This window comes from Erpetoichthys calabaricus, chromosome 2 (assembly GCF_900747795.2).
Source record: "Erpetoichthys calabaricus chromosome 2, fErpCal1.3, whole genome shotgun sequence".
Taxonomy (NCBI): Eukaryota; Metazoa; Chordata; class Cladistia; order Polypteriformes; family Polypteridae; genus Erpetoichthys; species Erpetoichthys calabaricus.
The window spans coordinates 4,630,207-5,146,623 of NC_041395.2; the positions used below are offsets into that span (position 1 = coordinate 4,630,207).

At 46.5% G+C, this 516,417-nt stretch overlaps 10 protein-coding genes across 22 annotated transcripts; 5 read left to right on the forward strand and 5 right to left on the reverse strand.

Moving 5' to 3' along the window:
- Positions 1-629: 629 nt before the first annotated feature.
- LOC114669404 (G protein-coupled receptor kinase 5) lies at positions 630-15,614 on the forward strand. 2 transcript variants are annotated; one of them, XM_028825618.2, is made up of 16 exons: positions 630-960; positions 7,444-7,539; positions 8,273-8,385; positions 9,407-9,484; positions 9,586-9,686; positions 11,242-11,334; positions 11,420-11,483; positions 11,802-11,942; positions 12,021-12,211; positions 12,301-12,338; positions 12,473-12,562; positions 12,801-13,009; positions 13,121-13,258; positions 13,670-13,807; positions 13,891-14,022; positions 15,131-15,613. In XM_028825618.2, exons 1-16 carry the CDS (start codon positions 909-911, stop codon positions 15,233-15,235), a joined length of 1,779 nt encoding a protein of 592 aa, XP_028681451.1. In that variant the 5' UTR covers positions 630-908; the 3' UTR covers positions 15,236-15,613. The 2 variants fall into 2 exon arrangements, with proteins under 2 accessions (XP_028681451.1, XP_051779183.1); XM_051923223.1 differs by having other exon boundaries at positions 12,801-13,258; positions 15,131-15,614.
- Positions 15,615-18,354: 2,740 nt separating this feature from the next.
- On the reverse strand, positions 18,355-19,347 carry LOC127526735 (uncharacterized). The gene is made up of 2 exons (XM_051923237.1): positions 18,916-19,347; positions 18,355-18,837 (listed from the first exon to the last, which is right to left on the reverse strand). Exons 1-2 carry the CDS (start codon positions 19,048-19,050, stop codon positions 18,355-18,357), a joined length of 618 nt encoding a protein of 205 aa, XP_051779197.1. The 5' UTR covers positions 19,051-19,347.
- Positions 19,348-32,011: 12,664 nt separating this feature from the next.
- LOC114669406 (regulator of G-protein signaling 10) lies at positions 32,012-63,970 on the reverse strand. The gene is made up of 5 exons (XM_028825623.2): positions 63,640-63,970; positions 62,505-62,623; positions 54,669-54,755; positions 51,421-51,564; positions 32,012-32,697 (listed from the first exon to the last, which is right to left on the reverse strand). Exons 1-5 carry the CDS (start codon positions 63,686-63,688, stop codon positions 32,563-32,565), a joined length of 534 nt encoding a protein of 177 aa, XP_028681456.1. The 5' UTR covers positions 63,689-63,970; the 3' UTR covers positions 32,012-32,562.
- Positions 63,971-71,732: 7,762 nt separating this feature from the next.
- tial1 (TIA1 cytotoxic granule-associated RNA binding protein-like 1) lies at positions 71,733-117,402 on the reverse strand. Of its 4 annotated transcripts, none has more exons than XM_028825620.2 (12): positions 116,984-117,392; positions 115,879-115,975; positions 104,625-104,723; positions 104,196-104,250; positions 85,005-85,092; positions 83,190-83,265; positions 78,503-78,611; positions 78,299-78,394; positions 77,370-77,454; positions 76,910-77,033; positions 76,679-76,818; positions 71,733-73,203 (listed from the first exon to the last, which is right to left on the reverse strand). In XM_028825620.2, exons 1-12 carry the CDS (start codon positions 117,163-117,165, stop codon positions 73,089-73,091), a joined length of 1,266 nt encoding a protein of 421 aa, XP_028681453.1. In that variant the 5' UTR covers positions 117,166-117,392; the 3' UTR covers positions 71,733-73,088. The 4 variants fall into 4 exon arrangements, with proteins under 4 accessions (XP_028681453.1, XP_028681452.1, XP_028681455.1 ...); XM_028825619.2 differs by having other exon boundaries at positions 104,625-104,774; positions 116,984-117,390; XM_051923227.1 differs by lacking the exons at positions 71,733-73,203; positions 76,679-76,818; positions 76,910-77,033 and having other exon boundaries at positions 77,366-77,454; positions 104,625-104,774; positions 116,984-117,402.
- A 29,330-nt stretch (positions 117,403-146,732) lies between these two features.
- Positions 146,733-182,754, forward strand: khdc4 (KH domain containing 4, pre-mRNA splicing factor). 3 transcript variants are annotated; one of them, XR_007934165.1, is made up of 14 exons: positions 146,733-146,921; positions 155,688-155,973; positions 156,188-156,316; positions 159,301-159,380; positions 160,889-160,941; positions 161,229-161,452; positions 162,081-162,292; positions 163,985-164,045; positions 168,872-168,929; positions 174,701-174,927; positions 179,945-180,085; positions 180,641-180,722; positions 181,035-181,120; positions 182,245-182,307. XR_007934165.1 is itself a non-coding variant. In XM_028825608.2 (14 exons), the coding sequence occupies exons 1-14, from the start codon at positions 146,893-146,895 to the stop codon at positions 182,412-182,414; spliced, it is 1,866 nt and encodes a 621-aa protein (XP_028681441.2). In that variant the 5' UTR covers positions 146,733-146,892; the 3' UTR covers positions 182,415-182,754. The 3 variants fall into 3 exon arrangements, 2 of the variants coding, with proteins under 2 accessions (XP_028681441.2, XP_028681444.1); XM_028825608.2 differs by having other exon boundaries at positions 180,613-180,722; positions 182,245-182,754; XM_028825611.2 differs by lacking the exon at positions 182,245-182,307 and having other exon boundaries at positions 181,038-181,120.
- Positions 182,755-207,748: 24,994 nt separating this feature from the next.
- On the forward strand, positions 207,749-260,343 carry nsmce4a (NSE4 homolog A, SMC5-SMC6 complex component). The gene is made up of 10 exons (XM_051923232.1): positions 207,749-207,946; positions 208,085-208,165; positions 210,654-210,784; positions 228,578-228,726; positions 232,600-232,699; positions 235,646-235,736; positions 235,838-235,932; positions 241,887-241,935; positions 256,740-256,822; positions 259,772-260,343. Exons 1-10 carry the CDS (start codon positions 207,790-207,792, stop codon positions 259,835-259,837), a joined length of 1,002 nt encoding a protein of 333 aa, XP_051779192.1. The 5' UTR covers positions 207,749-207,789; the 3' UTR covers positions 259,838-260,343.
- A 4,961-nt stretch (positions 260,344-265,304) lies between these two features.
- On the forward strand, positions 265,305-324,581 carry LOC114669411 (arginyl-tRNA--protein transferase 1). Of its 2 annotated transcripts, none has more exons than XM_028825625.2 (12): positions 265,305-265,470; positions 278,732-278,795; positions 281,226-281,288; positions 282,018-282,118; positions 285,803-286,012; positions 297,047-297,249; positions 297,590-297,718; positions 302,672-302,704; positions 308,123-308,304; positions 311,719-311,818; positions 321,509-321,629; positions 323,989-324,581. In XM_028825625.2, exons 1-12 carry the CDS (start codon positions 265,371-265,373, stop codon positions 324,165-324,167), a joined length of 1,485 nt encoding a protein of 494 aa, XP_028681458.1. In that variant the 5' UTR covers positions 265,305-265,370; the 3' UTR covers positions 324,168-324,581. The 2 variants fall into 2 exon arrangements, with proteins under 2 accessions (XP_028681458.1, XP_028681459.1); XM_028825626.2 differs by lacking the exon at positions 297,590-297,718 and adding an exon at positions 298,134-298,262.
- A 5,668-nt stretch (positions 324,582-330,249) lies between these two features.
- On the forward strand, positions 330,250-363,382 carry fgfr2 (fibroblast growth factor receptor 2). 6 transcript variants are annotated; one of them, XM_028825639.2, is made up of 22 exons: positions 330,250-330,458; positions 333,130-333,369; positions 342,819-343,085; positions 343,168-343,242; positions 345,080-345,249; positions 347,666-347,789; positions 347,890-348,150; positions 348,238-348,312; positions 350,901-351,073; positions 351,562-351,685; positions 355,035-355,225; positions 355,988-356,132; positions 357,219-357,418; positions 358,973-359,124; positions 360,965-361,086; positions 361,170-361,280; positions 361,365-361,555; positions 361,640-361,762; positions 361,835-361,905; positions 362,127-362,264; positions 362,339-362,444; positions 362,523-363,382. In XM_028825639.2, exons 2-22 carry the CDS (start codon positions 333,204-333,206, stop codon positions 362,685-362,687), a joined length of 3,150 nt encoding a protein of 1,049 aa, XP_028681472.1. In that variant the 5' UTR covers positions 330,250-330,458; positions 333,130-333,203; the 3' UTR covers positions 362,688-363,382. The 6 variants fall into 6 exon arrangements, with proteins under 6 accessions (XP_028681472.1, XP_051779180.1, XP_051779178.1 ...); XM_051923220.1 differs by lacking the exon at positions 355,988-356,132 and adding an exon at positions 355,461-355,599 and having other exon boundaries at positions 330,253-330,458; positions 333,161-333,369; XM_051923218.1 differs by having other exon boundaries at positions 330,253-330,458; positions 333,161-333,369.
- Positions 363,383-371,854: 8,472 nt separating this feature from the next.
- wdr11 (WD repeat domain 11) lies at positions 371,855-467,785 on the reverse strand. Its single transcript, XM_028825604.2, has 29 exons — positions 467,625-467,785; positions 467,432-467,543; positions 463,167-463,320; positions 458,713-458,886; positions 417,232-417,418; positions 411,947-412,112; positions 398,844-398,946; positions 382,619-382,811; positions 381,787-381,887; positions 381,300-381,458; positions 380,831-380,915; positions 379,779-379,885; positions 379,331-379,406; positions 377,861-377,969; positions 377,291-377,412; positions 377,047-377,194; positions 375,837-375,943; positions 375,243-375,357; positions 374,988-375,159; positions 374,074-374,182; positions 373,933-373,995; positions 373,762-373,827; positions 373,534-373,675; positions 373,347-373,442; positions 373,106-373,271; positions 372,921-373,018; positions 372,698-372,843; positions 372,536-372,615; positions 371,855-372,360 (listed from the first exon to the last, which is right to left on the reverse strand). Exons 1-29 carry the CDS (start codon positions 467,708-467,710, stop codon positions 372,161-372,163), a joined length of 3,642 nt encoding a protein of 1,213 aa, XP_028681437.2. The 5' UTR covers positions 467,711-467,785; the 3' UTR covers positions 371,855-372,160.
- A 12,104-nt stretch (positions 467,786-479,889) lies between these two features.
- Positions 479,890-505,983, reverse strand: plpp4 (phospholipid phosphatase 4). The gene is made up of 7 exons (XM_028825616.2): positions 505,596-505,983; positions 483,443-483,551; positions 482,859-482,949; positions 482,668-482,731; positions 481,986-482,110; positions 480,743-480,913; positions 479,890-480,527 (listed from the first exon to the last, which is right to left on the reverse strand). The coding sequence occupies exons 1-7, from the start codon at positions 505,682-505,684 to the stop codon at positions 480,328-480,330; spliced, it is 849 nt and encodes a 282-aa protein (XP_028681449.1). The 5' UTR covers positions 505,685-505,983; the 3' UTR covers positions 479,890-480,327.
- Positions 505,984-516,417: the final 10,434 nt, after the last annotated feature.

The following is a 516,417-nucleotide window of genomic DNA, read 5'->3' on the forward strand; positions in this document are numbered from 1 at the left end:
TCTCCTGCGTGGAGTCTGCATGTTCTCCCCGTGTCTGGGTGGGCTTCCTCCCACAGTCCAGAGACATACTGGTTAGGTGGATCGGTGACGCTGAATTGCCCCATCCACAATACGATGAACTGGCACCCTGCCCAGGGTTGTCTTCCTGCCTTGCACCTTGTCCTTGCTGGGATAGGCTGCTCGGGTTCGAAAATGGACGAATGGATAGATGATGTTTTATTGGGGGGTATTCAGCCACTGAAAGACGGTCGCCTAACGATTCCAAACACAAGAACTCCAGGAGACAGGGAGATGTCCAATAGATCGCAGCAGATGTACTGCACCGAACTGCCCCGCCGTTACGCTATGGAGGGCACAGCGATGGGCACTCACACCAGCAGAAAGATGCCCGTTCGCAGTACTCCTCGTCAAGCGCTGCCCCCAGTGGAGCTCGTGGCCCCCTGTCATTCGACACCGACATTAATGCCTCCTTCGGCTCTTTCTCTTTATCGCGAATCTTCAGCTCTTAACTCCCTCGACCAGCACGGGCACTCACACCTCGTGCGTTCAGAAAGACGCAGCCACGGAGCGCCGGAGACTACACTTCCCAGGATGCACCGCGGTCGTGTCTCCGCGCAGGTGCCGTGAGAGCTCGTCCGACAGTCCTCTGTACCACACCCCCAGATGGGAGGCAGCAGCAGCATCTGAAACGTGAAAGCCGCGTAGAGGATGGAGAGATCGAGGGAGTCGGCGTGATAGATGAGTGCGTGCGGAGCCGAAGGGCCAAACCAGAAAGAAGCCGCGCAAGGAAAAAAAGAAAAAGCGAGCGACCTGGAGGGGGTGGGGGTGCGGGCAGACGCGATTCGCCATCTCGGAATTAAGGAATTGCTGAGGCGCCGCCAGCCCCGCTCTGCCCGCGCTGCCTGTAAATGGAGCTGGAGAACATCGTAGCGAACACCGTGCTGCTCAAAGCCCGAGAAGGTGAGCCTTCGTGGTGGGGGGGAGAGAGCGGGAGGACCGGTAAGGAGTGTATGGGGGGGGGGGTGCAGTAGGAGCCGCTATGATGAGGTCATAAAGACGGGGTGGGCGGTGGAGGGGGGCCTTAAAAGCTCCATTTGCGATGTGCATCTTCTGATCATGACGAGCCGGCGCCGTCCTCACGGTGGCCATTCTCCGCCGCGGATGCCTTTGTGCCATATCGCTCGCTGTCATCTGCTCGCTGTCACCTGCCTGTCCGCCGGTCTGTCTGTCGTTGAATTACCTCCTCCCGCCCCACTCCATTCTCATCCACAAGTGCCGCTTGCCCGGGGGTCCCGCCCTGCCACCACCGACTGCCGGGCGGCATCTTCGGTGGTGAAGACGGCATCACCAAGCTTTGGTTGGATGGTCTCCAAGGGGAAGCCTTTGTTCACTTCAGCATACAGAAGGCCCACACTGTTCACCACAAAGGCGCTATATCATGTCATTGGAACAGCTTGGACGGGACCCCCCTAAATCTAATTACTCCCAAATGACAAGTGGAGTCTGAAGGTCCCCAAAGTGACCAGGGGCTCTCAGTGTTCAGGTGGCACTCAAGCCAGAAAATCACAAATGAATGGATGGCCCGTGGCTGTCGTCAGGCTTTAGATCCGTGCCATTGGTATGCGGACCCTTTGGTGACATTCACGGCCCACCAAGCGGAGGATTTGAACCCGAGCTCCTCCAATTCTGCCTATTTCTCTACCCGTGCTGCAAATTAAGATTCTCGTGGGTTTTCCAAGTGGAGACTTGCAGATGGCATTGCCATCCTTTCCATTCTTGAGGCGATGATGTGCTCACCAGAATTTGCAGTCTATGGGTGGCACTTGGTGGGATCTCTAGGAGGGATAGGAGGTGAGGCTGATGCTCTCACAGTGGGCTTGGAGCTAAGGGGTCTTAGGTGCCAGATGTCCCCTCATAGTCACTGAGGGCACCGTGGAACTGACCTGTGGCCTACAAGGTGGGTGGTGGAATGGACCGAGGAAATGCCCGAGCACAGGAGGACATAAACCCCCCATGGCGCTCTGCCATTTTCAGTACTCCGTTTGCTGCTCATGGGGTCTTACAGCCTTTCAAAATCAGATGACAGCAATGTCACCACAGGCCTGGTGGCATGGAATTATAAGTTTGAAAAAGGTCATCAAGACACTGGCTCACCAGAAGCTTTCCTTTTGCAGTGGATTTCCATGTCTATGCCACATAGGGACTGGCACTGAGCTCATGTGACTTAATGCCACCTGTGCCCCATCTGCATGTGCTGCCATACAACTGAATTATGAAAGTGCGATGCCACTAATGGTTCTCTTATCATCAGATGTGGGTGCGGGCACACTTGTACCCGGTCATTGCACACACCACACAACATTGAACTGGGTGGTGCTGCAGGTAAAGAGGGAATCAAGAAATCTGACCAAGAGAGGGCACTGGGAAAAGGGCTGGCACATGCCACTCTTTGTAGGCTTTAAGTGAGCCTCAGATGAACTCTTAGTGGGCCTGGTACATCCTTGCCATTGTGCCATGACAGCTGCCAGCCTTGCCTTTAACACTAACGTTTACATCTGCTTGTTTGGCTGACACTTTTATCAAAGGTGACTCACAATTGGCACACAGGCAGGTGGCATGACTTGCTCAGGGTCACACACAAGTGTCAGTGGTGGGATCTGAACCTGCAGGTCCAAAGCCTTCACCACTGTGCCACACTGCCTGCTGACCAAAAACCACACATGTCAGGAACAGGTGGTGCCACCTGCTGGTGTGCCAGTGTCATGGCAGACTTCCACAGTGGCACTCCAGGAGTGACCACTAACCCCACTGAGGAGGTCCTGAGCACGTGCTGGTGGAGACGCGGACAGAGTGGTACTGGCAGTGGGCTGCTCTGACTTCTCTGGGCCTCCATCAGTCGCAGTAAATCAGAGCCCACATATCAGGATAGAGTGGCACTGAAGAGCGATGACAGCGGTGCCCAACCTGAACCAATTCACTGGCTTGACTGCTGCTTTGTCATTTGGCTTGGTGGCACCCCCTGCCTACAGCTCACCAACCATCACTACGCCTGTCTGTGACCCTGAAGCCATCTAGTAGTGCCCAGAAACTGCCACACAATACGCATTCCATTGTATTGTGCCCCATTGGTATCCATGGGCGAGGCTCATTCTGCACAATAGTGTTACCTAACTAGACCTCTGGGTAAGGCTCACCCAGCCCTGTGACGCCCCCATGTGTGTCCCTGGGTGAGGCTTATTCATCCCTGTGGTGCCCCCTGTCCAGGACTCTGAATGAGGCACCCCCTTATGTGTAACTGTGAATAAGCTTAGTTGGCTCTATGGTGCCCCCTACGTGTAACTCTGGGTGAGGCTCATTCTGAAATGTTTCAGATGGTGGCACTGCAGCTCATTTTCACATGATGCCCTCCCTCTCTCCTGGGTATGACGTTAATCGGCACCCAGACTTGCATGCAGGTCCTCCAATTTACAGGGAAACCTTGGGGGTTGGTGGCAGGATTGGCACTCCAGCCAGCGTCTCACTCTGCTCCAGCGTGGTGCTGAGGTGTCACCCGCTGCACTTGCGTCCCAATCCAGGCGTTCGTCATATGCTGGGTGTGGCAGCGCGCTATCAGTGCATGCAGCCAACCTCCTCCTCCCTTACTGTGTCCCTGCCATGCGATGGGCTGCCAGTCAGTGCCAACATTAGTGATTGCCTGGCATGCCCTCAGTGATCTTTGCCACCGCTTGTTGTTACCTCTTGAACGCACCAACATGCCTGTAATTCAGAGGGTATGCGCTTCACACCTTGTGTTCATGTGTGGTCTTTACCCGCCATGACTCCACCAGCCTGTGCTCTAGCTGTGCCAGTGAGGAGCCCAGTCGGCACTATATACAAGTAGGACAGCGGGCGTGTGTGGCAGCATCCTCTCTGTTGCTCAAGGTGTCGTAACGGCGCCATCTTGTGAAGAACACAACATAAAGGCAGACACTTGGTTTCCTGCCTGGCAGTGCCTCGCTCTTCACCTCTGGGGTCGTCTTTCACCACATCTGCCAAGTTTGCCTACTTGGCACCAGTCACAGGACCAGGTTGCCATGGACACCGCGCTGCTGACTGGCATGTCCTCCGTCCTCTCACTACATAGACTTAGCCACATGTGATGCCCCTCATTGTGCCAGCACTCCCTTTTACTTCAGGCACCCTACAGGGCTGCATGGTGCCCCCTAGTGGCGGGTGACCTGTGGCAGTAAAAATCCAGCAGGCTCATCGTGAGGCCCACATTTAGCTTTCTGTTGCTCTGTCATCCAGTGAGGTGACCCAGAAGATGGCAGAGCCAATTGCCTATTTCTTTTTCCAAGGCCACACAGATGGCACACACATACACTGGGCCTGTTTCAAGATGCCAAGCCACCTTATCTGCTTGTCTTGGGCACCAGCTTGGAGGGTACAGGTAGTTGAACACAGGTCCCCAGGGCAGTGAGGCCTGTGTGGTTACAAAGTGGACAAGTAGGAAGCACAGGTGGACGTGTGCCAAGCTGTGCCAAGTTCTGAGCCATACAGCTGTGTCTGGTGTCCATGAGACTTGATGGCATTCCTCCTGGCATCTTTCTAAAAATTGGCTTTGCCCGCCATAAGGTCATTGTGGGCAGTATTCAGTAACTAATCTTGGACAGGGTGCCAATCAAGAGTCCCCTCATTTACATCTGAACCCAAGACCCTGGAGGTCAGAGGCTACTCCATGTTGCCATAGTAACGTAGACATATCTGGGGTCAAAGGGGGCTGCGGCCAGATAGTCAGATTCTTGAAGGTCACACATTCCTGGAATTCTCATTTGGTGCCACCATGTTGTGCCACCTCCTTGTTTGATGCCCGTAGTTCGAGGCCTGTTGGTCCCGAGTGCTCATTTTCACATCAGAATCCTCTTTGTCTCCATTTTATCCTTGCCAGCTGTGCCCAGCATGTCCCTGCTGCAGTGGGCACAAGGGAGCCCCAACCTATAGTGTGTGGTGGCATCCAGTTTACCCCTCGTCGGATGGGCATCTGCATGCAAGGGAGCCTCCTTTTGTAACCCAGCATGAGCGAGGCTTAGCAGCCATGGCTCTGGACTGTGTGGCACAAGGCTGCTGGTTCAGTCCCCCTAACTGAAGACTGGCATTGAGGATGCCTGAGACTTGTAGTTACTCAGTTTGTGCCATCTGCTGAAAGCAGGCGTTCTGACAGTGACAAGTGGCACAGAATGCAACGCAGCAGCTCAAAGGCACAGACTGTGACAAAGAGTGCTGATAGGGGGCATCCCAGAGCTGCACAAGTCACAGCAGGGTGGGCATGGGCTTCAGTTTATATGTGTGCAGCAGATGGGCATCAGGGCAGCATCACAGGGGCACACTGGGAGTCGGAGTGGAGATGGCAATGTTGGCAGTGGGTGCATTAGGGAACTGTTCAGTGTGAGGTTGGCACCAGTGGTACTCTGAGGCCTGGCACGCTCTCATTACCGCCCCCTAGTGTGCCTTTTTCTTTCCTGCCACCGCTTCAGTTTTCTTTGTTTGCCGTTCAAGATCAGATTGGATTTTTCTCTCAGCAGATGCTTTGTTTGACTTGCTTGTGGTGCCCGCCACCAGTGCCGGTCCACATTCTCCTTGGCAGGAGTGCCAGCTTGTTTATTTTGTATTTCTTCATCTTGGCCTTTGCCAGCTGCTGCTTTTCCTCTTCACGCCTTTGTATCCCGCTTTTGCCAGGATTGGCATTTCAGACAAAAGACGGTGCCCCCATGTGTCTTGGGTGACAGCTGCCCCCTGGCTAAAGGTGCATATGGCCAAATGGTGACACCACAGTGGCTGTGGTGCCCAGTGGGTGTGGCGCTGCCAGGTGCCACTAGTGCTTGGTCTCCCCCTGAGCCTTCAGCTTTCTTTTGCCTAAACTGCACATTTCTGAAGGGTGCAGCTGAAATGGAGAGCAGAGGTGCCCGTCAGCCTGGCAGACACCGGCCTGTGACGGCCCCAGCAGGCCATTAGGAAGAGCGAGGGGTAATTGTGTGGAAAATGCAGACGCGCGGAGGCAAAAGTGCAAAGAGGCGGGCAGCCACGGCCGTCAAGGTAAATAAAGAGCCATCTGTGCTGGGCGCCGGCTCGGGCACCGGCATCCCAGCCAAACCCACCAGGGGCTCCTTAGTCAGATGACACTTCCACGATCAGCATCTGTCATGAGGCTTGGTGTCGCCCCCTGTCTACAGCTCACCAACAGAGACCCCCGCTTGAACCATCGCTATGCCCGTCTACACTGCCTACCTGTGTAATCATCTGAAGCTGCCCAGAGACTGGCATCCAATCCTCATTCAGCTCTGCGGTGCCCCCATCTTTAACTTGAAGGGGGCTCAATGAGCTCCATGGTGTCTGCAGGTGGCGCTCATTCAGGGACAGGGTGCCCCCTGTCAGTGGCTCCCCAACAAAGACCCCAGTTTGACTCGTTACTACACTCCTGGAAACCCACTACCGCTGCCCACGCAATTTTCATTCTGCCCTGTGGCGCCACTATCTGTAATCCTGGGTGAGGCTCATTGTGCTGCCTTGAACCCAATGCCACATCTGGCCTCCCTGGCACCTTCTATCTGTAATGCCGTGTGAGACTCATTGAACTCCACAGCGCCCCCTGTCTGTCGCTCTGGGTGAGGCTCCTTCAGCTCTGTGCTGCCCCCTGTCTACTGATCACCTACAGAACTCGGTGTCTGTACCTCTAGAGTGGTGCCCACCTTACTGCCCCTAACACCCGCACCATCCACTGGACTGCCAAACCGGCGCACGCCCTGCAGTGGACGGAGGTCAGAGGTCATGAGGATGGCTGGCTGAACTCCCGTGTTTGTCACTTTGTGTCACTGTGGCTTGCAGCTCCCACAGTGCCACACTCTGCCAACTTGGAGACATTTTGATCTCTTGCTGCCTTTCCTTTTATGTTTCGGGTTAGGCTGTGACGTGTTAGCTTTTATAGCGCCCCCTTCAGTTTGACTTTATTGACTCCCACTTGCCTGCCAGGATCGACTCGGCTTGTTCATTTACACGTGTAGCTGGTGGGCACCCAGGTGGTGTCAGGACTGGCGCGCCATCTCGGGTTCTAATCCTGCTTGTGGAGACTTTGCATGTCTGCCACCCCCCCCCCCCCACACACACCCTGGAGATGCTCAGGTTGGGTTAAGCACCCCCTTGTAGTGGTGGCGGGTGCCCAGTCCACGGGTGGGTTCCTGCCTTGAACCCTGTGCCACTTCCAGCCCCCCCACATCGCCCACCACACTACTAGGGTTTGTCAGGTGAGTGCCGGACAGTTTCATTTGCACACAGCGCCCCCTAATGTGTTTGGCATGCCCAGCCCGTGACGCTGATTGGCTGCTGCTACTTTCCTCATTGATTCCAGGTAAGTGCTCTTGAATTTGTGTCACTCAATGCCACTCAGTGCCCCCTCCATTTATTTGACAGGTGGAGGAGGAAAGCGGAAGGGCAAAAGTAAGAAGTGGAAGGAGATCCTCAAGTTCCCTCACATCAGCCAGTGTGAAGAACTACGGGAGACACTAGGTAAGTGGCACAGTGTGCCCGAGATGGCTTCAGGGTGAGTGCCAGGATATTCCAGACATGAAAGACACTATATCAATTAAGGCTAGATGTCAAATACAAGAAGTGCCAACAGGAAATGCTAAGATAACATATCAGTGCCCCCATAAGGGGATCCAGGAGGGAGGCCTTGGCAGCAAGGAAGAAACAGACTGAAATGTGGCGGCGGTGCCAGTCATGGCAGGAAGGGACAAAACATGGCACAGCTACTTGGAATTCAGGTTGGCGCTGCCCAGCACCTGTCAGGCGAAGAAACAGTGAGAAGTGGACAATGCAGAATTAGTGAGAAAGAATCTGAAGTGCGTTGAGCACAGGAAAGGCGCCATATAAATAACAATGCCATCTGGTGAAGGAGCCAGCAGAGAAAGACGTGCAGTGACAGTCGTCCTCCACCAGGTGGCACCCCGCCTGCTCGTTTGTATTATGAATTCAGCTTGCCGGGGGCGGAGCCTATGCAGGCTCCATTCAATGACACTGAACTGAGACAGGCTGGGCAGAGTGAGGTGGCTGTGTCACCCTGTGCCAACCACCGGGGTCATCCTAAAGATCTGTGTCACCCCCTTTCTGCTTCACACTCGGGTGACTGGGCATGTTGTGTGTGTGTGTGTGTCTGCACGCCCAGAGGTGGCAGTGCACGTCGCTATATAAAGCACTGGCATTTCTGTGCCCGCTGACCGCTGTGCCTCCTTCTCCCCAGACAGAGACTACTCCAGCATCTGTGACAAGCAGCCCATCGGACGCCTGCTCTTCCGGCAGTTCTGTGAAGCCCACCCGGAGCTGCGCCGCTGCATAAAGTTCCTCGACTCGGTGGTGAGTAGAAGCCGTGGCACTGGCCTGGGCATGGGGATGGAGTAGAGACCACCGCGGCTACCCGTGTTTGGCTCACTGGCTTCCTGGGCACATGAAGGGCCATCAGACAAAAGAGGGTCCATCCATGTTCTGATGCCAGGTGGGACGCTGGTGCCAGCAGGAGAAGAGGAGGAAGCCCAGCGCTTCTCTTGTTTTTATGGTGTCTGAGGACTCACTGATTCAAGGACCACTCGTGACAAAGGGGTGAATTACTGGGTCTGCTGTCAGGACTGGTCACTCCGTTACTGGACCTGTTTGTGCTGCTTGGGAAGGTGGACAGTCCACTTTTGGGCTTTGCCCCTCCTCCGTCAGTCTAGGGACAGGTCACTCATCTGCTTTAGGACTGTGGGGTCACTCCGTGTTATTGGGAAAGGCCATCACCCTTTTAGAGACGGTCAGCCCAGTGTCCGGGCTTAGTCACCAACTGGTTAACTGTTTACTCTTGTGTTGAGTGACCAGTCCAGTTGTGGTCATTGACTTAGGACTACTTGCTCCATTTTTGCGCCTCTTCTGGGCTGGTCAGTCTATTTAGTTTGGTGTGGTCACTGTATGTTATTGGGCCTGACAGTGCTGGTAGGAATGGTCACTCTTTTAGAAATGGTCGGTCCATTTCTGGGACTTGGCAATGACCTTTCAGGGCTGGTCACTCTTTGTGGAGTAATCTGTCCCTTTACAGCCCTGAAAGGTCATTGACTTGGGACTAGTTGGTCACTCTTTGCAGTGTGGTCACTTCATCACTGGGCCTGACAGTGCTGGTAGGACAGGTCACTTTTTAAGGAGTGACCAGTCCCATCGTGGCCCTGGTTGGTCTGCTCACATCATTTCTGAGACTCCTGGCTACTGAGGGTCTTGCCACACAGCCCCCCAGTGGTGACGTTGGCCCTCGGTCCCAGGTGGTCACTTTTGCTGTCTTTGTCTTCACCGAGCTCTGTGTGCCCTCTGATGTGCCCGTCCTCTCTGGTGCCCTCTTGTGTCTCCGCAGGCCGAGTATGAAGTCACTCCGGATGAGAAGCTCGCCGACAGCGGCCGTGAGATCGCCAGGCGGTTCCTCAGCCAGGAGGTAAGCAGTCTGCCATCGTAGAGCCCCGCCGGGCACAAGCACTCATCCTGGCACCCTGGCGACGTTGCTGACCTCTGCTGTTTCTGTCCCCCAACCCACAGTCTTCAGAGTACGTCAGCCATCTTCCCGAGGAGCTCGTGTGTCGCACGAAGGAGACGCTCGAAGTCAAGGCCAGCAAGGAGCTCTTTGCCCAGTGTGTCACGTGAGTGTCCACCATCTTGAGAGCTGAGGGTCTGCAACAGGAGGACGGGACCCTCTGGCAGGACGGACAGAATCTCACAGCTGCCTTATTGCTGGGGCTGATTGGAATTGAGGGCCTGAGAGTGGCACACCTCAGCGCTGGCACTCTGGGGTACTTGGGCACTTTATGAGGGGGGGGGGTTTAAAAACAAGCCACCTAACGCAATGGAACTTCAGCCAAAAATGAGTTACGGAACAGAGAGACAGACGCTGGCACACTGCCAGTTTGCTTTTCAATTATTTTGGCATTGCCTGCCCAACGTGATCGTTTGCATATATACAGTACATACATAAACATCGGGTTCAATGCCAGTCCATTGGAGGGCAGACTCATGCCAGGTATAACTCACAGGCTAGTTGGACAGCCACACAGTTGTAGGGAGGACAGATACAGTAAGACTTGAACCCGGGTCTGGTGATGCTGCCACCCACTGGTTAATGACCTCACCACAAGCACACTGGGCATGTGCTGTAGTAAACGTGCTGGTAAGGCGCTATATGCACATGCGGTATACATCACCGTGGTCTCTAGAGGACTGGCATGACCCATCTGTGCCAGGCAGTTGTAACATAACAAGTCCAAGGTGGACACCTTCATCAGCACTGGCACTGAGTGCCCATGTTCATTTGAATCAAGTGAGCCCGCTAGCGTCTCGAGTTTTTCAATTACTCAGCCTTCTCTCGTTTGATGCCCCTCATGCCCGGTACTGTCAGCTCATCCATAACTCGGATGTTTCAATCGCCAGCAGTGAGCCTGGAATGTGTGGCTTGGTGGGACACTTTGTGAAGCCCCCTGTAAGGCGCTATATAATGACAGGTGCAGATAGGAGGTGCTAGAGAGCTGAGCGAGGGTCCATCGACAAGTAGAGCAGGGCTTTAAATGAAGAGAGCCAGCTCTGAAATGGTGTAGTAGGTGGGATAGCGATGGAGAAAATCCTAAGTTGTGCGGGTAACACCCACACGCCAAGCCTGAGCTGGGCAAACGTGGAGAGCACTGAGGTTCAAGACAGGCTGGGCATGAAAGGATCACATGTTGTGGAGTTGAGTAGCTGGACCAAGGCTTAAGATTGTGAGACTGGACTGGCGTAGTTGGCAGGATACCCAGAAAGAGACAAGTTATGCAGGCCACACCCACAAGACCAGACCGAGTTGAACCAAGGTTTGATACAAATGGATCAGCTATGGTGAGACTGGACTGGCGTAGTCAGCAGGATGGCCAGCCAACAGGGAAAGGCTCAGGTTGTGCAGGTGAGGGTTGGGTTTTAATGTCGACTAAGACCAGGGTTCATGAACCACATGTTGAGTTCTTATGAATTATGGAGGAGCGATGGCCGAGGGCTGAGGACAAGTCAAAGAGGGAAAGCCCCAGGGAACTGCTTGACGTCTTCAGGTTTTGAGATGCGACAGAAGGTAACTGGAGTTGGGTCATTCAGGGGGAGGAGTAAAGGGAGACCTTTAAGGACAGATGGCGTGGGCACCGTCCCGTTTGGGCTGTTTAACCCTTTGCGTCTCCCCAGGTGTGTCCAGAGCTTCCTGAGCGGTGAGCCTTTTCTGCAGTTCCAGGACTCTGTGCAGTTTGACCGTTTTCTGCAGTGGAAGTGGCTGGAGAGGTAAGTAAGTGTCACTCGCTGCCAACGGCCTTGGTATTCCTGCCCAGAAGTGGCTAACCTCATCTGTCCCCCTTTTGTCTTCCAGGCAGCCCGTCACAAAGAACACCTTCCGACAATACCGGGTCCTCGGGAAAGGAGGCTTTGGCGAGGTACGTGGCAGGTTTCAGCTGGTTTGAATGTGGAAGTGGGCATCTATCACGAAAGTGAGCACCAAATGGGCTGGCAGGCCTCTGCATGCGCCACTCGACTGGAGGACGAGTTACCAGCTACACACATGTGCTCCATAGCAGGAGCGCCCCCTGGTGTCTTGGTAATGACTCAGGTGAAAGAGGGCACATCCAGGCCTTTGGCACAGCGTGAGTGGCATGCTGTGTGGCATGCTGAGTGTCAGCCCCAAACTCCATTGACTATCCTGCTGGTACCAGTCCTGGTCCCCATTCCCACGTGCTGCTTCTCTGCCAACTCAGGTATGTGCGTGCCAGGTCCGTGCCACAGGGAAGATGTACGCCTGCAAGCGGCTGGAGAAGAAGCGCATCAAAAAGAGGAAGGGAGAGGCCATGGCACTGAACGAGAAGCAGATCCTGGAGAAAGTCAACAGCAGGTTTGTAGTAAGTATCGGCGGGCGTGTGCCCAGCGGGAGGTGCTCTCCCTGGTGCCCACCCCACCCTCACTCTCTCTTCTTGCAGGTCAACCTGGCCTATGCCTACGAAACCAAGGATGCCCTCTGCCTGGTGCTCACCATCATGAACGGCGGAGACCTCAAGTTCCATATCTACAACATGGGCAACCCCGGGTTCGAGGAGGAGCGGGCACTGTTCTACTCTGCCGAGATTCTTTGCGGCTTGGAAGACCTGCACAGGGAGTCCATTGTGTACAGGTGGGGGCAGGACCGAGTACCCATGTGGTACACGGGCTTCTGTGCCCACTGTATTGCTGATGGCCTCTCTTTGATGTTTTGATTTTCAGAGACTTGAAGCCTGAAAATATCCTGCTGGATGATTACGGTAAGCGTGTGCCCACTGATGCCTTCTGGGCACACAATATACAGAGGGCACAAAGAGCATGCTCTGCATGGGACTGTGGGACTGTGTCTGTCCCCTCGGTATGCCAATGACTGTCACCTGCTTTCTCTCTTAAGGCCACATCCGCATATCTGACCTGGGGCTGGCAGTGAAGATCCCCGAAGGTGAAACAATACGAGGCAGAGTGGGCACCGTGGGGTACATGGGTAAGTGGGCAGTATTGAGGGTGCCAGAGTCTCAAGGGTGGCACAGGACTGTTGACTGCATGAAGACCACCTGTGGGTGCCAGCTCCCCACAAGCTTGGTGGTCTGACTGTCTCACAAAAGGTGGCACCGTCTGAGAGGTGGTTGGCATCACCCATGTCCACCAACCATGCTGTGCCACCTCACATGTGCCCATCTTGACCCCTGATCTCCATCCTTTTTCTTTCTTTCCCACCAAAGCTCCCGAAGTGCTCAACAACCAGCGCTACGCCCTGAGCCCGGACTACTGGGGGCTCGGCTGCCTGATCTACGAGATGATCGCCGGGCAGTCACCATTCCGGGGGCGCAAGGAGAAGGTGAAGCGGGAGGAAGTGGACAAGAGGGTCCTGGAGTCCCAGGAGGTCTACTCCGACAAGTTCTCCGAAGTGGCGATGTCCGTGTGTAAAATGGTAGCCACCCCGAGCCTACGCTCAGTGCCCACTCTGGCCCTCGTGCCCGGCGCCCAAATGTTTTCTTGCCCTTCTCAGACTCAGGTCTGCTGCTCTGCTTTTGTCTTGCAGTTACTCACCAAAGACTTCGCCAGCCGCCTGGGGTGCCGAGGAGAAAATGCCAGCGAGGTGAAGCGCCACCCCTTCTTCAGGACCATCAACTTCAAGCGCCTTGAAGCGGGCATGTTGGAGCCCCCGTTTGTTCCAGATGTAAGTAATGCCACCGACACGGGAACTGGCATGAGTGAGTTGCCAGTGCGGGTGCCCCCCCTTTGTTAGGCCCTCACATGTGTGGGGGAGAGCTGGCTCTTTTAGGCAGGAGGGTCTCAGAAGTGATGGTGTTTTAGAGTGCCCGTCACTATGTGCTTTACTGTAGATGATTATTCACACAATGGGTGAGCCTGGCATGATGACGCTTTGGGTTTTTGATGCCCCAACTACCTGCTGTTTGGTGTCCACCATCTTCATATTGGAAGGCAGAGATGGATACCAACTCAGACCCATGTGTTTCCTTTCCTCACATGTGGCACCTTTGCCAGTCTAGCTGGTGGCCTACCTCGGCCATGCCAGTCTGTTTCACCCAATCCCAGTGCCCTCTCTTTACTGTTTTCCCCCCTCCAGCCCCGGGCCGTCTACTGCAAGGACGTTCTGGACATCGAGCAGTTCTCCACCGTCAAGGGTGTGAACCTCGACCAAACCGACGACGACTTCTACTCCAAATTTGCCACGGGCTCAGTGCCGATACCTTGGCAGAATGAGGTGAGTGCCAGTGCCACAATGGGGCTTGGGGGTCTCTCCTCCAAGCCTAACCAGCCACTGACTGCTCGTCTTTCCCACTCCAGATGATAGAAACCGAGTGCTTCAAGGAGCTCAACATGTTTGGAGCAAATGGGGGTCTCCCTCCAGACCTCGACAGGACCTGCACACCCGAGCCCCCCAAGAAGGGCCTGCTGCAGCGGCTCTTCAGGCGGCAGGTAAGCTACAACCGGGGGGGTGGGGCGCCATCAGGGTCGAGACAGACACCTAGACGTTGCCATGGCAACTTGGCTCGGTCACTTCAAAAGACAGCGAGCAGTGGACAATGACGGTCATCCAGGTGACAACACGAGGGGAGGGGGTCTCACTCTTCAGTACGCCCCCTCCATGAAGCACAAACGCTAATCTGAAGATCTGCTGAGGAATTCTCTGGGGGCGGCGGGTATCAAACGCGGTGGTCTTTGTACCGGGGGTCTTCCCCGAGTGTGTGTGGCATCATTGGTCTCATATGGGGACTTCAACCAGGGTGAGCCACACCACCCATCCCTTTCCTCCATGCCAGGACGTGGACGCAGGTCTCAGGAGTTACAAGTTCTCAGCTTTGCCAAGCACTAGCAATGGTGGTCTCTGAAGAATCTGAGACATTTTCAGGGGTCGTTGTTGGAAGACCCCCCCCCCTGCCCCCCTGTGTAAATTGTCCAGCAGAGCCAGTCCTGCCCCACAATGCACTGCGGCGCTGCGTTATAAGCTTTGGGCTTTATGGAATCCTTAGGAAGTGCTGGAATTCCCAGCTGGCTGAACTTGAACTTCCCGTTGTGGCAGGTGAGCCTGCGCTTCAGGATTTTAACACCAGGTGGCAGCAGACTGACTGGCCCTGTCATTTACATGAAGGGGACTGCAGCCCTGGCACCAGCACCTGCCCGGGTCTCCACTGGCATTGTGCCCAGGCAGTTTCCTTCTTGAATAGCTGGCACCTCTGGTGGCAGTGCCATTTACTCGAAGTCTTTGTCCCAGACTCAGTTGCTGCTGCCCTGCAGTCCATGGTGCTGAACGCAGAGATGAGTGTGTGACGATGATGAGGACCTACTGAAGGGGACGCTGAGGACCACCAGTCTTGATTTGAACCTGGTCACTTGCTGTGACAACTTGTAGAACTGGGCCTACTTCATGGTCCACTTCATCCATCTCATGACATGTCCCCCTGCCCTATGTGCCACTGCTAGTGTGATACACGACCCCCCAGTATATGCCATACCCCCATCCCCCACCAGTAGGGGGCACCACTCCGGTTTTCTGACATCTCTTTTATTTTTCTCCCTCTTCCAGCATCATCAACAGAATGACAGGAGCAGCCCTTCCAACTCCAAGGCCCACTCTAATCACCATGGCAACTCCAATCACATGACGTCCAACTCCACGGAGGGCAGCTAGTGGGGGGGGGGGGGGGGCGGAGTCTCAATGGCACCTGTCCGAGGTGGGAGCCACACTTGCACTCAGGTCAAGATGTCGGAGTTTGGTCTCATCGTCGGACCACTGCAATAGAAATGACTTGCACGTCTTTATGAGTCGCCTGCCCACCCACCCGCCCACCAAGATGGGGGAGAACTTTTAAAAATTCCTCTTGACGTCCCCGTTTACATTTTGTACATTTGTATCCAAATGAATCTGGGATGAAATCACCGAGTGGACGGTCTTCCACGCGGGTAGAGGTGGCACAAGGGGGTGGCACGTAGACTTCCCTTGAGAGACCCTGCGTGTCCACGTGTGCCGCGCTGTCTACACGTGCATGTGTGCGCCTGAGCCACAAGAGGGCGGCATCCCCATCGGACCCTGAGGTGGGGCCTCCCGCTAGTAGAAACACACAAGTGGAGGAGGTAGGAATTGGAATGGAGCGGGAGTGCCGTGAGGTGTGTGCCGGAGGGGAGGAGTTTGTGTGGGAGGGGAGGAGTTTGCATGTGTGGAGGGGAGGGGTTTGTATGTGGAGGGGAGGCGTTTGTATGAGAGGGGAGGAGTTTGTGTGGGAGGGGAGGAGTTTGTGTGAGAGGGGAGGACTTTGTGTGAGAAGGGAGGGGTTTGTGTGAGAGGGGAGGAGTTTGTGTGGGAGGGGAGGGGTTTGTGTGAGAGGGGAGGGGTGTGCGTCGGAGGGGAGGGGTTTGTGTGAGAGGGGAGGGGTTTGTGTGGGAGGGGAGGAGTTTGTGTGAGAGGGGAGGAGTTTGTATGTGTGGAGGGGAGGAGTTTGTGTGGGAGGGGAGGAGTTTGTATGTGTGGAGGGGAGGGGTTTGTGTGGGAGGGGAGGAGTTTGTGTGTGGAGCGCGAGCGGCATGGTGACCTCAAACCGGAGTTGCTTTGGTTTCTTTGTTTGATTTTTTTTTTTTTGGATTTCAATTCATTTGAATAAAAAAATATTTTATGAAGCTCATGTCCCAGCTGACACTTTGACAATACACGTGGAATCAGTGCGGCATGCCAGTGGGCCGAGTGGGACAGTCACTGTCACCAGTTGGCTTTAGTAGTCATTTAAACTGCCAGCCTGCTGATGAGCTTCATGCTGCCTCCTACTGCCAGAATTCAGTTGGCAAGGAGAGAAGGGCCAAACTGGCAGGGGCGGGACTGGGCAGTGCCAAGGTATCAAATCAACCTGAAATTCCAAAGACAAAATGCCAACCAAACTCTTCACTCAAAGTCCCGACTCCCTAAATTTGGGCAGAATACACAAACCAGAAAAGTTGGGGTGCCAAGCCTGCCATCATCTTATACCCGGTCCCCAATTAACAATGAAGGCCTCTGTCCTGGAAAAATGATCCCTAAACTTCTGGTGTGAAAATACATCAAATGAACAATAAAAGGAGAAATGAATGCAAAAAATTACAGAAATAAAAGCCAGGTTGTTCAAAAGCACCCAATCCTAACATCCAGAGGGCACCTGCCACACCGTTCACCGCCAGCAGTGGGTACCTTGATAATAATAATAATGATACATTTTATTTATATAGTGCCTTTCTCATGCCACCTCTCTGCTGCCCCCTGGCAGAGGCTCACTGCATTGCTCACTCCTGCCCCCTACAGAATGCCAGCAGTGTAGCCCCCCAATCCAGCAGATTCTGTTACATTTCTTGCTGCTGCCCCCTAGATGACAGACATTCAAACTACAGAGCCTCTGCTCTCTGCTGCCATCAAGGAGATATTGGCAGCCCAATAGATTCTGTCACACTTGTCACTGCTGTCCCCTAGAAGGTAGCACAAACTGGCTGAGCTCACTGCTGCCCCTACAGGACAGCCATTGAACAGACAGACCCTCAGCTCTCTGCTGCCCCCATCGAAGATACTGGCAGTGTGACTCCCAGTCCAACAGACGCTGCCCCCTAGAGGACGGCTGTGCCTCCGCTCTCTACTGCCCCCTAGTGGACACCCACTGCATAGCTCACTTCTGCTTCCCTAGAAGATGTTGGCAGTGTGGCACAAGGTCCAGCAGAAGCTGTTACAACACTCCTCACTGCTGCCCCCTAGTGCATAGACACTGGCTATCTGGCTGCCAGTTTTACAGATGCCAATATGCTCGCCACTGCTGCCTCAAGTCTCTGCTGCACTGCACACCTCCTTCCTTCCCCAGTTGTATGGCTCAGAATACAAAGGATGCCAGTGCACTTCTCACTATTGTCCTCTAGGGGACAGCATTTGTACAGGCACAGCCTCAGCTGTCTGTTGCCCCCCTGGCTGATACCCCCTGTGTAACTCACTCCTGCCCCATAGAAGTCAGACGCTCACCACCCCACAACAGGCCCTCAGCTGCTCAGCACATGCAACCAGTGAGATATCTGCCCCCCAGCCCACTGCTCCCCCTCGCCCACCTCCCCCCCCCCCCCCCCCTTTATGCCACATTTAGCGCTCCATTACTGTGGAGGTGACGAGCCACTGGGTCACAGTGCAGCTGTGTGAACCAAATGCAGACTTCGTCTTTCTTCCCTGAAATAGTAAACTGGCAAAGGCAGGGCACACCATGGGTACCTCCTGCATGGGCACCAGAGCAGCTCCTTGGCCATGTTGTAGCTCGTGTGGATCTACAGATCTGAGAGACAGTGTGTGGCTTCACTTACTTTGGGACAATGTGACATTGACCACCACCACCTTATGGGCGCCTGCTCCAATGCAATCTACAGAAGTGCAGTATGCCCAAGCTTGCCCTTTGATATATATGCCAGCCAATAATGCCAAGTGCCCATCGTACAAAAGCAGCAAACTCATGACTATATCATTACTACTAACTCAACGTCTACTAGCTCCGCCCACTCATAAGTGTATAGTCCTTTAGCCCCGCCCATTCACCTCAGCAAATCTCTTGCTCCTCCCCAAGTGCCAGCTGCCAGCCAGTAGCTTCACCCAAAAGAGGCCACTCGGACACACCCACTGTCCTCCAGAGAACTGGCCCCGCCCTCTCTCTCAGCTAGCCCCGCCCATCGCTCGCCATTCTATAGGTCAGGAGTTCCACACCAAAAAAACACCACAACGCCAGTTCAAAGTGCAAAGCCATGTATTAAACAGACAAGGCGAGCTCACGACTTGAAGACACGCCAGCTGGTGATGCCCTGTGCCAGCTTGTTCCAGCAGTCACTTCGGCACCATTTGTAGAAATCCAGCATGCTGTAGGACTTCATTGCCCCCTCGCAGCCTTTCATGGGACCCTTACAGGCCTTGACGGCACCGCCCACCCGGAGGTCACTGCAGCTATTATGGCGCCTCACCCGGCCGCAGTGCCGGGGTCCCGATACCCCCATAGTGGTGCTCGGCCGGCGCAGGCTCTCCAGGTTCTTCAGCTCCATTAGCCTTCCATTGAAGTAGTCTTCCATGGTCTTGTCCTGGAAGCCCCCCCACACCCGAGACCTGCCAAACTCTTGCTGGAACAGCAGGCTCCCGTGGACCAGATTTTCAACGGGGGAAGCCGTCTCGACCTTCGGGAACGGAAAGGAATTCCGCTTTGCTGGTCGCACAGAGACCACCGGACTGGAATGAGTGCTGCTGGGCAGACTCCTGCAAGCCTGGGCACAAGAACACAGAAATGAGCGGTGTCGTCCCCTGGGTCCCGCGCCCGTAAACCCCCACCTGTCGTCACACACCTGCATGTCCTGAAAGCCCGGGTACTCGGGGATGCTGGGCAGCGTGCAGACACTGGTGCTGTTGGACCTCTTGCGCCCCATCCAGCGCCGGCTGTAGCCTCTGTGCTGCTGGGCGGCGGTTCTTCGGTACGGCATGACCGCTCGGTGGGCTCCTGCTGGCGTGACTGACCGGCTGATCGCCACTGGACAGGCAGCCTTCTGTCAAGGTGTCAAGTGGGATTAGTGAGGTGTTGTGACGCGGCTTCCAGTGCTGGGGGGGGGGGGGCCCTGACAAAACACGCAGTCAACAGAAGGCCAGACGGCCGGATGAGTGGATTAGTGCCCGAGTGCCAGATGGGGGGCTTAAGGGGTGAGGAAAACACCAGCTGCTCCACAGCCTGTCGTTCCCATCACTTCAGGGTCTGCGGTAACAAAAGGCGCTATACCTGTAGACTGGCACCGACACACACACACCACCCATTTTAGGGTGTGAGAAGGAGGCAAAGCAAAGACCCAAAATAACCGAGGGCATGCGTGTGTGGTCAGCCTGGCACAAGTGAAGTGGCACAGGAAGGAGGGCACAGCGCCCACTGGGTCACTAAAAGAGAGTCGCTCAGTGGGTAAAGAAAGCCTGAGCTCTGACACACTTCTACGGCCAGAGCAGCCATCTGTCCAGCGTGGGCATCAGGGCTGGTCAGCTCTCTGCCGATAGGATAAGCGAGGAGAACACACAAAAGTGGATGGATGGAGACCACCGCTAAAATACCACGTCACCCAATGGGATACCTGGACTGGGGGCCATGCAGCTGGTAGTCTGCCAATGTAACTTGGCCAAGGAGGTAAAAGGAGTTCTGAGGGTCCTCACCGTGTGGGTGAAGGGCAGCCATTGAATACCTAAGGGAGCTTCATCCGGTCCGGGGTCAACATCAGGGTGAGGCAGGACCAGAGCAGGATGAGGACTGCATGGTACCCACGGGTATGGAGAGTGAGACACACACACACTCACTGTGGGCAGCCATGAGGATTAGTGACATTCAGTGCATCTTTAATAAATGGTGGCCTGGTATGACAAGCCTGCTATGGAGTGTCACTCTGACATATTCAACAGACAGTGCAACATATGCCTTCATTTCTAAATCATCATCATCATCATCATCACTAGGTGCCATGGCTCGCTTTGCATTGTCGTTGTGCTCTGCTTGCTTTTGGTCTCATCCTTGTGCCACATAAACCAATGAGAAGGTCACTTCCCTTTGGGACAAATGAAGTGCCACCTGTCTATTTATAGTGCCTTTCATATGAATCTCTCTAATAGAGAACACCTTTCACATCGGCCTGTCAGTTAGCTTATTATATAGCGACTTTCGCAACCATCTTTCTATTCTAAAGTGTGTTTCATATTTATGTCTCCATTATATAGCACCTTTCACGTCTCCCTCTGTCATTCATCATGAAATGCTCATCACGTTGTTCTGTCACTTCATCATATAGCTTCTTTCACGCTGTCCTGTCTGCCTTTCTGTTATGTAGCATTACTCATGTTTACCTGCCTCCTCTCATATCTGTCTCTCATGTAGTGTCGTCATATCTCTGTACCTGTGATATGGCGCCTTAAACGTCTACCTGTCAATTTACTATATGGTGCCCGTCACATCTACCAGTCAGTGTTTTTATTACAAAATGGCACTCACATCTATCTAGTGTACCCTGTCACATCTACCTGCCTATCATTCTGTTATATAGCACCTTGCCCATCTGTCTCTCTATTATACAGTATGTACCTGTCTGTTGTTGTTTTTATTTTATAGCGCCTTTCACATCTACCTGACATTTCATTCTATAATGTCCTTTACATCAGCCCACCTACACTTCTGTTATACAGCACCTGGCACGTCCATCTTTCTGCTATATAGTGATATATGTATCTAAGTATGTATTATAGAGTACTTGTCAGGGTACCTGTCTAATATCTTTTTTATGATATAATGCCTTTCACATCTATCTATCTATCTATCTATCTATCTATCTATCTATCTATCTATCTATCTATCTATCTATCTATCTATCTATCTATCGATTTCTTCCCATATAGCGCCTCTCACCCTCATCTCTTTCTTGGGCTTTACTTAGAGAGGCGGCTCAGAGGGCTGTTTGTTTCACAGGGACTTCTAGAAGAGGGGCAGCGAGACTCCTGGTCGGACTTGGATTGGTTTCTAGTATCAAGGCCACCTCATCCTAAAGTGGCACACAAACACCTTGTTATTTTGAGAGCCCACCACAGCTGATGGTCTGCTTTAGGACCCCCGGCACAGCATGTGGACCCCCCCGAGAGCAGTTCTGCTCGGCTCAGTGGACCTCTGTGCTCATCTGCTGACTTTTCTTAGAGGTCCCTCAGTGGAGCCACTCGGTGGGTTTCTATGCTGAAGGAAGACGAGCTGAGAGCGGGCGTATTATTTGGGTGGGGACTGATTTGCTGTTGTTGTGGGTATTTTGTCACCACAGTGCGATTGATCCTGTGCCCCCCTCTGTAGACACACACACATGGTGACATGTCAGGTGACACAAACTGCACTTCATTTGTATTAACAGGACCAGCCCATTAACTTTAGGCACATTTGTGAGGGGCTCTGACTAAGGACAGGCGTGGCACACACTACAAGAATTGGGCAGGAGGTCACAACATTCAGGGATACCATGAGTGACAGTGGCCCTTACTTCAGGTGGTCCAACTCCCTGATAACGGCGGTGGAGGAGGATTGGCACAGTCTTCACTCTGCTCTTTAAATGGACGCTATAAAGGCACACTCACACGGCTTAGTTCATCTGGTCAGACACTAAAGTAGACGTCACGTCCCAAGGTTTGTTCGGTTGCCTTCACCGATGTCTGCTGGACTCATCCCAGTGCTTGTCAGGGAATTGCCAGCTACAAACCAGGGTGGTCTACACTGCAAATACTTGAGTCCCCTAAAGGGACAAACAGCACACTGCTGGCACACTTCACCCCTGGCCCTGTCCGGCTCCATACGCCCCTCTAAGTGGTTGGTCACCTCCAAAGTGGCTCAGGTGTCACCAGACTGTGTGTCCTCCCACCCCGTGGGATGGCAATGAGGTCTCACTTTACACACCAACAACTAGAGGAAAGCCCCCTCCTCAGCACAGACCTGGAGGGGTCTACACATGGGGGTCAAAGCTGCTGCCATAGCCTCCTTACATACAAATGAGAAAGGCAAAGGGTGGCAAGGTGACCTGGTGGATGGCGCTCTGGGTGTCCATGAAGGACCCGGTTGGGCAGTGCCCCTCTGCAGTCTCCACTTTCTCCCCATGTCTGCTTGGAGTTCCTCGGATTTTCTTCCCACATTCCAAAACAAGCATGCAGCTATAAAGTGGTCCATTGTGTTTGTGCACACGAGTGTGCCCACTGAAAGCCTGGCATCCTGTCTAGTCTCGGCTCTGCCAAGCACCCAATATTTGCGACAATTCTGACAAAGAACTCGACTCAACAAGCTCCCCAGTCCCATTCACATTCGCATATTCACCATTTGAGGGTCCTTAAAGTCCTGCTGCCCACACCACCCCTTGGTCACCTATTCCAAGTGTCTGTGCTTCTCTCTGTGAAGAACATCTTTGTAATGTTTGTGTGAAGTGTGCCCAAGTGTGTTACCAACCCTGTGCCCATTTATTCTAAATGAGCAGCTGAGCTCCACTGCACTCATTCCAGCCATCAGCGTGTCTCTCACCTCTTACTCGTCTTTTGCTCAAACTGTAAAGGTTCGTCTGTCCTCCTCATTCGCTCCCCAGGGTGTCCAGTCAGCCCAGCTGCTCTTCTCTGGACTTCCTCCTGTGCTGCTTTGTCTTTTGGAATCACGGCGACCAAATCTGCACGCAGCATTCCAGGTGTTGAGACGGAGCAGAAAAGATATGGGAAGGACAAAAGAAAAGAAAGCAAAGGAGCAGCTCAGCACAACGATCAGGCGTACGCAGGTCTGCAGGTCCTTGCTCTTCTTCTTCTTCCTCCTCTGCAGCCAGGAAAAGATACCAAACGAAGATGCCTAACCCTACTACCCATCTTAATGCCTAGGTAAGGCTCCGCCCCTCTCATTACTAGCCCAATTAAAATGGCTTGCTCCCAAGAAGTCTCCGCCCCTTCCATTAGTAGCCCCATAAAGCTGGTCTGCTCCCAAGGAGGCTCCGCCCCTTCCATTACCAGACCAAATAAGCCATTCTGCTCCAAAGAAGGCTCCGCCCCTTCCGTTACTAGCCCCATATAGCCAGACTGCTCCCAAGGAGGCTCCACCTCTTCCAGTACCAGCCCAAATAAGTAATTCTGCTCCCAAGAAGGCTCCGCCCCTTTAATTACCAGCCCCATAAGGCCGTTCTGCTCCCATGGAGGCTCAAAGTGACACCAGAGAAGGACAGAGCCCCTGGTAGTTTGTTGCCTCTCTGTTTGATGGCTGTCTTTTTTGTTGAGATGGCGTAGCTACCGCATTAGCTGTCGTGAAGTGGCTTGAGTTCCAGATGTGCCGCTGCTAAAACACTTCCAAGGTGGCCCACTGGACTTGAACCAAAAGGGGCCGAGATGAATCTTGATAAAATAAAAAGGTTTATTTTCACAAAGGCCACACAAGCCCCAAAGCTCTGAAGAGCACAAGGAGGACCCTGAAAAGGCAAGACGTAACACAGCAACCAAAAGCCCAACTCAGAATTCAAAACTTGAGGTCACAAGCAGAGCAGAGGCTCAAAAAAATATCAACCAGCACCGTCCTGAGACGAAATCCAAAAACAACGATAACAGAGCACAGCGAAATCACAAGTGCAGTGGACTCCACACTCAGTGTATTAATGAACCGCGTGGAATCGGGGGAGGCCCTCCCTTATATAGGGTGGGGTGGGGGCGTTCCTGTTGGTGATGGGCGGGGCTGGGACCACCTACAAAGCACAAGGGACGTAACTAAAGCCCTTCCCCTTTTCTCACATACAATTAGACAGATGTGCATAATAAATTAAATAAACATGAATATGAATATGTTATATAAGATAACGAAAAACCAACAAGAAATGAACCCCTGAAGCCCAGCCAGGGGACACATGCTGGCCAAAACGTGACATGAGCTGAAGAAACAGGCTGGATGGACTGAATGGTCAAAAGTGGCTACCAGGGTGGCAGCCCAGCCTTGTTCTGCCTGCCGACTGTTGTCTGCACAATCACACCGTGTGAACTGTAGAGAGCAGGAGTTCTTGGGGACATTTTGGTCGTAAGTCAGCCCATTCATATTTAGTACTCGAGATGAATGCCCAACCTTTAGATATCAATGGCCAAGCCCTGTGGCTTATAAATACGGATGTGAAAGGAGAAGCCCAGAGTGCAATCAGACTTTCTTCAACACTTAAGGCTTAAGCACCTGACTCACTCCATCTCTCCCACTCCTCTCCCTTCTAATCCTATTCATCCCTACATATGGCGCTCACTGGACTGTTCCCAGCACCCCCCTCTCGTTACATTTGTCCATGACAGTATTGTCTCTCTCATTCCTTGTTTGTTTAAACGCCAACGTGGTCAGTGGCATCCACTGGGGCAGCTGAGAGACCATCAAGCCTGAGCGACTCCTCGACACCAGGGCTACCACGTCTCCTGATTCTCTCCTCCGCTGAATTACAGGGGGGGTCTCTGCTACTTCAGAATGCAGCAGCCAGAACTTCACCAAAATCGGCACATCGTCACACTGCCCTGCCCGCCTGCTCCCCTTGATTGTCAAATTCTAAGAGTGAATGATCTCGCAGCTCCCTACACTGCTGAATGCCTCGCCCTGAACATCTCAGACCTTCACACTCACATTTACTTAATGGTCCATACAAGAAGTGGGGAGGGGGCTTCTCCTGTCAGGTACCAAAAATCTGTTATTACTAGAGATAGATAGATAGATAGATAGATAGATAGATAGATAGATAGATAGATAGATAGATAGATAGATAGATAGATAGATAGAAAGGCACTATATGATAGATAGATAGATAGATAGATAGATAGATAGATAGATAGATAGATAGATAGATAGATAGATAGATAGATAGATAGATAGATGTGAAAGGCACTATAAGATAGATAGAGTGATAGAGTGAAAGGCACTATATGATAGATAGATAGATAGATAGATAGATAGATAGATAGATAGATAGATAGATAGATAGATAGATAGATAGATGTGAAAGGTGCTATATAACAGATAGATAGATAGATAGATAGATAGATAGATAGATAGATAGATAGATAGATAGATAGATAGATAGATAGATAGATAGAGTGAAAGGCACTATATGATAGATAGAGTGATAGAGTGAAAGGCACTATATGATAGATAGATAGATAGAGTGAAAGGCACTATATGATAGATAGATAGATAGATAGATAGATGTGAAAGGCACTATAAGATAGATAGAGTGATAGAGTGAAAGGCACTATATGATAGATAGATAGATAGATAGATAGATAGATAGATAGATAGATAGATAGATAGATAGATAGATAGATGTGAAAGGTGCTATATAACAGACAGATAGATAGATAGATAGATAGATAGATAGATAGATAGATAGATAGATAGATAGATAGATAGATAGATAGATAGATAGATGTGAAAGGTGCTATATAACAGACAGATAGATAGATAGATAGATAGATAGATAGATAGATAGATAGATAGATAGATAGATAGATAGATAGATAGATAGATAGATAGATAGATAGATGTGAAAGGTGCTATATAACAGATAGATAGATAGATAGATAGATAGATAGATAGATAGATAGATAGATAGATAGATAGATAGATAGATAGATGTGAAAGGCACTATAAGATAGATAGAGTGATAGAGTGAAAGGCACTATATGATAGATAGATAGATAGATAGATAGATAGATAGATAGATAGATAGATAGATAGATAGATAGATAGAGTGAAAGGCACTATATGATAGATAGAGTGATAGAGTGAAAGGCACTATATGATAGATAGAGTGAAAGGCACTATATGATAGATAGATAGATAGATAGATAGATAGATAGATAGATAGATAGATAGATAGATGTGAAAGGCACTATAAGATAGATAGAGTGATAGAGTGAAAGGCACTATATGATAGATAGATAGATAGATAGATAGATAGATAGATAGATAGATAGATAGATAGATAGATAGATAGATGTGAAAGGCACTATAAGATAGATAGAGTGATAGAGTGAAAGGCACTATATGATAGATAGATAGATAGATAGATAGATAGATAGATAGATGTGAAAGGCACTATAAGATAGATAGAGTGATAGAGTGAAAGGCACTATATGATTGATAGATAGATAGATAGATAGATAGATAGATAGATAGATAGGAAAGGCACTATATGATAGATAGATAGATAGATAGATAGATAGATAGATAGATAGATAGATAGATAGATAGATGTGAAAGGCACTATAAGATAGATAGAGTGATAGAGTGAAAGGCACTATATGATAGATAGATAGATAGATAGATAGATAGATAGATAGAGTGAAAGGCACTATATGATAGATAGAGTGATAGAGTGAAAGGCAGTATATGATAGATAGATAGATAGATAGATAGATAGATAGATAGATAGATAGATAGATAGATGTGAAAGGCACTATAAGATAGATAGAGTGATAGAGTGAAAGGCACTATATGATAGATAGATAGATAGATAGATAGATAGATAGATAGGAAAGGCACTATATGATAGATAGATAGATAGATAGATAGATAGATAGATAGATAGATAGATAGATAGATAGATAGATAGATAGAGTGAAAGGCACTATATGATAGATAGATAGATAGATAGATAGATAGATAGATAGATAGATAGATAGATGGATAGATAGATGTGAAAGGCACTATAAGATAGATAGAGTGATAGAGTGAAAGGCACTATATGATAGATAGATAGATAGATAGATAGATAGATAGATAGATAGATAGATAGATGTGAAAGGCACTATAAGATAGATAGAGTGATAGAGTGAAAGGCACTATATGATAGATAGATAGATAGATAGATAGATAGATAGATAGATAGATAGATAGATAGATGTGAAAGGCACTATAAGATAGATAGAGTGATAGAGTGAAAGGCACTATATGATTGATAGATAGATAGATAGATAGATAGATAGATAGATAGATAGATAGATAGATAGATAGATAGATAGATAGGAAAGGCACTATATGATAGATAGATAGATAGATAGATAGATAGATAGATAGATAGATAGATAGAGTGAAAGGCACTATATGATAGATAGAGTGATAGAGTGAAAGGCACTATATGATAGATAGAGTGAAAGGCACTATATGATAGATAGATAGATAGATAGATAGATAGATAGATAGATAGATAGATAGATAGATGTGAAAGGCACTATAAGATAGATAGAGTGATAGAGTGAAAGGCACTATATGATAGATAGATAGATAGATAGATAGATAGATAGATAGATAGATAGATAGATAGATAGATAGATGTGAAAGGCACTATAAGATAGATAGAGTGATAGAGTGAAAGGCACTATATGATAGATAGATAGATAGATAGATAGATAGATAGATAGATAGATAGATGTGAAAGGCACTATAAGATAGATAGAGTGATAGAGTGAAAGGCACTATATGATTGATAGATAGATAGATAGATAGATAGATAGATAGATAGATAGATAGATAGGAAAGGCACTATATGATAGATAGATAGATAGATAGATAGATAGATAGATAGATAGATAGATAGATAGATAGATGTGAAAGGCACTATAAGATAGATAGAGTGATAGAGTGAAAGGCACTATATGATAGATAGATAGATAGATAGATAGATAGATAGATAGATAGATAGATAGATAGATAGATAGATAGAGTGAAAGGCACTATATGATAGATAGAGTGATAGAGTGAAAGGCAGTATATGATAGATAGATAGAGTGAAAGACACTATATGATAGATAGATAGATAGATAGATAGATAGATAGATAGATAGATAGATAGATAGATGTGAAAGGCACTATAAGATAGATAGAGTGATAGAGTGAAAGGCACTATATGATAGATAGATAGATAGATAGATAGATAGATAGATAGATAGATAGATAGATAGATAGATAGATAGATAGATGTGAAAGGCACTATAAGATAGATAGAGTGATAGAGTGAAAGGCACTATATGATAGATAGATAGATAGATAGATAGATAGATAGATAGATAGGAAAGGCACTATATGATAGATAGATAGATAGATAGATAGATAGATAGATAGATAGATAGATAGATAGAGTGAAAGGCACTATATGATAGATAGATAGATAGATAGATAGATACATAGATAGATAGATAGATAGATAGATGTGAAAGGCACTATAAGATAGAGTGATAGAGTGAAAGGCACTATATGATAGATAGATAGATAGATAGATAGATAGATAGATAGATAGATAGATAGATAGGAAAGGCACTATATGATAGATAGCTAGATAGAAAGATAGATAGATAGATAGATAGATAGATAGATAGATAGATGTGAAAGGCACTATAAGATAGATAGAGTGATAGAGTGAAAGGCACTATATGATAGATAGATAGATAGATAGATAGATAGATAGATAGATAGATAGATAGATAGATAGATAGATAGGAAAGGCACTATATGATAGATAGATAGATAGATAGATAGATGTGAAAGGCACTATAAGATAGATAGAGTGATAGAGTGAAAGGCACTATATGATAGATAGATAGATAGATAGATAGATAGATAGATAGATAGATAGATAGATAGATAGATAGATAGATAGATAGAAACTTTATTAAATTCACAGACTCCAGCAGCAGCATACTGATATAAACGCAGTGCAAGTTAAAAATTGCGAGGTGGAGAGTGCCAGGCAGGTATAACAGTCAATAACCTTGCATTGTGTTAACGGGGGCCTTGCCTGGTCGGGACGCCCTTCTGATGAGAGGACTGGGGGAGAGGGCATGAAACACAAGAGGGTGCCACCCCCCATCCCCCCAGATGGCATAGGAGCTCAAACCCTGCTGGAGCCTGTGGCTGCTGACAGGGGGCACCTGGACAGATGATCGGGGGGCACCTTCATGATATTCCAGGTGTGGTGTAAAGGGGGCCGAGTTGGGAGGTGGAGGAGTGGAGGTGGCAGAAGAGAAAAGGAAAGGCCTGAGTATTGCTGGCGATTTGTGTACCGTGAAAAGAAGAATAAATAGTGTGTGCTTTTGGGACTTGTGTGTCTCGGTGTCTGTCTGCCTGCCTGTCTGTCTGTGACCAGGCTGATCCTATAGTCCTATGACTGGGCTGATCCTGTCAGAAGCTAATCTAGATGATAGAGAGTCCTTTATTATGGGTTACCCTCATTCTTCATAAAGCACCACTGCTGATAATCTTCATTACTGACATCTAAATTCATTTATTCCCTAAGACAGACAGACAGACAGACACTTTACAGATGTTAGTTTTTACCTTTGTTCCAAGAAAGCCACTGTAAATAAATGAACCTTATAATTCATATTTTAATTTAGCAGGTACAAATCATTTCTTTTCTCACGGGTGCTCCCCCAGTTCCTGTATAATGTACGCCTTTGGACACTGGTGGTTCCTGGCCACTCTCGTGTGTTGTGTTCCCACCGCACAATAGGAACTGTAACCGTTATGTAAAACATGTGATGTGAAAAGAGGAGTGATGAAATGCGAAGTGAGGTGCGTTTACGTGTTCACGGGGAATCCTCCCGCCTTAATATTTCGATGCGGTGTACGGCGTGGCTATGAAGTGTAATGTGGTGTGACAAACAGATTTGTAAGGTGGCACCAGTGCTTATGGTCAACCAATCGGCACAATTCATCTTGTAAGCCCCACCCAGGATTGTTCCTCGTTGAACGAAAAGTAAATATACCCCAGAGTGATAGCTAAAAAAAAAAATACCATCAACTACAGATAGCCCAAGGTCCTGCGCTCCGTGTCAGAGCTCCTAAAAAGTCCCAGGCACCTGAACAAAGTGGGAAAGAACTTCATGTTTTCTCTTTCTGACATCCGGTGGCCGCACCCAAAATGGCTCAGGCATTCTGAAGCCACATCTGACGCAATAAGGGGTGAAGAAGACCTTTCAGTAGAACTGACTTATATTATTGAAGGCAGTCAATTGGCCTTGGAAGCACCTCCAGGGGTTTGGTATATTCACGCCAGCAGGAAATTTTATTTTTTTACCTCCTGCTAGCCTCGCTTGCCACCCCCCCCCACTGGCCTGCACTACATGCCAGCCACTTTGTGTTTCTGCCACTCGCATTGTGTAGAGGGGGGCTCAACATACTCCAAGGAGACACGGTCGCTCCTCCGAAACCCCCTCTTAAATGGTGATACAATGGGAAACACGTACAGTTGTGTTTTACCTCCTCTTTGCTCAATCAGCTGCTGCTGCAATGTCACATGATCTTCATCTTCAAACATTTCAAAGCCTGTACAGCAGCTGTCCTACTCTTTGTCTCACTGCCTTGTCTCTCTTCTCCCCAAGACATCCTCTGCTCCTGTCGGGGGTCCCGCTCCCAAGGCGCGCCCCTATGAAGAGGAAGATTTTCTATTCTTTTCATTGAGAGACGGAACTGTCCCCTCTGACTACACATGGAGCTCGACTAACTCCTAAGAGAGACTTCTGTTTGTTTGAAGTGTCTGAATAACGTTTGTCTCTAAAATCTCCTGTGTATCGTGCGGCTCTGTGGCCCAAGCGTGACAGCGTATGTGGATTTCACTTTCACCAAACAGCAAATCTTTTGATTCTCACAGATACGCCTCTTCATTGGGAAGAAACACCCTGATGGCAACACGAATTAGACGATCTACAAGTCCATCCATCCATTTTCCAACCCACTGAATCCGAACACAGGGTCACAGGGGTCTGCTGGAGCCATTCCCAGCCAACACAAGGCACAAGACAGGGAACCAATCCCAGGCAGGGCGCCAACCCACACACCAAGCACACACACACTGGGATAATTTAGAATCGCCAATGCACCTAACCTGCATGTCTTTGGACTTTGGGAGGAAACCCACGCAGACACGGGGAGAACATGCAAACTCCACGCAGGGAGGACCCGGGAAGTGAACCCAGGTGTCCTAACTGTGAGGCAGCAGTGCTACCGATCCACAAGTCTCTGACTTAAAGTTTAAATCCCAACAATATATTCAATCTCTTTTCGCTGTTCCATTATTTCACCGAGTAATAATTTCCGTTTGTTAGTGCTAATGCGATCTTTACTATCATTTTTTTGAGACTTTTGAAATGTAGCACTTCCATTATCTCTAACCTGCTCTGCCATGTGTATCACGCCAACATTTTTGAATTCTTTTACGACGTTCTACTTTGTCATCCGCTCTTTGTCTTTTATTTCCATGGTTAAATCTCTTGGCACAAAGTCTCGTCTCACGGGACGTGAAAGTGTCTCTCTGAGTAAGTCTCGTCTCGTCTCTTCTCTATTATGACAGAGAGATGTTAACTTCTTATTCTTACTTTGGTGATTGTAATGTTTCATTTTCTTTCTTTTCTGTAAAGCACTTTTACATGAAAATGCACGTCAGTAATAAATGCTGCTGTTGTTGGGCCTCACCTTCTCCTGCGGCTCTCCTAATTCCCCTCTCACTCTACCCACTATGGTGCCTTCACTTTCAGCGCCCAGGTAACATTACAAGGTTTAAATTTCACTCGGAATGACTCACCCCTCCATTTCCTAACCCAGGGCTGTGGGGCAGATGGAGCCTGTCTATGACCCAGCACGATAAACATCAACATCAATTCACCTAACCTGCGTGTCTCTGGACTGTAGGAGGACCACCGAGCACTGAAGGAAATCCACACAGACATGAGGAGAATATGCAAACTATAAGCCAGGAAGCGAACCCTGTCTCCTGAATGCAACACTATGGGAAATTCCATGTAAAGCCGCCCTCGTTGACCTGGAATGAATGATCCGAGTGCAACTAAATTAACTTGTCGTCATCCCTTTCTTCCACCAACCGTCAGGTAAAAACCAACAGTGTAAGCAAGACAAACACGTTTCAAATTGAGAAAAGAAAATATATTTACAGCGCACAACGTTGAAAAATGGCAGCGAGAACACCTGTGATGACGGCGGCGTCCAGCTTTGAGCACAACACACAGGAGGAGCATTCAGTCCGTCACACGACAAGCACACACGGGGCTGTCAAGTTTTCAGTTTTACGTCAGTCTGTTTTGTTGTCCAGTAAATCAACAGCATGCATGTTTAATTAGCCGTTGAGGTGGGTGACAGGAAGGTGTCCGTAGGGAGAAAGGATACACAGACACACACACACACACACACAAGTCCATATGCTGCTTCCTCTAGAGGTGATTAGTCACCATTGTTACTGCAGTCCATGTCGTCTGGCAGCACTGATGAATTTGCTCCTCCCAGTTACTGAGCACTGGACAGAAATGCTGCTCATGCGGAGTGAGTGGTGGTCCTCGTGTTCCTGCACACAGGCCTCCATACTCACCAGTGCTCACTGTTCATCTGAATAACAAAGCGAAACTGAGCATGGAACTCAGAAGAGCTGCCACACAGCCAGCCACCCGCTGCCTGGCTCTCACGTGTTGTAGATCCTGGAGGCTCTCTTGGGCACCATTTCCTCGCTAGGAGCCTCCTCCATCTTCTTACACTTGAGGAAGATGTCCGATTTAAGAAAGCGATTGTAGCTATCAAACTTCATGAGGTTAAAGATCTAAGGAAAGGAAGAGAAATACATTTAGAAATGACTGTGCCTGCCAGTTCAGTCTTTACTCCAAACAGATAGCTGGTCCAACTCTGAACATGGGCTCTAATGGTGATGGGGTGGACTAGTCAACAGACACACAGTGTGCTGCTTGGCCAAACAAGACAGAACTTAATCCTTCAGAGTATACCCAAGACGAGAGAACACGTGAAGGATCGCACCTCTCTGACTAACCACAGAAAGTGTCACACTCAGTTGTTTCATATTGCATTCACTTCATATAACAATGTCAGCGCAAACCATTCACTAATCCAACTGGTCCTCAAATGAAGGCCTTGTGAAATTAGGAGTATAAACTGAAGAAAAGTTTTCATTCAAAAACTATGCACAAAATGTCTGACAATGAAACCTCAAAATGGCCAGTGGGAGATGTGAAACCATAAAATCCAAGAAATGAAAAATAAAAAAAAATTACCATACATTTTACCAACAAAGAATGCAATTTTTTTTCTCCAAACAAACAAAGCAAGCAACTAAAAAAAAAATCCAAATAACAAAGTGCAAAGTTCAAAAATCAGAAGGAGAAAAAAGAAAACCTTTGAAAGACCAAGGAACATCAAAGCACAAGGGGAGCCGAGTAAGAGGAGCGGGTAAGCGAAGGTCTCGGCATCACAACGGGGCATCTCAAGCTTTTAGCTGCTACTTCAGGGGGCCTCACCCCTTTGGCTCAACATATAAAGAATAAGAAGATAAAAGGGGATAAATAAACTACACTTAATAAAGACCGATCTGATGTATGATGGAAGAAAGGAAAAACATCTCTCTATTATATTAAAAAATCCTTTGACGCGACAAGACTTTTTGGAAGAGAGATTTTTTTCTAGTCCCGCCCTCCTCTCAGCCACGCCCACGGTCCTCTCACCTCTCATTGGTGTGAATGAGTTTGTCAAACTCAGTACCTGCACTCTCAGCTCTTATACATTTTAAAGTTTTCCTCACTTTAAGTTCCCAATTTATTCTGTCCAAATCTTATTGAAGAATTTCATCCTGAAGGGTTATCAACAGAAGAAATGAGTACCCTGGCACCAAGAAACGATGACGTCAAACAAATTAACGCCAAAAATGTTGATCGGTTACATGACAAATTGGTTGAACGCGTATCAATAGACTCTGCTGAGACAGTTGGTGGTGATGGTGCAGAAGATGAAAACATCAACTTACAATATCATGAAGAATATCTACAACCGTTAACACTGTCTGGTCTTCCATTGCACAAATTACTGTTGAAAGAAGGATGGATCCAAGAAAGGCAATGGAGTCCATCTTCAGGGGATAACATGAGACACCAAAGGAGATCTCGATGTGCCATTCGTATTAAAACATTTACAGTTTCCCGTTAGAATCGCTTTAGCAAAGACAATTAACAAATCAGAGACAAACATTCAAAAAAGTCGTTTAATTTAATAGAGAGAAAGAAACGAGATTCAATTACGGGCAGTCAAGTTATATGTTGTGTTGATGCATATTTATCAATTCCCATGAAAATGACAATCTGTTTCAATTGTACATCCACAACCCCATACGAGAGCAGCAGAACCACAAAGAGGCGAACGTGTAGTGCAGGTCAGGGGGTTGGGGAGCAAAACAAGCAGGGGACAAAGCCCGCTAGTATTTAGTTACCAAAATCACAAAATAATAAACAGAACAAATAAAAAAAGGAAAATAAACTAAATCCAGGGAGTACTTTGTGTCAAACCATCTTTATGTAATACGCTACCGTGGCTGTCTGTTTGTCTGTCCAGGATTTTCAATCAGCTGTCGCTCACAAACCGTTTGGCCTATTGACCTGATATTCAGTACACATGTGCTACATGATGTCTACTGTCCGCTTTCAGGGTGATGATTGACCTCCAAGGTTATTCCTCTTTTTATTTTTATTTTATTGTAGAATCAACTCTCGGCAGCAGGGCGGCTGTGTGGTGCATGTGTACGGGCGCCGTTCTCATTCCCTACCACCTTCACCATCACTTCCCCTACCTCTTCATATCTTAAATCATTCTTGAGGCAGATTGAACAATTAAGTGCCAGCTTAAGTGAAAAATTAAAGAAACCGTACTAAGTAATTGCAACACAAACACGGACTTAATCAGTTTGAACGTTAAAAGATGCCGACGAAAGAAGAGAAGAAGCAGAGCACTAGGGTGGAGACAAGAAGAGCAACTCTGGAAGCAATAAGAGCATCAACCTCTGGGCAAACGAATGGTAAACGTACAGAGAAAGAAAGAGGATGAAAACTAGGAATGGTCAAGTCAAGTGTATTCACTGCACGTTATCGTTATAGTAGTGCGCCACTACTGGTAACAATATAAAACAATTATCACCTTTCCAGCACATAAAGCTCACCCCAAAGGGGTATTTTACCAGCTTGTTCCTCCACCCATTTGTCAATACGTGCTTGTGTCAGTGTGGGTTTCTCGTGCGACCATCTCACAGGCAGACCAGTCTCCCACAAAGTGGGCTTAGCCAGTCTAATGGCCCTCTGTGGTATCAATCTCTGGAAATTATGAGACATTCCCAAAACAAACGGCTAAGAGAGGGAATGTAGAACCTGTAAAAGGCAGGGGTTCATCCCTCATTTAGTGGATGTGAATGTGAAGGAACCTCATGTGGCTTTAGAGAGGAGCACTGCATTACCTAGAAGTCAGAGGTGGCACTGGAGTATAACAGATGAGCTCTTTATTGGGTGTGTGTCAAAATGTGCCTTCTTGACTTGAAAACAAAAGCTCCATCCATTTTTCTGAACTGGTTTTCCAATGACGCACTACAGTACATGCCATAGTATGGGGACACCCAAACATCACATCCACGTGATTGTTGAAAATCTCATTCCATGCCCTAATATGGAGTTCAAAAATAAAATAAAATAAAACGGCAGACACTCTTCCTCCCACTAGATTTTAGGTCATAGCTTCAGGGATTTGCTTTCTTTCGACTACAAGACCATTGGGGAGGCCCTGCCTTACAGTCGGCGTTCCAAGGCCTCTAATGGGATTGTGCACAGGGTTCTGTGCGGGCCACTCAGGTTCTTCCACACCATTTCTGTATGGAGCTCACTTTGCCATTTTGAAGCACCAAAAGTCATTCATCAGTCAATCCTTTAGAGCAGCGGTTCTCAAACTTTCGTATTTCGCACCCCCCCCCCCTTTCTAACTGGAATAATTCTGTGCCCCCTGCATAATATAAGATAGATGAGAATAACCCATGATACAACTAACAAAGGTATGATACTCGTGCGGTGTCCCGGTATTCTATCATTTTTACTTCCATAAGTTTTGCATGTGTTCGTCTAACTTCGATGAAATATTTGCAATTTATTTTTTTTAAAGTGCTTTAATAACTGTTAAAATGTCTTGTGTGGTTTTTGGTAGTAATTCTAATCCCAAAAACAAAGAATAAATTATTTATTCTTATTTAATTATTTTTTTATGTAAAGAAACGATTAAATATGTTTTTTATTCTTCAAAAATCTCTTAAACGAGGAAACCGATTAAGTCAATCTGTGCGAGACGAACGTATTTACGTCCAAAAAATATTATACCGCTGTTAGTTGTATCATGAAAATAACCCAATACACAGTAAATTATTTAACTCAATTTGGCAATATTGGCTACGCTGCCAATGTGGAGCAGTCGCGCCGCATTATCACCTGATCTACTGTTACCCGCATGTTCGCGACAGATACCGATACGTCTCAAACTTTAAAGCAGGCACATTTAGTCATTAGATCTATGCCTTACAAATGTTTTCTTTTAATTTTAGTATAATGCATTCGCTGTGATTATATGCTTGCAAATTGAAATTTGAAATGAAAATGTAAAAAATTAATTTTGATTAATTTATTCGACACCCCCCTTGTACAGCTTCAGCGCCCCACAGTTTGAGAACCGCTGGTTTAGAGTGTCCTTGTAATGCTTTGGCATTAAGACTTTCTTCACTGAGTGAATGCCAGATGAGAACACATTTCCACACTGACCCCTGGCATTGCAAACAGTTATCAGCCATTTCTTGGCATTCCTGATAGAATGTTGTGACAAGCAGCTGGGTCCCATTCCCGGCAGGGACGGTCCTTCTACACATGTCCTGGGGAAGCAATCATGGACTGCTCAATACCTCCCTCAGGATGCATGGTGGCTGCCTCCCTGGTTGAGGATGGTGCCTCAGTTTCCCACAGGGCTCTATGGGAGATGGAGTTCTCCACAGCCCTGTTGGGATCTGGAGTGGCCACCAGGAGGTGCTGCATGGGTCCCTGAGCCAACCTGGACAACTCTACAGCCCTGCCCGGGAGTGCAATCAGAAGCAGGTGATCAAGCACTTGGAGCACTTCCGGGTGGGCTATAAAAAGGGCCAGCAACCACCACTCACGGCCAGAATCGGGAGGAAGAGGACGAGGTTGCCTGGGAGGAGTGGTGGTGCCAGAGGGAAAGTGTTTTGTGTTGACTTTAGTGCTTTTGGGACTGTGTATTGCCTGTGGGGTTCACGGGGAAGACTTGTTCCACAGGTGAAGAAAAATAAAAGTCTTTGTGCTTTTACACATGCCTCTGAGTGAGTCTGTGCCGGGTCAGGTGCTATATAGTGGCTTTTTATCACAACATTCTTGTGCTGACTTTATTTCCAAAGGTATTCTGGAACTCAGTAGCAATGTGCTGCACCAGAGGACAGGCAGGCAGTATAGTGAGGTGTAACGATCTGTGCAGTAATGAATCATCTGAAATGAGGCCTGACCCCACAGCCCTGTGTGCCTTGCATGCTTCAGCTCTGGTAGATGTCACCGCACAGGCAGTAAGCCAGCCAGACGGGTTCTCTGTGCCAGACCTCAGCAGTTGATATGCCATCACCAAATCACTCTGCGGCCACTTTAGCCTACACCTGGACAGTAAGAGTAAATGTCAGATGGGATAAAGGTGTGCTCCACTTGCATGAAAACTTTGTTCAACTGAAAGAATCCCAATCCAGCCTCTCTAATATTCTATATTATTTCAAATTAAAAATAAAAAATTCTTCAGAATGATCTTCTCCGAACTTGTCAAGATCTCATTAAACTTAATTTTAAAGTAAGCAAGTTCAGCCTGCCCTCAATCTTCTAATATTTCCTGCTGTTTTATCCCACAGGAGAAGCAATTTCAGGAGGGTCTCCTATATCATAAAGCTCTTTGCTTGAATGCAGACTACTTCCATGGAGCAGACTACTACACTTGTTATATTACTTCTGTTTGTTCGCTCGCCAACCTGCACTACGCGCTGTTGTGAACAGGGGGCCTCAACGCACCCCTCTTAAACGGTGATAACATGGGACACAAATACAGTTTTTTTTACCTCCTCTTTGCTCGATCAGCTGCTGGCTTGCTGCTGTAGTGGTGCCGCATGATGTGCATTTCGTGCGGTGCTTCAAACGTTTAAAAGCCTGCACAGCAGCTCTCCTTTTGTCTCACTGCCTTATCTCTCTCTTCTCCCCCAGACATCCTCAAACACTATTCGATCTCTTTTCGCTGTTCCGTTATTAATAATTTAACCGAGTAATAATTTCCATCTGTTTGTGCTAATGCGATCTTTACTATAATTTTTTGAGAATTTTCCTACTTCCATTACTTCTAACCTGCTCTGCATGTGTATCGCGCCAATGTTTCTGAAGTTTGTACGACATTCTGCTTTGTCTTTTTCCGGCCCCTGGCTTTCTTTTTTTGCCTTCTTTTCTCTCCAACACTTTTTGACGCGCTGCTCTTTCTTCTTCACTTAGTCATTGACGTGTCATCTAGAACATATAAAGTTTTTAAGAGCTGAGAGCACAGGAAGTGTGTCTGCCAAAAGCATTCCAACACCTGAGAGGTTAGATGACCGCGGTCTTGTTTGAAAATGGTGGTAAGTGGGGTGTGACTTGTGAAAGTCACCATCACACGGGACTTTCTTCCAAAGGTTGTAAGTATGACGTGACTTGACCGTCTCACGGGACGTGAAAGTGTCTCTCTGTCTCTCTTCAAAAGATCACGTCTTGTCACAGGAAAAAAGTCTTGTCTCGTCCCAAGATTCTTTTTTATAATAGAGAGATGTGTTGTGTTATGATGATTTTTTTCCAAATAAAAAACGCAAAAATGTAAAAAGTGAGGACTTCCACATTTCGATTTATGTTCCCTCCTTGGTTCATTAAAATGTTGTGGCCTTTCTGTGTTCTCGTTCACTGAGCCTGAACAACAGACTGTCGTTCATAAGGCAGCAGTAAAGGAAATCTCCTTTTGTTGAAGTTTCAAGTCATGCAACTACTGGGATGGCAGATAATGTGAACGTTTAGTGGGACAAACAACTCCAAATCAACCTCCACAATCCAAGTTAATCTGTTTCACTACTTAGTGAAATGTCAAAGATGGCAAAGAAAGGAAAAAAATAATCTCACACCAAGGTTCCAGTAAGTTCAGAAAGTCAGTATCCTCTGTGCTTAAGGGTGTTACTGCTAAGGGAATAATGGATCAGGCCCTATGATGCACGCTGCTTGCACTGTAGGACCTCCAAGAATATTGTGGAAAAGGAAACTGGAGGAGTGGAGAGGAGCTATGGAGAAGGGAGTCCTTAAGATGAGTAGGCAAAAGACACCATACCTAAGATTTAAGGGATGAGATCAAGATGGAGAAGTTACCCACCCTTCAGGGAGAAAGGCTTAAAAGGGAGGAAAACTTCCGATATTTAGGACCAGCAATAAGAGCGAATAAACCAGAGAACGCAATCAGGTCTGAAAAACTGGAAAAGGGTATCAGGAGGAGAAGACGACAGTTGAAGAGAAAGTGGAATCTAAAGAAGAAAGGTGTGTCAGGCAAGATAAGAATACAACAGACATGAGTGGAGGAGGCCGCTCACATAAAGTGACCCGACATCCAAGCTCTAAAGCAGTTGATGCCTATCTGTTATTACTGAAGGACTCTTTATTTTCCATTCGTCTTAAGTCAGTGCTCTTTTTGTGAGCAAAGAGGTGGCGGCACACATACGTTGCAATTGGATCGAGTGTGAGGTACTGTGGCACAGAGGTAATGCTTCTGCCTCGCAGTTAGGACAACATGGGTTTGCATCCCAAACACGCTGAAAGCACTTTGAGTAGTGAGAAAAGCGCCGAATAAATGTAAAGAATTATTATTACACAGAGGTCAAGGGTCCTAGCACTACATGTTTTGTTCGTTTGGTGAAACTTAATGTTTAAAAATTGAAATTGACATATCGTCAATTGACATAACCGTTCTTAGGAGGTTGGGGGCCCTGGGCATAATTAGACTGTAGGGGCCCTAATGCGTGTAGTATTAGCTACAGTTCAGCCAGATTTGACCTGTTTCCACTGGGCGCCGCATGGAGGTATGTAGTTAAGCCCAGCGTGTGCAAAATGTGCAGTGCAGTGGTGCATATTTTTATACATTTTAGAGCATTTTATTTATTTTGTTGTCACAATTAAAAAGTGTGTTTTTTATACCGTTTTCCATTTTTTTCTACCAAATTAAAACTTGGGCTAAAGAACATTCCAGAATAAAGCTCAAGAAACGAAATCAACTTTTCACGCTTTACTTAATGCTGGTCAGTTTTGAAAGGAATCAGTAGGAGAATGCACCTTTTCGGCCATGACAAATTTTAACAAAGCTCCTTTTTGTGTCTCAATAAAGGCTACATCGTCTGCCTTTTGCTTTCGTTAAGCAGCACCAGATGGATAACTGCATTTCATATTAATATGGTACGTGCAAAACTGCTAACGTGAATAAGATGCAGTTACAAGCAGAGTACGATAAGGCCAATGCCAAGGCGAAAAAGGGAAGAAAGCGTTATACGCGACACACAAGAAGTTCACGCCCATGCTCACGATGCAACCGTGGTCTGGAACAGAATGGTCTCCTCCAATGAGAGCACTCTATTTATTGACTGTTTTGGGGGCGTGTCGTAACAGGCCATAGCGAACGCCCCAAGCCCCAGTTCCCTGTTGCAGCGTCCCTGCCCCAGGAAAGGGCAGTAAGCTTAGCATTAAACTTCATAGTACAGATACGTAGCTTGCGTCGATCTTTAAAAAAAAAAACAAAAAAAAAAAAACCCTTGAATGATGGGCCCTGGGTGACTGCCCTGCTCGCCCATGCCTAAGAACGGCCCTGCGTCAACTGTACCACACTGTATAACATTACACTTGACAGTTTAAAATTACAAACACCCAATTTTCGAAATCGAAGAATGTTAGCCGCAAGTTAATAACGAGCTCTACATTTTACAAAACGGTTGTCATGTAGTTCCACAAAGCAATCAATACTTAATTTGAGTGAGTTTTAAAGAACATTCCAAACATTTTGCCCATTTTCATCCAATGCAGTCTTCCTAGTTTGTTCTTTGCTTTGAGTGTCAATAGCTGACCGTTGTTCTCGTAACAGCCATGAATTCACATGTCTCACGGGATCGAAGCGTGTGAGTGGAGGGCCAGCCAATCGTATGAAGAGATGGTGCTTATCAGTAATCAGGCTCTCATTGGAGTAACAATTAGATTCATTTGCAAAATTCATGTTCGCACTCACTTGATAAAACTGGACTACAACTAAGAGCCTTCAATGGAGGCTGCAGTTTTTTGGGCCGTTTCTCTTTCGGAATGGCACAGCGTGGTGGCTCTGAGGCTAAGGATCTGCACTGGCAATCGGAAGGTTTGAATCCTGCAAACGCCAAAAGTGACTCTACTTCTTTGGGCCCTTGAGCAAGGCCCTTAACCTGCAACTGCTCCGTCCTGGGTATGACATTCATCTGCATCCAGCCCTGCATATAGGCCCTCCAACCTGCAGGGAAAAATCTGGGGGCTGGTGGCAGAACTGGCACTCCAGCCACCGTGACAAAAACCTCACACTGGTTCCATTCCATCTGAACTTGTGTGGTGCTGAGGTGGCACCCGTTGGCTGCACTCAGGTCCTAATCTGGGATCCTGAGGTGGTCTGTCATGTGGTGGGTGTGGCAATGTGCTGTATTAGCGCCTGTTCCTCTTTCAGATAAGCATAGACCATCAAAAAAAAACCTGGTCATATTCTCGTTTAGACTAAGGTGCCCTGGAGTGGCACACATTAGTCTTAATTACTACTATGGGCTTTTACCTTGCTCTTTAAAGTCACAGCTACTGATTCACTCAGAACAGCAGGGTAGGTAGCAAGTAGGATATTCCATGTATATGTGAGCATGTAGGAAACAAGAAAGAGCCTTCCATTGTTTATCTAGCATTCTATGCAGCTATGCAAAGCAAAACATTTTAATAACTAAACAAATAAATACAAAGAAATGAACACGAACTTCCTCAGAATGACTCTTCCAGTAAACGTTCACACCCAGTTCAAAATCAGCATAATAGCAAACAATCAAAAAATACCAAGAAAAAAGAAAACGGGCCATCGTCAAAAATAAAGAAACTGGTCACCGCCTACAGTGGGACATGGGAGAGGTGAGCCCAAGTATGTCTTGCAACTCATTTATGTGCATGTAAAATGTAAAAGTAGTCATAAGTTCTGTGTCTGCCAGTATTTTATTAAATTGAATATTGTCTAGTGAGTTATTATACTGTTTCTGTAGATCATCATTCTGATTTTATAAAGTCATGAGCTCAGTGCTAGCTGCTACAAGCAACAGAATTAAATCCAAGAAACTTTCATTAGGTGTACAACACCACTGCGAGACAAAATTAGGAAGATCCTTAAACAGTGTTTGTAAATGTAAGTCTCTATGAATTATGTAGCTTTTACAACAATTCTTTAAAACGGACTATGCATTTTAAAATCAGGACGAGAACAGGCCATTCAGCCCAACAATGCCTGGCAGTGCCGTACCACTTAATTCTTCCAAAATAACATCAAGTCGAGTTTGGAAGGTCCCTAAAGTCCTACTGCACAAATTGGTCACTTATTCCCTGTGTCTGTGGTTCCATTTGCGTGAAATTTACCCTTAAATCAGTGCTGATGAGAACAGGCATGTGAGGCTGTGTCTACTAGATGGAGTGTAGATGAGCGTGGAGCCTCCTGGAGGCCCGTTAATGCCGAGGCCTGCCTCTATTTTCTCTTCTCCGCTGTAAGTTCTTGATCACTGCATGATGATGCTAATGGTCAGATCCTATTAGAGTCCACTTTTGTTCCGTTTGGAACGATTCTGTTGTTCTATCGGTTTCAACAAATCAATTCTGTCTTTATGCACATGCATTATGGAATTAGTAATTGGACAACATCTTTAATTGTACTTTATGTGCTGTAAGCCTGCAATCCGTGAAGAGCGCTGTACAAAAATGAACTCAATGGGAAGATCCTCGGCAACGATTCAGCAGTTTCTACAGCATCTGCCCTTCCACCAAGTTTGGTATCATCGTCAAGCTTGACCAGCTGTTTTATCGTCACATTCTCATGAGAATATTAGAAAACGTTTGATGAGGCAGACCATAAATGTCACCAAGTCTGGTTCTGAAGGTCCCTAAAGTCCTCCTCTCTGCCACACCATATGGTCACTTATTCCAAGTGTCTGTGGTTCACTGTGTGAAGAAAAATGTCTTAATGTTTGTGTGAAATGTACCATTAATGAGTTTCCAACTCTGTCCCCGTGTTCTTGATGAACTCATTTTAAAATAACAGTCTCGATCCACTGGACTAATTCCCTTCATCATTTTAAACACTCAGTCAGGTCTCCTCTTCATCTCCTTAAGGCTCAGCTCTTTTAATCTCTCCTCATAACTCATCCCCTGTAGCCCTAAATCAGCCTAGTCGCTCTTCTCTGGACTTTTTCCAGTGCTGCTTTGTTCCTTTTATAGCCTGGAAACCCAAACTGCACACAGAACTCCACACGATAGTTGTTTAATAAAGTTGTTTAATTTAATTGTGAAAGGAGGAGAGTCAGAGGTAGATGCTACCTGGTACGTGAATGGTGTGATTTGCAGCACAAAAGATACCAAAAGGGTGAAAGGACACAGAAGAGGCTGACAAACCAAGCCAGGACTTTCACTGTCCTGCCTAGGGATAGGCCTTACCCCAGGCCGCTTGACCCCAGACACAACAGGCAGACTTCAGCGTGCATTGACCCAAAATTAGGCTTGGCTTTCACAGTTCAAAAATATACTTTAAACAATCCAGAAACACCAAAAAATACCCATAAAGTTCCTTTAAGGGAGAGGAAACCGTAAAATCTCTGGTTTGGAAAGAAAGCGCCAATAGAGAATCTTTATTTACACAAGTTCTTCATTTACAACCAAAAACAGAACAAAAAAATGAAAAAGGCAAAATGACTTTAATATTCAGGATCCAAAAGATAATAACAGAAGTCAGAAAACCAGAGAGATCAATATAATGCTTACAAGAATAACCTTTACTCTACCAACCTTAATGAACCTCTGAGGAACTCACTCAGCAGGGACATAATGGAGTTCCACCCACTGAAGACAAGCAATTTTTTCAAACTTACATATTTAATTTATAACTACTAAATAAAGCATGAGAACAAAAAAATAAAAAAAATTAGACATGGAAAAAAATCACATAGAAGTGACAAAAACAACAAAAAAACAGAAAATAAACAATAAAACTGGGAACAAGCCCTGGATGTAACTTAAGAGTGAGGACTCAACCTAATATGTCTTACATCTGATCTTCTAAGTCACTAAAAGTATAATTTACAATGGAAAGAGCAAAACCTGAACGAGCAACGCACAAAGTAGGCTGTTGTGTAATCTCGGAGCAGATTCAAAAAAATAATACTAAAAACATTAAACCAAGAACACTCCGATAAGAAAATCTTTGGAGCTAAACAGAGAAGGAAGTGAAACAAATGGTGGCAGGATAAACAAACCTAGCATGCAGCGCACAAAATACACATTGGGCAGAGAGACAAAGGTAATAAAAAATAATATCCATCCATCCATTATCCAACCTGCTATATCCTAACTACAGGGTCACGGGGGTCTGCTGGAGCCAATCCCAGCCAACACAGGGCACAAGGCAGGAAAAAAACCCTGGGCTGGGAGACAGCCCACTGCAGAGCACACACACACACACACACACCAAGCACACACTAGGGTCAATTTAGACCTAACCTGCATGTCTTTGGACTGTGGGAGGAAACCCACAGAGACACGGGGAGAACATGCAAACTCCACGCAGGGAGGACCCGGGAAGCAAACCCAGACAGGTCTCCTAACTGCAAGGCAGCAGTGCTACCACACCGCCACCATGCCGCCCTAATAAATAATATGTATAAGAAAATAAGAAGAATAAACAAACAACTCCACACTCCATAAGGATATTTCTGTTTTTGATTCTGTTTAGTTTACTTCCTAATACATATGGCTGTTCCGTTCATATTTTTCTTGTCCTTGATTTCCTAAAATATTGTATGTCATTGTTTTTTCTTGCTACTTTTTTACACATAATGTTTATTGTTACTTTTCACTTTCTGTCAAATATGTTTCATACTCTACATGCTATTTGCGCCTCGCTATAGTTTCAAACATTTTACTGTTTTAGGTTTAACTTGCTTACATCCTCCCTTTAGTGTGCTCATTTTATTAGACGCAGAACTATTTACATCAGTGCTTATCAAACTCAGTTCAGGAGATACACCGCACCTGCCTATCTGTGGCTGCAGGTTCTCTCTTCCAACCAACGTCTCTTTTAAAGTCAACTCCTGGCCTAACTAAGCAGGCTGCTCTTTCTCAGTTTCTGTATTTTGGGTTCAATGCGGAAATGACAAAACTAAGTTTGTTTAACTAAGCTAAGCATTTTTGCACGTCACATGGAGATATACTGGTGTGTGTGTGTGTTTGTTTTACTTGCTTTTTAAGATGTTCTTCATCCTGCTGATTTCACTATGCTGTTTTCAGGTGTTCTAGTTATTTGGTCCTTAGTTTCCTAATCATCACATTAGTGGTTTGGTCTTTCAGCAGTGTCACCTCCCCAAGACTCTGTCCTATTTGCTGTTAACTGTCATTATGAGGATACAATTAGCAAAGAAAACTACACAGGAAATGACAAAAGACAGTTAAGCGTTTAAAGATATAACAAACATACAAATATTTCTAAATATCTGATAAATGTCAAATTTATGACGTTGCCCTTTTCTGAAACCACAATAAGAGGAGATTCCAAAAAGACCAGCAAATCCAATGAGGAAAACAACTCAGCGAGTGTGAAACTGACTGGAACAACAACCTGCAGCCAAGGACTACATGTGAGAAGCACTGGTTAGGAGATTACTACACGATGGTCTGGGCTACCTGAACTCTGCCTGGCTCTTTGTATCCTCCATCCCAGCTCATGTTCATATCACTCTTATTTGAAAGCTGAAACAGTCTCAAGTAGGGTAAGCCGCTCTAATTCAGAGTGTTCATGAAAGTTATGGTTTGGTAGAGCTAATTTTGAGCAGATGCGACAAAGTCTAAGTAGGATACACTGGGATAAGCTTCTAAGTGTGCAGACAGCCAAGGAGCAGTGGAACAGGTTTAAAAATGTTTGACATGTAATGCAGGACAGATACAGACCTAAATTTGGAATTAACAGGAAACAAAAAAAACTCCACGGTGGATTAATAAAGATTTAAAAAAGAAGTTGCAAATGAAAAAACTGCTTTATAAGACATATAAGACTAATGACTGGAAAGTGAATCGTAGAGCGTATGAGAACATGAGGGCAACCATCAAGAAGGACATCAGGAAGGCTAAAAGACAGTTGGAGAGGAATAGCAGATAAGGAGAAAGACAACCCTAAGAGATTCTTTCAGTATTTTAGTAGTAAAAGAACAGTCAAGGAGGAGGTGAAGTACATCAGAAATAGTAAAGAGGAATTAAAAGATACAGACAGTGAAATAGTGGATGCCCTAAACGTTCATTGTTCTGAGGCCTTCACAAGTGAGCAAGTGGATAACCTCAGAGCAGTAACAGGGACTACTAAGTAGTTACTAAGGGATTTGGAAATTGTAGAGGGAGAAGTGCTGCTCAGATTAAATAAACTGAAATCAAACAAATCACCAGGACCAGATAATATTTATCCTCGAGTTCTTAAGGAGGCTAGCGAGTACAGATATAAACCCTTGACGCATATTTTTAGGAAGTCACTGCACACTGGAGAGATTCCGAAGGACTGGAAAATGGCAAATATCATCCCATCATATAAAAAGGGTGACAGGGCAGATCAGAGCAACTATAAGGCCAGTAAGCTTAACGGGCATCACAGGAAAATTAATGGAAGGAATTATTAAGAAGATTGAGCAACACCTGGCAAGGACAGGAGTTATTAGGAACAGTCAGCGTGGGCTCAGAAGAGGGAGGTCGTGTTTTACTAACATGCAGGAATTCTATGAGGAGGCAACAAAAGGATACAATCAAAGTGGAGCAGATGATATTATTTGTCTGGACTTTCAGAAAGCATTTGATAAGGTGCCACATGAGAGGGTGGGCATCAAACTAAAAGAAGTGGGAGTTCGGGGTGATGTGTGTAGATGAGTGCAGAATTGGCTCAGACATAGGAAGCAAAGGGTGATGGTGTGAGGAACCTCATCAGAATTGGGTGACGTTAAGAGTGGTGACCAGCAGGGGGCAGTGCTAGGGCTGCTGCTATTTTTTATATATAGAAATGATTTACACAGGAATATAAGGAACAAGCTGGTTAAGTTTGCAGATGATACCAAGATAGGAGGATTAGCAGATAATTTGGAATCCATTGTATCATCACAGAAGGACTTGGATAGCGTACAGGCTTGGGCAGATTTGTGGCAGATGACATTTAATGTCAGTAAATGTACAGTATTACACATAGGAAGTAAAAATGTGAGGTTTGAATACACAATGGGCGGTCGGAAAATCGAGAGTCCACCTTATGAGAAGGATTTAGGAGTCATAGTGGACTCTAAGCTATCGACTTCCAGACAGTGTTCAGAAGCCATTAAGAAGGCTAACAGAATGTCAGGTTATATAGCACCTTGATGTGTGGAGTACAAGTCACAGGAGGTTCTGCTCAAGCTTTATAACACACTGATGAGGCCTCATCTAGAGTCCTGTGTGCAATTTTGGTCTCCAGGCTACAAAAAGGACATAGCAGCACTAGAAAAGGTCCAGAGAAGAGCGACTAGACTGATTCAGGGCTACAGGGGATGAGTTATGAGGAAAGATTAAAAGAGCTGAGCCTTTACAATTTAAGCAAAAGAAGATTAAGAGGAGACCTGACTGAAGTGTTTAAAATTATGAAGGGAATTAGTCCAGTGGATCGAGACGGTGACTTTAAAATGAGTTCATCAAGAACACGGGGACACAGTTGTAAACTTGTTAAAGGTAAATTTTGCACAAACATTAGGAAGTTTTTCTTTACACAAAGAACGATAGACACTTGGAATAAGAGACCAAGTAGTGTGGTGGACGGGCGGCACGGTGGCGCAGTGGGTAGCGCTGCTGCCTCGCAGTTGGGGGACCTGGGGACCCGGGTTCGCTTCCTGGGTCCTCCCTGCGTGGAGTTTGCATGTTCTCCCCGTGTCTGCGTGGGTTTCCTCCGGGCGCTCCGGTTTCCTCCCACAGTCCAAAGACATGCAGGTTAGGTGGTTTGGCGATTCTAAATTGGCCCTAGTGTGTGCTTGGTGTGTGAGTGTGTTTGTGTGTGTCCTGCGGTGGGTTGGCACCCTGCCCAGGATTGTTTCCTGCCTTGTGCCCTGTGTTGGCTGGGATTGGCTCCAGCAGACCCCCGTGACCCTGTGTTCGGATTCAGCGGGTTGGAAAATGGATGGATGGATGGATAGTGTGGTGGACAGTAAGACGTTAGGGACTTTCAAAACTCGACTCAATGTTTTTTGGATGAAATAAGTGGATAGGATTGACGAGCTTTGTTGGGCTGAATGGCCTGTTCTTGTCTAGAGTGTTCTAATGTTCTAAAGTACATAATAAGCAAGAATAGCTGTGTCAGATTTTGAAATATTAAAATGTGCTCCAATTTAAATGTTTAAAGTCGAAATATGTTCAATTATAATAGAAATGTTATTTTTCACCCTCCATTAAGGTAGATCCACAGTATCCAAAAAATCTCATATCGTAATCACACACCTCTTAAATGAGAGCTCGCATGCCTGTGTTTGAAATTTGTAATTTTTTACTTTTGGTTAGTGACTCTTAGAGGGCCAGGATCACCTTTAAAAAAAATGAACGTCAAACAGAGTATCATATTTGTGACCCACAACCTGAAAAAAGCATAAAATGACACTGCGTATGCCTGTGTTAGTGAAAAGGAGGAACTCTGACCTCTCATATCCCATTACAGGGTGAACCACTCAGGTTGGTTGATGTGGCATAACCTCAAGTCCTTCTGATCCTTTTTGCTAAAGACATCTATTGGTTTACTCTTTATCATAAGGGTGTCATTTCCTGTGCAAAATATGGTTCAAAATGGCCTAAAAATGAGTGTTTGTTCCCTAAGCCCAGAGGACCAAAAACAGAGTAGAGGATATTCAAGTCTACAGGACATCTTGTAAAAATAGACATCAAGACGAGTCGACCAGTTTACCATACATGGCAGTTTTCTCATACTAGTTACAAAAACAAAAGAAAACTGAATTGATTTATCAAAGGGTTCATATGTAACTCTTTTATTGGGTCATCATCCATTTAAGCATGCCATACAGCAGATATTTTAGCACAACTTAAATGAATGAGTTCACAGGGACACTTCAAGTTAGTCCTGAACTGCCACATCTGTGCTGTCTCAAGTTCAAAGAGGCCTTACTTAGAGTGCTACATCTTGGGATTGGCTACAGAAGACTTCTAGCAACTGTCGGAAGCAGATGGTGATGCACGACTGCAGTGCCTGTGGGGTCACCAGTGCAGGACGGTACCCAAATGTCTCTGTCTGAGGCTTTCTTTTCCTTACACATATAAATAAGGCAGACGTGTGGAAAAGATGAAAAAAATTAGGTGGTGAAATGAGCTAAACCGCCATTCGAAGTCCTGACTCCCTCAATGTGCTTCAGAAGCTTTTTGGTGAGGTTTTGTCTGACTGGTTAGCTGTTAGGTTTGTGTAACCGAGGACTCGTAACTTGCTTATATTTTGCTCTGAGCTCTTTGTGTGTGACGATTAGCTCTCCACCTTTCCCTGTAACACTTGTTTTCCAAAAAGTCCATCCAAACTGACATTAACTTGGTTATGTTGACCTTTCCTGTAAGTCACTTTGGATACAAGAGCCCGCTAAGCAAATAAATATCAATGTAAAATGAGTCTTAAGGAGCCACAAACAGACAGACACTTGCGTTTGCCAATTTCTATGCAAAAGGTGACAGAAAGCGGCATCTGAGAAGCCAACATCTTAGAATAGCTCATTGCAAAGGCACACCTAAAAATGAAACCAGCCTTTGGTGTTGAGAATGGTGGCTGGCAGCTCGTCGACGAGGAGGCATGATGGACTGGGGCGAGCACAAATGATACTTTAACTTACCCTCACAGAACAGCTCAAAGAGTGCGCACATCAGTGAGGCATCAGAACTTCAAAAGCCAAGGGCATGGTGTGAAGCTGTAAAAACGCTGTGAATACGCAAAGAGGAACAAAGACTCAAGCGGGTGACCAGTGTGATCAGATGATGAACGGATGGCTAAGAATGGAGAAGCTGAGCTGTCCTCTGCCATGCAAGGTTACCGTCTGTACTTCTGTCTTCCAGTTTTCTTTCAGAACCTCCACTACTTCCCCAAAAAATACCAAAACCTGCCTGACCAAGTAAAATGGCTTATGAAGAAGTCGATGACTCACACCACATGGCACACATGAAAAGGAGCCGCTATTGGCACTAAATCAGCCCTTCCAGGGACTCACCTCCAAGGTGAAAGGTCAACATAACGCATTTAAAAATGAAATAAGAATCGAGATGGCAGTCACACTTGGCCAGGTAATCTCAACCTACATGATCCTAAAGTACAAGTGGAAAATAAGAACATAAGGAACATAAGGAAGGCACAACCAGGCAGGCAGTCTTCTGCTTCATCGGCATGACTGGAAATCCCACATCCTTTCTCTTCTTAATCTGCATAGCTGACTAAGTGCTTTGGCACAAGCAAAGAATAACAGTATAAAAAAGAAAGGGGGCTGGGTGGATTCAAACCTCACTTACCGTGCCCTCCACTGGCCTGGTCTGACTGAAAAAGTGAACAGATGGAACTCGCATGGAAATCACTGACACAGCCGGCTCAGAAGGAGAGCCATTTGTGCAATCAGAAAGCAAGTGGCATGACACCACGAATATCAGATATTTACATTCTCTACGGTCGATGGTAAGTCCCATGGCACCCTCATCTGTACATGCTCCATTTGCTCACGCCATTAAAATCTAGTAGCATTGCAAAAAGCCGTAGAAAGAATTTGTAAGGTATCAGAATCTGCTCTCCCTAATGAGCCACACCCGTGCACCACTGCTGCTGTGCCAATCACAGAACACACATTCTTAAGACTAAGGTGGCACACCTACCCATTTGAATGATTGCACCTTTTATCACCACTACCACTACTGCTTCTCTGCTGCTCTTCATCTTCAGAAGAGCATATTGGTTATTGATGAAGTCTGCCAGCTGCATTTTCAAAAGAGGCTTCATGTTACACTTGGCAGTTTTACTCATTCAGTTAAAACGTTAACTTCTGGTAGTGAAGCATGCCAGGCTGTAACTTCGTCAGCAGAGTTCTCTGCAATTGTCAGTCTAAGCTGCTCACCTGCTCCTGAAGCTTCTCAAACATTAAAGGGTGCGGCTGCTCCAGCATGCTTTCACTCAGCATGGACTGGCCTTCCACATTCACCTGGGTGCTCGACTTACTGGATAAATAATAGGCATAGATGTGCTTGGCCTTGTCTTGCATCTGGCAGGGAAAACAAATAAGAGCAACCCATTAAGAATTGGCGCATGCAAATCAACAGATCCCCACTTGACTGCAGTGCAGTGGAGTTGCAGACGTGTCCAACCAACATGCTATACGCCACTACTCGACAGTGCTGTGGTCATTATTAATGAAAGAGCAACAGACATCGACAGGAAGAAATGAATTACAGAGCAGACAGACAGGCGGCAGGTAAAAATTAAAGGCCCTGAAACAAACACAATAGATAGCTAGGCAGAAATGAAAGGATCTGTACACTAGACAGACAAGCAGAAATGAAAGGCACTATACAGCAGATAGTGGCAGTAGTACTGGCATGTGAACAGGGTTCAGTGAAATTCCTACATGCATTACTCTGGCACCACGATAAACAACAATACAAGACACACAGAAACAGCACTACATAAATGATCTAAATCAGGAGATGAGCAGCACTGGCAGTATATTTAATACGGAGATACATAACAGAATATCACCAACACTTAGTTAGATAGAAAAGTCACTATATAATAAAGAAGCTACTGTCATGTGTACAAACCCAACGAACGTCTTACTTATATATCTGATCAACATCAGCACTCACCAGCTACATGGCAAACAAGAACCTGCAGTGCTGGGGTGTTGTGCCGTGTTAGCCATGATGGACACAATGAGAAGTCAAGTAAAATGACACCTCGGACTGGCTAACTGAACAGATTACAACATGCAGGCTTTTGAAGCAACTCAGGCCCCTTCTTCAGGCAGTTTATAATCATAAAAGAGATGTAAAAAGGAACAGCATATTACATCGAAAATCAGATAGATAAATAAATATTAATGGTACTGTACATTAAATAGACAGGCAGACCAGAGTAGCACCATATAAACGATGGGAAAGGCAACATAAAATATATATGAAGTGTTGGTAGCAGTCATACTGTCTCATGTATAGAGAGCAATAAAATTCTTATTTGTACATCAACCAACACACAGCATGTCCTCTGCAGGGCTGTGAATATATGAAAGAGAGATAGAAAGATAGAATATGTGAAAGGCACTATATGATAGATAGACAGAAATGAAAGGCACTATATAATAGATAGATAGAAATGAAAGGCACTATATAATAGATAGATAGATAGATAGATAGATAGATAGATAGATAGATAGATAGATAGATAGATATGAAAGGCACTATATAATAAATAAAAGTATCCGACACTGGTGTATACCATGCAGCAATCTCATAAAAATAACAAACCCTTACTGGCCCTCAGGAGCCCTTCATGCCTTTGGGATGATTTCTTGTATCAGCCTCAGTCTGACCCATGTGACTCTGAGGTGAAAGGTTATATAACGCCAGTTGGCAGTAAGAGCTCGAGTCTTGTTTTTGTGTGACAGCAGGAAGCCAGTGGGGTAAATGTGCCGTCTCAGTCGCCAGTGGTGGTGTGGCCATGATAATAACACAATCACTCCTCTTCTACCAACCTCAGGTGTACGTTTACTTAGACTGGCATGTTGCCACCACGACCCTCAGACCAGACATGAGTGTGTTGTGGGAGGCACTGATTACTTTTCTGCCAGTGTTAGTGCACTTTTGATTTCACTTTGCTGATAAACACCTCACCATTGGCAGGGCCATTCTTAGGTTTTTGGGGGCCCCAGGCAAAGGTACCTGTCGGGGCCCTGCTATATAAATATATGATAATTACTACCCTTACTACATTTGATTTTGAGTTGGGGTTATCGGCAGGAGTACTACTACTAGTGTTACTGCTAGAACCTCCATCTTTTCTAGCAGTGCTCCTTTTTGCGACTGTTCAGCGGCTTTTTTCTTACATTTAGCAGCACCGGACTGATAAACCCGCTTCATCTTCAAAATTGAGTTGTGTTGGCTGATGACGAATCACTTGTGGTGCAACGTGCATACACAAAAATACTGATGCTACAGTGGTCTTGATTATATTAGTGGCAGATGAAACTCAAATGAACGTATAGGCAGACTAATGATGAATAACGTGTAAGTCGACAGAAACACAGTATGTTATAATTATAGCAAAACAGACGGACGGAGCAAACCACCCACAGCTGTGCCGCTTTGTGAAATGGTTTTATCCTCACAGCTTCTGTATATTTATAGTATGATCCATCTGTGGCACAGACGACCTGGCAGGTGAGGAGCAGGATCTGCCCTCCCACTGGGGCCCCGCCCACTACCCCAGGCCCCACCCTCACCGTCAATGCTGCCTCTCTGCTTGCACGTAACCATACTTATAATTCTGCCACTGGAGAAAATGTGCACTTCTGAAAAATGGATCTGTAAGTTGTATTTGGTTATGGCTAAAAAAAAAAAGGCCGGGCAGGGCTCTTTGGCAGTGGTGGCCCCAGGCGGTCCCCTACTTTGCCTATACCTAAGAACGGCCCTGACATTGGCTGTCAAGATGGTGAAACACAAATAGCAGCACAAGTTAGCAGCACCAAAGTGTGAATTGGCAGTTAAGGTTCTTCTCATTCGTCTAGATGTGTTACACACACAAAGACTATTGTAATTTTTAATATTTTTGTTGCGGTGGGTTGGCACCCTGCCCAGGATTGTTTCCTGCCTTGTGCCCTGTGTTGGCTGGGATTGGCTCCAGCAGACCCCCGTGACCCTGTGTTCGGATTCAGCGGGTTGGAAAATGGATGGATGGACGGAATATTTTTGTTGCTGTTGTTGGTAGGTCACAGCACCCCGAGCCTCACATGTCTTTAACCACAGCAGCTCTCAGCTAAAGTCGGCTTTTCAACTGCCAACACACTGGTCTGCTGCAATGTCCCTCTGCCAAGTGTTTGCCTTCCCAGCAGCAGTGCTTTATCTCTGCGAGTCTGTTGATACCAAGTAACATGCATGGAAATATTTAATATGCAGGCTTTCTCAGGTATGCGCTGGGTCCAGTGGAAGGTTTGCATTTGGATCCTTAATTGTGCCATTTTGTGGTTGTGGCACAACCTGAACTACTGTATGTACTCGTACAGCTCCATCCCACCCAGTCCTCGTTACGAGGTATCCCATGAGGAACACCAGCTGCACTTTCCTTCCTTCCCCAGCAGGCACACTCATTCATTACCTTCTTGAAGTCTTGGGTTTTCTTGAAATCTTCACATGCCAACCAAAACAGAACGTTTTCTTCACTAAATTCAATCTTCAGAAATTCCTGTAAAAAAAAAAAAAAAAACGCCAACTCTTTGAAACATTCCCTTAGCCCCCTGGAGATATCCTAGAAGCTGTGACCCCCCTAATCAGCCAGGCGGTGGTCACGAACGTCTCACCACAACAGTGCACAGCACAGCCAGGAATACAAGTCACGAGCGAGCAGCCAAAGAAGCAAATGGGACACACGTGTATTACAGTGGGAGTGCCAAGGTGCTCTAGTGAGCCAAACACAGAGACGTTCAGAGTGACTGGCATCTGCTTCTGTAGCAGTCAAGTATGAGAGTGGCTGGCTGGCTGCACAGATAGGCCTCTTTATCACATTTTCCTTGCTGTTTTATCATTTTTCTATTTTTGTAACACTTTAGTAGGCTGTCTGTCTTGTTGAGGTGTCAACATTGCTACCTCGATTCCTTCAATCAACCTTTGTTTTATACACCGCCTTTAGCAGTCAGAACTTACAAAGCAAGATTAACTCAAGAAAGAAACCGAGCTAAAACACGTAACAGACATGAAGTCTGACAGGACTCCATAAAGCAGCATTTCTCAACCTTTAAGTATTTGCGACCCGAGTTTTCATAAGTTTTAATTGCGTTTTTTTGAAATCCTAATAAAATTTATTCCTATATTTTTTGCTGCTGATACACCGCTACAAGTTTAAAATTTCCCTATAAATAGCGAAATTACGCCACATATGGCAACATTCGCGTAGGGGGGTGCGCCCCAGAGTTTGAGAACCGCTGCCGTACAGGGAAGAGGACACAGGGACACACCTTAACAGGCAGTCTCTGTTATCTGCTTCTACAAGTCAGAGCAGGCAGCAAGTAAAACCAATCATCAGTAGATTTAAATTATTATACAAATGTCCATTGTTACTGCATTCACACTTCATTCAGAACCTACTCATCCTTGCATTAGAAATATGAGATGCTGTCAGTGACAAAATGCGGCCTTTTCAAATTGAGAAAGAAGCTTCAAAAGAAGACCAGGGATGACAGATGAGCACAAAATCATTCGCATAACCAGAATCTGCCAGAATATTCTCGTCACACAAAGGTGGAAGGGTCAGTCAGGTCAGACTGGAGGGCATGCACTGGCACAGTACGCTGCCGCACCCACCACACAATGAAGCAGCTCAGGATCCTGGTTGGCAACCCCCGCCCCCCAGGCATACACGTGGTCCAGTGCCACCCTCCGGAAATGACCAGGTGTTACGTGGGCGTCCCCTTGGCCTGGTCCAGCCACTGTGGACCTCACCTTACGGCATCTCTTAAAATAAATTGTTTGATTTATGAAAATAATATTTGAGTTAAGATGATGAAGTGCAGCCAGTAAGCCCTGATGCTCACTTGCCATCTTTTCATGTTTTAACATCACACTGCTAATCCAGAACATTCCATCCAGCTTTATGGATGTCTGTTTTCCGAACTAAGCGATCCAGGCACAGGTAAAAATCCAGAACTAGGCACCAGACAGGAATCTCACCCACTTTCCTATGGAGCCAGTGACAGCATTCTGGTGAGAAAGGCGATCTAAATGGGAGGCTAAAAAGACGAGCCATGTTCAAGGGGTCTGTCCTTTGTCTTGTAAATCGGAGAGATGCACGCGCAGTTGGGTAACAGCTGGCTACAAAATAACAGAACCTGCTTTACAGGAAGCGTGGACAAGAAACACAAAGAAATGAAAGCTGTGGAGCTCTCAAATGAGTCCTTCTGCTGCCCTACTGGAGCTCACAAGTGTCACAATCAGCCCGGTATTACAGTGAGCTTATCCAACTGGCACAGGTTACTTTTATTTGATACACTGGACAGTACGGGCACACACACACACAGTACACCTGTACAGCATATACTGTACACATACATATACATCCATCCATCCATTCATTATCCAACAAACTATATCCTAACTACAGGGACATGAGGGTCTGCTGGAGCCAATCCCAGCCAACACAGGACGCAAGGCAGGAAACAAACACCGGGCAGGGCGCCAGCCCACGCAGATACATATACATGTGCATACATATTAAGGAATATTTAAGATAAAAAACTACATACATACATACATACATACATACATAAATAAATGTATTATGAAATGTGAAAATAAATAAATAGAAGAGAATAGAACAGAACAGAATATATAAGCATTAATAATTAAATGTTCCTTGAAATGTTTTTGTTGCACATCTCATTATGTATTTCTCTTTCTTTCTTTTTCTTTCTTTCTTTCTTTCTTTCTTTCTTTCTTTCTTTCTTTCTTTCTTTCTTTCTTTCTTTCTTTCTTTCTTTCTTTCTTACAACATCAAATAAGCAATGACATGTAAACTGTCACTTTCACCTGTCAGTGTTGAGAGGGTGGGCTCTAGTGGGCGCTGTGTTCTGTCACCGGTGGAGTGGGCAGAGATCGTTGGCCATCAAGTGCTACATTTCTGGTGAACCCTACACGTCAGATGCCGACTCCTTGTGATGATTCTGAAACTTCTTCAATTCTAGTGGCCTCTTCGCACGGCCGCTCTTGGCAACTTTTTCTTGCACTCACATCCACCACAGACAACTTTGAATGTCCAAAAATCTGCAAGTCAAAACCCGTACTAGCAATAGCCCACCCTTTCAACTTGGTGGGTGAAGATGACAGTTTCCATTTCATCACACATTTCATTTGGCATCCATTTTACCCCAAGTGAAAAATGAATATATAATTAAATAAACATATAAATCAGGGGTCCTCAATCACGGTCCTGGAGGGCCGCAGCCAGCCAGTGTCCTAATTAGAACTCAGCCCTTGCTGATAATGATAGTTATTCATCAAAGACAAATCTTAGCTCCTTTGTAGATCAGAGCTCCTCAGTTACCGTCCTGGAGGTCTGCTATGGCTGCAGGTTTTCACTTTTGCTAATTTCTTAATCAGAACCCTTTCATTTACTACTAAAGCAGTAAGTTTTTTGGCCTTAATTTTAGTTCTCTTGCCTGTTACCATTCGGAACCCTTAATTGTCTCTTTTAGATTTTAGCAGCTGCATTGCAGTTTTAATTGTTGCCTGTTTTCTTAATCAGACATTAGTTAATAATGAGATGCCGAGAACCAGTAAACCAGCAGCTCACGTGCTTACCACAAAGTATCTGTGATAAAAAATGAATGAGAGGGGAATAGGAAAGGACCATCAAGTTGAAATCTCTTCTGGTCCACAAAACACTTGGTTGACGTCCTCATAGAAGGAAAACTCTACGGTGCAATTCCAGTTGCTCTTGGATGAATGCAAGCACTAACAAGCTAAGTAGCTCAAATACCATGTTTCATTATCAGCATGGACTGCTTTCTAATTTGGAAACTAAAAACCTGCAGCCACTGTAGCCCTCCAGGACTGTGAGTGAGGACCCCTGATATAAATAAATAAGCAAAAAAAAAAAAAAAAACATTGTGACACATTTAATTATTTATTATTATTTATTGTAACATTCCACAATGCATTTATTTACTTCACCATATTATGCACACAAACACAGAATGCTAGAGCCCCCTAGAGGAGAGAATAAAAAGTGCATTTTAAGATTTCACCCAAAAACGTTTGCCACTAATCACATTGTAGTCTTAAAGGTAATTCCGTGAATAATGCCTAATCTTTGAGATCAAAGTCAAAACAGTATTTATGGAATAAAGTCAAAATGTTGAGAATAAAATCGGAGTTTGTAACCGTGTACAGTTGTATTCCAGTGGATGACCTTAAAAGGTGGCCTACTTTGATATGAGGACAGACTGTATCAAGTACATGCGTTTAGGCCTCTCAAACATATTACTTCTGACTTTAACTTGCCTACATTTATATTTTTTGTGCCTCAGCCAAATGTCATTTTTGAAATTCACCTTAGCCAACAGCTATCCTATCACTTTTTTTAACATTATTCAAAGTTATTGTCTGTTTTTACCTGCATTTTAATTACTCTTTAATTTAATATTGTTCTTTGTATCAGTATGTTGCTGCTGGAGTATGTGAATTTCCCCTTGGGATTATCTATCTATCTATCTATCTATCTATCTATCTATCTATCTATCTATCTATCTATCTATATTATATAGTGCCTTTCACATCTATCTATCTATCATATAGTGCCTTTCACATCTATCTATCTATCTATCTATCTATCTTATATAGTGCCTTTCACATCTATCTATCTATCTTATATAGTGCCTTTCACATCTATCTATCTATCTATCTATCTTATATAGTGCCTTTCACATCTATCTATCTATCTATCTATCTATCTATCTATCTATCTATCTATCATATAGTGCCATTCACTCTATCTATCTATCTATCTATCTATCATATAGTGCCATTCACTCTATCTATCTATCTATCTATCTATCTATCTATCTATCATATAGTGCCTTTCACTCTATCTATCTATCTATCTATCTATCTATCTATCTATCTATCTATCTATCTATCTATCATATAGTGCCTTTCACTCTATCTATCTATCTATCCTCCAGAGAATCCTTGGGTCCTGCTGGTTTGACTTTGTGTTGCTCATGGAGTCCCGAATGAGGCACATGACCTGCACTGTGTGGGAGCGTCAGTTACGGCACTACGGCCATGTGGTGCGATTCCCTGAGGTGATCTGGCTCATTGTTGAGGACCCGAGTGGCTGGACCAGACCAAGGGGTCACCCACGTAACATCTGATTTCCAGAGGGTGGGACTGGATCACGTGTCTGCCTGGGGGGTTGCCATCCTGGGGGATCCCGAGTTGTTTCGTCGTGTAGTGGTTGCGGCAACGTGCTGTACTAGTGCATGCTCCCCACCTTGACTTGACAAAAGGATCAACGTGCACGTTAGCCCTACACTGAGACGCGTTGTATTTAAGACCTTCAGGAATTTAACAATAAGCTGTTATACGTGTTTAAGGGCACAGAATGAAGGTGCACTGTAGACACACACACACAGTGCTGTGAAGAAGTCTTCATGCCCTTCTTGGTATCCACTTCTTTGTATATTTATCACAATAAATGGCTTCAGATCTTAAGACAAAATGTAATATCAGTAAAAATGGGAATCGGAGGAAACACAGAACAATAAATAAATGTATGTCTAGATGGCAGAGTTAATGACATTTTTCAACACCTCTATTGCCTGTGCTAAAAGGTAATCCCTCCCCTACGTTAGTTCCTCACTCAAACAGCTGACCAACCTGAACTGATAATTAGACTCAGCTGACTGAACACCACCAGGCCTGTCGAATGTAAAGCTCACCATATATTGACTCTCACCGTGTGTCATCACCCGGAGGTTTCTAGACGAATACCAGGCCCTAGTCAAAGGAAACTCCACAAGAGACAAGGAAAGAAGTTGTCGGAACTTACCAATCAGGAATGCCATTTCTAAGGCTACAAGGCTCCACCACACCACAGTGGGACCCATGAAGTTGAAATGGAGAACATTCACAACGGTGAGGAAGCTCTCCAGAAAAGTCTAAAAACCTTACCAATATGACCTCAAGTGCACATCAATGACCCGTTCCAAAAATCACAGAGGATCCCAGAAAGCCATCCAAAGAACTGCAGCACTCCATGGCCTCAGTCAAGGTCAGCGTTTATGACTCCAAGTTAAAACAGAGGCAGAGTTAAAATGGGATTCACAGGAGTAGCAAAGTATACAAGAGTAACATGAATGTCCATCTAGCATCCCCAAGCCTTCTGGATTATGTTTTATGGACAGAAAAGTCAAACTCTTTGGACAGCGCAGGTCCCACAATGTCTGGCATAAAGCAAACTTATCATCTGACAGTAAGAACATCACAGCTGGGGATTCTAGGCTGTCTTGGGATCTGAGAGACTTGCCATTATTGGAGGAACCATGAATTGTGCACTGTACTGGATTACTGTTAAGGAGGACATCGACTCATCTGTGCCTGACCAGAAGCTGAAGTGTAATTTTATTATGCAGCAGGACAACAACCTAAAAACACAACAAGCAAGTCTGCAACTGAATGGCTCGGAAGAAACACAACTCAAGTTTAGGAGCAGCCTAGTGTCCTGCAAGTCCTGATGTGAACCCAATAGAGAGGCCACCGCAAGATGTGACACGAGCTGGCTGATCACGCGTTTCAACTGAAGACGGTACTCTTGACCAATAAATGAGTGGCAGAGGCTGGTCTTCAATTCAGAAGTGCAATGCAGTGCACCTGTGCTTCCTGGTTGTGAACTACAGATAGACAAGCCAGTCGTAAGTCACCCTGGACATAAGACAGATGTACTCAAACCTGACCGTGTGTATACTACTGGACAGTAATGTCACATGGTTTGCTTTATATCTTCTTGTTTACCATCATTCTTAGCACACTATGTAGATTTTCTAACACTTTTTGTAAATGTTTTTTGATTTTATTATTTCGTTTCGTTATCACTGTTGCTTGCTTGGGTGCCGAACCTTCAACAGCTTCACAAATCCTTTCTTCGTCTGTCTGTCTTATGTTACGTCTCCAGCGTGAGTGAGCCTCTCCCAGGGTTCATTGTGCGAACTGTGAGAGGAGGAATCGTACCAGCAGAGTTTGAGCACTCGGATGTGTTCTGTTTGAACATTTCAGCCTGTTAATAATAAATCTGAACACATAAAGGAGTTCAGTGTGGTTTCAGTACCCATTTGTGGCGGATTGCACAAAGCTTAACATTGTGAGTCACAACACAGAAGCTTCAGAGGTTAACCAGAGCACAGCAGTACAGCGCGTGCGGCGAACGCCAACTACAATGGGACAACTTTAATTCAATGCGATGGCATTCGCTTTCTTTCCTCCTTCACACGGCTTCAGTTTTATGTCGAGATCAATTGGCTTTTTTTTCCTGTAATTGTAAGACAAATATAACGGAGGGTAAGAAACGGAGGGCGAGATGAATGAGCCATGGCATCCGAAGCTGGCATGGCAAAAACAGTCATTTACCTGTGTGACCCGGCAGCGGGCGTCAGCCGAATGGTCGTAAGGCGCACAGGTCATAAGTCGATGACTACCTGTACTTTCATTTCCCAGAGTTATTTATTTAACAATATTTTAGGAAGACAATGCATGTGTCTCTCCGGATGTAAGCACACAGCCGAATGACTTGATGAGCATACGGTGCAACACAAGCCACGTTTCTGATGCCCTTTGCTGTTGTCCGGCATTGGACACCACTGAGTCCCCTTCTATCAGAAACTTTGTTATGTTTGTTCTCCATTAAAATGTGAGATTAAACCTTTCTCTGTCATCACTACAAACAACACATTGAAAGTAACAAATACCAAACTTCACCTTTTTGGGTTGAGTATTCCCTCAATGAGATGAGCATCAGCAGTACAGTATTACCTGCCCTTGACTATCTGTTTGTACGGACCCTGATCTCCGGCACTCACCGGTGACGCGGCTAGCACTCCGAAGTCAGGCTGTGTTGGCCACTGGTTTACGGTTGAGTAGCCATCTCACAATTAGAGCCGGTACCAGTGACACCTAGAGCATATGAGCCACTTTGGTCGCCATTTAAAAGTGTGTAACTGTGACAACCATTTCACTGTTGTCTTATTAGATAGATAGATAGATAGATAGATAGATAGATAGATAGATAGATAGATAGATAGATAGATAGATAGATAGATACTTTATTAATCCCAATGGGAAATTCACAAGAGCCCAGTTGTGGCAGGTGAAACAAAGAAGGGTCCAGGGTGGTGTCAAAATCGTTTCTTTCATTAAGGAAATGCCATCAAGTCAAGTGACAACTTACCCTGAAGCGTCGCACCCCTTCTGGGTCCTCAAGGAGATGTTCCAGAGACAGCGACCACCCGGCTGTTCCTGTGGGGCCGTGCTGGCTTGTGCTTGCGTGGCTGTCATGGTCCCGAATCTCTGCACAAGAGAAATAAAAATGAAGCGTCATGTGTGGCAAACAAGGCGTCTGTTCCTAAGTGGCAGAGCCGGGTGTCGTGTCAAAGTAAACCAGCCGAATGGAATGACGAGCGGCCACTCGGAGGTCTCCAGACATTTAAAAACGTACTTCTCTAAACGTTCAAGTTAGTGAGACGTGCTTTTACGAAACGAGCGGCCCTCCACAATCAAAGTCCCCACAACATCACGCCGTCCGTCCGCACAACGCCAATCAAATCGGAGCTTCTCTCGCAGTCCGTCACCTTTTCGGCCACCACCTGTCTGTCACCTGTCCCTCACCTCCCCACGACTGAGTTCTTGGAGGTCTGCGACTCTGCCAAGAGGCCCACTCGGGAGTGGGGCGGCCGAATAAAACAAGCACCGCCGAAGCCTCGTGGACTCGAAGAAGAAGGGAATCTTCGAAAAGCAGCGGGACCGCCGAACTCGCGCCCGGCAGCTTTCTCCGGGTTTCTTCAACGAGCTCCCATTGGTGGACTGCGAGTGACCGCCTCCATAAAGTCTCTAACTGATTGGCTGAAACGCACGTCAGTCTAAAGCCGGCGCTCGGCGGCGCTGTGACCAGCGCGTGTGGAGGTTCGCGAAGCAGCCGTTTACTTTTACTGCTCCTCCTCACTTCGGTTACTTTACTTTATGCAAAGCTGCTTGCGGATGGGGGGTCCATCTCTTTGAGAGACCAGCTGCCGACGCTTGTTGCCCGTCCCAGCCCGTGTGCAGCACTCCGGCGCTCTGCCGTCGCTCGTCCTTCACTTGGCGCTTGCCGGGCGGGAAAGCGGAGCTGCAGGCACCGCGCGTTTCAAACAACGGCCAAGCGGGAAAGACCGCGAGGCGGAGACCCTCTTGTCGGCGCCCGACCCGCAGCCTTTCCGCGCTTCGCCTTCGGACTCGCGATCTCTTTAGCTTCGTTCGCCCGTCGTCCTCCCGCGGCGGTTTGGGCGCCGCCGGCTCGTGTCTCGCTACCCCCGGCTCCACGGTCTCACCTGACGGCGGCCGCTTTCTGCTCAGACGGCTCACCGCCCTGGTGAACATCGTGGCGACTCGAGCGCTTCTGCGCGCGGCTTCTTCCCTCTTTTCGTTTCTGTCAGTCGTCTGACGCACTCATCATCCTGCCCGCAGCCGAGTCGTCCGGTGTGATGCGCCTAAAATGACGAAGTGCCCCCCTCCGCCTCCCCCGTCCCACATTCACAAAGACAGGAGAAGTGCAACAGGAAGCTCAGGGGAAGACAGAAGTGGTGCGCGGCCGCCGTGACGCTTGTCAGCCTGCCGTTGCAACACACCAAGGAAGCCGACGTCTAGTTCTGCAAATCAGCCAACGCGCTCATCCGGCCGCGTGCCATATAGCGCCCAGCAGCCGACGTCGCCTAAATCCACGTAGGACTGGCACATTAAGAGTTAACAGGCAGCAGTGCACTTTGGGGTGTGCCCGGTCTTGGAATGTGCACACTGAGCTGCTGTGCCACCATGCCACCCTAGACAAAGAGGCCACCGAACAGCCCTGAGACCCTTCATGGCCCACCCTTTAGTGTCATTAGCTCATGCAAAAACAGACGGTGACACAGCAACAGGACCCACACCACTCTGGAGGAGGGCGGTGATAGTTTGGTGAAAGCGAAGCTCTTGCAACTACTCAAGTAAAACTCTCAATAGGCCATGAGGGCACAATGAATACCCACTGCTAAAATCGGGCCTGTTTTAATTTGATATTTTATTATTCAATCAATTAACTATTCAGAAAAAGTCATAGTTGTATTGTGAACTTTCTCCAACATTCTCTTACACTTTAGAAGGTTCAGAGATCTGTGGAACAACTTATTGTGTCCATAGGAATCTCTTCTGAACGCTTTGAAATCACTTATTTTTTTGTCAGGCACCTCTTGATTATCCAGTACAAGAAACTCCCCACGTGAAATAAAATATATATAACATATTAAAAAAAAAGTTTAAAAAAATTACAGTGGACCAGCTCTACACCCTTAGCAGAGTCCTGGAGGGTGCATGGGAGTTTGTCCAACCAGTCTACATGTGTTTTGTGGACTTGGAAAAGGCGTTCAACCGTGTCCCTCGGGGAATCCTGTGGGGGGTACTCTGAGAGTATGGGGTACCGGCCCCCCTGATAAGGGCTGTTCGGTCCCTGTACGATTGGTGCCAGAGCTTGGTCCGCATTGACGGCAGTAAGTCGAACCCGTTTCCAGTGAGAGTTGGACTCCGCCAGGGCTGCCCTTTGTCACCGATTCTGTTCATAACTTTTATGGACAGAATTTCTAGGCACAGCCAGGGCATTGAGGGGGTCTGGTTTGGTGGACTCAGGATTGGGTCACTGCTTTTTGCAGATGATGTTGTCCTGTTTGCTTCATCAGGCCGTGATCTTCAGCTCTCTCTGGATCGGTTCGCAGCTGAGTGTGAAGCGGCTGGGATGGGAATCAGCACCTCCAAATCCGAGACCATGGTCCTCAGCCATAAAAGAGTGGAGTGCCCTCTCAGGGTTGGTAGCGAGATCCTGCCCCAAGTGGAGGAGTTCAAGTATCTTGGGGTCTTGTTCACGAGTGAGGGAAGAATGGAGCGTGAGATCGACAGGCGGATCAGTGCGGCATCTGCACTGATGAGGGCTCTGCATCGGTCTGTCGTGGTGAAAAAGGAGCTGAGCCGCAAGCAAAGCTCTCAATTTACCAGTTGATCTATGTTCCTACCCTCACCTATGGTCATGAGCTATGGGTAGTGACCGAAAGAACGAGATCGCGAATACAAGCGGCTGAAATGAGTTTCCTCCGCAGGGTGTCTGGGCTTTCCCTTAAAGATAGGGTGAGAAGCTCAGAGTAGAGCCGCTGCTCCTCCACATCGAGAGCAGTCAGATGAGGTGGCTCGGGCATCTGATCAGGATGCCTCCTGGACGCCTCCCTGGTGAGGTGTTCCGGGCACGTCTAACTGGGAGGAGGCCCCGGGGAAGACCCAGGACACACTGGAGGGACTATGTCTCTCAGCTGGCCTGGGAACGCCTTGGGATTCTCCCGGAAGAGCTAGAAGAAGTGGCCGGGGAAAGGGAAGTCTGGGCATCTCTGCTCAAGCTGCTGCCCCCGCGACCCGACCTCGGATAAGCGGAAGAGGATGGATGGATGGATATTAAAAAAAATATATATGTACAGTATATATATATATATATATATATTGAGATGTAAAAAATGTTACTGGTGTTGGTATTGTGAAGGCTAGATGGTGCCACTGAGCCTCAAACCCCAATCACAACCACACAAAACAGTCCCGGGTTCAAATGAAAGGAGTTTTTATTACAAGAATACCTTGTCCAAAAAAAATAAACAGGTCGTCTCTCCTCCTTTCACTCTTCCTCTCTCTCCACCACACTGCTACTCGTCCAAGACCAGCGTTCCTCAGCCTTAACTCGCCTGGACAAGGCAGTGCAGTCCCTTTTATTGAGGACCCAGGAGTACCATCTGGTGCCAGGGCTCCACCCGTTGGAAGCACTTCCAGATCGTTTGGAAGTCCCAACTAGTCAGGAGTGTAACTCAGTGTGGCACCCATGGACACAAGCAGGACTACAATTCCAGAAATTCCCTGCTGGTATCCAAATGGACATTACTATCCAGGACTGCTGCCATCTAGTGTCCTGGGGGAATAGACAGCCCTTAGAAACAGCCCTTCCCTGTCCTTCTCTTTTATCCTGGCCAGGACAGGTATTGTGAACACATACACCTGTCCATCTACCCATCCAGGCAAGGAACCTTCCTCTCTCTGGACCAGGATGCCCATCCATCCACCTGGGGTCTCCCATCTGGGCCATAAACCTTCCCCTCTCCTGGTTGGGATGCCCGTCCATCCCGTATGGCACTTCCAATGTGTAGTTATCTAAGATGTTGTGCTTTAAAAGGTGCCCCCCCCCCATTCTTGTCCCTCTAGACCCCTCACTTGGGCCAGATGACACCCTTATGACAAAGAGTGAACCAACAGGTGTCTTCTGCAAAAATGATCAGAAGGACGTGAGGCGCCCCCCCCTTATGGGAGGACGTCGGAATGAGACGAGTCCAATCAGTGTAACAAGCACTAACCGATCACTGCAACACCGACGCTCGAGTGCGTTTTCGAAAGTCTCCCATTTCTGAGGATTAACAGCACTGGGGTAGTGGGGGGGGGGGAAGCAAAAATAGAGACGAATATTTGTGTTTATAAGCAAAAACTCAGTAGTGTGGACGTGGACTGGACGGGTGGGACAGTTCTGTTGAGGAGGCCAACGACCAGGGCTGCACACCAAGCTGCCAATCCTTAATTTAAATGTTTGTCAAAATACAAATATTTCTGCATTTCTTAGAGTAACATTTTAAAAAGGACGGCTCAGTAAACTACGAGAGCAATTCAAAGTAAGAATGACACCCCAAATGTGAACTTGATTAGAAATGGCAGCCTGCAGACTCCTAGGATCATTCCAGGACTGACCTTGAGTAGCACTCGGCTCAGGTCAGGTTGGGGAGCAGGCACTGGTACAGCGTGCCCACCACACAACCAAACAGCTTGGGGTCCTGGCTGGCAGACACGCGGTCCAGTCCCACCCTCTCTCTGCCACAGCCAGGTGTTACGTGGGTGTCCCCTTGGCCTGCTCCAGCCACTCGGATCACCCTCAGGTAATGGCGCCACATGGCCATAGTGCTGGAACGGATTCTTCTTGACAATGCAGGTCATGTGACTCATTCAGGACTCCGTGAGCAACACAAAGTCAAACCAGCGGGACCCAAGGACCCTCTGAAGAGACACAAGGGTCCAGTCTTCATCTCAGTTCACTGGACACAAACAGGAAGACTCTAAAGACTTGGACCTTCGTCCTTTTGCTGATATCAGGAGCGCCACACACCCCTTTATGACCTCATGACCCCTCCACATCTACTAGCTTCATAGGAAGTCACCAGAGTCACATGAATGTCACTGCTGAGGTCAGTAAACCTCTCGATGACGCGGTCGACACTCTCTCCACAGACACACACACTGCTGATGGCCGTGCCCAGGAGATCATTAAAGGCCTGGCTGTTGCTTTTTATCAGGACCCTCACAAGCCCAGACACTCAGACCCTGGCTCAGTCTCTCGAGAGCCCCCAAGGTTCACTGCTCTTGACTTTGCTGACGATGTTGTGACCTTTGTGGAGTTGATTGAGGCTGTGATGGGGGCTTTCGAGAGACTGAGCGAGGGGTCTGAGCGTCTGGGCTTGTGAGGGTCCTGATAAAAACCAACAGCCAGGCCTTGACACTCAGACCCCTTGCTCAGTCTCTGGAGACCCCCGATCAGAGCCTCCATCGACTGCACAAAGGTCACAACATCATCAGCAAAGTCAAGATCTGTGAACCTTTCTTCACCAACAGATGCCCCCCAGCCGCTGGACCACATAACCTTGCCCAGCACTGAACAGAGTAGGAGCAGAGGAGACTGCTGATGGACCCCCAGAATCAACTGGGAAAAACGCAGAGGGTCTACCTCCTCCACTCTGTACAGCACTCCCAGTACCAGTGGACAGGCCGGCCATGATATCCAGCAACCTGGAGGGGATCCCGCAAATCCTCAGGATGTCCCACAGGGCAACTCGATCAACTCCTTTACGAAAATCGACAAACTCTGCAAAGAAACTCTGCCGATATTCGCGTTTGCACTCCATGAGGACCCTCAGTGCCAGGAAGCGGTCGATGGTCGACTTCTTAGATGTAAAACCAGACTGGTCCGGTCACTGGGAGGTGAGCAGGTGATCACAGACCCTACGGAGGACAGCAATACCACTGATCCATAAAAAGGGTCTTTTCTAGTTAAAACAGAGCCCATGAATGGAAAGGACGTTCAACCAAGTATCGAACATGGCCGTTAACGTTTATGATTATCTTAAGTTTGTCCACATACGTCTGAGCCCTGGAAATGGCGGTCACTCCTCGATGTTTCACACGATTAAACCCTTTGAATGAAAACTGCAAGTCAACACTTCACTCACTTCTTCATTTCGGTTCCATTGTGGTGGCAAATAGAGCCAAACGTATGAAGATGGCGCCACTGTCCAAATACGTGAGGACCGGAGGGCACGGCGGTGTTTCTCAACTTATCAGGCATCGCCACCCACTTTCTACAAGTTAATGTATTCATGACCAGCCCCTCCACCTTGATCGTTAGATTGGGGGGGGGGGGCGTGGTCAGCCTTCGTCATTTAAGTGTGATCATCAGAGCGAGTGGCGGACGGGCGGGGTGACTGCCGTGACTTCAGTCGACAACAGCACTTGGTGACCCACCTGATCTCCAGGACTCTAATAATATCAAGTTATAGCGTAGTCGTCGTACTTCGTGTATAAACTATTTAATAATACTCGGCAGCCTCCGGGTTTGGTTATCGGGATAAACCATTTAAAGAGAGATTGTTATTTTCATGTCATTCATTTTTATTTCTTGATATTTGCCAGAAATAAAGCTGTGGTGAATGAGTTAACCCCCCGCCCGTCGATCATTTAAAAGCCCGTACAGCTGCTCTCCTTCTGTCTCACGTGACATCATAGTGTCTTCTGAGAAGATCACGTCTCCCTCCCAAGAGACAGGTGTATGATCACAAGACGCACATCGATACTCAGCAACAGACCTGGATGTATTTGACACGTTTTTAAGCTCTTACTCTGCACCACAAAGCCTCAAATGTGAAGCGGCAGCACAGGAGACACTTACTCTCAGAACAGACGATGCATGTTGAGCGGGTTTGTAACTTTGACGAGAAAAACACCAAACTTCTTCTTAATGGCTTCTGAACACGTCTGCCAGTCCACAACGACTCCTAACCCTCCTCATAAGGTGGGCTTTCGATCTTCAGACCGCCCATTGTGTATTCAAACCTCACATTTGCACTTCCCACTTGTAATTCTTTACATTTACTGACATTAAATCTCCTCATCCACAAATCTGCATGCCGTCCAAGTCCAGGCTAGAGACTCGCTACTTAAGTCCGGCACACCCTGCCTAGAGCTGCTCATTGGCTGTGCAGGCCGGGTTTCTGTTTGTGAGCCACTTGTGTACGAGTATCCATCCATCCATTATCCAACCCGCTATATCCTAACTACAGGGTCATGGGGGTCTGCTGGAGCCAATCCCAGCCAGCACAGGGCACAAGGCAGGAAACAAACCCTGGGCAGGGCGCCAGCCCACCAGTGTGTACGAGTATCCACTATATAATAAAACATTAAAGTCAGCGTGTCCAGTCCCCTCTGAGCAACCCGTGTGGTCAGGATGACTTTGGAGACGCGACGAAAGAGGAAAGGCAGATGCACAAGGAGGAATGCAGAGAGAGTCCCCTTCAAAGATGGATTAGGAAAGCCACCTCAAAAATAAATCCCGACAAGAGTCTGAGAAGTAGGCTTTACGAGAACTCGCTCGAAAGACGTGGCGCACGTGTGAATATACGGAGGAAAGCAGCTGAATGTGCACAAAGGGCGACAGAAGTCAATTTCTTAGTAGCCATGTCACCTGTCAAACAAGTAAGAAAATAATTACCAACTGTTACTAACCCTCCTCAATTGCGTTTCTTCTTCTTGGTGCCTTGCTGCCAAGTGGTTACCCTGTCCATAAAAAGGCATCTGAGGTACTGGGATGGCCCAGTGCAGATGTGACTGCGGACAACCAGTTGGCCGAGGTCTTCAGGACCTTACAGAACAGGCATGTGCGGCTGTGTCTGCTAGACGGACAGCAGAGGAGTGTGGCGCCTCCTAGAGGCCTGCCTCCATTTTCAGGTCTTGATGGCTCAACAAAGAGGTTAATGGACAGATCCGATTCGAGTCCACTTTTACGTTTGGAACGATTCTGTTGTTCTACCAGTTTCAACAAATCTATTGTCTTTCCGCACATGCATTATGGAATTAGTCATTGGAAAACATTCAGTTTTACTTTACGCAATGTGAGCCTGCAATCCGTGAAGAGCGCTGTACAAAAAGGAACTCAATGGGAAGACCCTCAGCAACAATTCAGGATTCTACAGCATCTGCCCTTCCACCAAGTTTGGTCTCATCATCAAGCTTGACCAGCTGTTGGACTTTCATATTCTCATCAGAATATTAGGAAAACGCTGGATGAGGCCACTCATAAGTGTCACCAAGTCTCACTGTGAAGGTCCCTAAAGCCCTCCTGTCCACTACCAGCTCCCTTATTCCACTTGGTGTTTGGGATTCTGTGTGTGAAGAAAAACTGAAATTTCCCCTTCACAAGTTTGATGAACTCATTTTAAAGTCAGCGTCTCGATCCACTGCACTAATTCACTTCATCATTTTAAACCCTTCAGTCAGATCTCCTCTTCAACTCCTAAAGGCTCTGCTCTTTTAACCTTCCTTCATCACTCATCCCCTGTAGCCCTTTAATCAGCCCAGTCGCTCTTCTCTGGACCTTCTCTAGTGCTGCTATGTCTTTATGGAGACCCAAACTGCACCCAGGACTCCAGATGAGGCCTCACCAGCATGTCAAAGCTTCAGCATCACCTCCTATTACTTGGCGCTATATTATATAACTTGACATTTACTTCTGGGCAGGACTGCACCTCAGGGCCATTACTATTCAGCTAATTGAGACCTTTTCTGCATCTGCCCTCAATGTTCTTGTAGATGTGCTCTAAATGTTTTAAAACGAAGTCCTGTTTGGCTGGCCACTGTGCCAGCTACCAGGATTTGGGGCCTTCCAGCTTCAGGCCCATTCGCTCACGTGGTCTTCACCGCATCCACGGATGGCTCTGACTTTGAATCCAGAAGCTCTTCGTACTTGGGACGCTCCCCACAGAACTGGGCTCTGTGAGACACAAAAGTGGAGCGGCAGTGCTGGAGTGAGAACAGGCCGCGGGGATTTGCTCGACTTTCAGGGCGTATTATTAGCTACAATAATTGCTTTGAGAATCTCCAATTAATTTCACGGCCTCACTGATTTCTGGGTCAGGAGGTCTGGGACCCCACAGCTGCCTTTGTCCTTCCCTTTTCTTTGACTCCAACATGCGGCACCCCACCCTTCTTCCCCAACACGACGTGGGGGTCTCGATTGCATCTCTCAAAATTGTGGTCTTTGTAACAAAACAAAAACGTCTTTGGCTCAAAGTATCATTTATTTAGACTTTAAACTGCAGTAACGAAATTCAGACAGTAACTAAACGGAGTCATTCAGACAGCTGCTAGGTTTACTCAGACACTCCATTCTCAAACACCACTGCTTTTTGTACATTTGTGGGTCACTTTTCCATCTTTACATGCAAATCACCCCACCGCCCCTCACTCCCCCCACCCATGCCAGTTTGCAGCTTATCCCACCCGCACTAACAAAATGGCACAAAAGTTCAAATGTACAAGTTTTCTGGGTGGGGGGAGGCAGGAAAAAAAAAAAAGCAAAATAAAACCAAACCCGAGCACATTGGACAAACTCGACGACTGGAGTCCCAGACACCCGTTTGCTTTTCATCCAGCAATGGCAACAAGGGGGGGGGGGGGTTAGTCAAGTGAAGGCTTCCTCTCCCTCCCTCTCGACTTCTTCACACAGGCCATCATTCAGTCACACACTGCACATTCGGCATCAGCTGCAATGGAAAAGCATGCTTTAAAACCGCTGCCCTACTAAACTATCAAAATGTATTTACACAAGGGCCTTCAAAGCCTCTCCAGTGCCACCCACAGTGACATGTATGTGCAAGGAGGACGCCAGAGCTTCATCAGGAGGATGACACCGGTAGAGACGAGTCAGTGGAGTGAGGGTAACTGCTGCATTAAAACTGTTCAGATTGGCTCAACTTAATTCAATCCAAATTAGACAGGCTTGGAATTCAGGACAACATTTCCAACAAAAAAAAAAAAAAAAAAAAAAAAAAAAAATAAATTGTCAGTAAATCCATAAACATCTGTAATTTTGGGGAAAAAAAAAAATGAAATCTTGGGAGAAGGGATGGAAAACAAGACCAAAAAAAACCAAAAAAAAAACCAACAAGGTCTGAATTCCACCTCCGCTGCAGTCACCGGTCCAAGGGTGTGACAAGTTCCTACCTTGAGTTAGCCATTCAGCCACCACAGAGAGGGGTCTTTTCGGTGCCCTGCTGCCACGACTGCCCACTCGTTGATAATTTTGTCCGTTTACTTTTTTTTTTTTTTTTTTGCTTACTGCTTCAAAGTGTAGAAATTCAGAGACAGGAGTTTCAAAAAGTTCTGTCGATTTTATTTTCTCTCAGACATGAAAACCACCTTTAGAATAAACCCACCCACCCCAACCCAGGAAAAAAAAAATAGGGGGGGAAAAAAATAAATTGTAGATCCTCCACCAAAAGCGAAGCTGTGCTACAGGTTCAAATCTCGTAAATAAATAATCAACTCCTTTCCAGGTGTAGACATGCCGGTCTCCTTCCTTGGTGGGAGCAGGTAAATTGTGAGTCCTCTTTCTTGCTCGCTCTCTCTCTCTCTCTCACTGCGTCTGATAGCCAATCCCAAATCCAGCTTGGTTTGGTATCACTGGTGCCCCCTGTCCTTGTGGTGGCTGAGCTCCAAAGCCTCCCATCCAGGCAGGTGACTGAGACTGCCTGCAGAAAAGTCAAACACACACACATGGTCAGTCACGGAGGACAAACTCGGGCCCCCGCACATCATGCCACCTCTTCACTTTTTGGTAAAATGTGCCCAAGTAGCTTAACTACAGACTGGCAGTTTAAGGGACTTTAGATCAAGGCCTTCTGATGATGGCTGGACACAAACCAGGACAGGAGCCTCTGCTGTGCCATCGTCTGTTAACTATATGGGGTTACACATCAAATACAATCCAAAATCGGGGGGTTTGCCCTCTGCAATATGCCAACCTGTCCCTCTGATTTTCTCTCTCTTTTACCATTCTATATTCAGAAAAACCACACAGCAGTGACATCTGGATATTTAAGGCATTCAGACACATCACTTTAAATGCTTCACCTTCTCTTGTTGCTTTCTTAATTTGCTCCCTTAAAAAGAAGACATTTGGTATTTTTCAAGTCAAAGTTATTTCTTCATAACCACGGCATATATTAGTTTGCCACATGAAACTGTTCTAAAGTGATGCACATACAGGGTAGGATTCAAAAGTAATGAGCCTCATTTTGTTCTGACGCGAACGTACCTCGCCACGCGCCCCACTTGCCAGCGACGGCGGGTGTTGGCTTCACAATGCAACGGAGCTACGAGCGGTAGGATCGGCCTTGACGGGAACCCCTGTGCGGTAGTGCGTTACACGGCGGAATGGAAAGTTCGTTAGAGCAACGGTACGCGTTGAAGATGAAGACCATGCTCATTGAAAAGAAGCGTCGCGCACAAGCGAAGGGACATCAAGGACAGCTGGAAGCTTCACCACGATAAACGCACCCAGCCACACCACCTTCATCGTGAGCGCCTATCTGGCCCGGATGAACGTTCCGGTGGTCCCCCAGCCTCCCTACGGTCCGGACATGTCGCCTTCTGACTTCGTTTCCGTGCTTAAAATCAGCGCTGAAAGGAAAACGCTTCGACTCGATCGAGGACATCCAAGCAAATGTCAAGGCAGCCCTTTCAGCCATCCCAGAACAGGCCTACGTGGACACCTTCGAGTCATGGAAAAGCCGCCTACAAAAGCGTATTGATGCAGGAGGTGCCTATTTTGAAGACTATTAATTAGTTGTACCGATTTGCTCAATAAATTTGTCTTTTTGAACAAAGGCTCATTACTTTTGAATCCTACCCTGTATTATAAACTTAAAACCGTCACATACTTTGGGGCTAATGCACCCCTGGACACCAAATACTTTATGTAAACGTCACAATTCACCAAGAAAAAGTGAAATTAATGGAACACTTTTTTTCCCCATGCAAAGAGCATCACAGTTACTGCACCACTGATCACTTTACACACTGCCAATGAACTGTAAAAAACTAGAATATGTACAAAGGATGCCATGGATGAAATTCAGTAAATCAGCGAGCCAACTGCACTTGAACTGACTGCACACAAACACCGAGGCCAACGCTGGTAGGCTAGTCTGGTGCAGCGGCTCAATCCCAGGGACAGCCAGTCTGCAGTGGGCACCAGTGGTCATGAGCTGGCTGCTCAACAAATGTACGGCACGGACTGATCAGCTCCGGTGTGTTGGCAAATTGCACTGGGAACCGACTAGAGGTGGTTCTGGTGGTTTAATGGTTAAGAAACAAGCAGCCCACTCTTGTGCTTTTTTGAGCCAATGGATACCAGGGTCCCTTTGGAACAAACAGCCTCAACACAAACCAAATAAATCACTCACACACACACACACACACACACACACCATGTCTCTGATGCATGCTTGGGACAACAAAAGTAAACTGGAAATAAAATTTTAATCCAAGATGCTTGGCACTCGCTTCTCTGCTTCAGATGATATTTTTTTCCTAGTTGTCTACAGAACAGAGACAGCGATTCACATGTGGGTATCAACATTCAATACTGTCCACATAGACAGGAAAACCGCCCAGGCGAAACACTGAATACTGAAAGGCACGCTCAATAGGAAAGAAATGGATTAAATAATTAGAACACCTGCAAAAACAGAATTCTAAACCTTAAACCCACACTAAACTATACCCATATGTCTGGTATGTTCTAATACAGATTTAGCCATCTTAGTTTAATTGTTTCTACGTCGACCCCGAAACACAGAAACTGGGAAACAGCAGCTTGCTTAATTAGGCTAGGAGGCCAATTAAAAACAGAACTTCCCTGTAGCCACAGCGGTTATCAGGCCCGAGTGTGAGAGCCACTGTGCTAAATACATCACACACACACACACACACACACACACACACACACACACACACACACACCACCTTTACAAACACATCAATATACCCCTAGATCAGCATCTCCGATGCACCACTTTTCTGTCAGTTTCTCAACTCTAATAACACCCCCCCCTTTTTGCTAGGACTGTCAGGGGTGTCCTTCTCCGGTCCTAGTGGGCTGCAGGTTTTCATTCCAACCATCTTCTTAATTAGTGAGCAGTTTTTGCTGCGGATTAACTTGTTTTGCCTTCGTTTTAATTGATGCGACTCAAACCCCCGCAGTTTGGCTGCTCATTAAGGAAAAAGAAAAAAATGACCACAAACTGCCACATGACCAGCTAACCTGAAAATAAAGAGATGTGAAGGTCTCGGTCATGTGGGCCTGCTCAGGTCACCAAAACATCTTGACGGTGGGAGAAAAATCATCAGCAACAAGTCACGATATTCAATAACCATTTTAATGCACAGCAAGAATTGGCTTCTCATTAAGTGGTTAGAGTGAAATTGCCTGGAGTTTGACGTTCCAGTTTGGCTGGCTCGCGGTCAGCTCGTTTCACATCTCATTTCTGTTTGGCTGCCATTTAATGAAACAATTCAGAGGGCCAAATCGTTTAAAAACAGGGCTATTAAAATGAAGGGAAAAGGAGGTAATTAGCAGTGAAAACTGATTAGGAAAAGGGTGAGAATTAAACCTGCAACCACAGCGGCCCACTAAGACCAGAGCTGGACACCTCTGCTCTATGCCCTTCATGCAAATCACTTGAACTTCTCTACTTGTCCTCCAAATGTATGGAGCAGCTGCCAGGAAATAAATGTTTAATTCATTAGGCCCTGGGCTTGCCGACTCCAGGAAAACCACCAAGCCACTGCATACATCCAACAAACCATGTGCTCTGCAGGGTATACCTGGGCGGGTCAAGCGAATGCTCCACCAGAAACTTTCAAGCAGTATTTTGCTCGGGATGTCGAGTAGTTACAGCTTCAAAAAAACCTAACGTCATCAACTTGTCCAAGGAGGACTGTCAAAATGTTTAAGACATACTTGTGTGGCTTTACTGGCAAGTTCTGGTCTAATCCTCACCCACACACAATGTACCATATCTTACAGGGCCTTACTTCAATGAACAACTGGTACATGAAAACCTACTTTGCAATTTTAAAATGGGAGATCTGTTGGAGACAAAGGAACACCACAGTATTGTTAACCGCATAATTAAGCAAACTCACTAAAACATAACTTACTCGACTCCAAATCCTTGCTGATTCCATGCTTGCCCATACATTCCATAAGAAGGCACCTGCCAGCCATTGGCCATATACTGTCCATACTGCTGTGGGTTCCCATACATTTGATTCCATTGTCCCCACTGGCCATATTCCATCTACAAAGAGAGCAGCAATTTCAGACACACAGTATGTACACCTCATACAAAAAATGTAAACCAAAGACGCTACACCAGTGCAGTCGCATACCTGCTGAAAATTTTTTGCCATGTCTGGAGACTCCTTTCCCCAGTAGCACTTCACCATATGGCCTTCGATGGCTGTTCCATTCACTGAAACGATAGCATGTGCTGCACTCTCATGAGAGGAAAACCTGCAAGGAGAAGAAAAAAAAAACTGACTGAAACACTGCGTGATCCGCTCAGAGTGCTCAGTCCTCTATACACACACACAGGCAGAGGTGCCACAAGCCCAAAAGGTCTTTCAGTACAACTCAAAATGTAATAGAAAGTGATCTCCACGAACAAAACAAATGAACTTGTTCTGCCACAAGTTTATTAGGCAGAGCTCTTTAAGATGGGATGACGTAAACTAGAAAGACACACTTGGGCTTTTTGAAGACCACTACACCAGGCGACAAACACACATGCTCTAGGGCCCACATATAAAGCACAGTCACCCACCCGTACGAAAAATTTCCATAGCTCACCTGATAAATGAATAGCCTTTTTCAGGGAAAACTCTTATCTCCATGATTTGTCCAAAGGGTGAGAAAGTCTGTCTCATAAGCTGTTCTAAAGTTGTAGACAAAGGAAAAAACCATCAACAACATGTGTGCCAGATCGTGACAATTATAAGAACTGAACAAACCATAGGATGGCAGCACAGCACACAAAATACAGAAAGAGCGATAACCAAGAGTTTAGGAGGGTGCATGAGCCAACAAATAGTACCATTACAAAAAAAGCCCAGTGCTCCCTTATTCAGAACTTTGTTGATGGTTCACCTTAAACAAGACCTTAAACATTTAGAAAATGTAACAAAGTGGGAGAGCTCAGGCCTCAAAAGGTGTCACTTATTTTTATTGTGCAGGTTTCCTTCTGACAGAGACTGGGCAAAAGAAATCACAAATATCAAGATTAGCGCGACCCAGTCCCCCATGCTTATGTCCAATTTCATTTCAAAACATGTGCACTGACCAATGGTATAGCTTTAGGATGGCTCAACATTACTGAAAGTTGAAGCCTAGGGGCGCAAAGCGAGCAGTGTGTGGGACTGTCAACATGTTTAAACACTATTACCTGAAGGTCGTCAGCTAGACCAAGTGCATTGGCATCTGTTACTGCTTTTGAATCAAAACCAAAAATTGTTCAGTTAATGAAATGGGTAACCAAACTTAAAAAAATCCAGAAATACAGTGCAGCAGGACCACACTCCGCTCACCTCCGATGATACAAATGCAGAGAAGGATCAAAAGCACCAGAATAAAATCTATGTAGACAATAGCACTGTAACCAGTCTAAGTAAAAATTGTCCTAACAAAAGGTGTCAAAGCAAACAACCGTAAGGTTACCTATTTGAATGACATCTGTACAGACTTCTTTAATCTGATATACCAAGCAAAAAAGTTACACCTACCAGTTAGACCAGACTGGATGCCACCACAGTAGACCGTGCAATTTTGAGGACTTGACTGATTAACAACATCTTCAAACCTCAACTGCTTAGAATTATCTATACAAAAAAAAAAAAAAAAAAAAAAAAAAAAAAAAAAAAAAAAAGATTAGCTGCCGTGATCAGTACAAGCCTGCAGTAAGAAGCTGGGTACTCGAGGACACTTACTTTCCTGTACACTCTTTGGTGCAGGAGGCTTGCGAGTTGCCCAATTTGTACGAATTTGCCGACCTCCTAACCACTGACCACCCATATGCACAATGGCATTTTCTGCATCCTGGAAAAGGACACAAAAGTGATAATTAAAAACTTTTAAAGAGCAGCACCTGACCAGCAAAACAGACATTTCTGCCGAGATCCTCTATAAAAAGTTTAGGCACTGCTGTCCATATCAATAAGTATACACACACACACACAATGTTTTGCTACATGTGGCATGATGTCCCTTCGAGTTTAAGTAATGTTCCACTGGCCTTAGACGGAGGTCTCATGACTTTAGTGTACCTTTGCAAGAGCTGCTGATTTGGGTAAGAAAACTGCAACTTAAGCATGTTAGATCTGGGTTTAAATAAAACCTTAAATAGCTGTATTATATAATAAAACACTGTGCGTCCAGTCCCTCCAAGTCATCCGAGCTTCCAGATAGCAGTTCCGACCTGGCAGCACATTTTACTCCACTTTGGACTGTACTGGATTCTATCGCATGCTTTATGAAGTTATGGCCACATAGGGGTGATAATTTGAACTGGGCCAGTATTAATGTGTCTATCTGAACCAGGACCAGTGATTAACTTTCTAAACCCATAGATTCTTTCTAGTGTTCTGGTTTGATTCACACACAGTCTAAAGACATGCCAGTTTGGTGGAATGGAGACGCTGAATTGGCTCCTGGGTGTGTGTGTGTGTGTTTTCACTCTATGATGGGCTGGCACCCTACCCAGTGATTCCTCCTCAAAAGATATGAGCAGAAAATGCATTCAAATTACAAGTCATGCAGACCTGTCCACTGTAGCATCATTACTAATTCTCATGTACAGACCAACAGACAAAAGAAACCATAGAAACATGCTAACCCCCCCTGCCCCCATGTGTTTTACCAAGTAGTCAGCAGTTCAATTCCCCTTACTAACAATGTGCCCCCCCACCCCATTTCACCTTGGGGTGGGTTCACAGATTAAATACTGGAGGTACTATCTTGGTCGGTTGTATAAAACCCTGCTAGCTCTCTGCACTCAGGCTTTGTCATTAACTCCAGACACCCCACACTAATGCTGGTGGCACCCGCAGAGGGCACTCGGCACTCACACTGACATTGTAAGCTGCGTGTTATGGCTGCCCAATGTAAAACTGATTTTGCTGACAAAAATATGCTTTCAGTGGACCTGTCAGTTAAAAACGGGACCACAGAGGAGTGAAAAATGGCAATTTTATGCAGACCATCTTCAAAATGCAGTGGTGCAGACGGCACCAAAAATGACCCAATTGATGCATACAGACTGCATCCATTCACCACTGGCCAATATCATGAGGGGCGTTTCTTTTCTGCAATTACCTGTCATCACTACCAGGCAGGTGAGGTATTAAATATTGTAGATGTACAGCAGTCTACATTTTGGGCATGTTGCTTAGAATATGCCAGTCTATCAGCTTACCGCATTCAACAGTCATCATCATCATCTTCTTTCCACTTTTCCTGGGGAGAGCTGTGGAAATAACATGCTGAGCTTGGCAGACCAGGCCTTCCTTCCCCCAGCAAAATGTCCCTCTAGAAGTTCAGGATAAAATACCTAAATTCTCCCAGGAAGACAATATAATTGCTCCAGTATGTTCGGGATCTTTCTTGGTCTTCACTTTATGGGCTGTGCCTTTTAAACCTACTGTGTGGAGAGCCCTAGCACATCCAAATTATATGCCCATACTCAACAGGCTCCAGATGATCCAGGGAAGCAGCGGTTTCACTCCGCCAAGCTATCAATCAACCTGCTGAAAACACGGCCTTTGCTCTACATAAATTTGCACAGCTCAGAGAGTCATTGTCCTTTACAAGCATCCACAAAACCCAGTATTCTGACACCCTACAGGTTTCCTCTTTGTTTCAGATGGACAGATTGAAACCATGGGGTGTTCAATTTGGCTTCACATTGTTGATACTTGAATAATGTTTATCCAAGACACGCGCTGTCATTTTTAATAAAGATACAAAGCTACTTTCTGGCATCTACTACCATGGTAAGATGTCTCCGACTACACTTTTGTGACGGCGCTTGCCAAGCTAACATGCAAGTTAGAGGGACTCCATACTCCAAGTGTTTCCTGCCTTGGGCCCATTTCATATAATAAATGGGATATTATCTTGCTCAATAACACTCACAGATTTACCTTAAGGTACAACGCAACTTGGTGACCAAATTAAGGGCCCAACACACTTACTGCTGTGCAAAACTGACATACAGTGGTGTGAAAAACTATTTGCCCCCTTCCTGATTTCTTATTCTTTTGCATGTTTGTCACACAAAATGTTTCTGATCATCAAACACATTTAACCATTAGTCAAATATAACACAAGTAAACACAAAATGCAGTTTGTAAATGGTGGTTTTTATTATTTAGGGAGAAAAAAAAATCCAAACCTACATGGCCCTGTGTGAAAAAGTAATTGCCCCCTGAACCTAATAACTGGTTGGGCCATCTTTAGCAGCAATAACTGCAATCAAGCGTTTGCGATAACTTGCAATGAGTCTTTTACAGCGCTCTGGAGGAATTTTGGCCCACTCATCTTTGCAAAATTGTTGTAATTCAGCTTTATTTGAGGGTTTTCTAGCATGAACCGCCTTTTTAAGGTCATGCCATAGCATCTCAGTTGGATTCAGGTCAGGACTTTGACTAGGCCACTCCAAAGTCTTCATTTTGTTTTTCTTCAGCCATTCAGAGGTGGATTTGCTGGTGTGTTTTGGGTCATTGTCCTGTTGCAGCACCCAAGATCGCTTCCGCTTGAGTTGAACAGATGGCCGGACATTCTCCTTCAGGATTTTTTGGTAGACGGTAGAATTCATGGTTCCATCTATCACAGCAAGCCTTCCAGGTCCTGAAGCAGCAAAACAACCCCAGACCATCACATTACCACCACCATATTTTACTGTTGGTATGTTCTTTTTCTGAAATGCTGTGTTCCTTTTATGCCAGATGTAACGGGACATTTGCCTTCCAAAAAGTTCAACTTTTGACTCATCAGTCCACAAGGTATTTTCCCAAAAGTCTTGGCAATCATTGAGATGTTTCTTAGCAAAATTGAGACGAGCCCTAATGTTCTTTTTGCTTAACAGTGGTTTGCGTCTTGGAAATCTGCCATGCAGGCCGTTTTTGCCCAGTCTCTTTCTTATGGTGGAGTCGTGAACACTGACCTTAATTGAGGCAAGTGAGGCCTGCAGTTCTTTAGACGTTGTCCTGGGGTCTTTTGTGACCTCTCGGATGAGTCGTCTCTGCGCTCTTGGGGTAATTTTGGTCGGCCGGCCACTCCTGGGAAGGTTCACCACTGTTCCATGTTTTTGCCATTTGTGGATAATGGCTCTCACTGTGGTTCGCTGGAGTCCCAAAGCTTTAGAAATGGCTTTATAACCTTTACCAGACTGATAGATCTCAATTACTTCTGTTCTCATTTGTTCCTGAATTTCTTTGGATCTTGACATGATGTCTAGCTTTTGAGGTGCTTTTGGTCTACTTCTCTGTGTCAGGCAGCTCCTATTTAAGTGATTTCTTGATTGAAACAGGTGTGGCAGTAATCAGGCCTGGGGCTGGCTACGGAAATTGAACTCAGGTGTGATACACCACAGTTAGGTTATTTTTTAACAAGGGGGCAATTACTTTTTCACACAGGGCCATGTAGGTTTGGATTTTTTTTCTCCCTAAATAATAAAAACCATCATTTACAAACTGCATTTTGTGTTTACTTGTGTTATATTTGACTAATGGTTAAATGTGTTTGATGATCAGAAACATTGTGTGTGACAAACACGCAAAAGAATAAGAAATCAGGAAGGGGGCAAATAGTTTTTCACACCACTGTATCATAGTTTAAGGAGCCCAAAAAATGTGTCATCTTCAATACTCCAATGTAACTACTCAAGTTATTATTGAAGTCTTCAAAATTTAAATGTGCCATTGTGGGAAAACACCTTTAAATTTTAGGTTCACCAACTTTAACTGTAGTATCACTGTATTGAAAAAATGGGAACAGATACAAAGGTAAAAAAAAAAAAAAAAAAAAATACAATGCATAGATATACATGTGGTCACTACAAAAATAATCCCACCCTAGAGACGGCTTTTAGATTTAAACTTGTGTTTGCTTTCTTGCTTGCAAGTCAGGCTTTATTATTGAGGCCTAAAGTTTTTGGGTGTAAACAGACTAAATTATTCAGATTTAACTCAAGTCGCTTACGTCTTTCTATTAAAATGTTTTGGACAAAAGCATTAGCTAAATTAAAAATACAAGAGCTGCAACTTAATTTTTTAGAATGTTTTTTAGAATCAATGAACCACCCAGATAAATCCACATTAAGAATGTGCTACTAGCAAACTCTGGGAAATATTTCAGCATGGCAAGCTTGGTGAACAAACACCCACCCACACAACCAACCAAACAGACCTAACACTCACAGACACTAGTCAAGTGACTGCACTGGCACATATAGCCATTCAGGATGCAAACACACACACCCTATCACACTCTACTTGCATACACTTAGAGGCAGACGCCGTTTACTCGTTTACTTTCATGCTAACAACTTCTGAGCTCAGGGAATTACAACTCTGCTCTTGGCCACCAGTCCTAAACAGGAGGGAATGAGCAACTTACCAGTTTGTTGTAGAAGGACACAAACCCATAGCCCTTAGATTTCCCTGTCGTCATATCCTTCACTACACGTGCATCTCTGAAAACACAGAAAAGATATTACAGGTTTATCAGGCAAGATGTCAATAACCAGTAGAAGAAATATAAAAAAAGGAACCACACACACTGTATTGAAACAACTCTGGTCTTAAAAAATTAGCCCTAAAGACTAGATGAATATTTGCCTACTTCTTGGTCAACTGGTTTAGCAAAATGAAGTTGAATATAAACATGCAACCTACACTTAAAGCTTCCATGTCATATTACAGTTATTGGTAATGTTTAACAAAAGGAATGGTTTAATATTCTACCGTCTAATGACCTACAGACTATTATTGTCAAGGCTTTCAATTTCAATTCTTACTTTCCTACACCATGCATTCATTTAATTCATTTAGTGGTGCTCTGTCTACCGATACAAATATGAAATACATTAAAAATTGAGAAAAAGAGAAAAAAAATATAGGAATTAAAAGGCATACATCGCCTGTTAACAGATTTCTTTATTTTTCCTGGTCAATTCTTTACCATCAATATGGAGTTTGGGCAGCTGTAAATTTCGAAAAATTGACATTTTCAGAAATTTAGGAAAGGAGAATAAAACTAACAACAATACTAAGCACACCAGTACGAAACAACAAATTTACACAAATATTTTAGTAAGTTATAAAAAAAGGAAAAAATTGAATACTATGAGAAACTGCACTGAATATAAAAAATGTTAAGATATAAAAACACTAAGAGATAAATATAAATAAGAAAATAGAAATGAGAAAAAAAATCTACAACTGAGTTTCCAGTGTGCACAGTTCCTTGCAGTTAGCCTTCAAGATCCTGTCCATTCTTATGAGCAATTCTGTAAAATAACCAGAATGCTATTACTTTTTTAATTGTGACTCAAATCTATGAAAATCTGAAGGTTTTATGTTGAAAGCAGCAAATTCAACACTAAGAATCTTAGAATATTTCCTTTAACATTTCCACATTTAAAGCTACTTACCATAATTTACAAAACAACAAAAACAAAAAAAAAAAAACAAAACAAAAATCACACAAAAAGTAACAAAGTAAGGAACAATAGGAAAGAGAAAAGCGGAAGGTAAAGGACTAAGAATGGAGACATGGGATGTAATAACAGAACACAGAGGGCTCGTCTTCCACACTATTTGACAGACACACAAACCCTTGTGACTTGCCATGATTGCCAAAGAGTCCATCCACTGCCACAAAGTAAGTCACTCACTCACTCACAACATGGACATTTTTCATCATTCAGAGGTTTACATTTGACTAACAACAACCCTCCCAATGAGTGGCATGAGTGTGCATGGGTATGTCCTCCCCAAGAGCAGACCAAGTCCTTTTAGTCAATGCATACACAGACATTTGAACTTCCGTGAGGACCGAATGACAGTACATTGATGGAAATATGAATGCTGATAAAGCAAATAGAACCATTTCAGATTTGAACCCATGAAACTTCTAATATACCCCTAGAGTTAAATAAGAAAAACCAATCTAAACCATTGGTAGTGCATGCTGACAAAAATGGAGTGGCACATTGAGTTAATTCTTAAATGAATACATGAATACTGAAGGAAATAAAAATCATGGTATAAAATGTTTGGTGAAGGTATGGGATGCAGCGAACAAACAGGTCAAACTGCTACTTTCTTCAAGTTGGTACAAAAACAGCATTGCACAGAATCATTAAAAACTTAGCATTCAGTATTATAGCATTCAGACATTCAAAACTTGCATTTTAAAGCTTACACTTACGAGATTTTACCAAATGGAGCAAAAGCAGCTTTGATATCTTCTGTGGTAATTTCGGGACTCAAATCTCCAACAAAGACATGAAAGTGATCTGAAAAAAGAAAAAGGAAAAAAAAAAAAAAAAGGAAAGCAAAAACAAACAACTTGTGAATAAAAAAAGGAAGAGGCACACTCTACATACTCTTTATGGCCACTGAAAGCAGAAAAGTGAAAGTCACACACTTACAGAAAACCTTAATTCTATTATAAAAAGTGAACAAACTACTGCTGGTTAGTGGTTTCAGCCCACCCTCTAACAGAGCAGAGGGGCAGTGGATGCAGCAGTGAAGGTTTTGGAAGTGCCACTCTGGGAGCTCCACAGTTTTATGCTCGTGTCTTGCAGAGAATGACATTATAAACCCTAACCCATAAATACTAAATCACCCTATTGGGTCTTTTAATAGAAAAAAGGGCTTAGGGTGTTTTGAAGTGGTACAGATACCACCAAAGCCAGATAGGCTACATTGAGGACACCTATTGAAATGCCCCCTCAATGTACTCAGTCAGCCATCAAAGCTGGCTTTTGGTACAACAGAGTTAATGAAGCCAATAACCAACAAGCACAAGAGCAGTGAACTACTTGAATCTAAAGAAATCACACCATAGGGGATTCACAAAACACAGTACAGATGCTTCCAAGACTTCTCAATACAAAAGTACTCTACAGATTCTCCACAAAGGCTCATTTTTCCTTACAGGCTGCATACCAGCCCATACATCACTGAAATGTTTGCACTTCTGAAACCACAAATTCCCTACGCGGTCTTCCAACAGGTCTAGCGTTTTCTTCTAAAATTATTAAAAGGCAAAGTCCTTAGTGACCTCAAGGAACTTACTACCAACTAATAGGTTGGAGAACGGGAAGGGAGATAAGACTAGAGTCCAGAAATTAACTAATGAACAATGTGAGCTCTATGTGGGCAGCTCTGAGAAAATGCTACAGATGGCCAACGGCAATCAACTGTAGGTTTCAAATTAACAGTTTGTCCGTGTGCCTAAGATTAGTTAATATGGTTTTGGTAAGGAGGTTAGAATTACAAAGACAAAAATTATAAAACTGCTCCAAAGCTGTGGAGACAAACAGAATCTTGATCAAAAACACTTCAAACCCAAGGCTGCTACCATTTGCAGGGGAACTGAATATGGAAGATGAGGCCTCAAAGTGTCCTCTCCACGATAGGCCAAGTGTCCTCTGTAAATAAGGACCCATATTTAACAATTGTATATAGCCCCTTTACAAGCAGTACATATTGTTGGAAAGCTGGCATTTCCAAGAACCATTATATCACATCAGTCCCACAAGTGCATATTAACACAGTTCACAGGGGTACACTTAAATCAAAGATGGCTGCATTCACACAACAGAAGCCAATATGCAGGAGTGGCTTGAATGACTCCTCTAACACAAAAGGCTGAGACACAAAGAATGTTTCATATACATTCAAGATGGGAGCCCTCCTTGATCTGCACTCTCAAACTACAGACTGATTTCACCAGGAGTGAGTGCATTGCACTGCAATGGAAGGAGAGTGTAAGACAACCCTAGACAACAGCAACACTCAAGTGCTACATTTTTGTGATAAATTTTAAAACTGAGTTTGATCTCTACATTGCATAGGACTACTTGCTGTGTGATAGTGGGTCTACATGAATGTTGATGTGACAGATGTCCATTTCCTCAAGTACAAATGGGCACATTAGATCACGAGACTCCATGCTCTGCAGACATCTACTAGGTGGACTGCATTCTGACACCACACACAATCATAATCTTGATGTTTGGCAGGCTCCCAGTACAAGTTGTAAGGCTCCATTTGCTAGTAAAATTTGGTTTTGGTTCATAGAAAGAGACAGAGCAGTACATTTAACAGCACATTTCTCCTTTTTAGAAAACAAATTCTGCAGCTTAAGCTAATAGGAAGTTAAACCTATACTCAACATGACCCGTTTTGAGGGTACTAACGTACAGCAAAGAAGATACAAGTCAGCAGTGTTTGGTAAGATCATTAATATATACTAGTTAGAGGTGGTGGTTTAAACTGTCCAATTTAAAATTGGAGTTCTGTGGATACCAGAGAGCTTTAAGAAAAAAAAAAGTGTAACTTTGGAAGAAAACTGTCCAAGTGAAAAGGTAACCTATAGATTGTGAAAGTGGGGCGACGGAACTAACAGCTAGTGCCAGAGTGCTTCACCGGTCACAGCTTTACTGGAGAGATCATCATACTTCTGGGCAAAAGGCACATGGAACTAGTGCTGGGTGGTATGACTAAAATTCTGTATCACGGTATTTTTCAAAATTGTACCGGTTTCACGGTATTCAATGGTATTTTTTTCCCCCCCCATGCATGAGTTAGTTAACCACATTTTCCACTGCAATTACTGCAGTAGACTGACTAAGAATAACCGATTCCACTGTCATGATAATTGTATGAAAAACATTTTAATGTGCACACAAGTATTAATACAGGTTTGCATGGCCCCATAAAGAGTTCAAGGAGGGGGGCACTAATGAAGAGAAGAAAAAATTACACTGCATGACAGTTGCTGTCAAAATATAGAACCTTTTTATTGAACAAATTTTGCAAACAGCTTAAACTAAAATTTTGACAACAAATTGTCAACCATCCAAAGAGGCATTTAGACTTAGTAAAATATCCAGAGGTGCTTGTCAAAAGTTGTATTGCACTGGACAGGTCTTAGAAAAGGAATGGTAAATATTTTTTGCAAACCAACTACACTGTTAATGTTAACAATCTCTGTCCACGGACACGTTAAAGTGACTTTTTAAAACAACTTTACCATCATTAAACTGCATAATATTTAAACAAACAACAAATAGTGCAACTTCCAGTAATACTATTACTTCAAAACTTCAAGCCCAGGCACATTACACAGTATTCACCAAAATAAAATAAAACAAGTGCAACTTGGTGATGACATCTTTACCAACTGAACCATCCTTAAGGCAAATAGCATTAATAGGCTTTATACATAAATAATAAAACTGCAACTTGCATTTATAATGCTATTTGTGGTTTAGTGGGTCAGCGGCTTCAAAAAAAAAAAAAAAAAAAGGTCCGCTTTTAAATCCAGTTCGTGTCCGTCTCCATGGGCGTGATTGTACGACCATGGGGAGTTGATGAGGTGATTGGGGCGAGCCACACCCGATCATTCCCAATTGCTTCATCGGCTTACTGCGGCGTGTGAATAAGGCGCTGTGCCCACGGAGACGTTTATTTATGGGCTGGCAGGACAGGGGGAAGGAAAAAAGAACACAAGGAGGTTAAAGAAAGGAAAAGGTAGTCATGGGAGACGATCCAGACACCAGGAAGGAGAAGGCAGCACGAGCTGGGTCTCCGTGAGGGAGCACAGGCTTAGGCGATCTAGGGCCTGGTTCACCCCACTGACTAAGCGTGTAGAGTGGGGCAAGCGAAATGCGAGACCTCCCAATGGATATGAGGATCGACAGAGTCCGCACAAAGGAAGACAGAAGGTGTGCCGACCTCGGACGGTCTGGCTGCGCAGTGTGGCGGCAGCCAAAACAGGAGTTGGCAGAAAGCAGTTCGTGCTGCAAAGGCTCCGCCAGCAACGGGTGAGCCGTGGAGACAGAAGGTGGTGTGCTGTGATTGGGCGAGGAGAGACTGAATTTTAACGGATTTATTATGGATTTTATCCCCACGTTTCACTGGCTTTATGGAGTGGTTATTTTTTTGGGTACCGTATTTTTCTGAACACTGCACAACGGACACTTGCTTTTACTTTTGACTGTTTTTAACAAAAGCACTTGAGCACATTCCATCATCCCCAGGCTTCAATGAGATTTCTCAGCTCATCTCGGTCATAACGATCAACTGTGTTGGTTCAACAGACTCCCATGTGGGAAGAGGAAGTCTGTAGGGGGACCGGCACATCACACTATTACACAGTAACCAGGTACATTATACAGTATTGAAAAAAAATAAGTACAACCTGGCTTGCAGTATTATCCAGTAGTATAGAAACAGTATTCACATATTTGAACATAATGGTCCACATCCGACCTTTTAAAACCAAAGTATCTCCAGACAACAGACACGGCACCATTTTTCGTCAAAGGTTTTTCTGTGTCATCATGTTCAACTTTACCATCGGCTACAGCTTCAGTTTCAGAATGTTCTCTGTCCATTTTCACCACTCAATACCTCCAGTAACACATGTACTCTGTTGGAAGCATATTTAGCGGTGCACCAGTGAAAAAGGTCCCCCCTTAAAGTTTCCCGCTGCGCCACATTCCGAGTGTTTAGGCTATTTAAACCGGTGTTCCAGTACAAGAAAAATCCATATCATAACAAAAATAAACGGTTTTTGGTATGAAGCGGTATACCGCCCAGCACTACATGGAACACCATCAAGTGAGCTGGAGTGAAGTTTGTGGTTTGAGACGACGAAAACCGCTTTCTGGCCATCAGATTATAGGCCATGAAGGATGGTGGTGGTGGCAGCAGGCCATTGAGGTGCTTCTCTGCAGCAGGCCCTGAAACGCATGGTAATGGAAATGAATGCAGAACAAAAAAAAAAAAAAAAGGAAATGCTGCCACAAAACCCGGATCGGTGTGCAGGAAACAAGGGTCTTACAACTTGACCATTTATTCAGCAAGACAATGAACTCAAGCACAGAGCCAAACAAACGGCTTCAAAACAACTATAATAATGCTCTGGAATGGCAGAGATGGAGTCCAAATCTCAAACCCATGGAAACGGTGTTGCTGGAATTGAAAAACACTGTTCACTCACAATCATGATACCCATCAGTGGAAAACAAAAAAAAGTCCCAGTGTGCAAAGCGAATAGCAACAGAGCGAGACCTGTGCACAAAGACTCAGGGCTGTCATGGCTGGAAACAAAGCATCTACTAAATACTGACTTGAAGAGGGTGAACACATACGACAATTTTTAGGATCATCATCTGGAATTAATTTAGACCACTCTGCCGAGCCCAGTTTTCACCGACACTGAACAGTCTTTCAGCCAATAAATATCAAATAGCTAAATTTAATCCGCTATGGTTGATTGAAGTTTTTATACAACAAAGAGGGGGTGCATACTTTTTACATACATTATAAAGAGGGTCTGAAAACACCAGATGTCATGAGGATTGGCTTGGCATACCAAACCCAACTTCTAAATATATCTGAATATTTATTAATCTTAATATTTAAAGCTGGAAAAAAAAAAATTCCAAACAGCTCCCATTAATGTTGTGTTACACCACAGTGCGTGTTCGCATGAGCTCTAACAACAATGATATACACAGAAACCTGGTTTTAAGAAATGCCACATACACATGTGGTCCTGTTAAGAGAAACTGGGGTATTGGTCCCTCAGACTGGGTAAACACAACCCCCAGTTTTGTGGGGATGTAAACCTGCAGCAGGGGAACAATGAAGGATTTCGCAGTCTGCGCATGTCTGAGTGCATGGATGTTTGCTTTACTTGCGCATCAATTACCCATGGAGAGAAAAACTGGAAGTGTCCATAAAGATCAATTTAGTGAGGCAAATGCCTGTTGCGATCACATCATTCATTCATTCTCCTGGCTGAAATAATCTGTCTCAGTATTTCAGAAACTGCTAAATTAATGCTGAGGAGCTGACTGTACAATGCCACGCACAGCAGTACAATTTCAGGAGCAGTGTTAGGGATATGCATTAAAAACAACGTGTGTCACATAAGTCGGTATGCCAGTCCTTTGCAGGATTCAATTGCTAAGCCAACTGCAGAAGAGTGCGCTACAGGCAGTCCAGTGACAGACAATGTGGCAGTTGACAGTAGAGGTCTATAGCAAATGGCTGCCATATATGTTGAAACAGTGTGATCAGGTGTCCTAGCATGCATCTTAATGGGCTCCGGTCAGGGACATTAAAAAAGGGATGTTACTTAATGGAACATGGACTAAACGTACTAGTAAAACAAGAAACTCGCCACATTTAGCCAGGTTTCTGCTAAGCTTCATCAAGGATGGGCTTGACTTTAACAACAAATGCTGGCCAGTGAAATATGCAGTTTCTCCATAAGGAAACCAAACACTAACATATTACATTTGGCAATAAGCACCACACATTCATTACTCAGAAAAATGTAATGAAGTTCTTATTAAAAGTAAAATGTTCCCCTCACTGCTCCATGCTTATTTTCTGATTCACAGCCATCACATTTCTATGACCTTGGAGCATTTTTGCCAAAGTAAAACTCCCAAAAAAGTGTAATCATCTTCTCTTTCAAATACAAGCTGCTACATGGCACCCCCCTTATGTCTGAGCTCTAGCATTTTTCAGTCGCACAAGTCCGAGCAGGTCTCCTAGTTCCCAACTATGTAGACAGTGGTGCTTGAATGCGCACTTGTACTTCATGAGGAAGTGAACTCTGAACCAACATAAATCAAAGCAAAGGCAGAGCAGCACTCTCCTCACGCTGTGCATCGCTCACCTTCTACAAAAGGCGAAACCCTAATAAAGCCAAACACTTAGTGGAGGCCTGAGCCCATTTGGGATGTCTGTAGTTATGGCACATGATGCCAATGCCATGGAAAGAAAACAAGGGCACGGCGAGTCTTCATTCCTTTCACAATATTGATTAAAAACAATTTTACAATGAACAGAGTAGTTTTACCATTTAAGAACTTCTTATCTAAAATGACTCCAATCCATAAGAGAAATATCTGAGGAATCAGCAGAAAAGAATTTAAAGTAGAGCAAATGAAAGTTGACACTACAGTTAGTTCTAGGCCCACAGAATTTGGCAAAGTTTCAATATTCAATGTAAAGGTTTGGAATAAAAATGTCCTATTCCAGTACCTCAAGTATCCATGTCTACCCCACCCTCTCCACACCCAAATAAATATTGCGACTGTTTCACCCCAAAAACCCCATTAAAGCATGTGCAATATAGCAAGAAAACCCCATTACCATCAGTCCAAGCAGCTTAATCTCCTATCATCCACCTGAATAACAAAAAGCCTCTTCATTCACCAACAGAAAGAACTTAGTAACATTAAACCAGTTACTTGGAATTTACTAGGATTTAGGAAATCTAGAATTGCATGTAAATTGGGTAATAAGAGTCACTAAAGATTTTAGTAACAAACTCATTAGAACACTAGACGAGAACAGGTCATTCAACCTAACAAAGCTCGCCAGTCCTGTCCACTCAACTCCAAGATAACATCAAGCGGAGTTTTGAAAGTCCCTAAAGTCTTACTGTCTACCACATGACTTGGTTGCTTATTCCAAGAATCTTAATGTTTTAACATTTGTGTGTAATTTCCCCTTCACAACTGTGTCCCCGTGTTCTTGATGAACTCATTTTAAACTCAGTCTCGACCCACTGGACTAATTCCCTTCATCATTTTAAACACTTCATCTCATCACCTCACACAAAATCATTTAATTGAACACAAACAAATGGCGAAACAAGATGTGAACAACACGCCAGCTCCCTGAAAGACAGTAGACAGCAAGTCACAACGACCTGATCAGTTTCAAGTGGTGACAACCCCAGGACTTTGCCAGTTTGTAGAGGATATGAATTACTAACGCAGTGACATTTCTTAGTGACTGGTATAAATCTAATCATCGGAGAAAAGGACAACATCAGGTTAAATTCCTAAACCCGTTTATTACAGGAGTAAGGAAGGCATTTTTGAAGCCACACTGGGGCACAAGTCAGAAAACCGATTCAGACTGGGCATCTGTCCATCACAGGGCCACTCACTCATACACTGGGCCAGGATGTTACAATAGGTAGTTAGGCCTACCACCTCACGTATGCAACACCTTTCTGCCCCTACATCAAGTGCTAAACAAGGATCATGAAAATAAGAAAAATCTACTTGCAATAATAAATATATGACATGTTAACAGAATAAAGAAATCCCAAACATCCCTGCTCATACACTCCTTGACAAAATAAACCATGGACATTCTCGATGATTGAACATAAAAGAGGTAAAGCTACAGCTCTGCTGACCTAAAGCAAATGGCCATAGGGCATTCTAGAATTTCATAAACACAAGTTAGTTCCAAAACGGAGGTGAACACACCGACTGCCATCCACACAGAGTGCCAAGAGTCCAGCTAACATTGTTACCTTTCCAGACCATGGTGGAGGAGAATGGCAGCCATTCCTCATACAATGACCTGAAGCTGACTGCATTATCACAACTGTACTGGACACAAAAGCTATGTAACACTACATGTGCCAGTCTTGCCAAAGTACACATCATAGGCCATTCGAGACTATATTTGTCATATTACTGTAACCATCTATCATGGTTTACGGCTCGAGGAGGAGCAAAGGAAAATCCTGGTGAAAAGAGGCAAGGAAACTTTGGTGCTCAGAAAATTCAAGGGGATGAGGACAGTAAACCAGCCAGACCACCACACTGCAGGAGAACACCAGAACGTCTTGGCACAATGACCTGCAATTAAAGTCAGTGTAGTCAATGGACAACCCAGCCATGTGACCTGGACACAGACTGCCCTTTAAAAGGTCAACCAGAAATTCATAAGCCAGTCTAGTCCTTCCAGCTCAAGATAAACCACATAAGAGTTTTAATACACCAAATACTGCTGGCATGGTAGGACTGCCCAATTTACCCAGCTGTAAATTAAACAATGACCAAGAGATGAACATATTTAATAAAGCTAAAAAAGAAGGGAAAAAACAAAGTCATAAGGTGGAGTAAATTATGGCCAGGGTGAATAGTTTCCAACCCATAGGAGATAGTCACAGGGGAACTACAGAACATGGAAAAAGGTGACCACCCAGTGAGTCCGATACAACAGTTACACTGCTACTGGATAGCATGCCAGGCCCACTGGAACTCTGAATACTTGAGCAGTTCTTCCAATTTCAAAACATACAGTAAATGCAACAAGCCTTGTAAAAATGGTACAAGCTCTAAATTAATATGAATACAAATGATAAAAACTGAAAATGAGCACATTTATTACTCAGATGTGAGAACACTTATTGTACATTTCCAAATATAAAATTAAGTGGGGCTCACTCTTTGATGTATTGGGTTATACTTGATTGAATAATATTACTATTACAGCAAGTACACTTCAAGACAATCATCTTAGTCAGCATAGTGGGAATTTTCCACAATAGATTAAAATAAAAAAAAAAAAAAATAGTCAATGTCTCCTTAGTTTTTAGCTGCTATGACCACTGTATCAGAAAATTTTGAATGTTAAAAGCTCAAGCGCTGGATTGAATCCAAAGATCAAACTTTTTTCCTCTCCAAGTCTTAAATACACATGCCAAATTTTATAAACTTCTAAGCAGTAAGAGAGAAAAACTTTTAAAGTTAAATGGCTAAATTAACCTAATCAGCTCTTAAAACTCAAGTGCAAGTTGTTCTCAGGTTGCAAGATTTTCACCATAACACCTATACAAAAATTCTCAAAATATGTTCTGGGGACACAAACACTTTTGCCCCCATTAAACATGCCAGAATCAGTTTCTTTTTGCCAAGAAAATGAAATTTCTTTAATGTGCAAATACAGAAGGGGGGGGGGGGGGGGGGTGTGTGAAATCAACAAACAAACAAATAGTATGTGCTGGGTGGGATAAAAAAGTTTCTACCCACCACATAGCGCCATACATTGGAGCTTCCAAATATCCAATCAGTATCATTGCGCACTTTAAGGTTCACGCACTCTAGTTTTCTGGAAAACCCCAATAACTCATCACTAGTGTCAGAATTTTATGAAGCTCAGTTGCTCACAATCACTTTGCAGCAGCACGTACCCATCATCACGCGGCATAACCTGTCCAAAACCACCAGGGCACAAAGCACATTTGGACCAGTGCTCCCTGAAGTTATATGGCCAGTCCAGTCCAGTCTCTATTTGTAATACCACAACGCCCTTCATCTCATCTTTTGTTGTGGGTTTCCACTTAGAAAAACGAGAATGCGGTGCAAGCGCAGCCCGTGATTCAAAAACTTGCTCTGCATACTGTCCGACAGTAGCTGAAAAGCAGCCTCAGGAAAGAGCAGCCTGAAGTCGTCCAGCGGCTGGTAATCTATCACGTCGAACAGCAAGTCATGCAGTCTTGTTTATTCCTCCCACATGAACCTTGCGTAGGTGCATCGGCTGCACAAATGCACTCGGCTGGGGCAGCATCGGCAGGTGTCCCATCATTTGATGCCAGTCCCTCACTCTCTTGAGAGTGATCAGGAGATCAAGCAACAAAAATCAAATTCTGATAATACACAAAACATCGTCTGCCGAGTATTTTTTTTGTACTCTCTTTGCTCCCTCGCGAGATGTTGAAGCCATCTTACCTTTGTTTACATTTCGTAACTCACGCGCACACACAAAGATTAGATGCCAAGTCAATGAGTCTAACATTCCTCCAAGCAGAGAGGGAATGCCTGTAATGTAATGGTGAGTTTTGTTGCCATTAACAGCGGATTGTCACCCTCTACCCCTGGATGTCGACTTTTGTCAGGTAATACACATCACGGTCTGTGACACAATATTTGCTCCATAAGACCACAGACATTTCCACCCTTCTTTTGGGGGGAAAAAACAGTGCGTCTTATGGAGCAAAAAATACGGTAATTAACGGGCACTTAACAAAAAGGAGGAACAGGTTTGCCTGCATGCTAGAATGCAGCTTCAAGTTTGGTACCTTGTGAAAAAACATGTCTCCTATGTCTAAACTGTAAAAGATAAGAAAACATCTACTCTAGCGTTAATGTAAGCATTACTTTAAAACAAAAATCACCCTGAAGTATATAGCAGTCTCAATATTTCAAGGCACACCTGCATTACAAAGCGTTGCACTGTGGAACAGCTGGTGCTGCATCTCTTAAAAGTGCATCCGCATTACACTTTAGACAGAATGCCCTTTATATCACCCAAATCATATGTCACGCTTTCAACAAGTTTTTATTAATGCCAGTGGTTGGTAACAGGGGGTTGTCCCATTTTTCTTTACCACAAAACTGGTCAACCCATTTTTTTTTGTTTTTATAATATAAATGTTTGTAAACTATTTTTTCAGCTGAATAACTCTGCGAGTCCCCTATCTACAGAAATAACCGCGCCCTCCAATATTGCAAAAGCTATGCAGCCCACTTCCCAACCTTGGTCAAGGCAGCAATCAAGCAGCTGTCGGCACCGTGTACCAGTGAACGCCTTTTTTCAGTTGTGTCAAATATAGTAAATAAAGAGAAACCGACTTCCTGGAGAAAAGGCAGAAATGCTTTTTTGTTAAGAAAAGCAAACATTTGTGCTTTTAAAGAAGCCAACTCAAGCCCAGGGTTACTGGCCTCATTGTGCCTTTTATTTTAGTTTTACTTAAAGTAATACATGTCCAATTATGGCACAAAGAATATGCATTTTTTGCATCTTTTTTGTTAATATACCCAATGCCATGGTGTCTTGATGTGCATGTTAAGCAGCTTTTTGTACATGACCTGGACAGGCCATATCTTGCTTTTCTTCACCCACAAAATGCACTGGCTGCTTAGATCTATAGCAAACAAGATCTTAAAAGTCAGCAAGTTAATAAAAATAAGTGATCTATGTTTCACATGTGTTTTTTTCTTTGATAATACATTTACAGCACAACAAAAACATTTAAACCCGAATAAAAATAGGCTAATCGGTATTGGCAAAGGACGACAAAAACACTGGTCAGTATCGCCCAGAATTTCCATAACTGGTACAGCACTACTTTATACGCAAGGCCCCTGGAGTTTGTGACATTTGAATCATTGCATAGGTGACCCAACTGGTCCATTTTTGTGCAGCAGCCCCAAACCTACTCCTCAAAAATAATGTTATTTACACCATGCAGTCGGTAAAGATGCCTAAGCAATATTTTTAAACTCCAGTTTTCACACAGAACCAGAGGGAAAAGTTTGATATAAACTGGACTATGGCCACTACCAAACAATATCGAAACATTTATAGAAAGAAAAATCTCATGTCACATAATTCATACATCAAGGCATCCAGTTGTATGCTCACAACCACCCAAACACGCGTATTTATTTTTACTCAAATTCCCACCCAGGTATATAGCTGAGCTAGCACTCGCTTGTGCAAATTCCCACCAAAACAGCAAAGTGTACTTGTAGGGCCCTATGATTTCCACAATACAGAAAACACAGAATTAAATGCAGAAAAACGGATTTTAGATTTAAAAATAGTAATGTGTGGAATTTAGAGGCTGAAGGGGTGACTGCTACAACATCCCAATAAATTAAACGATTGAATAATCTGTAGTTCTATCATTCACATCCTATTTTCTAGTTTGTTGTTTTTTTCAAGCGAACTCAATTCTTCATTGAAATTCAGTCGGTGTCTCTGTTTGTGTGCGTGTTTCCTGTAGGTTCTCTCATTAAAAAAAGGCATGCGAATTAGCCAGTTACACTAACTACATAGAAAAGAAATACTAAGGAAACACGAACTTAACTGCAAAACTGAGGGCACAACAATATCCTGGCGACTTTTACAAATCTGGACAACTCTTTTACGAGTTTTACCAGTATACCATAGACTGGACAAGAAAAGATACTTGTAATAACCAAGTCAAATCTAAAATCCACCTCATGAATAAGGAGAAACTAAGATCAAAAAAAAAGTTTTCCCCTTCAGGTAACAAGAGGAAACAAAATCGTCAGATGAAAGACGCCAGTTTGTATCCATGCAAGTCAGACATACCGCTTGAAAAAAATGACAAAGATGCGTCCTTTCTCTTTAATAAGCGTTATAAACAAGGAGGTACTCCGATGAAGACTGCTCATTTTCTGGCAAACCCTTTTGCCCCGTGTCTTTGAACAATATATGGATGCCATTCTTTGAAAGATTCGTGGCAACAAAATGTTATAGTTAACGAAACCACCGACAGTCAAGAGCACAATGTTCTCACCATAGTGAGGTGTAAACATCTGGCTCCATGGGAATTCTTTTATGTAGGCAGTTCTAATTGTACATGAAATTCTATTTAACCGATATGAAGAGTCTTTCCCATAGAAAATGGGATTAGTGAACGGCATTGGTTGTGAACAGATTCCCTTTTAAAAATGAACAATGAGGTTTCTGGATTTAATGGTTTTGCCTCACAGCGTGACGAGGCGTGCACGGTCCACATTTGACTCTTCCCTTATAAACTCAGCACAAGGGCAGACGTCTCCTCAGATGCAACGAGTCCCTTAAAATAATTACTAAGCAAACTAATATACAAGACTAAATCTGGGAATTAATAAGAGACCCGCTTTTAAGATATGCAGTAGATGAAGCTACAGATGTAATGATAAACCTTTATATGTTTAGATTGAAAAACGTTAAGAATCATTAGAAATAAATTTACATAATTACAGGTACTGAAGACCAGTACTTTCTGGTAGATGGTTATCTTTATGGAGAGCTGCAACTTTTCCACCTTTTTCATAGGCAGCAGCACTTCAGTCCCTTCACAACCAGCTGAATCTTAATGACATTTCAGAAGTGTTACAGACAATGCACCACACTCGTTTGAAAGTACACCAGAAGTTTTAAAAGGGGTTATGGCAAGTAGTGTACATTCAACCTGCTTGTGTCATGTCATCAGTTTGGTGGGAGAGACCAGGCAGCACTAGAAATACTTTAGTGAGAAAGCATCACTGGTGATGTGGGTAAAGTCTGCCAAGAACCACTAAGGAAGGAAACACCAGGTGGAATAGTCGCTTCGAGTCAGTAGGGTACCTCTCTAAAGTTCTTTCTGGCCGAGAACACATCAGCTTAGGCTGTAACAACTACCCCAGACCCTGAAAGTGAAGTTCACCTTCATCTCTGAAGGACGCATCAAACTAGTGACAGCTCTTACAATTGTGGAGGGCACTCGCTGTCCTACTGCAGTCTCAGCATACAGCATCGTGGAGGATCTGGGCTCCCACCTGAATAATGGAACTGTAAAATAAGGTTCAGTTGTCCTAGTGCGCAGTTTCTTTAAAAGAAATGTAAAGGGCCATTTCTTTAGTGTTTGTTTTGTTGTAGCTGTTGATACGAAAACCTAAATCAAGGAAAAATAAACGTGAAAACTGAAAAAAGGATTCCATGAGCCCCATACTTTTGGTTGTGAAGAGTTATTACTTTTACATTGACTTGAGCACACCTGCTGCTGTGTAAAGGAAGTATTCATACAAGAAAAAGCTGGCAAAAACTAGTCCGGTACAGTATATATTACAGTTGGACAAGAAATACACTGCTAAGTAATCAGACTTTAGCCTAATCCAATAATAGGCCATAATTATGTAAACATTTCAAGAAACACAGAATGTACATTTTATATGAAAGAGGCGAGCCTGTTGAGTTACGCTCCATTGATGCGCTTCTGTTTTGTCAAGAGAGCCAAAAGCTCAAGACTATTTCGTCCCACTTCGTGTGGGAAATAAAAGTACTAAATACTAGATAAAATGGTTCCCAAAAAAAAAAAAAAAAAAAGCTGGAGGATAACATTTAAATGCAATACTGACCATCAATACACTTAAGTAGAAGTCATAGAATGGTATTTTGCATTAGTAGTAGAAAGGTTATTTGTATGCAGAATACTTTGGTAATGAATATCCCTAAAGACAATATGGACACACTCCGGACAGGACAGCTTGGGACCACAACAACTCATACATTGGAGGGAGGGGGGTACCCTGTACAGGTGGGAATCAAACCCCAATTCCTCCCCCCCCACTTGAATTGCAATTGGGATAACTATTACAATAACATCACAACATTCACAGCACTGTCTCAGGGTTGTAGTATTTCATATTATGCACTTTATGAAAACTGTAGCTCTGTTTCCTGAATTCACCAAGGTATAATTTCCAAAATATACTATAAATCACAGGGGGTGGGAGAGAGAAAAAAAAAAAAAAAAAAAAAAAAAGTATCTTGGGGACTTGACAAAAAGAACGATGGAAATGCTCAAGTAAAGAAACACGATAATCAAAAATAGGACCCCATTTTCATGGTTGAAAAGGTACCTGTACTAATCATTACTCCACAATTATAACCCGGGTGGCATGATTTCTCCATTGATAGATGCTAGGGAGAACACTGATGAAGCCTTTTAGCTGGGCGCTCCGCCTGGCTAATTTAGTTGAGCGCCCGGCTGTCATCTCACATGACATTGCGAGATGACAGCTGCAGATCTACAGGCACAAGCAGATCTAATGATCTGCAGAGATGGCAAGGGACGAGGGGGCAAATATTGCTAAAGCTAATAGCAGGGGACGAGGCGGAGCGGAGTTCACAAGCAAAGAGGATGTCGAGGTGGGCAGGCAAGAGGAGGACTGAAAAAATAAAAAGTCTAGTGGAACCAGCCTGTCAGATATCAGAAAAAGGGCGTCAGGAAGTGATGTCTCTGTTCTCGGTGTCAGTACAGTCTGTATAGCGCTGCTAAGCGTACAGCAGCTCTCTTTTTGTTCAGTACATAGCAAACACACATATATACACACACAGTTGTTTAAACATTAGGTGTGTTCTGTGTGCAAAAATCCTTGTAGCACTCACTGTGGTTCCCGTTTAAAGTGACCCCATCTGCGGTTTTTATTTGCACATATTTGGACCCGCGTCCATATTGCAAAAAAAGTGTTCAGAAACCTTTGCAGCACACATTGTGCCCTGGGCAAAAAAGTTTTGTTACTGAATTACTGAGGGGTTTGTACTGAAATGCATTAGGGTCATGGTGAAGAGAGAGAAAAAAAAAAAAAAAAAAACACCTGTTGAGAATAAAGTTGACAAGTTGACTTTATTCTCGACGTTTCCACTTTAATCTTGATGTTTATGACGAGAATAAAGTCGACATGTTGCTACACAATTTATGATGGGGTTTGAGAAAATCTAGTAAATTAAACATTTTAAGATGTTTAGTTTACGATGTTCTACTTTAATGACAAACTATGAGAATTAAGTCAACATGTCGACTTTGTTCCACTTTAATCTCGAGATAAACAGCGAGAAATGTCGAGAATGCGTACCAGCCGTAGGCTCTCACTTTTCCACTCAAGTCTTATTCATAGCTACTCAATTCCCCCCCCCCCCCCCCCCCCCCAAACGTTTTACCAACATGAGCAAAAAAAGTGTTCAGAAAACAACACTGCTCAGTTATTTCAGAAAAGAGACATCACAAACTAATGAAGGTGCCGCGTCAACTCCTGATGTGCCAATTTCAGACAAAGACATTGCAGAGGCTGGTCCATCTGGGGAAATCTCTTCAGCACACACTCTGCCAATTGATAAATCTAAGCACCGCTTATCAGGCATAAACAAACAATGGTTTAAAGATTTTAATTGGCTAATGGTCAAAGAAAATGGTATGTGGTGCTCATTGTGCATGAAATATTCAAACACACACCCCCCCAAGGAGGGGTTACCTTGGGTAAACGTGCCATGCACAAGAATTCGAAAAGAAAGCTTGCTGAACCATGAAAAAAGTAAAACACACATCGAGTCTTCTGCTGACCTCTTAGGAAAGCATGTACTAGAGCAAACTGGAAATCGGTCAAATTGAAAAAGATATCTGTTAAATAACAGATGCCTTTGTGGGAGCTTTAAGATCCATGCATTGATTGGCAAAAAATAAGTTGCCACATACAACGTTGTTTGAAAAGCTGTTGGAACACTAACGAAATGGGTTATTCCTTTTTACAACAACATCTCAATGTTGGTAAAAATGCACATTAAACCACTGAAAGAATAATGCAAGAGCTGCTGGAGGTCCTTCTGCATCAGAAATAAAATCTAACATACTGAAAAATACACGCAGACATTTGTTTCAGTATTCTGTGTGATGAAACTACAGACATCTCAGATGTAAAACAATTATTTACATTAAATATGTTTGCAAAGTCACTAAAGAGGTCAGAATTAGTTTTGTATCAACCCACAGTAGGATTGATGGCAAAGTGGAGACTACAACCAACACACGGAGTGAAACTATGGACACTAGGCTTGAAAACTGCTAATCTGGTTGAACTAGAGTCAAATGGAGCGGCTGTTATGATTGGGAAACAGAAAGGTGTGGCAAAACTGCTTAAAAAGATAAAACATCTGGACTCTTGGTCAACTGCCACTGTTTAAACCGCTGATTGGCCCTTGCAAGTGCCCAAGCAGCAGCTGCTGTACCTTATTTAACAAAACTGAACGACATCTTAAGGCATCTATTCTATTTCTTCCAAAATTCTTCATTTAGGATGGTTGGTTTAACGGAAATTCAAAATATTCTGAATATTCCCCAGATTGACCTGAAAATGCCCAGTGACACTAGATGGCTGTCTCAGGACTTTGCACTACAGTCACTGCGACAGTGTATGACGAGTGATCTCCTTGAAGGGCCCAGATCCTGGGGACTTTGATTATGGGAAAGCTGCAGACAACTGGTCCTCTAGGAAGAAAAGAAGAACAAATATTTAACTGAAGACACATTCTGCATATGCAAGTTGACTTTGAAGAATATTTTTTAAAATTCTTCATTAAGTTTCCCATACTTTTTTTCATTGTTTTCACTTCCTGACAGCGACAATACTTGTGCCTCTTGATTTATGTCATAATTATTTAAAATTTTTTTGTTACGGTTGCAGGATCCTGAATTAGTTCTTAAATTTAATAAAAATATTCTGGCACAAGTGTCAAACCTTAAAAAGGGAAGTCATATTGAGCTTTGGGGGAAAAAAAAAAAAACTAATAAAAATAGTGCACATTTAAATTTTCCCCCACCACCAAATTTCCCCATCCTGCCCCACCCGGCTACTTTTTCACTGTTCACGGTCCTATTTTTTGTCACTTTCTCCTATGCTCAAGCCGCTGCCACCACCATCATCAGGGACAAGACTGAAACTTATGACAGAAAGCGGACTTAGGTTGAGAAGTATCTGTGTGCCAGATTTCAAGTCTGTGGCTTGAAAATGCTTCCTTGTTCTTGCACAGCTTTGTAAGCAGAGTTTGTACTTTGCAGACAGCCCTCCACTTGATAATCTCTAATACCCAGCACACTGCCTTGTCACAACCCACGCTAACAGCCTTGAACTACAGGATCAGCGTTAGCTGGTATCTCACAGAAGTATGGTCCTCCTATAAAGATAGTTTCGGTGAAACCAAACAAATACAGGACCTGTTGATGTAATGGGCTTATGAGTGAAATCTGCAACCCATTTTAAAATGGCATATATGCGAAAAGCAACTACAGTTTCAAGTATGCAGACCCTTCTTTAATGCCTGGACCAGTTTAAACACTGACACACAAGATGGTTCCTCACTTTGTTACTCGCACACTTGTTGTCAGAAGTGTAAATATTTCCAATACTTCTAGGCCTTCACCCGTTATTCCACTGATCTGCTCAAGGCCTGATGTGACCATGTGCTGTTGTCTTTTTAAAGTGTGAACATCACATACTATATAGGATTAGAAACTCCTGTATTTTCAAACATACACCATTTTCTTGCTCCCTCTTTCAAGCCCTCCTAATGCTTGAGTGCAATTTCAGTACTCGGGTCTTCCTCTTTCATATAGTCTTCTTTTATACACATTCTTTACACAGAAGTACTTAAGTAGCAGTTTCAACACTAGTGCCAACTTATGTCTACACTTCCAACCAATTACTGACCCCCCCCCCCCCCCCCCAGCCACTCTCGCTCAAATGCTCGATGGAACACCCTTTCTAAAGAGGATTGACAAAGTTCTCCTCTGGCCCTAACCAAAAATACTTTAGCAAACACAGAAAATTAAAATCAAACATGCCCAAAGATGTAACCAGAATCCATTTAGTCCTAATGTCAGTGTGAACATATTCTGCAATAGCAACAGCAGTAGCCTCTCAAAGAGGTTCAAAGCACATTTTAGGCCAGTCTGAAAAGAAATACTGGAAGATCAATGTTCTCGATGCAGCAGACATAATAAAATCCTTTGAACACCAAAACCTGGTGACTGTCAAAAAGAGGGACTTTAAATGTTACCATTTTGAGGAACATCCAAGTAGCTAAGCAAGTACAGCAAGTGAGATGTTGATCTGTTCTGGGTCTCGGAGCAAACAGTACACAGGAACTGAATCGGCCATCTCATTATTTAAAAGCCCAAGGCCTTACTTCAAGGTAATAACAGCTTGACACAATACAAACTTACTTGAAGTGTCTTTCTTCTGACTGCTTGGAGTTGTTGCCCAATTTACTTTGACTTCCTAAAATAAATAAATAAAATAATGTATGAGAATCTCATGAAAATTCTCAAATCATCAAATAAGCCATAAACTCCTAAGGGACACCATGACATTACCAGATTTGCTTTATTTGGCCTGGAACTCACAGGGCACTGACCACTGCTAATTTTATAGGAACATTCTGAAGAATAATTACTGCTTATGGAGCCTGGCTGTTAGTGGAACACTAAAAATGAAAGCCATTTATAATCTGCCCTCAAAACTAAAATTTGGAACTGAAACAAAATTTCTGGGTATTCTAATCAGTTATGGTTTTTTGTTTGATCCACAAGTTACATCAGAGAACAACTGTGTGTTTGTGGCAAGACTTTGAATAAGGCAAAGCAGATACTCACCTTCCCCATTATCTTCCTTCCGTTCATTGCTGCTAATGCAGCAGCAGCATCTCTGTGTTCATAGAATTCCACAAAGCAATAGGGGTCATTGCTTGTATGCTGCAAAACAGAAAATCCAACAGAAGAGTTGACCCTTCTGCTATCGGGTTGCTGAGAAAAAGAAGCCAGGAAAGTATATTATTGCACAATAGTGAACTCCAAATACACACTTTTCAATAAAAGCAGTAATGAGTACATGAAGACCTTTTACTTTTAAATAAATGAACGACTCTCCAAATGGAGTTCGTGTGCAGTGCTTTCAGGATCGAAAAGGACACTGTTTTGCTTGTGTCATTCTAAAGTTCTTATAAATTTACTACATGTTCTTCCAGATCTGGGATCATTAATGAGTGCTTACAAATTCAAGGCCACATGTCTTCACACTACTCACCAAATGAACCACCTGCCTTGAGCTCCTTTTTCAGTAAGGCTTAGAAATTAAATTACTAGATAATTTCCTTTAAATCCACTCACAATTTCAAGTCAACCCTCTCATGGCCCCATTTACAACAGATGCCACTGTCATGTCACTGTGGCTTGCTTTAGCTTGGCTGTGAAACTGACCCAGTAGAGGCTTCATCTTAACACTTGAGTGAATGAAATACTTTCATGAATCAAAATGGCAGTTTTACAAGGGTGGACTTCGTACTAAAATTCCCCAAACCAAACCTATTTTGGATACACAGCAGTCACCACATGAAAGTTCCACTTGATTATTTTAGGAAAGAATATCTGAAATCAAAAGCTACACAAAATGTTACCGTTTGACAGCTGAAGGGGAAAAATAAATTTTTCCACTCAACAGTAAGGAATGTGTTTAAGGTTTTCTAAGTTGACAGAATAATGTTGTCAAATTTCAGTATCATAATGAATCACAGGGGCAAGCATTATTAGCAGAAAACACTTAAAGCTCCAGGGACGCCAGTCTAGTCATCGGTGCTGGCAGGTGCAGAGTTTCTGTGGACGTTTCATTTCTTCTCACTCACACACAAGTGCAGCCTAAGAAAACCGACAATTCTAAACTGGCCCTGTGGGAGTGAGCAAGTGTGACTTGAAACAGACTGAAGTCTCATTCAGAGAAGATATCCTGCCTTCTAAGAAATGGTTTACATTTACTAGCATAAAGAATCAAATGATACTCAACTTGTAATTTATAAGTCTCAATGCTAAACTCAATAAAGGTATGTAGATTAAAAAATTCTAACCGCATGCTCAACTTCTCCTTGCTGGTGTCCTATCGTAAGACATTGTGTGCAGTCCCAAATATTGAAACCTGCATTTGAACAAATGCATTGGTTAATACCGGCTAGGCTGACAACTGTCTCACAAATGTAACAAGATTCCGAATATTAAAACTATATTAGGTGAAAGCAAATCCTACATCCAACACCTCCAAACAAAACAGTATTTGTGTCATACACTCAAGAATGTCACATGTAAATTTAAAGCCTCAGTTCTACTAACCCCTTAGTACTTCCTATGATTATTTAAACTTACACCTGAGCACTGCCTCATTTACAGTGTTATACATCTTCATGCACTTGCACTTTAGAAGGTGCTTGTTGCCACAAAAGAAATTACAATATGACTGAAAGGAAACACAAAAGCAGTAAATTTAAAAAGATTAAAAACCAAGAAGCAAGGCATACCCTCACAAACTGACTGCACTTTGGTACAACTGTTGTTATTCACCATATGTAAAAATGGAGTGAAGCTCAAAGTTGTCGGGACAAATCCATGTGTGCATTTTGGCACATGTGCACACTTAACTTAGCAAGATACATCCATGGACAAGTACAGAGAATCCCAGCATTGTTTAATAAATGCACCACTGTATCCAAAGGCTGGTTTTCAAATCAAACTCTACTAAGCACAATCATACAGTTCTCATAATGTACTCAAACCACCACTGGAGAGGAGCAACTTCTCTCAATACACCTTTCACTGATACCAACTCAGAAACAGGAACCCTACGGCAAGAAGAAATCCAACAGCACAACAATGTAAGCAGAGAATTTACAACAAAACTGAATACCATTATGAACAATGCTGGACATCCTCTCTCTGACCCACCAACACTGAGAACACTCGGGCAATAAATTGTTCAGCAGAAGTGTGTCAAGCAACACTACGGGGGGCCCCTTCGTACCAACAGCAATATGCTTGTATAGCACCTCACTGGGACTGTCAACTTTCTTTTTAGTCAGTCTGCGTATTCAGATCACTATGTGTGTATATATTACATACATATATTTAAAGAGTTTCTGTGAAAAGCCAAGTTTCCCTCAGGGACAAAGTTCAACCTTTAAGTGCTTCATAGATCCAGTCAGGATACACAGCCAATGGGTCAGAGAAATTGAAGCAATGTTTGATGTTAACTCAAAAAAAGAGTTTGGATGATTTTGCACTGCAGTAACTTAAGATTAAAGTCCTTGCCAAGGGTACAGAGTACAGTGAAATATTCTTACATGTTCTAATAAACAGGCAAAACTTCTTGTTACTTTAGTGCTAAGGTGTTGTACCGTGTTAGCCATCATGAATGTAGTGAGAAGTCATCTCGACTGGAGAAGGGGCCCGAGTCAATTCAAAAGCTTGCATATTGTAATTTTAAGTTAGCAAATAAAAGGTGTTATTTTGCTTGACTTGCTTTAGAAAGTGTTCTATATTAATATTTAAGATTTACTAAAATGAAAAGCTTACAAAAAAAAACTAGCATTAAAACCTGTGTATTTGTGCACCAATTTTAATCTTGCAGTGTTTTAATTTATGAATGTCTAAGCAACACTAAATATGCAGTACATTTCTTTTATGAAAATTTCATAAGGCGAGGGAATATTGTATCACAAAGCCTGAATCATAACATGACCGGTTATGGGACAAGTGGATTGTCTCCTGCCTATCTGCTTGATAAGAACAAGCATTCACACAAATGAACAGTGACATGGGCTGGATTAAAACAATTAAACTGCCCTATCCTTCGCTTTTCTAACAGGATGGGTCTGATAGGACTTCAGTTCAGGGGCAATGGATTGATCTTTGGATATGTTCAAACATTCCCCCCCCCCCCCTTTAAATATGAGGGGGAGCTGAGCTAAAGTTACAAAATGGGATTTATTAGAAAGTGGAATAAACCTTCCAAAAACTGATCATGTCATTTCTCAATGTACTTGTGCCACCTGCCTGGATTCCAGCAAAATAAAAGGTTTCGTCTTGTCCTCTCCACCACTCCTGCACCGTTTTCTTCACATCGTCCTGTCTTGAATCGATGACCCCCAGGTACTTTTTAGCAGTCCAAAAAAGGTGGAAAACACACAGTGCCAAATCTGGCAAATAAGGAGGATGTGGCAATACCTCACACTTCAGTTTTTCCAGACAAGTCTGTGGGTGGGCATTATCTTGCAACCCATAAAAGCACTCCTCAAGACAGCAGTCCCCCGCCACTTAGATCGAATAGGAGGCTTCACATTGGTCTCCAGCGAGTCACAGTAACTTGCACTAGTGACTGTAGTACCCCTTTGCATGTACTGATTGACAAAAACTTGGGTGTGTGAGTGGCTGCGAGGACAAAACCTTTTTTTTTTCTCCTGGAATCCAGGCACTTCCAGGGAGGTGGCACAAGTGCATTGAAAAGGATGGAGACTCCATTGAGAAAAGGACCGTATCAGTTTCATGAAGGTTGGTTCCATTTTCTGATAAATCCCCATTTTCTAACTTGAGCTTGACTCCCCCTCATATTTAGCAGCAAGCTACACAAATGTTTGGACATCCATTTTATCTCACCAACAAAACTGCAACATTAACAAGTACCACTGATTAAGACTGTTGCAATTTTGATCCAACTTGGTGCTACTAGGTTAAATGGATTTCAAGGTAAAATAGTGCAGAAGTGGTACAGCAGGAGAAACACCCTGAGCCAATGTTTATTGTGCAACAAATAGTAGGGTACTTTTGAAATCAACCCCAGGTAACCAGTGATGAACAGGATTTATTAACCCTTATCCTCTGCACATGATAAAAAGTGGTAACTGGCAGTCATGCATTAAATGAGCTACAATGAGGTTAAAGCACATTAGCAGAGTTAGGTGGCAAGATGACCAACTGAGACAGAGGTCAGCAGAGTCGCACTTCAACTTTACCTCGGGTCATTTTTCTACAAACTAGGGGAACTACAACACAAATGTGAGCACTGACATTGTATGAAATAAGTCTGATTAAACAATTCACAAGGTACCTAGCAAAACCTCCACACTTAAAGGAGGCCATCTGTTGAAAAAAAGCAGGTAAGGTCATTCCGTAAAAAGACAGTTGGAAAGTACAATAAATTGAGGTGCATACACCGTTTAAACACCAAGCCCACTGCTGATCTCAATCCTTTCTTCCATGCATCCAGATTTTCTTTCAGATCTTTGATTTTTTTGATCTCAATGTTCTTTTGCCTACTCATAGCGATATTCCTCATTTCCTCCCTTTCTCAGCTCAATGTTTTGTATTTTGGAATTTTTATTTAAATTTGATCTTATTTTCAATTTCATCATGATTTTTCATTCATATCCAAGTTTATCTTAATATACTTCTCATGTAAGATTACTGCAAATGACAAGATACAAATTGCAGAATTTTTTTTTCCCTTCATGTTATGTTTGTTTCATTTTTGTCCTAATATTTTTCTCCACATTTAATCCTGGCAAACTTACCATGTATATTACTTCAATTTTACCATTATTTATTTAATTTATTTATTTATTTTTTTAAATATTCAAAGATGCCAGCTCCTTTACAAGTTTTTGTACAAGCACTGTGTTTACATATGCTTCAATAACCTGGTCACCAGAAATCAGATTTCTAAAATGCCATGTAAACTCTTGTTCAAGTTACAGAAACTGGATTATTGGCCTCCAAGAAACCTGGTGAACACAGAAAGAGGTATCTGCAAATAATCAGGTTATGTGGCCGTGTAAACCCTTAACCAGGTTACCATTAAGGATTCTGAGGGCTAGGCACATCTGCTGAACTCTTTCAGCCTGCACACGTATTTGCTTTCCATACACATTCAGTGGGCATGGGTTTAAAAAAAAAAAAAAAAAAAAAAAAAAAAAAAAAAAAAAAGGACCACAAAGTAAAATTTCCCAGAGGCAAATGTCCGGATGATCACAGTATTCCTTCACAAGGCTAAAGTTAACTTGTCTAAATATTTCAGAAATCACTATTTTTACGTTCAAGAGTTGAATGTGCAGCACTAAACTCAGTAACACAATCTCAAGAGCAGCAAGTTAACGAACACTAGCATAGCAATTTATTTCCATAAGAAATATTGCATTAGGTTACTAGTTACTTTAAAAATAATACAAATAAACTGAACTACCTAGTCCACCAAAAATAAAAACACCTACTATTATTTCAGCAGCTATGGATGTACAACAAGCAGCACATTTACCAGTATGCCGGTCCTATGCAGGGCTCAAATCACACAGCCAAACAAAAAACATACAATCTGACAACAGAAACCTATAATGCAACTGTCAATTTAACACGGAAGAAAACTCACATTCGAATTCATGGCGGCCGATGAAAACATTTAACTACTTTTACACACTTCAATGATGGAGCGTTTTGACAAAAGGAGAACCCAGTAGGTTTGTTATCCCAAATTAAGAAACCAGGATCCTCCCTTAACTTGGTTATTCACCGTAATCCAGTTGTGCATGTATTGCTCATTTTACCTCATGGAGTGAATAATACTACATTATTGGCATGGGATCCAACATTGAAATTTATAAACTACTAATGACACAAAACTGAGCTAATTAATTGCACAGGGGCATGTCAGACTTGAACTAATAAAGCACACCGCACAATGGACAGAGAGAGACACTTCCGATTTCTTAAAGGACTTTGGGAGTACAGTCATTTTAAAAAGACAGAAGACATCTTTAGGTTGCCTTCGATGTTCACAATGCTGTGTTTCTTGTCTAAACATCAGATAAATGCATATCTTAATATACAAGGGATGGATGGTATGAATTTTGTAGCTTAGAACAATTTGAGACCGGATTTTCTGGCATGATTTTACACAGTTTTTTTTTAGCATTTACAATCACTTGTCTGTGTAAAATGTTTGCATTAAGAACATATCAAGATAAAAAAAAAAAAAAAGTCAGAAACGCTATAATCTGAACTATTCTGTAACAGCTGTTGACCAGCACGAAGATCAACCTTTCCTTTCATTAACTTTTTGGCAAATTAGGATTTTTGTGGGCCACAAGGCTAGAAGATTGATCAATTAAAGAAAGCTTTCCAGCAGGTAAACAAGGATTGTTTGTCACCCAGTCGGGGACATGCAGCTTTACATAATTACTGTATCTGAATGCTTAACCTTTGAAATTCATTAGCTTCTATTTAAAAGGAGTACTGAGCAGTCTGCCTTATTTTTTAGGTGAAGTGTTCAGTTGTCATTTCCCCATCTCAAACAATACAGTATTTGCATATTACTCAGTCAAGCTGCTAGCTTCCTTTTAACCTTCTGCTTACCGAGAGCCTCTTGCATATGAGCACCAGCAGAGTGACACCTGAAGAGATGTTGGCAATTTTAAAAACAACGCGAGCCATTCAGAGCGACAGCTTGCTTTGTGCACTCCAATGTTCAGAGGCTGGACTCAAAAGGGCAACATGAAGTACCCAGTCAGGAACACAAATACAGACATATTAGGGTACCTGGTAAATATGTCAGCTTTCACTGTTGTGTAGGTTTAGGACTTTAGAATCAATTCAACCAAATCCTCCACTAAAGCATAAATACTGTGTGGCAAGGGTGATGAAGGGTTTTTTATTTTAACAAAATGTGCTTGCTTGCACGCACGCTCTCTCTCCCCACTAAAGTACAACGATTTTTCTTTATCCAATAAATAACACAGAAAATGCTCCAAACTCTTACAGAAATACCAATAATAAAATGTTACTCAGAAAGAGCCAGTCCATTTACAGCCCATTCTATGACCACATGCACCGACTGCAGAATGTCTTGGATAAAAACACCCCTGTCCAGCACTACTGCCCTCACAGCTGGCTTTCAGATGGTCTTATTTAGGAGGTCTAAAGTCTGGACGCATACATGTTTGGCCTTGGAAATACACTGCTTGACTCCATTTCCAATCCAGTCTGGAGGAGCACAAATTAAACACAAATAACTAAGCCCCACCTGGACTACCTGTCAAAACAAACAGAGCTAGGTAGGTAATTAGGCATGTTAGAAAGATTTATGGACAAAAATGTGGCAGGGTCATCCCACAGCAATATTATCCAACCCCAAAAATGTTTACCAATTTTTACATCTAAAGAAAACTTTTCTTGGCACATAACATGTCCATTTCTTTAGTGATGCAATGTTCCTGAACATTTTTGTATGAACCATTAAAGGGTGGCTCTATATCAATACGTTTTTCCAACACTTCCTAGGGAACCCCCATGACTGCATGTTTTAATGCAAACAACTTCACACAGATTGTGTTATTCTTAATTTTAATAGGGTCAAAGTAAGTTACCGGGTGATAGATATTTAAGAAATTAACAAAACTACATCTCTCCTATAGCTTTACATATGTTTCACTTGCCGTTTTTGTTTTAAATTTACCATTTCAGAAGGGTTTAATTGTATCAAAATACTGAAGATTAGCAATGAAGAGTGCAGCTAAAGGAGAAAATGAATGTAAAAGGAGCACAGCTACTTGAATATCATTTTCACTTGCCTACTCAAACATTACTTACATTTCTTATAAAGCAGCAGATTACTGTCTTATGTACAGAATGAACACAGCACTGATGACTTCTCGCTCCTTTAAAATTCAGAGTAGTCAACATCTGGATACACTTATAGTATAAAACTGTACAGAACATGGCAATTTAAAGAAATGGCCAGCGAAGCTCAAGGGTTTTGTCAGAAACAAATATTTCAGACTATTACTGTAAGAGAAACAGGCCAGCTTACTAAAGAATAAGATCAATTAAAAGTAACAACACACCAATTATCAAAGTGGTTGGTATAAAAGCCATAGGGGTTCCCTGAGACTGAACTTGAAAATTATGTTTTCCATGCAATTTTCTGCAGCTCTAAAGGAGTAAAAAGAATGATGAAAATATACAGCATCAAAGTCCATGCAGCCTATGAAACATCTTAACACTTTGAAAGGTCCAGGCAAGACCCCCCATTTAACAAAACGGGTCTTTGAGATAGACATTATTAGGTTGATGCCTTTATCCAACCTTAAGTCAATAAGTGCAATTTGTATATTTATTACTATTCGGTTTGTTATTATTTTCTCTCTTCTTGTCTTTTTAACTCTTATTCCTCACACTGAGTCGATTGCACCTTCATTTTCGTTGTACCTTTGGAAAAGTGACAATGACAATAAAGATCTATCTATCTAACATCCGAAATACAATTGGTTACATCTCTTTGGCATTAGAGCACATGCAGGTGAAGTGACCTGGACATGGTCACAGTGTCCGCAGCAGGCTTTGAACACAACCTCAAGGTCTGCAGTCCAAAGCCTTAACACCACTATGCCACACTGCCCGCCTGTACAATCTCAAGCTTTTACTTTTATAAAAAATGATACCTGGACATTTCTCTGGTGTTTGAGCTGAACTGATTTTTTTTTTGTTTTTGCTGTACTGCACTTTATTTGTAAATGAACATGTGATGATATCTGTAGTGATCTTTAAAAATTGGACCAAATGGTATAACTCATCCACAACACAGCCTCTTACAACCTACCCTGGAGAGTTAGGTACATGAACATAAACTGTGATGGAAATACCAGCATATCAAAGGATACAACTTCACTCACACTAGGCCAATTTGGAGTCAAACACCCTAACAGGCAGATCTTTTGTAAGCAAAAGCACGCAGATAAAAATTTAAAACGGACACCAACGCACTCACTAATATCACACAAACGCAGGTACTGGACCAGGAGCTGGAAGTTGGTTCAAAGAGATGTAAGGCATGAGAACTAAGCATTGTGTTGCCACCCATGATCCTTTAGTACAATTTAAAATGGTCACCCTAAAACCACACCCTAATGGGTGTCTTTTTCTCCCAATTTCAAGGATAAGTTTTCTATTTTTCCCCCCCAATTCAAAGCTATTACTTCTCAATCAAGGTACATATTAATCTGCCATATAAAACTGCATTCTAAAAGTGAAGCATTTTTTTTATATAAAATTATAAACATAGCTTGTCAGTTCTTGCAGCTTAAAATAGGGCTAAAGGGCACAGTTCCATAGGTGGATGCAAAAGCCATAAAACTTACCAAATATGTCCACTTTGAAGCAGCAATGCTTTCGATTTAAGAAAACTTGCCTTTCATATTCATGATGCATTCATAGGAAACCAAAAGAAATAATTTCATCACAGGTTCTCTGAATGATTTGTGGAGGTGGTTGGGGAGTATGTGCTGACAGCGTGTTGCCATACCCATCACACATCAGGATTAGGACCAGAGTGCAGCAGGCGACACCTCAGTAACACACTGGAACAGTGTGAGGTGTAAAATTCTCTTTTATGGTGGCTGTGGTGCCAATCCTGCTAACAAAAGAGTTTTTCCTTCAAGATGGAGGACCTACTTACTGGGCTGGATGCAGATTAACGTCATACCCAAGATGCAGGTGAAAGGGCCTTCAAGGGCCCAACAGAGCAGAGTCACTTCTGGCATGTATAGGATTCGACCCAGCAACCTTCCCATGAGGTAAGAAAATATTTCCTGTTTGTCTGCTCACAGCTGCCATGAGAACTGTGCAAGTGTGTGTGGAGTGTAGACTTAAATAAGGAAGTTAATCTGCATGAAACTAAACTCCAGTTTGAAACTGTTTAGCACAATCATTCAAGAAAGTGGTTCAAAAATGCTCCTGTCTAGGAAGTAAACTAAAACTGGTTTTTTTTTTTTGTTTTTTTTTTTTAAATAGACTTTCTTGTGGTAATCGCGATACCTTAAAAGGTATGGCTTGTAACACTGAAATGGAAGACCTGTGAAGTCTTACTGGACTTCTCAGTGGATGACTACTTACAGCAGAAAAGTAAAAGAAGATATGCTCCTGATCACCCATTACTGAAACCAACTGCAGATCCAAACAGATTTCAGACGAGTCATTTTGCTGCAACTACAAGTGAAGCAGGCTGCAATGTAGAGCAATACAGAATATTAACAAAGGAAATGTTGGTTAAGAGCAAACTGAACATTTTTTAAATGGAGTAGCTTTATGTAGGACTGCAATGTAGAGGCTGCTTCATGGATCTAGCAGACTGTTCTCCCTAACACATGTACAAAGCCATAAAGAACTTGAAATGGCCATTCCAGGTCAATATGAACAGAACTGTGCATAGGTCTGTGTGTAGAAGTTGTTCCTGTGACGGGCTTGCACCCATTTCTTGCTTTGCACACAGGGCCACAACTGGAGAGATGAGGTGCAGATGGCCAAATCACACTAATGCTTTATAAAGGGATAAACGAAAAAAATAAGTAACAAGAGTACACTATTTAACAATATTTGAAAGAAAAAATAAAAAAATCCAAGACCTGGGTTACTATCCAATAATATTCCAGCTTTGAAATTTGAATGTACTTGGCAAGTTTAAGAGTTTAACTCTCCAATTCCACCTGGGGGGGGTAAACATTAACATTATACAAATATAGTCTGTTTTTTACCTATATTATTATCAATCTTTAATTTAATATTGTTTTTTGTATCAGTAAGGTGCTGCTGGAGTATGTGAATTTCCCCTTGGGATTAATAATGTATCTATCTTTTATGTTGGGAACCAGGTTCCTATCAGCCCCATTTTAAACAGCAAAAACAAACACTTGAAATTTATAAAGCCAAAAGCTTCACTTCAGAACACAATTTTATGTGGCAAATTAAAAGATGCTGTGACTGTTAGAAAAATGATTTCATAAACTGCACACCTAAAATTCACTAAAATTTGCAGTGTGTATATGACAAATAAAATGTGATTTGATTGGAATGCGAGTTCCATAACCTCAATTTAAAAAGTTCCGAACCTATCCTTTAATGACAACACCCCCAACAGGAATGTCAGTCCCTCAAGGAGACTCCCGTTAATCTGCTGGGGGGGGGCCGTAGGGCAGCGTGGAACTTGCTGTGGTAGCTGGCAATGGGCATTCACTTTCAACCCTAGAGAATATGGAGCCTGCTTACTTACCTCTGTGATCATCTTACAACTCTTGCAGGGCCCAATCTGGCTGAATAACTGAAGGATCAGGACTTCCGTTACATCTCTGGACAGGTTGCCTACATAGCTGAAAATAGAAGAAGAGTGAAGAAGAAGAGTTACTAAACTAAAGCAAAGGTTTATCTCACGAAGCAAGCTGAAAACTCCCAGTTACAATTATTCGGCTCAACACAGTCAGTGGGCTCTTCGGTGGCTCCCCCCCCCCCCCCCCTCGATGTAAAGCGCTTTATAAATACAAGGTCTTCGCTTTAAAACGGTGAAAGGGTACATGGCATTCGTCTTCGTTCCACGCGTGGGTGAAAAGAGAACTCGGCACGGTGTTAAAAGCCGTCCAAAAGTGACCCGAAGTCTTTGGCGGCTGTTGGCATGTCAAAGTTTTCCATGGGCACCCCGGACTATCACTGAATTTAGACATTACGAGTGTCCCCCGCGTTCGTTCAAATGTCCCACATAGACCTACCGAACCCGCACTCCCCAGATCGAGGGCCCGCCTGGACCTACGCAGCGCCATCAAAACACGCAGTTACAGGCGCCTCTGAGTTTGCCGATCCTCGGCCTAACGAAAAGCCTCCACCTTGCGCAACCAACGACAAACAAAAACCGAAAGGCTCCTCAACTTAAAATAGTCAGACGTCCCTATGGCAAGGCCTGTTGCCGAGCCGAACACCCCCCGCGAGCTCCACGAGGCGTCGCCGTGCCCTTTAAACGCACTTTTATTTTCGGGGTGCTCGGTCAGCGCCGAGCTTCACATTGTGTGCCGACCGCTAAACGGAAAAGCACGCCGCCGACCTCTACAAGAACAACGTAGCGAGCAAGACAGCTCCCGCAAAGTTGGCTCACTTGTCCACAACAACGAGCACGGAAACCATCCGAACCCGCGCCGCCCCGTGCTCCACAACTCGACGGCCACGGACGAAAAGGGCGAACAAAGGGACGGCACGGCCTGCTAGGCATCGCCGCTTGACCGGCCAGTCGGCCGGCAGCCACCCTTCCACAAGTCGTTGGTGCGCAAGTGACGGCGGTTACAAAACGCGCCTCACAGGCACGCGAAAGGAACTCGCGCTTTCCTACTTACAGGGTCTTCGGATTGCTGTCGTCATCCATGGTCGGGTAGATGTGCGAGTTATCGTCGTGTAAACCCGCCGTATTTTGGGACTCCACAAACTGGCCCGGGAAGATTTCTTTCTCTGGTAAAAGGTAGAAAATGGCGGAAACCGGCGAGTCAGGAAAGCCAGAGCTGCACATGCGCATTGCCATCCCTTCCCTTCAGAAACGGAAACGTATTACGAAGCAATGGCATCCACTCGCTGCCCACCGAAGCGATTTAAATAGAGCGAGAGAGGGCCGGTCGCGCCGCGTGTCCACTACGAGTAATCTCATCAAAGGTAACCAATACACGGGCGCAGGCGAATCTCGTTTTGTTCTTTTTTTATTAACTTGATCAGCATATTTTACGTTGTAGTTCCGATTGGCACTGTGCTTTCGATCTAAAGCGTGACGCTGTAGATGCCAGCAAAAAAAGACTACAAATCCCGACAGGCCGCGCGCCATCACGCGTCAGAAGAGTCGAACCGTGACGTAACGGATATTATCTCGCAGTTGGTTGGTTCTGACTGGCGGTCGGCTCGGAATAGGCGGCTGCGGCTTGTTTGTCTTTGCTACACACTGATGTCTCTACCAGTAGTGACAGGCGGATGAAGACCCTTGAAGCTTCAGTAGGTTATTCCTGATTGTGCCAAGAAAAGATCTGAAAATACTGACATCTGGCGGTACACAGAACTCCTTCGAGCCGGGAGGGAGGTCGAGCTAGCCGAGTTTGAGCACTTACTTATCCAATGGTTTCAATCGGACAGGTACACTAAAACTGCGCTGTGTGCTCGTTTTGATCTTATGACAATCGTGTCGTCTTTAAAATGACAGTTAATGCACATGACAGTGTTCTACAATAAAATATTGTTTAAATGTGTTGTCCAGAATATTAATTTTGTTAATATTGTAGCGCCGCGTATGGGCTGGCCTGCGCTGGGTGCCCGTGGCTTCTGCGACTGCGGCAGGCCCCAAACTCCCCAGAGCTGGCACTAAAGTAACTCACTTGTATGATGGAATGCCAACTAACAGTGTGGCGACTCATCTTCCAGGCTGAGGTAACTCGTCAGCGCCGTTACGACAGCGGTGTCAACAACACAAATGCTTCGGCCCTCGGAGCCGGCGAGGCGCTGCAATCCGCTAGATGCCCCACTGCTTCAGAATTACGTGACAACCTTTTCACTTCAGGGGGATTTTTACTGTGAACGATTAGTATTTTACATTCACTGTTTGGGTAATAATTGCCCTAAGGAATTTAGCGAATGTGCTTGAGGAACTGAGCAAAGATGTGACGGTTTACAAAATGTGCCCACATCTCTTACAAATACCAGTTCTCTAATGGTATTTCACTGGGTTGCTTAATAAAGAACCATTTCTTTAAAGGCTTCTTTGTATTTGAATTTGGTTCTTTGGGCTTTGAAAAGGTTCCTAAAATGTGAACAACACTGAAGGTTTGAATGTACAGTAGGCGACCTAGCAGGATATTGAAGATCAAGAAATCTGAACCTTTAGCCCGTGTCATTGTATGCAGCAACAGACCTTTACACGTCACAACCCCACTGGTATATCAAACCCAGCCAACCTGTGGGAAGACCATGGGCAGTGTGGGCTTGAAAAGAAAAAAAAAAACTTGATTAAATCCTGCACTGACCCAATGTGGGGGCTCCAGCAAAGTGGGACTCTAAGGGTAATGGCTGGCAGTCTGAGCTCAGTAAGCCCCTCACTGGCACAGTGATGGTTTGACCCGCTTTTTAATGTTGTAACGCAGCGAATGTGTGCTGTCGGTGGCCTTTAGATTTGGATTGTAGAAGTCTAAATAACAGTTTGAACATCGGATTTCTATATTACTGTGGTGGGTTGGCACCCTGCCCGGGATTGATTCCTGCCTTGTGCCCTGTGTTGGCAGGGATTGGCTCCAGCAGACCCCCGTGACCCTGTGTTCGGATTCAGCAGGTTGGAAAATGGATGGATGGATTTCTATATTATTGGGAAAGCTTGTGTGCAGAGTTGGTTGGGTGTCTCTAGGCCTTGTCAGTTGACTCAAACAGTTTTCAAAAGTTTGTTTTTTTTCTGGTAACTTTTAATTATCCCGAGTTTGTTCAAAACAAAAACTCCAAATGCTTGTTTACTCCAAATACATTTAGTCCAACTCCAAAAACCGTCTCCAGTGTCTCACAAACTGCAGTCTGTCCGGCAGATAGTCCATCATCCAGGGACACCACAGGCTCACCCACCTGCATCTCTCTCTGAGGTGACCCCTTAACAGGGATGGAATTAAAGACACTGGAGAAATCCAAACACCTCATCCTCGGAGTGCTGCCAGCTTTGTCCGGGTGAGCGGAAAGGTCATTGCATCCTCCACTCCAGTCTTTGTCTGATAGGCAAACTGCAGTGGGTCCAGGTGGTCCACCACAAGAGCACTCGTGTAGTTAGTGTGTAGTGTAGTGGCCTTAGGGACAGACTGATGAGGTGACAGAGGACAGCACAGTGTTGGTCAGCACAGGCCTTGAGAACTCGAGGACCAACTCCATCTGGTCCCGCAGCTTTTCCTGTCTGTAACTTCCTCAGTTGTCTCCTTTCTTGGTCTTCAGTTATGGACAGTCAGAGGTGGACTCATCACTGGCCATTCCAGGCGACCGGGGGGGGGCGTTCATGGAACATCTCTTAATGAATTGGTTCAGGGTGTTCACTTTGTCCACATCCCCTTTGAGCCCCCGGAGTGCAGTCATTCTGCCCACTCCATTCCAGACACGTTTGATGATCTCACACACACCTAAATTCCCAGCTTAACCCCAAGGAGAAAAGAACTGAAAAAAATGACAGAACAAAATCCATCAGAGAATCAAGCAGGGTTCAGAAAAGGGACGACAAGGTGCAGTTTTCAAAACGGCAAACTTTAGAGAGACGTACACGCTTAACATCCATCCATCATCCAACCCGCTATATCCTAACTACAGGGTCACAGGGGTCTGCTGGAGCCAATCCCAGCCAACACAGGGCACAAGGCAGGAAACAAACCCCAGGCAGGGTGCCAGCCCACCACAGAAGCTTACATTTATGTGATTTTAATTTTAGAAAAGACATTTGATGAAGTAAAACAAACTGAGTGACTGGAGGTCATGTGACAGGCCGCTACACCAGAAACTGAAATCCAGGACACTTTTTAGGGGATGAGGAGGCTTGTGGTAGAAGTGCAAATGGAAGTTCAAGATGATTTGCAATAATAATCCGGTGTAGGGCTGCACTGTGAGGGGGGACACCTGAGACTCAAGTGGCACCATGCTAATGGCCAAGTTCAAATTAGACCTACAAATCAACTGTACACACCGAACACTCAGACCACCAACCAGTGAAGTGAAGAACATCGATGGCACCCGTCAAGGGGTGGCACAGATTAGGCAGCACATGAACTGCAGTTCTACAAGGTGACGTGTTGGGCAAGTGTAAGCATCTGAGCGACTTTGACCAGGGCCAGAGTGTGATGGCGAGATGACTGGCTCAGAGCGTCTCCAAACCATGGAGCAGGGTGGTCAGTAACAACAAGAAGGGACAACCAGTGACAGGCACCCAAGGCTCACCGTTACATGCTGGGTTCAAAGGCTAGCCTGTCTGAGACCGTCCCGCAGAAGATGATGATTATCTGGACAGTGGAATAGATGAAGATCTCCTGAACTCTCTTCTTCGTCGTGAAGGCCTCAGAGAGCTCCTGTCTCTCTCAGCACGGGGATAACACAAAGCTCAGCCACAAAAGTGAAAACGGGCCGAGTTAGCTTAAAGACGAGGACGCGTTGAGAGCAGATGGAATCCTCTGTGCCTGATGTCAGGCTGAGGCAGTCATGCATGGAGGGGCGCACTTCATTTTTGTTTATTTCAGTTATACAACAGACTCTAGAAAATGTAAATGTGTCCTGATGTCAATGTCAATTTATTTATATAGCACATTTAAACAAACATAGTAATGCTGTGGCCAAAGTGCTTTACAAAAATAGAACAAATTAACATAAAACATACATAGAAATAAAATATATGAACATAAAATAAAATACATAATAAATAGAAGTAATGTAATATAATCACAAAGAGGAAGCCATCAGTATTACTGAAGGTCACTGAATGCCAGTGACTAGAAATGAGTCTTTAATCTCGTTTTAAACAGTTCAATTGTAGACGACTCCTTTATATGATGAGGTAAAGAGTTCCACAGGTGAGGAGCAGCAGCTGCCAAAGCCCTGTCTGTCCCCCTTGGTTTTACATTTGATACGAGGGACAACAAGAGACAGCTGACCAGAAGATCTAAGCACTCTGGATGGCTGATGTTAAACACACAGTTCAGATAAATAGACAGGAGCGAGCCCATGTAAAGATTTAAAAACTAGCAGCAGGATGTCTGTTACATTACATGAACTCTATCTATAGAGGCTGCTTAAACGGAGACCTGCTCTGCATAGGTCCACATTCTGGATGTTAAAAAAGAAAACACATTTCATGGGGTGTACTTACTTTTTCACATGACTGCCTGTCAGGTCATAATCACTCAAACCTGGCACCGTGCATTCTGGCTGGGTCCAGTCTGGGCACTAATTATTAAATTAGTGATATTTTGTGCCAATTGTGCTACTCGATTGAAATGAGTTGAACTCTAAGTAATCGACGTAGACCACCTATTGTAATGTATTTTGTAAAACATGAAAATTATAAAATGCATCGCGTTTCTCACTCCAACAGATGGCACATTGCAAACATTTGCAGCAATAAAATGCATTGCATTTGTCATTCCAACAGATGGCACGTCGCAAACATTGGTGGTAATGAATGCATTACTACAAACATTTGTGATGCACCATCTGTTGGAATGACAAATGCAATGTGTCATGTCTGTATTATATGCCATTTGGTATGGGATTTGTTAAAAACAGTGCTAATGTTTGCAATTCACCATCTGTTGGAATGACAAATGCATTAAAGCTTGCTTTGCAATGTATTTTCTAATGTATGTAGTACTGTAGTAATTAAATGAATCACATTTTATTATTATTTTTTTTTATTGAATTTATTAAAAGCAAGTAACATTCCATACAAACAAGTCAAATTTAAGCTTGCAGTGCATCATCTATTGCAATTTATTTTTGTAATAACAACAACAACATTTATTTCTACAACACACTTTCATACAAATGATGGAGCTCAAAGTGGTTTACAGGATGAAGAAAGAAAAAATTTAAGAATAAAATTAGGCAATGCTAATTAACAAAGAATAAAGTAAAGTCCAAAGGCCATAATAATGTAATAATGTAATGCATGCAGTAAGAAAATTCATCACATTTGTCATTCCAACAGATGGTGCAAAAGCAAACATTTTTAGTAATAAAATCTTTAGGAATGACAAACGCAGTGCATATGTCTGTGCTATATGCTATTTGGTATGGGATTCGTTAAAAGCAGTGTTAATGTTTGCCATGTGCCATCTGTTGGAATATGAGTGCAATCTATTTCATCACAGTCAATGTTTGCAACGTGCCAACTGTTGAGATTAAAAAATACATTAAAGTTTGCCCTGTGCCATCTATTGCAATCTACTTCGTGATGCATGTAGTAGCAGAATGCATCACATTTGTCATTCTAACAGATGGTACATCACAAACATTTGTAGTAATAAAATCTTTTGAAATGACACATGCAACGCATATGTTTGTGTTATATGCCATTTGGTATGGGATTCATAAAAGCAAGTGTTAATCTTTGTGATATGCCACTTGTTGGAACGACAAAAGCAATGCATTTCATTACTATAAATGTTTGCAATGAGCCATCTGTTGGGATGATAAATGCATTGCAGTCATCTATTGCAATGAATGTTATTAGCCAATACAAGACGTAATGCATCCTCTTTAATAAAACCCCTGTGTGCGTCCAGTGTCCGTGTGTGTGTGTCTTCTGGTGAAGTGTGCATGCGCGGAGCACGGTGCGATGCTTCAAAGGCCACCTGATGCGTCACACAAGACAGAGAGGGCGGGACCTATAAAATATCGTGCGGCCGATCCAATCAGATTTCTGGAAATGAGGTAAGACTTAAAACAAAAGGCACGAAAAATCAAATCGGGTACTGAGACGCGGAGACCAGCTTCCCCAACAAGGTGAGATTAGCGTTGGTGGTTGTGCAAGTGTTCACTCTGAGGATGTCAGATTTGCGATTAAGAAGTTTGGCCCGGTAAAGTGTAAAGTGTCAGTCGTTGAAGGGGTTTTCCTAAATATACGAATTTTCATGATATTTCAGTACAATGACTTTTAAAAGTAGATTTATTTTCTTTTGCTGGGGAGAATCTGCTGATTGTCCACCGTTGTGACAGAAAATTAAATGCATATTACGGACAGCAAAGCCAGCATTACTGTCAGAGAAAATTACAGGCATTTTTTGGGAAAAATTTAATGAGGTAAAAGGTCCCTTGCCATTTAATATAGACTGTTCCTACTAATGTTTATGGACTACTGTTCTAGCGCCCGTTATTGTAACGGGCTTAATGTCTAGTGTAGTAATAAAATGAATCACGTTTGTCATTCCAACAGATGGTGCATCACAAACATTTGTAGTAATAAACTGCCTTACCATAAACGCTTGTGATGCCGTTTGTTGGAATGACAAATGCAATTCATTTTATTAGCACATACATTATATAATCCACTCCAGTGGGTGGCACACTGCAGATGTGTTGGTGACGTTGATTTCAGTCCCTCTCAGTGCCCTCTAACACTGGTGTGTTGTGTTACAGGCAGACTTCTGTGTTGTTTCTGTTCATTTTTGATGCTCTTTGTTTTATATGTTCCTGGTGTTCTGTGGGTGGAACCCCCGAGGGGCTCAGCCAAGGGACCACCCTCTGTCTGGACAGCTTGGTGATTTCTCAGTCCAGGGGGGCACATTTCACATGTTTGGCTTCAGCTGCCATTTCAGGTAAACCCTGCTGCCTTAGTTTTCCCTTTGCCTCACCAAATTTGTGTGCTTCTTTTACTTCAAATAAATACATTCTTCATTTGGAATGATTCTTCCTTTGCCCTTTTATTATGATTTGCATTTTCCTTAATTTATTTTGTACCTTTACTTAGATGTTTTTTCCCCAGAAAGGGTTATTTTTTACCGTGACGCCATTTTGTTTATCATGGGAGCCGCCATTTTGTGGCGCAGTTGTTGTTGCTGCCGTGCCAGGGGGGGAGTTAGTGGCTGTGACATCACAGGTGTCCTGGACTAGGAGTCCCAAAGCACTCAAGTCATTCCAAAAGCACTGCTAAAAAAGGCCCACTAGAGGGGGATGTCAGCATCAAACCCTGGCTGGTAGTGACATGAAACAGAGAGTCCTTTATAAATGAAAAGATTTCTTATGACAAAACTGTTCTGACTCAATAAAAAGCTCTGAAGAGCACAAAAGGAATAAAGGAGTTGCCGGCAGAGAAAGTTCCAAAAACACAGGCAAGAGGCGAAGTCAAAATGTACGTAAAGGCAATAAGTAGAGCGAACACAAGTCAACTCACCGCCCACTGGGCATGTTCAAAATGAGCCGCCAGGAATTGTGGGAGACTCTCCGGATTTATAGGGCGGGAGGGGGCAGATTATGGTGGTGATTGGCAGGTGGCCCCGCCTCTTGGGGGACGTCCCACAAAAACAGGCAGCCGATAGACATCCATCCAACCCGCTGAATCCGAACACAGGGTCACGGGGGTCTGCTGGAGCCAATCCCAGCCAACACAGGGCAGGAAACAATCCCGGGCAGGGTGCCAACCCACCATAGGACACACACAAACACACCCACACACCAAGCACACACTAGGGCCAATTTAGAATCGCCAATCCACCTAACCTGCATGTCTTTGGACTGTGGGAGGAAACCGGAGCGCCCGGAGGAAACCCACGCGGACACGGGGAGAACATGCAAACTCCACACAGGGAGGACCCGGGAAGTGAACCCAGATGGGTCTCCTAACTGCGAGGCAGCAGCGCTACCCACTGCACCACCGTGCCGCCCAGCCGATAGACAAAGGAGCTCAAAGAATAAAGAACAGGCTTAATGAAAGAAACGTAAATAAAAGAATCAAAAACGAACAAAAAGAAACCCTGGCTGAGATGGGACACCAGCGTCGTGGGTATGAGGGTCACAAACTGACACTGTGGGAAAAACAACCAGAGAATGCCACGTGTCTTTATTCAGTGAGTCCTCCTGATTTTTCGTCTATGCATTTTCAACTGTGATTTAGGGTTTCCAATACTTTTTAATGACTTCCCAGTGACTTCTTTGTTTCGTTTTTCTGGTTCTTTATTTAAAAAAATATTTTCTCTGTCACCTTCTCAGTGTCAGAGCAGCACTAAATGTGACGACAAGGCTGAAAGGCCTCCAAAAAAATACAAAAGAAAATCCAGAAGCTTCACGGGCCTGCTGAAGGACAGGCCTCACCCCAGGCAATCTGACCCCAAAACCTCACTGGCAGGCCCAAGATGGGGTTCAGAGTTTAAAAATGTGCTCTTCAGGGAGGAGACCCACCCTCAGACTGCAGCCTCCAAAGACGAGGCAAACCCCAAATGTTCAGCGATAAGCGGCTCTTCTGCCGCCCCTGCCTCCTTCTCAGCCTTCTCTTCAACTCTCCACCGCCTCCATCTTCACCTGGTGATGACTTTACATCCTTTTCTTTGTCATCAGCACTCAGTTCTTGTCCCCCCCCCCCCCTTCTTCTCTTTCTCCGTTCCTCCCACCCACTGGTGTTTCCAGACTCCTCTCTAGTCGCCCCCGACCTGCCACGCTGTCTCTCCTTCACTCATCTGTGCACTTGCACGCGTCACCAGAACGTCACTCAGCACCTCTCCTCAGGAGGTCCACTGTTGACCCATCTCAAGGTGGCCTGTGTCTCTGCCCTCTCCTTTCTGTCTCCTCCAACCGAGTCTCTTCCTTTCTTCTAAAGGACAGACCACTCCATCCTTACCGGTGAGCATTCAAGGAGGACCACCCCACCCAGCACGCTGTACTTACTGGCCGCACGTGATAGCAGGCCAGCGCTACCGACGTGTCACCTGTGCTCATCCTGCTAGATGTTACTTCTGCCTTCAACGCAGTCACCCACCAGATCCTTCTTGCCAGCCTCTCTGACTCTGGCATCACTAGGTCTGCCCTCAGGTGGTTTGTGCCACTTTATGAGCAGATCTGACCTAGCAGGGTGCACCAGGTGAGCACAGGGTGGTCTCGAATGAATCAGCACTGGTCCCTCTGGTCTTCTCCTCACTGGGCCCTGTCATCACGGCTCACATCTGCACCTGTCATTCCCTCCAGAAGAGAAAGGAGAGAGCGACTGGCAAAGTCGGGCAACTAATCCATCTCCATTCAGCCTCGCCAAGTATCTCTACCGCCCAATAAGTCAGTCACAGCCTTGGGGTGGTGACCAATGGCCAGCGGTCCTTCAGGGACCATGTGCAGTGGTCTCTCTGCCTTGTATGACATCTGTATGACTCTCTGCTGGCCGGAGCAGCGGCCTGTGACCTTCACCAGCTAACCTCCAACGCCCAAACTGCTAACAGGTTTGTGAGATGGGGCCGGTGCTTCTGCTCAACCAATCAGCACAACTGATGGCCTAAGCCCCACCCACAAAAGCTCCACCTCAAATGAAAAGCTACAGAAAGCTTCAGGAACTACAAATGATTTGATCAGCTGGGACCAATGGCATCAGCTGCCCAAATCCAGGTGTGCAAAGCTCGTAGAGACTCGAACCTGGAACTGCTACCAGAGTGCCGAATGAAGGGTCTGAATGCTGGTAGGAATGGCAGATTTGGGGCTTTCATTTTTAAGAAACCTTTCCAAAAGCTCCTCACATTGTCATAATGAATTATTGACTGTACACTGATGTGCAAACATAACCAATGTCTTCATTTCATTGTTTTTTATATTGTTATATATTCATACAGTCAAGACAAATTTAACAAATCAAAGTAAAATTCGACCCTCAGCCAAGAGAAAGAGTCAGGAGCCAGAAATGTCTCCATTTCAATTGAAATCCACAACACAATAACGTGTGCGGACAACAAAGGGGTCTCAGTACTTCCTGAATCCACTGGATGTTACATGACCATAACTGGGAACAACTCATACTGGAAGTGTGAAAAAACAATTAAAAAAAAGAACATTTTAATGAAAAGAACAAGGGGCAACCCCTAGGCCCAGGTGAGCGTTTAAGACACCCCTCACTCATTCACTCGCGCACACAGCCTGAGGGTCTTGGCATCATGGCAGGCGTGCCGCTCCAGAAGTAAGGACAACTTCACATATTTACACAACGCGAAAACTTTATCTGAACCTTAATTACAATGAAAAAAAACACAAGGAAAACAAATATAAAGGATGAAGAAGAAGAAGAAGGGGTCTATGCCGAAGTATTCAGTTACCTGGAGAAGCTTCTTTCTTATTTGTGCAATGGCGACATCTGGTGGTGCCACCTGTCTTTACAGCAAAAACGCAACTAAAAGCTGGGTATTTGTGGGCTCTTGACTGTCTTGTGCGGGGCCTAATTAATGCGCAGACAAACTAGAGACACGATCGGGGGGTCCGATTATAACACGTCAGTGACGTCACCTCCTCTATACATGTAAAGACCAGCATTGCAAGGGAAAGGCTTCTTGGTACTGCCGACTTCAAAGATATACAGAGACAGATAGATGGATGTGAAAGGCGTTATATAACAGATAGATAGATAGATGTGAAAGGTGCTATATAATAGATAGATAGATATATAATGTGAAAGGTGCTATATAACAGATAGGTAGATGTGAAAGGCGCTATAAAATAGCTAGATGTGAAAGGCGCTATATAACAGATAGATAGATGTGAAAGGCACTATATAATAGATAGATGTGAAAGGCGCTATACAGTAATCCCTCCTCCATCGCGGGGGTTGCGTTCCAGAGCCGCCCGCGAAATAAGAAAATCCACGAAGTAGAAACCATACGTTTATATGGTTATTTTTATATTGTCATGCTTGGGTCACATATTTGCGCAGAAACACAGGAGGTTGTAGAGAGACAGGAACGTTATTCAAACACTGCAAACAAACATTTGTCTCTTTTTCAAAAGTTTAAACTGTGCTCCATGACAAGACAGAGATGACAGTTCCGTCTCACAATTAAAAGAATGCAAACATATCTTCCTCTTCAAAGGAGTGCGTGTCAGGAGCACAGACTGTCAGAAAGACAGAGAAAGCAAACAAATCAATAGGGCTGTTTGCTTTTAAGTATGCGAAGCACCGGGCACAAAGCTGTTGAAGGCAGCAGCTCACACCCCCTCCGTCAGGAGCAGAGAGAGAGAGAGAGACAAACAAACAATCGAAAATCAATTCGTGCCCTTCGAGCTTTTAAGTATACGAAGCACCGTGCAGCATGTCGCTTCAGGAAGCAGCTGCACAGAAGGTAGCAACGTGAAGATAATCTTTCAGCATTTTTAGATGAGCGTCCGTATCGTCTAGGTTTGCGAACAGCCCCCCTGCTCAATCCCCCTACGTCAGGATCAGAGAAAGTCAGCGCAAGAGAGAGAGAAAGTAAGTTGGGTAGCTTCTCAGCCATCTGCCAATAGCGTACCTTGTATGAAATCAACTGGGCAAACCAACTGAGGAAGCATGTACCAGAAATTAAAAGACCCATTGTTCTCAGAAATCCGCAAACCAGCAAAAAATCCGCGATATATATTTAAATATTCTTACATATAAAATCCGTGATGGAGTGAAGCCGTGAAAGGCGAAGCGTGATATAGCGAGGGATCACTGTATAACAGATAGATAGATAGATAGATAGATAGAAGTGAAAGGCGCTATATAATATATAGATAGATGTGAAAGGCGCTATATAATAGATAGATATATAATGTGAAAGGCGCTATATGATAGATAGCTAGATAGATAGATAGATGTGAAAGGCGCTATATAATAGATAGATAGATAGAAGTGAAAGGCACTATATAATAGATATATAATGTGAAAGGCGGTATATGATAGATAGATAGATAGATGTGAAAGGCACTATATAATAGATATAGATAGAAGGGAAAGGCACTATATAATAGATAGATAATGTGAAACGTGCTATATGATAGATAGATAGATAGATAGATGTGAAAGGTGCTATATAACAGATAGATAGATAGATAGATAGATAGATAGATAGATAGATAGATAGATAGATAGATAGATAGATAGATAGATAGATAGATAGATAGATAGATAGATAGGTGTTAGGTGTCACACTGCCTGTTGATTTCTTGTGCAGCATCTTACTGTGAAAATAGTGTAAATAAAAAGGAAAACAAAAGTCCCATTCCTATTTGCAACATAAATTTTTAATGCTGGTTTTCTTCCAGACCTGGGCTGGTTGAGGTTTACATCGTCCTTTTCCAATTCTAAACCCCATGCTGTTCTCGCTGCAGCTTTTGAAGCTGTCAGCCTTTCTTCTGCGTTTGCACAGGTGACGCTGCTCCGATACAATGGCGCTTTAGGTAGGCCCCGCTGTACAAACTCCTCCTTTTGATTCCTCCCTTTCTGGTTCTGCCCACGTAAACCCCATTAAGAGACTTTAATGTTTTCACTGCCATCACATATCTGTTCTTTTCTAATGCCGAGACACTCGTCTCTGATCTTATCACATCCCACATCGATTGTTGTAACTCCCGACTGGCCGGCGTCCCTTCTAATCTTACATCACAGCTCCAGTTGATTCAAAACGTTGCTGCAAGAGTCCTGACACAAACCACCAGCCGTGAGCACATCACACCATCCTGCTGCACCTCCAGCGGCTCTCCGTGTCCTAAAGGATTGAATGTACAATTCTATGAATGACATACATAGCATTTAAATGGAGCACCTCAGTGACATCTCCATCACTCGGCTTCTGTTCACCCACTGGGGTCCATCTTGCTGTGCCCAATGCTAACCTGCACTCTGCAGGTGACAGCAGGGCCTTCAGCTGTAGATCAGCAGGACTGTGGTGTGACGTCCCGACACTCATCAGATCAGCTGACTCACTTCATTCTTTTAAATAACAAATGAGAACTCATCTGATCAGGAAGGCGTTGAACTTCACCTGACATTCTGCACCTCTCTGTCCAGATACTCGTGTGTGTGTGTGTTTGTGTCATGTCACAAACGATGTCATCTGTTCAGGCTTTTCTTCGAGTATTGAATTTAGTATTTTACTCTGCTTTGTTGTCTTTTATTCCATTGAATGCGTTGGATCTCCTGTGTTTATCGTGTTTAATGTTCTTTGTATCCAAAGTCTAAATAAGTCTAAATGTCTAAATAAGTGTGCTGAGCAAGGGAAAGGCCCTGAATAAATAACATGTGTTATTATTATTATTATTATTATTAAAGAGGACATTTGTAATCATGTAATGAATTATTCTGTAACATGATGTGGAAGTTATTGATGCTTCACCTTGTCTGCTGCTGAACGTCTTTGACATCAGGCTGGAGTTTCTGAATCTGCGGATGAGTTCCATCCTTCTGCTCCAAGCTCTTCTTCTGCTTGATGTTTGAATGTCAGTGCCCGGGCTACCAGCCGCCGGACTTCACCCGCTCTCTCCACATGCTAAAGGAAAGCTGAGTAGTAAGACACACACACATCATCTACAGAGGATAGCCTCATGATAAAGATGCTGACATTAACATTTATATAAAATAAGAAAATAACCAGCGCTGCTGACAACGTATACACCACAAACAATCGCTGGCACTTTTCATATTCTACACAGTGTAAGGGATGGCCAGCAGTTTATCCCAGCTGGGACGCCCCAGTAACAGAAGGCTGGGACAAAGGACACTGCCTCCCCCGGGATGATAGATGGCATCCTCCCTAAACTGTAATGGTGCCCCCGATGTCTGCAGGGCACTATGGGACTTGGAGTTCAGCAACACAGCCCCGCAGGGTACCGTGGGTGCCGCCACGAGATGCTGCAGGGAGACTGGGGAGTCCCTACTCCAAAATCACGGGGATGGAAGCACAGAAGAACTTCCGGGCTGAAGAAATAGCAAATTCTCCATCTGACCCGGAAGTGCTAGCAAGTCACATGCGCTGACGAGGAGAAGCACTTCCGGGTCAAGGACTACATAAAGGACTACTCTACCTCCCAACTCCGGCTCACTTGCTGGGAGGTGTGGTGGAGAGGTTTGTGTGTTGTTGTGATTATTATTGGTATTGGATTGCCTGTTTATGGTGGCGGAGGTGCTTCAGGGCACTACAAGGAGAAGAAAAACAAATAAAAACCTTCTTGGTGATTGTACCCTGTGTGCGCAGTCTGTCTGTCTGTCGGGTTGAAAGGGGCAACAGCGACCCCTAGCGTCTTACAACAGTAACACACATGGACAAAAAAAAATACATGGAAAAAATCCAACAATGCCAGGCTAAAATGGAAAAAAATCGAGGAGTCAGACAGGAATCGAGCGAGCGCCTTACTCGAACTGAGAAACCCAAACATGCAGTAGCTGGCATTGATATTTTCCATGAAATGTTGCCAACTATTTATAATTCAAACTGTGAAAACATGACAACAACAACAACAACAGCATTTCTCTGTATGGCGCATTCTCATTCAAGAAGACGACAAAGAGACAGTTATCCATCCATCCAGTATCCAACCCGCTATATCCCAACCACAGGGTCACGGGGGTCTGCTGGAGCCAATCCCAGCCAACACAGGGCGCAAGGCAGGAAACAAACCCCGGGCAGGGTGCCAGCCCACCACAGAAGAGACAGTTATGTGAAATGAAAAACAAGTAAGATTAGGGAATAACATTAAAGAGGCAAAAAGGAAAGGCCAGGGGGCTGGGAGGACAGAAGAAAACAAACAAAATCTGCAGGGGTACAAGGGGGCGGCAAAAGACCACCCAGCCGCACTGGGCATTCTATCTAACATAAATCAGTCCTCTTTGTATTCATGCTTCACATGACAGGATTCTGATGAAGGTGGTCTCATGGACGACTGAGACCACCTTCATCCCGTCACCTGAGGGGCAGGGGCGGCCTGGCCATTAGGGCATTTGGGCAATGTGGTCCCGGTGGGCCGCGGACTCTGGTCTGATCATGGGCCTGGTTACTGTTTCTAAAACTACTAAACCTTATCTGTCCAGTACTGCCATTTCTACAGTCCAATATAACATAATGTATCACATCATCAAGTTGTTTTAGTTGTCAGTACACAACGTGGCAGCAAAAAATGTGCTCAAAACTGCCTTTTGCTGATTTCTGTTTCGCTACATTTCAGTTACCGTATACATTACTGTGATTTATTGTATCTCCTATGTAGTATTTACATTCTTCGGTACTAATAATTAGTTTAGATGATGTATTATGCATTTTATTGTTCTCTGGTCGTCAGCGTGAACGATAATCAGCTGCGATTATTAGTACGATGAAATAAAGTTATAAAGCACAGGATAGGAATCTTTCACAGGACGGAACATTTCTAGTTTATCGTTAAGTTAATGGAACATTTCAATCGTGTGAGGTTTTCATTATAACCTCGTGTAACAGTTGAGGCCCTTATCGACCTCTCGAACCCTCAGGTACGACGCAAAACACCAGGTAAAAGTCCAAGAATGATTTATTTGGACACTAATAAAGTGCTCAAAGCACCTACCCTCCACAATACTCATAAACTAATCAATAAACAACACTCTAATCAATCCTCCACACTCCCAGACACTTCGCCACCCTTCCTCCCAGCTCAGCTCAGTGTTCTGGTCTCCCAGAGTCCTTTATATAGTCCATGACCCGGAAGCGTTTCTCTCTTCTGTCCATGTGATCATGAACACTTCCGGGTCGGATAAAAACTCCTTTCTTCAACCCGGAAGCACGTCGTTTCTTCTTGTCATATGATCATGATGCACTTCCGGGTTATAGGGCACGTAAGAGTCCGACAGCCCCGTTACAGCGACTCCTGGTGGTCCCCATGGTATCCAGCAGGGCTGTGCATATAAACTACAAAGTCCATGAGGCCCTGCTGGAATTCTGGGGAACGTCCATGTTGTCGTGAGAGCTCCACCTGGCGGTCTGGGGGTGAGGGCCGGAATATTTAGCCGGCCATCCATCACACTCGGTTATCATTTATTCCATTGTAAATGAGCAGCTCCTGGCACGTGGACCCGACGTTGACATTTGACACGTACTCTAATAATGTGTAAGCCGTCTTACTACAGTTTTATTTTTCATTCAATTTCACTTCTAAGCATGTCGTCAAATTTGAAGTCGCGTCTAAACAACAGTGTGCAGATGACGTTTGGCCACACTTTAGATAAGAGTTCATATCATAGGCTCATAGCGAGCCGCCGACTCGTCACAAATTTAAAAAAAATGACAATGAATAACGGGCCGAGGGGGTCGACCTCGTCACGTCACTCGTTGAAGGATGGCCAGGCCGCTGTGGTGACCCAGTCCGCTCCTGCTCAGTGCCTTGATCAGGTGGTGGTGGCAGCGCAGATCACCACCACAGAAGAATCAGAAAAGACAGCAGAGAGTAGTAGCGATTAGTGCAGATTGTGGATCCGTGAAGATTATGAGAATTCTACAGTACACCAATATCGACTATTATGAATATAACTGAAATATAGCCACGAGAAATCCAATTAAATGAATGAGTTTTGTAAATTGTTCCACACTGTTAGCCTACTGAATGTCGAATGGTCAGCTATTCCAGATTCTAACTGCATAACAGCAGAGAGCCACCTTACCACTTCTTTTCAGGTGGGCTCATGGAATTCTAAGGCAGACCCTCATTTGAAGATCTGAGGTTACGACTTGGAGTGCAGGGGGTCAGACATCCAACATATAGGGCAGAGCAGATTATTTCAGCCTTTATACACCATTAGTCGTATTTCAATGTCAATTCTAAATGACACGGGTTACCAGTGTAACGACGCTAAGACTGGGTGATGTTCTCAGATTTTCTTTTTCTAGTTACGATTCTGGCTGACTGCGTTTCTGCACTCATTGCAGTCGATTGTTGTCTGTCGTAGGTGGGTCCTGAGAGGAGTGCACTACAGTCATCTAGTCGACTAAACACAAAAGCATGAACTCGCTTTTCAGCGTCTTGTACTGTAAAATGAAAGCAGAACCTTATCCTCTGATGTGTGATTGTCAGACTGCGCTATGCACATGTTGGACTATAGAAATACAAGTATATTTGTAATTCTATAACGGGAAGACAAATAAAGGAAGCCATTCACAGGAAGAGATGTGATGTTTGAATAGTGAATACAATTTTTAAATAAAGAGGAAGTGATTTAAAGATATCTTTGAAGTACATTAAAGATGTCTTAATTAGCAATGCATTTCAAGATATCTCTAAATGATGTAAAGATGTCTGGTGTGATGTGTGGGCCACAGACTTGCACAAGAGAAGAGAGGTGACTCCAGGTTTCTGAGAAAATCAGCTTTATTGTTCTGAAGACAGGAACAGTCTCGAGCATTTTATTCAAACGGGAGCTGTCACTTCGGCACATGAAAACACAGCAATCAACAGTGACAGTTATCCTGCATTCACTCCCTTCTTCAGATTAAAAGAACACTCTGGAGGAGAGATGACCGAAAGTGAGCACACGGCCAGGTCAGCAGTTTCAATGTTCCACACATCAACCTTCGGACGACAGACACATGAAGCGCCAGTTCCTGCCTGTTTCAGTGCACAGCACAGTTGAGGGGTTGTCCGGTGCCCATTAGAAGGGGTGCTGGGGTCTCACACATTCAATCCACCACCTGTTTTATTCATACCGGTGTGAACAAAGTGACAGCCGAAGTTGGGCTCAGCCAGATGCGACAGGACATCAGTGTTTGACGTGTGCAGAACCAGGACGGTGGCAGACATCAAAATCAAATGGTTGCAAGCGAATAAAACACCTAGTAGAGCCAGCAGTTTGTATGTTTCTGTCTGTAGAGCCACTGGAGCAGGGTGTGGTCAGTCGCAAGGGTAAACCACCTATCCCACAAGTAATAGCGGAGGCCTCCACTGTCCACGTAATCGCGCCAGACATTCCTTCTCGATGTTTGAGTAACGACACTCCCTGGGAAGCAATTTCCTGCTCAGAAAAGTGATGGGATGGTTGTCCCCATCAAACTTCTGAGAGAGGACAGCCTCCAAACCAAACACACTCACATCCTCTGTAGGATGAACCTCTTAGAAAAATCTAGATTCTGCAGAACTGGGTATAACAACATAGCAGTCGGTCTTCAAGTCAAGAAGGACCGTTCACAATCATCGGACCAGACAAGGCTGCGGTTCTTCCTGCCTTTTGTCAGGTCAGTCACAGCTGTATGTGCCAAATTCGGGATGAACCTCCCATAATACCAGTGAGTCTGAGGAAAGCACAAACCTGCTTCTGCATTCCTGGACGTGGGATATACAAGCACCTCACCCATCTTGACCAACTAAGGTTTAATCAAACCACAGCGTATAGAATACCCCAAATAATGGATTTCTGACATACGCAATTTACACTTCTTACGGTTAGCTGTCAACCCAGCCTGTCTCATGCTTGTACTTGAGATGTGTCCGCCAACCATTACTAAAAATGACCACGTCATCGAGATTCGCTCCAGAATACGTGGAATGGGGCCACAAAATCTGATCCATCATTCACTGAAAAGTTAAAGGTGCACCATGAAGTCCAAATGGGAGCCTGGTGAATTTGAACAACCCTTCTGGGGTGGCGCATTAGATACCTCCAGAGGTACCTGCCACTACCCCTTTGTGAGATCCAGGCTGGAAATATAAGTTTCTCCAGGAAGTCATCAATATGAGCATCGGGTATGCATCAAATTTGAAAATCTTATTCAAGCATCTAAAATCTATTCAAAACCAACAGAGCTGTCCAGGTTTTGGCAGAAGAACAATTGGACTGCGCCATTTGCTCTTACTCTCGTGAAGCACACCCAGTTCGAGCATCTGCTTCACTGCCTCCTTGCGTATCAAATTCCTCTCTGCTTCCAGTATACAATACGGGTGCATCTGTACCTGAACACCGGGCTTAGTCACAATCTTGTGTTCAGCATGTTCAGTCGGCCAGGCTAACATGAAAAGACATCAGAGTTCCTTCTGATCAGGGACAGTAACTCCGCCTTCTGAGTGTCTCTCAAATCATCTCCAATAGCAACGCAGTCGGAGACTGAGACCCCTCAGCAGGAGTGGTTAACACCTCATTAGAATCATGCCAGGCCGTCAAAAGATTAACATGCAATGATCTGAGTGGGCTTTCGCTGGCCGGGAATCCTAACCTTAAAGTTCACAGGGCCCATTCATTCCTCCACCACCGCAGGACCCAGCCATTTCGCCAGAAACTTTCATGGGTCAGACGGGATGCAAACAAGTATCTGATCGTCTCTTTTTGAATTCATGAAGGTTGCTTTTTTGTCATAATTACTTTTTTGTGCCTCCTGTTCATGTTGCTTGATGCTCTACCGTGATCAAAGACAATTTAGAAATGTGTTCTTGGAACGAAACAACCCGATCGACAAATTTCACCCAGTGAGTTTCAGTGTGAACCCCCACCCGTCCATTTAAAAATATCCAACACACCTTGGGGTTGACTGCCAATAAAAGTTCAAGTGGACAAAAGCCAGTAGATGCCTGATGGAATCATGAACCGTGAACATGATTAAGGGCAACACCATGTCCTGGGACATCGGGTCGTCATGAGCCACAGGCCGAATCGTCTGCTTTAAAGTCTTGTTGAATCGTTCAGTCGTCTGAGATGGTAAACAGTGATGCTCAGAGGTTTAACTGCAAGGCTCTCACATGGAGAGATGGTGGTCAAGGGGCTACCCTGGTCAGTCAGAACCTCCTGTGGAATGCAATACGAGTGAAAACTTCAAGTGTAGGCTGCCAGATGAATTTATGTAATGGTAGGCTACTTCATGTCATTCATTTTTAAAGGTTTGGACATTTCTAAGGTGTTAGTCTATTTTATGACAGCTAAAATGATTTTAAGTATTTATTATGGTCAGTAGTATATTATTGCAGGGAGTGCCATACTACACAACTTTAATACTTTTTCTATTTTTAAGTGTTTAATTTTTTTTTATATTGTTCCTCATAGGCAGATATTGCATTCTGATAGAAAATTAATTATGTTTATTATGCATTTATTTGATTGAAAAATTGTGTATTGTCTCTTCAAAATTTTTCAAAAAGTTCCATTCCCAACAGCGTGATGATTCAGGATCAGTTGCTTTGGAAAAAGAGACTCAAGTTATGGTTATTTATATTAGTCACAAGGCCTCATCTCAGGTTAGCACCTTAAACGTTAACATTATATAAAGTTATTGTCTGTTTTTACCTGCATTATTATCAATCTTTAATTTAATATTGTTTTTTTTGTATCAGTAAGGTGCTGCTGGAGTATGTGAATTTCCCCTTGATATTAATAAAGTATCTATCTATCTATCTATCTATCTATCTATCTATCTATCTATCTATCTATCTATCTATCTATCTATCTATCTATCTATCTATCTATCTATCTATCTATCTATCTATCTATCTATCTATCTCTTACATAGTGCCTTTCACTCTATCTATTTATCTATCATATAGTGCCTTTCCTATCTATCTATCTATCTATCTATTGTTTTTAATCATTTTCTTCTTTTCCTCTTTCTTTTTAAGGTTTGCATTAAAGAGACGTCTCTCAATGAATTTCTACTGAAGAAAATTCGCCATTTTTCCGGTTTGTGTCATCTTTTTGTGTTTGATGGGTACGTATTCTTTATAATTCCATGTGTCTGTTTGAAGGGCCTTCTCCATTATTGGGGCGAGTGTCTTATTTTTATTTATGTGTATCATGGCTGAGTATTCTTTATAACTCCTATCTATTTTATGTATTTCTAATGATACGTCCATATAGAAAAGACATGTGTAACATCCTGATCCATTCTTTCTCTTTTCTTCCTCTTCTATCGTCTCCATCCAACCCTTTTGGAATTCCAAGATGCCCGCCTTTAACTGCTGGATTCCAACTCCACACAGATGTAAAACCAGAGGTGTGTTATTCTTTTAGCTCCTAATACTCCAAAGATGTTGTGCAAGTCTTACTTTTAAGTTTATTTCTGGTCTCCCTGATACAGATTACTGTCGTGCAATCAATGATCACCTCTTAAGTCACATATACAGTTTGCAATTTATTGAATTATGGAAATGATGGTGAGTGACTTCTTTTCCAACCGTATATTTTCCATTTTTGAGGATTCTTGTAAAATCCCAGTGTTCAGCATGAAAAGCGTCGATGGAATGTGCATGTGGTTTACTGATTTTACGTCGGACCGACACACCTTGAGGTTTCTGTTTTTACGGGAGGCCGACAGCAGTAATGGTTTCTTAGCACACCCGTCTGTCCCTGCATTTCTTCATGTTAGTTTGAACAGACACACTGACCTCTGCAGTAAATGTGCCATTTCTTATTATCATCATCTTGGATCAGTTTGGCTTGTCTAAAGAGTCTGAGACTTCATCTCAGGGAGCGTCTGGTGCAGCCTCTGCTTTTCAATGTGTGGAAGACAATTTTAGTAGCTGCTCAAAAATGAATTCTCTACTGTGCCAATTCTGTTGAATCTGAGTAGCGGAGAGAGTTTACTGAGCCTCTATATGTATGTTTTTATGTGTATAATAATGAATGGGCTCCTGTATCCTTAAAGAACACTGTATTTGCTCATTGGTTTTGTTTTTTTGAACACAGTTACAGGGCCATCTTAACACATGGGCATGCTGGGCACTTGCCCGGGGGACCCACGCTAACCTGTGTAGGTTGTGACTTGCTGAGTGGCTGTGTAGGTAGGGGTCCCAATGCACTGCTCTGCCCAGGGGCCTATGATGCTGTTAAGATGGCCCTGCACAGTTATGTCAAGAGAGTTAATGTGTGCACCCTTCAGTGCTGCGATTAATTTGACAATGCTGACTACATAATGGGAGTCATAAATAGATGTATCAACGATGCCACACTGCGGGTGACTAAATGGACTTATCCCAGCCAAAATAGTAATAATTCATTACTTCTTCTTCTTCTTCTTTCGACTGCTCCCAGTTGGGGTGGCCACAGCAGAACTTCTCCTTCCATACTATAATAATTAATTACTTGACACCCAATAACTGTGTACAAAGACATTTAAAAGACTAGAGGGCTTCACCTTCTGCTCGCTTCCCTTGCCAACCCCCCGGCCTGCACTAGGTGCCAGCCACTTCACGTCTCTGCCGCTCACGTATGTGGATTTCTCTTTTCAACAAACAATAAAACTTTTAATTCTCGCAGATACGCCTCTTCATTGGGTGGGGCAACACTACTTTTCCCTGATGGCAACACGAATTAGACAATCTACACGTCTCCGGACTTAAAGTTTAAAGGCAAACAAAATCTCCATCCTTCTGTCATATCACCTCGCTGCCCATGTATTCGATCTCTTTTCACTTTTGCCTTTTCATCAATAGCGCATTGAATTTGTTTGGAATGACATCGTGACAACAAAACGTCTAACTGCTGTGAGTGGAATCTCGTTCTTTCTCTCTACATGACAATAGCATTCACACAAATGAGAAATGACTGAACCGTGGGCGTGGCTGTAATGGTTTTAGATGTGGGCGGGACTTTTCCAAACCTCTTTGCAAAAGTCTTGTCTCGCCGGGATTTCACTTTCACCAAAGGACAAATCTTTTATTTCTCGCGGATACGCCTCTTCATTGGGAAGAAGAACACTACTTTACTTTTTTTCCCTGATGGCAACACGAATTAGACAATCTACGAGTCTCTGAATTAAAGTTTAAATCTGAACAATATATTCAATCTCTTTTCGCTGTTCCGTTATTTCACTGAGTAATAATTTCCGTTTGTTTTGCACTCATGTGATCTTTACTTTCATTTTTTTTGAGACTTTCGGATTTTCGTACTTCCATTATCTCTAACCTGCTCTGCATGTGTATCACGCCAATGTTATTGAAGTCTTTACGACATTCTATTTTGTCATCTACTCTTTGTCTTTTATTTACAGCCCCGGGCGTCGAGAAATCTCTTGGCATAAAGTCTTGTCTCGTGGGATGTGAAAGTCTCTCTGAGAAAGTCTTGTCTCGTCTCTCTTCCCAAAATTGTTTTATAATAGAGAGTCAAGTCAAGTTGGGGAGCATGCACTGGTACAGTGTGTTGCTGCACCCACTAAACGACAAAACAACTTGGGATCCCGGTTGGCAACCCTCCTAGGCAGACACGCAGTCCAGTGCCACCTTCCGGAAATGATCCTCTATCTGCCGCAGCCAGGTGTTACATGGGCGACCCCTTGGCCTGGTCCAGCCACTCGGGTCCCAACAATGAGGATCTTATGAGCCGGATCACCCTCGGGGAAATGTGCCACATGGCCATAGTGCCATAACTGGCACTCCCTCACAATGCAGGTCATGTGCCTCATTCAGGACTCCATGAGCAACACAAAGTCAAACCAACTGTACCCAAGGATTTTCCGGAGAGACACAGTACCAAAGGAGTCCCAGTCTTCGTCGCAGGTCACTGGATAGTGTCCATGTCTCACAAACAGGAAGCACCAGGACTCTAAAGACTTGGACCTTCATCCTTTTGCTGATATCAGGAGCGCCACACACCCCTTTCCAGCGACCTCATGACCCCCACATGCTCTCCCAATCCGTCTACTGACTTCACAGAAAGAGTCACCAGAGTCACATGAATGTCATTGCCAAGGTAAGTAAACCTCTCAACATGACAAATCATTAAAAATAAATGTAGTACAGTATTCCATTTTTGGGCTGTAAGTGATCCCTTGCTTTTAAACATTTAGACAGGCAGCAGATCATGAGTTCACATCCCGGGTCCTCCCTGCAGTGGGAAAAGCGCCATATAAATGTAAAGATTTAATCAATTCTTTACAAGTATATGGCACTTTTCCCACTACTGTACTTTTTTCCTCGTTTTATCTCCAGAAACAACTATAATTTATTCATTAATTTGTTCATTCGTTCATTATAGTTGTTTCTGGAGATAAATGAGGAAAGAAAAAAAACCACGTCTGAGGCTTTGTTGTTGTTCACTCAGAGTTCACGTCTGCCATATGAGTGAATAAAACCGTTTGAATGAAATACTGTACTTAAAAGTTCTATCAAAAAACCGAATCCCACACCAGACAATCACTCCTTTAAAACTGGGGCTCCTTTTCACAGCATGTTCACAGTTTCGTTAATAAGCCCACCAGGCAGTCTTCCTTAGCACAGGTTTAACTGACATATTATGTAAATGTTGGGCTCGTGAGCTGGTGGTCAGAGACACGAACACAATGGATGTTCTTCTGAGCAGGAGTGCTGTCAAACGTACCAAACCCCCAGTGCCACACTCAGCTTTCTGGAGCCTCGTCACACCTGCCATAGAGGGTCTGTACACTGAACGTACACCTGGGACCCTTTTACTGTGAGGCAGCAGCGCGACTTCCATGCCACCATGTCCCCCCCCCCACCCCCCCCCCCCCCACCCCCCCATGTGTAATACCTGCTTTAATGCATTTCATCATGAAAATGATATCAAATATTTATCTTAGCATTCGAAATGTTCTGGGAGCAGGAATATCATGAAGTGAATGGATTCTGTGCGGCGATCGCTGCCTGCGGCTCCTCTCAGTGCAGGAGGAAGTCCGATTAAGAAGCACATAGCAATTAACTGGCTCAGGAAACACTTAATACGAAGCATTTAATGTGCTATATTAGACACGACGAGGTCAGAGAAAATCTATTAAATCAGACATTGATTTTAAGATGAAGTTTACAATGTTCTACCTTAATGACAAAAGAAACTACGAGAACAAAGTCAACATGTCAACTTTAATCTCGACATAAGCATCAAGATTAAAGTAGAAATGTCGAGAATAAAGTCGGCCGGTTGAGTTCATTCTCGACATACACTTTTTTTTCTTCTCTAACCCTAATACACTTTCATATAATTAAATAACTTGTCATGTCTTTACATTTCTCGCTATCTGATGTATGCTCTCCAATTGAATTGAGGTAAATCACTTGTGGACACTAGATGGCACTGTCGCTCCTCAAACCCAACACAACAGACACCAGGCACGAGTTTAAAGCATCCATCCATCCATTTTCCAACCCGCTGAATCCGAACACAGGGTCACGGGGTCTGCTGGAGCCAATCCCAACCAACACAGGGCACAAGGCAGGAACCAATCCCTGGCAGGGTGCCAACCCACCGCAGGACACACACAAACACACCCACACACCAAGCACATACTAGGGCCAATTTAGAATCGCCAATCCACCTAACCTGCATGTCTTTGGACTGTGGGAGGAAACCCACGCAGACACGGGGAGAACATGCAAACTCCACACAGGGAGGACCCGGGAAGCGAACCCAGGTCCCCAGATCTCCCAACTGCGAGGCAGCAGCGCTACCCTCTGTGAGTTTAAAGCATCGACAGCTTATTTATTTTTGGAAACTCTTCACAATTTTGTTTCCCACCACCACAGCCACAAGTAAATACGTAAAACAGCACACAGTTCTTCTCTCTTTCTTCCTCCTCCGCTCCTCCCAGCAAGCTTTGCCCACCTTCCACCCAACTCTGGCTCCCTTTCTGTCAGGTCGGTCCAGTCCTTTTATATTGGAAGTGCTTCTGCTCTTCTGCCCACGTGGCCTCAATTTTTTTATTTTTAATAAATTTGCAAAAACCTCAAGTAAACTTTTTCACGTTGTGTGCAGAATTCTGAGGAAAAAAAATGAATTTAATCCATTTTGGAATAAGGCTGTAACATAAGAAAAATGTGGAAAAAGTGATGCACTGGGAATACTTTCCGGATGCACTGTAGATAGATAGATAGATAGATAGATAGATAGATAGATAGATAGATAGATAGATAGATAGATAGATAGATAGATAGATAGATAGATAGATACTTTATTAATCCCAAGGGGAAATTCACATACTCCAGCAGCAGTACACTGATACAAAAAACAATATTAATTAAAGAGAAATAAAAATGCAGGTAAAAACAGACAATAACTTTGAATAATGTTAACGTTTACCCCCCGTCCTGCTCCACTGACAGACTGAGGAGATTGTTCCTCCTCCAAACTATGCGACTCTTCAGTTCCACCCGGGGCGGTAAACGTTAACATTATACAAAGTTATTGTCTGTTTTTACCTACATTTTTATTACTCTTTAATTTAATTTTTTTTTTGTATCAGTATGCTGATGCTGGAGTATGTGAATTTCCTCTTGGTATTAATAAAGTATCTATCTATCTATCTATCTATCTATCTATCTATCTATCTATCTATCTATCTATCTATCTATCTATCTATCTATCTATCTATCTATCTATCTATCTATCTATCTATCTATCTATAACATGAACGGGTGCCTTTGATTACGTGCTCAGACCTCTCCTTATATTAGTGTTAGGAGGCTCAGATTAAGACCCAGCCGTGGACAGAGTGTGAGGGCCGATGAACTGCTCTCACTGACACACGTTCCACTGGATCATTTGCTACTGATGCCCACAATGCCAAAAAAAAGGAAAAAAAAAAACAGTGAAGTTGGAGAAAAACACACACAGACCAAAGTAGAACATGAAGACCCCCATATGGAGAACATTAAACAGAGTACAGCATGTGTCAGGGGGCGGCAGACTGCAGCTTGTGAGGCTCAAAGACGGGGTCTCTGATGTGGAATAGCCCCAATCTCCTATTGTCTTGGCCTGTACGCCTCAGACTATAAATATAACAGCAGATCAGGTCACTTGTGGAAATTCTCAGATAATTCTGAACTTATGGGGGGGGTATTTATAAGGGGGGGGTGAGACAGAGGAGAGAAATCAGGGGGTAGCTTTGAGAATTGTCAGCAACTCAACATCAGCAAAACCAGGGAACTGCTTCTTGACTTTCACCACAAAGAGCCTCTACGCCCGGTCACTATTCAGGTAGTGGGGTGTGCAGGTGGTCCACTTCTGCAAGTACATGGGGGGTTCACATCAGTGCTGGACAGGCCTTGGAACACAGAGCAACTTGAGAAGAAAGAGTTGACTGTGCGCCTTTAATGCGGGTAATGACATCCTTTACATCAGCGTTTCTCAACCTTTTAAGTATTTGCGACCCGAGTTTTTATAACAGTTTAATCGCGCCCCCACTAACGTTTTTTTTGAAACCCTAGTAAAATGTATTCCTATATTTTTTTGCTGCCGATACAACGTTACGAGTTTAAAATTTTCCTACGAATAGCAAAATGACACCACATATGGCAACATTTGCGCCCCCTTTTTTGTTACTGCGGGTGAGCCCCACAGTTTGAGAACCGCTGCTTTACATGACGTGTAACTCTGTCATGGCCAGTGTGATTTTCTATGCTGTGGTGTCAAGAGAGGCCCACGAAATCAACAGACTGAATAATAAGGCAGGCTCAGTTATGGAACACACTCCGGACCAGTACTACTGCCGCTCCCTATAGATAGATAGATAGAAGATAGATAGATAGATAGATAGATAGATAGATAGATAGATAGATAGATAGATAGATAGATAGATAGATAGACTAGATACTTTATTAATCCCAATGGGAAATTCACATTCTTCAGCAGCAGCATACTGATACAATAAATAATATTAATTAAAGAATGATAATAATGCAGGTGAAAAACAGACAATAACTATGTATAATGTTAAATGTTAACGTTAATCCCCCCCCCCCGGATGGAATTAAAGAGTCGCATAGTTTGGGGGAGAAATGATCTCCTCAATCTGTCAGTGGAGCAGGACAGTGACAGCAGTCTGTTGCTGAAGCTGCTCTTCTGTCTGGAGATGATCCTGTTCAGTAGATGCAGTGGATTCTCCATAATTGATAGGAGCCTGCTCAGCGCCCTTCGCCCTGCCACAGATGTCAGACTGTCCAGCTCCATGCCAACAATAGAGCCTGCCTTCCTCACCAGTTTGTCCAGATGTGAGGCGTCTTTCCTCTTAATGCTGCCTCCCCAGCACCACCACCCGCGTAGAAGAGAGCACTCGCCACAACTGTCTGATAGAACATCTGCAGCATCTTATTGCAGATGTTGAAGGACGCCAGCCTTGTAAGGTAGTATAACCGGCTCTGTCCCTTTCTTGCACAGAGCATCAGTATTTGGCAGTCCAGTCTAATTTATCATCCAGCTGCACTCCCAGATATTTATAGGTCTGCACCATCTGCACACAGTCACCTTTGGATGATCAATGGTCTATGAGGGGTCTGGGCCTCCTAAAATCCTACCACCAGCTCTTTGGTTATACGCAGAGTACGCAGTCTGCGTAGGGCACCAACTCCCAGGGGGGCACCATCCAGCTGCTCAAAAAAAATCGTTTTTATATATTATAATAATAAATTTAATATTAATACATATACATATACAAATAAAACAAAAATATAAACGTATATATTGCATTTTACCGGTGAACGCAGAGTAGGATAAGCACACGTGATGACGCGCCGCGCCCTCACCTCTGTTACGGCTGCCTATCTGGCCAAAAATGATAATAACTGAACAATATGCCTGGTCCTGGAAAGAGACATCAACTGTCCGGCGCCGAGAAACGAAAGAAAAAAAAAGCCCAAGATGAAGCCCGTGAATCACTTTCAGGTACGTTCATAATCCTGTGAAACTTTATTTTATTCTCGGTCGACCTCATTTACGACTTTGCCTCAAGAAAAAGCAGAAGGGTGCCTTTGTAAATTTTGAACTTTGGAAAGCTCCAGCAGATGACAGTGTTGATTTTATTTCAGTTTATTATTGATTATTTTATTTATTATAAATGTTTTATTTAAAGTGTAATTTTAGTTTGTATTTTTTGCTGTAGAGCTAGCAATTGTAATTTATAATGTACAAATTTATTTATGTATTTACTTTTATTTGAATAAAGTTCTATAGTAGGTGTTTTTTTTATTATTTTATTTTTACTTCCGTAATATTTGGGGGAGGGGGGCACAAAAGTAAATTTCTGCTTAGGGGCACCCATTTGGCCAGCAGCGGCCCTGCTCCGGACAAACCTGCAGGTAATAGCAAAGGGGAGAATTCCAACAAAATTGAATGTCATTGTGAACAATGCTACCCATCCTCTCTGTGCCACACTAACAGTGACTTTAAGACAACGAAACATTTAGCTGAAGTTTGTAAAGAAGCAACACTCCTGCACAATGCCTCACCACACATGTGCATGCTCTCTCCTTAGCTAATGCAGGACGTTTGTTTTTCTTTTTGCTTAATTTAATTTGAATCGTTTTTACTTCTGAAGCAAACTTACCTGTATCTTGTAAAAAGTCAAACCTGTAGTTTTGTCGCTTAATGCAAAGGCAAAACAAACCTCAGGGTAGGCAGCACTGCGAAGCAGGCTGGAACAGGAATAGAGACACGCGAAGACGCTGGCTGAAGTTACATTTGAATAACTGGATAAGTTAACACTGCGGTGGGTTGGCACCCTGCCCAGGATTGTTTCCTGCCTTGTGCCCTGTGTTGGCTGGGATTGGCTCCGGCAGACCCCCGTGACCCTGTGTTTGGATTCAGCGGGTTGGAAAATGGATGGATGGATAAGTTAACAGTTGAATGATATATACTGGCAGCAACATGATTCGCTGAAGTTGAGTCTGATTGACACTTATCCCGCTGTGCACGGCACCACCTAACACACCTTTCATCTCCGCTCCACCCCGTGCCGTGACAACTTCCGCCCACGCCTACCACCTGACGTCACGCGCTCGGCGCTTACGCCGGAAGTTGCCGACATCCCGCTCGATTATTGACATAAACTGGAGCGTCTCGGTGTTGGAATGTGCCGCGTCTTCACTGAGATTTGAAGGAGATACCATTCAAGAGCTGTACTCGCCAGTGGCATCGATGTCGGTAGAAGGGTCGCAGCACGGGGGGTGAGTGGTAAACCGTGACGAACGTAACAAATGTGAATAGCTTAAAATGGCGGCGGCGACGGCCTTATCTCACTGCAGCTCCGGCAACCGAGGCAGAGGGTTGGATTGTTTTGTGAAGGAGCTTGAATGCTAAAGCACCGACCTGTTTTGAGCTGTTCACCGGTGGAACCTGTTATGCAGCCTTTTTTATTACCAAATTATTGGTTATTATAGTTGCTTTTCGTTTATCGGAGGGATCTTCGAAGAAGTCTCGTAATCCGTCTGCTTTAAGAGCTGCTGAAGCGCACCCTTGCCATGTCCAGATATCGAATATGCCGTGCAGGCTGATCGTGTAAACCTCAAAACGGGCAAACGGATAGAAAAGGAGTTCTGTAACATGATCGAGAATTCTGGCATTGGCTTCGGCTTTTAAGAGGAACAGTTGCAAAGGGAAATATATAAATGTTATTTAAAACAAATCTTAGTAATGTAAAAGTATATTGTGGTGTAGCAGTAGTTTAGCACCATGGATAAGTACAGTGAAAATGAAACGTGCCCCCTAGTGACCAAGACGGTGTAATGGCGATTAGGGTATTTAAATAGCCTTTAAACCAGCCAGGTTATCAGAACTGTTGAAATACAACCTGCCATACAGTATACTGACTGCACTTTCTGAGCAGAGTCGTGGGGCAGCTGGAGCCCATCCCCGCAATCGGTGACGCAAGGCAGGAACATCGTAGGGCTAACACACATACACCCGTGTACCCCACGCAAGGGGAATCGGCAAGCCAACAAACCTGCTGCATGTCTTTGGACTGGGATATGAACCCCGAGTCTCCTTCCTGCGAGGTAGCAACACATGGAATGTTAGTTTTAAAAATAAAGATGCACATTACTCGTTACTTAGACAATAAAAAAAAAACTAAATATGATATGTAGTTACTTATTATAAAATGTAATGCCGTGTGACTAATTGAGATACAAATCCCAAGCTGGTAATCAAAATAAATCTCCATTGTCATGAGCAAGGAGGAAAAGAATATTGCAACTGTCAGTACTGCTCCATTCTAGGTGGAGATGGTAACTTAAAGGGTTTAGTGCTGTTCATTTTAATTTGCAGTTTTTAGTGCTCTTTATTTTAAACCTTTGTTATTTCTTAGGATGTCAGTCCTAGCATTGGTATGGTAGATTATAAACCCCAGTAAAGCTTATTTTAAATTTAATTCTAGTGCTCAATTAGGAACATATTTAGTTCACGGCCAATTACTAACATCCATCCCCAAACTGCACCTCCAGCGATATGTGGGAGAAATTCCGCTAAGCCACCGGGTCACATTGTTTGAAAATATCTGTAGCACTTAACTGGATTAAAGCTAAACTGACGCTTTATGGTCATTTACTCCATGGTCCTTTCTTTCTCCAAAAGTTTTATGTTTCTTATGTGAATCTTTCATTTTTCCATTCTAAACATGGATTACATTTACCATGTGTCAGTAATGATAATTAATTAATAATTGTCCTCACAGGTGGCGCAGTGGTAGTGCTGCTGCTTTGCAGTAAGGAGACTGGAAGATTGTGGGTTTGTTTCTCGGTTCCTCCCTGTGTGGATAGCACTTTGAGTACTGAGAAAAGCGCTATATAAATGTAATGAATTATTTATTAATGAATTATTATAATCATTAAGTTCTTAATCACTAACTTGGGTATAGGATTAATGGAAAAAAAATAAATTGCCAAAGACACATGAAGCACACGACAAGAACAACAGCTATAGTTTTAATGAAATGTTAATATCTTGGTATTGCAACAGCAGCAGGAATGGGACCCATTTCATTTCTGTTTCAATCGAAGTGCAGACGGAGTGTAGGGCGTCTTTGTCTGTAGCCTCCCACTGGCAGTGTCATGACACCCAACAAATATCATTTCTAGGTGGCCAATGAAAAGACCTGTGCAGGATATTTTGGATGCATGGAATGTATCAGGATGTCTGATTCCACTTCACTCGTGTCATGAATCGCACCAATCCAACATTTTCATACATGCACCCAACATGGCCTCCAATAGGCCTAATGTGAGGGACGCATCTGATCCATCAGCAGTGTGTGATCGTGAGAGGACAGGAGCTCAGGTGCTACTTCAGCGGTGAATATTCAGAAAGTCCGTCAATTGACTATCTTCATCAGACCACCCAGCTGACTTGGAGTTTGCCATCTTCTGTAGGGATGTAACAGTGGTAATGTTCAATCATTGTCCAAAAAATGAAGTGAAAGAAGGTCTACTAACCTGGTGTAATGAGACAGATGGTAGTCACTATCAGCTGAACCAAAAGTACAGCTTGGGAGATTTGTGGCCATATTGAGACAGCTAGGTTCAGAGCAATTCGTTATTTGATCTGTGTGTGTGTGACCGGATATAGAGGCTCTGGTACAGTAAAAGTCAATAACCAGGAATGGCAGACAATTGTTAAAGTTCTCCACCAGACTTTATTATTCTGTCTCATCTCCTTTTGTCAATTGTTTTAAACAATTGTACTATAGATATGATTAATTTTAATTGCACAGTGGAGAATGTAATGGTTTGTAATCTTGCACCGTTGCCAAGTTTTGGAGGGTTTAGATCAAGTGTAATATTCATTGAATTGCAAGTTCCTTTAACTTGTTACATACAGCTTTAACATTTACAGCTTGCACATTTATGTGGCTCGTGATGAACTAAACATTTTAAGGTCTTTCAGATAAAACTAGGCAAAAATAAATAATATTGTGAATTAAATACGTAGTCCACCTCCTCTGTGCTCGGTCCACGGGAGACCCCTTTACTGAGCTGCTCGGGCATTTAAACTGACCACAGCATTCCATCACTTCCAGCTTGTGTTGAACGTGAGGCTTGACGTGGACTGGTATGCTGTACTGGCTGTTCCCTCATTCTGCTTTACAAAGTGGAGTGTTGGGCACGTTTCGGTCTGACATGCCTTAGTTCTGCTCAATATTGCATGTATTGTGTCACCAAGCTGCCAGCCCCTCTGCTCTTTGAAGTTTATGTAATTAAGATCACTTGACTGTCGAAGCCATCTTGAATTTATATGTACTTTATAATGCATTGTGAGGAGTAAGAAGCCAAATGAATAGGGAGTCCTGCGTGTACCCAAGGAGGTCACTTGCTGTCCACATTGTTTTTTTTTTGAGTTTCATCAGTTTCACATTGTATTTTTCATGCAGCTCACCACTTTTGTTTCTCTATCCTGTGAAGGGCTGATGCCCCTTTTTCACTCACTTTTTTCACTCATTTCTCTTGTACTGCTTGTCCAGTAGCTTGATGGCTGAGGTCTCCAGGACTCTAAACAAATCCAAAGCATATTATGGGATATCATCTACTGTTAAATTCTGCTCCGTACTTGTAATATTTTTTATTTTTATATTGTATTGAGGATTTGTTCTGTTTTGTGTATTGTATTGTATTGTATTGTATTGACCCCCTTCTTTTTGACCCCAACTACATGCCCAACCTACCTGGAAAGGGGTCTCTTTTTGAACTGCCTTTCCCAAGGTTTATTCCAAAAAAAAAATTGTATGGAAAAAATGGGAGTTTTTCCTTGTCTTTTTAGAAAGTCAAGGCCAGGGGGCTGTCAAGAGGCAGGGCCTGTTAAAGCCCATTGCGGCACTTCCTGCGTGATTTTGGGCTATACAAAAATAAATTGTATGTTGTTTTGTATGAACTAAAAAAAAAAATTGTATTTTAGTTTTGTTTATAATGTGTTTTATCTATTGTTCATTGTCCTTGAGTGTTTAGAAAGGTTCTTACGAATAAATAAGATGTATTATTTTTTTAACTCTGTGTCCCGTTTCTCCATGCAGTCACAGCTTGTGGTGCCTAAGTGTACCTCATTAGTTACAGCTTTATTTACCAACAAATATCCAGAGACAAAAAAAAAAAAAGTGTTCACTGTGGGTTTTTCTATTTTTATATTGTAGGAAGTATTTTTAACCCCTAAATATTGATATTTTGAAATGGACCTTTTTAGAGAAGCCCTACTGGTCATGATGTACCACCCTTACATTTTTGTTTAGCTTTTTAAATAAACAGGGAGTGGTGTGTTTTTTCTTTTTTTTTTTTTTTTTCCATGAGTGAGTCAGTCATTCAGTGAACTTCACTGTTTATCTGTCTATTATATAGTGCCGTTCACATCTATCTATCTATCCATATCATTTTTTATACAGTGGGACCTCGGGTCACGAATGTCTCGGAACACATACAAATCGGGTTACGACCAAAAAGTTTGCCAAACTTTTGCATCTGTTCATGACCACACACTCGGGTAATGAACAAGCCAGTTTCCCTTCTGGTTTGTACGCGCCAATGATTGCTGCACGTGTTCAGTCTCTCCCTGTGCATTCGCTGTGAACTCCTTCTGCTCTATTTCGTTTCCCTTCACAGTACATTGTTCTCGTTTAGACGTGCATCGCGCAGAGGGACTTGACCTCAAAACTGTAACCTCCTCACTTCCTTCATGCCAGAACTTGGCTCATGCAAGGTTAGTTTTTTTGGTTGTTTATGGTTAGTTTTTGCATAAATTACGGATTTTTCAAATATTAATTTTTTTCCCTGTGCTTAAAACTCATTTAAAAAAAAAAAAAGTGTTTACAGCGATCGGTTCGTGACGGTGTTAGCGTGAACTCTTGCAATGCTAGTTTTCTCTGTTGTTCAAGGTTTTCTCAGTGTTACTCAATGTTTTTACATTTAGTTTACTATTACGCTGTGCATTCTATGGTGTAATTAACTATTGTGCTTAAAAATCTTTTAAAAAAAAAAAAAAAAAATATATATATATATATATTTACATTCAGTTCGTACAGTCCAGAACAGATTAATTGTATTTACATACAATCCTATGGGGGGAAATCGCTTCGGGTCACGACCAAATCGGGTTGCGACCAGTTTTGTAACGAATTACGGTTGTGACCTGAGGTTCCACTGTATATCCATTTACATTATTTATTATACATTTATTTTTCAGTATATTTATTGAACTTCTGTATAAATCCAGTTTTCCTTAGGGGACAAATAAATATCTGTCTGTCTAACATTAAGGTCATACAAATAGAGGACAGGAAAATGTGGAAAAATGATCTGCTGTGGCAACCCCTAATGGGAGCAGCCAAAAGAAGAAATCGAGTACTATAGCGTGCAAGTTTTTATTTTTATTTTTTTCTCTTTCCTCTCTCATCTCAGAACTTATTATTAATGCATTATTGTTTATTTTTGGATGCAACTGCAAAGTAGGGGAAAAAATTAAGAAAAAAAAAAACCCTGACTACTTCCTAACATTGAACCATTACATAACAGCAGAGATTGTGCCATTCCTGAGAAATGTGTCAGCATGTCACCTGTAATGAGAGAGTGATTTTTTTCTAGCCTTTTGCCCAGCACTACCAGGGTAGGTTCTGACACCTGTGAACATGAATTGAATGAAGCAGGTTTGAGGATGTATGCTGGTTAACCTGCCAAGTCAACACGGCAGGATCCACTCCATAATGGGCTGTTAGATTGATGCAAGTTCATGTCCTCCCTTGGCATGAATACAAGAGCTCTTTGTCCATCCCAGACCCCCAAAAAGGCAGCATTCCAGCTTGGTTTGCTTTGCACCTTTTTAGATCTTTAACCATGTTTTTTTTTTTGTTTTTTTTTTTTGCATACCCCTTGGTTTCAGAGCATAGGGTCAGCCATTGTACAGCGCCCTTGGAGCAATTGTAGATTAAGGGCCCAGTAGAGTAGGATCTCTTTTGGCAGTGACAGGGATTCGAACCGTCAACCTTCTGGATACCAGCGCAGATGTTTAGCCTCCGCCCATTTGTGGAGTTTAGAGTTAGGAGGAATGTGCTGGTTGTAATAGTCGCCCACATGTGGGTTGCACATGCATCTCTCCCTCTCTGTCACTTGCATTAGCTCAGTTTAGAGTTGCCAAGCAACCATTTTGGTTTTCGTGTATTGGATCCAAATATCTCATTAGAGTTAAGGGTCAGGTTCAGTTTTTTGTTTTTTTTTTCCCTTCTTTGTTTTTTAAGAAGACTCCTTCTGTTTTTTGAAAATCTTCTTGGTCTTAATCTCATGTTTTTGTGTAGCTTAGGTAAGGCTGACTAGTCGTGTTTTGTTTTTTTTTTTTTTTTTTTTGATTGGTTTAATGGCTTCTTACTCATAAGGCCTAGATCACCAATCATTTCCTTTTGCCAATTTCTGTAACCTTGTCTTGTAGCACTTCTATCAATACAGATCCCTAACACATGGTTATACAATTATTATATTGACCCTGTCTGTTCCTTGCTTTGGAGGAAAGCATCTGCTAAATTAATAAATAATAATTGTAATCATGGTGCCAGTGTCTAGAGCGCAGGTGTCTAACTCCGGTCCTCAAGGGCCGCAGTAGCTGCATGTTTTCATTCTAACCATCTTCTTCATTAGTGAGCCGTTTTTACTGCTAATTAACTTCTTTTGCTTTAGTTTTAATTAACTTGACTCAGACCCTTTAATTGTCTGTTTTTCCTTAATTAGTAGCCAAACAATAATGAGACATCAAACAAACCACCATATGACCAGCTCACCTGTGCCTATCACACAATATCTGAAAATAAATAAAGGTGAAGGTCTCAGTAAGGTTGATCTCTCAGGTCACTAAAACCATTTTGAAAATGTTCTTAGAAAAAACAGAAAAATCAACAGATTTGGAAATGTCTGCTGTGGCAGAATGAGAGCAGCAACAAGCCATTGAATTAAATAACGGGCTTAATTAACAGCAAGAATCAGCTTCTCATTAAGAGACTGTTTGGAGTTTGAAATCCCAGTTTAGCTGGTCATCTGTTGGCTCGTTTCATGTCTCATTTCTGTTTGGCTGCCATTTAATGAAGAAAGGAATCGATTCAGAGGACTGACTCCTTAAAAACCGGGCTATTGAAATGAAGGGATGGATAAGGAGTTAATTAGCAGTGAAAACTACTCACTGATTAGGAAAAGGGTCAGAATGAAAACCTGCAACCACCAGGCCCACCAGGCCCGGAGTTCGACACCCCTGGTCTAGAGCGAGGCCTGGGGGAGTATGCAGGTTAACCGTCTCTCTCTTTTTCCAGGGCGAGGTTTGAGATTTGGAAGTGGTGACCTTCGGTTCACCATGCAGTTCCAGACCTCTAGTGTTGGCGCATTAACAGGTTGGATTTACTTGTTGTAGGCCTGAAGCCATCGTCCTGTCCTTAACCCTGCCTAACCCCTAAAGGAAACCTTTAGGGTGACACTCCAAACAACTTAATTGTAAAAGATAGTATATTATTAAAGCAAAAAAATACTGTAACAAAAGGTTTAAATGCAGATAATACCAATGGTAATTCTATTACTTTAACATGTTGCCTGCTTAAACTGTTCCTGTAGAGGATTCCAATCAAGTTTTTAGGCTAATTAACAGCCCTAGTGGCCATGCCGCTTATGCATAAAGATGGAGTTACAAGTGGATACTGAGAGCGTGTTCCTTGCATATCAAGAGAACTCCCTAGGTCCCTTTTTCCAAGTGTTCTCTTCTTTGCTGTTATTTCTGTTGTTTTGAAAGCCTGCGTACTCGAGATATAGTTAACGTGCAACACATTGTTAAAGTAACCAGCAGACTTCTTGAGATCCAGAGAAATACCCGAGTACAGACCATGACTTAAGAAAACATAAAGATCACATTCATAGCGTAAGGCTTTCTTGGTCAGCCTCTGCACTATAAACTCGGGTTTAAAAGTTCAGAAAGCAGTAGAATCCTGCAGCGCTTCATCATTAAACAGGCTGTGGCTGTTGCTGCTCAGACAAGAACTGTAATGAGTTCAAAAGATCAGAACTGGATCACTTCCATGTAACTGTACTCATCCAGAGGGGGTGGGTGGTCTCATGGCCTGGAACCCCTACAGATTTTATTTTTTCTCTCCAGCCGTCTGGAGTGTTTTTTTTTTCTGTCCTCCCTGGCCATCAGACCTTACTCTTATTCAATGTTCATTAGTGTTGTCTTGTTCTAATTCTTACTTTGTCTTTTATTTCTCTTTTCTTCATTATGTAAAGCACTTTGAGCTACATTATTTGTATGAAAATGTGCTATATAAATAAATGTTGTTGTTGTCCTGGTGAGGATTATAAGTGAAATGTTTGTATGAAGGTACATGTGACTTTTCTCAATTCAGTGTAAGTTGTATAGAGATGAGCTTTGGCTTTACACACACATTTGTTTTATTGCCTTTTTTTATTATTTCTGTGACTCGCACACACACATTTAACCAACTGAATAGTTCTGTTCTATCCATCCATCCATCCATTTTCCAACCCGCTGAATCCGAACACAGGGTCACAGGGGTCTGCTGGAGCCAATCCCAGCCAACACAGGGCACAAGGCAGTAACCAATCCTGGGCAGGGTGCCAACCCACCGCAGGACACACACAAACACACCCACACACCAAGCACACACTAGGGCCAATTTAGAATCACCAATCCACCTAACCTGCATGTCTTTGGACTGTGGGAGGAAACCGGAGCGCCCGGAGGAAACCCACGCAGACACGGGGAGAACATGCAAACTCCATGCAGGGAGGACCCGGGAAGCGAACCCAGGTCTCCCAACTGCGAGGCAGCAGCGCTACCCACTGCACCACCGTGCCGCCTAGTTCTGTTCTAGAATATTGGAAGTCTTACCTTGGCATTCAGCCTTAACCATCATGTGTTGCAGATTTGCACAGTGACCCATTTTGGTGATTTTAATTTTTTTTTTGGTTCTGTAGAGACCGGCGCCGTAGCAAGTGGGACCAGCCAGGCCCTCCTATGAATTCCGTGCAGCAGCCTCTCATGATCACATCAGGTGCGCCACCAGTAACGCCATCAACCGGCCTTTTCACTGCCCAGGTGGCTCCAACTCATGGCCTCGGAGTGTCTGCTTCTGGAAGCACTGACAGTTCAAGCACACCTTCTGGTGCACTGGATGCAGCTGCAGCAGTTGCTGCCAAGATAAATGCCATGCTGGTTGCTAAAGGCAAACTGAAACCCTCTCAGATCGGAAGCACGGAAAAGGTAACTGCCGGTTAACTGTGAGACATTGCTGATAATGTAAGACTAATTAGTGATGACACTTAGTTTTTAATGAATAGAAAACAGCTTTTGAGTGTCGTCTGCCTTGGCGTTAGAAATCTGTTATTATGGGAAATATCTGCGAGCTTTGAAAGTCTGTTTTGTGGTAAGTGTTCAAGGGGAGGGCTGAATGGTACACTGATGTGTTATTTTACAGGTGCAAGGGCCTGGAAAAGCCCAGACAGCAGCCAAGGCCAAAGATGACCTGGTAGTCGCCGAGGTTGAAATCAATGATGTTCCTTTGACCTGCAGAAACCTGCTGACAAGAGGCCAGACACAAGATGAGGTTGGTGGGCACACTGTTTTGTGTGTTTTCTAAAGATAAAGGTTTTTAAAGCCAGTGAGGCACTTGCCAATAATTTTTGTTTCAGTTTCTTTATGTGATAGAACTAACATTCTCCCATAAGAACGCTAAGACACGTGCATTTTTATTTTTGTTAGTCGGCTACACTGACTTCCAGTAATAGAGTGGCAGAGCTGCTTAGTTTATCTAACACTGAATTGGCTGACAGTAAACCTCTTTTACTCCTTGTCTATATTTCACAGGTGGTTCACTTAGTGGGTGGTCCCTGTTCTTTGGAGCTCTCTTAAAAATAAACCCATCAGTGTTATTCAAAACCAAAGCTTTTCACTCCATTATAAGCAAATCTGACTGTAAATTTAAGGAAGCTGTGCTTTTGCTTGTAGCTTAAACAGGAATACTTTGACCACATTCTCACAGTCTTTGTAGCTAAAGTGATTGGTGCAGATTATTTATTTTGGTTTTTGTGGCCTGTGCCTGCATCTATTGCACTAAGCCTTTTAAATCTTTATTTCCATAAGATGCTAATAGACATCCATCCATCCATTATCCAACCCGCTATATCCTAACTACATGGTCATGGGGGTCTGCTAGAGCCAATCCCAGCCAACACAGGGCGTCCTCACAGGTGGCGCAGTGGTAGTGCTGCTGCTTTGCAGTAAGGAGACTGTGGAAGATTGTGGGTTCTCTTCCCGGTTCCTCCCTTTGTGGATAGCACTTTGAGTACTGAGAAAAGCGCTATATAAATGTAATGAATTATTATTAAGGCAGGAAACAAACCCCGGGCAGGGCGCCAGCCCACCGCAGGCTAATAGACATTTTAAAGTTAATAATAATAAAGCAGTTACAGTACGTGTATGGGTTTTCTGTAAATAAAACAAAGGTGTTATGTGGAGGCAAGTCAGATTTCCAGAAGAGCTGGAATTAATATGAAGTTCATTTATCTAACAGCTTTATTGGAGATAGGTGTGAAGCAGCCATGACAGGTTAACAAGCTTTTGTGATTCATTAATCATTGGCCCTTTTCAGTATCGATGATGGAACTTACACCTTTATTATCTTGCTTACCTTTCCTAAACATTTCTGCAGCAGAGACATTTCTATGCATTACACAATAAACTGAGAAGCACGATTGTTCTCCATTTATCCTCGCTATGACCTTTTATTCTTTTCTTAGCAATCTCATTCCCACAAAAGTATTGCTTTCTTGCTATAAATGTCTTGACATTTCACACAATACGCTTTACACATGACTTTAATGAACTTTAATGAAAATCAGTCAGAGCAACAGTAAGACAAACCTTTTTTTCTTTGTCAGTTAATTATGTATTGAAACTAATAAAGAATTGCATTGCGCTTCTCTCCATAGTCCTCTGTACCCGCTTTGTAGATGGTTTATGAGCAAGCACATGGAGCGTTCTTGTGGGGTACGCTCCCAGAGTGGGCTAATGTAGTGCTTCTGTTTTATTTATTTATAAAGCATCAAGGCTGACAAGTGCTGTACAATAAAACTCAACATATAAGATGCACGACAACCAAAGGGTAAAAGAAACAAACACATAAGAGCTGAAGAAATTCATAATAAAAAGTACATGGATAGTCAACATATCATACTGGGTTAAAGGCCTGGGAGTAAAAGTGTGTTTTTAAATAGGATGTAAAGATGGCAAGTGAAGGAGCCTGCCTAACATGCAACGGTAAATCATTCCAGAGTTTTGGAGCTGCAACTGAAAAGGCCCGATTAGGAACAGGTAAAAGCATCTGGTCTGCTGACCTGAGAGGGGGAGACGGTACATAAGGGTGCAGCAGTTCAGACAGATGGGGCCTAACCATTAATGGATTTAAAAACAGATACTGTACGAGGATCTTAAAATGGATTCGAAAACGAACTAGAAGCCAAAATTGGGGTAACTTGCTCATGCTTGCTGCTGTTTCATGCTAATTCAGCCTTGATAATACAATACATAAGTGCTTCATAGATTGGTGCACTGAATAATGGAATAAAGAAGAAAAAATATACATGGCAGACATGGTGAACATCACTTGTACAATACAAAATGATATAAATACAGAATTGTAAATTTAATGATGCATCTGTTAATGTCAGATGTGTTCTCCTTACCTAAAATATCACGGAACATAACTTTCGAGGTCAGATCTTTATACTCCTTAATCTTGTCACAGGAGAGTTGATATGTTCATGTTGTAAGTAAGAATGTCGCTGCTCCCTTAACTTAGCAGTAATGACCACATAAACTACAAGGTTCATATCAAAGTTTGCCATCCACATTAGCATTTTCAGCACGCTTTGTAAAAGTTTATAATCCACTCGCCGCATACAGCTGAGAACGCCGTTTAATTGTGAATCAAACCCAAATTGATTAAAGCGAAATCTTAAAGGGGGGGATCAAAACTGACTTCTTTGTGTAGACAGATAATGAGGTAAAACTGCTTTTCAAAGTTACAAGTGAGTGTACAATTGGCTGAGCCTTCAAAATAAGTATACTGTAGATTGGTAATCCTGCCAAAGTCAGCACCCTGAAGTATTTGAGTGTTTCAATTCCCATTGTCTGATGTGGGGAAACTGAAAAAGAAGAGGAGATCAGAAGTCACATGTTGACATTTTACAGATGTTTATTTTTATTTTATTTTTTCTGTCCCCTTATTGAGGCTGTCATGAGAGACCCAGCATGTTTAAATTTACAGACTTTTTGTAGTGTGTCATCAAAATGTATTTGTTTTTGGTGGTTGAAAAAGCCATTCCAGTGTGAATGGAATTCCAAACCAAAAAAAAAATCGTCATCAAATGCATTGTGTTAGTGTGGCCCAGGACTGAGACAGTGAATTTAGATTAGACATTGTTAAAGTGCTGACGACCTGCGCATGTGGGTAGCTTGGCAGCAGACGACAGGTATGGAGTTAGCTGTTGGATAGTTGATGCCTGATCATTCTCTTGTGTATTTGCATAGATCAGTCGAATCAGTGGAGCTGCAGTTTCTACAAGGGGCCGGTTTATGACTGCTGATGAGAAATGGAAAGCAGGCCTTGGGTAAGTCTCTTAAGGATGTTCTAATAAAGTTGCCTGATTAAGCAGGTGCATGTTTCTCTTATTCGGGCTGCATACACACTTGGTACTGGAGTAGTACGTTAGAAATGTGTTCTGTTCTATTGAATCAGTTCACAACTTTGTGTTTTTTGAGGCTGTCATTGCCGCCTTTTTGGTTCATTCATATATTTTTGGAAGATTGTGGGTTCGCTTCCCGGTTCCTCCCTGTGTGGATAGAGCTTTGAGTACTGAGAAAAGCGCTATATATATGTAATGAATTATTATTATTATTATTATTTTACACTTATCAGAAAGTGACAAAGCAGATTCCATCTTCTGCACTTTTTTTTTTTTTTTTTGTTAATGTTGCGTTTTTGTTAATCCGGTAATACCTTGGTTAACACATCCTCTGAGATCAAAACTCTTTTATAAAGAAGTCCGCATAAAATACAGCATGCCTGGGTTAGTGTACCTGTTGTAATAGTCATTGCCCAACTTGTCTACATGCAGTATTCATCAGTCATTGGTATTGTGTGTACTGTAGAAAGAAAACTTCCTATGGGAGTGCTTAGGTTCTTCACCTATACTCTACAGCTACTTCAAATTTTTTTGTAAATAAAATTTGCCCAGTATGTAAAAGTAATATCTGTAGAAACTAAAATGTTGATGTGTAGAAGCGGGGGAAATAAAGAAGTGCCACTTAGGGCTTGGGTAAAGAACATGTACTGTACATGCAGGCATTTAGGAGGAGCTTCAGAACTTCTGCTAACATCTGTTGGCCCCGAGTGTGTAGCCACTGGCATGTCTCAGTGAGCCAAACCAGGATCCTTAAGGAGTGAAAGAAAGGGAAACAGATGTCATTGAGTCAACTCTAGATGAGCTGGGAGATGCTAAGATGGCAGCATGAATGTATAGGCAGGAGTCACATGGAAACTGCTTTGGAATTTCAGGGCAGCAGCAGCATTGGTGACAAATCCCTAATACAGTATTTATACCATATTCCTCTTATTGTCCATCTCCTTACAGTAGCAGTTTCCTGCAATGAACTATAGTGCTAGAACTACTCTATTTTGTTAACTAAGGTATTACTGTATATTACTAGACCACACATACCAAATATGAATTGTTGGGGTCAAGTATAATACAGAAGGTGATGGTACAAACACACAGGATTTTCTCTCCTTCGGTCTAAGCCTTCTTCAGGCCTCGGTGGTAGCCGCTTTAATACTCCCCTTGTTAGAGAGAAGTTGTCTGGGCTACAGCTCTGCTCACAATGGGCCTTCCTGTGTTTCAAAACCCATCTGTGAGACAAGAGGGAGAAACTTACAAGGGGATTGAGGCACCTGTTATGGAAACCCATACTTGCACTATTTGTAAACTTGTTGTGAGGATGTGTTTTTAGGTCAACTGGATCTGTAAAGATGTGTTTCTTTTTGAATTTTTTTTTTTTGTATATTTTAATTTTCTTTTCTTTCCAACCCCCACCCCCCCCCATCAATCTCCCAATCTAGGGACCGGCCACTTTATTTACATGTGCAAGGCCAGTCACGAGATGTGGTGGACAGTAAGTACTGTTAATTTCATGTCATGAAAGTTAGTAATGGAATTCTAATTCTGCATTGCGTAATTGAATGACTGGAATTTCTCATTTTTATTATTCTGTAAGTTCGTTGCTATTGTTGGGTTTGTGTAGTGCCTTGCAATGGTACTTTACAAACTAAAGCTTGGTTGCTTGGTTCTCTTAATGCTTTAAGAATTGAGGTGAAGCTGCTCATGTGATCATTTGCAGATTCTTGAACTGAATGCTATGAGAGTTTCTTTATAGTCCTCAACAATTTTTCTTCCAATCAGGAGCTGTAAATAGAATAAAAGAGATCATTACCAATGGAGTTGTGAAGGCTGCTACCAGTTCCAGCCCAACATTCAATGGCGCTACTGTTACAGTGTACCAGCAGCCTGCCCAAGCTGCTCAGCCACTTCCTGCTGCCGGAGCCAATATCACAGTCTACCACCAGCCAGCATCGGCCGTACAGTCATTACCTGTAGCTCCCCAGAAGCCTCAGTTTCAAACTGGAGTAAGTCTTTGTAGTGCTCATCAGCCTCCTTTTAAAAAAAAAAAAAAAAAAAAAAAAAGCCTTAATCACACACATGTGCTTGCTAATTGTTGGAGTGGGTGGGGCACATGGGAGTGGAATGAAAAGTTAATGGTCAATAGAGTAGTACGAGGGTGTTGTACTGTGTTAGCCATGATGTGTGTAGTGAGAAGTCAACCAAACGACCCCTTTTATTGGCTAACTAGAAAGATTCAGCTCAGGCCCCTTCTTCAGGCAAGATGTAGAGTTGCCTCAAAAGCTTGCATATTAGAATCTTTCTAGTTAGCCAAATACAAGGTGTCATTTTGTTTATGTTGCTATAATGCTTGTCTTATCTCCTTGATTGTCTTTTTTTTTTTTTTAACTGGATTCAATATAATTACACACAAGGTGGCCCCAAGTTTTTTTGTATTACGAACCTTCAAATTCTTGTTATGCCACTTCTGTTGATTGATTGTTGTGTGTGTGTGTGTGTGTGTTTTTAATAACATGTAATAATACTCAACTTACATTTGGTTTCCTTAAACAAATGTTCTGTAGCTGTTTTGGGATTGAAAAACTCTTGCTCATCTTTGCTGTTTTATTTTTTTGTTTTTGTTTTTTTTGCCAGATGCATTATGTTCAAGATAAAGTGTTTGTGGGTTTAGAACATGCAATTCCATCTTTCAATGTGAAAGAGAAGGTGGAGGGGCCCAACTGTTCTTTTCTACAGCACATCCAGAGTGAAACGGGAGCTAAAGTGTTTCTTCGGGGCAAAGGCTCTGGCTGCATTGAGCCAGCATCAGGGAGGGAAGCGTTTGAGCCAATGTATATATACATCAGGTACGGCTAGGGATGTCCTTATCCAAACTGTACTTTTTTTTTTTTTTTTTTTTTTTTAAGTGTCTTTAAGTAGAATTTGGTGTCTGATTATCAAAAGTGTGTTTCATATTTGACTTTTGTCTGTTTTTCCTAATGGGTGTACTGCTTTAAATATTGCATTGTGTAAAGTAATCGATAACTTGCATACAGTAACTGTTGGCAGTGTCTTGGCAGTTTTCTCTGTGTCCCCCTTTTTCATTGTTGAGTTAAATAACCATGCACAATCCCTCCTTGAATTACATTCACATTTGTTTTTCACTTAACAGATACTTTTATCTAAAACAACTTGGAAAAGAGGTCAGCTTAATTGAGTAACATCACCTAACCAAGTGTTACAGGGCAAGGTTATAAAATTGACCATCAGTAAGATTTTACACCAAAGAGAGCAACACAGGACTGGTTACTTTTATCCTAGCTACAAAGAACCTCACCTTAAACTATTATAAATTAGAAAGATATTCACAGAACAAGAGAATTTTCAGATGCTTCTTCAGATGGAATTACTTGGTTCACTCTTCATAGTAACTTTTTCTCAGATTTCATTTCCACTGATAAATGTTACAAACTATGGAGTGTTGTTATAACTCACATATGTGTTAAGAAGAGCAGGCCATCAGGGTTTAGGTTTTGTTTCTGTGTTAATACTTCATGCCTGTGACATCTTTATCTGACCCTATTCGTTCCTCACCCTCTTTGCACTTAAAGAAGCCTGTCTACTGCTCTCTTTTCGTTTACTTTGTTAATCAACCTACAGACCTCTTCCATTAATCTTACAATGGTCGTGTGATCGTCTTACCCCTACCAATCGGCCCAACTCCAAAATAATTCTGACACTTTAACCTACTCTCTGTAAACCGTTTCTCTTTTTTTTTTTTTTTTTGTTTTTTTTTTTTTTAATCTAATTTCTTGGAATATGTTGGGAATCGGTCCACCTTTGTCTCGACAACTAAAATTCTTATTATTTGAGGCCCATTGACATCACAATTCTAGCAAACCCAAGATTATTGAGCAGCTTGCTTGGTGTTTTGCTTGCCTTTATTATTGTCTTCCCATTCATCCTTGTACCTTGAGGGAGTTGAGCCTGCTGCTAGGCCCTGTTATTGACTGACCAAGGTGAGGTAGGATATACTGAGCACCGCATTGTGTGTATATAATATACTAAGTTGGTTTTTTTCCATTTTTCAGTCCAATTTTTGTCATGCAAAGAAAAATAGATCCAAGTTTTTCAGTGTTCTGGAAGACTGGAGTTGGGTCCTGATTCTAGATCAGAGATTATGCTTTACTGTTTATATCAGTTGAAGTGAACAATATTGTGCTTTATTAGTTTACGTTTAATCCTCTATGACAAATTCGTTTAGCAAAAAATCAATTTGTATTCTGGGTATTAGCTTTACATCTTCAGGTATGCTAAAATAATTAGTCATATATAAGTAGTGTCTGACCAGACATTGAAAAGGTGGTAGAATATGAAGGATAATGCTCACTAGGGTATAATAATGAAGTAAATTAATTGCTGTACAACTGCTTGACTGATTTACACTCTTAGAGTTCTCTTTCCTTTCAAATATAATTGTCTGTGGGCATCACATTATAATGACATCACACATGCATCAATGGCTCCTAACTCTTTTTGCCTCTTTTGTTGTCTTGCAGTCATCCTAAACCAGAGGGCTTGGCAGCAGCAAAGAAGCTCTGCGAGAATTTATTACAAACGGTATGTCTGGGCCTCTAGTCAATGGCGGCCATCCTGGAATGTTTGTTTCTATTTTTCTCATTAAGTATCCTTGGCACATCTAATCTCTGGCACTATGGCTCATATGAAAGAATGGACAAGTTTGTGGCTGTTCTCTGTTTAAGTATTCATAGGTATGGATTTCAAAGTCCAGTGTTTCAAAGTTTCTATTAGTTAAATGTTAGTAGTACAAGATAGGATTCAAGGCCCCCAGCTTAAAAGGATGATGAATATTTTATAGAAAGGGGAATTAATTGTTGTCCCAAACAAATAACTGAACATTTATGAAATCCAATGTGAAAAGAGCTGAGGCTTTGCAGATGTCAGATTACATGATTTGGAATCTTAGATGTCAGGTTACTTTTTTTTAAATCTGTTTAATTTTCAAAGTATTGTGAGGTCACTGCATTCCAATAATTAACACCATGCATGACCATTTATTCCGGGTTTCCCAAGGTTAGCAGCAGTCCTGGCTCAGCTGTTTCCATTTTGTTTTGAGACCAACACATGACATCAGACAGATGAACGCCTCTTCTGTTTGAGTAGTCCATAATACACACTTTTATTCTTGCAGCTGCATTCATCGATTGGTCCACCACTACAGTTCAGGACAAATTTCAACCTGTTGTCGTAGCTTGTCACCAAAGACTGCTAGCTCTGAGTTGCTGGCTATGTCACATTACACAATCGACTGTCACAGGTGCAGGCCACAGCTGTCCCAGACTCCTTAAGTTTATAAAATCTTGATGGAAAATTTGTCTAGTGTGTCAGCGGCTACTTATGAGAGACGTGTTTAAATATTAAAAAATAAGCTAACAAGTGAGAGGCTTAGATTAACCTTCCTCGGGTTGTGGCAGTATAGGTATTGTTGCGGGAATATTAAATGGTGTTAGACTCATTGTGCATAGTTATCCACTTAATTAAATGGTGAACATTTTGTTGGTAATTGGCTTTTGTCCTGCCCTCTGCCTGAAGAGCCCTGCTTCATTCCTCTGCTTCCAGTGACCACACAGACAAGAGTTTCTGGTTTGCTTTGTTTACTCAAGCCAGTTGGAATAAAACTACAGGTGAATAATAAACATAGAATAACATGAAAAATTCTGAGATACAAACTCGCAAGATTAACTTAAAGATGGAATTGGTTATTCTTTACAAATCTTTAAAAAAATTTTAATATTCAAGTTAATAGAAGACATCCTCAGTACATATTCCTGCACAGCTAGTAAGAATGTCTGAAAAGACCTGGGGCCTCATGTATAACGCTGTGCGTAGAACTCGCACTATAACATGGTGTAAGCACAAAAGCGGGATTGAGCGTACGCACAGAAAAATCCAGATGCAGGAATCTGTGCGTACGCAAAATTTCACGTTCTTCCACTACATAAATCCCGACCAGCGTGAAAAGTAACGCACGTGCACGCGCCTTCTGTCCCGCCCCAACTCCTCCCAGAATAATGCCTCTTTGAATATGCAAATCAATTTAAATAGCCTTCTGTGAAAAGACAATGGGAAAAGAACAGGGGGAAAATATAAGAATTTCAGCGAATACCAAGTGGAGGCAAAGGAAAAACCTACTATTTGTTGGTTTAAACAGTGGTATAATCAACAAAAGAAAGTTGATCGAGTGACAGAGTGTCGGAGAAACTCGAAAGATCAAGTTCACAAAGTCTCACACAGTGCCCGAAATAAAAAAGAAATCGCGTATCAAAGTCGCCGTGAAAAGGCGACTCATAGCCCACCGTCTGAGTGTCATATGAAAGCTTATTGGGGTACAGACAAAAAAAATTGGCACACAGTGGGGGAAAAAAGCACGAAATGTCAACTTTAATCTCAAAATTTCCACTTTAATCATGTAGTTTATTTTGCCATTAAAGTAGAACATCATAAACTTCATCTTAAAATCGTTTATTTTACTAGTTTCTCAAGTAGCACGTTAAATGCTTTGTTCTGTATTTGATCTTCTATGTGCTCTGTGTGTGAATCACTACGTGCTTCCGTTCTTTCTCTTTCTCCGACAGGACACAGAAACCATTACATTCGAGATATTACAGCTTTCTGAATAATTAAAATACTGAGATGTATACGTGATATCATTTTCATGATGATAGCAATGAAAGCATGTTATTAAACATGGGAACACTGTGGCGCAGTGATTGTTCATATCTCACGCAAGAGGCTTGCTGCGCCATGTGCGACCTTCGCTGAAATAATTTATTACAGAAGTACTGTCTCTTTCAAACGTACTTTTCTTTCTCCAAATACCCAATCGGCACACAATCAGCTCTGTAATAGACGTTAAGCCATCTGTAAGCTTAGAACGCCGATTCTTCAAAACTTTTAAGGAACATTGAAATATCTTCGTAGTACATGTTTAACTATTCTATCCGTCTATCCTTCCAGTGTCGCGTCAGCACCAGCAATAATACAGCGCAAGGCAGGAGCTATCCGTGAACCAGCTATACACTGCGGCACCGTGTCCTCACATGTTTAATTATTAACAATGCAGATTATTTAAATGAAGTTAAAGTTTTATCTGTATACAGTAATCCCTCCTCCATCGCGGGGGTTGTGTTCCAGAGCCATCCGCGAAGTAGAAACCATATGTTTATATGGTTATTTTTATATTGTCATGCTTGGGTCACAGATTTGCGCAGAAACACAGGAGGTTGTAGAGAGACAGGAACGTTATTCAAACACTGCAAACAAACATTTGTCTCTTTTTCAAAAGTTTAAACTGTGCTCCATGACAAGACCGAGATGACAGTTCCGTCTCGCAATTAAAAGAATGCAAACATATCTTCCTCTTCAAAGGAGTGCGCGTCAGGAGCACAGAATGTCAGAAAGACAGAGGAAAGCAAACAAATCAATAGGGCTGTTTGGCTTTTAAGTATGCGAAGCACTGTGGCACAAAGCTGTTGAAGGCGGCAGCTCACACCCCCTACGTCAGGATCACAGATAGTCAGCGCAAGAGAGAGAGAAAAGTAAGTTGGGTAGCTTCTCAGCCATCTGCCAATAGCGTCCCTTGTATGAAATCAACAGGGCAAACCAACTGAGGAAGCATGCACCAGAAATTAAAAGACCCATTGTCCGCAGAAATCGGCGAACCAGCAAAAAGTCTGCGATATATATTTAAATATGCTTACATATAAAATCCGCAATAGAGTGAAGCTGCGAAAGGCGAAGCGCGATATAGCGAGGAATCACTGTACTATAAGCAACATATTTTGCTGCATTTCATCTTAAAAATGATATTGTCATCATACGCACTTTATAAAGTAGCGCAGGTTGTGCAATATTATAACTGTAGTGTAAGTTTACATTGAGATAATTGTACTTATAAGTACAAACAGTTCTACAAGGAGCACTTGATGGACTGATTGAGTGCGTTTAGAGTTCTTGGGATGAAACTGTTTCTGAAACGCGAGGTCCGTACAGGAAAGGCTTTGACGCTTTTTGCCGTGGTTGAGGTAGTGTGTACTTGAAACTGTATACCGATAATTCTCTTTCCGATCAGCTGCTGCTGTGATTCACACTCAGATACAGTGATATAAATACTCTGAGTGGTGCAGTGAGAGTAATATGGAAAAAGATGATCCGCAGTGGCAACCCTTAACGGGAGCAGCTGAAAGAAGAAGAAGATGCAGTGAGAGTTACAACGCTAAAGCAGTTCTGGTATTTGGAATACTATGGCTATTCCCTGGACCATTATATTGCTGCAGGTTAATTACAATCCGATGCATTACACTAATAAACAATATGCAGTTAATTTCAGTGTATTTATAAAGCCGCGTCAGGAATGTGGAGCTAAGAAAGAAAGGGTGACCACACAGGAACAGTAGCACTGCTTTGATGCTGGGTGCCGCCAGTCTGCAAAACCGAGCGGAGAAATTGCGTACGACAAGGTATGAGTTACCGTGGAAATGTGCATGGCTTTACGCCAAGTTTAGGTTTTATACATCGCGATTTGAGTGTGGAAACATTCGTACGCAACATTTCTGTGCGTACGCACCGTTTATACATGAGGCCCCTGCTCCGGGGATTGTCTTTGAAATATAGTGAAAGCTCACACAACAAAGGCAAGTGTAGAAATGTTTATTTTAAAATGAGTCCACTAAAATAACTTCAAATATCTGTGGCAGTCTCACAGATATGCATTAATATAAAGAAATAAACATCCATAAAACATTTTACATACCAACAATGCCTTCAAACCCCAAACTGTGCTGAACATTTTAAAGGAGCAACACAAACATGCTTTGTTTGTTTCAGTATGTCTGCTTGATGACATCATTAACTGAAGAAGGGCTATGAAGTATACAAATGCAAATGAACATCACCACTAGATGGTGCTAATTTATTTAATTCTGTCAATTCATATAAAGTTCATCAGAACAGCAGAGTTTTATTTACTTAGCCATAGACAGTAAGTGCAGTCATAAGCTGATAAAGGCTACGGTCATTTGTGTAATAAATCCTGCTTGAGACTGCTGGCTTTCAACCATAAGTACTTTATCTGAAAATGCCTTGGTAATTTTTTGTTTCTTTAAAAAAAATCTCTTAACTGTCAATCACAAACGAACACACATTTTAGACGACTGCCCCACTCATTATACATTATAGTGGTGGTTAAGAGAATGGCGTGTATGATCTTGAAATTGTAGAAAAGTGTGTGTGTATTAGTGTTACTGAACCAGATTAAGCACATCATGCTGATAGTTTGAAGTCCGTGTTGGTTATTCTCTGCATGGTCTGGGTGTCTGCCCTCTGCTTATTGTTTTAACAATAGTACTCTTTGTAATTTGTTTCAGGTTCACGCAGAGTATTCCTGTTTTTTGGGGCAGATGAGTGCAATAATTCCCACACCAGGTATGATTCCCATTAGATGTTTAAAACTCTTTTGCCAAAGTAATGTGATGCTCTAGGGTGGGCCTGCTTTGATTTTTGGGTAAGCTGCCCAATTAGCGTTTTTCTGTTATTCATGAACTTCCAACTCAAATCCAAACAAAATTGCTTCAAGGTGCAAGATGCCAATGCAATTTGTAGTAACACAAAGATATTTGAACAGGCTATGCATTCATTTTTAAACACGGGAGAAACTCCACTTTCTCTTTTGCTGTTTTCTGGGTGCAATCTTCTTTTTTTTTTTTTCTTTTTTTTTTTTTTTTCTTTTACAGACTTTCTGATTTATGAATCGGAGTCTCTCTTGTCTGTTAGACTTTTAGCAAAGGAAAGTAAAAATTTCATAATCTAGAACCTGTTTCAGTTACACACATGAGAAAATGAGTGAGCATGCAAAAGGAATTACAACATTGTTTTAAAAATATTTTTATTAGAAGAAAACCTAAACCTGTCCTGATCACAGAGTTTTAGATGGAAGACCTGGCCTCAAATCCAGTATGTTGGCAGGTCTTGTTGGGTAAGATAGCAGACCTCTAGCTAAGTAGCTGTACAGATAACAGTAACATCCGTTCATCCATACTTAAATTTTAATCTATTATTTCAGTCCTATCATGCCACCATTAGGGTGGGCCACTTTGTGTATCCAGTAGGGAACGTCAGCTCCATCTATGACCCAGACTCAGTGCTGGGAATCACACTGTGGGAGGCCATTTCACTTACAGTCCTGTCTCATAATAACAGCAACACCACACTTAAGTTTATACTATTGTTATATTAAAGAATCGACATACAAATTCAACGTCGGGGTCTTTTGAAAAACCCAATAGGAAAAGTGAGCACTGCAACATAGTGACAATAGTAATCATCAGAAATAACAAAATTGCATTGTATGCTCGCTTGCTACTGGACTAGTGCTTGAATCCAAGTACAGAAACTATTTACAATAGCTGTGACGTCAATCACAACATTGTCACACATGCTCCTGTTAGAAATCTTGGAGTTTTGCTTGATTCATCACATTCGGTCTCTGTCCAAAATGTCATTCTATCATCTCTGTAACATTGCCCACCTCTGTCCATTTCTGTCCTTTTAATGATGCTCAAATTCTGATTCATTGTTTCATAAAGTCTCGTATTGATTACTGTAATTCCTTCTTCATCGGCCTCCCTGCAAAATCTATTCAGAAGCTACAGCGCATTCAGAACTCCGCAGCCAGAGTCCTCACCCACACAAAGTGTTTTGCTCACATCTCCCCTGTTCTCTCCCATCTTCACTGGTTACCGGTTCCATCAAGGATTAAATTCAAGATTCTGCTTCTCACCTTCAAAGCCCTACATAACCTTCCCCACCCTCTACCTCACTCGGCTCCTAGCTCCTTACACTCCTTGCCGCTCTCTCAGGTCCTCGAGCAGTCATCTCCTTACTGTCCCACACACCAAACTCTCCAACCTGGGAGGAAGGTCCTTCAGTGTTATGGCCCCTCAACTCTGGAACTTTCTTCCTCAGTCTCTCTGAGTCTGCTCCTCTTTCTGTACCTTTAAATCTTAACTGAAAACTTTACTCTTTTACGAACTTTTGTCGTCTTTGTGATTTTTTTTTTTTAGTATGTAAAGCAACATTTGGGTTTGTGAAAGGCGCTCTATAAATGCAACTTATTATTATTATTTTTATTTATTATGTTTGTTCAAGGGTGTCATTCTTGACTCATCCATTCCAAGGTATTTGTCACATGAAAAAATACAATGCATTTTATTAGTCCAGGGGTCCTCAGTCCCAGTCCTGGAGGGCCGCAGTGGCTGCAGGTTTTTGTTCCAACCCGGTTGCTTAATTAGAAAGCAATTCTTTCCAATAATTCAGTTTCATGGCTTGTATGTCAGGTCATTCTCATATCCTAGATTTACTTCCCCTTTCTAAGGGTATCATCCAAATGATTTGAAGGCTAAAATGGAGGATGAATTCTCAGTCCTTCACTTTTTTTCTCTTCACTTTCCTTCCAAGTATTTAATTAAACCCAGTAGTACATGATAAATACACACAGGTGTAAATGGTAATAAGCTAAATGGAGAAATGCTGGTCTCTTTTGTCATTTGCATGTGTAGCAGTAGAGGTTTCCGATCACCTCTTGAACCCTCAGGTACCACTCCAAACACCAGGTAAAAGTCCAAGACTCTTTTATTTTGAAATAATTACGTGCACAAAGCACCCTTCACTCCACACTACTCATATAATAAACCAATCAACAATAATACTCTCTCTTCTCCGCTCCCTGACACTTAGCCACCCTACCTCCCAGCTTAGCTCAATGTCTGGGCTTTCCCAGAGTCCTTTATACTCCCTGACCCGGAGGTGTTTCCGTTCCATTACCCACAAGTCCTTATTCCTTCCGGGTCAGGGTAAACAGTCCTTATCTTCACCCCGGAAGCATGTTGTTTCTTCCTGTCATTGGATTATGATGCACTTCCGGGTTATAGGGCATATATGAGTCCACGGGCCTCCCTACAGCGACTCCCAGTGGTCCCCAAGGTATCCAGCAGGGCTGTGCATAAAAGCTACATAGTCCATGAGGCCCTGCTGGAATTCGGGGCCCGTCCATTCTGTCGGGAGAGCTCCTCCTGGCGGCCTGGGGGTGAGGGCCGGAATATGAAGCCGGCCATCCATCACACATGTTATTGCTAATAAGGAGCAATTAAAAATCAAGAATACAGATCTTTAAGACTAAAATAAGCAGTGAGGGTTCAAAATCTTAACGAGCAAGACAAGTAAAATGAAGCAGAAGTGTTACTTGAGCAATAAGGGCTTCTTATTAAGTAATTGGGATGGAACAAAAACCTGCAGCCACTGCGGCCCCCCAGGACGGTGATTGAGGACCCCTGTATTAGTCCAACAGATTGTGTATTCCACTGACACTATAACCTAATAATGTAAAGTTTTAAATAGAAAAAAGAACAGAAATAAAAAGGAATGGTAGAGGAAATGCTAATCCCTTTGGAACACCTTGAGTGTCACGCTGGTACTGTGAACATGGGGGTCTCAAACTCTGGTCCTTAGAGGCCAATATTGTGCCTATTTATAGCTGTTACTAGATTTTTTTTTTATTTGCACACTTTATTAATGCTGTGACTTTGCAGCATTAATAAAGGGTAGATTACCAGAATGTTTAAAGGAATAGATTTTTTTTTTTGTTCCCTCGTGTACAGTTGAAATCAGAAATATTCGACCTATTCGCCTCAAAAGACATTATAGTGATGTGAATAGAGGTTAAGTAGAATATACAACAAAGAGTCTCATTAAATAACAAAAAATATCTGATACCCATAATTCTCAAAATAACACAACTTTGACTGGGGCTTCATTTGGCCTTCATTACTTCTAATGAGCATTTTTGGTAAGTGCGGACAAGCTTCATGCACCTCTCTATTGGAATCTGCCCATTCTTCACGTGCAGAAGCCTCCAGCTCTTTGATATTTGATGGCTTCTCTGCTGCGATTGCCATCCTAAAATCCCACCATAAATCCCATAGAAAATCTACATTTGGGGAGTACAAGAGGGCTACTCCAGGACATGCTGTGGTCTACTTCTCACCCAAGATTTGGTTGGCTTGGCAGCATTGCTTTGGATTGTTAATCTGTGATCAGCAAGTTTCAGTTTCCCAACAGAAGGCATCACAGTCACCTTAAAATGGCCTGGTATTTCTGCCAGTTATACAGTTAAGAATGCCAGTTCCTGTAGCCGAAAATAATCCTATGTCATCAATGACTGAGTCATAAATCACAAGTCTTGCCTTTCTTGCTCCAGACATACCGTTTGTTCACATGTCCAAGCCATCCCAGTTTAGTTTCATCAGCCCATAGACCTGTCACCCAAAACTCTGCAGGTCTATCCAAATTCCTCCTGCAATATTCTAGTCAACTGTTGTACGTTGAGGTCAAGAGTGGAGTGTGTCTCGGGATTCGGCTATGAAGTCCTTATTTGTTTGGTGTTCGTCTAATAGTTGCCACACTACAAACATTTACTCGGGCCTTCATCCTGCAAGTGTTTCGTTACACAGTCAGATGGATGTTCTAATTAAGTTGAAGAGGGTTCTTGATGACGTTTTTAGCTTTCACTCACAACCGGGTTGGTTTGCAGCTCTGCCATAAGTTTTAAACTTCCTTATTATGCTGCCAATAGTGTTTATATTTCTCAGAAGTCTTCTTATTGCCAGTGCCCTTCAGGGCCAATGAATTAATGTTTTAACGCCACTTTAGGCCATGAAAGTTAGCCAAATGATTTTAAAAACAGGAACATCGTGTAGGGGTTTAATAACTGACATTAACAAAACATCCTGCTACTCGGGAATACTTCGTCATACAATTTTCTTTACTGATTTATGCATCACTCAACTAATAAAGGAGTTGTCCCAAGGTAAAAATCTAAGTTTATTTGGTAAAGCCTTAGTCTTTGGCAGGTTGATTTATTTATGATTGCTACTGCATAGTGTTGTGAAATATTTACTTTCACGTTTTCCTGCTGAACAGAAATAGTTTCTGATAGAGTGTTTATGGTGAAAACAGCCAACAATATAGGAAATTCATTAAGTAAATTGCACATTACATGTGTGGCCTAATGCACATGTCAAGTCATTCGGTGATGGGCTCAAAACATACCAGCGCTGTAAATGTGTTTGTGAACTATAATTGAATGCAGTTAGACCCAAACGGATATTTGAATTGTGAGCCTGCTTCTCATGGTTACCTTATTAATGGTATCTACTACTGGAGCGCCTCGTGGTCATTCAGCAGCGACAGTGTGTCAAACTGACCAAGGCGGGTTCTCTTCCTGTTAATAATGTCTTCACTTGCTTTTCTTTACCTTTTAAACTTGTTGTTTTACATGTCGGTCAGCGCACTCATTTTGCTAACGCCACATTACCAATGAAGGGGCTGAACTCATGAGCGGAAAAGGAGCTGGGGTGATGGCACTTAATGAACTCAATGAGTTTAGTATTTTGTTAACTTTTTATTCCATTTACATGTTACTTTAATATTGTCAGTTTATCTGTTTCCTCAATTATTTCATTTAGGTATCTGAACAGCCGTGCTAACTGTACTTCATTTTATTACTATATATTACAACATATATTCTAAGAAATGTACTTCACAAACATTAAAGCTGAGTAGGCTCAACAGGTTTAAATGCTGGGCAGACAGATGTCTACTTATATAGATTGCCTATAGAACAATAACAATAATTCCTAAGCTGGCTGCTTTTCTGAGTGCAAAGCTTAATGGGCCACCTTGATGCCCTGAATTTCGTTAGTCTGCATCTTTGCCTACATTTGATTTAAGTTAGACATCTCATGGCCTCCAAAGGTAAAGTGTGGGATTAAACCCGGACATATATTGAATATTGGCACTCTGTCCAGAAGCCAACCAGAGTTCCATGTATTTAAACGGTTGGACAAAACTCCAGTACTCAAGTAATTAAATATTCCTGAAACCTCACCTCTAACATGTGGCCCTGCACCTTAATACAAAATGCTAAAATTCTCTTGGATCAAATTAATGTTTGTTCTCTCTACAGTATGTGTCCTTTGTATATTCTTCTCTATGTATAAGTTACAACAAACAAGACATGAAAACAGCTTTCAGTATATTTGCTGTGGCCTTTGACATATTTCTGGTGTTGCAGGGTAGGTTGCCAGTATTACGTTTAGGTGGTTTGTCCTCATCCTTTGTTTTTGTTTCCCTTTTCAAAGGTTATAGTCAGCCGCCTGCACTTAATGGGGTCGTACAGCAGATGTCTTACTACCCGCCCAGTGGCTTCCAGCCTGGTTATTCTGTAGCAACACCTTCCCAGCAGCCTGTTCTTCCCTCCTTTGGAATGCCAAGTGCAATGCCTTCCCAGGTACCCTCTGTTCCTGCAGGAATCCTGCCACCCAGCACACAGTACTCCCTTACACAGCCCACTGAGTCGGTGCATCAGGTATGAAGGAGTAAATGTGTGAAGTCTTGAGCTTCTAGTCTTCAAATTATCTGCTTATTTCTGTCATGAGAGACTCCAAAGTGTAAATTCACGAAAAGGCACAAGGATGTAGAGTAGTAATTACATGAAATGGCAAGACATTCCGGAAAGACTCGCGGAGTCTGTATTATGAAGGTTGCTGCTCTTCGTGACCTGGGTTTGAAATTAGATCACCATCCCATTTGCCTGTCTGAAAAAGATGACTAAAGATGTCTGCCATCATGAATGGCATTAGGCCAATAATAAAAAACACCTGCTCCATTACCCCCACAATTTTGGAGGAGCAATCAGCCAACCTGGGTGAACCCAGAAATTGATTTTTAAACAAGCCAAAATTGCATTGTGGAGGTGGCACACCTTGTTGTTTAATTCTTCACATTTCATTATAGGGTGTGAAAATGCTGTTGTTGGCAAATACCATAAACAAGAATTCATGAAAGGCCTAGGATGGAGCCTGACAGCTAAGAAGGTGCCTCTGTTGCCAAGTGGCTTGTGCCATTTTGTTGAGCTATGACATTAGTACATCAAATTTTGCCGGAGAACTTCTAAAATACCATTTCGTTGCAAAAACAGCTCAGTAACCCTGTGCTCCTGTGATAATAGAATTGTTAATAATAATAATAATACAATAGTTAATTTTTAAAAAAAAAGTAATTTTTAAATGTAGAAAATAGAAACCTCCTTTCCTTTAAAGATTTTGTAAATAGTTTAGATGCTGTTGTCGTCATAAGTCATAGCAAGACTTCACACACACACACACACACACACCAAAGCCTATTATTTATTTATTTATTTATGGGGGGGGGTGTTGGCAAGCCCCCAGTTGTGGCTGAAATCACAAAATTCTGTAGATATGTAAAAGAACAATTAATAATTATTTAACGGAGTAAAAATCCTGAAATTAAAATATTTCCTCTTTTACCGATTGGAGTATTCCGTTAAACTGAGGTCCACTGTGCTCGATGAGTGTTTATAAGAGACTACATAAACGATCCATTTGTTTTAACTGACATTCTTATAGATAAAAAACTTTTTTTTTAAAAAATGACTCATTTAAATAACAGAAAAAAAAAAACTAATGTCGTGTGCAATGGGCCATCGTAACTCGACCTTAAGCAAACTAAATCACCGAAATACAAACATTGGTGTGATGAAGAGACCGTTATTTTTATTTTTTTTTAACCCTTAAACCGCCTGAACCGGCAATGGTCGGTTCCCAATGCAATCTGCCAGCACGCCGGAGCTGATCAGTCGGTGCCTTATATTGGTTGAGTAGCCAGCTCATGACCACTGCCAGCCCTGGCAGAACTGCAGTCTCACTGTCTCTGGGATTCAGCCGCTGCAGTAGACGAGCCTGCAAGCATTCACGTTTACCTCTGTGTGTGCGTGTGTGTGCAGCCAGTTAAAGCGCAGTTGGCTCGGTGATTTACTGAGCTTCATCCATGGCATCAGTTGCACCTTCTACATATTGTTTTTTTTTTTTTTTTTGCAGTGTGTAAAATAAGTGTTGCAGTAATTGTGATGCTCTTTGCATGAAAAAAAATGTTCCATTAAAATTTCACTTTTTCTTGGTGAATTGTGACGTTTACTTAAAAATTGCAGCAAAAAAGTATTTGGCGCCCAGGGGTGCATTAACCCCCAAGTATGTGGCGGTTTAAGGGTTAATAGTTTGTTCCTGTGAAAAAAAGTTTACTCTATCAAAAATAATGTAATTTATTGAATTAAATTATTAAATGATTGAAATGATTTATTGATATTAAAAATCACGACTTTCTTGATATTTTAGTTTATAATTTAAAAACGGAATAAGAATCTGAAAACATCACATCAAAGTTTGATAAATTCTGAAAAGAATGACAAACATATACAGTATCTCACAAAAGTGAGTATACCCCTTTCATTTTTGTAAATATTTGATTTATATCTTTTCATGGGACAACACTGAAGATATAACACTTTGATGCAATGTCAAGTAATCCGTGTACAACTTGTATAACAGTGTGAATTTGCTGTCTCCTCAAAATAACTCCACACACAGCCATTAATGTCTAAACCGCTGGCAACAAAAGTGAGTACACCCTTAAGTGAAAAATGTCCAAATTGTGCCCAATTAGCCATTTTCCCTCCCCAGTATCACCAGCTGCACACTGCATCAAATTAGTCTGCATGGCTGTCGTCCCACAAGGAAGCCTTTTCTATAAATGATGCACAAGAAAGCCCGCAAACAGTTTGCTGAAGACAAGCAGACTAAGGACATGGATTACTGGAACCACGTCCTGTGGTCTGATGAGACCAAGGTAAACTTATTTGGTTCAGATGGTGTCAGGTGTGTGTGGTGGCAACCAGGCGAGGAGTACAAAGACAAGGGTGTCTTGCCTACAGTCAAGCATGGTGGTGGGAGTGTCATGGTTTGGGGCTGCATGAGTGCTGCCGGCACTGGGGAGCTACAGTTCATTGAGGGAACCATGAATGCCAGCATGTACTGTTACATACTGAAGCAGAGCATGATCCCCTCCCTTCGGAAACTCAACATGATAACGACCCCAAACACCCCTCCAAGATGACCACTGCCTTGATAAAGAAACTGAGGGTAAAGGTGCTGGACTGGCCAAGCATGTCTCCAGACCTAAACCCTATTGAGCATCTGTGGGGAAGGTGGAGGAGCGCAAAATGTCTCCAACATCCACCAGCTCCGTGATGTCGTCATGGAGGAGTGGAAGAGGATTCCAGTGGCAACCTGTGAAGCTTGTGTGAACTTCATGCCCAAGAGAGTTAATGGTGACCACACAAAATATTGACACGTTGGACACAATTTGGACAGTTTTCACTGAGGGGTGTACTCACTTTTGTTGCCAGCGGTTTAGACATTAATGGCTGTGTGTTGAGTTATTTTGAGGGGACAGCAAATTTACACTATTATGCAAGCTGTACACGGACTACTTTACATTGTATCAAAGTGTCATATCTTCAGTGTTGTCCCATGAAAAGACAGAATAAAATATTTACAAAAAATGTATATGTAGGTTTTAAAATAGCCCGATTTAAAGTGTGACAAAAAAAGTCACATAAAAACATTGCACTCATAGGCTTAGGATTTACAGTATGTATGTATATATCTAGATATATAGATCTCTATACAGTGCATCCAGAAAGTATTCCCAGCACATCACTTTTTCCACATTTTGTTATGTTACAGCCTTATTCCAAAATGGATTAAATTCATTTTTTTTCCTCAGAATTCTACACACAACACCCCATAATGACAACGTGAAAAAAGTTTACTTGAGGTTTTTGCAAATTTATCCATCCATCCTCTCCGCTTATCCGAGGTCTGGTCGCGGGGGCAGCAGCTTGAGCAGAGATGCCCAGACTTCCCTCTCCCCGACCACTTCTTCTAGCTCTTCCGGGAGAATCCCGAGGCGTTCCAGGCCAGCCAGGAGACATAGTCCCTCCAGCGTGTCCTGGGTCTTCCCCGGGGCCTCCTCCCGGTTGGACGTGCCTGGAACACCTCACCAGGGAGGCGTCCAGGAGGCATCCTGATCAGATGCCCGAGCCACCTCATCTGACTCCTCTCGATGCGGAGGAGCAGCGGCTCTACTCTGAGCCCCTCCCGGATGACTGAGCTTCTCACCCTATCTTTAAGGGAGAGCCCAGACACCCTGTGGAGGAAACTCATTTCAGCCGCTTGTATTCGCAATCTCGTTCTTTCGGTCACTACGCATAGCTCATGACCATAGGTGAGGGTAGGAACATAGATCGACCGTAAATTGAGAGCTTTGCCTTATGGCTCAGCTCCTTTTTCACCACGACAGACCGATGCAGAGCCCGCATCACTGCGGACGGCCGCACCGATCTGCCTGTCGATCTCACGCTCCATTCTTCCCTCACTCGTGAACAAGTCCCCGAGATACTTGAACTCCTCCACTTGGGGCAGGATCTCGCTACCAACCCTGAGAGGGCACTCCACCCCTTTTCCGGCTGAGGACCATGGTCTCGGATTTGGAGGTGCTGACTCCCATTCCAGCCGCTTCACACTCAGCTGCGAACCGATCCAGAGAGAGCTGAAGATCACGGCCTGATGAAGCAAACAGGACAACATCATCTGCAAAAAGCAGTGACCCAATCCTGAGTCCACCAAACCGGACCCCCTCAACACCCTGGCTGCGCCTAGAAATTCTGTCCATAAAAGTTGAAGCCACTCCTTTGATATCTTGGCTGTGTGCTTAGGGTCGTTGTCCTGCTGAAAGATGAACCGTCACCCCAGTCTGAGGTCAAGAGTGCTCTGGAGCAGGTTTTCATCCAGGATGTCTGTGTACATTGCTGCAGTCATCTTTCCCTTTATCCTGACTAGTCTCCCTGTCCCCATCCCCACAGCATGATGCTGCCACCACCATGCTTCACTGTAGGGATGGTGCCAGGTTTCCTCCAAACGTGACGCCTGGCATTCACACCAAAGAGTTCAATCTTTGTCTCATCAGACCAGAGAATTCCAGGCGGGCTGCCATGTGCCTTTTACTAAGGAGTGGCTTCCGTCTGGCCACTCTACCATACAGACCTGATTGGTGGATTGCTGCAGAGATGGTTGTCCTTCTGGAAGGTTCTCCTGTGAATACTTATGTACATGTGCTTTCTCAATTTTTTTTATTTTTAATAAATTTGCAAAAACCTCAAGTAAACTTTTTTCACGTTGTCATTATGGGGTGTTGTGTGTAGAATTCTGAGGAAGAAAATGAATTTAATCCATTTTGGAATAATGCTGTAACATAACAAAATGTGGAAAAAGTGAAGCGCTGGGAATACTTTCCGGAAGCGCTGTATGAGAGAGAGAAGATTTTTTTTTTTGTTTGTTTTTTTTCTTAAAAATATGATTGGTGTAAAGACACCATAATAATGTGCATTTAAATGATGTCAGAATGTCCTGCCATCAACTTCAGTCTTAAATTTTGAGATTTATTTATTTATTTATTTTACTTTGCAGCAACCCCTGTCAGCTGGAAGTTTCCCCAACATGGTGCCTGCCCCTGGAAAGTCTGTCCAGCCAGCTGGTCATCCGCCTCAGAAGAGGCGCTTCACTGAGGAGGTGCCAGATGAGAGGGGCACAGGACTCCTGGGTTACCAGGTGAGCTGATGGCTGTTGTATTAACAGTCGCACACATTGCCCTTCACCGTTTTCTCGGGACCCACTTGTGTAAAATAGCAATTTAAACAGCACAGCTTTGCATGCTGTTGAGCAGATGCATGAGAACAGAGATGTGTATCCAACACATGGCCTTTTCAAGATAGTGAACGTTCTGGGATTTGTCTAACCATGGCGTGCTACATCTCTGAGCTAGCCTTAGTTTTGGTAATTCTTCGGTAGGCAAGCAGTAACCCGTGAATTGGTACAGTGCACTTGACACAACGGTAAGTTGTTTCATTTACATCAATAGAAGGAAACCATCTTACCAGCCTCCATTTTCCAGTGTCCTGCTGGTGTTTCAAACTCTTTGCCAGTGTGCATCATATAACTGCCCAAGTTCTCCAGCACTTGATTCCAAAGTTGCTCTACCTGCCGCAATGCATAGTCAAATTGTAAGATTGGGGAAGGCGAGGGGCAGCCACCAGTGCAGTATTTGAGCTAATGCAACTGTGTTTTTCTGCTCATAGCATGGACCCATTCATATGACTAATTTAGGTACAGGCTTCTCCATGGACAGCTCCAGTGAGTCGGGACCACCTCAGGGTAGTGGCACCAGCCTGCTGACAGAGCGCGACAGGTAAGTGGATTTCCAAGTCCATTTTATTTCAGCCCCACCAGCGCAAGAGGCCTGGTGTAGTTCTACAAGGGTGGTTGCTTCAGCAGGTGGGCACACTGAAGTCCAGCTTATTTCCTTCACTAGCACCAGAATCTAGTAACAAACTGAGCGGGGAGCAGGCGGCTTGTATCTTTACCAGTTGTCGCTGAACTGATCTTGCACATGGCATTTTGTGCAACTGGCCTGTTGAATTTTGAAGTTTAGCTGCTCAGCCTGTCCCTGCTATTGTGTTATATATAATCAGCTTTTTGTTTTATTAATTTCCCTCCTAAGCAGACAGTTGATGCCACCACCACCAGTACCGGTCAATGGCTCCAGAACAGAGATGGAGGAAAGGAGAGTTTCAATCCCTGCCTTGGGTGAGTTGAGACTTGTAGAAAGTCCTACTGCACCAGTAGAACTCTTGTTCGTCAGTGAAACTGAAAACGGTTCTTATCAAGGTCCTTGTCCATTCTCAGTGAGGGCACTGGCACACTGTCAAGCTCAGTGTTGCCCCATCGATGAGGCTGTGCCTATAGTGGAACCTGTGAGTCAACAGAGAGCCTGTAAAGATAGGAGTAGCCATGCGAGTGAAGTGACTTTTTTATTTAAAGTATTTTCAGGTATACTGAAGCCCTACCTTCCCAAGTTCCTTTTGACGTGACTAACACGGCACGTTTAGTATAAATTACAGGTGGTGGGTTTCTTGTAGCATGGCTGTTTGTGGCTGGCTTAGCTGTGAAGCAGATACAGACAGGTTTTTGCAGATCATTTTGAGTAATGGACACATCAGGCTCCACGTAGTTCAGCCCCAGTACCGCATGTGGAGGGGGCCCTGTGCCATTTATGTAGTGTGAGGTCCCTGAGCTCTTGGCAGGCCTGCTGTCCCTCGGTGAGTGTCTCGGTCCACTTGCCCCTTGTCTATCACCCCTTTTAGTCTCCTTGCAGATTAGATGTGTGTGCTTTCTCCCCTCCCCCCCCCCCCCCCCCCCTCTCCCCCCCCCCCCCCCCCCCCCCCCCTTTTTGCCTGTTGATGCTACAGATTTTTGAAATTCCTCCCAAATGCTCCTGCCATTTTGGATGGGAGTCTGCCTTGTCCAACTAAGGTGACAGTGGAGTGTACTTGTGGAAGTGACCTTGTCAAGTGCGCTCGTCCCGGCCGCAGATGTGACGTTTGTGCCTTGTGCCTGTCTAACGTTGCTCTCTCTCTTTTGTGTTTTTTTTTCTCTCTCTCTCTCTCTCTTTTGTCTCTTTACATGATTGTCATGGACCCTCGACGGTGGTGTGGATGGGGCTGGTGATATCTCTGTGCTTCTTGGCCATCACTGGACGGAATCTTTCCACCCCTCCTCCTCCTCCTCCTCCTCCTGTAACCGCCAACGTGGTGCCTCTATTGAATTAACTTTTGTTTTCTTCTCTCATTTAAATACAACATTCATTTTGGATTTGGGGTGGGGGGGGGCACTATATTGGGGTGTGTGTTTCTTTTCTTTCTCTTTTTCAGATCATCCTGTCAAGAGAATGAAGACCTCCTTGAAAGGAGCCGGGCTCGTGGCATACTCCGGGGACTCTTCCGATGAAGAGGACGATTACTGCAACAGTAAAAGCGCAAGTAGTTTTGGACAGGCAGTGAATTCTGGGTTCCGCTGCTCTTTCCCGGTCACAGCGGACTAAACAGCAACACATTCCATTCTGGATGGCACCTTAGCGGACCTTTGTGCCCTCGTCATGACTGTCCACGTGCTCTCAACCCTGCATGCTCTGGCACTTCTTTCATGGACCATAAAGGGACGCCACCCAGACCTGGAGACGCCCAGACCAGCACCACCCTGGCACATGAAGCCTTGAGGCATTGGTGGGGTTGGCTGCTTTTTTTTCCCCTTTTCTTTAATTTGACCTTTTATTATTATTATTTTTTTTTTTTTTTTTTCCCCATTGCAGTTGACTTTTCTTAGAAATTTGTTGATCTTTTATTTTGTGAACTTGCAGCACAATAAACTTCTGAAGGAGTGCACACTCGAGTCTGGCTGTGAATGGAAGTGCGCTGCTGTAGCATCGTGTCTTTGTACTGAACAAGCTGCGCGCAAATGGTAAAGATGACTGTAGTGAGACACTCTGCAGGCTTTGATGCCAAGGCTGGGGGTGTATGACAAGGTGGGTCTTGTGGTTAACTGTGTGGGCCTTGGCACAGAGACAGCTATTTGTGAATGATGGGTTCTTTATTGAACGGCATCTCCTCAAACCGAGTCGGCGGTTTCTCAACGTGAGTGCACAAATGATGTTGGTGGCTAGATGGGTAAAGCACATGCACACGTACGTCTGTCTGAATTCTTCATTCTCATTCACTTCACTTCTGATTCGTTGATCCAAATCATTCCTAGCGGACAAGCAGTCCGCCGCTGATGGTCCTCTTGCCCATCTTAAGAGTACAATGCAGTAACGACCCATTTACATTCGAATGGATTAATTGCTTGTTTTGGACAGTTTATTAGAACTGTTTTAAAGAGAGCATTTAAATGGTATTCAGTTTATGACCCTTTGTACTTTTAACAAAATGGCTACGCAGACTTGAGCCATGTAAAAATACTCTTTAATTTCTAAAGTTGTGTGTTCAGCTTTCTCACACACTTTGACTGTATGGCTGTATGTCTTTCACGGGCTTTTTAGAGTTCTTTGTGCTGAATGCACAGTTCTAGTCCACTTTGGGTTCTTTTAACATATTATTTTAGTTTCTACATTTTGATTGTGTTGTCCTGCTTTGTGCCTTCAAGTAGAGCAATGTCATATGATTTAGATAGATAGATGTGAAAGGCACTATATAATAGATAGATACTTTATTAATCCCAAGGGGAAATTCACATACTCTAGCAGCAGCATACTGATAAACACAATATTAAATTAAAGATTGACAACAATGCAGGTATAACAGACAATAACTTTGTATAATATTAACGTTTACCCACCCTGGTGGAATTGAAGAGTCACATAGTGTGGGGGAGGAACGATCTCCTCAGTCTGTCAGTGGAGCAGGACGGTGACAGCAGTCTGTGGCTGAAGCTGCTCCTCTGTCTGGAGATGATCCTGTTTAGTGGATGCGGTGGATTCTCCATGATTGACAGGAGTCTGCTCAGCGCCCGTCGCTCTGCCACGGATGTCAAACTGTCCAGCTCCGTGCCTACAATAGAGCCTGCCTTCCTCACCAGTTTTGTCCAGGTGTGAGGTGTCCTCCTTCTTTATGCTGCCTCCCCAGCACAGCACCGCGTAGAAGAGGGCGCTCGCCACAACCGTCTGATAGAACATCTGCAGCATCTTATTGCAGATGTTAAAGGACGCCAGTCTTCTAAGGAAGATTCGAGTTATTAGTAGATTATGTATGAATTGATTCATTCTGTATTTATAATTTTGATTCTTTTGCAGTGGGCGGGTTCACTTTGAGTTCCTTTGTTGTACTGAGCAATTGAATCGATTCACTTAAATAGGTAGTTGAAAGAATTGCATCAGTAAAGTGAATTGAAATGCTCATTGCTGCCAAAGTGAGGAGGAGGAGGAGTCTAATTTGCAGTCCATTGGAGGGGGCGGGTGTACTCGGGTGCGGTCACATCATAAAGTATAGCGGGGAGGGGGGCTGAGCAGGTAGCAGTGGATGGTAGAGCCACAGCCAGAGCTCTTCGGGTTTACCAATCCCAACAGACCACCCAGTGCAGGGGTCCCCTCAGTGATGGGCTGGGAGGGGGAGGGCTGCAGGTTTTCTTAACTGTATTGCTTATAAACGCCTTCATTCCTCTAACGTCAGCTTAATTACGTTGTGGGTTTTGTGGTCCTGAAGGGCTTCAGGCTTTCACTTCAGCAGTTTCTTATTCAGAAGACCCTCGCCCGCCACTGTTTGGCCTTCACTTTAGTCAACTTGCTTGTTACCCGTTCTGAGCCCCTTAATTGTGTTTTGTAATTTTAAGCGGCCAGTTAATAACACAATGCAGATGACAAAGAAACCAGCAGCTCTCCACCTAACGTCATTCAGCTTCCAACAGTCAATGTGCTCGGTGGAGTCGAGGCGTTAGTAAACTGTTCAGACATCAATGAGGGGGATGGCCAATCTGTGGGGTCGACTTAAAGACCTGCGGACCCCGCAGTCGCATAGAAAAGATGGAGTTGTGTTTATGGGGTGGCATGTTGTGCTGCCAGTTGGAAACCGCAGAGCAAAGGTTTGACAGGACAGTCAAAAAAAATAAAAGGCAAAAATATGAACCATTGGAACCTAAAGAGTTAATATATCCAAAAAAAAAAAAATGTAATTTGAAAATAAATTCCAAAAACTCCGTTTTTATATGTTGGCCCATAGATCATTTCAGAATTAGCGTACCACCTTCTTTTATAGGTGTCTGGCACACCAACCTGCCAACAGTATGACCTTGTGCCAAAGCGACCTCCAAAGTGGTGGAGTGAACATTTCATAAACACAAATGAGCAGGGTGAGGTCTGTACACGCCAAACCATAACACGTGATAACACTGGCACTGCACACTCACTAAAGTGGGTGATGTGCCATCGAGGGCTCCGGTGTAGTGTGTCACCTCGGCTTTGTTATCTTGAGGCGAGCCATGGCCTCCACCCGCCCTCCAGGATGGCAGGCGCCATCACGGTCATTCACGTCAGGTGGCAGTGGTCTGGATGTTTACATAGCCCTTCTTACTCTCACATTGTCACCATGCTGGGTGCTGCCAGTCTGTTATTGGCCGATGGGTGGTCCAGTTGGCCCTGCAGTGGACCTTTGACTGAGTGTGCAGTGCCAGCTGAGCTGTCCAGTGTGGCGATGTGCAGGTAATAGAATGTGTATCTGCAAAAAACCACAAAATGATCACAGGTGACACTTCAACCAGTGGTCACTGGAGTGGATGTGCTGGTTGCGGTCACCCTCTTGTTTGATTTTGGTGATGGGCAGATCTTGAGAACTCAGCAATGGGGAATGTGGAATGAGGCTGGGCTGGCAAAGTGTGTGCCAGAGACATCTTGGAGCTGACAGAGGTGGGTGAGACCTTAAACACCTCGTGAGCAGATGTACCCGACTCACGACATGGGGGTGAATGACGTAAAATGTGCAAACTCTAATATGCCAGCACAGAATCTGAGGCATCAATAAAACATGAAGGTTGTTACTGACCACTAGCCACCTTGGGGTCTTTACTGCCATCTACTGCTGAAAACCTTAACACTAATTCACAGCCTATGGTACCCAAACTTGATCATGGGGGGGGACAGTGGCAGTAAACTGGATATAGTCCTGCATGAGTGACACATCACGACCTGGCGGTGGGGTGCATGACTACCAGGAGATGATGATGATGATAACAACTCCTCTTCTTCTCCATTAGTGGTCACCACAGCGGATCATCTTCTTTCATCTCTTCCTGTCCTTGTCATCTTGTTCTGTCACACCATCACCTGCATGTCCTCCATCAGCACATCCACAACCTCCTCAGGCCTTCCTCATCTCCTCTTGCCTGGCAGCTCTATCCTTAGCATCCTTCTCCCAATACACCCAGCATCTCTCTAAACCAACACCATCTCGCCTCTCTGACTTTGTCTCCGTACGGTCTCACCTGAGCTGACCCTCTGATGTCCTCATTTCTCATCCTACCCATCCTCGTCACACCCAATGCCAATCTTAGCATCTTTAACTCTGCCACCTCCAGCTCTGCCTCCTGTGCCACCGTCTCCGGCCCATATACCATAGCTGGTCTCACTACCATCCTGTAGACCTTCCCTGTCACTCTTGCTGATACCCGTCTGTCACCACTCACTCCTGACACTCTTCTCCACCCATTCCACCCTGCCTGCACGCTCTTCTTCACTTCTCTTCCACAATCCCCATTACTCTGTACTGTTGATCCCAAGTATTTAAACTCATCCACCTTCACCAACTCTACTCTCTTCATCCTCACCATTCCACTGACCTCCCTCTCATTCACACACATGTATTCTGTCCTGGTGGTCCTACTGACCTTCATTCCTCTGCTCTCCAGATCATATCTCCACCTGTCCAGGGTCTCTGCTCCCTACTATCTCTACAGATCACAATGTCATCAGCAAACATCACAGTCCACAAGGACTCCTGTCTAATCTCGTCTGTCAGCCTGTCCATCACCACTGCAAATACGAAAGAGCTCAGAGCCGATCCCTGATGTAATCCCACCTCTGTCACTCCTCCTGCAGACCTCACCACGGTCACACTTCCCTCCTACATATTCTGTACAACTCTTGTGTACTTCTCTGCCACTCCTGACTTCCTCATACAACACCACAGCTCCTCTCAGTCACCCTGTCATTTACTTTCTCAGGTCCACAAAGACACAATGCAACTCCTTCTGACCTTCTCTAAACTTCTCCATCAACATCCTCAGAGCAAACATCACATCTGTGGTGCTCTTTCTTGGCATGAAACCATCCTGCTGCTCACTAATCATCACCTCAATTCTTAACTGAGCTTCCACTACTCTTTCCCATACCTTCATGCTGTGGCTCATCAGTTTTATCCCCCTGTAGTTACTGCAGTCCTGCACATCCCCCTTATTCTTAAATATCGGCACCAGTACACTTCTTCTCCACTCCTCATCATCTTTTCACTTTCCAAGATTCCATTACACAATCAGGTTAAAAACTCTACTGCCATCTCTCCTAAACACCTCCATGATTCCACAGGTATGTCATCTGGACCAACGGCCTTTCCATTTTTCATCCTCTTCATTGCTGTCCTTTCTTCCTCCTTGCTAATCCATTGCACTTCCTGATTCTCTATCTCCACATCATCCAACCTCTTCTCTCTCTCTCATTCTCTTCATTCATCAGCCTCTCAAAGTACTCTTTCCATCTGCTCAACACACTCTCCTCACTTGTGAGTATGTTTCCCTCTTTATCCTTTATCACCCTAACTGCTCATCTTTCCCATCTCGGCCCCCCTCTATAGCCCACTGGTCCTTTCCTCCGTCCTTAATGTCCAACCTCTCATACAACTCATCATACGCCTTTTCTTTAGCCTTCCTCACCTCTCTCTTCACCTTGCGCCTTATCTCCTTGTACTCTTGTCTACTTTCTTCATCTCTCTGACTATCCCACTTCTTCTTCACCATCCTCTTCCTCTGTATAGTCTCCTGTTCTTCCTCATTCCACCACCAGGTTTTCTTTTCCTCCTTTCTCTGTCCTGATGTCACACCAAGCCCCCTTCTTGCAGTCACCCTTACTACATCTGCTGTAGTTGCCCAGTTGTCTTCACTGCCACCCAATGCCCATCTCGCCTCCTCCCTGATCTCCACCTTGTTCATCTTCCACCATTTGGTCCTTGGCTCTGCCCTCACTCTCCTCCATCGCCTAAAGCCCACCATCCTGTGCTGCCCAACTGCACTTTCCCCTGGCACCCCTTTGCAGTCTCCAGATGATCCTCATGTTTATTGCACTGAACCACAGAAGGAGCTCAGTGCCAAGACAAACGAGGCTGTCGTGTTTGTCACCTAAAGGCTCTTTACCAGCAGGGATGCCATTCTCCTCATTTAAGAAGAAGCCCGCCTTGACCTTCATCCTCATGAAGTGTTCATGGATACGCACCACAGAATCCGTCCTCTCTGGAGTGCTTGGTAACGCTCCATTAACGCAGGTCAAAACGACCATCACTACAGGATTATTCTAGATATTCACCCTCGGTCTTGAAATTGTCAAATCAGTACAATCCGCCCATTTCATAAACCAGCTCAACTCAAACAGGATTGTGGGGAGGCTGGAGCCAACCCAGCAAGCACTCAGCTCACCTGAACAGGACAACACACACACACACAGACATAGCCGCTTCCAATTTAGTAAAGCCTGTGCCCCTAACTCTTGGCTTTGGACCCCTAGTCTCCTTTCTGTGACACAGTACAGTGGCGGTGCCACACCATATCTGGGGCAGTCACTGGAAAAGATTAGCAACGTGTGTGCATTGAGAGCCGCCTGGAGTTTGACGGTTTGTCTCCCTCTAGTGTTAGGTTTAGGGACTGCCTTGTGCCTCACTTAGTAATACCAGCGATAATAAGGTGATAATGGACCGTGACAACGGCAAAGTCACCTTTCAGAGGACACACAATCCCGAGATTTGGCTTCTGATGCTCGGTCAGTTTATGGGGACCTCCCGAACCCCAAAAGTCCAGCAAAACACACAAGCTAGACGGAGGGGTCTGCAGCCACTGGCAGGAAAAACAACGATGGGCACCCAACTACAACAGCAAAGAGCGGAACGAGCAGAAGACGACCACCCAGAGGATGGGCAAAACGTTTGGTAACTGTGTGTTTTCTACAATTCAAGCAATTCATTTTAATGACTTTTCTGAAAAGAATAAAAAAGTTACAGCTTAATGGGGTCCTTATTGTCATGTGTAACTAGATAGATGTGAAAGGCACTATATAAACTAAGAGATAGGCTGCACTGTGCTGATCCTGAAGTCAAGCGAAATTCTCACCTGCAAGTGCAACACATAACTGCTCTGGCACCAGGATTAATGAAGAGAAACACCTTAGTTACATAGACGTGAAAGGCACTATATAATGATGAAACCACAGAGAGAAAGGATAGGTGACATATAAATGTCAAGTAAACACGAAAAGTGAGACATCACCCACCTTTATAGAAGGATAAGCGTCTGTGTATCTGTATGTCTGTCTGCTTGCTCTGTCTCTGACATTCCAACAGATGACGCATCACACACATTCCTTGTAATAAAGTGCTTTTGCACTTGCCATTCCAACTGATGGCACATCACAAACACTGCTGTTACAAATTCCCTAACAAATGGCATATAACAGAGACATATGCATTACATTTGCTATTCCAACAGATGGCACATCAAATGACATATAAAAGAGACATGTTTGGATTTGTGATTTCAACAGTTGACGCATCTCAAACATTAATACTGCTATTATGAATCCCATAACAAGTGGCATATAACAGAGACATATGCATTACATTTGTCATTCCAACAGAAGGCGCATCATAAACATTTAAGTAATAATGAGTTGCATTTGTCATTCCAACAGGTGGCACATCAAATGGCATATAAAAGAGACATATTTGGATTTGTGATTTCAACAGTTGGCACATCTCAAACATTAACACTGCTCTTATGAATCCCCTACCAAATGGCATTTAACAGAGACAACTGCATTACATGGTGCACAGGAAATGTTAATATTGAGATCGTCGATTACTTAGAACTCAACCCATCTTAGACGGGCAGCTCAGATAGGAGTGGTGCTTTATAAATGCAATGTATTATTGTTATTATAGTTACAAGTATAATCTATCAAGCAGTGGGGGCTGAGGGGGTCCCGTTTTGAATACCGAGCATGCGTGGGACGGTGGGGTAGTTGAAAAATAGACTATAATACTGCATTGTATTACAAAAGCCTGGGCTGACTATCCGCCTGCACTAGATGGCGATCAAGAGCCCGAAGGATGGGCGGTGACGCCATAGACATATATATAGATAGACGCCGTATTCACTGTGTTGCCCAGTAGACACGATACGTCAGCGCCTACGCCATATTGCGAGTGGCAAAAGTGCCATTTAAACTAATACAGGTAAACGTGGAAACCGGGTTTTCTGATGAAAAAACAATAACGTTTAAAACAGTATCATTTACATACAACAGATTTTGGCGAATCGTTTAAATGCAATTATTTATACCCATTTATACACTACCAAGCAGCACATGCGTGAGGCATCTTTATCCATTACTTCACTCCACAGCAGTGCCACTCGCAATATGGCGGTGACGTTTACGTACGATGCTGCTGGTCATGAGCTATGTCTATGGGTGACGCAGCGTCGATTCCGGCCTCGGCTGATGACGTAACAGAGGCCTTGCGGTGCGCGCGCGCTTTTCCAGTCGAGGACTAAAGTTGGACGGCTTAAGGTGAGTCCGCCGACCGCCTTGCGTTTTTAGGCTCCGTAGTGTACATTTCCAGGCCTTATTGTTAAAGGGGCACGGTGACTTCCGAACGGGGCTACATACCTACGTGAACGTGGAACTGGGTACAAGTCCGGGTAGTTGAGCCCACGTCGCTTCCTCACCGTACGGGACTTCACTCTCGGGGTTTCTCTTTAAACGAGCAGTTAAAAGTCAAGTCGTCCTGCCCGGCTGTGCCAACGTGTGCTCCGGCAGGGACAGCATCGTGAATGTTAAATTGATAAAGGGGTGCCAGGCCGACGTAGCCTGTGTCATGCCATTGTGTTGATGGCAAACCCAGTCAGGTGCTTCCAGGCTAGGATACCTCTGTGCCCCCGTATGGGGAATAAAGCACCGAGCTTAAAAAAAAAGAAAAATAGCGAAACGATCGAACGAAAACCAACGAACTGCAACAGCGATCTGACAAATGAAACCGAAAGTGAGGAGTTGTCGATCCGAAACTGAAACAGACAGACAGACGGCAGCGCCATTAGAGCGCAGCCCGGGTTTGTTTTAGCGTCGTGCCTCCCAGACTCGGGCCTGGGGACCCCCGGTGGCTGCAGCTTTGTGTTCCGAGCACATTCACAATAAGTGATGATAACTGATCTCCTTAGGTTAGCTGCGTTTTCTCTTATTCTGACTTCAGAAAGCACAGCAGTTTGATTTTTGCATTGTATGACATTTGAAATCTTTCTCTTTTTTGCTGTAGCATTAAATGCTTAACTCTTTTTTTGTTGTTTTCCTCTTTTTGAACTTATTCTGTTGTGCTCCCTGCATTGTATCCTGATAGTGGACAATTAAAAAATAAGCAAAGCAGACACCCCGGCGAACAACACTAAAGGATGAAAGGCTGCAACTGCTTCAGCGTCAGACCCCCTGAGTTAATTAGGCAATGAAATCAAAATAAAAAGAAATGAAACGTTATCTGGAGATAGTTAAGTAGAGAGATACCGTAGATATGTAATTCATCCACATAAAACTGCTTCATTAAATGTTTTGACACACTTTTGTCAAACTGGAAATAAGCGCCAGAAGAATAACCTGCAGTGTCTGGGGGTCCCCAGGACTGAGTTTGGGACCACTGCTTTAGTGCGATCTCAGAACAACGGATTTCAATCGACTCGCGCCATCCCGGATAGGCTGATTCGGATTAACGCGCATCCACAGTAAAATGTTGAAGCTCTTTGGAGTCGATCACTGAGCAGCCGATCAGCCGCGGACTACAAGTCTGAGGAGTGGCATCCACTTGCAGAGCCACAGCACCAGACGTCACCGCAGTTACAGATCTGGAAGTGGCGTCACCCCCGCCGTTTCAGGACTGACTTCGTAAAATTACTTTGGAAGGTTTTGGCAAAGCCCAGAAAGTAACGTCGGGTCGCGCGACCCGTTCAGAAATTAAGCGATAAAAATGAGAAGCAAAAAACAGAACATCATACCAAATAAAAACGCATCAGTGTGAAAGTTCAGAGGGTTTCTGCCATCACGTCGTGTCACACATCACACTAAACAATATGGATAGTTTCTGTGAAATATTAATATTAACATTTATGTTGTGTTTGGGTCTGTGGGAACCATTTAACATGTCCGACAAAATTAAAATCATCAAGATCTGTATTAACTGAAAAACAGTTTCTCGTTTACATTCATAAAATGAAATATAAAATATAATTATAATGTTTACAGGAAGGTTGATATATTGTGAGACTAAATGGAAGGGGAGTCAGGCCAGGTGGATCAGAGGGGGGTTCAAATGTCCTATCATGGTCTGGATGGGAGGAGAAATGGAGTAGGAGATCTTCTGAAGGAATAGCATGTCAAGAGTGTTTGGGAGGTGAAGAGAGTGTCAGGCAGAGTGATGAAGATGGAAATCAGAGGTGTGATGATGAATGTTGTTAGTGCATATGCACCGCAAGTTGGGTGTGCAATGGAGGAGAAAGAAGATTTCTGGAGTGAGATGGATGAAGTGATGGACAGTGTACCCAAGGGACACAAAGTGGTGATTGGAGCAGATTTCAATGGACATGTTGGTGAAGGGAACAGAGGAGACGAGGAGGTGATGGGTAGGTATGGAGTCAAGGAGAGGAATGAAGAAGGTCAGAGGATGGACATGGCTGTGGTGAATATGTATTTTAAGAAGAGGGAGGAACATAGGGTGACGTACAAGAGTGGAAGAAGATGCACACAGGTAGATGACATCCTATGTAGAAGAGTCAATCTGAAGAAGATTGGAGACTCCAAAGTGGTGGCAGGGGAAAGTGGTAGTTTAAACAGCATAGGTTGGTGGTCTGTAGGATGACGTTGGAAATCAAGAGGAAAAGAGTGAGGGCAGAGCCCAAGATCAAATGGTGGAAGTTGAAACAGAAAGACTGCAAGGTGGAGTTTAGGGAGGAGGTGAGACAGGCACTGGGTGACAGCGAAGAGTCACCAGACAGCTGGGCAACTACAGCAGATGTAGTAAGGGGTGACAGCAAGAAGGGGGCGTGGTGTGACATCTGGAAAGAGGGAAGGAGGAAAAGGGAAACCTGGTGGTGGAATGAGGAAATACAGGAGAGTATACAGAGGAAGAGGATGGCAAAGAAAGAAGAAGACGTGGGATAGTCAGAGAGATGGAGAAAATAGACAAGAGTACAAGGAGATAAAGCACAAGGTGAAGAGAGAGATGGTGAAGGCTAAAGAAAATGCGTATGATGAGTTGTATGAGAGGTTGGACACTAAGGAGGGAAGAAGAGGACCAGTGGGCTACAGAGAGGGGGCTGAGCTGGGAAAGATGTGCAGCAGGTTAGGGTGAATAAACGATAAAGATGGAACATACTCACAAGTGAGGAGAGTGTGTTGAGCAGATGGAAAGAGTACTGTGAGAGGCTGATGAATGAAGAGAACGAGAGAGAGAAGAGGTTGGATGATGTGAAAGATAGTGAATCTGGAAGTGCAATGGATTAGCAAGGAGGAAGTAAGGACAGCGATGAAGGAGGATGAAGAATGGAAAGGCCATTGGTCCAGATGACATACCTGTGGAATCATGGAGGTGTTTAGGAGAGATGGAGTGGACTTTTTAACCAGATTGTTTAATGGAATCTTGGAAAGTGAGAGGATGCCTGAGGAGTGGAGAAGAAGTGTACTGGTGGGCCGATATTTAAGAATAAGGAGGATGTGCAGGGACTGTAGTAACTACAGGGGGATACAATTGATGAGCCACAGCATGAAGTGATGGGAAAGAGTAGTGGAAGCTCAGTTTAGAAGTGAGGTGATGATTAGTGAGCAGCAGGATGGTTTCATGTCAAGAAAGAGCACCACAGATGTGATGTTTGCTCTGAGATGTTGATGGAGGAAGGTCAGAAGGAGTTGCATTGTCTTTGTGGACCTGGAGAAAGCAAATGACAGGGTGACTGAGAGGAGCTGTGGTGTTGTATGAGGAAGTTGGGAGTGGCAGAGAAGTACGTAAGAGTTGTACAAGATATGTACGAGGGGAAGTGTGACTGTGGTGAGGTCTGTGGTAGGAGTGACGGAGGTGGGATTACACTCAGGGATCGGCTCTGTGCCCTTTCTTATTTGCAATGGTGATGGACAGTCTGACAGACGAGATTAGACAGGAGTCACCGTGGACTGTGATGTCTGCTGATGACATTGTGATCTGCAGGTTGAGGAGACCCTGGAGAGGTGGAGATATGAAAGGAGAAGAATGAAGGTCAGTAGGACCACCAAGACAGAATACATGTGTGTGAATGAGAGGGCGGTCAGTGGAATGGTGAGGATGAGGGAGTAGAGTTGGTGAAGGTGGATGAGTTTAAATACTTGGGATCAACAGTACAGAGTAATGGGGATTGTGGAAGTGAAGTGAAGAAGAGAGTGCAGGCAGGGTGGAGTGAGTGGAGAAGAGTGTCAGGAGTGAGTGGTGACAGACGGTGTTTTAGTTTGGGAAAATGGTTCAAAGGTTTTAACAGAAAATAAGCAGGCAGGAATCAGAGAGGAAAGGTCCAATACTTCAATTGTTTACTTGTTCAAATATAATATTAGTTACATACAATATAATAGCAATATACATGCAGATATAGGAATTGTACTATTGACTTACAGTAATATCAGATATATGAATTATACTATACTTACAGTAATATCAAAAGATATATGATTTATACTATTGACTTACAGTAATACAGATATGTGAATTATACTATACTTACAGTAATATCAAAAGACCCAGAGCCATCATCCTAGACCAGTAGACTGAGGGAGCCCGCGTGTCAGTCTCGTCAGAGGATCAACTCGTGAGCCTGGTCCAATACCGGGCGGTGTGCACGTTCCCCACGGTTGAGCTTCCGAAGAAACTGAGGGCGGAACCTTCCCTTATATACTAATTGAGTGTCCTTACCCAAAATGGCTTACGTGTAAGCAGTGTATACAGAAGTGATCAGTTTCAGCACACACCCTTCCACGGGACGCAGTATTGTTTTTCTTCTACTTGGCCCTCACTGAGATGGTGCCTAGTATCAGAAGACACACAATAACAAGCGTTGCTTGCAATGAAGCCCCTCGAAGTGAAAAACAAGTACGTAGCCTTGACTGTATTCCCATAACATTCTGAAACTCTTTATGAGAAGCAAGTTTTTGCACATTCTTTCGCTATCATCCCAAACATTCCAATCTTTGTAGCTGGTTTTGCACTGAAGCGACCAACCCCCCCCCCCCCCCCTTACTCCTTTATTTCATCCCTTCTCCTGTTACAGAGAAAACCTTTTTTATTACAGACGGGTATCAGCAAGAGTGACAGGGAAGGTCTGCAGGACGGTAGTGAGACCAGCTATGTTATATGGGCTGGAGACGGTGGCACAGGAGACAGAGCTAGAGGTGGCAGAGTTAAAGATGCTAAGATGTGCATTGGATGTAATGAGGATGGACAGGATTAGAAATGAGGACATTAGAGGGTCAGCTCAGGTTGGACGGTGGGGAGACAAAGTCAGAGAGGCGAGATTGTGGTGGTTTAGACATGTGCAGAGGACAGGAAGATATGGAAGAAGATGATCTGCTGTGGTGACCCCTAACGGGAGCAGCCAAAAGAAGAAGAAGATTATTTATAACGTTTGAACCACATTAGAGTTTAGTAAAACGTTAATAATAAAAGTGATTCTGTTTTTTAAAATGTACTATGCGTGTGTGTAATATTGTTGTAAACCAATTTAGAATAAACATTTAAGCCAATCTAATATTTTTAAACATGTATGTGAAGATAACGGCAGTACATATTCTACACTGAATTATGCTAGATATTAATGTCCTTATATAGAACTGCTGTAGTTTGTGTCACTTATTATTATAAACAATGGGACATCAAAAGAAAAAATAAAAAATACTAATAAGAACACAATTTATTTATGTAGCACCCTGCCCACAATTCATAAAGAACAACAGGACCGATATATAAAACATTGGCTACAAATAACAACTTCACTAAATAAAGATAAATACAGGATATACAGAACATTCAAATAGAATAAAAGTTAATGATTCAGACTGAAATACAACATCTAATATTACAAAAAAATCTGAAACAAATAACAAATTGTGATAAAAACACAAACCCTGAGTACCTGGACAGACAGAGGGGCCGAACGTCAGGTCTGTTTAATGTCCTCCTAAACTAATGAAGTGAGTCACCTGATGTCATTGATGTCGGGAGGTCAGTCCACAGTCAGGGCGCTATATACAGCTGAAGGCCCCGCTGTCACCCACAGAGTGCCAGTTCATGTGGGCACAGTATCAGAGGACCTTAGTGGCAGGTCAAGAACAGAATTTGATATTCAGTCCTGTAAGACACAGGGAGCAGTGAAGGTGCAGCAGGATGGTGTGATGTGCTCGCTGTTGGTGGTCCATGTTAGGACTCAGGTAGTTGAGTTTTGAATCAGCTGGAGCTGTGATATAAGATTATATTATTATAAAATTCAGATAACTTAATTATTATTTATAAATTAAGGCATGAGGGTTGCCCTGGACATGACATAAGCTACATAGGGTCTGACAGTGGGGCCAAGGATTTCATCCTGATACCTAATGGCAGTTAAGGTGCTGTTGTCTGGCCTGTTGAGGCCTGTGTGTCCCTCCGTGGATGTCCCTCCACAGACTGACCATCAGTGACCCCCCATCACACCAGTCAGGCTGAACGATGTTACAGGCAACATAACATTCTCCACGGCTTCTCCAGACCATTTCACGTCTGTCACATGTGCTCAGGGTGAACCTGCTCTCATCTGTGAAAAGCACAGGGCACTAGTGGTGGACGTGCCAATGCTGGTATTCTATGGCAAATGCCAATCAAGCTCTATGGTGCCCACTAGAGGATATTGGGCCCTCAGGCCACCCTCATGAAGTCTGTTTCTTTTTGTCAGAGACATTTACACCAGTGGCCTGCCTGCCTGCTGGAGGTCATTTTGTCGGCTCTGCCAGTGCCCATCCTGTTCCTCCAGTCCTGCTGATGGCTTAAAGGCCGTCTACAGCCCCCCTGTCCAGCACTCCTGCCTGCCTGTCTGCTGGAATCTCCTCCATGCCCTTGAGTCTGTGCTGGGAGACACAGCAAACCTTCTGGCAATGCCACATATTGATGTGCCTGCCATCCTGGAGAAGTTGGACTACCTGTGCCAGCTCTGTAGTGTCCAGGTATGGCCTCATGATACCAGTAGTGACACTGACCATAGCCAAATGCAAAACGAGTGACAATACAAATGTCCGTGGCCTCCCTCCACCTGTTAACCCATTCATTCCTGTTTTGGGTGTCGTCTTATTGTTGCCCCCCTAGTGCACCAAAGCAGCTGAGACTGATGAACAAGCCCCCCTGCTACTTCACTGAGCAGATCGACAGCCCAGGAGTGTCACTGACGTGATGCCACACTCTCATTATAAAGTGTTCCTTTCATTTTTCTGAGCAGTATATTTTAATGTAATATTTATGGTTTTCTCAGTCACTGCACATGTTACTGAAATCCACTCCATGATAGTTTAGGTAGCCAGCCTCACACTTGACACTTGCAGTGCTTTACAAACATCGGATTTGAATTTCTCTTTGAGAAGCAGGAAAGATAATGGAGTTGAATCTCAACTTAGGATGACATTTTTGCTACGTGTGTACTGTTGAGGGACTTTAGTTTTAAATCAGATGGTGACTTTATTTTAACACACAATGTAGATAACCAGTTTACTCTTCACCCTCAGGTCACATTCTGTGTGTTTATCAAGCAGGACTGAATATTTTCATTTTCTACACAATCCTGTAATAAGTGTACAGTTCACACAGTGAGACACACAAACACACACTCGCCATACACACACACACACACTACTGGTGCCGTCATTGGTGTCCCTGTGGATTGGACTGTTGAATCTTCACAATGGCTGACATGCTGAGGTCTTTGTCACTTGTTGCCCAGTAGCATGCGAGGTGTCACCAATGGTTTACCTGCTCCTCTCCTTCTCCCTGTTCCAGTCTCAGTTCGAGGTTGTCCAGATGACAAAAGTATTTTTTTCTGAGATGTTCAATATGTTGAAAAAATTGCCTGTGGCTAGCATCCAGCATAATGTTTGTCTAAATTCTCCAGTCCTCTTTTTTGTAGCATTATAGTCCATTATCATTACTGGCCATGGCATCTCCTATCCCTGTGCAGGTCACATTGTTCACCAAAGACGTGTCATTTGTTTAGACAAACGTGAAGGTCTTCACTGGCCTGTTCTGTGTGGCCAGCTGTTGAGATGGGAGCTCCGGCTTATTTGTCCTTATTGTGCTAAGCATTGTTACCTTCCTCTTGAGGAGCTGCTGTCCCAGTTTGTGTAAAGTTCATTGCATATGGCGTTGTGGCCATGCAGCTCATGTCATGTCCAGGGTAACCCTCACGCCTTCATTTCTCACAGCAGTTCCTCCATCTGACCTCCCCTTGTTAATGGAATGACATCCTCTGCTCTTCTGTATCTCTGTGCCATGTTATTCATAGCTTTGGACTGGGTAATCATTTTTATGCAGATGATGCTTAGATCTATTTCAGTGTTAAAAGTGACACTGTGTTGACAGCCAACATCTCTGCCGTCTCTCCACTTATCACTAGGATCATAAATCAGTCCCTCCTGGCTGGCCATATTCCTTCTGCACTAAAAACTGCTGTCACCAGACCTCTACTGAAAAAACCCACCTTGGATCCTGAAGTTCTCTCTAACTATAGGCCCATCTCCAATCTTCCATTTCTCTCTAAAGTTCTGGAAAAAATCGTTGCAGCACAACTTCATGATCATCTCAAACTGAATAACCTGTTTGAAAAGTTTCAGTCTGGTTTTCGCCCTGGCCATAGCACCGAAACAGCCCTGGTCAGGGTCACCAATGTTCTTCTGATGATGGCAGATACTGGTTCTCCTTCACTACTTATCCTCCTTGACCTGACAGCTGCTTTTGACACAATAGACCATAACATCCTTCTTCACCACCTGCAATACACTATTGGACTCTCAGGAAATGTTCTAAATTGGTTTACATCTTACCTGACTGGCAGAACTGAGCATGTTGCCCTTGGCAGCACAAAGTCCCACACCCACAACGTCACCTGTGGTGTCCCACAGGGCTCTGTGCTGGGCCCTATCCTTTTTACCATCTACATGCTCCCCCTTGGAATTGTCATTGGCAGACATGGTTTATCTTTCCATTGCTATGCTGATGACACTCAGCTTTACCTCAGGACTACTCCCACCTCCTCTACTGCTCCTCTGCCAACATCTACATTGACCACCTGCCTGGAGGAGATAGAGGCATGGATGAGGCTCAGTTTTCTTCAGTTGAATAGATCCAAAACAGAAGCCATCTTAGTTGGTACATCACATCATCTCCGCTCTTCTACCATCACCAGTATTACTTTCTCTGGCCAAAATATTACTCTTTCCACATCTGCTACTAATTTGGGTGTTAGAATGGACTCTCAACTTACTTTTGACACCCACATCAAATATCTCTGTAAGTCATCTTTTTACCATCTCAAGAACATCGGCAAACTCCGCTCATTACTCACCCTGGCAGATGCAGAGAAGCTCGTCCATGCCTTTGTCTCTTCCAGGCTGGATTACTGTAATGCGCTCCTCATCGGGATTCCTGGCAAGAGTATCCAGAGACTCCAGTATATTCAGAACAGCGCTGCCAGGATCCTGATGAGGGTGCGAAAGTATGATGACATCACCCCAATCCTGAAAACCCTTCACTGGCTCCCTGTTTCATTCAGAATAGAGTACAAGGTCTCCCTTCTTACCCATCAGTGCATTTATGGACATGCCCCTCTTTATCTACAGGAACTCCTTACCCCTCATACCTCCTTATGTTCCCTCCGCTCTGTACACACTAACACTCTTCAAGTCCCCAGAACTAAGCTCTGCAGCATGGGTGACGGGGCGTTTTCATCTGTGGCGTCGAGGCGGTGGAACGCCCTCCCTGATTACCTGAGAGCCCCACAGTCGACTGAGGCCTTTAAGCGAAACCTAAAAACTCATCTTTTTAGAAAGTCATTTTGTTAAAGTATTTTATAGATTCTTCTGTTTTTATTATTCTATTTTTACTCTGTAGCACTTTGGGATTGTTAAAATATAAAGTGCAATATAAATAAAATTTATTATTATTATTATTATTACTTCATCACAGCTTCTCTGCTCACAACTTACCTCATCCATCCATCCATTTTCCAACCCGCTGAATCTGAACACAGGGTCACGGGGGTCTGCTGGAGCCAATCCCAGCCAACACAGAGCACAAGGCAGGAACCAATCCCAGGCAGGGTGCCAACCCACTGCAGGACACACACAAACACACCCACACACCAAGCACACACAGTAGGGACAATTTAGAATCGCCAATCCACCTCACCTGCATGTCTTTGGACTGTGGGAGGAAACCCACCAGACACGGGGAGAACATGCAAGTTCCACGCAGGGAGGACCCGGGAAGTGAACCCAGGTCTCCCAACTGCAAGGCAGCAGCGCTACCCACTGCGCCTCCGTGCCGCCCACAAGTTGCCTCAGTGAAATTAAAATTAAAACCTGAACAGAGCAAAACTCTTTAAAATTAAATTGCAACATAACTGAACTCCTGCAAAGTGGCACTAAAGTGTAACTTAAGAAAACAAGCAACACTTCAGCCATTCTGGGTGATGATCTCCTCAGACCTTCTCAGTGTCACTTTGATTCCTCCTTGTCTTATTTCACCATGTAAGCCACATTAAGAAACTTCCACCGGTGTCACATTCCTTATGTTTGCTCCTTCCTCTCCTTGTGTAATGCTGAGAATCTTGTCTCTGCTTTTATCACATCCCACATTGATTATTGTAACTCGCTGCTGGCAGGTGACACCTCAGATCTTCTATCACAGCTCCAGCTGACTCAAAACTCAACTGCATTGGCAGGTCCACCACTGGCGGGCGTCCTGTGCTTTTCACAGATGAGAGCAGGCTCACCCGGAGCACATGTGACAGACGTGAAAGGATCTGGAGAAGCCGTGGAAAACGTTATGCTGCCTGTAACATCGTTCAGCCTGACTGGTGTGATGGAGGGTCAGTGATGGTCATTCTGGGGGGGCATATCCATGGAGGGACGCACAGACCTCAACAGGCCAGACAACAGCACCTTAACTGCCATTAGGTATCGGGATGAAATCCTTGGCCGCTCTGTCAGACCCAATGTAGCTTATGTCATGTCCAGGGTAACCCTCATGCCTTAATTTATAATATAATAACTAAGTTATCTTAATTTTATAATTATATAATCTTATATCACAGCTCGAGCTGATTCAAAACTCCACCAGAATCCTGACATGGACCACCAACAGCGAGCACATCACACCATCCTGCTGCGCCTTCACTGCTCCCTGTGTCTTACAGGACTGAATATCAAATTCTGTTCTTGACCTGCCACTAAGGTCCTCTGATTCTGTGCCCACACTAACTGGCACTCTGTGGGTGTTAGCGGGGCCTTCAGCTGTATATAGCGCCCTGACTGTGAACTGACCTCCCGACATTAATGACATCAGCTGACTCCCCCCATTCATTAGTTTAGGAAGACATTACACAGTAATTGTCTTTTATTTTATTTGAATGTTCTGTATATCCTGTATTTATCTTTATTTAGTGAAGATATTATTTGTAGGAGACCCTTAAGTGTTCACATCCCGGGTCCTCCCTGTGTGGAGTCTGCATGTTCTCCCCGTGTCTGCGTGGGTTTCCTCCCACAGTCCAAACACATGCAGGTTAGGTGCATTGGCGATTCTCAATTGTCCCTAGTGGGTGTGTGCTTGGTGTGTGTGTGTGCCCTGCAGTGGGCTGGCACCCTGCCTGGGGTTTGTTCCTGCCTTGTGCCCTGTGTTGTCTGGGATTGGCTCCAGCAGACCCCCGTGACCCTGTAGTTAGGATATAGCAGGTTGGATAATAGATGGATGGGTTATTTGTAGCCAATGTTATAAAGGTCCTGTTGTTCTTTCTGAATTTTGGGCATAGAAAGGGTGCCATATAAATAAATTGTGTTCTTATTAGTATTTTCTTTTTTTTTCTTTTGATGGCCTATCATTTATAATAATAAGTGAAAAAAAATTAGAATAGTTCCATATAAGGCAATTAATATATAGCATAATTCAGTGTAGAATATGGATTGACATTTTCTTCACATTCATGTTTAAAAATATTAGATTGGCTTAAATGTTAATTCTAAATTGGTTTAACAATATTGCACACATGCATAGTACATTTTCAAAAATGTCATCACTTTTTTTATTAACATTTTACTAAACTCTGTGGTGTAAACATTCTAATTATATTGTATATTTTGTTTCATGAGTGTAAACGAAAAACTATTTTCAATTAACACAGATCTTGATGATTTTAATTTTGTCGACATGTTAAATGGTTCCCACAGACCCGAACACAACGTAACTGTTAATATTAATATTTCACAGAAACTATCCATAATGTTTAGTTTGATGTGTGACACGACGTGATGGCAGAAACCTTCTGAACTTCACACTGATGTATTTTATTTGGTTTAGTGTTCTGTTTTTCCTTCTCATTTTTTATCACTTAATTTCTGAACGGGTCCTTGACCCAACGTTACTTTGCAGGCTTTGCTGAGACCTTCCGAAACATTCCTAAGTAATTTTACAAAGTCAGTCCTGAAACGAAGGTGACGCCACTTCCAGGACTGTAACTGCGGTGACATCTGGTGCTGTGGCTCTGCAAGTGGATATTATTGAGTCCGAGTAACCAACCGAGGGAACAACCATCATGTCAGCAGAGCGAGACGGGCTGCTGATGGTGTGTGAAGATTATGAAAGGCCGACGGCGTGGAGGAACGACACCCACAGACAGAACATCCGCGTCAACTTTGGGTGGGAGATTCTGGCATTGTACCAGATGTCACCCTGCTTGAAATGTCACGTGGCCTTGAAGAGGGCTGGGTGACAAGGACTAAAAAAATAAAAGAGCACGCAATTGTATTTCATGTCAGTCGACATCGCTGTAGAAATCAGAGCACAATGTCTGTCAAACTTAAAGGGTCCTTTTCACTCCTCTAAGTGAGAGTTGAAGACATCATCAGGCTAATTTTGTTTCAAATTTCTGTCTGAAGTTGAACACGACAAATGTACTGTAGAGTATTATACAACTGTAGTTTAAATAAATAAAATACGTCTCTCTCTCTCTATATATATATATTTAGTAGGGGGCTCTCCCCACAACTCGCTTTGCTCGCCAAACCCCGTGCTGGAGGTACGCGCTGCCCACCTTGTGTTTCTGCCACATGCGTGTGGGGATGCGGATGTACAATTTAAACAGATTGTTATTTTCATGGGAATTGTTACATACGCATAATAGACATAACTATTTAAATTACAGCGAGTAGTTAACCATAGTAAAAAATAGTAAAATGTAATAATTTGAAAGAAAATTATGTTTCATGTTGCATTATTCGTTGAGTAATACAATTACGTTCTGTTTGGCTTTGAAATTAACATGCAAATACTTTTTAATAATAATAATAATAATAATAATTCATTACATTTATATAGCGCTTTTCTCAGTACTCCAAGCGCTATCCACACAGGGAGGAACCGGGAAGCGAACCCACAATCTTCCACAGTCTCCTTACTGCAAAGCAGCAGCACTACCACTGCTCCACCTGTGAGGACTAAACTTACACTTTTACTGTAAAACTTCAGTAAAATCAATTTTTTGAATTAACTTTTCATGAATATCACATTGAATTTGGATTCTGTGTTTGGACTTTCCTCGTGACAACATAACATATAACTGCCTGTGAGTGAATTTTGTTTCTTTCTCTCTATTAAATAAACCATCTTTTTCAAATGTTTGTCCCTGTGATTTGTTAATTGTCTTTGTAAAAGCGATTCTAACAGGAAACTGTAAACGTTTTAATACGTCAGGCATATTAAGGTCTCCTTTGGTGTCTCATGTCATTAGTGAAGATGGACTACATTACCTTTCTTGTTGCCTGTTCAAATGTGACATGTCAGAATTGTCTGACAAATTTTCAATACAGCTAATCTTGTCCTATTGCATAGCCCATGACTCAGACATAAATTACGTAATAACATTATGATTCATCCTTCTGTCAACAGTAATTCATGCGGTGGAAGACCAGACGTTGTTAACGGTTGTAGATATTCTTCATGATATTGTAAGCTGATGTTTTCATCTTCCGCACCATCACCATCGACTGTTTCAGCAGAGTCTATTGATACACATTTAACCAATGTGACATGTCTCCGATTGACAATTTTCACATTAATTCGTTTGACTTCATCGTTTCTCTGTGCTAGGATTGCCCGTGTACTCATTTCTTCTGTTGATAACCCTTCAGGATTAAATTCTTAAATAAGATTTGGACAGAATATGTCTTCTTTTATTGGGAACTTAAAGTGAGGAAAACGTTAAAATGTGTAAGAGCTGAGAGCACAGAAGCTGTGTGTGTCTGGCAAGAGCATTCACACCAATGAGAAGTGAGAGGACCGCAAGAGGGCATGGCTGAATACGGTTGAGAGGAGGGCGGGACCTGAAAAAATCTCTTGGCAATAGTCTCATCTCTAGACTTTCTTTTATAATATAGATTACATATATATATATATATATATATATATATATATATATATATATATATATTTATATATGGTTGAATAGTTTACTGTCAAATAATGCAAAGAGTACGCGACACGTGTTTTGCCCTAATTCTGGGCTCATCAGGCGTACACACTCACTGCACCTCCCTCTCGGGGAATCGAACCTCGAACTTCAGCGCTAGAGGCGAAGCTTCTTACATTGTGCCACGGTGTGTGAACTATTTCAACCATTCTATGATCTGCTTCTCACAACTGAAAGAAGGCACCGTGGCGGATGTTTGCCGACTTGCAGACCAACCACAAGCGTTATCTGGTAGGTAACCACCCATACAATCAGATTGTGATTCAGACTACGAATGCCATGAACGTATATATAATATATATATATATATATATATATATATGTATATATAAATATGTATAAAATAAAATCTGATTTTGTTTAGTTTTTTCTGCCCTCCCTGGCCATTCGTCTTTACTTTTATTCTATGTTAATTAGTATTGCCTAATTTTATTTTTTCTCTTTCTCCATCTTTGAGTTCCATCATTTGTATGAAAACGTGCTCTAGAAATAAATGTTGTTGTTGTCCGCTATTCAGGAGTGAACTACTTCACGGATTTAGATTTGTTTTTTTGTTTGTTTTCTAGAATTTTCTTGAACATTCCGGGTGATTTTTCGACTTCTCTCATCGCGTTAGGACTCGGAGTTCACCGATGTATTGGCGCTAATCCGAGAGAGAGGCTGCGGGCCGAGGGGCGGGGTATGTGTGACATCACGAATGGGGCGGGGCCCTCTTCACTGTACTGTTTCACTTCCACGTGGGCTGAGCTGCAGGCATGGCTGGTATATAATAAATTGAAGTCTCATGTCTGACCAGTCAAAAGCTTCAAACGTTACAGGAGAACAGAAACGAAATGCACAACTAAATTCCTTGGTCAGTTCCAAATAAATAAAATCGAGTCTCGTTTGTGAGCAGTCAAAGAGTTTTACAGGAGAACACACTAAATGAATGTCCAAACAAATCTTAATTCTAAAATTTAAAACTAAAATCTTGACGTTTTCCAAGTCAGTTCTTGGGTCAGTTCCAATCCAAGTATTAAAAGGTAATAGAATCTCATAAGCCTCCCCTCGTACCAACTGTTTTAAATGGTTGGGTGACAGACTCTCAAATAAACGGACAAACAGCGCTGTGCAGACACCGTCAGTACAAATTCAAGCAGCCATCTTCAATGTACTCAAAGGGGGACGTCAGACAAAGTGGACGTGTGCTCGGGTCTGGGACCGTGACGACACGCGGCTCTGTAGCGGTGGGGTGACCTGTCCTTGTGGGGTCTTGCTTTTCACACAGTCTGCCGGGCACGCTGTTCCGCTTCTTGTTGGACTTTAACTAACTTCTTCGGCCTCACGGATGACGTAAATCCATGCCAGAAATGCCAGTCTGGCTTAATCCCGTTTTTTTTTTTTTTTTCGAACAGAATTTGCCCGATTTCCGTGAATCCCGACTGACTTTAGCCGGGTTTGGCACTAATGCTGCTCTATTGAGCTGACCCCAGGACGCTGTGAACAGGAAGGAGGCGACACAAATCCACAGCAGGGGACCGTGAGACCAGCCGCTCCCAAACTCCATAAGAACACGAAGGTCGGTGAGTGGACCAACGCAACTCATCTGGCGCTTTAAGTAAAGTGGTCTCTGTGTTAGGGGGCCGACTGAAAACTTGGCTGACATCACCTTATAGAAAAACGTCACAAACCGTCGAGCTGCAGCGCTCTGTGAAAATCTTCGGATTGGGCCCGTAATCTGAAGGCTCGCCAGGGTTAAGAAGAGCCATTTTAAGAGCTGTAGACGCACATCCATGATTTAATGGTAGCGTACTCTTGGAGGGCTCAATATTTATTCCTCAAAAACTCAAAGCAATGGTGTCACCCATAAATCAACAGAAACGTCTGCTGCTGCTGTGGGCGCCTGTTCAGCGTCTCGATGGTCAGAAGGAATGGGTGGTGGGCCGGCAGCCTGGCTGTCATCGTGCATCAGGTGGGCGGCGGTGACAGTGACAGTCGCAGTGTGACACAATCTGGTTTGTCATTGTAAGTGGCGGCCATCCCAGGCAAATGTTGCTGTGGGTCATCAGCTACACCAGGGGTCCGCAGTGGCTGCAGGTTTTCATTCTCAGCCCTTAATTTATCAGTGACCTGTTTTTTGCTCCTAATTAACTTCTTTTTCCATTCATTGTAAATGATTTGCTTCTGAAGACTCGGACCCCCTAATTGTTTCTTTTCCACTAATTAGCAACCAAACAATAACGAGACACAAAATGAGCCAAAACTACTGGTGTCCATCATACAATATCTGAAAATAAAGAAAGGTGAGGGTCTCGGGAATGTCGATCTGCTCAGGTCCCCAATGTCGGACAAGTCTGCCATTACACAATGAGAGCAGCAACAAGCCACTGAATTAAAGAGCGGCTTTAATGAACGACAAGACTCGGCGCCTCATTAAGCGACTGGCCCTGACTTTGGTGGTCTTCTGTCGGCTCCCTCACTTCACGTTTCATTTCTGTTTAAGGGAAGAAATGAAGAAATTCAGGGGGACGAATCTTAAAGCAAATGAAAGGTAAAGGAGTTAATAAGCAGCACGAACAGGTCACCGATTAAGAAAAAGGTGAGAATGAAAACCTGCAGCCCTCCAGGACCGGAGTCGGAGACCCCTGAGCACCACAAACGAGCTCTCGTTTTCGATCTCCGTCTCCAGATGACTTGCGTCAAGTCGCAGTTCGATTCAGAGGTAACACGCACAGGTCGTCGACGGAGCATTTTGCTTTGGTCACTCGCCAGATGGCGATGCCATTTTAGAGGTTTTCGCTGTTAGCAGTGCGTCTCAGTTGCAGAGCAGTAGGCCTGCTCTGAGTTTCTTGTCTTTGCTTTAACTTTCTTTTTCCTTTTTTTCCAAGGCGATGGCTGAAAGGCAGAGCCCTACGGGACACGCTGGCCAGACTGACGATCACGATGAGGCTGCGGACTCGGAGGTCTCCATCCCAAAAGACGACAGCGATGCCACAAGCAGGAGGATCATCCGCCATCAGTACAGGGAGCTCATCAACAGCGTACAGCGTAAGGCCCCCATGTGTCCGGCATTGACACCTCAGCCGAGCCGCCTGCTTTTGCAGTCCCGTGTGGTCGTTGTGACGAGTGGCACGCTGCTCTGTGTGTGTCAGGAGCTCATTGGCCGTGTTTGATTTGTCTTTTCAGAGAATCGTGAGGACATGCTGAATCCAAACAACAACAAACTGACTGAAGCCCTGGAAGAGGCCAACAAGCTGTTCAGCAATGGTAAGGACCCCTATGGACTTTGAGCTTATGAAATGGGTGACGTCATTTCCACAGACAGACTTCCATAGGTGGTGGGGTTGCACATTAGAACAGTCTGGACGAGATCAGGCCATTCATCCCACCATCCCTGTCCACTTCATTCTTCTAAAATCACATCAAGTCGAGGTCCCTGAAGTCCTGTTGTCCACCACACTACCCGGTCACCACTTCCACTCTCTGTGTTGTCAGGTCTTCAACGTGTTGACGTGAGTGGGATATTCTGCCTAATTAAGTCCTGCAATTCCCACTTGTCCAAAGTCACGTCAAGTCATTTTCTAACCCACTTAATCCAAACCGGGGTGACGGGAATGCTGGGAACAAGGCAGGAACAAACCCTGGACAGAGCACGCCAGTCTGTCGCAGGGCAAACACACCCACAGACGGGCCAATTTCGGGTGGCCAGTTCACTTAAGTTGCATGTCTTTGGACTGTGGGAGGAGACCACCGGAGCACCCTGAGTAAACCCTCACAGACACAAACTCCACGCAGGACGACCCGCCGAGTGAACCCTGCTCTGCTACCACTGTGCCACTGTGACTTTAAAAAGGTCAAGTTGAAACTTGATTGTGCTGCCTTCAGTCACGTGACGACATCATCCTCATGAGATGGTGTTTTCCAAGTGCTTGTCCAGGTCTTCTTTTTGCTGCTTCTTCAGGGTCTTCTGTTCCTCTACTTTTAGAGTCATCTACAAATTTCACAAGTTTAACTAACGATACTGGAATGCCGTTTAATTTGTGTAAATCAGAAAAAGTAATGGAGCAAGGACAGGACCCCCTGAGGGTCTTCACTGATGACCTCCCTCTGGTCTTGTCTTATCTGTACTCACTTGAGCTCCAGCTTTGTAGGTGACCTCTGACACCTTCTAGAATCTTTAGGGTGGGCTAACTGAGTGAAGGCCCAGGTGACCCCCCCCCTTTGTCCTCTTTATACTTTACCAGTTGGCCCCTGGTGGTCAGCAGGTGTCCTTCAGCACTTCCTTTAAAATCTGAGGTATCAGAGTGGTGAAGAGGAGAGCAGCGAGGCCTGTACTTATGGTGGTCACATCCGCATCAGAAATGCAGTGAAACATCAAGTAACGTCACAAGCCCACCTCTGATTATACCATTTTGCTGTTTCCTCATAGGATCCCAGCATACCAGTAAAACATGCCCCCCCCCCAGTCTGGACCCCTGCTGGTTCTGTTTCAGGTCTCCACTCCTCATGTCACTCATCATTAGTAACTCTCTTTGTAGTCAGCAAGTTTTAAGAGGACACGCTCTCCGTCACTCATCGGTCACATTCTTTAGATGGTCCTGGAGGACCACCGTGGCTGCAGGTTTTCATTCTCACCCTTTTCTTAATGAGTGACCTGTTTTTGTTGCTAATTAACTTCTTTTGAACTCATTTTAATTGATTTGCTCTTGAAGACTCGGACCCCTTCATTGTTTCTTCTTCCTTAATTAGCAGCTAAACAATAATGAGATACAAAATGAGCCAAAACAACTGGTGTCCATCATACAATATCTGAAAATAAAGAACGACGAAGGTCTCAGGAATGTCGATCTGCTCGGGTCCACAAAACATTTGAACAGAACTCTTAGAAACAGAAAATCCACAATTTCAGAAATGTCTACTAATGGCCCACGAGAGCAGAAACAAGCCAGAGAATTAAAGAACGAGTTTAATTAACAACAAGAATCGTCGCCTCATTTAAGTTTGAGGCTCCGACTTCGTTGGTCTTCTGTTGGCTCCCTCACGTCACATTTCATTTCTGTTTGGCTGCCACTTAAGGAAAGAAATGAAGAAATTCAGAGGAACAAATCTTAAGAAAGCAAATCAAGTCAAATGAATTCACAAGAAGTTAATTAACAGAACAAACAGGGCACTCATTAAATAAAAGGGTTAGAATGAAAACCTGCAGCCACGGAGGTCCTCCTGGCGACCCTTGCTTTAGACTTTGTAAGCTGAAGGACGCAGAACCAGGAAAGCTTGGTGGCACAGCAGTGTGGCTAAGTTTGAACCCAGAAATCAACAGCAATGGCCCACCAAGCACCGAACCTGCCATAAAATAGTAAAATGTCAAATGAAAAGCAGCAGCACAGGTGACCTCGGCACTGGCACACGTCAGGCCTATAGGAGCTGCCAGCCGGGCGGCTATCGTGTGTGTGGGCAGCTGTGTCGCGGAGAATTGACTGGCTGTGGAGTTGTCATTTCCGTAGGGTGGGAGTGGGTCTGCCCTTTTGCCAACCAGGATCCTGAGCTGTTTCGTCATGTGGTGGATGTGCCAATGTGCTGTACCAGTGCCTACTCCCCAACCCGAGCTGCCAGCTAAAGGCCTTCTTTTGAAGTTTCTCCTTGCGCTTTCATCTTTGTGTTTTTTCCACTTGATTAAACTTGAAGAGAGTGTTGGCCCGATTATACCATCTCCATCTGACCAGGCTAACTCCTTCAATTCTTTTTATTTTTACAGTTCGTAAGGCTCGAGAGGCTGCCCTGGACTCACAGTTTTTGGTTTTGGCAACAAACCTGGGGAAGGAGAAGGCCAACCAGCTGCAGGCTGATGCCATGGTGTTTGACACCTCGGCCTTTGCAGAGTCCATAGTAAGTGTCCTCTTCACTTGGAACTTTCACAGGAAGATCGAAACTTTAGGGAGGCAGTGGGTGACGTTGGCCTGTGACTCTTGGGTCTCGCTGACATTGGTGACACCGATAAATAACAACAGGCGGGGTCCATTCCTGCGGATGTTCGTAACACGATTCTATATTTAAGTCGTAACTTTGAGTGATAGATGTCCGTTAAATGGAACAACAAAGCCTTCATGTCTTCATTACTTGCTAGCCACGGCAGCTGAGTGAACACGGGTAGCAAATAGCAGACGTCTGCCTCTTGTTCTGTGTGAGCCTTCAGCACCTTCCTTCGGTGTCCTCGTGTGTGTGTGTGTGTGTGTGTGTGTGTGTGTGTGTGTGTGTGAGAGTGAGCAAGCGAGCGTCTCTTCACGGGCGCAACTTCCCATAAAGCCTGCTCCTCAGACTCCGTCATTATCTTGGAGGTGTCACCTCCTGTCCAGTTTCTAATGGCGAGGCTGTCGGCGTGCCTCTTAACACTTTGCTCACGTCTCATCACCGCTGCGCCGTCTCTCGGTTATTTTCTCCCATTCTGTCTTTGAGGGCGATGGCCTCTAATGTCTCGCCTACCTTTACTCCTCTTCGTCACTCTTACGCTTGCACTTCCAAAGCCCAACTGGCCAATCAGAGGCAGTGGACACACAGACCTTCGTGTTTTATTACTTAGTAGATTTTACAGAAAACATTTGTAGTCCTAGGGTGTTGTACCGTGTTAGCCATTATGAATGTAGTGAAAGTCAAGCACAATGACCCCTTTAATTGGCCAACTAAAAAGATTACAATATGCAAGCTTTCGAGGCGACTCGGGCCCCATTTCAAATGCATCAATAGGATGTCAGTCAGGCACTGTTACTGTACTTTACATTATTTGTGTTTTGAGATTTTAAAATTTGAATCCTGGGTATGTCCAGTGTTCAGATGGCACAGGACCAAATCCAGTTTGAATATCCACCCGTAATTGACAACTGTAAGATGGCCGCTGTCACTACTTCTGTCTCGCAGCACATGTACTAAGGATGCTGGGAATTGCAAGCATTGAGTTCTATGGCCCGACTGACAGGTCAGCTGCCAATCAAGTGGGGCACCCGTGGCGAGGCTAGTTGTGTGGCTTCACGTGCCACTGTTAACATCGAGTGACATGTGTGCGTCACATCACAGAGCGATTATAAATGGTGACAAAGTGCAGGTATGTCCTGTGCTGTGTCTTAGCGTTCACGATGGCTACTGGGTATTCATCCATGTCACTAAATGAAAAGTAACATCTGTCCATTTTTGTATCCTGCTTATCCGGGGGGGGTACGGGGGGGTACGTACCTGGAGACATTCCCAGCAAACACGGGGCACATGGCAGGAACAACCGCAGGACAAGCAGAGTGGTGGCTCTGAGGCGACGGCATTAGGTCTGCTTATGGACAGAAGGAATGCTCCTCCATTGGGCCCTGCGCTCTGACCCCAAAAACTCTTGAGTGTGTCTGTGGAGAGCGAATAATGACAAGTTCTTAACAGCAGAAATGGTGTGGTCAATGAAGGATTAAAAAACAAAAATCTCAGGGTGCCAGTCTGTCGCAGGGTGAACACACACGCACGCCAGGGGGCCAGTGTGGCATCACCAACCCACCTAACCTGCATGTGTTTGGACTTTGGGAGGAAACGGGCAGCACCCAGAGGACGTCCATGTGAATGCCACACACACAGAGAGGCTTCAGATCATGAGCCCTGGCCTCCTTGTTTGTGTCGCTGCCACTGTGCCCACATGATGCCCCAGTTGAAGTCTAGTGTGCTTTGTTTGTACAGTGATTCCTCCTCGATTGCAGGGGTTGCGTTCCAGATACCCGCCGCGAAGTAAAAACCATATGTTTATAAGGTTATTTTTATATATTTTAAGCCCTTATAAACTCTCCCACACTCTTATAAACATTTCCCGCACAGTTATACAGCATAAACCGCCTTATCACGTCCACTTACAACTGGTTTCGCGCCCTGATTAAAGGACACTGCGGCCATAGATCGTATATTCTTTTCCTCCTTCTTTATATAACGAATCGTGGACTCATTGATGTCGTAATGGTGTGCTACAGCGGTGTAGCTGTTCCCTTCCTTCAACATATCCAAAACTTTTACCTTTTTGGCAATCGTTAGCATCTTCCGTTGGCACTTGGGCACGGCCCCTGAAGCAGTATCAGGAGCAGATCGTTTTGGAGCCGCAACGAAGGGCTTGACTACGCACAAAGATAAACACAAAAGAGCACAAAAGTTAACTCTTTACACAGCGAAACACGTTGATGCTGAATGAGCGAGACGAGATGCTGGCTAACGCAAAGCGGAATCGAATGCCGCTCTTTGTCGCTGAGCCAATCAGCACCCAGGAACTTAACTGCGTGCTCTGATTGGGTAGCTTCTCAGCCATCCGCCAATAGCGTCCCTCGTATGAAATCAACTGGGCAAACCAACTGAGGAAGGATGTACCAGAAATTAAAAGACCCATTGTCCGCAGAAACCCACATTATATACTTAGATATGCTTACATATAAAATCCACGACAGAGTGAAGTCATGAAAGTCAAAGCGCGATATAGCGACTGATTACTGTACAGTAATCCCTCCTCCATCGCGGGGGTTGCGTTCCAGAACCCCCCGCGAAAGGTGAAAATCCGCGAAGTAGAAACCATATGTTTATATGGTTCTTTTTATATATTTTAAGCCCTTATAAACTCTCCCACACTATTATAAACATTTCCCGCACAATTATACAGCATAAACCCTTTGTATTCTCTTAGATATTAGGTAAGATTCGTTGAAATTATGTACGTAAACACACTGTTTACATACAGTAAAACCTAAATATTATTTTAAAGATATCGAGCGTCTCCGATATCACATATGTTACAGCCATTACGACAGACAGGCCACCAGCAATAAATACGTAGAATGCAAGAAAAATTGTATACAGTAAAATGTGTGTACAGTGACACTAAACTATGTACGTGTAATAAGTACCGTACGTAGATAATTAATTATGGTTACTCGCCAACAATGACACTTGTCCGATAACGATGAGTTTAATTTTACTGCACAACAAAGGAGAGCGTTACAGCTCTTCTAAAGGAGCCTCTTCAGGCGACCGTGTAGCACCGCCGTTGTTCTTCAATCCAAATCCCTAAAGCAGATTCCATCCAGACTACCGCCTTATCACGTCCACTTGCAACTCGTTTTGCGCCCTGGTTAAAGGACACTGCGGCTGTAGATCTTATATGCTTTTCCTCCTTTTTAAATAAAAAGAATCGTGGACTCATTGATGCTGTAATGGTGTCCTGCAGCGGTGTAGCTGTTCCCTTCCTTCAGCATATCCAAAACTTTTACCTTTTCTGCAATCATTTGCATCTTCTGTTGGCGCTTGGACACAGCCCCTGAAGCAGTAGCATGTTAATGCTGAATGAGTGAGATGAGACTTCGTGGTTAATGCAGCACTCCGTCGCTGAGCCAATCAGCAGCACACAGGAACTTAACTGTGTGCTCTGATTAGGTAGCTTCTCAGCCATCCACCAATAGCATCCCTTGTATGAAATCAACTGGGCAAACCAACTGAGAAGCCTGTGCCAGAAGTAAAAAGACCCATTGTCCGCAGAAACCCGCGAAGCAGCGAAAAATCCGCGTTATATATTTAGATATGCTTACATATAAAATCTGCGATAGAGTTAAGCCGCGAAAGTCGAAGCGCGATATAGTGAGGATTACTGTATATGTGGAATGTCTGTGTGTAACTGTGACCATTGTAAAGAGGGGAGCCCCCTTAGAGTGATGCATTTTGTCTGGCAGGCATGTCTTACATGAGCGTCAGGCCGAGTATTAACTGGGCGATGGTGTAGACGCGTCTTTTTCTCGCCTCATCATGGCGTTAGCAGTGACGGCGAGCCGAATGGGTCTGTAGGCCGTGAAACTGCAAGCGATCTGATGAATCCGAACATGGCGCTCACGTCACTCGCACATGGGCAGCGTGCTGTTCATACTGTCATCATTGTTATTCTACTTTGTACACTTCTGACTTTGTACTTTTTACAGTAGAAAGATGAGATTTAATAAAAGCTTCATTTTTCAAACCAAAACTGCAAAAATGAACGCTCAGGAGGTTAAATGAAAGTCGGCATTCTTTTAATTTGTCATTTTAAACTGTGGGGCAGAGGGGCAAATCAAGGAAGAATATGTCTCTGTCCCAAACATTATGGGGGGGGTGCAGTATTTTTGTGTTTGGGGCTCACGTTATTGCTTAAGGCCAGGTTTGTAGTTCTGCTGTTTATACTTGTGCACGTACTTTACGTAAATCTGGAAGATTCCACCAGGTGGCAGTGCCAGATACCATCACGGTGAGAAGACGTTCAGCTTCGCTGTGCTGTGAATTGCCTGACACATCCATTAAACTCTGAGGACACCTTGGCACAATATCTCTGAAAAGGATGGACGTTTACTGAGTATATCCGTCAGTCCAGGGATGTGCCCACTCCAGCAAGCATCGGGCACGAGACTGAGACAATCCCTAGACAGGGCATCACCTCACTGCAAGGTGAATATGAGCACTCACATACACACACACACTGGCGTCATTTTAGTGTCACCAAATCTCCAAACCGGAGCCCACTGTGGAAACCCACCAGGAAAACATGCAAACTCCAGGCAGGGACCCCCAGGGATGTGACTCCCTATGAGGTAGACTGTGCCACCCCCACATGTCTAATTATTATTTAAATGAAGTTAGCGACTTATCTGTAACATGTAACACACATACTTTAACGCATTTCATCATGAAAGTGACATCGAGTACAAATGTAAGGATTCTAAATGTGCAGAGAGCTGGAATGTTACAAATGTAACGTGATCTGTGTAGCGATGGCTGCTGTCTGGTCAGGACGAAGCTCCAGGCGCACACAGTGATTAACAACTGGGTCGGTTTGAGGATGACGTTAACGACTGGCTGCTGTAAGGACAAAATAAACTATGGGGTTAAAGTGGACATGTCGAGATTTAAGCCAAAATTTCCAGTTTAATCACAAGAGCTTTTCACCGTGTCCCTAACTTTTTTTTCATCTGTGGCCCAAAGCGCCATACAGGTGCAAAAAAAAAAAAAAAGGTGGCACAGAAGACAGCATGTGAGACTTTTAAAATGTGTCATCACTTTAGGGAATATGTGACGCTTGAATATAAAAGCACCACGGATGTATCTGTATGTCGGCATTTTGCTTCACCACATCGAACCCTTCATCAAACATCGAAGCGCGCACACCGATCCTCAAAGCGGCTTTCTGTCACACGTACAGTGCATCCGGAAAGTATTCACAGCTTATCACTTTTTCCACATTTTGTTATGTTACAGCCTTATTCCAAAATGGATTAAATTCATTTTTTTCCTCAGAATTCTACACACAACACCCCATAATGACAACGTGAAAAAAGTTTACTTGAGGTTTTTGCAAATGTATTAAAAATAAAAAAAAACTGAGACATCCCATGTCCATAAGTATTCACAGCCTTTGCTCAATACTTTGTCGATGCCCCTTTGGCAGCAATTCCAGCCTCAAGTCTTATTGAATATGATGCCACAAGCTTGGCACACCTATCCTTGGCCAGTTTGGCCCATTCCTCTTTGCAGCACCTCTCAAGCTCCATCAGGTTGGATGGGAAGCGTTGGTGCACAGCCATTTTAAGATCTCTCCAGAGATGTTCAATCAGATTCAAGTCTGGGCTCTGGCTGGGCCACTCAAGGACATTCACAGAGTTGTCCTGAAGCCACTCCTTTGATATCTTGGCTGTGTGCTTAGGGTCGTTGTCCTGCTGAAAGATGAACCGTCGCCCCAGTCTGAGGTCAAGAGCGCTCTGGAGCAGGTTTTCATCCAGGATGTCTCTGTACATTGCTGCAGTTGTCCTTTCTTTTATCCTGACTAGTCTCCCAGTCCCCACAGCCTGATGCTGCCACCACCATGCTTCACTGTAGGGATGGTATTGGCCTGGTGATGAGCGGTGCCTGGTTTCCTCCAAATGTGACGTCTGGCATTCACACCAAAGAGTTCAATCTTTGTTTCATCAGACCAGAGAATTTTCTTTCTCATGGTCTGAGAGTCCTTCAGGTGCCTTTTGGCAAACTCCAGGCGGGCTGCCATGTGCCTTTTACTAAGGAGTGGCTTCCGTCTGGCCACTCTACCATACAGGCCTGATTGGTGGATTGCTGCAGAGATGATTGTCCTTCTGGAAGGTTCTCCTCTCTCCACAGAGGACCTCTGAAGCTCTGACAGAGTGACCATCGGGTTCTTGGTCACCTCCCTGACTAAAGCCCTTCTCCCCCGATTGCTCAGTTTAGATGGCCGGCCAGCTCTAGGAAGAGTCCTGGTGGTTTTGAACTTCTTCCACTTACGGATGATGGAGGCCACTCTGCTCATTGGGACCTTCAAAACAGCAGAAATTTTTCTGTAACCTTCCCCAGATTTGTGCCTCGAGACAATCCTGTCTCGGAGGTCTACAGACAATTCCTTTGACTTCATGCTTGGTTTGTGCTCTGACATGAACTGTCAACTGTGGGACCTTCTATAGACAGGTGTGTGCCTTTTCAAATCAGGTCCAGTCAACTGAATTTACCACAGGTGGACTCCAATGAAGCTGCAGAAACATCTCAAGGATGATCAGGGGAAACAGGAGGCACCTGAGCTCAATTTGGAGCTTCACGGCAAAGGCTGTGAATACTTATGGACATGTGCTTTCTTAATTTTTTTATTTTTAATAAATTTGCAAAAACCTCAAGTAAACTTTTTTCACGTTGTCATTATGGGGTGTTGTGTGTAGAATTCTGAGGAAAAAAATGAATTGAATCCATTTTGGAATAACGCTGTAACATAACAAAATGTGGAAAAAGTGATGAAGCGCTGGGAATACTTTCCGGATGCACTGTAGATGGTAACCAGAGACTCTGACGTCACGTTTCGACTTTTTTCTGGTACTGCACCTCACACACACACGTCGTGTTCATTTCTGAGGACCTGCTCAGAGGACGCGTCAAATGAACTCTGGGAACGCGTGGCAGCCATGATGTGTGCGTCCGTGTTCTGAGCGTGAAGTATAAACGAGTCGGAGATCACATTTCAGATGCAATACTATAAAAGCTGAGATCAACCTACCACATAATCCAACAAAATTTGAACTTTTTCCAGTATACTGTATTTCATTTCAAAATTGTACTGCATGTTAATACCTGAAAATATCAAGTTGTTCCTTTTCAAAATAAACACATACAGTCATGGCCAAAATTATCGGCACCCCTGGAATTTCCCCAGAAAATGCCCCATTTCTTCCAGAAAATTGCTGCAATTACAAATGTTTTGGTATCCACATGTTTATTTCCTTTATGTGCATTGGAACAACACAAAAAAAACAGAAAAACCAAATCTGACATCATGTCACACAGAACTCAAAAACCGGGCTGGACAAAATTTTTGGCACCCTCTACTTAATATTTGGTTGCACGCCCTTTGGAAAAAATAACTGAAATCAAGCGCTTCCTGTAACCATCAACAAGCTTGTTACACCACTCAGCTGGAATTTCTGACCACTCTTCTTTTGCAAACTGCTCAAGGTCTCTCAGATTTGAAGGGCGCCTTCTCCCAACAGCAATTTTGAGATCTTTCCATAAGTGTTCAATTGGATTTAGATCGGACTAATTGCTGGCCACTTCACAACTCTCCAGCTCTTTGTCTTCAACCATTTCTGAGTGCTTTTAGAGGTATGTTTGGGGTCATTGTCCTGCTGGAACACTCATGACCTCTAACGCTGACCCAGCTTTCTGACACTGGGCCCTACATTGCGCCCCAATATCTTTTGGTAGTCTTCAGATTTCACAATGCTTTGCACACAGTCAAGGCATCCAGTGCCAGAGGCAGCAAAACATCCCCAAAACATCTTAGAACCTCCACCGTGTTTGACTGTAGGTACTGTGTTCTTTTGTTCGTAGGCCTCATTCCGTTTTCTGTAAACAGTAGAATGATGAGCTTTACCAAAAAGATCGACCTTGGTCTCATCTGTCCACAAGACGTTCTTCGCCCAGAAGGATTTTGGCTTCCTCAACTACATTTTGGCAAACTCCAGTCTGGCTTTTTTATGTTTCTGTGTCAGCAGTGGGGTCCTCCTGGCTCTCCTGCCATAGCGTTTCATTTCGTTCAGATGTCGATGGATAGTTCGAGCTGACACTGTCGCACCCTGAGTCTGCAGAACAGCTTGAATATGTTCTGAAGTTGATTGGTGTTGTTTATCCACCATTAGGATTATACTTTGTTGCAGTCTTTTATCAATTTTTCTCTTCTGTCCACGTCCAGGGAGATTAGCTACAGTGCCATGTGTTGTGAACTCCTTGATTATGTTGCGCACAGTGGACAAAGGAACATGAAGAACATGAAGATCTCTGGAGATGGACTTGTAGCCTTGAGATTGTTGATATTTTTTCACAATTTTTGTTCTCAAGTCCTCAGACAATTCTCTGCTCTTCTTTCTGTTCTCCATGCTTAGTGTGGCACACTCAGACACACAACAGAAAGGTTGAGTCAACTTGTCTCCATTTTAACTGGCTTCAGGTGTGATTGCTATATTGCCAGCACCTGTTTCTTGCCACAGGTGAGTTGAAACAAGCATCATATGCTTGAAATAAAACGATTTACCCACAATTTTGAAAGGGTGCCAATAATTTTGTCTGGCCCATTTTTGGAGTTCTGTGTGACATGATGTCAGATTTGGCTTTTTTTCTGTATTTTTTTGTGTTGTTCCAATGCACATAAAGGAAATAAACATGTATATACCAAAACATTTGTAATTGCAATAATTTTCTGGGAAAATTCCAGGGATGCTGATAATTTCAGCCATAATTGTATACACTGGGCCATTCAAAATGTATTTCAAACAAACTGTAGAAGATAGAAACGCACATTCCACACATCACTGGAGAGAGCAAAGTTTGGTCCATGAGCACTTTGTGTAGTCGTTGAACATGAAGAGACTCACCACAGGGAAATGTGTTTTGTGCCATTTCTGCAAGCAAAGTTTATGGACCTTTGCTGAGCAAACTGTGACTGGATTTTCATACCTGGACCTGCTACAAAACTGTCTGTTTCCCCAACTTCAAGAAGACTGGAATGACTTCATTTTCATGCAAGATGGCACCCCGCCTCATTTCCACTTGGAGGTCTGGCGTTGCCTGAAAGACACCATTCCAGGACGATGGATTGGAAGAGGTGGACAACAGGACCTCGCTCGTCGTCTATGGCCTCCCAGGTCTCCAGACCTTACCCCCTGAGGGTACATTAAAGACAGAGTATTTGGTCCACCAATGCCTGCTAATCTTCAAGATTGGCAACATCGAATTGAGGAAGCTGTGAATTCAGTAATTAGAGACCAGTGGACTCATGTGTGGCAAGAAATGGTCTATCCTTGTGATGTTTGTCACGCTACTCATGGTGCTCATGTTGAGGGCCTGCAACCTCAAGGACCACAGGACCAAACTTTGAACTTTCCTCTGTCCAGTGTGTTTCTGTCTTGTACAGTTAGTTTGAAATACATCTTTGAAATCTGCTCTTTCATTTTGAATAGCCCGGTATATCGTAGCCACCATAGGGTGCTCTTGCCACCCAGACCTGACACAGACAGACGCAGGACACGAGTTCAACACCCACACTTTTATTTTTTATTTTTTTTTTTTTTTCCTGGTGGGAGATGCTCTTCCACTGGCAGCCATGCACGCCCAAGCCATCACACTGCCTCCCTCCACCGTGTTTTACAGATGATGTGCTATGCTTTGGATAATGAGCTGTTCCACACCTTCTCTATACTTTTATCTTGCCATCATTCTGGTAGAGGTTGATGTTGGTTTCATCTGTCCAAAGAATGTTTTTCCAGAACTGTGCTGGCTTTTTTAGATGTTCTTTAGCAAAGTCCAATCTCGCCTTTCTATTCTTGAGGCTTATGAGTGGCTTGCACCTTGCAGTGCACCCTCTGGATTTACTTTCATGCAGTCTTCTCTTTATGGTGGACTTGGATATCAATACGCCCACCTACCCCCTGGAGAGTGTTGTTCACTTGGTTGGCTGTTGTGAAGGGGTTTCTCTTCACCATGGAAATGATTCTGCGATCATCCACCACTGTTGTCTTCCGTGGACGTCCAGGTCTTTTTGCGTTGTTGAGTTCACCACTGCTTGCTTTATTTCTCAGGATGTATCAAACTGTAGATTTTGCCACTCGTAATATTGTAGCAATTTCTCTGATTGGTTTTTTCTGTTTTTGCAGCTTAGGGATGGCTTCTTTCACCTGCATGGAGAGCTCCTTTGACCGCATGTTGTCTGTTCACAGCAAAATCTTCCACATGCAAGCACCACACCTCAAATCAACTCCAGGCCTTTAACTCTTTTAGGGCTATTTTTTTTTGTTTCTTTTCTCCCAGGGCTGAATATTTTTCCAGAAACTAACTTTTTTTAAAAAAAGAACACAAAGCAATTAAAATCAACAAAAAATATTTACTTTTGACAAATGTTACTGTCTTGCATGTTGTATGAGCCTGCATACTCTATGATTTCACATACATATCACATACATTTTACACAGCAAAGTCCTGCAAAGTCTGATCTCGCTCAAAGCAGCCAATTTCAGTCATTGCCACATTGCACTCCTTACAATATGTGTTGCTTTGGTGCCTACTTTTCAATTGTCTGTTGCTGCACATTCTCACATATATTGTTAGTGTGTACTGTAGAGAGACAAGTCACCCGTTTGCCATCGTGCCATGCCACTGCCACCAAGTTTTCTGCCTGCATGAAAACCGTATTGTCACCTCTTTTCATCTTCAGCCTGTCTGGCTTCAACTGTGAAGCCATGTGTATCCTGTTCACCCTCACTGTGCCACAAGCTCCAATTCCCCTGCTCTGTAGCTCCATGAACAATTCTGGGCATGTATAAAAATTGTCCAAATGTACACAACATGACCCAAATGTTCATAGCCCTGAAGCAGCTCCAGCACAACCTGACTTGTCAAGGGACAGAAATACTTTCCTGCATATGTAATTACTTTCAGGCAGAAACCAGTGTTTGCTTCTGCCAGTACAAAATCCTTTATGCCATACTTTGTGGGCTTGTCTGGCATATACAGTAATCCCTCTCTATATCGCGCTTCGCCTTTCGCGGCTTCACTCTATCGCGGATTTTATATGTAAGCATATTTAAATATATATCGCGGATTTTTCGCTGCTTCGCGGGTTTCTGAGGACAATGGGTCTTTTAATTTCTGGTACATGCTTCCTCAGTTGGTTTGCCCAGTTGATTTCATACAAGGGATGCTATTGGCAGATAGCTGAGAAGCTACCCAGCTTACTTTTCTCTGTCTCTTGCGCTGACTCTCTCTGATCCTGACGTATGGGGATTGAGCAGGGGGGCTGTTCGCACACCTAGACGATACGGACGCTCGTCTAAAAATGCTGAAAGATTATCTTCACGTTGCTATCTTGTGCAGCTGCTTCCTGAAACGACATGCTGCACGGTGCTTTGCATACTTAAAAGCTCGAAGGGCACGTATTGATTTTTTTATCTGTCTCTCTCTCTGCTCCTGACGGAGGGGGTGTGAGCTGCTTTGTGCCACGGTGCTTCGCATACTTAAAAGCCAAACAGCCCTATTGATTTGTTTGCTCCTTTGAAGAGGAAGATATGTTTGCATTCTTTTAATTGTGAGACTGAACTGTCATCTCTGTCTTGTCATGGAGCACAGTTTAAACTTTTGAAAAAGAGACAAATGTTTGTTTGCAGTGTTTGAATAACGTTCCTGTCTCTCTACAACCTCCTGTGTTTCTGCGCAAATCTGTGACCCAAGCATGACAATATAAAAATAACCATATAAACATATGGTTTCTACTTCGCAGATTTTCTTATTTCGCGGGTGGCTCTGGAACGCAACCCCCGCGATGGAGGAGGGATTACTGTATTTGCAGAAAAAAAGGCGTCCCTTTTATTTTATCAGAGACTAGCAAAATACCCGCGCTTCGCAGCCGGAGAAGTAGTGTGTTAAAGAGGTTATGTAAACATATATATACATATACATCTCTACATATACACATATCTACATATACATATATATACATATATATACATATACACATCCACATATATATATATATATATATATATATATATATATATATATATATATATATATATATATATATATATATATATATATATATACACATATCAACATATATACACACATACATATACACACAAACATACACATACACACACACATATATACATATACACATACATACATAGTGCATTGTAACACGGGCTGTGATTGTTACATGGGAGGGAGACGACAAATCACAGCTTCCCGCTTTCTAATCGGGCCTGTGATTGGTGCTTTGACTGATGCCCAGATGCCACAGTATGTCCCCTTAGGAGAGGCATTAGGCAAGTGTAATTGAATAGCGGTGCTGCAAGTTTAGCTTTACACCTTGTGGCACGCGGCTGGGGGTGGTGCCCAGCTGGGACGCCCAGGAGGACAGGAGGAGGGCTCATTCCTCCTCCGGAACACGAGGGGGCGGCCGCCCTGGTTCCTTTGAGGGCCACGGGTGCAGGGCTTGGAAGCCCAACCCTGTAGGGGCCCGTGGTCTCCGCCAGGAGGTGCCCCCATGCCTGAAGGACCCGGAACCCCAACACTTCCGCCACACCAGGAAGTACTGGGGGGAAGAAGTTTGGGAACACCCGGAGGGCTTCCGGGAAAACAGCCGGCACTTCCGCCACACAAGGGAGTGTCTAGGGAGTGTCGGGGATCACCTGGAGCCCATCCGGGCACTTATAAAAGGGGCCGCCTCCCTGCAGAGAAGGACTGGAGTCGGGTGAGGAGTGGACAAGGTTTTGGAGGCAGGAGAGGAGGCGGCCTGACGAGCAGGCAGAGACTGAGAGAGAGCCTGGACTTTGGGGGAGATTGGTGCTTTGGCACTGGGTTGGTGCACTTTATTGGACTTTACAATGTTTAATAAACATGTGGTGGACTTAAACATGGTGTCCGTCTGTCTGTGTCCTGGCAGCTTATCACAACCTGTTTTTAAGGCTTATTGACTGAAAGGGGCTTTCATGAAAAAACTTAGGGCTTTGCTATAGGATACACCCTCCACAAGTTAAGGAAGTAAAAATAAAGGTATATATTTCTGTTTTATTTAAACCTTTTAAGTTTGTATGCAGGCGGCATGGTGGCGCAGTGAAAGGTGCCAGTTAGGAGACCCGGGTTCGCTTCCCTGCGTGGAGTTTGAATGTTCTCCCCGTGTCTGTCTGGGTTTCCTCCCACAGTCCAAAGACATGCAGGTTAGGTGCATTGGCGATTCTAAATTGTCCCTGGTGTGTGGGTGTGTGCGCCCTGCGGTGGGCTGGCACCTTGCCCGGGGTTTGTTTCCTGCCTTGTGCCCTGTGTTGGCAGGGATTGGCTCCTGTATTTAGGATATAGCGGGTTGGATAATGGATGGATGGACATCTGTATGCATAGCCCTATTTGCCCGTTTTCGTTTTTTTTCTTTCTTCAGTAATATTTCAGCAAACCCGCAGCTTGTCAGTTCAAATCCTGGTACTGACACCACTGTGTGACCCTAAGGAAGTCACTTCACCTGCCTGTGCTGCAAAAAACAAAAGTAATGTAACAAATTGTACCTCAGATGTTGCAAGTTGCTGGAATAAAGGCATAAGTCAAACAGATAAATATGTGTTATACACATAGGAACTATTCATTTATTTTCAGTTAAGTCATCTGCAGCAAACCTTTATAAATGAGGGTTTCTCCTTTTTGCAAACTGTTTCTTCTTCATTGAGGTTTTCTCTTGGAGAGCTTTTTTCATTTCATTGAAAATTAAAGCAGCAGCTGCCAAAATATGTAGCTTTCTTATTAATTTTTCAACATTGTGTAAAATAACTTTATAAAGTAACATAAAAGGTTTAAAAACTGGTTATCCTTTTATACTAAAATATTACTAAAGAGATACAAATAAAGTAAAATGCATATGTTGTTTTTCTTTAAGGAGATTAAATATTACTGAAGAAAGAAAAAAAAAAACTAAAACAGTCAAATGGGGCTATGCATACGAACTTAAAAGGTTTAAATAAAACAGAAATATATACCTATATTTTTACTTCCTTAACTTGTGGAGGGTGTATCCTGTAGCAAAGCCCTAACTTTTTTCGTGAAAGCCCGTTTCAGTCAATAAGTCTTAAAAAGAGGTGTAAAGATATTGACAATAAGCTACGCAAACCCAGGAAGACATGGAATCGTTTAAATCAAGGCGCGAGTCGAAAAACACCATCCCATACTATTAGTTAACGATTAACACATTTCTATATGTATTGTAAGCATACAATACAACTGATAATATGTTGCGCTTATTTATCTGGTGTACCGACATTTTTGCGCGTTTAACGGCTGAAATCTAACGTGGTTTGTGCCTTTCAGAATGAAAACAGTTTGCATTTACCTTTTTAATAAAAGGCGAGCTTTTAAGCCTGAGAAATCACCCCATAAATGCACACGTTTAATTCTTTTATCACTTCAAACAACTGAACTATCCAGAACATTTCAGGCATACATCCAGCATTCAAACTATGTATAAAAAGCACAACTGTTAAAGGAATTCAGCATTTCTTAATTGAAAATGTTCCTTTAATCCTCAACATGTCTCAATGAGTCGTTCTGGTGGTTTTACTTGACGTTTTGATTTTCTGGTTAATTGTGTTTGCAGTTGAGATGTTCTTTCCTGATTTATACTTGTTTTCTCGTTAATATTTGTTTCGCTGGTGTTAGTGTTCTGATTAGAGGTTATTGGTCCTTTGATGTCTTGACGGTTTCTTCTTAGAACAGCTCCTATTGCGCAATTCCGTCACATACTGGTCTATTGTTTCGCTGCTTTTCTGGAAACATGTAAAAAAACTTGTGCCGCTCAAACGTCACATTGCGCTTTGGGTTGCAATACGTTTTGAATTTTTCAACTATTTTGTTCAATTTCATATTGTCTCCATCTTCTTCAAACTGAAAATTGTTATACACCTCTAGCACCTCTTCACCAATTACATGTAGAAGCATAGACGCTTTCATTTTTTCACTTTTCCTATCTGCTTCAATCGCAGCAAGATACAACTCGAATCTCTGTTTAAATCTTTTCCAATTTTCAGCTACATTTCCCTTTAACTGGAGATTTGGTGGGGGCTGTAATCCTAACATATTTTTTTTTCTCTTTTGCTAGAACATCTTAGCGCTTTCTGATCACGTTTTCGGGTTGCTCACAGACACGTGACTCGTTCAAAAGCTGAACCTCTTCTTCAGATTCCTCTTCCAATCCGCCACTTCTGACACCATGTAGTGATCTTGTTAGGTTCGTAGTTTAATCAATACACAGGATTGAAAGATATAATAACTTTTTAATAGACAGACTTTAGAGACATTTACTGTACATGTTACTACTCGTTCTTTAGTTCACACCCATTCTCCTACTTGCATCGGCATTCACAGGCATTACTAATCATTCTGTAAGTATCCCTTAATAGACCTTACTAATCAACTATCATTACAAAATCTAACGTGGTTTGTGCCCTTCAGAATAAAAACAGTTTGCATTTACTTTTTTTAATAAAAGGCGAGCTTTTAAGCCTGAGAAATCACCCCGTAAATGCACACGTTTAATTGCACATGTGTTAATATGTATTAAACCCACCAAGACATGGAATCGTTTAAATCAAGGCGCTGCGCTACCTTCTTCCAGATCGGCCCCAAGGCGTTTCACGTGATTACGTAGGAGGCGTGATGACGCGATACGCGACTCCGCCCCCGTCCATTACAGTATGTGGACAAAAAAGAGGTTCCAGTTATGACCGTTACGCTTTGAATTTCGAAATGAAACCTGCCTAACTTTTGTAAGTAAGCTGTAAGAAATGAGCCTGCCAAATTTCAGCCTTCCACCTACACGGGAAGTTGGAGAGTTAGTGATGAGTGAGTGAGTGAGTCAGTCAGTCAGTCAGTCAGTGAGGGCTTTGCCTTTTATTAATTAGTATAGATTCATGCACAGACAAATCACAGCCAGGCTGATAAAATTGTTTCTATGTTGGTTCCACAATGTCAAGCAGGGGCTGAACTTTATGCATGGCGTTATAGCCTGGCTCACCCCTTGGGATTTGCTTCTGTTTATTGCAGAAGTGAATAAAACTTTGCAGCATCACGTACCTATCATCACGCGGCATAACCTGTCCAAAGCCACCAGGGGACAAAGCACGTTTGGACCAATGCTCCCTGAAGTTATATCACCAGTTCTGTCCCATCTCTATTTGTAATGCCACAGCGCGCTTCATCTCGTCTTTTGTTGTGGGTTTCCACTTTGAAAAACGAGAATGCGATGCAAGCACAGCCCGCGATTCAAAAAATTTCTCTGCCTACCTGTTTGTCTTGTCTGACAGTAGCTGAAAAGCAGCATCAGGAGAGAGCAGCCTAAAGTAGTCCAGCAGCTGGTGATCTGTCGTGTCACCAAGCCATGCCGTCTTGTGAAGTCCGGTAGCCCACGGATCAATGTCTGTGTATTCCTCCCTCGCGAACCTTGCCCTAGATGCATCAGCTGCGCAAATGCACTCAGCTGGCAGGGCATCGGCTGGTGTCCGATCAGCTGATGCCGGCTTCTCACTCTCTTGTTCGATCTCCTGATCACTGTCAATAAAATCTGATTCTGAAAAATCAGAGTCTGACTCCGCGATAATGTGCAAAACATTGTCTGCTGAGTGTTTTCTTTTCTGCACTCGATTCGCTCCCTTGTGACATGTCGATGCCATCTTGCCATTGTTTACATTTCGCAACTCACATAAGGATTAGTTGCCGAGTCAACGAGTCTAGCATTCCTCCAAGCACAGAGGGAATGCCTGCGACGTGACAGTGAGTTTTGTCGCCATTAACAGCTGATTGTCGCCATCTATCTCTGGATGTCGACTTTTGTCGACATGCGCCTTCAACCCCTCCTGTCGACAAAAGTCGACATCCGCCCCAAAAGAGTTAATCTGCTTAATTGATAATGACATAACGACGGACTTGCCCACACCTGCCCATGAAATAGCCTTTGAGTCAATTGTCCAATTACTTTGGAGCCCCTGAAATGAAGGGATTGTGTTCACAAAATGCTTTAGTTGCCTCACATTTTTATACAATCATTTTGTTCACCCCACTGAATTAAAGCTGAAAGTCTGCACTTCAACTGCATCTGAGTTGTTTCATTTCACATTCATTGTGGTGACGTACAGAACCAAAATTAGAAAAAAGTTGTCTCTGTCCAAATATTTATGGACCTAACTGTATGTACAGTGTATATGAAGGGCAGTTGTCTTCTCCACGCCTCAAGTGAACTGCAGCTTTGTTTGTGAGATTTGTGTGTGACGTGAGCTCCTGGTCACTCTGGCAGCCCCTTCATGTTAAGAAAGCCTAGAATAAGGACAGGAGCTCCGCACAGAAGCAAACAACATGGGCAACTCGACCACAGTGTGCTCCTTTTTAAAATTCGCAGCAATTAATGAAATCCATGAACTCTGCTTGCTTCAGGGCTTGGATACCTTAAGGCCTCCACCTCCCCAAAGTCCGCGCCTGCAAATTACTGGGCGGCCCACCTGCTGATTTGAGTAGCAGGGGAAGCGCTGAATGGATGCACAGGCTTTGTTCTGATGGGTTGTCTTGAGCAGAGTGACTCTGTTTGCTTTGTAGCTGACATTTATGGGGCTGAACCGCCTGGAAGAGGATGACAGTGAAGAGGAGGCTGAGGAGTTTGGAGGTTATCTTCCCAGAGATGCTTGGCACAGGCTGGCAAAGACGGCAGCAAGATGTTTCCGAACGACCCCGACGTTCCACTACATGTAAGTCTGCCTTTATTTGTAGACATTGGCTTCACTTTCAGGGCTCTGAGCCGAGTGAGCGTGTCTGTCATTGTTAAGTGCCCGGCGAGGTAACTGTGAGGACTTCCTGTTGGCGTCCCTTTGATGCACGTAAGAAGGTAAACACATTTAACAGCACAATACACAAGACATGACAACAATCGTATAGAGCAGGAGTGAAAAACACACTGGACAAGGAAGACAGCGATACACACTCAGCGGCCACTTTATTAGGTACACCTGACTCTAATTAGCCAATCACAGGGCAGCAACACAATGTAGAGATCATCAGGACCACTAGCTGAAGTTCAAACCGAGCATCAGAGTGAGGAAGAAAAGGGGACTGAAATGACTTTGAACGTGATGGCAGGGCTGTTGGTGCCAGACGGGCTGCACAAACTGCTAGCCTACTGAGAGTTACACACACAAACATCTCCAGGGTTTACAGGGAAGGGTCTGAAAATACCCAGTGAGCACCAGCTGAGGTCAGAGGTGAATGGCAAGACTGCTCTGAGCTGACAGAAAGGCAACAGGAACTGAAATCAGCACTCGTTACAAGCGAGGTGTGCAGAAGAGCAGCTCTGAACACATCAAACCTTATGGGGGGCTACAGCAGCAGGAGACCACAGCAGGTGACACTCCTGTCAGCTAAGAACAGGCAACTGAGGTGACAATTCACATGGGCTCACCAAAAGTGGACAACAGATGACTGGAAAGACATCACCTGGTGTGACACGTCTCGATTTCTGCTGTGACATTCGGATGGTGGGGTCAACAACATGAAAGCAGGGGTCCATCCTGCCTTGTGTCGGCGCCTCAGGCTGGTGATGGTTATGTTGATATTTACTTGGCACACTTTGGTCCCTTTAGTACCAGCTGAGCATTGTTTAAATGCCATGGCCTCCCCAAGTGGCTGCCTGTGTCTGACTCTGCTTAGAGGTGCCCTCTTATTTCTAAATGATGGAAACGTTAATCGGTACAAACCTGCAGACTGTTGCCTTTGAAGTAGGATGTGACGTTAATTGTTTTCTACACGTTAAAATGTTTTTTGCAGTCAGTTCAACGTTTAACACTGTAAGTCAGGTGTGAGTGACTTTTATTCTGTGCCATTCATTCAGGGTGATGCACTTTAGCACTAATAATAATAATATATTTTATTTGTAGAGCTCCCTGTTGCTGCAATGCATGCTGCCGTAGCACGTTACTACATTTCATTTTTAAGTTCTATTCATTTATACATTTGCTATATAATGTAAGGCACTATCACTTGTCTGCGCCCAACTGTGTAAGCAGCAGCGCGACTCCTCCGTGTGCTCACCCGCTGCGTGTATTTTACACATCGGGACTCATTTAAGCGCACCACGGCCTCATGGAAAAGACGAGCCTGTCGACATGCAACAAAACAAAAAAAGGAAAACGTGGAAGTTCATTTACACCAAAATGCAGTGAGCGCTGTTGGCATTTCTGCCAGGCCTTACAGGGGAAACTTGGGGCTCGGTGGCAGGACTGGCACTCCAGTCACAGTCTCAAACCTCCCCCTGCTGCAATGTGTCACAATCGGGTGGTCTGTCGTGAGGTGGGTGTGCCAACGTGCTGTGAGATTGGCACACACTGCCAGCTAGCCGTCAAGTGTGTTGGTAGTCTGTGGGCAGTTGTTCACTGAAGATCTCATTAATGTTGTCATGCTGTGACACCCTTTGGGTGGGGGCTTATTGGGGCTGGAGCAGATCCCAGTCCGCTCAGGGACGAGGCAGGATCAAACCCTGGAGAGGAGAGGGCGCCAGTCCACGCAGGTTCATTTCAGGTTTGCGTTCGTGTCTTTATGTGCAGTGGATCCTCGGTTCACAAGATTAAGTGACTCGTGAGCAGAAATAAGAAATACTGTAATGCAAATTGAATGAATCCGTTCCACAACCCAGAACTGTTGATAAACGTACGTCGTGCAGATATAGTGGGCCAAAAAATGCATTCCTGTTTATTTAACCCTTAAACTGCCACATAATGGGCACCAAACACTTTAAGTAAACGTCACAATTCACAAAGAAAAAGTGAAATTTTAATGGAAAACACATTTTAGTTTCATGCAAAGAGCATCACAATTCCTGCTACGCTGATCACTTTATACCCTGCCATTGAACTGTAAACCACTGGAACAAAATGAGCAAGTGATGCCATTGATGAAATTCAGTCAGTCACTGACTGTGCCAACTGCGCTTGAACTGGCTGCACACAAACACACAGAGGCTGACGCTGGCAGGCCACTCTAGTGCAGCGGCTCGATCCCAGTTGATTCACTTGGGGGTGCCAGTGGTCACGAGCTGGCTGCTCAACAAATGTATGGCACGGACTCATCAGCTCCAGCGTGCTGGCAAATTGCACTGGGAACCGATTCAGGTGGTTTAAGGGTTCATTTGTACATAAAGTTCCATATGCGGTAAGGTAAGAGTTTGCACAGACCTACAACCATATAGCAATACATAAGAAGAATAATAACACTTACAGAGCTTTTGGAGGATCTCTTTCTCCAGTTCTGTGCTCACTAATTTCTTCATGGCTGCCTCCTTTGATGCTTTCTTTGGCCCCATGCTGATCGTACACCTCCATAACAAAAAACAATAAAATAACTCCTGAAGGACGGGCTCAGACCGATAGCCCAGAATGATAGCCCAGGTGTGCATAACAAAACAGAACTGAGAGAATAAGGAAAAGACCGGAAGTGAAGTGCGAGGGGTCTTCAGCCATAGGACGTGACGTCAGAGGGGCCGGAGCCGACAAGGTTCTTCCTCCATGGGCTCGGACCTGGAAGGGACGTCACCAGGGCCAGGTGGAATCTCCTGTGGAGCACTCGGCCACATCCCGGTCTGATTCAGAATTGCCCTCACTCCAGCCCTTTGCCTGCCTCCCTTGCGCACGTGTGTGTGACAGGAGACAAATTTCATGACGGTCAAATGCTCGGATTACTCGGGAAGGCCTCAGACGCTGTGCGCTGTTCACATTCGTCACATTTAATGACATTCCTGACACTTCCATTGCTCTGCTTCACTTACAGGGTTTCTTTCCATCCATGTTCAAAATATAAAACCTGCTGACCCGGTTTTTAAACCGTTTACAGAACTTTACGAAAGACGGCACCCCCTGAAGTGTCCACACTTTGTGACCGCAGTTTCTCTTCTTGCCTTTCGTCAACGTAACATTTGAATGCGTACAGAATTGCAGTTTAGTGAAAGACGTTTTTTGTTGAGTGACATGATGTGGTGTAATGCGTATCTAAAATGACACGGAGCCTCAGCACTTCACAAGTTTGGTATCGTGACTGGGTGGCCTGTGAAGAGTCACGTCAGCAGGTATCCTGAGCGAGTTTCCCCCTCTAGGTTACATTTGTCTGTCACATCCACATCTTGTCACCGGCGGCTTGTGCTCTGAGCCCTCCATCTCAGCCCTTCCTCTGTTGTGATCGACTGACTCTCACGTCTTTTTCTACCCCACTTGATCCACACCAGGGTTGTGTTCCTGGAGCCGATCCCAGCTAGCAAAACCAACCTTGGATGGGACGCCAGTCCATCATAGGGGGAACGCAGGCACACACACACACACACACACACACACACATGGGTCACCTTAGCGCCGCCAGTCTGCATAAACTGTGAGAGGAAACCCCCACAGACACGGGGAGAACACGCCAACTCCACGCAGGGAATTGCACCCGCAGCCGTGCCACCACTGTGCCAGTTTTTTTTTTTCCCCTCCCCTCCACAGTTGAACAGGTAATGAGTGAGCACACATGGTGGGGCTCCATTAACGACTTGTGTTAAAATGCAGATGTGCTCTACACTACTGTTGTCAACCTTTTGGCAGGTATGGCTCCTATGACCCCGGACCCCCAGTACCCAGACAGCGAATAGAACGGAAACAAAAGGCCCCCAACAAGGAAGAGCTCAGGATTATGCCTGTACAGGTAAGTTTGGATTTTGAGAGTTTTTCATGATGAAAATTCATAACCAGCCTCAAAACTTGAAAACGCTCCACAAACGTGTGTTGTTTTATTTTTTTTCCTGATTTCTCCTAACATGCGCTAACATTAAATTTTTAATAAATCTGGACAAATGAGTGCAGAGGATTACTGGTGCCAAATTGAAATGTAATCCATGCAGTGCGTATTCATGGTGCGCCTTTAGTTTTGCTGCAGTTTCTTTACGTCATAATTCAAAATGGCTCAATGAAACGACTCCTTGCTCTTCATCGTGATACTCTTGTCAGTTTGGAAGGCCGCACACAGTTGAGTTTGTTGTTTATCTCGTGGGTCCTGTGGTGACCCCAGACTCCCCTTTTATACTCTTTATCGCGTAGGCGTTAATCAAATGGCACTTCAGCACTTCCTGTCCCTTCCCTTCTACATCTGTAACCTCAGGCCATTTGACAAAGGGATGAGACCCATTAAGTATTACTGACACTATGCCCTTATAAAATGAATGAAGCACACTGCAGTGTGAACGCTGGCGAACCACAGCATGACAGCCTGTGGAGCAGTGCATTCTGGGAATTTGGGCAGTCACAATCATCTGTCTGCTCGACAAAGCTGGCCGCACTGTGAGGATGACGTGTTTAGCTTTCTCCAGTGCATTCAATACCATCCAGCCATCCCTGTTAAGTTTAGAGATATGCAGGTGGATGATGTTAGGGGGTCTTGAGTCTGGGACTGTCTGTTAGGCAGACCACCCTTTGTGAGACTCGAGGACTGTGTGAGCACCACAAGAAACAGGCCTGTCACTGTCTCTCTTCACGCTGTACACCTCAGACTAAAAATATAAGAGCAGGGCACTTGAGGACAGTCTCGGGTGATTCTGCACTTATGGGGTCTACTGATAAGGGGGACGAGACAAACAAGAGGAGTCAGGGGGTTTAGAACTTTAAGAATTGTCTACAACTCAACATCAGGAAAACCAAAACACTGTTTATGGACTTTCACCACACCAATGAGCCTCTGTGTCCGGTCACTAATCAGGGAGTCAATGTAGAGGTGGTCCACTGCTACAGGTACTTGGGGGTCCATATCAGTCACAGGCTGGACTGGCCTCAGAACACAGAGGGACTGGAGAAGAAAGGCCTTAACAGGACAAAAGTGACATCCTTCACATCTACAACTGATGACCAGTGTGGTGTGCTGGGCTGGTGGCATCACGTCATGAGAGGACCACCGAATCAACCAGCTCATTAAAAAGGGCAGGCTCAGTTATGGGACACACTCTGGACCCCCTGGAGGTCGTAGCGAAAGAAAGAGTTAAAATAAAACTGAGTGCCATTATGAACAACGCTGCACATCCTCTCTGTGACACAACAGCACTGAGGACTTTTAGCCAATGAATCATTTAGGAGAAGTGGGTCATGAAACGCAACTGGGGGGCTCATTTTTATACCAACAGCAGTATGCCTATACAGCGCCTCACTGGAACTGGGCCTGTCAGGCCAGATATCATCTTTCTTTTTAGTCATTCTGTGTGTGTACACAGATATATTTATGTATCTTCTCATTTATTTATTTATTTAATGAGCTTGTGTAGAAAGCCCATCTGATCTCATTTTTGAAAGGATAGCATGAATGGTCACTTAATGTATAAAGCAGGCAAAAATTGAATTGATGCAGTTTACCTTTTCTTCTACCTTGGATGTGGTCCCCTAAGTACATGTAGGAGTGGACCACCTCTGTATGTACTCCTTGAATCGTGAGCAGACATAGAGGTTCTTTGTTGTGGTCAATAAGCAGCAGTTAATTCTATGAATGAGTTTGCAGATCTTCATCATACCCCATTTTTCATTTAACAATTTAACAAACTTAATAAAAAAGTTGCTAAAATTATTTCTAAAATAACAGGGTAACAGGATAACTCTTGATGAATAATCAGGCCAGCGGTCCACTTTGAAGTGTGTAAGGCTCCAGAATGACTTGGTGCTCCATGTCTGCCACTTGTCTCACACTTTTGATATTTTCTAACGTCCTTGCAGTTCTCAGGGGTCCAAATGGGTCCTTCTCGTTACCAGGAGACTGGAATTTGTTGACCCAGTTTAAAGTGCTGTTAAGAGAAGGAACTCTTCCTCACTGAAGCACGTCAATGGTAACGCACCGTCCTCTTCACATCTTCAATGTATGCCACATCAGTGAATATGCGAGATGCCAGCCTTTAAGTATTCAGCACTGTCACTGCCCCCTATAAACCCTCGCCCTGTTCACAACACCCCAGTCATCGTCACAATCCTTTCGACATTTCAAACTCCTACTGCTCTTCCTTCACCACACAAGCCTGTCTGAATCACTCACCGCCTGTCCGCCCCCCCCTTTTGTATTCCTGTCTTTGCTTGGGGGTCACCTCAAGTCTGATTGTTTTCCTGGGGTTCACTCAACACAGAATTCGCACTTGGGCAGAGTTTAATAGACGACCCATCATAGACATGGTGGCGCCCCCTACTGCGCTATTTCTCAGGTGATGTGTCCTGAATTAAAGCAGAGTGTGGAATAACAAAGCCCCCCTCGTGATCCTCATCAGAGGTCAGCCTGAACTGAACGCTGTGAACTCGGTGCCAGCTTGACTTCCCCAAGGGTGTCTGAGCTCCTGATGTGGCTTCAGATGTGCCCCGCCAGCCCACCCATATAAACGCTTCCTGTAACTTCATGCCGGGGCGACGATGATGTGAGAAAGACAAACCTGAAAAGAACAAAACGTCCTGCCAGCACTGAGCACGACCCACAGCTCCGCTGCCTTTCACTCCTGACGTGGCTCTTTGGGCTCCTGGCTGTGAATGCCAGGGGACTCTTAACTGTTAAATGCTGCTTGCTAACCCTGAGGAGTTTCAACACAGCAAATGCACGTCAGACTAATGGCGCGCATCAATTGTCTTGTCTGTGCAGCTAAAGAAGATGGAAGAATCACACCAGGAGGCCACGGAGAAGGAAGTGGAGAGGATTCTGGGGATTCTGCAGGAATTAAATAAAGCCGAGCGTAAGTTTTCCTCTTATTGCATCGTCATTGACTTGACTGGAGGTGAGTGCGGCCCACTGAGGTTTGACATTTCTTTTTTTTTTTTTCTTTTTCCCCCTCAGCCAACAATCCGCTGTCCTACTTTGATTTTGTAATTGATCCTCATTCATTTGCACGTACGGTTGAAAATATGTTCCACGTGTCCTTTTTAGTTCGGGTAAGTCCACTGTTTTTACTTCGACTTCCTCTCCTCTCCTCTCGTGTGATTAGGATGTGGCCTGCCTTTCCATTGTGTGCTCGGTGACGGTGTTGAGTGATCATTTGCGATGTCACGCCTTCGTGTGTGAGAGCAGCCCTGGCATTGGCCTGAAGAGCCCCAGAGGGGTCCGACTGCTACAAGACCAGGCGCTGCTGTGTGGTGATGGGGTTGTGCTCTCTGTAAGCCCACAATCGGGTTAATGAGAGGAGCGCAGTCTTTGTGGAGTGCAGGCTTAGGGTGCCGTAAAAAGGCATTTTAGAAATCACTGATGACACGTAAATGGATATCAGCCCAGTAGTAGTGTTGTTGTTGTACGGCCGGCTGACAGCGGAGGAGAGCAAAACTGAAACTGGGTCCACAGCATCAGTGGGGATAAATAAACCTCTGGGGGGTCCTCAGTAGCGCTGGATCTGTGGGAAGAATCAGACCTCAGTACTGGTACCGAAACGATACCAACGCAAATAACAGGTAACTCCCGTGACTCTCAGTTCTTCTTCATACAGTGCATCCAGAAAGTATTCCCAGCGCTTCATCACTTTGTCCACATTTTGTGATGTTACAGCCTTATTCCAAAATGGATTCAATTCATTTTTTCCCTCAGAATTCTACACACAACACCCCATAATGACAACGTGAAAAAAGTTTACTTGAGATTTTTGCAAATTTATTACAAATCAAAAAACTGAGAAATCCCATGTCCATAAGTATTCACAGCCTTTGCCATGAAGCTCTAAATTGAGCTCAGGTTCATCCTGTTTCCCCTGATCATCCTTGAGATGTTTCTGCAGCTTCATTGGAGTCCACCTGTGGTAAATTCAGTCAACTGGACCTGATTTGAAAAGGCACACACCTGTCTATAGAAGGTCCCACAGTGGACAGTTCATGTCAGAGCACAAACCAAGCATGAAGTCAAAGGAATTGTCTGTAGACCTCCGAGACAGGATTGTCTCGAGGCACAAATTTTGGGAAGGTTAAAGAAAAATTTCTGCTGCTTTGAAGGTCCCAATGAGCACAGTGGCCTCCATCATCTGTAAGTGGAAGAAGTTCAAAACCACCAGGACTCTTCCTAGAGCTGGCCGGCCATCTAAACTGAGCGATCGGGGGAGAAGGGCCTTAGTCAGGGAGGTGACCAAGAACCCGATGGTCACTCTGTCAGAGCTCCAGAGGTCCTCTGTGGAGAGAGGAGAACCTTCCAGAAGGACAACCATCTCTGCAGCAATCCACCAATCAGGCCTGTATGGTAGAGTGGCCAGACGGAAGCCACTCCTTAGTAAAAGGCACATGGCAGCCCGCCTGGAGTTTGCCAAAAGGCACCTGAAGGACTCTCAGACCATGAGAAAGAAAATTCTCTGGTCTGATGAGACAAAGATTGAACTCTTTGGTGTGAATGCCAGGGCATCACGTTTGGAGGAAACCAGGCACCGCTCATCACCAGGCCAATACCATCCCTACAGTGAAGCATGGTGGTGGCAGCATCATGCTGTGGGGAACTGGGAGACTAGTCAGGATAAAGGGAACGATGACTGCAGCAATGTACAGAGACATCCTGGATGAAAACCTGCTCCAGAGCGCTCTTGACCTCAGACTGGGGCGACGGTTCATCTTTCAGCAGGACAACAACCCTAAGCACACAGCCAAGATATCAAAGGAGTGGCTTCAGGACAACTCTGTGAATGTCCTTGAGTGGCCCAGCCAGAGCCCAGACTTGAATCTGATTGAACATCTCTGGAGAGATCTTAAAATGGCTGTGCACCGACGCTTCCCATCCAACCTGATGGAGCTTGAGAGGTGCTGCAAAGAGGAATGGGCGAAACTGGCCAAGGATAGGTGTGCCAAGCTTGTGGCATCATATTCAACAAGACTTGAGGCTGGAATTGCTGCCAAAGGGGCATCGACAAAGTATTGGGCAAAGGCTGTGAATACTTATGGACATGGGATTTCTCAGGTTTTTATTTTTAATAAATTTGCAAAAACCTCAAGTAAACTTTTTTCATGTTGTCATTATGGGGTGTTGTGTGCAGAATTCTGAGGAAAAAAATGAATTGAATCCATTTTGGAATAAGGCTGTAACATAACAAAATGTGGAGAAAGTGATGAAGTGCTGGGAATACTTACTGGATGCACTGTACAGATACCGTAAGATTGACATTTGGACTAAAACTCAGCCTGCACCTCAGAACAGGACCGCCACCTCTAGCTAAGCGTGTTCAGGCCCAGCCAGCAGGAAAAGCTGGAAGAGGTGCCTTTGAGGCCAGCAGGGGGCGCTGACCCTGTGCTGTCAGTGTGGACCCCAATGCTCCAGGACAGTGACGGGAATCCTGCTAGAAAAAATAATGAGATGTAAGACTGAGCCCCCGAGTGGGGGTGTATTCCGATGTCCTGGCTAAACTGCCCACCATGGCCTAATCCTTCTAGCCCCCCAGATCATCCCCAGTCCTTTATTGGCTAACTATCTTTCTCAGTCTTTCACCACCTAATAGCTGATGTGTGGCTGGTGGATGCTGCACATTGGTGGTGGTTGTTGAAGTGGCCCCCCACTCGCTAGGCTTTGAGTGTCTTACAAATGAGAGGAGTGCTATAGAAATGAAATGTCGCCATCCTCCTCTTCCTCTTCTAATAAATGAGGGGGAGATTCGGCTCTTCAGTTCAAAACCTCAGGCCCATTTGAGTACATCGCCTTCTTTTATTCCATAAACCTCGTTTGTCTTCGTTCTTCATGAAAACATGTCAAGTCGTTTCTAACCCTCTTAATCCAGACCAGGGTAATTGGGGGTGCTGGAGAACATCCCAGCAAGCAAAGGGTGCAAGGCAGGAACAAACCCTGGGCAGGGTGCCAGTCCATCACAGGGTGACCACACACACACACAGGGAGAACTTGTTGTCTCTACGCAGGGAGGACCCGGAACATACCGCTGGTCTCCTTACTGCACCTTTTCTCAGCTATCACTACAAAGAGCACAGGGTAAGAAAGATAATTAAAAATATTTACTTTTGTTTTTGGATGCAATAAAACTTTAATGTGCAAGTACTAATGACTGGTGGGTACGGGTAGGTTTGGGTGCAGACTGCCTGTGATGGTTCAGGTCGGCTTCCTACTTCCAGGAGCCTCTTGAACCCTGAACCATAGGGAGTCCTAAACCGGGATGAGCCGAGGACAGCCGCTCAGTCAGCTAGGCGTTGGGAGCTTTTATTAAATCAGTGTCCAACAGTGCAGGGCCTAAAACTCTTCAATAAAATAATAATCCATAAAAGCAAAGTGAAAACCCAGTAAAGAAGCCACTAAACCCGAGGTTAAAATCCCAGGCAGGTTCTTCTGTTAAAACAGTCAGCAGCCCCGGTGCCTCCTCCTAAAATCTGGCGTCTCCTCAGCATGAGGTGGGTGCAGTCACCCACTGAACCCCGGGTTTGGGTTCCTACCGCCATTCGGTCGGCGTCTATACCCTCCGTTCTCTCTTTCTTTCACTCCTGGTTCTGATCTCGTTCTCTTCATCTTCCTCCTTTCTATTGTTCAGGCTCTAGTTGGGTGCCACTGCTGTCTGCCACCTACTCTGAGGTGTCAATGAGCCACCTGACTGACCGTCAAACCCCCCCAAAGGTCAGCCTGCACTCCTTGTTGTTTGCACCCGAACCAATGTAGATACAGAGCATTTCGTGCCTTATGGATCGCTCCCTTTCTAATCTTCTTCCTCAGCTCCTTCTCCTCTCCTTGTCTTTGTCAAGTCGGTCCATCTTCTTACGACACACGCCAGCGCGTTTATGCAAGGACCCACAGTACTTATCCCATTAGTTCTATTGCTCACATTTTCACATGAATGTTTGATCAACCAGTTGCCCCAATTCAGCCTCACCGTGGCGCATTCACCCGCACTCTTTCACAGCTGGCACGCTCTGGGACTCGGGTACTCGTTTAAAAAACACGCTTTGCCAGACCTTCTATCACACTGCCACGTGTCAGATGGGCTTGGGTTTGATTTTCAGTACCTGTGTGAAATTCCACAACAGACCACCCAGAGATGGGAAAGGCACAAATGACGACCAGTCCCTCGACAGACGTGCTGTCACCTCGTCATCGTGCGTGTCTAGGAGCGGCAGGCTGTTTCTGCTGTGTACCTTGTGAACGAGCTTACCGGTGTTTCTGTCACATTCAGCAATACGTACACACAAGGTGATTGAACATGGTGACAAATAATGGCACTAGGAGTGACCCCTCCGTATTTGTCCAGGTCAAAGCTAGTTTGTTTTGTTGAAATGTGAAACTTGAAAGTCACTAACGACAATTCATTGAAGGTTTAAAACTAAAATGCCTGAAACAGGCGAAAAAAATCGTAATGCTGGGCCACCTTACATTCCTTTGCACCTCTTCTTTCATCAGCATCTTTGTTTTGAAAATGGCCACGCATCTGTTCCAAAGAACGATATCTACTGTATCTACTCGCGTTTAAGTTCTTCCACGGATAAGTTGGGACTTGATTTTATCGTATAATTTCTGGTATTTTATAATGTCAGTCGTATAAGTCGAATGCGGAAAACTCACATTATTGGTCCAAGAGATTACGATATGCTAACGCCCGCCCGCCCGAGAGAGTCACCGCGGAGCACACGGCCTTTTTTTTCTATGTATTGTGACCACATGGTAAGACCTGAACTGTTGTGAAGTGACGTTTGCACTGATTTGTGTTTTTTGTATCTCACCCCCTCATACACTTTATCGTAAGTGCATCCCTTATCTACGATGGAATGTTCGATCTGAAGAAAATATGAAGCTGGTTTTAAATTAAAAGTCGTTGAATTGGCAAAAGAAATTGGTAACAAAATTCAATGTGTCTGAGAAACTGATGCGAGATTGGAGAAGGCAAGAAGATGTAAGAAAAACAATTTAAGTGTCGCATTTTTGAATGGGTATATAAGTCGTGGTCTGATTTTATGATCGATTTTTTGGGTTTCAAGACCCGACTTCTACTTGAGTATATACGGTAACTATTTACACCACGATAAACAGACTTGAGATCTGAGAGTTTTGCGTCTCACTTCAGCCCCAGCGGTGGAGAGATGGGATGGCAGGCTGCCTGCTGCTTGTGCTGATCGACGCATTTACAAAACAAAAGACGCTAATGGAAAGGTGCAAAGGAATTTAAGGAGGCCCGGCATTACGAGTTTTTTCGTAGGTTTCAGGAATCGATAGACAGATACTTTATTAATCCCAAGGGGAAATAAGGGGGTTAAAGAGAAAAGCGTGTGGGTTTTAGATGCCCGCTCTTGTTTGTGGAATTGCATAGACTGCCGTAACCCGAGACCCGCCTGTACGCCCCTAGAATACAGCCTGCCGACTGCCGGTAGTCGTTTTTCACATGTGGCCCGAGAGGTGAAGTGCTGTGTCACTAGCATGTCAGTCCTAAAGAGAGTCGTGGGGTCCCGCTGGAGTGTGTGCTTCTTATAATAAAGACTTGGAGGGCACTCAGCTTAGCACATGTCACATAAACTAACACGGAGTACTGATAGCCAATGAATTACTCTGCAGAAGTGTGACAGCTAACGGGACCTTCGTACCTGTGACAATAGGCCTTTATAGTGCCTCACTGGGACTGGCCCTGCTCTTGTTATCCTTAGCCAAGTCTTTTGTTGTAATATTGATTTATTGGGCTTCTGTTAAAAAGTTACATAAAGTTCTATCAAACCCCCAAATATACACAGTACCTCAAAAATAACACTAAACTGGAACGGGGATCACTTTGATTGAAAGCACAGTGGGCCTCCATTTCTAACGTGACCTGCGACTTGGCTGGCTATGCCCACCACCACCTCTTCATCTTTCCATTGTTGGTCTCCTGATGATGATGACTTCTGTATGCTTGTGTGTGTCCGATTTGAGCCTAACAGATTTTGGGGGCTGGGGGGGTGTTCTTTCATTTTAGGATGGTCACGCAAGAATATATTTGGATAAGGACAAGATGCCCGTCATTGGTAAGAAGACCTCTTCCTTTTTGTGTTTTTTTTTTTTATGGCCACTTAGCCCAATTATGTAGACTTGTAAGCTCCTTTAGGATTTTGATTTATTTAAAAAAAATTTTTGTGCTCCCTTTTGTTATGAGTACTCCTCGTGTCCCGGAGTCACTCTCAGTACCGTCACGCGTAGATGCTTTGTGTGTTTCCTGGGGGTCTGCCCATTGTAAGCTTTGCTCAGCTTCAGGTGTTCCTCTAAAATGATGTCGGTGGTGATGAGTTTTTCTGTTTTCTATTGATGTGCTGTGTCCATGCAATTCACAAAGCTTCTTCTGCTGGTTTGTGGCCCAGTGTCACCGGCCTGTCACTTTAAAGGCTACTCCGGGCCCTGTGGTGTTGGCCATCGTGTGTGCTAACCCAGTGCTCTTGAACAGACGGTGAGTACAGTAGATAGATAAGCCAAGAGCTGGCAGATGAGTTGGGAAAACAGGAAAAGACCACGGGTGAGAAGTCTGGGCCATGTGGCAAAGGGGAAGCCATCCCCACACAGGTGGGGCATCAAAGTCTTTGCTTTTTATTTTTAGGATAAGTTGAAGTGATTTCTTCACAAACATACTGTTTATGCATTTGCCATGCAAAGTCGTGTTCTAAAGTCAAGCGTTTTCAGTAAATTCAACATAACTTACCCACGCTAGTGCTTGACAATGGAGGCACCACCAGAAAGTAAAAGCATAAAAACTGACCAAATAATGTCAAGACAAGACCGTTATTGAGCATTGATGTGTTGGGACTGCTTTGGGAAGAGATGGGACCTGCTCCACTGCAACGGGCCACATCTGAACTGGAGGGGAGGTGTATGAGGGGGCAAGGCGAGGATTGCTTAAACTAGGGTATGGGGGTGCAGGGAGTTTAGAACTGGACGTGGAAGAACAAACAATTGTGTAAAAATAAAAATGCGTAGTAATGTAAATTTAACCCAATGTTCAAATGTAGGAGTAACACATTAAAAACAGCTTGGCTTAATGTTAGAAGCATCAAAAATAAGATAAGTGAGGAGGTGCTGTATGCAGAGGAGCAGAATTATGATAATATAGCAATAACAGAAACCTGGCCAAATAACAAAGATGGGGATGAGTGTAACATAGAGGGATACGAAGAGTAGATAGAACAGAAAAAGAGGTGGGGTTGCTGTTTATGCCAAACAGAATTTAAATGTAAGTCCTCTTCTGTTGGATGGTGAGCCCCATCTTAGTGAGGACGTCTGGCTTCAAGTCAAGTCAAGTCAAGCTGGGGAGCATGCACTGGTACAGTGTGTTGCCGCACCCACTACACGACGAAACAACTCGGGATCCCGGTTTTCAACCCCCCAGGCAGACACACGGTCCAATCCTACCCTCTGGAAATGACCCTCTGTCTGCCACAGCCAGGTGTTACGTGGGCGACCCCTTGGCCTGGTCCAGCCACTCGGGTCCCCAACAATAAGGATCTTACGAGCCGGATCTCCCTCGGGGAAATGCGCCACATGGCCGTAGTGCTGTAACTGACGCTCCCTCACAATGCAGGTCACGTGCCTCATTCAGGACTCCATGAGCGACACAAAGTCAAACCAATGGGACCCAAGGATTCTCTGGAGAGACACAGTACCAAAGAAGTCCGGTCTTCGTCTCAGGTCACTGGATAGCGTCCATGTCTCACAACCATATAGCAAGACAGGAAGCACCAGGATTCTAAAGACTTGGACCTTTGTCCTTTTGCTGATATCGGGAGCACCACACACCCCTTTGCAGTGACCTCATGACCCCCCATGCTCTCCCAATCCGTCTACTGACTTCATTGGAAGAGTCACCAGAGACATGAATGTCACTGCCAAGGTAAGTAAACCTCTTGACAAGGTCGACACTCTCTCCACAGACAGACACACTGCTGATGGCCGTGCCCAAGAGGTCATTAAAGGCCTGGCTGTTGGTGTTAATCAGGACCCTCACTCAGTCTCTCGAGCGCCCTGATCAGAGCCTCCATTGACTCCGCAAAAATCACAGCATCATCACCAAAGTCAAGATCAGTGAATCTTTCTTCACCAACAGATGCCCCACAGCCGCTGGACCCCACAACTTTGCCCAACAACCTGTCCATACAAGCATTGAACAGAGTAGGAGCAGAACACACTGCTGAAAACCCCCAGAATCAACTGGGAAAAACACAGCTTTTTAAAAAATCAACAAAGGCTGCAAAGAAACTCTGCTGATATTCTCATTTGCGCTCCATGAGGACCCTCAGTGCCAGGGTGTGGTCAGTGGTAGACTTCTTAGGCGTAAAATCAGACTGTTCAGGTCGCTGGTAGGTGAGCAAGTGATCACGGATCCTATTGAGGACGACCCTAGCAAGGACCTTACCCAGCACTGAGCGCAGTGTTATGCCCCTGTAGTTGATCACCCTTTCCCTTTCCAGATTGGGACGACAAGTCCCATTTTCCAGTCAGTTGGGATGATTCCAGTCTCCCAAATGGAAGCAAAGATTGCTTGCAATGCCAGGAGGACAGCCTTACCACCAGCTTGGAGAAGTTCACCCTGGATACCACAGATCCCTGCAGCCTTTCCTCCCCTCATCTGGTTCACCACCTGTGCCATCTCAGTGAGATTGGGGGGTTCACAGCTAATTGGAGGATCAGCCTCAAGGACCGTAGACTAGAGATATCCAACGTTGTAGCCGGAGGCTCAGCTTTGAACAACTGCTCAGAGTAGCCAGCCCAGTGGGTCACAACTGCAGTGTCATCTGTAAGGACCGTTCCATCAGCTGCCCTGACTGCGACTCTCCGAGGAACAGATTCAGATGTGCGTAATGCTTCGATTCCTCTGTAAGCAGGACGTGGGTCACTAGACCACAGATGGTGTGTCACTTGCTCACAGATTCCTCTAACAAACGCCTCTTTATCTACCCTCAGAGCCCTTGCAGCCGTCCTTCTCAGTTCCTGGTACAGACCAGAGTTGCCATTGAGCCGTGCGCTGCGACTCCTCTCGATGATATCCAGGGTGCCCTGTGAGATGAAACACCTCCTTCTGGGAACACAGGTAACACCAACACAACCTTCAGGGTCTTATCACGGAAGGTCTCCCACATCACATTAGGATCGTCAGTCGCACCCAAATCTGACAGTTCCTCACACAAACTGTGTGCAAACACATTAGAAACAGCCTGGTCTTGGAGTCTGGCCATGTCCAGTCTCATTTTCCTAGTAGGTGGTAACTTACTGGACCTAAGCTGGATCTTCAGAGTAGCAACAAGAAGTCTGTGGTCAGAATTCACAAACTGGGCACTTATGTAGACCCTGCAGCTTTGGAAGAGCCTCTAGCATCTGCCCACGAGGATGTGATCGATCTCCACCGCACCACCAGTATTGGAGTACCAAGTCCAATGATGCAGTTCAGAGCGCTGGAACCAGGATCCAGCAATTCTCGGCCCCTGACCTTTTGCAAAGTCAAGAAACATGGAGCCACTTTCACCACAGTCACCAGACCCATGGGGACCGAGACCATCCTGATAGCCAGCCCTGTCAGTGCCAGTGGCTGCATTGAAGTCACCATTGAAGTCTGGCTTCACCTGGAATATATTAGGGAAAGAGGTCTTCTTTTAGGAGTGTGTTATAGACCACCCAATGCAGACAGTCATTTCAACGCACATCTTTTTAGTAATATCAAAAAGGCAAGTTTACAGGGAGATATTATAGTCATGGGGGACTTTAATTATCCAAATATTAACTGGGATAACCTTGCAGATTATCTTGTAGGAACACGAGCAGAAGTTTTTAGAAGTAATCAGTGACTGTTTTCTAACACAGCATGTTAAAGAGCCAACACGGGGTGAAGCCTGTCTGGATTTAGTATTTAGTAATAATCAGGATAGAACTGAGGGTGTAGAGGTGATTGGACCACTAGGGTCATGTGACCATAATGTAATACAATTCTCAGTATTTTGTAAGAGTGCAGATGCAAAGACTAAAATTGTTAAGTTGAACTTTGGTAGGGCTAATTTTGAGCAGATGTGACAAAGTCTAAGTAGGATAGACTGGGATAAGCTTTTAAAGGTAGAGACAGTCGAGCAGTGGAACAGATTTGAAAATGTAATGCGTGGCAGATACATAGCTAAAATAAGAATGAACAGGAAACAAAAAAAAAACTCCACGGTGGATTAATAAAGATTTAAAAAAGAAGTTGCAAAGGAAAAAACAGATGAATAAGGTGTTTAAGACTAATAACTACAAAGTGAATCGTAGAGCGTATGAGAACATGAGGGCAACCATTAAGAAGGATATCAGGAAGGCTAAAAGACAGTTGGAAAGGAATATAGCAGATAAGGCGAAAGACAACCCTAAGAGATTCTGTCAGTATTTTAGTAGTAAAAGAACAGACAAGGAGGAGGTGAAGTGCATCAGAAATAGTAAAGGGGAATTAAAAGATACAGACAGTGAAATAGCAGGTGAGCAAGTGGATAACCTCAGAGCAGTAACAGGGACTACTAAGGAGGTACTGAGGGATTTGGAAATTGTAGAGGAAGAAGAGTTGTGCAGATTAAATAAGCTGAAATCAAACAAATCAGCAGGACCAGATAATATTTACCCTCTTGTTCTTAAGGAAGCTAGCGAGTACAGATATAAAGCCCTGACACATATTTTTAGGAAGTCACTGCGCACTGGAGAGATTCAGAAGGACTGGAAAATGTCAAATATCATCCCATTATATAAAAAAGGTGACAGGACAGATCCACGCAACTAAAGACCAGTAAGATTAACGGGCATCACAGGAAAATTAATGGAAGAAATTATTAAGGATAAGATTGAACAACACTTGGAAAGGACAGGAGTTTTACTAAACGCTCAGCATGGGGTCAGAAGAGGGAGGTCGTGTTTTACTAACATGCTGGAATTCTATGAGGGGGCAACAAAAGGATACAATCAAAGTGGAGCAGATGAGATTATTTATCTGGACTTTCAGAAAGCATTTGATAAGGTGCCACATGAGAGGGTGGGCATCAAATTAAAGAAGTGGGAGTTCAGGGTGTGGGGTGTAGATGGGTGCAGAATTGGCTCAGACACTGAGGGTGATGGTGTGAGGGACCTCATCAGAATTGGGTGATGTTAAGAGTGTTGTCCAGCAGGGGTCAGTGTGGGGGCCGCTGCTGTTTTTAATATTTATAAATGATTTAGATATGAAGATAAGTAACAAGCTGGTGAAGTTTGCAGATGATACCAAGATAGGTGGATTAGCAAATAATTTGGAATCCGTTATATCATCACAGAAGGACTTGGTTTGCAGACAAGCTTGGGCAGATTAATGTCAGTAAATGTGAAGTATTAAACATAGGAAGTAAAAATTTTAGGTTTGAATACACAATGGGAGGTCGGAAAATCGAGAGTCCACCTTATGAGAAGAGTTTAGAAGTCACAGTGGACTCTAAGCTATCAACTTCCAGACAGTGTTGAGAAGCCATTAAGAAGGCTAACAGAATGTCAGTTTATATAGCGCCTTGATGTGTGGAGTACAAGTCACAGGAGGTTCTGCTCAATCTTTATAACACACTGGTGAGACCTCATCTGGAGTCCTGTGTGCAGTTTTGGCCTCCAGGCCACAAAAAGGACATAGCAGTACTAGAAAAGGTCCAGAGAAGAGCGACTAGGCTGATTATGGGGGGCTACAGGGGACGAGTTATGAGGAAAGATTAAAAGAGCTGAGCCTTAAGGAGATGAAGAGGAGACCTGACTGAAGTGTTTAAAATGATGAAAGGAATTAGTCCAGTAGATCGAGACGGTGACTTTAAAATGAGTTCATCAAGAACATGGGGACACTGTTAGAAACTTGTGAAGGGGAAATTTCACACAAACATTAGGAAGAGAAGCACAGACACATGGAATAAGCGACCAAGTAGTGTGTTGGACAGCAGGACTTCAGAGGCCATCAAAGCTGGACTTGATGTTATTTTAGAAGAATTAGCTGGATAGGACTGGTGCACTTTGGTGGGCTTAATGGCCTGCTCTTGTCCAGATTGTTCTAATGTTCTCATCTGTGTCTTGTGACTGCACACACTGTAAAATACTTTTACGTGTCATCTTTGAACTAAAGACACCAATATTTTGAGATCTGGTGATTTTAAAGGAAGACCAGCTGTGTGTATTCCCTCAGTGTTTGTCTTCTTCCACAGTAACCTTCACACACCGGGACATGGGTTCCTCACAAAAGACCAAATTACAGTAAACTGTTCCTGCCATGCTGCGGTGGGTTGGCACCCTGCCCGGGATTGGTTCCTGCCTTGTGCCCTGTGTTGGCTGGGATTGGCTCCAGCAGACCCCCGTGACCCTGTGTTCGAATTCAGCGGGTTGGAAAATGGATGGATGTTCCTGCCATGTGTTTGGATTTGTTTTAATTGACTTCCACATTTATATGAGAACGCTCACAAGCTCCTTACCACACAACAAAATGCAGACTAGAATATGCGATCTGTGGATCTCGGTTGTTGTCACAAACATGCATCGGTTTTCTTTTATCGAAACTGAACGTATTTGCTAAGTTTTCAGGCTTTTAATTTTTGGTGCTGCTCCATACCCCGTAGCCTCCATTGTAAAGTGCCAGTGCAGGCAGGCCAGTTTATTAAATTTATAGAAAACGCTGAACTTTAGGACCCAGTTATGTGTGGCAAATGTTTTCATATCAAGAAATAACTTGGACTTGAAAAATACCAAAGTTCTCCTTTAATTGGCATGTCGTGGTCTTCCTGTAATCATCCCTCCTCTGCAGTATTTGGGGCTGAGCCCGGCGCTGTGGAGGACTCTGGGAGACGTCGGCTTGCTGCTGTTCTTTTGCCAAATGCCGTCACCCTGTCGCTGGTTTCTGCTGACCTGAACCCCTTTTTTAACCCCAAACCTTTTGTCGTCTGTCTGTATGCTCAGAACATGGCCGCTCCGCTCAGGGCACTTAACGCTCACTTGTTTGCTCCTTTTATTTTTTTTCCCACCCCTCCCAGTATCGGAGGTCTACAGTTACACACGTAATCCATGAAGTGACCGCCGCGGTGTGGCCTGCCACTCCTCTTTAGGACAGTGCGTGTGCCGGAGCGGCCCTCAGTGTCGTTTGGGTGTTTGCGCAGGTGTCGCTTATTAAAAGCTTTGTTAAACTTCAAAGGTTTCTATCAAAGTGACGCCTGTGCTGGTGGAGTTTGGGATTTGCTGTTACGGTTTGTTCCTGCGTTTCAAAAGGTTCTTTTCTTTAGTTTTGTTGACCTTTTCGTTTTATCGCCCACTGTCACAGGCCTGTCTCTTTAGAGGCCTTGTGGTGGTTTTGGTGATGGACGTCTCGTGTGCTTTGCATGGGGACATTAGTGACCTTACAGACGTGCCCGACCCCAGCATTACACAGCCCCTCTCGCGCTTTACCTGCACTTTATGTACTATGCCGTCATGACAAACGTGTTTGGAGATTTTTTGGGTAAGGAAGACAAACGTTTCCAAGGTTACTTAACTAATAATGACACCCAAGAACAAGAAAGTTCTAGAGTGTCCCATTTTTGTACAGCTGCTACACATTTTGGACACTGCCATGTCCTTCGGGTCAGTTTTGACCCACCATTGACGTGAATGGCTCTTCCGCTGTTTGTTTGTTGGTTCACAACTCATATAAAACACCTAAATATCATCTGATCTGAACCGTTGGGTCCTCAGTACTACAGGCTAAAGATGGTCAATCAACATAAAAGAAGTTTGGGGTGAAAGTCTGACATCCAGGGGACCTAAAAGGGGGGTCAAATAAAGACCCTTGAGGCACAGCATTTGAAGCAAACCTTTAAGTAACGGAGTATGACGACATCGTCCTCTGAGGCAGATGTTCACTTCATGATGTATCCCATAATGCCGCTGCGTTTGAATGGCAGGGGTTCACGCCTCTCTGCTTTGGTCACCTCTAAATCTGAAGCCCCGCCGCTCATCCCTGCACGCGGCCTTCCATTCACTAATGACTGTTGGCTTTCCGTGCTCCTCATTTCTTGCCTGTTTCTAACATTCATTCACCAGTAAGATTCCTTCTGGGCCCGTAGGGGAAAAATCCTTAAAGTGTTTTGGGTTTAGGCATCGTTATTCTGCACCAGGGTGGTGTGGGATACCGAACACGCAAAGTTTAAAGGGGTAAGGTTACCAGCATTTTGGGATTTTCATCTTTCCTCTCAGTGCCCCCCGATACCCCCAACCTTCCCTCGACTCTCACTATTGCAGCTGTGTGAAAACATCTGCCACCGTGGCAATGGACACAACAATCTGAGAAGGCTAATAAGATTTTAGGATGTGTGCAGTACAAGTCAAGGGAAGTTATCCACAAGCTACAGAATAATAATAGGGCATTGTACTTATATAGCGCCTTTCCTGTGCTCTCTGTACCACACTAGTGAGGATCCACCCGGAGTACGGTGTGCAGTTTAATAAGAGAAGAGTCCTGAGAAGAGCAAACAGGCTGATTCAGGACTGAGGGAGTGGAACATCTGCAGTTCAGAAAGAGCTGAGGGGATTAAAGCTTTTAAAATTAGGACGGAATTCGTCCCGTGGATGGAGACGGTGACTTTCAAATGAAAACACATGGAAACTGTGCACAACCGTTCAAAGAATCGTCAGAGTCATTGACCACACAGTGTGGTGGGCAGGAGGACCTTGGGGACCTTCAGCGATGAGACATCAGGTGAGTGGGACTAGTGAGCCTTTTGATTTTTATTAAAATAGTTCTGGTGCTGTGACGTTCTACAGGTGCCCATCGACCCGACCCCATGGTCCCTTTCACTGTATTTCTCGTTCTTGTCAGTTAGTCAGGTGTTTGAAGTGAGCCTGAGATGAGGCTTTCTTTGAACTTGTACTCCAAAAGCAGACATCACCATTCAGTTTCCTTTGAAATTTTAAGCAGGTTAGAGGGGTGAAGTGGTGGTCGGCCAAATCATACCATCACCTCCCAGTGGTGCCAACCAGTGTTGCCACAGCGTGGGTACAAGTCAGGGGCGTCCTGTGCGATTGACTGATTCTGAATTACATCAAGGCAAAAGTGTACAAGACCGTCATTCGACCAGTAGCCCTCTACGGTGTTAAATGTTGGCAGCCCACCGCATAACAAGAACAGGCCCACCACACGATAGTGATGATGAATATCCGATGGTCTCTCGGACTCACAAGGTGGGCTCACGCCATGAACACGGACATTAGGAGAAGAACAGGAGTGGCGCCAATCACTGACGAAATGCGAGGGGCTCGATGTCCTGTGTAGCGAAGAAGTGACGGTGACCAAGATCGCCTTTCGACTCGGCCCGAATGGCAAGTGGAAGACCCAAAAAAGCTCTGGCACAACGGAATCAAAGAGGACATGTGGCAGATTGACATCGACCCAGAAGACACCCTAGAAGGCATTGAAAGCAGCGGACCCTGCAGGACAAACGCTAGGAAAGGAGAAGGGCGGTGAGGTGGTCCCCTTAAATTATGGAGCTGGCGACAGGTGACTTCACAGACACACACGTTAGTCGAATGTAAGAATAATGGCACCCTAAGAACTGCAGGATGCTTCCAGAGGTTTGACTCGTCCAGTTCGGTGTGTTGGGCTCCAGGCACACGTGTGTGTCGGGTTCATGAAATGCCCCCTTGGACTCCAGAGTCTTCCCTTCTCTTTGTTTTGCCATATCTTTTGCTTATATCTCATTGGCCAGTGCTCAGTCCAAGCTTGAATGCCAGCGGCTTGTCACTTTCTTTCTTTTAGTCTTTTATGAGGTGGAGTATCAAAGGCTTTCTGCAGGCACACTGGATGGTCTCAAGCGCTCGCTTGGCTGCTATCTGATGGTTTATTTGCTTCCTCCTCCTAAAACTCCACCATAACAGTAAAGCGGTTCTCCCGTCTCCCAGCACACCTGCCTCTTGATCTTTTATGATTCCTTCCGGTGATATCGGTGGTGATATCAGTTGAGATAACCGCTCTGGGATTCCAATGTTGGCTCCCCGCCAGGCCCTCATTTCCTTGATTTGCGGTGACCTTCTCCAAGTGGCGGATGTCATAATTTTCCGCTTCTTTAAAGTCTCCAGGATAAGTGTTGTCCGGTCCAGGCGATTAATCATTAATTTATGGTCACATTTTGTAAACTTCTCAACGTTCTGCACACAGACACACCCGGCTAGCTGTGTGGCGTCCTTCACTCACTACAAGCTTAGCACACTTGGACAGATTTACACATCTAATATGGCAACCTTTACATCCAGGAACACAAAATTAAGCCAACAAATCTATGGCTGAACTCCCAGTTTAACGGACACAGTCGCAGAGAGCTGGGCAGACTGGCCAACCGCCACGGGCCTCCCGCTACTGACACGAGGGCCTGCTGCTGCGGCTGCGTTACACTCTCCAACATCCAGAAGTCCTCTCCTTGTCCACTGCACACACTTCTGTGCTGTTTTCCTCTGTTTGGGGTCTGTTTGTTTCATTGTGTCTTAGGGTGAGGAGTATCTTTGTTCATATTGGGGTGAACCCCGCGAGAGTTTCTGGCACACTCCTCTTCAGTGATGATGGACTTGCTGACGGCAGCGGCACCATGAATTCTGAGGTGTGTAGAAACATCTGATCTGCTCAGGTTCTGGTCAATGTCTGCAAACCTCATTCTACAACAAGATGATGAGCCAAACATCCTGCTGAGGCAACATGGGAGTTTATCGAAGCTAAACAAAAATGGAAAATTCTGGAATGGCCAAGCCAGTCACCTGACTTCAGTCCAGTTGAGCAGGCCTTCCAGATGCTGAAGACACAACTTAAGGGGACAAGCCCCCCGAAACAAACAGGAGCTGAAGATGATGGCATGAGAAACATGGCAGAACATCACCAGAGAAGACCTTGGGCACCAGGGGCCTTGTATATAAATGGTGCATACTCGTAAAAATGTTGTGTATGCCCGTTTCCACGCTCACATCGTGATGTATAAAAACTAAACTTGGCATAAAGCCACACACATTCTCATGCCAGCTCAATCCCTGGCGTACCCAAGTTCTCTGTTCGGTTTTGCAAACTGACGGCACCCAATGTCAAATCAGTGCTACTGTTCCTGTATGGTCTCCCTTTCTTTTTCAGATTCACATCCCTGACGCAGCTTTATAAATACACTGAAATTAACTGCATATTGTTTATTAGTTTAAGGCATCTGATTGCAAAATGACTGACTGATTGTTATTAACCTGTAACAATATAATGGTCCACAGACTGGCCAAACTATTCCAAATACCACAGCTGTTTTAGCGTTGTTACTCTCAGTGCACCTCTCAGAGTATTTAAACCAACTGTATCTGAGTGTGGAATCACAGCTGTGTAGTGTCGAGAGTGCAGAGGATTATCAGGAAACAGCATCTACCCTGGAGGACATTTATAACACCCGCTGCCTCAGCCATGCGCACAGTCTATTTGAACTTCACTCATACAGTATGGCAAACGCTGCAGAGCCTTCCCTGCAGGGACCTCATGGTTCAGAGTTTCATTATAAGAGCTCTAAACACACTCAGTCTGTCCATCAAGTGCTCCTTGTACAACTGCTAGTACTTATTAGTACCGTCCCCTCACTGCAAACGTGCACTACAGTTGTAACATTGCACAGCCACTTTATGAACCATATGCACTCTCCGCAATATATGTGCATGTACAGGGTGGTCCAGGTCTAACTATGCAATTATTGCATTGTGTTGCATAGTTAGATCTGGACCACCCTATATGTTGTACTTTATGCGGTCATATTCTATATTTTTCATTTTTTTTATCGTATTATGATTATTATTATTTTATCATTTTATAGAAAAATAAGTTTATGGTGGATTTGCATATTGAATCTCATTGTACCATGCAATAACAATAAAGGAATTCAATTCATTTCAGTAGAAGAGAGCGCCGCGTATTTACAGATGATGACGACTGGCTTCTAAGTCGATTTAGATTTCCAGGTGCTGTCTTCTTGGAGCTCTTGATACCATTTTTAAGGTGAAATGCACTGAAGTATGTTTATTACATTATACAGGTAAATTTTGAACTTCATTTAAATAATTTATACTGTTAATAATTAAACATGTGGACAGCGGTAGCGACGAGCTGGCGCCCCGTTCAGGGATTGTTCCTGCCTCACGCTGTATTCTTACTGGGACTGGCGCAACACTGGAAGGATAGATGGATAGAATAATTAAACTTGTACTACAAAGATATTTCAATGTTCCTTAAAAGTTTTGAAGAATCGGCGTTCTAAGCTTACAGATGGCTTAACGTCTGTTACAGAGCTGATTGTGAGATGATTGGTTACTTGGAGAAAGAAAAGGAAGGACAGGAATTGGAGGTTAGTATGTTTGAAAGGGACAGCACTACTGCAATATATTATTTCATCGAAGGTCGCACACAACACAGCAAGCATCTTGAGTGAGGCATGAACAATCACTGCGCCACCGTGTTCCCATGTTTAATAACATGCTTTAACTCCTGTCATCATGAAAATGATATCACGTATACATCTCAGTATTTTAATTATTCAGAGAGCTGTAATATCACAAATGTAATGGATTCTGTGTCCTGTCGGAGAAAGAGAAAGAACAGAAGCACGTAGTGATTCACACACATAGAGCACATAGAAGATCAAATACAAAACAAAGGATTTAACATGCTACTTTAGTTATGATGGGATTGAGAAACTAGTAAATTAAACATTGATTTTAAGATGAAGTTTATGATGTTCTACTTTAATGACAAAACAAACTACGTGATTAAAGTGGAAATTTCGAGATCACAGTTGACATTTCCAGCTTTTTTCCCACTGTGTGTCTATTTCTTTTTCTCTGTACCCTAATAAGCTTTCATATGACACTCAGATGGTGGGCTGCGACTTGCCTTTTCACGGCGACTTGGATATCTGACTACTTCTTTTTTATTTCGGGTACTGTGTGACTTTGTGAACTTGAGCTTTCCAGTTTCTCCGACACTCTGTGTCACTCCATCAACTTCCTTTTGTTATTTATGCCGATGCTTAAGCCAACAAATGGTACGTTTTTTCCTCACCTCCACTCCACATTTGCTGAAATTCTTTTTTTTCCCCGTGCTTTTGCCATTGCCCTTTCACAAAACGCTGAACCTAAAGGGCTATTTATATTGATTTGCATATTCAAAGAGGTGTAATTGCGGGAGGAGTCGGGGTGGGGCGGCAGGCGCTTGCACGTGTGTTACTTTTCACGCTGACTGGGATTTATGGAGCGGAAGTGTGTGGACGTTGGCCTACGCACGGTTTTGTGCATCTGGATTTTTTCGTGCATGCGCACATTTCTGCTTTTGTCCGTCCGCCATGTTTCAGTGTCAATTCTACACATGGCATCAAGCGGTCACTGTGAGGGATAAGCGACAAAGAACTAAATATGACAACGGCTTTAATAGACCTGCCATTGCTGGGTCCAAACATCATGGTGCCCCCCTGAAATGTGTAGACAAAGTGTTGAGTGACCACAATGTGTGCAAATCCCCTTCAACAAAAGTCTGCAGCGTGCACTTAAATCACAATGTGTGAAGTGTCTGATGTGTCATTTTAAACTGCAGCAGTAAATCAGTGAGAATTGTGTCTTTGTCCCAAACATGACAGCAGAGTTGAGACACTAAGAGGTGACGTGATTAGTGATGCCATCAGTGACGGAGCTCAGACAACAGAGGGCGATGTCAGAGCTCGCCAGATGTGCTGTTATAGCAGAGTTCTGGCACTAGAGGGAGCCAATACCTTCAGTAAGAGAAGAATTTCAGTGGGCCCTGCGCACCTTCAAGTACTTCTTGTCCCCTGTCATTCTGCCTCGTTGTTGATGTCACATGTGTTTATGACGTTCCAAGGTCTCACTAATCCTGGTGCCCGAGAGTGGTGATGTGCTGCATGTCACCAAGTTCTTGTGTCATGGAGGGACAGTAAGACCCTGATCTCCCTGTGCCTCGGGTTTTCCTCTCATACTGCCAAGTTATTCGTGTGTCGACTCGATTGGCGATTCCGTATGAGTTGTCTGCGCGTGAGTGGACCCTGGATGAATAATGTGATTGTGTGCCCTTGATGGGCAGTTACATCTGTGTGAAGTTCTGCCATGTTACAAGAAGCTCGGCTGTGGTCTTCAGCTTTGACAAATTACATTGGCATTTTATGCCAGCAATGTGTCCACCTGTGGGCAGTCGGTCTCTGCGTGCTTTACGGTTTTCAACACATGCAGGGTTTTGTGTGATTCTTGCTTACTTATTTACATGAAATCCTGAGCCGTGATGGCTGCTGGGAACAGGAACACGTCTTTACCTCAAGAGTCTCTGCTAGAATGCGTCACTCCTAATGTCCCATATTGGTCACGAACCTGCCTGAGATGGCCTGCTTTCTGAAATGGAAACCTTTACAGCCTCAAAGTGGATGCACTGAGGCTCTCGTTTTTACGTTTTGGGCTCACGTCCCGCAGACGCCGTTTTCAAACACATGAAGACGTGTGGTGCTTTTTAAAAACGGCTTCACTTTAGAACACAATTTGAGGTGGCAAATGAATGTGTGCCGTGATGGTGATAAAATTAGTCTGGAAAAAAAAAAAAAACCCAAACTTGTCCTTTCATTTGTTGTGTGTGTGAAATGTTACCTGATGGGAAAGTGGAATTGATGGAATTGCCCACACCTGGGCTGGCAGCGGTGACATGGCACGGTACTCCAGGACGTTTACAAGAGTGTGGCAGGTCTCGCCAGTGACAGCTGTGTCACTTACTTTGCATGGGGCTCAATAACATGTGACCTTTACATTTTCTGTTTGGTTTCAGAACCTGTGACGGGCGGCAGTGAAAACGAAGTCCCGCAGGAGCGAATGCAGTGCGTCATCTCACTAACACAGCGGGAGTGGCGGGTAAGCTGGCTCCTCGTTTCCATCTTTCCGTCGTGTCTGGTTGCGTGCGTTCGCTCCTCGTAAACGTGCGCCATTTCTGGCAAGCGTGTTGATCCACAGGAGAGAAGGCCAACGTGAAAGGAGAAGAAAACGAGGAGAAACGCTCCGACCATTTCATGCTTATCTCTATGTGTGGTGCTCTTCACGGAGCAGAGCCGTTAACTGCCATTGGGGATCGACTGGTCCCTGTGAATACAGCTGAGCGAGGGCCTGGTAATTCACTGCTCCACTTGCCACGACCAGATTTGGGGGTCACGCTGTACAGGCGCCTCACTGTAATCTCGTGACATTTTCCCCTTATGGATTAACAAAGTGCGTCAAATTTAAAAAGCGAAACCTCCCAGCAGCGACGCAATTGAATGCACGACAGGTTAAGCATTGGCGTTAGTGCCTTCATTTGCTTACTTGTGTTACACGTACGCTTCTGTTTAAATAAAACCTAAATGTCCTACGCGTCTTGAAGGTAGCCATTCTATCCAACATAACGCCTGAGGAGCCGAGTGCGGCTCTTCGATTTGTGGCCTCGGCCTGACTGGCACCGCACATGCTGACTAGACGTGCTCACTATGTTGAGTTTTATGTCCCTGGCCTGTCTTTACTGCTGACTTTTTATTGTAGGATTTTACACAATCGTTCCATTTTCTTTGAGACTGGAGAGGTCAGCTTTGTCTTTATTAACAGATTGACTCCTAGGACGTGATCCGCAGGAGGACGCCATGTACAGTGGTGGCCAAACGTTTAGAGAATGACCCAAGTGTTGGTTTTCACCAAGTCTGCTGCTTCAGTGTTTTTAGATCTTTGTGTCAGATGTTTCTCTGGTCTACTGAAGTAGAATGACAAGCAGTTCAGAAGTTTCAAAGACTTTGATTGACAATGACATGAAGTTTATGTGGCACAGAGTCCAGATTGGCAGTGTTGGCCCTTCTTTCTTCTTCAAGACCTCTGCAATTCACCCTGGCAGGCTGACAATCAACTTCTGGGCCCAATCCTGACTGATGGCCGCTGCCCATTCTTACAGAATCAATGCTTGGAGTCGGTCAGAATTGGTGGGTTTTTGTTTGTCCGCCCGCCTCTTGAGGATTCTCAATGGGATGAAGGTCTGGGGAGTTTCCTGGCCATGGACCCCAAATTTTGATGTTTTGTTCCCCGAGCCAATTAATTCTCACTTTTGCCTTCTGGCCCAGTGCTCCATCATGTTGGTCACCAAACTGTTGTTGGATGGTTTCTAAAAGTTGCTCTCGGTTGATGTTATGGCGCCATTCTTTATCCATGGCCGTGTTCTTAGGCCCAATTGTGAGTGAGCCCTGCACTGCCTTGGCTGACATGAATGGTCTCAGGACACTTTACTGTTGGCCTGGCGCAGGACTGATGGTAACGCCATGAAGGGGATTCATCAGAGATGATGACTTGACCTCAGCAGTCCAATCCCAGAATATCAGTCTGTCCCTGCTGCCCTTCTTGATGCCCACCATGCCATCCACCAAAAGTCTTCGCCTCACCCACTCCTGCCTGCCTGCTATCATTCCTGAGCAAGCTCTGCCCTGGTGGTGCCGTGCACCCTGAGCCATGAATAACATCCTCCAAGAGCAACTTCTCCCAACCATCCATGAACAGTTTGGTGACCAACATGATGGAGCACCGGGCCAGAAGGCAAAAGTGACAACTAATTGGCTATATAACAAACCGTCAACATTTTGGGGTCCATGGCCAGGAAACTCCCCAGACCTTCATCCCATTGAGAATCCTCAAGAGGCGGATGGACAACCAAAAACCCACCAAGTCTGACCGACTCCAAGCATTGATTATGCAAGAATGGGCAGCGGCCATCAGTCAGGATTGGGCCCAGAAGTTCATTGTCAGCCTGCCAGGGTGAATTGCAGAGGTCTTGAAGAAGAAAGAAGGGCCAACACTGCCAATCTGGAACCTGCGCCACATAAACTTCATGTCATTGTCAATCAAAGTCTTTGAAACTTCTGAACTGCTTGAGAAACATCTGACACAAAGATCTCAGAACGCTGAAGCAGCAAACCAACACTTGGGTCCTTCTCCAAACTTTTGGCCGCCACCACCGTACGAGTTCCCCTCATAAACAGCTTCTGGGCTGCAGCACCAAACACGAGCCCATCTGTGGGTAACACAAGGAAATGGAGGGCAGCGGGCGTCTGCTGTAATGACAGATGAGTGGCGTCACAGGACAGTTTGTTTTTTTATTTGACGTATTTTCGGTGACATTTGTAAAGGCACAGCTCAAGTTGTGGTGTGCTATGCCGGTGGCAGATTAAATGAGGGGATCTCAAACTTGACGAGTGCAGCGGCGGAGCTCGCCAGGTTACAGGACTAGAAGTCACAGGGCGCGACTTGCATGACGACTTCCCAGCACAGTGTCACATTCCCATCACGTTTATCTAACCGCCAATAACGTGCTGCCATCCAGAGCCAAATGCTTTATGGCTACGGTGGCTCAAACGCGAGACGTCAGACAGACGAGCTGCTCTTCTGTTTTGCCAGGCCCAGGTCTGTTATTCCTCGTCGCTGCATTCTACGTGTTGGACTTTGGGTCGAGCAGCCATTAGTTGTTGATCGTCCCCGACACGCACAGCGGCCACACTTTAACTGTCTAACCTTGTCAGAGTCAGCGGCTGGCAGGTTGGACTGAGTTGGCGGGGATGTCAGACTACACGACTGAACCTCACAAGTACCCACCACAACTGCCTCCTCCTCGCTACGATTCTACTAATGAAGTCAGTGACTGAAAAGCACGGCAGGGGTCGTGTCATGTGACGGGGGGCCTTTACCAATCGTCGATCTCCTTTTGTTTCAGTTTCCCTTGTGCCCACTAAGCGATTGAATGATTTCTTGTTGCTCCGAGCTAAGAGCCCGACTCCTGACTGTTTCTGTTTCCCCCTACAGGACATCGTTGAAACCTTTGAAATCACTGATGCGACGATCAAACGGCTTCCCGAGGCGTCCTCTTAGCACCGGAAATGTCCGATTCTGACAGCGTCTGCCATCCTTGTCGTATTCAGTAAGGGGCCAACCACCACGTTCCCTGGCAGCCTTTCTTCACCCGCCGAACAGGTCTGAAGTGTTAGCCTGTGGAATGACACAGGGGGGCTGTAGGAGCCAATGGACACCTAAACAAAATGGCCTCCGGGCCGTGACACTCGTTTTGTGTGGGAGATTTGGGTTTAACATGGACAGAGCATCATGGGACTTCTGCTCACTCCTGCATTGGCGTCCTCGACTTGGTGTTTCTGCGCTGGAGTTTCTCTTGGGATGGATATCAGGCTGGGGTGTGGCAGAGGCTGCCGCAGAGTACATCATGGCAGTGCCCACCCTCATGGCCTACGCCAAAGGGACCCTTTCTATTCTTCGGGCTTCGCCCCCCAATTTGATGCTTGCACTTGAACACGTCGCCTTCTTTTAGAGGTCGGTGACTGTAAATAATTTTGATTAAAGACGTTTTCCTGCTTCACCCTTAAGATGTGCATTTTGGGTCTGAATTGGCCAAGTGTGCCAGGTGACCACATAACGGGCAGTGTGGGCTTCAAATGAGGAATGGGGGAAATTGGAGGAGCAGGATAAAAACGAACCCAAATGTGACAACGGCAGAGCGTGGTAGGGACGTAAAGGCCAAATCCAAAAGAGACGGGTGAGTGGCAGATGTGCCCCAACTGAGTGAGTCACTCGCACTGGGCATTAGACCCTCTGGCATTTGGGATTGGCCGCTTAACTTCCCAGCAGCACCTCACTGATTATCCTCATCTGACGGACCCAGGAAAGCCCATTTCATATGACGAGTCCAACCCGGGTTCAGGTGGGCTTAACTTGGGATGGGAGAGGGGAGCTCACAGTGGCCATCTGTCTGCACGACACGGCTTCATGTCCTGTGATTCTGAGGAGAACTGGCAGAAAGGAAACCCACTGGCAGTGATGTGTGGTGTTGGCGTGTCTGGGCTTTCAAAAGTGCAGTCAGCAGGCCGAGGGGGGGGGGGGGGGTCATGGTGGGTGGACACAAACAAGCAGGTTTCATCCTCACAGGCCATCAGACTCTCACAAATGGTGACTTTCATCTCCCAGGCCTTGCAGGGTCTTGCAATACTGGACACTACAGGTAAGGCTTATTTTTCCCCCAGTGTTTATTTCAACATTTCTTGCACTAAGTTGCACTCTTCACTTTGTATGCTGATTTATTTATTTGTTGTTCTCTGTCGTGTGTTTTTTTGCCACAGGTGTGTGACTTTATAATTCGAGAGTCACCAAAAGCGGAGTCCAAGTCCTTGTATGTGTGCACACTTGGCCAATAAACGTGATTCCGATTTGAAGACGTCAGCTGGTGCGTCTGCCTGGAAAACTTGGGGCTTAATGGCCGACAATCCACCAATCACAACGCGGTATTCGCCGCTGCCCGCCCTCTGCATTTGCATGGACTACAAGGCCAGTTTTTCACTTCATTGTCTGTTTAATGTTGTATGGCGCGGAGTCACAAAAATAAGTAAACGAAGAAATCGTCAAATACGTAAAGGAATAAACAAGCATATTTGAGGCGCCATTCAACTGTTCATGCGCACATATTTCTGTTTTTATTCATAAATTGTTACATTTCAGAATACATTTATTTCATTTTACCCGTAAACTGAGTTTCTAACCAGCGACAAATCCTAAACGCGGCAGCGGTTCTTGTCAAACTCCCCACCCGTCACTCCAGCTGTAACTAATCACGGGGGGGGGACCAGCGTGTGCCGGTAAGTGCGACACCAAAGCCCCAGGCGATGAAAGGCGCACAACCTCACTGCACGGACTGACCCCCCGAGCGCGCATGGCGGCGCAGTGCCCGCTGCCGAGGTAACACCGGCGTCTCTTCCTGCAAGCAAGCCAGTCGTTAAGTCTCCACCGCTCGTGTCGCCGTCGAAGCGACAATGCGCACGGTGAACGAAGCGAAGGGCTTAAAGAGCGGCTATCGGTGCGGATACTGCGGTGCCTCCGACGGTAAGCTACACTCAAAAGTTCAACGGCTCAACGCATCGATTTAAGACGCACGGTATGCAAACTTCTCGTGCCCTCAGTAAATATGGCGACCATAGAGTATAATATGGCAGAGTAGGAGGGCAGGGCTTATAGCGTAGTAGTATGTCTATTGGCTGGCTGTCGAAGCACAATCCCGAGGGCGGGGCCCAACTGCGGCATGCCATTCTGTAATTGGCTCGTTTCAACAAAACAAAGCGTTACGTTGTGCGGCGCAAACAGTGGCGGCAGGGCCTACAGGCGCTCGGTCGGCGTTCAGTTCACTTGTTTGCAGCACTCAGCGGGCCTGTTTGGCCATTTTATTGAATACCGAAGTTCGTATTTTGTGCGGTCTGTGCACATAATCGAATGCATCGTACTGACCCTGGTAGTTAACTTCGACACGTAGTGCCGAGATCCCAAAACCCCCCACGAGGGGGTAGCACTTTGGGCGATCTTGAATGTAAAAGCCATTTGTGGTGTAGTTTAACGGGCACCACGAATAAAGTAAGACCCGTAAACTCTGCCGATATTAAATGTAAATACTAAAAATCTAAAAAGACAATTTCATGATTGGCGGCCCAATTTACGGGACGTCATACAGGCGGCTTCGCGCGATTAAGGCCCATCCTGTTATCGGTGTACTTAACACCTTCACCCGAATACCAACAAAAATATGAAGTCGAACAACGACATTTTATTTATATATATATATATATATAGTACAGTCGTGCCGTATGGTTCGTTATTTCTAAAGGAAGCGTTTAGCGAGGAATAGAAAACAGTTCGGCTGCTCGCAACACTCGCTCTATGGCGCATGCGTAACATCAAGCGGGCCTTTCTGTTTCGCTCCCTTATGTTTAAAGCGCATGCGTGAAAGCCGCCGGTGATTTGTTCACTTGGGACCTTCATTTCCAGTCTGTAAGAACATAACGACGAGTGTGTTTGTGTTCAAATGTGTTACTTCGTGCTTTTGTTAGTAGGGGCTACTAGGGATAAACAGAATATTAGGATAGATTTTGTGAAAATCAAGGATAAGACCTGTAATTGTAAAAAGCTCAGTTTCTAGCTGGGAACAAAAAGTTCTGCCTGTCTTCTTCTTCTTCATCTTTCGGCTGCTCCTGTTAGGGGTTACCGCAGCGGATCATCCAAAATTGTTGTCCGCATATTGATTTGGAAAAATTTTACACTGGATGCCCTTCCTGACGTAACCCTCCCCATTTATCTGGGCTTGGGACCAGCTGAAGAGACACACTGGTTTGTGCATCCCCTGAGGCTATCTTTATATAATTTTATATAGTGCCTTTCCAGTCTGTCTGTAATTATCATTTAATGTAGTGTCTTTCCTATCTATATCTATGTGCCTTTCCTATTTATCCATGTATGATTTTATATGTCGTGTATTCCCTGTTTGTCTTTGTATGTATCCTGTTATGCAGCGCTGTCCCTATCTATTATGTTTTATAGCGCCTTTCCTATGTACGTCTAACTGTATTATTGGATATATTTGTAAAATGACTCGTATTTCATTTTGGACCCCATTGTTTGATAAAATAAATTGAAAACTAGTTTGGATAATTCCTGATAGGTAGCGTATTGTTAAGTTTAAAAATCTAGCATTGAAAATTGCAAATAAATTGCATTCACTTAAATTCGAACTTTCAACATTTAAACCAAGGATTTGTGTTCATTCTATTTGATTGTGGTCAAAATGACTTTGGACAGACTTAAAAAGTATTGTGTGTAAAAGTCTAAAGGTCTATTTGAAGATCAAGCACTTTGCTATTATACTGGAACATGAAAGAGAAAACCAAGAAAAAGAAGAGTTATTTACTGTAAATAGACTTAGTGTTTTGGGTAAATTTCAGATTCCTAAATCACGCTGGTTCAAGAATACTCTTGTCTTTCAGCACCTTTGACGTGGAGTTGAAATATCATTTAATGTTTAAAGTAAAGGAAACCTTGGATTTATTTAAAAATGTATCCCTAGAGTATATACAGTATGTACAGTACAGACACAGTGAATTCACAAAGTGCTGAGACCCCTTCAGTTTTTGCTCACTTTATTGTGTTGTCCGTTTCATTTTCTGTGGATTATTCATTTGCCATATTTGCCCATCAGTCTACACTCAGTAGCCCATCATGACAAATGGGCTTAAAGGTTTGCAAACATATTCAAAATCCCAAACTGAAATCTCTCCCTCCTAGAAGTATTGAAGCCCTCAGCTGTGCCCCTCCAGATTGTCCTCAGGTGCCTCCTATTCTCCTCGAGATGTGCAGAGGACCTGATTGGAGCCCACGTGTGGCAAACTGAGCCGACTGGACTTCATTTAGAAGGCACCTGTGCCCGTCTGTACAGAAGACCCCACAATTCACAATGCAGGTCTGGGCAAAAAAAAAAGCCATGACATCCAAGGGTCTCTCTGTAGACCTCCATGATCAAAATGTGCAATGCCATCCCCATGGTGGCAACATCACGCTATGGGGACAGGGGCGTTGGTGACAAGTGAGAGGCAAATGCAGAGAGGCCGTGGAGGAAAACCGGCTGCAGAGGGTCCGCCACTTCAGGCTGGGGCAGCAGTTCATCTTTCAGCACATCGATGACCTGAAGCACAGAACCAAGGCACCTCTCGAGCTGCTTCAGGACAAGACTAGGACTGTCCTTGAGTGGCCCAGCCAAAGCCCCCAGAACATGTGTGGAGAGACCTGAAGGTGGCCTCCCATCCAATCTAACGAAGCTTGAGAGGATCTGCCAGGAAGAATGGGCCAAACTGTCTAGATCCAGGTGTGCCAAGCTTGTAGAGACTTTTTGATGAATCGCTGCCAAAGGGGCTTTTACAAAGGGCCTAGTGAAGGGTCTGAAAACTTGTATGAAGAAGAGAATTGTTTCTGAAAAGGTGTTTTCACTTTGTTGGTCCTAACCCACCAATGACGCCTGTGCGACCATCATAAATGGGGGGGTCGCTGCTGCACTGAAGTGCGTTGCCCACTCATAGGGTATAAGAAACATTCACCATTGCAGCTGTTTAAATTCATTTATTGTAAATTATGTCATTGCGATTCTTTTCTTCTAAGGTGGAAGACGCCAAACGATTCTGGCCTGACGCCGGCCGTCCCTTCACGTGAGGACTCAAATCGTTAACTTAAATGGCCAGTTCGACAATGACGCGCAATGGCAGTCATCGGTGTGAAGCGTTAACTGAAACCGCGAAAGCATGTGAGGAATGACACTTACCGCAATAAAGACAGCCGCGGCAGGGATTTCGATTTATGCCATCTACCTTTACTTTGAATCTGTGTGCACAGTCCGGTAACGTTCAATAAAAGCAACACTGCAGGCCGACGCCGGGTCCCCAGCGTCCGGCGGGTGCTGCGCGCGCAGTCTGCAGCGTCACTCTGTTGTCTGACTGACACGGAAGGGGGCGTGGTCTGAACCTCGCTCCGCCTTTCCGTGCGTCAATGGGCGTGGAAGTTGCACGCTCAGGCCGGCAGTTCGGCGGTAAACATGGCAGCCGGTGAGAGTTACAGCATAGTGGAGTATTTCGGAGGAGAGGACGGCTATAAATGTGGCTACTGCAAAAGAGAAACGGGGAATATGTCGCTCGGTAAGTGTCGTGCGTGGCTTGGGCCGCTAAGCGAGTTCGACGGCTGGACGTTCGAGTGCGACAGGTGTGAACCCGCAAGGCCCGATTCCGGCCAGCGCAGGGGGGAGTAGACAGGCAGGCCGGCCGGGGGCTCGTATTGAAACTGACCGCTGGACAGCTGATAGGACCGACTGACCGGTATGCTCGACAATCGTACAAGGTGGCATCATTTGTCAGCACCAGGTCACACAATCCGTGGAAAAGCAGGTGTGAAGTCGCGAGGGACTGGCGTCCCGTCCAGGGCAGGCTCGGCTCGGCTCGGCTCTCAACTCCAACACCGCAGCGACAAACCGCCGAGTCACGGAGGATACGCGTGAGCGGTTAATTATATTGGGGTGCCAGTTGTCCAACGACTCGCCATGAGGTGCGACACTTTCATAGGATAACTACATGTGTGACCTCCATGTCGGCGACTTCTGGGCGTGTGACCACGAGCGTGTCCTGTTGTGTTGTCCCCCCCAGGGCTTTAAGTCTTCTTCAGAGTTAGCGCCGCGCCGCCGAAGTCGGTTAGTCGGCTCATTTCGTTTTTATTGCTTTGATTCAGTCAGCAACAGAAAAGAGGACATCGCTACGTGTGTGCCTGAAATTACAGACGTGGTTTATATTTCAAAGCAATTACAAGAAAACTGAATTTCTCTGTCAATCTGTTTCAATTTGTTTTAAATGTTGGCAGCAGGCGCCCCCTGCCAGAAAGTAAAATGTGGAGAGCACTAAGTTGGGCCGCAGCGTGTCGTGTAATCTCGATAGACAGATAGATACTTTATTAATCCCAATTCCCATACTCCAGCATACTGGTAATAACAATATTAAATTAAAGAGTGATAACAATGCAGGTATACAGACAGACAATAACTTTGTATAATGTTAACGTTTACCACCCCGGGTGGAATTGAAGAGTCGCATAGTGTGATGGAGGAACGATCTCCTCAGTCTGTCAGTGGAGCAGGACGGTGACAGCAGTCTGTCTCTGAAGCTGCTCCTCTGTCTGGAGATGATCCTGTTCAGTGGATTCTCCATGATTGACAGGAGTCTGCTCAGTGCCCATCGCTATGCCATGGATGCCACACTGTCCAGCTCCGTGCCTACAATAGAGCCTGCCTTCCTCACCAGTTTGTCCAGGCGTGAGGCGTCTTTCTTCTTTATGCTGCCTCCCCAGCACACCACCGCGTAGAAGAGGGAGCTCGCCACAACTGTCTGATAGAACATCTGCAGCATCTTATTGCAGGTGTTGAAGGACTCCAGTCTTCTAGTGAAGTATAGTCAGCTCTGTCCTTTCTTACACAGAGCATCAGTATTGACAGTCCAGTCCAGTTTATCATCCAGCTGCACTCCCAGGTATTTATAGGTCTGCACCCTCTGTACACAGTCACCTCTGATGATCACGGGGTCCATGAGCGGTCTGGTCCTCCTAAAATCCACCACCAGCTCCTTGGTTTTGCTGGTGTTCAGGTGTAGGTGGTTTGAGTCGTATCTCAGTATGTTCTTCAAGTCCAAATTGCTGTTGTCCACAGAGCTCAGGCGGTTTGTGTCCTGTTGGTTTTTGTGACTTGCACGCTGCGATTGTGCGGCGCACACACACAACATCTCCCGTTTCTAGATGGTTACGGTGCAGCATTTTGAGATTTTACAGTACTGTGCAAATGAGAAAGCTGACTTTTAAACTGCCTTGTAAACCCTTATGGCGAGTAGAAAGTTTGGGTTATTGGCCTCCGAGAAGCCTGATTAGCAGGGAGAGATTACACTGCCAAGAATCCGATTGTGTGGCCATGTAAACCCGTAACCAGGTTACCGTGGAGGGCACGCGGTCAGCCGGCGCACGTCTCGGCTTCACGCTCATTCAGCAGCCACAAATTGCAAATGTTCAGTTGATCGCATTGTCTTGGCTCAAATAATCTCTCCGTTATATAAAAATATCCTGTGATGAGACTCTCGGCCACACCCTCTCGCGGTCGTCTCACCTCTCATTGGTGTGAATGCTTTTGTCAGACACACCCACTTCCTGCGCTTATACATTTTAACGTTTTCCTCACTTTAAGTTCCCAATTAAAGAAGACGTATTCTGTCCAAATCTTATTGAAGAATTTCATCCCAAAGGGTTATCAACAGAAAAAATGAGTACACCGGTGAGAAACGATGAAGTCAAACGAATTAACGTGAAAACTGTCGATCAGTAACGTGGCACATTGGTTAAATATGTATCAATAGACTGTGCTGAGACAGACAGTTGGTGGTGATGGCGAGGAAGATGAAAACATCAACTTACAATATCATGAAGAATATCTACAACCGTTAACACCGTCTGGTCCTCCACTGCATGAATTACTGTAGAAAGGACGTCTCGTAATGTTATCACATAATTTATATCTGAGTGATGGGCAGTGCAACAGAACACAATTAGTTGGATTCAAAATTAGTCAAACAATTGAGACGTGTGACATTTGAACAGGCAACAAGAAAGGTCATGTAGTCCATCTTCACTAATGACATGAGACACCAAAGGAGATCTTGATCTGCCATTCGTATTAAAATGTTAAGAGTTTCCTGTCAGAATTAGCAAATCAGCGAAACAAAGTCAGTTTATTTAATAGAGAGAGAGAAAATTCACTCAGTTATACGTAGCGTTGTCATGATGAAAGTCCAAACACAGAATCAAAATTCAATGCGATATTCTGACAAAAATTTAATTCAAAAAATTGTTTTTAATGAAATTTTACAGTAAAAGTGTAAGTTTAAAAAGTATTTGCGAGTTAATTTCAAAGCCAAACAGAACAAAATCGTATTACGCAACAAGTACCTCAAACACATCGTAATTTACTTAACTACTGGCTGTAGTGTCAAATAGTTAGTTCTGTTACGCGTATGTAACAATTCTCTCTGTTTGTACATCCGCATCCCCATACAGAACCGCCAAGAGGCTGGTGCACAGTGCCCACCCAGGGGTTGGCGAGCGAAGCGATTGCCCCCTAGTTTGAAAAAAGCTGATCAGACCCCTCCATGCGCACAAAGCGCCGAATTCAGCAACACGACCGACCTGAAGAGCAGTAGGGTGACGTTAACTACTGGGATTCCTTTTTAAAGTGACGGGTAACCGAATGCCACATTCCCTGAATTAGCAGTAACGCTGTTGGTGTCATCGTCCCAGCAGCGTGTGCCAGTATGCCAGTCCTCTGCAGGGCTTAATGGCACTGCCAGGCAGAAAAGAGTTTGCAGCGTGCAATCCGGTAACAGAATCCTATAAATAACACATCAGTTTGACTAAACAGATTTATAACACACAATAATAATAATCAGTGCCATGCTTGTTTTCTAAATTCACTCTGGCTGATGATGATGACGATGACGACGACATTGTTTCACTCTTCATGTTGTGTCTTTTAATGACGTCGCTGTGTTTTGACGGAGGAAAGAACTCCAGAGGGTTACTCACCGTAACCTGTGTGTGATCTGAGTGCTCACAGAGCGGGTGTCATTGGTGCCCTTTCTGTCCGTCTGCCTGGACTGCTGTCCCGTTATGTGACCCTCTCAGAGTTGATCTCGACACTGGACTGTGTCACTTTACGTGGCTGGCCATGTCACATTTGGTGACGGTGTACAGATCACCTGCTGGCCGCCTCTTGTGACAGCGGTTGCTGTTTGGTGAGTTGACAGGTACGTTGAGTTCTGCTGCCATCGTGGCCCTCTCTCTCTCTCTCTCTCTCTCTCTCTCTCTCTCTTTCTTTTCCCCCCTTTTTCAGTTCTGTTGTGGCCCAGGAGACACGAGACATCAGACAGACGAGCTTCTCTTCTTCTCTTGTGTGTTTCTTATCCCTCGCTGCTGCATTCTGGCTGAGCATTCGTCGGCTGTCATTCACATTGAGACCTGCTGGAGGGGCGAGTCACACACTAGTGGGGTCATCATTATGTGCCTGGCTTCAAGGAGGGCACACTGCCAACGCGCTCACATTACACAGATGCAGCCACATTACAACTTATTTTTTTGTACGTATAGCGCTGGTAAAACACAAGTACGGATTAGAGACCAATGACCCGACTGGCACACACACACATATGTGCCGATTTATTAAGACGCACAAAATGGACGAGGTAGAAACTGACTGAACAGACATGGAAACCAACGGCATCTCTCCAGGAATAAAGAACAACCAGTTGGTGAGAGGAGAGATGGCAGTCGTAGAAGAGGAAGGCAGAACTCAAAGTCGCACGGGGGGTTCATACAATGGAGGCTGTGCTGGCCGTCCAATCAGATGAGAGAATCTTGGAATGAAAATCGGCGCACACGTCGTGTTAAGGTGACAAGTCCCAGGACTGCGGCTGCCAGTCGAGTATCCGACACTTGTCTGGTGCCTCTCTGTCATTTCTGACCCTTATCTGTGTGTTATGAGCTCCTTATTGTCCCGTGAAACTCGCGTGTGCCCATCACGACTTGGCGTCACAGTTAGTGAGTACGACTGACACTCAGTCACAGCTGAAGGGCTCGAGTAGGACTGCGATTTGACCGCCACTCCTGGGGGTGGCACTGTGTCCTGACACCATTCCTCTTACCTGTCACTTGAGCTGTCCCCTGTGCACATACCTGTCACACCACTGGCCTCTTCAGTGACTCTGTTGATTCTTGCAGGTTTTAATCGCTCACAGAGGTGCCACACGTCTCGCTTTGATCAGAGTGGGTATTCACTCGCTCCTCGTCCTTAGGCTGGCATCACGCTACACGACTTTAGCCTGAGCTCACGGCCATTGGGACAGTAAGATGCCACTTGGCCCAACAAACTGGCCAGTCGTGTTCTTCTTCAATCTCCAAAATAACGTTGTTGAGGTTTGAATATCCCAGAAGTCACCTGGTCACTTACTGGGGGGGGGTAAAGGAATGATAAGACTTTATAAAATCTTAAGGAATAAAAGACTAATATATCTGTCTGTCAGTCTGTCTCTCTATATAATATATTTAATTCTCAACTCTATATCAGTCACACTGTGTGTGTGTGTGTACGTATATAAAACCTATAAATAGCAAACGCCAGCCAACCCCATACCCGTCCCTCCACAACACCCAGACACAGGTGAAGTTGTGACTGCTCAGTGGCACTAAGCTGCGCTCAGATCTGCTCTGATGGCATCTCGGGTTTCCATTTAAAGTAAAGCCATCATCGGGGTCCAGCTTGTCGTCTTCCCGCATTCTGAACACGCCGTCGCTCGCCATGACATGGAAACGTTCATCTGGCTATTCCAGACTACTTTTCTCTTTGCTGCGTGTTCTTGTCATCTTTGGATTGGCTGTTCCAGCGGTAAGGCGTGATTGGCAGCAGTGATGATGGTGCCACCTGCTGACATTAACTCTACCCCACGTGATGTTCCCAGAGTCTCGTACATTTTCCAAGGTTGTGGATATTGATAGTCGGCAGATCCCTCTGATCCTGTGTGCTCACTCTGTGACCAAATTTGAGATCTCTGCTCATCCAAAGTGGCATTTGATGTGGGCAGAGCACTCGGGTCTGTGTCTGTGCTGGTTTAAAACTTCATTGAAGGTGAATAGTAACAAACCAGAGGCCAAATCCTTGTATTATTCATCTTCATCATCTTCTTCTTTTGGCTGCTCCCGTTAGGAGTCACCATAGTGGATCACCTTCTTCCATCTCTTCCTGTCCTTGTCATCTTGCTCTGTCACACTCATCACCTGCATGTCATCTCTCACCTTATCCATAAACCTCCTCTTAGGCCTTCCTCTTCTCCTCTTACCTGGCAGCTCTATCCTTGGCACCCTTCGCTCGTTATACTCATCATCTCTCTAAACCAACACAAGCCTCTCTGACTTTGTCTCCCCACCGTCCAACCTGAGCTGACCCTCTAATGTCCTCATTTCTAATCCTGTCCATCCTCGTCACGCCCAGTGCAAATCTTAGCATCTTTAACTCTGTCACCTCCAGCTCTGTCTCCTGTGCCACTGTCTCCAGCCCATATAACACAGCAGGTCTCACTACTGTCCTGTAGACCTTCCCTGTCACTCTTGCTGATACCTGTCTGTCACCAATCACTCCTGACACTCTCCTCCACCCTGCCTGCACTCTCTTCTTCACTTCTCTCCCACAATCCCCATTACTCTGTACTGTTGATCCCAAGTATTGAAACTCATCCACCTTCACCAACTCTACTCTCTTCATCCTCACCATTCCACTGACCTCCCTCTCATTCACACACATGTATTCTGTCCTGGTGGTCCTACTGACCTTCATTCCTCTCCTCTCATATCTCCACCTCTCCAGGGTCTCCTCAGCCTGCAGATCACAATGTCATCAGCAAACATCACAGTCCATGGAGACTCCTGTCTAATCTCGTCTGTCACCTGTCCATCACCATTACAGATAAGAAAGAGCTCAGAGCCGATCCCTGATGTAATCCCACCTCCGTCACTCCTACCGCAGACCTCACCACAGTCACACTTCATATCCTGTACAACTCTTACGCATTTCTCTGCCACTCCCGACTTCCTCATACAACACCACAGCTCCTCTCAGTCACCCTGTCATTCATTTTAAAGTTGCCATCTCGATCTCTCAGACTGATTCCTTTCATAATTTTAAACATTTTTAGTCAGCTCATCTCTTCACCTCCATTTATTTAAAGCTTTGACTGCTTCAGTCTTTACTGTTCACTTGATCTCCAGTGTCCTTCAATCAGCCCAGTCGCTCATCTCTGGACCTTCTCTAGTGCTGTTATGTCCATCTTGTAGCCTGGAGACCCAGACTGCACCCAGGACTCCAGATGAGGCCTCACCAGTGTGTTATAAAGTGGAGCACAACCTTCTTTGACTTGAACCCCATGATAAAAGTTGCATAATGTGGCATTAGCTTTAAAACATTAGGACAATCTGGACGAGAACGGGCCATTCTGCACAACAAAACTCGCCAGTCCTATTCACTTAATTCTTCAACAATAACATCAAGTCGAGTTTTGAAGGTCCCTAAAGTCCTACTGTCCACTACACTACTTTGTCACTTATTCCACATGTCTGTGGTTCTCCAATGTTTCTATTGTAGGCACGGAGCTGGACAGTTTGACATCCGTGGCAGAGCGACGGGCGCTGAGCAGACTCCTGTCAGTCATGGAGAATTCACTGCATCCACTGAACAGGATCATCTCCAGACAGAGGAGCAGCTTATCTATCAATCTGATGTTTGTGTGAAATTTCCCCTTCACAAGTTTCCAGCTGTGCCCCCTGTGTTCTCGTTGAACTCATTTTAAAGTCACCGTCTCGATCCACTGGACTAATCCCCTTCATCGTTTTAAACACTTCAGTCAGGTCTCCTTAAGGCTCAGCTCTTTTATTCTTTCTAGCCCTGAATCAGCCCAGTCGCTCTTCTCTGGACCTTCTCCAGTGCTGCTATGTCTGTTGGGCCCACAACTGCACCCAGGACTCCAGATGAGGCCTCACCAGTGTGTTATAAAGCTTGAGCAGAACCTCCTGTGACTTGTACTCCACACATCAAGGCGCTATATAACCTGACAGTCTGTTAGTCTTCTTAATGGCTTCTGAACACTGTCTGGATATCTTAGAACACTCTGGATGAGAACAGGCCATTCAGCCCACCAAAGCTCGCCAGTCCTGTCCACTTATTAACGACAAGTTGAGTTGTGAACGTCCCCAACTTCTTACTGTCTACCACACTACTTGGTCGCTTATTCCAAGTGTCTATCGCTCTTTATGTAAAGAAAAACTTCCTAATGTTTGTGTGAAATTTCCCCTTCACAAGTTTCCAACGGTGTCCCCGTGTTCTTGATGACCTCATTTTAAAGTCACCATCTCGATCCACTGGACTAATTCACTTCATCATTTTAAACACTCAGTCAGGTCTCCTCTTCATCTCCTGAAGGCTCAGCTCTTTTACTCTTTCCTCCTAACTTATCCCCTGTAGCCTTTTCTGTGAACACTGCCTGCCAGTTGATGATGATGATGACTCCGGTACAACTCCCAGGTCCTCCTCATAGGGTGGACTTTTGGTTTTCTGACCCCCATTGTGTATTTGGACCTCCCGTTTTCACTTTTTACTGACGTTAACTCCCATCTGCCGTTAGCCGCGGTGCTCCGAGACTTGTTTGTTGCTGAGGCCGGTTTCCCTCTTGGAGGGGCTGCTCCCCTTGAAGCCCCCCAGGTCTCTGCTGGGTGCAGTGTTGAAGTGCCCGGCCTGCCCCCCGTGGATGTCCCTTTTGCAGACCTCCTGCATGATGACGTGGAGGTAAGTGCAGTGGTGTGTGTGGAGAGGCCCGATGTGATTGGCTAGTAGAGCGGGGCCCACGCACAATGAAACTCGGTGGGATTCTTAACCCCTTGATTTCCGTTTCGCGTTTGTTTCAGGAGTTGTGTGTTAAACTCGCCGCCTCCAGAGACACGTGTCGGTGGCGTCCTGACATTGCCACACGTCAAGTTTTAGAGCCATTCTAACAACAGAAGGAACATCGGGGACAGTGACAGTTTAATGACAAACTTGTGTTTGCTGCCGTGGTGAATACTTAACAGCTCTAAAATAAAAGGGCAGCAAATCAAGGACAGGATGAGGAAGACGACGATCCCTTCAGCCCCCCAGAGAAGTGAATTAAAATGTGGGGTTTGTGCCGCCATCAGCCAAAAAGCAGAGCAGTGTGGTAGAGAAATCAGTCTGTCGTATAAATGACGATACAAGCGAACACTTCAAATGAATAAATAATACATAAATATACACGCTGAGCATAGAAGTGACGTGCAGAACACACAGAGAGACAGACGCACGCCAAGGGGCAGGGGTAACGCGCGGCTGAAGTCAGCTGATCCACCACCGCGCAGTTCTGTACGTCCAATCAGCCCGCATGTTCTTATCGAGAAATCGTGATGATGCGCTTATGAGGTCCTGACTGACACAGACACACAGCAGGAAGTGATGTCATGAGTGAGCGGCATTCTGGAACTGGAGATGACATCATCGGGGGGTGGAGTCTTGAGGTGGACCCAGAAGTGACATCCGGAGTTGTTCTTTTGGGCCAGAAGTGGTGCTGATTGTTCAGTCGTCTTGTGGGAAAAGAGGAGAAAGAATTGGAGTACAGCGCCAACCGCTGGTCTGGTGGGAACCGACGTTTAGTTACGCTTGTAAACTCTCTGCCAGTCACACGTCTGTGTGTGTGTGTGTGTGTGTGATGGCATGTAGTGATGACTGTGCTGCTTTGAAGCACTTGAGTGTTTGTGACTGCCTGGTAGAGTTGGGTCAGCACTTATCGGTGCCAGCTTTCAGACCTCGTGAACGGTGCCCAAGCTGTTCTGAAGTAAGTAACCGATAACCCCCCCATCTTACTTCAGCCTCCCTGGCATGTTGTGCCACACCAGCCCAAGAACTGCTTCCTTCATTATTGAAGCCATGTAAGCTCAATCAGCTAGATGCCAGTGAGGCTTTAATCTCCTGAAGCAATGGGGGTGCTGGTTGGTGCCATCGAAGTGCATGGCGAGGGTTTGGGGACTGAGAGGAAAGCGGACATTTACTTTGTTGCAGAATCACTCATCTAAACTGTACCCAAAGTGTTTTCTGAGATTTGTCAGGTAAAGAAGACAGAAGAGTGACAGTCAGGTGGCTCAGCTTGCCAACCATGGAGTCACAGAGTGCCAGCCTGTTTCAGTTTGATTAGCACGTGCGAGTAAGAATTTCACTGTGCACAGGATACTAAGGACACAAGGGGGCGACATAGTCAGGGGTGGCAGAGTAGTCAGGGGTGCCATTGTGCAAAGGCAAGGAGGACAGAAGTTCTCAGGTCAGGGAGCTCGTCTTGCTAATGATGGCGCTGGAGGGTGACAACATGCATGTTAGAATGTGACAGTAATGACCCTGCTCACGGCCCTGTTTAGGAGTTTGCTGTCGTGTTGTTCTCCTCCCAGACCAGGAAGTGTGGCGCGGTGTGTACGTGTGTGTCTGTTAAGGGCACATGGAGTGCAGCCTCCCATCTTTCAGCAGATGGCACTGCTGGAGAGTAAAGTGACCTGAAGGATTTGGTGTAATAAGCGCAGATTTTTTCAGCCAAAGAACTCCACAAAGTTTCAAATTGAAGTGTTTGTACTCACTGGTGATGGAGCCCGAGAACGGCAGTGTGCTTCCTCAGCTTAGTTTTGATGAATACTCCTTAGCATTTCTGACCGATATCTCTTACACTTGTGTTGTTATGTCTGTATTAACAGTTGCTCATTTTATATCATTTTTATTTCATCATCCCTGGTGCTGGCAGCATAAGACTCTTGACAGGCTGGGTTTCTTCCTCACTCCTTCATCTGAGCTTTAATGGAGGTCTTCTCTCTCTCTCTCTCTCTCTCTCCTTCCTCAGCATTGTTGTTCTTTGCCATGTGCCCTGCCTGCTCAATCATAACACTGGCTGTGTGGCAGTGCGCTTATTTGGGGTCCGAGGTGCTGCTGTTTTATTACACCCTCTCACGCACTGCTGCCTCTAGTAGACTGAACCCCCCTTCCTTTTTGACCTCATTTCTCTCTCTCTCAAGTGGTGTCCTCTCAGGCTCCACCCCTTCTGATTCCATTTCTGTTTCTCTTAGGCCCCGCCCTGTCTAAACCTATTTGTCTCTTTTAGGCCCCATCCCTTTTGACCTCCTCTCTCTCTCTCCCCCCCATTTCTGTTTCTCTTTTAGGCACCGCCCCTTCTTGCCATCTCTCTCCATTTTCTGAACCCATTTGTTTTTCCTCTCCCTTTTGCTCAGGCTCCACCCTATTGACTCCCATTCTGCTCTTTTAGGCTCCGCCCCTTCTGACCTCTCACCCCATTTCTGTTTTTCTTTTAGGCTCCGCCCATTCTGATTTCCCCCTCTCTCCCCCCCCCCATTTCTGTTTCTCTTTTAGGCTCCGCCCCTTCTGACCTCCCCCTCTCTCTCCCCCTATTTGTTTCTCTTTTAGGCTCCGCCCCTTCTTGCCATCTCTCTCTCCCTCGCCAATTTCTGATCCCATTTGTTTTTCCTGTCCCTTTTGCTCAGGCTCCACCCTGTTGACACCCATTCTGCTCTTTTAGGCTCCGCCCCTTCTGACCTCTCACCCCATTTCTGTTTCTCTTTTAGGCTCCGCCCCTTCTGACCTCCCCCTCTCTCTCTCTTCCCCCATTTCTGTTTCTCTTTTAGGCTCCGCCCCTTCTGACCTCCCATCTCTCTCTCTCTCTCACCCCATTTCTGTTTCTCTTTTAGGCTCCGCCCCTTCTTGCCATCTCTCTCTCTCCCTCCATTTTCTGATCCCATTTGTTTTTCCTCTCCCTTTTGCTCAGGCTCCACCCTGTTGACACCCATTGCGCTCTTTTAGGCTCCGCCCCATCTGAGCCCGTTTCTCCCTTCTGCTCCACATTGGCCTGACCAGACTTTGTATTCTAAAACACTGGCGTTTTGACGTCAGCCTCCTCAGCCTTTATTTAATCCCACTTTAACTTTATTTTTTCCCAGTCCAGTTGTAAATCTTTATAAAAACAAGACCAGAAAAAGATGGCTATGCAACCCTGTCATGGAGCACCTGACGTTTTGTCAGAATCTTTGGTCTACTGCATCTGACACCCCGTGTAGTGGCAAGGCTGGCAGCAGACTGCTTTCTGAGGGTCTTGTATTTTGGGTCTGACTGAGATCAGACTTGAGAGGCACAAAGAGAAGGTGTTTACCAAAACAATACGGGTACACAAGAAGCAATGACCCGATCAGAAATACGGTCATTGCCAGTCCCAAAGTGAAAATAATCAAAAGACAAAAATGTAGATACACAAAAAGAACAGTCTGCCTGAATACAAAATACAATCGGGAAGAATCTACGCCAAGCACAGTCCTTTCAGCGACTCCAACAAGAAGGAAAAGAAACCCATCGGTGAACGTGCAGACCCTCTAAATACCTCAATCCAAGCAGAATAAAGCACAAGCCCATATGCTGGATGTACAACAAGCAGCACCAAAGTCGCTGCCCCCTGGCCCGAGTCACCTGAGATGCCCCCTAGAGGTAGGAAGCGACTTTTAGACTGGCAAATGAGGCCCTCGGCCAGTCGTGCGTCCCACCGCTCGCACTCTCTTTCTCCAATGGTGTCTGACTCCCGGTGTGTTCTGCACACGCACTACGCTCAGTGGCCTCCTGGGCACACCAGCACCAACGCACCCTCGACGTGCCCCCACCTGTCCTCTTTTTATAATTTTAACTCTGGGGGGGGGGGGACCCCCTACTGCGAACTAAAGCAAAGCAATCGCTTCTCGCTTCTTACCTTGTTAGCGGCAGGTGGCTTTGGAGGCTGTGGTGCTCGGGCACACATGACGTCCCCCAGGCCTGTCCTGGACACACTTCTACCCACCACAGGCGTCGCACAACATGGCTCCCCCCTGCACTTCGACTGGTTAAAGACATAAGTGCCGTTACTTTACTCCGTGTGAGTCGTCCTTACACAATTCCCAAGACGTTGCCTGTTAAATAGGTAACGAATTACAGTTCTGTCGTTAAGTCCGTCTCTTAAAATCCACGCAGCCACACAAATGCAGGAATTAACAGCTAAAATAATCAAAAACATTCACACCGTGTCACACGCAGGGAGCTAAAGGGCCTGAATGAGTGCAATTCCATGCCAGACCAGAAGGTGGCAGAGTGCACTGCCTCTCTCTCTCTCTCTCTCTCTGCCTGGCCCCACTGATGATGTCACTTCCAGTTCTGGCCCCACTGATGATGTCACTTCCTCCAGTCTGCTTTTAAAGGCGCCAGCAAGGCCGTTCTGGTCTGGCCTGTGCTCCAGTCTCGTCTAGTGTGACCGCGGACTCCGTGTGGCTGCCCCAAACTGTCCTGTGGCCATTTCTTGTGACAGCAGGAGCCGCTCATTACGTTCGCTTTATTTTTGTGTATCGCCCTTCACTGAATTGTAAAAGTTTTACAGGTCAACTTTGCTAATTGCATAAAAACACAAAAGGAGTTTAAAACAACCTGCAGTTCCAAAGTGATTGGCACAAATCAGAGTCACCCATTGCCAGGTTGGCACAGCACAGCCTTAGTGGCCTCCGCAGGATTTTAGCACCGTACAACGCCACTGGCCATCCCTCTTTCACATCCGGGCTTAGAGTTTTGCTCGTTATCGTGCCAGCCTGATCCAGTCCAGGGATGTTGGGTGGGGTAAGGTGGCATGGTCAGAGCCTACCCAGGCACCATCCCGCGTCCCTATGCCTCTTTCGGATGCCCTGATGTTACTCACCTTCTGATTTGCTCTCTTGCAGGAATGTGGGCTCATGTGATGACCGTTCAGGACTACCAGGCCCTCATTGACCGCGGCTGGCGCAGGTGGGTGAGTGTGTGCATAGTTGGCACACTGGAGCTGCTGTTTTATTACTTTTGAAAGAAAGATTTCAGTATTGTCTGATTTGCAAACATTAACATTTGATCACGCAAAAAGAAATGCCAGTGTAGCCTAGCCAGTCCTTTACCTCTGTGCCCTCGACACAGCCACCATTCTGCATTGCATCGTGGTTTGATGTTTATATCTCTGCCACCAGACTCCCTTCATTGATCCTTTGCCCCTTTCAACCTATAACATCTCCTATGGCAGCGACAGGTGCCATTTCATTCCTATGTGGTGGTCTCCATAATGGACCCTCTTCTCAAGAGCTTTGTGCTCCTTAGCCACAGCTAGACTCCTCTGCCAGCTGCTCCTTTAGACATTGGATGGCCATGGCTGCCCACCTCCACTGTATAGATGGCTACCACCGTCCGTCCTCTGTCCCCACACTCGGACTCGAGCCCTTTGTATCCCCCTCTACCCCCCAATGGAATAGTCAACTCGATCGTAAAGCAGACCCCTAGCATGATGTCAATGACGTTTCAGTGGGAAGCTGAAGCAGGCCACTCAGATTGGCTGTCATGGCACAGTCCTTTGCCGGAGTGAGGATCTGTTCCTCTCCCATTGTGTGGTGCCCTGTGAGACCCCTCTTTGCCTGCCCACCTGCTGGCCTCCATTCTGCTGATCTCTGTATCTTCTGCTAGCCTTTATAGAGCCTGTTTGTGACTCTGCCGTCACCGCCTTTGTGACAGCGCAGTATGGTAGCTCGACAGGGGGGACACTTTGCATCAGAGCCGTACAATGTGCCACAGGTCACTGGGACTTCAGGGGACTTCACAGGCTCCTCTAATCAGGTAGCCGAGTCTGGCCTGTGGTTTCTTCCACACTTTATTCCAGCTTATGCAGTAGCTCTGTTGATTACACCCACCCAGGCTGTCTAGCAGCTCAGATGGCACTGCCCACTACTGGGCCTCTTCCCCCGTGACAATCTCTTTCATTTTAAAGCCCCTGTCTAAAATAGCTGCCTAGGCAGTAATACAGATCAGACACTAGAGGGCGATATGATCAGCGGTGCCATCAGTAACTGAGCTCAAGCACTAGAGGGCGATGTGGTCAGGAATAATCGATAGCTGAGGTCAGACACCAGAGGGCAGTTTAGACACTAAGGAGTGATGTCACCTGGGTACAGTCAGTGACAAAGGTCGGACACTAGAGGGCGATGCAGTCTGAGACACCATCAGTAATCAGGGCCATGTAGTCTGGATTCTCATCAGCATCCACATTCAGACACACCAGGTGGCGCTGTAGTCTGGGATGAGCAGTAACAGAATTCAGACAGTAGAGGGCACTTTAGTCAGGATTTAGACACTAAGGAGTGATGTCACCTGGGTACTGTCAGTGACAAAGGTCGGACACTAGGGGGCGATGCAGTCTGGGATGAGCAGTAACACAATTCAGACACTAGGTGGGTGGCGCTGTAGTCCCTCGTTTCAAAGACGGGTATTTCAGGTGAAGAAGGCAGACGTTTTGAGGTCAGGTGGTTGGACTCGCTTATCATAGCACTGGAAAGTGGAGATGTTAGGATTGGCAGAACTTCACCATACTCCACACGTGGAACAGTTTGAAGCTGTAACAGGGTTCAGACGCTAGAGGGCGATGTAGCCAGGGATACCAGAGTTTATGTTGCCCTTGTGATGCCGTTAAGACTGCCAGGGTAGACCACCACAAGACAATGAGCATTAGACGTACCCCAGGGCTGCATGATGTGAGCTGTGAGGAGCAGGCACTGAGGACAGCACGGTGCCACACCCACCACACGACAAACCACCTGGATGGGGAGGTCCGAGTGCAGCTGTGCAACGGGCAACACCTCAGCACCTTGAACAGTGGCTGGAGTGCCAATCCTGCCACCAACCCTTGAGTTTTCAGGTCAACATCATACGCAGGACGGAGCAGTTGCAGGTGAAGGGCCTGGCCCGATGGAGTAGAGTGACTTCTGGCATTTACAACTGGCAAGCACAGACCCCTAACCTCCGAGGCACCACTCGGCCAATTACTGGGAGGGAACGTCTGAACAATGGAGAAGAGACGTGTACCCTGGCAGGGAGGACGTGGGCACTGGATGTGGTGTTAAAACAACTGAGGCCACTTAACAGTGAAGTGACAGGAGGCTCAAGGCCGTGTCCCGAGTGGTGCCAGCTCTGTTTGCTCAGACTTTACATGGCACAGACCGGTGGTTGATTTGCGAGTGTGACAATGACATGAAATAGAAAAACAGTTAGGATTAGGACAGGTGAGCTTTGTGGACACCGGGGGGCACTGACCAAGCCTGTGGTGACGAGGGTCATGAGCGCCTAGCATGGCATGTTGGAGTGAATGGATGTGAAAGTCCTTCATGTTCTTGTCCTGCTAAGTGCCATCTTTTGTTTTGCCAGGAGTGGGAAGTACGTTTACAAGCCAGTCATGAATCGGACCTGCTGCCCGCAGTACACCATCAGGTAAGACTCGTGGTGATCAAAGTGGGCACTCGTCTGGCGGGGTACCTTCTCTGCCGAGTGTCCTGGTAGATCATGTGACCTGATGGCTGAGGGGCTGCTCTGGACACTGGAGGGTGGTGGTCCGGCTTCTGCTCGGGTGGGGGCCACAGGTTCGGCCGTCCATGGTGATGAAGCTGTTAGTGCTTGGGGGGTCCCTCAAAGTGCTCTTGTGCTTTACCTGAGGCTCATGGGCTTCATCCCCTTGGTTCATTTAAGGTGGGAGTTGATGGCCCCCGTCAGCATTTTAACAAAGGAGCAGCGTGGCTGCTGGTATGACGAGTGGCATCGGGCCGCTGAAGCACATTGCTGTAGACGATGGAGGAGTAGCCAGGGGTGGGATGAGAAAACACATGAATGATCACCTGGCAAAAAAAACACATTTCAGGGGGTCTGTACCTGGAATCTGCCCTCCCTGGCCACACCTATGGTACCACCGGTGCTCTCGGATAACATCACACACCAGGGACCCCTCCACTGCTAGCCAGGCTGTGACATCACAACATGCTATCGGCTGATTGGCCTGTTGTGCTCGGGCTTACTGGACCTAACAGATGAGTGAGGGTCACAGGACAGGCCTCCTGAGCAAACGTGGGCGTTCGGAGCCCCCCTGCTGTATACTGACAGGCCTGCCCCTCGCTGACCTGCGTTCACTTTCTTTCTTTTTTTTTTTTTTTCTTTGCCCCCCCTCAGGTGTCATGCTGAAAGTTTCCAGCCTTCCAAAACTCACAAGAAGGTCTTAAAGAAAGTGGGCAAATTCCTGCTCAGTGGACGGCTGCCCCAAGGAGATGCTGGTAATTCATCCTGCGATGCCTCACTCAGGACTGGCGTTTTTGTTTTCTGTGACGAACGGGCCAATCAGATGCTGGGCTTTAGAGATCCGGGAGGAGGGTCTGACGAGTCACAAATCACAGGAGTACGGTGGTCGGCTCTTCTGATTGGACTCGGTGGCCCGGCTTGTCTTTTAATGGACATTTGGTGTCTCTCCAGTAGAGGGCAGCACTGACGCCTTTACTGTGCACGTTGTTACCCTCTGCTGCCACCTCCGTGCTAAGCGTGTAGCCCCCTGCCATCCACTGACGAGCTGGGATTGCTCGATTCATGCCACTTGTGACTAAGTGATGAGTGTCACGTGTGCTCCGGATATGTGACAGCAAGCCCCCTAAAAAGCTGAGTCTGTGCTCTATATTAGGGAGCCACGCTGCTGAAGCGCTCTCCACCTGATTTGCAAGGTAGGTTAGGAATTATTCCAAAATGTAGTTAGTGCCCACACCCTGGCAGGGTGTTGTGACAATACAAAGTATTTTTCCATTTTCTTGTTCTACGTCACTGAGTCACAGGGGCTTGGATTTGGCTTTTCTGACCCAATGAATTAGAAATCCGAAACGGAGATAAACTCCTCTACCTACGGATTCACCCACTGGGCTCTCCCTATCAGCTCTGCCGTTTTTTCCTTTTCTTCTTTGCTCTGCCAGTTGTCATGGTGGTTGTGAGTGACCATCCCTTGTCATGTCCAGCCTCACATTCTCCATTGGATTGAGATCAGGACTCTGATTTGGCCACTTCAGGACATTCACCTTGTTTTAAAGCTTTGGCTTCCTCCCATGGCACTGGTTGCTTGCAGACCACGTCAGGTTTTCCTCCAGGATTTTGCTGCTCTCACATGCCTCCAGGGGGTGCTGCAGAGAAGCATCACCCACAGCCTGATGATGGCACCGCCGTGCTTCACGGTAGAGATGATGTGCAGTGTAACATGGCGATTGGGGTCTCGTCAGTTCACAGGACCTTCTAGCTGAGTCTCCCATATGCCAAGATGTCCTCTGTGGGTCATTTTATTATTTTTTTTTCTTCTTCCTCTTTGCCACTGTCCCATAAAGCTGAGCACCCGGGCAACAGTCTGTCCAATGTGGTCCACTGTAGCTTGTAGCTCTCTTGGTGGCCTTCCTCAATCGTCATCTTCGGCCTGCTCTGTCTGAACTATTTACAGCTTGGCTTACTTTCTTCACGTCTGACTCAACTGGATATTCACTGACTTCTCTTGTCCCCGTCCCCTGACTTGTGCATTTCAGTCTGCGTCTTGTGTTCCTTTGTCTTCATTGTGCCAGTCAGGCCACCATACTGACCACCACAAGGTGGACCTCCAGGTAACCTCCATGGAGTTAATGGTGGGACATCTCATTGAAGGGGCTGAATACTCAGGAGGTCAGTGACTTTGTGTTTTAAATTTGTAATACGGACCCCCTGTTGGATTTGTGAGTTTGCTCGCGTACTGAGAAATGACCAGTCTGTCATTGTAATGGTAATTTGTCATTTTAATGGAGAGAGGCAGAGTAGCAAACAAAAATGCAGAAAAGAAACAAACGACATCAAAGTTAGAAATTGATTTTCAACTACAACCCAGCCGTGAATATTGACAGCCAATGAATCAATCACAGATCCTTCTGATCTCAACTCGTGATGCCCACCTGGCCATAGAATCCGTTTCTTCCATTCCAACCTCTCCACCACTGTGGGCTACAACACCAAAGAGCTGTCGAAGGACGTCGGGGACAAGGCTGGAGTGGGCTACAAGACCACCAGCAAGGAGCTTGGTGACAATTGTTGGTACGATTATTCAGAAATGGAAGAAATATAAAATGACCATCAATCACCCTCGGGCTGGAGCTCCATGCAAGATCTCGCCTCATAGGGTGAGCAGAAAAACCTCCCCAGAGTGTGATGTGTCCACCTCCATGCTTGACTGTGGTGAGGTGTCACACTCCAAACACAACGGGTCAAGTTGATGCCAAAGAGCTCCATTTTGGGTTCATCTGACCACAGCACTTTCTCCCAAGCCTTCTCTGAATCCTTTAGATGCTCACTGGCAAACATGAGACGGGCCTGTGCAGTACATGTGCCATCTTGAGCAGGGGGACCTTATGGATGCCATTACAGTGTAGTGTGTTACCAGTGGTGCTCTTGGTGACTGTGGTGGTCCCAGCTGCCTTCAGATCATTAACAAGCGTGTAGTTTTGGGCACTCACCTTTCATCATCATCATCCTCACCCCATGAGGCAAGATCTTGCATGGCGCTACAGATCGAGGGTGACTGACGGTCATTTTATATTTCTTCCATTTCCAGTTGTCACCTTGTCACCAAGCTTCTTGCTGATGGTCCTGTAGGCCACGCCAGCCTTGTCCCTGACGTCCTTTGACAGCTCTTTGGTGTCGTAGCCCACGGTGGTGGAGAGTTTGGAATGGAAAAAATGGATTCTGTGGACAGGTGGGCTTCATACACACAAAGAGTTGAGATCAGGAGTATCTGGGATTGAGTGATCGTAATCTGTGTGCCACATGGGCACACCGCCAGGCTGTGGGAGCTGGAATTCTAGCTGGTTGTAGGGGGGAATCAAATCCTTACTTCACTCTACGACATGCAAATCAATTTATAACTTTGATGTCGAGTGTTGTTTTCTGGATTTTTGGTTGATATTCTGTCTCTCATCATTGAAGTGAAACTACCATCAAAATCAGAGATTGTTCATCTCGTTGTACGTGAGCAGACTCACCAGTTCAGCAGGGGGTCACATTCCCCCCCACTGTAGATCATTTAGACCACTGGGCAGAGATCTGTCTTCACATGACATTAAAGAGTCTTTGTGTCCAAAAGGCCAAATTCAGTCCACTGGGCTTCAGTGTGATATAACAAGAAAACGTCAAGGGGTTGGATACTTTTATAGGCACTGTACGAATACTTGTAAATATAGAAGTGTGTGTGTAACTAATATATAGATATATGTATCTACAATAAAATACTGTGCCCTGTGTGTATGTCCGGTCCCCATAAGCAATCTGATTGGTCCGTTTGCCTTTGGTGATGCGATTGAAGGAGGAAGTGTGAGATACGCAAGGAGGAGAAAAGGCGTAGGAGGCACACTTAGAGGGTCTTTCAAAGACGGGTGGTATACACGGTGCCTCGAAATGGCCGAGTCTGAGAAGCGGGCATTACAGGAATGTGCTGGACAGAAGGAGGGAGCTTCAGACACACGAGGACACTGAGGGAAGGCACTGGAGGTACAAACTGTAGAAGGTTGTGCTGAGTTACCTGCTTAGGACAGGTGACATGGTTAGTATTTATATGGTGGTGTGTAGGGCGCTGCCCCGGTTTTCTTATTGGCTCCACACACTTCAGCTGGAGTGCGGACCACTGATCAAACTACCCAAGGTCGGGTTGAGCAGCAGGCAGTTGGCATCTTTTATGGTGGCGTAGCAGTGATCTGAGAGTACTAAGACCCCTCCTGAAGTAGGTGACATGCCAGTAGCATTTTGAAGATTTCCATTTTGTTTTCTTGGAGCCCCCATAGAACGGTCTGGACTTTTCAGAGTGACACCAGCACTAAATGTCCCCTAGGAGCTGCACAGGTGGCCTTCCTTACTGCAGTGCACAGCTTTGTCTCCGAGTGGCCAGGGTGGTGACTGTCAATGTGTTTCTGTTGCAGACGAACCGATGGATTTGCACTGCAAAGGAGAGCAAGAGACTGCAACGGCCTGCCGCTCCAAGGTGTCCACCCTTGATGAAGGCTCATTGTTGGTCTGCGAGCAAGTGGATGAGGGGGCCGAGCCAACAAGGACGTGTGGTGAAGAACTTGAGGTGGAGCCGCCAGCAGAGAAGGCTCCTAATGCCACGCCAGTCACCACACCCAAACCAGGTGAGTCAGACACAGCGCCTCGCCCTTCAGAAAGAGAACCTGTCCGCTCACAAAATGTTCAGAGCCGCCCTCTTAACACACCTGGTGGATGACCTGAAGTGGCTGCGGCCTCCATTTGTCTTGAAGTGTGGCCTGTGCTGTTAGCCCATCATGCTGTGTATGTGCAAGTGATGCCGACGTTACCGAGCAAGGCTGTGACATCGGTGACTCCGCACAGATATGTGAACGAGAGCAGCTTACTGCGAGACTGTAGGAGGGGATATGGTGGGCAGAGCAGTGCCAGACGGCACCACTCTATAGCAGAGGGATAGGAAAGGCGCCATATGAGATCAAGTGAGGTAGAAACACAAGGCACTGACCGACACATAAATAGGAAAGGCGCTTTATAATGGGCAGGTTGTAATTGTTGAGCAGATGGACAGATCAGTAGTCGTCGTCATCGTTGTGTTGTGCTGCATGCAGAGGACGCTGATGGTTTTCTTTACGTGTCTGACCAACATGGAGAACAAGGCAAATCAATGGATAATTAGGAAAGGCACTATATAAAAATAAATAGGAATAAAAAGTAAGAACTATATACAACATGCATATAGAAAAAAAATAAGAGGCCGCATATAACTGACGTATACGTTATCTGTTATATAGTGCCTTTCATTTCTATTCATCTAATGAGATGTGCGAAAAGGAATATTAATAGAAAAGGCACTATACTGTATAAAACACATACTGATAGAAGTTAAAGGATCTCCTTAATAAACAGAAGCATAAAACACAGAAATGAAAGGCACTTTATAAAACAGAGAAGTAAAAGACCCAAAATAATACAGGACGTATGTTATGTAGCGCCTTTCATTTTTGCATATCTAATACATGGGAAAGACTCTGTGAGAAATGGATACATACAAGAAAATAAATGGCACTCGATAATAGAGAGAGGCATATGTCACAGATTAAAGGCACTATATAAAACAGGTATTTAATGAAATGAGAGGCGCTATATAATGTAGGTTATTGTGCCAGTTTGTTTAACACTCGACGTATTAAATAGAAATTAGAGGCTCTGTAGGCTGTAGTCCCGGGTTAACAATGACCACCACCAGTACTGTTAGCCAACAGGGTGCTGACGGAAATTGGGCTACTGTGGGCTGTAGAAGAAGAAGGAGAAGAAGAAGAGGGGGAGACGTGTCCGGAGGAGAGTAAAGAGAGTGGAACTGAGGGTAGGACCTCTGAATGTCAGCAGTATGGCTGGTAAGGGGAGAGAGTTAGCAGATATGATGGAGAGAAGGAAGGTTGATGTATTGTGAGTGCAAGAGACTAAATGGAAGGGGAGTAAGGCCAGGTGGATCGGAGGTGGATTCAAATTGTTCTATCATGGTGTGGATGGGAGGAGAAATGGAGCAGGAGTTCTTCTGAAGGAACAGCACGTCAAGAGTGTTTAGGAGGTGAAGAGAGTATCAGACAGAGTGATGATTATGAAGCTGGAAACTGGAGGTGTGATGATGAATGTTGTTAGTGCATATGCACCACAAGTTGGGTGTGCAATGGCTGAGAAAGAAGATTTAAGGAGTGAGTTGGATGAAGTGATGAACAGTGTACCCAAAGAACAGAATGTGGTGATTGGAGTGGATTTCAATGGACATGTTAGTGAAGGGAACAGAGGAGATGAGGAGGTGATGGGTAGGTATGGTGTCAAGGAGAGGAATGAAGAAGGTCAGAGGATAGTGGATTTTGCCAAAAGGATGGACATGGCTGTGGTGAATACGTATTTTAAAAAGGAGGAGGAACATAGGATTACGTACAAGAGTGGAGGAAGATGCACACAGGTAGATGACATCCTATGCAGAAGAGTCAATCTGAAGGAGATTGAAGACTGCAAAGTGGTGGCAGGGGAAAGTGTAGTTAGACAGCATAGGATGGTCGTCTGTAGGATGACATTGGAGATCAAGAAGAGGAAGAGAGTGAGGGCAGAGCCAAGGATCAAATGGTGGAAGTTGAAAAAGGAAGACTGCAAGGTTGAGTTTAGGGAGGAGGGTGCTTGGCGTGACATCTGGAAAGAGGAAGGAGGAAACAGAAACCTGGTGGTGGAATGAGGAAATACAGGAGAGTATACAGAGGAAGAGGACGGCAAAGAAGAAGAAGTGGGATAGTCCGAGAGATGAAGAAAGTAGACAAGAGTACAAGGAGATAAGGCACAAGGTGAAGAGAGAGGTGGCGAAGGCTAAAGAAAAGGCGTATGATGAGTTGTATGAGAGGTTGGACACTAAGGAGGAAGAAGAGGACCAGTGGGCTACAGAGAGGGGCCGAGCTGAGAAAGATGTGCAGCAGGTTAGGGTGATAAAGGATAAAGATGGAAACGTACTCACAAGTGAGGAGAGTGTGCTGAGCAGATGGAAAGAGGACTTTGAGAGGCTGATGAATGAAGAGAACGAGAGAGAGAAGAGGTTGGATGATGTGGAGATAGTGAACCAGGAAGTACAACGGATTAGCAAGGAGGAAGTAAGGACAGGGATGAAGAATGGAAAGGCCGTTGGTCCAGATGACATACCTGTGGAAGCATGGAGGTGTTTAGGAGAAATGGCAGTGGAGTTTTTAAGCAGATTGTTTAATGGAATCTTGTAAACTGAGAGGATGATGAGGAGTGGAGAAGTAGTGTACTGGTGGGCCGATATTTAAGAATAAGGGGGACGTGCAGGACTGCAGTAACTACAGGGGGATAAAACTGATGAGCCACAGCATGAAGTTATGGGAAAGAGTAGTGGAAGCTCAGTTAAGAAGTGAGGTGATGATCAGTGAGCAGCAGGATGGTTTCATGACAAGAAAGAGCACCACAGATGTGAAGTTTGCTCTGAGGATGTTGATGGAGAAGTTTAGAGAAGGTCAGAAGGAGTTGCATTGCGTCTTTGTGGACCTGAGAAAGCAAATGACAGGATGACTGAGAGGAGCTGTGGTATTGTATGAGGAAGTCGGGAGTGGCAGAGAAGTACGAAAGAGTTGTACAGGATATGTACGAGGGAAGTGTGACAGTGGTGAGGTCTGCGGTAGGAGTGACGGAGATGGGATTTCATCTGGGATCGGCTCTGAGCCCTTTCTTATCTGCATTGGTGATGGACAGGTTGACGGACGAGATTAGACAGGAGTCACCGTGGACTGTGATGTCTGCTGATGACATTGTGATCTGCAGGTTGAGGAAACCCTGGAGAGATGAAGATATGAGAGGAGAGGAATGAAGGTCAGTAGGACCACCAAGACAGAATACATGTGTGTGAATGAGAGGGAGGTCAGTGGAATGGTGAGAATGAGGGGAGTAGAGTTGGTGAAGGTGGATGAGTTTAAATACTTGGGATCAACAGTACAGAGCAATGGGGACTGTGGAAGAGAAGTGAAGAAGAGAGTGCAGACAGGGTGGAGTGGGTGGAGAAGAGTGTCAGGAGTGATTTGTGACAGACGAGTGTCAGCAAGAGCGAAAGGGAAGGTCTAAGGACGGTAGTGAGACGAGCTGTGTTATATGGGCTGGAGACGGTGGCACAGGAGACAGAGCTGGAGGTGGCAGAGTTAAAGATGCTAAGATTTGCATTGGGTGTGACAAGGATGGGCAGGATTAGAAATGAGGACATTGGAGGGTCTTCTCAGGATAGACGGTGGGGAGACAAAGTCAGAGAGGTGAGATTGTGTTGGTTTGGAGAGATGATGAGTATAATGAGAGAAGGATGCTAAGGATAGAGCTGCCAGGCAAGAGGAGAAGAGAAAGACCTAAGAGAAGGTTTATGGATGTGGTGAGGGAGGACATGCAGGTGATGGTGTGACAGAACAAGATGCAGAGGAAAGCAAGATATGGAAGAAGATGATCCACTGTGGCAACACCTAATGGGAGCAGCCGGATGAAGAACATCTGAAAGGCAGTCAATGTACCGCAGTGTATAAAGAGTAATGAAAGGCACTATATAATAGATATCCGTACTCAGACTGACTGAGTACTGTGAACGTCTTCCTTGCATTTCTTGTCCTCACAGAACACTTGGCGCCTCTCCAGCATCATGATGACCAAACAGATCAATATAACCAAGTGAAGTAAAGAGCTCAGGATGAAAGGCACTATATAACTGGCAGCCCGTACCTTAGCCCAGCACACGGTAACGACTCCCTCAGCTAGACATGGATCCACGTCCACCGCCGGGCCACACAGTGCTCTTGGTGGTGGTATGGCCCACAGCTGCGGCAGGCTGGTCGACGTCCAGCTCGTTGTTGCAACACACACTGTCATCATCCAGCTGCTCGCCATCTGCATGCTGCTATTCCAGAAATAAACAGATGGCGCCCTGTTGGCTATGTGCTGCGCCCCTGACCCCCCATGTAGTGCCCTCTGCCCGTCCATCGTTTACAGGAATTTGTCTGTATCAGCAGTCTTGATAGGCTACAAGTCTTCACCTTATGGTGCGTGTAATTAGTGCCAAGATGGCTGAAGGGTGGGACCCCTCTGCCGCCGTTCAATCTACTGAGTGAAAGTCTGTTAACAGACAGCCTGTGATTCCCTGCCACGGGTGGCACACACCATCTTGTGCCTTTCAGAATGACCACAGACGTTCAACAAAAGCTGACCTAAGAAACAGCACTGGCCAAGTTTTGTGGCACGGTGCCCAGGACTTGGTTGCCCTTTGGGAAAGCAGCTGGTCGTGTCGGCCTCCTTGCTGTCGCTACGCCATTCATCTCTGAATTGGCTGTTTTTTTGGTTTCCTCAGGTTAGTCACCTGACCACCCTGTTGGTGACTCTACACTGTGAAGGGCCCATGGTGCCCGCTGCTGCTTACAGACTGCTGCTCTCTTATCTCTAGACCCTTGACCCACCGAGGCTGGTTTTCATACTGTGCCAGAGGTGCTTGGTCAGCTCAGTGAGACCCCCAAGCTCTGCTGTCGGGCTGAGTCAGCAGAGATCTGCCAGTGCCCCCTGGGCACAGAGTGCTTCACACTCCTCATTGAGACACTTCTACCTGGTGCCTCTTTTGGTATTTCTCTGTGTCCGGGACAGTAGTGACACGAGGAGGTGCTTCATTACTAATAATGAGTTGGACCTGAATGTGGTTAAGATTTTTAACACCACCATGAGGCAAGGTTTCTGCTGGGGCTTTGGCAAATGTCACTGCTTGTATGTTTAGGGTTCTTAGTGCCACACATGCTGAATCCACAGACATTCTGACTTGCATGTGCTTGTCAACGTGTGACACCAGAGAACAGCGAGTAGAACGACCGGACCTCAAACTTCCATCTTCATTACTTGAAATAACTACAATACCTTGAAGTGATTTCATCCCAACTGCGTCGCCCTCTGGTGTCTGATCTCTGTTACTGATGGTATCCTCAAGCACATCGCCCTCTAGTGACTCCACTCTGTCACTCTTATCCCTGACTAAGTCTCCTACTGATGACTCTGTCATCGTCTCAGGTCTGAACTCTTATTAATTACTGACTGAATCCCTGACTATACATCACCCTCTGGTGCCTAAGGTGGTGGTGTTGGCACACCTGGCTAAGTGTTAAATTGCCCCCTGGTGTCTGAGCTCTCTTACTGATGGTATTCCTTGTTACATCGCCCTCTAGTGTCACAGCTATGTTACTGGCAGCATCAAGGACTGTGCTTCCTCCTGGTGTCTGGACCTTGTTACTGATGGAATCCATGATTACATTGCCCCCTGGTGTCTGATCTGTTACTGACTGAGTGCCTAAGGTGGTGGTGTTGGCACACCTGGCTAAGTGTTACATCGCCCCCTGGTGTCTGAGCTCTCTTACTGATAATATTCCATGTTACATCTCCCTCTGGTGTCACAGCTATGTTACTGGCAGCATCAAGGACTGTGCTTCCTCCTGGTGTCTGGACCTTGTTACTGATGGAATCCATGATTACATTGCCCCCTGGTGTCTGATCTCTGTTATTGATTGAATGCCTGACTATACTTCACCCTCTGGTGCCTAAGGTGGTGGTGTTGGCACACCTGGCTAAGTGTTACATCGCCCTCTGGTGTCACAGCTATGTTACTGGCAGCATCAAGGACTGTGCTGCCCCCTAGTGTCCGGACCTTGTTACTGATTGAATCCCTGACTGTACATCACCCTCTGGTGCCTAAGGTGGTGGTGTTGGCACACCTGGCTAAGTGTTACATCGCCCCCTGGTGTCTGAGCTCTCTTACTGATAATATTCCATGTTACATCTCCCTCTGGTGTCACAGCTATGTTACTGGCAGCATCAAGGACTGTGCTGCCCCCTGGTGTCTGGACTCTGTCACTGAAGGTATCCCCGACTACGTCGCCCTCTAGCGTCTTTGCTGTGTCACTGCTGATACCCCCCCGACTGTTTCCTTCATTGTGTCCTCCTCCCCAGATGCCGGGGTGCCTCTCCTGCACAGCAGGACTCCAGCTGTGCCATTTCGGAGGCGAGCCTTTTGTTTCCGCCGTGTTTACTTTGGCGAGGGCCGTTGCGTCTCCGCCGGGGAGGATGTCATTAATTAAAGGCCATTGTGCTAATGTGTTTGTAAACCTCGGGTCGTTAGCCTGCACCGTGGAGCCTTCATTCCGGAAGGGTCTGCCTATCGTCCGCCTCTGCTCTGTCATTCCTCACAGCCGTGCCTGACGTGATGTGTACAATAGGCAGAGATTTACAAAGCTGGCGTGCTCATGTGTCCCGAAGTCTCATGGGGATGTCCGCTCACTCGCATACCCGCTGGCATGCCCATCTAACGCTCTGAATTCTGAGAGATGGCATCAGAGAGGCAGCTGGGTTAGGGTTAGAGTGAGCGCTGGATGAGGAGGTGCAGGCTGGCATCTGTTCTGCTGGATTGCTGCTTGTCAGAAGGCGCTATATAAGTGACTGGTTCTGAAGAATGAAGGGTGTTGAGCCCGATGATGGTGTGAAAGGTGCCACGTGACATGAACTGAATGAACAGGAGCTCAAGTGAGGAGGGCCCCTGTGACCAAGGAGGGAGGGTGTCCGTTCCATCAAGCGCCTGGCGTTTGTCAGACGTTTCTCACTTCCTGTATTTATGTTAGCCTTCATCTTGCGCACATCTGCTCGCCATGTCGGCTCCGTCTTTGGTACGTTGCCTGTGGTGAGCACATGGAGCTCATATTTGGAAGTGACCCCCCTCACGGATCTCATCTGCCTTCGGCACTTGGTCCCCACCACTTTGGGGTTTGCTTGTTTCGGCCAGTGAGGACCCTCGCTGCCAGTCACAGGTGAATGTCATGACGAGGAGGTTCTTGCAGCACACCAGGTTATCGACTTTAGAGTTCACGCCCTGTGGGACCCCCGAGCCAGGCACTCGCCTTCAGAGGGTAGAAATATGAAAAGGATGCGTTTGGGCTTCGCGTCACTTGGGCGACAAGCGTCTTCTGAATAAACAATGCAGCATCTGTGTGAATGTCGCACGCCAGCAGCCGCTGTGCCATCCACTGGTGGTGCTCTGTGTGACAGCCGCAGTCGGAGTGTCATATGCAGGAACAAAAGAGATGGAAAAATCCAACAATGGAAGGCACTTTATAATAAATAGGTGATGTAGAACTTGGGAGGACAGTCGTATTGTGACACGTATGTGTGACCGACACGCAGCATGTCACCATCTCCAGTGCCAAGGCAGAAAGAGAAGAAAGAAACTCTGTGAAACGGGGGGACGGATATGAAAGGCACTATATAATGGAGAGGGGGGGATAGAAGATAGAGAAATGAGAGGCACGTCTAACTCCGCATAACAGATTTATGGAAATGAAAGGCGCTATATAATAGGACAGGCACTGAACACCTCGACAGACAGTCATACTGGGTATATTGGGTAAGACACCACCATAGAATAAGGAGAAATAGAAGGTCACATGACAAATGGAAGTGAAAGGCAAAGATAACCGAGAGATGCACATGACTCTCTAACAGATGGAGGCTTATAAAGATAGAAATGCAAGGCACCTTATCAAAGAAATCAGTTTATCGAAATGAAAGGCGCTATATAATGGGGCACATTAGGGAGAAATAAGTCACTATATAAAACAAATAGAAATGAAAGGCACTATATAATAGATTGACACACACACAGATGAATGAAAATAAGAGGAACATATAAAAGATGGGTAGAGGTGAAAGGCACTATATACACAAATAGGTAGATGGACATGAAAGGCGCTATATAATAAATAGATAATGTAGAACTTGGGGAGACAGTCGTATTGTGACACACATGTCTGACCGACACGCAGCACGTCACCATCTCCAGTGCCATGGCAGAGAGAGCGAAGAAAGAAACGGGATGGGATATGAAAGACGCAACCATATAATAAGGAGAAATAGTGGGTGGGGCACATGACAGAAGTGAAAGGCGCTATATAATAAAGGCTGGGGGCAAAGAAAGGAGAGTTGGTGAGTCAACTCTCCAACATGGCCCTCCCCATTTAGCACCAGCTCTCTTATAAATTAAAGTTGCGCACAATGGCATGAAAACATCAGAATCGCTGCCATGCAGTGACGTGGCCACCATTGTCGGGCTTCTGCCAGTGGTGCCAAGTCAGAATAAGGAGGTTCAGTCCTCGGTTTGTCGTTGCTTTTAAAGCCCTGGAACGGGAGGGGACGGCGGTTAATTAACCTCATGGGGACTGTGGAGCTGTTAGTGGCAGCGCCCCATCTCTGCCTGAGTTGGCATTACATACCTGGTAAAAGCTTGGATGATGGTTCTCAGATGGGCATACATGACAATTCACCTAATGATAGCTGGAAGTGAAGGAACTATAAAAAGAGATGGAAGGAAATGGAAAACACCTCATGATGTGCACCGTAGAGCTGTCTGGTAGACCGTAGGAGGATTATCAGGTAGGTGCATGGGTACGAGAGGAAACCTCATCATTAAAGTGGGACAAATAGAAATGAAAGGCGCTATATAACACATAGAGAGCAGCAGGTCACAGATGGACAGACACTATATGTAGCAGTTGTTGTGCTGTATGTCCAGAGTCCAGTCCGATTCTGGTGTGTCCACCACACATAAGTCTCCAGTACCACAGTAATGAAGAATGGATTACATGTAGACAGGTGTGAAAGGCACTATATAAAATAAATTGGAATGAACAGATAGAAATGAAAGGCGCCATATAAAATGTGAGAAATTCAAATGTACCACCTAACAGACCACTGTGCTGTGTCTGTAATGAAGCCCAGATAGGAGATGGCAGTCGTAGTCATCACACTTACAGAGAAAGCTGGGAAATTCTTCCTTGGATGTCCAACCAGTATGCGGCATTTTGCCAGTCTCTGGTGCCAGGATAAATAGATAGGAAGGACATTCTATACCAGACGGGTAGATGTGAAAGGCGCTATATATAACAAATATATCAACAGAAATGTTAGGCCCCTCATAATAGCTAGTAGACAAGCACTTTATACAGAATATGTACACAAGGCTCTCGATAGCAGTGGGCAGTGCCCAGGCACCCCAACCTTAAGACTAAAGGGGTCTGAGTTACTGACTGGCAATGGGGGCCGTGCTGCTTGAGAGCCACGACAGGACAGGGCAGCGCCAGGGAATGTGGGCTCCCAGCTGACCCAAATCACCTGAAAGTCCATAAGGGGGTACTTGAGCAAACTGAGCGAGGGGAATCCCGTCAAAGTGAACTGACCAACATTCTAAAAGAATAACCCAGATGAACGTGCCAGTGACGCCTGCCAGCAGTCCACAAGCCTTCGGACGTCCAGGTTGTGAACACTGCCAGTGTCATTGGGACCCGAGTGGTCCTACCACTTCCCCGAGTGCCCACTGTAGATACGCAGCAGGGTGCTAATGACTACCAGTCAACTGGTCCACATACCTGTGAGGTGACCGAGTGGCACATGTCCCATGCACTTTAGTGACATCCGGGCCTGTCGTGTGTGTTGGACAAGCAAAGAAAGCTCCTTCTGTTACTTTGGTTTTTATGGCTGGCTGGCACACTCCTTTTTTTATTTACTATGACGGCACAGTTTCGTTTTTATTTGTTACTGCTTGAGTGGGCACAGATATGGCAAACCAAATACAAACGTATTCTGTGTGGCCCTGAGCTCTTCTAGAGCCCGCCACTGCCCTGGTATTACAGAAAATGAATGGCTCTCTGACACAGGGCTCAGTGCGAGACACCTGGTGACCAGAGGGGACAAAGTGTCTGTGAACGTAGTGGGCCTGAAAATGGAATGTGTAGGACAAATAAAATGGGCCATCATAAGTGACAACGCACTGCATGTTGATGAGCACAAGTAAGGAGTGCAGACGGGGCAGTGGGGACCACAGTTGAGACACTAGAGGGCGATGTGATACCAGCAGGCACTAGTGGGTGATGATGTCAGGGCCATCGGTGAGTGACTGCAAACACTAAGAGGAGGATTTAGCAACAACAGAGTTCAAACACTAGAGGGCAGTGTAGTCAGGGTTATGAATAAGAGATTGTAAATGCCAAGGGGGTGACTTAGTTGGAGGTACCATCAGTGACAGAGCTCAGACACTAGAGGGCAGTGTAGTCAGGGATGCCATCAGTAATAGAACAGAAACCCTGGAGGACGATGTCAGAGGTGCCATCAGTCACTAGAGGGCAGTATAATTAGTGATACCCACAGTAACTGAATTCAGACTCTAGAGGGCGATGTGTTCCGGATGAGTATGAGTTACGGAGAGCAGTGTAATGTAACAGAGCTCAGACACTAGAGGGCAGTGTAGTCAGGGATGCCATCAGTGGCAGAGCTCCCAACACTGGTATGGTGACATGGGACTGGACACATCAGTGACAGAGCACAGACCCTGGAGGACGGTGCCCTCAGTCACTAGAGGGCAGTATACTTGGTGACACCATCAGTCACGCAGCTCAGAGACGAGCTGGCACCAGTCGAGGATGCCCTCGTGATTCCCTCGCAGTTTCTCCGGTGTTCTAATTGCTAATCGTGCTGCTGGGTGTTGTCCACAGTTTTACTGGACCACAGAAACCACTCAGCTTTTTTGTAGTCCCCCTCATTTCTCAGGCTGTGTCTTATTTCCCCCCTTCCAGGTTTCGGCGCTGACCCCCATCGGCCGCCCTGTCGAAAGGCAAAGGAGATGCGCAGAGAGAGGCGCCTTCAGAAGCTCCTCCAAAAGCAGCAGGCCGGTGGCATCACGCAGGCCCTGCCAGCACCTTCTCTGTCCGTCCCAGCCAAGTCCATCAAGGAGCTCATTGCAGAGTCGCTGCCAACTGAGGTGGCCAGCCAGCTGGAGGTGAGCGTCGCTGGCACAGGTCATGTGTTATTATTGTCCTGGCTAGCAGCAAATTGAAGTGATGTGTCATGAGATGTGTGCACAGCTGGCAGTGCGGCACCCACCTGCCCATTTTTATTTTGTGGCAGACAGCCCCGTGCCCCTGAAGTTGGGCAGTTAATGGCTTTCTTGCTTAGTGACGTGGTCCGATGGCGGTCACTAACCACAGAAGGCCTAAAGGGTGGTGCTAGGTGGTGAGACTGCCCCCAGCAGGCTGCTAACACCTTGTGCCACTGGGCTCTGGGTTCTGGGCTGGCACCCAGCACTGACGGTGGGCTCTTTGTCTTGACTTCTCTTGAAGGTGAGGCTAGTGCGGTCGTCTCCAGCAAGCTCCCAGTTCAATGCCACTTTCCAAGATTCTTACCAAGTATATAAACGCTACCAGATGGCCATCCACAAGGACCCACCTGACAAGCCCTCAGAAAGCCAGGTCAGCACAGCGCAAGCGCTTGGCGTGAGAAACTGAGCTGGCACAGCATGCTGCCTGTCTTTGATACCGCTCCTTTAAAGCTGCCCGCAGTTGTCTTCTTGGGAAGAGATGAGGGGCGCACTTACAGTGCCCGTGGTGTGGCCACTCCATTCAGTAGCCCTCAAGTCGGTCAGTCCCTTGGCAGAGACTTCTTACACCCCAGAGCCCCCCAGGCGAGTCTGTCGGGGTCCTGCGTGATGTGTAGGGAACTCAAAAGGGGGTCCCGTCTGTCTGTGTGGCGCTGCCTGGCAGGCTGTTTAGTAAAGGGAACTGAGACCGCTAGCCTCGCCTTCAGAGAAGTGACCTGCTCTGCCCGCCGGCCGGCTTTGTGATTTGGCTGCTACTAACGTCCTGGACTCTTCCTGCTCCTTTGAAGGTGAGGCTAGTCCCCGTCTCCTCTGATGATCCGCAGTTCAGCGCCACCTACAGCCAGTCTGCGGCCCTGTATGCCAGGTACCAGATGGCCGTCCACAAGGACTCGCCCGCTGACTGCTCCGACTCGGAGGTACGCCTCTCTCTTCCTCTCTTTCGCCTTTTCTGAGTGCAGTGACTTGTCGCCCACACACCTTTGCCATGGAGTGTGGGTTGAAGATGGCATTGATGCCTAATGGCAGAGCAGCACCAGCACATATACACGTACATACATGTCATGTGGCATCTGCTTGGTGCTGGGGGTCGAGGACAGCTAGTGCTCTGGTGGCAGTTCTTGGCACCAGTGTAAAGTGTGGTGTGAATGGGGGCTCTGTGAGTGTGGAGGAGTCATGTGTGGCAGCCCCTTTGCCCGCTGGTGCCCGTCTGAGCTCAGTTATTTATGGAGTGTCAGACTGCGTGAATGTTTGAGGTTTTCAGATGTTATTGTTCTACACCATTGAAGCCCAGCTGAGTCCATTTGGCTGTTTGACCCTGACCAATGTTACAGAGCAGACTAAAAGGATTAGAAATCTACAACACAACGCCATTAATCGCGCAGTCACTATTAGTCTCTCTCGGTCTCTGTCCCTTCTTCTTTGCCCGGTCAGGTAGCCCGCCAGCCACACGTCCTTCTCGTCTCCCAAGGCACACATTTCTTGCAGACCCCCTCAGGTTTTTCCCTCCATGATCTCCCCGAATTCGCTTTTCCCCCAGAAGCCTTCCAGGACCAGCAGGTAAGAAGCATCCCACCATCACTGAGGCCACCACCCTGCGTCAGGGCGGATGTGACGCTTCGTGGGGTCAGTTTTGCTCTCATCGGCCCACATAACCTTCTTCCAGCTGACTTTTGAGTCTCCTTTCTGCTGAGATGTCCTGGGTGTTATTTTTATTATTTTCTCTTTGTCACCATCCCAATACAGTTGTGACCGGTGAGCCACTGTGACTTGTGACTCCTCCTCCATAGAAGACCCCCCGTCATCAGGGCGAGTGTGTGAGACTGGCAGGTCCAGCTCTGTGTGTGTGTGTGTTTTAGATATGGAGAGCGATATTGAGATGTCTCCGTATATACGGTGCAGTTAAAAATTACTCGCACTCCTTTTTGCACATTTTATTGTAGATTTAATTTTTATTGGAAAATGTTGCCATTTTTGCCCATTAATCTACACTCCATTAACCACCACGACAAAGTGAAGGCATGTTTTCAGAAAGATTTTCAAATTAAAGATCATAAAGTGAAATCCGGATTATTCTGACCCTCCATTCAGTACTTTTGTAGAAGCCGTTTTGGCCGCAGTTCCAGCTTCAGATCTTCTTGGCAAGTCTCTGCAAGCTTGGCATACCTGGATGTGGCCAGTTGATCCCATTCCTCTTCCTGGCAGACCCTCTCAAGCTCAGTTTGATTGGATGGGAGGAGCCTGTAAGCTGCCATCTTCAGGTCTGTCCTCGCATGTTCTGTAGGACACTCAGAGATTTGTCCCAAAGCCACTGCTGCATTGTCTTGGCTGACTGCTTGAGGTCATCGTCGTGCTGAGAGGGGACACCATCGCCACAGTCAGAGGAGCTGACACACCCAGAGCAGCTTTTCTCCCAGGTCCTCTCTGTTTGGCTCCGTTCGTCCTTCCATCTATCCTGGAAGTCTCCCTGTCCTCATAGCGTGATGCCAACTCCACAGGGATGGCATTAGGCAGGCCGTGAGCTGTGCCTGGACATTGCCAGACATACTGCTTGGATTTCTGCCCAAAGAGTTCCATTTTTTTGTCTCATCAGACCACAGAAACATTCCCCTCATGCCATCAGAGTCCTCTTAAGTGCTGTTTGGCCGTCGTGAGCACCCGATTGACAAAGTGCTGCTGAGGTGGTCATCCCATCTCCTCAGTGGACATCTGGGGTCACCTCGCTGCCTCCTCACCTATATATCCACCTTAACGATAGGATAAGGGTCTCGTGTATCTGTGTGCCCGCCCGCCCGCTTGCTGTGTTTCTGTCTTTCCAACAGGTGAAGCATCTCAAACGTGTGTAGAAATGCATGTTATTACCACGAATGTCTGTGGTGCGCCATCTGTTGGAATGACAAGTGCATGCTTTACAAAATACATTTCAGTAGGTGGTGCTGAGGTCTTCGTTGATTTCAACTCGTCTTAGATGGGTACCACAGCGTGTGTGTATGTGTGTCTCTCTATATATCTATCTATCTGTATGTCTAGATCTCATATTGAGTTAATAATTAATCAGGAGTAATGCCAACAGCTGAGAAATAAAGAGCACTCCTGGGTGCTTTAAACACAGAAGAAAGTGGAGGTCCTGAGTGTGCCACCTCAGTCGCTGGCAAGTCCAAGGCTGGCTGCCCGTTTCTGGTGCTGCCTGGGAGGGGCGGGGCTTAATGACGACGAGGTCATTCATCCTTTGACTTGTCCCTCCGAGTTCTGTCAGCAAGAGCGCCCCCTTTCGTCCTGTGGTGGTATTACCTCCTGTTTGTACTTACGGTATCTCTGTATTTTCTATGTAGGTGTGTATTTATACAGGTACACACACACACACACACACTCTATATATTTTGTGTATTTATAGAGAGGGACGTATCCTTTTTATTTTTTCTTTTAATTCTTTCCCACCACTTGTGGAAAAGTTTTGCCCCCCCCCAAACCGTGCCCGTATTGGCCCCTTGGGATTTCAGCAACTTTATCGCCCCTTGCTGGCGGCGCTTGGATGCCGCGGTCTCTGTGCCAGGGAGGAGAGTTTGAGTCGTTAAGTTGAAAAGCCCACCTGGAACAGTTTGGTGAGTCATTTGGAGCTCTAATGCCCGGATAATGGCCTCTAATTTGGCCACTTTTATGGCTCCCCAGGTGATTTACGGCGCACTTGTTACGCTGCCCACTTTTTATTGGTATGTGTGTATCGTGAGCTTGTTGGGTCGTGTACTGTGCCTCCGACGGCTTGTCCGGCTGCCATCGGCCATTTTCAGCGCAGACGCTTTAGATTTGTGCCATGACAGCTGACAGGTTCTCAAGGCCTGCCCGTGGTGCTCATTTGCTTATGCTGGATGCCAGACTCGTCCACCCGGGCACAGGCCTCCAGTACTTTCACTAAAGCCTCAAAGCCGTTTCTGTCAGGGGGACGACGGGCATGTGGTGTTAGTGACCTGGCAAGCCACTGATGATGCCATGTGAGGGCACAGGTGCCATTGGCTCGTCATCGTGGTCATGCCAGTGATGAGGCCGCCATTCACATAGGTGTCATGGGCATCTTGACCACCGAGCTCACTGTAGTTGGACCCCCCCAAGCCAGGGGACTTGTAGCCAAAGGGCTCAGCACATGTGCCATCATCACACCAGCGACCTTAGAGCTGCCCTTCGCCTGAGCCCGTCCGTTCATGCGGCTGCCCCCCCCGAGACCACCGCCTGTCTCCGAAGCGGGCGCGCCGGCTGGCCGGCCTCACCTCGGTGTCTGCCGATGGCGTCGAGCATCTCGCGGCGTGGACCCCTCTTTGTCCCGAAGCCTGGAAACTTGCGTAAGCTGGCAGTGAGGCCGACTCTTTGCGTGGAGCTGTTTACAGTAGTCAGGAATTTTTTCCAGGTTCCATAAGGGGCTAATAATAGCAGGCCAAGTGTGCGACGCTTCCTGTTCGGAGGGGTGGGGGGGTCGGCTTAACGACACGGACCAGCAGCCTCGCCGCCTGCCAAAAGTTCAGAGGGTCAGGGGGAGTGAAGGTTTGTGCAAGATCAGCAAGCGGGCGGGGCCCCCAGCGCCGTGGCAACCACAACGTGAGACCACCGAGGCCCCAGGGGGCGCTGTGTGCGCGAGAGAAGAGGTGTGGGGGTGCCCGAGGGTAAGCGTGTGTAAGTGGGGGCTGGACACTCGTCACTGACACGATTTCACCCTTATTGGAGACCCTGACTGAAAACACACATGCCAGCTGGGCAGTGCAAAACACATTGCCATACCATAAGGGGAGAGGGCATGGAGGAGTGCACCCACACATGGTGGTACTGCCACGAAAACAGAGGGATGGGCAACGGGAGCAAGAAGACTCCATGCCAGGGTGACAAGTGAGAAGCTTGTATTTAAACAAAGGTGGGCACTGCGCCGCAAGTCCAGTAAACACTGGCACAGTGGGAGAACGGGCGCAGCGTGGTGTAGAGAGACAGGAACAACATTAGGAAAGTGATGGGACGGTCAGATCACAGGGGGCGCCAGAGCCAGAACACACCTTCTTGGGGGTGTTGGAAACCTTGGCAGTGTGATGGTGATGCCAGTGCCCGGTGTTAGCGGGCTGCGCTGCTCTGAATGTCGTGTCTGTGGTCAGCTGCAGGGCAGGTCAAGGCGCTATATACACTCAGACTTGCTTGTTGGTTTGGCCCGACTGACCTGAGACCTCCTTTATGTGTGGCGCCCTCCTGTGGCTGGGCAGCCCTTCTGCACTTTAGTGTTGATCAGCCCAAAATGCAGCAGCTTCTAACTGATGTCCTTTTTCTTTTGTCCTCCTGTTTGCTTCTGGGGTGGCAGTTCCGGCGATTTCTCTGCGATTCTCCTTTGGAGGTAAGTTAATAATGATAATAATAATAATACATTGTATTTATATAGCGCCTTTCTCTTGTTCAAAGTGCTTTCACTTTGTGCTCTTGATGCTCTGCCCTCTTTGTGGTTTTTTTTTTGCTTTGGCCGGGCACCTAACCCCCCCCCCCCTCCATACATTCCGTCTTGATCAAAACCCCCCACCCACCCAAACAGCCAATCAGATGCCAGTGGGGCTTTGACATAGCATTGTCTGGAGATGCCAGCGTGCCACCCCCTCAGTTGTTACAGTCATGGGGTTTAAGTGGTAGGTATAAGTGTCCCACCCCTTAGGCCTAAAACGGGGGGGAATTTGTCTTCTGTCTTAAATGAGTACCCGGAGTGCTGTCTGTGTGCCACCATGTTGTATACCAGCGGCAGGGTGTTGCGCCACTGCGTGGACAGTTGCCAACACCTCCACCACATTGGCGCCTATACCAATTGCGATGGCACCACGCTGACGTCAACAGCAATGATGGCCCATTCCAAACTGACCCAGAAAGAATCCAAATGGGATGAACTCCGGCCGCGGATTTCAGGGAAGTGCAGCGTTTTGACTTTAAAAAAAAAAAAACACTTGGCTAAGTGACATCCGTTGTGCGTCGTCAGCCGCCTTTAATGAAATCGTCGAGCAGGACAATTACACAATTGAGCGGAGCCCCCCCCATGCCCACCCGCTGCCCAGCTCTAATGGAGCTGATTAGGGTTTATAGGAAATGTGCTTTTATCACCTCGTCAAAGCCGAGCACGGCCCCTCGCTGGCCTCACGCCATCCTCCTTTCTCCAAGCTCTCCCTTTATTGACATTTCCGAGCCTCGGGTCGCTTTTGCGGCTGCAGGTACACATGTCTTCAATTAGGCTCCATTAAAGCGAAACAGAGCTGCGGTCCCTGCGTGTACGTGCTGGGGGGGGGGGGGGGGGGGGGGTTTGGGTCTTCTACTACTGCTGCTGCTGTTTATGGGCTTGTGTACGGCCTGTGACATGGGGGCGAGGGTCATCCGCAGCTTACTTGCCCCTTCACAGACTTGTATGAATTGTGCTGCTGCCCCCCTGGCGGGCTGTTTATAAACACTGGAGGAGGAGAAAACGCCGGAAAATCTCACTGCAGCACGGCACGGCGGCCCCCCCCCTGCTCAGTGGCGCCCTCTAGGCGCATCTCACTTCTTTTAATGAAAGCACCAGAAGTAACTCACAGGCACACAAGGACAAAGTCCGGAGAGGAGACTGAAAAACTGTGAACAAGTTTAGGTCACTCTTGAGACCACCGCGCTCTTTGTCACGTCCTAGACTAGCCTAGCCTGGCACTCTCACTCTTTAGAGGGCACACACGGGGGCTGAGGGCATCCTAACACTATGCACAATACCAGCCCGAGGGGCTTCTCCCGAGTCAGAGAAGCAGCTTCTTCACTCCTCCTCCTCCTCCTCAGACTGAACGGGGGGCGTGTCTGGCCGGCTTGTACTCGCCGTCCCCTCTCAGAAAATGGGGACGTCGTCTGATGGGTAAATCGTAATCCAGAGCGCCAGCCGACATGCTCGAGACTCGTGGCTGCCCAGTGTGTTCACTCGGGAGGAGTTTACACGAACTTTGGAAACCGTAGGGTCTGGATCTGGCATAGTGCAGCGCCCTCTACTGGCTGCATGGGTTTTTTGCATGCAGTCAGATTCAAGGGGCTCTGATTTCATTGTAAAGTGATTCATGATATTATACAATCCCCCCCCCCCCCCCCCCAGGGGCTGCCTACGCTCACATTATCATATGTGAAGGGCAGCAATTCCAGCTAGCATAGTCAAGTGCCCCCTACTGGCTGTACCTGCTTTCACTTGCAGTTGGGTGTGAGGGACAGTAATTCCATTGTAAAATATTTAGTGACATCACATGGCATAGTATAGCGCCCCCTAGTGACTACATGTGCTCTCCCATACAGTGAGATGCAGGGGGCTTTAATTCTGGTGTAGTGTTTTGTGATATTGTGTAACATAGTATGGCTCCCCCTACTGGAGGCACACGCTTGCACTTCCATAAAGCGCCCCCTGCTGGCTGTGGAGGTCTTAGATATTATCTTGCATAGTAACACCCCCCCATCACTGGCTGCACATGCTTTCACTTACATTAAGGACAGGAGGGGCTTTCATTTCATTGTTAAATGTTCTGCAATGTTGTCTGCCAAGAGAAGCACCCAGTGGTCTCCTAGGATCAGAGGCAAAATGTTTTGTAGTACTAAGTGGCACCGTGTAGCGCCCCCTACTGGCTGCATGTTCTGTGCTGTGGAATGAGATGTAAGGGGCTCTGAAGCTGTGATGTACAGCAACATAGTAAAGCGCCCCCTGCTGGCTGCACACACTCTGTCTTACATAAAGCGCCCCCTACTGGCTGTCTGAGTGTTTTTTATATTTTATCTAGTATAAAATATGCTAAATATTTTATTTATATTATATTTATAGGGGGGGTAAACGTTAACATTATACAAAGTTATTGTCTGTTATACCTGCATTGTTATCACTCTTTAATATTGTTTTTTATCAGTATGCTGCTGCTGGAGTATGGGAATTTCCACTTGGGATTAATAAAGTATCTATCTATCTATCTATCTATCTATCTATCTATCTATCTATCTATCTATCTATTATATAGTGCCTTTCACATCTATCTATTATATAGTGCCTTTCACTCTATCTATCTATCATTATATAGCACCTTACTCTATCTATCTATGTGCTTTTACTTACACTAAGATTGGAGGGGCAGTACTGTAATTCCATTGTAATACATTTTGTGATGTTATGCTACATGGTTTAGCGCCCCCAACTGGCTTCATGTGCTCTCTCATACAATTAAATAATAATAAGTTCCAACCCCCCATTCCCCAAAAGCTGCACATAATCCCCCATCGCCCCCCCACACCCAACTGACTGTGGTATTTTGTGATCTACCATAGCATGGCACATCCTACTGGCTGGCTAAGCTTTGATTTCCAGTCAGATATGGTGTGGTGTGTGCCGGGGGAGTGGGGTTGGGGGGGCACTAGTTACATTTAAAATGTTGTGTGATATTACACAACATGGTGAAGGGCCCCCTAGTAGCTGCAAGTCCTCTCATTTGCATGAAGTGCCCCCTACTGGCTGCTTGTGCTCTCACTTCCTGTTATTTGTGTAGGGCAGAAGTCCCATTGTTAAGTGTTTTGCTGTATTCTCTACCATAGTAAAGCGCCCCCTACTGGCTACATGTGCTCTCTTGTACAATCAGATGCAAGGGACTTGAATTGCATTGTAAAGTGTTTTGTGATATTTTGTAGCGTAATACAGGACCCCCCCAATCCCTCTGCCCCACCACAGGGGTTGCACATTCCTGCTGTAGTGTTTTGTCGTATTATCTACCATAGTAAGGCGCCCCCTACTGGCTGCGCGAGCTTTCACTTGTGGGCAGGTAGGAGGGCCAGTGATTCCATTTAAAACGTCTTGTGATGTTACGTGGCGTCGTAAAGAGCCCCCCACTGGCTGCGCATGCTGTCATTTATATTGAGTTTCCCCTATTGGCTGTATGTGTGCTAACTTATATAAAGCGCCCCCTACTGGCTGTGAAGTGTTTTGCGGTATCTGACGCAGTAAAGTGCCCCCTACAGGCCGTACAGTATATGCTTTCCGTTACAGTCAGGTGGGAGTGTAAAGTGCTTTGTGGTTTTATCTAACACAGTAAAGGGTCCGCATTGTCACTTCCAGAAAGTGCCCCCTCACTTGCAGTCGGAGAGCAGTGGCAGTAACCCCTGGTGAGCTGTTTTGTGTTCTGATCAGTCACTCCAGTGAAGACCCCTTGCTGGTTCATTTCTTTGAAGGGCCCCGGACGTCTCCTGCTTCAGTGGGGTCCGATGCTGGTGGTCACTTGGGACTTGACTTGACAATGGTTCAGTTACCCTCGATGACACAATAATAGCTGCTGGAGGGAAAGGAGGAACCCCAGCTGGCTGGTCCACTGCTGATGCCCATTTCTAATTTCCTGTCAAATTCATGAGGGGCAGCCGAGTGCCACGCCGCTGTGCCATCCTGGGCTCAAGTCTTGAGAGGGGTCTCTGCGCAGGGCTCACATTATTCTTCCCATGACCGGCTGGGCCCAGCTTGGTTATTGCGAGTGATGGACTGGCGTCCAGTTTGGGATTGGCCACTGCCCTGTGCCTCGTGCCACAGAGAACAGCCCAGCACTCCTGGCATTGACTGAGTGAGTTTCACAATCTGTGTGTACGTTTATCTAATTTAATAAGAAACTCTGTCGTAAATGTGTGCCCTCCATCTCACTGCTGGGCTCTCTGCCCGATAGCCTGGCATGGCACATTGTCATACTGCAGTGGCGCACATTAACTAAATACAGAAGTCAATGGGTTAGCTGGCACAGTGCTAGTACCTGTGGCCCATGTTGGCATTCTTGCTTGTGCAGTTACCTGAAGTGGACTGGGAGCCCGGAGGGTGCCAGTTGTGGTGCCCCCCACTCTCTCACCTTCATACACGACAATGCCCATGTCTCTCTAGAGCGAGATTTCCGAGGGGCTTGGGGGGGGGGACGGCTCTGCCATACATAAGAGATGTGCCCAACTGCACCTTCCTAGCATAGCATGGGCATGGGGGTTGCAGTGGAGGGTGCCACTTCCTTGCCACACAACATTCTTATTTTCTCAGTGCCCCCAGTGCTATGCCTTCCCTCATTGTTTGAATTGCTTCTCATTTGCCACCCTATTGTTGATTGGCAGGAGTCTTCTTGCTCCCTTGCCCTTCCTGCTGTGTTCATGCCAATGCTATTCTGCTGCATATTTTGGGGGTGCTGGTTCAGGGCCTCTCCCCTTTTGTTTGAGCTTGAAGGGTCTTCCATTTGTGGTTCCCCACACCCCCCCGGGCCCCCAATTCGCCAGTATTTTCGTTTGCCTGCAGCCAGGAAGTGGATTCGATTTTGCCAGTGGGTGACACAGTGTTCGGATTCAGCGGGTTGGAAAATGGATGGATGGATGGATGGGTGACACAGTTTGGCCAACTCAAGGGCCAGAGGGTCATTTGTGGGGGGCTGACCTAGTGTGCCATGCGCCCATGGTGATCCACCCCAAAGGTGATGACATTAGGTCTCTCTGCCCTGAGGACCAGGTGCCCAATGTTCAGAGGGTGCGAATATGTGCTGTTAGAGAGAGGTGTGCCAGGAGATCGAGGACTTCATTCTTCTGCCACACCAGCACAGAGTTTTCTCACTTAGTAGGGAGTTGGCACCGCACACTGTGAGTGTGTAAGGCTGGCAGTGATTCAGTGTAGTGCAGCATGGGGTGCCAGGGGCTTGATTTCACAGTGTTGAGTTTTAGTTGTACCCGTTGGGGCGCCTGTGTCAGACATGATACCCACCGCTCATCTCTCTCTCTCCTTGTGTCTTTACAGGCCGATTGCCCGCCCAGTGGGCCCGAGTGTGGCTATGGCTCCTTCCACCAACAGTACTGGCTGGACGGGAAGATCATCGCCGTTGGAGTCATCGACATCCTGCCCAGCTGCGTCTCCTCCGTCTACCTGTACTATGACCCTGACTACTCTGCCTTGTCTCTTGGCACCTACTCCGCCCTCAGGTAACTGATGAGCTACTCTGCCAAGTCAGTGTGCCAGGTCAGTTGTTTTAAAGGTGGCTCTGACTTGTTAGTAGTGACAGTCACCTGTCTGCCTTCCAAATCCAGGGCTGTCTGCCTAGACAGGGGCAGGCAGTGGGCACCGTTGTCATTTGTGTGTCACATCAGAAGCTTCCTCCACAGTGCAGTGACACATTGTGACCACCAGGTGCCGCCCACGCCCAGCAGACCAATGCCGTCAGTCACATGCCTGCTGAGTTGAGTTGGGTGGCCCACTGCCAAGCCCGCGCTGCTCCCTCCTGGCACCGAGCCTCCACGCCTCTGAGTGCTGGGCGGATGCACTGGTTTGGCTCCAGTCCCAGTCCGTTCCATTGGCCTAGCGCACCCCGTCCGCGTGGTGTGGGAAAGCAGTGGCTAGCCATCCATGTCCCAGCATGCTTTGCTGCGATGTGGCAGTGACTGCAGTAAGTTCCAGGCCAGGACAAGGGAGAGCGTTAGTGCGTGGTTAGTGCCCTGTGTGTGACACGCTGGCATCGGGGCCACAGAGACGATGTACCCTCAGCCCTGCCGGCCCAGCAGCCCCCCGGGTGAGCAGCTTACCTCCTCCTCCTCCTCCTCAACACTTCATTCCTTTCTCTTTCTTTCTTTCTTTCAATTCCTCCCTTCAGGCAAAGGAGGCAGCACCAGACTTGCCTGGCGATAAAAGCGGGTTTAACGCACGCCGAATCTTGCAGCCCGCGTGACATCCGCTAAAGCTCCACGGATTTAACGTGAAAGGCACCTGGAAATGGGAGAGCGGCACAGGCGTGCCTGAGCCTCGTCACCCCTGTGGCAGGCAGGCAGGAAGGAGGAAGGTTCACAGCTGGGTGAGGGTGACGTGCCCCCTGGTGTGTCTCCTCATGTCTGAGCCCCTAGTGGTGGGTCTGTAGGGCTAAACCGTGGGCACCATCCGTTCAGTTCCTTCAGACGGGGCCCTCATGGTAATGCCACCTACCAGTGGTCACTAACTGTGGAGCTTCACAGAATGGTGGAAGACGCTATATGAAGTAAGGATTTATGGAGTGGCATGATGAAGTGTCCCTGGCACACTAGCAGTCGGGTAGTGGGCTCATTCAAGAATGGAGGCTGCTGCTGCTGCGCACTTGAGTCCGATGCCAGGTTCTTCTGACTTGTTCGGTGCAGTGCCTTCTGGGTAATCCTCTTTGCCGGCAGTTGGGTACAGCTACTCACCCGAGTTTTTCTCCTGGTTGGGTACTCTGCCAGCCCAAGGGTGACGTCTGCTCCGCACTTCCAGGTTCTCCTCGCTGTCTCCATTCAGGGGCCCTGGGGTACTCGGCTCAGCTAACTCCTCCATGTTTGCCAGGCTTTGGGGTGTTGGTCACCTTGCGGAGGGATGGGCGCAGTTTGACAGGTCAGTGTGGTGCCCACTATAAGAGCTCCAGTGATGTCTCCTCCTAGTGGTCACTAACTCCACAAAATGGCATTGACTGGCAAAGGCTCCGTGTACAATGAACATTAAAACGGGGCTTTGGTTTTTATGGTTAAGCTGACCTGGCACACTGACAGCTGGCTAGCCCGCTCCCTTGCCTTCCCACTCCGTCCGTGCCCACTAGGTAAGCCGCTCAGCTGTCCTCTCAATGCCATCCATGTTTTCACACACTAAAGATGATAACTAAATGCTCACAAAGTGGCGTTCAGAGTGCCGAAAGGTGCGTTTACAGCAGAAGTAGTCGCCTGGCACTCTAACAGTCAGGGAGTCGACTGCCCGTGGGTTGTGAATGGCAGGTTCCTGGCACAGAGCCCTCTGGGTTATCCTACTGTATGTCACCCACTGGCCGCCGTGGGGGTTTGTCACAGGTTTGGTCTTCACCAGCTGGGGTGGCAGTGGCTGGGCAGCATCAGGTGCCAGGGTCTGACCGAATGGCTGGTGTTCACCGAGGTGAAAGGCGCTATATAAAACAAGGATTGTGCCACACTAGCAGTCAAGTCACTGGCTCACCAGGGGTCCTCTGGCCTTTTCTGTGCAGTGCCTGCTGGGTAATCATGAATGAAGTCTGCTCCGCTCTTCTCTCTCCAGGGCAGACGATTCTTGCCATTTCTGGCAGTTGCCCACTGGACAGTCGTTTTGGCAGCCCTTTCGCCATTCCCAGTACTGCCCTCACCTCCTTGTGCCCACCTTGTAGAAATGTAGATGTGACTGGACAGCATCCTTGTGGTGACCACTAGGAGAGCTCCAAGAGTCTGGCTCACACCGATTGGCTGACTCCCAGTGATGTCACCAGCTGGGGTCTCTAAGTGCCTGGTGCTCACCGTGGTGAAAGGCGCTATATAAAGTGAGGCTTGGGGAGGAGACTTTGTGATTTGAGTGCACCTCACATACTGCCAGCTCACTGGGGCTTCTGCAGGGCAGGTTCTTCTTGCCTTTTCCATTTAGTGCCCAGTGGGTAACCCAGTTGGCTCTCCTGTTGGTGTTTTGCCAGTGTATTGCCTACTAAAAGACTTGAGTGTGAGGCTTCAGCAAATGGTGTTCATTGTGAAAGGCGCTATATACATTTTATACATTGATTTTTGTGATTACGTTCACCTGGCATACTGTGTACTCTGCTCCTCTGAAAATGACTTCTGCTCTGCCCGCTCATCCAATGGCAGCTTCTGTTCTCGGTGTCCACTGGGTACTTGTTTTGCCATCCCCAGTTCTGCCCTCACCTCCTTGTGCCCACCTTGTAGAAGTGTAGACGTGACTGGACAGCATCCTTATGGTGACCACTATGAGAGCTCTGAGAGTCTGTCTCACACCGATTGGCTGAAAATGACTTCTGCTCTGCCCTCTCATCCAGTGCCAGCTTCTGCTCTATTTTTCCAGTCAGTTTCCGCTGGGTACTGTCCTCTTGATGGTGCCTTGGCTGTGTGTGTCATTGTACCAGACTGCTGCGTGCAGGACAGAGGACCTCGCACACCACTGCACACGTGTAGCATAAGGACATTGTGTGCCCACACCAGTATTCGGCCGTCTTGATTAATGCAGGCTCTCTACACGGGCATGCTGGTCCACTTTAAAACAGAGTGTGGCGGAGGCCTGAGCTGCAGGAGGGTGGCATTGGCTGGTATTCCGTCCCTTACTGAGAGTGTCACTTTATTAGGTCTGATCAGCAGGACATAGCAGACACTGAGGTCACAGGGTGGGCAGTTCATGGATCAAGTAGAGCTTCAGGACTGGCACCTGTGGGCAGGATGTGTCTGTCAGGTGAATTTGGGTCAAGCATCAGGCCAGGTTTGCACATCTGTGGGCTTCTTTCATGCCATGGAAAACCTTAGAAGTGGTAAATGACGGCGTGTGGCTGGGGCGGTGCCAAGGGTGGATGGGTTATGTGTGGCACTCTCTTCACATCTCGGCTTTTGTTTCCTGCTCTGTTTCAGGGAGATCGCCTTCACCCAGCAGCTCCAGGAGTCTTCCGCTCAGCTCTGCTTCTACTACCTGGGCTTCTACATCCACTCGTGTCCCAAAATGAGGTACAAGGTAAGTGCCTGATGCCCGTTAAGGGTCTGGTGAGCGGTTTGTGTGCAGGACCCCGAGGGAGTTCTCTCCAGTTCTTCTGGTTCGTGTCTAGAAGTTTCTGTGAGTTGACGTGGCGCCATCCTTCAGACTTTCATGTGTCGCTGCCTTTGGGTTGGGTGTGCCAGCATCCTCTTTCCAGAGTAACACGCAGTACGGGAATCTTGTTTTTAGATCCCGCTACTAGATGGGAGGAAGTCCTGTGGTCCAGACAACATTTTGGGGTTAACCGTCTCCGGGGGTCTCAATGGAATATCTGATTGGTGAGAAGGTCCGGGTGTGTGGGGGGGAAGTCTGTCTGTCACACGCTGGTGCCTGTTAGTATATAGCACCTTTCATATCATATCCAGCGGCTGTCATCTTTTGTCTGTCCCACTTTGTTGTATATAGCGCCTTTCTCTTCCTGTCTGTCTGTGTTTGTCGTCGCTCCAGCGAGTGCTGATTTGCTGCCTGATGGCCACGCCGTTCAGCTCACAATTCCATTGGATGATACGAGTGCTGCTGCCTGTCGGTGACACGGTGCCAGCTGTCAGTCCGTCAGTGACCCAGTGCCAGCTGTGCAGCGCCCGTCCTCTCTGTCTGTTTCTTTTCTGTTGTACGTCGTATGAGAAAAGGAAGAACACCCCATGATTGTGTTTTATTTAAATTATCGAGTGGACAGCAGAGTGCGGATGAGTTTGGATGTTTGCTATGTGAAGAGACATCGGGGCGGACCCCGCAAGTCTAAAAACAAAACCTTTCAATGTCTGCCTGCTGACTCGCGTTCATATAGCGCCTTTCACAAGTAGCTCACGTTTTGGTTGGACATGCAAATAAAAAACATTTTGTTGTACTCCAAACGGGCCACTTCAGTCAGGACTTCCTTACCACCTCTGTTCTATATAGTGCCTTTCACATGGGCTGAGAGCGGGCCGTCCAGCCCACCAAAGCGCGCCAGTCCTGTCCACTTACCGTATCTACTCACGGGGCTTGATTTTACCGTATCATTTCCGGTATTTTGTAATTTCGAATGTGGGAAAACTCTTGCTATTGGTCCAAGAGATGGTGACATGCTGACGGCCGCCCACCTGGGAGAGTCACCACGGTGTATTGTGCCTACGTGACCACACGGTGATACCCGCACTATTCGGAAGCGGTGTTTGCACTGTTTTGTGTTTTTTATTGTATCTCACACCCTCCTACCTCTTTATCGTTTGAGCGTCTATCTATGATGAGAAGAAAATATGAAGCTGGATTTAAATTAAACGTCGTCGAAGTGCCGAAAGAAATTGGTAACAAAATTCGACGAGTCTAAGAAACTTGTGCGAGATTGGAGGAAGCAAAAAAAAAAAATGTAAGTGTATATCTGAGCGGGCGTATAAGTCGGGGTCTGATGTTGTTATCGATTTTTAGGGTTTCAAGACCCGACTTAGACACGAGTATATACGGTACTTCTAAAATAACATCACTTGAGTTCTGAAGAACCCTAAAGTCCTCCTGCCCACCACACTGCCTGGTCACTCGCTCCACTTGGTGTCTGTGGTCCTCTTCCTGATGTTTGTGTGAAATTTCCCCTTCACAAGTTTCTAACTGTGTCCCCGTGATCTTGATGACCTCAGTTTAAAGTCAGCGTCTCGATCTACTGGACTGATAACCTTCATCATTTTAAACCCTTCAGTCAGGTCTCCTCTTCATCTCCTTAAGGCTCAGCTCTTTTAATCTTCCCTCATAACTCATCCCCTGTAGCCCCCCGTAATCAGCCCAGTTGCTCTTCTCTGGACCTTCTCTAGTGCTGCTATGTCCGTTTTATATCCTGGAGACCCAAACTGCGCCCAGGACTCACCAGTGTGTTATAAAGCTTGAGCAGAACCTCCTGTGACTTGTACTCCACACATCAAGGCGCTATATAACCTGACATTCTGTTAGCCTTCTTAATGGCTTCTGAACACTGACTGGACATCGATAGCTTAGAGTCCACTACGACTCCTAAACCTTCTCATAAGGTGGACTCTCGATTTTCCGACCTCCCATTGTGTATTCAAACCTCACATTTTTCCTTCCTATGTGGAATTCTTTACATTTGCTGACATTAAATTTCATCTGCCACAAATCACCCCAAGCCTGTCTGCTGTCCAAATCCCTCTGTGATGATATGACGGATTCCAAATTATCTGCCAATCCACCTGTCTTGGTATCATCTGCCAACTTCACCAGCTTGCTCCTTATCTTCCTATCTAAATCATTTCTAGATATTAACGATATCAGCCGCCCCTGCACTGCCCCCTGCTGGTCTCCACTCTTAATGTCACCCAATTCTGATTGAGTTCCTCACACCATCACCCTCTGCTTCCTGTGTCTTATATAGCGCCTTTCCTTTCTATCTCTCCATTGGACCATTACAAGCTGCCTGTTGTAGGGCGCCTTTGCCATCTGTCTATCTGTTATATGGCGCCTTTCATTGTGCCTTTAGGGTGAGGGGAATAGAGCTGCTGATTTTCCAATGGAGCCACTTGAGGTGGCTCGGGCTTCTGGTGAGGATGCCACTCTGAGAAGTTGACGTCTGGGCAGAGCCTGGGCACACCACAGAGACTATACATCTCTCAGTTGGCTCAATAGAGTAGCAGAGAAGTTGGAGGGGAAAAGGGACATGTGGGCATCTTTGTGTAGACTGCTGCCCCCATGACCCGCACCCAGATAAGTGACAGAAGATGTAAGGGTGTTTGTTGATCACACTGCTAGTGCCCAGCACTTGTCTTTTTCTGTTTCTTATGTCGTGCCTTTCATTTCTGTCTGCTTGGCTGTTTGTCGTTTCTGTCCATCTGTTATATAGTGCCCTTCATCTCCATCTCTCCCACTCTATTTCATTCCATGCCCAACCTGTCCATCTATTTGTTTAACATGGCATCAGAAAGTGGCACTGTGCTTCCTTTTAGTTGGCGGTCGACTTAATGGCACACGTGCCAGTATTAATACGGCTGACGCTCCCCTGTAGTCCCTTCAGAGTTGCAGGAGTTGGCAGTGCAGACTGGAGGGCACCAAGGTCTCCAGGGTGGGGTTGTGAATGAGCCAAAGAGGCCAGCCGTATGCCCAGTGGGCTCCAGGAAGTGGCAGAGCAGTCGTAGAGTCCGGTGACAGGCCTGCCAACATGAACACACTGGCACAGTCCAGGGCAGTGATGGATGGACAGGGCTGGCACCAATAAAGGGTGATACTTTAATGAGAGAGGCGCCCTATACTGGGGGGAGAGACGAGAGGAAGAGTAGCAGACAGGCAGCAGTAGTCAGGCTGTGACACGTCAGCAGTCCAGTGACATGTCTCTCCAACCAATGTGTCACCATGAGAAGCAGATAGGGATGGCACTATATAACATCAAGTTGTGTAGATAGGAAGGAAAGTCACCGTATACTTTATCAACACATAGGAAAGGCGCTATAAATAGGTAGATGATCGGAGCCCAACTGTCACATGTTCAGGGTCTAGTGACAATCTTACTTGCACAACGTGTCACACGTCACCACCCTCCAGTGCCATGAGACACGGATAGATATGAAAATTTGAGAGAAGCAGCATAGACACTATAGTAAGGCGCTATATCATGTACAGACAGAAGCAGTCGTGTTGTCCTGTGCCCCCGTGCCATGACAGACCTGACTGGGTTCAAATCTAGCACTTCACTGCAGATCACAGAAGACCCTGACTGGCATTCCTGATGCCCCCCTGTGTCCATGGGGGGGATGGGGGCCTTTGGGCCTCCTTTACCATTTTGTGTTTCCTGTGGAGCCGCCAGGTGCCAGTCAGACCAGTTCTCTTCTGTGGCCTCGGGTTCACGTTTCCGTAAATCTGACATATTGCATGTGTTCTGTGGGGAGTGGCACCCAAACGCACACACAGCGCGGCCACCACGACCCTGCAGGTGAGGCCGAGCACACACACTGTCACCGTCACCGTGATCATCTGCCCCTGCGTTTTTGGGACTGCAGCCATCAATGGCATCACAGCGGCTCAGCCAAGTGTCTGCGTGTGGCAGGAAATTTCGAGTGATAGGCGCGCCGAATTACACACCAGAAGCTTGTGCCACACAGTGCCACGTTGACGTCCCCCTCCAGGTACGCACAGGCGTGAGTGGCGGACTCCTCGAGGACGAGAAGAGAGCATTGGATCGCGGTACTGTAAACCTCTCAGACGGAAAATATGAACTCCTGAAGTCATCTGAGAGGAAAAACCAACAACAACAATCAGGTGGACGTCCACCTCAGCTGGCAACGAGTGGGCGGCGAGTTCGACGTCTCCAGGGGTTTCATAAGAGAACGTCAAACAGGCGGAGCATTCAGTCCATCAGGCCTGTCTGTTTAGATCCTGGCCAAGTGGGATGGCAGCTCAAGGTAACGACGGCCCACTTTTAGGGTATCAGCAGTACGCACTGGCACAGCTTGGGCATCAACATGAGCTCCCGGCTGGCGCATCTAAACAGAAAATCCAACAAGTGGATCCGAATGGCATCGGCCCGTACTGAAGTGCCCCCCTTTACAGGTGTTGAGTGGTCTTATTGTCACCCGTGCAGCGGTTTGTGACATCTTGACGCTGCCAGGCCCCTTGATTAGGGACCTCAAAGTGTCTGTCCTCTTGACCTTCACCACTTGACCGCATCGCCCCCTAGGGACTCCGTTCTTGCTTGTTTATCTTCGGGGCGTTTTAGGAGTTTTTTTTTTTTTTTTTTGTGCATTTTCTCTGAAGTTTTTTCTTCGGACATTTTTGGAGTTAAACCAGAGCTCGCCGTTTGTTTAGAACTCAAGGTGTTCAGTTTTGGGATTTGGTTCTCCTTCCGCCTTCCTGAGGGGCTTCTGATCTTCAGCAACATCCTGCTGTGCCATTTGTGTTGTTTATGGGCGCCGCCATTTTGTAACATTTGCATCAGCCGTTGCCTAGGTAATCTCTCCCAGAATTCCCCTTCAATCATCATGGCCACTTGTGTTTTTATGTTTTGGATGACAATTACATTTGGTGTGCGACTCTTGGCGTGTTTGGCTTTTCGGGGCTCTTTTCAGTTTAACGTTTTTTGTTTAAATGGTTCCGTCTTGGCCAAAGACCACTTTGTCTTATGCTCAGGTCCCAGTTGGAATTTCTTGACCAAGTCTGGTCACCTGCTGAGGCCGAATTGTACTGATGATAACCCTGACTGTGTCGCCCTCTAGTGTCTGAGCTCTGTCACCGTTGTGCAGGGTCCTTATGTCACCTGTACAGACGGCACAGTGGAATTCTTACTCGTGTGTCTTAATCTGCAAGCACCTCATTAAGACACCACAACGAGTACAGCGAGCTACCTGACCTCGAAACCTTAAGTGACCACCCCACCTTCAGACGACGTCATCGATGTCTACATCGCCCACTAGTGTCTGAGCTCTGTCACCGTCATCGATGTCTACATCGCCCTCTAGTGTCTGAACTGTCACCGTCATCGATGTCTACATCGCCCTCTAGTGTCTGAACTCTGTCACCGTCATCGATGTCTACATCGCCCTCTAGTGTCTGAGCTCTGTCACCGTCATCGATGTCTACATCACCCTCTAATGTCTGAACTCTGTCACCGTCATCGATGTCTACATCACCCTCTAGTGTCTGAACTCTGTCACCGTCATCGATGTCTACATCTGTCACCGTCATCGATGTCTACATCGCCCTCTAGTGTCTGAACTCTGTCACCGTCATCGATGTCTACATCTGTCACCGTCATCAATGTCTACATCTGTCACCGTCATCGATGTCTACATCGCCCTCTAGTGTCTGAGCTCTGTCACCGTCATCGATGTCTACATCACCCACTAGTGTATGAACTCTGTCACCGTCATCGATGTCTACATCTGTCACCGTCATCGATGTCTACATCACCCACTAGTGTCTGAACTCTGTCACGGTCATCGATGTCTACATCGCCCACTAGTGTCTGATCTTTGTCACCGTCATCGATGTCTACATCTGTCACCATCATCGGTCTACATCGCCCTCTAGTGTCTGAGCTCTATCACCGTCATCGATGTCTACATCGCCCACTAGTGTCTGAACTCTGTCACCGTCATCGATGTCTACATCGCCCACTAGTGTCTGATCTTTGTCACCGTCATCGATGTCTACATCTGTCACCATCATCGGTCTACATCGCCCTCTAGTGTCTGAGCTCTGTCACCGTCATCGATGTCTACATCGCCCACTAGTGTCTGAACTCTGTCACCGTCATCGATGTCTACATCGCCCACTAGTGTCTGAACTCTGTCACCGTCATCGATGTCTACATCGCCCACTAGTGTCTGAGCTCTGTCACCGTCATCAATGTCTACATCGCCCACTAGTGTCTGAGCTCTGTCACCGTCATCAATGTCTACATCTGTCACCATCATCGGTCTACATCGCCCACTAGTGTCTGATCTTTGTCACCGTCATTGATGTCTACATCACCCTCTACTGTCTGAACCCTGTCAATGTCACCGCTGACTTAACCCCCGCCCCTCCAGTGCCAGTAGTCTAAGTGAGGATATCCCTTACTGTTTTGCCATTTTGTGCCAGGTCTCGTACTGATGGTTTCAGTGACTGTAGCGCCCGCTGATGTGTTATAGGTTTATGGGGTCATTATTACCATGTGGTGTGGTCAGGTCAGATTGGGGAGCAGGCACTGGTACAGCACGTTGACGCACCCACCATACGACAGAACATACTAAGGACCCCAGTTGGCCACCCCCCCAGGCAGATACATGGTCCAGTGCCACCCTCTATTTGCCAGAGCCATGTGTTATGTGGGTGTCCCCTGGTCCAGCCACTCAGTTCCTCAACAATGAGAACCACCCTCGGGGAGTCGCACCACATGGCCGTAGTGCCGTAACTGATGCCCCCTCACAGTGCAGGTCATGTGCCTCATTCAGCACAAAGTCACACCAGTGGGACCCACGGACCCTCCGAAGAGACACACATGAAGGAGTCCAGTCTTCATCTCAGGTCACTGGGCAGCATCCAGATGTGTACAGAGTCCAGTGATAGTCCTTGTCTACTTGTGCCAATCGACATGCCACACATCGTCCCTCCCTGGCATCCCAATTAGGGAGCTCAGCTTCTCACAGTCTTCACCTGACGAGGTCTCCAGTCCACGTGATGATGCCGATGCCCATTTAATTCTTCCAAGTCCACGTATGCCTCCATTCCCAGGTCTTCTCATAGCAGTTCCACAGAGCCCACCCTGGCAGCGTCAGGTGTCAGGCAGGAGTAGACACCCCCCACACCAACCCCCCCCAAAAGCACAGGCCAACACTGCTTGCCCTGACAGATTCCATTCCGAGTCTGTGGACCCTTGGAGACCATTTTGGGCTGACAGCAATGCCAAGTGTGCCCTCTGCCCTGGCAGAAGCCACCGAGTGCTGTTCCGTTTCTCTTTCTCTGTCTCTGTTTTAAGGCTGGTGTTGGGTGGGCAGAGGCTGGTGTGGTTACAGTGGGGCCACTTAGTGGTCCCAGGCCCCTGTGCCGATTCCTGTCTGGGGCCCCGTTCGACTCGGACGGCTTCGTGTTCCTTGGCATCTGTGCCGGGGCTGCTGCGTCCATCTGTGAAAACAACGCGCCCCTGCTTTCAAGTAGGAAGGCCTTCATTTGGCGGGCCGGGATGGCGCATGTGGTGCTGTGGTCAGACTGAAGAATGAAAGCCATTCATTGTGCTTTATTAGTCTTGCACTCTTTTTATATATATATATATATAGAGAGAGAGAGAGAGAGAGCGCGAGAGCACCGAGCACGCACAGCTGGCATCTCCTCGTATGCCACACTGCCGACTGTCCAAACCTGGGAAATGGCCCTGGCAGCACCCGGGGAAGGGAGGCCTGGTGGGTGGATGCGTTTTTGTTCCCGTGGCAGGGGGCGCTGTGGTGAGGGGGCTGCGTGGCGAGGAGGCTGTGAAGCTGAAATGCGCACATTCCAGGGCGCTTTGGCGGCGGGCGCTCAGATTTCACCTTTCCCTCTAAGTGCTTCAAGATTTGCTTGTGGTCGGGTGGCGCTCACCTGGGTCGAGGCGCATGCTCGGGCAGAGCTGTGAGGAGGCCAAAGTAAACGAAAGCTCTTTCTCTTTCCTGAGCGCGAGCCTCGAGGGCAGCAGAAGCGAGAGGAATGAGGCACTGAAGGGGAACGCCGCGCCGCCGATTAACCCCATGCGTGCCGCCCCCGACTCCTGCGCTGCCAGTTTCCGTTTGCCGCCTTTCTTTGGCAGCTGTTTACCTTTGAATTCCTCAAAAGCCTGAAGCTGAAAAGTGAAAACGAGGGGTGGGCTGCTGGAATGTCTCTCTCTCTCTCTGTTTTTTTTTTTTTGTTTTGCGGCACCACCCGCCTGGCGCCCTCTTTGCCACTGGACTCCGGGACGCTGACTCCTAGGAGGCCACAGGAGAGCCGGCCCGAGCCCTGTGGAGTGTCATTCTTTTAAAAACGCTAATTGCCAGCAGTCAGCACAGGCCGTTGCCCCCTTGGAGCGAGAGCGTCGCCATCTGCTTGTGCCCGTGTTTATGTGACTCCGGATCCGAACCAGAGAGGTTGGCGGCACTTCGTTTAGCAGTCGTCCTGGGTGTGATAAAAGGTGGGGATCCCAGAATGTGCCACTTGTTGGCCTGGCTGAGAGTAGGAGGTGGCATCTGCCCTTCAGGGCCCCTGCCAGTCTACTCAAATACCCCCATATGATGGCTTTACATTATTGGCATTCTCCATGGCCAGTAGACCCTTCTTGACCATCCCTCAAGCTTGGACCAGGGGGTCCCTTCTGGGTGGGTCCATTTCAGTTGACTTTGTCGTATATTAAAATGGATGGAGGTCTCTGAGACCACCTGAGGTCCCTCTGAGGCCCTCCCAGAGTCTTAATGTTTATGGCTGCCAGTCTTAAAACTCAACCTGTGTCCCACCAGTTGGCACAGCTGTCATGCAGTGCCCCCTGGAGTCCACTGGGTGGTGCTCCAAAACACAGTGGCCATTCGTGTCCGCAGTAAGAGTTTCTGTCGCGTAGCCCACCCGTCGGCCGCTGATGGACTGGGACTGAGTTAAGGGGGTGACCGTGTGGCTCTCTGGGTTTTCCAAAGCCAGCACTTTGTCGGGGGGACGCGTTGAGGCGTGTCTGTTTACCAAGCAGGGCTGGGCGTCCCGGAATCTGCCGTAAGCCCCTCGTCTCTCACCAGCCTGTTGTTGTGCAAATCTGCAGCTTAACTGTGAATTGGCGGAAAAAAATGTCGAGTCTGAGATCTGGCGGGGGGCGGCCGGTGGGCACAAGGCAATGGAGTGCACCATTTTGGGGGTCCGCAGCCTGGCCCGGACATCAGCTGTGAAGTGGAAGTGCTGGTGAGAAGGTCCCTGGTCATGTGACCTGTGCACGCCTTTGAGAGTGGGCATCTTTGGGCTGTGAAATGCCAGCTGCAGTTTAGTGGGTCCGCGCCACGTCCAGCTCCTGTTCCTCCAGTTGAAGTGCCTGGCGAGACTGGCCACACATGCCCTATTCCCCCTTGGCCCTGGTGAGTTGGTCCTCAGTCATGTGACCACTGCCTACACATCCGTCAGCATTCTCTGAACTTTGGCCCCTGGAATGGCAGTGAGTTACCCGTTTTGGGTGACATTGATTTGGCTGGCAGTGCCCCTTGTCTGATTTTTTTTTTTTTTTTTCTGTTTCTGCAGGGTCAGTATCGCCCCTCCGAGCTGCTGTGTCCGGAGACCTACGCCTGGGTGCCCATCGAGCGATGCCTGCCAAAGCTCCAGCAGAGCCCCTACAGTCGTTTCCAAGAGCTTCCCGATGCCGGTGAGTCCTCCTCACGTGTGTTGGCGTCCAGGGGGTTCTGGTCCGGCTGGCGCTTCAGCACGCCTCAGTGGGCAGCTGCGTCATCAGCCACCACCAAGACGGGCGCATGTTGTTTGCTTTTCTGCCCGACTTGACGAGGGCAGGATCGGGAAGCACACATTAGCCATCGAAGCTCAGATAAATATCCGGTGATGTTTGCATGGAAGTGGGGCGGGCAGCGCCGTGTTAACTGGCTGTTTACCCAGCATGCTGCTGCTTTACACAGAGGGTTCAAGTGAGGCTGGAGGGCCATTACCCCCTTGTGGGCATGGGCCGCTCCCAACACTCCGCCTGCTCTGCTGGATTTGGCCAAAACATCTTCAATAATGGCGTCTCACCTGTGCCTGACGTCACCCGAGGGCCGTGGGCATCCAAGTGCCTGGCGGAAAGTTCCGGAAGGAGCTGCTTAGCTCAGCTATTACAGATGTGGCACGTAGAAATGGAAAATGAGGATGAGTAGAGGAAGAGGCAACATGCCAACCATAACGAATACCCAAAGGCGGCCTGTTGGTTCTCACTCTGGTGGCACACGCGTGTCCCATGGCACCTGTCGAGTCACTCTCTGCCTGTCCCGGCCCATCTGTCACTGTAATTGGACACTACAAGGAGGTGATATGGAGTCTTGAAGGGGTCTCGAACACTGCGGTGGTCCAGTATCTGTGTCACTAAGAGAGCGCCACAGGGCCTGTGAGACACAGGTGGCGCCCACCATATAGTGCTTTTCATTGTGGCCACAGGGGGCGCCAGGTTAAGCAGTCACGAGTGGCCGCTGGCCTCCATTAAGGGTCCACACTGATGCGTGTCATGTGTCACCACCTAACGATGCCACCAGGAGAGCCTTCTCGGCTTGTGAGGCGCAGCATCAGCAGTGTGCCCCCCACGACTGGCACAGTGCCTCGGTGGTGTTTGTTTTTTATACCGTTGTGCTGAAATATGGAATGTGCTCGCTGACATGAAAGGTCGGCGATGTGGGCACAGCACTCTGCCCCCCATATCAGTCAGCTGAGTCTCAATCAGATCTGGTAGACAACAAGAGTTCCTCTCGGCAGGGGACCCTCGACCCCCCTAACTGGCGTGTAGGCCGTGTTTATAGCGGCAGAGGATGTTTAGATAACTCCATCTGGTGGCACAGCCATGTGGGGGCAACCTGTGTCTCCATGTGGCATTGAAGGAGGCCCCATCTCAAGGGACAAATGACGGTTGTTTGCCACAGGGGATGAAACTGGCACTTCTCAGCTGCACTAAGCTGAAATAATACTTACACCCAGTGGGCAAAAGGTAACTTCTGATGTGGCCTGGGTGGTGCACGCCCACCATGACGGTGAGCTGGCATCAAATGCTTCAGACCCTGGGCTCAGGCTGGCATGACAGGCTGACACATCTGTCCCTGAACCTAAACAAGAGTGCTGATACCTAGTGGTCAGAGAGAGTGGCGTACCCTGACAGTGAGCCGTCAGCACAAGAACCAGACGCTGGGGTGAGTGGGCGGGCATGACATGCGGAGAGATTGGTCCCTGGCTCAAGATGGTAAAAATGGCATACGTGTCCCAGCAGCAGCGACCCATTGGGAACAGAAGACAACTTCTGGTGTGCCCAGGGTGGCACACAATCACAGTGGCAGTGAGTGGACAGCAGGACGGTGGCTCTGCAAATGTCTGCAAGCTTCAGACACTGGACAGAGGCGGGCACGATGGGCCAAGATATCCATACTTGGGTGAAGACACCAAAAACAGCAGACATGGCAGTGTGCAGTGATGCTGATACCCATTAGGCAGAGATGAAGATTTCTCGTGTGCCCAGGGTGGCATACACTCGCACCTTGACCAGTGAGCTGTCAGCACAAGCATCGGACACTCAAGCTGGAAAAAATGGCACATCCCAGCAGCAGCAATGTGCATCTGTGCTGATACCCACTGGGCAGAGTGGGTGACTTGTCATTTGTAAAGTATGGTGCAGTCGCACATGTTGGCACCGAACTATCAGCACAGGCCTCACGTGATGGGCCGAGGTGGTATTTGAGGTTAAGGTATCCATGTTTGGCACTAGATGACAGAAGGGGCACCTCCTCTTAGCAGTAGTGAGGTAAACTAATGCTGATGCCCGTTGGGCACAGAGGTTGACTGCTGTGTAACAGTGAGCTGACCTGCAAGCATCAGATGTTGGGTTGAGGTGGGCATGATGGAGTTCCAGGGTCAAGATGCCACGTTTTTGGCTCATGCTAAATGGTGCCCACAGAGTTTAGAGGAGGAGGGCACCTTGCTGCAGATTTCTGGATGCCCACCCTGGGTGACGATTTCTGTTTTTTTTTGGTCTGTTGCAGATGATGAGAACCGTCTGACAGAGCTGGGCAGAGTGCAGGTGCTTTACCGGCGCACCATCATGCCTTACCGAGTCTACGAGAGGAAGAGGAGGGGTGCCAGCGATGAAGAGTGTGTCCGGCAGTACGCCGAGCTGGTGGGACAGACGTGTGCAGAGCGGATGGTGCTTTACCGGGCTTAGCGTGGTGTGGCCTGTTGGTGCTGCCACCTTGGGGGTCCGCACTTATCCAATGACTGTTCAACCTCACGGATACCGCCAGCCCCCCTCCCCCAAAACACCAAAGCCTGCAATAAACTGGTATGCAGCTCACTAGTGCCACCCTGGAAGGACGGTGACATCCAGACACTGCCCTTTGGATACTCCTGCAGGTGGCGTTGTGGGGCTAAGGCTGGCCCCTGAGTCACGGTGTCTCTCAAGTGTCACCCATCCCAATGGCTGCCATTGTCATGGTGGAAGGACAAGTCAATGAGTTGACAAAGGACGAGGACACCCGTGGGTGGGGGGTTTAGGTGGGCCCAGTGTTTGACAGTGTGACTTGAGCCCCGCTCTCCTGTAAATCGCCAAAGACACGACAATAAAGTGAAGCCTCACTGAGTGAGTGGCATCTGCCATGTTTGTCGTTGGGTGAGGGTGGGTTTACTGTCGACATGAGGTCCACATGTGCCAACCACTGTGACTGGCGTGTCCTGGTGTTGATCTGAGTGTTGTGGGGTGCGATGGCCCACCTCGATGAAGTGGGAGAGCTGCGTGGCTAAACGATTCAGACACACCAAAGACCCGCCTCTGTGCCCCCTCCATGCTCAGTGACGACGCCTGGTAGATTTCAGGCAGGGACCCGGAGGAGTCTGTGTCTCTCTGAACGCCGTGGTGATCTGCACCAGCACCGAGATGGTGGGCCGCGTCTCCCGGCCGTTTTTGGCAGAGTAATCGGTGACTAACGAGCCTGAGCCGCCAACGTGCTGATGGCCCATACTTGAAAGGCGCGCGGACGGCAGCAGCTGTCAAAACACGAGGACTTGGCACGGGACAAGTGGAGCAGAAAGGGGCAGAGCCTGAAGGGGAGCCCAGAGTGGGCCACCCAACCTGACGCAGCGTCCGCGCCAACTACACTGACATGTCGTAAGGTGTGAGCGTCACACAAACGTGACATATCAGATGGGCAGGAGGACGAGTGAATTTGAGCATAGGGGACAGCAAGATGGACACACAAAGTGACCAATGGGCAGTGCCCAAGAGGGTCCTGTTCTTTTCTGCGTAGTGCGGGACTAGCGAGGGGCCCCAAGTTGGAGTCGCCCACAGCTGGCGGCTTTCTGCACAGGTTGCTCCGTTAATGGCGGGTGTGCCAGCCGTTCTCTCAGTGAGTGACGTGTGCCCACAGAGTCCTCGCCGAGGAAAATAATAAAAATCCATGAAGTTGAAGTGAACGTTTAAAAAAAAGGCCCAGAAATCCATTAACCTACGCAAAGTGAAGACCCCCGCGAGGGATAAATGCCAGTTCTATGGTGGGCCGATGTGCCCGATCAGCCTCCTCACTGTCGGACCCTCTTCATCAGCTTTACCCATCCTCCTCCACCTCGGTCTCCCTCCCTTTCTCTTCGCCTGGACTTCCATTCCCATCAGTCTTTTGGTTCCTGGTGTCTCCTCGTCACGTGTCCTTTCCGAGATGCCCCTCCCACTTTTGCTGTCCCCTGGTGGTCTCATTTCTTATTCTGCCTTTTACTTGTTACTCTCCTCCTGCTGTGCCCCCTCTACTGTCCGTCTGCGTCTCCGCTCCACACAACATGGCTGCTCACCTTTAACCTTTGTGTGGCTTTGTCTAATAACCGTAGCAACGCCCCGCTCAGAGGTGGGACAGCATTCGTAGAGAATGTCCCCTCACAGTTGAGCGCAGGCGCTATATGCAGTGAGAGACCCCCGTTTGCGACACTCCAAAGCGGCGGTGGCCCTCACTGCGTACCCTCTGACCCGCGAGGGGCACCGACGCTGCGTCTTTCTACGGAGGGCTACCTACCGGTGACACGCGTGTCGATTTGCATGTTCCTCTTCCTTTGTGTCACTCTGTCTGCCCGTCCAGGGCCGCTGCTGACTTCAATATGTTTGCTTCAGCTTCAGAGTCCAAATGCCAACGTAAAAGATGGCAGCAGTGACACTTTTAATGGCTGCACGTCTGTCAGTCTGTGTGACGCACTTGGCGTTCATCCTGTGACACGACCCAGCAGAGACCCCATCATCCCACCACAGCTCTGTGGCACACGTCAATCTCGTTACCGTAACCACGGAGTGGCACAGGGTCAAGAGAAGGACAGTGTGTGACTGGCACAGGATGACCAAAACAGACAAGACACACACACAAGTGGGACCCCCATTGGCACAAGGTGACAAGCACAACTTCTCAATGTCACCAGGTTGTGAAAATAACCGACACCACACGCCTTGCTTACCAGTACTCCCCTTAATCACTTCTCTCACCGTTGTTGTCCTTCATAGTGCTTGTGCTCCTGTCACCCCAGTCCTGTCCCTGCGTGTGACAATAAGGACCCTGTGCCACTGCCACCCCAGCCCAACAGGCATGTGATGAAGTAAGTGCGAGTCTGAGACATGTTACGGTGGTGCCACCCTTACTCCATCACAGCCGGCTTTGGGTTGGCACAACGAGTACCATGTTGTGTGGTGAGGTTGGCACCTAATTTCAGATGGCTACTGAGCCATGAGAGTGCTTCAGGTAGATTAGGGGGTGGCAGTGGCATAGGAGCCTCCGAAGCCCCCCTTAACCCCCAGCGTGGCTCCTTTTTGTTTCAGTTCCATGTTCTAGAACTGCTGTAGTGCTGCATGTGAAAGGCGCTATATAGTGACCTCCCTCCTCGGTGTGAGTGAGTCCTGTGTTAAGGGGGTCTTCACGACCCACCTGCACATCTGCTCTGCTCCTCGGACTGAAGCTTTGGTCTCAATGTTCCCATTTCTGGCTTCTCCCCATCTCCGTACTTGTCTGGGTGCGTTGGGTGGTCTCCATGCTTCTGGCAGCAGACCTACAAAGGGCACATGGAGACCTGGCATTGGGGTACACTAATTGGCAATGCCTGCCGCCGGACACATCTACCCCTGGATATCCATCTTCTACATGCTTATTGGAACCCCGAGAAAGTCCACCTCGGGGTCACAGCCACACGGGCGACCAGAGTGAAGGTATGCTCTGGTGCCAGCCTGTGTACCCTGTCCTGGAGGGGGAGGTGCCATGTTGTTTTTTGGGCTCTTTGTAAGTCCGCCCTCGTTTGCACCCTTCTGCCCTTTTGTTTCTGGCTCCTCATTGGTTGCTCATGGCGCTCATTTGCATAAGTGTTGTCAATGGGGAGATTAGTCTCGGCGACCTTCTCAGGGCCTCTGGGGTTGCCGTGGAGACAGAGTGTGGGAATCGGGAGCCCGCAGGTGGACCCGCGCCGCCCCACGTCATGCTGTAATCGGCGGCCATTAATATGTTTATGAGGCTGGCGACCCCATCGGCCCGCATACACACAGGCCTTGGCAGCTGAATGGCGGGGAGGCGGGCGGCCGCTCATCTGCAGGCGAGGTGCAGTCGGAGTGCTGGCAAGTAGCTATGGCGCACTAGTGAGGCTGGGTGGCAATGATTAGCCATACAAAGCTTGACCTGCTTTTACATTATATAGTGCCTTTACCCCCTGGCACCACCACAGAACCGAGAGGAGTGAAAGTGAAAATCGGGAGCAACTGAGAGTCTATTGAGCCGTCACTTCCTTTATGTAGCGCCTTTCAGGTTACATGCCAAGCAGTGGGGGGGACTTGGGGCTGCCCACATTCTCACAGTTCTCTCTCAGCTGCCCAGATGTTCCCCAGTGTGTGCTCAAGACCCCGTGTCATTGCCTGGTGTCTTTATGACTGAACACAGCAGCAGGATGCCAGTCATATGCCCAGAGGAGGGGGTACCACCCAGTGGTCTTGTAGGTTAGGAGAACACTTGCACTGGATGCTTGATCCTCAAGAAGGTGCTCAAAGGCTCCCATTGTGCCCCAAGTGGCTTGTGGCTAAGTGGCACTGGGGCCCTTTTCCGTGTCTTCCTATCTTCTGTAAAGCTTCGGAGGTCCATCCTAGGCCCATCTGACAAAAGGAGGGGCTCAATGATGCCATCAAAGAAGAAAGACAATGGAAAGCCTTGGTGGAGTGCTGATGGACATTGGAAGGAGAGGCTTGCCCACATCATGGAGGGCATATGTGAATGAGGAAGACAGGCGGGCAAAGCTCTAATCTTTTCAGGGTACCCCTGCAGGAGAAGCGTCCATCGTGTGTACCATGCCTGCCTGTAATTTTGTGCCCTGTGGGGTGAGAGGGGACATTGTCAATAACAGCCTTGTCTTTAGTCCTCTTCTGCAGCAGCGAGATGATGCCCCTTGAGGGAGGGTAACCCCCCAGGCAGCCGTGTGGGCCTTTAAAAGTCATTTGGACCCGAATTTGGTGAAAGGACGGAGCTGCCAATGGCTGACCTGCTCTCAAGAGCCAGAGCCAGGAAGGCTGTTTTGTGTTGGGTCTATTTGGTGCCCTCGGGCACTGATTTTGAGTTACATCGTTTGACAATTAAAACGGGTGACCCCTTTAGCACGCCAACTCTTTTGGGACTCTCCCTGCAATTATTCACCCGTCGGTGCCACTCTCCAACCTCAAACCTTTCATTTACTTCTCCTGACCAGGAAGCTTTGGTGTCTTTCGCTCTGCCAAGGCGCAATATGAAAGGTGCCGTGGTATATAACGGGTACAGGCACACTAGGCTTTGGCGTCAACAACTCTTGGAGGAGGCTTGCAGGCCGTCTTGCTCGTGGTTACTGTGACTTCATCTTCTCTGGTGACAATGACATCTGTGTAGGTGACAGTATAAGTGCCCTCAGGCTCCGTGTGCCCCCCTGTGCTTGGCATTTAGCCTGCTGCTGCCCCAAACCTGAGCAGCGTGCCCAGTCCATTCTCTCTCCTGCCTGCCCTTCTTCAAATGCCTTGTGGAAATGCAGCTGCCTGCGTGCGCTGGCATGGGGGTGAGTATGCCTGGTAGTACCCGCGGGTGCACTGAGTAGTGGATCTCTTCAGGTTGCTGTCGCTCCCCCTAAAGGCCAATGTGGTGTACTGCCATGTGGTGGCAGCCAGTGCGCCCCCTAGTGGCTCAGCACACTGACTGAGTGAGTGAGTGGGTGATGGGGGGCCTGGCTGACCCCATCTTTCGCTTCACGCTGCGCCCGTACTCTCATTTCAACTGGACGCCGTGATGTCAGCTCCTTGCCCAGACTTCACACCATCTGGTTGTAATAAAAACAGAAGAAAATATTCTGTAAACATTGGTGTGTTTCCTCGCCGCCAGCAGTACGATGGCATTGGGGCAGCCTGGCACACAGCAGAGAATTCTGTCAATGAGTCGGGCAGTGCAGATTAAATGTATGGCATTCCTGCCCTGGGGGGTGCAGGGCTGAGGCAAGAGTTAAAGAGTACTTGATTGTGGGGGGCTTCTCAGTTAACCATGACAGCCGCGACCCCCTCATCCAATTGAAGGGTCAACAGCCTCATTAGGGCTTAGGGCAGTGGAAGGTCACCGGTCACAAGCCTTCCCAGCCACCCTGTGACACTGAGTGGCATTGTGTAGCGGGCACTTCTTCTCCCCTGAGCCCCTCATATTGATGCCAGAAATACTGTTAGGAAAACTGAAAGGTGGGCAGCTGACAGGCTTTTCTGTATCTTGGTACCTTCATGGGCACCCAAACATACAGATCGGGTCAACCCTGTCAGCACAATTTGGACTTCAAATGCCAACATCGTTTTTAAGGCCTCACCCGGTGGGCTCGGGGACACGCAGCAGTGGCAGCCCCTTCAATATTCTGACCTCTCACTCACAGGTGCCTCCCCACCCCAAGTGTGTGTGTGTGTGTGAGAGCTACGGGAGGAGGGGACGATGCCCATCCATCCATTCATTCAATGCCCGCCTGTCCGCCCTTTATTTTGCCATAAACCTTGGCGCATTGTTCCTATTGCAGCCCGGGCTGTCACCTCCACATTTGATGGCTTTACTGGCCTCGGAGCGGAGGGGCCCAGCGACCCTTTCACGGCGCTCGGTGGGATTTCATTAATAGGCTTATTAGAGGACCCGGGGGGGGGGGGGGTTAGTGGGGGCTCCGGGCGTCCATCTCTCAAAGGGCCGACTGGTGTGAAAGGCGCCTCGGGGCGGGGCCTGGCGGACAGGGGGCGGGGGCGCGATGCGTGCTCCGCTGTAAGGGGGCGGGGCCTGGCGTGTGGCTCGCTGTCGACGAGCGCAGCGCTCGCGCAGTCCTGCCGGAGTTGGGACGATTCGAGTTTGTTTGGCGTTCACTTTGTTACGGGATGTGTGCGCTCGCTCGGGATTTACGGGGCCGCTCGGCGACGGCCGCGGCGGGCAGCGGGAGGCTCTTTCCCTGAGAAGCGGAGCCGAAGACGCTTTGAGAAGTTTGGGTAAGTGTTCGCGCTCGGCTGGCTGCCTGCCTGCCTGCCTCCTTACGTCTCTGCCGCCGCCGTTCCGCCGCGCCCCCTGCTCCGACACTCACTCACTCTGTTCCACGGCTTTGGGTTGCGTAAGGCTGGCGGGGTCGCTCCGTTCCGGTGGGGCTCCGCCCGTGGCTCCCCCGTTTCTTCGTGGCGCGCGCTCGACTCGAGCGGGCCGGGCGACTTTCGGGAGCCCCAATCATGGCGAATGCCCGTGGGCGCTGCACGCAGCCACTTGCCGGGCTCCTCGCGGAATGCGTTCACGCGGCGGCTTTGCGGGCTCCAGCAGCGTTTACGGCTGTATAGCGCCTTCACGGCTCTGCTCGGCGGCTGTCAGTGGTGCTCCGGCCCGCCTCCCGCTTTGCACTTTCACCGCCGTGCTGTGATTTTTGACCTGTGCGGCGCCAGCTGCTCGTTGAGTTGTGGAGCTGCGGGGCCGTTGGACTTGAGTGGTCGCTGACTCCTCGTGCTTCACGGCGAGCTCTTTTAGCTCCCCCCCCCGGTTTGTTGCCCGAGTCGGCAGGCTGTCACTTCGGTACTTCAACACACAAAGCTGGGCAGACGGGAGCAGGCCGTGCGGTAAGTCGGCCGGTAAGCAGACCTGTTCCCGGACTCTCCGAGGTCCAGCGGCGGACTCCTCGTACTTCACTTGCACTTTTTAGTTATTTTTCGTGCATTTCGTGTTGAGCCGCAGTTCCCATTGAGATGGGGGGTCTCATCATCATCATCATCGGGGGGGCTGTGCTGGCCCCCCACTCCTTCTTCTCTGCCTTTGCTCCTCTCAGTCCACCGCTTCGGGTCCTCGGTGGGATGTTTGTTTGCCCGTTGAAGTTCTACTGATGTGCCCCTCTGGGGGGGCTGCCCGCCCCACTTGTTGTGCCCCTCCTGGATTACACGACCACCTTAACAACGTGTCACTCTTTCTGTGCTCTTCATCTTTGTCGCCCCTCGTCCTCATCGGTGCCCCCACTCCTTGTATTTATTTATTATTTTTAAACTGACTGCCATGGGGGGGTTGGATTCTGTCCCACTCCTCCTCATGTTTTACATGGCTGCCCACTCTGGGTGCTTTGTCATTTTTTTTTTTGTCGTCCTGTCCCCAGCTGCCCAATGTGGGCACTGCCACTCCAGTCTGTTTCTGCCCCACGTGCCGTTTGTGGCCTTTGAGCCCTTCGGTGCTCCCACTCCTTAGACTTTCCTCGGGGGGGGGGGTCCGTCTCCATGCCCCCCCTCCTTGACTGCTACCCTGCTTTCTGGGTTGCCCCTCGTCAGGTTTTCATGAAGAGCCCCAGCTGCACCCATTTTTCACCAGGGTACCCCCACTTTCTGAGTTTCCTGTCCTCAAACAGCCAGACTTGAAGACCCCCTTGGGGTGCTCCTCGGGTTTTTCTGACCAGCCCCTCACCATGCCGTGCCCAAGTATACCCTGTTGGGTGTTTTCTGGGCCCCCACTCAGGTCTTTTTTAGTCTGTGCCAGCCCTGCGTGCCCCTTTGGGTGCCTCTTCATGTTTCAGAGGGCTGCCCCTCTCTGCTGTGCCCTCCTCATGCTTCATTCTGTCGCCCCCACTTCCTGTGTGCCCCGTTAAGTGCCCTGACTCTCCCCTTGTTCCCTCGTTTTCTGGGCTCCTCCGTGCCACACACCTCTGCCCCTTTTGGGGGGCTCCTCAGGTTTCCTACGGTTACTTCAGTTGACAGCCCAGATGCCCCTTTGGCTGCCCCTCAGGCCTTGCACTCTTGAACTGCTGTTCCCCGATGCCCCCTTTGGGTGCTCCTTGTGTTTCATTCACTTCCTCGGGTGCCCGTTGGCGCCTGGTGTTGGCTGGCCGGAGCTCACGAAGTCCGCCCGGCCTGCGGTGGTCTTTGCGGTGCTGGCTGCTGAGTTGCTGGCGAGGATGATGTGGCCGGGCTGGATGTGCGCTGCGAAGGACTTTCTGGAGGGATGCCAAGGCGAGTCGGGTGCCAGCGCTCGGCTCCGCGAGTTAAAAGTGAAAACCTTTAAGAGCATTTTGGGATTTTTTTTTGCTGCCGGCCAAGACTGGGATTAGCACCACAAAGTCGATTGGCGTTTCCGTCTTGAAGACTCGCCTGGCAGAGCACATGTTGTAACAGCCCCTTGCTCGCTCTGCCAACCGCTGCCGCCGGGACCTCCTGGATCGGTGGGCCGACTCGTCACATTCCTTCGTGACAGACCTTGCTCCGAGTTCCCGTTTTTAAGGGGGGCGAGCACAAAGTGGTCTGCCAGCGTGTGCCCTCGGTCTGTGAGGGGGACAAGCAGGTAACCCGGGTGGCGCCTGCTCTTGACCTTCTTTGTATAGCGCCTTTCATGGCAGGCTTAATGATGAAGTTTGACCATTCGCTCCCGGCCTCCATTTTGTTCTGCGTTAAGACAGTTTGCCCAATTGCGCTGGGCACAAGCCATCCTGCAGGGGGTGCCAGCCCCACTTGCCCGCCTCAGGCCAGGCTGCTTGCTTTTGATCCTCGCAAGCAGAATGCAGGCGGCTGTGCCCAGTGGCGGCGTGTCTGTGATCTGTAAAGCGCTACTTGTGGGTCTGTGCGGGCAGGTGGCGCTGCCCGGTGCCTCCTTTTCTTCTTCTGACCCGTTCACTCACTCCGTGTGTCTGTTTTGTTTTCCTTTCTGCAGAGGAAGGCGGGCGGTACAGCTCCTCTGCCAGGCGGGCAGTGCCTTTCACTTCATGGTCCTGCCGAGGTGCTCAGATGGGATTTCTGTCCAGATGGAGCTGCACGACGAGCCTGGCGTGTGCCAGTAGCAGGATGTCCGGCTGGCACTGTCTGCTCTTTTTGGCTGTGTGCTCCGTGCCGCTTGTAGCCCTAGGACGTCCTCAGCCCTCGCCACCTGAAGATGCCAATGCAGAACCAGAAGGTAAGAGCCCCCAACCCCCGGTGTCGCCTTGACTAGTCGTGGAGCGGATGGCGAAGCCCGGGTGTCGGGCACTTTATGAGGACGCCAGAGTTTGGAGGTGAAAGGCGCTGTGTGCTGGTGGAGTTGCCGTGTTCTCGCCCAAAACGTGCCCACTGCAAATGGTTCTGTGTGTCTTTTTGATCGGCGTTCCCAGGGTGCCATACCTGTTCTTGTCTCTCGGGGGCACCGTATCAGAAGGCTGGTGCTGCCCGCCCCATGCCAGTCTCCATTAAGTGAGGCGATTCTTCTTGCCGGTTTTTGCAGACCGCGCTGCCAGTGCTGTGAGAGGGTGTCGCCTGCCCGCCGCTCCTCGTCTCTGTTTGACAGCTTTAGGGTGGCGAGGTGCTAATCCTGGGGATTCTGGGCCATACGCTCTCACTTGGCAGGCCCTGCGACCGTTCGTGTTTGGCACGTCTGCACACGTGTGGGGGGCACCGGCGCCGTCTGGCTGGGGTCAATCAGTCTGACCTACCCGACGAGGGGCTGGTGCCAGCTGGGCTCGTTAGTGGTGCCCGTGCGCAGAGTTCAGGCCGCTGCTATGCCCTGCAATTTGTACGCAGCCCGCCGACTTTCGCTTTCAGGCCACATGTGGCTTTCATTCTCCAATTTATTAGGCTGATTGAAGTCAAGTGAGCAGCCAGCTGCTACATCCTGGCACCAAAGTGGCATCACACAGCCCTAGAGTGGCAAGTCTCTTGTGCCAGCCTGACAGCTGAAGCAGTAGCTTTGCCAGGGTGGGCATTTGAATATGTAATGAGGGCAGCTTTTATTTTGACTGCAGCCGCATTCCTGAAGGAGTCCTGTGGCACCGAAGCACCAGTCCCGTTACGTGTGTGGCGCCTTTCTGCAACGACGGACCCTCCAGTGAGGTGCCCCCCAGTGCCTTCACACTTTCTGTAACTGGCGGGCCGTCTGGCTTTGATGTTATCTGAGCTCAGCTGTCTCTGCAGTGCCACCTGTGCTGGCACCTCTGATGCCACTTCACCTGGGTATCTTGCCCCAGTGCTCCCCTGTTGTCCATGCCCAGGGCTGCTTGGCCCCCACCACTCCCAGACTTTCCACTTCTTCTTCAGCCCCCCTTGAGTCCCATTAGCCGTGACTTGTGTGTCTCTGCCTCTTCACCGTGGTGGGCTTAATTGCTCCGAAGCTGTCCGCCCCCCCCCCCTCGAGGCTGGCCGCCGTAGCGGGTGGCTGCTCACAGATCGATGAGGAGCGGCGAGGCTGGCGTGCCGATCAAAGGGCACATAAAGTAAACAAGTGCGTCCGATACGCGCCACCGAGTCTTCACTTTCAGTTGGAGGTGTTCAGGTGCCTCGAGGGGTCCGGAGCCCTGGGGGTCTTCACTCATGGGGCTGCCGGTCATCTCGGGAATGAGTGGGTGAGTCGTCGTGGTGGGACCTGTGTGCGGAGAGGGGGGCCGGCCAGCGTGGGTGGGACACTTTGACAAGCTTTAACACCATTGAAGGTGGAGCAGTGGGTATCGGAATCAGAAAGGCGCTATATAAAATAAGGGGGCACGGGTGGGGAAGGCGCTATGTAAAATAAGGGGGCACGGGTGGGGAAGGCGCTATGTAAAATAAAGGGGGCACGGGTGGGGAAGGCGCTATGTAAAATAAGGGGGCACGGGTGGGGAAGGCGCTATGTAAAATAAGGGGGCACGGGTGGGGAAGGCGCTATATAAAATAAAGTGGGATGGATGGGCATGAAGGAATGGCGTTACATGGTAGATAGGAAGGACATTCCGTATAACTGTGTGATGGGTGGGCAGCAGTTCCAGTGCCCTGTTGTGTGCGTCTGACCGCCTGGATGTGGAAGGCACTGTAATGTAGTTACAGATCTGTAGATAAATAGGAAAGGGGGGGGGGTGTGACGGGCACAGAGATGGCACTCTGTGAGTTAGGCAGATGAAGACCCCCTTTAATAAACTGATGACAGACGCATTGTCGTGTGACCAACATGCAGCAGGTGGCCGCTGCCCGCCCCTATGATAATCAAGAGTGACAGACGGAGGAGGAGGAGGAGGGAGCCCTGATGAAGGCCTGTTGATAGAAGTTTGGTTGGCACTGTAAGTAAATAAGACAAGTGCTGGGTGTAAAACAGAGGAATTAGAGACCCGCTGTTCCTCCTAGTGGTCTGCACTGGCACTCCATGGCTCCACGCCCAGCGGGTGAGGTTGGCCAGAAGCCTGTTGTGCTGGTTGGTTTGTTTGTTTCTCTCTCTCTTTCCCAAGACCACCTTCAAGTGCAGGTGATGGCCCACCACAGCACAGCCGCGAGCAGCAGGGGGTCCAGAAGATGGACCTGGGTGACTGGGTGTGGGGCTTGCAGGCTTTTCCCAGGGTGCCTCTCTTTAAACACCAAGCAGGCATTGGGCTTTGTCTGGCCTCGGGTAAACGCTCTACCAGTCATGTAGGTTGCCCACCATCCAGGAGACTTGGCTAGTTATATAGTGCCATTCTGGTAGTGCCAAGCATGAGACCCAAGCCAGCTTCAGCCAGGGCTCAGGCCCACCACATGTGTCTCAACAGCAAACTCGTCCCTGGGCATCACTGTGAGGAAGAGTGCTGGATGGGCATTGAGCTACTTGAGCCACTGGTAGGGCTCCCAATCTTGTGATGGAAGCACCCCTGGCCAAGGTGGGCCTAATTGGGTGAGGATCTTCTGATACCAAAGGACCCGTGGCATTCACAGATGAGTGCGCTGTCCCATCCGGGGTGCTTTGATGGGCACTCTGATGGCCAGAGAGGCCACAGGGGTCTGTCCTTGCTCTGGCACTTGTTTACGTTAATGACATCGGCTCTGACAAAGCAGGTGAGGGTATGACATGTTAAGGTGGTGGCAAAGGATGGTGGCCAGTGCCACTGTGGGTTTCTGTCGGTGTGTTCTCGTTCGTGTGTATCACAATAGTGTGGCATTGAAGTGCTTTCTTGTTCAGACTCGGCCCTCGACTGTGTGTGTTTATCGTGTCCACCAAGGGGTCTGGTTTATTCCTGTTTGTACCCGCTGTTGGTGCCACTTCCATGTTTCTGAGTGAGGGTGAAAACTGCCACTCTTTGTGCTTAGCAAGGTTTGTGTGTTTAACTCAAAGGAAGGCAAGAGCGGGCACGGTGACCTAAAGACATTAGGGGACCAGGAGCAATGTTGACCCCCCAGCTGTGCCCACCAAATCAGTGAGAGCTCGGCGACATCCCTGAGGTTCCCAGTGCCCCTTTGACAGCCGACCCCTCGACTTTCTTGAATTTGTCCTTTGACTGCCGGATGTTCTCCTTGAAGCATTTTGTGAGACCCCTTGATTTGTGGAAGTGAAAAGTGACCACACGGACCACCAGGGAGTGACAGACGAGGATTTCTCTGCACCACATGCTATGCCTGGTGACGGAAGGCATGTGGTGGGCAGTGTTGGAGTGGAGTTTGACTGACCTTGTCACCCCTGATGGGCACAGTGTATGGCATTGTGGTTGGAATTTCGCTCGGACTACCAAGTATCGTATAGCGCCCGTCCTCTCTCTCTCTCGCTGTCTGGTATGGCGCCTTTCCTGTCTATTTGTTCTTCCTGGCACTGCAGACTGGCAGCGCATTTCATGTCCGGACATTCAGGTGACATTTTCACTGAGCTCTGCCACGTGACGGTCCTACTGCTGGGCCCTTTGTTTCTGTGTTATAGCGCCTTTCCTGTCCACCTCTCTGCCTGTTTATCGTGGCTCCAGAGACTGGCAACATGCTGCTTGGATATGCAAATGAGCCTTTCAGCGTACATGGGACGTTGGCACAGCAGGCTGTCCCTATGTCTGTCACTCCCTTTCATTTCTGTTCACATATTGTATATAGCGCCTTTCACTTCCCTCTATTCCGTCAGGCTCTCCTTGTTGTTTCTGTGTATGTGGCACTTTTCCCATAGTTGTGGCACTGCCACTGTATTATGTAGTGCCTTTCATATCTTGCACTTTATTTTATGTCTGGCCCATTCTGTTCATATGGCGTCTCTCTCTCTCTCCGTTTATCGCGTGTGAGTTGGACGCCTGGCAGCCCGACTCTCTTCCCGTGGCGCCATCAGCCTTTCGTTTCTGTTTTGATGTTTTCTGTCATGTCGTCGTCTTTCTGTTCTACTGTATTGTGTGTAGTGCCTTTCATTGCACCAGAGAGCGGTGACATGTGTCAGGTTGGATGGACGTGGACTATGTGACAGTATGACTGCTGTCACTCAGTCTGTCCCTCTGTCCTTGTGTGTGTTCTTGTGTCATTTATATGGTGCCTTTCCTGTGCGTCTGTCTCTGCCTGCTGTCATCGGTGTGTGTGTGTGTCATTTCTGTCCATCTCTACCTCTTACAGTGCCCTTCGTATTCAGTGTGTGTTTTCTTATCTCCGTTATGTGGCATCTGTTAATTGTGACCCCAGGCACTGGTGACACATGTCACACAAGTCAGGATTTCACTGGACTGTGTGACACGTGCCGTTCTGCCGCTACGCCTGTACATCTATAACTCCTCTCTGGTGGGTGTGTGTGTGTTCACGTCCCGTTCCTGCCAGAGAGGGTCCTACTCTCAGCCCCCCCCACCTGAACATTGCTGCTGACCCTGTGCTGTGACCCCCAGAGGTCGTGTGAAGAGCCGGTGTCCCCAGGTGGGGGGGGGGGGGGGTAATCAAGTGTCCCAGAATGACAATCTGTTGTGCCTTTGGTGTTTTTTCTCAGGTGGTCTTTATCTGTTGTGTTGCCTTTCCAGTTTGTCTCTTACTTGTCGCACCAGAGAGTGGTGACGTGTGTCAGGATGGCTGGACGTGGACTCTGTGACACGTGACGATTATCGATCAGTCTCTCCATCTGTTATGTCGTTCCCTTCATGTCTGCCCCTCTGTCGCTGTTATATAACGCCTTTCCAGTGCGTGTGTCCCAGTTTACTTCATATAGCGCCTTTCCATTGCATCTGTCCCAGTTTACTTCATATAGCACCTTGCCAGTGCATCTGTCCCAGTTTACTTCATATAGCACCTTGCCAGTGCGTGTCCCAGTTTACTTTATATAGTGCCTTTCCATTACGTGTGTCCCAGTTTACTTCATATAGCGCCTTTCCAGTGCATGTGTCCCAGTTTACTTCATATAGCGCCTTTCCAGTGCATCTGTCCCAGTTTACTTCATGTAGCACCTTGCCAGTGCATGTCCCAGTTTACTTTATATAGTGCCTTTCCATTACGTGTGTCCCAGTTTACTTCATATAGCGCCTTTCCAGTGCATGTGTCCCAGTTTACTTCATATAGCGCCTTTCCAGTGCATGTGTCCCAGTTTACTTCATATAGCGCCTTTCCAGGGCGTGTCCCAGTTTACTTTATATAGCGCCTTTCCACTACGTGTGTCCCAGTTTACTTCATACAACGCCTTTCCAGTGCATCTGTCCCAGTTTACTTTATGTAGCGCCTTTCCACTACGTGTGTCCCAGTTTACTTCATATAGCGCTTTTCCACTACGTGTGTCCCAGTTTACTTCATATAACGCCTTTCCAGTGCATTTGTCCCAGTTTCTTTATGTAGCGCCTTTCCAGTGTGTGTCCCAGTTTACTTTATATAGCGCTTTTCCACTACGTGTGTCCCAGTTTACTTCATATAGCACCTTTCCAGTGCATGTGTCCCAGTTTACTTTATGTAGCGCCTTTCCAGTGTGTGTGTCCCAGTTTACTTTATATAGTGCCTTTCCACTACGTGTCCCAGTTTACTTCATATAGCGCCTTTCCAGTGCATGTGTCCCAGTTTACTTCATATAGCGCCTTTCCAGGGCACCCAGTTTACTTTATATAGTGCTTTTCCACTACGTGTGTCCCAGTTTACTTCATATAGCGCCTTTCCAGGGCACCCAGTTTACTTTATATAGTGCTTTTCCACTACGTGTGTCCCAGTTTACTTCATATAACGCCTTTCCAGTGCATTTGTCCCAGTTTCTTTATGTAGCGCCTTTCCAGTGTGTGTCCCAGTTTACTTTATATAGCGCCTTTCCACTACGTGTGTCCCAGTTTACTTCATATAGCACCATTCCAGTGCATGTGTCCCAGTTTACTTCATATAGCGCCTTTCCAGTGCATGTGTCCCAGTTTACTTCATATAGCGCCTTTCCAGGGCACCCAGTTTACTTTATATAGTGCTTTTCCACTACGTGTGTCCCAGTTTACTTCATATAGCGCCTTTCCAGGGCACCCAGTTTACTTTATATAGTGCTTTTCCACTACGTGTGTCCCAGTTTACTTCATATAACGCCTTTCCAGTGCATTTGTCCCAGTTTCTTTATGTAGCGCCTTTCCAGTGTGTGTCCCAGTTTACTTTATATAGCGCTTTTCCACTACGTGTGTCCCAGTTTACTTCATATAGCACCTTTCCAGTGCATGTGTCCCAGTTTACTTTATGTAGCGCCTTTCCAGTGCGTGTGTCCCAGTTTACTTCATATAGCGCCTTTCCAGTGTGTGTGTCCCAGTTTACTTTATATAGTGCCTTTCCACTACGTGTCCCAGTTTACTTCATATAGCGCCTTTCCAGTGCATGTGTCCCAGTTTACTTCATATAGCGCCTTTCCAGTGTGTCCCAGTTTACTTTATATAGCGCCTTTCCACTACGTGTGTCCCAGTTTACTTCATATAGCACCATTCCAGTGCATGTGTCCCAGTTTACTTTATGTAGTGCCTTTCCAGTGCGTGTGTCCCAGTTTACTTCATATAGCGCCTTTCCAGTGGGTGTGTCCCAGTTTACGTTATTTAGCGCCTTTCCACTACGTGTGTCCCAGTTTACTTCATACAACGCCTTTCCAGTGCATCTGTCCCAGTTTACTTTATGTAGCGCCTTTCCACTACGTGTGTCCCAGTTTACTTCATATAGCGCTTTTCCACTACGTGTGTCCCAGTTTACTTCATATAACGCCTTTCCAGTGCATTTGTCCCAGTTTCTTTATGTAGCGCCTTTCCAGTGTGTGTCCCAGTTTACTTTATATAGCGCTTTTCCACTACGTGTGTCCCAGTTTACTTCATATAGCACCTTTCCAGTGCATGTGTCCCAGTTTACTTTATGTAGCGCCTTTCCAGTGCGTGTGTCCCAGTTTACTTCATATAGCGCCTTTCCAGTGCGTGTGTCCCAGTTTACTTTATATAGTGCCTTTCCACTACGTGTCCCAGTTTACTTCATATAGCGCCTTTCCAGTGCATGTGTCCCAGTTTACTTCATATAACGCCTTTCCAGTGCATTTGTCCCTGTTTCTTTATGTAGCGCCTTTCCAGTGTGTCCCAGTTTACTTTATATAGCGCCTTTCCACTACGTGTGTCCCAGTTTACTTCATATAGCACCATTCCAGTGCATGTGTCCCAGTTTACTTTATGTAGTGCCTTTCCAGTGCGTGTGTCCCAGTTTACTTCCAGTTTACTTCATATAGTGCCTTTCCAGTGAGTGTGTCCCAGTTTACTTCATATAGCGCCTTTCCAGTGCATCTGACCCAGTTTACTTCATATAGCGCCTTTCCAGTGCATCTGTCCCTGTTTACTTCATATAGCACCTTTCCAGTGCGTGTGTCCCTGTTTACTTCATATAGCGCCTTTCCAGTGCGTGTGTCCCAGTTTACTTCATATAGCGCCTTTCCAGTGCATCTGTCCCTGTTTACTTCATATAGCACCTTTCCAGTGTGTGTGTCCCTGTTTACTTCATATAGCGCCTTTCCAGTGCGTGTGTCCCAGTTTACTTCATATAGCGCCTTTCCAGTGCATCTGTCCCAGTTTACTTCATATAGCGCCTTTCCACTACGTGTGTCCCAGTTTACTTCATATAGCGCCTTTCCAGTGCGTGTGCCCCAGTTTACTTTATATAGCGCCTTTCCAGTGCGTGTCCCAGTTTACTTCATATAGCGCCTTTCCACTACGTGTGTCCCAGTTTACTTCATATAGCAGCTTTCCACTACGTGTGTCCCAGTTTACTTTATATAGCGCCTTTCCAGTGCATGTGTCCCAGTTTACTTTATATAGCGCCTTTCCAGTGCATGTGTCCCAGTTTACTTTATATAGCGCCTTTCCAGAGCGTCTCACTTCCATTTCTGCTCGTTACTTTTCACATTCCTTTCCTAACCGCAGCGCCTTATCCGTTAATTATTAACATGTTGGTCAGAATTTCCCAGGACTGCCTGCCAGCCAGTGACATTGTGCCTCTCGTCTGTGTTTGATGTTTTATACAGCGCCTTTCGCATGTCTCTCTCCTAGTTTGTTATTCCATTGTCCTGTCCGTCAAGCTCACCATGAATACACCTGCCAATGTGGTGACACAAATGGCAAAGTATGCTGAGGCCACCCGGGCAGAGTGCCATGACAATGTGGGTAAACGAGTGGCCGCTGTATGCCCGTACCCTGTGGACGGCTGATGCCCGTCACATGACCCTGTGCAGGCAGACATTTGAACTGGCCTGTGATACCCACCTGAATTGGTCACATGGGTGTTGTGCCATCGTAAGCTGTGCACCCCCTCTGAATGGATGGCTTGACGGCGGAAGCCAACCTTCTGTCACCACTGAAGTAAACGATCAGAAGTGCTGAAAGGCGCTATATGGTGCTGGTTTTCAGTAAGACTTTGCAGCCATCGGTGTCTTCCTCTGTCTTGACTGTGGTGGGCATCTCTTATTACCAGTACAGTGCACTTTGATGCCACTCGGTGCCCGTTGCTCCTATACGCCCAAGAATGTGCAGTTGACCTGTTGGTGGCTTCGGTCTGATGAGGTGCCAACTGGCACTTCTGGTTCTGCTCTCTGCATGATGGGCTTTGATTTAATTTTGACTTTGCCACCCGCGTGATGCCCCTTGGATTGCACCTTTCCAAAGCTCATTACGATGGTCAGAAGGCCTTGTGATTCTGTATAGCACCTTTCAGTTGTGCCCACCTTAGCCAATGTCAAGTTTGTTCCCAGATCAAGGTCCAAAGTGCCAGTTAGATTTGTGTTGTTTGGTATTTGCCCTACGATGGCGTGCTCTTGGGAAAGGAGCTGTAAAAGAGCAGGGTGGTGCCCAGATGGCACCGTGGTCTTACATTTGGCCCTCTGCACTTTAAGAGGTGCTTTTGAGATGAGCCCGGCCTAGCGGCTGATTTTTATTAAGGTCTGTTCCTGGGCTCCAAATTGTGGGGCAGGAGATGTGCCAGTTTGGCTTATGGGTGACTGTGAGTCTCTCTCCTCCCCCTTTATTGCTAACCCTGACCCACCACGGGTCCACTGTCAAGCATGGCACATGTTGTCCTCTGTGCTTGGGGTTTTCTCATTTTGGCTTTCTCTTTCCTGTGGCCTACTGTCGGGCAGGCAGGTGGGCGTTAGCTTGGGGTGGTGGGCACGGCCTTCACCTTGTGCAGTTTCTGACCTGACATCTGTCTTCCTCCTCTTCCTCTCCCCCCAAATGCCATCTCTGGGCCTCACAGATTCGCCAGTCCAATTCCAAATCACACAGCCGGTGGTGCGCTCCTTTCCTGTGGGAGACCAGTTGAAGCTGCGGTGCCCCCTCTTGGAGCCTGGCAGCCTTATATGGACCAAGGATGGCTATGCACTGGCGCCCAACAATAGGACGTTCATTTTTGAGAGGCTCTTGCAGATTAACGATGCTTCGCCCCTGGACTCGGGCCTGTACGCGTGCAGCACAGTCCGGCCCCTCGGCCCCGACACGCTCTACTTCATTGTCAATGTCACAGGTGAGTGGGTCCCAGGCCGAGACCCTCTACCCACACTGCGTCCCGCCTGCTCTTCACTGCTGCCCCGTGTTCTTCCTTGCAGATTCTATGTCTTCTGGGGACGAGGACGACGACTTGGACATGTCAGAGGACATCATCGGTGACCGGCACCAGAGCAGTAAGTAGTGGCAGGAGAAGGTGGGTGAGGGCTTTGGGTGTGCCATGCTGAGCCGGTATTTAAGACCTGCCTGGCCCACGGGGGTTACACAGCATCTGGCCAGTGTGCCACCCTGGTGACTGACATCTGACATGACACTTGGAAGCTTCTGCTGGGTTCCACTTCCCTGCCCCACGCTGAGCACCTCATAACATGTGGGGGCTTCCGCCTGTGCAGTTTCTGACCTGGCATCTGTCACCCCGCCCCACTTCCTTGTCCTGCATGACCCCCTGGGTTTGCCACCTCTAGGCCTGCCTCACAGACTCCACCACCCAATACCAGATTTCATACTTCGTGGTACACTCCCTCCCAGTGGGTGACCCGTCCTCGGCTCTATACGGGGGTCCCCATTTTAAGCCTCCATGCCAGTGTAGGCACCTTGTAGACAGACGTTTTACGTCCCCCTTTTCAGCTGCGGGTTGCCTGCCAGGTGCGCCGAGTTTCGCTCAAGTGCCCAAGTAGGTACCCACCAGAGCAGCATTTCACGCCCCCTTGTTGCCCACTGGGTGTGGTACCTTTGATTGACATTCCAGTTTAGGTGCCCTGTCGAGTGACTTTTGACATCCCCTTTTTCCAGGCATTTGGCACCCCCTGGATGTGCTGCCTTTGGCTGATGTGCCCAAATAGATGCCTTCTAGGGCGACGTGTAGCCCCCTGGGTGCCCAGCCCTTGACTGGCATAACGTTTCTCTTGGTGGACGTGCAGCACTTGACCCGTCTGCCAGCTCGGGCACCCTGCTCGGTGACATTTCATTTCCCGTCGCTCTCGAGGCGTGTCGGATCGTTTTCTTCAGGTATGCTGGGAATTGTGAGTGCAGCCTTTGGCAAAGGTGTGTAGCGCGGAGGGAGGGAGGGAGGAGAGGCGGGAGCAGCTCGACTTGTACCCCCCGGCCCGCCGTGGTGTTTTAGGGGTAGGGGATGCCAGGCAGAGTGGGGAGTGGGCTTACCTTCCCAAATGTCCATTCCACTGTAGGCCCCTCAGAGCCAGTAAAGCCCCCCAAACGCATGGCCTAAGGTGTCCCGCACAGCCGGGGTGGGGACAGCTGGGGCCCGACTGTGACATTTCTTGCAGAGCCGAGGACGAGAGTGAAACTGGAAAGGCCTGTCGGCCCACCCTGTCAAAGTAGGTGCCTGGTGGTTTTTTGTTTTCTTTTCTTTTGCTGGAAAACACGAAATTCGGATTCGAGCCGTGAGCCTGGTATGTGGTGAGGCTGGCGCCCGCCCGCTCTGCCACATAAGCTCCTTGTTTTAATTTTTTGTCACAGATGCAGCCACCTTCCTTTCTTTTTGCATTTGTTGCCTTTTCTTAGCGCCATGTCTTGGACCCACTTGCCCGCTCCGCTTCCCCTGTTGACATGTGTCTGATGGCGCTCTTCATGCCGTCTGCTGCCAGTGGTGTCACAGTTGTCACAAATCACAGATGCCCATTCCAGTTATGCCCACCGTGTTTTTTTTTTGACAAATCTGAGGAAGCAGATGTGGTGGGTGCCAGATTGTTGGTGGCATGACAGACCCCGTTTGGCAGGCCCTGCCCTCATGCCACTGTGCCAGTCCTGTTTCACATCAGTCAAATGTTGTCTTCCGGCTATCAGTCTCAAGTACAGAATGATGGTGCCCGTCGCACTGGCTGGGCACTGACCACCCAATGGGAGAAGCCCTCCCTTAGTGGGTTTCCCTCGAACATCCAGGGGCCAATGTGGCATTTGTAACGCTGCCAGTCTCGCTGAGTGGGCCGATTAGAATGGGGTAAGATAGGGGCAGCCCCCTCATGCCATTCATTTTCTCTCTTTCTCTTGCAGCAGAAGCCCCCTACTGGAAGCACCCGGAGAAGATGGAGAAGCTGCGCTCCGTCCCGGCCTCCTCCTCCGTCAGGTTACGCTGCGTGGCTGGTGGGCATCCGACCCCCGCAATCCGCTGGCTTAAAAACGGCCAGGACTTCAAGCTGGAGCATCGCGACGGGGGATACAAGGTGAGGAGCGGGGCGGTGGGGGGCTTCTGGCCACACCCACCCTGCCAGAGGAGGGGGCGGGGGGGGTGCTTAGTGTCCCTCCTCCTGAATATTTCTGCCTGCCCTCTGGTCATCGCATGAAACAATCACTCCTTTCTTTTTCTTTCTTTTGCGTGAAATCACTGAGTCAACATTGCAGTTTGGCTGCCTGGCCGGCTGTGAAGATAAAGGGCGGGCGCTCGAGACCCCCGGCTCAGGCTCAGGGGCTGCAGGCAAACTGTGGTTTGACAGACATGAGGCCCCCCCTCGCCTTATTAACCATTCTAGCTGGTGGTAGAACAGGCGGGCCACCCTCCCCAGCAGTGGACGGGCAGGAGTATGTGCAAGGCGCTATATGGGGTCAGATATGAAAGACACGGTGTACAAGATGGCCGCCTGCAGTGTGGGGGTGGACGTTAAACGGCACCTTCAGGCGCGGTGAAGTTCTCGGTGGCCTGTGCAAGTCCACGTGCCTGCCGCTCACATGTCGCCACCCTCCTGCGCCATCCTTAGCCAGTAAAACCACCAGACTTTGAAAAGTTTATCATCTTTACCTGAACACAAACCTCTGGACGTGTACATCATACAGTGAAGGCAGACAGCTGTGCCAGGGCACTGAATGTGGTAAAGTCGAGTCAGGTGGGTATGAATGGCGCTAATAGATGGCCAGGTAGTCAAGTCAAGTTAGGGAGCCTGCACTGGCGCAGCACATTGCTACACCTACCATACGACAAAACAGCTCTGGATCCTGGTTGGCAACCCCCCCCCGGCAGACACCTGTCCCACCCTCCAGAAATGACCCACATTCTGCCACAACCCCTTGGCCTGGGTAATCGCGCCACATGGCCGTAGTGCCGTAACTGATGCTCCCTCACAATGCAGGTCATGTGCCTCATTCGGGACACGTCGTCAGACCAGCGGCCCCCAAGGACCCTCTGAAGAGACCCACATGAAGGAGTCGAGTCTTCATCTCAGGTCACTGGATAGCAAACAGGGGGCACCAGGACTCTAAAGACTTGGACCCTCGTCCTTTTGCGCCACACATCCCTTTAAAGACTAACCCCCCCACTGACTTCATAGGAAGAGTCACCAGAGTCACTTGAATGTCACTGCCCAGGTAGGTATATGTAGGAGTGACACTACTCTGAAAGACACTTTATAATAGACAGACAGCCGTGACTGGCATTGTGTGCCAGGTAGCTATGAATGGCACCTTGTAGTGGATAGCTGTGAGTGGCAATGGACATGGTGGGTGCCATATAGTGGGCTTATCGTGCGTCACACTGAAATTCTGCCTTGCTTGTGCCACTGTGAGATGGCAGACTTGTATAAACGGGTGCTCTGTAATGGAGAGCTGTGAAAGGCGCTATATGATGTAATGAGTTAGATGTGTTACACTGTAGTGTCACCTTTGTCACGTGCCACACTGAAGTTCTTCCCTTCCTGTCACTCGGCAGCCACTCACGGAGAGCCCCCTGGACACAAGGGCTCCCCTCACCCAGACACAGTTCCCAGCATGCCTTGCTCCGTTTCATTCCACATCGCCTTTGTGTTTGCGTTCAGCTGACTTCTCCTCACCTGCGTGTTATCATCGTGGTGCGTAGTAAACAGAGTGGGCATTGAACCTGAACTTGATGCCTGCCCACTGTGTTGACTGGCATTCAGTGCTTTTGTTCTCCTGACTCATTTTAAAAGTGTGTTGTGCCAGGCTGTACACCGATGTCCTGTTTATCGGCCCCTGACCCTGGTGGTCTTGCTTTAACTAGCGGTGGTTCACCAACTATGTGCCCACTCATGCTAACGTTGACCTTTGCTCCTCTGGGTGCCTGCTGAGCAGTGTGGGTAAGCAGCCTGCCACCCGGGCTTGATGAGCAGCAGTGCCCCCTGCTGTAGCCAGGTGCTGTAGTTGCCAGGCTTAGACTTGTGGGATTTCCTCCTGGCATTTCCTGGGCGCTGATGGCCTGGCAGACTTGTCTTTTGGGGTGCGTTGTTTAGCGTGGTCCGTGTTGGTCTCGCAGGGTCTTTTGGGTGGTTTTCCTTTGCATTTTTGGGAAGGTGAAGTGAAGCGGCGCGACTCCTGCCGTGTTGGGTTTCTCTGCGCCAGCCCACCGCTGCCAGTTAGCCGGCGTCGGCACACTTGCGAGATGAAAGCCACGCGGAGTGCAGATGTGTTTATTGGACGGGCCGTGCTGTTTGTTTTGGCTGTTGGTGCCTTGTGAAATTCGCCCGCTGCTTTTGGTGGGGGGGCCGAGGGGCGTCGAAGACATTTCCGTCTGCCATTAACAGAATTGGTCGTGCTTGTCAATAACGGCCGCCGCGGCTCCTCCTCGTTCCCCTGGCATGTGCTGTGCAGATGGCATGATCGTGGCTGCTTTAGCGCTCTGCCTGCTTTCCACAGGTGAGGCCTCAGCACTGGACCCTCATCCTGGAGCGGGTGGTCCCGCCGGACTCGGGGATGTACACCTGCGTCGTCCATAATGAGTTTGGCTCCATCAACCACACCTGTCAGTTGGATGTTCTGGGTAAGTGAGTGAAGTTGGCATCTTCCCATCGGTACACGGGACCCCTGGGGATCTCACCCCTCTATTTATTTATTTATTTTTCTCTGCACCTTCTTCACAGACTCCTTGACCAAATTCCAGATTTCACAGCCAGTAGTTCACTCCTTCCACTCGGGAGAAGCACTGAAACTGGACTGCCAGCTGTCGGAGCCTGGCACCGTTGTGTGGACCAAGGACGGGTCCCCTGTAAAGCCTAACAACAGGACGGCCATCACAGATGGCTCCTTGCAGATTGGCGATGCTTCGCCCACGGACTCGGGCCTGTACGCGTGTAGCACGGTGAGACCGCTGGCTGTGCTCTACTTCATTGTCAACGTCACAGGTGAGTGACAGCATCTGTCTGAGGGGCGGGGCCACAGAGTGCCCACAGCGAGAGCCTCACCCCTACCTGTTTGTGTCCCCTTGGCAGATGCCAGCTCATCCGGGGACGAGGATGACGACTTGGACAGGCCAGAGGATGCCAACAGTGACCAGCAGCAGAGCAGTAAGTGTTAGTGGAAGGTTGGCAAAATCGGGTGGCAAGCAGGCTGGCGATTTGTGTCTCATAAAGGGGATGGCATCTCAGCCTGCTTTTGACTTTGTCTGTCAAGGAGTTTCAGTGGCCTTGTGACAGTGCTGAGGTGGCATTGTGCCTGGTCAGTGCCACATTGGGGTGGCTCCTTGGCTTGACTAACTTGGTGGAGTCGGGTACCTGGGCACTCTACCTGCTCCGTTAAGTGGCAGTGAGACCTGCAGCTGCATGGCACATCCTTGTCTTGGGCAGCTTGTGCTCGGGTGTAATGCTTCAAGTTACTGGTTTAATCAGAATTGATTAAAAATGGGCAACAGGGAGAGTGAGGTGGCACAAGAAGTAGTGGAGTCATGCATGTCCTGTGTATGGCATTGGGTGGGTACACTCTGGCACCACAGTAAACCAAGAGGAAAAGCAATGTGTTTAAAAAAAAAAAAAATGCATATCTAGAGATGAAAGGCGCTATATTAGACATGGATGAGCAGAAATTAACCCTGGCAGTAGAGGAGTTGTCCCCCTTGAACAACCCTCATGCTTCATCATCATCATCCTCATCATCCATTTTATTTATATAGCGCATTTCCCATATTGTACCTCTCTGGTGACACGACAGACACAAAGGTAGAAATGAAAGGCGCAACGTCAAAACTGAAGGGACAGGTGCTGCCAGCAGGCGAGCCCAATGGGTGGCAGAGGTTTGTCCCTTTGTTGTACGGCTGACTAACAATCTGCTTTGCCCCAGTGCCACTGCTGTTAGATGCGCTGTGTATGTGGAAATCGAAGAGAAAGGCGCAGACATGCAAGGCACCACATAACTGAAGGATAGAAACTAAATGTCTGTTTAATATAGTGCCTTGCATTTCTGTCTGGCATATACTGTGCCTTTCATTTTGATTTATATTATATAGTGCCTATCATACCTGCCTGCTTGTCATGGCACCAGAGGGTGGCAATGCATGGCATTCTGGTTCGACTTTCACTACACCCTCACTGCTACTGTCTGTCTGTGTTCTATATAGTACCTTTCATTTCTCTTTATAACGGATTTAAATGAAAGGCGCTATATAACAGATTGATAATAATCATGTCAGAGAGTGCAGTGAAATTCTTACCTGTGTGTCTGACCAGCACCGTCCTGTGCCATGAGCAGCAGAAGGGCGCACAGGAGATGTGACCCTCGCCAAATAATACGTGGAGCGGGATAGATACGTAGAGATGGAAGGCGCTATATAACGCAGTGTGCCTGTGTCCGGAGTGCAGTGAGGTTGTCACTTGTATGCCCAGCCATCAAGCTGGGTGTCGCCAGTCTGCAGGGCCATGATAAGCAGTGACAGATGGCTGTGAAAGGCACTATATAAAACAATAGACACATAAATAGTAACTGAAGGGGCTACATAAAGTACTACAATAGCAATGAAAGGCACTATATAATGTGCTCGAGGAGAGGGTTTGTGTTTTTTGGCCCCCAAACCCCCCCACCAATGAGTCCTTTGTTTTTCATTTAACAACCTCAAGTTGCTGTTCATCATCAGATGCCCGCTGTTGGCTCGTCGCCCTCACCGTTGCCAGGCCTGCAGGGTGTGTTCCTTGTATCTGTGTCTGACCGGCTGGCGAGGTTGGTGCTGCTTTGTCTCCCCCCAAGATGTTGATTCCCATCCCAGGTTGTGGCCCCCTTCTAACTGTCTTGCTCTCGCAGCAGACCCCCAAATGTGCCTGTGGCAGCTCATTATTTGATCCCCCTGTGATGAGTGGCGCAGGGCACCTTTGAAGAGTGGCAGGTGGCACCAGCACCCAGTTAGACAGGGAAAAAAGAGATGGAGGAAAAGTGCCATGGAGAGAGACGGACGAGGGTGGATAGGAATGTGTGCCTGGCACTTGGGGGGCACGCGCCCTCTGGGTTAGCAGGAGCTACAAGATTAGTCCAGGGGGACTCCCCCCATAAGGCACAGGAGTGGCAGCAGGAGTCGGGTGGAGGGATGGGCACCAGGGACACGAGCAGATCAGAAGGTGGTCCGTGCCCGTTCATTGACGGGTCTCTGTGCTGCCAGATCCTGGTTGGTTTTAAAGGGGGGCACCATGGCTAGGGGGTTTTAAAGGACCACCTCCTGTGTGATGTTTAACGTTGTTTTATGTTTCTAACCCCCCATTTGACTTTTCGGGGTTATTACTTGGTGCCCTTTTTGCACTGCTCTCTTTATTTGGTTGGTTTGAGCCCCTTATGCACCCACCCTTCCTTGTCTGGGTGTACAGTATGTGCCCTCGCCAGCCAGTCTGTTACGCTGTTGATAGTGGCGGGTTCAAGAGGCTCCCAAAGTAGAGTGGGAGTGTGGAGCCGACCCGCACCCTCGCACCCCCCTTCTTCAAAATAAAGCGGTTGGGTGGAGGCTGCGTGTTGCTTGCCCTGGCAGACCATTTGGCCGTCGTCTTGGTCCCTGAAGTGCAGCCATGTCACAGACCCCACCTGTGTGTGAGCTGTCATTGCTCCGTAGTGGCAGGTCTCACACGGGTGGCACTGTAACGAATGCCCAATCTTTTTTATTTATTTATTTATTTTTTTGAAGCAGGAGCCCCCTACTGGACGCAGCCTGAGAAGATGGAGAAGAAGCTTCATGCTGTTCCTGCTGCCAACACCGTCAAGTTTCGGTGCGCAGCGGGTGGGTATCCGAATCCTGGGCTTCGGTGGCTTAAAAATGGCCGGGAGTTCAAGCAGGAGCATCGCATTGGTGGATACAAGGTAGGTTAGGGGGTCTGGGTGGGCTTGGGGTGTAAGTGGCTGTTGGCTTCCACTCGCCTGTGACTGCTGGGGAGGAGGAGGAGGAGGAGGAAGGTCAGCTGAGCGAGAGAGAGTGAAGTGTCCCACCTCCAGAATATTCCGCCTGCCCTGCAGTCATCGGCGGGCACAACAATCGCTTCTTTCTTCTGCATGAAATCACAGAGTCAACATCGCACTTTGGCTGGCTGTGAATGTCGAGCTGAGTAAACTGTTTTTCTTTCACTTGTGCCATGGCAGGAAGAGCAGGCCAGTGGGCTAATGTGCACCCCCTGAGCACAAGGCAGCTTGTTACCAAACCACCCTGCATGACTGGTCCTAACCTACTGAGCTGACATGGGCAGCCTGACGGGCACTCTAGCCAACAGATAATCGCTGCTTACTTGTGTCGGTGGCATAAGGGCTCAGTGCCCAATGGGTCTCCCACTAATTTAACGTCTGCATTCTCACAGGTGAGATCCCAGCACTGGAGTCTGATCATGGAGAGCGTCGTCCCATCAGACAAGGGCAACTACACCTGCATCGTGCAGAACGAGTACGGCTCCATCAACCACACCTACCACCTGGATGTTGTTGGTAAGTGTGGCGAATGCCAGGCAGCGGCGGTCGGACTGACTGACTGCACTTTCCTCGTGTCTGAGGGTCTAACTGACCAGCACAAGGTGGGCGTTCTCTTCAGCCTTGCAACTGGTGCTTGGGGAAGGCCTGTTGGTTTGGAGGCGCCCACTCCGCTGGGCAAAGGCTTGTCGAGTGTGTGTGGGTCACAGGTGGGCATGTAGTCGTCTGAATACTGAAATTTTGTACTTGTGTGCCCGACAAGTATGCCAACACATTTCCACCCTCCAACACCATCCTAATGAGAAGTTTCAAAATAGGGGCGTGAAAGGCGCTATATAACATAAAAGTTAGTTGTCGATAAAACTGTCAAGGCGTTAAATACGAAGGGGAAAGAATCAGAGAAGAAAAGCACAACGGACAGAAGTTACAAGTCAGATGGGTACGAACTCTCCCTCGTCTCTCTCTCTCTATTTAGAATACTACTGTAGAGATAGGAAAGGCGCTATATAACAAGTAGCTCGTGAAAGTGCTGTACATATTGGACTGGCTCTGGATCTCAAATAGTACACAGTAGCTGGATAGGACAGACGCTCGACAGGTGAATGGGGAAGGTGCAGAGAGTGACACACGTAGCACAATATAATAAATTGCATCCATCCATCCATTTTCCAACCTGCTGAATCCGAACACAGGGTCATGGGGGTCTGCTGGAGCCAATCCCAGCCAACACAGGGCACAAGGCAGGAACCAATCCCGGGCAGGGTGCCAACCCACCGCAGGACACACACAAACACACCAAGCACACACTAGGGCCAATTTAGACAGCACTATATAAATGAGAGAGATGCTGATGGAGCGGCGATATCAAATGTAGAAGTGAAAGGCGCTGTATAGCATACTAATGGTGGAAGATTGTCACATGCAGGCCGTGCAGTCAGAGGACAGGAGAGTCACCACAGGACACACAAACGTAGCTCAGCCTAGAGATGAGGGGCATTATAAAGGACAGAGAAGGACGTGCAGCACCGCTAGAAAGAGCCCCGATATCGATGACACGGCCAGCAGCAGAGGCGCACTGTGTGCCACATACCTGGCAATGCCACTCTATAAATCGGATCGGGGATAGACGGGAAACTTGCTCTGCTTTTAAAAAGAGAGGAGAATGTGGCGCTGTGTAACGAGATTGATACGCAGGACAGGCCCGGGGTCTTAAATACAGAGAGAGACGAGAGTGCAGCTTAGTAAAGGGACACGCCGTCCGTCTGTGTGTCTCTCCAGTAGATGGCACATCACCAACATCAACCAGGCTTTTACAAATCCCATACCCAGTGGCATATAACAGACGTGCTTTACTGCAGGCGTTTGTGGTGCGCCATCTGTTGGAAATACAAATGCAATGCATTTTATTGTGACAGGCGTTTGTGATGCGCCATCTGTTGGTTAGATTGGCACTACATAATTTAGATAGCTGTAACACTGTAATAATGAGAGAGACCAATGGACAGGCAGGAAAGGCACTATATATTAACAGACAAATAATACAAAGAAATGTTCATAGGTCTCGTCCCGTGATCCACAGGTTCATAAAATCTGTAAATATTAACCAAATCCGTACAATTTGAGTCGGCTGCATCCACGAATTATACGTACAATGAAGGAAATGAAACGAGCGTAAAAGTGTAGAATTAAAGCGAGTTTTGCAGAAAGTGTTGTTGGCAGGGAATGCAAATGCAAGAATCGATCTGTGAAAGTTACAGGAAAGGCGCTCGCTGTATGATCGATATTGAGAGCCCAGATCAGATGAACATCCTCTATAGCGCCAGTCGAAGCCAGCAGCCGTGCCCCACGTTCACCCCAAGCCCCACCTGGTGTGCCTGGCGTGCCCGCCGTCTCGCTGGCCGTGAAGTGTTGCTGTGAATCGCCTGCTTGTTTACATGCCGATAACATCACAGCTGAGCAGCAGCAGCACTTTAAAGTTGAAGATTCCATCTGTCAGCTCATCCTGGTCGACTGACGAGATCCTGGCACAGGGCTGCCTGGCAGTTAGGCCATGCCCAATCCTCTTGACGCTTATGTAAGATGGCACTGATAGGCTTTTGGGCATAATGTAAATTGGCCGGTTGCCGTGCCCGTTTCTCCTCATTGGAAAATGTGAAGTGTGCGATGCGTGCAGGACGGACCCCCACCTGCCTGCTGCTGCTGCTCTTGGACCCTCTGCTGGTGTCGGTGTTTAATGGAAAGGGTGGGCAGCAAGGAGGCGCTTTGCGTTTGGGCAGCGAGGGCACAGATCAGCAGCAAAAAAAAGAAAAAGAAAGCTGTACTTTTACCAAGATGCCCCAAAACCGGGGGGCCAAGTGTTGTGGAAGTTTGCGCGACATCTGGCAGGAGTGTAACGTGAGCCCCCTGCTCCGCAGCGCCAGCCGAGGTTAATCTGATGTGACAGTGAGCTGAAGCAGGTTCCCTCGGAGGCCTGTGAGGCCCCAGAATGAGTGGATGAGGGGTGTCAAAGTGACTGGGGGGGGTGAGGGGGGGTTGTGTGAGTCAAAAGAAAGAGAGAACGACAGGCAGAGCCCCCCCCCCTCCCTCCCCTCAGTCTCGCTGCTGATTGGCTGCGGCCCCCAAACGTCCTGGTAACTCTCTAACTCCTCTAAAGTCTCCTCACCTCCCCCACGGCAGCTTCAGGCGCACACACAATAGCATTAGTGTAAGGGCGGGGGGGGGGGGGGGGGGTCTTCACTCTCAAGGTGGGCTTCTCCGTCCCCGTGGCTGGCAGATGCCCCTCTCGTATGTGCTCTGAGGTTTGTGGGGTGCTGTGCCGTTACGCTTATGGGGTATTGGAGGAGGACGAGGGTGACACAAATGGTAGATGTCACCGCCCCCCGGGGGTCTTGACTCCCTTGTTGTTTTAGGAACAGTAGGAGGGCAGACGTGGCTGACCTCTGCTGCTCTTGTCAGAACTTCATTCATCTTTGGCAGACGGGACAACCCAAAGAGAGGAGGATGGGGTGGCGATTTAGAGCGTGGGGGTCTCCCAGTAACCTCAATTGCTCAGCGCCTGTGGAGAATGACTTCAGTGTCTGCCGCCCGCTGCTGTACCTTGTACCCTGTGCTCTTGTTTGTCTGGTGCCCAGCCGGGGTGACGTCAATCTTGCCGACACAAAACACGGCGGGGTCTGAAAGCCCCCATTGTTCGAGCTCCAGGGTTGTTTAGAAATGCGTTTTGAAGCAAAGCCGCCAAATAAACTCGACTTGCCGATTCCCCTGCGGGCAACTCATTAGCTCACCTTTAGAGCTGCTGGCACCGGTGTGCCCTGTCAGAATTGGGGGGCCCAAACAACCCTAACTTGGCCTTTTCACTGTCTTGCAGAGCGCTCCCCTCATCGGCCCATCCTGCAGGCCGGCCTGCCAGCCAACACCACGGTGTACGTGGGCGAGGAGGCCCAGTTCATGTGCAAGGTGTACAGCGATGCCCAGCCGCACATCCAGTGGCTCAAGCACATCGAGAAGAACGGGAGCCGCTACGGGGCCGATGGGCAGCCCTACGTGCACGTGCTCAAGGTGAGACTGGGTGGGGGGGTTTAGTGCTGAAACGGTCACTCGCTGCCCGGTCACTGTCATCAGGGGGCCACTTGATGGGCACTCGCCCAGCGATGCCACGTATTGGACCTCTGCCCCCCCCTGTTTAGGCCCCGGGGGGGGGGGTACACTGAATGTTTTTTTTTTTTTTGGTCACTTTGGACCCCCCCCACCCCTTTAACCCGCTCTTGTCCTTTGTCATTGATTCTGTTTCTAGCATTCAGGAATTAATAGTTCCAATGTGGAACGGCTGACATTAAGCAATGTGACCGAGGCGGACGCAGGAGAGTATATTTGTAAGGTCTCCAATTATATCGGGGAGGCCAACCAGTCTGCCTGGCTCACGGTCCTCGCAGGTAAAGAACCAACTTGTGCCGCGGACCCCCTCGCCCTTTGCTGGTGTCTGGTAAACGCAGGCGGGCCGACTGGACTTCCCTTTGGTGCTTTGGGACTCCTGGAGCTTCCTGTTGTCCTGCCGACTGGCCATGGAAGGATCCGGCGGCCGTGAGGGTCGTGCGCGGATTCCTCCATGTCGACTGATTTGACTCTGTGCATGTGGTGGTGACGGGTGTCGGCCGGCTCTCCTTCTTTCTCCTCAGAGAAGCCGGGATGGGGGCAGAAGAAGAAAAGGAGCCCCGGGGAGCGTGCCAGGCGCCCTCGGCAGGCGTGTCTCCCACCGGACCCCTGGTCTCACCACTCTCTCTGCTTGTCTTCCCTCTTGTTCTCCTCCCTGTTTTCTTCTAGACGGCCGGGGTTAACACCACGGACAAAGAGATTGAGCTTCTCTATCTGCCCAATGTCACTTTCGAGGACGCTGGGGAGTATACGTGCTTGGCGGGTAATTCTATTGGGATCTCCTATCACACTGCATGGTTGACCGTTCTGCCAGGTACAGAACTTCCGCTGGGATTTCCTGCTGCTCTTTTTGTGATCTGGGGGTTGGGGGCGGCGAGGGGGCGGCGGGCTCGTGCCACCAGGAACTGGCGTATCCGCAACGGGAGTGAGTGCCCGTTCCTCAGGTTGGCGTGAGCCCGTTCGCCCACTCGCTCGCTTGTGGTGTCTGTTTCACAAATCCGCGTCTCCTTTGTGCTCTGCTGCATGCGCCTGTCTGTCTGTCTGTCTGTGTGTGGACGCTTTGAACTCCACGTCTTCTCCTTCATTGGCGCTTGCCCACCCGCCCGCCCACCCGCCCTGCTTTGGGTCGGTGCCATTTCATTCAAAGTGTGCTTATCCACCTGATAATTGCTGGCTTGCTCAGCAGGGCTGCCCACTGCATCCTCGCACGGGTCGGGCTTTCTCAGTTATCGGCGCTTCAGCCAAGGAACGCCCACCTCGGCGATTCCCAGGGGAGCGCTGATCCCGATCGCTCGACTTGCGGTGTGGCAGACCTGCCTAATCCTCCTCCTGGGAGCGCCATACCTGTCAGAGGTGCCCGGGCTTTAATTGCCGCTTGCTCTCGTGCCACCCACCGCTTGCTGTGCCTGTCATGGCTGTCTGGTGGGCAGGCCCGGGCCACTCTGTGGGTGCTCTGTCACATGGACGGTGGCACGACTTGGGTAAGGCCTCAAGCAGACGAATGCGGGCCTGATGGGACCTCCGAGGTCTCCCCCAGTCAGCCATGTTTGACTTGTGCCGGTGCCAGTGGTGGGGGGCGGAGAGGGGGGGGGGGCGCTGCTTGATTTGGACGCCATCCATGTGAAAATAGAAGGAAAGTTTTTTTGGCGTTGACTGCTTTGTAATTCAATCCGCTGAGCATTTGAATAAATATGCGCTTCCTCCTAACGCCAGTCGCGCGGCCCACCACAAGAATGGCGCTTCATATTTGTGGCTCCGCAGCGGAATGATGGGCTCCGCCAGCGTCTTGTGGGGGGGGGGGGGGGGGCTTGGCTGTGCCGTCTCGGATTGTTTTAAACTTCTAACCCTGAACCCCCCCCCCCCCCCCGTACCCCCCCTTCAACTCTGCTCTGTGCTGCAGTTCCTCAGAATGAGAGCAAGGAGAGGCTGACCTCGCCCGACTACGTGGAGATCGCCATCTACTGCATCGGAGTCTTCCTCATCGCCTGCATGGTCGTCACGGTGATCGTGTGCCGCATGAGGAGCTCCAGCAAGAAGTCGGACTTCAGCAGCCAGCCGGCGGTCCACAAGCTCACCAAGCAGATCCCCCTGCGCAGACAGGTAACAGAAAGTAGATAAAGAGTTCAAAGCCCCTTACACATGAGCTAGAGCGCCAACGCCACACTGGCACCCCACTGGGTAGGACCCGTTCAGCCACACTAGTGCCCCCCGGGTCATTACCTCACCCCTGAGCCTTTAAACCAAGCCGTGTGCCCGTTTACCCGCACAACTCCAGTCCCCTTCTACAGACCCTGCTGGCACGACGTGCCCCCGACATCTGATGCGTCTGTTCACGTGACCCTTAGCACTACCACGAGTTGGCACCCGGGTCCATCCCTCGGTGACCAAAGTACCTGACACTTCCAGATGCCCCCCAACCACACCCTGCTCACCAGCTGCACGTCACTACTGTCCTCTCGGCTCCCAGTTACTTGGGACACTAGTCACATGATCCATACCACTGTGCCCCGTCACGTAGTTTTTAGCACCTCCAGGATATAAAGTGCCCTGATTGCTGTGCCTCCCCGTTAGTTCCCTCATGTGACACGAGTACTGACCCCTGAACTGAGAATGCCACCCCACCCCCCCCCTCAGGTGCCCATTTGAACATCATTGCTATCCACACAACCACAGTCCCCGATACTTGGCACACTAATGGGATGGTGTGTACCCCTACACCTGGTGCCACTGTTACGTGATCCTTCAACAGGACATGGTGCACTCCAACTGGTGCCCACCTGGGTCTCTTCATCCAAGACTTCCACAGCACGTCTCTTGAGCCGAGGGTGGCATCCTCCCTCAACCATTCCTCGCCCACCCCACTACAGCTACACCCTTAAAACATGGGCACTTCACACCCTGGGTCCACCTTGTGCCATGAGCTGTACCACTGTATCTCCTGGCATAACCCCTACATCTGTGCACATCCCCCATGTGACTAAAGTACCCTACATCTGAGGAAAACCAAGGGTGCCAACTCCTTTGGCCTGGGCTTCCTATCCTCACAGCCCACTCAAGCCCAATCTCAGGACCCCTTTACTTGGGCTGTTAGAGCCGTGACCCGTGACGGGGGTCTCCACTGACATCACCCCTGCACCTGATGCCACCAGGATGTAAAGCAACGTGATCACCACACTAGTGCCCAGATGGCATGACGGTCACTCGCGTGACACAGGCGCCCTACACCTGAGGCTCCCAAAGGCTGGCCTCTGCCCGGCCATGTGCCTGGCTGCCCATCATCACTGCCCACTCAAGCCCAGTCGATGTCAGCTCTACAGTTCTTATGGGTGGGGGCCTTGTGCTGCGCCCCAACTCCTCCAACATGCAGCTCAACGGAGGCACCGACAGGTGAGTGCTGTACAGACTGAGAGTGAAGGTGGCACACAACCTTGAACTTGGCATGGTGTGTGAGGGTGAGGCTTGTGCCCACTGCATGTCCCTACAGAGCAGCACGCGTGTGTGTGTGTGTGTTGGCCCGGGTGAGTGTGAAGCACTCGCTTGGCATGGAGGTTTTCCTGACGTCTTTCCAGGTGCAGACAGGGCGCAGTTGGCAGTGGCAGCGTGCGTGCCCCCCTTCGACGATGATCAGTGTACTTCTCTCTGGTCCCTGCGCAGGTGTCGGCCGACTCCAGTTCCTCCATGAGCTCCAGCACACCTCTGGTACGAATCACCACCCGCCTCTCGTCAGCCGTTGATGTGCCCATGCTGGCCGGAGTGCCCGAGTACGACCTTCCTGAGGACCCCCGCTGGGAGTTTGAGAGAGACAAGTAAGTTACGACTCTGAGCAGAAGTTGGCAGTCGGGGCTGGAGTGCCACTGTGTGCAGTGGGTGGGTGTCCAGTTAACGTGGGGAGGTGCCATGCCAAGTATGAAGAGAGGGGGCGACACGGGGCAGTCACGTAGTGTAAAAGACATGAAAGGCTAAACGGATAGACGGGTACATGTAAGTGAGAGATGGGAAAGGCGCTATATAAAGTAAAGTGGGATGGTAGGAAAAACACTAATGTACAGCTGTAGAAACAAAGTAAAGGCGCTATATATATATTTATAATAAAGAGGTGTCGGAGAAAGTGGGACAGATGAGTGTGACAAGATATTAAACAACTAGAAATGAAAGGCACTCGAGATCAAATGGGGTTCATAGATGGGACAGGCGCTATATTAGACACCTCAGTATGACTAGAAGTCAGTGGCATTCTGTAGTACACAGGACAGGAAAGTCACAGATGGCTAGAAAAGGCTTTCATTTATAGTTCGGAGTAAAAGGACAGGTTAATAGATAAAAAGGAAAGGCGCTATATAACACACAGATGATTAAGGAGAAGTGAATGGCATTCTTAGTCCTTTCATAAAGACCCCGTTATATATATTATATAGATAGAAGTCAAAGGCACTATATACAGTGGGACAGACCTTATATAAAACACACAGCGTATACTGCGACTGGAAATGAAGAGCATCATGTGATGGACTGGAGGAAAAGCACTCCAGAAAATAAAATGGTGATTGGAAAGGCGCTATAGCAGGTGTAGATACAAACATGGAAACGCCACAGTGTCATAGACGACAAAGGCTCTCTATCAATATATTATAAAATATAAAAATCCAACGTCTGTCTGTCCGTCCGCTTTTCACGAGGGCGCTACTTCGCGGATTTAGATCGGTGTGTGTGTGTCTCTACTGGAACATTCCGGTTGATTCGGCGACTTCTGTCATCGCGCTAAGTGCGAATGAATCGCTCGAGCAGGTAGAGAGGCCGAGGGGCGGGACCTGCTGACGACATAACTACTTCACGGATTTAGATCTTTTTTTTTCTTTTCTAGAACTTTCTTGAACATTCCGGTTGATTTGGCGACTTCTCTCATCGGACTCCCGCGTTCGTTTGCAGGAGCGATATATTCGCGCGTGACGTCAGTGGGGCGGGGCCTTCCTTTGTCCTGTTTCACTACTACGCATGCGAAGTCGCGGGGCACGGCGAGTATAAAGTGGCTCTATATGACCGACACAGTAAAGACTTGTTGTGTGTAACGGTGGCACCGCCTGACTGTTTTCCCCTGGGTCGCCGCCACGGGGAGATGCCCGCCGGTCGTGACCAGTGCCCAGCAGGCCAGCCGTGGTGACGTCTTCGAGGGCAGCGCGTTCACAGGCTCACCAGCTCGCTTTGCAGTTCCCGTCTCAAAAGCCTTTTTCTCAGCCGCTTGGCGCTCTGCACTCACGGATGGCATTGCCAGCCTGCTAATGTGGAAAATTGTGAAGTGTGAACAAGCAGAGAAAAGAAAAGCCCAATTAGCCGTATCGGCGGCTGAAAGGCTGCCATTGAGATGCAGGGCACAGCCTGGAGCCGTCCCGCGGCACACTGGCCCGATTGTTCTGCTCGTGCGGCCTGATTAGAGCAGATGTCTTCACACGTCCCGCGGCATTAATGAGCGCCCCTCGTACGATGACTTGGCTGGCACACAGTGGAGCCGCCCAGCGGGGGGGGGGGGGCTGCGCGCAGTTTGAGCTTTGTGTACCTGGTGGCATCCAGTGGGCAATGCCCAGCTGACACGAGATGTGGGAATGTTCTCGCTGCCAACATCCCACCGATGCCTCCCATTTTCTCTTGCAGGCTCACTTTGGGCAAACCCCTCGGAGAAGGCTGCTTTGGACAGGTGGTCATGGCAGAAGCTCTGGGGATTGACAAGGACAAACCCAAGGAGGCCATCACGGTGGCAGTGAAAATGCTCAAAGGTGAGTGAGTGGGTGGGTGGCACAAGCGGACCCTGGCCGCGCTCGCCCCGGGCTCTCTGACCCTCACTGTGGTGTCCTTTCAGACGATGGCACCGAGAAGGACCTGTCTGATCTGGTATCGGAAATGGAAATGATGAAGATGATCGGGAAGCACAAAAACATCATCAATCTTCTGGGCGCCTGCACCCAGGATGGTAGGTGGCACCTGACGAAATGCCCAAATCGGGTGACGCCGTCAATGGTGGCCTTGACTTCTCTCCTTTGTCCTCATGTGGCAGGCCCGCTCTACGTCATCGTGGAATACGCCTCCAAGGGAAACTTGCGGGAGTACCTCCGTGCCCGACGCCCGCCTGGCATGGAGTACTCGTACGACATCACCAGGGTGCCCAACGAGCAGCTGACCTTCAAGGACCTGGTGTCCTGCACTTACCAGGTGGCAAGAGGCATGGAGTACCTGGCATCCCAGAAGGTGGGTGGCGTGTTGGGTGTGAGGGCAGAGTGCCCGCTCCTGGTGGGCCAGGGTGTGACCACAGCTCTGCTCTTCTCTCCTCAGTGCATTCATCGAGACCTGGCAGCCAGAAATGTGTTGGTGACGGAGAACAACGTGATGAAGATCGCCGACTTTGGGCTGGCAAGAGACGTCAACAACATCGATTATTACAAGAAGACGACCAACGTGAGTGTGGACTCGAGGGGCACACAGCACTGTTGTGGATGCCCACGTACTCATGGGGGTCTTGTCTTGCAGGGTCGGCTTCCTGTCAAGTGGATGGCACCAGAGGCGCTCTTTGACCGGGTGTACACGCACCAGAGTGACGTGTAAGTAGTAGGGGGCACCGAGGTCTCGGTTTATGTGGTGCCCGTTGCAGTGGGTGCCATCATCACCTGAGTTGGGCGTCGTCTTTAAGTTGTGTGTGTGACACTACAGTCTGCATGGCGTTGTTTGGTGGCACAACCCACCCCTTTTTTTTTTTTTTTTTTGGTGTGTACCACCCATTTCTCACCGTTGCCCCCCTGTCTCCCATGGTCCGCTCTAACAGGTGGTCCTTTGGTGTGCTGATGTGGGAGATCTTCACGTTGGGTGGCTCACCGTACCCGGGCATTCCTGTGGAGGAACTTTTCAAGCTCTTGAAAGAGGGGCACCGGATGGACAAGCCGGGCAACTGCACCAACGAGCTGTAAGTATTGCCCAGACACCAGCGCGTGGCCGGGTGCCCCCTCGCTTGCTGACCACCCTTCTTCTTGTCCTCAGGTACATGATGATGCGCGACTGCTGGCATGCCATCTCCTCTCAGCGGCCCACCTTCAAGCAGCTGGTCGAGGACTTGGACCGCATTCTTACCCTGACGACCAATGAGGTGAGTGTGGTACCCGCCGTGCCCGCGTGCGAGTGCCTGCTTGTGCCGCCCGTGTCTAAACGTCTGCTTGCACTGCAGGAGTACCTGGACCTGTGTGCCCCGGCCGAGCGGTACTCGCCCAGCCTGCCCGACACCCGCAGCTCCTGCTCGTCGGGTGACGACTCGGTGTTTTCGGACGACCCCCTGCCCGATGAGCCCTGTCTTCCTAAGTTTAAGCACATCAACGGGAGCCTAAAGACATGAGAGGAGGGCGGCCGCTGCTTGTGCCAGCGGGCAGCGAGCGCAATGTTTCTTGCCATGGCCACGGGGGCAGGCGGCTCAGGATGCCCGTCTCGTTGGCCTGGCGAGCCACAGACTGACTTTAGTCCACATTGGATGGACGGCGGGGGCACCTCGTCGAGTTATGTGTAAATATCTCAGATATGTATAAATATTATATATTATTATTATTATTCTATTTACATGAAATTATTTTTTTGTAAGGAGGGAAGGCGACGCCCTGTTTTTGTAAACTGCCAACACTTTTGGGTTTCCTTTTGTTTTTGTTTTTTTGCCACTGCCATCACGTTGGCACATTGCTTTCAGGGACGAGGTAGCACGTTAATTTATTGACTTTTTGTAAAAAGAAACACAACCCGACCAGCGGCACGTGACGAGGTGCCCAGTGGGTACACTTGGGTGGCACACCTGTCACCAGACGTGGTGGGTACGTTTGGATGGCACATGTCACTGAACCTGGCAGGTACACTTGGGCGGCACGTGTCATGCAACCATTGGGTACGCTTGGGTGCCACACGTGTCGCTGTGGGGGCTTCCTTTTGTATTTTTTTAAATGTGAATACGTGTTAAGTTAATGTCTTTGCCCGTCGAGGGTCCCGCGCGGACCCCCCTACTAAGTGTAGATTATACAGAAGAGGAAATTATCAACTAAAAAGACTGGACCAATTAAAACAAGTGTTGCTGCTAACACTCGTGCCAATTAAAAACGATACGCAGAACGCTGGCTGTGCCTGTGTGTGTGGGGCGTGGGCGCCCGTCCTTATGCCGTGGGGGGGGGGGCTGTGACGTTAAACTCGAGTCCATGTGGCTTCAACAAGGTGGCATTTGATGTGGAGGAGAGGGTGGGCACAGACATGAAAACATTGGACCAGCCTGAGGGGGGAGTGCCATGGCACTCCTTAAGTGGTACCAACTAGTAGGTGGGCACACCTTGTTTACGTGTGCCAAATCATTACGGTTAGCGCAGTGAAAGTTCTCGCTTGGCCTGGTGGGCACACAGAGGGTATTTGCCCACATCATGGTGGCCACTGTGCCACCTTCCACTCAACACCCGTTCTCTGTCCTGATAGCCCAGTGAAGTGGTGCATCCTGGGAGGTCTGCCAGCTCATGCTTGACCCCTGTAAGTGGCACCTTGGGCGGCATCCTCATGGGTCACTTCTGAGCTCATTGATTGGGTACAGGTGCCCTGGCAGCAGGCTCAATGCCTTTTTTTATTTCCATGCCCAGTAACTGCCACTTTGCCTTTGGCTGTGGTGCCCGCTCACATCCCATTGGCAACAGAAAGAGGTGCAGTGAAAACTGGAGAAGATGGTTGACTGGACAATGGCTCCTGTCTGCCCACTTGTGAAGAAGTTGACTGCAGTGCCCAGGGCAGTGTGCCAGCCTTTCTTTCCCAGGGCTGTTTTTCTCACAGAAAGCTGTGCCCGCCTTTATGGTGTGTCGCCTGTCCACACTCTGCCATACCAGCACTTGAACAAGCGGAAATGCTGCTGAAAGGGGCTTTGTGTGGCACTAGCCTTCACCTCTCCTGTGGGCAGAGTGCCACCTTGCTGCCTTTTGGTCCCTGCTTGTTGACTTTCTAAGTGTGCCCCTGAGTGGTAGCATTGCTATTGGCAGTGCCAGGTAAATCAAATGGAGAGCTGTACCCAGCATGGTGCCCTCCATGCAGTTACTGCTCTGCTTACACCACAGTACCTGAACACTGTGCCCACCCCAGGGACCTGGCGAAGAGCAGATAAATGAGTGGGCACTGATGAGGTGTGTGCATGGCTGGTGATTGGCTTGGCAGTGCCAGTCAGTTCTTCTAGTTGCTCACCAGTCGCCCGCTCAATAACCCACATTTCAGTTAAGGGTGTGTGGTCAATGGGGGGGGGGATCCTTCTCCACCTTGACGGGGTGGGGGGGGGGGCTCATTGAGTGGGTGTAAGTGAGGGGCTGCACCCCCATGCCATCTTCTAGCAGGCACGTCGAGCTGCCAGGCCTCATAATGGTTGGACTTTGAAAGTCAAACTTTGATTTGGCAACGGGGATCTCCTTACCCAGGTTAGATGGGCACTGCCCAGTTTGTGCCACTTCAGGGCATTTTGGAGAGGGTGCCCCCAGCTGGTTTAGGTTTTGGACTCGAGGAGTGAAAAGAAAATGCAAGGAAGGTTTGCCCAGTCAAAGTGGAGGAGGACAGAGAGATGGGGCTTTTGCCCGCCTACCCGCCTTCCTGTGGTTCTGCAGCGATGCGTTCCTGGCAGCTCCAACGGGTAATTAAAGTGCAAGGAGTGGCTCTGAAAAAGGCCTGGCTTGATTGGAGCCTCGCTGGCACAGGGGCCCTGGCACAGCAGCAGCTGCATAGAGGATGAGGGTGTGCCTTACCCAAGTGAGAGTGCCAGCATTGCTTCCAGGAGGAGGGTTAAAGGGCACACGCAGGCATGGTCTGGAGTGGGCATTTGGAACCATGGAAATGCAACCTTGACCCTCAATGGTGCCACCTACTGGTGAGGACCGTCATCTTCAGGGGCTCCCAGGGATGCCATATGATTCATGCCAAACTGGTGCCAGTGTGCATTGGTGGGTCCAGTGCCCCTGTTGTATGGTGGCACATCTCATATATCACAATCCCGAGTGAGGGTCCCGCACAGATAGGGGCACGGGGCACAGGCCACTTCTGCACACAGCCTCTCCACACCATTTAGGGACCTCAACAAACCTGTTGAACGGAGACTGGCATCAAGTCTTTGCCAAGCGGGGGCCGGATTTGGACCAAGGGGTTATGTGCCCCCAGCCAATGTTAACAATATCATGGCAGCTTGCCTCCCACTGTGATGAGCACCATGTTGTGACCCAGTGGTACTTGGCCTGGTTTGATTGGCACCTTCTCCAGAAGTCAGTGGGCACAGGGAGTGGCAGTACTGTTTGCAGTTTGAGACGGCGGTGGATCATCAATCTGTGCCAACTGACAGTTGGCTGGAAGTTTGTGCGGCAGGTAAGTTTTATAGCGCCTTTCACTGTGTGTTCTTATTGGCACCTTAGGGTCACATGGCCTGCAGCTTCAAATGGGCCTTTGGCTTTGCAGGTTCTGAAGGCTGGCTGCATTATGTGAAGTGTGGAGACTGGCACCAGAGATTGGCATTGCCACCAATGGGGAGCAGGTTAAGCAGCTCTTGACAGAGGTTGTCACCCGGTTGAAGTGTGAGGTACACAGAATGAAGTCCTGTGTGTGTGTGTGTGTGTGTCTTGTAGGCTGGCAGCTGCCTCTTCATGCCCACCTTTCACATCCCACTTCATTCAGGTGCTCACAAGATGGAGGGCGATGTCCATTTCAGGTCTTCCTTTTGACTTCAAGGATGTACCTGCTGTCTGCCAGAGAGAAGCTTGGCACACACATAGGCACCTGACTCATGCCCTCTATATCTGATGTGTTAGAAGCTGACTTGGGGATGTGACTATGGATTGGCATGGGGTGGGCAGTGCCCTTTCACTTGTGGTGACACAAAGCACTCGGACCTCGTCACACATATGTCCAGCCACCAGGGGCCAATGAGTCGGGTGAAAAGCTGTGCCCGGTTAGCGGAGCCTTTTGGCTTCAGTGGGGTTTGTGGTGGCGCTGCCAGCCTTCCCATACCCCCCCGACCACATGAGTTCTCATTTAGTGGCAGGAATTTCTCTCTCCAAACAATCCCACTTTTCTGCTCCATTCATTATTTAATTTCCATGGGATGTGGGCAACCGCTGGGCACGCTGGAGCCATGATGTGACGGAGGGGATCAAGGAGGAAATGGGGGGGGGGAGGGGGGGGTGCCTGTGCTCGCCCACACGCTCGGAGCACTGAGGGTTTAACACACACGCTCACAGTTGCCCCCCACATGCCCATTCTGCTTGTGTAGTTTGCCCCCCAACTCCCATTACTCCAGAAGAGGGCGCTCTGCCTTAAACGTCTTGACTGAGTTTTTGCCCGCTTGCCCAAATGTGTTAGGACAGTTGATCAGTTTGTGCCCAGCCAAAGAAATCCCCAAACCAAATGACGTCACCTCTGCCAGGTGATGAGTGGTTGGTACTGCTGTGCCACCCACCACCTCAGTTCACTTACTTGGTGTTGGCAAACAAGCTGGGTAGTGCCAGTGCGGACACTTCATTGAAGTAGGCCAGGGAACTTGGCTCCACATTGACCCCTATCCTTACCAAGGAGTGGCAGCATGGCACCAGCTGAGTTCGGTCCACTGAAAGGTGCCACATTAACTGGCATGCCGCGGTGCCTCGACTCGCTCCTTCTCAGCTTTGATTTGCTTCACCAGGGGTCAAAGTCAATTAGCACCAGGCGGTCACTCAGGGGTCCCGCGTGATGACTTTGTGATGACAGACGGCCCCCTGCCCGCTCCCGAGAGGGCACATTCCGGGGGCCGGCCAGCCGCTCAGGGGTCACGTTTTGTTTGGAGTGAAAGTCAAATGTCAGGAGTGTCGAGTTTCTCCATCCAAGATGAGTGGCATCGTGTCAACAGCTGGGGGGCACCACTATGTAGCCTTATGTGGCAGCAGGGGAGAGCAACTCGGGAAGGGGTCCTGTGGACATGGTGGCACGTCACTCCCCTGGACTGTTTTTACTCTGTGCCAGTCTGTAGAGCTGAGGGCCATGGAGTGGGCACACTGGGAGCTTTCTGGCTCCTCATTGCTGTTTGGCACTGTTTGGGGTCAGTTAGCACATGCCAGTTAGGTGTTTGGCACCTCTGCCCAGCCAGACCATTGAGGACTCGGTTGGTACTGAATAACTGCCAGGTGGGGTCCTGGGCAGCAGCTTGTGTATACGGTGGTACTCCTGCGTGGCACAGGGTCCCCCCCGAACCTGAGGCTCGCTGGCCCATCTGCAGCCCCGGCTCTGAGCGCCAAGGCGAGTCCCGTCCTGCCCGCCCCGCCTGCCCGCCCTGCCCTGCCCACCGCACACAGACGGTGTATTGTTCTCCGCCACATACCTGCGCCGCTTGGCTGTCAGTCAAGACAGAGAATGTTTAGGCGCCGTAATCGGGGGGCCGACCTTTTAACTGCGCCATTGCTTTCCTCCCCGGGGTTTCTCGGGCTTGTCACTCGTTTGTCAGATTAGCGCTCGTCAGGTGGGTGGAGGGGGGGGTGGCGCCCAGGGCGCAGGCGGGAGGCGCCAGCTGAAGTCGGGTTAAGGAACTGTGGGTGGGTGCTGCCAGCCGAACCCAGCCATGAAAGGCGCTACATCAAAGACAGCCCCACCTCTGGCGAGCTCTGGGCATACCCCGGGTGGGCATATTCAGGATTGACAGGCAGCCATGTGCCCACTGATGGCATCCAATTCTATGTGATGGACATTGGCAGCCTCAAACAGCCAGTCCAGCACAGTAAACTATGCCGAGGAGATCCTGCCAACTACGCCAGTCGTCTTCAGTCAAACTCGCGTCTCTAGGGTCTGGGCACACACCCTCCATGCCCTCATCTGCATGTCCCGTAGGCTTCTGCAGGTGGCCATTTCTAAACTAGTGAGGTGCCCAAGGTCCCCCCTTCTGTGCCCACTCCTCTCCTTGCACTCTAACCTTGGTCGATGCCACGGCACCAGTCACAACTGCTCGCTTATCGTGGGCTCTTCCAGTCAAAGAGGGGCAAGGATGGCGAGGTGAGTGATGGGCGCAGGCCGCGCCACACATCCTGTTTGAGGAGCCGCCCCCGCAGACTGGCGCCCGGCAGATCAGGGGTCGCTGCGCCCGCTTCTCTTTGTTTCCCCACCAATCTCTTAGATAAGAAGCTCCGGTTTGTTTGTGCGCCTGGGCAAACAGAGAGCAGGTGCGGAGGCCCGCGTGGACTTTGCCCAACGGCTCCCTGGGCAAACAGCCTCAGCACCTGTGGAGGGGTGTGGCCCGCTGGCCCAGGGTGACAAACAACTCCACACTCGGGCACTGTGCCCAACTGAACGCCACAAAGCTCCAGTGCCAGCCTTACTCTCCTGACCCTCGAGTCAAGACAAGAAGGTGCCAACTTTGCTTTTCTGATCCTGGTATCGAAACTCTGAGATGCCAAACTCACTTTCCTCACCCGGGCATCAAGATCGTAATGAGACCATCTTATTTTTTTGGATCCTGGCATCAAGACTCTGAGGTGCCAACCTTGCTTTAAGCACTTTGCATTCGAGACTGTAAGATGCCTACCTTGTTTTCCTAACACTGGCATCAAAACCTTAAGTTACCAACCTCACTTTCCAGACTGTAAGGTGCCCACCTCGCTTTTCTGACTCTGGTAATTAAGATCTTAATTGGCCAATCTTAGTTTTCTGATCTTGGCATCAAAAACTTGGTCCCCATTACCGTTGCCCCTTGGCATCAAAATCAACTTCACTTTCCTCATCCTGCCATCAGGGTTGTAATATGCCAACTTTGCTTTCTTAAGACTGGCATCAATGCATTAAGGAGTCAAACTTGCTTTCCTGACTTCCCTTTGACGGGGCTGGCATGTGTTGCCACTTCTCTTGGGCACTTGTAGGGTTCAGAGTCCATCTGTCCTGCCTTCAATCAGAGGACCTCCTCTGCCACTCATGAAGCGAGTCATGAAAGAAGGTGGTCTTCAGTACCAAAGGGCAATAAAAACAAGGATTGTGCCAGCTGCCTCCCTCCCCTGCACAATGCCCCAGTTGACCTGCTTATAGAATCGCACTGTGGTATCGGGCAAGAAGGAACATGGGCACAGAGGGGAGTACTGGCATAGACAGGGTACTGAGGGCATCACGGTAATGGGCAGACACCGCCTGAAGATGGCGCCCTGCTGTCACCATTGTCACCACCTGTGAGGCAAGGAAGGTCAGCCGAGCAACTCCCTGCCCACCTGCTCATGTGCCAGTCCTGCCAGGGGGACCCAGTAGCAGTTTAGTAGTCTGCAGGCGGTTGGGTGGGCACATGGGGATGGCATATTGATTAAGATGATGGCTGGCATGAAAAAAGGCCAAAGTGGAGTCAAAGGAATGCGAAAGAGGAGGAAGAGGAGGAGGACACGAGCAGAGGGAGGAGTAAAGGGTGAAACAGAAAAGACGGGGGGAGGGGGGGGGCACGAGGAGGAAGAGGACGAGTGGAGGATGAGGGAGGTGGGCCACAGCCCCCTTAAAGTGAGTAGGAAGGAGGAGCAGACAAAATGGAGGGAGCCCCCTGCTGTTACTCCCCCCCCTTCTCGCCCACTCCTTTCCCAGCAGTCACTGCTCCCACTCGTCTTCCTCACTCTTTGAAATACGAAGTGCCACCAAAGACTTTACTCCTCTTCCTCAGCAGGTTTTGCCCCCCCCCCCCTCGTGCTCCGCCTCACTCCACATTCTCACACACGTAGCCCACCCCCCCTTCAGTCTCTGCTGCCCCCCCTTTACTGACACCCAGTCCCCTTTTTAACCCAAAGAGGTAGAAGTTGGGTGAAACTGGGAGCAGCAGCTGGAGGAGGAGGCTGAACTCAGTGCGCTATAAACAACACACTGAATCGGAGAGAGGAGAGTGACATTACCGGCGGGTCATCGGCCCCCCCCGACCGCTGTCGCTGTCGCTGTCACTGTCACAGGCTCACGCAGCAAATCCCTCGTTCGAAGTCCTAATCTGAGCGCGCGTCCCCGCGCCTCTCCAGCCTTTCCCTTTCTCTCTGCGCGCACACGATGCGGCACGGGCTCGCGTGCTCGTCCACCTCGGGATTTATGCGACACGTCAAGTCGGCCGAAAGCGGCAGCTGAGCTACTGGCGCCCTCCAGTGGTGGACTGCGGGATTGTTTTTTAAATTCAAAAGACTTCGCTTAATAAAAGGCAAAACTCCAGGGCGTCCTGGACATTGGGCGGGGGGGCATTGGGGTTGGGGGGGCAATGGCGCCTCCTGCTGACTCACTTGAGGAGAAATTCACTTTTTGTTTCTTCTGAGCTCATTTTGAAAGGGCTGCAGGCCAGCTGTGCTTCTGTGGGCCACCAGTAGGAGGTGCCACTAGGGGGCCACACTGAGCTCAGAAATGATGACTGTCAAGTCACCAGGGTGGCCAGCTGTCATGCCTCTCTAGGGTGGTGGTGGGCACTGATCACCGGGCACACCCCTGATTGCTCTCAATCAGCGGAGTATCAGTGACAACGGGGTAGAACAGCGGACGCTGAGGTAGTAGGGTGGGGACAAGTAGTGCAGCCCCCTGAAAGGACCACCAGGCCCCAGCTGAGCACATTACCTCCCCTCCCTTTGGCACAGTTAAGTGGTCCTTCCTTATGGACGAGTGCTCATTCCACCATAAGCCAAGCAGCCACCTTGAAGAGACAGACCCAGACAGGACCTGCAGCAGTGCCCTGGCACCATCACTTGCTTGGCACACAGTGGTGAACACATTCAAATGACCTGTAAAGTGACAAAGGCACAATAGAACATAAAGCCCATGGCTTGCTATCCCCCTGGGTCAGGGGATCGTTTATTTTTCTCTACATATTGTGGACTGCTGGTCTCTTAACTTAAATTTGAAGCTGGCAGATCCCCATCGCTGCATCCACAGTTGACAGACATGCTGGCCCAGTGGTTGGCACCCTCTACAGAGCACAGATATGCCAAGCTTCTTAGCACCACAGCTCCTCCTGCAGCTCTCTCTCTCTTAAGTTTTCTCCCTCAGTGGTCTTCTTCGCCCCCGTGCTGCCCAGTAAATGCCCCCTTTAGCCCTGGGGTGCCAACGTGTCAGTAAGTGACATCAATAAAGCTGATGCCCCGCCCCTTTACACTCCTGTCCTGCTCCATCATTTCTGAGCTCAGTGTGGCCCCCTAGTGGGCTTTAGCAGCCAAGAATACGCACTGACAACTTGAGATGTAGAAGTCGCTAGTGGTGGGCCGCGTGGCCGAGGCATTGAACTGAAAGGCAGTGGCCTCAAGTTCCACTTTCAAGTTAAATGACGTGCCCACAGGCCACTTGTGCAATAAACACAAAACACGCATCACCAGCAGAGGGCAGCAAAGAGCGGACACACAAGCTCCCTCAAGTGTCTCCCTGGGGAACTGCGGTCACAATGGCCCACCACTGCCACCCAGTGAACCCACAGAGGCGGTGTGTGCAGCCCACCACAACAGCCATAACACAGCGGGGGGGGGGCGCGTCCACGATATTCTAGCCCCTCCCACACACCATTTCCACTCTGACAGGCAGACCTCAGGACCAATCAGCACTTTATTTTCTCTTCTTCCTTCCACATGTGGCCAAGTGGATGTGCGTCATCCAGCGACATCGTGGGGACATCCAGAACGGTGTGGTGACCACAGTCCCACTGACCCAGACCTTCCTTGATATAGCGTCTTGCAGGTGCCCGTGTGGGTATCTGCTTCACTCCGGACTCACACACCAACGGGCAGTGGACTCACCGGCACCCTGTGTAGTACCATAACACTGTGGGGAGGAGGGCAACGAAGAGGGTGCAGTGAGGGGGCGCTGGCAAACCTTTCACTCCACATTCGGGTATCATGGCGCCTCTGCCAGTCTGGGAGTCTGGAGGGCACCCGTAGAGGCCGATGGAGAGTCCTTGGTGATGGCCATCAAGTCGTTCAACAATTCAGATGCCGCCTCTCCAGCTCGAGATGCGAATAGGATGGCGCCCTGCATGAGGCCCAGCGTCTTCAGCATCCTGGCGTAGTCGGCAAACACAGCGTTCATCAGCTGTTGTGCGCTCAGTTAAGGACGTGTAAGGAATGAGCGGGCAGATATGGGCATGACACCCACCAGTGAGGGCTCAATGCCCATCAACATTACACAGAGAGACCACAAGGGGCACACCTTCATTAAACTTACAGAATTACGAGACTTGCCAGGCTAGTGGTGGGCAGACACAAAGGATATGAGTGCCATCATCAGGCTTGAGAACGCCGTACTTGAGACAGGCCTCGAGGAACAGCGCCGCTCTGTCAAAGTACCGCATGCTGTAGAGAGGGAGGGGGCGGGTACAGATTACAGCGGGCACACCTCTGGGCACCTAACAAACCAGCCACCACCCCGGCTCACCTATGTAACATCTCGACCACTCGGCTGAAGCTCCCCAGGGACAGCAACACCAGGACGGCTTTCGACTTCTGGTTGACCTGCGGCGAGCACAGATGGTCGACCCACCGCTTCAGAACTTCTGAGCACTCGGCAAAGTCCAGCCGGACCTGCGGACAGGACACAGGTGAGCATCAGAGGCGGCCACGACGAGGGGGCTTGGGGACACGGGACTGCTTGGTGGTACCTTTGCCAGCCAGGCGGCGCGCGTCCACTTGGCGTACGTCTGGAGGTAGCGGCAGGCGTCGGCCGCCTTGTCAATAAGGCACAGCAGCTGGACACCCTCTGAAAGGCAGGAGACGTAAGAAGAGTGCCCCCTAGTGGAGGAAATGAGCCACTGGTGGACACCAGGCTAGTTGATCTAGTGCCTACCTGCCAGCTTCCCGTTGGCGATCATGTTGGTGGCCACCAGCTTTATGGTGCTCTGCGAGGGTCCTGAGGAGGTGATGGTGGTGACCAGGCAGGCCTTGAGCGAGTCGCAGTAGTAGTGCTCGTTGTCGGCACTCGTCTCGAGCAGCAGCTGGACAGCACGGTCAGTCTGCAAGACAGCCACATGTCACGAGCGTAAGGGCCTACCTGAGCCCCCCCAGAACGACCCCAGTGGCGCACACACCTGTCCCAGCAGGAGAAGCTGGTCGGCACACTTCTTGGTGTGGTCATAACTTGACCTCTTGACCTCCTGAAGGTGGGCCCTCTGCAGCTGGAACTTCTGCAAAGCGCAAAGGAGGACACCTGAAAGTGGCACCCGCGTCACCCAAGGCCACGACCGACCACAGAGCAGCAGCCCGACTGACCCCTACCTGGAAGGCTGAGCTCTCGCACAGCATGTCGTAGCACAAGTCCAGGTGCCCACTAGGGGTGCTCGCAGACCCCTGGGCAAAGGCGTGCAGGTAGTGAGCCGCAACCATCCAGAAGTGCAACTCCGACTCGTCTCCAAAGAGCCTGTGGAACAATGGAGGCAATGCGTCACCCAGTGTGTGCTGGGCAGCACCCGAGGGCACCACTGCAGCCGGTCTGTCTTGGCATACCTGGACACCAGTAGGCACCTCTGGACGAGGCTGAACTCGGGGTCCAGCAGTGTGCTCTTCACATCGCTGCGGTGAGGAAGAGGAGGGTGGTCAGATATGCACTGCCAATGTCATTCAGAGGCTGCTGCCACTGCCCAGAACAAGCCCTCCCCAGCTGACCCCCTAACTTACTTGCTGAGCGAATTGATTTGCTGCTGCATGGCACTCTTCACCAGGTTAGTCTCCGCATAATCACTGCAAAGCAAAAAGGCCAGCGATGAAGTGCCCGTAGTGCCAAGCTGAGGACGGGGATGGCAAGGAGACCCCACTTACATATGGCCAACATCCAGCGTGTACGACTCTCCCCACGGCTGATGCAGCAGGAATGACTTGAGAGCCAACGCAACCCGTGGCAGCAGCAGGTACGGGCACCAGAAGGCATCTGAAAAAGAAGATGCTGAAACACTCTATGAACATCTTTAAACTATGGCACATGTTAGGGAACAGATACCCAGTGAAGTCGCCAGAACAGAAGGGTAGGAGGGTAGGAGCTGGAGTGGCTTATAAGATGCCATGTGTGGGCTGGGGCTAAGGCGCCAGGGACAAGCTCAGTACCAGGTTTAAAGACGGGGCGTTCTCCTCCACTTAGACAGGAGAGACCCATGGCACACATCGGCGACAAAGACAGCAGAGCTGCTGGTGGGTAGAGCCTGGCATAATGTGAGGATGTGGACTGTCAGAGGCCATGCCAGTACTAGTCTGTGCGCCATCCTCGCCACTTTAAACACTTCAACTGGCTGGCTGGCCACTAACTACACTAAAGCCTCATCTCACGGCCGCCCGATACTGGCGCAGGTCTGAAGTGGCACCAATAAATGAAGGAGTCAAAGTGACACGCACTTCCAACACAAGAGGAGAACAGAGGGCAGTGACTCCAGTGACAATGGTGAAGGAAGGACCTCACGCATCTCCCTGCAGGGCACACAAGGGGTTCATTAATGCGAGTCTGGAATGGAAATGGCTGTCCTGTGTGAAAGTGCCAAGCACTGTAAGATTGGCACAGTCTGGTGAGGAGGCTCTCTGGCATACCTGTGAGTTCCTGTTCATCTACCCCTTCAGGGACACATTGGGGACTTGGAGTCAACTAGCCTGACAAACACACAGGCTGTCATCACTAGGAGGCAGCAGTGCACTGTCTTCTTGGGACACAATAAAAGTGACAGCAGTGACAAGAGGGTCTGGCATACCTGGGAGATCCTGTTCATCAATCCTGAAGCCGGCTGACTTCAAGGATATATCGAGGACTCGAATGCACCCGTCGTCACACGCCAAGGCCAGCTTATCGGACGTGCACCAGTCGGCGTCCAGCAGGCGGTAATGTACGTTTCGGCCACTTCGTAAGCTGCTGACCATCTGCACCTTGACAGGCCGTGGCACTGTGTGAGTGTCATAAAGTGAACAGCGCACTGGCACCGCACCCCGTCTCCCCTCATTGTACTAACCTCCTTTGTGTCCCAAACGTCTGCCCCATCACTGTACATGACCAGCATCTTCTGGTTGCCTTTCCCGGGGGCAAAGCGTGTCCTCTTAATTGGGCCGCGGTGCGTAGGAATCCCCCTGGAGACGGGAAAGAGCAAGAAGAGAGAGGGACGGGGTCATGATGGAGCAGGAAGGTGACCACTTTCAGAATCTGACCATTTTATTTGGGCTTAGAGAGCCTGACTTGTGGCACTGACTGTGGTGAGGACCTCCATGAAACAAGTAGCAGGTGGGGAGCTCTGGATATCTACTGAGCCCGGTGGGCCCCTTGCCCACCATGTTGCCACAACTCTTGATTGTGTACTGTGACGAGAGTAGAGTGCTCCTTGAAGCAATGACCTCATGGTGGCAAATACTGTGCAGAACGTCCCTTCCAAGGTCAGGATGTGCGGCCACAGCTGAGGACCAACCTGCCCAGTGTGACCCAAGCCAGTCCAAGGCAGGGACTGACCAGTCTCATGCCACAAGCAGTACACCACACTGCCAGGCTCCCAGAGGTGCCCATGCCAACTCACCCACCCTTTGGTTCTCTTCCCACTGCTCATTTCTAGTCTTACCTTGTGAGTCTTCCTTTCAAGTCCCAGAAATTTAGATTTCCGTCCACATCTCCAAGAACGAGGACGTCTCCCTTCCAGACAATGCAGGTGATGCTGCCCATACTGCCCTGCCAAAGGGAAACAAAGTGGCGCTGTGGGCATTCACAGGATATGAGGGATTGGTGAGCAGCTAGAGGCACTTCATCTCATTTCAGGGCCCGGGCTGGGGGTCCGGTCTTGCAGCCCCCTGCAGGTCACCCTTGGTCAGTTGTGCTCGTCACTGGAGGAGCTCACTTCCTAACGAGCACAGACCAGCATGCCTCCCACTCACTTTACTCTATGTAGCGCCTCACACAAAACACAGCAAGAAAAGAAGGTCCCACTTGGGACTCCCTCAAGGCACCTGACAAGGTAGGTGATCACTTAACTGGGAATGAAGGAATAAGCAAAGTCATTTGGTATCGCAGACAGTAAAAGTCTGTGCCCGCCACAGTCCTGGCATTCATGACAGAGTACCCAGAGTGGGAGATGACAGTCAACTAGATGGATGATGTGACGGGTGAGGAACAGCCAGCCTGGCGTTGAATTGCTCTGCAGCACTAAAGTACCCATTAAAATGTCACATCCTTCCAGGGCCTCATCGTGATGACCACAGCCAGGTCTGAGCAAATGGTCACGGAGAATAGACAGAATCGGACTGGCCTACGGACAGGGGGTCAAAGTTAAAGGCAGGGCAAATAGCTTACAATCCCACCCTACCTTGACAGTTTGGTGCAACTGGGCACACCCTGACATTACGAGTGTCACCAAGTGTGGCCAACAAGTTCATCCATCCATCCATCCATCCATTTTCCAACCCGTTGAATCCGAACACAGGGTCACGGGGGTCTGCTGGAGCCAATCCCAGCCAACACAGGGCACAAGGCAGGAACCAATCCCGGGCAGGGTGCCAACCCACCGCAGCCAACAAGTTCAGTAAATGGTAAATGTGGGCCAGATCTGGAACATCGAGGGCAGACATTGTCTTACTGCTTAAGAGGCTAAAGTGACAGAGGAGCCAAGCAGATGTGCAGGTGGTGCTGCCAGCTTTGGTTCCACCATTTGAACAGCAGAGTGGGCTGTAGGTGGCTGCAAGGGGCACTGAACCTTAAAACACCAGTAGGCCAGCTTCTCAAGACACAGCCAGTGCTGACTAGTTGACCAACAAGCAAATGAAGAGGTGAGGACTTACATCAGGAGGAATCCTGGCCCCATCCTTCACTGAGGTGCCCTCCACCGTGAAGTGATACACCTGCCCGTCCGTGTCGGTGAAGACAAAGTGCTCGCGGGCGGAGATGTTCTGGCTCAGCTCTGACTTGCTTTGGGCTTCCTGCAAGAGACTGAAGAACAGAGAAGGTGAGTTGAGACGTTGGGAGCAGGTGTGTGTGTGCCAACATGATCACACCTAGACGGGGTGCCATGGCCTGCTCACCTACCTGATGATGGATGACTCAATGGTGCCAATTTCAGTTTCCGAGACCGTCTGCCTGGCGATGGCCTCCCGCGCTGCCAGCTGCTTTTTCCTCAGGCTCTTCAAGTTGTGTGTCGGCGACCACTCCTAAGGGCACAAAAGTCACAAAATGGCACTCATCCCACAACACTGGAGAAAACAGCGCCCCCTTGTGTGCAGCTGTGCCTTCTAGTTATTGATGGCACATAGCTGTTAAGACATGCCAGGCACCATTCCAGAGCTGGCCTGAAGGGGGCACTCCATCTCCTGACAATCATGTATGTGTGGGTCTCAACGGCTCCCCCTAGATTTTTTTAGTTTTTTATATATTTAATTTGAACCCCTGTCTCAATTTTGGCAAGATGATCACAGTATTTTTCTGTTTCTAATCATGCTCCTTTTACCAAGGGGGACCCCACCGCACAGCTCTTCTAACCGCACTCACTCACAAGACAGTAAAGGATAGAAAACACTGCTCTAGATGGCACCATTACCACACAAGGGACATACATGAAACTGGCACACCAGACCCCCAAACTCCACAGGGCGTACTCACCAGTGCGGTCACAGAAGGGAAGTTTTTTACCATCTCTCGCAGCAGGGTGCCCGTCCTGACATCCCACAGCTCCAGTGGTTTGTCTTTGAATGCGACAGCCAGGTACTGCCTGAATGAAACATGGGACAAAGATGGCAGTGAGCCCCTTATACATCGACGGGCAGTGATATAAGGGCACAGAGGGAAAGGCTTGAGCGGGTCACACTGTACTGCCTGAAGCTGAGCCCTAAGGGGGCAACGCTCTGTCTGCATTAAACTGAGAATGAAAACTAGATGGCACTGGCCACCACCATGGAGCATCTCATTAAATGTGGCATCGGCGTTGTCACAGGTCTGAATGGCTACATTCCCCATTAGTATGTGAACTGATGTGCTAATTGACACCAGCAGTTCAAAACCCTTGATAAAAGCTGGCTGTAAACACCAATGATGCCAGTAGGCATAACTTGGAGAAGACAGCATCAAGAACATTGCCACCCTGAGCTTCTGATCATCTACTGTGCCCCCTGATGTTTTGCCCAAGGAGTGGTGTGTGCCATTGATTTTTTTTTTATACAAAAGGTGTTAGAGAAAACTCAACTGACCAGGAGTCCCAGATAGCACTGATCACATCACCCTCTGGTGTCCAAGATCTGTTACTGATGGCATCCCCATCTTCATTTCTCTTTTGTGTCTAAACTGTCACTGATGGTATCTCCAACTTCATCGCCCTCTAATGCCTGAACTTTGTTACTGATGGTATCTCCGACTCTACTGCCCTCAAGTGTCTGAGCGGTAACTCATAGTATGCTCTACTACATCGCCCTGTTGTTGATGAGGCTCTCGACTGCATCGCCCTCTAGTGCCTAAACTCTGTTACTGATGGTGCCCACCGACTGCATTGCACTCTAACATCTGAGCACTGGCACTGATGTTATTTCTGACTATATCGCCCTCTAGTGTTTAACTGCTACTGATGGCACCCTGGACTACATCACGCTCTGGTGTCTGGGCTCTGTTACTGATTGTACCCCTGACTGCATCCCGAGTCCAGTGAAATTCTTTCTTGTATGTGCTAATCTTGAAACATGCTGTCAATCACCAGTGTCTGGATTAGTGAGTAGATCTACCTGACCTTGAAACTTCTGTCGCCCTTACCTGAAAATTCCCAGAAGTGCCTGAATTCAGGTTACCGATGGCACTAAATGTCCACTACAGTCCATACCCCTTGACAAAAACTGGATGTAAACACTTGTGGTGCCCGAGGGCACACCCTGAAGAAGCCAGCATCTCGAGATGTGCTGCCCTTAGCTTCTGACCATCTAGAGTGCCCCCTGATGTCCTGTCCTTAAGTACCATAACTCCATTGCAGTGTTCTGTAACAGCCAACTAATGGAGACCCCCCGGCTAGAAGCGAGTTAGCGTATAAATCAGGTGATCGGAGTGCCCATTTCTCAGATCACCACACAAGCCGCCAGCTGACACACTTACTTCAAATGGGAGATTTTAATCATTTCAATCGGCGGCTCATCGTTGCCTCGCTCTCCCCGGAAGGCTGTGCTTCTGCCTAAGAGGAAGAAGTTATTTAGAAACAATCAGTGAGGAGCAGCTCCTGCCGAATTGACCTGTCACATCTCCTACATCTCTGTCGCTGTCCTCGAGCGTCGCCCCGGGCAACCCAGCGCCACGCTGCGACAAGTCATTAAAAGCTCCGGGCGACACCCCCCCCCCCCCCCAATAACCCCCCCTCCGCCATTAACAATTCACTGCCAACACTCACACTCGGTTCCCACACGCTAACCAGCAGGATGCCATCACTTTGCCCGTAACCAAGCAAATGATGTGGGAATTAGCTGAGGTGCGGCCTTTCAATGCCATGCCTGTAACCCCAAGGAAAAAAAAAAAAAAAAGCAAGGCCTAGCGAGCCAGGACCACTCACCTGTTGGCAAGTCAACCAGCTGTAGTTCATTCCTGACCAGGCCCAAGTTGTTAGGCGAAGACGTGGCAAATGAAACAAAACTCGTTAAGGTTGCCCACTCAATACCTCTGAAAGAAACAAGTAAAACCTCTGAGGGAACAGAATCTGAAGGTAACAACATCAAGGAAAAATGATCCAGCGCTGACATCAAGGGTGATCCACAAAGAAGGTGCCAGCCAGGAAACAACCAGACCTACAAACAGCATATGGAAGCCACTTATGGGGCAGTAATAAAACGCACAGAAGGTGCAAGGAAACAAACAAGAGCCCAAGGGAGGGCCAGTCTGGCTCAGGGTGGAACCTGGCAGAGCTGCAGCGCCCTCTTGGGTTTGAGTGGTGCCTTCAGCTTTGACCATCTGAACTGTCTCTCACAGGACAGTGTACACTGCACAGTGAACTTCTCACTTGCCAGTCTGACCAACATGCAACACATTACCACTCACCGGTGCCATGATAAACAAGAATGTGTTACAAGTGTGACAATTACCATACAAACAGGATGTTGGACATATAAGTGAGATATTTGCACAACAAAAACCTCATCTGGCATGATGGCATCCCTAAGTACACTGCCATCTGGTGTTTGATGGCATGCTTGACTTACAGCTTCACTGCTATCTAAATGTCTATGATGTCACTTATGACACAACTGGTTAGTAGCAGCAGCAGTGCTCTCTAGTGTCTGCACTCTGTTCATGATGACATGCCCTTAAGTGCACAGATGGTCCCGATGGTACATCTATTTAACATCTGAGTGTCTGGCACACATGAATGGCACAAACCAGCACAGAGCTGAAGTTTGGCCTGAAGGGTACCACCACCTATACAGTACTTTAAAACTGTAATGTCACTTGATGCAGAGAACTTGCTGGCACAAAGCGGAGGCTTAGGCCAAATACCATGTCGCATCAAGCAAATGCTTCCAGCAAACACCATGGAATGTTCAGAGCCATGCCATGCAACATGGCAGTGAGGCAGGACAGAGGGCATCCCACTTCCCTTTGCACACTTACTTGACTTCGCAGGAATGGACACTGAGCTCCTTAAACAGCATGCCGCTGGTGAGGATGTAAATCAGAACAGATCCATTACTGGTGCCTGAAACGAGACAAAGAATGGCTTCAGCTTGTGTTCAGAGTGTGCCATTAGCAGACTGGTGGCCCGACCTGATTGGAGCAGTAGCAGTAGCAGTACAAATCATTTGGTTTTGGGTCTGATCTGAGTTGTTACCTGTCAGTCCCATTCAGAACTCCAGAGTGTGGTGTGGCCAAGAGCAGAAAACAACTCAAACGAAAGGGCAAATAAGAAAAAGAGTAAAAGGAAGGAAAAAAGCCAGGGATGAAAAGGAAAAGCTGGCATTGACAAAGGTCACAGGAACCAACTGCTGGCCACAGTAGAAAAGAATAAACTGTCATGGCTCTGCGTGACAATACTGGACAGTAAAAAGGCATGAGAGCGCCCCCTGGAAATCTTCACACTTACCGACTGCCAGCAGTGACCTGTAGTGGTTCATGTTCTTGGTGGTCAGCGGAGGGCACATGCGGATGACAAATGGAGGCAGTGGAAGTCCAGACAGTAGCCCAGTGAGGAGGAACTTCAGGTGAACCTCCTGTTGTAGTGGCGACTTCAGGGGCTCATCACCTGTAACCACAAGACATCGTTCAGTGCAGGGACATCTAGACCCTCCGACAGAATCAGAGGACACGAAGAATAAAAAAAAAAACAAACAGTGTGTCCATTGGCAGGACTTCCACATCCTCAGACTTAAGATCTGCATGCCCCATCGCAGTCTGCTGAAGGTGGGGCACAGGGATCATGCCCAATCAGGAGGCTCTATTGGCCATTACTTGCTTATTCACTCAGTGTGGCAAGCTGCCACCAACAGCCAAGGACATATGTCTGAGCAAGTAACTTGACTCAGCGGAAGGGCAGTGTTGTGGATCAACAGTCACATTTATGTTTGCTCCACCTATCATGTTGTCCAGTGACAGGTCAAGGATTCTCTTCTGCTGCAGACCCAATGGTGTCCCACAGAATGAAGCTGGAGAAAACAGGGGTGACACTCCAGAGCTGTGGAGGAAGGAATGAGAGATCAGCAAAGTAAGAGGGACAGCACGGCCGAGATGTTCTGTTCTGAGCTCTCCAGTGCTAATCAAGAGCTAATACCTTTTGCTACTCCAAGCTGTTCGCTGACCTGCCCTGGGGTCTTAATGGATGGCCACCTATCATTCTGCCTATTCTATTCTGTCTTCCCTCAGGTCCTCACCATTATTAAGAAGATCTTGTAAGTTCTCATTAGATTTCTATGCCCGTCACTTAACTTGTGATTCTGGATTTATTTTGCTCAGTTGCTCTGTCACATGTGCTATATGAACGAAGCAGTGCTTGTGTATTATTGTACTACAGGGGAGGTGACAGGGACATTTTGAGTTACTGAGACAGAACCCATTTGCTCGTTCTTTAGGGTAAGATGCAAAGTCAAAGCAATTCCTCTTCAAATCCTGCACTGCCCGTTAGCAGCAGTCACACCAACAAAGTGGTGGTCACAGTGGCCAGTAGCCACTTTTGCCATGCTTGACTGTGACACCGGTGGGCTGACTGCGGCACTTCAACATGGGTGAGGTGGCACATGAGCAATGCTTCATTTACTCACAATTTTCTGCATGCAAGAGTCTAGAGATTCTCTAGCTGTAAAATGTCATATTGAGTACTGCCCACCTAACTAGCCTGTAGCCATCATCACTAGCTCCTTGGCGAGTATTAAATACAGGTGGCCCAGGTCACAAGTAAACAACAAGTACCTGTGAGAAGCGTGTAGAGGTGCAGTGCCAGACTTCACCTCCCACAGCATGACTCTTCCATCACTGATAAAGAGGGCAGCAGAGTTCTCGCCAACTGGGCAGCAAGCCATGCTGTAAGGCCGCACTGTTTTGGTCACCCTGATGGCATCACACTGGCAGCGGAGGTCATAGGCGAGATCCTGCACATTCTGTTCTAAATTGGAAAGTAGACAAACAGATTAGTGATTCACGGATTCAAGGCGCAAAGCTTAAGAGAGGTGGGCTGTCGAGAGACACAGGAGGAAACCAGAAAGCAAGAGCTGCTGCGTACTAAGAGAGAACAGTCAGTCAGTCATTATCTAACCCGCTATATCCTAACACAGGGTCACGGGGGTCTGCTGGAGCCAATCCCAGCCAACACAAGCCGCAAGGCAGGAACAAATCCCTGGGCAGGGCACCAGCCCACCGCATAAGAGAGAATAAGTGATCTGCAAATCAAACCATTATGATGAGTGGAACAGCCACCCCAGCCCTGGAGAGCCGACAGTACTAAGGTGTTCTGAAACCCCCTTCACTCCTAAAAGCACAGACACTGTTGGGCTCCCCATCACTGAAATTTAGTGACATTCACTCATTTGTTGGAATGGCATGGGCATTCAAAGTGGTGTTCACTGACGACAGTACCATGGAAATAATGGGGACTTCCCAGAAGTCAAATCTGTAAGAAAATTGGGTGCTGCACTGCATTCTGGAGAATGTGGAGTGTACTGTATACCATCTCTGAGATGGCAAAAAAAAACTAATGGATTTAAAAAAAAAAAAAAAAAAATGAACAATTTTTCTACAGGATATTAGGAAAACTAAACTGCAACTGGAGGGGAACTTAGAAGAAACTGCACAAGTCGACCCAAAGATGAAAGAGAACAGGCAAAGAAAAGATCAGGTGCATTTAGAACAAAGAGCCAAAGATGAAAGATACCAAACAATCCAAAAAAGTGGAAAAACAGTATTACGCGGTAATATTCTGCTTGCAGTGGTATAATAATTAGGTTCAGGTGGTTTTCAGGTAAGGAGGATTGAAGAAGTTTTGAGGTCCGGTGGTTCTGTTTGTAACTCCTTGGCACCAAAGAGCAGTGACATGTTGCACATTGATTAGCACATGCAAGTCAGACTTTACACTTGGCAGTAAGGACCCTATAAACCCAGCTAGCCCCACCCAGTCAGCTGCCACTCAAACATCTAGCCACGCCCACCCTTCTGCTATACTAGTAGCCCTTCTCCTTTTCCTTCTTATAATTTACCTGCAATGTCTAGAATATGCATTTATGACAAGTGTAAGATTTTTCAGGTAAGGAAGACGGAGGCTTTGAGGTCAGGCAGTTCTACTCACTAATCATCAATATGCTGCACGGTGATAAGCACAAGCAAGTGAGAGTATCACTGTTCTCTGTACATGTGACAGTAAGGACCCTATAAACCAATATATCTATAGTTTACTTTCAATTTATAGAATCCACCCCTTAACACTTTATAGCTATTTAAACAACCTGGACAATGACAGGTCATTCAGCCCAAAAAAAGCTCGCCAGTCCTATCCTTTCCACTTAATTCCTGTAAAATAAAACCAAGTTGAGCTTTGAAAGTCCCTAGAATCCTGCTGCCTACTACACTACTTGGTAACTTGTTCCACGTGTCTATGGTTCTCTTCCTAACATTTGAGTTAGGTCTTATCATCCATCGTCAAGTCTTGCCAGGTTCAATTCCTGTCCAGGCCCACCAGTAATGACTCTGCTAACTCTAAGGTATCTGCTTTGGTGTCATCTGTAAACTTGTGCAGCAAGTAAGAACAGTAATGACCGATATAAACGTCTCAAGCCCGCCTCTGGTCTGCAGCCCCTCAAGTATATATTGCCTGACAAACCGCTGTTCTCCTCTTTATAATTTACCTGTGATTTATGTTATATGCATGTATAGCAAATGTGTTTGGACATCTTTTAGGTATGGATGACAGACGTCTCAAAGTGAGGCGAGCCAGAGAGTGCACATGCAAGTCAGAATTTCACTGGAGTCTGCGTGACTATTAATAAAGACCTCATTATTCTATAAACAGCTAGTTTCTATCAAATCTATAACAAGTGGTGTCCATTCCAAAGATGCTCCCTGTTGTCATCATGTTTACCGCTCCCGTTTATTCTAAAAATATGGAAGGTGCTATAAACAAAGTATCTGCAATCAATCTGAAATCAATCAATCAATCTGCCTCAAGTTCTCCTTCAATTTGGTAGGACAGCCACTGGCACAGATGGGATGTGTCCTACAGAGATGTTGTTATCTCCCTGGTGAATGGTAACACATTACAGTTACCAAAATAATAAGCAACAACAACATTTATTTCTGTAGCACATTCTCTTATAAAGGATGCAGCTCAATGTGGTTTACAAAATAAACAATAGGCAAGTTACTGGGCAACAATGTTACTGGACTGGCATCCTATTCAGGGCTGGCTCTGGCACAGTGGCAGTGCTGCTGCTTTGCAGTTTGGTTTTGCTTCCCGGGTCCTCCCTGTGTGGAGAGCGCTTTGAGTAGTGAGAAAAGCGCTATATAAATGTAAAGAATTATTATTATTATGGGATGTTGCCTGGAGAGGCTCCAGCCCCTGCAACTCTCAACTGGGGTAAGTGGGTTCAGTAAAGGGTTTGATATGTCTGTTTAACATTTTAAAGGAACAAACTGCAGTGGAGTTTTAGATATAAAGACGGGTCACTTCAAAATGTAGTGTACAAGTCCATCTCAAAACCAGAAGCAACGCTTTACTTTAAATGACTCCAGAGTGAATGACAAGCTAATTCAAGGAGAAAAGGCAGCCGAGTAACACAATGAAGTCAAGTAACTCCAGTGCTAAGCACAGGGCTCATCAGCACAAGACAATGGCGGCTATGCAGGATATTAGGGAAGCTAACTGGAGAGGTCGACCCAAAGGGGAAAGAGAAGAGGCAACAATAAGATCAGGTGTATTTACAACAGCAAGGGGGAATAAAATGTAGCGGTGCTACTAGAATTTGAAACTGCAACTCCCAGCAGTCCCTGCAGTGGCTCTAATTTTTCTTCTGCTGAGGTTGCAGGGGCTGCTGGGGTCAAAGGAGGTCAGCGCGACTTTTAAAAAGGGGGGCCGGTGACCAAAAGAAGGTTTTTTTTTTTGTAATTTGTGCTTCAAGTTTCTGTCTGTCTGCCTTCTGTTGGGTTACCTGTACTTATTCGTTTTGCCCTGGATCGTTTTGTGGTTGCGGTCTGGATTGTCTGCCTGTGTACATAAGTGGATTCATGGCCATCCTACATAGAAGGGAGCGCTCCTGAACCATCCACCCGTCTTCACCATCTCAGGAACTAGCGGTAGGACTATCTTTACATTCCCATCCAACATGCAGATCTCTGCACTATCTGTTCCCATTACATTTCATCCGTTGCCATTTCTCATGGACTTTACTGTATGTGTTTTGTTGCAATTAATGTATAATCGCCGTAAGGGGAACAGGGGTGGGATCGTTGTTTTCACTATAAGTGTTAATACATTCTTTATTTGCCGTTTTATTTCTGTTGGTTTTTTGTCTCTGTCTGTGTGTGCATGACGGTCGGGCCATGGCTGGGTCCACCATAAAAATAAAGAAATCACCGCCTTCTCGACGGTGTGAATCTTAGCGGCACTGGACTGCTATAAAAATATGCTGAAAAGGGAACAGTAAATTCAGTCAGCTCTTACAGGAGGACTTCACCTTCGCAGAGGTGGGTTCATTTCTCAGAAACCAAAAGGATTATTAATGGAGAGTTAACGGGCACCACAAACAAAACAGCTCGGAGAAACACAGAGAGACGCGATCCTAGCAGGTGCCATCACAACCGAGCAGACAAATCTGCTGCTGGCTGAAGGAAATTGCCTTCAGTGCTCTGGTAGAGATGGCAGGCAGCTTGTAATCCCAACACTGCGAGTTTGCGTCCCATCTTTGCCGTCTCAAGGAGGTCAGAGAGATAAAAAGAGAGCGTGAGTCGCCCTGAGCAATTCATCGCCGGTGACAGGAGAATGAAACGATAATGGAGATGACAAAGACAGAAGTAGTGCCACACACGTTTAAAAACGCTGAAGGCAGGCAGACGGCTGGGACTGGAGCAGCACATACGTTAATTACATACAGTGAGAGACTTCACTTCCATCCATCCATCCATTTTCCAAACCGCTGAATCCGAACACAGGGTCACGGGGAGACTTCACTTTCTGGAATTCATTTTAATTTGATAAATTTGCTATATTTGCCTATCAGTCTACACTCGCCGGCTAACCTATAAAGACAAAGGTTTAGACATTCATTAGAAACTGAACACTCAGCTCTCTCATTCCCAGAAGTATTCAGACCCTTTGCTGTGGCACTCCAGCTTGTGCTCAGGTGTAAAATGTTTGCCTGAATTCTCCTTAGCGTGTGTCCAGAGCTTGACTGGAGTCCACCTGCGGACAACCGAATGGATTGGACAACATTTAGAAAAGCATGTGTGTACAAGCCGTGTATGTGAGGACCACAATTCACCCTGCACGTCAGGACAGGTGAGCCACAGGCCAGGGCAAGGATTTCAAGGAAGTCAATTATTATTATTAAACCATTTCTAAAGGTCTAAGTGTTCACAGGAGCAGTGGACTCAGGAATTGTGAAATGAAGGACGTTTAGAACCACTAAGACTCCTCCTCGAGTTGGCCATGCAGGCAAACTGAGTAACTGGGCAAGAAATGCCTTACTCTGTGAGGTGTCCAATGGTCACTCAAACAGGGTTTCAGAAGTCCTCTGCTGTGATGGGAGAACATGTTGGAAGTACGAACATCTCCACAGCACTCTTGAGTGAAAGGCAATTAAAGGACTCTTGAGCACGAAAGACAAAAAACTCTATAGGCCAAAGTCCAAGCTGTATGTTTGGTGAAAACCAGGCACTGCTCCTCACCTGTCTAATGCCGTCCCTACAGGGAAGCACGGTGGTGGTGGCATCATACTATGAGGGTGCTTCTCAGCAACAGGGACAGCGAGACTGGCCAGAACTGAGGAAAAGATGGATACCTAGAAATACACAGAGGTCCTTGAAGAAAAACATTATGTCAACTCAGATTGCGGCAACACTTCAGTGACCTGAAGACAATGCTAGAGTGGTTTTGGGACAAGTCTCCGAGTGTCCTTGAGTGGCCCACCCAAAGTCCACAGAGCACGTGTGGATAGACCTGAAGATGGCCGTTTACAGGCGCCTCCCAAACAAGTCTAACGGAGCTTCAGAGGATCTGCCTGGAAGAATTGGATGAACTGTCCAGATCCACCTGTGCAAAACTTGTAGAGACTTAGCCAAGGAGACACAAAGCCGGAATTGTGCCAAGGGGGCTCCTACACAGTACTGATTACATCAATGAACGAGAGAATTCACTTTCTGATTCTGAATGAATTTGCAAAGCTTTCTGAAAACATACTTTGAGTGTAGGTTGACTGGTACCTTCCTGCTTCAAAAGGACATCAAATATAAGAAAACAAAAGTGAGCCATCTGAATGAACACAGACCAGTGGTGCCGACTGGCATTGGGGTGACTGAATGAAGAACACAGACCAGTGGCGCTGACTGGCATTGTGGTGTCTGAATGAACACAGACCAGTGGTGCCGACTGGCATTGGGGTGACTGAATGAAGAACACAGACCAGTGGCGCTGACTGGCATTGTGGTGTCTGAATGAACACAGACCAGTGGTGCCGACTGGCATTGGGGTGACTGAATGAAGAACACAGACCAGTAGCGCTGACTGGCATTGGGGTGACTGAATGAAGAACACAGACCAGTGGCGCCGACTGGCATTGTGGTGTCTGAATGAACACAGACCAGTGGCGCCGACTGGCATTGTGGTGTCTGAATGAAGAACACAGACCAGTGGCGCCGACTGGCATTGTGGTGTCTGAATGAAGGACACAGACCAGTGGCGCCGACTGGCATTGTGGTGTCTGAATGAACACAGACCAGTGGCGCCGACTGGCATTGTGGTGTCTGAATGAACACAGACCAGTGGTGCCGACTGGCATTGTAATGACGTGCTTTGAGAGACTGGAGGTTATTCCAGATAGACTGGGCCAGCCCCAGTTTGTATGCCATCAGACTTGGTCCATATACCTTTCACTTCCTACCATCCTAGCACACGTAGATAATAATAACTTGCATTGGCAACCCCGTTTACAGAATACAAACCAGTGTTTAATGCTGTTGAGCTGGCAAAGCTGACCACCAAACTTGACTTAGGACTTCGTGTCCAGTCTACAACTGGATTTTAACTAGAAGACCTCACATCCTCCATGCTGACCATCAACACAGGCACCACAGGCACAGGGTAGGGTGCTGAGCCCCCTGGTAGGATTGTGCAGTCAGACACAGCGACAACTCCAGCAATACATTTGCTGATAACACCGTCACCCTAGGCCGATGATGTGATGACTTATAGAGAAGTGGTCTACCTGCGGACTTAGAGATGCTAGGACAGCAATCTCACCTGACATCTCAATGTCAGCAAAGCCAAGGAGCTGGTCACAGAACTGAGGAAGGAGAAGGCAGACTGCCCTGTCATCTACATCGGAGGGATGCTGTGGAGAAGGTGAACAGCTTTCCTAGAGTGAGCATCACTAATGAACTGAAGTGGGCACAGCACATTTCAACCCCCATCAAGAAGGCTTACCAGTGCCACTATTTCCTCAGACGTCTGAGGAGGACAGCTTGCATTTCTCCTTTTGTTCTCATGCACTTCTACAGATCCTCACTGGCCTCATCACATCCTGCTCAGCCCAGGGTTGTAGGGCACTGCGGTGGAAAGTGAAGGTGGCACTGCTTATTGCCAGAAGCCAGCTGCCTGCAGTTTATGTAACACAAGCACAAGGGGTTATTAAAGACCTCAGCCATCATGCAGTCTCTTCTCTTCTGGACCATCAGCATTTGCACCAGCAGATTCCGACTGTGTCTCTCCACGGGTCATTAGAGCCAGCCATAACAACATTACCGAGGGTGTTCTTGTGTATTATACAAATATACAGAAGTTAGTGTTTTATATGAAGTCTGACAGTGCATATGTTACATTCTATGTATTTTCTGTTGATGTAGCATTAGTTTGACTCTTCTGAGGAGGCAAACACCTAAGAATTTCATTGCACTGAGTACACACGACCATAACACCAAACACAAGGAAGGCGACTGGGCCAAACCGACCAACTATAAAACAGTTAACTGTGCCTCACAGATAAACTCCTGCAAGCCGTTATTAAAGAAGGGATAAAGCGTCACCTGTCATGAAAGGGTGAATCAGTGAGCAGTCAGCACGGTTTTGGGAGGGGCAGACTTGTGTTTAATTACTGCCAGAATTAATGAGGAAGCCACACAAGCATTTGAGCACAGAAGAGCGTGATGCTATTTATCTGAGATTTCAAAAGCTTTTGATAAAGTCCCACAGGAGAGACTGGTGATGAAACTGAAAGAAGTCGGAGTTCAAGGCACAGTGTTCAGACGAGTGCAAAACTGGCTAAAAACACAGAGGGCAAAGGGTTATGGAACTATTTAAAAGCGGTGTTGATCAGAGATCAGGGTCGGGGCAGAGGATTTTTTTTTAAAAACGTGTATAAAAGATATGGATAAAAATGGAGCAGACAAGTAGCTGGAGTTTACAGAGGACACTAAAGCAGGTGGACACCTTAGTGAGAGCACAGTCATTACCGGTGGACCTGGACAGTTACTATACTCCGGAACACATGAGGTGGGAAATAAAAGTAGAGTGTGATGGGACATGGGGTGTTGGGTTAGGGGTCCACAAATTGAAAAGTAAACTTTAGGTATATTGGTTTATAGGGCACTGTAATGTGAAACTATGACTTGCATACACCAACAAAAATGTGCCAAGTCGCTTCTCTCCAGAACCACGATTAGTGAGCTGAACTACATTGTAGCGGTGCTACATGAATGGGGACATCTTAAATGTCTTCTGTACTGAGTCGTGTCTTTCATAGCGTTATCCCATTTATATGACCTATGTGTGCCTGTTTAAATGTTGTACCCTGGAACCACCGGGGGGAAGGATAACACTGTGGAACCCTCTTGATAGTCTTCCCTGTCAAACACATCACTTCCATCAGGGCCACTGCTATTTAAACAAGAGAAAAAAATCGCTTACAACACCGACACTTCACCGAGGAGAAAACAGCCAAGAGAGAGCGCCGATACGGATCACTTTACAGCTTTAACTACTTGCCGCTTTCAACTTCAGACTTCAACGACTTTAACACCGTCACGCAAAGCCCCGGGGTTGTGGATTATACCGGCACACCGAGGATATACGGTGAGGCTGTTCTTTGTCATTTGGGAGAGGATCAAGCCTACAATTTCATTTGAGTATAATTACCGTAGGACACTTTCCATCTCGACAAAATTCATATTGACTAATCATCCTCCGTTAAATCCTCTGGACTTTCATGTATGTTTCGTGTTCTCTGTGTATCTTACTTGTTTCATGTTCAGTGTAGGGACGAGGGAGGGTGTGTGCTGCATGACTATTAATGCAATTTTTTATTACATAGCGCTGGTCACGTTTTGGGTTGTGTGTGGTGTGGGGGGCTTTAGAGGGAGTGAAGCAGAGATTATTTTGTTGTTTGTTTCTTTGCACTATTAATATGCTATATACACATTATTATTATTTTATTTACTGTCTACTTTTTGATTATTTAACCGTTGAATGGGGGAAGTTACTTGAAAGAAGTACGGCTTGTCTGGACTAACGTTTCCTCAGGTTGCCAGGCCACAAGTGGACAAGTGGGTCGGTCGTTACAACTTGATCTTGAAACATCAGAAGTCCACATGACCGTCATCACCAAGTTCTTCCATGTGAACCCTGAATACAATGAGGACTGATTGAGGTCATTTATGGTAGGTAATAATGATAATTCATTACATTTATATAGTGCTTTTCTCAGTACTCAAAGCGCTATCCACACAGGGAGGGACCGGGAAGCGAACCCACAATCTTCCACAGTCTCTTTACTGTAGAATGCTGGTCAGGTGGTCTCGTGGCCTCGAACCCCCTGCAGATTTTATTTTTTTTCTCCAGCCGTCTGGAGTTTTTTTTTTTTGTTTTTTCTGTCCTCCCCGGCCATCGGACCTTACTTTTATTCTGTTAATTAGTGTTCTCTGATTCTATTTTCTTATCTATTTTGTCTTTTATCATCATGTAAGGCACTTTGAGCTCCATCATTTGTATGAAAATGTGCGATAGAAATAAATGTTGTTGTTCCATACCTGAAATAACAATCTTTCTTTGAAATGATGGCATTCCTGGCTACGTTGTTCTCTCGTATTTGAGGTGGCTCTGCTGGTATGCCCGTCTACGTCGCCCCCTAGTGTCTGAGCTGTTACTGATGGCATCCCAGACTACGTCGCCCTCTAGTGTCAGAACTCAGTTACTGACAGCACCTTTAACTATGTTGCCCTCTAGTGTTTGAACTCTGTCACAGGTTTATTGGATCCTTGTTGTGCCATGTACAGAATACAGTGAAAGTCTTACTTGCATATCCTAATCACCATGCAATATAGAGGAGCAATATTAGAGGAGCAGCTTCAGCAACAGACTGCTGTCACCGTCCTGCTCCACTGACAGACTGAGGAGATCGTTCCTCCACCACACTAAGTGACTCTTTAATACCACCCGGGGCTGGTTAACATTATTCAAAGTTATTGTCTGTCTGTATACCTGCATTGTTATCACTCTTTAATATTTTCTTTATTTGTATGCTGCTGCCTGGAGTATGTGAATTTCCCCTTGGGATTAATAAAGTATCTATCTATCTATCTATCTATCTATCTATCTATCTATCTATCTATCTATCTATCTATCTATCTATCTATCTATCTATCTATCTATCTATCTATCTATCTATCTATCTATCTATCTAACCCTGCTGACTACGCCATCTATCTATCTATCTATCTATCTAACCCTGCTGACTACGCTATCTATCTATCTATCTATCTATCTATCTATCTATCTATCTATCTATCTATCTATCTATCTATCTATCTATCTATCTATCTATCTATCTATCTAACCCTGCTGACTACGCTATCTATCTATCTATCTATCTATCTAACCCTGCTGACTACGCTATCTATCTATCTATCTATCTATCTATCTATCTATCTATCTATCTATCTATCTATCTATCTATCTATCTATCTATCTATCTATCTATCTATCTATCTATCTATCTAACCCTGCTGACTACGCTATCTATCTATCTATCTATCTATCTATCTATCTATCTATCTATCTATCTATCTATCTATCTATCTAACCCTGCTGACTACGCTATCTATCTATCTATCTATCTATCTATCTATCTATCTATCTATCTATCTAACCCTGCTGACTACGCTATCTATCTATCTATCTAACCCTGCTGACTACGCTATCTATCTATCTATCTATCTATCTATCTATCTATCTAACCCTGCTGACTACGCTATCTATCTATCTATCTAACCCTGCTGACTACGCTATCTATCTATCTATCTATCTATCTATCTATCTATCTATCTATCTATCTAACCCTGCTGACTACGCTATCTATCTATCTATCTATCTATCTATCTATCTATCTATCTATCTATCTATCTATCTATCTATCTATCTATCTATCTAACCCTGCTGACTACGCTATCTATCTATCTATCTATCTATCTATCTATCTATCTATCTATCTATCTATCTATCTATCTATCTATCTATCTATCTATCTATCTAACCCTGCTGACTACGCTATCTATCTATCTATCTATCTATCTATCTATCTATCTATCTATCTATCTATCTATCTATCTATCTATCTATCTATCTATCTATCTATCTATCTATCTATCTATCTATCTATCTATCTAACCCTGCTGACTACGCTATCTATCTATCTATCTATCTATCTATCTATCTATCTATCTATCTATCTATCTATCTATCTATCTAACCCTGCTGACTACGCTATCTATCTATCTATCTATCTATCTATCTATCTATCTATCTATCTATCTATCTATCTATCTATCTAACCCTGCTGACTACGCTATCTATCTATCTATCTATCTATCTATCTATCTATCTATCTATCTATCTATCTATCTATCTATCTATCTATCTATCTATCTATCTATCATTACCACTCTCTGATGCCACAATCAGTTAGTAGAACTACCTGACCTTGAAACTCCTGACTTCCTGAACAAATTTTTTATAACCAAGAAGTTTAAGAAACAGCGGACAAATATCTCAAAACACTAAAAAGACATCTTGCCATGTTAAATATTTCTATTAAGAGAAAAGCAGTAGTCAAAATGTAGTGAAGTCGCTTAATTTCAAAGGAAAAATAGATAACAGAGTAAACAAGAACTCTTGGCTGAAGCCTCCAGGAGAACAACAAGATTCATCAGCATTTGAAAGAAAGCTTATGGAAAAAAAACAAACAAACAAACAAGGCTGAGCACCACAGTTAAAAAAAGGACATCAAGTAGGTGCCTCACTGTAGGCAGTGTGTCTGCCACCCCACATTTTGTTCTGTGTTCCTGTGTTCCTCTGTCTGCTTACCTTTCTGCTGACTTTGGACATTCCAGTGACTCACCCCTCTCTGTCAGCTCCTCCTGTACTATGAAAAGGACTTAGGAGTCAAAGTGGCCTCCTATCTGTTCACAGCATTTGTACAGCAGAACCAATTAAAAATTGACGCTAGTTTATATGGCCCACCATGTGTTGAGTCCAAGTAAATAAAGGCCAATCAACACTCATCTGGAACACTGAGTGCAGCTTTTAGTCTCCACGTTGTAGGGAGGACAACGGAACGCTAGGGGCAGTCTGGAGAAAAGTGACACACTGACACTGGGACTGTGGGCAACAAGCTGCTGTGACTGATTAAAGGAGCTCAGACTTTACAGTTTAAGAGGAAACATGAAGTTACTTGAAAAAGGAGTTCCTCAGCAAAAGCAAGGGGGCGTAGGTGGGCTGTGGTTGAAGGGAAGTTTCACACTTAACGACAGAACGAAAGGTCTTCACACAGACCCGCAGAAACACAGAATGAGTAACCAAGCAGTTTGGTGGATAGTAGTCTCAAGTCAAGTCAAGTCAAGTCAAACAGTATTTGGAGGGCATTAGAGACCATTTTGAACTCGTTCTCATCAATGAGTTTTACACGTGCCTATCAGAATGGTGAGCAAGAGTACATCTTTGTAGTTGCCATCTGTGAACAATCCCAATACAATCTGGTGGAATCGTGCTCTAAGCAGGCTGTGCCATCTTTTGGCTATGTGGTCTGCTCAACATGTTGGTTGTTGTACCTGCCAAGTTACTGAATACCACCGTGTGACCCCTAGTTTGTAATGCATTGTGTTCCTTATGGTGTTGTTGCTGCTGAGGAATTGCTCAACCAGCGGGGTAGCTCGAGTTCGTGCTACTCGAGGCTATCTGAATATGTTAAACTATGTAAATAGAAAATTAAACTGACGTATAGAGAAAAGTTAAGATAACTTTTGCATAGATGTATTCATATATAGAGAAACAGCAATAATTTTTCACATCTAATTATTTATAAGCATCAATTAGACAAGAATAGAGTATAGACGCACTGATAAGCCGTGTTCTAATTATTGGTTTAATATAATCACGCTGAGGAAACCAGAACCAGTGTAGTGTACAAGTGATAGGTGGGGATGTTTTCTGCACAGAGTAAGAATGCATTCGGATTGGTAACAAAACGAAATTAGAAATTGTAAATCAGTTGTTCATCTTCCTAGAGATTCTTGTCGGTGTAATGTTTCTGTTTATTTTTGTTATTGCCTCATAAATTTTCTGATGCCGTCACAGAAGGACAGTCTGAAAATGATTTTTTTGAAACATCTGTGGATAAAAATTAGAGAATTTTATGTTTTTCATTCATGAATGATATTTTTCTGAACCTTGCTGCTTACACATGAGTTGTGCTGAGCCTTTTTGGCCAATAATGCCGCCCCCAAAAATGTGCCGCCTGGGGTGGACTGCCCCCTCCTAACCATGCCACTGCGCTCAACACCCTCCCTTCCTTAAGGTGACACAGCTGGTCACCAGAATTACAAGCAGCACATTCTATTGCTCAGCTAAAGGGAGACCTCCATGTAGCCAGCAGCCAAGCTCTGACGCGATTGTGGCGTTGCAGTGATTTTGGAATTTTTTACCTTGCTCAAGTGTTCCCATTCATTGTTTCTTCACTTGGTTTTTGAATATGAAAACATTTGGTGGCCATCTTCATGTTGGACCCTGGGTCATGTGACACCTTGAGCCTATAAAAGTCTCAAATTCTCATGCAAAAGCTACTGCTAACAAACAATACTTCCATGACACTTCTATAATCAGCATGTTTTTTGACTTTGCTTTGCTTTTGCATATTGGACTACAGTGATTTGGTATTTTCTTCTCTTTCTTTCAATTAAAGAAGACGTATTATGTCCAAATCTTATTGAAGAATTTCATCACGAAGGGTTATCAACAGAAAAAATGAGTACACAGGCAATCCTAGCACTGAGAAACGATGAAGTCAAACAAATTAACATGAAAACTGTCGATCGGTTACACGTCACATTGGTTAAATGCGTATCAATAGACTATGATGAAACAGTTGGTGGTGATGGTGCGGAAGATGAAAACATCAACTTACAATATCATGAAGAATATCTACAACTGTTAACACCGTCTATTCTTCCACTGCACAAATTACTGTAGACAGAAGGATGGATCCAAGAAAGGTAATGTAGTCCATCTTCAGGGGATAACATTAGACCCCAAAGGAGATCTTGATACGCCATTCGTATTAAAACGTTTACAGTTTCCCGTTAGAATCGCTTTTGCAAAGACAATTAACAAATCACAGAGCCAAACATTCAAAAAAGTTGGTTTATTTAATAAAGAGAAAGAAATGAAATTCACTCACGGGCAGATATACGTTGCGTTGTCACGATGAAAGTCCAAACACAGAATCAAAATTCAATGCGATATTGACAAAAAGTTAATTAAAAAAAATATTTTTACTTAAGTTTTACAGTAAAAGTGTAAGTTTAAAAAGTTTGTGTGTTAATTTCAAAGCCGAACAGAACGAAAACGTATTACTCAACGAATACCTCTAACACAACATGAAGCATAATTTACTTTCAAATTATTACGTTTTACTCTTTTTTTAATATGGGTAATTACTGGCTGTAATGTAAAATAGTTAGTTCTATTATGCATATGTAACAATTCCCATTAAAATAAAAATCTATTTAAAATGTACATCTGCATCCCCATACGTAAGCGGCAGAACTGCAAGGAGGCTAACGTGTAGCACTGGCACGGGTGCTGGTGAGTGAAGTGAGCAGGGAGAAAAGCCTCTTAGTATTTAATAAGTAAAGAGTTTATGAACAAGAGATTCAAAAAATAACAGTAAAAAGTAACAAATGGTTGCTTAGATGAAGCAAACCAATAGGGAAGAAAATCACATCTGCAAAGCCAAAAGCAACATTAAAAAAAAACAGAGAATCAAAAGACATGAACTTACATATACCGGGAATCCAAAACGATGTGGAAAAACAAGAGCAGCAAGCTAAACCCTCAGCAAAAAACTGAGGAAGGCGCTCTCCTGCTGGTGTTGCTTGGCTCCCCTTCTTGGATTTCTTTGGTCTTTTCTGGATTTCATGTTTCTCTATTGATTCAGGCAGATTCTGATTCTAATTCTGATTATGGCGGAGTGGTGGCTCTGAGGCTAGGGATCTGCACTGGCAATCAGAAGGTTCGAATTCGGGTTTGAATCCCGCAAATGCCAAAAGGGACTCTGCTCTGTTGGGCCCTTGAGCAAGGCCCTTAACCTGCAATTGCTGAGCACTTTGAGTAGTGAGAAAAGCGCTATATAAATGCAAAGAATTATTATTATTATTCTCCAGTTTATGGATTATTGCTCTTGTCAAAAATCTTTTTCTTGGGATTGCAGATTTGGTTTTTTGAGTTTCCTATCTTGAGGGAACATTCTGCATTTTTGCCTCTTTGACAGATTTGCTTTATGGTTCACCTGTCTCTTTTAGGGAATTCTAAACTTTGCCCTTTTTGAGTGTACAAGCCACAAGACTGCCTTAGAGTTTCGGGGCCAGGCATACTTTGTGTTTCTAGGGCTTCTTGGAGTTTGAGGCCTAGTTGTTGAAACTAATACCCTTTTTGAGTTTTGTGAGCCTCTCAATCACAACAGGTGCTCAATGTCTCTCGGCCTTTGTTTCTGCCAGTTACAGGTCTCCTATCAACTCACACCTATATATATTAAGTCATAGGGAGGCCCCGGGGTCCAGTGTAATTATGGGGATTGCAGGGTTCAGTGAAGCTTCATACAGGCTTTGACTCTCACTCTCGCCTCACATCGGCCTGTTAACTGAAAACTGTACGTAACGCTGCTTCGTCAGTGCAGTCTACAGATGCTTGGTTTCCTATATCCAAGGATAGTAAAGCAGAAGTGAGAAGCGTCACATCATCCAAGAGATGGCTGTCCATGACATTCTGACAAGGCCCAAAGTGAATGTAAGAGTCATTTGTTACTTAGTAAGGTTATGTTAAGTATTTCCTTTGTTGTGCTAAAATGCCTGCCTGTATATTAATGCGTAGTTTATGGGAGATTCTATTATAACCCGCACAAGCTGAACTGAAATGGAATAATCTAATTATTTCTTGTTTCTCTAACTATGCTCTGAAGGCATGGAGGGTACACAGTTTCAAACCATGCCCTACTGAATGCATTGTATCCCATAAAAGTATTTGTTTTGACCATATTGAATATGCCATACGTATAGAACATATAAGTAAAGCATGTATAAGTTTGCCATAGAAAAATAACACAACTTTTAAGTATACAAAGCAACTGAAATTTAACAAGAAAAAGTTAAGTTTGTACAAGAAACATTTTTTCCTTTTGCCTTTCATTCTGCAAGTGTAACGTTTTTCTCTATTTTTCTGTGAACTGTTCTGCTATGAATCTTCACTAAACCCTTTTAAAACAAACTTTACTGAACTGAGAAATTTCTTCTGTAAGCATTTGACTCAAACAGATCCTGCCTCACCAACCCAGGAGCAGCTCCATTTCAAGACCCTGGAAAAGACACAGAAACAGTGAAGAAGCGAGCAACTTCTTACCGGACTCTTCTGACAGAGCGCACGTTGATCTCCGCACTCTTAGAGTTATGCAGCCATTTTCATGCAAGCAGAAGAGTGCATCCCTCTGGCGGCAAGGAATGACCTGAAAGAAAGAGAAGGACAACTCATGACGTGCACCTTCTGTAGATATATACACACACTCACTCAGACAGACAGACAGACAGACAGACAGACAGACAGACAGATAGACAGATAGATAACGGAGTCCCCAGACACAATAACACCAAGTCCACACCATAGTCTCTAATGAGCAAAATACCTCCTCCTTCAGCTCCTCCATTTGAGTTTGAGCTTTTAATACAAAATAGTTTTACTAATCACTTGCCTTGGCAAATTATATTATTTCTGTTAGTTCACTGACCAGTTTTTGTGCAACAGAAACAAAAGAATAAACAGTGAGACATGAGTCAGCCCATAGTTCAAAGTAAGCTTTTCATTGTAATGTAAATGAGTCTAAACCTTAATTGGAGAGGAAGGTCAGCGGAATGGTGAGGATGCAGTGAGTAGAGTTGGTGAAGGTGGATGAGTTTAAATACTTGGGATCAACAGTACAGAGTAATGGGGAGTGTGGAAGAGAAGTGAAGAAGAGAGTGCAGGCAGGGTGGAGTGGGTGGAGAAGAGTGTCAGGAGTGATTAGTGACAGACGGGTATCAGCAAGAGTGAAAGGGAAGGTCTACAGGACGGTAGTGAAACCAGCTATGTTATATGGGCTGGAGGCGGTGGCACAGGAGACAGAGCTGGAGGTGGCAGAGTTAAAGATGCTAAGATTTGCATTGGGTGTGACGAGGATGGACAGGATTAGGAATGAGGACATTAGAGGGTCAGCTCAGGTTGGACGGTTTGGAGACAAAGTCAGAGAGGCGAGATTGTGCTGGCTTGGAGAGATGCTGGGTATCTTGGGAGAAGGGTGCTAAGGATAGAGCTGCCAGGCAAGGTGAGAAGAGGAAGGCCTAAGCGAAGGTTTATGGATAAGGTGAGAAAGGACATGCAGGTGATAGGTGTGACAGAACAAGATGATGAGGACAGAAAGAGATAGAAAAAGATGATCTGCTGTTGTGACCATTAACAGGAGCAGCTGACAAAAGCAGATGAAGAAGAAGAAGGTTGTTCAAGGAATGATATCCAGATACAGAAAGCAAATGTTCATAAGGGACCAGTGTTGGGAAACATTATTTTAAAATGTAACTTAGTTACATTACTCATTACTTACAAAAAAGTAACTAAATTTGTTATATAGTTACTTATTATAAAATATAGTGTGTTACAGACTGTGCTTTTGCATTGCTTTATTTTTTCTTCTAATAGAGGTGTGAAACCCATACTTATAATCAAAATAAATCTATTTCCTTTAACACAGAAAAACACACATTGTAGCATTCGCGACTACTTCCTTTCAGATCAAGAAAGATAATAACATAAAGCAGGACAGACTGGGAAAAAAATAGCAAACAAACACGTACTTACGTATTGTGGTTATGGATAATGCAGGATAGCTTGATAAGGGTTATTTATTTAGATATTTTAAACTGCATGCGTTGAACACTTAAAGTCGGCTGCTGACCTGGCTGTGTGCTCACTTTCAGTCTCCTCCGCTCTGTTTGTTTGATCTGAGTAGGGAGCAAATGCAGGACAACGTCATCGTCCCCACTTGCCATGCTGCCTGTGTTTGAGTGACGTTTGAATACATGCTTTGAAACTGCTCCTGTCTCCACAACAATAAAGCCAATTTTTTTTGGGAACCTGGACTCACCTCCTTCTCTCTCTTGTACAAATCTGTGACCCACACTTCACAATACACACACACCTGAATTGTTCAATTTGAAATTTTAAACTGAGGAACAGAGAGGTAAATCAAAGAAAATGTTTCCTTGTCCCAAACATTACAGGGCACTCTGTATGTGTGTGTGTGTCATATATTATATATTGTCACAAACATGCGCCTGAGAGGCAGCTAAAGGGCATGAACAATGGTAGTTCCACGCCAGACCAGGGGGTGGCGAAGTGCACTGACTTTCTCTGTCGATCCTCTGCACACCATCCACAGGAAATCCCGCAAGGTTCCAGCGCCTATGATGATGTCACTTCCGTGTTCGGTGCCTATGATGACGTCACTTCTGGTTCTAGCACCTATGATGAGGTCACTTCCGGTCCCAGGTTTTAAAGCCACCATCTTTGCTTCTCTTATTCAATTCTGTCTTGGACTTTGTACCAGTCACAACTCACAAACATTTACCCATTTGCAGCCAGGGCATATTACATAGGTGGCTGCAAATATGTATATATATATATTTATACACATACACATACACAAACACACAAAACCCTTTGCAGAGTGACTAAGAAAATATATTTAAATGACATCCATGACACTAAGCTTAGGACTTTGATGTTAACCTAACCCTCGAGAGAGAGCTCAGTACAATGTAATGCCGAGCACTACTTGTTCTGCTCCCCGGGCTCCACAGGAGGGCTCAACGTGGTTGACCCCACTGGCCAGAGCTTTCTTATTTTGTTCCAGACGTTACCAATGTAAGCACTGAAATGACGGCTCAAATAAGGAGGTCTCAAGTGTTCAGCTTACCAGTTAAGAGAAATGAAGAGGGAGCGGCGCTCTAGGACTTGAGAGTTTAGGGTTACACATGTTCAGTCAGCAGTGCCAGTTGATACCGGACTCCCTTCACGCAGCTTTCACCCCAGTCCAGTAAGTCCATTTATGGGTGCGCGTGGTCGTTGAGGACTGCAGAGTTGGCACTGGCTAAGTGGGTATAAATGTGCACGGGTGAAAGGACATAACACACATGTTTTGACTTCTCTGTACAATTCTGTGTCTGTGGCCAACTGTAACAAATTCCTAAAGACTCACTTGTGTGCTTCTCTTCCCATAATACACATTGCAGTTGCCATTTCAGGGGGATTCTTGCTGAACACACACTAAAATAAACACTGGTCAGCCAAGGCTTATTCATATAAAATGTCTACAGTTATTTGTTGAGTAGATGAAACGCCGAGTCCCCTCTGAGTTCATTAAGCAAAACAAGTAACTTTAGCCAAAAAAAAAAATCTCATTATAATGAGCACAGCGGCAGAGAGCCGAACCAAAGAGCGCCCCCCAGAGACGCTGTGCTGTGTTGCTTTTTAGTTAATGAGAATCCTAAAAGCAGGAGGCCGTCTCCCTGTGCACGTGGCACTGGCCCGCTGCAGACATCGGCAGCGAGAAGCTCCAGGGCCTCCCGTTGAGCTCGACCGGATATGCGCTTCATTTGTTTGTTATTTTTTTTTCCTTTCTCCTCCTCAAGATGGCTTTGGGGAGCGCGAGGCACGAGTTTGAGTTAGAGAGATGGAGAGAGAGTTATGGTGTCAGCAAACATCTGTTACAAACCACTGAAGACAGGCAATTAGGAGACAACAAAATTGATCACAAAAATAAATAAGTAACATATCAAGAAGGCGGTTACGCTTGCCATATATCTCTGGGAGATGCTTGCTTTGCACAGTCAGAAGGGCCTACGCTTAAGCAGAACCAGAGAAGTCCCAGGTAGAACCTCAACGAGTGACAGTTCTGGGTAGGAGGAGTGCAATCACCGCAGTCTACATGAGCCTCACAGATCGGGTCCAAAACAAACCTCCAAGGACACACTGTGTGACAAACACAATGAATACTCGAACAATGGGTGGGGTTAGTGATGACCGCAGGGAGTGCCCACTGTCCTTCACAGCACGAAGTGTAATCATCATCACCAGTTTAATGGCCATTTTCCAGGTTCACCACAACTTAGCCAGATAACCCCACATCTTTGTCTTCCAGTCTTTGCAGTCCTGGATGTCCTCTGAGGTGAGGCCCATTCTTTTCATAACACCTAACACCATCTCAAACACTGTCTCCTTTGGCCTCATCTCCTCCACCTCCATATCTTGAAGGCCATCTTCACTCAATCGTCCTCTGCCATTCGCTTCACATGCCCAAACCACTTCAGTCGATTTCTCCTATTGCCTCCACGCCAAGGCTTTCTCTTGACTCAGCACTCCATGACACTCCACACATCCCTCTGCTCATTATCATCTCTGTTCTCACCTTCTATCTTTCAGGTTCCACTTTTGTTGGCCATGCAACTCCTCACACAACTTTACCCATCAATGCCAGAGTGGCTCCTTAAATAGTCAGAATGGATGACAGTGGCCAGAATTTCTTCCATACCCCTTTCACTCTCGCTATAATTGCAGCTCCTGCTCCTCTGCCTGCACTCAATGGGTCACCTCAGTAGCAGAACATCCCTACTTTCTCCAACTCAACTCCATTGCCGATATCTACATTTCCACTAACTACATTGGCATTCTGCACCCTTCTTGCACATTTTTTATGAACAAAAGTTGCACCTGCTGCCTCCGGACTGGCGTGCACACAACTAAATCTGTTAAGGACACTGACGTAACTGCCTTCCAAATCATAAATCAGGCTAACTGTGCCAGTGCTAATGACTTCACAATAAAACACCAGCAATGGGCACTGTACACCTTTCAGAAGAACAGCACAAAGAGGTTGGGAGCAGATAGAACCCAGGAGATGGTAAGACTTCAAGACACCTTGAAACACACTACAGGGCTTTATGGAGCTGTGGATGGCACCTAGAATGCTACAGAGCATTACAGGCCAAGAATACAACAGAAAGTCTAAAGCAATGGCGTCTGTCTGCCCCTAGCTTTTATACTTGAGCTGAGAGGTCGAGATCCATCGAGAGAACATTGTGTTTGTATACTGTGCCAGGGGCCTTTAATGATACATTTATGATTTGTAGGCCCCAACATTGTGTTTTGTTTACTACAATCAACATTTTACGCCTTTTTCTTTCCTGATTATGGTTTCTATGCCTGTCGATAGTTACACAGTGTATGAGACGGCTGGTAGCTCAACCCGGCCAGGATGTCCCATCGATGGAAGGATGGGGGAAGGCAGCTTTTCTAGGACTCTGCATCCCTCAAGATGCTAAATGGCAGCTTCCCTGGACTGCAGCGGTGCCCCGGATTCCCTCAGGGCACTAAGGGACATGGAGTTCGGCAACACAGCCCTGCTGGGTACCATCAGGGGATGCTGTGGGAAGATCGTGGGAGACTAAGTTCTCACCTAGCCCAGAAGTACTAACCGATCATGAGGACGGAAACCCCAAAGTACATCCAGACTGATTAAAAACTTATATTCTCCACCTGACCCGGAAGTGCTGGCAGGTCACATGGACAGAAAGGCAGAAGCACTTCTGGGTCAAGAACTATATAAAGGACTGTGGAACACCCAACAAGGGAGCCGGAGTCGGGTGGGGCTGGGAGGTGTGGAGGAGACAGAGAGTTGTGCTGATTATTGATTATTACTTACCTGTTTGTTTGTGGCTGTGGTGCGTAGGGGCACTATACAAGAAGAAAAGTTAAATAAATATCTTCTTGGTGCTTTTACCCTGTGTCCTATGTGTCTGTCTGTTGGGTTTAAGGGGCAACAGTTACCCCAAGCGTCCACAATAGTCTTGCAGATGTGTAAAAAAATTCACCAGGAGACAACCTTAAATGAATTTGGCTTAAATCTGCGTGAGAGCAATGAGATGGTTCACACAGTTAGAAACTTCTAAATCAACCCAAACCATTATGAGGGCCAGTGATTTAAACAGGGAAGAGTGACAGTGCACTTGTTAATCTGGTCCAACTGACAGTAAACCTGTGGTCACGATGGATAAACCCTCCATGGCTGAAACATCTCTTAAAAAGACCTCTGTCAAACATCTAAATGGGCGTCATCCTTTACAAAAATACACAAAAACTGTCTCAAAGGGAAAAGCTTTCTGTAAAACCAGATTATGCTTTTGCATTCAAAGACATCACTAGGCTAGTGGTAAAAGTGTACTGCCGCCAGCTGCACAAGGTGTCTGTCACTCTCAGCGAAGATGACGCTGTCACAGTCAATGTGAGGCAGAAAGAAATGGCAGCTACATCTGCAAAAAGAAAGAATGCATATTTTACACTTCAAATAAATGGTGTCACTGGCGCCCTTGTCCAGGTATTGTCCCTGCCTGGCGCCTAATGATTGCTGGGATAGGCTACAGCTGCTTCATGATCCTGTCCTGGATAAATGGGTTAAGAAATTGGATGGATGGACTAAATGATGTGCCGCCACATCCAGTTAAAAGGAGATGAAAAGAACTGTTATTAAGTCAGTCAGTCATTGTCCAACCCGCTGTATCCTAACACAGGGTCACGGGTGTCTGCTGGAGCCAATCCCAGCTAGCACAGGGCGCAAGGCAGGAACAAAACCCAGGCAGGGTGCCAAGCCCACCGCAGAGCACACACACACACACACTAGGGACAATTTAGGATCGCCAATGCACCTAACCTGCATGTCTTTGGACTGTGGGAAAAATCCGGATCACCCGGGTATAAACCTGCTATTAAGTGAGTTGTTAAAAATATACAATATATAATTCAACTAGCAAAATACCTGCGCTTCGCACTAGAGAAGTAGTATGTCAAAGACGTTATGAAAAAGAAAAGGAAACATTTTAAAAATAACGTAACATGATTGTTAATGTAATTGTTTTGTCACTGTTATGAGTGTTGCTGTCATCAAGGATTTGATTATCATTATTTCTTTCAATCAGGTTCGTATTTGGAGGACGTGTTGTGTTCAAGTCACATTCTGCGTTTGTCAACCATTGTAAAGATACAACAGGTTTCATTGACAACTTTGTGTCCATGTTGTAAGACGTCCACTACCCAAATCGCTACCCGTGAATCTAAGATGTTTCACAGGCATTCCCTGTTGCCCAAAGGTGTAAAATATTTCTCCACTTCTATACACTTGAAAGCGACAACGAAACAATTCCACAGCAGCTGTCAGTTCACATGCAGAACCATAGGTTGAGAGCTTAAGCATTTCACTGCTCTGGTGGTCCTGTGTAGTATAATTGTCTCCTGTACTGTCATCAGTCCACACCTTGAACCTGTCCCAGTCATTCAGTCCATAACACACAATGTCTCTGCGGTTATCAAGGCTGAGACTGATATGGCCATGCAGTAAGTAAGAGAGAGAATGGAGGAGCCAGGCACAATCTCGGGGCATGGAAACCACTGGGTACGGGTCGGTGAAATTGTGATCGACGGTGATCACTGGAATAGACATGTTATTCAGGATAAACTTGCACCTGTTGAGAAAGAAAGTACGAAGGAAGGTGAGAAAAGGTGGAGCAGGGAATGAAAAGCAGAAGTCAGCACCAGGAAGACATACGTGAGCAAGTAGGGAAGCCCAACAATGACAGCCTTGAAGCGGAGGAGTAAACAAAAAGGCAGGAGTCACCAGCAGGAAGACGTGAACCAAGGCCAACAATAACAGGCTTGAAGCAGTGGAGTAAAGAAGAAGGGAGCAGTGAGCACAACGAACAGCTGAGAAAAGTAAGGAAGCGAGTGAGGAGGCACATGAGCGCTGGATGTTGTTAATGTATATAGGCAAGGAGCCAACCACGTGGTAAGTGCGAGGACAGCGGTCGTGCGGAAAAAGGAAGGGGGACCGGAGAGGCCGTTGTGCGTCTCTGCCATGAAATAAATTGTCTGTTAATGGAAATAAGGAATGAAACAGCCAAAAGGAGAGGTCAGTTCCAAAAGTTCCTTACAGCATAATGGTGAGAACCACCAAAAAGATGTTATTTTTGAAAGTTCATTACGGGGCATGGCGCAAAATGAAACATACTTAACATTTGTAAGTACAGTGTAAAGGATCAGCATGGGAAATTTGGGCTTCCTACGTATATTGGAAGTTGCAGAAATAGTGAGGAGGGGTTTCCCCTTTGTATATATACAGTTTAGGGGTTACACCCGTTTCCCCCCCCTTGGGTGTTGCAATAGCACATGAAACATACCTAACTTTTGTAAGTACACTGCAAGGGAATGAGCACATGAAATTTCAGCTTCCCACCTATATGGAAAGTGGGAGAATTAGTGATATATTTATATAGATATATAGATATATTTATAGACCACATTGTTTCTCTAAACACTATTTGTTGCTGTTATGGCAGGCAATGATGTGGTTGACAACATGATATATAAAATAATCAGTAAGCGTCAGGTACTGAGCTCTGGAATTTTACTTTAAAATTTTCTCTCAGTGTCAAGACTTTTTAGTTTCTTTTCTTTCTCCTGGGGCCTCATGTATAAACGGTGCGTATGCACAAAAATGTTGCGTAAGAAAGTTTCCACGTTCAAATCGCGATGTATAAAACCTAAACTTGGCGTAAAGCCACGCACATTTCCACAGTAGCTCATACCCTGGCGTACAGAAGTTCTGCGCTCGGTTTTGCAGACTGGCGGCACCCAGCGTCAAAGCAGTGCTACTGTTCCTGTGTGGTTACCCTTTCTTTTTTAGATCCACATCCCTGACGTGGCTTTATAAATACACTGAAATTAACCGCATATTGTTTATTAATTTAATGCATCTGATTGTAATTAACCTGTAACAATATAATGGTCCACAGAATGGTCAAACTATTCTAAATACAATAGCTGCTTTAGCGTTGTTACTCTCACTACATATCCTTCTTCTTCTTTCAGCTGCTCCCGTTTGGGGTTGCCACAGCGGATCATCTTTTTCCATATTACTCTCACTGCACCACTCGGAGTATTTATATCACTATATCTGAGTGTGAATCAAAGCAGCAGCTGATCAGAAAGAGAATTATCAGGATACAGCATCAAGCACACGCTGCCTTAGCCATGCTGTCTATTGAACTGCTCTCATATGACAAACGCTTCAGAGCCTTTCCTGTACAGACCTCGCAGTTCAAAAACAATTTCATCCCAAGAACTCTAAACGCACTCAATCAGTCCATCAAGTGCTCCTTCTAGAACTGTTGGTACTTATAAGTACAATCACCTCACTGGAAACTTGAGATACAGTTATAATATTGCACGACCTGGGCCACTTTATAAAGCGCGTATTTACATATGATGATATCATTTTTAAGATGAAATGCAAATAAGTTTATTATATTATACAGATAAAACTTTAACTTCATTTAAATAATCTATATTGTTAATAATTAAACATGTGAGGACACGGTGGACAGCACTAGCGAGGCTCTGGCGCTCCATTCACGGATTGTTCCTGCCTCGCGCTGTATTCTTGCTGGTGCTGGAAGGATGGATGGATAGAATAATTAAACATGTACTACGAAGATATTTCAATGTTCCTTAAAAGTTTTGAAGAATCAGCGTTCTAAGCTTACAGATGGTTTCACGTGTATTACAGAGCTGATTGTGTGGCGATTGGGTATTTGAAGAAAGAAAAGTTAGGACAGGAATTGGCAGTTAGTATGTTTGAAAGAGACAGTACTGCTGTAATAAAAGTAATTTTTTCGAAGGTTGTTCATGGAGCAGCAAGCCTCTTGCGTGAGACAGGAACAATCACTGCGCCAGCGTGTTCCCATGTTTAATAACATGTTTTAACTCCTATCATCATGAAAATGATATCACATACACATCTCAGTATTTTAATTATTCAGAGAGCTGTAATATCACGAATGTAATGGATTCTGTGTCCTGTCAGAGGAAGAGAATGCCCAGAAGCACGTAGTGATTGACACACACAGAGCACATAGAAGATCAAATACAAAACAAAGCATTTAACGTGCTACTTTAGTTACGATGGGATTTGATAAACTAAACATTAAACGATTTTAAGATGAAGTTTATGATGTTCTACTTTAATGACAAAATAAACTACGTGATTAAAGTGGAAATTTAGAGATTAAAGTTGACATTTCATGTTTTTTTCCCACTGTGTGCCTATTTTTTTTTCTCTGTACCCTAATTGGCATTCATATGACACTCAGACGGTGGGCTACTACTCCCCTTTTCATGGCAACTTTGATATGTGACAAGTTCTTTTTTACTTCGGGCACTGTGTGACTTTGTGAACTTGAGCTTTCGAGTTTCTCCGACACTCTATGTCTTCCTTTTGTTGTTTATATCACTGTTTAAACCAACAAATAGTATGTTTTTCTTTGCCTCCACTTGGTATTCGCTGAAATCCTTCTATTTTCCCTTGTGCTTTTGCCATTGTCTTTTCACAGAACGCTGAGCTTAAAGGTTACTTATATTAATTTGCATATTCAAAGAGGCGTAATTCTGGGAGGAGTTGGGGCGGGACAGCAGGCGCGTGCACATGTGTTACTTTTCACGCTGATCAGGATTTATGGAGCGGAAGAATGTGGAAGTTGGCATTCGCACAGATTTATGCATCTGGATTTTTTTGTGCGTAAGCACATTTCCGCTTTTGTGCTTACGTCATGTTATAGTGTGAATTCTACGCTCTGTGTTATGCATGAGGCCCCTGGTCTTTTATAAGTTACTACAGTGGGGCAAAAAAGTATTTAGTCAGCCACCAATTGTGCAAGTTCTCCCACTTAAAAAGATGAGAGAGGCCTGTAATTTTCATCATAGGTATACCTCAACTATGACAGACAAAATGAGAAAAAAAATCCAGAAAATCCCATTGTCTGATTTTTAAAGAATTTATTTGCAAATTATGGTGGAAAATAAGTATTTGGTCACCTACAAACAAGCAAGATTTCTAGCTGTCACAGACCTGTAACTTCTTCTGTAAGAGGCTCCTCTGTCCTCCACTCGTTACCTGTATTAATGGCACCTGTTTGAACTCGTTATCAATATAAAAGACACCTGTCCACAACCTCAAACAGTCACACTCCAAACTCCACTATGGCCAAGACCAAAGAGCTGTCAAAAGACACCAGAAACAAAATTGTAGACCTGCACCAGGCTGGGAAGACTGAATCTGCAAAAGGTAAGCAGCTTGGTGTGAAGAAATCAACTGTGGGAGCAATTATTAGAAAATGGAAGACATACAAGACCACTGATAATCTCCCTCGATCTGGTGCTCCACGCAAGATCTCACCCCGTGGGGTCAAAATGATCACAAGAACGGTGAGCAAAAATCCCAGAACCACACGGGAGGACCTAGTGAATGACCTGCAGAGAGCTGGGACCAAAGTAACAAAGGTTACCATCAGTAACACACTACGCCGCCAGGGACTCAAATCCTGCAGTGCCAGACGTGTCCCCCTGCTTAAGCCAGTACATGTGCAGGCCCGTCTGAAGTTTGCTAGAGAGCATTTGGATGATCCAGAAGAGGACTGGGAGAATGTCATATGGTCAGATGAAACCAAAATAGAACTTTTTGGTAAAAACTCTACTCGTCGTGTTTGGAGGAGAAAGAATGCTGAGTTGCATCCAAAGAACACCATACCTACTGTAAAGCATGGGGGTGGAAACATCATGCTTTGGGGTTGTTTTTCTGTAAAGGAACCAGGACGACTGATTCATGTGAAGGAAAGAATGAATGGGGCCATGTATCGTCAGATTTTGAGTGAAAACCTCCTTCCATCAGCAAGGGCATTGAAGATGAAATGAAGGAGTGGCTTCGTAAGAAGCATTTCAAGGTCCTGGAGTGGCCTAGCGAGTCTCCAGATCTCAACCCCATAGAAAATCTTTGGAGGGAGTTGAAAGTCCGTGTTGCCCAGCGACAGCCCCAAAATATCACTGCTCTAGAGGAGATCTGCATGGAGGAATGGACCAAAATACCAGCAACAGTGTGTGAAAACCTTGTGAAGACTTACAGAAAACGTGACCTCTGTCATTGCCAACAAAGGGTATATAACAAAGTATTGAGATGAACTTTTGTTATTGACCAAATACTTTTTTTCCACCATAATTTGCAAATAAATTCTTCAAAAATCAGACAATGTGATTTTCTGGATTTTTTTATCTCATTTTGTCTCTCATAGTTGAAGTATACCTATGATGAAAATTAAAGGCCTCTCTCATCTTTTTAAGTGGGAAAACTTGCACAATTGGTGGCTGACTAAATACTTTTTTGCCCCACTGTATATGTAGTTGTTTAATACATGAGCACAAATTGGACATTGCAATCCTCAATATTTAAAATGCATGGACTGGGTGAGGGTTTTTGAAAAGATACCCAGTGGGTGTGGCCTTTTCAGTGGCAGATTTCGATACTGTTTACTACAAACATTTTAGTGAGTTGTCCCCAAATATTTGTGCTCATTTGAGAATCACATCTGGCCCCACAAGACAACATGGAAGTCATGCATCACATTATATCACAGTACACCACCTATATAAGATGGCGGTGCACAATTTTTGGTGTCTTAGCTTTAGGGTGTCTCTGGAAAGATCTTCTTGATTCCTCAATTTGGATTTGTCACTTTTATTTTCTGGCCTCCTAGTTTTCTGATCCATTTTTCTATGTGGACTAAGATTTGTCAGGCCCTTGACCCTTTTTCATCTCCTAATTAAAAAATCTTCTCTATTATGTGAACCCCTAAACTTTTTAGGTGTTTCATAACTGCACACGTGTGCGCAACTAATGATAGATTCATGTTATTTCTGAAGAAAATATGTTTCAGTCCAAAAGGTATATGCAAGTGCATTATGCCATTATCCACTGAAGCCATCTAATTAGGTCATACCGTGATTTGGATTTTTGGCCATGCCACCCACTCTTAGTTCACTTTGTTTTGTGCAATAAATAAAACCTGTGACCCAATGTCTTGTTCTGCCTGGCATCTTTTCTTCTTAATGATCCTCTAAATCTGTGACCATAAATCATTGGTTTTTGACGTGTAAGGCTTAGATTTGAGTAAGTGAGGAGTTCTCATTAAAGAAGAAACACTTCAAGCATTACGCTAAGGGTTTACAGCAGCAACATAAATCTGAGTGCCATCCATCAATGAAGGCAGAACATTGACTGTCACCAAGGGTATGCCGTGCAATGTGGGTAGGGGCAGCAGGTGTTTCACCAACAACTGAGGAATTTCGACTCTCCTGAACCCATTTTGTGCGTCTGTGTGGTTTTTTTTTAAACACTGAATTGATTTTCAAAGAGACTGAATGTTTGATTTTCCTCGTAGGCTATGTCTGAAAAAAGCTCACTCTGTCTGGGATTCTGCTTGCTAAATCTCAATTTCAGAAAGATTTTTAAGGGCATGACGGGTTGAAGCCCTAGGTATACAGACCTGTATGAAGGGTACGCCCGTCCTCTCGATGGCCACCACGCCCACAGTCTGATTCACTTCCAGGTCTAGGATGAGGATTTCTCGGGGGTACAGCAGTAGCATGTGGTTCCTCTTAGAGGGCATGTAGGACAACTGCAGGCAGTCATTGAGGGTCACAGACTCGGCACTGCAAGGGAACAGTAAAGACCTTGACAATGAGAGGCTGGGATATCCTGATTTTGCACCATCCTGTGTCTCCCACAATGCAAGCTTATCATCAGGGCTTTGGGTAAGGACTTCAACGACCAATAAGTGCATTAAAGGGTATTAGCTTTCACATACCTGTCAGGGCTACCACACCCGGAATCTGAACATCAAGAGAACTTTTCAAACAAAACACAGTAACTTAGTGCCACCATAAAATGTACATAAAATAAATCAATTACTTTATATTAAAAAACCTGTCCAACGTGAACAGTACGTTTCAAAAGGAAGAGGCACAAGGGAGGCCACAAGACTGCAGGGCTCTATCAGTGTTTTTTAATTTTAAGATATTTTTCAGCTTTAGTTTTTATGTAGCTTTTGATTTCATTTTTTATTTTGTTTTAGCTTTTCACCACTTTCTAATTTTAGTTTTTCAGCAATTAACTTGAGTTTTTGGCACTTTTTATTAGTTTCATATTACTCACTAAACCAGTTTTGCAGGTGTTTCTTCATAGTTGTCCAACTGTACATCATTCTTGTCATCTTAATAAATGCAATTTTACTGTCAGTGACAGAACACAGTTGTCTCCTGACATGTGACAGTTCAAGGCTTGCAATATAATCAGAAAAATGCAAAAATCAAATAACAACAAGTGTGCTCGGATAGCATTTATACTTCAACCTGCAAGTGCAAGCGGTTATTTAATTTCAAAAATGCTTTCTACTTACATTTTTCAGATTACCTCTGCTAGCAGTAAGATCACTGCACACATATACTCTTATATTTATTTTTGATATCTCCGGATGCAGACTACATGTCATCTACTCAGTTCAAAACTTGCAAAGTGCATATTTCTCAGGGAATTCTTACTTTGTTTATTTTAGGGATCTGCTGCCAATCTAAATCGGCTAATTTCCACTAAAAAGACTCAAACTGGTCATCTGTACATTGGTCAATCGCAAAAAATGACTCCCTGCTTCTCTGTCAGAGAAGTTAACTGCACAGTTAGACAAACAGCCAAGAAATGCTACTTTAATTAATTTGGATCATTTTATTTTTGTTCTTGGCGGCACGGTGGCGCAGTGGGTAGCGCTGCTGCCTCGCAGTTGGGAGACCTGGGGACCTGGGTTCGCTTCCCGGGTCCTCCCTGCGTGGAGTTTGCATGTTCTTCCCGTGTCTGCGTGGGTTTCCTCCTGGCTCTCCGGTTTCCTCCCACAGTCCAAAGGCATGCAGGTTAGGTGGATTGGCGATTCTAAATTGGCCCTAGTGTGTGCTTGGTGTATGGGTGTGTTTGTGTGTGTCCTGCGGTGGGATGGCACCCTGCCCGGGATTGGTTCCTGCCTTGTGCCCTGTGTTGGCAGGGATTGGCTCCAGCAGACCCCCGTGACCCTGTGTTCGGATTCAGCGGGTTGGAAAATGGATGGATGGATGGATATTTTTGTTCTTTAATTAAAACAGACACAGTTTCAGTTTGGACAGCAAGCTTATTTTAAATACAGCAGCTTACATTTCTAATTGGAAAAAGAAAAGATAAAGATGATTTTGAAATTGCTGCTTAGTAAACAGAAGGCTTGTTAGGTTAACAGCAAAATGTAACTTTTAGTTATAAATCTGGGCAGCACATTGGTGCAGCTGTAGCGCTGCTGCCTTGCTGTTGGGAGACCTGGGTTCACTTCCCGGGTCCTCCCTGCGTGGAGTTTGCATGTTCTCCCCGTGTCTGCGTGGGTTTCCTCCGGGTGCTCCGGTTTCCTCCCACAGTCCAAAGACATGCAGGTTGGGTGCATTGGCCATCCTAAATTGTCCCTAGTGTGTGCTTGGTGTGTGGGTGTGTGTGCCCTGCGGTGGGCTGGCGCCCTGCAAAGGGGTTTATTCCTGCCTTGCACCCTGTGTTGGCTGGGATTGGCTCCAGCAGACCCCTGTAACCCTGTGTTAGAAAATGACTGACTGACTTATAAATCTGTTAAGACAGGTTACTCTTGTGTGTTCTTGATGAATAACTTTGATACATTTGAATCTTTTTTAATAGATTTATACTGTGTTTATTATTTGTTGCTGTGTGTCATATTTACATTTAAGCAGCATGTAATTACCAGTGCCAATTACTGTGTGACACGTTATTTTGTTGTTAGAGTAATGGTGAAAACTTCTCTCTTTAAATTAAGCCTTGTTTCAATATGACAGCTTATAATTAATGAGAAGCATTTTATTTTCTTTTATACCATATGTATTATGGATACATATTTTTATACACAGTTTTACTAGATAAAGTATTTTAAGAAAATTTGATTTAATTTAGTATTTTTATGGCCCCTGAACAATAAGCCTACAGAATTTCATTTTGTTAATAAAAATGAACAGTTAACAACTGTGGTATGTAGTTTAGTTATACAAATACACTTTAATATAGGACACAAGGCTTTTATGGGTCTGGTTACACAGACATTTAGTGTAAAAAGATTTTTAAGAGGAGAAAGGGAACAAAAAAGCCAATCAAGTAACATGAAATCCGTGATTGGTATCGGCCTTAAGACACCTGATTGGACTTCCTTGAACTGCGTCAGTATGTTCTATGCTTTCTATGTTAATTAGTGTTTCCTAATTTTATTTTTATAATTTTTTCTTTTTTTATCTTGTAAAAGCACTTTGAGCTCCATCATTTGTATGAAAACGTGCGACAGAAATAAATATTGTTGTTGTTAATAACAGTAATAGAGATTAAATTTTTCCCATGTATAAAGTGCATTTCTACAAGCACACTCTTTATGTTAAATACTGACATCTCAGATCATTCACTTAATAAACAAACATGCAAACTCGGGAAGCTCCTGCGGGCTGAACCTGGGAGGACGCCATTTAACAGCACATGCAGATAAATTGATTTTAACATTTGAGAGACCCTGATGACACACTTTATGAATATCCAGCTATAAAACAACAGGTGAAGTTACGTACACTTGGGAGAACAAGCAAACTCTATATAGACACTGAGCGGGCTAGCAATCAGACCTGAACTTATGGCATTGTGTTATAATAATAATAATAAATACATTTTACTTATATAGCACCTTTCTCGTGCTCAAAGTGCTTCACAAATATTCAAAAAAATACAACTGGAATAAAAGCAAGGATGACATTAATAACACGGGATGCAAGCTAATATAAAGTCAGCCATGACACAATCTGTATTATCACAGGTTGTAGCGGTGCTACTAGAATTTGAAACTGCAACTCCCTGCAGTCCCTGTAGTGGCTCTGATTGGTCTTCTGCTGAGGGTGCAGGGGCTGTTGGGGTCAAAGGAGGTCAGCGCGACTTTTAAAAAGGGGGCCGGTGACCAAAAGAAAAAGAGTTTTTTTTGTAATTTGCGTTTCAATTTCCTGTCTGTCTGCCTTCTTTTGGGTTACCTGTACTTATTCGTCCTGGATTGTTTCATGGTTGGGGTCTGGATTGTCTGCCGTCTGCCTGTGTACATTGCTCAGCAGCTGACGGAAAAGCTGAGCCTGCTGTAACTGGATTCTGAGAGACCTCAGTCAGTCAGGATTGGAAACATCTCTAGAACCACCACACTGAGCACTGGAGCCCCTCAAGGCTGTGTGCTCAGTCCATTACTGTTCACACTGCTGACTCCTGACTGTGCAGCAACGCACAGCTCTAGTCACATCATAAAATTTGCCGATGACATGACTGTGGTGGGTCTCATCAGCAACAACAATGAGTCAGCATACAGAGAGGAGGTGCAGCAGTTAACAGACTGGTATAAAGCCAATAACCTGTCTCTGAATGTAGACAAAAAAAGAAGATGACTGTTGACTTTAGGAAGACTAAGAGTGACCATCTGCCACTGAACATTGACAGCTCAATTGTGGAGGTCGTCAATAGCACCAAATTCCTGGGTGTCCACCTGGCAGAGAACCTCACCTGGTCCCACAACACCAGCTCTTTAGCCAAGAAAGCCCAGCAGCGGGTCTACTTCCTGCATAGGCTGAGGAAAGCCCATCTTCCACCAGCTACTCTAACAACATTCTACAGAGGAACCACAGAGAGCATCCTGAGCAACTGCATCACTGTCTGGTTTGGAAATTGCACAGTCAGGGATCACAAAGCCCTACAACAGATAGTGAAGACAGCTGAGAAGATCATTGGCGTCTCTCTTCTCTCCATCATGGACATTTACACCACACGCTGCATCCGCAAAATCACCAGCATTGTGAACGATCCAACACATCCCTCACATTCACTGTTTACACTCCTTCCATTGGGTAAAAGGTACCGAAGCATTCGGGGACTCACCACCAGAATGTGGAACAGTTTCTTCCCCCAAGCAGTCAGACTCCTGAACACTCATGGACCGGACTGATATCTGTGTTCTGTTCTGCAGTGATTGCACATTTGACTCACATGCACCTTGTAATATATTATGTGTTTTTATGTTATGTGTCATGGATTCTTCGTTGTCCTGTGTTTTATGTAGCACCATGGTCCTGGGGGAACGTTGTTTCATTTCACTGTATGCTGTACTACTGTATATGGATGAAATGACAATAAATACTCTTGACTTGACTTGACATTGAGGACTATAAGTGCATTTATGGTCATCCTGCGAGGAAAGGAGCACTCCTGAACCCGTCCACTCATCTTCACCAATCCACGAACTACTGGTAGGACTATCATTACATTCCCATTCAACATGCAGATCTCTGGACTATCTATCTTCATCATTACATTTCATCCGTTGCCATTTTTCATGGACTTTGCTGTGTGTGTTTCGTTGTATTTAATGTATAATCACTGTAAGGGGAACGGGGTTGGGATCATTGTTTTCATTATTAGTGTTAATACATTCTTTATTTGCTATTATATTTCCTCTGTTTGTGAGTGCGTGAAGGTCGGGCCAAGGCTGGGTGCGTCCCTGGAATCTCCACCATAAAAATAAATAAATCACCGTCTCCTCGACAGTGTGAATCTTAGCGGCACCGGACCACTACAAGGTGATGGTGAGTCAAGCTAAGTACCCCAAGGCCAAAGTGGGATTCATGTGGCTTCATGGCAAACTCCTGCAACCCTAAAAGAAGGTGGATGAGTGAAGGGATTCTTCTGACTTACCTGGGCTTCTCATTGGTAATCAGCACTTTGACTTTATTTAAAGCCTTTTTGGCCCCAGTGGCTGCAGCTGGCTTGCTGTGGACAGGACTGGAATACGGGCTGGAGATGTACACTTTCTTCCCACTGCTAAATGGTGCTTTGGATGGTGAGAAGTCAGAGATGAAGACAATGCCCTCACTGGTCAGCACTGAAGAGAGTAAGAAAAGTTAAGAGTTAAGTCTGAGCCCAGCTGGCACAGCATCGAATAATATAGCTTGTCATGAGAGAAGAACTGAAAGAGCTGTGAACAAAATAAACAGAAAGATAGAAAGATAGATACTTTATTAATCCCAATGGGAAATTCACATTCTTCAGCAGCAGCATACTGATACAATAATCCATCCATCCATTCATTTTCCAACCCGCTGAATCCGAACACAGGGTCACGGGGGTCTGCTGGAGCCAATCCCAGCCAACACAGGGCACAAGGCAGGAAACAATCCTGGGCAGGGTGCCAACCCACCGCAGGACACACACAAACACACCCACACACCAAGCACACACTAGGGCCAATTTAGAATCATCAATCCACCTAACCTGCATGTCTTTGGACTGTGGGAGGAAACCGGAGCGCCCGGAGGAAACCCACGCAGACACGGGGAGAACATGCAAACTCCACGCAGGGAGGACCCGGGAAGCGAACCCAGCTCTCCAGGTCTCCCAACTGCGAGGCAGCAGCGCTACCCACTGCGCCACCGTGCCACCCCTGATACAATAAATAATATTAAATTAAAGAATGATAATAATGCAGGTGAAAAACAGACAAACAAACAAAAAAGACAATGCAGTTGTGAAGGAGCACCCAGCTCCGATTTGGATTACGGCTGCTTTATACTTATTACTACTAAAATGTAGGAGGCCCACTGAAAATTCAATTACAACATGACGGGTGGGTTCTGTTCCTGTGTGTGATGTAAAGGGGAAGACTTTTCAACTAATTCATGTCGATAAGGCCCCCAGTCCTGGTGGAATTTCAGTGTGTACTTTGAAAACCTGCAGTGAGCAATTAGCAGAGGTTTTCAGTGCCTTCTGTGGTGTTTCACTGATTGAACCTTTGGTCTTAGCCTGCTTCAAAATGACAACAATTATTAAACTAACAAAAAAAAAAAACCAGAAATGCACTGTCTGAATGAACAGCCCAGTGGCACTCACAGCCACTGTCATGGAGTACTTGGAGAGACGGCCAACGGAACACAACATTCCACAGAGTCCTGATCACCTCCAGTTTGTACCAGTCCACAGACAATGCCATGTCCTTTGCACTTCATGCCATCATAATAAATAATAATTCATTACATTTATATAGCGCTTTTCTCAGTACTCAAAGCGCTATCCACACAGGGAGGAACCGGGAAGCGAACCCACAATCTTCCACAGTCTCCAAAATGCTATGCCAGAGTCATGTCAGTGCAGGGCCATCAATGGTGCCGGCTCTGCCCACCCTGCTGCCACTCAGATATTTCATCCACCTCGCCAGATTGCCACTCGGGCTTCTAAGGCCAACCAAGACAGCTGCCACTCAAGGATATAAATCTACATTGTCCCGCTCATAATTTATGTTACAGTATATGCAGTTATGACAAATCTAGTCTGAGATTTTCCCAGATAAAGACGACAGGCATTTTGAGGTCAAGTCATTCAGCTCACTAATCGTAGTGCCAGTGACTGGAGATGAGTTACAAGCTCATTGTCACCTGACAGTCAGCACATCACTGTTCTTTGCTCACAGACACAGGCACCATAAGTGACAGTTCAGGCTCTAAATGGAGAAATGGTCAGGGATGCCTGTATAAGTGTACTTAGCACTATGCAGGTTGCCCACTGTAGATACTAACGTATAAGTCGGGTCTTGAAACCCGAAAAATCGATTATAAAATCAGACCCCAACTTATATGTCTGTTCAAAAATGTGACACTTATTTTTTGTTTTTTACATCTTCTTGCCTCCTCCAATCTCACACCAATGTCTTAGGTGGATCAAATTTTGTTGAGGAAGTGCAGTTACTGCTATTTCAACGACGTTTAATTTAAAACCAGTTTCATATTTTCTTCTGATCAAAAGTTCCATCATACATAAGGGATTTGCTTTCTCCAGGTCCACAAAGATGCAATGCAACTCCTTCTGTCTTCTCTATACTTCTCCATCAACATCCTCAGAGCAAACATCACATCTGTGGTGCTCTTTCTTGGCATGAAACCATCCTGCTGCTCACTGATCATCACCTCACTTCTTAACCAAGCTTCCACTACTCTTTCCCATAACTTCATGCTGTGGCTCATCATTTTTTTCCCCCTGTAGTTAGTTACTGCAGTCCTGCATATCCCCCTTATTCTTAAATATCGGCCCACCAGTACACTTCTTCTCCACTCCTCAGGCATCCTCTCACTTTCCAAGATTCCATTACACAATCTGGTTAAAAACTCCACTGCTATCTCTCCTAAACACCTCCATGCTTCCACAGGTATGTCATCTGGACCAACGGCCCTTTCATTCTTCATCCTCTTCATTGATGTCCTTACTTCCTCCTTGCTAATCCGTTGCACTTCCTGATTCACTATCTCCACATCATCCAACCTCTTCTCTCTCTCGATCTCTTCATTCATCAGCCTCTCAAAGTACTCTTTCCATCTGCTCAGCACACTCTCCTCTCCTACGTTTCCATATTTATCATTTATCACCCTAACCTGCTGCACATCTTTCCCAGCTCGGCCCCTCTGTCTAGCCCACCGGTCCTTATCTCCCTCCTTAGTGTCCAACCTCTCATACAACTTTAGCTTTCGCCACCTCTCTCTTCACCTTGCACCTTATCTCCTTGTACTCTTGTCTACTTTCTGCATCTCTCTATCCCACTTCTTCTTTGCCATCCTCTTCCTCTGTATACTCTCCTGTATTTCCCCATTCCACCACCAGGTTTCCTTTTCCTCCTTCCTCTTTCCTGAAGTCATGCCAAACATCCTTCTTGCTGTCACCCTTATTACTTTTGCTGTAGTTTCCCACCTGTCTGGTGACTCTTCACTGCCACCCAGTGTCTGTCTCACCTCCTCCCTAAACTCAACCTTGCAGTCTTCCTATTTCAGCTTCCACCATTTGATCCTTGGCTCTGCCCTCACTCTCTTCCTCTTCTTGATCTCCATTCACATTTTTAGATTTTTTTTTCTCCAGCCTTCTGGAGTTTTTTTTTGTTTTTTCTGTCCTCCCTGGCCATCAGACCTTACTTTTATTCTATGTTAATTAGTGTTCTCTTATTTTATTTCTTACTTTGTCTTTTTTCTTTTTCTTCATCATGTAAAAGCACTTTGAGCTACATTATTTGTATGAAAATGTGCTATATAAATAAATGTTGTTGTTGTTCTCATCATCCTACAGACCACCATCCTATGCTGCTTAACTACACTTTCCCCTGCCACCACTTTGCAGTCTTCAATCTCCTTCAGATCACAAAAAGCTCCCAGCATGTATTCATAAAAACATTGGAATGCAAAAGAGCAACTGTGTGTGTGGGGGCATCAATGTGCCATACCCTGGACTGGCACACCATCTTAGCTGCCCCGCTAGAATTCACTCAGGCTGGCTGTATTTGGACTGAGCAGCTTTACACGATGGGGGGATGCGTATCTCATGCTTTTTTTTTGTCTCAGAAATTCATATACAAATTTCATACCCAATAATGTCTCCTCTAGCTATAAAAGACTAAAAAGAGTAACTAAAATTGCATGCCCAACACAGCCCTACATAACGACTGCCAGCTGGATTTCAAAACAAAGGCACTTTTACAAGTGCAGAGCCTCCTCAAGTTAATTCATGTCATTAATTAATATTAACTTTAAATATTAATATTAAAGAGGTTTGAACACGAAACATAAAACACTCTTACAAAGGCAGCAGGGTGACCAGCACGTCAACAACAACATTTATTCATTTAGCACATTTTCATACAAATAATGTAGCTCAAAGTGCTTTTACATAATGAAGAAAGAGAAAAAAGACAAAGTAAGAATTAAAATAAGAGAACAGTAATTAACATAGAACAGCAGTTCTCAACCTGTGGGCCGCGACCCCGTTGGGGGTCGAATGACGATTTGCCAGGGGTCGCCTAAGATCATTGGAAATATGGTTTTTGTCTATTCTAATGTGTAAAACTTGTTATTGTACAAATTTTTTCCATTGGTAGTTACTAGTTTTTTACTATAATTGTCATTCGAGGATTGATGTTGCAGACAATTGAATCAGAATAATTTCAAACGTTTTAATTGTCGTAACTTTATTATTTTTAACTGTTTACGTTACTGTACACAGTTTTACGTAACATCACGCCGTTGCAGGGATTTACGCATTTCGTGACGTAATTGAAATCACATCCGTTTCTGATTAGTAAAGCATAAATAAATGTTTTATAGTCCGTGTTATTGAAGCTATTGTTATAGAATATTTTCATTAGCAAACCAACCCATGACAATGGATCATATAGAGAAGAACGTTAAGAAAAGAAAATATAGTGACGATTTTTTACAATATAGTTTTACTTCAATAATTACAGCAGGAATTGAGAAACCACAATGCGTTATTTGTAATGAAGTTCTATCAACCAAATCTATGAAGCCGAACAAGCTGAAACATCATTTTGATAGCAAGCATCCGAGCTTTGCCGGCAAGGATACCAAGTATTTTAGAAGCAAAGCTGATAGAGTCAAGAAAGCCAGACTTGACACTGGCAGCAAGTACCACCAACAAAACGTAGCAGCTGTTGAAGCTTCATATTTGGTGGCTCTCAGACTCGCCAGAGCTATGAAACCTCACACCATTGCTGAAGATTTACTGTTGCCAGCGGCCAAAGACATTATTCGAGTTATGATCGGAGCCGAATTTGTTACGAAATTGAGTGCAATTTCCTTATCTAACGACACTGTCTGCAGAAGAATAGGTGACATGTCTGCTGATATTATTGATCAGGTAATCCAGGAAATGAAATCTGCTCCACTTCCAATATTCAGCTTGATGAATCTACAGGCGTTGCAAACTGTTCACAATTACTGGTTTATGTGAGGTATATTAATGATGGCGAATTTAAAGATGAGTTTCTTTTTTGGAAACCTCTTGAAACGACAACTACTGCATGTGATGTATTTGACACAATTGGTTCATTTCTGAAAGAGCATAAGATCTCTTGGGAAAAGGTTTGTGGTGTTTGCACAGATGGTGCTCCAGCTATGCTAGGATGTCGGTCTGGATTTCAACGTTTGGTACTGAATGAGTCACCAAAAGTCATCGGAACTCATCGGCAAACATTAGCAACGAAGACGCTGCCACAAGAGTTACAAGAAGTAATGAAAAGCGTTGTAAGTTCCGTCAATTTTGTAAAAGCGAGTGCTTTAAACGGTCGACTGTTTTCGAAACTTTGTAACGAGTTGGATGCGTCCAACAATGCTCTGCTATTTCACACTGAAGTGAGATGGTTGTCGAGAGGAAAAGTTTTAGAACGTGTTTTTGATCTTCCTGATAAACTAAAAACGTTTCTTAATCAGAAAGCAAGACCACAGTTCGAAGCACTTTTCAGCGATGAAAGTGAACTGCAGAAAATTGCTTACTTGGTGGACATATTTGCCATCTTGAATGAGTTAAATTTATCACTGCAAGGACCAAATGCAACATGCCTCGATTTGTCTGAAAAGATCCGATCATTCCAAATAAAACTTCAGCTTTGGCAAAAAAAAAAAATTGGATGAAAATAAAATTTACATATTGCCCACCTTATCTGCTTTCTTTGAGGAAAATGACATTGAACCTTTCAAAAGGATTACAATGATAATTTCTGTGAAAGAGCACTTGCACATGCTTGCGGATGAAATTTCATCGTACTTTCCAAATCTACCTGACACCCTGTTTGCACTTGCCAGAAGTACATTCACAGTCAAAGTTGAAGATGTTCCTGAGACAGCACAAGAGGAGTTCATTGAACTCATTAACAGCAATGCAGCGAGAAATGATTTATCTTCAATGTCAGTTACAAAATTCTGGATCAAGTGTTTGCAGTCATATCCTGCTCTGTCTGAGACTGTGTTGCGCCTTCTTCTTCCATTTCCAACAACATATCTTTGCGAAACAGGATTTTCCAGCTTGTTGGTTATCAAGTCTAAATACAGAAGTAGACTTGTTGCAGAAGATGATCTTCGTTGTGCTCTTGCAAAGACTGCCCCGAGAATTTCTGATCTGGTGAGAAAGAAGCAGCCTCAACCTTCGCACTGACGTTGGCTTTTACGCGTACTGTCCCAACAATTTTGTAGAAATGTAGTTTACTGTTGTTATATTAAGACTGTTACGCATGCTACGCCATGCTTTTCACATTTTCTCATAAGTATACAACATGAATACGGTGAATACAGTTCAATACACAATGAAGAAAAACAAATAAACGTAAGTCATAAAGACAAAGTTTAATTTATTTGTAATTAGAAATAAATATTTCACAATATATAATTACATATTGTTTTTGTTATTAATCAATACGCTTTAATTATGTTCAATTTGTAACAATGAAAATACATCCTGCATATCAGATATTTACCTTATGATTCATAACAGTAGCAAAATTACAGTTATGAAGTAGCAACGAAAATAATTTTACGGTTGGGGTCGCCAAAGCATGGGAAATTGTATTAAAGGGTCGCAGCACTAGAAAGGTTGAGAACCGCTGACATAGAATAAGGCCCGATGGTCAGGGCTGTCTTAACGCATGGGCATGCTGGGCAGTTGCCCGGGGCCACCATGCTAATCTCTGTATGTTGTGACTTGCTGAGTGGTTGTGTAGGTAGGGGGTGCCAGTGCACTGCTTTGCCCGGGGGGCCTATAATGCAGCAGCACGTCCACTATCCCGCCCATCAATGAGCACCATGTCCTCCCAGCTGAGCAGTTCTTGTGTCCAGACATACGGGGGCCACAGGCACATTGATAAGCCCATCATAGATTCATAGGCTCACAGTACCCTTCAGTTCATTTATGAACATAACAAGTTTGAAAAACGAGAGCACACCATTCACCCCAATTCTCACTCGTTTGTTTAGCTAATCGCCAAGCTGTCCCCACATGCCGTGCAGACCCTTCGTGAAGGTTGTCAGGGTTTCTGCTTCAACTTCACGTCCTGGTAGTGTTTGTTTTTCAGATTCCCATAACTCTTTGTGTTTCCTCGATGCTCTTCCCCTTAGTTTCCACTGGTGTCCACGAGTCACTGTTAACTTGAACAGCCATGAAGGTTACAAAGGCCTACCTAGCAGTGAAGCCACTTTCAGGAGGCGCAGGTGTTGGCGCACACAGCCTAATAAGCCATGACTTTTGCAAATGCCCAGGACTTGCTAAGAATGCAGATAAATATCGCTGCCCAGATCACCACCTTAGGCCACCACCCATCTCTTACAGCGTGGATCAGGAGGAAGAATACAATAAATAAATACAAACCTAAAAGTATTGTAAAGATGGCTACAAGGGCATGCTGTATAACAATGGGGCCAGTGGCTGCCTTTCCTGCTTTTGATGATAACACCAAGCAGGTCAATCTGGGTGGCGTTTATGAAGGTTAAGGGGTACACACCCATGACACTGGGGGGATCCAATCATGCAACTTGAGCTGCATGTGCTCCAGAAATGCCACCCACCCCCCTTCTCCTTGGCATGCTATGGACATTGAGAGGAAACTCGGCCCTCAAAGCCTAACAATACTGAATGAGCACTCTTTACATTGAGGGGCTCAGTGCATGTAACTCCAGTAATCCCCGCCGCTATGCTATAGGCACTGAGGGGTGCCATTTTAGTAACTCAAGGGGTGTACGATCTGGACACCAACAAGGTTGCTCCCACCCTCAGCCCATGAAGTCTAATAATACTGAATGCAGGCTCTGGACACTGGGGTGACATTGTGTCTTGTGTTTTTGCAAGTGACAAGTACCACACACATACGCATTGGCAATGACTTGCTTGTGGGGCGTCACACTTTTACACGGGACTCTCTTTATGTAACTCAAGTCTACGTGTGCCCTGGAAATTCCCCTCCCCAAACCAAACTGCCGCACTTTGGATACTGAGGGGGAGCCATTTTACTGAACGTGCAAATGGATGCCAAAGGGGGCCATTTATATAATTCAAGTGGCACGCGCTATGGAGCTTCGAGCTCACTATCCGGTCGTCACTCTGGACACCAAGGGGGTACCTCAAGGGGTTTGAGATTTGGATACCAAGGGGCCCCTCCCCTACCCCAGCCTGAGGCTCCATGTGGGCTTTGATTGGCACTGTTACAATTTACATGTGTAGAAGTCTCCGGCTTAACTGGAGATTTCACTGTTTTTTTAAATCCACCTTGGCCATCGGACTGACACTTAGAACTTAAAAAAGACAATTTAAGGACTCCACCTTTCTTAATGATCTACTTTTCTTATGTAAGTGTGCATTATTTATCTTTTATATACTACTAGCTGTACCCCGTGGCTACGCCCACATAGTAATGAAACAGGACAAACTTTAAAAATCAATACACGTTGGGACTGTGTCTGATCGTGTTCAGCTCTGATGGGAGAGCGTCCCCCGTGTGAGGAGAAAAGCACATGGCCGTGATATTTGTGCCAATCAGCAACTACCCTCTAAAACACACGTAGCTCTGATCTATCTCTCTTAAAAAACGTCAAACGTTACTCCTTAATAATTTCTAGACGATAATGTCTGCTGAACAAACAGGTACTGCTAGCTAAGCGGAGGCAAGGAGCATTCCAACACATGGCGAGACGCAGACCAACTCAAACAGAGGCTGGCAAGTGAATAGGTAGGAATCTCAGGCCATAGCCACTCTGTTGGATTCAGTACGGCTAGCGAACTCTGGTACTTAGCGCATTGACAGAAATCGCAAAATCAACTGGAAAGTTCAAGCAAATTCTAGAAAACAACCCGATCTACATTTGTTAAGTAATTCTCTCATGAAATGTGGACAGACATACAAACAGAATGTGCTTGGACCACGAAATTTTTAAAACTGTTTCTTAGTGAGCACCTATGAGTCGAGGGTAACCGACATTCCAAATTTCATGTCCCAAGTCCTCATGGTTTGGGAGATTTCATGATGAATATTTGGCTTATATATATATATAGACTGTCTCATCATTCTTATCAAAATGAAATTTGTGTTTCCTTGCGTGCGACTACCTTGATATGTCATCAAACACTATGAGCTCAAATGTGGCTGAAGTGTACAATTCCAGAGCCCCCCCACCCCCTTTCACAAAATAATGAGTAATGTGCGTCACTCGGGTTAAAAACTCCTGAGCCTGAAGCTTTACACTGAAATAATAGAAACAATATCAAGATGAACTTGTGCAAACACAGAATAATACAAATAATGCAAACAACAACCACATTTAAACTGCTGGACATTTTTCAATGAACACGTCTAACGAGCGCACTTTACAAGCTTTCTTTTGCAGGCCAAATGAATATTTAACTAGAGCAATAACTGAACTGCAAAGCAAAACTGCAACATTTTTATGCTAATGAAATTGTAAGCAATGAAGGAATTTGCGTTTTCCTGCACAGCTAAGAAAACAAACACATTAGAGTACAAAGTAAAAGAAAAAAACTGCAACACAGATGGATGACAGGGAAAGAATAATCAAATCAAGTAAAGGAAATAAATACAAAATACGGTAACATTTATGTGTGGTCTACTTCCAAATTCTTTATTATTTCTACGTAATACTCTGGAGCTGATCTTCTGTTTGCCACTCCTTTTCCAGGTGCCGCCACATTCTTTAAAGAGAGTGGAGTTTGTTCCTCTGACACTGACTTACTGCAAATGACAAGTCGTGATCTGCAATATCAGGCACAGGGCAGTAAAAAGGTGGCATTGCCCTCAACTGAATTGTCCTATCCCGTCATTTCTGAATGTCTGCTCACTTGCACTTGTGAACTCAGCCTAGCGTCCTAGTGTGTCCAGCAGGGGGCGCTAGCTCCCTTGTTGGAATGAGTTCTTTTGTAATTGCAGCGTGTTACACAACCCGAAACTATATAGATACGATATAAAAAGGCGATACCCCTCCCTTAGTGATACGGCGGTGAGAAATCACATAGGAGAAATAACTTAGCTTTCTTTAACTCTTTGAGGGCTGAATATTTTTTCCACTAAATGAAGTTTCTGAAAAGCAATGGTTTCACACAGAAATCAACATAAAACGTCTGTTGCTGCATGCTGTGGCTGCCAGTTTGCTAAGAATATGCGTCAGGCTTGCTGCCAGGCTGTCTTTGCGTGGCTGGGACAAAGTCACAGTGCATTGCAATCTGGTTTCTACCTCTTATCATTGTTAAGTGGCAGTCCTCCCTGGCGAATATTGTCAGTACAACGATTAGCTGGGGACCAATCAGCTGAAGCTGGAACCTTGCATTCGTTTTCAATCACTTGTATCAAAATCTGAGTCTGACGAGTCATCGTCCAGTTCAGAGATAATTCGTAAAACGTCCATGGAGTGTTTTGCTTTACATCAGCTAAAGCCCAAATTGCTCTTGGACTTCTCGACTCTTTCTCTGTCTTTTCCAAACCTCAAGTCCACAATCTTGGTGTTACCTTTGATAGTAACCTCTCTTCTGAGAAACAAGTAAATTCTGTAGTCAAGAGTTGCTTTTTCCAACTTTGTCTATTAGGTAAGATCAAGCCTTTTTTATCTTCTAGGGATCTTGAGATAGCTACTCATGCTTTTATTTTTTCTCGCCTCGAATACTGCATCTCGCTGTATTCTGGGATTAGCAAATCTCTGATACACTGGTTACAGCTGGTCCAAAATGCTGCCACTCGCTTTCTGGTTGGGGCAAGAAAGTATGACTCTGTTTCTTCTATTTTAGCTTCTTTACACTGGCTGCCTGTCAGTTTTCGAATTGATTTTAAAATCTTGTTGCTAGTTTTTAAATCTTTACATGGGCTCACTCCTGCCTATTTATCTGAACTGTGTGTTTTACATCAGCCATCTAGAGTGCTTAGGTCTTCTGGTCAGCTGTCTCTTGTTGTCCCTCGTACCAAGTGTACAACCAAGGGGGACAGACACGGCTTTTGCAGCTGCTGCTCCTCGCCTGTGGAACTCTTTACCTCATCATATAAAGGAGTCGTCTACAATTGAACTGTTTAAAACAAGATTAAACACTCATTTCTAGTCACTTGCATTCCGTGACCTTCAGTAATACTGATGGTTTCCTCTTTGTGATTATATAACATTACTTCTATTTATTATGTATTTTATTTTATGTTCATATATTGTATTTCTATTTATGTCTTATGTTAATTTGTTTTGTTTTCTTTTATTCTATTATTGTAAAGCACTTTGGCCACAGCATTACTATGTTGTTTTAAATGTGCTATATAAATAAATTGACATTGACATTACGCATTCGCTTTGATCTCTCACCAGATGTCAGTGCCATTTTTGCCATTGTTTGCACCTTGCTACTCACACTAGCACAGGAAATCTCGGTCAAACCAATTAATCCAACTTTCCTTTTAGCAACGAGAGTCCAACTAAAACATAATGGTTGGTTTTGTCACAGTTTACACTCAATTACCATCAACTCCTCCTTTTGACAAAAGTCGACATCAGCTCTAAAAGAGTTAATGACTGCTTACGTGGCATAACAGACGAAGGAAGCCATGACAAGAACCCAGTTCAGGAGTGGGGGCCCGATGTGTAGAGTCTGCCATTTTCGTCACTGCGTTGGAAGGATTTTCCAAATCGGATGATGTTATCTCCCATCCGCTGGTCGGTTTCAAAGGTGTGCCGGGCAATGTTCCAAGTCTTTATCCCTTTTCTCCATGTGCAGGCCCCCACTTTGGTGAATCCCTTCATTCCAAACAAGGCACAGAGGATAGAGTTTCATGCTGAGTTTGACACACAGAAATAGTATACAATGCCCATTTCGCAGTTGTCCGTCTTGTCCTCTAATGCATGCCTAGCAGTTCTAAATTATGACACCCTGTGCTAAATCTGGCTTTGTGTTAGCTGTGCATGTGAGGAGAAAGAAAAGTAGATTTATAAAATATTTGTACAGCGCACAGTGACATATTAAACATTGTCACACATGTGCGAGTAGGAGGACGCTGTATGGACCAAGCAAAGCGTAATTCAACACCAGGCCAGGGGGTGGCGGGGTACACTAAACCTTCTCCTGTTATCTCTACAGACCAGAGCTGATGACGTCACTTCCCGTTCCGGCACCCAAAAGAACATCACTTCCAGCGCACAGACTGACGTCAGCAGAACATCACTTCCAGTCTGATCCCTTAAAGCTGCCATCTTTGCAAACCCTCACCAGTTCTGTTTTGGACTCAGTCTTGTGAACATCTCTGTTCCTTTAAAAGCTTTTTTGCAGCCAGGGAAATTATACAGGTGGATGCCCCAAACCTTTTTGAGTGTGTCCAGTCTTGTCCTTTCACAACACATACACTTATCACACCTATTCATACAGACTGACTCGGATTTCAATCCCATATTTCACCATGGCAATCAATCAATAAATAAATGAATAAAGGAGCAGCTTTTGTAGATTTGGAGAAGTTTGCGGTGGCCCTTTTATCTGTGTTATTGTACCAGTGCTTACTTAGGAGTGGAGGATACGCGCTGCTTTCTAGAAGGTTGACGGTTCAAATCCCATTACTGCCAGAGGGGATCCTACTCCACTAGGCCCTTAAACTGAAAATAACTCCAGTGGTGCGCTCTGACCCCCAAATGTCATGCAATAAGATCATCTCCCCTCAGAATTAAAGTCAAACGTTTGCATGCACTTCAGGTTCATTTTTTTACAGCTCACTTTCTAAGCCGTCCACAGATTTTATCCTAACGAACTTTAATTTGGGCTCACCGCTGAAGACATCGACTTTTTTCTAACAATGTTCACAGACCCTCCCACGTATTTCACTTTCTACTGATGATATCACAATCCCAGTGGGTCACAAGTTTACAGACACTTTAGGAACGTTTGGCAGCTTTGCCTTTAAATTGTTTGGCATGAGGCAAACGTTTTGGGTCCACTTTCAATAGCTTCCAACAAGAAGTTGCTGCAATTTTGTCCCATTCCTCCTAACCAAACTGGTGTAACTGGTACAGGATTGTCGGCCACCTTGTTGGTCAGGGCTTTCTGATGGTTGCTCCAATACCTTGACTTTGTTGTCCTTAAGCCATTTTGCCATAATGTTGGAGGTCTGCTTGGGGTCCTTGTCCATTTGGAAGACCCGTTTGTGACTGAGCTTCAACTTTATGGCTGAGCTCTTGAGATGTTGCTGTCGTGTATCTCCATTTTCCTTCCTCATGATGCCATCTGTTTTGTCAAATGCATCAGTCCCTCCTGTAGCAAAGCAGCCCCCATAACATGATGTGCCCACCCACGTGCTTGACAGTTGGGGTGGCGTTCTTTGGCTTGCAGGCCTCAACTTTTTGCCTCCAAAGATAACGATGGTCGTTATGGCCAAACACTTCATCAGACCAGAGGACATTTCTGAAGAAGGTCTGATCTTCGTCCCCTTGTGTCATTGCGAACTGCAGTCTGACTTTTTATGGTGACTTTGAAGCAGGGGCTTCTTTCTGATGTCAATGTCAGACTGCTTTAACTGTGGATATCAATTCTTATCTGCCGGTGTCCTCCAGCATCTTCCCAAGGTCCTTTGCTGTTGTTCTTTGACTGATTTGCACTTTTTGTCCAAAGTCTGTTCTTTTCCAGGAGACAGAGTTCGTTTCCTTCCCAAGTGGTATGTGTGCTCCCATGGTGTTTATACTCTACGTATTATTGTTTGTACAGATGAACGTGGAACCTTCAGGCATTTGGAAATTGTTCTCAAGGATGAAGCAGATTTGTGGAGGTCCACCATTATTTTCTGAGGTCCTGGCTGATTTCCTTTGATTTTCCCCATTATGTCAAGCAGAGAGGCAGTGAGTTTGATGGTCGGCCTTAACACACATCCATATGTTGACTCCAATGAGGCTATCAGAAGCTAATGGTCTAATTGACTAAAAGCTTGACATTGATTTCTGGAAGTTTCTGAGCCCAGTTAACAAAGTGTATGGAAACTTGTGACCCACTGGAATTGAGATATGGTTAATAAAAAGTGAAATACTCTTGAGGTCTGTGGACATTGGTGGAAAAAATGACTTTTGCCCTGCCCAGTGTAGAAGTCTTAAACAATAAGCCAAATTTATATTCTGTTATTATAAAATCTGTGGAGGGCAAATGAAGTGAGTTTTAAAGAATTCACCCTCAGCGTATGGAAACTTCTGACCTAAACTGTATATCAAAAAAAAAAAAAAAAAATCTTCATTTCAAGTCTGTAGCGTGTTTATCTTGCACTGGCGAGCACTGACAAGAGGATGAGCCATGGGTGACGGAGCAGCACTGAAGAGTGTGGTAGGAGACATGGAGATGCCCTTTGAGGAGTTTCAAGTACTTTACCGAGCAAATCCGGAGGACAACAGAGCAAGTTAGTCAGGGTCATAAGTGGGCTTTCCAAGGTTCAGCATTCACTCTGAAACACTTTGGATTTTTTCTGTTTTCTGGATGGTGAATTTGGAGGACGTCAAATATATGACCAATTCTGAGCAGAGATGATTAATAGCATAAAGAAATATCAATTAACTAAATACAGAATCTGACTCATTTTATGATACCAAACTTTGATGTGGAGTATTCATTGCTACTGCACGGTTTATTGGGAACGAAAGTGAAAATGAAAGTATTTTGGGAAATTGCAACAGCTTTGTTTAAAATAAAACATCACTAACCCTTTCAAAATTTCACATGCCCCAAAACACTACAACGTTTACCCTGGCATTTGTCTTGGACAATAAAAACCATTTGTTTGAATGTACAGTCTGGCACAGACGCAACTTCAAAGTTGATGTGAACTGATGAGCAGAAGAAGCTGCACTGGGTGATCGGCCTACTCATGCAGTATTCCAGCTCCTAAGGACGCGCGGTGCAGTAGCAAGCACTGGGTTTGTCTGATTTGTGGCACTAAACCTATCTGGGGTAAGCAACATATTAACAAAAAAAAATCTTAATTTTTGGGTAGAATAACCCAGTAACAGACAACTCTGCATCCAGCCCTGCAAAGAGGTCCTCCAGCCTGGGGGTTGGTGGCAGGACTGGCACTCCAGCCACCTTAAAAAACTCCCACTGTTCCAGAGTGGTGCTGAGGTGTCACCCGCTGCGCATCGGGTCACAATCCATGTGGTTGCCCCAGCTCTGAAACTCACTACCATCTGAGTTTAGAAATATTGAATCATTCTCACTTTTCAAATCTAAACTTAAACCTCATTTGTTTAACACTGTTTTTCCTCTTTGACTAAAATTGCTCTGTCTTTTAAATTTTGTATTTTAGTTTTGTTTATAATGTGTGTTTTATCTATTGTTCGGTGTCCTTGAGTGTTTACAAAGGTGCCTACAAATAAATAAAATGTATTATTACTATTCATCGTGTGGTGAGTGTGGCAACGCGCTGTCTGCGCAAGCACCCTACCACTCCACCCCTTTGCTCACCTATCATTGGTCATTGTGAGAACGCTATTACCTGATTGGTGAAAACATATCCGAAACAAAATGGATTCATCCTCTAGCCAGGGCAAGGAGTTTTTTATTTTTGGGAAAAATTGCAACAAATACAGAGCAGCCATTGAATTTATTGATTTATTATTAATATGGTAATATTAGGCTTATCAGAGAGGCAAGGAGTATGAAAATGAGCTACGAGATTCAATGGCTGTTCTACATGACGTGAATGAGAATCCTATGACAGGGAATGATTCAGATTGAAAACACAGACAGACAGATAGATAGTTAGGTCCATAAATATTTGGACAGAGACAACTTTTTTCTAATTTTGGTTCTGTACATTACCACAATGAATTTTAAATGAAACAACTCGGATGCAGTTGAAGTGCAGACTTTCAGCTTTAATTCAGTGGGGTGAACAAAACGATTGCATAAAAATGTGAGGCAACTAAAACATTTTGTGAACACAATCCCTTCATTTCAGGGGCTCAAAAGTCATTGGACAAATGAAATAACTGGAAATCAAATGTTCATTTCTAATACTTGGTTGAAAACCCTTTGCTGGCAATGACAGCCTGAAGTCTTGAACTCCTGGACATCACCAGATGTTGGGTTTCCTCCTTTTAATGCTCTGCCAGGCCTTTACTGCAGCGGCTTTCAGTTGCTGTTTGTTTGTGGGCCTTTCTGTCTGAAGTTTAGTCTTCAACAAGTGAAATGCCTGCTCAGTTGGGTTAAGATCAGGTGACTGACTTGGCCATTCAAGAATTTTCCACTTCTTTGTTTTTATAAACTCCTGGGTTGCTTTGGCTGTATGTTTGGGGTCATTGTCCATCTGTATCATGAAACACCGCCCAATTAATTTGAACACCTCAGAATTCATTTGTCTGCTTCTGTCCTGTGTCACATCATCACTAAACACTAGTGTCCCAGTGCCACTGGCAGCCATCACACTGCCTCCCTCCACAGTGTCTTACAGATGATGTGTTATGCTTTGGATAATGACCTGTTCCACGCCTTCTCCATACTTTTTTCTTGCCATCATTCTGGTAGAGGTTGATCTTGGTTTCATCTGTCCAAAGAATGTTCTTCCAGAACTGTGCTGGCTTTTTTAGAGTTCTTTAGCAGCAAAGTCCAATCTCGCCTTTCTATTCTTGAGGCTTATGAGTGGCTTGCACCTTGCAGTGCACCCTCTGTATTTACTTTCATTCAGTCTTCTCTTTATGGTGGACTTGGATATCGATACACCCGCCTACCCCCTGCAGAGTGTTGTTCACTTGGTTGGCTGTTGTGAAGGGGTTTCTCTTCACCATGGAAATGATTCTGCGATCATCCACCACTGTTGTCTTCTATGGACATCCAGGTCTTTTTGCGTTGCTGACTTCACCAGTGCTTGCTTTCTTTCTCAGGATGTATCAAACTGTAGATTTTGACACTCGTAATATTGTAGCAATTTCTCAGATGGGTTTTTTCTGCTTTCGCAGCTTAAGGATGGCTTCTTTCACCTGCATGGAGAGCACCTTTGACTGCATGTTGTCTGTTCACAGCAAAATCTTCCACATGCAAGCACCACACCTCAAATCAACTCCAGGCCTTTAATCTGCTTCATTGATAATGACATAACGACGGACTAGACCACACCTGCCCATGAAATAGCCTTTGAGTCAATTGTCCAATTACTTTTGAGCCCCTGAAATGAAGGGATTGTGTTCACAAAATGCTTTAGTTGCCTCACATTTTTATGCAATTGTTTTGTTCACCCCACTGAATTAAAGCTGAAAGTTTGCACTTCAACTGCATCAGAGTTGTTTCATTTAAAATTCATTGTGGTAATGTACAGAACCAAAATGAGAAAAAAGTGGTCTCTGTCCAAATATTTATGGACCTAACTGTAGATAGATAGATAGATAGATAGATAGATAGATAGATAGATAGATAGATAGATAGATAGATAGATAGATAGATAGATAGATACTTTATTAATCCCAAGTGGAAATTCACATATTCCAGCAGCAGCATACTGATAAAAACCAATATTAAATTAAAGAGTGATAAAAATGCAGGTATAACAGACAATAACTCTGTATAATGTTAACATTTAAAGTGAGTAAGAATCATCTGCAGGTAATAATTCAAGTTGAGAATAAACTGAACGAGAATCAGTGGCTTTTTGTAGTAGGTAATAATTCTGTCTACACTCAAAAGAGTCAGCGAATGAAAGAATTGTTTGCCAGAAGGCATTCAGTTCAAGTATCAAGTCAGTGAGGATTGTGAATAATTTTCAGATAATGATTCAGTTTGAACTCACAGAATCAACGAACAGTATCTGCTGTCTGGGCTGGAGGGCATATGTGGAAGAATAATTTTAGGGTAACATAGCATTCAGGGTTAGTAAATATCAGAAACGAGATAAAGGTCAAGTGAATAACAAAATGTACACTGAAATACGAGAATTGGTTTAGGAAAATACGGAGATGGTCAAGTAAATAAAGAATGTACCAGAAGAAAGGTTGATGGAATACACAAAATGTACTAAAGTGCGACTAAGAAGTCAGCAGATGTCCTATAAACAACAAGAATGGACTGTTGTTATAGGCACAGACATTTCAAGGGTGGTGGCACAACTCAAAGGTATAAGAAGAACCAGAATATAATATAACAGACTTTTATTTTACATAAATCACTTGGGTGTAAACCAGTGAACCAACCAGAGTAAAATGTATGTATTGATTGACACTGGTTGAAAATTTAATGGTTTATAAAACGAACCTCTGTCTTTTGTTTCTCTGACCACTCTGACCAGGCTGTAACAGACGGCTTTTAATGAATGCCCCCTCCAAGGCATTTTGCTGAGGAGTAATTAAAAGATACAATGAACTGCTTTTGTCCTGCCTGATAACTGATTGGTCCTGTTAGGGGACGTTACTTTCTTTAATAAGAATAGGGGGCTCTGCCCCCTTCTCGTTTATCTCCCCAACCCCTCGGGCGGGCACTATACGCTAGCCACTTCACAGCTCTGCCGCTCGCGTATGGGGATGCGGATGTACAATTTAAACAGATTGTTATTTTCATGGGAATTGTTAAATATGCATAATAGAACTAACTATTTTACATTGCAGCGAGTAATGAACCATAGTTAAAAATAGTAAAACATAATAAATTGAAAGTAAATTATGTTTCATGTTGTGATATTTGTTGAGTAATACAATTTAGTTCTGTTTGGCTTTGAAATGAACATGCAAATACTTTTTAAACTTACACTTTTACTGTAAAACTTCAGTAAAAACAATTTTTTGAATTATATTTTTGGCAGAATATTGCATTGAATTTTGATTCTGTATTTGGACTTTCATTGTGACAATGCAGTATAACTGCCCGTGATTGAATTTCGTTTCTTTCTCTCTAATAAATAAACCAACTTTTTCGAATGTTTGTCTCTGTGATTTGTTAATTGTCATTAAAAGCTATTCTAACGGGAAACTGTTAACATTTTAATACGAATGGCATATCACAATCTCCTTTGGTGTCTAATGTTATTAGTGAAGATGGACTACATTACCTTTCTTGTCGCCTGTTAAAATTTTACATGTCAGAATTGTTTGACCAATTTTGAATACAACTAATCTTGTCCCATTGCATAGCCCATCACTCAGATATAAATTACACAATAACATTACGATACGTGCTTCTTTCTACAGTAATTCGGCCAATGGAAGACCAGATGGTGTTAACGGTTGTAGATATTCTTCGTGATATTGTATGTTATGTTTTCATCTTCCTCATCATCACCACCAACTGTTTCAGCAGAGTCTATTGATACGCATTTAACCAATGTGCCGTGTAACCGATTGACAATTTTTGCGTTAATTCGTTTTGACTTCATTGTTTCTCGTGTGCTAGGATTGCCCGTGTACTAATTTCTTCTGTTGATAACCCTTCAGGATTAAATTCTTCATTAAGATTTGGACATACAGTGGGTATAGAAAAGAATCCACCCCCCCTTTGAAATATTCCCAATTTTTTTTTGCTTTACAGCATTAAATGAAAACACACACAAAAAATATTTCTTCCCAGCTTTACTTACTCAATGCAACGGATAACATCCAAGTGAAAGATATCACAGCTACAGTTCAGAAGAATTATAAAAAATCAAAAACAAGACATTAGATTAAATGAACAAGATTAATAAAGGATCGCCCCTCAATGTCATTGTCATTTTGTTCACCCACCTTTTGCTTTAATGACAGCCTTGAGTCTGTTGGGATTCTTCTCTATCAGCTTTGCACACCTAGATTGAGCCCACTCAATATTTGCCCCCCATTCTTCTCTACAGAACTGTTTAAGTTCAGTCACATTGGATGGTGAGCATTGGTGGTCTGCTATCTTCAGATCTTTCCACAGATTTTCAGTGTGGTTTAGGTCTGGGCTCTGACTGGCCACACCAGGACATTCACTTTTTTCTCCTTCAGCCACCGTGTGATCAATTTTGCTGTGTGCTTCGGGTTGTTGTCGTGTTGAAAGGTGAACATTCTGCCCATCTACAACTTTCTGGCAGAGGGAAGCAGGTTTTCCTCCAGAATTTGATGGTATTTTGCCCCATCCATTTTTCCTTCTACCCTAACGAGAGCCCCAGGCCCCCCACCACAGGATGCTGCCCCCTCCATGCTTTACTGTAGGTATGGTGTGTTGTGGATGGTGAGCTGCATTGGTGTACAGTTTGGTATTGAGGCCAAATAGTTTGATTTTGGTCTCATCTGACCATAAGACCTTTTTCCACATGGCATTAGAATCTTCAAGGTGCATTCTAGCAAAGCTCAAACAAGCCTTAACATGGCCTTTCTTGAGAAGTGGGTTTTTCCTTGTGACCCTCCCAAACAAGCCACAATTGTGGAGCGCTTGTGAAATTGTTGTCACATGCACACCATTAATGACCACTCTTTGCCATAAAATCCAGGAACTCCTTCAAAGTGGCCATTTGCCTCTTGGTGACCTCTCTTACCAGTTTCCTCCTTGCTCTTCCATCCAGTTTGGAGGGTCCAGTAGTACCAAACACTTCTTTATGATGGACTTTAATGAGCTCCTTGGGATTGATGAAGCCTTTGAGATTTGTTTGTCTCCATCTCCTGCCTTATGTCTGTCCACAACTCTATCTCTTGAGATCTTTTGAAAGTGGCCTGCCACCCATAGTCAGTTGTTGGCTGTCAGTTGCACTACCAAGCAAGGGAATGAATGCTCCAGGAACAGCTTCACTAATCACACTCATTACAACTGATCACAGGTGGGAGGAAGCCAGTAACCGCAATGGAAATGGTGGGCACTGACACCTAACAGAGTTTAGGTGGGGGGGGGGAGTTTCACTCAGGATTTCTTGTTTTTGATTTTTTTATAATTGTTCTGAACTGTAGCTGTGATTTCTTTCACTTGGATGTTAGAGATTGCATTGAGTAAGTAAAGCTGCAAAAAATATTAGTTTGTGTGTTTACATTTAAGGCTGTAAAGCAAAACAAATGGGAATATTTTTTGGGGGGGGGGAATTCTTTTCTATACCCACTGTAATACGTCTTCTTTTATTTAGAACTTAGAAATGAGGAAAAATTTATAAGAGCTGAAAGAGCAGGTACTGTGTCTGACAAAAGCATTCACACCAATGAGAGGTGATGGGACTGCGGGCGTGGGCCGCTAACTGAAAATGGTTGAGAGGAGGGCAGGACTTGAAAAAATCTCTTGGCAATAGTCTCATCTCCAGATTTTTTTTTTTATAATAGATGTTAAATTTCGACCACACATATAAACAATTCAAAGATGCAAAAACAATACATTATTTTCAGTTATTATTAGAAGTACTATTCTTAAGTTTTGAGTAACTCAAAGTTTAAATGTTGAACACACAAAGGGACATAAAAGGCATTATTCTTTTTTGCTGTTATGTTTCTAAAGTTAAGCCTTCCCCAAATGAATTGTGTAAAATGCCAAGTCCTACACAGCACATTTCACTATAAACATGTTTAGAGCACAGGTTCTTAAAGTAGGGGTCTGAATTTGGGTCCCAACAGCACTCAAAGGCAAAGGGTGGCTTAGAGTTTGCGGACTCTCCTGCAATGGGGCACGGTGGGCAGTTCAAGCAAATTCTACTACTCCCCTAAAAAAAAACCCAGATTACTGTCGGCAGCAATTTTTGCAAGAAGAAAACCCTCCCCTCCTCGCGGGACCACTCTGTCAGTAGCGATTCAGGGTCTCAAAGACACAAAACAAGCAAAACTGAGACATGAGAAAATAATGTTGAAGAACCACTGGCTTAGTGACCCAGAAGAGCAGTAGCTGTACTTGTGCTTTAAATCTCTCTCTACCTGCACGACAGGGAATGCTGACGACACCGGGCCTTTTATTAGGCCAAGGGCTGTGCTCCACAAATAAACTTGGATACCTCATCGATAAATCATTCTTCTTCAAATCGCCCATCACTGCGTTTCACGCGGTGGTTGGTGTTGCTTTAATAAAACAGCATAACAGGCAGTGAACACATTTATGAATCTTAAACAAACACACGACAGAAATCTTTAAATCCTGCACACGCACCAATATGAGATTAGGGCAGCTCAAGAGCCACTGGAGCAATAAAATAAGTCATGGCTGCTGTGCTGTGTTGGCTTTTTATTTTATCTCCCAAACCTCATTTTGCAAAGGGAAAATAGGCACGTCATGTGGCACAGATTTAAAAGTGCAGTGCCGGACTAGAGAGCTCAAAAACAGAACTTGGCTAATAAATTAAAAAAAAAAAAATAGAGCATGTCAAATTCATGAAAAGTGCACTGGCTACCTTCAATTTCAATTTACCTCCAGTTTAATTTGAGATTCACAAATCACCACATCTACTAACTCTGCTTACAGGGGCACATTAACACTGGGAGTATGGCAGGAAACGACCCTGGACAGAAGGCCGGGCACAATCAGAATCCCAGAATAAGGAAGGGAAACTCGGACTGTAGCAGACTAAAAATCCCAGCTAAGATTCACACTGTCAATAAGACGCTGATTTATTCATTTTTTCGGTGGGGAACCCAGGAACGCACCCAGCCTTGGCCCGACACACACACACTTCCTCACAGCAAACAGTAATAAAACAGATTGTATTAAACAATACTAAATGAAATTTTTGACAACTACAACAATCCCACCCCAGTTAAACACAAATTCAACAATAACAAGCCACTAACAGAAAACGCACACGATGAAGTCCATGAAAAATGGAAACTGATGAAATGACATGATGGAGGTAGAGAGTTCAGAGATCAGCTCGCTGTATGTGAATGTAAAGGCGAGTCCTACCGGGATTTCCTGATGAGATGGTGACGTGTGGTGGGATCAGGAGCGCAGGATATCAACAAATCCTCAGACAGTAGGAAGACAACAGACAGTCCATACACCCAAATCAGGAGACGATCGAGGACAAGACAAGAATGCACAGGTAGCAAAATGGGACGGCAAACAGACGGGCACCTCCAGACACCAAACACAAACTAACTTCCTTTCTTTCCTCTGTATAACTGGTCCCCTTTTAAATGTCACATCGACCTCCTTGTCCCCAGCAGCCCCTGCACCCTCAGCAGATGACCAATCAGAGCCACCACAAGGACTGCTGGGAGATGAAGTTTCTTTACCCAGTAGCGCTGCTACAAGACATGTGAAGACGGAAAACACGGGCATGTAGAGAATGTGCATACAGACACTGGCCTAGTAGAGTGTACGGGGCCAAGACACAGCAGCGTTAACCACGGCATCATCATGTAGCCAATAACAGCTCAGATATAGGACACACTCTGGAACCCCTGGAGGTCGTAGCAAAAGAGAAAGACTTAAAACAAAGCAGAGTGCCGTTATGAACAACGCTGCCCATCCTCTCAGTGAAACTCCAACACTGAGTTGGGGGGGTCCTTTATACCACCGGCAATACATCTGCATAATCATGACCTAATCTAATCTAAATATAACCAGGATTTGTACTCGTCCTCTTAGCAACTAATAAAAACACAATGACAGTCAAACGTCACACCAAGTCGCTCTAAAGTGACATGCAGCAGTAATGTAACTTGTGCTATTAAAGTATAACCTTTGGCAATCTCAGTGATAACACAGAGTGGGCACACTAGGGTGTCCAGGCTTTTCATTACACACACACACCTATCTAAATCTAAATATGGCTGTCAGTGTTGAGGCTGTGGTAGCACCCTGGTTAGCAGAGGTGACAGCCATTTGTACATGTGGTGTCTGAAGCCACATGATATCTGTAACAAAGGCAAAGCAGACCATGCTATTTACAAACCACTAAAACTCTCCATGCCCACTACGCAAGGCCAGCCTTCAGAACACTTTCCTTGGCACGCTGACCCATCCACACATTTCTTCAGGTCATTTAACACACTTATTTTAACAGTTTCACTAATTGATCAATTAATCCATGTGAATTAAGAAATGAAATTTTCATATGAAGAATAGTTCAAGATTTCACCAATAGATGGTGGTAGTAACGGATAGAAATATTAAAGGAAGTGCTCAAATATTGATTACAAAATTATTTATTAACAAACCCAAGACTAAAAATTTGAAAATAATATATAGCCTATAAATAAAAAAACTTTTTAAAAACCACGCTTATATTAAGTTTAAAAGTGTAATAAAAAGTAAAAAATAAGTCTCTCATACGTCACTCATAAAATAAAAGCGTGGGTGCTTTTCATCAATCAACATTCAAAAAACACTTCATAAAATCTTAGCAAAAGCGCCCACCTTTTATTATATATTAAATATATATTTTTAAGATGTCCTTTGTGTTGAGGCTCTAGTCAGGGTCTTTAAACGTCAGTCTGAGGAACATATAAAGCAGGACAGAATCCCCACCAAGACTGGAATGGGATTCTCTCTCTCGTTCTCTAAAGAGGTTCTTTAAATGGCAACATGTTACTGTCACAACCTCACTGTGTCACATCATATCACACCAATCACTGTCCTCGGCTGTAACTACACAGGTGAAATGTGAATATGGCGGACAGAGCTGCTGAATTAAAGTTAAATTCAGCTGCTCCCTTGAGAAGCAGAGCTCTGGTGTTTAAAAATCAATGTGGTGAGCTTCTCATGCCTGCCAGCCTGTTAAGAAAACCCAGCGTCCAGCCGCAGGGGGAATCACCTGTGATGAAGGCTGAGCTGCAGTTACTAAATAACATCCCAATATACCTGTCAAAGGCCAATAGAGAGCATGTCATCCATGAAATGCACACCACGGTGTGTCCAAGACCACCACAAAACAGCCCATCAATCATCCTGACTGGCCTGTCCAAGCTTTTCAGGTGCAGACAAATGAGCGCCATTAGTCCCCAGCCACTCAGCTGGGCCGCTTTGCTTTTCTTGGTCAACTGAACTGTGCCGTTATTTTAAAGGGTACAAAGATACGAGACCGAGAGGTTCAAAGTGAGAGCTTTACAAGAGGAATGCAATATGGCACCAGGGAATAAGAGGGGGTCTCTGCTCCTGCTTTTAGCTGCCATACCACCACATTACGTTTAGGAACAAAAAGTAGAAAACCACCAAAAAAAAAAAAAACAAACCGGTACAGCTAGAGGCAGTTTAGGCCACTTGACTCGTTTTATTTCACCCATTATTTAGATAAGTGCTGCATCCATAAAGTGTATTAGAATTATTATTATTATTAGAACAAAACAAACTCATGACTTCCAGCAGAAGTCACAGGCAAACAAACCAAAAACAGATCCACAGTCTAAGACACTGGCAATATACAAGATGAAACTCTTCTTCTAGTATGGATTTCAAAAGAGAAATTTTATTGGCATGATAAAAAAATCATGGGAAACTTGTAGTTTAAAATGGAAAATACAAAATGTGGGAATCTGTAGACCCAAAAGGAAACGGGACGCCAGCAACTCCCACACTGCCCAACGGACTGGAGGCTCAGGCGCAGGCGGCTGTGAAGGTGACAGACACTCGGTGTATCAGCCAGGGTCCCTCCTCCTGCAATACTGAGCACGTCTCCCTTTTTATGACAGCCAATCACAGGCTGCTTAGTATTCCCAGCACTTCATCACTTTGTCCACATTTTGTTATGTTACAGCCTTATTCCAAAATGGATTAAATTCATTTTTTCCCTCAGAATTCTACACACAACACCCCATAATGACAACGTGAAAAACGTTTACTTGAAATTTTTGCAAATTTATTAAAAATAAAAAAATTGACAAAGCACATGTACATAAGTATTCACAGCCTTTGCCATGAAGCTCAAAATTGAGCTCAGGTTCATCCTGTTTCCCCTGATCATCCTTGAGATGTTTCTGCAGCTTCATTGGAGTCCACCTATGGTAAATTCAGTTGACTGGACATGATTTGGAAAGGCACACACCTGTCTATAGAAGGTCCCACAGTGGACAGTTCATGTCAGAGCACAAACCAAGCATGAAATCAAAGGAATTGTCTGTAGACCTCCGAGACAGGATTGTCTCGACGCACAAATCTGGGGAAGGTTACAGAAAAATTTCTGCTGCTTTGAAGGTCCCAATGAGCACAGTGGCCTCCATCACCCGTAAGTGGAAGAAGTTCAAAACCACCAGGACTCTTCCTAGAGCTGGCCGGCCATCTAAACTGAGCGATCGGGGGAGAAGGGCCTTAGTCAGGGAGGTGACCAAGAACCCGATGGTCACTCTGTCAGAGCTCCAGAGGTCCTCTGTGGAGAGAGGAGAACCTTCCAGAAGGACAACCATCTCTGCAGCAATCCACCAATCAGGCCTGTATGGTAGAGTGGCCAGACTGAAGCCACTCCTTAGTAAAAAGCACATGGCAGCCCACCTGGAGTTTGCCAAAAGACACCTGAAGGACTCTCAGACCATGAGAAAGAAAATTCTCTGGTCTGATGAGACAAAGATTGAACTCTTTGGCGTGAATGCCAGGCGTCACGTTTGGAGGAAACCATGGCATCATCCCTACAGTGAAGCATGATGGTGGCAGCATCATGCTGTGGGGAACTGAGAGACTAGTCAGGATAAAGGGAAAGATGACTGCAGCAATGTACAGAGACATCCTGGATGAAAACCTGCTCCAGAGCGCTCTTGACCTCAGACTGGGGCGATGGTTCATCTTTCAGCAGGACAACGACCCTAAGCACACAGCCAAGATATCAAAGGAGTGGCTTCAGGACAACTCTGTGAATGTCCTTGAGTGGCCCAGCCAGAGCCCAGACTTGAATCCGATTGAACATCTCTGGAGAGATCTTAAAATGGCTGTGCACCGACGCTTCCCATCCAACCTGATGGAGCTTGAGAGGTGCTGCAAAGAGGTCTGGGCGACACTGGCCAAGGATAGGTGTGCCAAGCTTGTGGCATCATATTCAAAAACACTTGAGGCTGTAACTGCTGCCAAAGGGGCATCGACAAAGTATTGAGCAAAGGCTGTGAATACTTATGGACATGGGATTTCTCAGTTTTTTTATTTTTAATAAATTTGCAAAAACCTCAAGTAAACTTTTTTCATATTGTCATTATGGGGTGTTGTGTGTAGAATTCTGAGGGAAAAAATGAATTTAATCCATTTTCAGATAAGGCTGTAACATAACAAAATGTGATAAAAGTGATGCGCTGTGAATACTTTCCGGATGCACTGTAAATGACGTCTGTGACAGAAAATTGCTGGAAAAGTCATGTAATGTGACATGGCCTGTGCCAGAGGACTGATAAATATATACATAGCAGGGTGGACATTATGATCTAAAAGTATGGATTTTCTAAATATTGGAAGGTTGAGCCTTTAGCTAAGGAGCCTCCCCAAGCTGCCAGCTCATGTAAGGGGTGCCCCTCTGGTCTCAGACTGAAGACCCCCTTGTTTACTCTAGTATTATTAGCTCAGAGCTGCAGATTCGTTATTTGTTAGTCATCTGTGTATCGCTAAAAGCCTCTCAGTCAATTACAAACTGTCAGGGAGGGACCCTCCTCTCTTCCGCTTCCTGTCTTGATCCCCTGTTGGGGCAGTTGGTGCCACTGCTGCACTGCCAAGTGAATACTCAGGCCCACTGAAAGTGACACAAAGAGATACAAGGAGGCCTGGGACTCATCCTGCTTGTTATTACACTGTCCAGTTTGTATGTGTGATTCACTGGCTGAGGTCATCGAAAGTGTGAGGCTTACTGGCTCAAGTGATGCTGCTGACTGGAAGCTTTGCTTTCTTTTCCTCCACTGCCAAATGCCCATATCTCAGTAATTATGTTAACGGACTTTGACATTTCAATGTCAATAATTAAAATGTCTCCGTCTCACTGTATGTTCATGTAGAATGCATTCAGACGGTTTCATTTTTTCCACATTTTGTTATACAACAACTGACCTATAAAAGCATGAAATTCATTTTTTAATCATCAATCTGCACAGGATGCACCACAGTCAAAAAGTAAAAAAAGAGGAGTTTAAAAAATGAAAAACCCAAAATATCACATGTCTTAAGGGAGCCTCAAGTCTTCTTGGTTATGACACCACAAACATGGCACACCTGCCTTTGCGGATCTTCTCCAATGTTTCGCTCAAGCTGTGTCAGCTTAGACGGGGAGCACAGACGTCCTGCTATTTTCAGGCCTCTCCAAAGATGCTGAATCAAGATCAAGTCTGCGGGGGGCCATGTTACCATGACAGGGTGCTTTGGGGGGATCATGGACATGTTGGAGGGTTAACCTTCCGCTCTGAGCACTCTTTCTGTGCTTTGATCTCCTTATCTTTCCCTCCACCCCGTGCTGCTGAAAAACAATTCTCCAGGATGATTTTGCCACCTGTCGTGCTTCACTGTGTTGTTGGCTTTGGTCAGGATGAATTCTTGCCATGCAGTAAACCCCTCGTTATGGACAAGGTTTTCCACTCAACTATTACAGACCCTAAATCTTAGGAGGGACTAACAGTGAACAGGATCAAGGCCAACCTCAAATCCCATCAGCATGTTGAGCAGCCCAGAGAAGAGCAATTCTAAAACACCCATATCCAATATAAAGAGCATAATAGCTAACAACATGCTTATATTACAAAAATCCTGGTCAAAATTTGGTACTGAGACAATAACACGACAAGAATGACCACAGAGACACCACACGCCAGCAAGTATGAACACATATACAGTGCATCCGGAAAGTATTCACAGCGCTTCATCACTTTCTCCACATTTTGTTATGTTACAGCCTTATTCCAAAATGGATTAAATTCATTTTTTCCTCAGACTTCTACACACAACACCCCATAATGACAACATGAAAAAAGTTTACTTGAGGTTTTTGCAAATGTATTAAAAATAAAAAAAATTGAGAAAGCACATGTACATAAGTATTCACAGCCTTTGCCATGAAGCTCGAAATTGAGCTCAGGTGCATCCTGTTTCCCCTGATCATCCTTGAGATGTTTCTGCAGCTTCATTGGAGTCCACCTATGGTAAATTCAGTTGACTGGACATGATTTGGAAAGGCACACACCTGTCTATAGAAGGTCCCACAGTTGACAGTTCAATTCAGAGCACAAACCAAGCATGAAGTCAAAGGAATTGTCTGTAGGCCTCCAAGACAAGATTGTCTCGAGGCACAAATCTGGGGAAGGTTACAGAAAAATTTCTGCTGCTTTGAAGGTCCCAATGAGCACAGTGGCCACCATCATCCGTAAGTGGAAGAAGTTCGAAACCACCAGGACTCTTCCTAGAGCTGGCCGGCCATCTAAACTGAGCGATCGGGGGAGAAGGGCCTTAGTCAGGGAGGTGACCAAGAACCCGATGGTCACTCTGTCAGAGATCCAGAGGTCCTCTGTGGAGAGAGGAGAACCTTCCAGAAGGACAACCATCTCTGCAGCAATCCACCAATCAGGTCTGTATGGTAGAGTGGCCAGACGGAAGCCACTCCTTAGTAAAAGGCACATGGCAACCCGCCTGGAGTTTGCCAAAAGGCACCTGAAGGACTCTCAGACCACGAGAAAGAAAATACTCTGGTCTGATGAGACAAAGATTGAACTCTTTGGTGTGAATGCCAGGCGTCACATTTGGACCAGGCCAATACCATCCCTACAGTGAAGCATGGTGGTGGCAGCATCATGCTGTGGGATTGTTTTTCTGCGGCAGGGACTGGGAGACTAGTCAGGATAAAGGGAAAGATGACTGCAGCAAAGTACAGAGACATCCTGGATGAAAACCTGCTCCAGAGCGCTCTTGACCTCAGACTGGGGCGACGGTTCATCTTTCAGCAGGACAACGACCCTAAGCACACAGCCAAGATATCAAAGGAGTGGCTTCAGGACAGCTCTGTGAATGTCCTTGAGTGGCCCAGCCAGAGCCCAGACTTGAATCTGACTGAACATCTCTGGAGAGATCTTAAAATGGCTGTGCACCGACGCTTCCCATCCAACCTGATGGAGCTTGAGAGATGCTGCAAAGAGGAATGGGCGAAACTGGCCAAGGATAGGTGTGCCAAGCTTGTGGCATCATATTCAAAAAGACTTGAGGCTGGAATTGCTGCCAAAGGTGCAAAAGTATTGAGCAAAGGCTGTGAATACTTATGGACATGGGATTTCTCAGTTTTTTTATTTTTAATAAATTTGCAAAAATCTCGGGTAAACTTTTTTCATATTGTCATTATGGGGTGTTGTGTGTAGAATTCTGAGGAAAAAAATGAATTTAATCCATTTTGGAATAAGGCTGTAACATAACAAAATGTGGAAAAAGTATTGCGCTGGGAATACTTTCTGGATGCACTGTACATAGAACACGTTTAGAAGTCCAGTGTGAAGTCCTGATAACACACTGAAGTAAAATCCAAATGCAGTACTGAGGATGGGCCTTACCAAACCAGAGTAAGAGAGTCAGTTCCTGAAGTGTGTGACGCCAGTAGAACCGTCACTGCCGGAAGAACCAGCAGCCGCCGCTATTTAGCTAAATACAGTACAGTGAAGAGTTGACAGGTGCAGTGCTGAAAGATTCGTAAAGGGAAGATTAACCATAAGACACTTAATGTTAGCACACCATTCCAGTAAGCATCAGATTTTTTGATTTTAGATAATGCCTTCACTTACCGGCTTGGCGGAGTTCTCTTCTTAAGCGGACTAGCCATATTAGTGGTCAGTTGACGGGCAGTTTTCATTCGTGGCTGTGTACTCCCTTTATGTTGCTAAAAGCCGGCAAGCAGCAATCAGGAAGAACGAAATGGGAAAGGGGGAAAGCAATCGCAGTACGGGTATGGTAATAGTTTGACTCCATTCGTTCATGTATTTTATGTCTTCTTGTTGTTTAAGAGATGTAAGATGTAATCCCCGGGGATGTGGGAGATGTATGTAAGATGGTGTATATGTAGGAATAAAGTAAGGATAAGGCAGTGTTCCTCCCCCTTAATCTGAATGGTACAAGCCCGCTGCCTTTAAGCGACTGGGTAGGAAATACTTCAAAGGCCACGGTACCATTAGTAGGGTGTGAGTGGTGAGGATAGGTGGCGCTGTTCAGCGTATTACACAGGTTCATTTTTTCCCGATGCTCAAGGTTGTCTTAAAGGTATTTTTCCAACCTTTTGAAGCCTGTAAGTCTCCAAGATTTTGGGGAGAGAGAGAGAGGTTTTGGCTGCTACAGAGCCATTGGGACAGTTATTCAACGTTTTTCTTTCTACCGTTTTATTTTTTTTTCATTTGGCAGCTTTGGACTAGGTGCATTTTATGAGCCCTCATAAAATCTACATGAGCCTCGCCTATCTACATCTACATTACTAAATGAAGGTTGTATATATGCATGGATGCCAGACGCCAGAAGCAAGCCGTGCTGAAAGCGCACATGCACTGCGCCCGAGCTCCCCACAGTCAAACGGATACCAGACGCCAGAAGAGAAAGCCACGTCTTTCTAAGTACTGACAGTGTTGATTCTGAAGACGAAAGTGAGCACCTTAATTTCCCATTAAAATATTTAAACACTATTAACCCGGCCGGATTACCACAACACAATCTTAACCTTAAAGTAGGGACAATAGTCATGCTATTAAGAATCCTTAATACTAAACAAGGTTTATGCAACAGTGCACGGTTGGTCGTGAACATCATGAGACAAAATGTCACTGAGGTGCAAGTGCTTACGGGATCCCATACTGGCAATACTGTTTTAATTCCCAGAATTGACCTTACAAGTTCTGACCTGGAATTACCTTTTAAACTTAAATGACGCCAATTTCCCATTGAAGCTGCATTTGCCATGACGATCAACAAATCCCAAGGACAAACCATGGACAAAGTAGGCATTTACATATCTGAGCCTGTATTTGGACATGGACAACCCTTTTCAAGAGCCCAGTGTTTGTATGACGTTAAAGTGAAGGTTTTAACTACTCTATACCAGGGACAGCTGATTCAAGGACAGGAAACCATCTTTACCAGAAATATTGTTTATAAGGACATTTTTGATTAACTATTTTGAATTTACCATTTTATGAATTTTTTGTTTCCAATTTACTTCATTTAAACCTTTGCACTCCGATATTTTTTTTTACTTATGAGTCCAGCAACTGAAAGACATTTTGGAATTAAATGATATAACAATTAAATTTCAATTTTAGTTTTAATAAATTGTTTAAAGTTAGTACAAATATATTTATTTAATGAAATGAAAACTTTCCCAGGACGCTCCCGCCCTCCATGATTTTTCATCCCTCCAAAGATCGGAGGGAACAGAAAGTGATTGCCATTCTTGGATTTGCGATTCTTTAGAGAATCGAGGGTTTACTGGTAATTACTATGCATGAAAGTTTTTCAGTCTTCTTCTTCTTTCGGCTACTCCCGTTAGGGGTCGCCACAGCGGATCACCTTTTTCCATCTCTTCCTGTCCTCGTCATCTTGTTCTGTCACACCCACCACCTGCATGTCCTCTCTCACCTTATCCATAAACCTTCTCTTAGGCCTTCCTCTTCTCCTCTTCCCTGGCAGCTCTATCCTTAGCACCCTTCACCCAATATACCCAGCATCTTTCCAAACCAATGCAATCTTGCCACTTTGACTCTGTCTCCAAACCGTCCCACCTGAGCTGACCCTCTAATGTCCTCGTTTCTAATCCTGTCCATCCTCATCACGCCCAGTGCAAATCTTAACATCTTTAACTCTGCCACCTCTAGCTCTGTCTCCTGTGCCACCGTCTCCACCTCATATAACATAGCTGGTCTTACTACCGTCCTGTAGACCTTCCCTTTCACTCTTGCTGATACCCGTCTGTCACAAATCACTCCTGACACTCTTCTCCACCCACTCCACCCTGCCTGCACTCTCCTCTTCACTTCTCTTCCACAATCCCCATTACTCTGTACTGTTGATCCCAAGTATTTAAACTCATCCACCTTCGCCAACTCTACTCCCTGAATCCTCACCATTCCACTGACCTCCCTCTCATTCACACACATGTATTCTGTCCGGGTGGTCCTACTGACCTTCACTCCTCTCCTCTCCAGATCATATCTCCACCTCTCCAGGGTCTCCTCAGCCTGCTCCCTACTATCGCTACAGATCACAATGTCATCAGCAGACATCACAGTTCACAGGGACTCCTGTCTAATCTCATCTGTCATCCTGTCCATCACCATTGCCAATAAGAAAGGGCTCAGAGCCGATGAAAGTTTTTCAGTAATTTATTGAATTCGTCCCGTTTGTCGTTCAGCTGTATTGTTACTTTTTTTGTTTTGTTTTGTGGACTTTGTCCTTTAACTCACCCACAAATAATGGTTTATTGTTTTTTTTGTAATAAACAGTGGTGACTTTCATTTCAAGAGACTTTATCTGGGTTTGGGGTATCCTGAGTGCCGGACTCTGACCGAAGACAGTGTTGGGTGATGAAGTGTAGGCACTGCAGTGCTCGTCTGCTCTTGAATCACCTTGCAGTAAGCAGAAGAGCCCTCTGTTGGTCTCCAGACTTTGCACTGTTTTCAGTGACCTGAGCAGCAGACGATTTCTTCATACAACCGCTGATAATCCCCTTGGATACAACGGCCTACTCATTTTGTCAAGCTGATCTCCCTACTGATTTCTTGCTCCTTTGCAGTTTTAATGTTTGAAAAAGAAAAGGTGCTGAGGTGGGACTTGATATTTTAAGAATCATTTTCACTGTGTAAGGTCAATCTCCCTTTGCGGGTCTGAGTGCCACACCATGAATTAGCTGGTAACTCACTGCCACTACACACATGCTAAGTGGCACTCCAAGACAAGGAGACCATTTACTCATACAAGCATTAGAGCATGACGTGTGGCACCGTTACAGTCATTCAAGCCAAAGAGCTTAATGTTGGTCTCATCAGACCAGAGAATCTTTCACCTCATGCCCTCGGTGTCCTTTCGATAAATAAGCGACCCACACCATGTGCATTTTACTGAAGAGTGGCATCCATCTGCCAACTCTACCAAAAAAAGGACTGATTGGTGGAGTTTCTGGCAGGTTCTTCCATCACCACAGAGGACCTCCGAAGTTCTCGTTCTAGGCCACCTCCACGACTAAAGCTCTTCTCTCTCATTTGTTCAGTTTGGCTAGGCAGCCAGCTGGAGGAAAAAAGTTCTGAACCACTGAGACTCTTCAATTTAGGGATGGTGGAAGCCACTGTGCTCTTCAAGACCCTCAAAGCTGCAGAAATATTTCCCCACCCTTCCCCAGCTCTGCCTCTTGACACAATCCTTTCAGATCTTCTGACAATTCTTTTGACCTCACAGCTTGTGCCAACTGTGCCCTTCCAAATCATGTCTGATCAAATGAATTGACCACAGGTGGACTTTAATCAAGTTGTACAAACATATCAAAGATGTCCAGTGAAAACAGAAGACCGATTTCAATTGTCATTGCAAAAGGCCTCAACACTAATGTATATGAATTAAAAATAAACTGAAATAAAAAAATACAGAAAAAAAGTGGACTATTTCCTGAAGCTACTGATGTACATTTTTTCAAGGTTTAACAATCCATATTACTAACTGAGAATAAACCGGATATGGACGCAGGAGACATAGTGCGCAGGTGCCGACAGCGAGCACTAACGGAAATACGAAATAAAGCAACGAGCACAGACAATACGGAACCCTAACCGTCCATACTACACAGCATAGTCAAACCCGACATAGTACGGAAGGTGTGGGCGCCTACAACGCACGTCTAACACACCACAGGCAGACCCCCGAGATGGTACAGAAGCCCCAGAGATACGGACTCCACAGCATATGTGAATCACATTACAGTAGTACAATAATATGAGTACTCACAGACAAAACAAACACAACGGGCTTCGGCATCCCGCCCCACAATCAAACCGGAGAGAGTACGGCGTCTCCAAACATCCACAAAACACAGCATAGTCAAACCTGAGATAGTACGGAGGGCGCATGCGCCTACAACGACTACCACATGAAACACACACATGGCACTGGAGGTATAATATTAGCTCAACTAACGTAAATAAGCACCTACAACGCGTCACGGCTCAAAAACAAAGGAGCTCAACTAACGTAAATAAGAAATGAGGCAACGCGCCCATAGGTAACGACACAGCCACACAAAAAAGAGGATTCAGCCCCCCGCCCCAGAGTGAAACAGGAAAAAGTACGGAGTCCACAAAGGTCCACCATACACAGCATAATAGTGCGGAAGGCGCGAGTCAGTACGAAAGCCGAAGGCACCTACAACGCGTAATAAGAATAAACGAACGCTCCGTTTTAAACGTACGTCATCCTCACACGTCCAAACTATACAGCATAAGTGAATCACATTACAGTGATGCATTATTAACAGTACAACCACAGAAACCGCTCCATATTAACAGTATGTGCAATTATTCATATTACTAACGGTAAACAATGGAGAACTAATGGAGTCACGATCACGGCTCCAAAACTATACAGCTCCACTAATGGAGCTACAAACACGAGCCCGCATGGACAAAAACAATAGACGTCGGCGCCTACAACGCGCGTCTGAAACCGCGGAAGCAAAACTGTCTCGGCTCCAAAACCAAACAGCTCGACTAACGGAGCTACAAACATATCTCATACATTCATCAATGTATTTCGGGTTACCCAACACCGGGGGTAGGCGAGCGAAGCGAGCAGGGGGCGGAGCCCCCTTGTTTAGTTAATATACTACGTTTATAAATGTGTGTTGTCACAGGTGGCTGGGGGTGGTACCTGGCCAGGACTCCCTGGAGGACCGGAGGAGGGCTTACGCCTCCCTAGGATCATGTGGGGGCGACCGCCCTGGTGGCTTTGGGGACCGCGGGAACAGAACTTTGAAGCTCAGCCCTGTTGGGGCCCGTGGTCACGGCCAGGGGGCGCCCCGATGCCTACGGAGCCCTGGACCTCAGTACTTTCGCCACACCCGGAAGTGCTGGGGGGAAGAGGTACAGGGACACCTGGAGTGCTTCCAGGTGTGCAGCCGGCACTTCTGCCACACTGGGGAGTGCCGGCGGAAGATTGTCGGGAGGCACCTGGAGCACATCCGGGTGATCATAAAATGGGCCGCCTCCCTCCGTTCGTGGGCTTGAGTCGGGTGGAAGAGGACGGAGCTCGGGAGCAGAGGAGTGGAGGTGGCCAGAGACAAAGAGGAGGCATTGGATGAAGAGGCCTGGACTTTGGGGGAGTTTGGGGTTGTGTTGTACTTATTGTAAATATGAGTATGGACAATAAACGTATGTGGGTGTTTGAACCATTGGTGTCCGCCTGTCTGTGTCTGGGCCGAGCTCCACAGTGTATTCACTTCGAGTCTGCACTCAGTGAAGAGAACTATACAATAAAAACTGAGACACCACAAGATGTAGCAATGTAAAGCACTTGTGAAGTTGTGTTGCTTTTGTGCAGCCTTCACTTAGCAGCACTGCCATCTTAAATTAGCCTTCATCATTCATTCATTGGGATGGAGAGCTGGAACGCTTGCCCGGCCGGGATGCCCCTTTATCAGAAGGACCAGAGGAGAGACTGTGTTCTGGACATTACCTTCCCAGGACACTAGAGGGCAGCCACCCTGGCTTGCTGTAGGCTGCACCCTGCTGGGGCCCGTGCCCACCACAAGAGGGCACCTGGGGAACTCCTGAGCCCCTGTAGGCAGCACTACAGCGACACCCAGAAGTGCTGCCAGAAGTAGGTCAACAAGCACCTGGAGCACTTCCGGGTGCCTTATAAAAGGAGAGGCCAGAGTCAGGAGGAAGAGGATGAAGCTTTCTGGAGGAGGAGTGGTGGCGAGAAATTGGGCAAAAGAAAGAAGAGAACCTGTAGTTATCTACTGGAGAACTGTGCTGTAAGGGTGGGAAGCTGTGCCCATGTGAAAAAATAAAAGGTGTGTTGCAGCTGCACTGTGTCCGTGCCAGTCTGTGTCGGGTAGGGTGGCTGGTACATCCCCTGGTGGTCCACATCGTGTTTCCCAGGATTCCACTACATCACTTCCCATGGATCGGGTCAGTCCTAGACATTCTTTTTCAGCTGAAGGCTGATTTATGATTCTGTGTCGAACTTATGCAGTCTACAGTGTAGCCCGACACACATCTCCTCAAAAATGTGACGGCGCATCACACTGACAGGGATCCTACACAGACCCCTAGGACTCAGATTGGCCAGTTTAGTAACTGATTTAAAGTCCTCTCCAATTACTTTTGAGAATAGTTTGTGGCAAGCGGCTGGGGGTGGCACCCAGCCGGGGTTGGCTGGAAGGACCGGAGGAGGGATTACGCCTCCTCCAGACCACGAGGGGGTGACCGCCCTGGTGGCTTTGGGGACCACGGGAACAGAGCTTAGAAGCTCAACCCTATAGGGACCCATGGTCACCGCCAGGGGGCAACCCAATGCCTGAGGAGCCCTGGCTCTCAGCACTTCTGCCACACCCGGAAGTGCTGGGGGGAAGATGGTGCGCAGTCAGTACTTCCGCCACACCAGGAAGGGGCAGTGGAAGCTCATCAGGAGGCACCTGGACCATTCGATGGCTGGAGTCGGGTGGAAGAATGACGGAGCTCGGAGGAGTGGAGGCGGTGAAGAAAGGTATTAGTGAAGAGGCCTGGACTTTGGGGTGATTGTGTTTGGGTTGTGTGTGCTTCAATATTGTAAATTGTTGTAAATAAACGTGTGTTGTGTGATAAAACCATGTCTACCTGTCTGTGTCCAGGCAGCTTACCACAAGTTCAGCTATGAGTTTCACTGGGTTTGGACTTACACGATTCTCAGGTAGACCTTCAATTCTAATATTATTCCTTCTGCATCCATCTTCCAGAGCCGCAAGTCTGTCTCTGAGTTTTTTACATTCGGAATTCGCAGCTGTAGCTTTTCCATCGGCAGTAGATGCCAACTGTTCAGCTGTTTCAATTTGAGTCGTTAATGTCTGCTTAACGTCTTCCAGCTGATCAGCAAGTGCTCTCAGTTTGGACGCATTATCCTGAATGTGTTCTTCAATTTTCCCCAGCATACCTTTAAAGGCTGCATCAAAGCGATTATATACACGTTTTTCCAGGTCTTTATTATCCTGCCACAGCTCTTGCAGCTCCAGCCGCTTCTTTATATTTTTCTGAATGTCTTTCTTGAGCCCATTTATGGCCGTGGCGATCATTACCTTCAGTTTGGACAGATCGTTTTGGCTTTCGTGCTCCGCAGGTGAAGTGGCAATCCCCGTTACAGCCGATGCTTCCGGCTCGCGCCAGTTTAGTAACTATATACAGTGCCCTCCACAATTATTGGCACCCCTGATTAAGAAGTGTTCTTAGGCTTCTAATAAATTCTTTTTATTTCCCAAAAAATATAGGCTCACAACACAAAAAAGAGAAAAATCAAAACTTTATGTATTCATTGGGAAAAAAATTCCACATTAAGAAATACATTTTTTACATGAAATCACGTGTGCAACAATTATTGGCACCCCTAACAATTCCTATAAAATAAATGTAATTGAAGCATTTTTGTAATTTCGAGTTTTAAAAGTCGATCAGAGTAAATTGGAACTTTAAATTAGTAATACATGACGTCCTGTGTCCCTGGGGTATAAATGTGAGGTGACACAGAGTCCTATTGCTCTCAGCCACTCTTCAACATGGGAAAGACAAGAGAACATGCCGTTCAAGTAAGGCAGATGTGTGTCGACCTTCATAAGTCATGTAATGGCTACAAGAAAATAGCTCCTCGCCTAAAGCTGCGAGGAAAAACAAAGAAGACGTGTAAAACAACAGGAAGAGTGACAAACAAGGCTGGACGAGGACCACCACACACAGTGAGGAGGATGACGGTAAGAGAAGTCAAAAATTCTCCCAAGCTCACTGTTAGAGAACTGCACCAAAGCGTGGTATCTTGGGGTCACAAAGTCTCCATGACAACCATAAGATGCCATCTCCATGCCAACAGGCTGTTTGGGAGACGTGCAAGGAAAAAGCCTTTTCTCACCTACAGTCACAAACATAAACGTCTGGAGATTGCAAAACAGTACTGGGGCTTCAACTGGGACCGTGAGCTTTGGTCAGATGAGACTAAAATGGAGCTTTTTGGCAACAAACATTCCAAGTGGGTCTGGCGTGAATCCAAGAATGAGTATGCGAAAAAGCACCTCATGCCCACTGTAGAGTATGGTGGAGGATCTGTGATGCTGTGGGGCTGTTTCTCTTCAAAAGGCCCTGGGAACCTACTTAGGGTGCATGGCATCATGAACTCCTTGAAATACCAGAACATTTTAAATCAAAATCTGGTGGCCTCTCCCAGAAAGCTGGAGATGGGTCATCATTGGGTCTTCCAGCAGGATAGTGACCCTAAACATATGGCAAACTCTACACAAAAATGGCTCAGCAGACACAAAATCAAACTCCTCCCATGGCCATCTCAGTCCCCCAGACCTCAACCCCATTGAAAACCTGTGGGGTGAGCTGAAGAGGAGAGGACCCAGGACTCTGGACAATCTAGAAAGATTGGGCAAAGAGGAATGCTCAAAAATCCCTGTCTCTGTACTCTCCAAACTTGTGAAACGTTAGAGGAGCAGATTAAGTGTTGTCTTGTTAGCAAAAGGGGCTTGTATGAAATATTAACAGCTCACATGATTTCATGTAAAAAATGTATTTGTTAATGTGGGATTTTTTTTCCCCAATAAATAAATGTACTTCAATTAAAGGTTGGATTTTTCTTTTTTTTGTGTTGTGTGCTTATATTTTTTGGGGGAAAAATTTTTTTTTTTAGAAGCCTGAGAGCACATCTTTCCTAGGGGTGCCAAAAATTGCATTGATCGCACTGACGCATTTCAGTTGGACAAGCAGATTGAGAAAGGACTTGTCGAAGGACACCGCATCACAGCATTACAAAGACAGCCAATTCATGGCAAGAAATATCAGCTAACATTTACTTGGAAGCCAGCAAATCAATGAAAAAGTGGAAAATATCTGGGACAAATACATTTGCTTATGGAAGAAAATGTGTAACAAGAGGAGTGCTGATTTTGGAGGGCAAAAACAGGTTCAACATGCCCTTGACCCTCTGTAGTTTGCATATCAGGAGAAGGTGGGAGCGGAGGATGCCATCATCTACATGCTACACCGATCCCTCTCCCACTTGGACAGAGGCAGTGGTGCAGTAAGAATTATGTTTCTAGACTTCTCTAGCGCCTTCAACACAATCCAAACTCTGCTCCTTAGGGACAAGCTGACAGAGATGGGAGTAGATTCATTCCTCGTGGCATGGATCGTGGACTATCTTAAAGACAGACCTCAGTATGTGCATCTCGGGAACTGCACGTCTGACATTGTGGTCAGCAACACAGGAGCGCTGCAGGGGACTGTACTTTCTCCGGTCCTGTTCAGCCTATATACATCGGACTTCCAATACAACTCGGAGTCCTGCCGTGTGCAAAAGTTCGCTGATGACACTGCTATCGTGGGCTGCATCAGGAATGGGCTGGAGGAGGAGTATAGGGACATAATCAATGACTTTGTTAAATGGTGCGACTCAAACCACCTACACCTGAACACCAGCAAAACCAAGCAGCTGGTGGTGGATTTTAGGAGGCCCAGACCCCTCATGGACCCCATGATCATCAGAGGTGACTGTGTGCAGAGGGTGCAGACCTATAAATACCTGGGAGTGCAGCTGGATGATAAATTAGACTGGACTCCCAATACGGATGCTCTGTGTAAGAAAGGACAGAGCCAGTTATACTTCCTTAGAAGGCTGGTGTCCTTCAACATCTGCAATAAGATGCTGCAGATGTTCTATCAGACGGTGGTGGTGAGCGCCCTCTTCTATGCAGTGGTGTGCTGGGGAGGCAGCATAAAGAAGAGGGACGCCTCACGCCTGGACAAACTGGTGAGGAAGGCAGGCTCTATTGTTGGCATGGAGCTGGACAGTTTGACATCTGTGGCAGAGCGACGGGCGCTAAGCAGACTCCTGTCAATCATGGAGAATCCACTGCATCCACTAAACAGGATCATCTCCAGACAGAGGAGCAGCTTCAGCGACAGACTGCTGTCACCGTCCTGCTCCACTGACAGACTGAGGAGATCGTTCCTCCCCCAGACTATGCACTCTTCAATTCCACCCGGGGGTGTAAACATTAACATTATACAAAGTTATTGTCTGTTTTTACCTGCATTGTTATCAATCTTTAATTTGATATTGTTTTTTGTATCAGTAAGCTGCTGCTGGAGTATGTGAATTTCCCCTTGGGATTAATAAAGTATCTATCTATCTATCTATCTATCTATCTAAAAACTGCCTGCATGTTAACGGATCATTCACTTTTCTTGCATACAGAAACACTGCCACCAAACTATTGCTCAGGCATGCGCCTGCAGTATAAACTGCTTTGGATGGCACACACACATAGCTATGGCATAGGTTCAATGCAGAAGTAGAAATCAGCCTTTAGAATAAATATAAAAAGCTGCTTACATGCCAAGTTGGACGGGTCAAAGGGATCGAAGGAGAAGGACAGGATGTTCTCGGCGTAACTCTTCTTCCAAAGTTTGGTCCCCGTGTCTGCATTCCAAAGAACAATGTAGTTGGGAGGATGGACAGCCAGCAGCAGATCTCGAGTGGCATCCTGACTCCAGAGCCATTCCATATCTGCAAAGAAAGAGACGTGCTCAATAAAGACGCATTTCTTTATTACCATGAAGTATTCTGGAGTAGCCAGACTCATTCCAAGGCCAATTTCATGCAATTACATGCTTTTATTTGTAATAATAAATAATAATAAAAATTCATTACATTTATATAGCACTTTTCTCAGTACTCAAAGCACTATCCACACAGGGAGGAACCGGGAAGTGAACCCACAATCTTCCACAGTCTCCTTACTGCAAAGCAGCAGCACTACCACTGTGCTACCTGTGAGGACATTTTTTTATTTGTATAAAAAAAGCTTTCAAAAATAATGAAAAATGACTACAATGAGCAGGACACAGTACAAAATGAGCAGGTTCTTTGCTCTCAGCGTCTTGTGCCACTGGTCCCAGTTTAAACAGCCACCAAGGAGAGGAGGCTGTATTTTAATGAATAAGGGGACCAGATGAGACGTGAGTTGTAAGCCTAGTAGAGTTTGAACCTGAAGTTCAATCCTATTTCTCCATCAGTGGCCAAAATTAAACCCAAAAATTGCAGTAAAATTTTTTTGGGGAAAAATACCAAGCAAAAAACACACGTATCTACAGTATCTATAATCTCAAAGAACCAGGAAATGGACGTGTGGATGTTTCTATGGTCATGTCGATGACATCACTCCCAGTCACCCCTGAAACAGTGAGAAGAATCGTAAGAGTTCTCGTGTCTCACCTACTTCCATCTCCCCATGTCACCCCTGCCAGCTTCCACAATGTGGAGATCAGGACTCAGTGGGGGCCATGCCCTTTTTTTGGGCGGTGGCCTCAGCTGTGTGCTTGGGGTCACTGCAGTTGAGACCGATCAGATGCCTTCCAAATGAGATTGTGTAATGGAGGAGAATCTGCTTGGACTTTTCAGCACTGAGGATTCCATTCATTCAAAGTAGAATGCCAACTCCATGCTCCCTAAACCTGTACATCACTGCCATTGTGCTTCAGCGCTGGCTGTAGATACTCCTCTGTGTCACACCCCCCAGCTACCCTGTGCATAAATTTGAACTATGCAGTGGCCCAGTCCTTGTGTTTTTGAGTCTCTTAGCTTCCTTTCCACTTTCATTGGGAATGACTTTTTGGTAACAACTCTTCAGACCTGTAGACAGATGGACTTGCACACCAGTGGTTTCTGTGACTTCAGAGTGGACAGCAGTGCCAGACACCCTTCAGTTTCAATGGGACGTCAATTTGGTGATCTCTCACCTCCAGTATTCGCTTTCCAATGCCAACCACTGCTTTTCTGGTCCTCCACTTTGCTGCATCATTGTGCTTCTTTGGAAGAGCTTGGGCAGCACACCTTAAGAGTTCAGTACTGCTTGGGAGAGATCTTGTGGATGCAGGATGACCATCTTGTGTCTTGTTGCTCTGCTCCATGTTGAGCTGACAATGTTAATCAGTCTCATCCGCCTGACGTGCCCTCATCTTTTTGTGTCCTTTGCCCAGGTTCATTCTTTCTCCTTCTGTTTCAGTTCATCACTTCATTTCAGTCACCCCCTGATGTCATTAATCTAAAGTACATCTTTGTTATCTTTATTTCTGCAATGGCCTACTAAGTCATCTGCAAAGTGTTTTTGTTACTGTTACGAAATACAAGCATTTTTGTCATTTTTAATTTTTTGGACGGCTGACATTTGCTCTTTTCTACTGACATTAATGCAGAAGACAAACAATTAACACCTAAGAGAAAGCTTATGTTAAAATCCAGGGGGCCCAAGAGTTTTGCACACTACTGTGTACTGAGGATTTAGGAAAGCTGTGTGTCTACCCCACCAAGCCCTGTGCATAGCTGAAGCGCTTCAAGAAGAGCCCAATGGGCACATTGCTTTTGGTTCTCACAGAAGACGATGGCCATCGGTAAAACTAGTTTTTTGGCCAAGCTCAAAGAGAATGCTAGATATTGTTCATCCGTTTGGAAGTGCATTATCTTACTGTGCGTTTGAACTGATCTGTATATTTCAGCATGTATGTGTAATTTGTAATACGTTTGTAATTGAGTTTTACCTGTGAACTTGTCACAGTGCTCTAAGTCTGTACTCAGTAAAAGGGTGCAATGGAAAAATAAAGTGACCTGAATTGAATATTAAACCCAACTGCAGAGACGCACAGGGAGAGCCTACACAAAGAGGACCGGGTACAAAAAGCATCTCAGCTCAATTGCCAATAGGCCATTTCTCTTGGCTAATCATAAAGATGCTCACAACAAACTAAGGCGTCTGTAATCCTTTGTGCCAGTCGTTAGCCTCTGACTAAGCATCATATTGATTTCACATAACAAGTCACACAGGCAGTACACACGTATCAAGTTAAGCATAGGCACCTTTACCCTGTACATCCAGCAGGTGGTCCTACATTGGCCAATCACCATTTTACAGCTTGCACGTATCTGCTGCAGACTGGATAGGGGATGCGAGTGCCGGGTTTAAGAAGCACATCGGCCTCGTGACATGGGCATGCCTCTGCAGAGACTCAAGTAACATTTCAGTTCTGTTGATCATTGCACGGCACTGACTGACAGCACACTTGGAGCACTTTTGACAAGTTCACAGGTGAAATGCAATTCCATTTTACAAATGATCAATTACAAAAACACAAAGTAGTTCCAAACGGATTTAACAAAAACAGAACCTAACAATATTTGTCCATTAACAAGCTTTCAATTCTGTGGCACTTGTATGTCACAGGGATACACAATCAACATTCTGACAGCTCGTACACCAACACTGCTAGTGAGGGGTCCCGATGTCGTTTTCTAATATATCTGCCCCCATCATGGTCTCGGCCTTCATAGTCATGCTGATAATACTCAGATTTATTTTATGCCACCAAGTTATCTGCTTGAATGCTGTTCTGATTGGAGTTTTTGTTTTCCTCTCCACCGTTGTCAGCCGGCTGTAGTTCGATGATAATAATGGCCACACACTGTTAGGTTAGACTTGTTTGTCTTTGCTTTAACTAACCTTTATCTTTAAGTGTGTACATTTCATAAGGGGCCATTTGTAAAGTTGTACTCGTATTTTACCTGTGAGTTGTTACAGCACTCTGAGTCCACACTCAGTGAAGGCCGCTACACAAAAACAAAGTGAACTGAATTTGTGATGTCAAGAATTGGGTGAATATTCATTTTTCTTAAATTGAATGTTGACAAGACTGAAGTGCAGTTAATTTTTCCCTCAAGTCAATTGCCTCCACAATTTCAACATTAACGCTGATGCTGTGTTGGTTCAACGTTCACAAGTGGTGCCTAATGTAGGTGTGTTTTTAACTCACCACTTACCTTTAAGCCTCACATGGGGTCCCACTGAGAATCACCTTCACAATATCACTCGTCTTCATCATAGGAGTGGTGCTGGAACACTTGTGCGTGCTTTCATTACTTCTCACCTTGACTACTAGAATTCTCGGTTTTCTGGCCTTACTGCTCACCAGAATTCTCACACACACCAAGTAAACTGAAGACGTCACTCCAGCCTTTTACCGTTCCCACCAGCTGCCCGTTTCTTTACATATCAAATATAAGCTTGTGACTACTACTTTTAAAGTGTTACACTGTATGGCTTACTTCCCACATGTCTTCCTCGCCTCCTTCATCAGAATAATCCTCCACATGGCCCTTAGATTAGATTTTTATTAAACCCAAGGAGAAATCTAGAGGTTGTACGGAACTGGGCACCACTCATCTCGCATGCCAAGCATTCATCCTGGTGTGACAGATCACTCCATGCCATGGCCCCTTGCATCTGGAACTCCTTACCTCAATGGCTGCTAAACTGCTCTTTATTTTAATACCAAATGGAAAACTTAATTCTTCAGTCTTAGATTTTTATTTTAACAATTGAGTGATATTAATGTTCTGTTTTATTATGTTTTTAAATACTATTTAAATTGTCTTTGGGTTTGAGAAAGGCACGATATCTATCGATCAATAAAAGTGATTATTATTTTCCATTAGACTCTACCTATGGAGGAGAGATGACGAGTATAATGAGAGAAGGGTGCTAAGGATAGAGCTGCCAGGTGAGAGGAAGGCCTAAGAGGAGATTTATGGATGTGATGAGAGAGGACATGAAGGTGATGGGTGTAACAGAGCAAGATGACGAAGACAGAAAGATATGGAAGAAGATGATCCGCTGTGGCAACCCCTAACGGGAGTAGCCGAAAGAAGAAGAGGAAGATTAGACTCTACCTATGGCAGGTGGCCTGCATGTGAAAGTTCAAACTGCCCATTCATGCCCACTGTCTGCGTTTACCGACCTTGAATGGGTTTGCTGTGTTCCTGGATCTCACAGCGAGCCGTTCCAGTCATCACATCCCACACGATGATCTTCCCAGTGCAGTCAGCGGATGCCAAGCGCAGGGAATACGGGGAGCCAATGTTGTGGTGGTAGTTCTCTCGTGCCCATTTCACCTGTTTGAAAAACAGAAACATCAGCAAACTCTCTTTATGTAGGAGACAAACAGAGACTCGAAGGGAGAACGGTCTGAACCACAGAGTTGGGGACAAAAAGCTTCTGGAGCAAATCTTAAGAATTAAGCATGAAAAAGCTGACCCGACAGCAAAAGGCTTATTTATGGCTTCAGAAAGATTAAAACCTTCGTCTGAGGGGGAAAAAGAAATTGACAAGTATGTTCTGCTGTAATGACACGATACCGAGAAGCACCAAAGTGTCAAATTCACCAGTATGGAGGAAAGAATGGAGCAGCACTGCAGATGGAATGGCTGCAGGCACAGGAAGCAGTGTGTGGGCAAACTTGGTGGCAAGTCTGCCCATGAGAAGAAGCACCAAAGCATCCAGCTAGAATAAAAAACAGCTACAATTGTGCATGGCAGGAAATACACAAACAGCACTGAAGAGACGCGCCGCTGGCAGGACTGCATGAATTCACAGAGATGGCAGCAGCTGGAACAAAGGGGTGACCCGCTGGACAACAACCCCAGACCTTGATGCACAGGCACCAATCAGAAGGACATTTTTAGGTTTTCTGTCCTAGCAGTGAGTAGCCTATACAAGGGAGAGGACATGTTGTAAACTGGTCAGACAGGAAAGTAAGAGTTTACTACACTCTGAGCACATGACAACAGTGACCACCAGCACTCACTGCATCACATTCAGGGACAGTCCTGAGAGCATGAGAAAGGCGCTATGTACAGTGCATCCAGAAAGTATTCACAGCGCTTCATCACTTTGTCCACATTTTGTTATGTTACAGCCTTATTCCAAAATGGATTAAATTCATTTTTTTCCTCAGAATTCTACACACAACATCCCATAATGACAATGTGAAAAAAGTTTACTTGAGGTTCTTGCAAATTTATTAAAAATAAACAAACTGAGAAATCCCATGTCCATAAGTATTCACAGCCTTTGCTCAATACTTTGTCGATGCACCTTTGGCAGCAATTCCAGCCTCAAGTCTTGTTGAATATGATGCCACAAGCTTGGCACACCTATCCTTGGCCAGTTTCGCCCATTCCTCTTTGCAGCACCTCTCAAGCTCCATCAGGTTGGATGGGAAGCGTCGGTGCACAGCCATTTTAAGATCTCTCCAGAGATGTTCAATCGGATTCAAGTCTGGGCTCTGGCTGGGCCACTCAAGGACATTCACAGAGTTGTCCTGAAGCCACTCCTTTGATATCTTGGCTGTGTGCTTAGGGTCGTTGTCCTGCTGAAAGATGAACCGTCGCCGCAGTCTGAGGTCAAGAGCGCTCTGGAGCAGGTTTTCATCCAGGATGTCTCTGTACATTGCTGCAGTCATCTTTCCCTTTATCCTGACTAGTCTCCCAGTCCCCACAGCATGATGCTGCCACCACCATGCTTCACTATAGGGATGGTATTGGCCTGGTGATCAGCGGTTCCTGGTTTCCTCCAAACGTGACACCTGGCATTCACACCAAAGAGTTCAATCTTTGTCTCATCAGACCAGAGAATTTTGTTTCTCATGGTCTGAGAGTCCTTCAGGTGCCTTTTGGCAAACTCCAGGCGGGCTGCCATGTGCCTTTTACTAAGGAGTGGCTTCCGTCTGGCCACTCTACCATACAGGCCTGATTGGTGGATTGCTGCAGAGATGGTTGTCCTTCTGGAAGGTTCTCCTCTCTCCACAGAGGACCTCTGGAGCTCTGACAGAGTGACCATCGGGTTCTTGGTCACCTCCCTGACTAAGGCCCTTCTCCCCCGATTGCTCAGTTTAGATGGCTGGCCAGCTCTAGGAAGAGTCCTGGTGGTTTCGAACTTCTTCCACTTACGGATGATGGAGGCCACTGTGCTCATTGGGACCTTCAAAGCAGCAGAAATGTTTCTGTAACCTTCCCCAGATTTGTGCCTCGAGACAATCCTGTCTCAGAGGTCTACAGACAATTCCTTTGACTTCATGCTTGGTTTGTGCTCTGACATGAACTGTCAACTGTGGGACCTTCTATAGACAGGTGTGTGCCTTTCCAAATCAGGTCCAGTCAACTGAATTTACCACAGGTGGACTCCAATGAAGCTGCAGAAACATCTCAAGGATGATCAGGGGAAACAGGAGGCACCTGAGCTCAATTTGGAGCTTCATGACAAAGGCTGTGAATACTTATGGACATGGACTTTCGCCATTTGTTTATTTTTAATAAATTTGCAAAAACCTCAAGTAAACTTTTTTCACGTTGTCATTATGGGGTGTTGTGTGTAGAATTCCGAGGAAAAAAATGAATTTCATCCATTTTGGAATAAGGCTGTAAAATAATAAAATGTGGAAAAAGTGATGCGCTGGGAATACTTTCCGGATGCACTGTAAATAAAATGTATTAAGTTTAGTTTCTACATACAGGGTGTTAGCAGTTAGTTATAAGAACAAATATTGGAACATAACAAACAATATGTACAGTGGGTAGGGAACCCCCCTTTGAAATATCCCATTTATTTTCTTTACAATCTTAAATGAAAACACATAAACTAATATTTCTTCCCAGCTTTACTTACTCAATGCCACCTCTAACATCCAAGTGACTGATATCACAGCTACAGTTCAGAAAAATGATAAAAAAATCAAAAACAAGACCCACTGTGATTAATAAAGGATCACCCCCCCCCCAATGTCATTGTCATTTTGTTGACCCCCCTTTTCCTTTAATGACAGCCTTGAGTCTGTTGGGCTATTTCTCTATCAGCTTTGCACACCTAGATTGTGTAATATTTGCCCCCCACTCTTCTTTACAGTTTAACAGTTCAAGTTCAGTCACATTGAATGGTGAGTGTTGGTGGTCAGCTATCTTCAGATCTTTCCACAGATTTTCAGTGTGATTTAATAGGTCTGGACTCTGACTGGCCACACCAGGACATTCACTTTTTTCTCCTTCAGCCATTGTGTGGTCACTTTTGCTGTGTGCTTCGGGTCGTTGTCGTGTGAAAGGTGAACATTCTGCCCATCTTCAACTTTCTGGCAGAGGGTAGCAGGTTTTCCTCAACTATTTGATGGTATTTTGCCCCATCCATTTTCCCTTCTACCCTAATGAGAGCCCCAGGCCCCCCACCACAGGTCGCTGCCCCCTCCATGCTTTACTGTAGGTATGGTGTGTTGTGGATGGTGAGCTGCATTGGTGTACCGTTTGGTATTGGGGCCAAATAGTTTGATTTTGGTCTCATCTGACCATAAGACCTTTTACCACTTGGCATCAGAATCTTCAAGGTGCATTCTGGCAAAGCTCAAACGAGCCTTAATGTGGCCTTTCTTGAGAAGTTGCTTTTTCCTTGCAACCCTCCCAAACAAGCCACCATTGTGGAGCGCTTGTGAAATTGTTGTCACATGCACACCATTAATGACCACTCTTTGCCGTCAAATCCTGTAACTCCTTCAAAGTGGCCATTGGCCTCTTGGTGGCCTCTCTTACCAGTTTCCTCCTTGTTCTTCCATCCAGTTTGGAGGATCCAGGGAGGGTCCTAGTAGTACCAGATGCTTCTTAGTGATGGACTTTACTGAGCTCCTTGGGATTGATGGAGCCTTTGAGATGTTTTTGTCTCCATCTCCTGCCTTATGTCAGTCCACAACTCTATCCCTGAGATCTTTAGAAAGTGGCTTGCCAGCCATAGTCAGTTGTTTGCTGTCAGTTGCACTACCAAGCATGGGAATGAATGCTCCAGGAACAGCTTCACTAATCACAGTCATTACAACTGATCACAGGAAGCCGGTAACCGCAATGGAAATGGTGGGCACTGACCAATTCTGCCGGTTCTGCTTTATCAGGGCCTTTGAGGATTTTGCCAGAGACTGCCAACAGCGAGTATACTGCTCGGGACTTGAACCCGGGGTTCTACTGGTGTGGCGTGCTACGCCACCTGGCGGCTCCAATCACAGGAAGACTGGACGTGTCAGACAAGCACGTGACGTGAATGTCCGATGACAGAGTGAAGGGGCGAGCACGGAGATAACAGCGGCGTGAGCTCGCTGTCGGCCTCGATTCCACCGGTAACGACAGCGCACTCAACGTGCCAGGCAGGCGCTGCCCGTTCCGGCTCAGTAGTCACCCCGCGCGGTGTGCTCACCTTCACCACGTCGGCTTTATGTCTCTCCAGCACCTGCACCGTCTGTGCCGTTCGAGGGTCAATGATCAGCACCAGCGAGCGGCAGCCTTGTGCTACGAGTCCCTGCCAGCCCCTGTAATGACACGGAAGGCGAGTGAGAAGCCGCCGAGCGTCGTGGAGCAGCTGCCCGTGAAGAAGGAGCGAGCACACTTACCAGTCAGCCGCGCTTCTATTCTGGACGCTCAGCGCTCCGGTCAGGGTCCGCGACGACACCTTGATGTTGGCTACAAACGGCAGCATCGCGGCTCAAACGAGCGACAACAGGACAGAGTAGAACCAGGAAGAGGGCTTGCGGCTGAGGCGGAAAAGAAACAAAGGCTTCACCAATCACGTAGCCCCAAACTGGGAATGGCCCGCCTCTCGGCGCCCCGATTGGTTAGCCACACGCCAATCTTAACGTACCATGTCACCAAATGTTTAAACTGCCTGACAGGGCGCGTGGTGTGGAGTAGCAACAAGTGCGGACATCCGCTTTCAAAAGTAACTCGTGGACGCCACTGTCTGATGAACAAAAAATCCGAACGGGCTTCTGTCTGTGCGTGACAACTCCTGAAGCGTTGAGACGACTTCGGCGCAAAGAGGAAACGCTTTTTTTAGGTCCGTTACTGAACTCTGTCCTGCAAGGTGCCGAGGCGCGGCGTAGAAGTTCCGGACTCCGCTTTGTCCCAATAGCAGAACACCGAAGGCAGCGGGGGCGCCGGGCTCGTGGAACGTCCAAGGGTTTTCTGCCTTAAAAAAAATTGTACTTAAAAGTAATATGGTGTAATTTGGAGTAGTGTAGTTGTTAAGAATTTGGACTTCAAACCCAGAGGTTGTGATCTCAAATCTCACTGCTGACACAGTGTGGCCCTGACTGAGCAAGTCTTGTCACCTGCCTGTGCTCTAGTAGGACAAAGAAAAAAAATGTAACCAGTTGTACCTCAAATGCTGCTAGTTGACTTGGATAAAGGGGTCAGCTAAATAGGTCAATGTAAATGTCCTAGATTAGGGGTCGGCAAGCTTACGGCCCAAATCTGGCCCTTGGGATGTTTTAGACAGTCTGGAGATGTCCATCCATCCATCCATCCATTCTCTCCCGCTTATCCGAGGTTGGGTCGCGGGTGCAGCAGCTTGAGCAGAGATGCCCAGACTTCCCTCTCCCCGGCCACTTCTTCTAGCTCTTCTGGGAGAATCCCAAGGCGTTCCCAGGCCAGCCGGGAGACAGTCCCTCCAGTGTGTCCTGGGTCTTCCCTGGGGCCTCCTCCCAGTTAGACGTGCCCAGAACACCTCACCAGGGAGGCGTCCAGGAGGCATCCTGATCAGATGCCAAAACCACCTCATCTGACTCCTCTCAATGTGGAGGAGCAGCGGCTCTACTCTGAGCTTCTCACCCTATCTTTAAGGGAGAGCCCAGACACCCTACGGAGGAAACTCATTTCGGCCGCTTGTATTCGCGGTCTCGTTCTTTCGGTCACTACCCATAGCTCATGACCATAGTTGAGGGTAGGAACATAGATGGACTGGTAAATTGAGAGCTTTGCCTTGTGGCTCAGCTCCTTTTTCACCATGACAGACCGATGCAGAGCCCTCTTCACTGCGGACGCCGCACCAATCTGCCTGTCGATCTCACGCTCCATTCTTCCCTCACTCGTGAACAAGATCCCGAGATACTTGAACTCCTCCACTTGGGGCAGGATCTCGCTACCAACCCTGAGAGGGCACTCCACCCTTTTTTGGCTGAGGACCATGGTCTCGGATTTGGAGGTGCTGATTCCCATCCCAGTCGCTTCACGATCCAGAGAGAGCTGAAGATCACAGCCTGATGAAGCAAACAGGACAACATCATCTGCAAAAAGCAGTGACCCAATCCTGAGCCCACCAAACCAGACCCCCTCAACACCCTGGCTGCGCCTAGAAATTCTGTCCATAAAAGTTCTGAACAGAATCGGTGACAAAGGGCAGCCCTGGCGGAGTCCAACTCTCACTGGAAACGGGTTTGACTTACTGCCGGCAATGCGGACCAAGCTCTGGCACCGATCGTACAGGGACCGAACAGCCCTTATCAGGGGGGCCGGTACCCCATACTCTCAGAGTACCCCCCACAGGATTCCCCGAGGGACACGGTCGAACACCTTTTCCAAGTCCACAAAACACATGTAGACTGGTTGGGCGAACTCCCATGCACCCTCCAGGACCCTGCTAAGGGTGTAGAGCTGGTCCACTGTTCCGCGACCAGGACGAAAACCACACTGTTCCTCCTGAATCCGAGGCTCGACTATCTGATGGACCCTCCTCTCCAGGACCCCCGAATAGACTTTTCCAGGGAGGCTGAGGAGTGTGTGATCCCTCTGTAGTTGGAACACACCCTCCGATCCCCCTTCTTAAAGAGTCTGGAGATGTCATAATTGATATTTAGGTTTAAAAAAGCTCCTGTTCATTTTCTGTATTTAGCTTAAAATAAATATGTCTTTGTATAAATCCACCACGTCTTTCTGGACAAGTGGTGTTTTTTGACACTTTAAGGATTCTTTTAAGTACACGGATTTCTGCTGGTTGAATTAAACGCAGTTTTTTAATGATGCCCTTAAGTACGTGTATTAGTGGTTGAAATGAGCAGGCATTTCTTTGTTAACCAATCCGGGATGAAGACCATTACAGATTTAAAATAAGGTGCTTGATAATTGGACGTGCAACGGATAGCAAGAAGCAGCAGTCGTGTCTAAGGAACGGAAAACTGACACAGAACGTCGAAAGGTTAATAATGAATGGTCCGAGGTGACTTCTGTCCTCCATGTTAAGACAAAGGTATCTGCCTTACATGTCGTCTGTTAAAGAATACGGTGATGGCAGGCGGGTAAACATCAGGACACGTTTTCAGAAGACGCGGGAGAGCAAAGCAGAGTCAAGTTACAGCAGTCGGAGACGTCCCAGCCATGAGAGCAAATTACTCACTGCAGCGGGGACCGTCACCGAGGGCAGGCGACTCTGTCAAACTGTGCATGTGAGAGCTGGCGGGTGAAAGACATCCGGAGAAACGCCATGCCTTTCAGAGCGTTAGGACATCAGCCCGACACTCTGACAAGAAGAGTGGAGGATTTGGGTGAAAGTCTTCTAACAGCAATTAAAATGCACTGCCCAATGCTGCTTAGTATTCAGGGGCTCTGGACCGACGACCTGAAACGTCTGATATGACAACCTGACACTTCCGCTATGGCACAGTTACTCGTGTCTGTCGGCGCCGTTGACAAATCCTTCACCATCACAGAGGAGCTCACGCAGACGACTCGCACAACAACGAGAGAAGAGCAAAACTCTCAAACGGCTTCATTTAAAGTGGGAAAAATCTAACCGGTGTCACGACGGAGGGAGCGAAAAACGTGACTGTAAAGGTGTCAGGGCCAATCAGAAGGCACGCTGGGTTTGCATTGCATCCATCGCTCATCAGCAGACACTCTGTGGAACGGTGCTTGGCTTTGATGTTGTGCACTTGATGGCCGAGCGTTTCAAGTGAGTCCAGCGTCGTCTCCACTCTGTGGTCAGGTGGGCTGCTAAGACGTTTTTTTGACTTTACGCCGGGCTGACCTTTGAATGGTGGAGTACCGGAGCAGGAGTTTTAGACGTAATCTTTTTCTTCTTCTCCTTTCGGGCAGGTTTTACACGGTGGGATTGACACGTCCATGTACAGTAAAGGTAGCCGTGGTGTCTGATGGTAGGTTTGCTCTTCTCACTCGCTCGTCTCACACAGCAGCACATGAATGGCCTGAAGTGAGACGGGCCTGTGATTTGTAGAGTTGTGTGTTGGGTTTTCAGATGAGGCTCTCATTGTTCCGTATGCTGCTCTCCTGGATATGCGTAGGGGAGGCCATCTTGTTGGGTTCTACAAACAATCGTCAAGTGACAGATTTCCAGCTTTGGACACTACAGCTCTTGGTGTGCTCGCCGTGTGTGGCAGCTCATATACACGTGAACAGACATGTTCACGGGTAAGAAATGCCAAGTCAAGAATCAGATGCAGGATTGCTGTTTCAAAATGGAGTCCTCACGCTGATCACTTGGCACACACGTCTCATTAAGGGTCTGGCTGGCCCTCCCAGGTAAGAGAATATCTTGCACTGGTCCTGGGTTTGAAAAGTTTGCTGTCCCCTGTCCTAGATGGACTTTAATTACTTGAATATACTGCAATGGTGCTAGATAAGTGACATCACCAAAAGAATAAACTGGCATTGCGTCATCAAAAGCAGGAGCGCCCATAAAAATGCCAGCTCTGCACAGTCACATAGACTCTTCCAACTAGTGTGGCAAAAGGCGAGCCGTCCATTTAAGGATAAGGAGCCACTCAAAGAGCTGAGAGTCCAGCCATTGTGGCGCTCAGTGCTGACACTACATTGGTGTCAGAGTGGGATTTGGAGAGGACCCTCGTTCGAACCTGCTTGGCTATACGGAGGAGCTGCTGGAGAATCTCGAGGCTCAGATCCGTAATCTGGAGTGCCGTGTGTGGCAGCAGTGCAAGGATGGAGACGGCTGAGAGACAGACACCTGGGCAGCTCCACCACTGCTGAGGTGCATTGACACTGGCGGAGCTTCAGACTCATGGAGTTGGGGTGGCAGGCAGATTGAGTTGGCCCTGACCCCAGGTGAGCTGTGGCAAGCAGGGCTGGTGGTAGTTAGAAATGCTCAGGTAAAGGACAAGGCAAATCACTGAGGTGGTGTGACTGGCGTCAGAGGGAGCGTCTCAAAGCTGAGATCAGGGCCTGGAGTGCCAGTGCAGTAAAGGCAAACAGCAAAGAGACCTGAACATCTGCATCTCCACACAAGGAGGTTCACCTGCTCGCCTACAGCTGACCAGCATTGTGCATCTCTGTTGAACTGCAAGACAGCACAGCACACAACATCTCACTGTGCCACCTGACAACATGGCACTCCCCATCCCTGCTGATGTGCCCTTGTCAAGTGGGACAGAAGACGGGTTTGTGTGCCATTGCAAGGAGCTGGAAGTGGTGGCTGGGGACAGCGACTTTGAAGGAAGGGCCATGTGATGACGCTGGATGGGTGACACCAGCCAGGGATGAGTCACCAACAGAATGAGTTGGCATTGCATCATCAATAGCAGGAGTGTCTATAAAAATGGCAGCTCAGCACAGTCACATGCGCTCTTCCAATTAGTGTGACAAATGGTGAGCTGTCACTTTAAGGATAAGGAATCACCTCAAAGAGCCACGTAAAGAGCAGAGAAGGCGCCACCATACACTGGGCTAACCTTGAGAATGGTGAAGTACCGGAACTGGAGTTTTAGACGTGATCTTCATCTTCTTCCTCCTCTTCCTCTTCCCGTTTTCAGGCAGTTTTAGACGTAATCACTGACTGGTTTTTAACGCATCAGCATAGGGACAGGAAACCTGTCTGGACTGAGTACTCTGTAAGGGTGTCGGGGGGCTTGAACCACAGGGTCAGGTGGCCATAATCTGATTCTCGGTGTTTCAGAGGAGACCAAAATCGTCAAGTTGGACTTTAGCACAGCAGATGTTGAGCAGATGTGGTGACTTCACAAAGGGATAAACTGGGCTAAGACTTGATGACGCCCTTCATAAAGTGGGGCGATGCAGCCAACCCGGCTAAACAACGACTCCCTTGTACACGCGATTCTAATTATAATATATTACAATAATTATTTTATAATAACTCATATCACTGAGCCATCATGATAATAACGTGACAAACATGTTACACCTCAAATGTGACGAGTGTGAAGTTCACACTGGATTTCAGCTCCCTTAATGCCAGGAGAAGGACTGAGGAACAGGGACTGTGCCCCACTGTGTGCCATTGCTATCACAGTAAATGCCAGTTGGTACCGCTGACTGGCTCGCTCAGTGAGGTGCCCACGACAGGTCTGTCAGTAACTGGCACCCCCAAAGTCAGTCCGGCTTTGGTCAACTTGGACGTCACTTTATGCAGTGCGCCTCTCGCCGAGTGTCACATGTGTGTAAGGAGTCCGCCATCAGGGCTGGGTCATGGCTGCTACCTGGGCCCTCCACCCACTGGGTGAAAGAGACACACACAAGTGCTGATCATGGAAGGCGTTTTGGAGAAAGGAGCTGAGAATTATTGAGTGTGGGGACTTGAGCTGGCATGGCAGCCTAGGGCATAGGGCACCCCCTAGAGTGAGCCAAGTGGCAAGGCTGAGGGCTCAGTACTGGCGCATTGGCATCAAAAAAGAAGAGGAGAGCATTAGGAGGCGGTGAGAGCACAAAGCCAGGAGAAGAAGTGAGGGATGAATGATAAATAATTCAATGAGCACATTGGCACAGCCATGGCAAACACCTTGAGGGACACTGCATGGCCTGACCGGTGTGCGATGGTCCACAGAATGACAAGACTGGCTGAGTGCAGCCGCCATGCTGTGTGACGCAATGCAAGTGAGCTCAGACTGCTAGGAAATATCGGACGAGGGTGGGCAGGCAGACCACCTGTCTCATGGCAGGAATAGCTAATCCCATATCAGCCACTCGTATTCCCTGAGACAGCAGTGGTGGACGGACTCAAACTTGGGGGGGGGGGGGGGTTTGGGCTAACACAGAATAATCTTATTGAGGTGACAGGATTAAGTGAGAAGCAAAGTTTAGACCGATGTCGATGTATGTTTACTGAAGAGGACTGGCGCAGTTGGCAGGATACGGGGGTCTTCCCAGACTGTCTTAAGACTGCGGTAGTTAATCCCCTACTTAATAAAAATAATCTCGACCCCTCTGCTCTTGACAATTTTAGACCCTCTCTAACCTGCCTTTCTTAAGTAAAATTCTAGAGAAGGCCGTCATTATACAGTTAAATGAGCACCTCAATAAACATGCTATTCTTGATAAATTTCAGTCAGGTTTTAGAACAAATCACAGCACAGAAACTGCACTCGTTAAAGTAGTAAATGACTTGCGGGTAAATGCAGACAGAGGCCATTTATCTGTTCTCATCCTCTTAGATCTGAGTGCCGCATTCGACACCATTGATCATAATATTCTTAAGAATCGCCTTAGTCAATGGGTGGGCCCCTCTGGCAGTGTCTTAAATTGGTTTGAATCCTACCTGGCAGGGAGAAAATTCTTTGTTAGTTGTGGTAATTACAACTCAAAGACACATGATATCCTATATGGTGTTCCACAAGGCTCTATCCTGGGTCCACTGCTCTTCTCAATCTACATGCTTCCATTAGGTCAGATTATCTCAGGGCACAACGTGAGCTACCACAGCTATGCTGATGACACACAGCTGTATTTATCAATTGCACCTGATGACCCCAAATCTCTTGATTCACTAACACAATGTCTAACTTGTATCTCAGAATGGATGAATAGTAACTTTCTCAAATTAAATAAAGAGAAAACCGAAATCTTAGTGATTGGCAATAATGGATACAATGAGGCTATTAGAAATAAACTGGATACATTAGGATTAAAAGTCAAAACGGAGGTAAAAAGCTTAGGGGTAACCGTTGATTGTAATCTGAGTTTTAAATCGCATATTAATCAGATCACTAGGACAGCATTTTTTCACTTAAGAAACATAGCAAAAGTTAGACCTCTTATATCATTGAAAGATGCAGAGAAATTAGTTCACGCGTTTGTTTTCAGTCGACTAGATTACTGTAACGCACTCCTCTCAGGACTACCCAAAAAAAGACATCAATCGTTTGCAACTAGTGCAGAATGCAGCTGCTAGAATCCTAACCAGGAAAAGACAATCCGAGCACATCTCTCCAGTTTTGATGTCACTACACTGGTTACCTGTGTCATTCAGAATTGACTTTAAAATTCTGCTTATGGTTTATAAAGCTTTAAATAATCTCGCCCCAGCTTATATATCGGAATGTCTGACACCTTATATTCCAAATCGTAACCTCAGATCCTCAACTGAGTGTCTCCTTAGAATTCCAAGAGCAAAACTTAAAAGAAGAGGTGAGGCGGCCTTCTGCTGTTATGCACCTAAAATCTGGAATAGCCTGCCAGTAGGAATTCGCCAGGCTAATACAGTGGAGCACTTTAAAAAACTGCTGAAAACACATTACTGTAACATGGCCTTCTCATAACTTCACTGTAATTTAATCCTGATACTCTGTATATCCAATTCATTATAATAACTATTCATGGTGGCTCTAAAATCTGTACTAACCCCTACTCTCTCTTCTGTTTCCTTTTCCGGTGTCCTTCCGGTGTCCATCTACTCTAAGTACCATGATGTTCCAACAATGATGGATGGATTAAAAGCCAGAAGTCTGTATAACCATCAGCATCAAGTGACTCCGTGAGAACCCTAACTACAAAGAGGACTATTTCATTTATGTTAGGTAGAATGCCCAGAGGGGACTGGGTGGTCTCGTGGCCTGGAACCCCTGCAGATTTTATTTTTTTCTCCAGCTTTCTGGAGTTTTTTTTTGTTTTTTCTGTCCACTCTGGCCATCGGACCTTACTCCTTTTCTATGTTAACTAATGTTGTCTTATTTTAATTTTGTATTTTGTCTTTTATTTTTCTTTTCTTCATTATGTAAAGCACTTTGAGCTACTTTTTGTATGAAAATGTGCTATAGAAATAAATGTTGTTGTTGTTGTTGTAAATAAGAGGGAGGTCAGTGGAATGGTGAGGATGAGGAGAGTAGAGTTGGTGAAGGTGGATGAGTTTAAATACTTGGGATCAACAGTACAGAGTAATGGGGATTGTGGAAGAGAAGTGGAGAAGAGAGTGCAGGCAGGGTGGAGTGGGTGGAGAAGAGTGTCAGGAGTGATTTGTGACAGACGAGTGTCAGCAAGAGTGAAAGGGAAGGTCTACAGGTCTACTGGTAGTGAGACCAGCTATGTTATATGGGATGGAGACGGTGGCACAGGAGACAGAGCTGGAGGTGGCAGAGTTAAAGATGTGAAGAGGACATTAGAGGGTCAGCTCAAGTTGGATGGTTGGGAGACAAAGTCAGAGAGGCGAGATGGCGTTGGTTTGGACATGTGCAGTGGAGAGATGAGGGGTATAATGAGAGAAGGGTGCTAAGGATAGAGCTGCCAGGGAAGAGAAGAAGAGGAAGGCCTAAGAGAAGGTTTATGGATGTGCTGAGAGAGGACATGCAGGTGATGGGTGTAACAGTGGAAGATGACGAGGACAGAAAGATATGGAAGAAGATGATCCGCTGTGGCAACCACTAACGGGAGCAGCCAAAAGAAGGAAGAAGATACCTACCACACTGTAAAGACTAAATAAGAGGATGGTAGACAAGCAGTACGTGGCCTGGGCCACCAGAGGGCAGTAGACACACAATATTTTGTGCTTGGCCAGGTAGGGTACAAATGAGACTGGACCCAGTAAAGGGCAGTGGGCACCTCATCTGCAGGACTTGGGCCAGTAGGGGGCAGTAGACGCACACTACACAGGCCTGGCTCATATTGGGGGGCAGTAGATACCTCCTACACAATAAAAAACAAATAAGAGGACAGTAGATACACAGTACCTGGCCGGGACCACCAGAGGGCAGTAGACGCACAATATTTTGTGTATGACCACCTAGGCTACCATATGAGACTGGACCCTGTAAAGGGTACTTGGGCACCCCATCTGTAGTACTGGGGTCGGTAAGGGACAGTAAACATAAATTAGGTAACTATTCCCAGTAAGGGCACTGGGCACACACACCATCTGTAAGATTGCGACCAGTAAGGAGCAGTAGGCGCATGATTAGATCCAGTAGGAGGCAGTAGACAAACACACACACACACACACTATATGACATCTATAAGAGGAAAGGAGACACACAGCATGTAGGCCTGTGCCCAGTAGAGGGCAGTAGATATAAAGTGGGTAACTAGACCCAGTAAGGCTACTGGGCACACACCATCTATAAGACTGAGGCCAGTAAACACACAATATGAGAAGATATAAAGTATACAATAAGGTGAAACTAAACGCACAGTATGTGGCCTGGGCCACCAGAGGGCAGTAGACACACAATATTTAGTGTTTGGCCACATAGGGTACCCTATGAAACCCGACCCAGTAAAGGACAGCGGGCACCTCATCTGTATAACTGGGGCCCGTAAGGGGGCAGCAGACATAAAGTAGACAAGTACACCCCATATGGGCACTGGGCACACTCATACCATCTCTTGGACTGGGGCCAGTAAGGGCCAGAAGACACAGTTTACTGGATCAGACACACAAAGAGGAAACTGAATCCAGTAGGGGGCAGTAGACAAACAGTCCAGTGGATGACATACAGTGTACAGAGTGCAGCTGAGCCACAAGGAGGCGGTAGACACACAATATTTAGGGATGAGCCATCTTGGGTCTGCACAAATAAAGTATGAAACTGGACCCTTTAAGTGGCAGTGGGTACCTCATCTGTAGAATTAAACCTAAGAAAGGGCAATAGACACACAACAGGAAGGGCTGCGTCCAGTAGGGGGCGGTAGACACCAGGCGTATTTTACAATATAAACCCAGTAAAAAAGGAAAATAAACTCACAGCTCAGACCTGAGCCCAGTAGGAGGAAGCAGACATGAAGTATGTAACCAGCTGTAGGGAGGGCAGCGGGCACACCAGCTGAAGCCCTGGGCCCAGCAGGGGGCACCAGACATGATGTTTGCTCCTTTTCTGCTTTATTAAAGTTCTTCTCTGCTGTCCATGCTCACTTCTTGTTAATCCAGTTACCAGCCCAGAACATCAAACTCAAAGTTCAAATTTATTTCACTTGCGCCCCCTGGTGATCATTCACTCACATTGAGGCAGAGTCAAAGCCAAACACGCCCTACGGCCTACCAGAGCCATCCAAAGCTGCACTCTGTGTCACAATGCCACCTGTGCTGTCCACATTCTCCCAAAGTTGGCTCACCACGTCTACTTTGGGCACCATTGGCTGCCCACCTCATTCAGCTCCCTGGCACCCCCTCACTGCTGCCCACGACCCTCCAGAGCCCCCTCTCCTCTGGTTGCCTGTAACACCACCATCCGTGTCACTGCCATCTTGGAACTCCAAAGTTCTCCTGCTTTTTCCTTGCAGCAGGTTGCGCTCCGTCTGCTGTCAAATTCATTGCCCTGTAATGGAGTCAGGTAGGAAAGGCACTATATCAACTGGAGGAACTGAAAGAGGAAGTGGGAGCAGTGGCAGGTCCGAGTCTCTCTACTCCTGTGAACAGGCCGTGGTGACAGAGTCAGAAACAACAAAACAAATGACATTTGTACCCCATGCCAAGGCGCTACACAGGCAGGGGACCGGAGCACACTGTGAGCCAGAAGCAGGACTCACTCAGCAGCCTTGTTTTTTACAGTCCAATGCCCAAGCCGCTGAGCCGCACCCAAATGCCCATTGTGTCCCGTTGTTCATTGAATACCAGTGAGTGGCTGACTGCAGCATCTCAACTAAAGCCCCCGCCTTAAAGGCGCTATATAAAACAAGGACTGTTTGATTGATTGATTGCTTGGCTCATTTCTCAGGCTTTCCTGTCCCATTCCAGCTGTGCAGTGGTCCCAGGCCTGAGTCGCATCGCCTCATGGGACAGTCAGGAGAAGCTGTGGGGTCCTGCTACCCTCTTGATGAGCAGAAGAGGGACTGACATGGACTCAGGGCTAGGAAGATCATCCTGGAGATCGACACACCAACTTGCATGACAACGTGCAGTCCGGAATAAGCAAATGGAGCCAGGACCCCTGTGGACCCCAGAGGCTACAGGGCTGGGCAGTGAGAGGCTTTGTAGAGTTAGGGCATCACTCCAACTCAGTGGCTGCCCCCTGCTGGAAGGTCCAGCCTTTGTCTGCTTTGTCTTTCTGCCAGTGAGGCCCTTGGACCTTAATCTGTCTCATATAGCGCCTCCTGCTGGACTAGATGTGTGTCTGATGCCACCACTAGCTAGACTAGCTGGGATGAGTGGAGATGCCAAAAGGGTCTTTATGTGCCCACACCTGCTACCCAGGAGTGCAGCTACAGCTGAAAATGGGGGTGCCCCCCCATTGACAAGGGTGTCAAGATGGTCAGGTCCTGATCACAGGAGTTCGGGGTTAACCTCTCAAAGCTGGTCACGTGATACGGATGATGGGCAGAGGGCACTTGTGAACACCATGAAGTGACAGGCCATTTACACACATCTCGTCAGCGCATGCTCCCAAACTCCTCCTCCTCCTCCTCCAGGTAGCTTCATCCTATGTGATGAGCAGGGCCTGCCCAGCAGGGGGCACTCATCTGTGTAGGTAGTGAGATGGTGGACAACGCTGACCAGAAACATCTGAGGCCAAAGTGAAGTGCAGCACAGACGGCTGAAGGTGGCAAACTCCACAGCGCCAGCTTAGTTAAGGATACTGACGCCCCCTGCAGGTCAGTTCACGGTATTGCCATCTGGATAGGCAAAAGTGAGACTGGACAGTGGAAATAAAGGTGGTTGTAAAATAATCATGGCCATACTTATCAATATTACAGATTTATTGATCTTTAATGAAAACAATAGAAACAACGGGACCACCATCACCGCCATTGCCTGCTTTCAGAGCCGCCGACTTTCGGGTGTGCCTCCTGTAGAGGCCGACTCCGGGGCGCTTCAGCAACGGTCTGCTTTGTGAGGAGCCACACAGGAAGGCGCCCTGCCGTTGACTCATAGCGCCCCCTGCCTTGAAGCTGAGGAAGTGCAGTCACATCTCTGTCTGCTTCACAGGCGCAACGGCACACCGGTCGGCACCAAACACAGCAAGTCAATCTCATGCCAACGTAACACGGAGAGGCGGGCAGCAACGGCGTGTGACCAGGTAGAAAACGGGATGTGGACTTGCATGGCAGAACATGAAAGAGACAGACAGTGGGCCATGGGCGCCAGCCTCAGGCTCACTGGAATGTGCAAGTGCTACGAGTCGGCCGTCTTCTTAGTCATACCGGCCCCTCGGTCAGTCCCTCCAGAGGCAGGCTGGTGGCATTGTCTGCAGCAGGCGGCTCCTCCTCCATGCTAGTGGCCGGAAGGCCGAGGCTTTCATAGGGCAGGTGGCAGACTGTGCAGAGGAAGGACGGGTAGTGCTGCCGGTAGCAGATGTAGGCGAAGACGAGGCCCACCAAGCCCCCCACGAGCGAATCTGCAAAGAAAGAGACGGCGGTGAGGACTTGTGATGTCACCCTGATGAAGCCCTGAATCGAGCGCAGCATGGATGGTGGATGGCTGCTGTGATTCTCAGGGGTGGGGCACACGGGGGCAATGTTATGACAGCACGTCCCAGAGGAGCCGCTTTGCTTGGTCTGGGTGACGTCACCAGAGCCCATGGGTGGCACCTCGTGTCTCACACACACTCACCCTGCCAGTGGTGCTTGTAGTCACAAGTGCGTGACAGGGCGATCATCATGGCGCAGTAGAGAGGCAGGACCACCGCACACAGACGCCAGCCCTTCCCGCGCCCGCTGTCTGTGAAGCACTGCAGCTTGCCAGCCAGGTAGAAGGAAGTGAAGCCGAGGCCGGAAAAGGCGACTGCAAAACAGAAGAGAGGGTTTGGAACACGTGTGTCCATGAAAAGAGGCAGACAGACAGACAGACGGCAATGTGAGTCCGAAAAATAGGAGACAGAAGGACACACACGTCTGTAAAATGACAGACAGACAGACATGACAAGTGTATACAGATGAGACAGACAGACAGACAGACAGACAGATGTGGGTCCATGAAACACAAGACAGATGGACTTACAGATGGAAGTGTGTGTGCATGAAATGAGAGACAGACAGACAGACTGACGTGTTTATTAAACAGATGTCAGTGTATGTCTGTTAAACAGGAGACAGGCAGATGGACAGACAGACAGACAGACAGACAGATGTGGATCCATGAAACACAAGACAGACGGACTTACAAATGGAAGTGTGTGTGCATGAAATGAGAGACAGACAGACAGACTGACATGTGTTTATTAAACAGATGTCAGTGTATGTCTGTTAAACAGGAGACAGGCAGATGGACAGACAGACAGACAGACAGACTGACACGCACGTCCTTAAAATGAACGACAGATTGATGGACAGACAGACACGTATGTCAGTAAAAAGAGACAGACTGTCAGACAGGTAGACAGACACACGTCTGTAGAAAGAAAGCGAGGCGTCTCAGTGCATTGAGAGACAGACAGACACATGTGTCCTTGACATTAGGAGACAGACAGATGTGTGCCCATGGAACATGAGATGGACGGACTGACAGGTGAAGATACACCAATGTGTGTCTGTAAACCAGGAGACAGACAGACAGACAAATCAGACAGACAGACAGACAGACGTGTTGGTAAAACAAGAAACGGACGGACTGATGTAGACATGTATCCATGAAATGAGAGCCAGACAGACGGACAGACAGACAGACGCACTCAGATGTGTGGCACTTGCTGTTCTTTAACTTGCGCCCCCTACTGCCCACTGCTATCGATTGATACCCGTTGTCATGCCCACACACACACGTACGCCACCTGCCACCAGCCTGACCCTGTTTAGTGATCTGCCACCAGACACCATGACCCACGTCCCCATGTCCCCCCCCAACCTCGCACACTTACAGGAGGAGTGGCTGCTGGGGAAGCTCTTCCGGCCGTCAGACACGAGGTCGCCGTCCCCCGTACACTGCATGTCCGAGTTCATCACTCCGTCTGGGAAGCAGCGGTAGAAGAAGTCGGGCCGCGGCCTGCAAGAAGACCAAACAGGTCAGCTGGGCGACAGCACCCTGTACTCCCCCGTCAGCAGTCAGTGTGGGTCCTTGCAGGTGTGTGACATGGCGGTCGTCACGGTGCAGTAGACTGGCACGACCACCTCAGAGCTCAGAGTCTCCTGAAGGAGGCCACAGACACTCGGGGCACAGACGTCTGAATCGTCCTGATCCTCCAGCCTTTCCTCCTTTATAGCATCACAAGGCACTGCAGCACAAGCATTAAGATGGCCAGAGGGGGCGCTACACTGAATTCACCTGACCACTTGGGCATTCATTCTAAGAACTTTCCTTTTGGTTGACTAATCAGAGAAGGAGCTTCTGTTGGCACCACAGCCACCTGAGCAGCCACATACATAACAGTTCATATCAGGACCACAGGGGGCGCTATATTGACCTGACCAGTACCAAGTAAAAGCTTCAGTTAGGGCCACAGTGGGGTGCCCTGTTGTCCTGATTATAAAGAGGTGGCACTACTTCACACTCCCCTTATGGTCCCCTTCCTGTCCCACCACCAAATCCCCCGTCAGGCTTACCGTCCCGCGATGAGCTTGATGGTATTAGTGAAGACTCCATTGAGGGCCAGTGCCAAGGACACAGCTGCAGAACGAGAACAAAGGTCATGAAAAAAGACAATTTCCCCTTGGAGCATAAGACAATTGGCACAGTGAGCAGCGGGCAGCAGCACCAGCAGAGCCCACACACATCGCTCATCAGAGTGCTTTACCTAGGCACGCCTCTCTGATGTCCGTCCGATCGGTCCGGCGAATTATTTTTACCACAAATATGACGGCCAGGGGGGTGAGGAAGGAGATGGCCTGTGGAGACAGAAAAGAGCAGCAGTCAACCAAGCTGGTGCCATGATGCCATTGTCTGCTTAGACGCGAGCTGTCTGTGGAGTTTACTGAGCAGCAAGAGCACATTCCACTTGACGGGCACCTGTAATGTTGGAGAGACAAGACTGTGAGAGCCTTGGTACAGTGGCCCACCAGGTGTCACTTGAACAATCAAGGCTCATAGAAAGGCCCCTCAGGGTCCAATTTGCATGATGAGGTTCCATGTAGGATGAGAACCCCTTTTGGTGGAAAAGTAGGGTGGTGCCACTGGCACCTGCAGTAAACTGTATGAAGCACATAAAGTAAGTCAGCACATGCCATGCAAACAGCAGTGGAAGATGCTATGTAGGACTGGCATCTCTCTGGGTGTCCTCAACTTCTCCTGCCTTCAGGGAACCTGCTAGTAAGAGAAAGGCCAGATGTCTGCCCTGAGGGCAAGCCGAAAGAATGGCATGCCAGGCAAGTGCATACTCACAAACATGATGCGGGTGGGCATGAGGTCAGACTGCACCAGCGGGTTCTTGTAAAGCCACATCTCTTCAGGCTGAATGACCCTCTGGAAAGGTTCCAGGAACTCTGTGAACCTGAGGAGAAAGACAGGACTGAGGAGTCATTGAGAGCATAATGAGAATGATGGCATCTTGATGGCCTCACAAGTGACTGCCACACCTAACAAAGTAAAAGCTAAACAAGAACTTTTACTCCCCACCAGGCTCAGGATAGTCCAGTGCTCTTCACTGATGGTGTTGTCACCTCAGGCCTCTAGTGCCAGCCTGGTGGTAGGGCATAACAGAGTCATCTGACCTAAGGCCAAGATCTCCCCATGACACAAGGTGGCATTCAAGCTGCATACTGCCTACAAGGACCCACCCTCTGGATGGTCATTACACATTGTCATAGATGTGGGGTGTCAGGGGGCTGTCCTGTCACATCAATATGTTGAACTGCTCGATGTCACTGCCACAGTCACAAGGAGTTCAAGCAAAGAAGGCCAGCAGCGAATCAGGAAGGCAAATCCAGGGACTTATGGGAAATGTAGGCACACTGACCCAGCAGCTGAATAAGAACTGCAGAGTGAGGGAGGAGTCTGTCTGAGGAGTGTAGGACATAAAGGTGGAGCCTGTAGTTTATGGGGTGGGGCATGGCCTGTTATTCACTGTGGTGAGGGGGGTGCACCAGAGGTCATTGAGGTGGAGGGGCTGGTCTTTCAGTTCTGACGTGGTAGTTTGAGATGTGACACTCTCATGCTCACCATTTCTGTCACCCACCTGGAAACATTACAGGGGTGGGGGGGTGGTGGAGATTCTGGGCTGAGGTAGGGGAGGACCTTGTTGTTTGTTGGGTTGTGGAGATTGGCCATCTGGAGACTGTAAGTCACAAGGGGTGTGGCCTGTAAGTCACTTAAGAGTGGGTCATTAAGGCGGAGCTTATTGTTTATTGGGATGGGATGTCGGGTATCTAGTGACTAAATATAATTGGGGCGGAGCCTGTGGGTGGGTAAGCCTATGGTGTGGGTGGGACACTTGGAGCCTGTAAGGCACTGAGGGTGGGGTCTGTAAGTCACCGTTATGGAAGGGGATGTCAGTCTTAGGGGAGTGTGTCATTGAGATGGAGCTTATTGATCATTAGGGTGGCGTGTTGGGCATCTTGTGACTAACGGTGGTGGTGCAGGTCATTGAGGCGGAGCCTACTGTTCACTGGGGCAGGAAGCTGGGGGTCTGCAGCATATTGGTCATTGGGGCAGGGTCTAGAGTCATTGAGGTGCAGCCTGCTGTTCATTGGGCCTGGAGTTATGTGTCCGGATCCTATAGTTAATTGGGGGTGTGGCTTGTTTTTGACATGTGGTGCATGTTGGGCACTGTATGTCACTGTTATGGAAGGGGATGTCAGTCTAGAGGGTCATTGAGCCTGCTGTTCACTGGCATGGGGCATTCAGTGTCCAGAGCCTGCTGTTATTTAGGGAGGGCTTTAAGATTTAATGTCTGTGACGTTCTCTGAGCTGCCCTGCAGGTGGCGCCCTATTGAATTAGGTCTATCTGTCAGGTTTGAGATCAGCAGTTTGACGGGCGTACATCAAACAGATGGTCTCACCACTTGAGCTGATGCCCCTAAACGTCAGGGCCATTTGGTGGAGAGCGCAGTTTATTTGTTATTCACTGTGGGGCGGGCTGAACACCTGGAGCCTGTAAATCATTGGGTTGTGACCTGCCATTTACTGTGGTGGGAGGGGCTCTTGGTCTGGAGAGTGCAACGTAGGCCATTGAGGCGGAGCCTGCAGCTAAGTGGGGTGCGGCATTGGGTGTCTGGAGCCATGAGAAAATGAGGGGGCGGGGCCTGTCATTCACTGTGGAGTGAGTGGGGATCCAGTGGGTCCTTGGGGCGGAGCCTGCTCTTCACTGGGGTGGGCGGGGTTTACGATTTCAAGGCTGCGATGTTCTCTGAGCAGCTCTACAAGGGGTGGATTGGCTGAAATTTCAGGTTTGATTTAAGCAAGTTGATAGGTGCAGATGGTCTTATGCTCACCATCCATGTGCCCACCATTAATGTCCAGGGGGATATTGCTGTTTGACCCCCAACATTTGGCTTAAGGGACACATGACCTGGCTATAGTGAGTCTAGGTCACTCTGGTGACCCTCACAGCCCTACAGTGTGCCACTCCACCCAATCAGATCCATGGAGCGATTTTGTCTTCTAGCTGCCAGTCCCTGTTCTGCCACAGACGGTGTGTCTCAGGGAGTTGAAGAATTTCATGTGGCACTTTTATTGAATATTTAATGTGTGCAGGAGATGAAAGGTTCACCCGTGGCGAGCATGCAGAGACCCCGTGAAGACGGCTGACATGTGTTGCACTCTGAGGCGCCCTTCTCATCGCTTAATCAATGACATTTCATTCTGCTGCCCTGGTGCCGCTTAACGAGGAGAGCCGCTGACAGCCCGAGGTCCTGCCCCTCGTTATTCTTCACAGTGCCATCGATAGAAAGACACCGAGGTGCTTTGTCTTGGCTCTTTGTGTTTCGCCAGTGGCGCGTTGACATCAAAGTAAAATAAAGAGTGACGGTGATCGGCCAAGCATATCGAGAGCAGCGCTGAGCTTTTGACTAAGCTGTTCTGAGATGATGAACGGCTCGCTGTTATGACACCCAAAGGTGCCTGTTAGGCGGAGGCAGCCGACTCTTTCACCGGCCTTTGCTGTTTTCTAACTGGGGACACACTGCCTGGTTTAGAAATCCTGCCGACTACGCTAGTTGTGAAGAGTGTAGGCTGGTGAGGTGAGCAGATGACACCTGGGCAGCTGTTCCTTTCAACGTGTGAAGCTCCCACCCATGAAACATAGGGTGGCAGCGGTGTGTGAACTTTTGACAAGCGTGTGGCACACATGGGCCTCCTTTAAGGGAAGGGTTTCATTGGTACACCAGGGAAGGATCTTGTAGTCGCACACAGTTTTGCCTAACAATTGGACTTTTTTTGGCTTTAGCATAGAAGAGCAGCGTGACTCCTGACTCCGCCTTTAACTCCGCCCCTTTCAACAGCCCATCCTAAAAATCCCGAGGGGAACATTTGCTGTGAGCTTCAAAGGAATGATGTCTGATGGTCTGCAGGCTATCACAGGGTGACACCCGGGGTACCCCAAACCCTTCATCTTCTTATCTACACTTTTACTCCACACAATACTGGGGGACCTCGGGGGGTACAATTTCATAGAAGGCTTAGCCCTGGATTAGACTGCCAGAGTTCTCTTTGAGGTCTGCCCATATCCCCCCATATTTAGCTTAAGGGACACATGACCTGGCCATAGGTGTGCCATCGGCCACTCTGGGGCCAGACAGTGAAAGCCCATCAGGCTGCCCGAGATGCTGCCTCATCAGCATAAGAGACGTGTGGCAGACTGGCCAGGTGGGACAAGGGCAGGAGTGAAGATAAATCATCAGATGAGGACTAGGACTTCAGGGGGGCACTAAAAAGTCAGAAAAACTGGAAAACAATTACTGGTGACACAAAGACCACAAAAAACATGGACCCCATCTTAAATAGGCTCTGAGCGCCATTGTCACAAAGTCTCATCATGTGACAACACCAAGATGGCAGTTTTAGGGGTGTGTTTTCATTTTTTTTAGTTATTTTTGTTGTTGTTGTTGAATTATTATTTCACTTTTGATTTGTTATTTTGTAGTTTTAAAATTTGTTGTTAGTTAGTATTTGTCATGTTTCAGCCGCAGTGTGTTCCCTGGCTGCTTTATTGTTCTTCTCTGGGTCTTCTTTGTCTAAAATTTTTGACATTTGTTGCATTTTTGGTTTATTGATTTACTATCTATGTAATTTGTGTTGTTCTCATGTGCTCATTGTCTTTTGTGGGTTGAGCCCTAGAGGTGGAGCTATCCTGATGTCACTGCTGTAGGACCGCCCCTTAGTCCAAGAGGCAGGGCCACCCTGATGTCACTGCTGTAGGACTGCCCGTCATTCCAAGAGGCGGGGCCACCCTGATGTCACTGCTGAAGGACCGCCCCTCATTCCAAGAGGTGAAGCCACCCTGATGTCACTGCTGTAGGACCGCCCCTTAGTCCAAGAGGCAGGGCCACCCTGATGTCACTGCTGTAGGACCGCCCGTCATTCCAAGAGGCGGGGCCACCCTGATGTCACTGCTGAAGGACCGCCCCTCATTCCAAGAGGTGGGGCCACATTGATGTCAACTGCTGAAGGACTGCCCTCACTGCAAGAGGCGGGGCCACCCTGATGTCACTGCTGAAGGACCGCCCTCAGTCCAAGAGGTGGGGCCACATTGATGTCATTGCTAAAGGACCGCCCACAGTCCAAGAGGTGGGGCCACCCTGATGTCACTGCTGAGGGACCGCCCCCAACCTTTAGCAGTTCACTGACTACAAGGGCACCTGCTGATGCCAGCCCCACAGCCTGGCAGAGAGGGGCTAGGGACAAACATGGCCATGTCACGAGCCCAGCTTGTTTCAGGCAGAGGTTTATGCCACGTGGCAGTGTAGGGGGCAATAAGATAGGGTGGGCAGCTTTGGGATGTTCCAGCAGTTTCACGACACTCTTGGAGGTCCCTGTCATGGCATCATGTGAGCGTGCCAGTTCAGATGTCTCACTCTCCAATTGACATTCCGAGCACTCTGGGATGGCACTGGCTTTCCTGCAGCCTTCATCTTCAGAGAGAGCATTTGACCATGAACAGTGGTCTCTTCAGCAGAGGTGGGGGGGGGGGCACCCTGTGACCGCGCACATCAACAATAAGCGCCTGTGTGATGAAGGTGCCAGGATGGCACCGGATTAGAATTCCTGTCTTGTCGAGTATCCTCATGAAAGGATCCTCACTTCTCTGCGAGTTTCTTTGCGGCACGTCCTTCGGCTCTGATTGAATTTCTTCAGCTCAACTCGTTCTGAAGAGGCTGATGACATTCTAAACTGGCACCTGGCGCCTCTGAATGGCAGAAGAGCCGTGGCATGGAGCCAGCAGGCAGTTCCTTATCAACACCTGTCCACATTTTCTTTTTATTTTTGATTTGCCCAGATTCTCACATCTTGGCTTTGGTGCAACAACGGTGTGTGAATGACGAGGTGGTCCGATAGAAGCTCGACTCTCATTTTGTCACAGGCGTGCAAGTGTGTGACTTCAAAGCTGTCACCATGAGCCTGTGAAACCAATAATGTGTGACAAATGGAACAGACAGCTGGATTTGGACACCCACCAAGAAACGTCTTCTAGGCAACACCAAAGCCCACCGCTCATTCACCACAAAGCCTGGGGGTCTCGATAATAAAACTGAACATTCTCCGTATCTCTGCATTCATCCAGCGAGCACCTCACCCAAACTGAAAGGCTCCATACTTTGCTCTCCCTTGACAGGCCTAAGAGTCAGAGACATTTAGAACATTCGAGACGAGAACGGGCCATTTGGCCCACCAATGCCCACCAGTCCTGTCCACTGAAATCACATCAAGTCGAGTTCTGAAGGACCCTAAAAGTCCTCCTGTCCTCCACACCACTTGGTCACCTACTCCACATGTCTGAGGTTCACTTTTAGGTAGTTTGGCTTGACGCGAGTGTCCAGTCGTCACGAGGGGGGACCTCTCTGAGAGTTGGGTGCAATCTGCTTAGTTGCCTGTAGAAGGCCATTGACGTCCCCCCCGTCGTGAGGTTAAGCACCACAGCCTTAGCGTCCCCCCAGCTTACCTTTCAGAGAGTTTCTGACACCACGTGTGACGGGGGACAGGCGTCCTGAGTGGGACAGGGCACGAGTCATTATAAACGGGGAGGGGGACAATGTACTCAAGCTGCTAGGTGGCAGCAACCCTGGAGTCAGGCACACCCACAGGGCATGCTGGGAATTGTAGGGCCGGGTCCCTGGGTGCCACCAGGGGGCGCTGCAAGGGGCTGTGCTCCTTGCTTTTTGGGACTTCCATTGGCACCAGAAGTGGTCCACAGTCCAAGATAACAGGAGCTGGGACAGGAGACGGGCGAGGAGTGGAGAAGAGAGGGAGAGATTTGTAACTTGTGGTGGTCTACGTGAGAAGAAGTCGTTCTGTCAGGTAGCCTCATGATTACACTGAGGACTTGTTTGGGTTGCTGCAACGCCCCCTACTGGGCACTAATGTCATCACAGATGTGGAGATGGGACGCAGCCAAGCTGTTGCCTTGAGCCTGTGGAGCTGTTAAACTGTGACAAACGTAAAGAGACCCCCACCAAGGGACATCTGCCCACTGAGCGACTCCACGTGAACATTTCCTACATCTCTCCATCGGCCCAGCAGCTCACCCAGACAGCCCCGAGAAAGCGGCCAAGCAACAGAGATGGGCATTGTCATGTGCCCACTGTCTGACATCAGAGCCCCTCAATTGGAGTTTGGATGATGTGGCCAGCATGAGGTCCCACCTTAGTTTCTGACCCAATGCAACAAGCACAGCCGTGGCTACAAAGTCCAAAGTCACCGAGTGACGCTGCGTGTCCTTCAGTCCAGACGACCCAATGAGACCACCAGCAGCAGTTCTTCTGGCGGAGCGCTGGGTCAACGTGCAGGATGGTTGGGATGTGACAGCAAGGGGGCAGCTAATGGACCAGGAGGTCCCGTGGTCAGAGTTGTGGGAAGCTGAGCCACACAGGATTGAGTTCCTCACCCAGCCAGTCTAAGATGTCCTGCCCAGCCAACTAGTGTCTTCTCCTGGGGACTGACAGACACCCCTGTGTGCCCGCTGTGCTGGGGGGGGGGGGGTCTCTGGAGCATATTCTAAATTGTTGCCCAAAAGTCCTGGGACAGGGGGCATTATTGGTGGCACCATGACCAGGTGCTGAGGGTTATCACAGAGGCCATCAGCACAGGAGTCTCTCTTATTGGGCACCACAAACCAGTCTCTGTCAAGCCACAATGGGGATACGTATCCAACTGGGGGGGGGGGGGGGGTCGGGGGGGGGGCGCTACTGGCAACAGCCCGGGATTGGCAGCTGAAGATTCCCAGACACCATCGCTGTGACCTCACTCAGGCCTGACGTGGTCCTTGAGTCACAAGTATCAGGGCAGGTGGTCCTGCTGCAATTAACGCTGCCCTGGGAGGACCGAGGGGCTCGTAGGCGAATGTCGAATCAGGGAATGGCAGACCTGTTGCTACCCCATCGAGGTCGCTCTGCGGAGGAGCTGGGGGATCGGGGGGCTGCACTGAAGCTGCTCAGAAAGCATCAAGATGGCTGTGGATCAAAAGGAGTGATCAGTGGTCCAAATAAGCTACTGAGACACAAGTCAGCGACTGACCACCCCTGGCTGGGTCACCTGGGTAAGGAGGGTCTGTGATGTTGAAAGACTCGAAACACCCGAGGACCCTCACGTGACATCACTGACGGAGTGTCTTGTGGGTGACGGTGGCACTGTGAGGTGTGTGTTAAGATCGGTGCTAATGACAAATGTGGGAAACATGAAATTCTGCAGATCCAAATCAAGCCTTTATGACAGGTGAAGTGTCCAAAGCGACGTACTTCACGCGGGGTCTCCTGGTCGCACTTGGTAACAGCTCCTCCTGCCATCTTTGCTGATGTCCTGGGCTCCCTCACAAGTTTTTTTGCTGGCATTGAGGAGGTTGGCATCGTTTTTGTATTTCCTTTCAAGTCCTGGGTCACCAGCTCACTTTCTTACTTTTGTGGATGCTGCCATAACGTGACACAGCCAGTAGGGGGTGCTGTTACGCTGCAGTGAGACCACTTGGCTCCATGTTGTTTCCTCCAAGCGCACACAACACGTCTTCCACTGGCACAGCTTATTCCAGGGACGGCTATCGTGTTGTCATTCAGCTGTAGTCCCACTTGGTGGCATCTTCTACATGCGTGTGTCATCACGTTGTACATTCATGAGCTTGCAGGCACGTCAAAGTGCCCGAGGATTATTGGGGGCACAACAAACCCAGGAGACGATTCAGCAGCAAGAAGCTGAGGTCAAGACGCTCAGGGGGGCACAATACTGAGGAAGAAAAACCGAGAAAACCAAAACGAAATCGAAAAACGGTCGTAACCAGAACACAAGTCCGACCACCAGGTGGCAGTGTCAACACCTTCTAGTTTACGTCACTCTCTGCTGTATCACCCAGTGTCACGAGGCACACAGTTTATGACGTCTTTGGGGACACTTGATGTACAGGGGGCCGCAGACCAACCTGGATTACGATTGTAACTTTGTATAAGATACTGGGGCCTGTCGAGATTCGCAGATCTGCTTGACGTCAGGTGGTCCTTTGAAGGCGCAGACCCTCAGTACTTCGTCACTCGCCCAAACATTTTAAAAGATGCAGTGGCTTTCTCTCTTCACTTCTCTCCATAATCTCTCAAGAGGCCCTGCTTGATGTGTGTGATGAAGCGTATGGGGGTCCGTGGCAGGGCTCAGGGGGTGCAGGCGTTTGTGGGAGTGAGCCCCAGTGGGGAGGGCGGGCTGGCATCACGTGCTGGTGACACCCGCACTTGTGATGGGCTGGAAGGAGCCTGTGGTGGTCTGACTGGGCTGAAGGAGGGAAACAAATAAAAATCCGAGCCAGCGGCCGGTGGTCCTGGAAGGGAGAGAGAGGGAGAATGGAGCTCTGGGGTTCATCGCCCCCCAATAATGAATATTCCAGAGCAATGGGGGCCATTGAGTGCCCTGGGGGTCCTGCTGGACTGACTTTAGGTGGCAGGATGATGGAGGTCCGGCTCCAGGTGGACACTTCAGTCCCAAGACCTGAGGGTGGTGAACTGGGGAGTCGAGGTAGGAAGACAAAAGAAAAGCCGGAGGTGGTGGGCTGGAGGACGACTGCTGCTGCGGGTGGACTGATGAACGTGAGCAGGGCAGACACGTGACTGTGGTGGCATCTACAGTCCTGCGCTATTAATGAAGGAACCTGACTGTGACAGAATAAAGGGAATGGGGGCTGCGAGCCGAGTGCAGCGGGTGACACCTCACCACCACACGGGGACACCACTGGGCACCAATCCTGCCACCAACTGCCACGTTTCCCCTGAAAATTGGAGGACCTGCTGGGTGCAGATTAACGTCCTACTCAGGATGGCTAAGGGCCTGGTAACTCAAAGCCTTTGTCTGCTGAAAGGGTTAAGCAAAGAGGCCAGAATGTTCTCGGTGACGCTCCGAGGAACTGCTTGATGTCACAGACCCAGCGAGACCGGTCACTTGTCACGAACACAGACATCTGTGAACTGAAGGGATATTGAGAAGGACGAGAACGGAGTGGAAGGAGACTTTTATTTTGGTGTGAAAGTTCATTCTGCTGGCACCTGATGCTAATGAACCAATCAGAGTAAAGGTCACATGGGGGTGTGAGCGCTTGGGGGTGGGGGGGGGGGGCAGCTAAAAGGTCCAAATGAGAGCAGAAATAAAACAAACAGAGGGGTGGAAACAAAGACTGACACCTTCAACAGACTCGTGCTCATCCAAAACTCCACTACCCTACTGGCGACGTCACTTCCGGTCCCTGCGTCACGACGTCACTTCCGGTCCCCGCTTTGCCGCATCATTTCCTGTTCCTCTGCCATGTTCATATCTAAGAGCTGATCTCCTGCACACAGTCACATCAGTCTCAATGGAGAGATTATACGGGGGAGTCCCCCGACACTTCAGCTTTGTTTCTGTCTTTTAATTTCGTGACGCCGCTCACTCGGCGCTGCTCTCTGGATTCGGTCGTTTAGAAACTGTGGCTTGGCTCTGTGACCGTCACCTCTGTCCCTTAGCAGACCCTCTTCATGGACAGAAGCTTCCTCCTGCCTGATTTGTGTCTCACGCAGTGCGGACAGAGACAGAGAACACACATGGCTGACTTTAAGTTGTCCGTTTCCTGCTGGTTTCCTCCACGTGTTTATCTGAATATTTACTCTTGATGGTTTCTTAACTGGGATTATTTCGGTATTCATTGGAATGAATGACTGCACTACTCTTTGTATTTGGAACACTGGAATAGTTAAAGCACTTTTTATATCGGAACTCCTGCCTGGTTGTCTCCTCTTTGCCCGGCTCATCTCAGACACGACTATCGACGGCCCCGGGTTCAAGAGGGACATGGCAGCTGCAGCCGTCCCGGATCCTCCAAACAATTTCTGCTTCTCTGTGAGGCGGAGCTTACGAGGGCCAACCAGAAAGTGGAGGCGATTTGAAAACGAATAGAAGCGGACGCCATATGAACGCGTTCCTGAAGGCTTCTGGGTAATTTAAACCCGCCCAGCCCAGCGCTCTGACGTTAGACGAGGTCACGTGAAGATGGACGCCCCACCGCGGCAGTGACACCAGTGACACCAAAAGGACGTGCGCTTGTGCAGCTCACTCAGCTGTCTGGGTACCCGACTTCCACAAAAGCCAATGAGCCATTAAAAGGGGGGCACATCGTGCCCTCCAGGATCGCCACTCCTTCTTGCTACACATTTTCATATTTGTCCCTGAGATTTTTCTACATCGCCGACTTCCAGACCAGAAAACGAAGTGTGTGGTCACCAAACTGACCAATCAGAGTGGTTTCTGCTCACATTGGTGTCCCCTTTTTGAGGGGGTGTGCGTCTCTCAGGTGTACCTCGTCGACAGGCCGTGGGTGACGTGGGCTGCAGCGTAGACTCAACACAGAAGTAGAGATCGGCCTTCACGCGCTTTGCCCCCCCCCCACATCTTGTGACTTTGGGGGTCTCCTTTTCATTTCCTTCCTTCTGCAGAGTTTCAGCTCATCGCTGAGTGTTTCGACAGCCGGCGCCTCACAGTGGAGAAGGCAGCGTGGTGTCACGAGACTGAAGTTTTCTTCCATCACTAAAGCAGCAAATCCTTTCAGTGAAGTAAACGCCGATGAAGCCCCCTTTGTAGAAATCCCCTCAGGCAACTACACCGACACCCACAGAAGCGGCACAGCACTGGTGCCAACCGCTCACTGGAAGCGGCTTTGGGGTCCGTCCTGCTTTATAATAAAACCCCTTCCTGCCAGAGGCAATGGAGTGACCCTTGTGTCCCAAAGTAAAGCCCACCTGATACAAGCCCCTCCACCGCGGCCCGCTGGCCTTCAGCTGCAGTTGCACACTTGGGATCTTTCTGATCTTCCCTTAACTCAAATTGCTTTGGCTTTGCCATCTTGGCACATGCTGCCACATACAGTCTCAGGTGCCAGCTGCATGCATACAAACTGAAGTATTAATTAAGCAGTACTTTTGTGTCCCCCCCCCCCAGGACTGCTGTTGTGGCCCCCCAGTGTTCAAAGACACCCTGCTTGAAAACCACTGGCAGATAAAGGTAGCGTGTTCACACCGCCATACCCTGTTTGTACTGCCATGTCCAACAGTGCCCGTGGAGCGATGATCTTGGTCACATGACCAAGTACCCCCCGAGAAGCAAAACGGGGGTCCAGATTTCAAGATTGGACCAACACCACCCACAGCCCCCTCTCTGATTGGCACATTTCAGTCTCCTTAACCTGGATTGGCTTTGGAGACTCCATCTTAGGATCCGATGGTCCAATGACAGTTTGTGGCACACAGCTGGACCCCCATGGGGCACGGAGCTCAAGCAAGGGCCCATTGCCCAGGACTCGGTACACGTGACATTAAGGACCAGAATGGACCAGTCACGTGCCACCATGTCTCTCTTTCCAATGTTTCTCCTCAGTTGCTCTCCATGGTCCTGAATTGACCTGCTGGCACTTCTCTGGACTTTCTCTGCTGCTGCTGCTACTTTGTCTTCTCCTCTTTATGTTTTGTGACATGGAGACCAAAACCAAACGCAGTACTCCAGGTGACACCTCGCCGGTGCTTTCTATGGCTTAAGAATGACTTGACTTTACTTAAAGGAAACACACATTGGAGGAGAAGAAGAAGAAGGAGAGGAAGGAGAGGACATTGCATCGATAAAGCACTTCTCAAGAAACTCAGAGTGCTTCACATTAGACGGGTGGGGTGGGGGGGCACGTTAACACCCACTGATGTGCAGCATCCACCTGGAGGATGTGATGGCAGCCATTTTGTGCCAGTATGCTCACCACACATTGGCTATTAGGTAGTGTGGAGGTGACAGAGGTAGTGAGCCAATAGGGACAAGGAACAAGTAGGATGTCACAATGGCTGTGGTGGCCAATTTAGTTAGGGCGTTGGGAAACACTCCACACTTTTGGAAAGAATCTCAGGGATCTTTAATGACCACAGATGAGAGTCAGGACCTCAGTTTTAGGTCTGAAGGATGGTGCCAGTTTTAGAGCAGTGTCCCCGTCACTGAACAGTGGCTTTTGGATCCACATTCAGTTCACAGCGCCCCCTGCTGGCCTCGCCCACACCTCTCTCAGCAGTGACCTTAGCTTTTCCTAGGTGGTCTCCCATCTGAGCACCTGAACAGGCTTATCTTCAATGTGGAGGACCTCTTCTGAAGTGCAGGTGGCATGGCCGCTGACACAGGGGGGCGCTATTTAAACTGACTCAGTTGGTCTGATCAGCTGTCATGGGGTCCTTTAGATGAGCCCCCCCTTGGCCAGTCAGCATCAGGAGGTTTGACCATAACAAATGGAGTGAATGTGATGAAGGGCCAGACTCGGAGTTGATGAAGGGCGTGCCAACTCCTGATGAAGGTGATTGGAAATGGAAGGAAGGTTAAAGACACCACAAGCCAGGAGTTGACCCCGTGACATCCACTCATCCCGCAGGTCCTCCCACTCCACCCCAACACTTTCTCTCTCCCACCGGTGGTCATCTTCCAGACTGGTCTCTCCACAGGTGACATTTCTTCTAAACCTCCCTTGATCTCCTTTACCTGTACAAACTTCACAAAGGAGATCCACATTCCACACCAGGGACTGTGAGCTGTGGCAGGTGCCACCGTGTCACTCCTCTCTGGTAAAGCCCACCTTAAACCCCAGGCCTCTTCATCTGCAGAGGTGAAACATGGAGGTGGCTAGCAGGCCGTGTGAGGGAGAACATCCGAGAGATGAAGAACGAAGACCACACAGAGCCTCACGTCTCCCTGGTCACAATGACCGTTGTGTTCTTTCACAGGACTTTAAAGACACTTTTCAAAGTGTGGCTCCTCTTCAGCCCTTTGGTTGCCCATTTCTGATTCTTCAGTCTCAGCCGCCATCTTCTCGGCTCTCACCTTCTCCTTTGGAGACTTGTTGCCCGCTTTTTTCTTTCGTGCTGCACACCTGATGACGGCCATGCAGGTGACACTTTGTGTCTTTTTGCCTTTCCAGTCTGCCAGTATGGTTGTAACCTCGGGTCTTTTTTTTTTTGTCCTCCCCATAATGTTGTCAGGGCTGTGCACTTTAGGGGACATTTTCAGGGTTGGCCAAGAGGGGGCGCAGTTGCTGACACATTTGTACAGAAGACCTGTGACCTCATTTCCTTATTTGTCCCAGAAGCCCCGGCCGTGTCCCAGCTCTTCCTGGAGGTCCCTGTGTAACTGGCTGAGTTTTAACCCACGACTGGCACGAGACTGGGGTCCTCCTCAGAAGCGTTTCACCCAAAGCCCCCATGTTGTTTCGCCCGCCACGTTGCCCTCCTGACTTTCATCCTTTCCTTGGCACTTTATTGAACGGGGAGCACCAGGCTGGTGTGTGCCATCTGCCTTTGGTTTATGAAGATTTGTAAAGATAAAGGACAGACTGGCGTACCTGACGGCTCTGCGAGATGTTATGTGTCTTCATCTACGCTGACCCCTTTGAGATGTTCGTTTATGGCCATTAATTCCTGGTGGGGTTCATTCATTTCTGTTTTTTTTGTCTTCGGGGGTCAAGTTTATTTTATGAATTGGTTATTATTGTCCCATGATGCCACTTTTGGTTCGCCTATGGGTGGCACCATTTTGTGGCTTGCGTCGCTACGATGCCTCTCCCGGTTGCCTGCTCATCAGTTTCATTTCTGGTGTGACGCTCGTCTCACTCTCCGTTTTTGTGACACGTCCCTTTCACGCGTGTCACTGTTGCTCTTCTTTGCCATCTTGTCACTGCTGACTCTTGGCTTTGGTTTCTTCTCCTTTTTCTGTCCTCATTTCTCAGTCTTCACAGTTTTCCTCGCTGCTCAGTTCTCTGCCCGTACAGAAGAGCTTACAGATGTGGCCTTAGCCTGCCCTGGTCATTCCCAGGTGGGACAGAAGACCACCCCCCCTCACTGGCCCTGGGCCTCGCTTGGCAGAGTTCTGCTCCTCTCACTTCCACCTTCTCTCTGTCTAAACTTGCGTCCCTTTGCCCTTCCATACATTTCTGGCTATCAACTTTGGGGACCAATGGTGACGGCCACCTTACGAGAAAGAGTGCCACACGTACTTCTGTAGGGGTCAGTGGATGATGTGGATGGCAGAGATACTAGAAAAGCACCTGCATGACCAAAGTGCTCGCCTCATGTTGACTTTCAAGTTGGCACCTCCTTGTTTCCATTGGCATGATGGTGGTGCCACGTACACACAGATCACCGCTGTGCCATCACACCCCGAAGTGGGATGTAACAGGAACTGCCCACATGTGTGAGTGAAGCCCACGGTCAAACACCTCAAGGCTTACTGACAACACTATTGGACGTTGGCAGCTGGACCAGTGCCTGCCACCTCCATGCCAGGAGTGCCCATCTCTGTGTGTCTGCAGCAGGGTGAATCAGCGACGACCTGCAGTTTGAGTTCCAGGGCCCTTTGTGATTGCACCCTCGCCCATCGTGATGCCTACAAACAAGCGCCCCCCACTGAAGGTGCCTGCCAGGTTTCCATACACAGGACAGACAAGCCGCTGTGATGACAAGTTGAGGAAGTCATGAGATGTCATGTGTCACACCAAGTGGCACAAGGACTTGTCACCGGACCAGCAAAGAGATGGGAGGCTGTGGTGGCGATGCTGGAATCCTCCGACTCGTTGAAGTAATGAGGTGTGATGTTCAAGTGAAGGTTCCACCCCGGCTGACGTGAATCTCCTTTGTCTTCCTGTTTGATCCTCTAAAGACGACCATTTATGCTAATTATGTTTATTATTCCCACATTTAGGATTTTTGTTCAGTTGTGATCGCCGTTCATTTTCAATGTGTGATGTCTCTTGGGTTTTGTGGATGGGGCCACCTGTCAATCTCTGTTGAGTGCCCGCCCCCAGCCCTCTAGAGGCTCATGGGAATTGCAGTCCCCCTCTGGTACACTGCATGCTCTTGGTGGTTGGTGAGTTTTTCCTCTTTTGTTTTGTTTTGTTTTGTTTTTTTTTTGCTTTTCTTTGTATTTTCTGCCATCGCTTCTGTTTTTGGGATCCTGATTTCTGGTTGGTGTTTTGGGACTGTTGGTGGTTAAGGCTGTGGACTGCCAACCCTGAGGTTTTGGGTTCAAATCCCACTACTGACACCTGTGTGACCCTGAAGAAGTTCCCAGTTGGGACCTAAACAAACGGCACTGATTGTATCTCAGATGCTGTAAGGTGACAGCCAGATTAGGATCACCCAGTTGGCATCTCCTTTTGCATCTTTTATTATTATTATTATTATTATTATTATTATTATTATTATTTTGTTCTTTTGAACATTTTGTGATATTTCCAGCTATTTAAAAATGAGTCTCTTTTCATAAAGATCCTTCATTGCCAGTTTATCCACAAGCTGGAGGTTTACGGTTATCCTCCCTCAGGTGCAGCTTAGACTTTACTTTGTGAACGTTTAAAGCTGCGCACATTTTGGCTCAGCATAGGCCGCAGCCTGCCACTCGCATGGGAGCTCAGGCCACATTTGGGTGCACCTCCTCTGGGTACGCATGTGGGAATTCTGGCCTGCTTCACTGGCTCTTCTTGGAGGCCCCACACTGTTTTGGTCCTTTTGGGTGAGTGGATCACTTAATGGGGGGGGGGGCTGGGGGGGGGGGCAAAGCCATACAAATCATGGAGTGCAGGAGTGGAAATTCAAAGGCAGAGTCAGCAACATGGTGGTCTGAAAGCCCACTTGAGGGGAAAGCCATGCGGGCACAGCAGTGAGGGGTAGACGGGATGGGACCACTAAGGTCCAGCGACCAAAAAGTGAAGCACTTGATGGTGCGTCGGCAAACTAAAACCCTAAAGTTTAATTTTAGGGGGGCAAAAGTATAAAAAGTTCTAAGCACTGAGAGAGTCGAGGAGCAGCAGAGAAGGTTTAAGGTGTGGAGAAGAAGCTGATAAATAAAAGAGCCAAAAAGACGTAAAGAAAAGAAAGAAAGGCTAAACGAGACGCGACCACAAAAACTGAGCTTAGAAGAAAGAAAAGTCAGAAAGAGAGAAAGAAGTGAAAGAGAGAGACACTCGGGGTCTTAGTGGCCAAATAAGATGGAGGTGAAGAGGAATATCAGCAAACTAAAACATACAGACAGGCCATTCAGGACCACGGAGAGCCACCAAGGAGGGCAGCCTGAAAGGGCACTCGGCCCACCAATGACCACCCTGCCACGGTCACTCACCGCACACTGAAATGTCTGCAGGGTCTCCTGAGGTCTTCTGTATCTTGTGAGCAGAACACACTGAACACACACTCATATGTGCCATGTGTCACCAAAGGCCAGCGACCCACCTAACCTTGAGACTGCAGAGTCACATCAGCACTGAACATCGCCCTCTAGTGGCTTTACTGGGCACCCTGGACGCTGTGGACCTGCTGAGTGGTCTGAACCTGATGGACAATCTGGGATATCTGACATTTAAAGGAGACCCTAATATGGACTTGCTGAGTGGTCCGAACTTTATGTACCCTCTAAGCAGTTTGGACCATGTGGACAGTCCAGGTTACCTGAAGTGTAACGACAGCCAGGACACTATGGACTGTCTGAGCAGGTTGGACTACATGAACAGTTTGGGACATCTGACATCTAAGGACACCCAACATAATGGATCCTGCTGAGTGGTCTGCACTGTACAGACAATCTGGGTCATCGGGCATCAATGATCACCCTGAATAATGAATGTTCAGAGTGGAGTGGATACTGCAGACCCTCCGAGCAGCCTGGGTCACCTGAAGTGCATGAAGACCCTGGACATCATGGACACTCTGAGCAGGTTGGACCATTTGGACGATCTGGGTCATCTATCATCTAAGGACTAAACGGACCTTCTGAGTGGTCTGGACTGTGACTCATCTGAAGTGTATGACCACCATGAAGAGAGGGGGCACCTGAGAAGCCAGGATCATATGGACAATCTGGATACCTGAAATAATGGGATTGCCTGAGCTGAGCGGAACCGTAATGAACAACCGAACCCACCTGAAGTCCATGGACATCGTTGACTAGGGGGCTATCTGAGCTGACCCCACGGATAGTCACAATCATCTGAAGAAATGAGAATCTGACTTGTGACAGTTTGGGAGAGAAATATATCACCCTGTCACCAGGCCAGTCAGGGGTGCCATTAAAGTAACAAAGTGTAGACACTAGGGGGCGACGAAGTCCGAGATCCCACCAGCAACAGAGGTCAGTTCCTTGTGTCCTGCTCGGGAGGGACGATGGCCTAAAGGCAGCTGTCCAGTCTGCTGGCCCCCCGCCTCTCCCCTCCTCTGCTCTCTGTCCCCTTGCATTAAATAAAAGAGCGTGGCGGCCGCCTTGGCACAGTCCTTCTGTCAGGGCACATAAATCGTAATGGCGCCAATAATGAAGCTGCGTGCGCTGAATTGCTAATTCAATTAGGACACCAGCTGAGCCCCTGAGAACCGTGGCAGCCACAGCGATGGCTGCTCCTAATAATGCCCTGTGGTGGGCGCTATATCCTGGGCTCCAGAGGTCAATCCGGCACCCTGATCTTCTCTTATGGAGGTGAGCTGCGCTTTGACCCCAGAGTCAGTTAATTAGGTGACATAGGTGGCCACCGTCACCTCAGGGGCACCACAGAGTTAAGGGGCTCAGTCTACAGACATGGAGGGGGTGTCATGTATGCAACTCAAGGGGTACACACTCCTGACCCCCCCCCCCCCAGTCTATACTATGGACTCCAACTGCTGCTGTCTTGGTAACTGGAGTGGCACGTGCTCTGGACACTAATAGGGACCCCCTCAGTCCTCACAGTATAATAACACTCAATATACGCTCTGGACACTGAGGGGCGCTGTTTATGTAACGCCAGCAGTGTGTGCTCTGGAACATTCTGCACAGCCCCCCCAAATCAATGCTATGGACATCAAGGGGCACGTGCTCCGGACGTATAATAATGTGTAATGCATGGTATGGACGCTAGGGGCGCTGTTTTGGTAACTCAAGGGGCACGCACTCCAGACACCGAGTGTGACGCCCACCAGCCTCATGGGCTTCCCCTCTGCTTTCGTCGTCTTCCAGGCCTGCAGTGGCACACAGCTGGGTGTCTGGGCTCGGTCAAGACCCCCCCCCACTCCCCCCCCCCCCAACTGGACCTGTAACCGGAGCTCAGAAGCGCCTTCCGGCCCGGCTGCTGTCCGTGGTGCTGAAGTTCGTTAACTTCATCGCGTCGCCACAAATTGAAAGTAAAGCGCGCCGCGCCGCCGCTTCAGATCGTCCCAAGTGAAGTGGGGGGGGGGGGGGGGGTCAATGCGCGACCACTCGCTCGGCCCCGTGATCAATGGACGGACTTCACGTCTTTCTTTGTTCTTGTCGAGCGCCTGCGGGAGTGGCGGCCGATCACCGGGGACTCAGGACTGATCGTCAGGCGCCATCTGTTAGCTTTGGAGTCTTAACGGCTCTCCTCATCCGGTAGTCCTGTAAATGGCCGTCATGGGAAAGCCGAGGCAATAATCGTCATTTATTTTTGGCACTTCTCGTTATCCCGCCGCCCGCCTCCGCTGCTGAGAAGGGGGCACTGGCCGTGAAGCGCCTCGTTTGTGTGAGTCGAACGCGTACAAGACGAAGAGGGGCTTGAAATGGACGCGAGAGGAGTCGCAGCCCGCGCCTGAAACCCGAAGCCCATTTCACTGACGCCGAGTCAGCCCCCCCCCCCCACACACACCTCCAGCCGCCCCCTCCGCAGTGAGCCTCGAGAGTAAGTCGGCATTGTGAGGGGTTACCATGGCAGCTGCTGTTCAGACACTTGAAGAAGAAGATGAAGAACGAGAAGGAGAAGAAGAAGAAGGGGAAGGAGCGCGTCGTTCAGTGCGGACTTCCTCGCAAAGTTTTTTTTCCCCCTGAATTTGTTACGTCGCGTATTTCGAGGTCCGAACGGCAATTCCTTAACCGATTTACGCTCATTGCGCAGTCCTCGTCGTGCGTGCGTTTGCTTTGTTTACCTGCCATTCACGAAAAAAAACCCGTATATCCCGCAGTCCGGTGAGCGGGAATTCATCGACGGCAGGTCAACTCTTGGGGGGGGGGGGGGGGGGGGGGGTCATATGTCACTCGTTCCGACAAGCATTTAAAAGAATGTCACTCGTCTGTCACCTGTAGAGGACACCGACTTTCTATCTGCGATGCCTTCATTGTTGCACATGAATTGCGGATTCGCTGGGTTGGTGGCTTTGAAGGCGACCGCCTGGGCCCTCAGACGCGTGTCGTTTATAATCTCTACTGCCACACAGCAGACCGGGCAGCTTAGTGTCTCCTTCTGCGGGTTTGTCACAAACACGTCCTGGGCGAGCGCTTTGGTCAGGTATCGGATAGTCCGACCACCTTCGTTTGGTGCAGAAGTTTCTGTCCTTCACGGTTATGTGGGTCGAGTCGGAAAAGAAGTTCTAAAAAATGAAGTAAGTCGACGGATGTGGCCGATCGGTGGAGAGAGGACTGAGTGAGAAATGCTAATCGAGGGGAGGGGCAAAAGTAGAAACCTTCCCAATACCTCGTCTAAAGAAATAAATAAATAGAAAAGAAAAAATTAAAGAGAGAAAAAGAGAGATAAAAGACACACCTTTATCGCTGTAGCTCACCGGAGTGCAGACAAAGCCGCTCGAAGACCAAACGCTTTCTAAAAATACCCGCCTGCTGCAGTCAGCGCCGGCACACGCACTCCGAGCTCGACCCACTTTTATACCTGCCAGTCTTTGTTGTGTGGCATCGTGGACATGGCAGGTGTTTGGGACGGCCGGCTAGAAGCCAAGAAAAAACAAGGCTGGCACTAAACAGGTGGGCTTCATAAAACACATCACGACACCGCGGGCCTAAGAGTTTGAGCTGAAGCGGGCAGACAACCGCAGCAACTTCAGAATCCCGGGAGCTGTCCGTTCAGCACCTGCAGGCGCGCTCTCGACGGGTCCTTATTCTAGAATGTCCGACGGCCATTCTGCCTTAAATGGCTACATTATATAGCGCCTTTTCAACCTAGCTATCTATGTGTGTCGTTCAATGTCAACCCCTCTGCCTTCCCTCCTTTTCTCCATCTTTCTGCCCGCTCTGTGCCAGTTTCATTACATTGGCAGCGACGGCCGCCTGCTCGGCACAAACCCCGCGACCTTCTGAGAGATTTGAAGTTTGTCTCTGTGTGCAGACCCGTCTGTTCTCTTAATTCGATTGTGTGCCTATTCCGTCTATCAATATGTACTAGTAATGACTTCCACATGTCCATCTCCCTATTATATAGCGCCTTTCCTATCATCGATCTGTTAATCATATAGTGACTTTTACATCTCTGTCTCTTTGCTCTTCCTCCTTAAGTCCGTCTGCCCCGCCAACCACCCGTGTGGGTCTCTTTATTAGACGTGATGGTATGCGCTGATCTGCAGGCTTCTGATGTAGTCTATTTGTTATATAGCGCCTTTCACATCTATCTATCTATCTATCTATCTATCTATCTATCTATCTATCTATCTATCTATCTATCTATCTATTATATAGCGCCTTTCATATCTATCTATCTATCTATCTATTATATAGCGCCTTTCATATCTATCTATCTATCTATCTATCTATCTATCTATCTATCTAGTGCCTTTCACTCTATCTATCTATCTATCTACCATAGAGTTCCTTGTTTTATATACTGCCTTTAACTTCTATTTATCTTTACAAAGTGCATTTCACACGTTTATTTCCCTACTATATAGTGCCTTTTCAATCTATGTATTGTTTTTTTTAATGTCAAGGTGTCTTTTACATCCCTATTTCTCTATCAATCTACCTACGTACCTGCCTATATAGCGCCCTTCTCTCCTTGCCTGTCTTTTTGCCACCCTTCTGTTGTCGGTGTCTCCGCATTGGCCGCGTTGATATTTCATAAATGAGCGTCTTCTCGGCACAATTCCCGCATCAATCTAATAACTTTACAATCTCTCTCTCTCTCTCTCTCTCTCTCTCTCTCTCTCTCTCTATATATATATATATATATATATATATATATAAACCTAATAATTTTATGTAGTGCCTTTTCTATCGATGTATAAAGGCTTTCAAACATCTGTCTTCCTATTATAAAGCGCTTTTCCTATCTATCTATCTATCTATCTATCTATCTATCTATCTATCTATCTATTATATTGCTCCTTTTCGCTCTCTCTGTCTGTTAATCATATAGCGCCTTTTACATCGCCGTCTTTCTACTCTTTTCCTCCTTTTCTCCGTCTCGCTGCATTAGCAATGATGATAATTGATAGTCGGTGGTCTGCTCGGCACAACTGCCGCATCCTTGTGATGTATTTATAGTCTCTCGTTGTCTCTCTCTCACTTTATAACCATCTGTCTATTAATTTTATATAGCGCCTTTCATATCTATCTATCTATCTATCTATCTATCTATCTATCTATCTATCTATCTATCTATCTATCTATTATATAGTGCCTTTTATCTACTTATCTTTACAATCTCTACTCTAAAGTGCCCTTTCTAGCTTATATAGCGCCTTTTCTGTCTCTCGGTCTATCTGGCACTCATATAGCGCCTTTCACCTCCTTGTCCACATGGCGGCTTTCTCCCCGCACCTGTCCCATCGCCTCTCCTCCTTCAGTCCGCTCTTTTCCGCACGGTCCCCTCATCTTTGTCCCAATGATTTCTTTCCCTGTCCCCGTTTCTCTCTCTCTCTCTCTCTCTCTCGCTCCCTTACCGGGTACCGGTCCGATCTTTCTGCTAACACCCGACAGCCGACCGGGCGCTAATTGGCCGGGATGCCTGACGCAGTTCATTCCGCTGCTAAGCCCCCGGCTGTCCGAGCGCAATTCGCGACCCTCGCCGCTCACCATCGCGGCTTCGCGAGACAAAGGCAGGCGAGGGGACGAGCAGCCCGGCGGATCGGCGGCGGAGGCGCGCTCTCGGTGGCGGTGGCGGCGGCGGCGGCTCACTTACACGAAAACTCCGAAGAGCAGAAGTCGCACCCCGACCTCCAGTGCCAGCTCCCGCAAGGCGCTCCGCCCGCCGCTCGCCGACAACTTCATGGCCGTTGCAGATCCCAGCGAACGCCGCCGCCGCAGGCAGACGCGAAGCTCCGACAGCGCGAGTGAGTGCCGCAGCCAGCAGCCCCGCGCGCCCGCGCCTCTTCTCTCCTCTCCTCGCCTCGCCGCGCCGCCAGCGGTCAGGTGTGGACGGAGCGCGGCCGCCTGGCGACAGGTGGAGCCGCGCCTCGCCTCGTTCACTCCGTTTGCTGGCGGCGCGCGGGGGCGTCGGCCGGGGTGTGACGACGCGGGGTGTCCGGCGTGGGGCGCCCCTCCCGTGCCCGGAGGCTCACCTGCCGCCGCTGACGATATGGCCTTCCCGTAATGGCCGCAGGGAGTGCTGACAGTGACTAGGGCGCTCCTCTAGGGGCTGTCACCGGTGCCAATGGGGGGGCATCGATGGGCTGGCACGCCTCTTTCTGAAGGGGTCACTGACGGAACCCTGCGTGGCACTGGACACTGTGGGGGTGACTCCATGAAAGGTGACGATGATGCTGGGGACATCTTTGCTAGTCACTGAACAGACGAGTGACAAGTGCCCTGAATGGTCCCCTCTCGTTGGTCACATTTCTTATGTTCTCGTGTCTCTGGAGGCTGGCCAGTCTGGCTGGGAAAAGAGACAGTCTGGCTGCGGAGGGATGGACCAGCGTCTTGTCCTCGTGAATGTCTGCCAGCCCTGACACTCGTGAACCCGCACAAGACCCACGAGTGGCTGAATAGAGGGGTCCCGGGTCACCCAGCAGTGTGACAATCAAAGAAGGTCCTTCAAGTCGATTAGCGACTCCTCCGGGATTCCCTTGGATATCTGCGGAGGATGGACCACCATCTCGGCTGACTGAAGGTGCCCAGTCTAGTCTGACAGTGGGCATTGACGGGACTGTGGTGACATGGGGACACGGGCAGTGACAGAAAGGAGGGAGGTGGCAGGGAGTGACAGAAGGTTTACAGCACAATGGACAGCGAAGGACATGACAAGGAGCTTCAACTGTCATCGAAATGGAAACGCGACTGTGACACTGTGCCCGCGTCAACAGTGTGCCACACAGCACTACAAATCTGAAAGTGACTTGTGAGGGGACAGCAGTGGGGTCTGATGGACCTTGAGGGGGAGCAGCAGAGTGGCAACCTCAGCATGAAACCCACCAAGACCACCAGTAGAGTGAAGTCAACTGATAGGTTGAGATGCAGCAAGCGGCAAAGCAACGGGGTCCACTCAGCCGAGGCGTCCAAATGTCCGAGTGACGGAGACCTCAGCTGGAGGGTCGATGAAGAGCTTGGCATCGTGACAAAGAGCGGACAGCACTATAGCGCCTTTTACACCCCAAGCTGTCCATCAGCTACGTGTATCGGGCCTTTCATACCCCTCTGTCTACCTGCCCACCCAACTACACAGCTGGTTTTGGGTGCCAGGAGTTGTGGAGGGTCACACCTGGGTGCCAGGTCTGAGGGCACTGAGTCGTGGAGGGTCACACCTGGGTGCCAGGTCTGAGGGGCACTGTGTTGTGGAGGGTCACACCTGGGTGCCAGGTCTGAGGGGCACTGAGTCATGGAGGGTGACACCTGGGTGCCAGGTCTGAGGGGCACTGAGTCGTGGAGGGTCACACCTGGGTGCCAGGTCTGGGGGGCACTGAGTCGTGGAGGGTCACACTTGGGTGCCAGGTCTGAGTCGCACTGAGTCGTGGGGGGTCACACCTGGGTGCCAGGTCTGAGGGGCACTGTGTTATGGAGGGTCACACCTGGGTGCCAGGTCTGAGGGGCACTGAGTCATGGAGGGTCACACCTGGGTGCCAGGTCTGGGGGGCACTGAGTCGTGGAGGGTCACACCTGGGTGCCAGGTCTGAGGGGCACTGAGTCGTGGAGGGTCACACCTGGGTGCCAGGTCTGAGGGCACTGAGTCGTGGAGGGTCACACCTGGGTGCCAGGTCTGAGGGGCACTGTGTTGTGGAGGGTCACACCTGGGTGCCAGGTCTGAGGGGCACTGAGTCATGGAGGGTGACACCTGGGTGCCAGGTCTGAGGGGCACTGAGTCATGGAGGGTCACACCTGGGTGCCAGGTCTGGGGGGCACTGAGTCGTGGAGGGTCACACTTGGGTGCCAGGTCTGAGTCGCACTGAGTCGTGGGGGGTCACACCTGGGGGTGTTGGTATCATCATTTCTAATGCACTGGGGACAGATGGACAAAAGAAGAGAAGAGCAAAGAGGTAGCGATGTAGGAGGCACTTTATAATTAATAGACAGAATGAAAAGGTGCCATACCTATAATTGATAAATAGATGGGAAAGGCGCTATATACTGGCTAAAGCTGTCCATAAGAGGTACCATCCACTCCTCCTAGGGATGTCACTGGGGCCACTGGGGGTATCAATGGACTGGCGCGCCTCTTCTTGAGGGGGTCACTCATGAGACCCTGAGTAGCTGGTAAGGCTGAGGGCACTGGATGCTGGCAGGTGACTCCATGATCCGTTAGCTGAGTGTGGACTGCAGAGATGGCACCTTCAGCTTGAGGTCACCTGGGATGACTCAATGACAAGTCATCTGGGGACACAAAGGTCAAGTCAGGCCAGGATGTCCGTCCATCCACCACGGGAGGTCAACGCAGACATCAAGGACATACTACTGTGTTGAGAAGAAATGGAGGGAAGTAACGGCCATCGTCATTACAGGCATCTGGACCGAGACATCTGGGGGAGAACTGGGAGGAGTAAGGGGACAAATTGGGGACAAGAGGACTGGAGGTCTGGGAAGGTTATACAAGATGGTGAGCCCACTGGTTTCAGGTCCTTCTCATCTCTCTGTAAGGGAGCGAGGCATGCGGAGGGGACACACATGGACTGGATGTGACACGAGACAAAGCATGTGACAGGCCCCTCGTCGAAATGGCCACCCTCACCTCTTCCATTTCAAATGAAACTGAGGGAGCCACCAATCTGGGGGACGGCGGTCACTAGTCATAGTCACTCCACAAGGTGGCAGCACACAGGCCTACTTCAGATCAGTCGCTCCACATCTGCTCCGTGCTGCCCCCTAGTGGACACAAGGTCTACAGTGCGAGATAGTCAGAACACAAAGTCGGGCGATGGCCCAAAGTTAAAGGCGCTATACAGATCAGAGGAGTCCTCACACGGAGACCCCACGAGACCAGCAGGTGGGTGTGAACCAAAACAGGGGTCTCTCTGGGTTAGGAGTGACCCTGAAGATGCCAGTGGCTGCCTCGTCTCTCCCTTTAGGTTTCTTCTCCGTCACTAAGGCGCTATAATGAGCGCCCCCCCCCCGAGATACGTCAGCTCCCGTTTTAGCGCCGCCAGGAATTGAAAGGCGCTTCATTGTTGAGAGGAGCGAGCAGCCGAGCAGCGCATTCATGTCGAGCGACTCAAGGCGGGCCGCCCTCCCGGTGCCTTTGTGTCTGCCGGCGCGCTGCTGACGGGCTGAGCGGGACGAACAAAGCGGCTGTCACCGCGGGAGTGACGACCTTGGAGTGGGAGGGGCGGGGACACCGAGGGATGGGGGGGGGGGCGCTATAGCAGAGCTGTGCAGAGGAGAGACGGGAGACAGCGGCAGTGGGAGGAGCCAAAAGGCGCTTTATCAGGAATGTTCAACTGGAGGAGACATGAAAGGCGCTATATGAGAGGTGTTCATAGAAGAGATAGGGCAGCACTGGGGGTGTGGCCTCTGCAGTAGGAGGGGCGTGAAAGGCGCTATATGAGGGGTGTTCAGTAGAGATAGGGCAGCGTTGGGGGTGTGGCCTCTGCAGTAGGAGGGGCATGAAAGGCACTACATACACAAAGAGCCAGAAGGGACTGTGACAGCAGGGTCAGTGGTGGGGGTCCCTGCCCAGCTGGCTGATGGTGCCACACTGTCCATGCCGACTGGAGATGATGATGACAATGGTGGAGCCCCTCACAACTTGTCACAACTGCCATCCCCAACCACAATCACCAACAAGTTACTCCAGTGGTGACACTGGGGGGCAGCTGGTGGCAGTACACTGTGACATGGTTATTCAGTCAGCTGAGGCCTAGGGGGCACTGTGCAGTGCAGGGGATCTGCGTGAGTGGCACCTGGGGGGGCACTTCAGCACAACTACTGAGACTCAGGATACGTGGGTGAATGAAGGGGCGAGGTGGGGGGCGCTATATAACTTTATTCACATTAACTTTCGTGTCTTTTCCACCCAAATCTGCAGGTCTGTCTGCAGAGAGGTGACAGCTGAGGATGTCAACGAAGACCTGAGGTGTCACTCAAGTGGACTCCTGGGAGGGTGCAGCAAGGGAGGTGGGGGGGTGTAATCTTCACATAGTGCCTTTCACAATGTAGCGGGGGCTTCAATTAAATCGTACTCATCACCCAGTGGGCACCCTGCCCCTCGCTTGCAGTTAATTAAAGGGAGCTCAGTGAGTGGCAGCCACACATTTGGGCACCAGTATGGTCGTCACAGTGCCTCCTTCTGGGCGGGTGAGGGTGATGTGGACTTGTGGTCGTCCCCTTCTGCTCTTCCTTCACTTGTCCATCCAGAGTCTCGGTGGTAGAGCTTGAGTACCCCCAGGTGTGACCCCCCTCCCCAAGTCAGTGCCCCCCAGAGCCTCACCCAGCAGAAGAGCAATACCATGGTCTGCTGCCCCCTTACAGCTCACGTCACACTCATGGCGCTGGGCACCAGGGGGCTCACCGGACCCCAGAGAGGCTCCGCTGCATTTACTGCCATGTGTCCCATTGGAGGTCCCCCACTTCTCTGCTGCCCCCTTTTTCCCTTTCATGTTTTAATTAATGCCAATTAAAGTGACCTGGGCTCTCAGGTGTGGTGTCCATCAGTGCCACGGTCACCCAGCAGGACTTTTAAAGACCACCCAACAGCCACAGTTGTCATTTTCTGTTTAATCAATTCGCTGTCATGTCACTTTCTAGTAACCGCAGTGAGGCGTTTGGGCCATCGTCATGTGACGTCGTCCCGCCAGCTGGGCAGCGTTTAGTGGCTCAGAAGTGACAAACTGCAGCCCGGTGTCCTCGCCCTGTCACAGCCATCACTCAGAGGTCCTGCACAAAAGTCAAACCGGGGTGCAGACTCACCTGTGCTCAACTTCCATGGGACGAGGACTGTGATATAACGCGTGCCCATGGAGGGCACCACATGGTCACCAGCTGCTGTGAATTTAAATGAGATACCCCCCCCCCCCCACTCCAGATGCCATCCACCTTGGAAGTTGGGGGCGAACTTTTAAAGTGCCCCCTGCTGGCAGCTCGAGTCATTTTGCACCACAACACTGAAGAGAAGCCCTCCATGGCATCGCCTCCCCTGCTCCAGCTTGGCACTCTGCTTTCCAAACTCCACTATCCGGTTCATTTGCATTCGGCTCACCAGGCTGTACCCTTCACTTCAGTCACAGGCTGGTGCCAGTGTAGGTGCAACTCTGGGCACAGGAAACTCAAAAAACCACAAAACATGCACATCAGGCCCCATGCCACTGTAGCCGATGTGTGGCACTGCCACATGGTTCACCATGGCACCTCTTTACCCACAGATAATGCTGAGGTGACTTCATTGAGTAAACAAGTGGCACAAACAGCACTATGGCTCCCACTTGTGGCGTCCTCAGTGTATCACGTCAGCCTCAAGCCGTGGCATTCCCACCACAGCACCTCCAGTCACTCTCTACGTAGTGGCACCAGCATTCTGCTCTGACGGCATGGCAGTGCAGCACTTCAGTCTGCCCCTAGGTGGCACCACTAATTCAATGACACTCCCCCTAGTGGCATGCCTGCTGTTCCCCTTCAATCTGCTCCTAGGTGGCACTCCAAGGAGGCTCCCCCTAGTGGTAGCAGCGCTCTGCTCTAGTGGCATGCCAGTGTTGCACCCCAGTCTTCCTCTAGGTGGTGCTGTTGTCACTGTCCTCTAACCAAGCTCCCCCTAGTGGCATTGGCTCCTCTCATACCCTGGCACTTCCCTCCTTGCAGCGGCTCAGACGGCGGGCGAGTGGAGGCACATTGGCACTGTCTTGCTTCTCCATTTCTGCACTAATCGTCACTGAAGACGGAGTTCCCTGATTTATGGCTCCCCGCGTAGCGCCTGAAGTCTTTATCATCGCCACTGCAGCGGGCGCCGCTCTCTCTCTCTTTAGCGCTGGCACCTCATCATTTTGAAAATAAAATAAAAGCTGCCATTGAGCCTCTGGCTGCCAACTGACTTTTCTTTAGAGTAGAAGCTGAGGGCTCTGAGAGCTGCCAGCAGGTGGCGCTGTAGACAGGTGGGCTCTGATGGCACCCGTCTACTGCAGGGAGGAATTCCAGAAATGGATACACATGCAGGTCGTCTGTATAGCGCCTTTCATCATCATCATCAGAATGTTACTGGTGAGGACTGAAAGGAGGGAAGGTGCCAGAAGATCGGGCACATCCAGCAAATTAAAGGACTGGCATGGTGTCACCTATGGGGGTTAAGTGTTCTGCTCACTTTCAGACAGATTTACATTCAGGCTGCTGTTACCCCGGGCATCAGTGGCACAAGGGCACCAGTTTCTCATTGGCCCCTGGCAATTCCACTGTTCAGTCACCACCATGTGCCCACATCCCATGCCACATTCAGATAGCTCTTATTGTGAGATGCAGCTCTGCCAGCTCATTATCTCTGCTTTAAACTGATGCCCTTTGACTTTGCTGCTGTGCCCGCTTATACCAGGTTTTTGCAGAGATAAAAGCCGAACCTGAATGTGCTTATTTGGTGATGAAATTTTTAATAATAAAATCAGGCCAGATGTGTGAAAGAAACCCAGACAGCAGTGCCCACCAAACAGACCACCACACCTGGCATCTCCAGCCCGATTTACCTTTAGAAGAAGCAGAATTCCCAGTTATGGACGGAGTCGCTGGACGCCCTGTTAATATGGGATGGAAACAGAGTTGGGGGGACGGGGACTGAAGGGGTCTGCCTTCTACAGGCCAGGAGAGGCTCAGCAGCCACTGTGCCCAGGCATAACCAGGGAGACTGGCACACCAAGCGAGCGAGTGAGGAAGTGAGGACCCCCAAAGGATGATGAGTGGAAGAAGAATTTGTGGGAAAGTAATCAGAGTTGGGGGGTGGGGTGGGGTCCTGTGTACGGATGGGCAGCCGGAGTCTTACTGGAATGGGCAACCAGCGTGGCAGAGACAGATCTGAAAGGCACTATATAAGGATGGCTGGATATGAAGGGCACAATATAACAGATCAATGGAGGGATGTGAAGGGCACTGAACTGAATATCTTATCTAGGAGCTCTTTAGAGGTCTTTACCTGTCTGTCTATTATATAGTGCCTTTCACATCTAGGCAGCCAGCCATCCTCATATAGCGCCTTTCCTATCTTTCTACCAATCCACCAATTACAGAGTGCCTTTGATATCATCGTATAGCGCCTTTCTTATCCAACTGCTACAAGGATAGACAGACAGACAGATAATCACTAGATAGATAAACGTGAACGGCGCTACACAACGTCTAGGGAGATAGACAGATACGAAAGGCGCTATATAATAAATACATATGAAGAGTGCGATATGACAGGAAATGCACTATAAGAAAGGCACCATATAATACACAGATGGGTAGGACTGGCACTGTACAAAATAAATTGGGATCAACAGGAAAGGCACTATATAGATGAATGGGGAAGTCGTTCTACAAGGTGAGAGGATGGCACAGTGGCAGCGCTGGTGCCATGCAGTAAGCAGACCAGGGCTCACGTCCCAGTTCTCGCTGCATGGGGTTGGCAGAATGGCGCTTTCTAAATTGGCCCTGTGGTTGATGCGTTTGCCCAGTGACGGCCTCGCGCCCTACACTAGGTGGGATTGGCTGCAGCAGACCCCCCCACAGTCCTGCTCAGCACTAAGGGGGTTGGCACTATATTAAATGAAATGGGACGGCTAGCAGTGAAAGACACTCGTCATTTTATCGATGCATTATGTGCTACAGGGAGACAGGCAGCACACTGCATATCAGAGATGGAGGGGCACTACATGGAGCTGGACAGACAGAAAAGGCCCCTCATCATTCAGAGAGGTGGATGGGCAGGAAAGGCGCCATATACAATGAAGTGGGTCAGATAGAAGTCACCGTCGTCGTGCTGTGAAATTCTCTCGTGCTCGTCAGACCCTCCTGGATTCAAACCCGCAGCTTCACCGTCATTTGTAGAAAACACCCAGCAGCTCACCTCCTGTCCTCCTCATCTCGTATGCCCTGATGCCTCGGTGTCATGGTGTGTGTGCCATGCTGCCGGTATGGGCTTCTGCCCACCACTGTATGTGTATAAACCAAAGCCCCTGAGATGCCATCCAGGGGACAGCAGCCCACTCGGCAGGCCTGCAAGATTCTTCTCACACTTCACAAACACCAAGTGATGCATCAGCTGGCACATCAGGGTGGTCTGCTTCAAGCTGGCACCTACAGCCTCCAAAGCCCATGGGATCATCAGAGAGTGTCCAGAGACACCCTCACCAAACACGCCAGCCCACCTCCAGGTCACGTGCACACATTAAGGTTTTTTGAAAGTGGTCTCCCAGCACAGGGGGGTGGGCTCACGGGAGGTCCCGAGACCGCAGTCAGCCGTGCCTCTTGGGGGCAGCACAAGTTCTCGGTTATTTGAAGTGTAATCGAGCGCAGCATGAGCCTATTAATATGCGCATATGCAAATGAGGCATTGTTTGCAAATCATTAGCCGAGGCTGACGAGTTAAGAATAATGGCGGCAGCGCCAGGCAGTGAGGAGGATAAGCAGAAGTGTGTGCCCAACAAGTGGGGTGGCAGTGCGGGCAGTGTTTGGGACTGGGCAGGTGTAGATGGAGCCACCAGACACTTAATGCCCACCAAGTGTAACGATGAGGGCATCCTCAGGGCCACGAGGTTGTGCCTTCTGGAGGGAACAGAGTATGGGAGGGGTGATGGGACGCTCCTCCTCCTCTTGTGCCATTATGTGTCACACTGGCAGTGCCAATCACATGGAAACAGTGAGCGAGTTAGGGTGACACTGCTGTCCTGATGAGGTGACACTAAGGGGCAGAACAAACCTCACGTGTTAGCAACTGGAAGACACTTGGCACCCTCACAATAAACATCGAGAGGGGCAGTGAGACATCTGTCTGCACAAACTACAGGACCACCAACCTTTCATGGCACACCATTACAAAATGGTGGCAACAATAATAATAAAGCTACCCAAAACAACAGAAAACAAACAGAAGGCACCATCCTGGTGGGTACAATGACTTGAAGATGGTAAAATGGAGACACAAGGACTATAAAGGGACAGTCAGTTCAGCGTTACTGAGGGGGTGACACTAGGGGGCAGCATTTCTAGAAAACTGGCAGGAAAAGACCACACACATCATAAAGTCCAAGTGGCAGGTGGGGGCCAAATATGGGGGAGCAGCCAGGAGACAATGTGACCCTGCTATTGTTGTGCCACCGCGTTTAACATGGCAGACTACGGGAGTCACGGGACTGTGCAAAGTTACGTCAGTGCAACTGAGGAGGTGCCACTAGGGGGCAGTGTGGACCTCCTGTATTCTAGGAAGCTGGCAGGAAATGGCCAGACAGTCCATGTGGCAAGTGGGGGGCTAAATATCGGAGAGGGGGGGGGGGCAGTGCAGATTTACACAAAGTCATTGCCTATCAAACTGCCAGCTTGGATCAGGGGTAAGGGGCAATACTGTGGGCACATCAAGGGGCAAACAGACAAAATGGCAGACCACCACAAGCGAGGCACAGTGCCCCCACTGGCAGCCTCATTCCTGTATAACAGAATCAGACCCCAATGTCGGGTGTGCAGTGACTTTTAAACACCCCCCCCCCCCCCCCAATACCTCTGAAGCCCCCCTTACCATTTTGGCCTGGAGCCAGGGTTGGTCATAAGGAAGCCCAGCTTTGGCCAAATCAAAACTGAAAGTATAGAGGAGTGAGGGTAACAGACAGCTGGGTGGCAAAGGGGTCCCCAAACTTTACATTACATGACACTACACTATATGCTCAAATGTCTGGACCCCAGGCAGGCCAGAGTTACACAGGAAGTGTGCCCGCTTGTGATTTCTGGTATGCCAAGCTGCTTAATTCAAGGGGCTGAGGCAACCACATGGGTACACTTGGTGGGCACCACACTTTGGAGTGTCAATCGTTCCAGTTTTAGGGCACTAGGGACACGGCGTACTGTGCGGTCATGTGACCTGCTGGCGCGATGTATCAGAAGTCAAACCCCCGATAGGCTTTGAGGTCCACCATTTCTCTAGTTTAGCATTGTAGAAAATGCATGCCAGCCCTTCTTTGATGCCCCTGTCCTTGTTTGTAGATGGGCACAGCACTGCTGAAGGTTTCAAAGGAACAATGCAGCACCACCCCAGTCCAGGAGGACCACCACAATGGCTGCTGTGTTTCATCACTCTTCACATCTTAGGGCTGAGCTGCTCACTTGGCCTTCTGGGCATTCTGACTCTCCATGGACCCTGGCATCTCACGAGTATCACCAAGTGACAGGCTCACTGGGGACAGAGAGGGAAACAAAAAATACAGCATGACAGTCACCAACGAGAGCAGCTGGCTGGTGTGACTCTCAGCCCCAACATCGGTGACGTCAAGCACAGCTGGGGGCTTCCTGACCACATCTACTGGGTGGGCAAATGACGCGCCACACCAGGTGTTGGGTTTCCTCTGTTAAGAGGGCATTTATCTTTCAAAGGCATAACCTGCTAAAGAAGGTGCCAGTCCAGACAGATGAAAGCTCAC

What these genes read in the sequence shown, in the direction of transcription:
- nsmce4a (XM_051923232.1), top strand. Translation starts at nt 207,790, where the DNA reads ATGGCTGAAAGGCAGAGCCCTACGGGACACGCTGGCCAGACTGACGAT. An exon ending in TCAGGATTATGCCTGTACAG is followed by an intron (nt 232,700 to 235,645) that starts GTAAGTTTGGAT and finishes TTGTCTGTGCAG; the next exon opens with CTAAAGAAGATGGAAGAATC. An exon ending in GGAATTAAATAAAGCCGAGC is followed by an intron (nt 235,737 to 235,837) that starts GTAAGTTTTCCT and finishes TTTCCCCCTCAG; the next exon opens with CCAACAATCCGCTGTCCTAC.
- LOC114669411 (XM_028825625.2), top strand. Translation starts at nt 265,371, where the DNA reads ATGGCAGCCGGTGAGAGTTACAGCATAGTGGAGTATTTCGGAGGAGAG. An exon ending in AGGTGGCCAGCCAGCTGGAG is followed by an intron (nt 297,250 to 297,589) that starts GTGAGCGTCGCT and finishes CTTCTCTTGAAG; the next exon opens with GTGAGGCTAGTGCGGTCGTC. An exon ending in ACAAGCCCTCAGAAAGCCAG is followed by an intron (nt 297,719 to 302,671) that starts GTCAGCACAGCG and finishes CTGGGGTGGCAG; the next exon opens with TTCCGGCGATTTCTCTGCGA.
- LOC114669404 (XM_051923223.1), top strand. Translation starts at nt 909, where the DNA reads ATGGAGCTGGAGAACATCGTAGCGAACACCGTGCTGCTCAAAGCCCGA. An exon ending in AGAACTACGGGAGACACTAG is followed by an intron (nt 7,540 to 8,272) that starts GTAAGTGGCACA and finishes CCTTCTCCCCAG; the next exon opens with ACAGAGACTACTCCAGCATC. An exon ending in TATCCTGCTGGATGATTACG is followed by an intron (nt 12,339 to 12,472) that starts GTAAGCGTGTGC and finishes TTCTCTCTTAAG; the next exon opens with GCCACATCCGCATATCTGAC.
- LOC114669406 (XM_028825623.2), bottom strand. Translation starts at nt 63,688, where the DNA reads ATGTTCACCAGGGCGGTGAGCCGTCTGAGCAGAAAGCGGCCGCCGTCA. An exon ending in CAGAAAGCGGCCGCCGTCAG is followed by an intron (nt 62,624 to 63,639) that starts GTGAGACCGTGG and finishes TCTCTTGTGCAG; the next exon opens with AGATTCGGGACCATGACAGC. An exon ending in AAACCCAAGACTTCAAGAAG is followed by an intron (nt 51,565 to 54,668) that starts GTAATGAATGAG and finishes TTTCCCTGCCAG; the next exon opens with ATGCAAGACAAGGCCAAGCA.
- LOC127526735 (XM_051923237.1), bottom strand. Translation starts at nt 19,050, where the DNA reads ATGCCGTACCGAAGAACCGCCGCCCAGCAGCACAGAGGCTACAGCCGG. An exon ending in CGGGCTTTCAGGACATGCAG is followed by an intron (nt 18,838 to 18,915) that starts GTGTGTGACGAC and finishes TCTTGTGCCCAG; the next exon opens with GCTTGCAGGAGTCTGCCCAG.
- khdc4 (XM_028825608.2), top strand. Translation starts at nt 146,893, where the DNA reads ATGTCGGTAGAAGGGTCGCAGCACGGGGG. An exon ending in GAAGGGTCGCAGCACGGGGG is followed by an intron (nt 146,922 to 155,687) that starts GTGAGTGGTAAA and finishes TTGGTTCTGTAG; the next exon opens with AGACCGGCGCCGTAGCAAGT. An exon ending in AAATGGAAAGCAGGCCTTGG is followed by an intron (nt 159,381 to 160,888) that starts GTAAGTCTCTTA and finishes CTCCCAATCTAG; the next exon opens with GGACCGGCCACTTTATTTAC.
- tial1 (XM_028825619.2), bottom strand. Translation starts at nt 117,165, where the DNA reads ATGGCAATGCGCATGTGCAGCTCTGGCTTTCCTGACTCGCCGGTTTCC. An exon ending in GACAGCAATCCGAAGACCCT is followed by an intron (nt 115,976 to 116,983) that starts GTAAGTAGGAAA and finishes TTCTATTTTCAG; the next exon opens with CTATGTAGGCAACCTGTCCA. An exon ending in TGGCAAAAAATTTTCAGCAG is followed by an intron (nt 76,819 to 76,909) that starts GTATGCGACTGC and finishes CTCTCTTTGTAG; the next exon opens with ATGGAATATGGCCAGTGGGG.
- wdr11 (XM_028825604.2), bottom strand. Translation starts at nt 467,710, where the DNA reads ATGCTGCCGTTTGTAGCCAACATCAAGGTGTCGTCGCGGACCCTGACC. An exon ending in CGGGCGTACCCTTCATACAG is followed by an intron (nt 398,947 to 411,946) that starts GTCTGTATACCT and finishes TCTTTCTTTCAG; the next exon opens with GTCATTCCTTGCCGCCAGAG. An exon ending in CAAATCAATTCGCTCAGCAA is followed by an intron (nt 373,828 to 373,932) that starts GTAAGTTAGGGG and finishes TCCTCACCGCAG; the next exon opens with CGATGTGAAGAGCACACTGC.
- plpp4 (XM_028825616.2), bottom strand. Translation starts at nt 505,684, where the DNA reads ATGAAGTTGTCGGCGAGCGGCGGGCGGAGCGCCTTGCGGGAGCTGGCA. An exon ending in ATCAAGCTCATCGCGGGACG is followed by an intron (nt 482,111 to 482,667) that starts GTAAGCCTGACG and finishes GTCTTCTTGCAG; the next exon opens with GCCGCGGCCCGACTTCTTCT. An exon ending in CCCCAGCAGCCACTCCTCCT is followed by an intron (nt 480,914 to 481,985) that starts GTAAGTGTGCGA and finishes TCTGTTTTGCAG; the next exon opens with TCGCCTTTTCCGGCCTCGGC.
- fgfr2 (XM_028825639.2), top strand. Translation starts at nt 333,204, where the DNA reads ATGGGATTTCTGTCCAGATGGAGCTGCACGACGAGCCTGGCGTGTGCC. An exon ending in CTTCATTGTCAATGTCACAG is followed by an intron (nt 343,086 to 343,167) that starts GTGAGTGGGTCC and finishes TCTTCCTTGCAG; the next exon opens with ATTCTATGTCTTCTGGGGAC. An exon ending in GGCAACTGCACCAACGAGCT is followed by an intron (nt 362,265 to 362,338) that starts GTAAGTATTGCC and finishes TCTTGTCCTCAG; the next exon opens with GTACATGATGATGCGCGACT.